Source organism: Condylostylus longicornis, unplaced genomic scaffold, assembly GCF_029603195.1.
Source record: "Condylostylus longicornis isolate FDR11 unplaced genomic scaffold, ASM2960319v2 ptg000003l, whole genome shotgun sequence".
Lineage (NCBI taxonomy): Eukaryota > Metazoa > Arthropoda > Insecta > Diptera > Dolichopodidae > Condylostylus > Condylostylus longicornis.
Window position 1 is genome coordinate 1,400,712 of NW_026577972.1, and position 576,716 is coordinate 1,977,427.

General features: G+C 26.5%; 10 protein-coding genes across 28 annotated transcripts; 2 read left to right on the forward strand and 8 right to left on the reverse strand.

Moving 5' to 3' along the window:
* Positions 1-734: 734 nt before the first annotated feature.
* Positions 735-51,342, reverse strand: LOC129607240 (putative uncharacterized protein DDB_G0282133). Its single transcript, XM_055518091.1, has 8 exons — positions 44,943-51,342; positions 37,105-37,728; positions 14,588-16,673; positions 12,558-14,437; positions 11,763-12,431; positions 10,034-10,172; positions 8,791-9,153; positions 735-8,566 (listed from the first exon to the last, which is right to left on the reverse strand). The coding sequence occupies exons 3-8, from the start codon at positions 16,271-16,273 to the stop codon at positions 3,683-3,685; spliced, it is 9,621 nt and encodes a 3,206-aa protein (XP_055374066.1). The 5' UTR covers positions 16,274-16,673; positions 37,105-37,728; positions 44,943-51,342; the 3' UTR covers positions 735-3,682.
* A 35,153-nt stretch (positions 51,343-86,495) lies between these two features.
* On the reverse strand, positions 86,496-94,181 carry LOC129606728 (heterogeneous nuclear ribonucleoprotein 27C-like). 2 transcript variants are annotated; one of them, XM_055517240.1, is made up of 7 exons: positions 93,285-94,181; positions 92,979-93,182; positions 91,788-92,896; positions 91,653-91,730; positions 91,429-91,575; positions 88,672-88,776; positions 86,496-87,180 (listed from the first exon to the last, which is right to left on the reverse strand). In XM_055517240.1, exons 1-7 carry the CDS (start codon positions 93,326-93,328, stop codon positions 87,128-87,130), a joined length of 1,740 nt encoding a protein of 579 aa, XP_055373215.1. In that variant the 5' UTR covers positions 93,329-94,181; the 3' UTR covers positions 86,496-87,127. The 2 variants fall into 2 exon arrangements, with proteins under 2 accessions (XP_055373215.1, XP_055373207.1); XM_055517232.1 differs by having other exon boundaries at positions 86,497-87,183; positions 93,285-94,179.
* A 27,250-nt stretch (positions 94,182-121,431) lies between these two features.
* On the reverse strand, positions 121,432-122,088 carry LOC129607245 (uncharacterized). The gene has a single exon (XM_055518104.1). It carries the CDS (start codon positions 122,086-122,088, stop codon positions 121,432-121,434), a length of 657 nt encoding a protein of 218 aa, XP_055374079.1.
* Positions 121,974-399,282, reverse strand: LOC129606923 (paired box protein Pax-6). Of its 9 annotated transcripts, XM_055517596.1 has the most exons (12): positions 398,158-398,356; positions 365,466-365,532; positions 297,461-298,649; positions 292,493-292,721; positions 222,078-222,258; positions 171,863-172,088; positions 141,374-141,547; positions 141,148-141,230; positions 125,015-125,306; positions 123,578-123,902; positions 123,228-123,430; positions 121,974-122,204 (listed from the first exon to the last, which is right to left on the reverse strand). In XM_055517596.1, the coding sequence occupies exons 3-12, from the start codon at positions 297,492-297,494 to the stop codon at positions 122,116-122,118; spliced, it is 1,836 nt and encodes a 611-aa protein (XP_055373571.1). In that variant the 5' UTR covers positions 297,495-298,649; positions 365,466-365,532; positions 398,158-398,356; the 3' UTR covers positions 121,974-122,115. The 9 variants fall into 9 exon arrangements, with proteins under 9 accessions (XP_055373571.1, XP_055373551.1, XP_055373557.1 ...); XM_055517576.1 differs by lacking the exons at positions 297,461-298,649; positions 398,158-398,356 and adding an exon at positions 399,136-399,282 and having other exon boundaries at positions 141,160-141,230; positions 365,442-365,532; XM_055517582.1 differs by lacking the exons at positions 297,461-298,649; positions 398,158-398,356 and adding an exon at positions 399,136-399,282 and having other exon boundaries at positions 123,255-123,430; positions 365,442-365,532.
* A 16,493-nt stretch (positions 399,283-415,775) lies between these two features.
* Positions 415,776-433,388, reverse strand: LOC129607061 (glutamate receptor ionotropic, kainate 2). Of its 3 annotated transcripts, none has more exons than XR_008696793.1 (13): positions 432,979-433,388; positions 425,446-425,607; positions 424,709-424,960; positions 424,300-424,466; positions 423,814-424,092; positions 422,506-422,658; positions 422,203-422,406; positions 421,657-421,860; positions 419,942-420,502; positions 418,220-418,421; positions 417,906-418,094; positions 416,226-417,225; positions 415,776-416,156 (listed from the first exon to the last, which is right to left on the reverse strand). XR_008696793.1 is itself a non-coding variant. In XM_055517769.1 (12 exons), exons 1-12 carry the CDS (start codon positions 433,064-433,066, stop codon positions 416,558-416,560), a joined length of 3,129 nt encoding a protein of 1,042 aa, XP_055373744.1. In that variant the 5' UTR covers positions 433,067-433,388; the 3' UTR covers positions 415,776-416,557. The 3 variants fall into 3 exon arrangements, 1 of the variants encoding a protein (XP_055373744.1); XR_008696792.1 differs by having other exon boundaries at positions 415,776-416,161; XM_055517769.1 differs by having other exon boundaries at positions 415,776-417,225.
* Positions 433,389-436,834: 3,446 nt separating this feature from the next.
* On the reverse strand, positions 436,835-457,155 carry LOC129605999 (contactin). Of its 2 annotated transcripts, XM_055516046.1 has the most exons (6): positions 457,033-457,155; positions 456,768-456,942; positions 451,355-455,431; positions 451,157-451,290; positions 450,728-450,911; positions 436,835-440,968 (listed from the first exon to the last, which is right to left on the reverse strand). In XM_055516046.1, the coding sequence occupies exons 3-6, from the start codon at positions 455,166-455,168 to the stop codon at positions 440,865-440,867; spliced, it is 4,236 nt and encodes a 1,411-aa protein (XP_055372021.1). In that variant the 5' UTR covers positions 455,169-455,431; positions 456,768-456,942; positions 457,033-457,155; the 3' UTR covers positions 436,835-440,864. The 2 variants fall into 2 exon arrangements, with proteins under 2 accessions (XP_055372021.1, XP_055372029.1); XM_055516054.1 differs by lacking the exon at positions 436,835-440,968 and having other exon boundaries at positions 450,575-450,911.
* Positions 457,156-473,309: 16,154 nt separating this feature from the next.
* LOC129607521 (putative uncharacterized protein DDB_G0286901) lies at positions 473,310-479,517 on the forward strand. 5 transcript variants are annotated; one of them, XM_055518556.1, is made up of 9 exons: positions 473,310-473,447; positions 473,839-474,008; positions 475,542-475,606; positions 475,690-476,693; positions 476,757-476,959; positions 477,100-478,277; positions 478,556-478,659; positions 478,956-479,108; positions 479,213-479,517. In XM_055518556.1, exons 2-9 carry the CDS (start codon positions 473,865-473,867, stop codon positions 479,347-479,349), a joined length of 2,988 nt encoding a protein of 995 aa, XP_055374531.1. In that variant the 5' UTR covers positions 473,310-473,447; positions 473,839-473,864; the 3' UTR covers positions 479,350-479,517. The 5 variants fall into 5 exon arrangements, with proteins under 5 accessions (XP_055374531.1, XP_055374564.1, XP_055374556.1 ...); XM_055518589.1 differs by having other exon boundaries at positions 473,331-473,557; positions 473,804-474,008; XM_055518581.1 differs by having other exon boundaries at positions 473,331-473,557.
* Positions 479,518-480,896: 1,379 nt separating this feature from the next.
* LOC129606064 (zinc finger FYVE domain-containing protein 9) lies at positions 480,897-490,640 on the reverse strand. Of its 3 annotated transcripts, XM_055516152.1 has the most exons (13): positions 490,358-490,640; positions 489,552-490,096; positions 488,993-489,466; positions 487,781-488,860; positions 487,351-487,395; positions 485,596-487,245; positions 485,260-485,487; positions 484,645-485,147; positions 484,313-484,586; positions 483,981-484,227; positions 483,798-483,918; positions 483,558-483,719; positions 480,897-482,955 (listed from the first exon to the last, which is right to left on the reverse strand). In XM_055516152.1, exons 2-13 carry the CDS (start codon positions 489,889-489,891, stop codon positions 482,797-482,799), a joined length of 5,283 nt encoding a protein of 1,760 aa, XP_055372127.1. In that variant the 5' UTR covers positions 489,892-490,096; positions 490,358-490,640; the 3' UTR covers positions 480,897-482,796. The 3 variants fall into 3 exon arrangements, with proteins under 3 accessions (XP_055372127.1, XP_055372106.1, XP_055372116.1); XM_055516131.1 differs by having other exon boundaries at positions 485,596-487,395; XM_055516141.1 differs by having other exon boundaries at positions 480,898-482,955; positions 485,596-487,395; positions 488,993-489,403; positions 490,358-490,639.
* A 2,864-nt stretch (positions 490,641-493,504) lies between these two features.
* On the forward strand, positions 493,505-527,222 carry LOC129607253 (protein PF3D7_1417600-like). The gene is made up of 10 exons (XM_055518117.1): positions 493,505-493,730; positions 493,797-493,856; positions 516,049-516,173; positions 516,714-517,068; positions 517,292-517,848; positions 517,948-519,241; positions 519,305-519,708; positions 520,281-520,323; positions 520,386-525,164; positions 527,179-527,222. The coding sequence occupies exons 3-10, from the start codon at positions 516,129-516,131 to the stop codon at positions 527,220-527,222; spliced, it is 7,521 nt and encodes a 2,506-aa protein (XP_055374092.1). The 5' UTR covers positions 493,505-493,730; positions 493,797-493,856; positions 516,049-516,128.
* Positions 527,223-546,627: 19,405 nt separating this feature from the next.
* On the reverse strand, positions 546,628-569,929 carry LOC129607056 (chitinase-like protein Idgf4). The gene is made up of 3 exons (XM_055517756.1): positions 569,646-569,929; positions 547,864-548,424; positions 546,628-547,427 (listed from the first exon to the last, which is right to left on the reverse strand). The coding sequence occupies exons 1-3, from the start codon at positions 569,770-569,772 to the stop codon at positions 546,781-546,783; spliced, it is 1,335 nt and encodes a 444-aa protein (XP_055373731.1). The 5' UTR covers positions 569,773-569,929; the 3' UTR covers positions 546,628-546,780.
* Positions 569,930-576,716: the final 6,787 nt, after the last annotated feature.

A 576,716-nucleotide genomic window follows, 5' to 3' on the forward strand; every position in this document is an offset into this window, starting at 1 on the left:
AACAATTTGTCTTGTGAATTGAAATTGCTAAATTCAGTTTGACAATATAATATAAGTGTAATCGGTAATATAAAATGCGCGTTGAACTCGTTTCTTGCATCTTAATCGTTGTTGCAATTACCAAAAGCATTGTAGCACTGCTAATGGTGTCATCAGGATATTGCAACATTTTGCAGTATATCTGGTAAAGCAAAAAAAAATGTCACGTAATTAATAATGTCAATTATTGCTTTTCTAATATTATTTAATTTTTTTCGCGTTTTCGTAATTAAAAATATTTCACTTTCAGGTTTTTTTTTTATTCATGAATGAAAAATTTTGAATAGGATAAGTCAATTTTATTTAGCGGAATTTAGTTCAAAAAATATTCAAACAACCCCGGCTGTTGCAAAAATTTCAACACCGGTTGCATGCATGCAAAAATTGTACACGAAATTTATTATGCGATATGAGTTTTTTTAGCATAAATTGTTGATTCAGTAATTATTTCAGATGCAAAATTATTGTCGACCGGCATTTGACAATATCGATTATATCTAATTTTAAAGGAATTTTCAATTAGTTACCTATTCTCGACTGAATATATTTATAATAATTTTAATATATATATATTTATAGTATAATTTATTTATTTATTTACTCAATTCGTATTTTTTTTTACTTTTTTTTATTTTAAGTATTTTCTTTGTATTTTTTTTAATTTATTTTATTATATTTAGTTATTCAAGTTAAAAATTTTTCCTTTTTATTTTCATTGTTTTTTTGAATTATAAATAAAACATTATTAAAATATAAAATAAAATAAATAAAAATTTTATAAATAGTTTCATTTATGTTTTTTTTTTGTTTCAATTATTTAACTGAAAATATTAACTTTTTAGTAAATTTATTTCTTTAATTAAAGATCTATATATATGTATAAATATTCATAATTTAAAAAAAAAGTTATTTTTTTTTTTTGACCTAACTAGTATACCATATAATAAATTATAAACATTTTTTAAATTCCGTTAATTTTTTTTTCTTAGGTAACTTATGTTAAAATTTATGAAAGGAGATTTTGTTATTTTCTTTATTTTGTTTTGCATATAATTTAATATTTTCTTATGCTTATGACAAGTATACACATATACATAAAAGTATGTCGACTTAAAAATTACAATTTTACAATATCAAATACAACCCTTACCTCAAAAATGCAGTAATACAGTCCTGCTACAAAATTAAGCAATTTCAATTCATAAACTGAAATACGTATTAATACTGTATTACGACAATTTTGAAGCCAAGGATACATACAATTTATTTATACAGCTATGTAATATACTAAACTGTTTTTTGTATGTTAATACCATATAATATACCGCGTTAATTTTGAAATCAGGGTATTATCCCTGACTTATGAATAATAGAAAAATTAATGCGGTATTAAAACACAATTCAGCTTATAATTTATAATTGCTGAATAGTGTGTAGCAACATTTTTTCTAAATTTAACATTTTGTTTTCTTTGAACAGCAATTTTGAAGTCGAGGTATACGAACTTTATTTAAATGTTTGCATATTTTATGCATAGATTTAATTGTATTACGTATGCATAGATTTAGTTGTATTAAATATTAAACATTTTATTTTTTTCTTTGATAATTTTTAATTTTCTTTTTTTTAAGTTTTCTTTTTTTTTAATATCTACATTTAATTTAAGTTAAAATTTTAAAACTCAGATTTTATCATTAAACATGTATATATATATAAATATAAATTATATGCATGTATATATATATAAATAAATCATTGATTTCAAAATTTGCGATAAAACTGTGTATATTATTACATAATTCAGCAATTATACACTTCATAAGCTGAATTGTGTATTTAATATTGCGATATTATAGCAATTTTGAATTTAAAGTTTTCTTACTTACTTATATATAATTATTCAATATCCTTAACCAGCTAATAGATGTGAATTGCTGAATTGTATATTAATACCATATTACTGCATTTTGAAAATCAAGACGTGTATTTACATATACATCATATCATTTATGCATTTACAATAGCTATAGGATAAAATTAAAAAAAAAATAAATGTTTTATTGTTATATATATATTATTATATATATAAATATATTTATAACAACATTATAATAACATTAAAACGTGTTTGTACACATATATAAATATATAATTAAGAAACTTTAAAAAAATCTGCGAATATAATATATATAGGAAAAACTAATTTTTCAGAAGTTTTTTTCCCAAATTTCCCAAAAAAACTTTCTATTACGAGTACTACATATAATTTATCGAATTTTAACATTTAATGTATATTATAAGTTGAATTATATGCAATTACTTAGTGAATTAATTCGCAATAATAATGGCGCACCGTTACGAAAAATGCAAACCAAATGTCAGTTCAACTTATTATGAGGAATTAAAATTGTTTTTTTAAATATCAAATACAATAGAAATTGGAAAAGATAAAAATTTAAAATTGAATTAAACTTTGAAAATTTTAATATCTACATATATGTTGCACGTATCTCTGGTTTTAAAAAGGCAGCAATACGATATTAAAATACAATTTCCTTTTCGAGTTATAAATATACTCAATTGTGTATTTTGAAATTTTAGTACCTACTTTTATTAAAATTCATGATAATCTATATACTTGACTTAGTATTTAAAATTATGTAACTGAATATATAAAACTGATAATATGTATATGTATTTGTATTTTTACAATATGGGCCGAAGGTAGACAAAGTTTATTGTGGCAAAGTTTTTATAATTTTATCATAAACGCCAAAGTATTGAATATTTTTTATAATCATTTATAAGAAATATTTTAAAATTTTATGAATGATAATGGCTTATCCTAAGAAATAAAATCACTAAGTAATATAACTCAAATAAATAAACCGTATATGGATGTGCAAAATATGTATGGAAGAAGGTTTCAAAATTTTGATTTTGTTTGAATTTTTACAATATCTAAATTGTGTGAATATTATATTGTCACATTCAAATTGCAATGATTATTATATCCCTTACTTAAAAATAAGTAGTGTTGTAGTAATATACAATTTAATTAGTGAATTGTGTTCCTTAATAAAGTGTTTCAGCAATTTTTGAAATTATGGTAACTTCTAAAGACTAACTACGATTAACTTCCGAAATGCAGTAATATGGTATTAAAACCAATTCAGCTTATAAAAATGAATTACTGAATTGTATAGCAATATCGTATTTCATATTTTAATAACACAATCTACGCAATTGTATAATTCGGCCATAACAGAATTACACTATTGTATATAAATAATTCATAAATAAATATACTTATAATTGTTTGTACAAATTTATAAATATATATATACGTATACATTACGGCTTAACCGTCTTAATTTTTATAAAGATATGACTGATAGTTTTTTTTTTAAATTGTTAGAAGACTAATTAATTTTTTTTGTTTTAATTTATAGTTTTATTATGAGCTACTTATAGGAACGTTTACATTTTAGTTAGTTTTCATGTTATTTTTTCCATATATTTCAGTTTTCTGTTGCAGGTTTTATTACTTTTAATATATTTGATATGGATATACACTACACGTCTTAATATAATTGTTTATATGTAATTATAGGTTTCAAATATAGTTAAAAAAATTTTTTTATCAAAAACTTCCATAGCCCATATCTGATTTGATTCTATCAAACATTGACACGTGATTTGTTAAGTAACCGGTATGGGATGTTGGTTGATGTGATGCAGCTGCTGCTGCTGCTGCAGCAGCTGCTGTGTACGTTGATGTATTTGGATAACCGTACGGATAATTTGGCGATGGCATATGTAATGTTGGTGATGTTCCATGATGATGATGGTATGTACTATGGTGGTATCCAGTTGCTGCTGGATGATGTTGAGCATAAGCTGGATGATGTGAGTGATATAGTGCGCTGACTGGCATTGAAATATGTGGATCCATATGAGCTGCTGCATATATTGTAGCTGGGTGTGAAGCTGCAGATGATGCAGCAGCAGCAGCTGCCATTAAATTTGAATGATATGATGATGTTTGTGAATAATTTTGTGATGTTAAGCTTGATACAGAAAAATTACTTGATATTCCAGTTAGAGCAGAGCCGGCATAACCAGTTGAGTGATTAACAGGTGAATAGTGTTGGTGTGTAGACTGCGTGGTTTGTGGTTGTTGCATTGATGGTGGTGGTGGTAATGATGAAGTTGGGGGTGCTAGTAACATATGTTGTTGTTGCTGCTGTTGGTGATGATGCTGTGTTGCTATTGATGGTGGTCTTAATTGTAATTGCGGATGTTGTTGTTGCTGCTGCTGTTGTTGTTGCATTATTTGATCTTGAGATTGTATTAATGATTGTGATATTGATGATGGCGTTAGTGAAGAAGTTGATAACAAGGGTGGCGATGACGATAGTGATGACGCTGACGATGATGGTGGTTGTGATGGTAACGGTAACGATGTTGATGATGATAACAATAATTGTGTGGGTGAAGATAATATTGTTGAAACGGGGGATTGACTAGCATTAGAAAATGTTGATAATGATGGTGATTGACTAATAGTATTAGGTATATTTGTTGTTGCTATTACAGTTGTGGGTGTTGTTGTTAGTAATGGCTGCTGCGATAATGGCGGTGGTTGCACTGTCGCTGTTTTCGTTACCGTTGCTGTAGTCATAGTTGTTGTTGTTGTAGCCTCTACTACGGCATTACTCAATGAATGTGCTGCTGAGTTTAATACCATATTATTTATTAAAATATTGTTATTACGTATTGAAGTTACAGTTGGATTTGGTGGCAATATTAACGTAGATGGTGATGGTAAAGACGATGATAATGACACAGCTCGCGAATTTGTTGTATTATAATTATTTAAACATGACATGACATTATTGTTTATTGAATTTATTTTATTATCATTCGTATATTGATATTGATCAATATTATGTTGCGTTGTAATATTATTTTCATTCTCGGATGTTGGAATTTGATCAACTAATGATTCAAGACCCGATAAACTTTTTGAAGCAACATCAACAATCTCTTGTTGTTGTTGTTTTTGCTGTTGTGTTGCTATTTGATGTTTAATTGTTCGATGATGATTATTGTTATTATTGTTGTTGGTATTATTATCCTTAATATTAATATGTTGCAAGTGGCTATGATGTAAATTTGAATGATGACTAGCTTTTGTTATTGAAAAACGATTATCATTGAAATGATTTGTATTTAAAATTATAGATGATGTGACAATTCCACCTCTATCTTGTGGATATTCATTGATTGCGTTAATTGTAGTTGATAATTGATTATCATTTCCATTATTAATATGTTCAAGATTATAATTAGAGTTTTGTAGTGTAGAATTATGTATTGGACTATTAGTGTTCATCGATGAATTTGAAAAATTTTGATTTAAAATTTTGTGATCTCTATATTCAATTTTATGATTATTATCATTATCGTAAATTTCCTGTTCTTTATTTTTTAATTGTTTATTATTATTTGTTATAGTTTCATGACAATTTATAACATTATCACTACTATTATTCACATCATCAATATTATCATATTGACAGGTTTTAGTTTTATTCCCTTTATGGTTTTTAGTCGTTTTTGTAATACAAACAATTTTATTTTCATTATTATTGTAATCTTCAATATTGTTATCATTGAAATTGTCACTGCTACTATCATTATTTAAAATTTTTATACTATTATCACTTTTTTCATTTTTGTTATAATTATCATTTTTAATGTCGTTGTTATTATTATTGATACCGTTATTATTATTTTTATTGCCAATATTATAATTATTATCATTATTATTATTAATGACATTGTTGCCATTTTTATTATTTTTAATATCATTTTTATTGTTATTATTATTATTATCATTATTATTATTATTATTATTATTGTTATTATTATTATTTTTGTGATTATTTATATTAATATCATTACTAACATTACCGTCATCATCACTATTGTTTTTCGGAGCCTTTTCATTTATTAAAGAAATATTATTTGTTACATTTATATTATCATAACTTTTATTATTATTTTCAAAATTTGCATTATTACTCCTTATATCCTTTAAGTTATTATCATTATTATAAAGATTGCAAAATGTTAAATTATTTTTTTCATTTATGTTAATTTTATTTGTATATAAAGAATTTGATATTTCACTATTGATATCATTATTATGTTCAATTTTATCATCTCTACTATTGTAATTATTGTGTAATGAAGATGGTATACCATTAAAGTTGTTGTGTAACAATGATGGCATATTATTATTATTATCATTATTGTTATTGTTATGCTGATTAATTCTTTGTGATAATTGTGTTTCAGAATCTATTAATGTATTTGAAAATTGTTCACTTTTATTATTATTATCATTGTTATTATTACGGTAATTCTCATATTTTTTATTTTGATGTTCATATTGATTTTCTTGTTGTCGTTTAAGATAATTTAGTTCATGATATGTTGTTGTATGACATTCAATATTTGAAAGATTTTTTGGTGAATTTGAACTATGTATTTGTAAATGCCTTAAGTGATTATTGCCATTATTTTCATTGTAATTATTATTATTATTATCATTATTAATCTCACTAATATTATCATTGTTACTATTATTATTGTTATGTTTATTACTATTATTGTGAAAATTATTGTTATTATTATTAGAAAACTCGTTACTTCTAAAATTTTCATTAATCGTTATATTTTGTTCTTGCATTTGTTCTTCTTCTGGCTGTTTTAACTTAGGAACATATGAATTTACAATATCAGTTTCATTTTTATTAATTGAATTAAAATTATTATCACTATTTTTATCAAAATCATCATTATTCATAATAGTACTTTTATGATTATTATCAGCATTATTATTACTGTCATTGTTATTACTATTATTATTATCATTATTACTAATACTATTTTGATTATTATCATTTTTATTACTATTCTTATTATTATTATCATTTTTGTTATTATTATTATTATTATTATTATTATTAATATTATTATTATTATTATTATTATTATTATTATTATTATTATTATTATTATTATTGTTGATATTGTTATTATTGTTATTATTGATATTATTATTGTTTATTAAATTTTCTTTAGTTGTTGAATCTATTTGGTTAAGAATAGATTCATATTTATAGGAACCAATTGTGCTGCTAGGTGAATGTATACTATGTGATGATGAATATATCAAATGTTGATGATTTAAAAATAATGAGGAATTTTTATGATCATTATTTTTTGCATCATTATTATTTGACAAATTTTGTATCATTGATGTTGTATATATACTGTTGCGATCTAAAACAGATTGCTGCTGCTGTTGTTGTATATTAAAATTATTATTAAAATTCATTGATGTAACTGCCGCAGCTACCGCCGATACTGCGTTCGGATCAGCTAAATTCAAGCAATTACTATTTATATTCGATATATCATCATAATGAATTTTTTTTATTGTAAAGCCATTGTTACTGTTATTATTGTTGTTATTATTTTTATTATTTTCAATAGCAATATTACATGTATTGTTATGCATAGTTACATATTTATTTTTGTTATTATTATTATCATTAATTACATTATTTTCCGTATTGTTATTGTTATAAATAATATTTTTTATGCTATTGTTACTGTCTCGAAGTTTTTTTGGTCTACCGCGCTTCTTTTTCGGTATACCATCCAAAATACAACTATTATGATCATAACTAATTTTATGATTTAATATTAATTTTTTTTCTGGTGTATTTTCATCACATTCATTCAAATTTTTTATTTTTTTTGGACGACCACGTTTTTTCTTAACAGGTGGTATTAACATATTATAATTATTGGGATCATTTGCTTCAATTGCCTGTCTTAATACAATTGGTATAGAATCCATTAAATTGTTATTATTATTACTATTAATATTTGAACTTAAATCCGTGCAATTATTGGAAATTTGATGAGGATGATGATGATTTTGATGGTTTTGATGATGTTGATGCTGTGGTATATGTTGATGGTGAGGATTATGCATATTTAAATCAGCAATAACAGGTGATAACTCTTGATGATATTGATGATGAAGATGATTTTGTTGTTCTTGATTAATTTGTTGTTCTTGATTATGCTGATGATGCATTGATTGATTTAACATTTTATCATTATTATTATTTGTAGTTGTTATCTGTGTATTTCCATTTAAGATTAAATTGCTATTATTATCATTATTATTAATTGATTGAGTTAATAAAGAATTCGTGTCATTATTAAGTGGTGATATCAAAACCGATGAACCATTATTTAATTCTTGATCACAATGCTTTAATTTTGGGTCAGTAAAAACACATTCAGAATCATCAATATGCGATATTAAGCCATTTAAATAATCACGAAATTTTTTTAAAGCAGAATAAAAAGGTACTTTATCAGCTGCTCTTGGTAACTGAGCACAACGAGCTGAAGATGATGGCATCACCCACATATACTGTTAACGAATTTGTATAAAAATCAATTGGAAAAGAAGAAAAGAATTATAGAAAGAATTATATTTACAATATAAATCATAAATGTATTTATAAAAGTAATAAGATTTTTCTCTAATTGGAACAACATACGAAAAAAAATTTTATAAAATTAAATAATCTTTTATCAAAACTTTTTTTTTATACTCGTATGTATATTTAAGTATATACATATTTTTATATTTACCGTATTCGTTCCTTCAATACATTCCGGTTGACGACCAAAATTAAAATCTTTTTTTCCAGAGAAAACTTCAAATATTAATTTTCCATTAAAGACAGCAATTTTCGGACGAAATTTTTTCAATTTTTCTAGTAATATTCGACAACCTTCTTTAATTTCTTTGCGTGTTAAATCAGCTGACCCCTTAGTTGCTCTTTGAACCATATTCGTAAAGCCGATACCAAAATTCAATAGCTTATAATCTTCCTCAGCAGACATTTGTTCGTGTGTTAAACCAGATAAATACAAACATTTCCAAAAATGATTACCAGGTCCAGCATAGTGATGACCTTTATAAGCAGCAAATAAGCCAGGATTTATACCAATCTATTGTACCATATTCGATAACAAAAAAAAGTGTTGATAAAAATTAGCTTTAGTTTTTAAAGTATTTTAGTTTTATTAAAACATTGTAAATATAAAGTATTTTTCTTTTTCATATAGTAACACAGTCCGTAAAACCAAATTCTATCTTTTTAATCTTGTTAAAAAGTGAACGTTTTTTTTATCAAATATTATTATTTAATTATCAATTCCATAGTTTTGACAATTTTTACATATTCTTTGACGATGTGAAAAAATAACTCAATTATTTTTTCATGAAGTTGTGAAGTTATATGTTGAGTGCCAGTTACACATCAGACTAAATCTACAATAAAATCGGATATGCATTTAAACATCAGATTCATTTTATACATTATTGTTTATCAAACTCTTGTCAGCAAATATTTATAATGTAAACACTTATAAAACTATTGACTGAGAGAACATAAAATTAAAAATACAACATAAATCAGCTGATCATGGCAAAACTTTTTCTAAAATTCATTTTCCGCCATGTCATTTTTTAAAGTCTGACAGAAAATCTGAAAATAATCGAATATCTTTCTATTTTTTTTTTCTTTAGATTTATGTGATGTCAGACTTCGATTTTCACCATATTCAGAATTAATCTTGCATTATATCTGATGTGCAACAGGTACCTAAATTTAGAAACCAGGTTTATTATTTTTTAGTAAATTAGTTATCTGACACCAGTTCTTTTATTCTATTTGTTTGAATGTGTAGAAAACTTTTTTACATTTTGTGCACAATTTTAAAACGATCGGAACGAAAAATCTACTACTTTTCAAGAATTAAAACTTTCTAACTTAATTTAAATAATAAAAACTTTAAAAGATTTATTGTAATTTGAAATTACACTCACGATAATAATGTCCAAATTATCAATTAAATGATCTGGTAATGTCCTTTTTGATACTTCCTCTTCTGAAATACCATTAAAACGATCATGCTTTTTACGTTCTTTATGTACTGCTGATTTAATAATACCGTTTGTTGGAGATCTGTATTTTTTTTTGTATTATTTTAAAAAAGAAAAGGAAAATACTCTTTAAAACATTCTAATACATTATTTAAATTAATTTATTCATATACCAAAATATCAATTTAATGCATCCTTTTAGGATGAACGAAAAAACAATATATTAAAAAGCGTAAGCAGTTGAATTAGGCGATTAAGCTAACGAGATAAATCAAAAACTGTATATGTATAATCAAATTTTCAATTCAGTGATTTTTTAGTCGCATCTATTGAGCTTAAATGAAATATGTATAACAAATAACCGATTTGTTTAATACCTTTTATTATTGAAGAAGGAATGAAAAGAATGATAAAATAAAACATAAACAAAAGAAATAAAGAAAACAATAAAATTATCAAAACAATTTTTTTTATTTATAAGAGTCTGATATGATAAATTTTATGTTATGATATTATTAATGTCTTTATATCTAAGAAGTCCCAATACTCAATTTTTTTTACGAAATATTACGAATTTTTGCTTTCGTTCCTGTTTTTTTCTTTAAATACCACTCAATGCTCAGGGAGTCCCAATGCTCAGAGAGAAACTTGAAAGCACGACCTTATTTTATATGGGTTTTTTTAAATAGAAGTGGTTATTTTTTGGGAGAAATATTAAAATAAATTCATACTTATTATAAAGCAGGAAAAGTTTCGAAAATATATTTGAAAAATCAAGATATTAATATTTTCATTCATAATTATTTTAAAATTCTTGAAACAGCGGAAAAACAACAAGCACAACCTTCACCTTCAACGTTTTATATGTTACTGAAAGCATTTAATTATTTTTAAGTGAAGAGCTTTTTTTTCTCATAGGGTAAGTTAACTCAAGATATGGTTGAAGTGCTTTCAGTACCATATAAAATGTTGAAGGCGAAGGTTGTGTTTGTTGTTTTTTCGCTTTTTTGTATGTATTTTAAGAATTTTAAATTAATTATGAATGAAAATATTAATATATTTAATTGATTTTTTAAATATATTTTTAGAATTTACCTGCTTTATAATAAGTGTGAATTTATTTTAATACTTCTTCTTAAAAAATAGCCACTTCGATTTAAAAAAAAACCCATATAAAATAAGTTCATGCTTTCAAGTTTCTCTCTTAGCTTTGGGACTTGTTAGATATAAACACATTAATATTATACTCAGAATAAGCCCCAATATTACATAACGGTAATGCACATAATGGGGCGTATTCTGAGTGTCGAATCCCTAAGGGATAATGATAATTATCAAAAAAAGCTCGCTATTATTATTGTAAATATAAAGCAATTAATATAAATGATTTGTGTCTGTTCGTGTGTCTTTTATCATAAACGTATCATTATTACTTAGTCACATAGTAATCTAAACGTTAGTGAAGTTTCAAATATTTATAATAGACACGAATCATTTGTATCTATTTTAGCAAAGCTCAATAGATAGGTCTAGAAAAAATTGAAAAATCGTATAAATTTTTTAGATCTAAAGATTTTACACTGGATTAAAAGTTTGATATAATATATTTTTCTTGTCGTAATTGACATTAGATTTACTTTTTTATTTTTTTTTTTTTTGTTTGAATACTTACCCATCATCCTGGCGTATTTTTTTCTTTCTTCCACGTTTTTTTGGCATATTAATCATATTGCCTTCATCTAGATTCATTATATTATCACACATCAGACTATAATTGTTTGCATTATCTTGAATTTGATTGTGCATAACATTCGAACTTAATAATTCATTATTATCATTATACTGTTCTTGCATATCATTATGATTATTTGTATTATTTATATGGGACATTGTATCGTTTATAACTAAATTTCTATTATCACAATTGGTATCATTACCAATAATACCAGATGATGAAGATGACGTTAACGAAATTGGACAATTATTATGATTCATTAATGATGTTAATCTTGAATTTGGAGATGGAATTGTATGATGCATACTATTATTTAATTCATCATCCATAAAGGTATATGAATCATTATGATTATTTATATTATTTTTAGACATTGATTGTTGCTGCTGTTGTTGTTGTGTAATTGATGATGATTGCGTTGAATTTGATTGTAATTCACATTTTCGACTCGATAATGAAGATAAATTTGTTTGTAGATTAATTGTATGCTGTGGTGTTATTGAATGATGTGATGATGATGCATGAGAATTAGGAGTTAAAACTTCTCTTACAGATGTGTCATAACCATCATCTTGGCTATCGGTTTTAGGAATTGATGGTGATAATCTAAAATTTTAAGAAAGTTTTAAGGGGGAGAAAATTTATAATTGCGTTAGAAAAATATCCCAAAAAATATTTTTGCATTTCACGTAATAAACGCATATGTATATATATGTACGTAAATATACTTACAATTTATATCGTGATGTTGTATCATGTGAATGATGATCATTAATTAATAATTCATCCATACAATTGACAATATTATTATTTTGTAAATTTTTATGATTTTGTGGCTGCTGTTGCTCTTGCTGTTGCTTCTGCTGTTGTGACAACGGCATATTAACTGTTAAATGCTGATTTATTATTGGTGTATCGTAATGTGAGTGACTATAATGTGTTTGATTTAATAAATTTTGTTGCTGTTGCTCTTGACCTTGTTCCTCTTTTAAATCAATATTAATTTGTTGTATATTTTCTGATTGTTGCTCTTCATCATTAATTAAGTTTTGATTAATACGATGTTGATAATGATTCATACTATTTTGATTTTGTTGCACATTATGATGAATTTGACGATTTTCACCTTGCTGTTGTTGCTGATTTAAATGATGTGAAATACCATTATTTCCTGCAAAATTATTTGATTGTGATAACATATGCGGTTCTGTTAAAGAATTTGATTGTGGCTGCATATAATGTGAAATATGATTTTCATAATTTTGATGATCGGATGATTGATGCTGTTGTTGTTGCTGTTGTTGCTGCTGTAAATGCTGATGATTTCTTAAATGTTGATCATAGTGCATATTATGTAAATTTTGTTGATTATGTATATCAAAGTCATAATTCAGTGGTAAATTATGATGTGAATGATGAATATGTTGTTGTTGTTGATACTGTTGTGAATTAAGATGTAAATTATTTTGATGATGCTGCATATTAATAAAATAAGGCGAGTTTATCCGATCGTAAAACATAGTATGAGTATAATGTTGTTGTGTTTGCTGCAAATGTTGATGCTGTTTTTGCTGCTGTTGTAATTGTTCTTGTGATTGATGATGTTGCGATATTTGAATAGCACTTGAGTCCGAATAATTTGCATTTTCTTGTGACGATATTACTGAACTTAAGTTTTCTTGCAAATTTTGATTATGATTGAAATGATGTTCATGAATATTTTGTTTTTGTTGTTGTTGGTCAGGAGTATTTTGAATAAAATTTTTTATATCATTGCAGTCATTATTTTGATTTTGTAACCCAATACATTGTTGCTGTTGTGCTTTGTGATCAACAACCGCACGATCTAATGTTTGTTCATTCGATATATTTTGAACAATATCATTATTGTGATTGGACATTGCATTTTTAAAATCATTTTTTTGCAAATTATCATTATCATCATTACTTTCAACAACACTATTTTTACAATTACTATTATCATTATTATTATTATCATTATTATTATTGTTATTATTATTATTATTATTATTATTATCATTATTATTATTATTATTATTATTATTATTATTATTATTATTATTATTAGTATTAGTATTTTTAATTTTCTCATAATTATTAGTAACGTCATTAACATTATGAATATCATTGTTATCACCTTTACAAATGTTGTTCACTTGTTCAATAATAATATTTTCGTTTAGATGTTTTTGTGAAGTTTCGCTTATTTTTAAATTAATATTAGAATCTGTGGCTCTTACTTCAAAAATTGAATTCGTAATATTATTATCATTTCTGTTATCAATTGATTTTACATTATTATTGATATTCTCAAAACTATTAGAAAATATTTTATTATTACTTTTATTATCACTACTCCTGTTATTATTTAATATTAATATATTTTTATTATTATGTTCTGTAATCAATTTATCATTTTGAAAATTTAAATTATCATCAAATTCTTTTGCACTATAACCAGTAGAGCTTGATACCTTTTTATTTCTATTAATGTTACCATTATTATTACTATTATTAATGTTACTATTATCATTATTATTATTTTTATGATTCATATCACTATTATTATTTTCATTACTACTGTTATCATTATTATCATTATTATTATTATTAATATCAGTATTTTTATTATTACTGCTATGATTTCTATTATCATTATTATTAGTATTGTCACTATCATTGTTATTATTTTTGTTATTAATGTAATTTTTACCATTATTACTATTATTATTAATATTATTATTATAATCGTTATTATAGTTATAATCATTATTTTTAATATCGTCATTATTATTACTATTATTATTATTATTATTGTTATTTATATCATTATCAATATTACTACTACTACTTCTATCAGTTTTGTTACTACTAACATTACCATTATTACTTATATCATCATTATTTTTATTACAATTGTTAATTTCATTATCATTATTACTATTACAGTTATTATTTTTATCTTTCTTATTATTATTACTATTATTATTATTGTTATTATCATTTTTATTACTACCGTTATTCGTGTTATCACTGTAATGATTTTTATTATCACTTTTATTAGAATTAACATTATTATAATTACTGTTATTATTTTTATTGTTATTATCAACATTATTATTATTATCGCTCTTATTATTTTCATTATTTTTGTTGTTACTTCTATGATTATTTTCATCTTTATTATTATTATTATTATTATTATTATTATTATTATTATTTTCAGTATTATTATTTTTGATACTAATATCGTTTTGTTTAGTATTATAGTTGCTATTTTTTTTAATATCTGCTTTATTTTTTACTTTTTTGGTATTATTATTTTTTGTATCAATTGAATTAGAATTATTATTTTCATCATTAGTGTTATATTTATTACTGTTATTATCATCCTCATCATGATTATTATTATAATTTGTATCAACATTATTAATACAAATATTGTTATTATTAACACTACTATCATTTCGTTTAACGTTACTAATTTTATTCATTTTATTACTTATATGTGATTTATTATCCATTTTATCACAATCTTCAACATAGGTATTATTCAACATTATGTTATTATAATTGTCATTACTTGTAATCATATTATGGTTATTGTCATTTTTATTCTTGATATTTTTATCATTATCGGTATTATTCAAATTATTAATTTCATGATTGTTATCAATTATTTGTTTATTATCACCTGTATCACTATGATTATTATTATTATTATTATTATTATTATTATTATCATTATTATTACTATTATTATTATCACTACTATTATTATTATTATTATTATTATTATTATTATTATTATTATTATTATTATTATTATTATTATTATTATTATTATTATTATTATTATTGTTACTATTATTATTATCACTATTATTAATGTTATTATTATTATTATTAATATTATTGTTATTATTATTGTTATTATTATTACTTTTATTATTTTTATTATTATTATTATTGTTATGATTGCTATTACTAATATTAAATTTTGTTATACAAAATTCTACATCATTAGTATCAATTGGCAATAATAATGATTTTTCTTCCTGCTTGCTATCAATTAAACTATCAACGTTAGTGTTTGCATTATTGTTATTACTAATTTCATTTTTTTTATTATTATTATGATTATTACAACTATTATTTCTACAATTATGTAATTCCTTGTTTGTCGTTGCAAATGTTTCTATTTCTTTTGTAACTACATTTACTTCAACCGTTCTTTTTACGCCGGTTGGCATTGTTAGCTTCATTATTGTTGCAGTAACCGGTGCTGTCGCTAAGGGCTTATACGGTGGACACGTTGGCGATGATGGGGGTGATGGCCAAATCGGTTGTTGTTTTGAATCAACCGATTTAATATTACTTGAATTATCTAATTGGTTTTGATTTATCATTGTTTTAGCGGTTGACATATTCGTTAATTTTATTTTGCATCTATATTTTTTTATTTAAATCACAAAGCGTTTTCCTTTTGTTTGTTTTCTCTAGATCTCTGTCTACTTATATGGTAGAGTTTTTTTATTATCCTTACATTATAAGAGTTCGAGACTGTCAAAATGCTCAAGAAAATTTTTAAAATAGAACAAGAAAACAATTTTAATTGATATACTTATTATAACTTATAAACTCAGCACAAAATTTATTTTATATTTTTATATTTTTTTAATATTATTAATCATTAAATTAAAATTGTAATCATTCTGATTTTTTTTGTCAATTAACAGGTACTTTAGTTTAGTTTTTATTATTTTAATATTATTTTCAATAATTTTTTTTATTTCTAATAGTTGCGCAAATATTCACTTCCGAAATCTGTAAGTAAGAAATAATTAGAAAAAGAATTCTGTAAGTAAGAATAATTAGAAAAAGCTGTGATATAGATATATTTTACATAAATATTTTAAATATATGTACCTAAATAGCTTATTTAATAGTAAAAATGCAATTTCATTATAAATTTTATGATAAACAACGTCAAATATTACATTGTTCCTGTGTGGAAGTTTTACTTTTTAGCACTTTTCCAAAAAATTTTTGAAACAAGTAAAAACGTTTCAGTCTGTATAAACCGATTGAATTATACCCTGCACCTTTCGTAATAGTGTAGCAATTACTCGAACCTGTGAATTAATTCTATAGAAACTTAATGGACATGTCTGATCTATAATTGGACATCCTACTGCCAAGTTTCATGAATCTGACTTTATAATTTTTCTAAATATTTAAAATTAGCTTTTGGAGTTGTATGGCAAGCACCTGAACCTGTCAATAAATTCCATCAAAACTTTACAAATATATCTGATCTATAATCGGACACACAACTGCCAAGTTTCATGAAACTGACTTTATTATTTTGCCGAATATAAAAAATTTGCTGTTGAAGTTGTATGGCAGCCACCCGAACCGGTGCAGCTATACAACTCTTTGAGTTGTATGGCAGCTACCCGAATCCGTTGTCCGAATTAGTCCAATAACAACACAGTTCGTCCTTGGCACAAAAGAAACAACTTGTAAAAGTTTGGTGTCGATTGCATTATTCGTTTTTGAGTTATCGTGCGATCGGACGGACGGACGGACGGACGGACGGACGGACGGACGGACATGTCTAAATCGACTCAGAATTTTACGCTGAGCAAGAATATATATATATGTCCATACCGCAGATGACTCCTTCAAGTAGTTACAAACTCCATACCAAAGTTAATATACCCAAAGTTTCACGAAGTGCAGGGTATAAAAAAGTTCGCTCTGTGAAACTAATAAGCATGTCCGTCCATCTGTTAACTTTTGACTCCCCCCCCCCTCTAAAAGTTATACCACGTTTTATTTATACAGGATTACATATGTGAAATGCTCTGAACTAAATACATATACCATGATTGCGTATTATGGAAGATTTAAATTTTTATAAAAAATGTGCATTAATTAAACCAGACGCCGTGGTCAGCAGTTTTTTCTTTTGCGTTTTAAAAAGTGTAATTCGAAATTTTTGTTTTTAATTTAAAATATTAATTATAATTTCTCACGCTGAATTTTAGCCTAATCAGCAATCAATTTTTATAAATACCGTTAGAATTAAGATCAAGACACAGTTTAATTTTGTAATTAAATCAGTTATAATAAAGCGTACTTCCAGTTCTTTTATTAGGAATAATTTTCTTTATAACGAATTACCATAAATTCGTGAACTTGTATTTACTTATCATACAATCAAAATAACTGCATAACATGTTATCCTAGACTGAAAGTAGGAGCTGTTTATTATTATAATCATAGAGCTTCTTATAATAGACCACAAAGTATAATAGGAACTATAATTCCGAAAAACGGTTTTGGCTAAATTATTTTCGAATTATTTCATATATACAGGATGTTTCGCATAAGGTGGCAAATAATTTTAGGGATGACTCTTTGATCAATTTCCAGCAAAAAATTGTACAACTTGGGAGGGGATTGCAGATATACTCGTTTTCGAACTACAGCCTGTTGAAAAAAAGTCACCAAACTTTTCCTATATATAAATAAATGCTTATAACTTCGGAGCCATACAACAAAGAGTTGTCACTTGTAGATAACTTGTTTTACAGGCGATTCATTGTTCTTTATTTTTCGTCTTACAATTCATTTGATTTGAGCCATAGTTTTTGAAATACAACTCGTCAAAGTCAGAATTTTTGCTTTTTTTTTTAATTTTTGTCATTATATTTTTTTTTTGACGCGCTACCATGAGATTAAAAAGTTAGCCCATATAAAATCTTCCTCTACCTCTCATAGTTTTGCCAGTAAAACGTGTTAAGTATTTGAAAACATACGAAAAATGCTCCATAGTAGGGAAGTGTAGGTAAACTATTTTTAGCAACCTGTCGGTCCGTCGGTCTGTCGGTCTGTCGGTCTGTCGGTCTGTGTGTGCACGCGTGTATCTCAAGTTCTACTGAACCGATTTTGATGAAATTTTATATGTAAGTTTATTTCCACCATGGCACGGATTGATCAACTTTTGGTATATATCAGGCCTCGGGAACTGCACTTTTTAGCGGGCCTGTTTTACATTTTTGAACATTTTGAAGAAAGTATTCAACGGATTTACTTGAAATTTCATATATAAGCTTTACTTGACCGTCCGCAAAAATTGCTAACTTTTGAAAGAAATCAGGCATCAGCAACTGAACGTTTACTACGGGCCAAATATACATTTTTGCATATATAAAGAGAAATAATTGACCGATTTAATTGAAATTTAATATTTAAATTCTTCGTATTAAAACAATGAACACATAAATTTTTTGGTGAGGTCAGGGCTTGAAAACTGATTTGCGGGCCGATTTTACATTTTTCACCATATCTACGGAACGAATTGATGGAATTTCTTGAAATTTAATATTTGAGTTCTGATTAACAGGCGAGCATTTCTGGGAATTCGGGTAGCACAAAGCGAAACTCTAGTAAGAGCCAAATTTACATTTTTCTAGGTATGTTAACTATAAGCTTACTAATGTCCTGAAAATTGGAAAGAAGTATTTAAAAGGCATTATATAATATTCTGTAACCCTTTCACTTAACTAGACAATATACAGTGCGGTCGGTTATGTGCTGACCACATCAGATTTTTTTAGTTTAGTATGTATAATTTGGAATTTATATGAAATGTATGAAACATGTATTTTTTGCATGTTGATTCGCAATTTAATGAAATGGACCAATAATAATACCTACATTTCCCTACTACATTAATGTAATAAATTTCTTATTATATTTTTAGTTTTATTTAACTCTAAGACAGCACTACCAAAATAACATCTTGAAATATTTTTTTGATGCAAAACTTCAAAATAAAATTTTTCAAATTTTAGAATACGACTTGTGGCATCATATATCATACCCAATGAGTAGCCATTAGTAGTTCTGTTTGGTGACTGAATTGGTTCGAATTGAAATCGTGATAGTTTTGCTTTCTTTTCAATTGAATATCATTTGAAGATTTCAAAGGATTCATGAAGATTTTTTTTTCGAAGATTTGATTTTAAACAAAGGAAATTTTGGCTAATCTATTTGGCAGCACTGCTCATTCATTATAATAGTTTTTTCCTTTAATTAATCATTTGTCATCCGTTCATCACATGTGAATAATTTTGGATTGCGTTCCTTAAGACTATCGACGATAACTAATTAACATAATTAAAATAAAAAATTCTATATTAGGTTATAAATAAGTATATGCAAATGTACGTACGTAAACACATATTTACGTATGTGTATTACGAAGTACTACGCATTTGCATCTTTACTCCTTAGTCTTTATTATAGATTCCTGAAATCATGTCTAAAAATAATTATGTCCAAAATATAAAATAATTATACAAATAGTAAATATTATTATTACAAATCAACGTGTTTACATTAACAAATTAAAAATACTAAAGTAAGAAGCACCTTTGTTTCTATTTCACTTGCACTCCCTAAAAAATCGTATCTTAAAAATACACAGTGTAGCCAAAAACTTCAGGTAAGTCTCTTTCTTTGCTCTAAACATTGTTAAATTGAAATTGACATTAAATGCCTTTTTTTTTCCTTGGAAAAGTACGCGGGTATAAAAAATAAACAAGGAATTATATTAAGAGAAGTTAGCACGTTACTATATTTTAACGAAATCGAAGTAATCGAATCCAAAAATGATGCTCTCACCATTCTCTATGTAATTTCACTACCAAAGACAGACAAACAAATATACGACCACATATTAATTAAAGCAACTATAACGAATAAAAGTCAAGTAAAGCTGTAGTACGAAGAACTGCTCGTTAATGAAGAAATCTATGGCGTAAAAGACAAATGTGAAACTTTTAATGACGTCACTTGCAAGAAAACGCACTAACAGTCTTTCCATCCGGACACTGTGTAAAACAACTTATCAATGCAACAGCAAGGATACGTCGTATATATGGATATGTCGTAACTAAGTCCACAACAAGGAATCTGTCAGGAACCTACCTCCTACAATATTATAACGATAAGGGACTTAGTTTTAATGTGAATTGTTGTGTTAATATTTCTCTTTATAGAGCGAAAATTTGGTCGACTAAAAAATATATAAAGAGGGTGTGATATCCTCGAATGCAAACAGTACATTAAAATATTAGTGTGAATTGTTCAAAAAATAAATAATTTTCGAATGAATAAATTTGTAATAAAGCTCAGTTAATTAATGAAAAAGTATACGATAATACACTATCGAAATTCAAAAAATTAATGAATCGTTTTAGGTTATTACAACAATGTCTTTTATTGAAAAATGTTTTGTTAACATTATTTTCATCAACAAAAATCGCATTGCAATTAACACCCAAGGCAGTACAAAATATTAAAAAAAAAATTTGTTATTGTCAAGCGCCGTAAGTTATTGTAATATAAAAATATGTATATTTAACTCAAATTTATTAAATTAATTTATTCAAAAAGAAAAGAGAACAAAATTAATGAGTTCTGCTTAAATTTGATTGTTCTTTGCAAATATTTCAAATGAAAATTAGCATACTTTTAGCACTTTTCGAAAAAAATTTTTGAAAAAAGTGCTTATTAGTTTCACTCTGTCCGGGTGTCTCTTTATAGAACTTCTACATTCTTGAAAATAGAAAGCTAAAATTTTATATGTACGTAGATTTGTACTAGAAACTTATTTCCATAAACTCTTAAAGTAATACCCCCCTAAAACCCTAAAAGTGGTTTATTTTAACCACTTATTGCAGTGAAAACATAAGCATTTTTTAAGTTTTGAAAAAAAGTGGCTGGCTTCCTCTATAGCGGCATACCATTTCTGAACTGTAAAAAAACAAAATGGCCATTCAAATTTACCGTTATCTAAAACCCATTTTTCCAAATTTTTAATTACCGTTTTTCTTCTACATAGTACATTACAGTAGCCTGAAATTTGAACAGCTCTTAGATATTCATAAATAGAAAATATGCTTTAGGAAAAGATTTCTTGTAACGAAGCAAGTAGTTATTAATTTTTACCGAAATCTGTCAAAACACGTATGTATATAATTTACAGTGATACAATTTTCAACAATTAAATAGTTTAAATAGTAGGCACTTTCCATAAATGTGGATACGACTTTAAAGAACCAAGTAGCGTTTGGACTACGTAGTCAACAAATTCAAGATCGGCTATTTTGTAAACAACGGATTTGACGTGAGCAAAAGCATGTGAAAAAGCGGTTGCAATGGAAATGTCTGAAAAAATTGGAGCAAAAATACATAATAAGAAAACGATACCAAACATCAATATATCTACAGAAATGAATGTAAGTACATTTCAAAACAAATGCGTAAACATAATATTGTAAATTATAAAACAAATAAAATAGCATGTTTAAGATGTGGCAGTGCGAAGCATTTGAACAAAATCGGATCTACCATTTCAGGTTCAACCACTCAACACCTTTGTACCAGAATCGGTGTCTACCCTTACATAAACGTAAGGGTATCCATTACTACGAGTAGAACGTGAATGGTTAAACAAATTGAAATTAGATTGGAACAAAATCTTCGTTACAAAATTAAAAGTTAAAAAAATTCAAACTACTGATAAGTAGTCATTATTAAGGACTTAATTATAAAAAGAATTTGAAAAATCTACGGAAAATTACTGATACAGAAACAAAATTGACCTTGAAACCAGTACGAATGCTTTTATTAAAGCCATTTCAATAAAGATTAATTCCATTTTCAATAAAGAAGGTGAGTTGGAAATTAAAGATTTGATGAAAAAAGGTATTTTGCCAAAGGTAGATGGAAGTATGTTTGTGGGCTACTCCTGTAGTAACAGTTGCAAAAATTAATAATTAGGTTCGACTTTGTGGTGATTACTGTAAATTTAAATTTAATAATCGACGAACATCCTTCACTTAACATACGAGTACTTATAGAGCAATTATTTGAAAGCATGGCTTTAAGTAAAAAATTCAAAAAAATCGACTAAGCTTATGATATAAAAATACTGGTCCTTACAGACAGAATCGATTACCTTATGATATAAAAATAACTGGTCCTGACAGTAAAACTCATTTACAGAGACTTGAAGAAGTCTTAATGTGACTTGAAAAATATATTATGGGGATGAAAGTTGATAAATGTGATTTTTTTGAAGATAAAACTAATTACTGCGGATATACGATACATAAAAACGAAATACACAAAAACCAAGAAAAAATTAATTTAATACAAAAAATAAAAAGGCCAAGTATTAAAAATGAAGTTAGAGTGTTTACGGTGCTTGTAAATTATTACGAAAGATTTTTAAAGGGATTAAGTACAACACTATATACTATAAATAACTTACTTAAAAGAAATAGTCCGTTTACATGGAGTGCTAAAAATGAAAATGCGTTTAAAAAGATTTAATCTCATTAACATTATTGCAATTATTTGATTACAATATTAAATACCGAAATACGAAGGATCACGGAATATTGATGCTATGTGCCATGCTTAGCAACTGAAGATTTTAGTACTACAATAAAAGAAATTGACATTGTGGAAATGAATGTAATTGAATTCTCAACATTTAAGCGGTAAAAGAATTAAGAAAATTTACTTTGGAAAGAAAAGAAAAGTAAAAATACTATTGCAAGGACTTAGAAATGGAAAAGTGGTTGATGCAATTTTTTTTTTTTTTTGTTTCTTTTTATTTTATAAACTCAAAGAGCCCAGTCGCTCGTACAGAGTGTTCATAAATGTAAATTTGATACAATTCAATAACAATAATATTGATAAGTTCAGTGCAAAAAAAGAATAGCAATGCTTAAATTTAAAAACTAATGTGTAATGAAATAGATAAAAAAGATAAAAAATATATAAACAATTAATTCAATTTTTGAAAATTCACTAATGTACATATAACAAACAGTCTACAGTATAATGTATATAATGCAATTAATATTAAAATTTTATATTTGATCGAAAAAATAATCATTCAATTTTCTTTTAAATTCTTTTACACACTTAATGTCTTTTAAGTCTTTAGGTAAACAATTGTAGTTATTAAAAGCCAAATTATATAAAGTATCTTGCCTATTGAGCCTTACACTGGAAGACACCAGCCTAATATTTTCAGCACCCCTTGTAGCATAATTATGACAGTTATTGTTGTACTCAGATGCGCTTGAGTTGCCAACTTACTTTTGATAAGTAGCTCAATCGGAAGAATATTATGTTTTTTATGTATTTCATTGCTCGACATTCTTAGTTTATAACCATACAGATTTTTAATAGCTTTGTTTTGTAGCTTTTGTATTTTGGATAGATATAGATATTTGATTTTGATATAGAACAAGCAAAGTTTACGCTACAACAATATTGTGTGTTGTATACGTTCAAGAGCATTACAAGAAATGCATTCTGCATATTTTGGCATTTCGCGTATGAAATTTTTGGCCTGAGGATATTGCTGGTGACAAAACATTGACAAATATATTGAAAATATCTCCCGAAATTATACCAAATGTCCTGTTAAAGAAAGGGAAACCCCACAGAGCCATTTTAGTTCTATATTACATTTGGAATTACATTATTCTTTGAATGGGATTGTTCACGATGGTCTTTAACCTTCAAATGAGATCAAGACTAAATATATGATACAAAAGTCCAGAATTTCTTAAGAAGGGAAGAGGGTTGGCCAGTTAAGTTTTTATTGATGGGAAAATGGATCAAATTCAATACTTAAATATTATTAAAAATAATTTGAAACAGTCGGCCGAAAAATTAGAGTTGGAATCGACTATGTCTTTCAACAGGATAACGATCCCAAACATTTTTAACAATCTAAGGGATTTTTTAGAACAGAAAATTAGGAAACACAACGTAACCGGCAAGGAGTCTTTAAAACGTGTTATACGTGAAGAATTGGAGAAAATACCATCGATGGTCACTTGTAATCTAGCCCAATCTATGCCAAGACGTTTGAAAGCTACGCTTCCAGCAAAATGTAGACCAATAAGGTATTAGATACTATACTTTCTGCAATTTCTTTAAAATTTTTATTTCGTTGCAATTTTTAATTGAATTTTTTGTTTTAAAACTTTGAATTAATGGATTGTTTTTGTTATATTAAGCTTATAATTTTGTTTTACTTCATTTTCTAACAAATAATAAAAGTATTAACTTATTTGGATATCTTTAATGTTAAATTATTTAAAAAAAATAAAGGTGTATGATATGATGACTTTCGTTGCTGTGTCAACTCTTTGATACCCGTATGAATTTGTTATTCTATATGCGAGTAAACATGCCATAGCTGGCTATTGGACAGACTATGACTTTAAGTTGCCGTATTGCCATATTAGTTTATGGAAAAATTCAGTTTTGGGTTTTCAATATTTTTAAGATATGATTAAACTACTATTAAAGTTGTATGGCAGCTACAACAAGGTGTCAAGATATTTCAACAATTTTTATCACACATAACTAATAACAGGCTTGTTTTCGCGAATATATATAGTTATTATAATTCAAATAATTTCTGAGATAATGCCAAATATAGCAGCTTTCATAAATGCTCATGAGATCTCAAAAATTTTTAATGTATATTGCCCATTTTACCATATCTGATTTTGCAATATTTAAGTACTGTAGGTTGAACAGCTTTTAAGATATAACCAAATAACTTTTCAATTTGTATGTCAACTACCTGTAGGAGCCAAGCCATTTCAAAGACTTTTGTCAAACACATTGGCCCTATTAATATATTTGTGTATGCGAAATTTCAATACCACAGCCTAATTATTACTAAATAGAATAAACCCTAAATATAAGAAGTTATTGTAAATTTAGTCATAAGTTTCCAATCAAATAAATCGGCCAAGAAAAAAAAGGTACCATATTTTCCCTGCATATAAATAAATGTGTATATCTTTTGAACAATGCGATTAGAGTAACAACTGCGGACTTGTTTTGCAGAGGATTGATGGCTCTTTATTTCTGGTCTTACAATTAATTTGATTTGAGTAGTAGTTTTCGAGATAAAGCTCGTTTTTTTCTTATTTTTTTTAAAAAACTCGAAAATCTTCGAAAATTTTTGTTTTTTTTTTCGATGTGTTACAATGAGATCTAAAAACCCATGTAACATTTTCCTCTATTTCTCATAGTTTGACCAGTAAAACATATTAAATGTGTTTCAATACATGCGAAAAATGCAAATTTCATAAAAGTTACGAAAATATCATATTACATCAGCATGCTAAAATTACGTTGCACCGCACACGCAACATTTTTGTACCTTTATAAAAGCTGCGAGTGTATATAAGAAAGATCAAATTACAAAATCGAATAAAGAAAGCTTCGATCAGCTGAAACGCCGACTCATCGTCTTTTCACCAGACAGAAAGTAAACAAGTGCATTACGTAACGAATATTTTCTCAAGAGTGAAGTGCTGACAGAACGCTTTCATGATAGAGCGCGTTGGATTAATATTAAGAATTTTATAATACATGTAAATAGCCTGTAATCAAAATTTAGTTTTTTGTTTTAATTTTCTAAGACGAATTAACGTCACTGAAATAAAATTTAAAAAATAAAAATAAGTATTTTTTTTATTAAATATCAGGGACGAATTTATTAACTGGCACCCAACGTGTTAATCGCGAAATTCTAAATTTAAAATAAAAAAAGCAATCGTGATTTTCCTGCAAAAAGGTACGCGTATTTTGAAAATTGGAAGAGTTATAAGAAAAGGAACGAAACAATAAAGCGACCTCTATAAAAACGTACGCAGCCGTCACTCCTGGAAGATTCTACAGCATAAAGATTTTGTAGCAAAGGAGCAACCCTGTTTGTATCAAGTTTGTACAATTAATAGGACGCCTATAAGTATTAGCGTTTATCCCCAAAAAGGAACAACACAGCGCAATCTAGAAGAGGAACACCGATTATACAATGAGACTGCTCGTTAAATGAGATTAAGTTATCCTATATGCGAGGCAAACACGGAAATTTTATTTACTCAAAAAAAAAAGAATTTTTTGAATAAATAAAATTTCAATTTAAAAAATTAATTAAAAAAATAACAAAATTGAGGTTAAAAAGGAAATTATAAAACAACTAATCAAAAGAATAAAACAAATGAAATTATAAAAGTTAATTAAAATTAATAGAAAATTTTTAAAAGAAGGAAATGAAACTGCCAACTGAAGCCGTAAATGCCCAAATTTAACAACAAAAAATTTGAAGCCAGACTGACACAAATCGAAACTCAACAAAAAAAATTTTCACCAGTTTAGTTGATACCGTTCAGAAAAACAATACGTTTCATGGATACATTGCGTGAAAAATATACTGTAAAATTATCAATTAGTAAAAGAAAAACCAATTTACAACGCTATTCTTTAAGCTATAAAGAGAATATTTTTCTTCTTATTAGAGGAAGTTCTGACGCAGCACTTATTTCGTACAACAATTTCGATGAATTGCACAGAGATAAAATACTGTCTATCCTTACACTACACAGACAAAAGAAAACTGCGTACGTTAGAGCACTAAATCAGTGTACCAATACAAGCCAGGTCTACAGTGAACGAACATTATGGAAAAGTCAACCATCAATTTTCTTTTATAGTCAACAAGATCAAGACGGAGAATTACTCCAGAAAAACAATGAACGCCCCCTCGCTGAATCACAAAGAAACGGAGCATTAGATGTCTTCATCAGATAAGACTAAAAGGAGAGCTTTTAAAATGCCTGATGCTTTTGAAAGCACATACGATCACTGCAGGCTACTCAGTATGACTGCGTAGTAGAGGAGCACAACATACAATATGAAACATGAAAGAGCAGATGTGCTCTCGCCAAGATTATTCAAAACGCCCAAAAAAGTGGATGTGGACACTTCAGTTCAAACGAACGGGTAAATTACATGAACCGGTCAGCAAACAACTATGAGAAAACTTTCAAAAGAACCAAGTGAAGGAAACTTCTGCATTAACAAAGATCAAAAATTATTTAACGTAGAAACCTACAGTGAAGAGCAAAAAGAAACAGAGATAACTTTTATGACGGAAGCGTCTTGAGTATTCCGTACCTAGAATGTCAGACAATAGGTGGGAAGATGTTGAAATTTTTGGTTAATATCGGCGCGAATCAAAATTTCATCAAACCAGAAGTAGCCAAAAAGCCAGAATAGGGAATAAGCCTTTCAAAATTAGGTCCGACGCAGGTAACCTTTTGATCGTGTACAAAGTTTTCAAAAGATTCAGCAACAACACTTACACAGAATTTTTTGTATTACGAGTACAAGGCTTAAAAATGTTCGACGGAATTATTGGAGACGACACACTAAAGGAAGCAATAAATCGGACAACATTCTAACAATTAGTCGGGAGAAAATTTAAAAGGTATAATTAATGAAATAAAAAATATAAAATCTTTAATTTTAAATAAAAAAAAATTTTTAAATTATAAAACTAAGTATTTTTGGAAAATTTTGGAAAATTGTCGGAGCATGTTTTCCGTTTTCATATAAATTAAATTTGTCACAGTCCACATTTTTATGAATTTCCCCCAATGAAGGATATATTTTCAACTACATTGCAAAATTATTACATTATTTTTAAACAAAAATCAAAATTTAGTTTTTAAGTTTTTATTTATTTTAATGTCATTTTAACAGAAAAAGTGTGTGTCACAAGGATTGTTCAAATACGTTACTTCAACTATGTTACATCATAAAACTTTTTGAAATTAACGATTTTTTTAAATATTTTGACGTCGTTATTTATTTTGAAGAATACGTAATAAGTCTATTCGGGCTTGTGGTGAATGTTGTTTCAAACACATCGCTGAAGCAAGTTTGAATTGTTTTACCACGAATGTAAAACGCTTTTTTCAACTACGTTTTGTGATTTTTTTTTTAAATAATTTGTTAAAAATTCAAAAAAGGGGCATATTAGTAATAAAACCAAGTAAACTAATTAACTGCATACTTTACTATACAAAAATATGTTGTAGTTTTATATTAATATACTTCCTTTTTTAAAATATTCTACTGGGTTACTGTTCAATTGCGTTACTAAATTTAAGTAAATCTACTGAAGATATGGTAACAAAGTTGATTTTTAAGGCAGTTTACTCTAAGTTGGTCAATAAATTCTTAATAATTTTAAATACAAATGTGCGGTAATATGTTTTATTGATTATTAGATAAAATACCGCTATCTACTTTATATTTTAAACATGTACATATATTGTTAAAAATACAAATGGAAAAATTAACCAAATATAGACAACATCATCGAGAGAAAAATGTTCAAAAACAGCAGGTAACAAATTTTAGATTGTTTGTCCGAAAGCTAATATGAGATTGCCAAATTATCACAATAAATTTTTTTAGCTGTTATACTTACTAAGCTAATCAATAAAACATAAAAGAAATAAAGAGATTTATGAATTCCAGAAAAATTGTGTAAAAAAGAAAATTAAATATCTTTTTTCCAAAAAAATATTAAAACAATATAGGCTTTCGAGATCAACTTTTACTAATTTTCTTAAAATAAAACCTGTAAGATTGCATAAATTGCAAAAGTGTATAATATAATTAAATAAGCGAAACGGTGTTTACAATTCTTTCTTTGTGATAAAGTTAAGCTACAGCGGATAAAAAGCAACAACTGGATACTTTTAATAAAAATAAAATACAAAGATACTTCCTGGACAGAAAAAAATCAGTTTACAAAATATTCATAAAAAAGTTGAAAACTGTTTTTATACATTTTTTTTGACAAATTTCCCCTTAAATGCAAAAAACGCATGCAAAATGCATATTAGTTTGAAACTTAGGAGGTGCATTATAAAAAGTAGATGTTTTTTATAACTATGATATAAAAATATTAATTGCGGACATATGTAGTATGTGATACGCACAATAAACATTGTAATTATAATACATATACAAAATTTACAAGATAAAAATGTAGTTTTATCAGATCTTTAAATAAATAACATCGGATGAGTCGAACGGATAATGTATACTAACAGCCCATCTTACTTTTTATTCACTTTCAAATTAGAATTCTCCATTTTTCTAATGAAAACTATCCAAAACAAAGTGAATAAATTTTGTATACATTTTAGGATAAAACGAGATACTCGTATACCATACGGAATATTTCTTCTCACTCGAAAATTACATTACACAAATATAGGATAGTTAATCACTTTCTTCACAGATAAATGATCAGGCTCTAAAAGATAGTAAAGCTTTCTTAATTGTTGAGGCTATTGCCTTTATATCTAACAAGTCCCAATGCTCAGAGAGAAACTTGAAAGCACGACCTCATTTTATATGGGTTTTTTTAAATCGAAGTGGCTATTTTTTGGGAAGAAATGTTAAAATAAATTAACACTTTAGAATTAAAATTTAGAAAATATATTTGAAAAATCAAAAAAATATATTAATATTTTCATTCATAATTATTTTAAAATTTTTGAAACAGCGTAAAAACAACAAGCACAATCTTCGCCTTCAACGTTTTATATGTTACTGACAGCATTTTATTATTTTTAAGTGAACAGCTTTTTTTCCTCATTACCCTATGAGTTAACTCAAGATATGGGAAGTAACTGTGGTGTCAAGTTGAAAATATAAATAATGAAAGATAATTATTAAATATTGATATGAATACATAGCAAAGAAAAAATTTGAAGAGCAAATTAGAAAAAAATATCTAAAATACAATCAAATATTATTTTTTAAATACAAGTTTTATATTCCATTCTAAATTTTACCTCTATTTGTGAGAAATATTTTAATTTTTTTTGTTAGTAAATTGAAGACTGAACTAAATTTTTCAACAGTGTTACTATATTTTCCACAGCGTTACTGTTTTGTCACAAAAAAAAAACATTGTTTTAAACTTTTTTCCCCTAATTTAAGCTCTTAATTTTTTTTGCTATGGACATTCTTAATATGAAAAATTAATTTTTAAAGCAGTTATGTAAAAATTCCTGCAAGAAAAAAACTATTAAATAACATAATTTTTTTTTGAAAATAAAAACTTTAAATTTAAAATTAGTAACAAAGTTAAAATAACTTATAATTTATTTTTTTATAAAAATAATTTTTCAATATTACAAAACAAATTTATTTATAATTTTAATTACAAATGAGAGTAAAATATGAAAATAATAATTTTCATTGAAAAGACCGAAAAATTTAAGCTTTTTTTAATCGGCAACGAAGTTTTTAGTTCAAACCTGAGCTTACTTTTTTGGTTCTAACTTCTAAAATATTTACAAAATCTCCGGACAACTTCAGGAGGTTGTTCATTATATACTATAAAAAAATAATTTTGATGAAAAATTCTAAAAAATAATTTGAAAAAAAAGAAATTCATTTGTGCCAACTTTTATATTTTGACCCTCCAACATCAATATCCCATTGAAAGCTAAAAATATCACGTCAGGTTAAATATATAGAAGTATGATATATCACCTTTCTTGACAAATCAACGCAAAACTGCGAGAAATAGTGAACGAACGCAAAAAAATTTTCAGACCAATTAATGACAAAGAAATTATCGATAGTATACATGATATGAATCCCGTATCCAGCTTACATGAGGAAAGTGGTAGACGAACAAATATGAAATGAAATGAAGTTAATGAAATGAAAATTTCTTTTTTCACTGTAGCAAAAATTTACAATTGTTCAGTATCAAGTAATAAGTAAGTATATGTATAAAAATAATACAAAAAGCTTTACAGTATAGTAATAATTCAAATTAATTACAACATAAAAATTTTTATACAGGCACTTTCCCTTCGTATATATGCGTTATACCTATATTGCCCAAAAGCAGGGATTTTGACTGGGAGTTTTAAAATAATTAAATGAATTATTATTGAATTAAGTAAATTTCTTGTATAACCATTTCGGCTCTGTATTGAAATAACATTTATTTTGATGACCCTTACATAATGGCACGAAAGTATAGGATAAATTGTCGATTTGATCGTGCTCTAACTAGATAACTTGCAGTGGCTCAATTGTTTTTCGTATCTTTATGCAATGATATTTGTCTAAAAATTTACTAATAACTTGTTATTTAACTGTAAATAATATGAAAAATATTAAAAATTAATTTTGAACAAATTTTTTATACATTAGTTATTCTTACACAATGTAGTCATTTTGACTGCTTTTGGACAATATAGTTATACAAAATTTCAGTCTTTCTAGTGTTAAATTCACATAAAATAATTATAATATTTCTTTGGTGGGGTGATAAATCAAAGAGAAAAAAATACAAGGTAAAACGAAATTAACATACTAAAAAATACGACAAAATTAGAGTAACTAAAGTAAGGAAAAATAAAAATATAAACATATCTATAAAAGAAAAAAAAAATTCAAAGCATTAAAACGAAAAATTATTATTTTTAAAGGAGTTCTTGAACAAAAGTCCTTGAATGCAACAAAATAATCACATCCTCATTTTCCAAATCAAGCAACCACAATTTAATTTTTGACAAAACACATTTAAATTTCTGATTTCTCTGACATTCTCCTGCAATCTATTCTCACAATCTATAGAAAAGAAATTACGAAATTTGTAATTCGAAAAAAAAGGAATACCAGCAAACCAAGGTTAGAACGTAATTTGTACCTAGACAATCTGGAGATTAAATGACCTCCTCGAATAAAAACGAGCTTCAAAGTTTTATAACAATAAAGTTGACAAACTGGTAATATGCGTAAATATCTAAACAAAACCATTGAGCTATACCTTCTACTTCTATTACAAATTTTCCTAACTACATATTTTTGCAGCATAAGCAAAGGATTAATTTTATTCTCATATGCCCCACCCCAACAAGTGATCGCTTATTGCAATTTTGACTCAAAAACCCCATAATAAATCATTTTTAAAGCTTTAAGCGAGCAAATAAAACAACTGTTATATAATTTGCCTTGTTAGATGTATTTCGCCCTTCAAAAAGCCCATATAATTCACCTGTATTGGTAGTTGCGAAAAAGATACAAATGGGGAAAAAACGACAAGCTAGAAATAAATTTCAAGAGATATACCAAATACTTACACCATCCTCGACATTCCAAGCCCACTGACCAACCTTGGCAATTAAACATACTTCAGAATCATCGATCTTAGATCAGGCTTCCACCAAATAATGTTGAAAAAGGAGGGCATACCAAAGACGGTCTTCTCTACCATTAACGGAAAGTATTAATTACAATATTTCAGCAAATGATCGACGACCTCTTAAAAGATTAAATTGATAAGATCTGTTACGTCTACATCAATGGCGTAATAACCTTGGCAGAACAGAGCTTTAATGCTTTTTAGAGAAGAACATTAAAACTGTATTTGAAAAGCTCGAAAAACCGAATCTGTGAATACACATCGAGAAAACAAAAATTTTTAAAAGAGAAACAGAGTTCCTAGGCTATTTAGTGTCGAATGAAGGCATGAAGTCAGATGCGAAGAAAGTTGCAGCTATAAAAACATAAAAAATCCGGAAAATCTAAAAGATCTAAAATCATTTCTAGGCTTGACTTCATATTATAGGAAGTTTTTCCGGGACTTCGCCAAGATAGCGGAGCAATTAACTAATCTAACTCGAGGACTTAACGCACAAGTAAAACCCAATCAATCAAGGAAAGCAAAAGTATGTTTAAAAAACGAAGAACTACAAGCCTTTAACACTCTAAAGGAACTGCTAATGTCATCCGACGTCATTATATTTCCGAACTTCGATAAGCAATTTACCCTGGCTGCAGACGCGTCCGACAAAGCAATCGGCGCTGTACTTTCATTAGGCCAAATTGGAAGGGAAAAAAATTTGACATCCATCTCAAGATCTCTAAATAGCACAGAGGAGATCTATGCTATATATGCGAAAGAGATGCTCGCAGTTGTCTGGACACTCGATAACTTGCAAAATTACTTATACGGAGCAAATATGATGAACATGCTGACGGAGCACCAGTTGCTTACCTTTTCCTTAAAAAACCGCAACCACAATGAAAGCTTAAGAGGAAGAAGACAACGATTGAGGAGTAAAACTATGAGTTAGTCTACAAGCCTTGAAAAATGATCGTAGCCGCTGAAGATTTATCAAGGCTACCAACAGGAGTAAACTCTTTAAGCTTAAGTTCAACCGGGTTAGCATACGAGGCAGAAGGTTATAGCACACCAGATACAGCACATAGTCAAAACGACGACACTACATAGGAATACCGAAAATGAATAAGGATAACCTAAGAAAAATGCTTAAGAAATATCTTGATCCTACTATTGCGAATGGTATAAAAATTCCCGCGAAAATTACCTTACAACACTGTAAAAAATATTCAAATAAAACTTTCGCAGATATTAACCCCGCATTACACAAAAAAAAGTCGAAGACATGAGTTTAGTAAACAGGCAATTCGAGTTGATAAAAAAAGAACATAAAGAGGCACATAGAAATATTGAGAAGGACAAGACACAAATATTAGAAAAATTTTATTTCCAACGCATTAGCAATCTAATTAAGAAGTACACCAAAACTTGTATCGCTTGCAATACGAGCAAATATGATAGAAGACCAAAAAAGCCAGAGTTCCAGCAAACAACCATCCCAAAGTACCCGAAAAAGATACTCCACATCGACATCATGGAAATAACTGGGGAAAAATATATCATATGCATAGAAAATCGTGCGATATTGTGGAAATTTGCGAAATTTATTCTTATAAAAGGCCAATGAGCATATTTGAGTGATAAACCTACGAAAATACTACACTATTTTACTGGTCCAGAAATAATTGTAATGGACAACAAACGATGTTTTGTGAGCTCTTTTATAACCAATTATGTAAGAAATCTTAGAGTTGAAATATACACCACCTTTTGTATTATTTTAACAAATGTTGATATTTCAACCATCTACAAAAGTTTAAATAATAAGATGCTCAACAAGGAATACCCAGATATTTCACAAAATTAAGTGGTAAATGCAGCAGTGGTTAGCTACAACACCAAGTGAATATCGAACACTAATGGAGTCTATAACAAAAATAAATAACGAAGTGTCTAGCCGGATAAAGGGTATTCAAGAAACAAAACGAATTGCTAGAAATAAAAAACGCGAACCTTGAATAAGTTATAAAATTGGACAAATAATTTACGTGTTGGACAGCAGACAAAAGCCAAGCATAAACCAATATTCAAAAAAGATTCTGACAAAAATATACACAAATCACTTATTAAAAACATTAACGACTAATCTAGTTTTCTTTTAAAAATTATAATTATCTGTAGTTAGAATACATTTTCAAAAATTTATGAATACAAAGACGCAATAGCAACCATTAAGAGAAGACTTGGGGGAAGTGACTCCCCCCCCCCCCCCTCCAACATCCACACCATTTTTTGCTGGAAATCGATCAAAAAATCATCCCTGAAATTATTTGTCTATTTATTAACACCTATTTATTTTTTGTGATTTTGTATTGATGCAAAGTTTTTTAAATGGAAGCTGCGAAGTAAATAATTTATTTTAACACAATAACTTATAAAGTTAATTATTTCTTTATGCACGATGCTAATATTTTTAAATGTTCCATTATATTAAAATCTCCAAAACTAAATTGAAATTAAAAAAAAAATTTTAATAGATTTTCAGTTGCTAATAATTTTAAAACTTTTACACAAAACCGTTTGAAAATAACCGCCAAAAACATACGATTGGGAAAGGGCCAAAAATGTCAAAATAATATTGCATCAGCAAGGTAAACGCATCACGTCGGTATAGTATCAGCAACTTTTGCATCGACGCTGCATTGATGCACATTTTTGATTACTTTCCAATTATACCCTAACTATGAAGAGAATATAATGTATAGAATAAAAGTTTTTCATTATATTAAAAATCATAATTGATTTTTTTTGTAATTTAAGTTAACATGTGAAATCTTAGAAGCTTCAAAAACAAATTACATGTATTACCATCATTGGAATAATTAAAATTCATAGTTCTATTGAACTATGAAAAATTGAGTAATTTGAATAATAAAAAAACAGATTTAAACATTAAATTCTAAATGGTCCAAGAGCTGCAAAAAGTGAAGGTATTTTCGAAAATATATGTAGTTCAAATGTAAAACTAGATTGCAGTAAATTCAAAAGTTGAGCGCTGCAGAAATATATCTTGAAAAACTCATTAAACCGATTAAGGGAGTTTAATTTTTAGAACATTAGATTCTAACAACAATTGTAATCTTTGCAACTAGACTTCAATTTTAAAAATTCTTATCTAGAAATTGTACTGCTAACTATGCATTTTTAAAATCTGACTAATTAAGTAATCAGATATACAGTTAGATTTCAAATTTTTTTGTCAATTTTGTACAAAAAAAAATCAAATTATTTTAATATCGACAAAAATCTCCCACATTAAAACAAAATTACTCCATCAACAATTTTGTCTTTTATTCAAAATTATTATTCCTATTTAAATTACTTGCTATTTGAACACTTTTAACTACTTGTGCAAACTGAGTATGTAGCTGCAATTATAATTTTAGTTGTTCAATACTAACGGAAATTATATAATGTTAAGTTTTTTTTAAGTTCTAAAAAATAATGGGAAAGAAAGTTTAGTTAATTTTTAAGTTCTTTAGTTCATAAGTGACCACATAAGTGGATATTGTGAGAATAATTATTAATATTGAATAAAAATCTAAAAACACAAAAAAAATTAAAAAAAATTTAAAAGAAATTTCGTATATTTCTATTAACACAATATGTAAATATGTCGTCAGGATATAACGTTAAAATATTTTGATTTTTGGCATTTGATATAGGTACATATAGTTGTTATTATTATATTTATATATAATTTAAAATGCAGTAATATTTTGTAGTTTCAATCCAGTTATCAATAAATGCATAACTGTATTTGGTATAAAATGAATTAGGTGATAATTGTGCTAACATTGTAATGTGTAACACATAAGTATATTATAGTGCAATAAAAATATTCATCGTAACATCAGAATATTGATTTGATTCTGTGACACTAATATTATAAAAATACAAAATTTAGTTTACAAGTATAATAATAAAGCTTTATTGGAATTTTGATGCTAACAGATGTTGTGCCTTCAGAATTCTGTGAATCAAAACACAATTAAGCAATACTAATTAAACTCATAAATTGAATTAAACTGTAATTGTTTAACAAATTCTTACCTTTATAAATGAATAATCCCCGGATAATAAATGATTTTTTATTTTTGTTGCCTTATTTTTTAAACATGTTCTTGTACTTATCCGAAAAACATATGGTTTTGTTCCTTGTTCTATAGTATGATATATTAAAAAATAAAAACTTACTTTTCGGTGATCATTTTAATTTTTTAATTTTCAGCAGTGTCTTATGCGTAAATGTTTTAGTTATACGAGTACATGACTGGTAATTAAAATTGTTTTATTCCTTCATTTCAATTTATGATGTTGTTTTATATGTACAATTTTTTAATAAATATTACATGTGTATAATTAAAATCTTGAATTTTTTTTTTATTATTATAACGTACATATTGTATAAATAAATTTTTTTATTTTAAATTATTCGGGCGGAATTTATATTACGTATATGTTTCTTTTCTATTTTCCTGTTTTGTTTTATAGTTTAATTTTTTATTTAAGACTTTATTCACATTAATTGTAATATTAATCAATTTTCTTTATTTAAATATTCTTTGTTATCCTTTTTCTCTTAAATTATATCTTAGAAAGTTTAATTTAATTTTTTTTTGTCGTTTTATAAAATTTCATTAAGAAATGCTAAGGTAAATTAAGTGATGCATTTTTCTGAAAATAAAACAAGAAATGTATTAAAAAAATATTATTTAGCAAAATTTTAAAGTACACACATACATGCTAAGTTTCCAAAATAAAAGTAATAAATATATAACTGAATTGAATTAAATAAAGCAATTACTGTATTATGGAGCGAAAGGTTTTAATTAAAGCGGTCTAAACTGGTAGCCCCCCAAAAAATATATATATATTTGCTCGCATAAACCCTTCTCAATTCCAAAAAAATATAATTATTTTTTTTTTATTTTTTAATATCCTTCATGTAACAAAAATGGGAGTAATAAAAAATTATATCTTTTCTTAAGCATCTCATTGAAGAGAGAAATGCAAGCACAGACGATTAGTTTATTATATTGTTGCAGTACTTATAAGAAAAATTAAAAATTCCTCTAAAACTTTAAGTATAGCTATGTAATTTTCGAAAATGCTATTTTTCACAGATGTTGCAGTTTGGATATATCGAACACACTTTATAAAGATCTAAATTAAAACTTAATTATCGTTCTCGATTCCTTTTTTTTAATAAGATGTAAATTAATCAATTTTATTATACATATATGGCTCAGTAATGTTGCTAATAACAGACTTTTTGAACGTTTAAACTATTACTTATAAAGTATGTTATTTATAGAATTAAATTTTGATAAGATACTTACATACCAATTCAAAGAAATATACATATACACTTGGTTAAGTTGGAGTTTGTTTGAAAAAGGTACTAGTAAGAGCCAAATTTCGACCCTAGTAGGAAGTTCTCGTTGTTTTGTGCGAAACCAACAGTTTTTGGAAAAGTTATAAAGCTTAAATAAAAAAAACAACGGTCAAAAAAGATTCTTTTCTTACTCTTTTACCAAGATTCAGCAACAACCGAAAGAAGATTTAAATTTAGAAGTGTCTGCGAGAACTGCTGGAAGACGTTCATTTAACGCAACTCAGAGGGTGCATTGCCAAGAAGAAACCTCTTGTGTCTTTAAAAAATATAAAACGTTGCTTAGAATTTGCAAAAATGCATAAAGAAAACCCACTTTTATAATGGAAAAATATATTATGGACTGATGAAAGTAAATTTGATAGAGTCTGTAGCGACGGTAAATGCTACGTTTGTTGCCGGAAAAATGAGTCTTGCAACGAATTTTATTCTTTAGCACGGTGGTCAACATCAAAATTTCCTGTTTTAATTTTTAAAAATTGCGGTGTCTTATTTAGCTGGCCACTAGAGTGTAGTTATGTATTTATTCTTATAAAACAAAATAATTACTAAAAGTATTATAATACGTATATTAATAACTTTAATATTGTAAACCATACTATAATCTTATGTATTACTTGGGGCTCACGTAGACATGATTTTTAGCTGTGCAATTTCTACTTGATTGCAAAAGTTTTAAGCCCTCATCTATGCAACTAAACTATTGCTTCAATTCAAATCGATTGCGTTAACTAAAAACTTCAATCATTTTGTAAAAAATTACGTGCTATTTGCTTGCTTAAAATTACAAGCAGTTGCAAAATTATAAAGTATATGTCTGATTGGACCTTTAATATCTAACAAATAATGGACAGAATTTAAAATAGAATCTATTTTAAATTCTTAAATTATTTATATACAGGAAAAATCTGGTACCTTTTTTATCATCGCTGAAATTATTTGCAATCTTATGCGCAGCACCCTGTATAACAGTTTTTAATATTAATTTAAATATGAATGTATATATGTATGGATGTACTTTAATGAGAATGCGTGTACAAATCATGTATGTATATGTACATATGTGCAATATTTTTTTACATTATACATATTTTGTATTCGTATATAAATACGGTGTATGCAGTTATGTAGATAAATTTTTTGCAAAATATAAATTACTTATGTATTTTATATTTTTCTAGAACGCACTATTTATAATATGTATATATGTACACAAATCATGCCATAGAAACAATTTTGAAACATATATAGTGCATTTTTGTTTGGAATACGAACATACATATGAATTTATACGGTTTACGAATACGAGTATTTACATAATTTAATAAACGCTATAGAATGATCGTCAATACCAAAGAATGTAATAAATACAGGTCTGGATCTAAAGAGAGAGTGACACTTCATGAATTTCCACATATAAAATCATTGGTGAAATAATAAATTTCCAACAAGATCAATTTTGTTTAAATTTCTAATCTTATATCCGATTTTAATATACGAATGAAAAAAAGTATGGTCAACATGCAGAAAAGGGTTTCAGCAAAGATGAATTTTGTCATTGTGGCCGTTGATCTGGTCAAATTATAAAGGGGTTTTCAAATCTCAAAAAACAAAGCGAAAACAAGAACAAATCCACAAAAAATCTCATCACAAACAAATTTTCTATTTTACTTTTAATATTTGCTTTAATGCTATTATACAGAATAAAAAATATTAGTTTTTGCTTAACAGTTTAGTTCTTCTTAATTGTGTACAAAATATTAGCTATAATATTGGGTTGGTCACACATATGTATCTATACAGATTTGATTTTGAATCAATTAACGAAAATACGGGTTTTTCGAAACAGAAGATGCGAAACAGTATAACTTCGCTGCAGCGATATAAGGACATATGCAGGGTTTCTGCTAACTTTTAGAAGTAGAGTGATTTTCCCTAGTTTGCAGGGAAAAGTTTGATTTTAAAATGGAATTGTATGGTTTGCATATTATATACTAATCATTTTTAAAATATATTATAAAATGTTTAGTACTTTTTGAATTGATTTGAAAATTAGATTTGTTAAAAATTTTTAAAAATTGTATCACTTTTCATATGAAATTGTATCCAAATTGTCAAAATTAAAAATTTTTGTATTGATATGCAATTGTTCATCAAAGTAGGTGGGAATGCTTGAGTGGATACGGTATAAGAAACTAAATACATACATATGAACTAGAGAACAAAACAAAAATTGACATATTGTAAACATATTATAAACTCTCATACATAATTTTCAGAATCTATTATACATAGTTTAGTAGATCATATACATACATATATGCACATAATACATATATGTATACATAACTATGCAAATATTTTGAATTTGTTGAATATAATTAATTTCGATTTGTTATATGAAGACTTTCAAAAATTATTTTTCTCTTAAAATTTTTTTTTGAAAAAATGCTTATGCTCACAATATTCACATCTTAACTTGACTTATGTTGTGTGAATATATGTATATATACATATAATCATTTTACTTAATTTTGTATGTGCATAGCAGCTATAATGTATTAAATTGATATAAGTATGTAATTATGTGTGTATGGTTACAGATACTCTTCAATTATCTGTACATAAATATATGTACATTTACTTATAAATAAAATTAAATAAATAAATAATTATGCTGTTAAAGCACGCATGTTTTTTAGAAAAGAAAAAAATTTTGGGGGGGGGGGGGGGGGGGAGGGGGTATTAAACAATTTTAAATTTTATAATATTTAGTATATACCTATATCATCTTTAAATATATAAAATAGACAAACTAGTTTATTATAATATACATATCTATTGTTTTTTTTTTTCTAGGTATGTATCATTATTATTGCATTGTGCGCATAAGTAAATATATGTATAAATACAGTGAAGTACTTTAAAGTCAATCTATTTTGAATCATCCCTTTTCCAAAACAGGATGAAAAAATTCCCATATATTTTTGTTTTGTTAAATTCCCTTTTCCCCTTTCCAATTTTTACACCCGTATGAACGTTCGAAGAGTATACTAAATTTGCCTTAACGTTTGTAACGTTAAGAAACAATGGTCTGTGAAATAATAGACTCAAGTACATGTTTTTGATCAGCGTCGAATTCTGAGTCGATTTAGCTCTATCTGTCCGTATGTCTGCCGGTCCGCCCGTCCCAAAGATAACTCAAAAACTAATTGATAACTAGCTCAAAAACTAATACTAATTTACAAATGCCAGAACCCTATTTAAATTGGATATGATCAGGGTATTGGTTCGGATAGCTGCCATGCAACTTCCAAATTTATTTGGCTATATCTCAGAAACTATAAAAGCTGTGGTATTGAAATTTCTCACAAACGAATACATTAGTAGGGCCAATGTGTTTGATAAAAGTCGTTGAATTTGTTTGGCTACTTCTGGTAGTTGCCATACAACTTCAAAAGTTATTTGGCTACATCTCAGAAACTGTAAAAGCTGTGATATTGAAGTTTCACACACAGTACTGAAATTTTCCATAAATTAATATGGTAATACGGCAACTTAAAGTCATAATCTATCCCATAGTCAGCTGTGGCATATTTATCCTCACATAGAATAACAAATTTGTACGGATATCACAGAGTTGACACGGTCATCTCTATTTTTTCTCGTTTTTCATTCATATTCTCGTGTGAGAAAAAACCTCTAAATATCGCAACAATGATTACACTTATCTGGTAATTCAACTAGTTAGACTGAAATTATCTGATGATTTGATAACAAAATTTTAAAAAGTTTTTGCTACAAAAATTATTATAATCGAAATAAAAATCACCTGAATGCTGCTCCAAACTTCCACAAAAAAATAAATGCGCCCATTTTATTTTGAAAAAATTTGATGAGAATAGAGTATTCTCTATTACTTGCTGGCAAAAAAATTTATGTCAAACTCTAACAGTTGTTACATATACGACTTTTGAGATTTAAGTTTTGCATTGAGTTTTTAAAAGACTATTGCAAGTGTATTTTTGGCATAACATTTTTCTCTTTAAAAATTGTTTTGGTCCCTTTTTAGCACTTTTCCAAAAAAAAATTGAGAAAAAGTGCTTATTAGTTTTACTCTATCCATCATTTCGTCCGTCTGTGGACATGCTTACAAAACTTCTACACCCTTTAAGATGGAAAACTGAAATTTCATATAGACATAGGTCTTTATTAGAAACTTATTTTTGTGGAACAAAATTTTTAGCTATCTCCGCCCTTCTAAAAGCTATAGCCCCTCAAAGTCCTAAAAACGCCTTTTTTTAAGTAATTATTGTAGCAAAACCAGAAACATTTTTTAAATTCTGCAAACACAGAAAATTAGTGGCTAGTTTTTTTTATCGAAAAAATACCACCAAATTATACTTGCACTTAAAAAAACAAAATGACCGTTAAAATTTGCCGTTATCTAATATCCGTTATTTATTAATTTTTGATATCATTTTTCTTCTAAACCCCAATTTATCAAAATCTGAAATTGTTACAGTATTAGTCACAAATAACTAGTTTATTTCGTTAAAAGAAATTTTTTCCACCTCCTCCTCCTCTCAAGTTATGGACACCCGATATTTGTAAAATTTGAATTTTTGGAACCATATATTTCCGAAACCACAAGCTTTTTCAAATTTCTATAGACGCAGAAAGCTAACGGTAAATTCCGTGCCACTGATTCGAATTTCGTTAACTTTTTATTTGTTATTTTTAATATTAAGATTAGAAAGATGGTTTAATATATTTACATACATATTTATAGATTTAGAAAAATAGAATTGTATTTTGTCTAATCTAGCACAGTTTACTCGACCAAGTATCCCAACACAAACTGTAACTAATACTCGTAGGATATTTGAAGAATATTCAACAAAAAATTGTTTTTATTCAGTTATTATATACAGAAAATTTTTTATGTCAAGCCTTTTAATTATGTTTTTATTATCATTATTAATATTATTATTGAAATTTATAACTATTTGTTTGATAATTATTTATCCTGCAGTTACTTTGAATATTTCAAATTATAGAAGTTTTACTGTATAGGACCCGTTAATATGTACATACATATATACACATAATATATTTATTTGGATAATTTATTTGAAAGTGAGCTAAGTTCACTTCCATCATAAATGAAATATTGAAGCTTTTGCGTTTTAAAAGTATATACATACGTACAAATCTGGACACATTGTTAAAAAATCTGATTATATTTTTGTGTGAATGATATAAGTACATACATAATGTATTTTTAGAAATAAGAACATAAATACATATGTACATGTATGATTCCAGAACAATAAAGTATAGTACAGTATTATCATAGCATCCTTTTAAGAAAATATATATTTGTTTATTAAATTTATTTTAGTAATATTTTCATCAAGAACGTAGACCAAATTATCATGGTTTATTGATTTGTTATATATACATATTTACTTGTTCTTATTTTAATGTATAAATACATTAATATATTTAATGTATATATTTAATATATTCAATGATATTAAATATTATCACAAAATCATTTCATATTAACTTTTCCTAATGAAACTTTTCCATTTCTTTTATGGTGATTTGGCTTTTTTGGTTTTAATATCAGGGGAAATATTTTGATGGACACGCACCCCCGGTAATTTTTAACAAAGAATTATATATATTTGACACCTTTCTTTTCCAACTTTTTGTTGAAACTCTAATTAACATATTGAATGATGCAATAACGTGCGGTAACTCAACAGTTTATAATCAAAATCTTATATATGAGCATCATCTTGCTAAAATTCTAAATTACATTTTTGGAACACAATCACTCTTGATGTACAATATTTGAAAAGAAAGCATTACAATTTGTTTCCATTAAAACAAAATAAAGAAATTTCTTATATATTATGTATTTTTCTAATTTAGCATTGTCTGTATGTATATGCATAGGCATGTACATAATGTTGTACTAGGTACGAAAAGCTTATTAAGTGAATTTTAAAGTTTAAGAGATTAATATATTTTTCTCGCTATAATTATAGCATTATTTTGTAATGTATTTTAACAGATAATTTGACAAAGCTAGAATACAGGTAGCTGATGGTTTTGCAACAAAAAAAAAAAAAAAAGAATTATTCGAAGTGCCTATTTCTATATAAATAACTCAGTAGCTAGTATTTTTTAATTTATGTTGCAAAAAACGAGCGATATTTTTTTTATTTTAAAAATTTTATTGTCTCACAATGAAAAATAAATTAAATAATTAAACAAAATGTGTTGACAATGTATAGTGTAGCTCAAAAGCAAATTTTCTCGCGAAGGTTTGCGATACCCTACAGTACCGATATCAGAGAATAAAACTCCTAAATATGTACACGCCTTAAATTTCTATTGTTTTTACAAAGAAAAAATTCAATTTAAAGCTTTCATTTTTTATTTAAAAGCATTTGTTACAATTCATATTTCTTTAGTTTCGCACCATTTTTTCAAGTTTTTTCTCGATTATTTGAAAGTGAATAATTGACACCAACTTCAATGTCACTAATGTCACTTAAAACACACAATAGTTTTCAAAATGTAGAATGATAACATGATTTTTTTTCTTTGACTCAAAAAATTATTCTATTATCTGTGAAAATATTTATGTAGCTCCTTTTTATTTATTTTTGAATATTTTTTTTTCTACTTTCTTTTTTTTTTATTTTTCTTTGTTTTTTATTTTAATTTTGAAATAATAGAAAATTTTACACAAATTTAATACAAAATTATGAAAAAAAAATTATTTTATTTTTTAAATTTCCTTAGGTTTACTTGTAATTATAAAAGAAAGTTTTAGAATTAGTTAGAGTGTTACCAATCTGTGTAATATATTTGTTTTTTTTTTCTCTTTTGCACAGAATTTTTGAGCATCAATTTTTGAAAAATATAAAAATAATTTTTTTTATTATTTCGTTTTTTTTTTTGTTTTTAATATTTAATGATATACAGGGTGTTCCGCATAAGGTGGCAAATAATTTTAGAAATGATTCTGTGATCAATTTCCACCAAAAAATAGTATGGGTTGGGAAGGTGCAGATATACTCGTTTTCGCTTGTTTTTAAAATACATTCAACACGTTTTACTGGACAAACCATGAGAGATAGAGGAAAAAGTTATATAAGTTAACTTTTAGATCTCGTCGTACTGCATGAAAAAAAATAAAAATAAATAACATAAATTTTCAAGAAATTTCGAGTTTTGTGAAAGAAAAACAAAAATTTTAACTTTGACGAGCTGTATCTCGAAAACTCAAATTACTAATTGTCGGGCCAAAAATAAAGAACAACCAATCGGCTGTAAAACAAGTTTCTAACGATAACTCTATGTTGTATGCGGTTCTAAAGTTATAAGCATTTCTTTAAATCTAATTTCAGAAAAAGTTTTTTTTTTCAATAGGCTGTAGCTCGAAAACGAGCATATCGGCACCCCCCACCCATATAATTTTTTTTTGGTATCAAATAAGCATCACTAAAATTATTTGCCACCCTACGCGAAACACCCCGTATATCAAATTTATGTATGCATATATTTCTATGAAATATATATTCTATATATTATATACTGTATATTAAAAATATATATTTGTTTGTATGTAAAAAACTATATTTTCAAAAATTTTGTTTTCTATATGTACTCTAGTTCTAATATATAATATACATACTTAAATGTATAATATATACATACATAAATTTAAAATATTGTAGATAGTATAGCTATATGTATGCGAATATAGGTAAATTAATTTTATGTTAGTTTCACAGTGTAAAATATTGTAAATACGTCATATCATAGTTCTAAAAAATTCTTTTATTATACCTGCACATATAATACATATACACATATATATAGGGTGATTCAGTAAATAGTACAATATTATATATCATTGTTTAGGGTCTAGAACACCGAAAGTTAATTTTAAATATTTGGAAAAATATTAAGGATGAATTCATGAAACTTTGCAGTTCTGTGTCCACTAGTAGATCAGATATAATATCCGGGAAGATTAATGAGTGCTTTAACAGGCTCGAGTTATTGCCATTTAATAATGAAAGCTAATTCTAGATATTTCAAAAACAGATTTTTAAACTCAGATCAAAGTGCAGGGTATTATTCTGTCAGTTTATACCGACTGAAACGTTTTTACTTGTTTGTTACTTACATTTTGTAAAATTGAACTGATATAATTTTTTTAAAAATTATTTTGTACCCAAAAAGATTAAGGCTTCAAATGAACAGTTACTAAAAGGGCTGGTAAAGGGGTTGTTAAATTTATGTATTTCATTGAAAATCTGAAAATTTTATTTTATTACCAAAATAACGGTTCTTAAAAATGTCAACTGCTTTTCAAAGTAGTTGATAATTACAGCACTTTAAATCAATAAAAATCAAAAATAGTGACAATTTTTTGATTTTTTACATTTTATTAGGGCCCTTTAAATCTTGACACAGAAATGTACCGTAAAAATTTTTCAACGTTTGAGGAATAAAATTAAAGCTTAAGAAAGTGGTCAAAGTTTTGCAAAAAAGTTTTAAATTTTCCAAAACTTTCACACAAAATTGTCGAGATGTATCTCAGAAACCGTTTATAACTATAATGTTAGTTTTGATAACTAGTTCCAAACAAAAATTGATCCCCTTTTTGATGCCCTATAGAATAATATATACTTAATGCTCTTTAGTGATTCACCCTGTATGCTTATGCACATGCATAATAGGAATGATTTACGCTAGACTAAGTATAATTTAGTATAAATAGTTAAGTTCATTCTATACATAATATATACTTAAGAAAATTTAGCCACAATCTTTTAATTCCCATATATTTTCACCTCGACATTTCCCTCTTCGTAAAATCTATATGTATGCTTGTGTTAATTCACATCTAAATACTCAAGTAAATATGTATTCTTATATAATATAAGTATATAAGTAAATATTATATATATATATATACATATATATATACAATGTGTGCGGTTAGGTACTGTAACTTTTAGGTAATGTAAAACCTAGGTATTGTAATTTATAGTTTATTATATTACTAAAAATCGAACTGCAATAACATTTCAAAATTGCAACAATATGGTACCATATTGAAAGCAAAATTTTTTTTTCAAAATTAGCTTAATTAATTATGAATTAAATTTTGATTTTCTTTAACGAAATATTTGCATCAACAGTATGTTCATATATTACGTGTCATTTCCCTTTACCAACAAGTGAGATTTAATTTACTTATGCAAGAGGATTCGGGGGAACAAAACTTTCCAGTTTAAAATACCTACATAAATAGTGTTAAAACAGACATTATTTAAATATTTGTTGTTATGGGGGTCCATTTTATTAAAAAATATATATTGAATATCTTTTCATATAGGTTACTTACAATTACATTACTTGATTAGACAAATCGTCATAGTATATTTTAGCGCCGTTTTTATAAAACAAAGTCAGATGGTGCTTGATTCGATGTGGGAAACTTTATTTTGTTTTGGAATTATTTTTTCAAAAATGTTTTTAAATCTTTGATTTATATAAAATTAATTAAAGTAATTATAGGAAGTTTCATCTGAAATTGTTAAAATTTTTATTCCATTGAATTATTCAATTTGGAGTTGTGTTTGCACTTTCGTCCGCCCAATCCCCACTTAGTACACAGATAAAATATATTATAAATATATTATGATATAGTATATTATATATGCATATTTGTGTATGTACATATTATATGTATATAGACTAGATTATTATAATTATAGTTTAGTGCATCTATGTACATTTATTTTATCCTATTGTTTTTTTAGTTTTTTATTTAATATATTTTTATACCATCTTAATTTTATTTTCATAAAATATGAATATGTATGTATCTAAGTATATTGGGGTGGGTCAGAGAAAATTGGTGATTAAGTTACTGTTTTCTTTTAAGATTTTAATTACTACAATTTTGCAAAATATTAATTTATTTTTCAGTTCTAGTACGAAAATGAAGCTGAATGAAAGAATAACATATAGACAAATTCATTAGGCAAAAACATCCATTTTAATTTGATCCTTCAATAAAATGATCAAATTATACTTTTTTAAACATGCAAGCTGCAGAAACAATTTATTACTAAATCAAAAACGCACTTTCAATTCCGTCCTTGGTTAAGGAGTTGCGGTAACAAACAGATATCAAGTAACCAATCTATCTTATGAGTTGCTGAAAGTTATATCTTAGTACAATATTAGTGTGATTTTAAAGTCAATTAACCTTTTTGAACATTGGTATATATAAATATATAAAATTGCATTTTAGAAATTATCATTAAAAGAAAAAATAAAATAAAACCAAAAGTACTGCTACAGTTTTACTTTTTTGGGATTTTTTTTTAAAATAATAATGCCGTATAAAGTATTTAGTTGGTTATAGATAACCTGAAGTATGCAACACGTTTTATAGGATGGAACTCCAAGGAACGACTGCCGAAAATTTATTAAAGAACTTTAACACTGTTCAGGAACATTACTAAAAAATATGAGGCTTTAAATCCCAAAAAAGCTTTATTGAACACTGAAGATGATCTTTTTACTGTCTCATAAATTTTACAAAACTTGTTTGATGGTGACATATTTAACTATACTTGTATTTCTGAAATACGAAAGGTTTTGAAAAAATGTTAGAGAAGAAGAGAGCAGTAAAATATATTTTACGTCCCGTGAATTGAAGCAATATCATGCCAGATCATGCCACATTACATCATAAACAACAGTATTTAATGGTCCAATTCCCCAACTTTGCACATTCGTAATGGCATGTTAGGATAACGTGAGAATATAAACAACTACATTTGGAGACTTTCTACGTTTAGCCACTATCAAATTACATTTATTTAAAGAGTATCACCGGTAAACAAACATGCAACACAGGGCTCTAATTATACTAGTTAACAGGAAAAAAAAATTATTTTTACTGAATTTGTGTTCTATACTAACAACTTCTACTTTACAAAGCATTTTATTTCGGTCACTGCTTTTCAATATTCGAGAATTGCGGAATTGAATTTATTATCAACTTCATAAAATAAGAGAAGTTATGTGATGGCCACACATTTCACAAGTCGAATTTTCGACGAAAAGAACTTCTCCAGGCAACCGTAAGTAAGCTATCTTTAGATGAATGCCTACCTGTTTGTTTGGTCTAAGTGTTTTTCTTGTCTATCTATCTGTGTATCAGTCTGTCTGTGCACTTTAGTATCTCAATTTCGACTGAGCCGATCAAGAAATTTTATATCATCATTAATTTTGCGATCAGGATATTTGGAAACCGAACTTTCACTTGGCGCCGATTTTACATTTTTTGCCATAATTAATTAACAGAATTTCTTGAAATTTGAATTTGAATTTTGATTTTCAACGAAATCAACTGGGAAATTGGGTAACCGTAAATAAACGTCAAATTTACATTTCGTTAAGTTAGCTAACTTGAAAGCTGTTTTCTATTTTTCATAGAATTTGAAATCAGTGTTTAAAGAACACTTGCACAATCTTATGCAACACTTTAATAGTGCCATAATTTTTTTCTTTTGTTTTGCCAATAATTATTGCTTTGTTTTTTTGTATGCACTCTAATTGTATATTATATATTATGTAGATTTTATATTTTGTATTGGGAATTGGTAATGTATCCGTATGGTGGTATATAAGAGCCTATAATTGCATATATTTTCTAAAATTCTTTTAAGACAAAAAATAACCAAATTAAACAAGAACAGCAACAAAGCAATTTTGTACATATTTTATTGTGTTCTTGTTATTTTGTTTTTTTTTTTATTTTGTTATTTTTTAAACATTAGAAAATAATACAAATACAGGCGAATCTTTTTAACATAAATAATTGTTTATGAAATATTGCCTTTGTATGTACATACATATGTTTGCAATTAGGAAAAAAACTATTAGTGTTTGTTTTGGAGTTTACCATAAAAAGAAAAACGATTGAAATTGTTTGAGTTTTGAGAAAAATTTCAGCTTAAACAGAAGTGTTTTCGTATTCAATATTTTCGTGTTATATGTCATAACTCATCATTCGTTCTAGGCATTGTTTACAAAATTTTACGATTTAGATCAAAATTTGAAACGAATTTGATTTGTAAACACACAATCCAATCAAATTCAATCGTCTGAAAAAAATAGAATCTTGCATTACATACTTTCATTTTAATTTTTTGACAGTTGAAACAATTAAAACTGGGGAGTACTAAAACTTTCGATGTGTTGTAGATGTGATCAGCTGATTTTTATTTTATTTTTTTAATTACCTAATTACAGAATATTTGTGCTGTTAGCAATAAAAGACTTAAGTTTTTGAAAGACAGAAAATTTAATCAAATAAAATTTAATTTGCAAACATTAATGCGATTAGTTGTCCAATTTTGCTGGATTTGTAAACGCTGCCTTAGGAAGAATTTCAATTTACTACGAGGTTTCCGGGATAAGAAGAGTTCAAATGAAAATGCAAAGAAAATTTTGTTTACAATGTGCATAAAGCAAAATCATTCTTGTTAAAGAGAATCGATTCATGTTACGACGAGTTCGTTTTATAATTTTTTTACTGTGTTTTTGGTTTTGTTTTCAGCTATCTGTATAGGTAAATCTAGTATATAAATTAAATTTTCAGTACATAAATAAATTTAAATATAATAAGTATTTATACTTATGTATTTATGTGTATTACATTATATACATACATTTTTGTATATTGGCTTATTTTAGAGTATATACATAGATAAAAAGTTTTTCTTTTGAATTTTTTGATTTTTAGTTTTTTGAAAAATATTTTTTTTTGTTTTTCTCATTTTTCGCAGGTACATAGATTTATTTCACATATTGTATGTACATATGTATATTTACATTTATATTAAAATATTTTTTTTTTTTGAGAAAATTTGATATTTTCAATTAAATTTTAATAATTTAAAAATTATATTAAGAAAAAAAAGAAATTTTTGAAAATAATTATTTTTTATGAAAAGATTAATGTCTAAAGTGCACTTTCGGATTTTTGGAAATATGCAGTACAATATGTATATACATACATATGTACATACATATGAAAAGTTTTTTTAATTTTATTATATATATTTTTAATAATTATTAAATTTTATTCAATGAATATTTTAAAATGTAATTTTTTTTCATTCTACATACATTATGTTTATATTTAACTCAACTTCATTCTTAATTTAATTTAATATTGGTTTTAAGATTACAAAATTTAATTTTTAATTTACTGCATGTTCTTATTTTTAGGTTCCTATACGGATCCTATATTATTTCCTTCATCATCCTCTCTTCTCTTTCTTATTAGTATTATTTTGTTTTATAATTATTATTATTTTTTATTATTATTAAATTTTTATTATTGTTAAATTAATCAAACATATTTTTTTTTCTTTAATAAGGAGGGAAAAAAATTAGGTACAATTTATTTTTTTTTTTTTTTTGTAATTTACTTACATATAAGTATGTAAGTATATCTTTATAATATTGTTTTTCGCACATTTGCGAGAATAACGACATAAGTCAAAAATTGAAATTTATGTACTATAGGAACTGGCTCTCAATATGTAATGTAATCAAAATTATTCTTTGATAAAATTGATAAAATGAAAAGATATTGTTTGTTGTCTTATATAAGATAGCACTATGTATCAATATTTAATATAGCACCCTTCTCAGCATCCGCTCCCCCGACCATCCTATTTTTCCCATAATAATCTGTGATTAAATTTCAGGTCAAGTTTATACACAAGATATTTTAATTATGTTGCAAGACAAAAAATTAGGTATTTCAAGTTGTGTCGTTTTTCTTTTCAATGTGCAATTTTTTTTAAGTAATATTTTTTTTTACTTATAATATAAAGACACAATCTACAAATTATATATACATAAATATTAAAAATAAAGAAAAAAAATTTTGTTTTGCATTTTTTTTCCATATTGAAAAAAAAAAAACAATAAAAATAACATTCTTTTTATACCTACATAATTATACGGCGTATATATGTATGTATATATAATAAAAAAAAATTAAAGTTTTAAGTGCGCCTTAACAGAATATTACATATATGTATATATATAAACATGTATAAACTTTGTTTTTTTTTTCTCTTGTTTAATAAATAATTATAACAAAAAAAAACACACTGTGAAGAAAAGCACCTTCTTGCACGCGTTTTTTACAATACACTAGTGTAGAGCACACTCTCTTATCCTACATTAAAAAAAAGTAAAGCCAAAAAAAACGGTATATAAAGAAAAATAATAATAAAAACATAAATAGACACGACAAAAAAAAAACAAAAACAAATCATTAAATAAAAAAAAACAGTGAAATCTGGGTAAATTGAATTCAGTTAAAAAATTAGATAAGAAATTTCAAATTTAATTTTTAGCACTTTTCTAAAAAAAAGTTTGAAAAAGTGTTTTTTTAAAAATTTTATCCGTTATTCCGTCCGTCTGCCTGTGTGCCTGTTTACAACTTCTACACCCTTGCAGATAGAATGCTGAAATTTCATACGTACTTAGATCTTTACTTGAAACTTATTTTCGTAGAAGAAAATTTTTACCTATCTCCCCCCCATAAACAATTTTCAAATTTTGTTAACGTATTGTGGGGACTTCTATCGCGGCATAGCATAATGAAATATTAAAAAACGAAATGACTGCTTAAATTAACCGCTGTTAAAATAATTTCGCCCATTTTTTCGGAATTTTTGATATTGTTTTTCTTCTAAACCCTACTAATATTAGTATGAAATTTAAGAAGTTTTAGATATTGATAAATAGTTTATTTCATTAGAAGAAATGTTTTTTCCACCTCCAACCCTTCTCAAGTTACCGCCTATTGAAATTTGGAAAACTGGAATTTTTGGCATCTTATATTCATGCAACAATTAATGCAAAAAATATAATTATTTTTCTTAACTCACGTAATTAACCCTTAAGTTCGAGCATTATACTAAGGGTTTTTTCATTTTTTTTTTTGTTTTATTTCAAAGATTGCTCATAATGCTCATCTAGACAATTTGTGAAATATATTCATATATGAATGAAAGTAATTTTAAGAATGTAGTAAGCACACAGATTCTTTTTAGAAGCAGTATTTCACTTGCTGAACGGAAAAAAGCTATATTACAATCCATTTATTTGACCCAATTTTATTAAATTAATACCTTAATGCCAAAACGTAAAAAAGTAATCTTTTTATTTTAAAAGAACTTTTTATATAATTTAAATATGAAATTTATTTTACAGATTAATTTATGTTTAATAACAATCACTAACATTACTGTAATCCTCCATTACTATAATTGATAATAATATTTTAAAAAGAGACACAATTAGACAGTCCGACTATTCAGACATACACTGTACACTGTTTTCCCAATTTTTATTTTTCTGTCTATCTGTTTCCCTTATACATCACAAATATTTTATGTAATTCTAATTCTCACATTTTCTCTTTCACTCTTTCTCTTTAAAAACCTCTTTCTCTCTTCTTTTTTCTTAGTTTTTCTTCTAAAGCTTTTTTCTATCTCTTTTTAGTTACTAATATTACTATTATACGTTTTTATAATATTATGTGTACACACATAATAAGTATCTACTAGATAATACCTACACACATACATAATATAAAAATAATGATACCATCTTGTTCGGTTTTTTTAAATGATACATAATTTTATAAGAATCGGTATTATGAAGTAATTCTATATTTACTACTTAATTTAGGAATTGCCCCTTTTAATTCAAGTCTCTAAAAAATTTTATAGTGGAATTGGAGCAACATTCTATTAATGCAGAAATTAGAACACTTCTAAATTGAATCTTCAATTCAAAGAATCGTGATAATATTTTGTGTAGTAAATTGCACAATTCACCTAATGCAGACCCTTTGTAAAAACATTACATGAGGATTAAATGATTTCTGTCATCATTTTATAAACTCCACCGTGAATTTGATTTTGCAATAGCTACTCGTAACACTTTTAAAAGCGTCATTTATGTGAAAATTGCTGTATAAATTTAGGCGTTTTTACATTTTAAAAATGTTACATTCAAAAATTAGCGACGAAAATTATTTTTCAGAATCAAATGAAATTACTAATAGTGACTTAAGGTTATTTAATAACTTGTATTTAGAACAGATAATTTAAGTTTTTTATTTATAGTGAAAATTTTTGGATTTCACAAACAATACAACTTTTAATTACAATATGAAATGAAATTTTATTTTAAAAATAACAAATGACTTTTTGAAAAAGTGACTAATTTCAAGAGTTGAATGATTAGAGTCATGTAATGACAGAGTTAATCTTGCAAACGATAGTTATTTGCAAAAGGCATTTAATAGTCATCCGGCAAAAATCGGACATAAATTCATAAAATAATTAAGCTGAACTGTATAAATATATTATTCATGGTTTTTTCATTGCAAGATTTGTAAAATATTCTAAATTTTAAAAATAACAAAGAAAGCATAGAAAAATCTTTCAGAGACTGAATTGAAAACGACCCAAATTTTAATATCCTTTCGGCCTACACATTAATCACATTTTATTATACCAAATGAATAATGATATTTTGTTTTAAATTTCAAAATATTTTGTTACGTATCTTTTTTCTAAACAAGTCTTTTCTTTTTGTCTAAAGAAACACCAGATCCGGCTTAAAATGTGTAAGAAATTAAAATTTGCAGTTTTTGTGCATTTTCCATGCTAAAATATTTTTGTTTTTTAAGAGGTAAAATTTTACTATAAATGCCAGAATATCCCGATTTTATTTCAATTTAATCTGCTCACTCTAAAATAATATAAGTTACATAGTATGTATATGCGTACATAATAATATAAGAGCATAAAGTGTATATTTTTCTGATATATATCATTCAGTGTTACATTGGCTAATAAGAAAAAAAAAAAGCAAAAGAAGAGAGTTCAGATATGCAAACACCGAAGACTTCTGGTTACTTATGAAAGCATGTAAATTTAAAAAAAAGTATTAGTTCTTAAATGTGAAAACCCATATATTATTTTGAAATGTTTTTTACTTTGTATTTGTTTTGAAATGCTAACATTTATATATATACTCGTAAATATATACACGTAAAGATGTATTAAAGATATCTATTTAAGTAAGAGAAACGAAAAATAAATTTATTAAGAATTGCAACCTCAACAATTAAATGACGAGGTCTTGATTTCTTGTTACATTAAGTCAATCATGAAGTGTTATGTCCATTCTGTTTACAAATAACAAGTAACATTTACTTAATATTCCTTTATATATATTATGCAAGTATTTATATCTTGACATTACAAAAATATCAAGGCCTGGCTGGACCTTGACATTCCAAAAATTCAAAGCCTGGACCCTTTTTTTGTGAATGTATATGTTAAAATCGCATATGTATTTTTGGTAAAATGACATTTCTGAAGTATCATTTTTTACCGACCGCATTGCATACGATAAGGGGGTTCATGTGATAGCAACAAATTTTGCATATTGAGTTTTCGGTGGGAACACACTCTTCCATAGTAAGGAAGCGTAAGTACACTATTTTTGAAGAGATGTCGGTCTGACGGATTTTTAGATTTTGACCCATATAAACAAAAATAATCAACCAACTTCCTTTAAATTTAACATTTAAATTTGGAGTGTTAAAGCAATGAACATATAAATTTTTGGAACGTTTAGGACTCGAAAACCGAACTAGAGGCCAAATGAACATATCTATCGAACTAATTTATGGAATTTCAGCAACTTTATATTTGAACTTTGGTCGTTGCCAAAACTAACTGGCGAGCAATTCAGGGGATTCGGATGGCACAAAGCGATTTACAATTTTTTAGGTATGTTATCTAAAAGCTTACTAACGCCCTAAAAATTGGAAAGAAGTATTTAAAAGGCATTTTTATAATATTCCGCTACATTTTCACACATCTACATAATACACATTGCGGTCGGTTATGTGCTGACCATATCAGATTTTTTTGTTGTTTTTTTTTTTTTTAAATGATGATATTGGCCTATTTTAATTTTTTGTTTTCTATACGAAAAGTTGGCTAAAACTTTATAAAATTCTTATACTAGAATAAAATTTGAAGTTTTCTGAGCAACATATCAAAAATTCAATTTTAACTATAATTTTGATTAAATATATTTTCGAGTTTTTACCGCATTTTTTTGTACCGTCATGTCACGCAACACATCTGAGAGAATTGAGAGTAAAAATTATGATACGCTGAATAAATAAAAATGTTTGTTATACTCGTATATTATCTATATGTTTTGGTGTTATATATTTTAGTTTAGAATACACGACTTAAAACAAAGTAATAAAAATTTCATTATATTTTAGTTTTGAATTGAAGTTTGTAATTATTTGATTTTAAGTTTTATAATTATGATAGTGCTTTTAAAATTTTATAATCAATATAAAAAATGCGTCGTTTCAAGTTGTGCCTATGTAAATTACATAATTAGCAAACTTGTTAATATCGAATGTACGTTTTCTAAAATTTGAAAAAATGCACAAAAACAACTTAATACCTCAAAAAAAATTTTGTTTTCTTATAATGTAGCATTTATTGAAATCTTAGAAAAGTGAACCGAGCCTGGAAGGTTTATTTTTTAAATAAATTTTTTAATGTTTGAATAACACAAAACTTTAAAAATGTAAGCACTAGTAAAGTAGAAAAAGATTGGATTTTAACTTTTTCTAATTAAAAATTTGAAAAAAGTTGATTTTGTGAGAGTTTTATGATGTTAAAAAACGCCCTCTATAGATCCCATAAGATAACGTGCAAATTCGTCAGCTGTGAACTGCCACTCGCTCTTAGGGTCCAGGCCTATATAGGCCAGGTAGGCTGGACTCTTCTTTTTTTGTGCATGTGTGTGTTAAAACTACAAATGTATTAATAGCATATGACATTTTTTCTTCTTTTTTTTTTTTGATTGTAAAAAAATAATGATTTTAGCCTATTTTCACTTCGAGTTTTCTATAAAAAATTTATTAAAATCCAACAATTTTTATATTAAAATGAAATTTGGCGTTTTTTGAGCAATATATGAAAAATTCAAACTTCAACTCAAAATTTTAATTAACCGTCATGTCAGGTAACATGTCTGATAGTCTCAGTAAAAACTCTGATATGGTGAGCACACATAATCGACCGCAATTTATATTGTCTGGATTAGTAAAATTATTCCAGAAAATTAGGAAAATGCGTTTAATAAGCTTTTAGTTAACATACCTAGAAGCTTTTCCCTATTTCTAATGTTAAATTTGAAAACAGTCTTTCTTGTGGGAAATTTATAATGTTAAAAACATTACGATGTTATATTCTATACCATCCATAAGAATATGTAAACTCGTCAGCTGTGAAATGCCATTCTCTCTAAGGGTCCAGGCCTGTGATTCTGTCAGCCGTGATTTATATTAATCCATTGTTATGATGGTTCGTAGAGCTTACAAGTATATAATGAAGAAAGCGAACATAAAAACATAAAAAAACATAAAAAATAAAAAGTAAAGTATGTACATACGTACTTACATAGACGTACATTCTGTATGCACTATATGTATGTACTATTATATACATTTCATGCAAAATTCTATTTTTCCAGCCAATTTTAAATTACAATGAATGATTTTTTTAAAGAAAATCTAAAATAATTGATTTTTCTAAAAACCTTTAATTAAAAATATATAAATAAAATTATACTGTCATTTAAAATTTGCTTAAATCAAATCTGTTTAGTAGAACAATATTCATACATACCTGCATACATACATACAATAGTAAATCTGATGAGAATAGGGTAATTTTTATTATTTGCCGTTAGACAAACTGTGATATTAAATAGTGTTTGCATATACGACTTTCATCACACTTAAATTAAATTTTAGTTAGTGTTCAGGTATTTAGATATGCGACAAAATCTACGATTTAGTCAGAGACTGATGAAAGTCGCATATATAAGTATGTAACCCCTGTTCATACATTAACATATCAGTTAATTATAATTTTCTTCGTATGTAAAAAGTCTTCCAACTGTACGTGGTAAGACCTACAAAATAAATCTTTAATTTTATCGTTTACGGAAACTGTACTCATTTTGTGTTTAAAATATGTAAACAGTATCAGTAAGTGTTATAGAACTGGAGTGTGCTGGCAACTAAATGATTCTCTGTTTAATTTACCTTTAAAATGCATGAATATGTAATTAGTTTACATTTGGGTAAATGCTCCTTGTTAATAAGCCACAAAACTATATGTATGCACATACAATAGTTCATATCTATTAAAAATCTACATAATTATGTACATATGTATAAAATGAATGTATATGTAGATCAAAAGTTTCACTGATTCCGAAATTGCAGTAATACTGTATTAATATATAAAATATTTCAATTACCTAGCGCTTTTTAAGTTTATGTGTACATATATATGTAAATGTATGTAAATATGTATGTAATAAGATTTTCTTATTAGTACAGTATTGTTCCTCTTCTGATGAAATGTTCTCTTTTGCATATAAAGAACATAATATTAAATGATGTATATTAAATGATATCTTAAATTAAAATTTAAGCTAAAAATAAAATTTAAAATATAAGACACAAAATTCAAGTTAATTTGCAATTCAAAATATTGCGTAACTACATTATGTATATGTACATATGTATGATACATACTTTATGTACATAATATGTCGGTACATATGTATCTAGTAGATGTTTTATTAAAGTTTGATGTTCAGCACTTCATGTAGTCAAAAATTTTTTTTTATATTTCATCTTCAATGGGATCATTCGTTCGAATATGCTATACATATATTTACGCATACTATACAGAAGCGGTGCATGTTAATGTTGTTAATATCTTTACTTTCAACTGGTAGATGATTGCAACACTGGTACATAAATATATATATATATATATATATATAATAAAATACATATGTATGAATATATAAATATACAGTATCAAGGTTGTTGAACTTTATTTCAGAAGATGTGGCGCTATCTGTATTTTTTTGCAGATTTTGTTTGTAGGGGGATATTTATTGAGAGATAAAATTGTAATGCTTATTACACTATAGAAACTTCTAGTGCGGACCACACTGATTGTAAATATGTTCGAAAATATTGAAACAAAATTGAGACATGAATGTTCATATCACACAACATTATTTAATATAGCAAAGAAAATTTAAAATAAAATCTCGCAAAATATAAAAACTTATATCCATATACAGACCCAACAATAGTCATTCTAGTTGGTTTGAAATGATCTTGAATTTTACATCACAAAATATTAAAATCTCATAAAAAAATTGTATATAACTACATAACAGTGTACCGATGATAGGTGAAAGACTTACGCTTTTATGTAATAGCTGCTCAAACACAAAATTTTGAATAAAAAAACTGAAAATTTAAAAAAACGCTAAATATGTCAAAAAAGCCCCTTATTATCTCGATGCGCTACGTCTGCTTTAACAACCTTTCTATACATAACTTTCATGGCACGTGTGCCGTTTTGCAGCCAATGTGATAATTTATGTAATTAACAAAAAATTTATCGAACACAACTTTGCTCTAGCTTCAACAGCGTCCGATATGTAGCCTTCCGATATGTACGATTTTTTTCCTAAAAAACTCCAACGAATCCTGAGAGCTTTAACACTGGGGGCGGACGACCCTGTTTTTACTTACTTGAAATGGCAAAAAATTTATATTTGTAATTTAAACCGTATTTAAATTACAAATATCAATTTTTAATGGAATATTTAGAAATAGCTTGAATGATTGTATAGCAGTCGAACCTGTTAGACCATTCCACAAAAGTTTTCGAATATGTTTGACCTATAATTAGACATATGACTGTCAAATCTCATGAACCTAACTTTATTATTTTTCCGAATAATTAAAATTGTTTTTTGGAGTTGTATGACAGTTACCCAAACCTGTTAAGCTATTTCATAAAAACTTCGAAGATATTTGTGACCCATAATTGGACACGTGACTGCAGGCTTCATGAATCTAACTCTATTATTTTCCCGAATATATAAAATTAGTTTTTGGAGTTGTATGGCAGCTACCCGAACCAGTGAAGTCATTCCATTAAAATTTTTAGAGCAAATATAAAATGTAATTGGACACACATATACAAAAATTTATGTTTGTTGTTTTGTTAGTTTTGGAAATATTTAAAATAAACTCTTTGAGTTGTATGGCAGTTATTCGAACCTGTTGGCCAAATTGGCCAGTAACAATACGATCCATCCTGGGCAAAGAAAGCAACTTGTGAAAGTTTTGTCGTGTTTGCTTTATTTATTTTTGAGTTATCATGTGATGGAATTGAGCAATAATTTATATACATGTCCATACCGCAGATAACTGCTTCAAGTAAGTTAATATACCCTTAACGGGTATAAAAAAGTAAAAAAGACTCACTTCAGTGTTGCCAACTCTTTCTTGTTCAACTTACCACCATTAGTTTGAAAATTCCCATTTTTTCCTTTTTCAAACTCGATTTTTTCCAATATCATATTCTTTTAAGGAATTTTTTATTTATACCCATACATCTAGAATTGTGCTTAAATAAAATTCGTATTATAATAATATAATAATATTTATAATTAATCTTTTCGCATTATAATAATAATAACGCATTATAATAATAATTCAATTGTCTTTTCAATAGCATAATTTAATAATTACAGCTAAAACAGCCTCCTTTAAATTGTGGAGAAGTAAGTGGCAACATTCACGAGACCCGGTAGATAAAAACATATTAAATACCAGAACACTAAAACTGAGGAGATTAATCATCAAAGATCTGAAGAACGAATCTATTGAAAAGTATCTACAAGGTCTTTCTGCATCGAAAGTAACAAAATACTGACTGTGGAAAGCAACAAGCAAAATAAAAAGACCAATTCAGCATTCAGCGCCAATCACGAAAACCGATGGAACGTGGGCACGTAGCGAAAAGGGAGGACGATTACTTTTGCTGAGTACCTTTACAATACATACCCACCCAATGACATCGAAACGGATGTTGATGTAGAACAGAGAGTTTACGATCAGGCGTATATTCAAATGAAACCAATTAAACGCAAGGAATTAATAAAAGAAATAAAGTCATTGAAAAGTCGGGTTTTGACTTAATCACGGCCGAGGTCCTACATGAATGCGGTACTTAGATTGAGATATTTCCCCGAAGTAACCGAAATAAAACCAAAGCCGGGTAAACTAAATTAACTAACAAAGCAACTAAATGAAACGTCATCATATATAGAGCAATTTTTTTTGCTTCTAGTTATCTCAAAGCAATTTGAAAAATTATTTCTGAAGAGACTGAAACCAATAATTGATAGTAAAAACATTATAACAGGACATCAGTTTGGATTTAAGGATCAGCATTCAAAATTGACGTCATCGAAAGAACTCTGGAGGATAAATGCATTTGCTCTTCGGTTTTCCACGTTACCAAAAAATTATGATAAATTAATCACATCATATCTGAAGGAATGTCTGTTTCAAATTAAGCAGGGCAAAGATACATTAGAATTACGAAATATACAGGCGGGTGTGCCTCAAGGCAGTATTTTGGGACCAGTGCTTTATTCACTGTATACCAGCGATGTTCCGGAGATGAAAGATTCAACGATAGCATTATTTGTGGATGACACATCTTTACTTGCGGTCACGATTAAACCTGCCACACCCGGGGCAGGGTTGAATGTCTCATTTCGATGATTTCCTCCTAAAATAAAAAAAAAAAATTTTTATCAAGTGTAAAATGCGTTTGGACAAAAAATAAAAAAGAAATTAAAACAAAAAAAATTGAATGTGGTCAGCACATAGCCGACCGCAATGTGTATTGTGTAGTCAAGTGAAAGTGATACAGAATATTATAGAAATGCCTGTTAAATACTTGGGTATAATCGGAAAGCAATCGATGCAGCATCGATGTGTAATCATGTAAAAATCATGTGCGAAAATGCATCAATGCGGTAATACTTTAAAATTTTGTATCCAAAAATGTCAAAAATAGGCATCGTATGTGCATCTTATTAAATAAGCTGTGCATCAATTTTTTTGCGATTTTGTATTAATGCAAAGTTTTTTTAAATGGAAGCTGAGAAATTAATAAATTATTATTTTATCTCAATAACTAATAAAGTTAATTACTTCTCTATGCACTGTATTAATATTTTTAAATATTAAAATATATTAAATGTAATGTTAAAATCTCCAAAATTTAATTGAAATTAAAAAAATTTTTATAGATTTTCAGTTGTTAATATTTTTATTACTTTAACAAACCTTTTCAAAATAAGCACCAAAAAACATATGATTTAGAAAGTGTCCAAAAATGTCATAATAACATTGCCGCAGCAAGGTGAACCCATCATATCGGTATAGCATCAGTAAATGTTTTTTCCATCGACGCTGCATTGATGCACCTTTTTGGTTACATTCCGATTATACCCCTTTTTACAAATTTTTAGTGCATTAGCAAGCTTATAGTTAACATACCTTAACGAAGAACTTAAATATTAAATTTCAAGCAAATCAATTAATTATTTCTCTTTATATAAAAATGTATATTTGGCCCGTAGTAAATGTCCAGCTGCTGACACCTGATTTCTTCCAAAAGTTAGCTTACTAATGTCCTAAAAATTGCAAAAAAGTATTTAACAGACATTTTTATAATATTCTGTACAACTTTCACCTAACTAAACAATACACATTACGTTCGGTTATGTGCTGATCAGATCAGATTTTTTTTTTTTGTTGATTTTATTTAGTTTGCAAAGAATTTCAAACATCATTGTAATAACAATAATATGCAGTGATGCCAATTTAGCACTTTTTGGAACATTTTGTAGCTCTGTCCAACCGTAAAATGCACCTTAAAAATGTAATTTGCACTACAATGCAAATTGGTACTACACTAGAGAGATTGCACTTTTTTGCACTTAACATAAAAATTTTGACAAAAAGAAATTTTTTAATTTTTAAAGTTTTATGAGAAAAAAAAAATCAAAATGTAGTTTTAAAATGCTATTCTTGTTATACGCTTATACGAGGGTCACTATTTATATTTCGGGTCCTGGCAATACTAGTGCTGCCAGGTGCAATTTGACACTTTGTCCATTGGAAAGTTTGACATTTTTTAGGACAACTTCACTCAGAACGTTTTGTCATTCGAGCGCGAATTGTTTTGTTTACAGTGACTTGAAAAATTCATCTCGGTCAAAAAATGGAATTGTCCCGTGAAAATTTTCGTGCGATGATTTTTTACGATTTTCGGCGCGGATTATCGAGACAAGAGTGTCTCGATCAACTTGTTTCGACTTTTAGTGATGAAGCACCATCAAAAACCACTGTAAATCGCTGGTACCAAGAGCTCGTACGTACGCTATAATTTTCCAGAAATTGTGATTAATAATATCGGACCACTTAATGTTTAAAATATTGAAAAAAAAATTACAACGAAGGAATGAACGACAAAGTGAGATGAATAACAAACAATTCAAAATAAGTAAACCATTCTACAGTAATGATAAAAATTTTTCTTTTAATTTTTATCATAAGGTAAATACTGATGCATAATATGTATGTACATGACCATACACTTCTTTACTTTTGTAATGTAGCACTTCTCCCTTCAACAAGTTAAAGTAGTGCTTTTAAAAGCAATCTGTGTATACCTGCTACACTACTTAAACTACTTTCAATGTACGACACTATTTCAATGATTGCATACATTTAGGATGAGCGAATTATGCAGTCTTTTAAATAAAGCAACAATTAATTTAAAGGGTTAACATAATGCTCAATTTTAGGGGTTAATTGTATGAGTTAAGACAAATAATTATATATTTCAATAGCATGAAATTTCAGCTTTCTGCTTTTATAGAAATTTGAAAAAGCTTGCAGTTTCAGAAATATAAAGTGCCAAAAATTCAAATTTTACAAATTTCGAGAGGCGATAACTTGAAAAGGAATGCAAGTTAAAAAAAAATTCTTCTAACGAAACGAACTATTTATTATTGTCTAAAAGTTGTTCAAATTTAGGGCTTTTACAACCTCGGGTCTAGTAGAAAAACGACATCAAAAATTTGAAAAAAACGAATTTCTGATAACGGTAAATTTTAACGGCCATTTGGTTTTCTTAAAGTTGAAATATGACATGGTGCATTAGAAAAAGCAAGCGGCTATTTTTTTGCGTGCCGTAACCATATATTTTTTGAAAAAATTTATGGTTACGGCAGGACGGACAGAATGAAACTACTAAGCCCTTTCTTTCAAAAATTTTCTGGAAAAGTGCTAAAAAAGGACGTTTTATCGAAAAAAACGACTTTGAATAGAAATGTTCTCTTGAAATAAATTTTAATGTTTTTTTCGATCAGATGTTCTTTTTAGCACTTTTCCAAAAAATTTTTTGAAAAAAGTGCTTATTAGTTTCACTCTGTCCGTCCGTCCGTCCGTCCGTCCGTCCGTCCATCCGTCCGTCCGTCCGTCCGTCCGTCCGTCCGTCCGTCCATCCGTCCGTCCGCCCGTCCGTCCGTCCGTCTGTCCGTGTGTCTGTTTACAAAACTTCTACACCTTTTAAGATAGAAAGCTGAAATTTAATACGTACATAGATCTTCACTAGAAACTTATTTCCGTAGAACAAAATTTTTACCTATCTCCCCCTCTCTAAAAGTTATACCCCCCCAAAACCCTAAAAATGGCCTTTTTTAACTATTTGTTGCAATGAAACCATAAGCATTTTTGAAATTTTGCAAACGCAGAAAGTCAGCGGCTTGCTTTCCCTAGCGCGCTATACTATAGTTCAACTTAAGAAAAACAAAATGGCCGCTCAAATTTACCGTTATTTAAAGTCCTTTTTTTCCAAATTTTTGATGTCGTTTTTCTTCTAGACCCCAGACTGTAGAAGCTTGAAATTTTAGGAGCTTTTAGATATTAATAAATAGTTCATTTTGTTAGAAGAAAATTTTTTTCCATCTCCACCCCCTCTCAAGTTATCACCTCTTGAAATTCGTAAAATTTGAATTTTTGACACCTTATATTTCCGAAACCGCAAGCTTTTCCAAATTTTCATAAACGCAAAAAGCTAACGGTAAATTCCGTGAAATTAAAAAATATAATTATTTTTCTTAACTCACACAATTAACCCTTAAAATCGAGCATTATGTTAACCTCTTTTTATATTAATTTTTGCTTTATTTCAAAGACTGCATGTATGCGTCATCCTAAATATATGCAATCCTAGAAATAGTTTTGTATATGAATGAAAATAATTTTAATAGTGTGATAGGTATACATGGACTGTATTTAAAAGCAGAATTTTCACTTGTTGAAGGGAAAAGTGCTACAATACAAACCATTGGTTTGACCCAACTTTATTTAAAAAAGTTTTTTACATATTTCTTCAATAAAAGTATATGTAAATTTTGTATAATGTACATTTTTATTTTGAATTTTGTTTTTTCACATGGTTTTTGTACATTAAATTTATTTGCACATTCTTAATATATTGTTAATAAGAGAAAATTAGAAAGTTTCATACTTAATTTACTTGGAGTCACAAGTGTAATCCTACAATTTAGAGAAATTATGTATATGTATAATTAATATATAAAATTTTAAATTTTTTTGTCCGTAGAAATCAAATTTATCTGTACGTTACTTAGTTATTCGTATGTTTAGCAATGATTCAACGCATATTATAAGTTTTCTTATTTTAATAATTTTTTGGCATATTAGATTTGGAATAGGTACATTGAGACTCAACTTGTTAAAATATGAATTGAGTGCTTATTATAATCAATCAATAAGTAGTAATTAGAAATGAACCTGAACTTAAATTTCAAAACCAAAAAAAAAACGAGAAAAAATAGAGTTGACCGTGTCAACTCTGTGATACCCGTACGAATTTGTTATCCTATGTGCCAATAAATATGCCATAGCTGACTATGGGACAGACTATAACTTTGTAAGTTACCATATTACCATACTAATTTATGCAAAATTTCAGTACAGTGTTTTCAATATTTTCTAACATATGACCAAACTACTATTTAAGTTCTAGGGATGCTACCACAGTGAGTCAAGAAATTTCAATGATTTTCTTCACACATAACGGCCCTAATAACACACTTGTTTTCACGAAATTTCTATAATATTGTAATTCCAATAATTTCTGAGATATAGCCAAATAAATTTTGAAGTTGTATGGCAGCTACCCGAACCAGTACTCTGATCACGTCCAATTTAAATAGGGTTCTGGCACTTACTACAATAAATTATTTGTGAAAATTTGGTAAACTTAGCTCAATTAGTTTTTGAGTTATTTCTTGGACGGACGGGCAGACGGACAGGCAAAGCTAAATCGACTCAGAATTCGACGCTGATCAAAAACATACACTTGAGTCTATATCTCAGACAATTATTTCTTAGCTTTACAAACGGTAAGGCAAATTTAGTATACCCTTCGAACATATGTTTGTACGGGTATAAAAAGTTCACATCTTTATGCACTGTTGGTTTGCTCTAGCATCTGGAAAATGTGCATAAATCGCTTATACACATGCCATATGAACATTAGGTTCTGTATAAACTTATCATATTAACTAAAATATTATGTTTTAATATACTTTATAAAAAAACAAACTGATATGATCAACACAATAACCGCCCAAAAGACGTTATCTAGTTTAATTAAAATGATGTGTAAGATTACGAAAAAGCCTTTTAAATATTTCTGACAAATTTTGGGGAATCTAGTACGCTTTTAGTTAACATACTTAAAAAAATGTAAATTTAGCTCTTCAGCTCACTTTATGCTAACCAAATTCCATGAAAAGTTCGTCAGTTAGTTTTCCTAGCAAACAGGACACAATTTTTTCATTTCAAAATATTTCATCAATTAGTTCAATATACGTTATATGATAACAAATCAAATTTCAGGGCTCGCAAACCTGGTTCGGTTTGCGAGCCCTGACATATCCTAAAAGTTGTAAAACTGTGACATAACTGAAGTAAAATCATGAATTTTTGCGCTTAATGTTTTAGGATGATAATTGAAAAGGTATTGAAAAGGTTTTTAATGGTCTTACGTGTGTAGTATACATAACAGTACTATGAATATGTTAAAATACAAAGACCGCATTTAATCTGCTTAGAAACTTTATTGAAAATCATCTTAAAGATATCTGCTATTCTTCGAGTTTTCTTGGCTTGTTCAATGGTCAGTTCAGTTCAGTTTATACTTTATTCAAATTCATCATAATTATATTGTAACAATCTTGTACAACAAATAAAAGTATAGCAATTTAAAGGTGATCTTATGAAATATTTTTTTTGTTAATTACATAAATTGCAAAATAAACAATTCATTTCAGTTTTACATTAAAATTTCTTTCTTTTAAAAACATGTAACTAATTAATTTTTATATTGTTCATTTAATTTTAACCGACAAAATTTAATTTAACAAGTAATGTAATTAAAACAATGATTTACAAAACAAGAACAATATTGAATAAATTTATTCGATGCATTCAATGCAATATTATTAGTACAGTCACGAATGCGGCTAAGCTAAACAAATAAAATTATAGTGGGATGAATCTATTGTAAATAAAATTTAAAATATAAAAATTAAAATTAATAAATACAAGTTGCATTTAAAGTAGGTATATTATAGAAAAATTAAAAACAAATAACTTAAAGCCCGAAAAAGGAAAATTAAATCGTAATTACAAACAAATTTTTCAAAGTAACACGATTGTAAGTAAAAAGCTATTATCTTAACTCCTTCAACAGTTTAGTACCATAACACATATCATGAATGAATTGCGTGCATACCCAAAAAATGCTGAACTCTAGGAGACGGAACAAAAGCCAACGATCAATTATTCATTCTGAGATTATGAACCAAAGAATATCTACAATTTAGGTAATCACTTTTCCTAAAAAATTCCTAAGTATACTTTAAAACGAAATTGGTCCTCAATGGAAGTATTTTAAAACAATTAAATAAATTAAAACTAATAATTCTAAAATTTTTATTTGAAATTAGCCTAATTACAAACTTTTGTTGTGCCAGTAGAGGGTTTAGAAGACAATCATGTGTTGCACCCCAATTTACAACCCAATATTGCAATTTCGAATGAAACAAAACTTAATAAATCAAAGTTAAAAGTTTTTGTGAAAAAAAAAGTTTAAGATAGTAAAACTGTCTCACAACCATGCCAAAATATTGTTTCAACAACCTTGTGTGTACAAACCCATCAAATATTGCGTTTTGTGTGAGACCTAAATTCTTAAAAGAAGTAACACATTTCCATTTAAAACAAGAGGAACTGCAGTTATAAAAGTCATCAAACAGTTGCGAATATTCAGCATTGGTACACATATTAAGTTTCTTACAACTGGCAAAATGATAATAAATATTCTCAACCAACGGCACCGAACCACCTAGGTTAAAAAATAATTAGGTGTTAGTAGATTAAAAAATAAAAAAGGTGTCCATACATCTGTAGAGTCCAACCCAACTACTTATAATTATTGATTCTAAATAAAATTGTGGTTAATTAGATTTTCAAGAAGCTTATAAGTACACAGTTGCTTTATACAATTTAATAATCATCCGCGAAGACAAATGCTTCACTAAATAATTTCACATTTAATATACATATGTAAGATGAAAACTATGTTAGACCTAAACAGCTTCTTTCTATTATTCCGAACTCTAAATATATATGTAGATATGTTTAGTTACTTTTTAGTTTTTTACATTCGGAATACTGTTTTCCGTCTCCCAAATAATTTTTAAATCATCTACTTATGCTCTCTGCCCTTAATGTTCATATACAATTCTTAAAAGATTATTTCGATCCACAGAGTCAAGAGTTGCAAGTCGAAAAATATTGCTACTTCATAGCATAGATACTTTCTTTCTTTGATTATATAAGTTTATTATACAAGTATTACTTTGATAAACAAAAAATGTATTGCTCTTTTTTTAATTCAAAGTGAAAAGTCCCCCGTTATAATGAGAGAAAGAACAAATAAGAACGTTTCAGTCGAAATAAATCGATTGAATTATACCCTGCACCTTTTCTAGTTGTATAAAAATTTCTCGAACCTGTGAAACTGTTCTATAGAAACTTTAGGGATATGTCTGTCCTATAATTGAACACATGCCTGCCAAGTTTCATTAATCTGACTTTGTTATTAAAATTAGTTTATAGGGTCGTATGACAGCTACCCGAACCTGTCAAACCATTTCACCAAAATTTCAAGGATATATTATGTGACCAATAATTGGACTGGCAAGTTTCGTGAAACTAACTTTAATTTTTTTTTAAATAAGCTTTTGTATTATGGCAGCTATCCGAACCTGTGCAGCCAATCCTTTAAAATTTTCAGAATATCAGAAGAATATAATTAGACAAACCCTTATCTCTATTAGTTTTTGGAATATTTAAAATACCCTCTTTGAGTTTAGTTGAAGTTAAGTTTTCTGTACCACTTTTTCAATCTATGACTTTATAATGGCAGTTACACGTATCAATATACATGTATCTTGTATTCATGAAAACGTTAGTGTTAAAAAAAGATTACACTTTTAATACGAAAACACGGGTACTTATATATGTACATGAAAGATCAGGACTCGGAAACTGATCTGAAGGCCGATTTTACATTTTTTTCCATATCTACTTAACATATTGATGGAATTTCTTGAAATTTGTTATTTGAGTTCTCCTTGTTACCGAAACTAACTGGTGAGCATTTCGAGTAGCACAAAGCGAAACTCTTCTATGAGCCAAATTTACATTTTTCTATGTATGTTAACTATAAGCTTACTGACGCCCTAAAAATTGAAATGAAGTATTTAACAGGCATTTTTATAACATTCTGTAAACCTTTTACTTAACTAGACAATCCACATTGCGGTCGGTTATGTGCTGATCACATCAAATTTTTTTTTGATGTTGAGTACTCTGTTAAAATTAAGAAATTCTCAATATCAAACTATTTAAACGAAATATAAGTATATATTTCTCATTTTTCAATTGAATTAAATTTAGCATTTTCTCACTTTGAATCGAAAATACGTAAAAAATATATTTAAAATAGGTGTTAAACTCAATACTTTCTGAGATTTAAAGATTTTATGAACAATCCGCGAAATTTTCAAATAATATCTTTTTAAAAACCAAGCAACAAAAATCTTTTCAAATTGATGACGTTGACCAATCTTAAAGGGTTAAAGTCATAGCCTTTAAACAATTCTATTTAAAGATTTCAATTTTTCTTGAAATAGAAACTACAAAGCAATGCGAACAAGTAGGAGCGTTACATAGTTTTCGCAAAATCTTAGTGTACGAATCTACTTTTAAATAAAAGTTTTACCCTTTTACAATTCGTTAAAGCATTGTACTATATAGATTTTTTCAAGTTGTGGTACCGATGATTACAGTCAAAGATATCTCAAATATCATATCTTTATCGTGTTTGTTGTGCTATTATTTGTGTACTTAACTTTTCACCATTTTTTTTTTTGAGAAAAAGTGTTTTTTTTTGACAAAAGTATTGACAGTACAAGAGTCTAAAAAATTGTACAAGTATCATGAAAATGGTGCGTTTGGCACCACTGTGCGGTATGTGCCTACATGCGTGTACTTAAAATGTTGTGTACTTATTTGATTGTAAATTAATTATTTTGTTTTTTTTTTATTTAATTTTTATTTGTAAAAAGTGGAAGTAAGTATTAGCGACTTATTTTAATTTTATATTTGAATATTGTTAAGTTAATAAAAAGACTGATAAACTACAAAAATAATTTTGTTCAAAAATAACCTCAATAATATTTAATTTTTAAATAGTTATAGAAAAAATATGATTCTTGAATTTTCTTAACACATATTAAGCTTCAAAAATGTTTTCGTCTCTCAGACGAATGTTAGTATTAGTGTTACAAATTTGGATGTCACTGTCAAATCACTGGCTTTACACAGAAATTCGCTGTATCCTGTTTTCCTGTAAACTTATGTTATGTTTGAATATTTATAAAAAAACAACTCAAATAAATTTTTTTATTAAAAGAATTTTTATTTATATTGTAATTGTTATTTTTATAAATAATTTTTAATATTTAATTTTTCTTATTATTTTTCTATTTTTTGTTTTTTTTTTTTATATAATTTTTATAATTTTAATAATACATTTTTATTGTTATTATTGTTGTTGTATTTTTCTTCTCTTTTATTTAATTTATATTTAATATTTATGTGAAACAATTAAACAACTATATAATTTCCTTTTTACACTTTTATAGTTTTCATATTTTAAAAAATTCTTTTTTATGATTAAAAAGTTAAAATGTTAAAAAAAAACATTTTTTATATATATGTTTTATTGAAACAAAGAAAAAAATTTCATTTAATAAATATAATTTACCTAATATAATGAGGAAAAAAAATTGAAATAAAACACGAACATAATGCACAGATCGGGGTACAGCGCTCAAGCAATCGCACATTATATATTATGTTTTATAAATATATTATATTTAAATATAATTTTAGTTATGAGCTTCATTTTTGGATAACATAGTATGTAATAATGATTTCTATAATGACTCCCATCTCCCACTTCTCCACAAAAAACCCTCGCCTAACATTGTCGCCTTTCAATTAAAAGCAAAATATATGTACCTAATAATTATCATAAGAAGAACTTTAGGATCATCGCCCTAATAATTGCTAAATTATAAACCTATAATATAGAAAATGATATTATATATAGAGGAAACATCATTCATGTATATACATATATTAAAAGTTACATTAAAATGTAATTTATTTAAACAATTCAGTTTCATTATACATATACTTATGTATGTAGTTGTAATTCTAATTACTGATTTGAAAGTAACAAATAATACACAATATTACTAAAGTTTTGATGTCATATTATACGATTGTTTTAAAAATGTATTAAAAGAATTTCTTTTTGCACAATACACATTTTAGAGAAGTCATATAATATAATATTGTAAATCTCACAAGTAAATAAATTTATTTGTTACTAATGTGTTATTCGTATGGAAAAAAAAAACCCAAAAGGGGGGAGCGGCCGAGATATATATGTATTAAAAAAAAAATTAAGAAAAGTGTAATAGAACAGAGCCGAAAGCAGATTGATTGAGCCGAAATACTATAAGGGAAAGGAGGGAAAAAATCAATAGGGAGGGAAAAGAAGAAAAGCAAAAAAAAAAACGAGAGGCGCACGTTTATTTCATCACATGTATAGCTTAATTTTTTCTATTTTCTCTTTTGTTTATTTATATATATATTTTTATTATAATTATTTTAATTTAATTAGGACTTTTCTTTTTCATAATTTACACTTAATTTTTTTGTTCTCTATTAATTTTAGAATTAATTTCAATTTTAGCTCCTATAATTTTTTATTTTAAATAACAATTTACTTTATTTTTAATACACATATATATATATATATAAATTAAAGCATAAATAAGTATATATATATATATATTTATGGTTTAATTATTTCTCTTGCCGTTTATTTTTTAATTTTATAGATTATCTTATGTCTATATATATGTATGTGTATGTGTATATAGTTAGAAAATGAATTATGTATTTAAAAAAAATCATAATACTTATTAAATATAAAAATAAAAATAATTAATAATAATTATAGCGTATATAAGTAAAAAAATTATGATTAAATAAAAGTTAAAATTAAAAAATTGTTAAATGTATAAATCTTTTTATATATTTCTCCTATATATTATATAATATCTCTAGATTCTATTTTAATTATTGAATAAATTTAATAACTATACAATATTTAAATCAATGATTTCAAAATTACAGTAGTATTGGATTTCTGGAACTTATTCCAAGTGTCGAATCACTAAATCATACTGATAATTATTGTAAATAGTTCGATATTATTATTTTAAACATATTTTAAACATTCATACAAATGATTAATGTCTTCAATAAAATTTTTGAAACTTCTCTAATTTTTTAATCACTAAATGATCGTGATAGTTTCAAAAATTTTATTATAGACATAAAGCAAAGACCAGATAAATATATGGTGTTAACACAAAGTCATTTTTATGAACTAATTTGTGTGTACAATAAAAAAATACGTATATATGTATATATATATATATATATATAGATATATATATATATATATATATACACGTATGTATATACACCAATCAGTAATTTAAAACTTATAAACTTGAAATATGCATAAATATTAAAACAAATTTCCAATACAGTTATTTGAAATCATATCAGAGAACAATTATGACTACACATAAAATTTTTACCTCTTTCGAGTATACCACCGATTATACCATCCTGTAAAATTTTCATTCAATATATACCAAAATGATATTATACAAATTAAATTAAAATTTAATCAAAGAAGCTTTTTAATAAGAAATTTAAATAAATTTTAATGCAATTGTTTTAGAATAAATTTTTAAAAAACTATTTAGTGACACCCATACTCTATACAGGCAAATTTTTGATATAATTTTGTTCGCCCCTTCTACAGTTCAAACTGGGTTATGTAAAATTCACTTTATTCTATATGTTTTCCAAAAGTCAGAAATATACATGTATAAAATTATAGCTATACTGCATATAAATATACACAATTCTGTCATTCAGCACTTATAATATATTGTGATTAATTAACTTAAATATTGTAAGTATTACCCACTTATTGTAACAATTTTTACTTTTCAGTATTTATATGACTGATTTGTAATAATAAATTATAGATATTTAAATACACGACATTTAAAAATTTATGAATATGTACCATGAGGAAAACCAACATCAAAGGCTCAATAACATGCACAGAAAAGTACGAAGAATGGAAGCTGTTTATCTTTCTTTGTCAGTTTTTATCACTTATCAAAAGTCCTATAGTATACAATTGTGGAAATTTGTTGTTACGCCAATTTGAAGCAAATATAAAGAAACAGGGAAAACATCATTTTAACAACTAGTTTATTTTTTAGGAAAAACATAGAAGAACAGAATACCATACTTATAGTACTTTTTAAGATAAGTATGTTATTTCAAAATTGTGACAATATACTTAATTATAAAAGTATTCTCAATGATTTGAGAATCAATCAATCCAAAAAATCAATCCATTGGTGATATGATTGATGTATGGTCGCCAAGTCTTTGACATACATGTAAAGCTGCCATAGTTTGCACAAAGGGGCATAGATACCTAAGCAAACATATGTATAAAAATTGCAGCCAATTAAACTCGGCCTAAAATTTCTGCTTATATATGTAAATGCTTTTCAAATTGGATTTAAATATTGAGTTGTATCCAGTGGTCGAAGTGGCATACTCAAAGTAGTGGGATGGTAAAAAAAAAAATAAAAAAACAAAAGTATTATTTTAGTTATTTTTTAAAAAAATAACTAAACAAAATTTACCAAACTTTGGAAGTACTCCATTCCATCCCGCCTCACTTCGAGCACTGGTTGTATCGCATTTCGCAGTAAATTTATAAGGATTTATATCAAAAAAATCAATGAACGATTTTAATTGTTTTCTATCTTTTATTAATTGTTTTTTATTTAGATTGTTTCTTTATAACAAAAAATTCTACGTACTGTTACAAAAAAAAATAGAAAATTATAAAACTAAATGATGAAAATCTGGCGAAAGGAAGGGGGAGAGGGAAAAATCAACACCAAATATACATATTTTGTACATGGTGTTTAGAATAAAGTGTGAAATAATTTCAGTGAAGATTCTTTTATCAATGTCCAGCAAAAAATTGCATGGGTAGGCGCTGATATACTCGTTTTCGTGCTACAGTCTGTTGAAAAGAAAAGGTACCGAACTTTTCCTGCATATAAACAAATGCTTATAACTTCGGAACCATACAATATAGAGTTATCATAAGAAGCAACAGGCGATTGATAATATTAATGATAACTATATGTTCTATGGTTCCGAAGTTATAAGTTTGTTTTTATATGCAGGAAAAATTCTGTCCCTTTTTTTCAATAGGCTTTATCTCAAAAAGAAGTAAATCAACATAAGGAATCATCCCTAAAATTATTTGCCACCTTATTCGAAACACCCTGCTTATATAATTAATTGATTACAATCAAATGTTCTTATGTTTTATAGAAAGATTTTGCAAATTATAAAATATTTGATAACTCAGTTCTACCTTACGTCATCCATTATAGAAAAAAGGAGAATTTTATCATATCATCGTAATATAAAACGTGATTAATGTAAAAACAAAAGGTGTAATCGACAATATAAAACTCGCCTTGAATTCGTTTCTTGTATCTTAATCAAATAACAAAAAAACGTTGAAACTTTATTAATATTGTTAACAGAATGTTACAACATTTTGTAATGTAACCATTAATGCAAAAAACAAATGTAATTAATAATGTCAATCACTGGCTGTCTAATATTGTTAAAAATTTTTTGGAATTTTTGTAATAAAAACCTTCAACTGCCGATTTTTTTGTTATGCAAAATGGGAAATTTCTGAAGAGGTTAAATTAATTTTGTTTAGTGAAATTTAGTTCTAGAAATATTCAAATCAAAAATAATTTGCAAAATTTATATACGAAAGTTGATTATGCAACATGAGTTTTTTTTATCACATATTCTTGATTGCCGATCGGTGACCGTATAAGATGCGACATTCACACCTATCATGAATTCTCCTAGTAGAGTTCTACAAGTTACGAGCTCAGCGAAGTAGACTTTTAAATGATCGCTAATTCCTTTAGTTGAAACTATGAATCAGCAATGCCAACACATTTTTTTGGAGTGTCAAAATCAGTATTTTATTTTAACCGTCAAATATTTATTTATGTTTTTCATTGCTATTTAAGTACGCAACTTTCATAAAAAAGTATATTTTTCAAAAACGGAGTTTTCCAGTTTTATTTTTTAGTTTTTGAGTGTTTTTGAAAAGTGAAAAAAAAAAATTTTTTTGCAAGTATGAATTCATTTCCTTTTATGATGGCTGTGTTGGAATAACTCAAATTTAAACAACAAAATTTCAAACAACCACTCTGCTTAAATTGCTTGTAACTTGTGATTATTTCTTTCGTAGACTTTTTAGTGTTTGTTTCACTACGAACATAATTTATGATTACTCTGTTACGAATATTCGTAGTAGGATTTTACTAATTCGGAATTGAGAATATGAAATTCGTATGTTTTCGAATTTCGGAGCTACGAACGAAATTCATTATAGGGCTGATTGTTATCGGCCGCCATCCAACATTATCGATTACACCTAAATTCAATAAAAAATATATGTCAGTAAAATACAAAACAGAGCTTTTGAAAGTTATCAAGTTTTTATTATTTTTTTTTGTTTTTTTTTTAATTCTTTTTTTGCTTTTTTTCTTATTCTTTAATTTTCTTTCAAAAATTAAAATTTTGAAACAGATCAGACTTGAAATAACTAAAAGATATTTAACATAATAAATTGAAAAATAAAATAAAAAAACTAAACGTATAAATTATATAACAAAAAAAAACACAAAAAATAATTAACGTTTTCGTTATAAAGTAAGAATTTTTCTGCACTATTTCTGTTTTTTTTCTTTCTTTTGATTATTCGATGATTTTTTTGTTTTTATTACAAAATTTGTTAAAATTTTTTTTTATTTTTTTTTTAATTACATAGGAATTTTTTTACTTTTGTGATTGACTTAAATTTGATTTTTTTAATTTTAAGTAATGATTTTATTGTTCTAAAGTAATTCACTTTGTATTTTTTTATTTTTTATATTTCTTTAAAAATAATGGAATAATAATTTATTGAGCAGCCCCACATCAACGACAATTTCATATGGTAAATTAAAATTGTTTTGAAAAATCGATTAACCCATTTGTTCTCATATTTATACCTACTATTTGAGAGTACATTTTCTCCGTTTTTTTTTTCAATAATTTAATTTTTAATCTCTTTTCTATATATAAGAGAAAATATAAAATTATAAATTACTTTATCCTCAATATTAAAATATTTTAAAAGCAAGAAAATACATAAATTAAAAAACATAATTGTTAATCTAAAAAAATTTTTTTACAAAGCAATTGGATTTTTTTTTGTTATTTATTGAAAAAAAAATAACAAATATTTTTGACAAAAGCATTAAATACAAACTGATTATCATTTTAAATTTTTATGCCGTGCACTACAAAGTGCGTATAAGTAGACAAAGATTTTATATTTTAGCAAGGAAAAAACTAAAACTTTTGAGATCTAAGTTAGTTGACAGTGCGTGGTGCTTTCAGGTTTCTGTAAAATGTAATAAGTCAGTAGTAAGATTGGTGAATCTAAAAAAAAGTCAAGAAACTGCATAATTTAGTAAGGCGGAGCTATAGCCCATCAAAGTGAATATAAGTGAAGATAAAGGGCCAACCAGAGATAATGTAGGAATTATTGCGAGTCATTTGAGAGTGCCGATGAAGTTGTGAAAGTTAAGAGACTGCTACCAAAGAATCCAATAGTATCACGGAACGTGAAAGAGGCGATGGTAAATGGATCAACTATAGTTAAAAACATTGAAGGAAATGACGAGGGTAACTTTTCTGGATCAACTCCCGAGAAAACCAGAAGTGCAAGAATTCGGAAGATTGCAAGGAGAGGAATAGAGACCCGCGAATGAAGTGGGGCAATTATTACGAGGAGAAGGAAGCTGTGGGACAAAAAACCTTTTTGATCCTTACAAATTCCCTGAACCGGATCGACTGCAGCAAATTATACTACAGGGCACAGCCAGTTATTATCGATTGGTTGGTGGTAACGTTACGTAGCTGCCTATACATGGGTTATGGTCCCAGTGAATGTAGGAAAATTTTTGCACCGAGACCTGAGAATGACCAATATACGCTGCGAAGAAGGAGAACTCGCAGTACTTATGTAGGTGAAGGTATCTTTATAGTACAAGGAATATGTATACTTTGGCCAGTTGAAGTCCATTTCTCTTACTACTACTAATTAATTAAAAATGAAAAAGGTGGAAAAAATATTACTGAATAAAAAATATTCATCATATCTATATGACTAATCTTAAAAAAAATATAGCGAGAACCTTCGCCACCCCAATAAATACTATTTCTAATAATAATATGTAATTCTATTAGTGCGCCAGCCATCAGTCAAATTACACGGTATAAAGTTAATAATTAAATAATATATATTTAATTATTATAAAATATATATTTAATTATTCAATACTCACACATAAAACTTTTAAATTAAAAAAAAATTGATATGTATATAATTTTAATAGTTGTATAGAATATATGGAGACGATGCGTTCGATTTTGTCAAGTTTACTGTCAATCGGACTAGTCTACTAAATATTTCAACAGTTGCTTCAAAAACTGTAGCGATGTCAAATTGATTATACTAATTTTTTTACCATAAAATTAAAACATGTAATGAGTAACAATGATGAAGTTCAATTCGACTACTTCGGTTTTAAAAAGAAAAAAAACAACACTTGCAGTTCTTTTAAACGGTAAATTTACAAAACTATGCGTTAAGATAATATATACACAAATATATGAATGTGTTCATTTTGAAAATAATATTGCCTAAATATAAAAAAAATATAGTGGGAGGATATTGTCATCAGAACTTAAAAAATGAAAAGCTTATTTTTAGGAGGCATCTTCAGTTTCCGTGCGTTTTTGACAATGCAATTTGCTTTCGTTTTTCTAACTCAGAATTTAAAGAACTTAGTAACAAGAAAGACGCAGCTACAGAAACTATAAATTTGACATTAGCATATAAAAAAGTGTTTTTAGTTGTGAAAATTTTAGATTGTCATACGTTTTTCAAAAATGAAACTATAAAATTAAATATTTCATTATTTCCAGTGCACTAAAATATAAATTTAAATTTTTTATTAAAGTAATAAGAAAATTTAAAAGAAACTTACTAAATTATGCAGCTTAATTTATTCTAATAAATCCTGTAAATCCGACATTATTTTTAAGTACAAAATAATTTCCGCAGCCGTAAAATCAAAACCGAGTTCCTGCGCGTATACCTTAAAAATTTTCATCTTAAATGGCATTTTTATAGTTTTTGGGAGGTTATAATTTGTAGAGGGAGATAAGTAAAAATTTTGTTCTACGAAAATTAGTTTCTAGTAAAGATCTATGTACATATAAAATTTCAGAGACAGAGTGAAACTAATAAGCACTTTTTTTCAAAATTTTTTGGAAAAGTGCTAAAAAGGAACTATGGAGGAAAAGTAAGTTTTGGTAATAGGTTAAATATTATCAATTTGAAAAATTAACGTTCGACGTTTACTGAAAATAGTGATCCAAAACATAATTAAGTTATCCTGCTTGTAAAAACAATCTATATAGATGCTACGTTTAGGATAAGTATGTATTCAGTCTTTAAAATAAACCAAAAAAAAAATTGCATACGTTTAGGATAAGCAAGTATTCAGTCTTTAAAATAAACCAAAAAAAAATTTAAAAGGGGCGTTAACTTCATACTGGAATTTAAGGGTTAATTCCGTGTATTAAAATAAAAAAAAATCCGTGTGATAAGAAATTTAGAAAAGCTTGCAGTTTCAATTTTTTTAGAATAAAATATAAAATAAAATTTTTTAGAATAAATTATAAAACACAACGTTGTTGTACAATGCGACAAAAGCTTTGAATGATAAATTTATATGATTTAGTTTTATAAGGTGTCTTGAATTTGAATTTGGATGTTTTGCTCTTTTAACTGGGATTGTTAATAGGATAGACTGCTTTATTTTGACTTTAAAGTTTATTTGTTGTTTTTCAGAAAAAGAATGAAGAGAACAAATAAAAATATTATGAATGCTAAATAATTCTTTTTTTATAATAAAAAAGACCTTTTAGAGTTCTCCAATATTTCGTTGTCATATTTCAATTTTATAAATTCATATAATTCCAGTTTCTGATAATTAAAAATATTGAAATATAATGAGATATTTTGTAATTAAAGTTATTGATTGAGATACAAAAAAAATCCAAAACAATTAGTACATGAAGCTATGTACGGACTATTTACTGTGAGAATTGCTAATTAAAAAATAAAAACCGCCAATTCAAAATTAAATCTTAAATAAACCGTAAAAAAATTTCTTGGAAGTTTTGCAATTCATCAAACTTATCGGCAATGTCAGAATTTATAATTCCAATTCTGAAACTGATTTACTCCTTCAACAAAACTGATTTTCTTCTTCAGAAAACAAAAACAATTCTAAGAATTGAGAAAATTATGATTAAAATTGTAAAGATCGGCTTTCATAAAACAAAATCTTTTTACGTGTCTTTTAAAACCTACTTAGGCTGTAGTAAAAGGCTTATGATACGGTTCTTTATGATTACGCATTCGTATTGATTTAATGAAATATAATATAAATATATATAAAACTTAAAACTCTAAAATTGAAAAAATAAGACTTGTATATTAATTTAATATAAAAACTAAAAAAAATTATAATGAAGAAATATATGTGTGATTATGCGCGTAATTCTAATATGGTTGGAATATATAAAAAATTATTAGTACATTAATAAAATAAGGATGACAACTATATATTATATAATAATTGTAAATAAAAAATACTTCAGGGATGATTCTTTGATCAATTTCCAGTAGAAGATTGTATGAGTAAGTGGGTGGTGGGTCAAAATATACTCGTTTTCGAACTACCGTCTGTTGAAAAAGAAGGTGCCAGATTTTTCCTGCACATAAATACTCGTAAATGCTTATATCTTCGGAACCATGCGACATAGAGTAATCATTGACGACTTGTTTTACAGGTTGATTCATTACTTCTTTTTTGCCCTGACAATCAATTTGTTTTGAGCCATAATTTTCGAGATAAGGTTCGTCAAAATCGGAAGTTTTTTTAAAACTCAAAATTTCTCGAAAACTTGTGTGAACATTTGTTCATGACAAGAATCATCCCTGAAATTATGCCACCTCTTGCGAAGCATCCTGTATATAAATATACATGTTTATATAAGTGTATAAAATTCATAAAGCTTTATATATTTTAAAATATATAAAATAAAAAATTTATAAAGCTTGACATATTTTTTTTAAATACAATCGAAAATCGTTAACAAACAAAAAAAAATTGACATTTTTCTAAAACTTTGGTAATTAGGATAAAAAATTTAAAAACGCGTTATAAACGTATACAATTTTTTAGTTTCTTTTTTTTTTTTTTTGTTTTTTGCTTTTTATACTGAACAATAAAGAACAACAACAACACACTTTTTTTTTGCTAAAACTTTTGTGTATAACAAAATGCGCATGCAAAATCAAAATGAAATTAAAAAAAAAACTAAATTTAAGTTAATAAAAAAGTTCAGTTCCACATTGAAAATAGTATTGCAATACCTAACATCAATCAACAGTCTTCCTCAGCAATGTAGAAAATTATATCTTTTGCGCAGAAATTTCCGAATTTATGGTTACTTCGATATGCAAAGTATTTAACATAAAAGCATATTCAGCAATTTTATGAAACAAAAGACTACTGAAATCATTTTGTTATAACCTATAGTGAAACAGAATTTGTCAATTCAATGTAAAAAATAAATACATATGCAGAAATTTTATTTTACTAAATTTTCCAGCTGACGTAATTTTGTTGTGCTTTTTCTTCATAAATTTTCAAATATAACAGCTTTAAAATTAATAATTTAATTATTTCGTTTAAACAATGTAAATATTTTCAAGGTTTAATTTTGGAATCAGCTTTATCACGGAATTACGCCATTTTTAAGGTCGCGGAATATATATACCCTAACATTTCAAAGTTACATAGAAATATTTCATATATTCAAGCAATATAAAAACTTACATTATAAATATGAAATCAACTACATCAATTTTTTTTGCTTTTCTGTTAATGCTTTATGTTGTTGAAGCTAGAAGCCAAGAAATCTTTTTTATTGGTCAGAAATAAAAATAATAAACAATTATATACATTAATAGACAGAAAACAATGTAATGAATTTTTATATGCAAAATATGTATGTACGATATATGAATTTAGTTCGTCAGCATGTAATTTTTATAACTTTTAATCTAAACTTTTTATATTTTACTCCAATATAATATTACTTGAGGTATAAAAAAAAAATGAAAAAATGAATAAATGATTTATGTTTAATATATACATATTAATATATATAAATATATAAATAGGAGATAAATTTTTCCGTGGCCTAAAAAATGTAGGAATACCGTATTATTCTGCATTAATAATTCGGCAATTATAATTCTTAACTTGAACTATATATTAAATGCAATATTACTACAATTTTAAAGTCACTGTGACTTATCTTTAAAAAACACTACTTAGATATTTTTCGGTTAGTTTGACAAGAGGTGTTAGCCATTTAAAGTCAATTAAGTGTTATAAAATATGTCAATTTTTTTTCTTAATTTTATATTAAATACACGAATTTTTTTTTTTAATTTTTTTCGTTTTTTTTTTTGTTAATATTATTTTGCTTTTACACAGAATTTATATATGTATATGCTTTATGTATAAATAGTTTTTGTGTATTTACTAATTATCATAGTTACATTAAAAAATTAAATTTTTTGTTAATTGAGGGACAAAATTAAGTTGAAGTTAATTAAATAAAAAATATTAAAATATATTCAACAACATTCTATTAGTTGCATCCCTTGATGTGATGGGTTGTTATTCAAAAAACTTTTTGTAATTTTTTTAATAATATCAATTTTGGAATTTCTATAATAAAAACTAAAATATATTTCAATAATGTTCCATAATTCCAAGAAAGGCGGCTAACAGAATATGAGTGATTATTAAAATTAAATGACTCCTTGAATTCAAAAATACGGACGGTATTAATGCATAATTCACCCTATAAATGTGAATTGCTGAACTATTGTGCATTAACACAGTATTACTGCATTTTTTGGAAATCAAGGATTATAATACAACTAGAATATTAATTAGAATTATAATGCGAAGGGGAAGAAAAACGAAGGCAAGAAAAAATTTTCAATTGTAATAATAAAAATAATAATAAAAAAGTATGATTCTTAGCAACGTATACTTAAGGTTTTTCTACTAATTAAAAATTTTACTTAACAAAAATCGACCAGAGACTTTTGTTTTGCTTCTGTATTTTATTAATTATGTTTAATTTCTCCAAGATACATTTTTGTATTCTACTTTCTCATTTTTAAATATTCCTTTTTTCTCAAGAGATTTTTTTTTATTTTTTAGAAATCTCATACGAGTAGCTTTGGTTTTTTTTTTGTAATCAATTTTTGAATTTTTTGACATTCCGTAACTTCGACATAAACTTTACAAAGTATCCGTGACTTTAATAATGTGCTTACGACGTAAATTTTACAAAGTATCAAATTCCAAAAAGTTTAGTAAAAGATCTTGACATTGTACACCTTTCCTAAATGCGTTTTATGCGTAGTGGAGACGTAAAATAAAAGTAAATCGGGTATCGAAAAAGTCGAGCACGCTTTTCTTATACCTTCTCATATAAATGTTGCCATAAATAACCAATTAAATAAATTGCATTAAGCAATAAAGTGCTAGATTTTAAGTTTTTTTCCTAAAATGCAGCATAAAAATGCAATGTTTTTAATAACTTAGTGACGTTTGTTAAAAATTAATATTGCACAGAATTTTAAATTGAACTTTTCAAACAAACGTCAAAGTATGTAATAATATTGTAAAAATTGTATTCCAAAATGTACGAAAAGCTTTAGTAGTTTTTTTTTTTAAAATGTAAAGGTATTGAAAGCTTTGAGACGGTACTACAACCGTATTAATACCATACGTAAATCTTTTTTACAGCATTATTGAAGTCACGGTATCACATTCAAAAAAGTTTACTAAAAGCTCTTGACATTTTACTTTTCATAAATGCGTTCTATACGTAGTTGGGTATGTAAAATAAAAGTAAATCGGGTATCGCAAAAATCGAGCACGCTTTTCTTATACATGTTATAAAATGTAGCCAAAAATAACCAATTAAAAAAACAAGTACATATATAATATATTTTCAGCAATGAAGTGCTAATTATTAAGTTTTTTCTTAAAATGCAGCATAAAAATATTTAATGATGTTTTAACGTTTGTTAAAAATTAACATTTTAAGTTGAAATTTTCACAAACGTCAAACTATGTAATGATATTGTAAAAATTGTATTCCAAAATGTATCAAAAGCTTTAGCAGTTTTGCTTTACAATGTAAAGGTATTGAAAGCTCTGAAACGGTAGTACAATCGTATTAATATCGTACTTAAACTTTTTATAAACCATTATTGAAGTCACTGATTATAAAAAAAAAAGTTTTAAGAAATATTAAAATTTTATTGAAATTGAAAAAGAATATATTTAAATAAAAAAAGTTTTTAACAACTAACTTTCTTTAGACCTTAGAGTTGGGAGATGAAAAAAATTTTTTTTTTGGTACATCAAGATTTCCAATTATCATATTCATTTTCATATTGATATCCGCCAGACCACAAAGCTCACAGGAGTAAATCAAAAATAATTTCGAAATTTGTATGAAAAACGTTGAGCTCTAGTGTTGGAAATTATTTGTGTGAAGAAAATTGGAAATTGACTAATATTTTTACCTCTGCTGATTATACAAATTATTTAAATATTTAATACTTAAATTTCTCAAAAAATGGTTTGAAAAATGCAATTTAAAAAAAAAAATTAATTGCAATTTTTCAACACATTTAACCTTTCCCTTCTCTCCTAAAATGAAATGCTAAAATGAAAAATGGTAATGAAAAAAAATGGTGAAAATAAAAATGGTAATGAAAAAAAAACACAAGAAAAATATAAATTTTTAACCCCTCATCTCCCTCCTCCATCCTTTAGACCCGTCGACTTTTCACCTTGTTTGCACACACAAATATAATTTTAATTATTATAATATAGAGGAGTGTGTGTGTAATCGTTTTACTTTTAAAATTGTACTAATAATTCTTTTTTCTTCATTTTTTTAATTTTTAATGTTTAAATATGAAATAAATTCGAGACTATTTTTTTTTTATTTTTAATAATATTTGTTTTTTATATGATACGCAGAATATTTGAGACTGGACTAAGGTTGTTTTTTTTTTCTTTTTTTTTATTTAGTAATAAGATTAAAGAATTTCAATTCTCTCTATTTAAATTTTTAATTTTTGCCTAATAATTATATAATAATATGATGCAATCATTTTGTTTTCTTTAATTAAATTTGTAATGATTTTTTGTTTTTTTTTTTAAATTTATAATTTATTTTAATAGTTTTTTTCAATATTTTTATTTATATTTTTTTATATTGAACATAACAGTTTTATTTTTTTTTCAATTTTTTTTTTGTTTTTCAATACAATACGTAGGTTGTTTTATTTATTATTATTTTATTTATGCATGTATTTTTGTTTTTTTTTTAATTTTTTCTCTAAAAATTTTAAACTAAAAAACATTTTATTTTCTTTTTTTTAATGATTAAAATTAAAATTTTAATTTTTTTTATATTTATAAGTGTATAACCTGCTTTAAATATATTATATATATATATCTTATATATACTATATATATTATATATATATATGTATATATTATATATATATATATATAAATGTACATATGCGTATCAATGCATATTTATATATATATATATATATATATATATATATATACATAGATATTTATTTAATTATATTTTAATTTTTCTATGCAATTTTTAAAAAATCTATTTAATTTATTTATACCTCTTCTCTTTTTTTTTAATTATTTTTTTTAAATATATTTTTAAATACATATAATTTAATTATTTTAATTTTATATTTTTTTGTTATATATAATAATAATAATAATATTTTTTTTATATATAATATGAACTTTGTTATTTCTTTTTTTTTTATAATTAATTTTTAATTATTTTTATTTTTAATTTTTCAGATATATTTGATTTTAAATTAATATTTGAATAATTTTCTCACGTTCTTTTCTTTTTGAATTTATAAATCATTTTTTTGTATTCTTTGTTTCTGAAATACAATATTTATATTTTTTTTGCAATTTTATAAATTTGTTTTTTAATTTATAATTTTTCATTTTTTTTTTCTATTTTATTTATATGCCATTTTTTATACTACGCTTGAAAAAAATCTTATTTAATAATTACTAGTTAATAGTTAAAAACAAAATACAATAAAACAAAAAATTAATTATTAATATTATCGAAACATAAAAATAAAAAAAAAACGCACGTAATTCATTTTTATCTCACAAAACTCCACTATTATTTTTTTAATTCTTTGAAAAAAAGTAAATTTCTTTTTGTATTTTTACTTTCTTAAATACATATTTTTTTACCATTTATGTTATATATTTTATTATGTTATTTAATAGCTAATCAATTACACATTATTGAAATAAATAAGGCAAATCAGTCATCCAGTTTAGATTTGGAACGATGCCTACTAAAAAAAAAATAAAGAAGTTAAAATAAAAAAAATAAAAAAAACATAAAATCAAAATAATAAAAAATATGAATAAATTATAAAAGATAAAATTTAAATAATAACAAAATTAAATAAATTAAAATTGAATAATTTTAAATAAAAAAATTGCTAAATTTATTATTAATTCATTTATTTAATACAAACGTTTTACAAAAATTTATTTATAAGATAAAAATAGGTATACGAGTATTCGATATTTGAAACGATTAGAAAAAAATTTGAATATGTATTGAAAATATTTGAAATCAAAATATAAATACAATATCTATTTATTTATGAAGAGTTCTAGACTAACATTAAAGAGGAAGTCAAATTTAATTCAATTTCATAAACAAAAAAAAGGTAACGAATATTATAAGAATTTGATATCTTTAATACAAATTGAATTTTATAGGGGAGTATTCAGTTTTCATAAATTTTAAATATTCCCCTCTGATATCACAATTTGCTTGATTGATTAATAATATGCAATTCAGGAATTAAACCAGTAAAAAAATTTATTTAATTGTAATAATACTGATATATAATCTTACAATTATTTTTTTAAAATAAATTCAATTAAAATTATAAATTTCAAATTCATAAAATTTCATGTAGAGTTGGAATTTATTTCATTACTAATTTAAATATTCCGACATTCTTTAATTTGGTTAGATATTGTAATTTATAAATTAGTTCAAATTTTTGTATTTTTATAGTCTGTATATTCATTCTGAATTTCCTCAATATAAATTATAGTTTTGTTTACTTTGTCGTTTAATTCATGAATTTCACCTAATAAAGAATTTATATAAACAATATTTTACTAAAACAAATTGGACACTTACTGAAATTCTTTCAATATTGTGAACATAATTTTTTATTAATAAAAACTTACAATTTTTTATTTTTCAACTATTGATATAAAAATTTGGATAATGAAATATTGATTCTGCAATAATTTATTTAAAAATTTTATTGACATTATCGATTTTCACTATTTGAAATAACAATAAAAAAAACATCATAATTTAAAAAAGCAATATTTAAATTTTTTTAATACTGTAAAAGAAAACAAAAATATAAAATACTTTCTAGAAGGAAATGGGTGCATTTATTCCCTTGCATGGAAAACGATAAACAAATTTTATACAGCTATAGAATAATATATATATATATATATATATATAGACTGCTATTATTACTAATTTTTTTTACATCTAATTACTTTTATACTTTATATTGAATATATGTATATACATATTATATATACCAGAATATCTACATGTACATACTTATGTATATGTATATTCATATACAAAAGTATATATATATACCTATATATAATTCTATATTTTATTGATATTTTTCTATTTTTCTTCACTTTCTTTCTTTTTTGTTGGTTTTAATATTAATATTTTTAATATTTTTATATGATTTTTTTGGTATTAAATTAAAAACCTTTACCTTGAGATTGTAGAGGTCCTTGTTTAAATGGAAGAGGTTGGGGTCCATTATCACTTCCATACGATCTTGCTCCATATGAATTTGTTTGATCACCCGAAAAGTTACCTAAAAAATGTTGCAAATGTTGATTAAAATAAAAATATTTAAAAACTCTCATTCAAAATATAGAAACAAAAAATAAATTTACTCGTCTAAAATTTTTAGTAATGATTAAATAATGTATAATATTTAGAATATCTAACAAATTTTTAACAATAATAAAATGATCATATCCCTAAAAAAGAATATATCGTGAGGTTAATGCTACAACTCCAAAATTTTATATTTTTAGATAATTAACTTAGGCGTCATAAAATCAAATGCTATTTCATGTGCGCCCAATATATAAGCTCAAAACTGTTCCTAAATATCTGAAAATGATAATCTTCATGATAAATTATTTGTTATTGCTAAATTTTGTATCTTTAAAAGTCAATATCTCTAAACCATTAATTGTGAGTTATCTAGTTCTAGCTTTAACCTCACGTACATTTAATATTTGTGGAACAATATATAAAACATTCGTGCTTCATAAACCAAAATTTTGCTTCATAAACCAAGCTTTTACCAATCTATGTATTTTTTTTCTAGATAAAGCCTCGAGTAAATCTAGTTTTTTTTAGCAATTTATTTACGGAAGTCACGATTATTAAGCTAACTAACCTAAACATAAATATTTCGCAAAATACCATTTTATTTAAAAATAAATTTTTATCAATCAAATCTTTTTAAAATCCGTTTAAAAAATGTTGAATCTCTGTTATAATTTTGTATGAAGTGTGCTTTAAAATATTAAGGTCGTCAGAAATTTTAATTAAAATTGATGTTTTTTCATTATTTTCTACAGATTTTAAAATAAAATAGTTAAATTTAAATACTTTTGTCCGAAATTAAATATTTTTAGATATTGAAAATATTTAAAAAATTTTTATTCTCTATTAGAAAGTTCTATGAAGCATGCCTTAAAAATTACATGTCCAGCTTTTCATATTTTATGAAGCATGCCTTAAAAATAATATTGATGCTTTTCATAATTTTTTATAGATTTTAAAATACTTGCAGTTAAATTAAATTATTTTCGTCCAAAATAAAATATTTTTAGTTATTATATTTGAATACATTTAAAAATATTAACTTTCTATTAGAATTTTTTGTAAAGTGTGGTTTAAAAAAATATCTCTGGCTGAGCGAAATTATAATTAGTATTGATGTTTTTTCATTATTTTTTTAAAAATTTTAAAATAAAATAAATTAATTTTATAGAAATTATAATTAATATTTTTGTTTTTTTTGCAGATTTAAAAAAAATAGTTAAATTTAGTTATATTTGTCCAAAATAAAATATTTTTATTTATTAAATTTAAAAATATTTAAAAATTTTCGACTTCCTATTAGAATTTTCTGGGGAGTGTGAATTATTTTTGTCCAAACCAAAATATTTTTAGTTATTGAATTTAGAAATATTTAAAGAATATTGATTTTAGAATTTTCTATGTAGTGTACTTTAAAAAATTATCCCTGGTCCAAATCCTGGCCGCGCAAAATTTTATTGAATATTGATGTTTTTTCATATTTTTTATAGATTTTAAAATAAAATAAATAAATTAAAATATTTTTGTCCGAAAGAAAATATTTTTATTTATTGAATTTGGAAATATATAAAAAATATTCACTCTATTAGAATTTTCTATGAAATGTAGTTTAAAATCTCTGCCAGATTGCCAGAAATTATAATTAATATTGATGTTTTTCATAATTTTTTATAGATTTTAAAGTACTTGCAGTTAAATTAAATTATGTTCGTCCAAAATAAAATATTTTTATTTATGAATTTGAAAATATTTCTCATTACTTTTTAAAAATTTTGAAATTAAATAATTCAATTTACTTATTTTTGTCAAAAATAAAATATTTGTAGTTAATTAAATTTGGACAAAATGGACTTTCTAAGAGAATTTTCTATGAATTAAAAAACATGTTCTTGGCTCAAATTTTGGCCGCGCGAAATTATTATTTTTATTGCTGTTTTTTTCATTATTTTTTATATATTTTTAAAATAAAATAATTAAAAAATTTTGTGTTGAATTTGAAAATATTAAAAAATATTGACTCTCTGTCAAAACTGTGTAAGAAGTATATTTTAAAAAAGATATCCCTGGTTTAAATCTTTGCCGGGCGAAATTGTAATTAAAATTGATGTTTTTTCACAATTTTTATAGATTTTAAAATAAAATAATTAAATTTAATTATTTTTGTTCGAAATAGAATATTTTTAGTGATTAAAGTGGCAAATACTTAAAATATATTGACTCTATTAGAATTATGTATGAACTGTGGTTTAAAAAATATCCCCGGTTCAAATCCAAGCCGCGACAAATTATAATTAATATTGATGTTTTTCCCTTTTTTTAATAAATTTTTAAATAAAATAATTGAATTTAATTATTTTTGACTAAAGCAAAAAATTGTAAATATATTCAAAATAATGCCCGCGATATAAAAAATTCAAAAACTTCCAACTTTTTTTTTTTGTATTTTTAATTTATTAAAATATTTTGCCTATCGATGTAAAATTTTGTGCAATCGTATTATACGGTGTTTTGCATTTCATAATTCTATATGATAAATATACGTTATTGACGATAGATCTTATAAAATTTTCGTACATTAAGACGTACAATGTGTAATTATTCAAAACGTAATTGAAAAATACGATACCATATCCTCCACCATTGCCATAGCCTGTAAAATCATTTGCTGATGTTTTTCCTAATGAAATTGTATGTCCATTTGGAGGTGGGCCATGCGATGGTATTGCATTAGGTGGCCCACCACTACCACTTTGGGCTCGCGTATACATATCACCTGAATTTATAAAGTGGCAAGAGAAAAAAATTTCAATATTTATATAAAACAAAAATTAACATTTCAAAGAAATATACCTGTTCCACCTGCACCATGCGAGCTCTGCTGCATGCTCCATGAATTCCAGGAAGCGTTACCAGAGGCATTATTTGGTCCTTAAAAAGCAATTTTTTTTTTTCTAAAAAGTATATTTTTTATACAGAGTTTCATACCATATCCTTGATATCCTTGCGCTTGTTGTGCTTGTGCTGCATAATTATTCCATTGTGGTGGTGGCGGGGGACCTTGGTGACCTGGTGGTGGTGCTCCCCATCCCTGATATGAACCTGGAGCATTAGGTTGATTATAATTATAATTTTGCTGTTGAGGTGGAGTGCCCCATCCTTGATAACTTTGCATCATATTTGGGGCGTTCATAGCTGCTTGCATTGCTGCTGCATTCATTGGTGGACCAGTATTTATTTGGCCATTTGGCCCTTGCAACATACCAGCAGTTGCTGCTGCAACAGCAGACATTGGACCGTTCCCATTGCCATTTTTTCCGTTAGCACTTAAAGGACCATTATTTGAACTATTTGCATTTGGACCGCTATTACAACCTGGTGGAAGATTTTGTAAATGATGCGAATTACCAGGGGGTGTTAGTCCATTGCCACCCATCATACTACCTCCAATACTGCTATTACCTATATTTACACCAAAATTATTATGATTAATTCCACTTGGGCCTCCCCAATGGTTGCTATCGTTTAAATTTTGGCCGCTTAACATACTATTTGGTATTGAACCAGTTCCATTATTGGTATTTAAATTTGTATGTCCACTTATACCAGTTACACTATTATTTGTATTACTTATACCACCCACACCCATACTAATAGCGCTTGAAGATCGTACTTGTAAATTACCACCTACATTTGTATTTGAAGCATTTTGATTAACAGTACTATTACCACCATCTGTTGTCATATTATTATGTGTATTTGCATTATTTATTTTTGAATGAGTATGAGATCCATCACGTGGTTCAGCTTTTTTTATTTCTACTTGTTTGCCATTTAAGTTAACAAAATGTTCATTTGTTATACGTTCAACAGAAACCTCATCTTGAAATGATAAAAAACCGAATCCTCTAGATTTTTTTTTCTCTTGATCATACATTATGACTATTTCCATTACTTTACCATAACGTCCAAAAAATAATCTTAAATCTGTTTCAGTTATATTAGATGGTAAACCACCTAAAAATACTTTCGGGTATCCACCAGTTTTTTTTGGTTTCTGTAGTGTACGCGGATTACAAATTTTTGGATCTATTGTTCTACAAAAAAAAATAATTATGATAATAACGAATAAAATAATTAAAGTAAAAATTTTTTAAATTTATCAGAAAAATTAATTACCTTCCATCTAATGAATGTGGACCACTACGTAAAACACAATCAACAATATTTGGATCTGCAAATGTTACAAATCCAAAACCTCTAGATCTTCCAGATTCATTGTTTTTCATCACAACACAATCGATAACTTCACCGAAACGGCAAAAATATCGTTGTAAATTGTCATGGGTTGTTTCCCATGACAATCCGCCAACAAATAATTTCCTGAAAAAAAAAACAAAATTTTATAAAAAATTTTTTTCAATAAGAAAATTTACTTGTATTTTAAAATTAAAGTCAATAAATCGACTGAATTCACCAACTTACCCCTTCTCGTCATCTTCAGTACCATTTTCTTGGTTGGTTCTCATTACAAAACAAATTTGTTTTTCGATATTTTTTCCTGTTTATTTTTTTTTAAGATTGCTTTTTTCTTTTTGTTTTCTATTACTTCTTTCGCTTTTTTTCCTTAAGACAATCACTTGCTTATTAAATATTTTGAAAACTTTTTATTTTTAGATTTTATAAAATTTTGAATTTTTTTATTTGTGTTTTTTAGTTACATAAAAAATTTATTTTAAACAAACAAACAAAAACAGAAGGAAAAAAATATAAAAACGAAAATAACGAGCAAAACATAAAAATGGTAAAAGGAAATGATTTTTAAGTGTTTTTACTTCCCTTTTGTTGATTTTTCTAGATTTGAACTTTAATTTTTGTTTATTAATTAGTTTTGCAATAAATGTGCAAGACGCTGTTAAATTGCAAATTAAAAAACATAAAATAAAAATTGACAATTTAGATGATCGTCTCTGATTACTGGTGTTGTTGTTATTTTGTTGTTTTAATTGCTGCTGCTGCTTCTTTTACTGTTTAACTATTTGTTTATCGCGTTTTGTTTTTTTAATGTTTAATTTTAATTTTATTAAATTTCCATTAGTTAATTTTATTATATTATTATTATCATTATTATTACTATTATTTTAAAATAATTATGCGCGGTTACTATTATATTATATTATTTTAAGTTGCAATCAAATAACAAATAATTAATATACGTATGTATAATAATTTTGTGTAAATTAAAAAAAAATTTTAGTATTTTTAATTTTATGATTTTAATTTAATATTAAAGTTAGAACATATAGTTTATTATATATAAGCATTTATATATATTTATATATATATATATATATATATTTAAATACGAATTGATGACTTACTGTTAGAAAAAAAACAAAGGAGAAAAATTATTGTAAAATTTTAATTAGAACTTAATTTAAAAATTAAAAAAAAAAGAAAATAGGATAAAAAATTTAATATGCGTTTATTTTTATTAAAAATTAATTAAGTACTCTTCTGATAATTGAATTGAAAATTCTTTACTCTATTCTTCAAAATAATTTTTTTCAATTCTTGTTTTTTATTATTTTAATTTTGTTATTTAAATCTAATTTTTAATTTATTAAATTAAAATTTTTATTAAATTAATCCAGTCTTTTATAGGTTATTTTCTTTTTTTTTTGTTTATGGTTCTTGAAGTATAATTTTACTTGCGTTTAACTTATTTAAGTCCTGCAGATGTTGATTTGTAATTTGTTATCATGAAATAAAAAAAAAGTAATAATATTACAATAATGTTTGTAATATTCGGGATAGTTCCTCTACCTATGGGCAAATTTTTTGTTTATTCAATAAACCATGCAGTGTAAAAAGCTTTACTACAGTTTAACGGCAGTGATAATACCCTAGTAAGACTTTAAAAACGACTGCATTTTAGACTCGATTTCTTCACTACGCTGCTTAGTTTGTTACTGCGTAGTTAAAACTAATTTTCAGCAATTTCGATCTTTTACATTGTATAAATTTTTTGTACTACGATATGGAGCAATGCGATATTGAATTTTTTACAATAAATTTCACTATCATTTAGTGATTCGATACTCAAAATAAGATAATAATACTATTGTACTCAGATAAAGCCGGTGTATATATGTAGGTACAGGAACTCATCCTTCATAATATTTTCAAATAAAATTTTCTGATATTTACTTACCTAATTAATTATACAGTGAAAATATATGTATATATATTTATTTATTGTATATTTAAACAAATATATATATATTTATTTATTGTATTTGTTATTTTTTTATTTATTTTTTACAAGTAAGTATTCTGGTTAAGTCTAAAAACTAACCTAATTAACCTGAAAAAAAAATGTTATTAAAATTAATTTTTTTATTTTTAAACAATAATTCATGTTATATGTAGATTGTTTATGTAGATAAGTACATAAACTATGTAATCAATAAAACTTCCTAAATCTTCAAGAGTAAAAATTTTGTAAGTTTATATAAATTCCGATTTTTTATTTATTTTCTATTTTTCCCTTAAATTATTTAATTGGACCGTTGTTAATTTTACTTCACAACTTCTATATGTAAATTTTTTCTTATACCATTGTCTTATTTTATTAACAAGGATAATTAATATATCACATGTATATTAACCGTCCGTCTTAATTAGCACATTAATATATTTAAATCTTTTTTGAAACAATAATTAACACCGATTATTTATATATTATAAATATTAATAAATAAAAAATTATTATTAACAATTTCTTTTATCGATTTATATTAATTTCAATATTGAAAACATAACAAAAATTTAAATAATTGATTTTTGTGAACTATATTTATAAGATTCAGTTGATTAATTTAAAGATTAAATGAATATTATAATAATTTATATTTTAAGTGTTAATATGAAATTTTCTTGCTAAATATGCGTAACTTGCGAGAAATAGTTTGATCAATCAAAATTACAAAATTTTTTTTATTTTGTAAATAACTGACTTTTTCATTTCATTTTATTTGCAAAACCAATTCAGCAACTTTGATAACGTAAATCTGACCAATTAAAAAAAACTTTTATGTTATTTTATTGGTCGTCATTAATTAGGAAAATAATAATTAATTTTTTAATATATTCAGCCAAAAACTATATTTTCTAATTACAAAATTGTATTTTTAAACTAAAATAAATAAGACAGTAAATTTCAAACTAACTAAATAAGACAGTGGTCTACTTCACTTTTTTCTTTAATAACTTTACTTTTACTAATTTAGCAATTTCATGAAAGTAAAAATTCTTTTGCGTTTTGGTCTGCTTTGAACAAAAATTTCTCTCTATGCACATACTACTGATTTAATGATAGAATTTAAAATAGAGGAAAGATAGAAATAATTGGGTGTGACAAAAACATTTGAATTCGTAACTAGGTTTAAAAAAATAAATTGCATTTTATAATTCGATTTAATTTTAAAAGAAACGTATTTCATCATTAAATTGCTACCAATACTGCAAAAGTTTAGAATCAAAACAATTACTGTTTCCAATTTTAATTTCGATAATCCAATTTTAATTTAGTACTAAGCTTGTAGTATGTTTTATCTAAAAACAAATGTTATATTTGAAAATGTTAAAATACGTTTTCAGTATATTTTAAAACTATTTTTCTATTAAGTATATTTTAAAACTTCGAATTTAAGCCATCAAATAAATGAGCGAGATTTCTCAATATATTTTTTTAAAAATTGAATTGCAAGAATTTCTTGTTCAACCAATAAGTGCTCCACCTGCCTATTAAATTTGAAATTTTTTGAAAGAGTCCAATTTTTTTTTTATTTAGGTATGCAAAATTTGAACTGCTTTATTTAAATCACAACTAATACTTGCGAACTGGAATAAATTTTATTATACATTTTTACTATAAAGGACGTTATTATTCCCATTGTACATGTTCATTAGGTTATGTATTCTTATATATTTATTCCTAACTATATAAAAGATAAACTAAATAGTAACTCTATATAATAGAATTATATAATTAATGAAACTATATAATAGAAAACTAAATTCGTATTAACCTAAATCTACATATTTCATATTAACCTAATGATATAAATATAAACATATTTAAATACCATTGTTTTTCATACTAATACTCTTGTCACAAAATTTTTGAATTATACATATAAGAATTGAATTAAAATTTTTAAATTTTTTATTTTTTTAATTGTATAAGACCTATATATTCCAAAGTGTTAGCATTCCAAAGAAGCAAAAATGTTGAAATTGATCAATATATGGATCTTGTAGTGCAAAGATTTGTACTTATAGCAAATGCATGTAGTGCAAAGATTACCAAATAGCAAATAGTTCCCCTGTAAAATTTTCAATTTTCCATAGAAGCGTTTTGAAAGTTTGCGGAAAGAAACCAGTTAATTAGGAAAACGTATAATTTAATTTTAATTTTTTGTTTTCTTATTAAGTACTTAAATTAGTTTTTAACTGAAAAAAAGTTTTTTTTTGATAAAATTTGAGTTTGTGCACAAAAGATCCGTTCTTTTAACATAAAATATAGGTAATCTTATATAGTGTTATAATGGCTAATACAAACTAATGTACTTATGTACATATTTATATTTCATCACCATATCAGTTTTTGTAATAAAAACATTCTCAGAAAGCATTTAGCCTGTTTCAATCACACCAATCTCGTAAACTATTACACGTACTTCAGTGCCGTACCATACAAAATTATTAATGGTGTAAAAGATAGTTTGTTGCAGTTAGTTGGTTTTTTTTCTTATAAAGATGAGATTCAATTAATTCTCTCTTCTCTTCTTTCCTTTGTAAGTAAAGTATTTCCGGTTTAGGTGGTGTATTCCACATTGCTTAACATACAAATAAATTTATAAAATATGCTGATAAATGGATCAGTTGGATGATGACGTGTGTTATGTACTTTTAACACCTGATTTATGAAACATGAAATTTCTCTGCATGTTTATACATGATAATGTACGTACTTCAATTATGTAGGTAGAAATACCTTTACCTGGATACCAATTCAATTCTCTTTTCTTTTTCAAAAATTTACCTAAAATAAACCAAAAAGCTACAAATTGATATTAAGTATTTACACTTGAATTATAGACAAATTAAACATTTTGTGGAAAAAAATATATATATGTATATGCTAAAATATTACAGAAACGTAAGTACACATACATGTCTACTTACAAGTTAAGTATATTAGTTTGCAGATAAAAGACCTGATAATAGGAGAAATCCTTTTTTTTTGGATTTTTAGAATTTCCAGAATATATACATACTTACATATTATTAGGTTTAACCTACATTATATTCGTACAAATGCAATTAAGCACATATTTCAAGTATTAGAATTAAATAATGAATTTTCAATTCTAGAAATATTAAACTCATTCTCCTTAATTTTGCCCTCGTAGTTTTAGATTTTCTCCAAAATCTTTTTTTTTCTCTCTTATTAATATTTTTTCGACTTTATAAAGCAAAATCCAAGATAAATAAAAGCACCGCTACATATGTGTATATGATGTAGTATTTTTTTTATTTTTTTGTATAAAATCCTTCTATTGTTTTTATAAAAACAAAAATTCATCCATTGTCGAACAACAGATTTAGAAAGTTTTATATTGATTACTATATTTTATTGGAAAAAATAAAAATTAAATGATATAAACTAAAACTTTATTTCTAAATTAGAAAATTCTAATACACAACCAACTGACTGAAAAAAAAACACCACGATAAAATCACCACTTACCGCACACTTTTTTTAAAAAAAGGAAAAAAAAAATCTTCTGTAGGGGATGTAGGAAAGGAAGATTGTGATAGATACATACACATATACCACATTTACAATAATTACTATAATTTTTTGTTATAAAGTTACAAAAATATATTAAAAAAAATAAGAATTTTCCTAGAAACGACCGAAAAATAAGCTGCACCACTTATTTGTTTTAGAAAAAAAATATTTTTTGGAAACAAAACTTTTTTTGATAAAAATTCAAATTTAAAAAAAAAAAAACTCAATTTTTTTTTTTAGCCTACTTTCAATGTTTTTCCTTTTTGTTGCTTTTTTTTCATATTTCATCTCCATTTTAAGTGATTTTTTTTTCACTTTTTCTCACAAAAAAAAATTATTTCTTAGCACAAATAAAAATTACTGTTTTTTTCCCCCTCTTTTTTCTTCCTCTTCTTTTATTTTCCTTTTTCTACTTTTTTTATGTTGTATTTTTCGAGAGGACATAAAAAATATTTATACAGTAATGGTGTGGTGGTGTACTAGAAAAATAAAAAACAAAAAAAAAAAATCGAAAGATAAAAAAAACCCTTTTTCTTTTTGTATTTTTTCAGTCACAAATTTTCTTCTTTTTAACTTTTTTTTCATTTACAAAAATGAAGTGCGTAATTTTTCCATTTTATAAATCTTTTTTTCCTAAATTTCCATTTTTTTTTTCTTTTGTTTTTTTTTCCCTCAAATAAAGTAACTACATGAAATGTAAAAAAATGAAAATGAGAAAAATGTGAACCAAAAATTTTTTTTTTGTAAAAATTTCATTTTTCTTTAAAATAATTCTTTTTGAAATTTGATTGAACACCAGGGGAACACGGAACGGAAATCATAAAGAAAATATTATTCATTTAATTTAAGATTCAACACAACAAAAAAAAATAATTTTTAAATTTTAAAATTTGTTAAACAAAAAAAAAAATTTAAAAAAAATACCTTATTAGACCCTAAATAATAATTTTATAACTAGTACTAGATATTTGGATAAAACTGTTTCGTATCTAACTGTCATGTTAATATACATATATATATATATGTTTTGGTATTACCCGATTTTGAAAAGTCATAAATGTCAAAAATAAAAAAGAATGGCTATATACATATACGGGTTAGTGTGTGTAACTAGTTTTTGAAAGAACAACAAAGTTATTATTTTTGTAATAGATTTTTGTACTAACTGCACGACATTACCATATTGCTATTATATTAATGTAATAGATTTTTGTTTTTGTATATTATAAAAAAACCCAATATACTGACAGAAATACTGATTCTTTGTAACATCAAGAGTGAAAATATTAATAATTATGAACTGAAATATTCACAATAGATAACAAAGATTGATTGATTAAAATATGAAAAAATGTGTTTTTTCAATATTTTAATGAGTAAAGGCAACGACTGACGCCATAAACTGTTGCTTTTTATTTTACATATAATAACTCTTTGTTCCTTTATATTCTTAACAACGCTGCAAACGCTCTAAAGCCAACACTTAAACGTACGCAAGTATTTTTCATGGGTTGTCACTTTGAGTGTTGAATAAAAATTTTAATTTGGAATTGTTTTTAAAATAAAATTTTGACGCATTAGTGAATTAACAACAAAGTGAACTGGAAAATTTTGTGATTTTTCGTTTAATAACGTGTAGCAAAAAGGTTTCTAATTAGTAGATAAAAGTGTATTAAAAGGAAGAGGAATAGGAAGAAACAAAGCTCCAAGTATATAAATGTACAAGGGTCCAAAGTCAAAAATAAAAACCAGTGGTAAAATAGGAATTCTTCGATAATAATTTTTACTTTTCCATAATCATTTCGTTTGAATCTGATCAGCCCCCTTTATACATATTCATAATATGTGTATTCTATATGAATTTTGATATTTCGTTGCGGAAAATCGCTTATTATTCTGTTTCCACCTTTCAACTCAATAAAATTTTAAGTCTGATCTGAGATTTGAAAATTTTTGGAGCACGATCTGCGCGATGAGCCTATTTTTGTATTAGTTGTTGTCACTTCATGGTATGTATATGTACATTTTCTTGTTATGAATTTCAGATGTTTTGTTTTTCTAATAATAAAAATTTTTGCAGGTGAAATGAGGTTCACAAACAAATCCGTACACAATAAATATTAGAAATAATAAAAATATAGAAAATTAGAAAAATCATATTAGAAAAATTACAAAAGTATGCAAAGGTAAAGTTTTTATTCGCCAAAGTACGTAGTAAAAATTGAAATTCTGTCTCTTTCTCTTCATTCATTCATTCAAAATAACTTCTTGAACTTGATATCAGTATTTTTTGCACTTTTTCTATGTGAAAAGTAAGTTCTTTACGAAAAAAAATGCTTTTACATAAACTAAATGTAACATTATACAGAATGATTCAGTAAAGAGTACAATATTATATATCATTGTCTAGGCCAGAGCATCAAAACTGGGTAAAATTTTTGTTTAGAACTAGTTGTCAAAACTCAATGGTTTCCGAGATACAGGAATTTTAACGAAATTTAATGAAATTTTTACTTGCCCAAGTTTTTTTGGTTATAACTTCCCTTCTGAAAAAGTAGGGAATGAAAATTTTGAAAATGATTATTAAATGTTTAGGATCATGAAACGTTGTGAATCAGCTGAGCAATACAAAGTAAATAAAATATAGGTGCATTTTTTTTTTAATTTTCTATATATCACGAATTTCACTATATTACCAAGAAAATACTTAGTCTTAAAGTTAGGTGCAGACACACAAATTTTACTGCATTAAGAACTTGGCATTTATTGAATACATGAAAAAGTATTTAAACCCATCTATAGGAAAGAAACTTTTTATTTGACAGTTAATGATGTTTAAAATGAGTACAAATAAAAAAAAATATGTCACTATTGTAAATGAAATTTAATGAGCTATCACATGCTGAACAAAGAAACAAAAACCAAAAAAAAAAAAAAAACAGAAAATTTTGAATTGTCAAAACAAAAAGTAAAAAATACCAAATGACATTCATTTTCGCTGATAAAATTCTGAAGAAAAAATATATTTTTGTCTAACACAGTGTAAGGGGTGTGACAAAATTCACGCAAGAAGTAATTTTGATTGAAGACACGGGTTTATAATAAAAAATTGTAAATTTTTTATTGTTTTAATAGTATACAGTATAGGGTTATGTTGGGATAGCATATCGGGTAAATTGCCTCCACGACTTTGCTCGCACAAACGCCTTTTTTATTAATTTTTCCATGATTGTTTCGTATAAATGTGGCTGGATTTCTTTGATACAGCGCTCAATCTCCTCGTTCAAGGCGTGGGTGGTCGTGGGCTTGTTGATATAAACTTTAGACTTCAAAAATCCCCCAAGGAAAAAATCTAAAAAGGCGTTAAATCGCATGATTTGGGTGGCAATTCTGTTCACCAAAACGGTAAATTACTCATGCAATAATTGCCACCGTCTTGTTGAAACTACATGCCGTCCACATCCATATCTTGTAAATTTGGCACAAAAAACTGGATAATCATGTCGTAATAGCGAGCACCATTAACCGTTATTGTCTGACAATCTGCATTTTCGTAGATCACTTGTGGATTTTTTGAACCCGAAATGCGAAAATTTTGTCAATTAACAAAGTCATCAAGATGAGAGCCTGATCGCTGAAAATGATTTTGTTCGAAAAACTTTCACTATTTTCAAAATATTGCTCAACAATAAAAATGCGTTGTTCTTTTGTGTAGCGCTCCATTTTTAACAACCCTGAACTGCCTGCTGTCACGCTGTATTTTTTTGTTTTTGGTTGGAAACAGTTTTACCGGCATATAGCCAAAATTCCTTTATATTTTGACTTAATCCGGGTGTTCATACTAGTCGCGTTCTTCTTACTTTACGTAATTGAATTTACATACTACGTTTTGTTCTTCTTTCCCATGTACTAATAGTTTTGTAGTTATGAAATTGCTGTCTGCTTTCTTAAATCCAAAGATTTTGTGGAGGTGAACGTTTGAATCTACTAAACAAAGAAAAATTGTTCTGTTTCTTTGTTCTTGCCGTTTATTCATTTGATTTTAAATTTGAACTATTCACATCGAACTGGAGCGCAATACCAAACGGAAAAAAAAACACAAAAATTTATGACAATACAAAGAATAATATAAAATGGAAATTGTGCATTTGAAAACACTTGATTTTAAAAAGAGGTAAAAAATTTTAAATTCAGTAATATGTCCTTTATAATATATATATGTAATATTATATGTTCCAGTTTAATTTTTTACCTATATTACCAAAACTAATTTACCAGAAAATCCAGAAAATGGACAGTTTGAAAAAAATGAAACGCTTATTAGAGAAAAAAAATTATGCACACATTTCTGGAATGAAAGAAATATGTTCCTATTTTTTTTTATTTTTAAAGAATCGGCTAAATTTCAGATTATCCGCTTTTATTTTATATTATTCTATCTTCAAAATTTTATTTCAAACATACAAATAAAAAAGAATCCACTTTTTAATGAACAATATGGAAATAAAGCAGATTCAAAAATAAAAATTTTGTTGAGGAAGAAAAATGTGAACAGATCTTCTTACTTGGCCCGCAAGTTAAAAGGCTTAAGGATTTTTTAACACTAAAAACATTTATATAAAAAAAAGTAAATATAATAAATATGCAATATCTTGTTATAAAATAAAGTGGTCTAAGAATGAATCTGTTCTCACCGTGATTGCTATTGACAACGTTTGTCTTAAAAACGTTCACTTATTTAAAATTTTGCGAAAATAATTAAAAAAATAGTTTTTTCATTTTATTATTCAATAACGTTATGGCTCACTTGGAAATAATTTTTGTTTTAAAATTATCATCCTTAAACAAGGTCATCGACCTCTGTTTCATTTTGGTCTCGTTCCAGTTTATCGTTTGAGATTTTTCTAAATATACGCATAAAATTTTTTTTTTTATTTGATAATACCAAAGACGCATATACTCGTATTATTCAGCCATCCAATCTTGTGTAAAATTTTTAGGTATGGAAAATTTTACGAATATCACATTTTGGTCAGACCAATTTTTTTTTTGTTTATTAATCCGACCAAAGCATAGATTTTGACATTTTGACTAGGACATCTTTATCTCTAGTAAAATAATATTGACTTATGAACTATTGATGAACCAGTTCATGTGGCTTCGTCTTTTTCAAGCGGCGTGCTTCGTTGCCAGTAGGTAAAAGCTTCTTCGCTTCCTCATTTTAATAATTAGTTAATTTCTCTTTGTGTTTAGAAGCAAATCTTTTGATTTTAGTCTCGACAGTATTAATTTTGAGGCCCCTATGTAGATCTTCGTAGCGAACATATCATGTTGCGTCAACAATCTGCCTAAGGATTTAGTTTTGGAATCTTTGAATGATTTCTTCGTTGGTTTTTTTGCACAACCCCAGAGTTGGATGCCGTAAGTCCATATTGGTTTTAGCACTTGTTTGGAAATTAGGATTTTGTTGTGGATAGATGGCTCGGAATTTCTGCCCAACAACCAATTTAACTTTGATGTTCAATTGTTCCTTTTTCATTTTTATATGTTCTTTCCATCTAAGTTTCGCGTGTAGGGTCATATCCAGGTATTTTGCAGTATTTGAATGTGGAATAGTTTTAGAGTCGATAGTATTCGGAAGTGTTGCCATGTTTTTATTTGCAAAGTTTACATTCGTAGATTTTGTCTTGTTCAGTTTAATACGCTATTTCTTTGTCCAGCTAACAACGTCATTCACTGTTGCTTGTACTCTTCCAGTTGATGCATGTACATTATCAGCTGTAACTAGCAGCGCGGTATCATCCGCAAAAGTGGCTGTAATGACTTGGTTCTCCACAGGTAAATTTCTTGTGTATAAAGAATATAGCAGACACTGCCCTGGGGCACCCCGCTTTCAATGTTTTCTAAATCTGAGTATTCTCCGCTACACTCCGGTACTTTCTGCTCGTCAAATATGATTTTAAGATTGTAACATTGGAGGTCACGATGGATTTTAAATTTAAGACCCATTTATTGAGCGACCTAGGAATCTGCATCAGATATTAATTTCTGTTATCTAGCAAAATAAAAATATAAAAAACAGAAAAAAAAGAAATAGCAAAATACAAAAAAGAAATCGCAAACATGTGATTGCGAAGGTAAAATATACAAACTTTTTTTCTTACGATCAGCTGAGTGGCCATTCTGGTAGATTTCTACCTAACTCTGCTTTGGTAGGTTTTCCATAAACTCAACTACTTGATACTGACATTCTTAAACTATTGTTATTTTTTCCAACAGAAACAGAAGAAAGTGTTGTTTGCAGAGCCCATTCTTTTTAATAATGAAAATAATGATTTGTAGTAAATTGGCAGAATTATTATAAATCGAAGTTTCATTTGTTTAAAAAAAGAATTTCGAGCTTTACTAATTCTGTTAAATTTCAAATGAAAAATTTAAAGTTGAAAAAATTTTAATTAAAATTTTAGTTAAAATTTTTTCGAAGAAAATTTTTGAAATTCATATTGAGTTTATTTCTTTGAGTGTAGCTTCTTTGCACAATATGGTTTTGAATATATGATGTATCATACATTCATATACATATCTATGTTGTATATTTACTAATATATAAAAAATGTAGAAATAAAATTCAAAAATTTTTCGGAATAATTAAGTGTGAGTATTTAGTACAAATGCGTGTTCTTAACATTCTAGACAAGAATTTTTATTCGCTTCTATGTTCAGTATACTGATTCGCAGAGTATAATCGGAAAGTAATCAAAAATGTGCATCAATGGCAGCGTCGATGCAAAAAAAAGTTGCTGATGCAATATTATTTTAAATTTACAGAAATAAAACTCCCGCTTTTAAAAATACATTATAAAAAAACAGGTAGACATCTATTGCGTACTCTTTCCCTCTCCCAAAAATTCTTATGTGTATAAAAATGAAAATAAGAAGGCATACTGCTTAACTCTTTTAGCTAAGAGAATTTTTTGTATACAAATATTGGTGAGTGACTGCATTAGTGTGACGTAACGGAGAGTCGAACTACTACTAGATATACTTTGGATATACTTTGATTTCTATGTATAAATTTCTTCTTTTTCTAATCATATATAGACAATAATGTCTTTATATCTAACAAGTCCCAATGCTCAGAGAGAAACTTGAAAGCACACCTTATTTTATATGGCCTTTTTTAAATCGAAGTGGCTATTTTTTGAGAAGAAATATTAAAATAAATTCACACTTATTATAAAGCAGGTAAAATTTAGAAAATATATTTGAAAAATCAAAAAAATATATTAATATTTTCATTGATAATTATTTTAAAATTTAAAAAAAAGCGGAAAAACAACAAACACAACCTTCGCCTTCAACGTTTTATTTGTTACTGAAAGCATTTCATTATTTTTAAGTGAACAGCTTTTTTTTCTCATAGAGTAAGTTAACGCAAGATATGGGAAGTACCTGTGGTGTCAAGTTGAAAATAGAATTAATGAAAGATAATTCTTAAATATTGATATAAATACATAGTAAAGAAAAAATTTGAAGAGGGAATTAGAAAATAATATCTAAAATACAATCAAATATTATTTGTTAAATACAAATTTTATATAAACTTCAAAATTTTACCTCTATTTTTATTTGAAAAAATATTAAAAACTTACTATCATTTATATCAATTACCTAAGAAAAAAAAATATTTAAAATGTTTGGAAAAAACAATCATATATTTTTATGACTGGATTTGAATATTTTCCTATTTTTGAAATAAATGGTATTTTACCAAATGACTCGAAAATTCCGACTGTAAAATATCAGGTATTTTAAAATTCTTTCCGTTTAGAATTAAGATAGGTCATACATACACATGCAGGGACATTTTATAAATAGATTGCTCTTGTTTACCTGCTAATAAAATATGAAAAAAGAGCACAGCAAAATTTTTGAAGCACTCAATATAACATGTTTGAAATAGTTTTAAAATAATTATTTAAAAAAAAATTGATTGGAAGTGAGTACATACATATTTATTTTTAATAATTTAAAAACTAACTGAAATTATTTGAAACAATTTTATAAGTAACGTATGAATAATCGAAATGAGATAATTCAAATTGTTGAAATGTGTCAACCTATATTACTTTTAATAACATTTTTGTTAGCCGACACTACTCAACTTACCTTATTGGGAAATACAAAATGTGCATAAAAAATCATACATCCTTCCTCATTAACATTTGAAACCATACTGAAATATGAATTTGAAATTTTTTTTCATTTTTTCTTTCCTCCTACCTTTCTTTCTTTTTCGTGCAATAGAATTTAAATGGGAAGCTTTTTAAAAAATGTGTATAATATCCTGAGATTTTTTAAAATATTAATCTCTTTTTTACGTAAAAAAAAAGAAAAAAATAATAAAAAATATGACACGATCAGTGGCATTTAAAGAAAAAACCAACAACGAGGCCAAAAATTCGTAATATTTCGTAAAAAAAATTGAGTATTGGGACTTGTTAGATATAAAGACATTAATAGACAAGTATCATAATATAAAGTACGTCACATAAAAACCAGATTATTGGAAATGAAAAAATTGTTTTGATAATATCACTATTTTTTTATTTCTTTTATTTATATTTTATTTCATTTTCCTTTCCATTCCCTCTTTAACAATAAATCATATAACTACAATTGGTTAATTGTTATTCATGTTTCATTGAAGCTTGCTGCACCTATTGTTTCACTTCTGACGAAAAATTTAATACTAGATTGGATGCATCTTTGATAGCACTAATAAAACTGTAAAATAATATAAAAAGCAAATAAAAATATCGCTCCCTCGTCCAAAAGAGTTCTACTTTTGACAAAATATTTTAACATTCATTAGAGAATAAATTTCATAACAGTAAAACATTTAATAATCTACTCGTATTTAGTAAAACAACAAATATTTTAATTTAAAAAAAAGTTTAAATAATGAAAAGAAATTTGGCTTTAAGTATAAATTCAATTAAGGCATAATATACATATTACATTATAAATAAATTTAATATAAATTAAATTCATTTTCAGATAAAAGATGGCTCTGTTACGAATCAGCAAATAATTTTTATTACCCAAAATTTTTAAATTTGAAATATTCACCGCAATTTTTTTATCGTAGAAAAAAAAATAGTTATTATAGACTCAAACCATAATTTGCGTTGATACAATTTTAACGATATGAAAAAACGCATGTTATATATTTTCGTTAAAATAGAAAATCTTTATCATAAACACAAGCCAAAATGTGGTTTGTGTATGCAATTCATTGCTTTTTTTTTAACTATTTTAATAATCATTCAATTACAATATTTATAGATGTCACTGTGATAGATGTCACGTTGAACGACGTACAGTGTCTACGATTATTACATATTTTTATTAAAAATTGTAAATTATTGCAAAAATATCAGAATGTAAAATATTTTTTATGACAATTTTCATTTAAAATTAAATTAATGAAATAATTAATTACATAAAAAACTGCGAATGAATTCCAATGTAAAATCTTTTAGTAACGGAGCTGTATTCGAATATCAAAATTGTATTCGACAGTTCGTTGCAACAGAGCTGTGTCTGCAGCTCGAAAATTTATATGTACTATATTCAATATTTTAGCTTAGCGTAAAATTCTAAGTTGAATTAATGTGTATGTAGATTGCCGCCTGCATTAAACTAATTAATTGAAACCAAATTTTTAGAAATTGTTGTTTTTTTTGTCATGGAGAGTTATTGTATGTCAATTGTATCAAGTCGAAGAACGATTTCCGATTGAAACTCACACAATCCTAAAAGTTTATTTATGTCCCTGCAGTATGTTAATTTCAAATTTGATATTTGTACAAAGTAAATTTTACAAAGTAGTACAAATTTTCATTTCAAAATAATCTCATGTTGCTGTTATTATCTTCTAAATGACAAAACAAAACGTTTCTGGATTTTAAAACATACATACAGGGCACACCTGCTAGCTATCGAGGTTGTTTGGTTGCAAAAGAATTGCAAAAAAGATGATTAAAAAAGAATAAATCTAAACCAAATTAAGTTAAACTTAATCAGCAAAGGGCTCCAAACACCCGTATAACTACACCTAGAAAAGTGTTAAAGGGTGTATCATATTCACAAGCGCTTCAAACCGAAACAGGATATAAGAATAATAATAAGGAACCTGAAAACAAAACCCCACAAATGAAAAGAACTGACGCAGACATTTTCAAATGGTGCATAGTATGTTGATTAGCATTGAAAATTAAGAAAAATAGAAAATAGATTAATAATTATAAATTATAATTTATAATTAAAATTATATTATGAAATGAAAATAAATGAATTTACTAAATTACAAAAAAAAAAACCTAAAAAAAAGATACACTGAGGAAAGATGTACGTAAATGAAATACGTACTAATAGTAACTTGGAATGCTAATGGTGTTCTTAATAAGAAACAAGAATTAGAGATTTTTCTCAAAACGAAAAATTTGAAGGCTCATTTGACACATTACACGTGCCTTAAAATATAAGGTTATGATTGCTATAAAACGGTACATCCCAGCAATCAGCCGAGAAGAGGTAGTGCAATACTAATAAAAGAAAGTATAGAACATAATGAAGAATTCAAGATAGAAAATTAAATAGACTAAACACGACTTTAATGTTGTTGCTGTATACGCTGTCCACCAAATTGTTATTACTTTTATAATAATGCAGCATTAAGAAAAATACTTTTAAATATCTCCTGTACAAACTTGGACATAGATATCTAATAGGAAGTGACTATAATGCTAAACATACAGATTGGTTTTCTAGAATCATCTCAACTAGAAGAAGAGAGCTAAGAAAAACTATTCAAGAACAACTAGGTTGTGGCAACTACTCCACTAGCACTCCTATTCATTGGCCTACTGACACTAACAAGATGCCTGACAAGATGTTATTGACTTTTTTGTAACTAAAAAAATATTAGAGAACTTTCTAAGCCTTGAAATTAATTATGATTTTAATTAAGATCACTCTGCTATCGTATTAAAACGAAGTGAAAAAATACCTAGAACATTATATAAACCCACTTTGACAAATAACACTAAAGATTGGGCGAGCTTTAAATACGAAATAATAAACAATATTGACGTAAATATTAATATACAATCAAGAGAACAATTAGATCTTGAGTTAAAAGAACTTATTAAAATCAAACAAAAAGCTGCATGGAACAATGTCAAAGTACAAACCGACAGCAAATAGCTATCCTAAAGAAATAACGGATTTAATAGGTGAAAAGAGAAAGGCCAGACGTAGGTGGCAACGTTTACTTTACCCTGATTATAAGATTGTTTTAAACAAACTTTCCTAGGTGCTAAATCGGCATATTACGAAAATTATACAAAGAACTTTTTAGCTACGAAGCAAAGGAATTATTCCTTATGGAAGGCGGCAAAGGGCAAAAAGAGACCGATTAAGCACGCCCCAGTTGGTGAGGCAGTTGGGTGAGGAGCAATATACAGAAAGCCAAATTATTTGCTGATCACTTAGAAAGCATATTCACACCAAACGGAATAACATCAGATGTAAGTTAGCATGAAGTTGAAAAAATCGCCAGGATTTTTTCAACTTCATACAGAAGTACCGAAAGAGCTACCAGACATTTGACGAAAATCATGAATGCAGCTATGGATTTTGGGTATGTTCCTTGTGCTTGGAAAGTCGCAGATGTAATTATAATGCCCACACCCGGGAATCCTTAAAGGAAACAAAATCTTACAGGTCCATTTCACTGTTACCAATGATGTCTAAGCTTTTTGGAAAGCTGCTATTAAGGAGATTAAAGCCAATAATAGAAAATAGGGGCCTCATACCAAACCACCAATTTGGTTTTAGAAGAAACCATTCTACAATAGACCAGGTCCATAGAATAACGAATATTTTAGAAAATAAAGAAATCTGCCCTTCTATATTTCTAGACGCAGCACAGACATTCGATAAGGGTTGGTCCAAGGTCTTATATTTAAGTTAGGACAAATCACATTATCGTCATTTGTAGCAATTTTGGAATCTTACTTAGCTGATAGGTTATTTAGAATTTAACAAGACGCTGAATGCTCCACGCTAAGAGAAAAAAACGCAGGTGTGCCTTAAGGCAGTATACTGGGCTCAACGTTGTACTTGCTTTATACGAATGATCTATTACAAATAGAAAATGCTATGGTAGCCACTTTTGCTGACGATATTGCTATATTTACAGTACGATCGAACATTGACGATTCGACAGAAAGATTACAGGAGGCAAGTAATAAAATGTAAAATGAAGCTGAATGAAGCAAAACCGATTCACATAAACTTCACCAATCGGAAAATAGTGAATGCACCACGAATTAACTTAAACGGAATGAACGTAGCGATGCATAACTCAGTAAAATACTTAGGAATAACTTTAGATGTCAAGCTAAGGTGGAAAGAGCATACAAAGAAGAAACACATAGGTCGCAAGTCAAATTTGGTAATTGATAAAAAAATACTGATTTAAAACCAAATCATTAAACCAATGTGCATTCAACTGTGGGGTTGAGCCAAGAAGACTCACATCAACAAAATTCAAACCTTCCAAAATAAAGTTCTACGGGGCTGGTAAATGCGCCATGGTATATATGTAACAGTAACATCCGCAGGGACTTGGAAATTCCTTTGGTTGTGTAAGAAATTCGGATGCTACAAAGCGTAGGGCTCTTCTAGAACAGCATGTAAACATAGAAGCAACTCGGCTGCTAGACAATGGCGTTATGAAAGAAAGACTTAAACGAACAAGACCTTTCGATTTAACACAGAATATCAATTTTCTTATGCAAGGTATTTAATTCCTGTACGGAAAGACCAAGTTAGCGCAGAGGTCATAGTTCATCATAGAGGTTATAGCCCCCCACTGTCGGAGAAAAAAGGCAGGTAGCGCCGTCTTTCAGGATTTTTCACCTAGTAGAAAAAGAAAAAAAACATGCATAATTTTATGTTTATGAATACTTCTTTACAAACTAGATAAAGTAAAAGGCTAGCAGGAATGATAGAGAGTGAATTTCAAAAATTAAAGTAATAAAATTTACTTCCTATTCATGTTGGTCTGGTTTTTTTTTGAAAAATATTTTATTCTGGCCATTTTGAAAATTTTAATTTTAATGAAAATAATAGACGAGCCTAGAAATTCAAAACCTAGAAATTTCTTTTTAGCAATCGAAAGCGTATCGCACGTGCTAAAATGACAAAAACGTCGCAAGTTGCTTAGCCATTTCTTTTTCCCACGTTTACTTGAAAAAAAATATCAGTACGGCGATCATTTTTGGGACTAGTCATCTTTTTTGAATGTTCGAATAAGATATTTGTTTACATTTGTCCCATTACAATATTATTTTTAAACAGAATCAAAAGTGCTTACAATATATGTTAAAGGAATGTATAATTAAAAATTTTCAAAATGAAAACAATGAACAAGTAAAAATGTTTCAGTCGGTATAAAAGGATTGAATTATACCCTGCACCTTTCATTGTTGTATAGCAATTACTCGAACCTGTGAAACCATTCTATTAAAACTCCACGGATATATCTGACCTATAATTGGACACACAACTGTCAAGATCCATGAACCTAACTTTATTACTTTTTTGAATATTTAAAATATGCTTTTGTGTGGCAGCTACCAAAACCTGTCAAGCCATTCCATCAAAACTTCAGCGATATATTTGACCTAAAGTTGTACACATGAGTGTCAAGTCTTGTGAATCTAATTTTATTATTTCTTCGAATATATAAAATTTGCTTATGGAGTTGTATGGCAGATACCCGAACTGGTGCAGCCATCCCAGTATAATTTTTATAGCATACGTAGAAAGTAATTGGACACACGTATACAAAATTTCATATTTATACCTATATGATTTATAGTTTTTGAAATATTTAAAAGAAACTGTTTGAGTTGTATGGGAGCTACCCGAACCCGTTGTCCGAAATAGTTCAATTACTCAATAATTAATAATTAATAGGTCAATTACTTAATTATTAATAGGGTCCATCCTTGGTACAAAAAACCAACATGTGAAAGTTTGGTTACGATTGCGTTATTAATTTTTGAGTTATTGTGCGATCGGACGGATGAACATGTGTAAATCAACGCAGAATTTTACGCTAAGCAAGAATGTATATATATGTCAACACCGCAGATGACTCCTTCAATTGGTTACAAACTCCATACCAAAATCCCTTCACGAAGGTACAGGTATAAAAATGAAAACACTCTTTTTTTTGTAGATTTTGATAATAAATATTTATTAATAATTACCTTAGACACACTACTATATATAATATATAATATAATATATAATATATATATATATATATATATATATATTATGTATGTAACATATATTTTTAATATATATACATATATATATATATTGTAATATAAAGGGTGATTCAGTAAAGACAGCAATACTATATACCATTGTTTAAGGCATAAAAAAGGGGTGAAATTTTTGTTTGGAACTTGTTGTCAAAAATCAATGTTTTCCGATATACAGGGATTTTAACGAATTTCCAAAACCTTCACAGAAAATTTCCAAATTATTATTTAATTAATTAAAAATTTCCAAATCATTAATTAATGGGAATTAAGCTTCCAAAACCTTCACAGAAAATTGTGAGGATGAAAAAAATTAAAGAAATACAAAATTGAAAAAATTAATGTATTTCAAAAGTTCGAATGCTTGGTATTTCAAAACTACATAAAATGCAAGACCAAGAAGTATGTTGCTTTCAAGCCTTTAACTTGCTCTTTCAGAAACTGTTTATTTGAAGCTCCTGCCTTTTTTGGAAACGATGTTATAAGCAAAAAACCTTGCGCAAGTAGAAATTTCTTGAAAATTCTTTAAAATCCCTGTATCACGCAAACCGTTCAGTTTTGACAACTAGGTTCAAATAAAAATTTTACCAATTATCGGTGCCCTAAACAATGATATATAATATTGCATTGAATCAAACTGTATATGCATATTATATATTATGCACATATAATTTATATATATATATATATAAATATATGGACGCATATACACATTTAAATGTAATTTTATTGCATATAAATATATATTTTTTATTTTTGTATAATCTATATATATCGTGTATATATATATACCTGTATATATATATTCATATTATATATATATATATATATATATATATATATATATATATATATGAATATATACATATATATCGTAATTTCCTAACAACTAAGAACAAATTCAGAACAAAAATGAATTTATTTTTTTCCCATTTTTTTTTATTTAACTTTTAATTTTTTTTTTGTGTACTGGTGTATTTTATAATGAATTTCTTTTTTACATTATGTAATTTAATTATTTAATACATGTATGTATAATTTTTACCAATGTACATATATATATTTATGTATATATATATATATATATATATTTATTTATTTATTTATTTATATATGGATATATATATATATATACATAAATATATATATATATATTATATATGTAGATATATATGTAAATATATTTACGTGTATAGAGTTGTATATAAATTTTATGTTACTTTTTTTTTTTTGTTTTTTTTTTTTTTCTGTCAAATTGTATTTTCGCTGAAATTTGTTTTGTTTTTTGAAGATTGCATAAAAATTTATAAGATTTTTATTTTTTAACGTTTTTTTTTGTTTGTTTTTTATTTCTACCTCTATCTCTTTTATTCTATATCGCTATCTCTCTCTGTTTTATATTTTTATTAATTTTTTTTTCGTTTATACAGAGTGATTCACCGACAAGTTAGGAGTATACATCACCGGGTAGAGGGTCCAAAATTAGTAAAATTTTTGTTCTTAACATAGTGTTTAATTGGAACCGTTTCCGAGCTGCAGGGATTGGCAAAATTCTTTAAAGAGAATTTTGGAAGTTTCAAAAAATTTCATGAGAAATTGTTAGCACAAAAATAGTTAGAAAATAAAAGATGAGTAAAATTTGAATTTTCCTAAAGTTCGAATGCTTGTATTTCCGAAAAAACATGTAAAACCAATTAACCAACTGTTCCTTATTTAAAGCCTTCTTTCAAAAACTATTTGTTTGAAATTTCTATCTTTTTTGGAACGGAAGGTATAAGTAATTATTCAAAACTTTAACATATTTAGGTTTTCGCAAAATTTTCTTAAAATCCCTGTAGCTCGGAAACATTTCCGATTTAACACTATGTTCCGAACAAAAATTTTACTCATTTTCGACCTTCTACCCGATGGTATATGACTCACAACTTGTCGGTGAATCACCCTGTATAACAATCAAATCAAATTAATATTTAAATACTTATATAAATACTTTTCTCTTATGACCATCTTGTTTTTTCCTTTAATTTTATAATTTTTGTCTTTTTTTTGTGTAATTTTTATTTAAATTTTATTTAAATTTAATATTTTTCTCCTTATGTTTCTAATCCAAAAATACAATTTTTTTTTTAATTATTTTACTTTATTTTCAATTTATTCATTACTCATTTTTTGATTCCTTAATTTTAATTATACAATTTTTATTTAATATAATTAAATATAACTATGTATATGTTTACTTTTCTATATATATGTGTATATATATATTTATTTATTATTAATTTTTTACTATATGCAATCAAACATCCGTTAATCGAATTATTAATTGTATATATAAGGATACCTTGAGAATATCCTTTTTGTGGAATTACATTACTAAATTAGTACACAGTGAATAAAAAATTTTGAATTTGATTCCGAATCTTTTAAAGAAATTGATGAATTCAGACCGATGTTAATACTGTTCAATTCAATTATTTATTACTAACACTTCATTAAATTGAAATTCTACGCTACCACATTATATTCATAATTACATATTTTGTTTATTATTCTTTTCATTTGCACATTACATAATTTAATTTTGCTGATAACGTACACACCATTTTTAATAGAGTTCGAAATGGAGAAGTTCCACTATATATCGTTTGTCGCACATTCAAATCAGAGAAGTTTGACTGTATATTTTTTTATATTTTAATACATATAATTTTTTTTTTCTGTGCGTATATGTGTATTTATGTATCGAATATTCAAAAAAGAGAGAAAAAAGAGAATGAAAAAATTCAAAACAAGTGAAAAGTGGTAAACATGATATTTCGCATAGGGTGCCAAATAATTTCAGGGATGATTCTTTGATCAATTTCCAGCAAAAAGTTGTACGGGTTGGAGGTGTCCGGGGGTGCAGATGTACTCGTTTTCGAGCTATAGCCTGTTGAAAAAAAGTTACCGAACTTTTCCTACATATAAATAAATGCTTTTAACATAGGAACCATACAACATAGAGTTATAATTAGGAGCTTGTTTTATAGGCGATTTTTTTGTGTATTATTTTTGGTCTTACAATTATCTCGATCGTCAAGTATCTCGAGAGAAACGTTTTACTTGTTTTAATAGTAAGTTTAGTTTTTTTAACGAGCGTTTACTGAAAATACCAGTCTAACTTCTCATAATAACTTATTTAGCAATCAGAAATTTGTATTCAGTTTGACACTATGTACTATAAATTTTTGCACTACATCATTCAAATGATCAATAATTGTCAAATTGGGAATTCATGAAGCAAGTTAATTAAGTTCTGTAATTTGAACATTATTATGACAATTTTTATAATTTTGAAAATAATTTTATGTAACATGTACAGTAAATTTTAAAAATTGTTTTGGTATTTTTCATACATACACGAAATCATAAATTGCCTCGTTAAACGTTGTAATTTGTATTCAAATTCAATTGTATTTCCACGCACTAATATAGAATATCTTGACATCATAAATGTTTTAAAGACGAACACCATATCTTATGATGAAAAATTTCAAACGAGAGCTGATAAAATTAATAATAATGTTTCAAAGTAAAAAGCTAATGGTAATATTGACTGTGTTTTAACAGGGGTGGATTTTTGGGTTACTTTATTATGGGATTTGAAATATTTATGACTTAACAACACACTGCAGGAATAATTAAAATAATAGAAATCAAAATTGAGAAAAAATAACACAATTTAAAAAATAACAAATGAGTCTTACTCTCTTTCTCTCTGTTCGGTGGGGTTTTTTTTCTTTTATATTTTTTTTAACATAAAATAATTCTATATAATACCTTAGTGATCCTCGAAACATCTTTTGGTTACAATTTCATTCCAATTTAATTCTATGTGACCAAATATTCAAAAAAAACTACAGGAAGACGTTAATGTTAAAAAAATTTTAAATTAAAAAAAATTATGTTGGTCACACCAATTGTTTGGCATGTAGCACTTTTCCCTTCAACAAGTGAAAATAATTGCTTTTAAAAACAATCTATGTACATTAAAATTACATTAAAATTTCATTCATATACGAATTGCATTTTTTGTTCACCCGAAATGTATGCAATTTTTGAAATAAAACAAAAAAAAAAAATTGAAAAAGGCGTTAACCTAAGAGACATTAAGAAAAATAATTATCCCCTCTATTATGTATATCGGTATCGGCCGATAAACGATAATTTATCGGCAAAATTTTGTGTTTGTATTACATTGTTTATCGGTAAATTTTATCGGAGTCGGGAAAGCTTTTTTTCCTGTATAGGAAACGTATTAGCTGGTATTATGAAAACGATAAATTGTCGGATTTTCACCGATTTAAAAGCGGGTACAAATTTTTAGACGACAGATTTTTTTTTTTGTAAAATCTTTATTTTATCAAGAAAACTGGTGTAATTAGTTGCTTTTTTAAAATGTAGGCATTTTTTCTAAATTATTTTCTTTCAAAATGTTATTCATATATTTTATTTAGGAGTAAAATCGTAAGCAACAAAAAACAAATTGCGCGGTTAGTAGAAAAAATGGAAGAGGACTTAAACCTGGCAAGGAATGATAATCTGAAATTCTGGATAAACCTAAAAAATGTGTACATATTATATAAATAATAAAATAAAATAGGTACCTAAACATACATTTTGTTGTCTAAATCCAATGGATTAGTTGAATCTCTTATATGTCGTCTTTGAATAGCTTGCGTTTCTTCACTTTCAAAATATAATGCACGCGACATTTTCCCGATATATGTATATTTTTATTTTACAAATTTAACAGAAAATAATTTGCTTACAACAACTTTTTAGCACATCAAAGCCAAATTCAAAATAGTTTTAAAAAATTTTTGAAAATAACTTTTGAAAGAAAACAAATGTCATTAGAAAAAAAAAAAACTTTTTCTCCAATTTACAAAAACAAAAATTTGTATGAAAAAGCTTCTTTTAATCGGTTGAAATATTTTTATCGGTATCGGTTCATAATACAGAAGAAACTTAAAACCGATTAGAACTGCCGATAATATATCGGCCGATACCGATGTTCATAATAGAGGGGTATATTTTTTAACGACATGGCATTTACCGTTAGCTTTCTGCGTTTATATAAATTTGTAAAACCTTGCAGTTTCGGAAATATAAGGTGCCAGAAATTCAAATTTTAAAAATTTTGAGAAAAGGTGGAGATCAAAAAAATTTTCTTCTAACGAAATAAGCTGCATGTAAAGATCTATGTACATATTAAGTTTCAAATCTATGAATATAAAATTTTATTGCATATTGATCAATGATTGTAAATGATATAATTTTCGAATTTTAATAAAAACAAATTACATATTACATTTATATTGTATTGGTCAAAATCAATAATTATAAATGTTGAATAAAATTTTCTAAAAATAAAGATAATTCTGACTTCAAAATTGCTTTAATACGCAGTATTAATATATAATTCAGCTTAAAAGATTGGCAACTAAATCATTTTATTTTCTTTTCATTCAGAATGGCTCAGAGCATCAACAATTTGAATTTAACATGTAAAATGTTAAAAACTACGTATTATTCACCAATAATCACTCATAATTATTTTTACAACTCACGAAATTTCTCAAGTGGAAGAATTTCGATAATTCAGACATGCACTGGGAAAGTTTTAAATTAAGTCTTAAAAGTTTTTTTACGCATATTTACAAATCTGCAAAAATGAAATATTTTGAGTTTTTGTAACGGCATTCTAACAATTCTTCAATATCCACCATTGTTCATTGTTTTGTTATACTCTTTTTCTGCTAATTTACAATATTTTTTCAGTAGTTTAAAGAAAAAAACTTAAAAATTCCTTTTACACAACTATAATTTTCGAAAATCCTTTTTTTGCAGATTTTGCAGTTTTTGACTTATCGAAAAAAGACTTAAGTTAGAATTGAGTTATCCAGAATCACCGATATTGTTTTAATATAAATTTATAAAAAAATTCAAAACAAATTAAAATTTTATTAAATATTTAAAGAATATTAATCATGATTTTGGCTGTTAATAAATTTTATATTAATATAAAGTATAATTGCAAGGGCAAATATAGGACCTGATTTCATTCATTTAAATTCAAATCTCAAAAAAACAAATTTCTAATTGAATGATTTAATTTTAAAAGTGATCAATTTCCATTTTAAATTAAAAATTGAATGTTACTCCATTTTTGGGTTAAAAATAACCAATAAATCCGGTTAACTAATTATTTGTTTTATGCGGAATATTGACTTTGCTATCTAACAATGTTATTTTCAATTCTGAACTATTATTATGATATTATCATATACCTTTGCACATAAAAAAAGAGTTTTAAAATCGCAAATAGACTAATGATCTCTTTCAAATATAAACCATTCCATTAAAGAAATGTTTGGAGGCAACATCCTGAGATACAAAATGTAATAATAATACTATATTATGGTATACAAATTGCGGGTTAAAAGTGATTGAATTAATGAATTGTAAAATTTTGTAGTATTACTGAACTTTAATAACGAGAATACAAATATATTATTATAATTTGGGTGTCCAGATGGTAGCCAAATAAATTAAATAATAATTAAATTAAAAAAATTACAAACTTTAAAAATTTAATTCATAGTTTTTCTTAAACTTGATTTGTACAGAATTAGCTGGGTTACTGCTAGATGTTTGCAAATATTTTAAAATTTCAAAAATTCAGGACTACAGTACAACACGCTTTAATTGACATCCTTTCGGGCAAAAGTTTTTGTGCATATATTCGTATTGTGCAGTTATTCATCTCCACATTAGAACACATTAATGTAAAAAACGCAATGCATATAATGGAGTTTTGCTTATACGCGCGTTGCAAAAGTGTGTTCGGCTGTATACAATAATTCAGCAACTATACAACTTATATATTAAAGAGTGTATTAAAAGCACAATATTATTTTAATTTAAAAAACAAGGTAATTTTTTTACTTTATTATATTGTTTGTAATTGTGTATGATAAAATAACAAAATCTGATGTGGTCAGCACATAATCGACCGCAATGTGTGTTGTTTAGTTAAGTGAGAGTGTTACATAATATTATAAAAATGCCTGTTAAATACTTCTTTCCAATTATTAGGGCATTAGTAAGCTTAATGTTAACATAGCTAGAAAAATGTAAATTTGGCTCTTAGTAGAGTTTTGCTTTGTGCTACCTGAATTCCCTGAAATGCTCACCAGTTAGTTTCGGTAACAACCCGAAGTCAAATATCAAATTTCAACAAATTCCATCAATACGTTCCGTAGATATGGTAGAAAATGTAGAATCACCCTTGAAATCAGTTTCCGACCTCCGATCTTTCCAAAAAATTTATATGTTCATTGTTTTAATACAAAGAATTTAAATATTGAATTTCAATGAAATTGGCTGATTATTTCTCTTTATGTATATTTGGCCCGAATTTGGCAAAAATGTATATTTGGCCCGACACCTGATTTCTTCCAAAAGTTAGGAGGTTTCGCGGACAATTGAGCGAAGTTTATATATGAAATTTCAAGTAAATCTGTATCAAAATGTATAATGATCAAAAATGTAACACGGGCCCGCTAAAAAGTGCAGTTCCCGAGGCTTAATATTACCCAAAAGTTGATCAATCCGTGCAATAGTCGAAATAAACTTACATATAAAATTTCATTAAAATGGGTTCTCCCGAACTTGAGATTCACGCGTACATACTTAGACAGACAAACCGACAGATAACCTACCTATTATGTATACACAATGCGGTCGGTAGAAAAAGGAAAATAATTACAAAAAGGAAGTTAAAATTAATTCTATGGTGGGCGGTCAATAAAGTATAAGTCCATTTTTTTCAAAAATGATATTATTTTGTAAATAGTAAACAAAACTCGTGCTTCTTGTTCTGTAAAAATATAATAACTTAATTCAAATTAGAATTACAAAAACTCTATATTCCTTTGAACGTCCACAAAATAATAATTGTCTTTTTTTTTAAATATTTTTGTCTTAATTTTTCCTTTAATTTGTATAATAAAAATGTCCTTTTTATTTGATTTTTATTCTTTTACTCACCACACACATGTATACTAAATTGAACAATTTTAACTTTCTTTCGCTTTGTTTGCTATTATTTCTTCCGGATTTTTTAATTTGATTTGCCATACACATGCAATTTTTTTTCATAATTATGGTATGTGTATTTGTATATATGTATATATTTTATATATATTTTTATATGTACGAGAACATTTTGTTCATTTTAATTAAATTTTAGTATTTTTTTTTTTTTTAATTTTTTGTGATTTTGTTTTTTTTTTTTTGTTATTTTTTAATTTGTACATTAAAAATGTTTTCTTAATACAGAAGACATAGATGTAGGTGTCAACTGTGATACAGAAGCTACTGCTACCGCTGCAGCCGCTGCAGCTGCAGCCGCTACTGTTGCTACATTTGATGATTGCTGTTTTAATAATAATTGCTGATGCTGCTGATATTGTTGTTGTATTTGTTGATGTTGCTGCTGATGTTGTTGTTGTTGTTGTTGTTGATGCTGTTGATGTAATAGGTGTTCTGCTTGCTGTTTTTCTTGTGCTGTTATTATATTATTATAATTATTATGATTGAATAATGATGTTGAAGATGAACAAAGTGATGGAATTGTATTCATACTAGTTGAAATTGTAGTAGTAACAGCATTATTAATTGTAACAGTTGTTGCTGCTGATGTTGCTGTTGCTATTGTTGATAGTATATTTGATGATGAAAAAGAAGGAGATAATGATGATGATGATGTTGAAGTTGATACTGAATGAATTATTGGTAGAGAAGGTGATGTAACTGATATATTTGATGATAATGATGATAATAAAGATGATGGTGATGATGATGATGGAGATGATATTAAAGATGATGATGATGGTTGTTTTGTTGTATATGATGATGAAACTGATGTAACTGATACTGATGCTACTGCGGCAACTGCTGCTGCTGCCAACATTTGATTAGGAAATCCAAATAGCGTTGATCACTGTAGTCTTGGCCAATAATTCGCACTTAAATCAGCTGATTGTGATGGTATTTGAACTGGTACTGATACACCAGCTGATATAACACCTTTATTTAGGGAAAAAAATCAAAGAAAAAAGAAAAAAAAATTTTTTTTGCCATATTAAATTAAAATTATATTTTTATATTTATAAAAATTTTGGTAATTTAAATATTTAATTATAATATGGTGGTAAGCAATTTCAAAAAGATTTTAATCTTAATCTTAAACTGTAATATAATTATAATTTATAAAATAAGAGCTTATTAATATATATGTCGTAACTGCTACAAGTTGAAGTATGGTATACTAAATACCATATTGATCTACAAAATTTCAAAGCGAAATTCCCTAGGAACTTTTATGGTCGCAATTTAAAAATTAAGTAAAGTGTGAGCACTAAAGAATCTAAATCTCTATTTAATAATATCTGTGGCTCATTCGAGCTAATGGCTACTAAATTGTCTCCTTCAAATTGATTTTAATATAGATATAAAGTTAAGACCAGTTTCCAAGGTAAGAATTACAAAGTTTGAATAGATCTTCGAAAGAACCTTAAATACTTCATTTTCCGTAAATACCCAATACTTTGCATCGATTTTCTAACCATCTGCTTGGATTTGGATTTATTTTTTAGTTTGAAGTGAATTTTTTTTTTCGACAGTAAAATTATGATCGTCAGTTTTGCAGCGAACCAGACATTTTATACGTTAACTATATTGTAAGTAAAATTAAAATTTTTTTTTGGAATTGCACTCGTTATAACTTCTTATAATTAAATATCAGGTTAATTAAAATATTTTTAATTTGTAAAATGAAAAAAAGAAAAAAAATATTATTAAAAGACATTCATAGTTTTTTTTCTTCAAATCGAATAATTTTTAACAAGAATTTTAATTAAAATTAAATATTAATTATCATAAAGAGAGATAAAAAATTTTTAAATTGTAAAAACAACTTTCATCATTTCTATTATTCTACCTTTACTCGTTAGAGCTCCAATAACAAAACAAACCAAAGAAAAAATAAACCAAGGAAAAAAAACAAACGGAAGTCTTTTGTTTTTTTTTTCTTTTTTTGATTTTACCAACCTGTACTACCACTACCAGATGAACTACCGTAAGCTCCATGTTGGGATGGTGGTTGTTGATGTGCTGCAGCTGGATTACATGTTGATCTAGGATGAGCTGCATATGGAGAGCCCAATGACAGCGGATCATGAAACATATATGGATAAGTATCTCTTTGTTGTAAACAAGATGATGTCATTGAACCCAGTGATGGTGACATTGTACTACATTAAAAAAAAAAACAAATTTGTTATAATATATTTGTTAATTAAAAATTTAATTATATTTTATGGTAAATAATTAATTATTTCATAATTATTATATATAGTTAATATCGTTTTATGTTATTGAATAATTATTTATTAACTTACTCATATTTATAATTTTCTGCCATTGTTGCAATTGGCTGTGGAATCGATGAATACATTGAATTGAAACCAGAATTTAAGGCTAAACGTGGAGCAGCTGCTTGTATTGGTGGACTTATTGAATGACCAGATGGATTACCTCCACCTCCATTATTGCTGCCACTACCATTGCCATTATTATTACCACCATTACCATTGCTATTATTACCTCCATTACCACCACTATTACCGGTACCAGTAACAGCACCACTATTATTACCACCATTTCCACCACCAATGCCATTGTTACCGGGTGTATTGCCAGGACCGCTATTTGTATTATTTGTTCCTATAATTAAATTGATTATATATGTTTATTTTAGCAATATTTTAAATTTTGAAATTTTTTTTTTAAATTTTTTTCCTTATTTTCAAAAAGAAATATATTTAAAAAGACACTTTTGTCAAAATTCGAACTTTTCTTCTAATTATAAATTAGAAGAAAAAAATCCTTGAATTTTTGGATAATTTTAATATCCAAAATGAATAAATGATTGCTTAAGAATTACATTAGAAAACAGTCATATGTGATATGTGGTAAAATAATTTGTATTAAATCATTGCGCAGGTTGAGTAGTTGAGTAGCTTCAGAGATATGCTTAAACTATTTTGAGGATTGAAAGTTAGTAACTGTTGTCTGTTAACAGTCTTCATCACATCTCAATTGATAAAAAAAAATAATAGCAAAAAAAAATTTTTAAGAAATTTCGAATTTTGTAAAAGAAATTAAAAAAAAACACAAAATCCTGACTTTGCCAGAAAACTATGGCTCAAATCAAATTAATTATAAGACCAAAAATAAAAAACAATCAATCGCCTGTAAAACAAGCTGATTAATGATAATTCTATGTTGTTTGGTTCCAAAGTTATAAGCATTTATTTATATGCAGGAAAAGTTCAATACCTTTTTTTTACAAGCTGTAGCTTGAGAACGAGTATATCTGCAACCCCCTCCAACCTCATTTATACAAAGTTTTGCTAGAAGTTAAACAAAGAATCACCCTTAAAATTTTTTTATACACACATGCAACTATATGGTCGTACGCAATTAAACATTGAAACAGTTTGTATTATTTTACAAACTGATTTTATTTATTAGTCAACACAATCGATTCAAACTGAAGCCATTGTTTAGTCGCTGAGATATGTGCGCAACGATTTTGCAATTAAATAATAATTGCAAAACTAAAAATTACATATCTACCTGATCTTTGGCAGATATGCAATTACATAAAATTATGACAATTAATCAAAATTAATAATAACATTCTTAAGTCCTTATATACAGGATCTATAATTTATTATAATAAGGTCGGGTTGTGTCATTTATATCGCGAGTATAGCTGTAAACCAGTTCCTATTGAACATATAGTGTCTACCAATATTTTATGAAAAAATTACCATTTTGTTGTTGCTGCTGTTGTTGTTGATCTGATGACGATCCATTTTGCCCTCCATTCATATTATTATTATTACTTGTACTACTTCCGCCACCACCACCGCCTGGTGTATTACTACCTGCATTACCACTTGCACTATTATTTTGTTGTTGTGATACAACAATACCGCCACTATTATTCGTTGCTGATGATGTTGCATTACTTGTATTTGTACCGGTATGATCAACTGATCTTCTTTGGGTTCTTAGTTTTTCTTCACGACGCCATTTCGCCCTCCGATTTGAAAACCATACCTAATTTTTTTTTTTGTTTTATATTACCAGAAAAATGTTTTTTGTTCGTGTTTTGTTTTTTTTTAATAAAATTTCAGATCACAAGAACCAAAAAAAAAACAGTTGGAGACAAAAAAATAGAAACAAATAGAAATAAAATTTAAATATCAATTAAAAACGGAAACCAGAAAAACAAAAAGAAAATCAAAAAAATTTCAAAATAAAAACATTGTAACAACAACAAACACACACAAAGAAAAGAGATAGAAAAGAGAATTTTCATTAATTTAATATTTTTTGTTGTTTGTTTACTTAATTAAATTTCTTTTTTAAATTTTTTATATTTTTTTATTTTACAAATTTAAAAAAAAATTATAAAATTTTTTGACTTAGGTTTATATATATGCATGTGTATTTATAAATAAATACATACATATATTTATATTCTGTCATATTGTGGTTAAAAAAAATTTATAGACGATATTGTATAAAAGGAAAATTGTATTTGAGGAAAGGAGAAAATTTTGTAGGAAAAAAATATGAGCAAATCGCTGCTGTCAAAATTGTTGACTATTAATTAATATTTTATCATATAAAAAGAAATATTTTTCGACTCATGTATGAATTATGGCATTTAATCTGACATATTGCCTGACATATTGCTTGTTTAATGACATATCAGAAACTGAAAATACAGTAAAATAACAGTGAAGTCATCCAATGTCGAACATATTTTTAAATAAATATAATAATATTGTGTTCATATTTTACATAGTTGTACACTTAATTTATATAACATTAGAATATTATTTATTGATAATATTCTTGTGGATGATATGTTTTAAAGACGACCGAATCCGATCGAATGTAAGCAATGTACATATGTACATGTAATAATGACGATTACATGTAATAATGTAGAAAACAATGTGGAAAGCAATTTGGTAATAATTTCTTTCATAGCTCTGTGTAGAATTTTCATTGTTTATTTCAGTATTGTAATGATTTTAATAATGTGAGTAATATGCATATGAAGAATAAATAATTATTTTTTTTTTTTAATTTTGCTCGTATCAAATAAATTTCAGAATGTTCGGGCAGGGAAATGTAAATTAAATTTCTAAAAAGTCCCAACAGCATTAAAAAAAAGGTTTGATTGCGAAAAGGAACATTTAAATTGAATGGAACCACAATTTAGTTTCTGTAGCAACTTTACGAGCATTTTATGAATATAAGTAATGCCATGTCACATGAAAATAAAAAAAAATAATAATGACAATACTAAAATGCATGTTAATGTCGAAATAATTTTCTGTATAAATATATACATAGTGTAACAAAGTGCACTGCAATATGCTATTGTATAGACCCTCATGAGTAGACAAAACTTTTGTATGAAGACGATGTTCACATTTCAACAGGCTCGGAGTTACAGATACTTTTATACAGTAAAAAGCTTGCTATTTACATTTTAAAATCACTTTAATAGTAGTTTGATAATAAATTTATAAAGTCTTGAATTGGAAGAAGGTCAACAAGAAAGTTCGACTTCGATCCCTCCGTCCTTCGAGTCCTGAGTTTCATCCATGCGCTAGTCGAAAAAATTCATTTATCAATAGATTGTTGAAATCAAAACTGACTAACAGGACAGTATCAATGAGAGGTGCCATATGATACTCTTCGGGTCATTAATTTTTGCAAATGTGAAGAAAATTCGTTTGTTAAGTAGAACATTTGCATAACAGAACAGGGACACCATTTTGAACTGTTGTTGTATAATTTTCAAAATCTTAATTTTCTTATTGAAGAAAAAAAATTGGCATAAAATAGTATTTACTGTTGTATTGTTTTTCTCAATAACTCCTAGACCAGGTCAGGTAGCATGATGACTCATACACTAAATTGAAGCTCAGTTGTCAAGGTTGCCACCTCTGCTAAACCTAGAAAATTAGCGTTTTTTAAAAATGAAAAGTTAAAATTTCAAACTTTTCAAACTTTAAAGTCATGTGATTCCGAAATCTTAACAGATTATAACTAATGTGGATATTCATAAAAAAGCCCTAACTCGGAGATTTCCTAATCAGTCGCGGAATTATACTAATATTTCAAAAAATAAAAAAATCGGTCGAAATCGACTTTAAGCCCCTGTAACTACGAATGTGGGTTTGTCTACTCATTAAAAGTATTGTATAGAGTATATGTTTTGTCTTCTCATGAGGGCCTATATGATGCTGTATTAAGATTTCCGTGCAATTTGTTACGAGACACCCTGTATAAATAATTTTATTAATTTATGCATATTATTAATTTTTGCAATAATATAGCAAGTATTAAAGTATAGTTGTAATTGATAATGACTACAAGTGCATTTGACACGGCCACGAACCAGCAATCAATAACTTATGCTAAAAAAATTTTTGAGTATCAATTTTCGTATACAACTTTCGCATGCAACCGGCTGACAGCTTATCTTCCTCAAACATTTCGCTTTTTGCACAAAAAAAACAAAATCAACAGTTTAAATTCTTTTTATTTAAAAAAATGCCAAAAAATCTTAACAATATTAGCAGGCAATAATTGACATTGTTGTTAACTACGTGACATTTGTTTTTTACATTGACAACATCAAATGTTACAATGACTGCAATATCGATTAAGATGCAAGAAAAGAATTCAACGTCCATTTTACATTATCGATTACACTTTACAATTCGAATTGCACATTATAACTGAATTATACTGTGTAATTGCATTAGTGCAAGCACAGTTAATATTAGTTAATATTTAGGCAAAATTTTTCAAATACAACATCGATTATAGAGATAATTCTGACAACAACGATCATTTCTCATATTTAATGAATTTTTTTTTATTTTTTTCTTTTTTAATCAATTACTTTAGCACCTGTAACCGATAGTTGTTAGTTGCCGGGCTATTGTGCGTAAAAATATATTAAAAAAAAAAAATTTTATATAAAAATTATAGGTACAAATACTTAAAAACAAAAAACAAAAATAAAGAAGAAAACAAAGGGGGAAGAAAAGAAACAATCATAAATAAAAGAAACATAGAAATCATATTTTCAATTTTAATCTAAAACCATAACTAAAACCAATGTGTAAACTACGGCTGACAGAAATACAGGCAGCTGACAAATTTACACGTGTTCTTAGGGGATCTATAGAGGGTCTTTTTAACATCATAAATCTACCACAAGATAACCTTTTTATTTAAAAAAAGTTGAAATTCGGGCCATTTCGGGGCTGAAAAGTTCCAATGTCAGATTTTTCTGGGACCCTAGAGGCAAAACCCTATCTAATGCCTTTTGTCCCATGTCCCTAGCCCTTCTAGAAGTACCCGTACTTTTTGACACCTGATGTTCAAATTTTTAGTAAGGCTAATTCAATAATTTACCAAAACTACCGCATCAGAATTTTTAAAACTTGTACAAGTTTCTTTATAATACTTTTATTATATCCGTACGAACGTATGTTCTTTGATCAATCTGTGTCTTAGTCGAAATAAACTTACACATAAAATTTATTGGTTCAGCCGAACATGAGATACACGCGTCCACACATAGACCGACAGGTTGCAAAATAGTATATTTACGCTTCCCTACCATGAAGAAGTTCGTTTTCACAGAAAACTCGATAAGCAAAATTTTTTGCCATCCCATAACCTCCCTTATTGTATGCAATGCGGTCATTAAAGAGATAATACAGTAAAAGGATATAATTGCAAAGCAAATATGAATTTCAATTATTTAACAATTAAAATATTATTGCTGAATAAAGAACTGAATTGTTTACTTATTTATTGTTTATACTAAATGTGCATTAATTATTATGAACTTATATATATATTTTTTTTCGATTATTAAATTTATTTCAGAAATTCAAAATTGCAGGAACATTCTACGTATGTAAATAGGGATGTTAAAAGTATTCGATTGACTAACTTAAAGGATAATGTTGAACTATAGTAGCATTTTGATATTTATTATTATTTAGAATTTTAAGGACACGTCTCATCGGTATATATTTAAAACAAGTCGAGATTCCTTAATAAAACGCAAATGTGTTTATAATAATTATTTATTGTACATTTGTATATAGATATATCTTTATATTCCACATAAATTACAAATTCAAATCGGTTGAGAATTCAATGGAAGAAAAAAAGCTTTTCTATTAAGGCACGTACAACTTTACTGGGCCAGTGTAATAAATGGAAAAAGACTGAAATGATATTATTTTATTCATTTTTCTACACTTTAAAAATAAAATTTCAACACCTCTGGCCAACCCCATTCAATAAAAATATTGCTCTTTCAACGATGCTATGATAGGTTTTAAATTTTTCAAATGATATTTCAAATCCTTTAAAAAAATTTTTTTTCCGCCTATTTTTCTTAATTGTTTCTATTTAACCCTCTAATAATTATATTATGCAATAGCTATAAAAACTATTTTATGACCTTTATCTTTTAAATCGCCATATGCACATACATACATACCTATACATTACAACAGGGAGAGAAAAATTATTCATAGCATTAGAAATTATCTTTATACGGATGCCTCACGTAATCTTATGAATCTTATAATTTCTGTACATTGTACCCTTTCACTTTTTACTGCACAACTCTTTCATTTTTTTTCGCTTAATTTTGATTTATTGCTATATACATAGACGCAAAATAATAAAATTTCATTTTATATGCATAATAATAATATTAATGACATCTAGAATAATAATAAAAATCTCATAATTTTGTAGTACAGAATTTTTATTTAAGTGGTGATAAAAATGGTGTAAGTTTTCGTTGAAAACAAGAAAAATAAACGGAAATATTTTTTAACGTTATGCAACAAAATATTTACTTAAAAAACAACACACAAGATACGAGTAATAGTCGACTTCATTTCAAACGATAATCGTATGTATTCGTATTAAAATATTTTCATTGGAAGTATTCAGCGTACAGGTATTGACGAGCAAGCTTAGTTAATTTATGCAAAATACTCACTATAGTAGTTCTTGATAGGAGTATTGAGTAACTAAGAATATTAGAAAAGTTTTTTTACATTTTATATTAAATGAGAATAGATTTTAACAACAGTTTTTTCATTTTGTCTTTTTAATTTTCAATTGAGCTATGCCCTGCTAGTTAGAAAGAGCATGCCACTGCTTAACGGAACTTGAAAAATGTTGGTGGTTTCGTTACAAAAAAATTGTCAAAGCATTTTTAGAACATCGGAGACTTGGAAGGGTTCGAAGATAATTAAAAATTATCTTTTACAAAAATAAGTTTCTGTAGTATAAAGATCTATTTGTACATTAAAATTTCATATTTCAGGATTGATCATCTTTAGGATTGCTCAGACAGACCATGGGAATTGGACCATTTTGCGAGCCGCATAAGTACCACATAAAGTAAATCTACTCTAAGAGCCGAAACTACATTTTTCTTGGTATGTTAACTAAAAGCTTCCTAACGTTTTTAAAATTGAACAAAGCATACTCATAATTCTCCTGTAATTCATTTCGCTAAACTAGACAATTCATATACATTGCGGTCGATTATTGTCGTTTACTAAATCAAATTTTTTCCTTTTTCCTAAATACACTAAAAAAATCAATTAAGTATTGAGTTACTAACTAATCATTTAAAATAATTTATTTTCATTTTGACTCCTATTTTGAGATTACAATTGTACTTGAATGGGTTAACTTAGGGCTTTTTAATTTTAATTTTTTTGTTATATTTTCAATTGTTTTTTTTTTTCCTTAATATTATCCGTTTATAAATATTATATATGTATATACATATATATAAAATAATATAACATTTATAATGATAATAATCACAATAATAACAAATAAACAGTGTAACAAAAATATCAAATGACTATAAAAACAATATTTAACGCTTTATTATTCGTGTTTATTATTAACTGTTCTTTTTTATTGTTATTATTTTTTTTGTATTATACGTATGAGTGTCAAGTATTTAATAAAAAAAGCCCGACATAAGGAAGAATAAAAATACAAATATAAATTTATTCGAGAATTTTTTTGAAACAAATTATAAATATTTTTAAGTGTCTTGTATGTTTAAAAGAAAAGGACTTAACAGAAAAAAATAATGGAACTTTGTATATTTCAATAATAAATCGATTTATTTAATAAATACAGTTTGTAGTATACACAATGTAATGCATGTTCCATTTAAGTAGCAAAATAATTCAAAAGGGGGAAGAAATCCATCATTAAATGTTATACGTTGTATAAAGCGTGCCGCAGCACCCTTGAACTGATGACAATTTTGAAAATATTAAAGAAAAAAATTACACAAAAAATAAAGTGTTAATAATTTTTTTACTCCTTGAAATAGTAACAGTAAATCAATTATGAATTTACGAAATTAAAGGGTAATTTTACTACTTTATATTTACATTTTATGTATATATGTAAGTCTTAATGTATGTAAAAAATCTAAATACGTACATATATTATAATGTTATGAAGGATTTAATATAAAAAAATAATATTTTATTGAGGCTTATAATTTTTATAAAAATTGTTTTTTTTTTGTAACGAATTGGTTGCCAAATTTGGAATGCCTTTTTTCATCAATGAAATGGATCAAAAAACCGTAAAATTTCATATATACAGCATACTCTCGTACAATATTCGGAACTGATAGAACTTGAGCCTTTTTATTGTTTTGTGATGGTAATAGTTAAATTGGTCGAATTCAAATAGCAAGTAGGAAAACAATTTAAATTTCAAATAGGAAACTAAATTTGCACAGTTCATTACAATAAAGTACAGTTCGATTGTTGTAGACGAATAAAAAGGTGAGGCGGGTTCTTAATTACGGTTATTCTTTTTATTTTTGACATATGAAAATTATAGTTAGTCTTCTTATTTTGGCTATAGAGTAGAAAAATGAAAATGATATGGAGATTGGATTCATATTTTTTGTTACTGCGTTGCTTTGGGGTAAAAACAACTTTACATCACATATGTATAAGGATCGTCGAACTTTTGAAAAACTGATCTTTCTACGAATATATTTTGTAAATAAGAATCCAATTTGTGAGAGGTCCATTTTAAGTGATATTTTGAAGTGATTTAATGTTTTTATAATAAGTTTAACGTTCTCCAACAAAAAGAAGAACCAACTATTTCACGAAATTTAGATTAGATTAGATTTATAGATTTGTACAACCGCAGACCAGGCCACTGAAGCCATAAAGACTTCTTGCAACTTCCCATAACATATAAAGCGTCAGGTAGGCCTATAATCCTCACATCATTGTAAATTCCCCATACCCCAATACTGAATCGATCGCCTCCTGAACAATGCTTCAGAAAAACAGGTAATAAGCTCAGTCGTCACATCTTCATGGTGGAAAAATCTACACGAACGGTATTCAGATTGTTTAAATTTGTACAAGTAATAACCCAGTATGCAGTGTCCAATGTGGAATTCGACCACTAATTTGACCTGCCCCCTTTTAGAAACTATTTCGCGACATTTACAAAATTTGTTATTCAATCATTCGAATATTATATTAAAAATATTTCCGAATGGTGTATATGATCGGAAATTTACGTTCGAAAAATTTTTACGTTCTTCCTTATATAAATATAAACTTAGGCCGATCGATATAGATATATATAGATATAGATATATAAATAGATCAGGCCGATCGTCTATCTCGCTTTTTTACTCGGAAAGTGAGAAGAAAGTAAGTAAATAACATATACTTGTATAACGTAAGTTTCGAGTGAGAAGAAATATTTGGTATTGCGTATCCGTTTTTCTCTAAAATGCATACAAAATTTATTCACTATGTTTTTGAAAGTGAAACGTTCTGTCGATCATGAAAAAGAGTGATCTTATTGGAAAAATGAAACATCCATTAGAAAATTCTGAGAATTCTGATTTGAAAGTGAATAAGATGGGAGTCAAAAAGCGAGATACACGATCAGGCTGGATCATACACGAATTTATGGTACCTACAATATCTAAAATTAAATTCAAAATATTTTAATTCTATTCACAATAATACAAGTTAAACTTCTATGTTTATTTTTAGTCAGATGCCGGCAGATATATTAGTAAGACAACTGGATGTACGACTTAAAATTTCATCTGATAGTACGACAACTAACGTTTCGCGGAATTCAGGTGTTTTTTCCCATATCTATAGAGAAATATTCTATCAATTTTCTTAAAATTTAATATTTTATTCTATTTGTTAACCGATCTTCCGGGGAATTCGGATAGCATAAACTGAACCTCCACTAAAAGCTAAATTTACATTTATTTGAGTACTCGTAATTTGCGTAATTTACATTTATTTGAATTTTAAATAATAATTTAAAAAGTATTTTAAATCTTAAAAAATAATTTCGAAATACACTAATGTGTGTACTGATATGTGAGAATGTCTATTACATTTATATATTGTTAAATTTAGGTTTTATGATAATGATTAAAATACATAAAATATGATATTTAAGTAACATTTCATTTGAAAGTAATTTTTATTAATAATATTATAAAAATACAAAATATATTATTTGAACCGTACATTTCAACGTTTTTAAACTAAGCGCATTCATCTGTCATTTATAAGACCGGCTAGTTTATTGTTACCGTGCATTTGTAAAATCTTATCTTTTTAGAAAACGAAAAGAGTAATTTTATAATCGGGATTTCAATTAACAATAATGAAACAGGGTTTTAACTTTCAAATGTTGCAAGTACATGATATGTATATAGAAAAATTTTAACTTGAATGTTTGAGGAACACAAATTTCGATCATATAAAACATACCATACATATGTAGTTACACAAATTTAACGTTAATTTCCTAAATCCACTTAAAATACAAAATAAAAACCCTTATATTGTAAATACTTTATACGACTTTTGCAACATTATTAAATTTTGGGGTTAAAAGTCGCAATGCAATAATAACTTTTATTGTACATAAAACAAAAAATAAAAGTATATTTTATATTTTGAATATCAATTGTTTTCCTATTTATTACAGTTGTTATCCTTTTTTCCCATTTTATACTATGATAATTGATTCTATTATAAAGGAAGAAGAAAAATAAAGAAAAAAAATAATATTATAGTAAAATATGCAATAACAAATTCGTATTGAGCTAAGAATACTTATTCTAAAGTATATTTTAAAGTATAATAAAAAATATAATATAATATAAATACATATTTTGTGAGATACTTGTACATGCACGTGTCCTAAGTAATATAACTTCAGAAAAATTAATAATTATCTTTTAATATCTAAATAACTGATATGTGAGAATGTCTATTACATTTATATTTTGTTATTTAACCTATAGTTATGTTTGTATTTGCCTAGATATACTCTTTATAGTTTGGTAATATGTTTGTAATATACCAAATTATTTATAAAATTTGGTCTCAAAAGGGTTAAAGGCACTAATACATACTATCGAATATCAAAAAAAAAATCTGATGTGACCAGCACATAACCATTGCGGTCGGTATGTTGCCTAGTTTAGTGAAAGTGTTACAGAAGATTATGAAAATCCATTTTAAACACTTGTTTTCAATTTTAGCTAACATACCTAGAAAAGTGTAACTTTGACTCTTAGTAGAAATTCGCTTTGTGCCACCCGAATTCCCTGGAAGGTTCGGGAGTAATAAAAAAAATCAAATATTAAACTTTAAGGAAATTGGTTGATTATTTTTCTGCATATGAGAAAAAACGTGAAATTGGTCAGGTGTTAGGTTTGCAACTAAACTTGATTTCCGCGAAACGTTAGTTGTCGTACTATTAAAAAAAGTTTTAAGTCGTACATCCAGTTGTTTTACTAATATATCTGAAATTTGAAGCAAATTTTTTAACACCATTTTTTTAAACAACCAAAAAATATTAAAGTTGGCGTCATGGTAAAGTTCCACTTTCTGAAGTCTATAATATTCCAGAAGTTAATAATTCTGGTTACATAACTCAAATAACATAGCATACAAATTTTTATTAAAATCGGTTTAACCGAAATTAAGATATACACATGTGCACAAACAGAACTATTCATATCTACAAAAATTTCACTAAAAATATACGTTTTGCCCACGTTGTTCTTTTGAGACTTTTCCACCGAAAATTTGACATGCAAAATTTGTCCGACACATAGCCAATCTCCTTTATTGCATGGAATGCCGTCAATGTAACAATATTTTCATTAAATATAGGAAAAATTATTCTAAATTTACAGAGCATGCTTAAGAAATCTTAAAAGACGTGCTCTGTTTTTGTTTTTGCGTTGTTTTTTTTTTTTTGCAATAATTTGTTTTTCTTATTGTTATCATCGTCACATTGCGCGTCAAAGATGGGTTTAGGTTTTTTTTTTGTTCAAATCATCCACTTATATTTTTACATACACATGTATGTATGTATATATATAATTTTTATATTAAATTAAAATCGCTTATCGGATTTTATAATGATCCGTATATATGTATGTAATATAATGAATTATAAAAAAGGAGAGAGGATTATACAGTTTTAGAAAATTGGAAAATTAAGTCCTTGAATTGTGAAAGGAAGGAAAAAAAAAAAAACAAAAAATAAAACAAAAAAAACAGAATTGAAGACAAAAAAATTCAAAACAGAAAAAATTGAAAGACACCAAAAAAAAGTATAAAACCCCTTTATTTAGGTTTTTTGATTTCATATAAGAATTGCTGTCGTCATTCACTTTAAAAATAAAAAGTAATAAGAATAATAATAAAAAATAAAAACAAATAATAAGAGAAACTAGTAACAAAAATGGCCCTCAAAAATTTCAAAATCATATGGGATTTTATTTTCAGTTTTATATACGTACATATACAAGGTGATTCAGAAAGATACGCAACAACATATACCATTGGTTAAAATGAGTAAAACTTCTGTTCGGAACTAGGTGCCAAATCTCAAGCGTTTCCGAGTTACAGGAAATTTAACGAAATTTCTAGTTGTTGAAGTTTTTTGCTTATAACTTCCCTTTCGAAATATATAGAAGCTTCAAACAAACAGTTTCTGAAAGGGCTAGTATTAGGCTTCAAAATAACTTTTTATTTTATGTACTTTCGAAATACCAAGAAGTCGAACTTTAAAAAAAAAAACTAGTTTTTTCGGTTTTTTGTTTTTTTTTTAGTTTTTTCTAACCCAATAATTTCACACGAATTCAAAAATTTGCCACAATTTTTAATTTTTATTGATTTTAAATGCTGTAATTATAAACAATTATTCATTTTAAATCACAATAATCTCTCTAAAAAGCAGTTGATATTTTTAAGAACCGTTATTAAACAACGTTTCAGTCGGTATAAACGTTTCAGTCAGTGAAAACGTTTCAGTGGGTATAAACCGACCGAATTTTTCTCTGCATCTTGGCAATCTGAGTTTACAATTAGTTTTTGAAATATCTATAATTAGCTTTCATTGTTAAATGGCAATTGCTAGAACCTGTTAAACCACACTTTAGAGACTTTCCAGATATTATTTCTGATTTGTAAGTGGACACAATACTGCCAAGTTTTATAAATCTAGCTTTATTATTTTTTCAAATATTTAAAATTAGCTTTTGGAGTTGTATGGCAACTACCCGAACATGTTGTCCGTCGTTGGCAAAAAAGAAAAAACTTGTGAAAATTTGGCCGACTGAATTATTCGTTTTTGAGTTATCGTGCAAACGGACGGACAGACGTTGCTAAATCAACTCAGAATTTTACGCTGACCAAGAATATGTATACATGTCCATACCGGTTGCAAACTCCATATCATAGTGAATATACACTTCACGAAGTTGCAGGGTATAAAAAGCGAACAATTTCATTTTTCCTAAAGTTTGAATGCTTGGTATTCCGGAAGCACATGAAGAAAAAAATCAAATAGTTTATTTATTTTTAGCCTATTTTTTACTAGGCCTTTTAAAAACTGTTTTTTTGAAGCTCCTATTTTTGAAATAGGAGAAAAACTTGAACAAAATTTTACGAATTTTTCACTCTAACCAATGGTACATGTTGTTGTACACCTTTATGAATCACCCTGTATATATATATAAATACATAAATGTGGTTTGACACCGTGGAAAAAGAAACAAGTGTTTCTTTTTGTTTGTTTTTCTTTTCTTTTCCTTTCTTTTTGTATTATAAACGCGCGTTGGATATCATTCATGTCATCGAATATGTTGTAAATACCAATATTAAATATTTGCGATTTAGAATATAAATGAAGTGTACGAGATAACAAAAAAAATAATAAATTTGTACTATTGATACTTTATATCTGTGCATATGTATGTATATACATAATATATGTATATATAAATATATATACATAAAGAAATTTACAGTGTGCTTTTTGTAAAAATCTTACAAAAATTAAATGTTATGCAATATTGTCGGCAAATAAGTAAATTTCTTATGAAGATTTTGCAACAATCGAAAAGTAATTTTTCAGTAACTATAGGAGGGTTGCGACTATGGTTGCAATTTTAACAGAAATCTTGAAAAATGGGCAATCTATTTTCAGGGAAACAAATTCGAAAAGCTGCAATATTTTATCACCTTGAAAAAAACCTTTATTAAAAAAAAAAACAAAATACCAAAAATTGATTTTTAAACGATTGTGGTATCGGAACTAAAAGTGCTTCGAGTTAATTGTGTGTTTGCTGGTTATCACTTTTACAGCGAATGTCTACAAATAGCACAGTCAAAGTTATAGTTTATTTTCGATAAAGTTAAATCGATTCCGAGAAAGGTCTGTTGCGGAACACTTCATTTCCTCACACATTAAAACCTACACCCTGGGTATGTATGACAATGCACCACTGCATGAAACACGCTGTATAACATGTATGTATATACATATATTGGGATTTTGTTTTTTTCTGTTATCTAAAGAACTACATATATGATGAACACATAATAAAAAGAGTTTATCCTAAAACTTGTATGAAAATTGAATGGATGTTTAAATATTTTTGTTTTACATAGAAAAATAAGAATACTTATAGTCTTCACTAAAATGTAAAAAACTGCTGTCAAACTACGGTGGGTTATAAATAAAATTAGATACAATATTCAATACAGCTGACTGACATTTTTATATAAAACAGCTAATGAAGAAATTGTATATGTAAGAAACTTTTGTGTTCATTCAAACAAGTATTTTTTTTTTAATTGAAAATATTGCTATAGAGGTAAAAAAATGTTAAAGTCGAATCAAAAATGTGGTGAATATCAAAATTTTGCATAGAAGCATACAAAAGTTTTTTAGTTGCAACAATTTCAACATTATTATACCTACAATTTCGAATTTATTGTATAACATAAAAGGAATCATATATAAATTTATTTTTTATGTATAATATGTTTCGGTCAGGAGAAGACAACATTTTTAGCTTTTCCAAATATCTACAATAAAAGCAACAACCTGTTATACTGGTAAATCTTTTACCGTCAAAAAATATAAATTACATTTTATCTTAACTGGTATAATATATTAAATTTGGGTTAGTTAAGTTTAAATAAATTAGTTAAAAGAAAATGTGTTAAGAATTGCTCGTTCAATTTCGACATTATATTATTAATATTTCATTTAATTTCGTGCTCATCCTGAGTGTAGGCAATAATTATGATAAAACTTTAATGAGAACAGTTTAAATCAATTTTTTACTACCAAGAGAAAAATGGCTGCGTGAAGGAATATCTTTCATTCTCTTCACTCTCCGACGACAGAGCTTGTAACTAGTTATGTAGCAGCCAAGAAAAAAATTAAAACACTAGTTTTGCCGCGGCCAAAAAATAGGTTATAATTGATACTTTTATCGAAGTAGCCCTCTATAATGCTGACCCAGCTGTAAGAGGTGCTAATCGACAAATAATCCCAGTCAAGAACTGTTATAATGTTCATCGATTGTACATATAAAGAGGCAGTAGAGTTGATAATCAAACCAAGGCCCGTTCTGGATACATAGAGCAGGCCGAACCTCATGGCAAAGAAGGAAGAAGACGTCCCCAAAGCCCGCCTAATCATCGACTTCACTTCCAGAAGCGGGTTCTTAGAATAGAGCAAAACATTGACGATCTTCCAAGCTTAAAAACATTTGCGTTTGGAAGTTGCTGTAACAGTGGGACGGCCGGAAGGACCCAGTTCTCCAATTAAGAATTGATGACTTTCTGCGGAGATTATGAAATAACACTTTCACATCCTTCTGCAGTACTGATTCGTTAAAATCCATGCACACCGGCCCAAAATAGAATAAAAAAAGGATGGAATCGGGATAATCCTAGACCAACCAGTGGAGCAATCTTTAGTAAAAGATGATTCCCAGAAGACTCCCATTACAAATTAAGGGACGACATTAACAATTAAGGAGATGAACAAAGACTAGGATCTAACTCTTCTAAGTCATAATTAATATCATAAAAATCGTTTCATGTCAAAACTTTTCTTATATTTTAAAATTGGAATTGCAGTATTAATACAAAAGTTTAGTACTTCTAAATTACCCGTTACATAAAGTCAAATTTTAACAACTAAACAAGTAAATCAATGCTTTGTGAGAATATAATTTTATTCAGGGTGTTTAGTTCTATAATTCAATTGCCAAAAGCCAGTGCATGAGGATGCACACACAGAGTATGATAGCAAAATGTCCATGATTAAACAGACATTTTAATTCTATTGGTAGATTATTTACTCTAATTATTTAACATTCTTATTTATTTTTTAACATTTTTCCAAAAAATATTTGAAAAACAGGGCTTAATAGTTTCACTCTGTTTGTCTGTCCGTCCATCCGGGGACATGTTTACAAAACATGTTAAAAGCTGTTATTTCATATGTATACAGATCTTTACTAGAAACTTATTTCCGTAGAAGAACATTTTTACGTGTCTCCTTTCTCTAAAAGTTATAGATCTTCAAAACCCTAAAAATGTAGTTATTGAAGAAAAACCATAAGTATTTTTCAAATTTTGCAAACGCAGAAAAGTACTGGTTAGATTCTTCTACCGCGGCATCTATATTTAAACTTTAAAAATGTAAAATGGCCGTTAAAATTTAACGTTATTTAAAATCGTTTTTTTTTCCAAATTTTTGATATCGTTTTTATTTTAGACCGCAGTTTGTAAAAGGCAGAGATTTTAGCATCTTTTATAGGTTAATTAATAGTTTATTTCGTTAGTCAGTTTATTTCGTTAGTACTCAAGTTAATGCCTCTTGAAACTTTTAAAATTTGAATATCTGGCACCTTATATTTACGAAACTACAAGCTTTTCCAAATGACTATAAATAAAGAAAACTAACGGTAAATATCATGCCAATAAAAATATAATTATTGTTCTTTTCTCACGCAATTATCCCTTAAGTTCTTGTTTAAATTTTATGTTAACGTTTTTTTCAATTTTTTTTTGTTTTATTTCAAAAATTGCATACATTGGTCTTCCAAAACGTATGCAATTTTTGGAATTACTTCGTATGTAAATAAAACTATGTACATATTTTTAATGATGTAGTGCACAAATTGTTTTTAAAAGCAGTATTTTCACTTGCTAAAGGGAAAAGTGCTACAATGTAAACCATTGGTTTGACTCAACTTTATTTTTTTTGCTTTGTTTATATAATTCAACTTTAAAATTGTTAAATTGAAAACTAAAAAATTAAGAAACAATAATGATAAACATAAATAATAAACACAAAACAAAATCATACATAACATGTAAAGGAATACAAAATATAAAATAAAAAATAAGCACAACTGCCCAGAGAGGAAAACTTTATAACAAACCTGAATACGTGCCTCTGGTAAACCAATTTTTTCAGCTAAACGTTCCCTCGCAAAAACATCTGGATAATGGGTCCTCTCAAATTCTATTAACAAAAATACAAAGAAATGAATTGAAATTATTTCAAAAAATCCAAAAATTGACAATACATGGGCTACTATTAAGCCAGGCAATGATTTTTTTTTGTAAATTTTGCAAAAATCCGATTTTTTTTTTAAATTTTCTTACCTTTTTCTAAACTGTCGATTTGTTCATTTGTAAACGATGTACGATTTCGTTGCAATTTTCTTTTAAGTCTAAGCCGCATTTGTGAATCCTCATCACCAGAGGAATTATGATCAGAATTACCATCTGATGTGCTTTCATGGGAATTCGGATGGGATATATCACTGACAAATATATCTATAAAATATCAAAAAAAAAATTATAACATTATTAGAATAGAATAAATTCAGCAGTACAAATTTCTTTATTGAGAATTCGAGTAACCAAATCTTTAATAAATTTTTCTATACAAAGAAATTATATATGTCTTCAATCTCAATCAAACGAAAATGTCTTCAATCTCAATTAACAGAAAAGTTTTCAGAGAATTTCATTATCAATAATACTCTTATTATGACAGTAATCAAATATTTCTTTTTTATACAGTTTTAGAATTTATGTGTGGTCTGGAAAAAGCAATAATTTATAGACAAAAAACTTGAAAAACTTTTTCTCCTAAAACTGGAATCCAACCAGTGAGCTAACTTTATACCAACTAAAGTGCAGAAATATAAAGAAATTATCTTAGAAACTGTATTCTCCACATTGCTTTCTATCAGCAATAATCATAATTACATTTACTGCTTATATTAAAAGATCGAATATAAACGGTAAATGTAATTAAAACATAGAAGTAATCAAATGTGAAAATCTGTGTCAAATATTTTGTTTGTCAATACGAAAAAGTGATAACATCCATCCTATACTTGTATAAAAATTAATTTAAACAAATGTAGTACAAATTTTTTTGTGTTCTTTTTTATACCCTAATTTATATCATAAGTATGTAAATTATATCCTAATATATTTTTATATAGGGTGTTACCATGTAATTTAAAACATTATTTTTCATCCTCTTACAAATAAATTTTGTACAAAAATGTATAACATCCTAAGCAACATGTTACATTCTAATTCTAATTTTTTCCTAAATACACAAGTATAACTTATTGAAAGATAATATACATGTAAGTATAACAGCTATTATTCATACAATTATGTATACGAGGCAACAATTTAAATTCCCCATAAATATGCTTCTTACCAAATCTGAAGCCCTGAGGGGAATCCTCTTTTTCTCCATTTAATAAATCATATATTATCACTGTTCTTAATGAATAAAATTTTTAATTCAAAAAAATTAAATTGTTAATTTAAATAAATTAAATTTTTAATTTTAATTATTTTACGTTGTCGTCAATTTAAGGAAATATATTTTTAATTTAAAGTCTTTGTAATTTAGTTAATCAAAAATTTTGTATTTAAAATGTAATTTAAATCTGAAAGGGGTTTTCTTTTTTTGTGTTTTAATTCTAGAATCAGTGTTACAAGTACTTAAAATTGATTCTGTAACTACCCATTTACTACATTTTTTAAAATTTAAAATTTTTATAGATTCCAAATCGTATTGATTGATCTTTTCTAATCTATTATACCGTTGATACAGTATAATAAATATTTGATTAACTTTTTGCTTGGAACAATTTTGAAGTTAAAATATTTATTAAACAAGATTTAATGTTTTCATACCTCTGCTTATTTATATAAAATTTGCATTACATAGTGTATTATATAGTGATATTTATTTGGTATGTATAAAAAATATAATAATATTAAAATATGAAGGTGAAATAATGTAAAAAATTGTAACACTTTGAAAGAAAAGTATATCGTAAAGAACTTAATTCGAAATTACTATAGAAACTCCCTATATAAAAAATTCATAAATTTTTTTTTTTATATAATATTTTAATTGTATAAATTTTGTTTAAGGATTTCATACCAGAATTTCATTCCTATTCTTTCATTAAAATGAAATTTTGATAATAGAGTTAGCAACAAGAAATCTTTATCATGGAGAACTTAAATCAAATATACATAGATATATCTGTTTTGAAATATTTATACACGTATACGAACGTATGTTCGAATAATATACTAAATTTGCCTTACGGCTTGTAACGCTAAGAAATAATGCTCTAAGATATAGATTCAAGTATATATATTTTGATCACCGTCGAATTCTGAGTCGATTTAACCATGTTTCTCCGTTTACCCGTTCGTCCGTCCATTTCAACGATAACTAAAAAACTGATTGTTCACCAAAGTTTCACAAATAATTTATTATAAAAAATACCAGAACCCTTTTTAAATTGGGTTTGATCGAGGTACTGGTTCAGGTAGCTGCCACACAACTTCAATATTTATTTGGCAAAGGTAAATTGAAAAATTATAGAAGCTATGATATTAGGGCTGTTTTATTTGATAAAAACCGTTGAAATACAACTTGCAATGTATAACAATTGGTTTTCCATTAAAAATTTCCTATTTGAAAGCAAATAGAAAAAAAACTTGCCAGAATCAATTTCATTTCGGCAAAAAAAAAATTATACTAAAATTCAAAACTGCATAAAAAAAACAAAGGTTTTTCTCAAAAATTGGAATACCATAGTTCTGATCTAAGTTGAAAAGATCTACAATATGTCTTTAAAAATTTTCCGAAATCGAATATAGTAATTAACGAGTACTCGTATTATAACTATTTACTATATAAATCATCCTTTCATCGTTCTTGACCGAATCTCAAAAATTTTAATAATTATGAAATTATGTTAAAACAAGTATGTACGAGTATATGAATCAGAAAATACCTTAAATTTCATATTGCTGTAATCTACAAGCCTGCGATTCAGCTTAGGTATGAATTGTATGTTCAACATAATACAGAGTCGCAATCTGTTAAATCGTAATTTTGAAAATGTTTTTCGTATATTAAAACTAAAATTCTAAAAACCAAAAAAAAATCTGAATTCTAAATTTTACATGCTATATATATAATAGTGGACTAAAACATACTGCAATATAGCTTTCTTCTCATTTCATTTTGATATTCTATCTTTTATTTTTGAGTATGCTTGCTATTTTTCTCGTTTTTATACAAATCCCGCATTTTAAATTTTCATTTTAACAAGTAAGTAGATGAAGTTTTTTACGAAAAACACCAGATGACGTGCATGGTTGAGGAAAATTCACTGTTTACTTATTGACTTTATTGAAGATTTTGTAATATTATAAATTTTTTGCCCGATAAAATCGCCATTTTATATTTTCTATTACTATATTTTCGATCATTATCATTGCAATCATTATTTTATCACTGTTTTTCTATGTTTACTATTTTGTTTTTCTCCTAAAAAATCTTTTTTACCGTTAACATTTATTTCGTTTATTGTTATTTTTTGAAAATTATTTTTTTCAAACACATACCATACATACATTTATATGCATTTATTTTTAAAATAGTTTTTTGCAATCTATTTAAACATTTTATTTTTATTCTTTGTATTAGTACTGCTTTTATGTTTTTTTTTTATGGGTAAAAAGCTCTTTAAAAAGTCCCTTGGGAAAATTTAATTTAAAAACCGACGATTTAAATGGAAACAAAAACAGAACGAAAAAAATCCTTGCAAATCGAAAGCAAAAAAAAAAAGAACAAATATTAACAACATTTATAACTATTTATTATGTTGGTTAATTTGTAGAAAATACCCATCAAAAAAATACAATTTATTAAGAGGGTTGCAAATCACAAAATAAAATTAGGGTATTTAACCTTCATTTACTATTGTATAATATAAACATGTACAGGCTGTCATCGGAATCGCGATAATACTGTTTCATTATACACAATTCAGCAATTAGAACTTTTAGGCTGTAATATCATAATATCATAAAATATATTAGAACTTTTAGGCATAACTAAGTTCTAATTTATGTTATAAATTAGGCTGTAATATCATAAAATTATTAGTAACAAAGGTATCGAAAAAATAAGGTCATACTATATAATTCAGCAATTTGAATACACGAAATGAAAAGTCATGTGTCTGTGATTTCAACATTACCTTAATATCTTATTTATATGTACACCATTCAACAATTGGAATTCATTTTAAACTGAATCGTGTATTGATGTGCTTTTATAAAAATTTCGATTTATTGTATATATCATAGGTTCTATTGGGTTAGGTTGACGCGACTATCGTAAGGTATACATAGGATCCACAAAATCCCCCGTTCTCACAAGAACCAACTCAAGCTTTTGAAAAACGGGCTAATGCACTGGAGTTTACATTCACGTAGTCCGTAAAAAGAAAAATCATCCAAGGTATCTACGTCAGTTCTTTGTCAAAGCCAGCCATGTGCAAAGGGCATTTTACAAAGCAACTCCAACAGAGACCATCCGTAGGGCCACCCATTCTCCTAAAATGTTTGCCAATAAGACAATGTCCCGTGATTGCCCCCATCACAGCTCTAATATCTCTCCGACGGGGAGACATAAAATCCATGGTTGTAGTAAGATTTTTCAACAGTTCTCTGTTTACGTTGCATATATAATTCTGTAGTATATATACCATAAAGACAGCCACAGAATAAAATATATTATGGGACATTTATTCCCTAACACTTCACATATTTTGCATACAAGCTCACTCACAGGTTAAGAGAAGTATAGGGTTTACGTAACACTAAAAATTTTTTATTGTGTTTTTTTATTTATTTTCAGTTTTGTTATTTAAAAAGAAACAGCGCGCACTACAATCGTTACATATACAATAAAATCCTCCTTTAATCATTAATCTTTTTTCATATATTATATTCAATTTTTATGTGTTCATTTGCTGATTTTTAAAATACAGAATGTCTGTATATTATTATAATATTTGAAAATGGAACGCTTTCTTTTAAAATTTTACTTTTGCTTATGATTTTTTTACCAGTTTTTGATGCCATTTAATTTTTTATTAAATACTAAACTTTTACTGTATTAACTTTAAGGCAAATAAAACCTTAGTTAATTATTAAAATGTGGTTAAAACTTTTATATATAATATTGGTTTTTAATTAAAATTTGCTTAGTTGTATACAGAGCCCGAGGCTCGATATTACTCCCAAAAAAATGCAAAAATTTAACAGTTTACAGAAAGATCAACTCATGCTTCATATAATTCGTGATGGGGAGTCGAAAAACCAAACTTTCACTTGATGAAATGAAGAAACTTTTGAAAATTAACAGTATATTACAGTAATATAAAATTAACAGTGTATAACAGTATAAATGAATATGCTTTCGAACAAAGGATCCTCTAAATAGTTTTTAGAAATTTGATATTCTAATATTTTCTTGTAATTTTTTCAGATATAAAAGACTTGTGAAATTCGTAAACTTTTTGGTTTTACAAATTTCAAAAGCTCCTAATGACTTAACACAAAAACTCTAATTGATAAACGGACGACGAAATTTAACTATAATGTGCATTGGAAACCATATTTGGAAACTAGAAAACCTTGAAAAAGACCCTATATTTTTTATTGTGGATTGCTTGCGTTTTTTTTGTTTTTAAATTCCTTACACTTTAATTTCTGTATTGTAGATTCTTAAAGTTAGAAGTAAAAGAGAGGAAGATTTGATGTATTTATTTTTCTATGTTCAATCATTGTTGTAATTGTCAAAATTTTTTTTTTCTGTTTTTCTTTATAAGGTATAAGTGAGCTGCGATAAAAAAACAGCATCTCATGAAATCTATATCCCTTGATTATGTCACATAATTAAAAGGGGGTGAAATTTTTATTCTGGTGAACAGCAATATTCCTTTTTTGATTCATTTTTACTTTTACAATTTTTATTATTTAACATTTTTTTTGCTTTCCGTTAGATATTTACTTTTTTCTTTTGTATTTCAACATATTTATGATATTGTAAAACATTTTGTCAAATCATTTAATAGAAGAATTAATTCTTATGTCAAATTCATAAATAATATGGGCATAAAAATGCCAATAACAAAGTAAAATATAAGTACGTATATAGAATGAATGTAAGCTATACATTTTTAGTGCAATATATATATACAAAAGAATAATGGTAATAATAGACATAAAAAAGAGTTTGTATTTATTAAATGTGTTTTGCAGTAAGGACGTTGAAGATATAAGTAAAAAAACAAATCCGAAAAAAACCGCAATTGAACGAAATTTGGCTTTTCTTTTTCGATTATTGAAAGTTAAAATAAAATAGTTTCGAGACAAAATCAATTGACTTAATGTGTATCTGTGGTTCTTATATTTGTTTAAAATTGAATTTTTCAAAACAGTTGCTGCTTTTTCTATATTGAAAAATTTTAAAATTGGTTGTTATCTGATTTCTAATATCATTTTGAGATTTAATATACATTATACATAGTATACAATACCGTATAACTTGAAATTTCTAAAAATGTTTATGAATCGCCCATTTGCAGCAATGCAGTAACATAGCAAATTGCGATTCCGGATGTATAATAGAAATGTTTTAATTTACATTATGTGCAGACAACACAAATTCTCTATGTTTAAAAAGAGTAAGGGATCAAAAAAAAATCGGATTGAAGAAATTCTGTCTCGTGAATATCGAATATAAAACTCCAGTTTCAAATTGAATATAAGAACGATTATAGTAGCAATGGTGAAAAATGATAAAATAAAAGCTTTTTGTGTATTACCGCATAGGCTATACACAACGTCATAGAGTATGAAGTCATTGTTTGAAACCTCATTTTCCCTACACAAAACTTAAAAATCATTTTATATTAGGTGATTTTGAAAATTTTTCGGAATCACCGAAATTTTTAAAATATCAAGAAATTAGTCTTTTCACTCGGTAAAAACAAAATGTATCCAAAATATATTCAGCCTCGTAAACTAGAATAAATACTATCTAAATATAAATATCATCTTATTGTGTACAAATTTACTCATAATTAATATTAATTTGCTTTTTTACCATAACAACCATATACAACTTCAGAAAGGTCAGAAATATACGTTCTGTAGTTGCGATAAAAACAATTTGCTATTTTAAAATATGTGCTGCCAATGAATTTTCTACTACACCTAGCTTACACCAATATGTTTCTGGTATGTTCTTGTCTGAAAGTTCTAGATTTGAACACAAGCAGGGTGGCATCAATTTAATATAGTAGCTTTCTTACTTTTTTCGAAAAAATTTGGAAATAATTTTACAAAGGCACCAACTAACATTTTTTTTGATTGATTGAAAATAATTTTGCGATTTAATATTAGCAGCACTTTAACAGTTTTGTGATATTTATTTAGTGTTTGAGAAAGAAATTTTCAAATGTAGCCAATTACGGCATTTTGGCGGATTTAAGTATCTTTGTATCAACGCTAAATTTAAAACAAAAATGCATTCAAATGAATACAATTGTATACAAGTGGGAACGCTGCAAGAAATTCTCTTTTAATATCAATTTCTCTCTTGTTTCTATATATACTTTTTTTCTTGTTCTACTACATATAATTTTCTCTTGTTCTTCATTCTTTTTTAGCACTTTTCAAAAAAATGTAAGCTTATTAATTTCACTATCTGTTCATTCATTGGTGGATCTGGGTTAAAAACTTCTACACTCTTTAAGATAAAAAGTGTAAATTTTGTATGATCATAGATTTCTTTACTAAAAGATCTATGAACATCTAATACTAAAAATAAGATGGCCGCTAAAATTGATCGTTATCTTAGACCTGCATTCAAATTTTTGACATAGATTTTCTTCTATACAATGGATTACACGAGCCTGGAATAACAGCAGCTTTTAGACAATAACAAATAGTTTATTTCGTTAAAAGAAAATTTTTCCCCCCTCCACCCATCTCAAGTTATGACCACTTGAAATTTGTATAATTTGAATTTCCAGCACCACGTATTTCCGAAAAGACATTCCTTTATGCAAAATGTAGAAAGCTAACGGAAAGTGACGTACCATCAAAAAATATAACTATTTTAATATTTATATTATGTAAACGCCTCTTTCATTTTATTTTTTATCTCATCCTAAATATATGCAATTTTTCAAATATTATGGTATATTAAGGAATTCAAATAATTGTTTTAATAGCTATGTAATAACACAGAGATTCTCGAACTTTTTTCTCTCTTAGACCCCTTGTCGTGTTTTTAAATTTTTGATAGACCTCCTGCTACTTTCTTTGATAAATTTAAATTTCTAACGCAGGGCAGGAACACCTTTGAAGTGAGAAAGTTAAATGAAAAACTTTTAATTTAATTTATTTTATTTTAAATAATTTAATTATAAAATTTAAATAAAAGTAAAGTTTTCCATTTCGTAGACTCTCATTTTCTTTTGATGGACCGCCAATTTTTTTTTTTTTTTTACCTTCGTAGACCCCTAGCTGGTCTTCATGGACCGCGAGGATCTTGATAAACCACTTTGGGAATCACTGATTTAAAAAAGCAGTATTTTCACTTGTTGAAGGGAGAATTTGTAAATAACTTTTATTACTAAGTACTACCATTGGTTTGACCCAACTTTATTTTTTTTTGTGTTTATATTTATATAAGAAATTTACTGAAATACTATTATAATTAAAAAGTTTACAAAGTTTTTGTTTATGAACATATTTTGTTGTCAATATAGCAAAAATCCTTGTAATTACCATATGTGACTGAATATACATGTAATTTTTATACTCGTGCAAACGTATGTTCGAAGGGTATACTAAATTTGCCTTACCGTTTGTAACGCTAAGAAATAATGGTCTGAGATATAGACTCAAGTATATGTTTTTAAACAGCTCCTATACAACTTGAAAAGTAATTTGGGTATATCTTAAAACTTCAAGCTACAGTACTGAAATTTTAAAAAATAAAATTCGGTAAAATGGCAACTATATTCTTAAAAAATTGTTGAGACCTCATAAGCACTTGTGATAGGTGCCACACAACTCAGAAAGTTATTTGGCATTATCTCAGAAATAATTGGAGTTATAATATAGAAATATCGTGAAAACAAGTATATTACTGGGGCTGTTATTTGTCCATATATAAATATGCCATAGTCTGACCCATAGTCAGTTATGGCATATTAATTCGCACATAGGATAACAAATTCGTATGGGTATCACAGAGTTGACACGGTTAACTCTATTTTTCCTCGTTATATTGACTTATTTAAAACCAAAATACTTTAAAATTTTTATTGACATTTTTTTTCGAAAAAAAGAAAAGTAAACAAATTTAAAATATTTTTATAAAAACTACCCAAGATATATCATCAAAGATTCCCTTTTTTTCAATTTTCAAATTCCCTTTAAAAATTTTTCAATTTAATTTTGCAACTTTCTCAAATAAACAACACAAAATAAACAAGAAACGAAAGAAATTGATAATGATATAACAGTCATGTAAATATTTTTTTCATAAATCACATATTTTGTATAAATATATATACAGTAGTAAGTGTCAGTACAAGCAGAGAGCACTTATAAAAAAATACAAAAAACAAAAAAAAAGTACCCTTGTTGGATTTTTATGTTAGTCAAACATAAGGATAAGTAAGTGAGTACACAACTCAAGTTTCAAAATGAATAGTAGTAGAACGAGTAAAGTTGCAATGGTACCAATTTGTATAGCAATTGCAGCTAGCAGTATTAGACTTTATTATGTAGAAATTAATAAAACTTATATAACAAATAAAAATAAAAACAAGTAAAAACGTTTCAGAAACAAAATAAAACGGCGGAATTATACCCTGCACCTTAGATATCTGAGTATAAAATTTGTTTTGAAATATCTAGAATTAACTCTCATTGTTGTATACCAAGTATTCGAACCTGATAAACCACTCTATAGAAACTGCATGGATATGTCTGACCTACAATTGTTTTTCCAAATATTTAAAATTGGCTTTTGGAGTTATGCGCAGCTACCCAAACTTGTCAAGCCATTCCATAAAAACTTCAGGAATAGTATCTAAGCTGAAATCGGACCCACGACTGCCAAGTTTCATGAATTTAACTGTATTATTTTTTTGCATATTTTAAATTAGCTTTTGGAGTTTCATGGCAGCTACTTAAACCTGTTAGGTCATTCTATTAATACTTCAGGGATATGTGTGGCCTGATGTTCATGAATCTAATTCTATTATTTTCAAAAACAATTAAAATTTGCTTTTGGAGTTCTATAGCAGCTATCCGAATCTGTCAAGTCATTCCACCAAAACTTCAGTAGCAGCCGTCGTTTGTATAAAAGAAATAGCTTGTGAAAGTTTGGTGCCGATTGCGTTATTGAGTTTTCATTATTGAGCTATGAGCGTTTTTGAGTTATCGTGCAAAGTCATTCTAATGTTATTTGAGTTATCGTATGTGGTTACAAACTCTATACCGAAGTGAATATACCCTTCACGAAGGTGCAGGGTATAATAACAGAACATTATTACCTCCGCCTCCGCCTTCAAAAAATACATATATTTATTTTTTGACTTGTATAACATCAAAATTTATTTTAAGGGGTCACAATACTCGTAATAACAAAAAAAAATTTTGTCTTTGTCTCTTTCAAAAAATAAAAACAAGGAACAGAATAAGAAAATTAATAATAACATGAAATGCAACTATATTGATTTGACTTTTATATCATGCCTATAATATTTTTGTCGATGACAGATGATGATGGTTAAATTAATGATGACGATGATGATGATGCAGATGAAGTAGATGATATTGATATTTTGGCCACATTTTTTGTTAAAATTTGTTAAGCAATTTTGCAGTAAAAATTTTACTTATTATAAATTCGAAAATAAAAGAAATAAAAAAAAGAAAAAAATTTGATGTGATCAGCACATAACCGACCGAAATGTGTATTGTCTAGTTTAACGATAGTGTTACAGAATATTATAAAAAGTTTTTTAAACACTTCTTTTCAATTTTAACGAAGTTTTAGTTTAAGTTTTTAGTTAACATACATAGAAAAATGTTTGGCTCTAAATAGAGTTTCGCTTTGTACCATAAGAATTCGCTGAAAAATCCATAAGTAACTTCGGGTAGAAAATATATAAAAATTTCAAGAAAATTCATCAATCCGTTCAGTAGATATGGTAAAAAATGTAGTTCAATTATCAGTGCTCTAGTTCAGTTAACCAGACTCTGATATTCCCAAAAAACTTATAAGTTCATTGCTTTAACATCCTGAATTTAAATATTAAATTCTAAAGAGATTGCACCGTGTGTTCTCTCTTTTTAAATACACAATAATTACGTTCCATTTATATGTTCAAACGTTATATTCATGGACTTATATGTTTAATTTGAAAATGGAACGGTGTTTTTTGGTATATATGAGTAAAACATAACCTTAATTTTTGGGCATTCAGAGTCTACCTCTGAAAACTAAGCTTTAGCTTAATTAAAATTATTTATGAAAATTCATTCAATTGCTATTTTAGCTTGGAATCGGCATAAATTATAGTTAATTTGACTACTCCGTATAAATTATAGTTTATATTGACTATAAAAACTAAAATCCGTACATACAAAAATTTTGACACAAAATTAAAAAAAATGTTTAAATAATGGGCATTAGTGTAACAGAGTATTATTTGAAAATCAATCAAATGAACAATATGGTTATTTGAACTTTTACTGCATTTTATTACTTCATATTAGAATAAGTTTACTGTATTATATAAATTTAATAAAATCAATAATATAATTATAATTATTGTAAAATATTATTTATTCTGATATTGGTTTTATAAAAATATCGTTTTATTATACAATTCAGCAAATAACATTTATAAGTTAAATTGTGTATGAATTAGCCAATTACTGAAATTTTGATCGCAGAAAAGTTTCGGATTCCAACTCTGATCTGAATACTCAATGACTTATGAAACTGAAGTTTAACTACTAAAATCAAGTAGAAGGTCTTAATGCTTGGACGTGAAGTAAGAAAAGAAAAAAAAATTCAATTTTAAAAATTGGACAATTCATTGTTACGAGTATTCCTATTTTACAAGTGGGATTATAACCTACAAGAATAAATTGTAGACAAGAGGTTTGGTCTATTTTGCGTACTCTTTCTTTTATATCTTTTAAAAACGAATTTAAAATCTTATATTGTATTAGGTTTCATTAACATATAATGATCGACATAATTTGAGGGAATCACTTTATATTTAAAAATTCTATTTAAGTTTTTATTTTTACTATAAATAAATTTAAAAAGATTAAATATAATCTATTCTCTGAAATATGAAAATTGTTACCAATTTATTTTATTTAGCGGAATAAAAAGGTTTAACACATAACAATTGCTGAATAAAGTATACATTATTTAATGAATAAATTTTCATAATAATTTCAAAATTATGACTATAAAACAGGAATAATCGAAAAGAAGAGGAAAGAATTCTTTCTATTTAAGAAAATATATAATATTTCAGAATAATTGCCATTTAAAAAGAAATGCAGTAAATATGATATTAGTACATAATTCAGCTTGTAAATCATAATTGCTGAATTGTGCATCAATACAATATTAATGCAATTTTGATGCAATGGTTTCATATATATTTTGTTATCAAATAAAAATGGGTAATTTTATTTTAATTATATTAATTTTTTCCATCATTTATTTTAGAATTCAATTACGTAAAACAGAATTCTATTATGTAAAATATATGTAATTGAAAAAAAAACAAGAAGATAGACCCCATCTCAAAAATTCTGAATATACAACTACTTATTTTATATATCAAATTAGTAAATTTATAAACGAAAAAAAATATAAAAATGAACAAGAATCCAGCAGGAATAAAAGAGCGCTCTATTAATCTCTCGTATATACAATAATATGAATGGGCTCTTCAATCTCAAGAATGACGACAAAAAAAAAACATAAAAATTTGTAATAATAAATTAACAAAATTAACCTCATTTTAAATATATTTATTTATTTTAATTTGTATTTTTTTTTATTTACTTTTGTCAAGAAATAAACAATTGAAAAATTACAACACTTCAGTTTTTTTTTTCTATTGTATTATAGAATATGGGATTTTGCAAAACCAAAGAAAAAAGATATGGGGTAAAAAAAATATGTAAGTAAACACAGATTCATTACAGAATCAAAAAAAAAAACACAAAAACTACAAGAGAAACACAAGATAAATTTTATATGCTTCAGTACAATGTAAATCATATATATACAGGGTGATTTATTAAAATAATGTAAACAATACTAAAAATGGGCAAAAACATTTGTGTTTATTCGATTCCTATCAGAGTCAAAGCTGAATAATTTCCTTCGAGATGTGACTTTGCTCATTTGTCAATACTTTCTTTGACAACGAGTTTCAAAAGAAGCCAGGACGATGAAATTAAAGTTTTATTTTTGAAGTCATTAATAAATTATTTTAAATTTTAGATCTTACTTGTAGTATAATGTTAAATTCTTTTAAAAAAATATTTAATGAACAACATAAATATTAAGTAAATTTCGGCAATATATGGTGAAAACATATTGTAGTTTGATATTTAATTGAATTTCAAATGGTCATCTTATATAATGTTATATCGACATGTATATAATATATATACCTTAAATATAATAGAAATATCTTAAATTGTGTTATGAAAATTATATTTCAGGAGAGCAATTTAAAAGTTTTCTTTTAGGATTTTTAGGATTAAAGAGAAATATATAATATTAATTTACTGATTTACTGATTGCGTTGCACACAATAACGAAGGTTATGTAATGGCAAATTTCGCATTTTAAGTTTTCTGTGGAAAGTAAGGAAGCGTAAATAAACAATTTTTAGAGAGATGTCCGTCTTTGCTGACAAGTATGTTAAATTCGGCTGAACTGATTTTCATAAAATTGAGGAAAATGATATCGGAGTTTACTTTGAAGATGAGACGATTCACTTGGAGGATACATCAGGTATTTGAAACGCGATCTTTAGTACGTTTGTTTCTTCAAATTTTTTATAAGCTCCGCTTGCAAATATACAACAAGTTACTTAACTTATTAAGAAAATCAGATGCCAACAAGTGAGCTTTTACTATATGGGTCAAATTTAAATTTTGGCTCATATAGAGAGAAATAATCAACCAATTTAATTTAAATTTGGGATTTAAAAAAGCAATGAATCAGTAAGTTTTTGCCTCGGAAACAAAGATTTCACTAAGGGTCGTTTTTAAACATATCTAATCTCAGAAACTAATTGACAGAATTTCTTGAAATTTAATATTTGACTTCTGGTTGTCAATGAAATTAACGTTGCTTGGAAATCAGGTTACAGAAAATGAACTTCTACTTAAAACCAAATTTACATTTTTCTAGGTACATTACTAAAATGTGTTTTTATTTTTCATTAGATTTGAAATAAATATTTAAAGGAAATTGCTATTTTAAGTCAAGTGGTGGAATTAAGTGGTGAAAATCTCAGGACAGAACTTGCAAATGATTTTAAAACATAAGCAAAACGTAATAATAATTAAGAATAACTAAATTGTGATCAAAATTGGATTTAGCATATTTCTGATCTAAGGTGACAATTTGTAAATATATATATATATATATATATATATATATAAATATATTTATTTTAATATAATTATTTTCAATTTCAGATACACTTATAATCCTAAATGACATAAAATTATATATAAACAATATTAACAAATTGTGTATATCCTTTTTATCTTATTTTTTGTTACAAGAGTGACAAATATCCTTTTTATACAAAAATGTATACAATAAGAAAAAAAAAACCAAAAGAAAAACCATTTTCCATAAGAGGGTTTAAAATTAACAACGGTTTTTATATTGAGTTTGTATGTCATAATTTTAACGTCATGAAATATTGAATTAAATGTAAATGAAATAAAAATAATAAAAATGGACTATAGAATAAAAAAAAAATTAAAATGTTGAATGGAAACTTTTTGTTTTGTGATAAAACAGCAATACCTAATTGAATTTATACACATACAAAAAGAGAAGAACATATAGAAATTTTAAATTTCTTGATAATTCACAATATCCAATAATTTATAATAATGAAGAAAACACATACATATATTTTGATTGTTATTGATAATGATGATGATGATGATGATGACGATGATGACAATGGTGATGATGATGATGACTATATTCCGTTAATAATCATTATGATAATGCCATTTTACTTATATTGCCTTCACAAATATAATAAAGTTGGGTCAAACCAACTTAAGTTTGTAAAGTAGCACTTTTCCCTTCAATAAGCAAATATATTGCATTTAACAACAATCTTTTACATTATTCAAATAACTTACGTTCAAAATATTTTAAAAACTGCATATATTTAACGTGCTAAAAAGAACAATTAAAGGGGGGTTAACATAATGCTCGAATTCAATGGTTGACCGTGAGTTAAGAACAATAATTATATTTTTTAATGAAATGGCATTTGCCATTTGGAAATTTTGGAAAAATATTATGTCAAAAATTTAAATTTATAAATTTCCGGAAACAATGAATTGGGAATTGAATCACGGCAGAACAAACCCCCCATTATTTTCTGCGTTTCTAAAATTTGCAAAAAAAAAAAATGTTTATGGTTTATTTAACCCCTTGAGTGGAAATGACGGACCTCACCCATCAAGATTTTCTGTAATAAATTCGAATTGGACGGGCGTCGACCGCGGTATATTTTAATGTTTAAAATCATATGAATTTTTTTAAATTTGTAAAAATAAAAATATTATTATTGTTGCACATGGTCTTTCTTATACTCGTACTCGTATTCTAGCTAAATTGACCTTAATATAGGTAACGGTTGTAAGAGTTTTTCTTAATAAACCGTTAGTTTGTCTAATTGAAATATTTTACGAGTTGACTTCAGTTCTTTATCTATGGCGTAATTGTTCGGAGTTGAAAAGAATTTTCAACATTTCATTAAATCCAATTCGTACAAAATAATCCTTAAAATGTCTGAAACATTTGAAAATTATTTTATTATTATATTAATGAATTTAAATATTTTGTTAGGTTTTTTCCGTGTATATCAAGAATTTTCTTTATTTCATCTTAATTTCATTATTACTTAAAGTATTTATTTTTCAATATTTATTTATTATTATTATTTAATAAACCTGTTGTATTACAAATGAAGTAGTTTTTACTTTTATATATGTAAATAGATCAAATAAAAACAAAAATATTTAAGTTTTATTTTATCACGGTTCCACTCATTGAATTGCGCTGAATTTAATTTTCTGCACACGTACTATTTTTCGAGATTTAATCGTAAAGCAAGGGTTTAAAATAAATAGTTATGAAATGGCATTTTTAGGGCATTGAGGGTTAGTTACAGGTTTTATAAGGGGCGATTGTGTATGAAATTTTCTTCTAAGATATTAAGTTTTCAGTAAAAATACATTTATATATTAAATTTCAGCTTACTATCTAAAAGAGTATAGCTGTTTTGTAATCATCTACAAGGACGGATTTTAGCATTTTTCAAATTTTAATGTAATAACGAAGAAAGAACATAATTTTGAATTACAGTAATAAAAAATAATAAAAAATTCCAAATCAAACCAATAATTTTTGTAAAAATTATTTTAGCACGTTTCTCTCTATTCCAAATATTGCTTAAAAAGACTATTGAAACTAAAAATAAGTGTAGTTTTCTAAAAGAGGGACACAATGGTTTTTACACTACCTCTGCGAATTTCGAGTTCAAAGGTCGGATAAGCATAACGAAGCTTGACGAGTTATCAAAATAATGATGTTGGGAATCTATAAACAAATTTGCCAAAAGAACCGGGTAGTTTATATAGACAATCTGCAATCAAGAATTCGATGAACTGACGTGGTGGTCACTGATGGTGGTGGTAACGAAACGGCATGTTTGTGCTAATTGAGGTACGGCTAGCTTTGCTGTACTGGACAGGATAAACAACCAGAACAGCCGCATATTTAAACTGCGTGCTTTCATAAAACACGTAATATATTGCTAAATAAATCAAGTTAATGCATTAAAGCGTCAAGTATGAAAAACTTGACAATACAAGATTGACTATACTTAAATGTACTTAAGTATTCAGTTTATAAATGATAATTTCGTTAATTTTGTATAATAATATAAAGCATAATTGCATAATTGAATATTCATGTAATTGAATATGTCCGGAAAAAATTCGGACAGGGTGAAATTAATATGCGCATATTCATTTTTTGTAAATATCATAGTCATTCACAAAATAGTTCCATAACATTTATTTCTCATCTAAAGAAAAATTACTATACAATTCATGTGAATGATAAGATTGCAATTTTCGCTTATTGAATAATTTAAATTTCAATACATTAATAATAATGTATTACATACAGAATTATTAAGAGTTATATACTCAAGTGAAAACGAACATGCATGCTTTAATATAATTTTACTGTATGTAATATTCATGTACTTATATAAATTTTATTTAAAATATGTAAATTTTACATAATATTATAGATTGTTATTGAAAAGCATATACAGGATTAATATTAATTAATATATTATAGTGTATATATATATTTGACAATATACAGAAAAGAAGAAGGACTAGAAATAAGAGACAGAGAAGGAGGATAAAGAGAAGTAGCAATAAGAAAAAAAGGAAGAAGAAAACAGGAAAGTGGGACGAATAGGAGTGCAAGATTTCGCTCAGATACAGCTATAAAAATATAAAATGATGCTATATTTGTTTTTTTATTAACAATATAGTAGTTACTTTGACTTCAAAATAATACGGTATTAATATACAATCTAGCTTATGAATTGCTGAATTGTGTAGCAAGACAACATTACGGCATTTTTGAAGTCAGGGTTAATTTTATTGTACACATACTTAACATTGATTTATTCTATTATGGTTACTTAAAGGTATTATTAATGTTGAGTTGATTGTAAGTTTCTTGTAACATATTAGAGTTATAAAAGCTTTTTATACTCTGCACCTTCGTGAAGGATATATTCACTTTAGTATGGAGTTTGTAACCGCTTGAAGGAGTTATCTCCGGTATGGACATGTAATTATATTCTTGCTTATACCAAACTTTCACAAGTTGTTTCTTTTGTGCCAACGACGTTTGCTATTGTAATTCGGACAATGAATCGGGTAGTTGCAATACAAATCAAAGAAGTTTTTTTTAAATATTTCTCAAACTTATAGATATTAATATCAAATTTTGTAAAGGTAGGTCCAATTACGTTTTACATGTATTCTTTTCATGATTATAAATTTTAACGGAATGTTAATTTTAAATATTTGGAAAAGTATTAAAGCTAGATTCATGAAAATCGGCCGTCGTGTGTCTACTTATAGGCCAGACATATCCGTGAAATTTCCATTGAGTAGTTTGATAGGTTCGATTGCCATTAAACAACAAATTTTTTAAACTCAGATTTTTAATCTTCTTCAAACGTTTTTACTTGTTTGAGTTATTTTGAACATATTTTCCTATAAAAATTTAAGAAAAATCCACATCATGTGGACGATGCCTTTTTACAGTCATTTGTTTAGAAAAACGAATTTCTTACGAATTCACGAATTTTTTTTCTGATAAATATTATTATTGTATGATAGCGATGGTGAGAGCGTATGGATATAAAAACAATGGAGCGCGCCATCTTCGTTAGACGTGTATAAAGGCAAAAATTCAGAAACTAAGAGACATAAATTCTTCTATATTTTTAATAAATTTAAGAATACTCTACCTAAATGTAGGATACATAGGATACTGATATTACGTAGGATACTGATATTCAGGCTCCTTCTGGTAGCTGCCATACAATTTCAATAGTAGTTTGGCACACACAGTATTTTGAAAAAAACAATATTGAAATTTTGCATAAATTAATATGGTAACACGGCAACTTAAAGTCATAGTCTGTCCCATAGTCAGTTATGCCATATTTATTCACACAGGATATTTACGCACACAGGATAACAAATTCGTACGGGTATCACAGAGTTGACAAGGTCAATTCTATTTTTTCTCGTTTTGAATATATTTTGTTAATTTTTGTAATTGATTATTTTGCAATAGATTCATAAGATTGTTAGTTAAAAAATTTTTTGTAAAAGAAATATTTTGTAAGAAATTGAATTAGAATTTTTTTCTTGCTTTTTTCTTTTTCATTTACAATATACCGAAACGAATTAATTATTTTCTTAAAATTCCCGTAAACATATTTTTTTTATTATATTTTATTTGCATAGTTATATTTGTATAACTATTATACACCATTCATGTATTTGTTTTTTATTATATAAAATTCTAAGTGTGTCCCTCTTTATAAAATATACGCAAACCATTTATTAATACATAAATATACTTATATTATAATAGAGTGAAGGTATATAGAGAGACACGGGGTCAAACAATTATTAAAATATTTGAGGGAAAATAAATATATTACAAGGGAAAACATTTCGATTTTATTTTGTTATTAATTGTTATATTAATCTATATTATATTAATAATATAGATTCAATATTAATTATATTAATATTGAATTCACAATCTACATATTTCGTTTTTTGCATAACTCTATATATTCAATGTAATTTTGTATTTTCATAACAATGTTATGATTTACATATGTATGCTATAGTCAAATGTTAACAATTCTTATTCATTATAAATTCTTAAAATAGGTGAGATGAGTTTCTATAATCCAGCTCTCAAAAAATCTTGAACTGAATTATATAATATTTTTAAATTTTATAATTTTTCCTTGTGGTTTTCAAATCTATTTTGATTTACAAGTTAATATTACTTAAATTCCGGTTTAATCGTAAATTTTGAGAATAAACTTTGAAATACATAGTAGAGATTAATATAAACAAAACAAAAGCATATAAGTAATTGATTATGCAATATAATTTTGGTAACTGTATAAAAGCAAAACAGGACAGAAGATTTTACGGGTGCAACGCATAATACTAATTTTCACTATACATAACATATTTAAAAATGTTCATAAAGTTAATTTACACGCATATCTTTATAAAATTAACGCGTTTATGAAAACTTTCAGTATTATACTGCGTTATGAAACTTATAGAATATTAACACAAATGAACTACTTATATAAAACAAATAAAAAACTAACTATGTACATATGTACAATTAAAATTTTAAAATAATTTTAGCTTTAGGAAAGTAAGACAATCCTTAATTTCAAAACTACAGTAAAATTTCATTGCTACAATGTAGAAAATTACAACTCATAAGCTGAACTGGGTATTAATACCATTTATTGTGTACATCATTTTTCATTATTCACTAATAAGGTCTTTGTAACTGATACTATATTATTGAAATTTTAAACTAAGATATATTATTATAATACAGTAATTTAAAAATAAGGTTTACAAAGTTATAAAAATTTGGCGGTCCCTGATTAAATTTTATAATATTTTTACGAATAAAATTTGGTAATATTTTATTGTATACACCTCGTATATTTTTTTATGATTAAATTTATTAGTTCCAATCTTTTTTTCATCCATCTTTTGTGTATTTTGCACACACATTTTCCTTTTGTTTTTATAGTTTTTTTTTTTTTTTGCAAAATATGCAACTATTATTGTACATATTTATAAATACATACATACATATAGGAAAGCGTATAAGTATTTTCAATGTATTTATGAATAAACAAAAAAATTTTGTTTTTTTTTTTGTGTATCCATTTGTTGCCTTTTTGTTGCCGGTGACAAATTTTATTTTGTGTTCACAATAAATGGTTAGAAAGTAAATTATATTTTTCTTGCATTGTTGTGTATTGAACTGCATTATATATTTTGTGTATTTGTTACAATAGAAATCGATTACATTGAATTTTTAGGGGTTCTTTTTTAAGTCTGTAGCAGTTTTATTGTATTTATTTGATCAAATGTACCGAAAATTTTAAAAAGAGAAACAATAATTTGATGTTTCAATTAAAAATATTTATTGTAATTGTACAAAATACGATATATATATACATATATACCGTATGATATACATATATACAGTAGATTCGAAGTTAAAATGAACAAAATGAATAAATACTTATAATTATTAATATAATGTTGCATCACATTTGAAATAACGTAAAATATCGATATGCACGACTCTTATTATGTAACATAATACATATAATAAAATAACCCTGACATAGTAAATGTCTTAAAGACATCCCCAACGCAATATCTCATGATCCAAAATGTTAAAGCAAAACTCATTCGACATTGTCCCATCAAAATCCGTTTTACAATCTTTTCGAGATGTATAAAAGACGTCTTATGCGTTTCCCGAATTCTTTTGAATCCAATTTTCAAATTTTAAGTATTCAAAAATTTAAATTTGCCAGAATGTTAATATTGCTCTACACAATTTAGTAATTGTAATTCTTTAGCTGAGTTATACTTTCTTTATGGTTCTAAACTTCAAGTCGGAACTTATTACCTATTTTAAAAAGTATTCAATAAATTTTTATTGAAATTTGAAATACTTCATATTTTATGGAAGTTCTATTGTGTATTTACGAGTTTTTATTGTATGCGTAAAATGAAAATATTATTATTGTAAAAATTTGTGTGTATTTTTATAAAGAAGAAAGAAATTCAACAAAAAGTCAAAATTGTATATAATTGTAGATTATTGTGATATTTTAATAATTATAACAGTAGGAATCAATTCATCATTATTTATATTCAATAAAAAAAAACCTTAAATTTTTTTTTTAAATTCATTCATTCATTAATAATATTATTATTAAAAGCAAAAATTTAATATTTTTTTTATTATTTTGTTACTTTACAAGTATAAACACAATATAGTCAAGTACCAATTCAAAAATAATAATGTACTTAATATTGTATGAATGTATTTAAATATTTACGTTATAAAAATATAGTTGTAACTATTCAATAGTTGAGGATATTGAGATAGTTGTTGAGGAACGGCCGGCCTATAATTCAGTACACCAACAAAAAAAATTTAAACAAAAAATTGAAAAATTTAAACAATACTTACTTAAATTAATGACAATAACTTAAACTATATACTTATGCTATATTTTAAAATACAAAAATTTATAAATTAAAAACACAAAAACTTATTTATTTTTTTTCTGTTTTTGTTCATTTCTCTCTTGTCTACAAGATAAACTTAAATTGCGAAAGGTACCAGACAATTAAGACAAATTTGTGGTAAGTTGGAAAAGAAAAGTTTTTTGAGATGTTCTCTTCTTTGCGAAAAATTACTAAAATTTGCTCGTATTTACCATAATTAATACGGTAGGCTCATCACCTACCTACTAAACTCAATGACGTTAGAAATTGGTTCATGGATATCTGCAATATCGTGCACCAGCCCTATTCTTCTCCAAGGAGCGAAGTAGGAAAAAAAAAAAATTTTTCATAATTCGTCCGATGAAAGGCCGTATTAAATATATTTCTTACCTAAAGCGGGTACTAGTATTTAAGCTAGAATGCATGATTGAAAGCACGAGCTGTAGAGGATTACATTAATATACCTTTTGAAATATTAATATACATATATTTCAATATTTAATTGAAAATTTATAGTTTTAAGTCAAATGCATTAATGTTTTTATAGTTGTTATAGTTATACGAGTAGATATTTTGAATTATTTGTAGACCATTATTATCATCAAAATTAATTTAGCCCATTCAGAATTTTTTTTTATTCTAACTAAATAATTTATTTTGATAAACGGCTCAAAAGTATAACTAATTTGAAAACAGTATATTCCTAAAAAAGTTTTAAATTATATTCAAAATAAAAATGAAGGGATAGAAAATACATTTATGTGAAAATTAGCTAAAAATTGTGATTGTTGTGATTTCGGATATAGATTGCGTATGTTCTGTTTTAAAAGAAATATCTAATGTAGAAAAATTTTTTTTCAGTATGAAAACTTACGATTACCCACTTTAAAATTCACAAAAGATTCGATTTTTAAAATTGAATTTTTCCTCCTTCTTTTTTTTTAATTTATGTATTTATTATACGTAAATTTTAATATTTGCTTAATGATTTTGGCCAAAACGATACAACCCATTTTTCCGGACTATACTTTTTTTTTTTAATTTTATTGTTTTATTTTATTGACTTTTAATGTAGCGATTTATAGATTTAGAATGAAAGAGAAAATCAATTTTTTTTTTTCTTTTGGAGAGTAACCAAATATTTCTTTTTTACCCTTCATCAGAGTAAACCATATATAGATCGTAAATGAAATGGTTTATTTGTTTTCAATATAAAATGCATTCATTTTAATTTATAAACATCTGTATACTTATACATACGTACATATTATACAGGATGTTTTGCATAAGGCAGCAAGTAATTTCACGTGATTCTTTGATTAATTGCCAGAAAAAAATTCTATGGCTTGGGGGGACGGGGCGGATGCAAATATACTCGTTTTCGAGTATATTTATACTCGTTTTTGAGCTACAATCTGTTGAAAAAAAAGATACCAGATGTTTCCTGCATATAAATAAATGCTTATAACTTCGAAACAGTGCAACATAGAAAAACCACTGGGGACTGGTTTTACAGGCGATTGATTTTTTTTTAATTTTCGCTCTTATTATAAATTTAAATTAAAACATAGTTTTCAAGATAAAGCTCGTCAAAGTCAGAATTTTAATTTTTTTAAATCGAAATTTCTCAAAAATTTGTGTTTTTTTTTTTTGATGCGGTACACTGAGAACTTAAAGTCAACACATATAGCATGTTTGCTCTTTCTCTCATAATTTTGCCAGTAAATGCTTTAAATATGTTTTAAAAACATGAAAAAATTACGTAATTTATACATTAAAATTATGTCTAAATTAGATATTTTGTATAAACAGAACAAGCACAAACTACAGCTAATTTTCACATAAACGTATTTCTTACCCCTTTATTTTTATTTTGAATATAATTAAAAACATTTTTAGAAATATACTGTTTTCAAATTAGTTACACTTTTGAGTCATTTATAAAATCAAATGATCTATAGAATAAAAAAGATTTCTGAATAGGCTACAATAATTTTGCATATATTTTGTAGCCAAATTCAAAATATTTTTCGAGGAATTGAGAAATATTTATAGCACAATACAAATACTTTTTCATTTAGTAATGCTTTTATTTATATACCGGTTAACTTTTGTCCAATAAACACTTTTTAATCAGCTACATTTTATAACAGAAAAGGGTTATTGCCAAAAAAAGCTATTTATATACCTTTATTACAACATTCACATATTAAAATTGGAGTAACTACAAAATTACTATACATTATATTGCTTTTAGTTTTATTTTATCCATATAGGCCGTTTTACTGCAAAAAGTATTGAAATATATTTATGTTACATAAAAATAAAAAATATTTCTACTTTGAGTAAAAAGATTACGAGTTATCAAATATTTTATTTACAAAGCAGAAATATGATCTTCGAAATGATTTATGAATGGCGTATTATTTTCTTATAAATGGCGTAACTATTTTCAGATATTCTTAGAACATTTTGATTTTTTTTTATTGAAAAAAATTTATGCTGCATAAATTTCACCGACACGAAATTTAAAATATAGGGCTGTATTAGTATATTCCTATAGTTTCATTTAAATATTATAAGAGTTTTGTGGAATACCATTACAATAAAGTTGGGTCAAACCAATAGTTTGTAATGTGGTACTTTTCCCTTCAACAAGTGAAAATACTGCTTTTAAAAATAATCCATGTATACCTTATACACTATTTAAATTATTTTCATTCATATACGAAACTATTTTAAGGATTGCATAAAATTCGGATGAACGATTTATGCACTTTTTGAAATGAAGCAAAAATAAATTTAAAGAGGAGTTAACATAATGCTCAATTTAAAGGGTTACTTGCGTGAGTTAAGGAAAATAGTTATATTTTTTAATGTCATGAAATATACCATTAGCTTTCTGCGTTTATAGAAATTTGAAAAAGCTTGATTTTTTGGAAATATAAGATGCCAAAAATTCAAATTTTACATATCGAGAGGCGATAACTTGAGAGGGGTGGAGGTGGGAAAACGTTTCTTCTAATGAAATGAAGTATTTATTAGTGTCTAAAAGCTGTAAATTTTTTACTTTGACAACCGGGGGTGTAGAAGAAAAACGACATCAAAAATTTAGAAAAAAAACAGATTCTAGATAATGGTAAATTTTAACGGCACTTTTTGTTTTTTTTAAAGTTTAAATATAGTATGGCGCGGTAGAATATAGTGGCCAGCCACTATATCTCTGTATTTACAAAATTTTAAAAATGCTTATGATTTCACTGTAATAAATATTAAAAAAATGCAATTTTTAGGATTTTAGAGGGGTAAATTTTCTACGCAAATATGTTTCCATAGTAAAGATCAATGTACATATAAAATTTCAGCTTTCTATCTTGAAATGTGTAGAAGTTTTGTAAACATGTCCACGGACGGACGGACGAACAGAGGGAAACTATTTCTTCCAAAACTTTTTGGAAAAATGTTAAAAAGGGCTTGTTTTTTAGTAAAAGACAAAATATCGGTCGAATTTAAGAATTTTAATAAATGTGTAATTTCGCATATATATATATAGTTTATATTATATAATAAAGCTAATCAATTGTAGAATATATATACATACATACATATATTAATTCTGATTGATATATATTTGTAGCTTTATAAATGAAACAACAAATTAATCTTGTGTTCAAGCATTTTTCTTATAATGTGTACATCCAATACAAACCTTACATATGTGTAACATACACCCCCTCTATTTAAATTTGTATATGTACACATATGTGGGAACACGTTTTATGTATATATACATATGTAAGAAAAAATAAAAAAAAGGTATATATATATTTATATTTATTAGTACTTACATGGTGCATTCAATTATGTAATTTAATATCCTTTTTCAAAGATAAAATTACAAACGTTTTACACACAACTTCGTTAACTTTCTAAAAAAAAAACCAAAAGCTTATCCTGAAAATGTTTTCTCTTTCTCTTATTGCTAAAATAATGACCGATCGTGCTCATTTTTAATATTATCACCCCAGATCGCACCTATCATAAGTCCAATTTTGGCCAAAAACCGGTTGTTTCACTTATTATAGATTTTAGTATATTCTTTGTTTTTGGTTGCTGATGTGAAAACATTGGCTCCTCGCATAAAATTTTAAAATTTAAAGAATGAATTCTTCGAAAATTTTAAATGAATATAGGGTACGAATTTAGAAAATTTTTAATATAAAACAATTCTAGGATATTATTTTTTTAAAAAACTGGTGTTTAGAATACGATTATAAGTAAAAAGAGTGCGCAATTCGAAAAATATATATAACCAACTTTTATTAATTAAATTTTTTTTAATGATTAAACAAACTTTAAAATTGCACTAAGGATCGGCTACATGTTATGATCAATACGAGTAGAATAATTTAATAATAAAATTAAAGAGACTAAAAAGCTTTAGCAGACTGTAATATAATATTATAATTGATATCAATTTAGAGAGATATAGAGAAAGAGAGGGAGGGGTGAGAGGAATAATTAAATTTAGAATAATACATATTATAAATTACAATACGCTTTTTGCGTTCGCGTTACATCTAATAAGGCAAAAACAAATATACGTGAAAGAAAATGGTGATACATATATCTAATTGATAAAATTTAATGAAAAAAAAGTTTGTTAATTATTCCACTATATTCAGTCATACACTGAAAATCAGTTTCATCCACTATTGCCTAAATATATTGCCTGTAATTTTTGGTCTTGCTGTCGAAATCGCTATACGAATATTGAGTCAGAACAATATTGCCGGGATTTGAACTTTTTGTAATTATATTTGACATTTTATGAGCAGATAAAATCGAACATATTATATTATTATTTACATCTTCATTATCAATTTTAAATTTTAATTGACGAGGTGGACGACTCTCATACTTTCATATTCTCTGTACCTTAATACCAGTGTCTTGAGGGGAAATTACAGACTTAGGTACCACCTTAGGAGGATGGGCTCAGATAGTGAGGATACGTGCAGATTTTGCGAAAAGGATGAGAAAACCCTAGTGAATCTTCTGGGGTCCTCACCCGCAGAAGAAAGGAAATACTGGGGAACTACGCATTCACTTGTAAAAGCGGGGCTGCGGTCTGCGAACCTTTTTGATTACTCGAATTTATCAGGGGGCTGGGTCTGAAGAGGGTAATGTAGGGGCGTATCCCACACCTAGAGGGGGACACAATAGATCCTTTATGTTGGTCGCAGTACGCTTTTACCCCATCTGTACAAACTACAATCTAAACGTCCACATATTAATACCACAATTTTAAAGTTACAATATGTAATTAATTTGAAATATTATTAAAATTTATATATGGTACATCCATTACATACATTCATAATAAAAACCAAAACATATATAAAACTACTTTTATTCATAAACTGCGAATCTAATAAAAACAATGGAAGCAAATGCTTTTGTATTTATAAGGATTGTTAAAAACCCGCAAAACATATATGTATACATAAATATGAAACAATTTAATATTATTAAAAAAACAAAACCTCGAGACTTTGTATCATTTTATTATATTTAAAATTATGTTCAAAATAATATATAAAATGGGATACTGTATATCAGAAATTGTATGCGGTTAAAACATAAAAAATAAATAACGCTATGCATTCAATGTCAATTATGCTTTGGGCGCACTTAAATAATTGCGGGAATAGATCATTTTTTAAAAATAAATATTACAAACATTATGTCAGTCAGGTATATGAGAGAAATCTCTCATACAGTATATCTTCTCTTTCTACCCCCGTATAATGTTTAAACTTTTTAAATGGAATATAATCTATTTATATATACACATATAAATACATATGCATATGTATAACATGACTATTATATTCTGATATAAAAGATGATAAATTCTGATTGTGTAATAATAATATGATGACAGTGATATATTATAATAGTATAGTTGGTTGATTGTGACGATAGTAAAAAATATTTAAAAGAATTAGTTTTTGTTGTTGCTGTTGTTTTTTTGAGTAAATTAAAAAATTTTAAAATTCATTAAAGTGGAAAAAAGATCTCTTCTTTTTCTTTTCGTCATTTATAGATATTATTTTTGCCTTCAAGACTTTTCAGGGTTATTTAAATGGCAGGTAAAATAAGAAATAAAAAAAAAAAACAGAAAAGAGAAAAAAATGTTGATAGGCAGACAGTTATTAGACAATCAGCAAGCCAGCCAGCCAGCCATCTAAAGAGTTAAATAAAATATATATGTATGTATGGATATTTGGCTATATATATATATATTATGTATTATATTTTAAAATAGATGTATCAAGTTGTAGGTGCAAGACCGTAAAAATTTATTACTCTTTTAATTTCTATTTTTTTGTTCTTTTTGATCAAAAAGTTTTTAACAATATTAATTTTTCATAATGCTACTATATTCTAAGAGCTACTGGCAAAATAAAATTTAATATCAGATGTTAAAAACCTTTTGTTATCTTTTATACTCAGTATTTAGGAATTGAATGTTATTTTAATTGAAACGTTATTTTAGCTGGATCCATAGAAAGTGATGGAACTTGCCGATTAAAATTAAAATTACAGCATTAGAAAACCTCAGTGCACCTTTTCTGGAGATTATGTGGGATACTCATCCACAGGAGAAGGGACTTACTGGTCGAATATGTATTCATTCTAACGGAGCTGCGTCGGTCTGCCAGGCCTTGCAAATTGATCAAGGGGTGGATGGAAAAGAGTTGTGGGAGGGGGGAGAGGGTAGAGGGAGGCTCATGAGAGAGTGATAAAGGGGTATGTCAAACAATATATCCTAATAAGTTGGTCGCGTTGCTCTGTTACCTCATCTCTACGTACAATCTACACAATCTATCATCGATTACAAAACGATTTTTTCTTTTATCGCTAACAATTATTAGAGAGAGAAAATTGAATATTAATAGAATTTATATATATCAAATGTATACAATCGAATATTTACTATATTATATATATATTTTTTTTTTAACTATAATTATATATTTTTAAAAAAACTCGATTCGTATAACGTGAAATTTTAACACGGTCTATTGTATTGCTATTTACATAATTATTATATATAATTACATTACGTTAAAATTTTAATTAAGCTGAATTATTATATTAAAAATAACAGTAAATTAAGTTTTTCCGATATCAAAACCTCTATAATTTTAATCATAGTGATTCTTATATGATGTTCAATGAACACAGGCCAAGTTTAATTACTTAATTACAGTAAAAACTATCAGAGGGAAAATCGAAAGAGACCGTTTCAGTTTTTTTCCGGCAACGACAGATTTTCGTCGTTTACATGGTCTCGCTTTCACAGGTTTTACTTTATACATATATGTTAATCCACGCATCCATTAATTAATTACTGATCCGCGCATAAAAAATAAGTTGTCATGACCAGTATGTTACTTTTATTTATACAATATATACAATTATAACATATTATATTACATATTATAATATAATAGGTAGGTTGGACGTACGTACATAAATACATGTATATACTATAATGTAATTTAATATGTTTTTTTAAATGAAAGAAAGGAATTTAACATTAACTTTTAACCATTTGTTTCATTTGTTTTTCTTTTTTTATATTAAGATTAATAAGAATATAATTATTAAACTGAATATACATACATATATTGTATAAATATACAGACGTTTCTTGTATAAAAAATGATACAATGTATATAGGAAAAAAAGGAATAGCAAGTATAATAAAACCTCAGAAATTTAAGTTATAAGAGACTATGGGGCATAATATAGGGATATCTTATGGTACGTACCGAAATATTTACTTTCACGCTAATAAAAACGAAATATAGAAAATATAATTGCACTTATTTCAAAAATTTGCGTTTTCCTATATCTGTGCAAGTAATTGTAAATGACTACGATATTTTTAATTCTTAATAAAAATTTTTCGTTCTTTAATAAATTTTGCCAATTATTGAGACTTTTCAATTATTGTACTTTAACATCGAGAACGATGTTAGAAACGAAGTAAACATAGTGGAATCTCATTTTGAAAATATTAGGAAATTCACATTTTACAAGCATTTTTACAAATATTTCGTCGAAAATAAAGAGATATACGTATGTACTTTTTCATGCATTTTATAATATATAAGAATATCAGTAATATTTTGACTGAATAATCGCAATACGGAAGCGGCACAGTTAAAATTATATAATATTTCGCTATTCAGCTTATAAGTTCATATTACCGAATTATATGTAATGAAAATATATTAATGTAATTCCAGGTTCAGGTTATACTTTTATATCACTTTATATATAAAAGATAACGACGAAAATTATTTTATTTACTCGCAGTAAATAATGCAATAATACAGTAATTACAATAAATTATATTAATTTACAATAAATAACAATAACAGAAATAATAAAAAAAAGAAAACTAACCTCTTTTTTGTAATTCATCACGTGTTATTTGACCAGTTAAATTACTTGCTGGCGTTGGTGGCAATGCTGTTAAATGAGCTGGTGTTGCACCACTTGGATACCATGTCCAACCACCTGATTGTCCATTAAACATACGTAACTTATCATAAACCGATTCATTCTGTTGTTGAGCTTGTTGTTCTTTTTGTGATGCTAAATTCCTTAAAACACGATTAATTGATGAAACCTGCAAATGTATATTCATTATCATTAGTAATATCATTTAAATTAAATAAAATATATGAAAATTGGTATTTTGTATTAAAATTAGTATACATATATCTTGCATTTCAAAATTGCAATTATAACTTATAATTGCCTAAATTTATTTAGCAAAGCATTTCTTACTAAAATTTTTAAAAGTCATGGTATTTTTCTCTCATGTAATCTCATGGAGGCCAAATTCAAAATAACAGTTTCTAAGGAGGCTGCACAAATTTTAATACTAATAAATGTAGCTTTTATAAAGTTTTATTTAACACTTTTGTCAGCTTTTGTACAATTTAATTTTTATTTATTTCAAATTAAATTTTTTTTTATTTAAACAAAAAATTAATTCAATGAAAAGTAAATAATTAAAATAAACAACTTCAAATTCATTAATAAATTTAATTTAAGTTAGACTATATTTAATGAGATATTTGCATTTGTTTTTTACTCGAAAGCAATTGAATATTTAAAGGGCAGACAAATACAAAAGAGGCCTCGAGGCCGCAGGATCCTCACCTCTGCTATATATAATAAAAAAAATATAACGAAAATAACTTTACACTATTGCAGGACTATGTATTACATACATTCTTATTGTTACCTGCATTCAACAATTACAGCTTATAAATACAATTATATATTAAAATGAACTTTAATATTTATTTAGACTTTTCACATCATTTTCAATTATATGTTCATTCGCCTGCATGTGATAGGTGATATATGAGACATATTTTTAATTTATCTAATCCTTTTAATTCGTTTAACTGTCATTCTGATTGTTTTAGAATTGAATTAATCTCTGAATTTAAATATTTAGTTACTGATCGACTCCAAACTGGACTGGTCGATGCATTTACGATACTTGTGTTAACAAGTACGCCTTAAAATTAATTGTATCACCTTGTAATTGTTCCTCGTTTGAGAACTCTACATTTTTCTCATTCTTATACAATTGGGGCACCTCGTTTATTTCATATACTATAGCCGAGTATATGAGAAAAATTAGAGCATTACTTAAATTCCTAAGTGAAATCAAAAATTGACTTGTGTATATGAGCCATGGACCAATTAAAAAGCTGTTAAAGTTTAATATTTTTAAATTATAAGCTGTTAAGTTTTGCAATTCTTTAATATGCATCACAAACAACTGGTTTGACCTAACTTTATTATACTTTGGTTTTCTTTAGATATTAATGTTTTCTTATTTTGGTATTAACTATACATAATTTTCTTCTTTTTAGCACTTTTCCAAAAAATTTTTGAAAAAAAATTCCTTATTATATCCGTCCGTCCGTCCGTGGACATGTTTACAAAACTTCTACACCCTTGAAGACTATTTAACTGAAATTTTAAGTACGCATAGATCCTTACTAGAAACTTATTTCTATTTATTGTAGTGAAACCATAAACATTTTTTAAATTTTCCAAACGCAGAAATATAGTGGCTGGCTTCTCTTATCGCGACATACCACATTTGAACTTTAAAAAAGTAAACTTTCTGCTTAAATTTACCGTTATCTGAAACCCGTTTTTCCCAAATTTTTGATATCGTTTTTCTTGTAGACCCCAGGTTGTGAAAATCTGAAATTTTAACAGCTTTTAAACATTAATAAATAGTGCATTTCGTTAGAACATTTTTTCCTTCTAAAGAAAAATGGTGTTTCTGGAAATGCAGTTCTTAAGACTGTGCAAAGCTTTCAAAGCTCTTCATTTATTTTGGATATATGTACATAAATTGTAACCATATAAGAACTGTGTTTTTAGAAATACTAGTTTTTTATTTTTAATATATAGCGCTCAAATTATCACAATAATATACGTTTTTCCACTAATTGCAAACTAAAATTTTTCTAATTTTGGGGTAGATAGTTTTCTGCATATCAGCTTTTAATATTGCACTTTATTACTTTGGTTTCTCAATAAGTTTAATATTTGAATTGTCCTTTCACTTATTCCGAATCTAAGATATTATAATTGAATATGTACAGTTAAGCAAGTACTTTGAACATGTACAGTTAAACGAATACTTGTATTTGGCAAAAAAATTACAATTCTGCTGTTGCTTATAGACTTTTATATTATAGGAAAAATGGAAAAACTTGTCAAACGTGACACCTGGAGGAAGAAGCTATAAATTTTTGAATTTTTTTTTATATTTGCAAACCAGCAATGCAAGAAATTGTGAAATTTCTGTCAAAAATGTCTTTACATTCATTTTTTCATTTTCTATAGTTTGACCAGCTCTTATATAATATATATACATATATTAAGATGGACACAATATGTATAATCGTACAATTTAATTGATTTTGTACAACGAAAATCTTAATCATGATTCTATTTTAGATATAATAATGAAAAGGATAAGAAACTTCATCATTAAATAAAAATACAATCATTTTTCTATATGCACATTCCGGAAAACTGTTTGACCTGGAAAACTATTTCAGTCCCTGCATTTCCAGCTAAATGTACGTTTATACCCATGTAGTTTTATGACAAAACGCACAGGGGAATTATTTCTTAATATTCACAAATGGTTTAAACGTTTGTATGTATATATGTATACAACTAATTATGTTTGTCATATATTGTATATATAAGTATATTTATTCTTAAAAATCCATGGGAAATGTAATAAAAATAAAAATTATAACAAAAAAGTGATTTAAGTCAAAGATCTTTTATTTTTTTTATTTTCATTCTTTTTATAATTATTATTTCAAATATCCCGAAATATACACAAATTCCCATCGATTTCAATCAAAATTACATGACATATTATGTACTTTTATTCTTGTATTATTGTGTATGCTGCGTGTACATTGTTTTTACCTTTTCAAAGAAATCACAAAACTCATATAACAAAGAGTTTAAGGTAAGTAAATACAGAAGTAAGTAAATAATTTAAAATAAGAAAGAATTTTATAAATATACATATATCAGAATTCGATTGTGAAATTATAAGAAATAAAAAAAAGAGAAATAAAATAAATAATTATTCAAAATAACAAAAGAATCCTTACTGTGTTTACATTTTATAGCATATTATACATTTTATAGCACTTTTATACAATAGTGATATAACAATAACCTATACAATAAAATTTATAAGTATAAGGAGAGATCAAAAGAATCAATAATAATAATAAAATATAAAAAATTATAATAATTGTTTTGTTGGAATAAAATTGAGAACTTAAAATGAGCGAGCAAGCGAATAATTATTATTATTATAATTTTTTGACAAAGAAAATACCAAAAAACAAAACAATACAACAAATATCGGAAAAAGAGAACTTTTGTGAGAAAAATTCCGAGTTTTTTTGTTTTTTGTTGATTCTCGTTTCTCTTTTTATTTTTACTGTTTTGTGATGCGATCGAGAGAAACAATAAATTTTTTCTGTTTTTTATTTTCTATAAAGGAAAGTAACGACAATAATCTGCAAAATAAAAGCCCTAACAACCTGAAGAAAAAAAAGAATGAAAAGAAAATTCGCCACATGTGATTAAAATTAATAAATATTTTATTAAAACACAAACACACACATCTAAACAAAAAAGTAAAATTGGAAGGACTTCTCTAGAACTCAAATTTAAAGAATCTAAACTTCTTACGAAATCCTTATTGAATAGTGGCGAAGTTTTGTCTTCACATTTCATTGCTTCATATTAACCATTACAATGTGCAATAAAATGTTATATGCAATAAAATGATACACCCGATCTGATAAACATGAACTATCAACATGATTTATCAGATCGGGATAAAAACAGATAGGAATAAATACAGTTATCCAAAAAATTATTTGCATATGCAAATTTTTAAGTCTTTCTTTCAATAATGAGCCGTATTCTTGTAAAAATCAATCAAATTCAAATCATGTTAGGTAAATTAATTTAAAAATAAAGTTGGGTCAAACCAATGGTTTGTATTGTAGCACTTTTCCCTTCAACAATTAGTAAAAATACTGCTTTTAAATACAATCTATGTATACCTATCACACTATTAAAAATATTTTCATTCATATACAAAACTATTTCTATGATTGCATATATTTAGGATGAACGATTTATGCAGTCTTTGAAATAAAGCAAAATTAATTTAAAGAGGGGTTAACATAATGCTCTATTTTAAGGGTTAATTGTGTGAGTTAAGAAAAATAATTATATTTTTTAATGTCATGGAATTTACCGTTAGCTTTTTGCGTTTATAGAAATTTGAAAAAGCTTGCGGTTTCGGAAATATAAGGTATCAAAAATTCAATTTTTACAAATTTCAAGAGGTGATAACTTGAGAGGCGGTGGAGATGGAAAAAAATTTTCTTCTAACGAAATGAACTTTTTGTTAGTGTCTAAAAGCTACTAAAATTTGAGGCTCCCACAATCTGGGGTCTAGAAGAAAAACGACATCAAGAATTTGGAAAAAACGGATTTTAGATAACGGTGAATTTGAACGGCCATTTTGTTTTTTTAAAGTTTAACTATAGTATACCGCGATAAGAGAAGCAAGAAACTGCCTTTGTGCGTTTGTAAAATTTGAAAAATGCTTATGGTTTCACTACAATAAATAGTTAAAAAAGGCCATTTTTAGGGTTTTGGGGGGGTATAACTTCTAGAGGGGGGGAGATAGGTAAAAATTTTGTTCTACGGAAATAAGTTTCTAGTAAGGATCTATGTACGTATTAAATTTCAGCTTTCTATCTTTAAGAGTGAGAAGTTTTGTAAACAAAAGAAGTGTCCACGGACGGACGGACGGACAGAGTAAAACTAATAAGCACTTTTTTCCAAAAAATTTTTGGAAAAGTGCTAAAACTTATAATTAATTTAAAGTTTTCATAATAAAATTTTAAAAAGTTTAGCATATTTTAGCAAAAACAAAATCTCAAAAATTATTTGTGCATAAAAGAAAATCTGAGATAAAAATCAAATAAAGAAAAAAAATTTGATATTATAATCAAATGCAAAGTAAAACTGCAATATCTACTAAAATGCCCTTTGGCATCTATTACCTTCTAATGTCTATTGAGAAACGATTCTATTAAATTTTGTAAAGCTGGAGCTTCTATTGACATTCATGTACTATAATTAAGCTCCTAAATTTCTTGGGCGGTTCTATCAGTTTCTTGGAATGGTTACACTTTTGCATAACGCCAAAGATTCTCTAAAATATTAAAGTTACAGGTCTAGGAGTCCAGTCGAAAATTTTTTGACTAGCATTACATCAATATGTTTTAATGTTCCAGGCTTTATGCATTATAGCATTATCGTTCTGTAATATAAAATTAGGATGCATTGAAATGACTATAGTTTGTTTATGGCATCTATGGCTATAGTTCATCTATGGCATTCAGAATTTTTAAATAGGTTGATGCAGTGACTTTTCTTTAATAAAGATCCTAAGTCATTATAAGACATCCAGACCCTTAACTTTATCTTTTCACCATTTATATGTCTTGTGTGGTTATACACAGCCTTATTTTTTTCTCATTTGACGTTTAATAATCAAATTATCTCCTGCTGGTTTCATACAAAAAAAATACTCATTTGTCCAAATAATACTTTGCCAAAATTCAAATGGTTGGTTCATGTGGGCTTGTAAACAAATTTCAATCAAAGTCGCTTATTCGGTTTAACAATAAATATGGGTTCTTTTGTACACTGTCTCTTTTAATTTTCGCTCCTTTCAATCTATTTGATCTTGTCGTAGGCCATATTTTATGGTTCCTACTCTCATTTATATGCCTTACCAAATTTGTTTAACAATTTTGATAAAAATTAATTTTGCAGCTCTTCCCTCTTCTCTCTTTGGTATCTTGCGTTTGTTCCCCTAACTTTAATATTACAAAAATTTCCCGTCATATTTTGTTTAATTAGTTGGCTGAAGTACCTAACTAGGATTACTATATTTTTTTGCCAATTCAGTTAGGGTTACTATGCTTTAAATGCACCATTATTTTTTCGTATAAAACAAGGAAATGCACAAATATTTTTTGATACTAAAAATAATGCATAACTAATTTCTGAGATCTTGTTTTTGCTTATATTATGAAAACTTTAATTATATATATAAATTAATTATTATTTGTTTTTTTTTTTAATTATTTTTTACCCAGAAAATTAAATTAAAAATTAAGAGATCAACTGTATAGTTTAAGGAATATTTGAGAATTATTGTAGAGTGAACTCTATTGGAAGTAGAAAGTAAAGCATAGTTTGATTTTAAAATTACGGCAATGCGATATAAATACATAATTCAACAGTTAAAACTCATGCGCAGAATTTTGTATAAATACTTTATTACTGTAACTTTGGTATCAGGGATTCTGTAGTATAAAAATGTCGAATAGTGCAGACATTCTATGAATAAAATGCCATTAATAATCTCGATTGTTAATTAATTTCCATATCGCACATTTGCAGGAACGTTGACATAAGTCAAAATGCAGAGTAACAAAATAATACCGAAAATTTGTTCATATACTCGGCTAGAAAGTCAAAGTTATGTTTTTGAGTTGTGTCGTTTTTCCTCCCAATGTGCGATATGTGATTGTATATGATGAATTTTTTGCATATCGGTAAAATATACGATCGAAACCGACTCAATTATACTCTGCACCTTGACAGTCTTAAGGGGCTTTCTAACGCCCTATCAATTGGAAAGAATTGTTTAAAATGCATTTTTATAATCTTCTATAACACATTCCCTTAACTAGACAATACACATTGCGGTCGGTTATGTGCTACATCAAATTTTTTTACGTACAGGTACTTTATTTACATATAGATATAAAAATTAATCTATTTATTCTACCTCCATTTATTTCAAAGAAACAACTATATAAAAACAAATCTATCTATTCTACCTTAAATTATTTAAATAAAAAGCTAAAGCATAATCCGTTTTTGGACTTACAAAACGATTGAAACTGACTGCATTATATTTCCAAATTGCTTAAAATTTAAAAATGCGAGGAACCGATACTCTAAAATGCTAACATTTTCTGCTTTAATATCACAACTTTAATTTAAACTTATTTTAACAATATAGTTTTAATTGCTACATTTGATTTCTATATCACAATTGAAACGCAAATTATAGTTTAAATTTAGGTCAATGTTTATCTACACATAAATCCGTTAGAGCAACAACCAGTATTTATGCACAATTCAGCTTATGTGAGAATTGCTGAATTGTGTATTAATACCGTAATATTGCATTTTCGAAATCAAGAAGGGTTGTCAATTCTTTATGCACCACTTTGTTTCAAATTTCCATTTATATTTTCTTTTTTTTTAGTACAAATCTGACAAACAGTATAAAAAGGCCATCTTTGAATGTGGAATTTAAATTACACAAGGCACGTTAACGAAATTTTATTATCTCTTTAATAAAATTTTACAGGCATTCTACATACCGACATAGGTACTCAAAATATGCTTAAAAATTTTTCATTTTGTGTTTATTTAAAATTGAATGATAAATTATGATGCCAAAATGATTTTATCACGCAATATTATTGAAATTAAAAAAAAAATTGAATCCCTACTTTTCTTATAATCCCTATCTTTATATTTTCTAAAAAAAAAATAAAATGAACACACATACACAATTAAATTAAATAGGGAATAGCAAAAAAACCTTAACAAAAAAAATGTAGAAAACCATTTTTAATTCATTGTTTTTATTGTCGTTTTGCTTTTTGTCTTTTTCTTCTTTTTTTTTTTTATATATTTATTGTTACATTGGTTTCATTTAGCACTTTATTAACCGAAAATAAGGGCATGACCGACCCATTTTTATTATCATTTTCATGATTATGATATAGTTAATGATGACAGAAGAATGACGATATTTTACTCTAGGGGAATTTGTGTGGAATAATAGAATTAGCTAACAACCGAGAAAAAAAGGCAAAAATATAGTCAAAGTTGATCGTGTCAACACTATAATTTTTGCCCCAAAACAAATTATTTATGATTAATATTTGTTTTACTCGTATTCTTGACTTCAAAATTGAAGAAACAATTTGTAATACAAAACTCGAAAATTACAAAGCTATGTATGAGCTGGAATTATTTAATAATACAAATACTATACTGAAATTCTGGTTTCAGGGAGGCAATTTTGTTCAATTCAGGGAGGATATTTTGTCAGCAACTATAGCATTTGTAAGTTCAATACTTAAATACAGCAATACTTATGCTATCCAGAATTATTGGGACCGTGTTTCATACTATATATTAAAATTTCTAAAAAAAAAACTTTTTAACATTCTCTGACTTATAAAATGTAGCAGTATAACATAAACCGTAAAATTGCTGAATACGACTGCAGTAATCTGTTGCAATTTTAAAGTGCAAACAGATTATAGAGTGCGAACATGTACTCTATACAAATCAATTATTTTTATGAAAGTATTAAAATTGTAATATCAAGTAATAAAATTATAATATTAATTTTCATATGTGTAGTAACTTGTTACTATTATATTTGATAATTAATAAAAGATTTAATAATAACAAAAAAACATAAAAAAAAATATTTCTTGTTGGTATGTAGAATATAAAATTGACAGATTAAAAATATCACTAATCGTTTAAGGACAAATTCACAATTTTTTAACATTTCAAATAACGAAATACAAGGTGATCCGTTGCAAAGGGAGGGAAGGGGTGTTTAGGCGTATCTTTGGAGAGTTGGACTGTCCGATGAATTATAGTTTCGAAGTTGTTTAAACTAGGGCGAAGTTCTGGAAATTTTTTTTTGTCAATTACATAAATTATCATTTTGCCCGCAAAACGGCAGGCGTGTAATGAAAGTTATGTATTGCAAAGTTGTAGAAGATGTAGCACATGGAGAAAAAATGGCTGGTTTTTTTGAGATAATAAATTAGCGTTTTTTGAAAATTTTTTAGTTTTTCAATTCAAAATATTGTATTTGAGCAGCTATTATTTGAAAATGGTTAGTCTGATGCCTATCTTATCGGTATACTCTTATATAGGTATATCAATTGCAATATTTTTCTATAAACGATTTTTATATGACATGTATCGTAGCTAAATTTCAATATGAACGTATTCTTGCGGAGCTTCATAGTAACCATACCACTCAAGAATATTATCCTGGTGCTAAAATAAAACGATAAGGCGTACAGAGTGGCAAGACTTTTTATAGTTTGTAATGTAAAATTCTGCCTGACCAATTGTGCAGTGGTTATACTGGTAACTGAAGGGTACTCGGGTTCAAAACCTATAAAAATTATATTCAACAGGTCACTATAAAAATTATATTCAATATTATATAGCTTTATACACATTACATATAAAAATAAAAAAATAATATTAAGTAATTGCCATATTTCAATAATATCCAATATAAGAAAATACCAGCAAAATAAAACAGTAAATATCAATAACCTTAAATATTTAATATAAAAACTACGATTAGCTCGTCACCTACCTAGTCAACTCAATGACGTAAGAAACTGGTTCATGGATATCTACAATATCGTCCACCAGCCCTATGCTTCTCCAAGGAGCGAAGTAGGACAAAAAAAAAGACAAAATTCAAGGCCATTTCAAATCATCTGCAATGACTATTGCTGGGCCAGTATATAAATATAAATTTTTATATTTTGTGAGCTAACGGCAACCGGATTTAGTTTTCCTTGCTACATTAAAGAGAAATTAATTAAAAATTTTTGGAAGACTTTTCTCACGATTTTTTGTCATTTTCCTTTTTTTACCTTTAAGGTTTCAAAATCTCCACAAAATGGGAAAATTCCTATGATTTGCTAACACTATTACATTTTAATTACATTTTAATTTTAAAATTTAATATTAGCAATTTTTTTATTAAATTTATTAATTAATATTTATCATATACGTATTTAGTTATTTGATTTCTTTACTCAATTGCCATTAATTTTACAATTGATATTTATATTATAAGTATTAGAATACGTCCCGAAACAAGGTGATAGAATGGCTCCAGATGAATCCAAAACAACTAACTACATTTTACTTTTTGGGCCGTCTTTCTCGAATTATAATAGGAATACTCTAAGGAATACAACCCCCCCCCCCCCCCTCCCATTAACTTAAGCATTATTTCCGAACTACTCTGTATAACACTAATAAAATTTTTTTATTAAACATATACAAAGAGTAAAAGTGTGTATATATGTTTATCTAAAAGTCATTTAATAGAATATAGTATAGATTAAAATTTGTACATTATTACACATTTTTAACAAAAGGATATTTTGTTAAATTGATTCCTTGTTATCAGAAAAAGTTATACATTTTGACATTAAAAACAAAATAAATACATATATATGTATATTTTATTTATACTGTTGTGTATATACAATGAAACTATAAATTGAGAGCATGATTTTTTCATATATACGACGACATTAAACAACTATTCCGTTCATATTTTTGTATATACGTATGTAAATATGTAAAAAAAAAAAAGAATTTATTTTAGTAATTTTGTATTTTTATCTTCATGTATTCAATACCGAAATTCATTGTATAACTGTATGGTTCATGTATGTATAGTATTCCATGTGTAGGGTAAAATAAAAATCGGTTTTTGTCAAAATTAACTTATAGTTGAATGATTTTAAGAATAATTTCTGTTACATTTTATTGTTAAATTAATGTAGTTACAGAAGGGTTTTTTATATATATATAAAAATTATATAATATAAGGATATACATAAAATATGCGTACACACCAAATAATAGTTTATATTTTATAGTAAATTAGCTTAAGGGATTTTTAAAATAATTGAGTTGAAATGCGGAAAAAAATGGTAAAAACAGAATGTGTGTTATGCAATTACTCAATTCATTAACAGTAACAAGCACACGCACATAAACATACATATATTAACAATATTTCTCTTTTTCCTAGTTGCATATAGAATTTCTAACATGCATCTGGTATATATTATATGATTGAACTATTTGCAATCTTGAATTTTGATTCTTATTATGAAAACTTGTTTTGGCCATGCTGAGACGCAAAATATTTGAGCACTTCATACTGGACGAAAGACTGGGACTACTATACACAAGTATTCTTCAATATAACTTTCAAATAAGAAGCGAAAAGAGAAAACTCGTTTAAATTATTTCTTTTTAAATATCTCCAGAAATATTTTTGCTACAACTATAGAATATTGTCATATTCTATACATTGGCGGATTCTGTGAGTTCCTAATGAACACGAAAAAGATTTAAATAGTCAGAAAACGCGTTTAAAAATATTTTAAAAGATTTGTTTAAAGTTTCAGCTGTTGCAAAGTTGGTAGTTCTTTTAGACTAAAATTTGAATGTCTGTATTTGGCCCAATGTTAGACGGAATTTTTTGTATTGTGACCATTTTTATTGGCGGCATTTTTATATTTTGCCCAGTTTGCTGAGCGGCATTTTTTTTTCAATTATTATAAATATGGAATCAAAATCTGGAACATTCATTTAAAATATTATTTATTCATGATTTTTATTTATCAGTGTTGCTGTATGTAAATTTGTTTTATCATAATAAAAAAAAAAAGTGTTCCTTTAAATTTATTTTTTCTTCTATATATATTGCCTCCTTGTCGGTTTTAAATCGTTTTTATTCGTTAGTCATCTATTATATGAAAAAAAGTATTTTGCCCTCTTTAAACAAAATTTAAAAATTTGAATTTAGCCTTCTTTTTTGCCTTCTTATGTAACTTTTTTCCACAAGATATTTTTGGTTTTGATTTTTTTTTTAAAGGATAAAAAAAACCCCTTTTAATATTTCATTTGTCGAATAAGAACTTTAAATATTTCTTCCCTTTTTTAAATGAACTCTTCCTTTTCTATATTACTGATCTTATTTACTTCTTTTTGAATAACATTTTGTTAAAATTTTATATCTATATTTTTGTTTATTACAACATGGTTGGGTAAAAATATTATATAAGTTTGTACATATATAAATATAATGCATGTGTAGATATGTATATTATTTACCGACTGACTGACTGACTGACACTGACTCGTTTTGATATACAAAAAGATGATGTCTGACAAAAATTGTTTAGAAAATGCGTACACATATAACAGACAAACATGTAATAATAACGCGTATAATACACATACAAAATTCTTTTATATTTAAAAAAAAAAATTGTACGCATCCTTTCCTGTTTTTTTTTTTTCTTTTTTATGAGAAATTGTATAATTTCATTTTAGGTTTTGATTTTTTAAATAAAATTATTTCCGAAAAAAAAGCCATCAACTTTAAAAAGAAAAAAAGAAAGAATAAAATAAATTCAACAATTCGGTTAAAACTGAATTATATACAATAAAGAAAACCTTTAACCTTAAACGGGTTTAATCAAAAATAAGTACTAATACTCAAATAATAATATTCAAACTAGTGTATACGTTGGAGAACCACTGCGGCGGTGTACACAGTGTCAGTGTTCCCGTTGCGAAATTTCAAAAACTGCAAAAAAAATTCCAAAATGAAAAATGCAAAATTATTGCACAATAACTTTGTGCAATAATTTTGTAAAAATAAACCGAACTAAATAAAATCTTAATATTTTTTTAATTCTAATTGTTTGCAAGAAGAAAGAACGCAATTATTTTCAGAAGAAGTTTTATCTTCAAAATTTATTCAAAGATTATCACCCACTTTCTGTAAAACATAGGACGAGACGCGATAGGATATTCTTCAAAAGTTTTGTTGTTGCCGGTATAGAATGTCAAATTTTCTTTATTTTGTTTTGAAAATTTACTTTATTTATTCCAAATATCTGGCTTTGATCTGAAAACTTAAAAAGTTTTGAAGAACATTCTACCTCGTCTCGTCAGTATTAAAGCAAAATAAAACGCGTCGTTACGTTGATATATTCTTCTGAAAACTTATTTGTAAGAGTTGTACAAATCAGTTTTGTAATATTTGTTAGGTAAAAGTAATAGTAAAAAATTTTTTTTGAGAGTGCAAAAAAAAAAAGTGCACAAAACCTTATTTTTTGCACAAAGGTGTCAAAAGGGGAACACTACACAGTGTTATCAATACAAAAATCAATAGGATTTTAATATAACATCACGGTCGCCTCTGCAGGAATTTATTAAATTTGAGATATTTATAAAATAATATTAACGTGAGTGACGTATCAAAAATTGAGTCATCAAATCCACATATTTCTTTTAATAACAACAAAATTCATTACTATTTGGATAATCGTACGTATTTAAATGTTTTCGATACTATTATGAATTCTGGTTATTAAAATTTGTTCTACTATATGTTATTTTGATTTGCGCATATGTTTAGAAGCTAATATAACTAGTTATATGTATATATATGTATATGAAATACACTTTTACGAAAAATGATTGCAAACTTTAAAGACGATTTGTTAAAATAAAGTTTTTGGTTATGAATTTTACTAATACAACATTATAGTTGCGGAATCAATAAGAATGTGCCTATTACACTACTAATTTCCATTAAGATAAAAAAGTTTTTGGTATTTTAAGATAAAATAGTATGATGATATGATTATGATTCTTGATAGGTATACTAAAAGGTTAAAAACATAAAAAAAAAAAAATTTTCTTAAAAAAAAGGGGTTAAAACTACAATGTGAACGAAAAGGTAGAAAAAAAAAACCACTATTTATAAGAGACTATAAAATATTAATGAAAACATGTATTGTACTTATACATTATCTATAAATATGTTTGTATGTATTATGCATGTTATGCATGTTTATGAATCAGAAAATCATTCATTTCCCATTTGATTCAATTTTTTTTTTCTGAGTATAGAATTATGTTTAAGAAAAATAACAGCAGTAATAAAACAGTTAAAAATAAGTGTATATACATATGTATATTCAGTATGTTTATTTATAAAGAGTATTTTATTTTCAACTAAAAAAATAAAAAAGGGGGAGTGAGTTTTCATCACCATCATAATCATCATTATCATTATTTTTATTTATTGTATACATATTATTGAGTATACCTAAAACACATGTACACATACGCAAAAGAAAAGCATCATCATCGTATTATTTTAAATGAAAATATTTATGAATAAAAAATATATTTACAAATTGTTATACATTGTTATAATTATATGAAATACTAATATTTATATATCATAAGTATGGCATATATATGTATATATATAGTATATAAGTGATTATTATTGTACAATTATTTATACTGTGCAAAAGTATATTTAACTGGTATAAGGAAAAAAATTACAAAAAAATATGAAATTCAATATCGATTGAGGATAAATAAATATTAAAAAAAAATCTCTCAAGAGAATTATTTATTGTTATACCATTTTTTTAAACTATACTATAAAAATTCTATACATACTATATTTATTATGGTAAATTGCATATATTGTAAAAAAAAAACAATAGATATACAACTATACTTTATGTAGGTGTATTTAAATATATTGAAATCACACTGAATTCATTAAAAATTTCAATTTAACAATTGCATATAAATATTTTATTACATATTTATATTTATAATTTATAGTTAATGGCGACTGATATAGGTACCTAGTACGGTTTTTGTTATTATGCCGTCAAGTACAGACGACGCCTTTCATTTATAAATTTATAAATGAAAACTTAAAAATGAAATAGGGAGAAGAGTTTCTTTTTTATCCAATCTATTGTACTAAAAACTTTAATAGGAAAGCGCAATTGATAGAGGGACTTTATGATCAATTAGAAATCATTTATAGACTCCGTTATGATCTACATGTAAATCATATTTTAAAAATATATGATAATATCTATGTATTTTTGAGATGATCATTTCTTTAAATCACACACGCCATCATTAAGTTTTTTTTAGCACTTTTCCAAAAAAATTTTTGAAAAAAGTGCTTATTAGTTTCACTCTGTCCGTCCGTCCGTCCGTCCGTCCGTCCGTCCGTCCGTCCGTCCGTCCGTCCGTCCGTCCGTCCGTCCGTCCGTCTGTCCGTGTGTCTGTTTACAAAACTTCTACACCCTTGAAGATAGAAAGCTGAAATTTTAATACATAGATCTTTACTAGAAACTTATTTTCGTAGAACAAAATTTTTACCTATCTCCCCCCCTCTAGAAGTTATAACCCCCCAAAACCCTAAAAGTGGCCTTTTTTAAATATTTGTTGCAATGAAACCATAAGCATTTTTGAAATTTCGCAAACGCAGAAAGGCAGCGGCTTGCTTCCCCTAGCGCAGTATACTATAGTTAAACTTTAGAAAAACAAAATGGCCGTTGAAATTTACCGTTATCTAAAGTCCTTTTTTTCCAAATTTTTGATGTCGTTTTTCTTCTAGATCCTATATTCTAGAACTTTGAAATTTTAGGGGCTTTTAGACATTAACAAGTAGTTCATTTCGTTAGAAGAAATTTTTTTTTCATCCCCACCCCCTCTCAAGTTATCACCTCTTGAAAATCGTAAAATTTGAATTTTTGACACCCTATATTTCCGAAACCGCAAGCTTTTCCAAATTTTTATAAACTCAAAAAGCTAACGGTAAATTCCATGACACTAAAAAATATAATTATTTTTCTTAACTCACACAATTAACCCTTAAAATCGAGCATTATGTTAACCCCTTTTTATGTTAATTTTTGCTTTATTTCAAAGACTGCATATACGAGTATGCGTCATCCTAAATATATGCAATCCTAGTAATAGTTTTGTATATGAATGAAAATAATTTTTATAGTGTGATAGGTATACATAGACTGTATTTAAAAGCAGAATTTTCACTTGTTGAAGGGAAAAGTGCTACAATACAAACCATTGGTTTGACCCAACTTTATTTAATAAAATGGGCTGCACACAATGACGTCCAATTTTTTTTTTAATGCTGAACGCCCTCAATTTTTTGTTTTACCGCTCTCAATTTCTTTTTTAACGCACATCGCACTCAATTTTCAATTTAAATTTAATTTTTCAAGTTTAAGGAAAATCTAATTAATGGCGCTAGTAGAAACAGTGACGAGATTTAATAACTTAAGGACTTATCAATCAATTTAAAGAAGTGTGGACCCCTTATCCGCATGTTAAATATTTATTATGTTACTTTCTTAATTATTTAAGATATTCTTTAAACGTTTAGAATATACTTTTAAGCTTAGAAACATAATTTCTATCTGATGTTCTATATGCAATTTACATATTAGCAAAACATATTCAAGTAAAATTTATTACATATATAAGTAGTTTGTTTTTCTGTACATATTATGTAATATTTAAAAAAAATAAAGAAAGGAAAGTTGACTGTGCGTGAGCACATTTTGTTTAATTTTTTTGAAATTTTTTTTTTTTTTACATTTTCTCTTTTTAACTCGAATCGGATTATAAGAAAGTTTTTAAAAGTATTTAAAGTTAATAACAAAGAAACCACATAAAAACTATATAATAATTAGCAACTATGTATTGATTTAAAAAATTTTAAAATAATTAAAAAGTACAGTAAATATTATAAAAAAAATATAGATTTCAGATATACAGAACTACACACACACAAAACACATTCAAATAAACATCATATACATTTTGTTTTATTATGTACTTCATAAAATTTGCATATGTGTACATACAATCATTATTTAGATATTACAATGCAATTTAAAAAGAAATTTCAGGTCTATATAGAATAACTATAGTCGTGTGTGCTTGCATTGCAAGCCTTGCAAGTATTAGGCCTGTAATTTTGAAACTGTGTTTCATTCTGTGTGAGATATTTTAAGTTCATTTTCTTCAAAAACACACCCATAACATACACATAGATATGTTTTTTTCCTAATAAATAATAAGAAAAAACTTAAAATAACAAAAATTCTTAAAAATAACTGCAAAAAAGTGTGTACATAATTAAACACATAATTAGTTCCTTTGAGATCTAATATCTTTCGAGTAATTTACTTTAGAACTTCGCTTTGAGTTATGTCGCATAATATCGTAAATTACGTTTGGCAATAAATTACCTTTTCTTATTTAAAATTAAATTAAAAATGCTTTACCCTTACAAATCAATATCAGCGAGTTTCCGTCCTAAATATTTTTTTGAAAATACGCTATTTGTAAAAGTTTAATGCAATAAAATAGCATTTTCCTATTAAATTTTGTCCTAAAAACATATTGTCAAGAAATTTAATGTACACTTATGTTTTGCTTACTAATACATTTTGCAGCAGATCGCGAAAAGAATGCGTACGTACATACTTATTATAAAACAATGTAGATTCTATTAATTCTTTACATAATTTTCTTAAGAAAGTGTTCACTTTTTGTTGTAACTCATACCAAAAATTAATTTATATACAATATTTATAACAGCAAAAAGCCATTTTGTAAAAAGCGGTTACGAAGCACCATGGTAATTCTCTCTTTTTCTGGGGTCCTACAGGCAAGACTCTATCTAATGACTTTTATCCTATGTCTCTAGTCTTTCTAGAACTACCCGTACTTTTTCACCCCTGAGAAGTAGCTATATATATACATATATAATATATTAAAGATAGAGATAGACTGTCTTCATAAATATTCCTTTTCCATTACCATTTCCATTTTATTTGTTGAAAAAATATAATAATAATAAAAACAACAATACAAATATGAAAATTATAGAAAAAAAAGTGAAATATACAAATTGGGAGGCAACGATAAGAATTTTTTTTTTCCAAACCAAAATTTTTTTTGTTAAAATTTGTATTGTATTGGTTTCCTTATTAAATTGACGCAAATTTTTTTTTCGTTTTTAATTTTTATCATTGCAATTCGTAAAATCGAGTAAATCTTCGTTTAGAAAATCCTATCTCTTTATTATTTATTAATATTATCTATTGCAACTAAACTATGTATACAAAAAGTGTTCGTATAATTTAACCAATAAACTTAATTTTTGCAAAAACAAAAAAAAAACTGAATAACATTTTGTATAAAGCAAAATTTAAAGATACAAACTAATTGTAATAACAAGAAATTAATATCAGTATTTAAAATTAAGCATGTATTAACAATTAAGACATGATCGAGCTTTAAATATATTGGCTTCGCAGTTATATTCATAATCATATTCTGTTACGACTGGTTAGTATATAAGTGATACTGTTATTTATCAAACTATGCGGTATTTGCAAGACAAATCCTACAATCTAATCCAATGTTAAGGGAGGTGGATCTGGAGTGAATGTTGTAGGGATGTGCACGATACCTAGTGGGGAGGGTCGCAATTGTGCCTTAAATGCTATTCGCAGTGTACTGTTACATCAACTGAACAATCTACAATCTATACAATTCAGTGTTTAATCTACTCGATCAATTAAAGTATACGATGGAATATTTTTTATATATAATTAGGTGCTGGTTCAAGTCTAGAATGAAAAATTTCAAAAAAAAAAATATGTATATATACTTATATAATTTATTGCGTTTTAATTTTAATGCGAAATCTACAAAAACTAAAATATAAAATATATATAAAGAATGAAGAGGCGCTATTCTTATATATGCTCCTGGTAAACTCACATTAGTGTCAATATTTTAAGTCAAATATTTTTTCTTGTAAATTATAGAACAAATCAAAAAGATAAAAAAGTAATAAAGTTGGGTCAAAACAATGTTTTGCAATGTAGCACTTTACCCTTCAACAAGCGAAAATACTACTCTTAAAAACAATTTAGCTATGTACTACATAATTTAAAATAATTTTATTCATATACGAATATATTTTAAAAATTGCATATATTTAGGATATGCAATTTATGCAGTCTTTGAAATAAAACAAAAAAGAGTTTAATTAAATTAATTGTGTAATTTAAGAAAAATAATTATATTTTTTAATGCCAAGAGATTTACTGTTAGCTTTCTGCGTTTATAGAAATTTGAAAAAGCTTGATTTTTTGGAAGTATAAGGTGCCAAAAATTCAAATTTTACGAATTTCGTAAGGCGATAATTTGAGAGGGGTGGAAAAATTTGACTTCAAACGAAATGAACTATATATTATTGTTTAAAAGCCATTTTGTTTTTTTAAAGTTCAAATATAGTATCCCGTGGTAGAAAAAGCCAGCCACTTTATTTCTGCGTTTGCAAAATTTGAAAAATGTTTATGGTTTCATTGGAATAAATAGTTAAAAAATTGCATTTTTATTTTGGCGATTTAAGTTTTAGGGGGGGGGGGGGGAGAGATAGGTAAAAATTTTCTTCTACGGAAGAAGTTTCTAGTACAGATCTACGCACGAATAAAATTTAAACTTTCAAGGGAGTGGAAGTTTTGTAAACATCTCCACAGACAGACAGACGAATGGACGAACAGAATGAAACTAATAAGTACTTTTTTCAAAAATTTTTTGGAAAAGTGCAAAAAAAACAAGCGCAAAAAGCAATTGTATAACAATTTGTAGAACCTATAAATAGTTTTGTATATATGGATAGCTTGTCTGTAAAGGAAATATAATTTTTTTTAATTCTTTGTACTACGCTTATTTATTTATTTTTGTCTCTTTTGATAATCATAATCGTATTTTATTTTAACATACACAGTGATCAAATTCTATAAATAATCAATTAATGTTTAATTAACACAAAACATTGTATTAAAAAAAATAGTTTAAAATTAAAAATAAAAAGAAACAAATAGTATTGTAGCAATAACGGTATAAGAGTAAAAAAGGCTTAAAGAATTAAATTGTCTATTTGTATTTTTAATCCCATAATATAAGCAAAAAAAAAAAATTCAATTCTCAATATGCATACACAGTAAGAGCGAAAAGGCATTATTTTTTTTTATCATCACATCGCACCAATAATCTAATTGAACCAATTCGTAATTATTACATTTAATTTTTCCATTATTATTATATACTTATATTTTGTTTTATATACGCATTATACAGCCCTTATATATTGAACATTTCATTTACATAAAAAAATATCTACGAATTTGCAATAATAGTGTATAATTATATAATTCAGCAATTATAAATCATAAGCTGAATTAATTTATTAATATACTTTATTAAACTTTTGAAATCGTAAATGTCATAAATAATAATTACATAAATAATAATCAGTAATAACAATTAATCAATTTGAAATTATCGTAATAGTGCAAGCCAATGTAATACAATAATAGATTAACAGAATTATATATAAGAGATTTTAATTTTTTCTATATAGGTATGAAGCAAAATAATTATGTTTTTACCGTCGCTACATTACATATGTGTATTGTCGGTGAATATACCTAATCAAAATTTATTATTATATTAACGGCCTGTGCATATAGTTAAATTTAGGACAAGTTAAAATTTGAGTGTCAGTAATTGTATAATGTATTAAATATCGCATTCCGCAAAAAAAACAACTCCGACAATATTCAAAACATTAGAATATCAGTATGTAATACAACTGCTTTGTTATAACTCAGCAATTAGCATTTATAAATTGAATTGGATTTTACTACTGGCAATTATATTGGACTGTAATTATATTTTAATATAATATGATTTGTTTAAATTTTTGAGATTGTTTCGAGATATTCTGGCTTTTTGCTTTTTTGAAAAATTAATTGGATTTTTGTTTTAGTGCAAAATATCCGTACTCTATTATTAGGAGGAGAAATTAAATATTTTAAGATAATAATTGTATTTTATTCACCAAGACCTTTCCCATAATTGAATGCCTATAAAAAAGAACCCTATGATAATATTTTGTCATGTTTACTTTTAATACAACAATCAAAAATCACAACATGATATACTCACATAATATATGTATATTTGTACATACAAATACAAATGTCAACTATACGTAATCTTAAATTAAAATAATTAATACAATTTGGTAACATATGTTTGAATTATAATTTACATTTCAGTAAATAATAAACGTTGTACAATATATTATTATGTATAACATTGAAATTTTTAATTAAGTAAATATTTATACAAAATATTGTATGAAAACTGAAATAATTATAATATATTTGCATAATATGTATATAGTATATATTTTTACTATTTGTAATATATATGTAATATATATGTAATATATATTTACATAATATGTATATATATGTATGTATAATATGTATATAGATTTAAATAATAATAATATTGTTTCAGAAAATCATATTTCATTCCTAATTCTCTTCCACGCAATCTCATAAATCATATGAAAAGAGAATAAAGAAAATAGAGCAAAAAAAATTGGGAAAAAAAAGATGCTGAAAATTTATAAGAACTAAGAAAAACAAAAGGATTTTGAAAATCATATCATATCTATCGAACTAATTAATGGAATTTCTTGAAATAAAAAAATTTGAGTCCTGTTTGCTACCAAAATTAGCTGACGAGCTTTTCAGGGAATTTGATTAGCATAAAAAGAGCCTTTGATAAGAACTAAATTTACATTTTTCTAGGTATGTTAAGTAAAAGCGTACTAGCACCCCTAAAATTTGTGAAAAGTTTTGAAAAGCCGTTTTCGTAGTCTTATGCCATACTTTAGCTAAACTAGACAAAGTCGGTTATGTGTTGACCATATCAGATTTTTTTTTTGATGTAAATCAACATAATGCTTGCAAAGCATATTACTCGTATAAATTATGTTAGTTTATAAGTTAAGTTTATATAAAACCTAATGTGTATATGACATTTGTTTCACATGACATTTGCTTCATTTCAATTTGAATTTGTTCTTGCAGAGTATTACTAAACTATTTATACTAAACATGTAATTCATGCACATTGTACTGGTACTAGAGCCAAAATCATTACTTATCGATTTACTATAATGAGCACTGTGGGTATATGGATCTATTTTTTTATATTTTGCGAGCCAATGACAAGCCATATCTAAGTTTTAATTTTCCTTCCTTTATAAAAGCGAAGCTATTTGAACAAACAATTAAGTGTTAAAATAAAAAAAAATATTTATAATTTATAATAATTTAAAAAAATAATAAAAATACTTCTTAAAAAGACAAATAATATTAAAATAAATTTTTTATTTGTAATTAGTAGTTGTTAATGCATATGATATAAATATGAGTTACGGATTTTTTATCTGTATTAATCTTGTTTTTATTAATTTAAACCACGTATTTTTTATGAATATACATACACCTGTATCGGTTATATATTTCATAAAATAGGAATTAGTATACATCGCTTAGGTATTTAATTTCGAATTAATATTAATAATTCAAGCCAAGTAAGCAAAATTTTTTATTGACTTCAGTGAAGCCGGATTCAAGTGAATTAATTTTTATAAAGACATAAAATATGTACGCTTGAATCAGCCATATAAACTATATAATATTATACATCATACTATGTAACCCCTATGCATATGTACATATATACATAAATACCTATATTTGATATAACAATATATAAGATTTTAAACTTATATCTATTGCTTTTATAAATTCTAATGTTTTTACCTAACTTTTATGGAATGAAAAATAAAATCTAAAGCGGGAAGGGGATGCCGGCAGCGCTGTCGAACGTACTGCTATTTCGCCAATCGTGCTACTGTGATGCCCTAACTCAAATTGTACTACTATTTTTAGAAATTTTTCTAAAAAAATTTAAAAAAAAAAAATGCTTATTAGTTTCCTTCTGTCCGTCCATGGACATGTTTACAAAATTTCTACTCCCAGTAAGATAAAAAGCTGAAAGTTTATACGTAAATAGATCTCCACTAGAACTAAAGAAAAATTGTTTTAAAACTGTACTACTCTCAGACTGAAAATATTACCCAAAATTTAGAAATGTACTACTCAAAAAAAATTTTGAAACGACAGTACTGGATACAAATGCAGAGGAGAAAAAAAAAGAGAGAATATCGAAACAAATATGAAATACTGTGAAACGAAACAAAAACATTCGAAACGCGTTCAATATAAAAAGGAATAATGCAATTTAAATGACTACATGTATTTGTAAATCGTAAATCAAGCAAAATACACCGATTGAATCACAAAAATCAACGATTAATTAACACAAAAAGAAAAAAACATAAAACAAATGTTAAAATGATTTCAGCAAGAAATTCAAATATTTAAAAGAAAAGAAGAGATGTGAATTAGAAGAAAGTAAAATAAATAGGAAATAATAAGAAAGACGAATATTAAAGGCGAAGAATAAAAAATGTGTAAATAGAAAGAAGAAATTGACACAAGAAAAATAGTGAAATGAAGAAAAAGTAAAATTACAATTTCTCTTTGATTATATTTTTGTTTTATTATCTATCTCTCTACTTTTTGTATATACACCTAAGTATGACATTTTCGGGTATACTCGTCTCTTAATTAAATTTTTCTTAATAATTCTATTAATTAGAAAAATTTAAGTGAAAAAAATTGTACTAGCATACAAAAAGGTGTGTATAATATGAAGTATATATTTTATAAAAACAAAATAAAACAATTTTATATATATAAAAAAGTACATGACACACGCCCCAATTACATAATGAAAAAATATAAAAAGAACAACATAAAGGTTTCTCTACCTTTTTATATTTATGATTGCTTCTTTCTTTCTTTTTTTATCCTTTTTTTATAAGGGAGGATAGTTGTAATATCCTCCCTGTGTGGAATTTTCGTCAAAAAAAAGGTAGGATAGTTGGTGTACCAAATATACAAAAAGACTTTAATTTAATTAATTTTTCCAAAGGAAAAATATCAGAAATATCATTTCCATAATAAGAGAAAACCAAAAATGCGAGTAATATGAATGTATTTATTTGTGTGTGCCGTTGTGTTTGTAAATATAACAAAATTAATGTAATAAACATCTTTAATCATGTACAAAATTTACAGCAAGCTCTTTTATGCTTACATGCCATTTATTTTTTTTTATTTATAATTTTTTTTTTTGGTTTTTGTTTTGTTCGTTATGGTTTTTTTCTTTCTCTCTTTTTTTTTGCTTATCCTGTTTGTTTTACATGCTTTGTTTGCGATTAATTTGCTTTCTGAATTTCTTTAATTAATTGTTTTTTCTATGTTTCCTATGAATTTATGTTAAAAACTGATAATAAAAACGACTTTCAATCCTTTTTTTGTTGTTTTTGTTTTGAATATGTAAAGAGTAAAAAATATGTAATATTTTTTTTATATATAGATAAAAAAAAACATAAACAAAACAAAAGAATCTATTAGAAATTGAAGTCTAACAAATTTGTAGGTGTGTAAAAATCGGTCCCTTTTTTGTTTTCTTTTACTTGTCATGAAAAACACTTTAAAAATTATCATTAGCATATTATATACAAAATACAAAAAAGCAAAAATGAAGAAAATATTATTAATTATTAATGAGTGGAAAAAATGAAGTCAAAAAAAAAAAATTAATGATTAAAAGATTTTTAATAACAACAAAATAAGGTATAGAATGAAAAATACCATCAGATGTCACTAAATACAACCAAAAATAACAGTAAATTGCATCAATTTTTGATAATTTGTTTTCAAAAAGTGCAAGTCAGTTCTGTTTTGGTATTAAAACTTGCAGAAAATTTAATAATTAAGTACTTTAAAAACTGTTAAAGAGGTAGGTATGTACTTTTCATAATCGTCACCAATTTGACCTTCATATCTTGATGACTTTTGTCACATGATTTTCTTTGCAGTTACAAAAAATAATTTTTCTGTTGCAATGATTTCTGCAGATTTTTGCATTTGTGATACAGATTATGTATGTATAGAGTGAAATCAAAGAGTAAACATCAACGAAGATGTTGGAATAGTGTTATTATAGAAACATGATCACAAAAAAATCATGAAATCAGCAGACTTAAGTAACGTAAATCACAATTTCTCAACATTAAAATTTTTATTTGCACCACGAAATTTCATATTACTCTTATTATTTTTTTGCACTTTTCCAAAAAATTTTTGAAAAAAAGTGCTTATTAGTTTCACTCTGTTCGTCCGTCTGTCCGTGTGTCTGTTTACAAAAATTCTACACCCTTGAAGATAGAAACCTGAAATATATGTACATAGATCTTTACTATAGAAAATAATTTTCGTTGAACATAATTTTTACCTATCTCCTCCCCTCTAAAAGTTTACATTTTTGAGCATTTTGAAGAAAATATTCAACCGATTTACTTGAAATTTCATACATAAGTGGTAAATTCTTAAACGTCAAATTTTACAAAATCTGAGTTGTCTGAATTTACGGATACTCTACTACGTTTTTACTCTCAGTCAAAGTTTAAATTCTTAAACGTTTAAAAAAAGTCAATTAATCGTCAAAATTGTAGATTTTTTTTTTTACATGCAGACAGTCTGACGTAGTAATTCAGTAAATAAATTTGATGTGTTGAGTGACTATCATTACGTTAAAAATAATATAAAAAATATTTTTATTGTTAATTTTTAATATGTAAGTATAAATTTATTTTAAATCTAAAAAAAAATTTTTTTTTGTTTTGACGTTTACGGATGATCAAAATTCAAAGTCAATTACGGGTAAAAAGTTTACTAGATTTCTGTCCGTAAAAGTTTTAGTTTCAGACAGTTTGCAGACTAAAATCAAAATTTTGACGTTAAAGAATTTGCGGAAGCTTTGCTCGACCGTCCGCGAAATTCCTAACTTTTGGAAGAAATCAGGTGTCAGCAACTGGACGTTTACTACGGGACAAATATACATTTTTGTGTATATAAAGAGAAATAATCAACCGACTTCATTGAAATTTAATATTTGAGTTCCTCGTATTAAAACAATGAACATATAAATTTTTTGGAAAAATCAGGGCTCGAAAACTGATCTGCGGGCCGGTTTTACATTTTTCACCATATCTACGGAACTAATTGATGGAATTTCTTGAAATTTGATATTTGAGTTCTGGTTGTTACAAAAACTAACTGGCGAGCATTTCAGGGAATTCGGGTAGCACAAAGCGAAACTCTACTAACAGCCAAATTTATATTTTTCTAGGTATGTTAACTATAAGCTTACTAATGCCCTAAAAATTGGAAAGAAATATTTAACAGACATTTTTATAATATTCTGTAACACTTTCACTTAACTACACAATACACAATGCGGTCGGTTATGTGCTGATCACATCAGATTTTGTTTTTTTGGGATCCTAAAGGTTTTTAAGCAAAAGTTTTAATACTATAAGCGTGAACTAAATTTTTAATTCTATTATTTTTGAAAGTCTCTATATACATATGTACTTGCATAATATACATGCAAGAACTTTGTTCTATTGAACCTCACTTAGTACTCATTATGATTAAATTTTCACGATTTTGAATTTGGCAATACATATGTATGCAAGTAAGTGCACCGCACGTGCCTTTATGTATATTGCCTTTAGTATTTTCTTTAATTTTTGAAAAAATTAAAGAAAAACTTTAATTTCATCAAGTACAGCAAAACTTTAATAACAGAAAAAAAAATACAAAAAAAAATCCCTTTTTTTTCTAATTTTCTTTTTTTATGTTCTGTTCGACAACACACAACAATATTTTGATATTCTGCAACAATAATAAATTTATCATACACAAAAGCAAAACCAAAAAAAAAGTAATAAAAGCAGAGACAAGAAACAAAACCATAGAAAAAAGAAATAAAAATTCAAAAAAAAAAAAGAAATGGAAAACAAAATCATAAAAGGTACACTCCTTATACATGATTGGCTAAACACAATAAACCAATAGTTATCACGGACTAAAATTTTTTAAAAGAAAAAAAATACACCAACAACAACAAAACGAGAATAATAACAAAATAAAATAATACTAAGAAAAAAGAAATAATGCTCTGTTAACCGTACAGTTACATACAGTTAACAGAGTAGCATAAATTTTTAATTTTATGACAAACAAACAAGAACAAGATAAAAAAAACAGCAGAAAGAAAGCAAATAAACAAAAAAACTTATACATATTTTTAATAACACGTATTTGTGTGTGTATATATGTGCATAATATATTTATGGTAAATTATTTTAGAGTATATATGTATGTATGTATGTATGTAAAAATTTGTATATATGTATATACATATTTATGTAAAAAAAAATTAATAAAAGAAAAACAAAGCCTAGACACCAAATTTTTATTCTTTGTAAGAAGAATATTTTACATACATACATAGTCGCGTGAAAAGTGTGAAAAAAAGTGTACAAAACTTATTTTGTATGTAACTAACTTTGTCACTTACAAATTTGTCACTTGAAAATTTTTTCAAAAATCTCTCATTGTCCTTCTCATTTTATATTTAAAACAAACATTTTCAATAAAATTCTCTTTTTGAAAACAAAAACTAGTCACAATCAATTGTTGTTTTTATGCTCTTTCTCTCTCATTCACTGTTTTTTTTTTTATTATTCAAATCTCAATGAGCTATTAATTCGTATAGAATATATGAAAGCCTAGAATTATAGATAATTAACAGTAAAAAAAAGTAATAAATTAAGCAAATCAAAAAGCCAAAATCAATTACATGCATACTCGTATAAATTTTTAAAAAGTTGATTTTAGTTAATATTCAAATGTGAGAAAAGAGAAAAGAACAATATGGGCAAAAATAAATGAACGTATTATGAGATTGTAAATTTAAACTAACGAAGTTTTAAGCATAAATAATAATTACCAATTAATATTTAATAAAAAAACAAACATTTACTTAGAAAAAAAAGAAAAAAACAAAAATTGAATTTAAACTCAAAATGACATTACTAATCTGTTTGATTTAATATAATTGTTTTTAATATTATTTGTTAATTTAATATTATTTATATAATTGTGTTGTATTTGGGACATTTCTTTGTAATCCAGTAGTTTTATTAAACTGTACTTCTTGTGTATCTCATTCGTAAACGTTCTGAGTTGTAAGCAGAAAAGATTTTTTATCGTTTTGTTATGAACCCTTTGTAGAACATTTGTGTTCTTTATGTTAGTATTAGTCCAAATACCTATAGCATAATATATTAGTAAACTATGGAAAAGGCTATAGTACAACGATATTTAAATTTTTTCGAGCACACGTGTACTTATTTTTTTGAAAACAACTGCAATTTTCCGCGCTTTGTTCAGAGTTTCCCTGACATGATCATTCCTAGTTCAATTTTGATCAACATCGCTCTCTCTCTTAATGCCCATATGCAATTAATTATTAAATGTTTAAATCTATCGATTTTTTTATTTTTATTTTATATATTTATTTAACTATTTTCTTCTTAGTTCAGTTCCATACAATTCAATACAACATAGTTCAGAAACCTTACCAATTTAAAAACAGAAAATTACAATGTTGATTAATAATTCATTAATATAAATTTTAATTTAATAAGTGATTTGCAACAAGTTTTTTTAATAGTTAAAAAAAAATGCGTTAAGAGCTACGATTATTTCATTTTACTATTTTTAATAAAAAATTGTTTACATGCACATATGCATATATTAATGTAAAATCCAAAATGTATAACTATAAAGCGCAAAATGTTATTTCAGTAACTTTTTATGTCAATTGCAATTTATAATGAAAATTTAATTAATTTGTGGACATTGGGAAAATGACAAAATGTGACAAATAAAAAAACAAACGATTTTTTAAGATAAATTAATATTCAGCAACAGAAAAAATATTGAAAATCTAATTTGATTAGACTATTTGAAAATTTCTGATTTTTAAGCTTACGACTCGATTCCCCAAAAAGATAAAAGAAAATCCGAATTTAATTTGAGTAAAGATAAATATGGGTTAGAATGTGTAAGTTTAAGTGACAATTAAATTAATCAATTTAAACACATGTGAACGTGTAATTGATTAATTTAATTGTGAAATTCAATTAGAACTTTTTAAAGAGTTTAGACGTTTAGAGTATAAACATTTTCTTATTATTGAAATTCAACAAAAGAAGTTATATAACAAACTAATACGAGTATATAAATAAAATTATTAACAATGAAGTTCATTGAATGCCAAAGCTCTTAGAAATCACTTGAAAATTTTAATAGAAAACTCTTCTTGTCATTGGAATATACAAACATAATAAAATATAAAACAATTGAATTCTAGTATACATGTATTGATTTAAAATGCAGCGGAAAAAACACTTTAACTGTAGAAAAAAGCTAAGTAATACAAGTTTTTTAAAATTTATTATGTAGATCAAAAATATGCACATAATTATGTATATATTCTTCCGTTGCTTAATTTTGATCTAAAAATCTGAGTCAATAGATAGATAGATGTTTTTTTTGTGAATCATATTAAAATTTGTTAAATTCATTAGGTCATCCTCGGGGGATCCTGCAACGAGGACGCACCCCCAGGTGACGGATAGGAGAGTGCTCGTAACCGGATAGGAGGAAAATAAAATACCTGCGAACCAAACAGGAAGGAGAAGTAAACTTCTTTAACAAAACCAGCAGAGGTTGTGGATATTGCTGCACAATAGGCAGTATTTTGCAGAAGGGATGGCGGCTGATGAACTATTTAGGTGGTCAACGGTGGCGCCAAGACCTAAAAATGGGCAACTGACTTGACGTCAGGCGGCAACTGGTCATAAAAATACATAGCCAATACATGCTTCTCAAATACAAAGAAAAATGAAACAAGCCAAAAAAGAAAAGTTGTAAATACTAGGGCGTCCCCCAGAAGGGACGATTTTAAAAAAGAAATAAATGCAAGAAATAAGAATAATAGCAATACGAAAATATTAATTGCAAAAACAAGCAAAAGATACAAAAAAATAGAAAAATTGCAAAATAAAATTTCTAAAATTAGATTAGCCACATCTCTGACAGGACGCAATAACGAACTAAGCTCCGTCCTTAAGGAATGTCTAAAATATATTTTGTCTTCAAGAAACCAAGTGGAAATAATCTAAGTCTCGAGATATTAGGAATGGGTAAAAAAAATGGTATCGCTTATATTATTCATAAAATATTTCAGAAAAGATTAATAAAAGTAGAACGAAAAACTGACCGCCTTATGTTCATCAAATTTGCAGTGGAAAATCAATTTCCAATTAATATATCTGCCTATGCACTATACAGTCGAGCTGCACGGATGAAGAAAAACAGGAACTGTGGGAAGATTTTAATGGATATCCCCCGAGAACAGAAGAAATATATTGTAGGCGATCAACAAGACCATTGTTTGCACAACTAGTGACACATGCAAGGAAATCCATGGTTGTTTCGGATACTGAACGCCCAAAGAGAAGATATTCTTGATTTCGCTATATCCCAAAATTTTCCTATTAAACACGTTCTTAAAAGAGAAAGATGAGCGTCTCATAACATATAAAAGTGGCAGCACCTCAACGCCAATAGAAAGCTAGTAAAAATTTTCACCAATTGCAAGGTTATACCCGGAGAAGATTAAACAACTCAACATAGCTTACTAGTGTCTGTGTTTAGGCTAATAAAACCCTTCCAAACAATAACTGATAAAACGGCAGGAATCAAATGGAAAAAACTAAATACCACTTAGTGGAAAAAAAATCAATAGATGTCGCGATGTTGCCAATCAGTTTTTGATAGTCATAATAAAATGTGATTTCGAATTTTTCGATTGTAACCTAGAAGTAAACAACTTGGGCAAAATATTTTTCAGAAAATTAAAATTTGAAAAAACTTTTCAAGTCAAAGAGAGGAAAGAGAGAGATCCGGCGGTATTACAAAGACCCTGATGGGCTAATTTTATCATTCGGGGTGGTCGCATCAGCCTAATCAAACAAAACCTAGTCAAAGATCTACAAAAAATCGTTTCGCAATCGAATGATAGATCGCTACCACTATAATTATAAAATATTGTTTTTTTTTTTTAAAGAAGAAGGAAAATGGCGACATCTTACAGTAGATTTCTTAATTTTTTTTTAAATAAAAAATATTTTTCACCATCTTTTTTTTTAAATTCTTTTCATAATATTTTTTATTTTTACATAATACTAAAAAAAATATAAGATAGTCCCCATTTTAACATTTTCTAACAATAAATTAAAAAAAAATTAAAATGTTGATGACTTACAAATCATAATTATTCTTTAAAAAAATTTTCATATTTTATTTATTTTTGAGAATGTACATACAATATTTTCGTATTTCATAAAAAATACACAAGAATACCATAAAAAAATATTTTTATATTCAACACAAAAAAAATACAAAAATAAAAAACGAAAAACAAAGAATTAACAGCATAATACACACAGAAAGAAAAAAAAAAGAAATGTGCACACAGAAAAAAAAAACTTAATAAAAATATTAAGAAAAAAGAAAATAAAATAAAAAAAAGTCTTGTTTTGTTCATTTTTTTGCTGTTTTTATTTTTTAAGTTTTTTTTATATATTTCCCTTCGCAGAGCAATGAAAATTAAAAAAAGAGATTGAAAACCATGTAAATTGCAACGGAATGGAAAAAAATAAGAAAACAAAAAAAAATGGTTCACTTCAATCCAAATAATTTTTTTCTCTTCTCTTCGGCTTTTCTGTTTTTTTTATAAATTCATTGTATTATTTTTCATTTTGTAGAAAAAAATCCGTATTTTTATATTTCCATTTTCATTTTCATATTATTTTTTTCCTCTTTACCCTAAAAAGCATAAAATGAATAGCAAAATGACAAAAAAAAAAAATTGAATAAAAAACTTTTCAAGATTTTTCATTTTTCAGGAAAAAAAAAATTCCCAACAGTGATTTTCTATGGAATTTTCTTTTTTCTGTTTTTTTTTTATTTTCTACATTATTTTCCACATTTATTATGATTATTAAAAAAAAAATGAAAAAATAGGGAAGAAAAATTGCATATAAAAGAACGTATTTTTTTTTATAAATTATATTTTAAAAATATATATTATGTATGTATGAATTAAATGTATATTTGTATAAGGATACAAATATATGAAAAATATATACACAGTAAAACTTGAAGGAATAAGATGAAGTCACTAGACCCTATCTTAGATGACTTTACTCGTATTATGTATATATTTTTTTTTATAAAAATATTGAGTAAATTATATATGTGTTTTTTTTTTTGTATTTCAAACCATACACTATACATAGGATTCATAGCCGCATACATTATATAACAAGACAAAATCATACACTAAACAAAAGAACACTAAAATACCAGATTCCACTAATTATTTATTCATATTTTGTATGTATATTTAAAAAAAAACTTATATTCCTCTTCAGGCGCCTCCCTGGACAATAAATGTGAAGAGAATCTACTGAGACGCCATTCGAAATATAGCCACACATTGTTGCTGCACCGCTGTTTATAAAAAACATACAAAACGCAAAATTAAGGGTGTGATCGTGTCCGTGATATCCTCCTTCTTTGTAAAATGCAAATTTTCGAGTAAGATTTGAATTTTTTTGCCGCATTGGGTATCTCGTCTTTTCAGAAATTTATACAAAATTTAATTATTTAATTCACTTTTTTTTGAATACTTTCAGTCAGAAATTTGAGAGAAAAAATCCAAAGAATCCAAATGAATCTTTAATTGGCAAAATGATATATCCATTAGAAAAAAGAAGAATCCTGATTTGAAAGTAAATAAAAAGTGAGATAAAAAAGGTAGTAGATACATTGTCGTACCAAATTACATTTTAAATCTATTTCTATATATGTAGCATTTCATCACCTTACTGCAAAATATATGCATATTGATTGATAATTCCTAAATATTAATGTTAATCACATTGTTATCTCAATAATTTAAATCAAATGATATATAGTTGATTATTTATTTATTGAAGCAGCAATTTTCTATTTTTCACTTGGGAATTTGTGAATAAAGTCTCTCACCCCTCAGCATTGTTTTGAAAAAATAAACGTTTAATTTGAGGTTGTGGGAATAAGTATATATTTGGCAAAAAACGAATTGGTTACTGGAACTCTACGAAATTCTGTAAAATTGTGTTTTATATAATATAAAAATTTTCATATAAAATAAATGTAACTTTGTAAAGCCTTTTAAAAGTTTAAATGGAAAATATCAAAATTTTATTTATGAGATTTAATTATTTATATGATTATACAAAATCAAAGGAGCGAAGAAACAAGGTGCAGAACAGAAACACTGATGAAACTCATCTTCTTTTATTATTTTAATTAAAATTTATAATATTACATGCGAATAATAGCTAAACAAAACGATCATTCCAACATTTTGTTTCGTTTCTCTTTGAGAATGGAAAAGCAGTCAAACATTTTTGGTTAATGATGGCGCGCATTGTCGCCGATACTTTCTTTTTGTTCGTATTTTTTTCTCATCTTGATTTTTTTTCGTTTTTCATCTTTCGAATTTATGAAAACATTTTAAGGTCTTTTTTCACATTTTGCAATATTTTTTTTTCAATTCAATGTTCATCCCCAGCTTTTGAGTGCTAAATATAATACGTAAGTGTACTTTCAAAAACAGAAAAAAATTAAAACATAAACAAAATGAAAACTTTTTTGCTTGCACATTAACTTTATATGTTGCATCAGCTCTAAAGTTCTATAAAATATTTAAAAACCCGTATACATTTTATTGTAAAAAATCTTTTATACTTAACCATTTCGTACTCACATATACATACATTACATAATTTCGTATAAGGGAAGAAATATAAATATAGCATAAATATATATCTACATGTAGTCGTTAGATGTTATATAAAAAAAATACACGAATGGTGTTTTCGATTTACACACATACAGACACAAAATCAAAAAGCTTAAAAAATAAAGAAAAAGAGTTTAAAAATAAAGTTCGATCAAACCAATGGTTTGTAATGTAGCACTTTTCCCTTCAATACTGCTTTTAAAAAAAATCCATGTACTATATTATTAAAATTATTTTCATTCATATACGAATATATCTAAAAAATTGCATACATTTTGGATGAACAATGTATGCAATCTTAGAATTAAAACAAAAAAAAAAATTTGAAGAGGCGTTAACATAATGCTCAAATTTAAGGGTTAATTGCGTGAGTTATGAAAAATAATTATATTTTTTAATGGCATGACATTCACCATTAACTTTCTGCATTTATAGGAATTGGGAAAAGCTTGTAGTTTTGGAAATATATGGTACCAAAAATTTAAATTTTACAAATTTCAAGAGCCGATAACTTGAGACGGGGTGGAGTTAAAAAATATTTTTTTTTCTTCTGACGGAATGAACTATATAAATTTCAGCTTTTTATCTTGAAAGATATAGAAGTTTTGCTAACATGACCACGGACAAAGGGACGGATGGGCGCACGGGGGGGCTGAGAGAAACTAACAAGAAATTTTTTTCAAAAACTTTTTGGAAAAGTGCTAAAAAAATTTAATTTTTTTTATTGGTTATTTTTAAGGGCTTGTAGCTCTGCTCTTTATTTTTTGTAATAATAGTAACATTATAATATCATATATGTAGAAAAGTTCAAGACAAAGACACATGCTTTTTAATCGAAGTTTTAAAGAACTTCAAATTTAATTAAAGTGCCTGAAATTTATATACATATATGTATGTGAAAAAACATTGATAGTGATAATTTTTCATTATATAACATGGTGAAACATAATTTATACATATATAGAGATAGAATATGATAAGAGTAAGAAATAGGTACACAATTAAGTATAAGTATCCCTTTTGCCATTTCCTTCGACTTCAAAAAATTTCACTACATTTACTCAGTTATTATATACAATTTACAATACAACAGAGTTCTTCACTTCCAAAATGTTTTGATCCGGTATTAATATACAATTACGGTAGTTTTAATACGACAGTGTGAATTGCCGAATTGTGTATTATTGTCGTATTACTGCATTTTCAGAATCAAGGAGCATAATTTTAATTTCATATTCAATTATTCCTCTATTCAATTCAGAAATTTCTTGTTGAAGAAGAAACTTTTATATTTCTATAGCAACTTTAATTTATTTATTTAGGTATGTATACACTCACATGCACATCATTTCGCTGCACATTTTTCAGAGAAATATATCGTCTTCTGCATTTCACTTCCATATAATTCCTTAGTATTTATTTTTCTTCTCTATAGCAAATGGCATCACACCATATCTTCTTGAGAAATTATTTTAATGTCTCCTCTATAACCCTCTACAAAACTTATAAATATTGTCACTATTTAGGTTATAATTTCTATGGGGATATAACTTGACTTGAACTTATAGTCTACCCAAACACAGATCTAACGTTATTTTGACTTTTTCAGTAATATAATATAAATTGCTGAATAAAGTAGATTATATATGTATATACATATATAGATTAGTTTGTATTTTAGGTAAAAAGAATCTAGCATTAATCCAAAATGACTTTTTGTTTTTTGAATATTTAATTTTTTTTTTTATTTTAAACATTAAGTTGGGACGGGCACGAACAATTTAGAATAGAATTTTAAGGGAACTTAATATTATGCTCAAATTTTGTATACGTAAAGTGTAAATGTTCAGACAATTTTTTAAACATTTTCCGCTAATATTATACCATCTAATATCTTAATTATTTTATTTGCAAAAGTTTTTAAGCCTCACGAATACTTTTTTGATTAGTAAAATCGTAACTCATAACTCTGAAACTTGAATTTAAGCCTCGAGAATACTCGAGGTCTGAAATCTTTAACCGAAAATTGATTCGCATAAGATCATAACGTTATAGAATGAAAGAGTAATCATTAATACACGAACTCAAAAAAAAATGATACACAATTCAGCATTTAGAACTTTATAAGCTGGATTGTGTATTAATGCTGTCGCTGAACAATTTTAATATCTTCTTGCAACATTTTGAAATCAGGTATTATTGAAATGCCTTATGTAATTTTCTTTCCCATTTTGCAAAAAGGCAAAGTAATAAAATTTTGTTGCGTTTTATTTTCAAATGCATTGTATTTTTGTTTAAAAGAAAATTTTGCGGCAAATTTTTATATATAAATGCAAGTTTTTGTTGTATGCACAATTCAAATTTATATAGGTACCTTAACGTTCTCTTAATTCAAGAGGGATTCTTGTACATATTAAAAAAAAAAGAAAAGATATTCAAACGAATTTTATCTTCTTAATTAAGATTAAAAAAAAAAAAAAGATTTCTGTATCAATTTCATTTTTTTTTTCTTCTCTTAATAATCTTCAAAAAAAAATGATATGAACTATAGGTAACAAATACCTTCTATTTACCAATTTTATTAAAATTCAATTTTGTTATAAGATAAAATAAAAAAATTTGGATTCGATACCGAAAATAAAGTATTGAAGGTAAGTGGTGTTCTGTAGATATAAAAGGTTCTCCTCCTCCTCTGAAATTTTTGATTTCAGAAAATTTTGTAAAATTTGACAAAAAAATACTTGTACGAAGAACCATATTTTTTTTAATCCTGTAGGAATATTTGCGGTAAAATTTGAATTTGAAATATGAAATTTATAATTAATGCGCTAAAACAATTTGGTGCACGTTTCTTGAAAATATTCTCAAAAGAAAAATTGTCATATGTCGTGTGGAACTCGATTAGATCTATATATACTATAGAATAACCTAGATAAGATCTATAGAATAGCCTAGATCTATATATACGATTTCATCTTAGCTATATACGTTGGAAATAAATATATCTGTATAACTAAGTGGTATATAATGCAATTAGGCCATGTGAAATGCTTTTAACAGTATGGAATTTGCATAACCCGTACAAAACATAACTACTGTGATTAAACGAATAATTTTTTTCATGCATTTATACTAATAAATCTTTCCTGAAATATTGCCGTAATACGATATTAATACACAATTTATTTTAAAAATTATAATATTACTTAATTGTGTAGCAAGAGAGTATTATTGTATTTTTGTTGTCACAGATATTGTCATTCCCCCCAAATATTAAATTGTTTTGTCTTTTGGTTTATTAATGCACTTTGAAAAAAGTTTATTATTGTGAGCCAAAAAGAGAGAGAGAAGAAGCTAAAAAGAGTTTTTTTTTTTTTTTTTAAATCTTTTCAACTGAAAAATTTGAAAATTTGTACTTAGTTGTTTTTTTTTCTGTAAGGTCTTGTATATGGTACTCTGAACACAAAAACAGATTTTTTTTTCATTTTTCGGTTCGGGTTTAATTTTTTTGTACAACAGTTTCGGATTTAATTTAAAATTTATAATCTTTACGGGGGTATCTAATATAATCTTATAGAACAGAAGCGCGGCGCGGTACTGCTATAAGTATATACAATAATGATAGTGATGATGATGATAATGATGATGGTGTACGCACCTAGATAATTCAACTTTGTTTTTCTTTTTAATACAAAAATTGCTTTCAATAAAATTTCAAAATATAGAAATTAGCTAAGAAAATAAAATATAAAAAGTTAAAAGAAATTGTAAAAAAAATCCTTGAAAGATTAACAGAAAAAAGTATAGAAATGAAAAGAAAAAAATAGTATTATCCTTTTTAACTATGGTTTCTCTTTTACCTTTATTATCCTAAATAATAATGTTATACCATATCCCAATAAAATCAATAAAGTACACGCAGTTTTTTGTATACAAAAAAATATAATAAAGGATCCTCTTAACAAGAAGAAAGAAATTAAATTTCAAAAAATCTTTGTAGGCTTGCAATCATTCACTTTTTTCTTTCTTTTTTTTCAATTACTAAACAAAATAATAAAGGTAAATATGCGGCTTTTTTGTTTTCTTTCTCTGTTTTTTTGTTTAATTTTTCTAATAAATATGGCAAAATTTAACAATGATATTACAATTTTTATTACTATTGAAGGCTAAATTTTCTTTTAACAATATCTTTTTTTTTAATTTGTTGTTGGTTGGAATCAGTAATAAATTTTTTAATATACGTACATTGAGAGATAAAAACACAACTGTTGAATAAGAGCGCCGTCACTGACGCGACAATAACAATAGCGCGTACGTTTATTTAAAAATAGAAAACAAAACTAAAAAGAAGGATATGATCCGAAAATAGCAATTACCCTGTTTATATGGCAGCTTTAAACATATTTTATATCTATATAAACGTTACTGAACTTAAAGTCGGTTTCACTCAAGTCAATCAAAAAGTTTTGCTTACTTTTATTGACTTGAAATATTCACAATAAGTTGAAATATAACAGCAAACGACATTTTCAGGCTTTAAAGGGCTGGCATAATGGAAACACCAGTATGTTATGTTGAAAATTTAAGAAATGATTGTCATTTGCATTTTTGTTGCAAATTTTATGGTTGGTTCTCATTTGCAATTTTGAAAAAGGGTTTTCATCTGGTAATAAAACAATTATATTTGCAATTTAATTTTTAAATTTGAAAACTTTGAAATTACAAATTAATTGTGTTTTGAAATAACATATATACATACATATGTATATTGGAATTTATATGACATTTTGGACTAATGACCCCTTGCAATTAATTCATTGGTAATATTACACATAGCAAGAATGTAAAACTATTAAGAAAAATGAGAAAATAATTGCGTTATAAATCATGAAATCATATCAATATCTTTTTTTAAATAATATAGAACAAAATTGATTAAGCACGAACTTTAAATAATTTTCAAAATCTGTGAAAACTTCTTGAAATATTTGTGAAACACTCATTTCTTCAATCATATATATGTGAAGTATTATTAGATCAAAATTTGCTTAATTTTATTCAAACACCAATATGTCCGCATTATAAATGAAAATAATTAAAATATTATAGACTAATTAAACTATACAATACTAATATATGTAGATACTCGTATAAATTAATCATAAAACTTTTAATTATTTAAAAATTGCAAAGTATCACTGTATCGTTACACAATTCAGTAATTACTTGCACGCAGTGTAATAATTACATTTCCAATATTAAAGTGGAAAAAATTAAAATTTTACATTGGTAACTTGATAGGAGGTGGAGATGGAAAAAACTCTTCTTCAAACGAAATGAACTATTTATTAGTTACGTATGCTAGTAAACTGCTAAAATTTAGACTCCTTTTAAAGAGCTGATATCTACAAATAAAAACGACATCAAAAATTTGGAAAGGGATCTTAAATAACGGTAAATTTTAATGGTCATTTTTGTTTTAAAATTAAAGTATGGTATGCTGCAGTAGAAGAAACTAACCACTACTTTTCTGCGTTTGCAAAATTTTAAAAATATTTAAAATTAATAAAAAATTTAATATTTAATAAAAAATTGCAATCTTAGAATTTTGAAGGATTATAACTTCTAGAGTGGGGGAAAGTAGGTAAAAATTTTCTTCTATGGAATTAAGTTTCTGGTAAAGATCTATGTATATGTGGAAATTCAGTTTTTTATCTTCAAGGGTGTGGAAGTTTTGTAAACGAGTCCGCGGAGGCAACAATTACAAAAATCAAAAGTGAAAGAAACAATTCAGAAACAGTTCACCAATATATTAACATTAAATACAACTTATGTAACTATGACTATGTATTACTATATGCAATAAATAGAACAGACACAAATTATATTCGAAATCGCGAAAACCACACTTTATAGCTAATTTTCACATAAATTTATTTCCTACCCACTTATTTTTATTTTGAATTGCTTACAAATTAGTTATACTTTTTCCTTTTAAAAATTTTCATGTCATCAGCATCAATAAGAACTCCACTGGCTCCCAACTTCGAAACCACATCATTCATAGAAATAATGAATAATAATGGCCCCAAATGGCTGCCTTGAGGCGCACCCGAACCTGCCATAGATGGAGACGAGACAAATAAACGAAAAGTTACCCTATAAGACCTCCCCACGAAGTACGATTTTATCCAATTTATAAAATTGCCAGGAAAACCTAGTAGTCTTAACTTAGAGATGGAAAAACTTCCGACGAATATGATTTATTGAAAATGAAAGCCAGGAGGGCAGCCAGCGTTGCGGAGCAATTCCTTAAAATTATCTCAGGAGTACCATTCGGTCCCGGAAGCAAACATGAGCCAAGACCATCCAGTATTTTTTAACAATACCGGATTCAGTACTCAAACCCAAAAACGTAGTCTTAGGAATAGGTACTGAGGTGTTGAAAATTGTCGGGATTTACCACGAAAGACGAAGAAGTATATGAATCAGTAAAGTAATCTCGGAAAAATTCACATACTTTACCTGAGTCATTACTAGATATTATTTTTACTTTTTATAAAAATATTACGAGTTGTCAAATTTTTTATTTACAAAGGAGAAATATGATCTCCGAAATGGCTTATAACCACGTTAAATAACTATTAGTTTTTTTTTCATTGTATAAAAAGGACTTTATATCAAAATTATACAAAAAGTATCATATTTTCCGAAGTACCAACTAATTTGTAATCTACTTCATTCAAAAATTAAAATTGCATTGCTGAATAAGGGGGATATTAGCACTATTATATAATGTAATACAGTAAATCATTTAATTTATTAATTCAGATTATTAATTGTAATTGCTGAATTATGCATATTTTAAATTTATTTGTTGTTATTAGTTAATTTATTCTAATATTTTCCCCATATATATCTTCATTTGGGCTAAATGTAATTGTAACATTGTTATATATTTTGCTATTATAATTACAATATAATAATGCTATATATATTTTTTGAATAAATAATAAAGCTATTATCATAAAAATCAATAAAAAAAAAGTTGGTATTATTTTTTAAATATTATTATGGCCATCTATTATTATTTTTATCTGTTTAAATAAATTTTTTGACTGGCCTACAAAATTACTTAATTTTTACTAAATTTTTCGCTTTTTATACCCGTAGGAACGTATATATGGTACACTAAATTTGGTATGAGATATAGACTCAGGTATGTGTATGTTTTTGATCAGTGTCGAGTTCTGAGTCAATTTAGCTTTGTATGTCCATCTGTCCGCTCGTCAGTGCGTCTGGCTGCCCGTCCGTCCCAACGATAACTAAAAAACTAATTGAGCTAAGCTCACCAAATTTTCACAAATGATTTATTGCAGTAAGTTCCAGGGCCATATTTAAATTGCGTATGATCGAAGTTACTGGTTCACTTCAAAATTTATTTGGATATATGTAAGAAATTGTAGAAACTATAGTATTGAATTTTCGCAGAAGCAAATCATTATTACTATTATAAAAGTCATTAAAATTGCTTGGCTGCTTCTGGTAGCTGCCATACTTTTTAAAAAAGTAAATTGAGATATCTTAAAAACTGTTCAACCTATAGTACTGGAATTTTGCAAAATGAAATATGGTTAAATGCCAGTTATACCCATTAAAAGTTCGTTGAGATCTCAGGAACCTTTGTGGTAGCTGCTATACAACTCAAAAAGTTATTTGGAGTTATCTCAGAAATTGTTGGAGCTATAATATAGAAATTTCGTGAAAAACAAGTGTATTGTTAGTATTGTTATGTGTGATAAAAATCGTTGGAATTTATTGACTCCTTGTGGTATCTCCCACACAATTTTAATAGTAGTTTGGCAATATCTTGAAAACACAGCACTGAAATTAAACATAAATTAATATGGTAATACGGCAACTTAAAATCATAGTCTGTCCCATAGTCAGCTATAGCATAAATACTCGCACATAGGAACAAATTCGTACGGGTATCACTGACACGGTCAACTCTATTTTTTTTTCGTTTTTTTTTTTTTTTGTTGTTTTTGACCTACATCAAAATTATATGTATGTATGTATATAAAAAATTTAAAATGAAAAGCAATGAAACCTTATCTTCATATATATCCCTTTCTATCATAATTTTAAATTCATAAGTAAACAAACAGTAACAGAAAAAAAACACACACTCAAAATTTTACTCAACTAACATTAAATATTGCTTTCAAAATTTTTTACTAAACAATCAATCAAAAATTTTACTTAAATGTATAACATTATTTTGAATTAAAATCCCCGAAAATTGTTTAATATAAAAATTACACTATATATAAAATAATAAATATACAGGGGCAATCAGGCCCTCTACAGCATTATATAGTATACAATCGATTCCGAGCATCTAAAATCTTCGTGATTCTTTTAGTTTCACTTTGCTATATGAGTCAAATTTCTCATGTATTTAGAGTCACTTCTGCATTCACGTAAAATATAATTGCTGATATTGAAATAATTCACCAACTAAAGTGCCTGCCGTTACATTATTTTTCCATTCGTTTTCGAAGGTGTTAGAAATTTAACTCTTAAACTTTTTGATCCTCGTCATTGATTATACGCTATCGATTATGGCTGCTGAATGTATCTCTGACCCAAGAATACTAAATTCTGCAAACTATAACTTTTCGTATTTTGATTTTATTGTAATAGTAAATAGATGCTCTCTCTTATAGAGCGCTCTTAATGACATCGTAAGTTAATTTCTTTGTTTTACTCTACGTGTATGTAATTTACAGTATGCGAGAAAGTATTAAAAGATTATTTTGATTAAATTGTTTGTGTCCTTTGCCATTAGTATAATATTGAAAGTTTAGTTTAATAATTTTATAATAACTTTGCCTTTTACAATTCACTTAATAACTAACTCTGTCTTTCCTTTCGACGGTAGTGATGCTTTACGTCTATGTCAAAAAAATCCGTGACTTCAAAATTGTAGTAATACTGTATTGCTACACAATTCAGCAATTACAACTAACAAGCTGAATTTTGTATTAATGCCGTATTAATGCAGTTTTGAAGTGGCTTTTACTTAAAAATTTGAGTTTCGAGCTCAACAATTCAAAAGAAATATAGGGATCTTAGTAAAATTTTAACCAAAAATTTACTTTTCATTTCTATAACTTCCATTTTAGGAAGAGAAGTATAGGAAGCTCAAAATTAAAAGCAACCATATTACTAATTTTTTTTCAATCAGACAGCCAGTTATTACCCAAAGCAAGAAAAAAATAATGCAATACGCGATAGAATCTTTAAAGAAATGAAGTTTTTATTATATTTTCATACACACACAACTTCACATAAAAATATATTTTTGTTTTTTGTATGTTTTAGCTTATTAAATTTTAACTTTTTATGATAAATATCATTTCATAATGACAGTGATATGCGATGATAATGGTAATGATGTTGAAAAAGCAGTAGGCTTATTGTAGTATTATTATAGTGGTTGTGCTGTTGTTGCTGCTGCTACTACTACTTTTATTTCTCTGCTAATAATCTCAAACAAAATGAAAAGGTCATCAAAACAATAATAAAAATGAAATCTGATATGAACAGCACACAATCGATTGCATGTTGTGTATTAAGGATGTGCAATTCAATTGCCTTATGATATTCATGAATACAATGATTCAATAACCGTTACTATTTACTCGTTATTGGGCACTACTAAATTTTTTTTTCTTTTTGACACATGAAATTTTGAAAATTTCGAGGTGTGTTCCGAATAAAATGAAAATACCCATAATTTTTTCGTAAGTTACAATATAAAAAAAAGGATCAAATATTTTTCATTTTTTTTTTGTTCCTTTTTTTAATTAAATTATGATTAAGGCTTAAATATTTAAGTAAATTTCAAATAAATTATATACGTACACATAAGTCGCAATAACATCGCTTCAACAAACATTATTATAATGTGCATCATAAAAGCTTTAATAAAAAAAATCAAATTCTTTTGTTTTTTTTGTTATACTTTGAACCTAAAAAAAATTTTTTTCAAGAGATTTTATAAGGAAGAAATTTTTCTTTTTCCTGTTGGTGTACATAAATTTATGTTTATACAAAATATCTATAAATATATTTTGGAGTATAAGGATTCGAAAAAAAAAATAGAAATATCAAAATACCGACGGCGATTATTAAAAATTTTCATAAATAATGAGTGTATGTTACTTCGACTACTCAACTATTCTAGTTACATTCATAAATTAAAAATTTAAGGAGAAAATTTTGCATATACCGTAATTTATATTTGTGTTACTATTTTGAATATTTGCACATCTTAATTCGAATTTATATGCTTTTAATAATGAAATCTCGCATTTATAACAACAATATCAACTAGTAAATCAATTAGTATTATTGATTTTGATATTATAAAATATCTCTCAACTATAGACTATAGAAATAAATCATCGGTCATCAAACAGGAAACAGATCTGAGCAAAAATCACGTAATTTTTCGCAAAAAGAAAAAAAACATCCTAAAATAAACCAGGTGGAAAAGTTGAAAAAAATTTAATTTTAATTTTAAATAAAATTTAGGTTATAAACGTCAAATTTCAAAATATTTATCAAACATTAAGAAATATTTTTTGGTTATGCAAAAACCGAGAATTTAGATTTTGGACTATAAAATGTGAAAATTAGAAAAATGGTATCCCAAATGGGATCCATTTTGTTTATTTTATTTTTATTAGAAAGTTTTGAAAAAAATATTTTTGATGAAAAATTTTTTTTTGAAAAATAAAACCTTCTGACATAACATATGTATGTTTCGACAGCTGTAAGATGTTAAAAGTTTGTAAAACACTGAATTTTACTTTATAAAACTTGAAAAAACTTTAAACATTGATAAAATGAAAACGTCATCAAATTTGTGTCCAAAAAGCATTATCCCAAACGCTTTGCATGCAAAAACTTTATAAAGTTTTTTCAAATTTAATAAAGTTTTTAAAAACTTTCTTATACCAGACGGACGTAATATATGCAAAAAAATTTTTGTTTTGCATATGAACTGTCGTATACAGGTTTTGTTCCCCTAGCTCCACGGTCGATACTCGACATGGTGTAATACCTGTCAAATGTAAAAATTTTATCGATACTACATACTAACAAAAACTAGTTGTTATCGTACCGTTATATGTTCGCGTCGTAAACAACTTATTTCTGTGCTTCATCTGTTAGCGTGCAGCTGGTGGAATAAAAACAAAAACAGCCTTGGAGTGGAAAGGGTTAATTTGAATATTTCTAAAACAAAATATCATTAAATAAAATTGGCTTATCCTCTTCAAAATTTTCTATTTAGAAAATAAAAATTTTCCTATTACAAGAATTCTAAAAAATTTTTTACAATATGACAGAGAGTAAACATTATTAATTACGTGACATTGTTTGCATTTTCGATTACACTTCAAATGTTGTGACATCTAGGTTCTTGCTATGTAAAGGGAAAGGTAGTACCATACAAATTTATAAGTTTTACCTTACCATTTTTCCGAATACGAAAATCATTTCACGAAAATCGGATTACATAGTAAGGCATCTGTAGACACCATTAAAAGTTACAGCGTTTTTGTTATCTGCAATAACGCGCATTTTACATGCGTAATCGATACGCATAACGAAAAAAGTTTTTAATTTTGAATATGGCATTGGCGTCTTATTTTATAATAACAAAATACCCCCTCCCCCATTGTTTTAGTCGTTTTACAAATATTTTATTCTATGACATCCACCTAAAGCATGTTGCAAACAGGATAAACAAAACGAAATGTATATTTGTAATATTGTTTTTTACTGAAATAAAAATCTATGTATGTTTATTTATTCCGTGATGAACTATATCACAAGACAGAAATGCTAAATTAAATAGGTAACACTATATGGGGGGGCACAAAAGCAAAATAGCCTTACCATCAATTCCAAAATTTTCGTTTGTTTTTAAATGTCTATAAAAATAAGTCAAAAACTTATGTGCATAGATAATGAATTCGAATTTCGTTTGCAAGTGCCGCAATTTTTTTACTAAACGAAAAATTTCAATTTTCCAAGAAGCAAAGTGGTTTAACCAACAAATTGTCGGTTAGGCAATCTTGGCGCTAATGAAAATAAAACTATAAAAAGCAACATGTGAATTTGGTCACATTGGTAATTGAAATAAAATAAAAATTGCATTAAAATTTATTAAATGCTTACTATTATTATTTACTCACATTTTAAAAACCGGTTTATGTTTATCAAAAATTATTAAAGAAAATATTATAATAAAATGCATGTTATGATATTCGCTTGCAATTATGTAAAATAGATACGTACGTTAGTACTGTAAGACTTGTGTTAAGTTTTAGTAGGAACACATGGTTGATTTTATATTGTAAAATAAAAAAATTGTGTGATCAATTTAAAAAATGTTTAATATGCAAACTGATGATGGTAAAAATATGTAAATTTATATATTTTATAAGTATAAAAACAATTTTACAAAAAATTTAGAATTAAGTTTTTTTTGCGGTTTCGGTTCAGAACAACTTCTATCTAATCAAAGTTCTGGTTCAATGGAGTCTTTATTCCAGTAACAATATTGAACTGAAAGTACACTTATTTTACTGTCTTCAATCTTGTAGAAAAATGTTTCCATTGTGTATAGACGCAAATGAACCAATTGAGAAATCGAGGAAATGAGCAAGTCTGCAATCAAATACATTGGGAAACAAAAGAAAATTTTTCTAAAATTTTCGGAGTCAATTATAAGAATTCTGAATAAATCTATATAATTAGAACTTTATATATGTACATACGTACAATATCTATTAAAAAATTTAATTTATTTATAATTGACCAAATTGATGTTGAATGGTTTGGAATAATATAGCAACAAATATTGCTCTTCATATTTATAAATTTATAAGATTTAGGCGCCAAGAAAATTTTCGGATCTTATATTCGAAGGCATATTATTTAATAACTTGTTTATTATCATTGTATATATATATATATATATATATATATATATATAGTTTATAGTGATATACAAAAGATATTTTTTGTAATTACACAACGAACTACTTGTAGTTTACAGTGGGCGCTAGTGAGTAATAAGTTTGAACTTAGATTAGCATTCAAAGAAAGTAGATTATTAAAATGTCTGTATTATGTATGTCGCTATAAACTATAGTATTAATTTTTTTTCCGTTAACATCAATTTTATTATCCTTATAATTTAATGTTATCATGTTTTTTTTCATTATTTTAGCGACCGTATATTGCAACCAATATTTAAGAGATGTATTCGTCAGTATTATGGAAGAGTCACGAAACTGCTTTTTTGAAAGTTTTGAGTTATATATACAGAAAAATTCACAATATTCTAAACTATTTTTATAAAAACCGACTTAACTCTAACGTTAGTGTTTTCGAAAAAATTACGTTGTAAATTTTACACGTATACGCAAAACTCAGTTTCGTGATTATGTCAAATTTTACACACATATATGAATATATATCATACTTTCAATCTATATTTTAGTTCAAAGATATCTTTGTCTCACAGATTCAAATTTAGAGCTAATCCACTACGTAAATTTTTATTTCATATGGATACTACACACAGGTATCAAAAGAAATGATCATATTAGAAAGATATATTTCTTTGAAAAGAAATAGTTTTTGGAGAAAAGGAAATATGAAATTCGGTCATTTATTATGCTAAGCATATCAGTGTTTTTTTTTTTGCTCTCTGTAATACTTTTAAATAAAATTATTTACTATTCGTAAAAGTGGTATCCCACTTTCAATAAGGTTTTTTCTTCTTGTCTTCGTTCTTTTTTTTTTTTTTGGTCTGCTTCTTTGTTTTTTTGAGTAATGGATTATCATTGTCAGCATAAACTGCGCGATCCCATCTGTTATTTATATTTTAACAAATATTTGACATGACACGTTATATTATGAAGAATATTATATCTTGAAAAAGGAAAAGTAAATATGAGAAAAAAATAAAAAATTCCAAAGCGTGCATACCACAAATTGTTTAAATTTTACAGACTTAACATATTTCCCTATACGTGAATAATCTTTACGAAACGTTTTAGTTCAGTTATGAGATCTGCCTGCTTTTTTTTCTTGGTGGATTTTTAAACAAACTTCAAAAGAATGAAGTTAAAAGATCCATCAAATCAAATCATCGTCTTCATCGTTCACTTCTTTTTTTGGTTTTTTTAGTTCTTTTTTTATTTGAAAAGGTCCCTCTTTCTCTATGTGCTATGTGACGTTTTATTTTAAATTTTTTTGTTTCTTTTTTTCTTTTTTCTTCAATCTATAATTAATTTATATTTTTTTAAGGTGATTGTATGATGGAATGAACCGAGCTACCGGAATATAAAATTTGTTCTAATTTTTTTTTGTTTTTTTTTTTTTCAAAAATTTGTTTTTAAAAATTTTTTTTTAAAAATTTGTTTGAACGAGTAACATCAGTAGCCAAAAAAAAGAAAAAAAAAAGAGAAGAATCAAGTTTAGTGGTCTCTGAACAAAAAATATGTTTAGGATTTTAATAAAAAAAATTATGACAAGTCTTTGTACTGAGATAGTTTTTTTTGTACCTACTTCAATAAAAATTGAAACTATAACCAAAGCCTATAAATTTACTGAATGAATACAAAGTAATTTACAAAACTTGAACTAAATTTTCAACTGAATTAAACAATAAAGAAAGAATAAAAAGAAGGCGTCATCTTTAAAAGCTCATAAATTAAAAACAAAAAGTTTGGTCAAACCAAACATAATGTATTTTCTAAAATTACTTTCATTCATATACGAATATATGTATACATACCAAAGATTGTAAACATTTAATATAAAATCTTTGAAAGCAAAAAAAAAAATGTAAAGAAGCGTTAGCTTAATACTCGAATTTAAGGCTTAATTGCGTGAGTTAAAGAAAATAATTATCTGCATTCATAGAAATTTGATAAAACTTCCAGTTTCGAAAATATGAGAGGTGATAACTTGAGGGGGGGTGGACGCTGAAAAATATTTTTTTCTAGCTAAATGAACTATTCATTATAAGTGTCTAAATTTCAGACTCCTAAACCTGTGATCTAGAAAAAAAAACAATATCAAAAATTTGGAAAAACCGGATTTTAAATAACGGTAAATTAGTCTCTAGTAAATTAGTAAATTAGTATTAGTCATTTTCTTTTTTTTAAGTTTAAATATGGTATACCGTGGTAGAAGAAATCAGAACGATTCAAGGCACAATAATTAAAATATTTTTCCCTCTGAAACTGAAGTCGAAGTCAGTCAGGTACCCCGCTTTTTGGACAGACTTTTTCCAACTGACCTACAGAGCTATGAAGACATTTGATCAGCTCCATATTGCTCCTCTTTATATATATATATATATATTGTATTTGTCATGATGAAGAATGACAGTTGAATTCTGGTTTGCAATTCTTCCAAACATCGGCAAAAACAGTTCGTTCTTGTATAGTATATAATAAGTAAATGTTATCAGAAAAAAAGTAAATGTTATCAGAAGTCAATATCATTATTTTTTTGACAAGCTATAATTTTTATTGCCAATGCTGCTTTTGTAGATCTATTACACTGCAGTTTTAACTAACAAAATCTTTTCAAGCTAGAAATGTAAACGCGGATTCAACCGATCGAACTTATTCATATAGAAATTTAGCTTATAAGGTATAATTGCTGAATTGTGTACTAATACCGTATTCATGCAAATTTTAAATTAAACCTAAATAAATTATTGTAAAAATAAGAACTTGGCCGAAAACTTTGGATTTACAATATTTTTCTGTGTATCACTATTTAGCAGGGTTAGCAATATGTAGCTGTATTTCTGTTTTATTATGCTAACTATGCATTTATTACGTGGGTAAATTTAAAGAAATTTTAAAATTTATTCAATTTGAAATTTCAATATTTGTGAAATTTTTAATTTTTTTTATTATTTTTATTAACGAATTTTAAGAATATTAAAAAACGGTACAACTTCTTAATAATTACTTTATTTTAAATGATTATGTAGTCATCAATTACGAAATAAAACATATAAAATGAGGAACCAGAAAAGCATTACAAGTCAAATATTAAAAAAAAAAATTTTTTTATTTTACTATATTTCTTGTTTTGCAGTTTTTTGGTTCTCACATTAAAACAATATAATAATAAGAACAACAATTAAAATATCCTACAATGTATATATTATTCAATATGTATGTCTATTATATAAGAATATAATGTATTTATAAGTACTTACACTTGGTATATTGTCACTATTACAAACTGCTTCCGACAGTAATCGATCACGAATTTCCCAAGCAAATATACTAGGACATTCACGTTTATAATCAGCAATTTTTTGTACTACAGGAGTTGTTGCCACCCGTGGTTTTGAACCACCAATAGCCCGTGGTTTTATTGATCCTGTTTCATAATATCTGGAATATTAAGAAAAAAAATTAAACACAAAAATTAAGAAAAAAATTTATATTTAAAGAGATTTACGTATATATGTATATAAGTATGTACTGAATATACAATATGAATTATTTAAATAATAATAAACAATTCAAATAATTTTGATGCCTAATATACAATATATTTATGCACATAATAAGACACACACATAAGTATATGTAAATTGGGAATTCCATGTTAATCACCGAAGACATTCGAAAAGATTGTACAAGAAAATCATATCAAATATATTAGAAATATTGAGTGTCTACTAAAATGCAGATCAGAATGTTTTACTTATCCAGCATTCCTCTAAAAACATCAAATAATGTTAAATACAATATTTTTCTAAATTTCAAACTTATTAAATAGATTATAAATAGCTTATTGCAATATAAAATTAATATTAAAATATTATTAAGTATTGAAAAAAATTTACACATCACGATACATAGATTAAACGTTTAATAAATCGAAACTGATCTAAATCTAAAAATATGTGAAAATCTAGAAAAGCAGAACGTTCGGAAATTTCAATTGTAAAGTTTTAAGGCACTTCTAAAGGTTAAGGGATTTTTGGGAATTCAAACATGAACTGAAAGTTATAAATAGATCAAATGCTAAATATCTTTTTACACATTGCACTTACAAATCTGACGGAAACTGAATATGTATTTTACTTTCACACATTTGTAGCATATAAGTATACTAGAGTAATTCTTAAATATCCAACATTTATTTCTATTATGCACCTCTTCTTTTTTATGTCATTCGATTTTCGTATTTGTAGAAATGGAAAAGTAGTACCAAACAAATTGATTGCTACTACCATACCATTTTTCCGAATACGAACATCGCTTCACGAAAATTGAATTACATAGTAAGGCCTTCTAAATTTTCGAAAATTCCCCTACCGTTAATTCAATATCAACTGTAAATTTTTTATACATATGAAGTAGGTTTTGATATTTAACATCATTTTTAATGGAATTCCCGACCGATATATATTTCAATATAATGGTATAAAAAAGGGGGCAAAGTAGAGGCGCGTTTAATTTTTTTTTCATATACCTATATAATTTTATGAATTGAAAATAAAACAATAATTAATAAAAATTACAAAAAGAAAAACATCAAGGGAATTATATATAAAGTTTTACAATTATATAACAATAAAATAACAATAGTTAATAAAAAAAAATAATAATAAAAATTTATAGAAGTACAAACATGTTAAGAACATATATACACACACAAATATATCATAGGAGTACATACAACAAAAAAATACAATATATCTTTAGTTGAATTTCTTTTTCTTATTTTTTGTATTTTTGTTTAAAATCTCTTTTATTAAATAAGCTGGAAACAAAAGTCCTTTTCTTTGTTTTGTTGTGTATACTTAATAATATATAAGTATTTTATTTTGTAAATTGTGTGTGCATCATTGATTTAAGCATATTTTTTTTGGTTGTAATTCTAAAATGAAAAAAAAAAAACAAAAATTAAATGAAATGTACTTTTCTTTGTTCTATAACAAAAACACAAATTTTAAAATACAAAAAGGACCACATCAAGATATTAGAAGAAGTGAAAAAATAAAGGCAAAAACAAAAAGCTTCTGACTACACACAGAAGAAAGAAAGCAAAATTTTCTTATAATTTTTCAAGTAAAAAGGAAACAAAAATTTTCAAATTCTTTAAAAAAACGAAAGTATCACATACTCATGAGTGACTCATAAAATGCATTTTGAACACTTCCTTTCAATTTTAAGGAAGTCAGCAAACTTTTAGCTAACATATCCAGAACAGTGTAAATTTGGCTCTTAACAACCAAAACTCAAATATCAAATTTCAAGAAATTCCATCCAGAAGTAGATATAGTAAAAAATGTTAGGTCGACCTCTAGTTCGGTTTCCGAGCCCTGATTTTCCCAAAAAAATTATATGTTCATTGATTTAACTTCTCGAATTTAAGTATTAAATTTCAAGGAAATTGGTTGATTATTTCTCTTTATATACGCAAAAATCTTAAATTGGCCCGCAAAGATGTCCAGTTCCTGAGATCTGATATATCCCAAAAGTTTATCAATCCGTGCCATAACCAAAATAAACTCATATAAAATTTCATCAAAATCGGTTCAACAGAACTTGAGATACACGCGTGCATACACAGACCGACATCTCTCTAAAAGTAGTTTACTTACGCTTCCCTACAATGGAGAAGTGCGTTCCGCCCGAAAATTTGACATCCAAAATATGGTGATATCACATAACCTACCTCATTGTATAAAATGCGGTCGGTAATTATGCTGAAAATTAATAGCGGTGCATGCAATTTTGATTTTTCTGCAAAATAATATTTTGATTTTAATTCACATTCAAAGGCATATTACATACAAATACAAACTACTACAATTGGACATATGCAAGTTATACAGGTATCCTGTGATATATTACACGATTTACGGATTATTTATCGTATTGAAGGTATGTAAATACTTTTTTAATTACATACATACGTATATTACCATTCTCTCATATATCAACGTTAATTATTTAGTTACTATTCGATTCAAAAATAAAAACCTTCAATTAAATAAAACTTAAAAAAAAATTCCATTCCTTTGGAAAGTTTAATTAGAAATAACTACATATAAGAGGTAGAATAATTATTAAACATTCATGTATGCTTGATTTTTCATTATCACATAACACAAATGTCTAGAATAACCTTTAAAATCAAATTGAAAATGTATTTCTCCTCAAACGTAATAATAATAGCCTCCAATTATTTATCGAAAATTAGCATTATAAACTACATACTTTTGTATATGATAGTCATTCATCTTCTTCCCACTTGGCACGAATCTATATACATAAATGTAATTTATAAAATATTTGACATAATTATGTTTTACCAATTTATTTAATATGACTTACATGTGTTAATGAAAAGGTTTAAAAAAAACATTTGATCTTAAATTTTATACAAAGAATAATTTTCTACAATATTCGACGTAGAAGATAACAAAAAATGTAAAATAAAACTTGCTCTTGTTTAAAATTATCAGAAAAAGTTTAATAGATTTCTGTATGTAAAGTTTGAAGAAAATTTCGTTAGTGAATGAATAAAGTACATATTATTGCCAAATCGTTACAAAAACAAAATGTAGTAAAATAAATAAAAAAAAAATTAACAAAAAATAATTAAATTTTTCTGGCACCATGTTAAAAAATTCATTTTGTTCCTTTTTCATACAAAAATATTCAAAAAACTACACGCAGACTCGTCTAACACAAAGGTAAAATACATTTTACTATATATGTATGCATTAAAAAATTTGCATTTGTATACACCAATGTAAACGGAATTACAGAATTTTGGATCCTGAGAGAGAGTAAAAACATATCACAATAGGCAAATTATATTATATATAGACTATGATCTTATTAGAATCATATATAGAGCTGGATACCTTTAAACTTTTCTAAATTTTGGACATTTTACTTTTAGACTTTTGTGTAAACAAAGATTTATAATTATAAAAAGTTTTTTCTATAATTAAGTTTTTGTAATGTAAAATATAAAATTTTAAGTTTTTAAATGGATATTATCCAAGTGTGGTCCTAATAAAACCTAAAAATCTAATGCATTATCAGCAAAGCAATCAATATATAATAGTTAGAATTAATAGAACATTTTAATAGTTAGAATCAATATATTTATCAACAGAATCAATATGTCAACAATTATTAAAATCGATAGAATATTTTAACATTTAGATAATTTCTTTTACTCATATTTTGCATAACATGTAACATAAAGTTAAAAATAGATTTGAACGTTATAAATACAGGGAATTTACTTTAAATACATTTACGTTGCAACCAATTAACTGTTCAACAAAATATTGAAAAACAAATTCAAAAGAGGCAACCGTTTAGATATCTCACTTTAATATAAATATTCACTATAGGCAGTGGATATTATATGCTGGCCACACTTCAATAAACATCAATTGCAATAAAATTTTATTTCATATCAAATAATGCAATATAACAGAGAACGAAATGCAAAGTAAAAGTAAAATATATTATAGGAGATTCTTCTAATTCACATTAAATATATTATGAGGACATCCTTATTTATGTAATTAGGTACCTACTTTTATAACTCACTCGTTGAGTTTTGCCAAATTACAAAAATGGAGTATTTAATTTTTACTTATGAAAATGTGAGCTTTAATATAGCTACTCAATTAATGTAGGTACTTTTAATAAATAAAATTGCATTCTATAAAAATAGATAAAAATTTTGTACCTGAGGTATTGAAATAATTCACAAATCACACATCCTTTTATTTAATTTCTTCTACTAATCCTTAACTAAGGTATTTTTTTCAATCTAATTAAAATCATACTAAAAACTGAAACTGTCAATATAAGTTACTATAGCTGGATTCATTGGTTCGCCGTCGTTTTTGAGCTGAGCCATTTGAAGTGAAACTATTTTTTCTCTTGATTGTTCATTGGTTCCTCGGAAAAAAGCTGATCGTTTTTTTTTTTTGTTCTAATGTATTAATTACGCCTTGACAAGAATTATATGTAATTGTAATAGTTCAGTATATGTATATCAATTTGACGTTTTAAAAAAAAACTTCGCACTAAAGTTAATTCAACTTTTTGAGAGAGAGAAGAAAAGCTGTACTAAAAGTACTGTAAAAAGAATGTCAAAAATCCAAATTTTCATGTAAAATACATCACTCATCAGCTCATCGTTTAACTGACGAACCAATGAATCCAGCTTATGTGTATAAAAATGAAAATAAAAGGATATACTTCTTAACTCTTTTAGCTAAGCGAATTTTTCCTATATAAAATTGGTGAATTATTGCAGTAGTGTGAGGTAAACGGCTTGAATTAGAAAAAGAAAGCTCAAGGTTCAATCAGTACTGACAACTGGTCATTGCTATCAACTTGAATTACGCAGTGGGATTGTTGATTACCAATTAGATTGCATTCAGATTTTATCTAAAGTATTATTGATAAAATGTCTTTGTTACGGGTTTTTATAAATGAATTTAACTTTATAATTTTTCGATATCATAAACCTAAATTCATCATAATTTCTTAAAAGATGCATTTTTTTTATTCTATTTGTTTCTGTCAAAAAAATGTACACTTTGAAGTATTGATGAATTTTTCATCAATACTTCAAAATGTAGATCAAAGAATTGAGCTGCAGAGCTCCATTGAACGATTAGCAGCAGTTTATATTTGCTTTAAAAATATATTACGTTTGGCATGCATGACTATATTTCTTTATTTTTAAATTTTTAAAGAGGCAAACAGAATATTGAATAATGATGATAAGTAATAAAAAGAACTTATGTTTTATAATAATACAAATTATAATTTTAATAAACTGTATTTGTAAAATGTTAACTATATTTTTAGAGTCTTACGTAAACATATATGACATCCAAGTGTCAAAGTTAAACCACTGTACAATGAAGCACACTTAATTTTGCTTTAAAATTTTTAAATCGCTTAAGTTAAACGATTAAAAAATAAGCGTTCAGCAGAATATTGCTTGAAGCGCTTTAATGATAATCGCTGAACGCACCCAATGTGAATAATAGTTGTCAAATTTTCAATTCTTTTTTACTGCAAAAAAAAACCGAACTTAATCCATTCTCTAGATAAATTTGGCAATTGCCAACTTTTAATTGAACCTAGTTTATCAAGAGTGCAATGTTTTCTTTTTTCTTGAAAATATATCAAATATATTATTATAACTAAATAAATCAAATAGATGCATTAACGAATTCATAGAAATATAGTACTTCTTCGGATGCATGGTGTCAAACAATGTGTCAAATACATATCATACATTGTAATATGAACTTCATACTTTTCAAACAAATGAAACATACATATGTATTTTCCATTAACAGAAATTCAAAATCACGAAATTGTCAAAATACACGCAATCTTTAATTCAGAATTCCGATATAAAATACTTTATACATTTGTATGATTTAAGTGCTTAAAATACTTTATACTGTTTTTGAAAGAGTATCATGGATACAATTTGTGATACTATATACTTGCTAGTCTATAAGTAAAATGTGCTCAAATTTTGTTATACTTCTTTCATGTATTTATATGTTTATAGCAATTTTACCCTCGAATGGTATCAATTTTCCATTACCTTTTTCCGAATAGAATAACAATTATTTCGCGTAATAACGCAATTCGCATCTATCTTGTTACAAACATACTATATCTAATTATTTATATATAGGTGCGTAAATTTACATCGCATATTTGTGTCGCAACCCAACCCTGAAGATGTTCAAAAGCTCAAAATCAAAAGTACATTATTTGGTAGCAATGACAACACAGTGTAATTGCCAGTATTGTTTGAAACGTTTGAAATTTGCATTAGTCTTATGACCGTTCTTGATTCTAATTTGCTCTTCCAAGTTTAATTCAAATTAGTCTAACGATATTATTAAAAAAAAATTTTATTGTACAAATTCTTGAATTGTGTAAAAATTCTTCAAATTAATTTATTGTCATAAATAATACGATCCAAATTATCCAAAAAAACAGGTAAAAATTTGGTATATATGTATATCAGTTTATACATATGTACATATGTGCGTAAGTATGTATTCTCTATGCAATAGCTGTACAAAATATGTCGTTAAATATTGATTGCATAACAGATTAAATGCATTTTTTTTCCTTATAATTTTTAGCAAATTCATCGTTAAGTGTATGAAGAAAGTGTCAAAAGAATCCACTTTAAGCTTGGTGGCCTTATAAATTAGATAGGTATGCACATTTAAGCAAACTGGATTATAAAGATACACTTGGTTACTCCTTTATTCAATTGGTTTCAAATGAAATTTACCATAAAAATACGCAGGTTCTAAGTTAAAAAGTACACAGGTTCTTTGTCAAAGTTGTAATTTAAAGTAGAGAATATAAAAATTATCATTGAAAGTAGTATTCCGATTTAACGAGACAAGGAAAAACCATATTCTGTACTAATTGATGCTATTGCTATTGGATTAGCAACATACAATCATTTATGTACTAGTAAAATTTTTCAAATCTTTTATGTTGAAAAAGTTTTATATTTTAAAATCGGTGATGTTTTAATTTTTAGTTTTAGCATTTTCATTATAGAAAAAATAACTGATTTTTGTTTTGTTTACATAATTTCTTCTAGGTAAGGAAGAGTATTAAAAATTCTTACCTGCGTGTACACATTGAATTGATTATTCTAAAAACATACATATTTGGCTACTTAGAATCAAACTACTTGTTTCAACTTTTAAAATGGATATAATAATAACAGTACATTTAGATCTAAAATGTAATGAAAATGTAAGTAATCTTAATTGAGATTGATAATAACTTTGTTCTTTATTTGTTTGAAGATTGGTTTGACGATCGGACCGGCACTTTATACCTAAGGCCTGATACTATTATTGAGTTAACATTTTTGTGATAAATGAATACGTTAAATCTATCTACTTATCTAAATTTGGTAAAAATTTATATAAATTTCTTTATGTAATTATATTTATAAAAGACAAAATCAGCATTTCAAAATCTGTAAACCAGGTTAGTACATAAATTCCTTTATGAAAAATTTACTGGGTGGAGGTGGTGTCATCATACTATTTAGCATGTATTGTATAATCTATTACAAATCTATATATATAAATTCAGTTTGTACAAATTTCAGTACTCATAATAATGTGCAATTTTCCAATTATAAAATAACATGATTTCATTTGTCTAATTATTATTATTAAGGCTGGGTGTTTTTGAAAATGCAGTTCTTAAGGCTAGAACTGCAAAGCTTTAAAAGCTTTACATTGAATTTGTACATGAAGTTTTGAAAGTTTTGCAGTCCTAACCTTAAGAACTGCATTTTCAAAAAACCATTTTTTAAAATTATTAATATAATCGCTATTTTACTATGTATGTACTTTTAATGCAAATTCAGCATACATACTTTACTTCTAATTTAAAATAACATAATTTTTTCTAAACTATTATTTTATATTGTAATGACAGTGTTAAATTAAAATTGAATTTTATGTTTAATTTAGTTTTATTTAAATAAAATACATATCCATAAACGTTTATGTATATATATGTATATGCATGTATTTGTTTTTGTGTATATATGTAACAATATGTATAAATTTGTGTATATATGTACAAAACTCTGAATTAGAATAATTTTTATTTCTGGTTTAAAAAATGCAAATATGGTTTAAAAAAAAACTTAATAATTTGCTGAGTCTTAACTCACATATCACAAGCGCATTTATTTCCGATGATTTCCCGGAATTTAATTTTTAATTTTTGATTTTGTTAGTTATTTAAATTTTTAACTTGTTTATAATAATAAATAATACGTACCAACATGTGATTTATATTAACATTTTAATTCCTTTCAATAAATTTTGTTTGAAAATTTAATTAAATAACACAATCTTTTTAAGCTTTTATTTTATATTGTAATAACAGTGTTAAATTAAAATTGAATTTTATGTTTAATTTAGTTTTATTTAAATAAAATACATATACATATAGGTATATGTATATATGTATAGTATGTATTTTTATTTGTATTTGTTTTTGTATATGTGTATATATGTAACAAGATGTACAAAGTTGTATATATATACATATGTATATATATACATATATGTATATATACATATATATATATATATATATATATATATATATATATATATATATATATATATATATACATAATTATGTATATATATATACATATATATATATACATACATATGTATATATATATACATATATATATATATATACATATGTATATATATACAAAACTCTGAATTAGAATAATTTTTATTTCTATGGTTTAAAAAATGCAAATATGGTTTAAAAAAAAACTCAATAATTTGCTGAGTCTTTACTCACATATCACAAGCGCATTAATTAACTCGCATATCACAAGCGCATTTATTTCTGATGATTTCCCGGAATTTAATTTTTAATTTTTGATTTTGTTAGTTATTTAATTTTTGCACTTGTTTTATAATAATAAATAATACGTACCAACATGTGATTTATATTAACATTTTAATTCCTTTCAATAAATTTTGTTTGAAAATTTAATTATTGTGATTAATTTATGTTTATATCATTAACTATGCTATGATCTAGACTAGATCATAAAATTATGAAAAAAAATGCTTGGGTAAGTTTAAAGAAAATCTGGAAATTCAGAAAAATATGAAAGTATGTACTTAATTTTCATGGCATTTCACAAAAATTAAATGGAATGTATTCTATTTAACGCAATTACTTAAATATTTTTAAAAATTCAATAATTATCTTATATCTTGCAATTATTTTTGTATTTTTATTACAGTATAAAAAATTTTTTACAGAAAGCGAATTGTTTTTATTGTAAGTTAAAAGTAACGCTAACTTAGACCCTTATTATGATCAGCGAAGTAATTGAAATTTTTGGTATTATAATTAGCATTCAAATTCGTCGAATGAAAATTCTGTGCGACAAGCTTGGCAAATTTTTTTTTTTAATTGGATTGGGTTGAGTGTTTTTTTTTATTGGAAATTATAGCCAAAGTATATCTATCTAATAATAAGTAATTCGGCTCGTTCCATTCCGTTAGTTTTCGTTTGCATCTTGCTTCCAAATTCTTAAAATATTCCATTTTTTTTTAGAAATAGATGGTAATAAGAGTTGTGTAGGGAAGAAAGAAACAAAATATTGTAAACAAACGAGTGTGTCAAAAAAGTCGAACTGAAATAAAATTAAATTAAGTTAGGTAAAAATTTTGTTATTTTTATTTTGATAATAACAAAATTTATTTTTCATTTTATAAAAATTCGAATGTATGAAAGCAAAATAGTTTGAAATTTCATGTATGAATGTACACATGCGTGTACCTGGTGCAGTAGATACACAGTATCAGGTAGTGATATAGAAATAAAGTAATTTATAAAGGAAAAAAGGGTGTATGCATACTGATTAATACTTTATGAAATATAATTATTACCGATTCATGGGAAAGATGTTCTAAATTTATTAAGATTGAAATAAAAATAAAAAATTTAAAGATAATTTATTTATTAATAATTATTAATTACAAATGCTTAACACTAAATATTTAAAATATTTTCAAAAGTACATATTTTCATCCCCACATCTTTTGGCAACAGTTTTAGAAAAGAAATTTTCGTACCGGCTTTTTTTCATCCCAAACACTTCAAATAATGTTTACCCACTTTTATAAAAAAAATTTTTTCTTCACAACTATTTAAATTTTTTTTTTTAATATTATGTCTTTTCAAAATTTATTTTTATTATTTTTCAAAATTATAATATATAAATTATAATAATTTTTTTAAACACTTTTTTCGCTTTTATAATATAATACACATTTTTTGCCACCTTGTACTGGAATAAGTTACAGAAATAAAACTCCCGCCTTTAAAATTCTTAATATTTTTTCCTATTCTTTATATAGGGAAAAATAAATAACTCCCGCTTTTAAAAATACATTATAAAAAAATCTGATGTGATCAGCACATAACCGACCGCATTGTGTATTATCTAGTTAAATGAAAGTGTTACAGAATATTATAAAAATATCTGTTAAATACTTCTTATAGTTAACATACCTAGAAAAATGTAAATTTGGCTCTTAGTAGAGTTTCGCTTTGTGCTACCCGAATTCCCTGAAATGCTCGCCAGTTAGTTTCGGTAACAACCAGAACTCAAATATCAAATTTCAAGAAATTCCATCAATTCGTTCCGTACATATGGTGAAAAATGTCAAATGTCGAGCTGAGCTTTTATATAAAATTTCAAGTAAATCGGTTGAATATTTTCTTCAAAATGTTCAAAAATGTAAAACAGGCCCGCTAAAAAGTGATGTTCCGGAGGCCTGATATATACCAAAAATTGATCAATCTGTGCCATGGTGGAAATAAACTTACATATAAAATTTCATCAAAATCGATTCAGCCGAACTTGAGATAAACGCGTCCACACACAGACCGACAGGTTGCTAAAAATAGTTTATTTACACTTTCCTACTATGGAGAAGTACGTTTCCCCCGAAAACTCGATATGCAAAATCTGTTGCCATCACATAACCTACCTATTGTTTACACAATACGGTCGGTAAAAATAGGTAGACATCTATTGCGTACTCTTTCCCTCTCCCAAAAATTCTTATGTGTATAAAAATGAAAATAAGAAGGCTTAACTCTTTTAGCTAAAGGAATTTTTTGTATACAAATACTGGTGAGTATAGGTGCGTAAATTTACATCGCATATTTGTGTCGTAACCCAACCCTGAAGATGATCAAAAGCTCAAAATCAAAAGTACATTATTTGGTAGCAATGACAACACAGTGTAATTGCCAGTATTGCTTGAAACGTTTGAAATTTGCATTAGTCTTATGACCGTTCTTGATTCTAATTTGTTCTTCCAAGTTTAATTCAAATTAGTCTAACAATATTATTAAAAAAAAAATTTTATTGTACAAATTCTTGAATTGTGTAAAAATTCTTCAAATTAATTTATTGTCATAAATAATACGATCCAAATTATCCAAAAAAACAGGTAAAAATTTGGTATATATGTATATCAGTATATACATATGTACATATGTGCGTAAGTATGTATTCTCTATGCAATAGCTGTACAAATTATGTCGTTAAATATTGATTGCATAACAGATTAAATGCATTTTTTTTCTTTATAATTTTTAGCAAATTCATCATTAAGTGTATGAAGAAAGTGTCAAAAGAATCCACTTTAAGCTTGGTGGCCTTATAAATTAGATAGGTATGCACATTTAAGCAAACTGGATTATAAAGATACACTTGGTTACTCCTTTATTCAATTGGTTTCAAATGAAATTTACCATAAAAATACGCAGGTTCTAAGTTAAAAAGTACACAGGTTCTTTGTCAAAGTTGTAATTTAAAGTAGAGAATATAAAAATTATCATTGAAAGTAGTATTCCGGTTTAACGAGACAAGGAAAAACCATATTCTGTACTAATTGATGCTATTGCTATTGGATTAGCAACATACAATCATTTATGTACTAGTAAAATTTTTCAAATCTTTTATGTTGAAAAAGTTTTATATTTTAAAATCGGTGATGTTTTAATTTTTAGTTTTAGCATTTTCATTATAGAAAAAATAACTGATTTTTGTTTTGTTTACATAATTTCTTCTAGGTAAGGAAGAGTATTAAAAATTCTTACCTGCGTGTACACATTGAATTGATTATTCTGAAAACATACATATTTGGCTACTTAGAATCAAACTACTTGTTTCAACTTTTAAAATGGATATAATAATAACAGTACATTTAGATCTAAAATGTAATGAAATGTAAGTAATCTTAATTGAGATTGATAATAACTTTGTTCTTTATTTGTTTGAAGATTGGTTTGACGATCGGACCGGTACTTTATACCTAAGGCCTGATACTATTATTGAGTTAACATTTTTGTGATAAATGAATACGTTAAATCTATCTACTTATTTAAATTTGGTAAAAATTTATATAAATTTCTTTATGTAATTATATTTATAAAAGACAAAATCAGCATTTCAAAATCTGTAAACCAGGTTAGTACATACATTCCTTTATGAAAAATTTACTGGGTGGAGGTGGTGTCATCATACTATTTAGCATGTATTGTATAATCTATTACAAATCTATATATATAAATTCAGTTTGTACAAATTTCAGTACTCATAATAATGTGCAATTTTCCAATTATAAAATAACATGATTTCATTTGTCTAATTATTATTATTAAGGCTGGGTGTTTTTGAAAATGCAGTTCTTAAGGCTAGAACTGCAAAGCTTTAAAAGCTTTACATTGAATTTGTACATGAAGTTTTGAAAGTTTTGCAGTCCTAACCTTAAGAACTGCATTTTCAAAAAACCATTTTTTAAAATTATTAATATAATCGCTATTTTACTATGTATGTACTTTTAATGCAAATTCAGCATACATACTTTACTTCTAATTTAAAATAACATAATTTTTTCTAAACTATTATTTTATATTGTAATGACAGTGTTAAATTAAAATTGAATTTTATGTTTAATTTAGTTTTATTTAAATAAAATACATATCCATAAACGTTTATGTATATATATGTATATGCATGTATTTGTTTTTGTGTATATATGTAACAATATGTATAAATTTGTGTATATATATACAAAACTCTGAATTAGAATAATTTTTATTTCTGGTTTAAAAAATGCAAATATGGTTTAAAAAAAAACTTAATAATTTGCTGAGTCTTAACTCACATATCACAAGCGCATTTATTTCCGATGATTTCCCGGAATTTAATTTTTAATTTTTGATTTTGTTAGTTATTTAAATTTTTAACTTGTTTATAATAATAAATAATACGTACCAACATGTGATTTATATTAACATTTTAATTCCTTTCAATAAATTTTGTTTGAAAATTTAATTAAATAACACAATCTTTTTTAAGCTTTTATTTTATATTGTAATAAGAGTGTTAAATTAAAATTGAATTTTATGTTTAATTTAGTTTTATTTAAATAAAATACATATACATATAGGTATATGTATATATATGTATAGTATGTATTTTTATTTGTATTTGTTTTTGTATATGTGTAAATATGTAACAAGATGTACAAAGTTGTATATATATACATATGTATATATATACATATATGTATATATACATATATATATATATATATATATATATATATATATATATATATATATATATATATATATATATATATATATATATATACATATATGTATATATACATATATATATATATATATATATACATATGTATATATATACATATGTATATATATATACATATATATATATATATACATATGTATATATATACAAAACTCTGAATTAGAATAATTTTTATTTCTATGGTTTAAAAAATGCAAATATGGTTTAAAAAAAAACTCAATAATTTGCTGAGTCTTTACTCACATATCACAAGCGCACTAATTAACTCGCATATCACAAGCGCATTTATTTCTGATGATTTCCCGGAATTTAATTTTTAATTTTTGATTTTGTTAGTTATTTAATTTTTGCACTTGTTTTATAATAATAAATAATACGTACCAACATGTGATTTATATTAACATTTTAATTCCTTTTAATAAATTTTGTTTGAAAATTTAATTAAATAACACAATCTTTTTTAAGCTTTTATTTTATATTGTAATAACAGTGTTAAATTAAAATTGAATTTTATGTTTAATTTAGTTTTATTTAAATAAAATACATATACATATAGGTATATGTATATATATGTATAGTATGTATTTTTATTTGTATTTGTTTTTGTATATGTGTATATATGTAACAAGATGTTCAAAGTTGTATATATACATATGTATATATATACATATATGTATATATACATATATATATATATATATATATATATATATATACATACATATGTATATATATACATATGTATATATATATACATATATATATATATATACATATGTATATATATACAAAACTCTGAATTAGAATAATTTTTATTTCTATGGTTTAAAAAATGCAAATATGGTTTAAAAAAAAACTCAATAATTTGCTGAGTCTTTACTCACATATCACAAGCGCATTTATTTCTGATGATTTCCCGGAATTTAATTTTTAATTTTTGATTTTGTTAGTTATTTAATTTTTGCACTTGTTTTATAATAATAAATAATACGTACCAACATGTGATTTATATTAACATTTTAATTCCTTTCAATAAATTTTGTTTGAAAATTTAATTGTTGTGATTAATTTATGTTTATATCATTAACTATGCTATGATCTAGACTAGATCATAAAATTATGAAAAAAAATGCTTGGGTAAGTTTAAAGAAAATCTGGAAATTCAGAAAAATATGAAAGTATGTACTTAATTTTCATGGCATTTCACAAAAATTAAATGGAATGTATTCTATTTAACGCAATTACTTAAATATTTTTAAAAATTCAATAATTATCTTATATCTTGCAATTATTTTTGTATTTTTATTACAGTATAAAAAATTTTTTACAGAAAGCGAATTGTTTTTATTGTAAGTTAAAAGTAACGCTAACTTAGACCCTTATTATGATCAGCGAAGTAATTGAAATTTTTGGTATTATAATTAGCATTCAAATTCGTCGAATGAAAATTCTGTGCGACAAGCTTGGCAAATTTTTTTTTTTAATTGGATTGGGTTGAGTGTTTTTTTTTATTGGAAATTATAGCCAAAGTATATCTATCTAATAATAAGTAATTCGGCTCGTTCCATTCCGTTAGTTTTCGTTTGCATCTTGCTTCCAAATTCTTAAAATATTCCATTTTTTTTTAGAAATAGATGGTAATAAGAGTTGTGTAGGGAAGAAAGAAACAAAATATTGTAAACAAACGAGTGTGTCAAAAAAATCGAACTGAAATAAAATTAAATTAAGTTAGGTAAAAATTTTGTTATTTTTATTTTGATAATAACAAAATTTATTTTTCATTTTATAAAAATTCGAATGTATGAAAGCAAAATAGTTTGAAATTTCATGTATGAATGTACACATGCGTGTACCTGGTGCAGTAGATACACAGTATCAGGTAGTGATATAGAAATAAAGTAATTTATAAAGGAAAAAAGGGTGTATGCATACTGATTAATACTTTATGAAATATAATTATTACCGATTCATGGGAAAGATGTTCTAAATTTATTAAGATTGAAATAAAAATAAAAAATTTAAAGATAATTTATTTATTAATAATTATTAATTACAAATGCTTAACACTAAATATTTAAAATATTTTCAAAAGTACATATTTTCATCCCCACATCTTTTGGCAACAGTTTTAGAAAAGAAATTTTCGTACCGGCTTTTTTTCATCCCAAACACTTCAAATAATGTTTACCCACTTTTATAAAAAAAATTTTTTCTTCACAACTATTTAAATTTTTTTTTTAATATTATGTCTTTTCAAAATTTATTTTTATTATTTTTCAAAATTATAATATATAAATTATAATAATTTTTTTAAACACTTTTTTCGCTTTTATAATATAATACACATTTTTTGCCACCTTGTACTGGAATAAGTTACAGAAATAAAACTCCCGCCTTTAAAATTCTTAATATTTTTTCCTATTCTTTATATAGGGAAAAATAAATAACTCCCGCTTTTAAAAATACATTATAAAAAAATCTGATGTGATCAGCACATAACCGACCGCATTGTGTATTATCTAGTTAAATGAAAGTGTTACAGAATATTATAAAAATATCTGTTAAATACTTCTTATAGTTAACATACCTAGAAAAATGTAAATTTGGCTCTTAGTAGAGTTTCGCTTTGTGCTACCCGAATTCCCTGAAATGCTCGCCAGTTAGTTTCGGTAACAACCAGAACTCAAATATCAAATTTCAAGAAATTCCATCAATTCGTTCCGTACATATGGTGAAAAATGTCAAATGTCGAGCTGAGCTTTTATATAAAATTTCAAGTAAATCGGTTGAATATTTTCTTCAAAATGTTCAAAAATGTAAAACAGGCCCGCTAAAAAGTGATGTTCCGGAGGCCTGATATATACCAAAAATTGATCAATCTGTGCCATGGTGGAAATAAACTTACATATAAAATTTCATCAAAATCGATTCAGCCGAACTTGAGATAAACGCGTCCACACACAGACCGACAGGTTGCTAAAAATAGTTTATTTACACTTTCCTACTATGGAGAAGTACGTTTCCCCCGAAAACTCGATATGCAAAATCTGTTGCCATCACATAACCTACCTATTGTTTACACAATACGGTCGGTAAAAATAGGTAGACATCTATTGCGTACTCTTTCCCTCTCCCAAAAATTCTTATGTGTATAAAAATGAAAATAAGAAGGCTTAACTCTTTTAGCTAAAGGAATTTTTTGTATACAAATACTGGTGAGTATAGGTGCGTAAATTTACATCGCATATTTGTGTCGTAACCCAACCCTGAAGATGATCAAAAGCTCAAAATCAAAAGTACATTATTTGGTAGCAATGACAACACAGTGTAATTGCCAGTATTGCTTGAAACGTTTGAAATTTGCATTAGTCTTATGACAGTTCTTGATTCTAATTTGTTCTTCCAAGTTTAATTCAAATTAGTCTAACAATATTATTAAAAAAAAAATTTTATTGTACAAATTCTTGAATTGTGTAAAAATTCTTCAAATTAATTTATTGTCATAAATAATACGATCCAAATTATCCAAAAAAACAGGTAAAAATTTGGTATATATGTATATCAGTATATACATATGTACATATGTGCGTAAGTATGTATTCTCTATGCAATAGCTGTACAAATTATGTCGTTAAATATTGATTGCATAACAGATTAAATGCATTTTTTTTCTTTATAATTTTTAGCAAATTCATCATTAAGTGTATGAAGAAAGTGTCAAAAGAATCCACTTTAAGCTTGGTGACCTTATAAATTAGATAGGTATGCACATTTAAGCAAACTGGATTATAAAGATACACTTGGTTACTCCTTTATTCAATTGGTTTCAAATGAAATTTACCATAAAAATACGCAGGTTCTAAGTTAAAAAGTACACAGGTTCTTTGTCAAAGTTGTAATTTAAAGTAGAGAATATAAAAATTATCATTGAAAGTAGTATTCCGGTTTAACGAGACAAGGAAAAACCATATTCTGTACTAATTGATGCTATTGCTATTGGATTAGCAACATACAATCATTTATGTACTAGTAAAATTTTTCAAATCTTTTATGTTGAAAAACTTTTATATTTTAAAATCGGTGATGTTTTAATTTTTAGTTTTAGCATTTTCATTATAGAAAAAATAACTGATTTTTGTTTTGTTTACATAATTTCTTCTAGGTAAGGAAGAGTATTAAAAATTCTTACCTGCGTGTACACATTGAATTGATTATTCTGAAAACATACATATTTGGCTACTTAGAATCAAACTACTTGTTTCAACTTTTAAAATGGATATAATAATAACAGTACATTTAGATCTAAAATGTAATGAAATGTAAGTAATCTTAATTGAGATTGATAATAACTTTGTTCTTTATTTGTTTGAAGATTGGTTTGACGATCGGACCGGTACTTTATACCTAAGGCCTGATACTATTATTGAGTTAACATTTTTGTAATAAATGAATACGTTAAATCTATCTACTTATTTAAATTTGGTAAAAATTTATATAAATTTCTTTATGTAATTATATTTATAAAAGACAAAATCAGCATTTCAAAATCTGTAAACCAAGTTAGTACATAAATTCCTTTATGAAAAATTTACTGGGTGGAGGTGGTGTCATCATACTATTTAGCATGTATTGTATAATCTATTACAAATCTATATATATAAATTCAGTTTGTACAAATTTCAGTACTCATAATAATGTGCAATTTTCCAATTATAAAATAACATGATTTCATTTGTCTAATTATTATTATTAAGGCTGTGTGTTTTTGAAAATGCAGTTCTTAAGGCTAGAACTGCAAAGCTTTAAAAGCTTTACATTGAATTTGTACATGAAGTTTTGAAAGTTTTGCAGTCCTAACCTTAAGAACTGCATTTTCAAAAAACCATTTTTTAAAATTATTAATATAATCGCTATCTTACTATGTATGTACTTTTAATGCAAATTCAGCATACATACTTTACTTCTAATTTAAAATAACATAATTTTTTCTAAACTATTATTTTATATTGTAATGACAGTGTTAAATTAAAATTGAATTTTATGTTTAATTTAGTTTTATTTAAATAAAATACATATCCATAAACGTTTATGTATATATATGTATATGCATGTATTTGTTTTTGTGTATATATGTAACAATATGTATAAATTTGTGTATATATATACAAAACTCTGAATTAGAATAATTTTTATTTCTGGTTTAAAAAATGCAAATATGGTTTAAAAAAAAACTTAATAATTTGCTGAGTCTTAACTCACATATCACAAGCGCATTTATTTCCGATGATTTCCCGGAATTTAATTTTTAATTTTTGATTTTGTTAGTTATTTAAATTTTTAACTTGTTTATAATAATAAATAATACGTACCAACATGTGATTTATATTAACATTTTAATTCCTTTCAATAAATTTTGTTTGAAAATTTAATTAAATAACACAATCTTTTTTAAGCTTTTATTTTATATTGTAATAACAGTGTTAAATTAAAATTGAATTTTATGTTTAATTTAGTTTTATTTAAATAAAATACATATACATATAGGTATATGTATATATATGTATAGTATGTATTTTTATTTGTATTTGTTTTTGTATATGTGTATATATGTAACAAGATGTACAAAGTTGTATATATATACATATGTATATATATACATATATGTATATGTACATATATATATATATATATATATATATATATATATATATATATATATATATATATATATATATATATATATATATATATGTATATATATACATATGTATATATATATACAAATATATATATATATATATATATACATATGTATATATATACAAAACTCTGAATTAGAATAATTTTTATTTCTATGGTTTAAAAAAAAACTCAATAATTTGCTGAGTCTTTACTCACATATCACAAGCGCATTAATTAACTCGCATATCACAAGCGCATTTATTTCTGATGATTTCCCGGAATTTAATTTTTAATTTTTGATTTTGTTAGTTATTTAATTTTTGCACTTGTTTTATAATAATAAATAATACGTACCAACATGTGATTTATATTAACATTTTAATTCCTTTTAATAAATTTTGTTTGAAAATTTAATTATTGTGATTAATTTATGTTTATATCATTAACTATGCTATGATCTAGACTAGATCATAAAATTATGAAAAAAAATGCATTCCGTTAGTTTTCGTTTGCATCTTGCTTCCAAATTCTTAAAATATTCCATTTTTTTTTAGAAATAGATGGTAATAAGAGTTGTGTAGGGAAGAAAGAAACAAAATATTGTAAACAAACGAGTGTGTCAAAAAAATCGAACTGAAATAAAATTAAATTAAGTTAGGTAAAAATTTTGTTATTTTTATTTTGATAATAACAAAATTTATTTTTCATTTTATAAAAATTCGAATGTATGAAAGCAAAATAGTTTGAAATTTCATGTATGAATGTACACATGCGTGTACCTGGTGCAGTAGATACACAGTATCAGGTAGTGATATAGAAATAAAGTAATTTATAAAGGAAAAAAGGGTGTATGCATACTGATTAATACTTTATGAAATATAATTATTACCGATTCATGGGAAAGATGTTCTAAATTTATTAAGATTGAAATAAAAATAAAAAATTTAAAGATAATTTATTTATTAATAATTATTAATTACAAATGCTTAACACTAAATATTTAAAATATTTTCAAAAGTACATATTTTCATCCCCACATCTTTTGGCAACAGTTTTAGAAAAGAAATTTTCGTACCGGCTTTTTTTCATCCCAAACACTTCAAATAATGTTTACCCACTTTTATAAAAAAAATTTTTTCTTCACAACTATTTAAATTTTTTTTTTAATATTATGTCTTTTCAAAATTTATTTTTATTATTTTTCAAAATTATAATATATAAATTATAATAATTTTTTTAAACACTTTTTTCGCTTTTATAATATAATACACATTTTTTGCCACCTTGTACTGGAATAAGTTACAGAAATAAAACTCCCGCCTTTAAAATTCTTAATATTTTTTCCTATTCTTTATATAGGGAAAAATAAATAACTCCCGCTTTTAAAAATACATTATAAAAAAATCTGATGTGATCAGCACATAACCGACCGCATTGTGTATTATCTAGTTAAATGAAAGTGTTACAGAATATTATAAAAATATCTGTTAAATACTTCTTATAGTTAACATACCTAGAAAAATGTAAATTTGGCTCTTAGTAGAGTTTCGCTTTGTGCTACCCGAATTCCCTGAAATGCTCGCCAGTTAGTTTCGGTAACAACCAGAACTCAAATATCAAATTTCAAGAAATTCCATCAATTCGTTCCGTACATATGGTGAAAAATGTCAAATGTCGAGCTGAGCTTTTATATAAAATTTCAAGTAAATCGGTTGAATATTTTCTTCAAAATGTTCAAAAATGTAAAACAGGCCCGCTAAAAAGTGATGTTCCGGAGGCCTGATATATACCAAAAATTGATCAATCTGTGCCATGGTGGAAATAAACTTACATATAAAATTTCATCAAAATCGATTCAGCCGAACTTGAGATAAACGCGTCCACACACAGACCGACAGGTTGCTAAAAATAGTTTATTTACACTTTCCTACTATGGAGAAGTACGTTTCCCCCGAAAACTCGAAATGCAAAATCTGTTGCCATCACATAACCTACCTATTGTTTACACAATATGGTCGGTAAAAATAGGTAGACATCTATTGCGTACTCTTTCCCTCTCCCAAAAATTCTTATGTGTATAAAAATGAAAATAAGAAGGCTTAACTCTTTTAGCTAAAGGAATTTTTTGTATACAAATACTGGTGAGTATAGGTGCGTAAATTTACATCGCATATTTGTGTCGTAACCCAACCCTGAAGATGATCAAAAGCTCAAAATCAAAAGTACATTATTTGGTAGCAATGACAACACAGTGTAATTGCCAGTATTGCTTGAAACGTTTGAAATTTGCATTAGTCTTATGACAGTTCTTGATTCTAATTTGTTCTTCCAAGTTTAATTCAAATTAGTCTAACAATATTATTAAAAAAAAAATTTTATTGTACAAATTCTTGAATTGTGTAAAAATTCTTCAAATTAATTTATTGTCATAAATAATACGATCCAAATTATCCAAAAAAACAGGTAAAAATTTGGTATATATGTATATCAGTATATACATATGTACATATGTGCGTAAGTATGTATTCTCTATGCAATAGCTGTACAAATTATGTCGTTAAATATTGATTGCATAACAGATTAAATGCATTTTTTTTCTTTATAATTTTTAGCAAATTCATCATTAAGTGTATGAAGAAAGTGTCAAAAGAATCCACTTTAAGCTTGGTGACCTTATAAATTAGATAGGTATGCACATTTAAGCAAACTGGATTATAAAGATACACTTGGTTACTCCTTTATTCAATTGGTTTCAAATGAAATTTACCATAAAAATACGCAGGTTCTAAGTTAAAAAGTACACAGGTTCTTTGTCAAAGTTGTAATTTAAAGTAGAGAATATAAAAATTATCATTGAAAGTAGTATTCCGGTTTAACGAGACAAGGAAAAACCATATTCTGTACTAATTGATGCTATTGCTATTGGATTAGCAACATACAATCATTTATGTACTAGTAAAATTTTTCAAATCTTTTATGTTGAAAAAGTTTTATATTTTAAAATCGGTGATGTTTTAATTTTTAGTTTTAGCATTTTCATTATAGAAAAAATAACTGATTTTTGTTTTGTTTACATAATTTCTTCTAGGTAAGGAAGAGTATTAAAAATTCTTACCTGCGTGTACACATTGAATTGATTATTCTAAAAACATACATATTTGGCTACTTAGAATCAAACTACTTGTTTCAACTTTTAAAATGGATATAATAATAACAGTACATTTAGATCTAAAATGTAATGAAAATGTAAGTAATCTTAATTGAGATTGATAATAACTTTGTTCTTTATTTGTTTGAAGATTGGTTTGACGATCGGACCGGTACTTTATACCTAAGGCCTGATACTATTATTGAGTTAACATTTTTGTGATAAATGAATACGTTAAATCTATCTACTTATTTAAATTTGGTAAAAATTTATATAAATTTCTTTATGTAATTATATTTATAAAAGACAAAATCAGCATTTCAAAATCTGTAAACCAGGTTAGTACATAAATTCCTTTATGAAAAATTTACTGGGTGGAGGTGGTGTCATCATACTATTTAGCATGTATTGTATAATCTATTACAAATCTATATATATAAATTCAGTTTGTACAAATTTCAGTACTCATAATAATGTGCAATTTTCCAATTATAAAATAACATGATTTCATTTGTCTAATTATTATTATTAAGGCTGGGTGTTTTTGAAAATGCAGTTCTTAAGGCTAGAACTGCAAAGCTTTAAAAGCTTTACATTGAATTTGTACATGAAGTTTTGAAAGTTTTGCAGTCCTAACCTTAAGAACTGCATTTTCAAAAAACCATTTTTTAAAATTATTAATATAATCGCTATCTTACTATGTATGTACTTTTAATGCAAATTCAGCATACATACTTTACTTCTAATTTAAAATAACATAATTTTTTCTAAACTATTATTTTATATTGTAATGACAGTGTTAAATTAAAATTGAATTTTATGTTTAATTTAGTTTTATTTAAATAAAATACATATCCATAAACGTTTATGTATATATATGTATATGCATGTATTTGTTTTTGTGTATATATGTAACAATATGTATAAATTTGTGTATATATATACAAAACTCTGAATTAGAATAATTTTTATTTCTGGTTTAAAAAATGCAAATATGGTTTAAAAAAAAACTTAATAATTTGCTGAGTCTTAACTCACATATCACAAGCGCATTTATTTCCGATGATTTCCCGGAATTTAATTTTTAATTTTTGATTTTGTTAGTTATTTAAATTTTTAACTTGTTTATAATAATAAATAATACGTACCAACATGTGATTTATATTAACATTTTAATTCCTTCAATAAATTTTGTTTGAAAATTTAATTAAATAACACAATCTTTTTTAAGCTTTTATTTTATATTGTAATAACAGTGTTAAATTAAAATTGAATTTTATGTTTAATTTAGTTTTATTTAAATAAAATACATATACATATAGGTATATGTATATATATGTAAGTATGTATTTTTATTTGTATTTGTTTTTGTATATGTGTATATATGTAACAAGATGTACAAAGTTGTATATATATACATATGTATATATATACATATATGTATATATACATATATATATATATATATATATATATATATACATACATATGTATATATATACATATGTATATATATATACATATATATATATATACATACGTATATATATACAAAACTCTGAATTAGAATAATTTTTATTTCTATGGTTTAAAAAATGCAAATATGGTTTAAAAAAAAACTCAATAATTTGCTGAGTCTTTACTCACATATCACAAGCGCATTAATTAACTCGCATATCACAAGCGCATTTATTTCTGATGATTACCCGGAATTTAATTTTTAATTTTTGATTTTGTTAGTTATTTAATTTTTGCACTTGTTTTATAATAATAAATAATACGTACCAACATGTGATTTATATTAACATTTTAATTCCTTTCAATAAATTTTGTTTGCAAATTTAATTATTGTGATTAATTTATGTTTATATCATTAACTATGCTATGATCTAGACTAGATCATAAAATTATGAAAAAAAATGCTTGGGTAAGTTTAAAGAAAATCTGGAAATTCAGAAAAATATGAAAGTATGTACTTAATTTTCATGGCATTTCACAAAAATTAAATGGAATGTATTCTATTTAACGCAATTACTTAAATATTTTTAAAAATTCAATAATTATCTTATATCTTGCAATTATTTTTGTATTTTTATTACAGTATAAAAAATTTTTTACAGAAAGCGAATTGTTTTTATTGTAAGTTAAAAGTAACGCTAACTTAGACCCTTATTATGATCAGCGAAGTAATTGAAATTTTTGGTATAATAATTAGCGAATTCGCTTAATTTTAGGCGAATGAGCATTCAAATTCGTCGAATGAAAATTCTGTGCGACAAGCTTGGCAAATTTTTTTTTTTAATTGGATTGGGTTGAGTGTTTTTTTTTATTGGAAATTATAGCCAAAGTATATCTATCTAATAATAAGTAATTCGGCTCGTTCCATTCCGTTAGTTTTCGTTTGCATCTTGCTTCCAAATTCTTAAAATATTCCACTTTTTTTTAGAAATAGATGGCAATAAGAGTTGTGTAGGGAAGAAAGAAACAAAATATTGTAAACAAACGAGTGTGTCAAAAAAATCGAACTGAAATAAAATTAAATTAAGTTAGGTAAAAATTTTGTTATTTTTATTTTGATAATAACAAAATTTATTTTTCATTTTATAAAAATTCGAATGTATGAAAGCAAAATAGTTTGAAATTTCATGTATGAATGTACACATGCGTGTACCTGGTGCAGTAGATACACAGTATCAGGTAGTGATATAGAAATAAAGTAATTTATAAAGGAAAAAAGGGTGTATGCATACTGATTAATACTTTATGAAATATAATTATTACCGATTCATGGGAAAGATGTTCTAAATTTATTAAGATTGAAATAAAAATAAAAAATTTAAAGATAATTTATTTATTAATAATTATTAATTACAAATGCTTAACACTAAATATTTAAAATATTTTCAAAAGTACATATTTTCATCCCCACATCTTTTGGCAACAGTTTTAGAAAAGAAATTTTCGTACCGGCTTTTTTTCATCCCAAACACTTCAAATAATGTTTACCCACTTTTATAAAAAAAATTTTTTTTTCACAACTATTTAAATTTTTTTTTTAATATTATGTCTTTTCAAAATTTATTTTTATTATTTTTCAAAATTATAATATATAAATTATAATAATTTTTTTAAACACTTTTTCGCTTTTATAATATAATACACATTTTTTGCCACCTTGTACTGGAATAAGTTACAGAAATAAAACTCCCGCCTTTAAAATTCTTAATATTTTTTCCTATTCTTTATATAGGGAAAAATAAATAACTCCCGCTTTTAAAAATACATTATAAAAAAATCTGATGTGATCAGCACATAACCGACCGCATTGTGTATTATCTAGTTAAATGAAAGTGTTACAGAATATTATAAAAATATCTGTTAAATACTTCTTATAGTTAACATACCTAGAAAAATGTAAATTTGGCTCTTAGTAGAGTTTCGCTTTGTGCTACCCGAATTCCCTGAAATGCTCGCCAGTTAGTTTCGGTAACAACCAGAACTCAAATATCAAATTTCAAGAAATTCCATCAATTCGTTCCGTACATATGGTGAAAAATGTCAAATGTCGAGCTGAGCTTTTATATAAAATTTCAAGTAAATCGGTTGAATATTTTCTTCAAAATGTTCAAAAATGTAAAACAGGCCCGCTAAAAAGTGATGTTCCGGAGGCCTGATATATACCAAAAATTGATCAATCTGTGCCATGGTGGAAATAAACTTACATATAAAATTTCATCAAAATCGATTCAGCCGAACTTGAGATAAACGCGTCCACACACAGACCGACAGGTTGCTAAAAATAGTTTATTTACACTTTCCTACTATGGAGAAGTACGTTTCCCCCGAAAACTCGAAATGCAAAATCTGTTGCCATCACATAACCTACCTATTGTTTACACAATATGGTCGGTAAAAATAGGTAGACATCTATTGCGTACTCTTTCCCTCTCCCAAAAATTCTTATGTGTATAAAAATGAAAATAAGAAGGCTTAACTCTTTTAGCTAAAGGAATTTTTTGTATACAAATACTGGTGAGTATAGGTGCGTAAATTTACATCGCATATTTGTGTCGTAACCCAACCCTGAAGATGATCAAAAGCTCAAAATCAAAAGTACATTATTTGGTAGCAATGACAACACAGTGTAATTGCCAGTATTGCTTGAAACGTTTGAAATTTGCATTAGTCTTATGACAGTTCTTGATTCTAATTTGTTCTTCCAAGTTTAATTCAAATTAGTCTAACAATATTATTAAAAAAAAAATTTTATTGTACAAATTCTTGAATTGTGTAAAAATTCTTCAAATTAATTTATTGTCATAAATAATACGATCCAAATTATCCAAAAAAACAGGTAAAAATTTGGTATATATGTATATCAGTATATACATATGTACATATGTGCGTAAGTATGTATTCTCTATGCAATAGCTGTACAAATTATGTCGTTAAATATTGATTGCATAACAGATTAAATGCATTTTTTTTCTTTATAATTTTTAGCAAATTCATCATTAAGTGTATGAAGAAAGTGTCAAAAGAATCCACTTTAAGCTTGGTGACCTTATAAATTAGATAGGTATGCACATTTAAGCAAACTGGATTATAAAGATACACTTGGTTACTCCTTTATTCAATTGGTTTCAAATGAAATTTACCATAAAAATACGCAGGTTCTAAGTTAAAAAGTACACAGGTTCTTTGTCAAAGTTGTAATTTAAAGTAGAGAATATAAAAATTATCATTGAAAGTAGTATTCCGGTTTAACGAGACAAGGAAAAACCATATTCTGTACTAATTGATGCTATTGCTATTGGATTAGCAACATACAATCATTTATGTACTAGTAAAATTTTTCAAATCTTTTATGTTGAAAAAGTTTTATATTTTAAAATCGGTGATGTTTTAATTTTTAGTTTTAGCATTTTCATTATAGAAAAAATAACTGATTTTTGTTTTGTTTACATAATTTCTTCTAGGTAAGGAAGAGTATTAAAAATTCTTACCTGCGTGTACACATTGAATTGATTATTCTAAAAACATACATATTTGGCTACTTAGAATCAAACTACTTGTTTCAACTTTTAAAATGGATATAATAATAACAGTACATTTAGATCTAAAATGTAATGAAAATGTAAGTAATCTTAATTGAGATTGATAATAACTTTGTTCTTTATTTGTTTGAAGATTGGTTTGACGATCGGACCGGTACTTTATACCTAAGGCCTGATACTATTATTGAGTTAACATTTTTGTGATAAATGAATACGTTAAATCTATCTACTTATTTAAATTTGGTAAAAATTTATATAAATTTCTTTATGTAATTATATTTATAAAAGACAAAATCAGCATTTCAAAATCTGTAAACCAGGTTAGTACATAAATTCCTTTATGAAAAATTTACTGGGTGGAGGTGGTGTCATCATACTATTTAGCATGTATTGTATAATCTATTACAAATCTATATATATAAATTCAGTTTGTACAAATTTCAGTACTCATAATAATGTGCAATTTTCCAATTATAAAATAACATGATTTCATTTGTCTAATTATTATTATTAAGGCTGGGTGTTTTTGAAAATGCAGTTCTTAAGGCTAGAACTGCAAAGCTTTAAAAGCTTTACATTGAATTTGTACATGAAGTTTTGAAAGTTTTGCAGTCCTAACCTTAAGAACTGCATTTTCAAAAAACCATTTTTTAAAATTATTAATATAATCGCTATCTTACTATGTATGTACTTTTAATGCAAATTCAGCATACATACTTTACTTCTAATTTAAAATAACATAATTTTTTCTAAACTATTATTTTATATTGTAATGACAGTGTTAAATTAAAATTGAATTTTATGTTTAATTTAGTTTTATTTAAATAAAATACATATCCATAAACGTTTATGTATATATATGTATATGCATGTATTTGTTTTTGTGTATATATGTAACAATATGTATAAATTTGTGTATATATATACAAAACTCTGAATTAGAATAATTTTTATTTCTGGTTTAAAAAATGCAAATATGGTTTAAAAAAAAACTTAATAATTTGCTGAGTCTTAACTCACATATCACAAGCGCATTTATTTCCGATGATTTCCCGGAATTTAATTTTTAATTTTTGATTTTGTTAGTTATTTAAATTTTTAACTTGTTTATAATAATAAATAATACGTACCAACATGTGATTTATATTAACATTTTAATTCCTTCAATAAATTTTGTTTGAAAATTTAATTAAATAACACAATCTTTTTTAAGCTTTTATTTTATATTGTAATAACAGTGTTAAATTAAAATTGAATTTTATGTTTAATTTAGTTTTATTTAAATAAAATACATATACATATAGGTATATGTATATATATGTAAGTATGTATTTTTATTTGTATTTGTTTTTGTATATGTGTATATATGTAACAAGATGTACAAAGTTGTATATATATACATATGTATATATATACATATATGTATATATACATATATATATATATATATATATATATATACATACATATGTATATATATACATATGTATATATATATACATATATATATATATACATACGTATATATATACAAAACTCTGAATTAGAATAATTTTTATTTCTATGGTTTAAAAAATGCAAATATGGTTTAAAAAAAAACTCAATAATTTGCTGAGTCTTTACTCACATATCACAAGCGCATTAATTAACTCGCATATCACAAGCGCATTTATTTCTGATGATTACCCGGAATTTAATTTTTAATTTTTGATTTTGTTAGTTATTTAATTTTTGCACTTGTTTTATAATAATAAATAATACGTACCAACATGTGATTTATATTAACATTTTAATTCCTTTCAATAAATTTTGTTTGCAAATTTAATTATTGTGATTAATTTATGTTTATATCATTAACTATGCTATGATCTAGACTAGATCATAAAATTATGAAAAAAAATGCTTGGGTAAGTTTAAAGAAAATCTGGAAATTCAGAAAAATATGAAAGTATGTACTTAATTTTCATGGCATTTCACAAAAATTAAATGGAATGTATTCTATTTAACGCAATTACTTAAATATTTTTAAAAATTCAATAATTATCTTATATCTTGCAATTATTTTTGTATTTTTATTACAGTATAAAAAATTTTTTACAGAAAGCGAATTGTTTTTATTGTAAGTTAAAAGTAACGCTAACTTAGACCCTTATTATGATCAGCGAAGTAATTGAAATTTTTGGTATAATAATTAGCGAATTCGCTTAATTTTAGGCGAATGAGCATTCAAATTCGTCGAATGAAAATTCTGTGCGACAAGCTTGGCAAATTTTTTTTTTTAATTGGATTGGGTTGAGTGTTTTTTTTTATTGGAAATTATAGCCAAAGTATATCTATCTAATAATAAGTAATTCGGCTCGTTCCATTCCGTTAGTTTTCGTTTGCATCTTGCTTCCAAATTCTTAAAATATTCCACTTTTTTTTAGAAATAGATGGCAATAAGAGTTGTGTAGGGAAGAAAGAAACAAAATATTGTAAACAAACGAGTGTGTCAAAAAAATCGAACTGAAATAAAATTAAATTAAGTTAGGTAAAAATTTTGTTATTTTTATTTTGATAATAACAAAATTTATTTTTCATTTTATAAAAATTCGAATGTATGAAAGCAAAATAGTTTGAAATTTCATGTATGAATGTACACATGCGTGTACCTGGTGCAGTAGATACACAGTATCAGGTAGTGATATAGAAATAAAGTAATTTATAAAGGAAAAAAGGGTGTATGCATACTGATTAATACTTTATGAAATATAATTATTACCGATTCATGGGAAAGATGTTCTAAATTTATTAAGATTGAAATAAAAATAAAAAATTTAAAGATAATTTATTTATTAATAATTATTAATTACAAATGCTTAACACTAAATATTTAAAATATTTTCAAAAGTACATATTTTCATCCCCACATCTTTTGGCAACAGTTTTAGAAAAGAAATTTTCGTACCGGCTTTTTTTCATCCCAAACACTTCAAATAATGTTTACCCACTTTTATAAAAAAAATTTTTTTTTCACAACTATTTAAATTTTTTTTTTAATATTATGTCTTTTCAAAATTTATTTTTATTATTTTTCAAAATTATAATATATAAATTATAATAATTTTTTTAAACACTTTTTCGCTTTTATAATATAATACACATTTTTTGCCACCTTGTACTGGAATAAGTTACAGAAATAAAACTCCCGCCTTTAAAATTCTTAATATTTTTTCCTATTCTTTATATAGGGAAAAATAAATAACTCCCGCTTTTAAAAATACATTATAAAAAAATCTGATGTGGTCAGCACATAACCGACCGCATTGTGTATTATCTAGTTAAATGAAAGTGTTACAGAATATTATAAAAATATCTGTTAAATACTTCTTATAGTTAACATACCTAGAAAAATGTAAATTTGGCTCTTAGTAGAGTTTCGCTTTGTGCTACCCGAATTCCCTGAAATGCTCGCCAGTTAGTTTCGGTAACCAGCAGAACTCAAATATCAAATTTCAAGAAATTCCATCAATTCGTTCCGTACATATGGTGAAAAATGTCAAATGTCGAGCTGAGCTTTTATATAAAATTTCAAGTAAATCGGTTGAATATTTTCTTCAAAATGTTCAAAAATGTAAAACAGACCCGCTAAAAAGTGATGTTCCGGAGGCCTGATATATACCAAAAATTGATCAATCTGTGCCATGGTGGAAATAAACTTACATATAAAATTTCATCAAAATCGATTCAGCCGAACTTGAGATAAACGCGTCCACACACAGACCGACAGGTTGCTAAAAATAGTTTATTTACACTTTTGTACTATGGAGAAGTACGTTCCCCCCGAAAACTCGATATGCAAAATCTGTTGCCATCACATAACCTACCTATTGTTTACACAATACGGTCGGTAAAAATAGGTAGACATCTATTGCGTACTCTTTCCCTCTCCCAAAAATTCTTATGTGTATAAAAATGAAAATAAGAAGGCTTAACTCTTTTAGCTAAAGGAATTTTTTGTATACAAATACTGGTGAGTATAGGTGCGTAAATTTACATCGCATATTTGTGTCGTAACCCAACCCTGAAGATGATCAAAAGCTCAAAATCAAAAGTACATTATTTGGTAGCAATGACAACACAGTGTAATTGCCAGTATTGCTTGAAACGTTTGAAATTTGCATTAGTCTTATGACAGTTCTTGATCTAATTTGTTCTTCCAAGTTTAATTCAAATTAGTCTAACAATATTATTAAAAAAAAAATTTTATTGTACAAATTCTTGAATTGTGTAAAAATTCTTCAAATTAATTTATTGTCATAAATAATACGATCCAAATTATCCAAAAAAACAGGTAAAAATTTGGTATATATGTATATCAGTATATACATATGTACATATGTGCGTAAGTATGTATTCTCTATGCAATAGCTGTACAAATTATGTCGTTAAATATTGATTGCATAACAGATTAAATGCATTTTTTTTCCTTATAATTTTTAGCAAATTCATCATTAAGTGTATGAAGAAAGTGTCAAAAGAATCCACTTTAAGCTTGGTGACCTTATAAATTAGATAGGTATGCACATTTAAGCAAACTGGATTATAAAGATACACTTGGTTACTCCTTTATTCAATTGGTTTCAAATGAAATTTACCATAAAAATACGCAGGTTCTAAGTTAAAAAGTACACAGGTTCTTTGTCAAAGTTGTAATTTAAAGTAGAGAATATAAAAATTATCATTGAAAGTAGTATTCCGGTTTAACGAGACAAGGAAAAACCATATTCTGTACTAATTGATGCTATTGCTATTGGATTAGCAACATACAATCATTTATGTACTAGTAAAATTTTTCAAATCTTTTATGTTGAAAAAGTTTTATATTTTAAAATCGGTGATGTTTTAATTTTTAGTTTTAGCATTTTCATTATAGAAAAAATAACTGATTTTTGTTTTGTTTACATAATTTCTTCTAGGTAAGGAAGAGTATTAAAAATTCTTACCTGCGTGTACACATTGAATTGATTATTCTGAAAACATACATATTTGGCTACTTAGAATCAAACTACTTGTTTCAACTTTTAAAATGGATATAATAATAACAGTACATTTAGATCTAAAATGTAATGAAATGTAAGTAATCTTAATTGAGATTGATAATAACTTTGTTCTTTATTTGTTTGAAGATTGGTTTGACGATCGGACCGGTACTTTATACCTAAGGCCTGATACTATTATTGAGTTAACATTTTTGTGATAAATGAATACGTTAAATCTATCTACTTATTTAAATTTGGTAAAAATTTATATAAATTTCTTTATGTAATTATATTTATAAAAGACAAAATCAGCATTTCAAAATCTGTAAACCAGGTTAGTACATACATTCCTTTATGAAAAATTTACTGGGTGGAGGTGGTGTCATCATACTATTTAGCATGTATTGTATAATCTATTACAAATCTATATATATAAATTCAGTTTGTACAAATTTCAGTACTCATAATAATGTGCAATTTTCCAATTATAAAATAACATGATTTCATTTGTCTAATTATTATTATTAAGGCTGGGTGTTTTTGAAAATGCAGTTCTTAAGGCTAGAACTGCAAAGCTTTAAAAGCTTTACATTGAATTTGTACATGAAGTTTTGAAAGTTTTGCAGTCCTAACCTTAAGAACTGCATTTTCAAAAAACCATTTTTTAAAATTATTAATATAATCGCTATCTTACTATGTATGTACTTTTAATGCAAATTCAGCATACATACTTTACTTCTAATTTAAAATAACATAATTTTTTCTAAACTATTATTTTATATTGTAATGACAGTGTTAAATTAAAATTGAATTTTATGTTTAATTTAGTTTTATTTAAATAAAATACATATCCATAAACGTTTATGTATATATATGTATATGCATGTATTTGTTTTTGTGTATATATGTAACAATATGTATAAATTTGTGTATATATATACAAAACTCTGAATTAGAATAATTTTTATTTCTGGTTTAAAAAATGCAAATATGGTTTAAAAAAAAACTTAATAATTTGCTGAGTCTTTACTCACATATCACAAGCGCATTAATTAACTCGCATATCACAAGCGCATTTATTTCTGATGATTTCCCGGAATTTAATTTTTAATTTTTGATTTTGTTAGTTATTTAAATTTTTAACTTGTTTATAATAATAAATAATACGTACCAACATGTGATTTATATTAACATTTTAATTCCTTTCAATAAATTTTGTTTGAAAATTTAATTAAATAACACAATCTTTTTTAAGCTTTTATTTTATATTGTAATAACAGTGTTAAATTAAAATTGAATTTTATGTTTAATTTAGTTTTATTTAAATAAAATACATATACATATAGGTATATGTATATATATGTATAGTATGTATTTTTATTTGTATTTGTTTTTGTATATGTGTATATATGTAACAAGATGTACAAAGTTGTATATATATACATATATGTATATATATATATATATATATATATATATATATATATATATATATATATATATATATATATATATATATATATATATATATATATACATATGTATATATATACATATGTATATATATACATATGTATATATATATACATATATATATATATATACATATGTATATATATACAAAACTCTGAATTAGAATAATTTTTATTTCTATGGTTTAAAAAATGCAAATATGGTTAAAAAAAAAACTCAATAATTTGCTGAGTCTTTACTCACATATCACAAGCGCATTAATTAACTCGCATATCACAAGCGCATTTATTTCTGATGATTTCCCGGAATTTAATTTTTAATTTTTGATTTTGTTAGTTATTTAATTTTTGCACTTGTTTTATAATAATAAATAATACGTACCAACATGTGATTTATATTAACATTTTAATTCCTTTTAATAAATTTTGTTTGAAAATTTAATTATTGTGATTAATTTATGTTTATATCATTAACTATGCTATGATCTAGACTAGATCATAAAATTATGAAAAAAAATGCTTGGGTAAGTTTAAAGAAAATCTGGAAATTCAGAAAAATATGAAAGTATGTACTTAATTTTCATGGCATTTCACAAAAATTAAATGGAATGTATTCTATTTAACGCAATTACTTAAATATTTTTAAAAATTCAATAATTATCTTATATCTTGCAATTATTTTTGTATTTTTATTACAGTATAAAAAATTTTTTACAGAAAGCGAATTGTTTTTATTGTAAGTTAAAAGTAACGCTAACTTAGACCCTTATTATGATCAGCGAAGTAATTGAAATTTTTGGTATAATAATTAGCGAATTCGCTTAATTTTAGGCGAATGAGCATTCAAATTCGTCGAATGAAAATTCTGTGCGACAAGCTTGGCAAATTTTTTTTTTTAATTGGATTGGGTTGAGTGTTTTTTTTTATTGGAAATTATAGCCAAAGTATATCTATCTAATAATAAGTAATTCGGCTCGTTCCATTCCGTTAGTTTTCGTTTGCATCTTGCTTCCAAATTCTTAAAATATTCCACTTTTTTTTAGAAATAGATGGTAATAAGAGTTGTGTAGGGAAGAAAGAAACAAAATATTGTAAACAAACGAGTGTGTCAAAAAAATCGAACTGAAATAAAATTAAATTAAGTTAGGTAAAAATTTTGTTATTTTTATTTTGATAATAACAAAATTTATTTTTCATTTTATAAAAATTCGAATGTATGAAAGCAAAATAGTTTGAAATTTCATGTATGAATGTACACATGCGTGTACCTGGTGCAGTAGATACACAGTATCAGGTAGTGATATAGAAATAAAGTAATTTATAAAGGAAAAAAGGGTGTATGCATACTGATTAATACTTTATGAAATATAATTATTACCGATTCATGGGAAAGATGTTCTAAATTTATTAAGATTGAAATAAAAATAAAAAATTTAAAGATAATTTATTTATTAATAATTATTAATTACAAATGCTTAACACTAAATATTTAAAATATTTTCAAAAGTACATATTTTCATCCCCACATCTTTTGGCAACAGTTTTAGAAAAGAAATTTTCGTACCGGCTTTTTTTCATCCCAAACACTTCAAATAATGTTTACCCACTTTTATAAAAAAAATTTTTTTTTCACAACTATTTAAATTTTTTTTTTAATATTATGTCTTTTCAAAATTTATTTTTATTATTTTTCAAAATTATAATATATAAATTATAATAATTTTTTTAAACACTTTTTCGCTTTTATAATATAATACACATTTTTTGCCACCTTGTACTGGAATAAGTTACAGAAATAAAACTCCCGCCTTTAAAATTCTTAATATTTTTTCCTATTCTTTATATAGGGAAAAATAAATAACTCCCGCTTTTAAAAATACATTATAAAAAAATCTGATGTGGTCAGCACATAACCGACCGCATTGTGTATTATCTAGTTAAATGAAAGTGTTACAGAATATTATAAAAATATCTGTTAAATACTTCTTATAGTTAACATACCTAGAAAAATGTAAATTTGGCTCTTAGTAGAGTTTCGCTTTGTGCTACCCGAATTCCCTGAAATGCTCGCCAGTTAGTTTCGGTAACAACCAGAACTCAAATATCAAATTTCAAGAAATTCCATCAATTCGTTCCGTACATATGGTGAAAAATGTCAAATGTCGAGCTGAGCTTTTATATAAAATTTCAAGTAAATCGGTTGAATATTTTCTTCAAAATGTTCAAAAATGTAAAACAGGCCCGCTAAAAAGTGATGTTCCGGAGGCCTGATATATACCAAAAATTGATCAATCTGTGCCATGGTGGAAATAAACTTACATATAAAATTTCATCAAAATCGATTCAGCCGAACTTGAGATAAACGCGTCCACACACAGACCGACAGGTTGCTAAAAATAGTTTATTTACACTTTTGTACTATGGAGAAGTACGTTCCCCCCGAAAACTCGATATGCAAAATCTGTTGCCATCACATAACCTACCTATTGTTTACACAATACGGTCGGTAAAAATAGGTAGACATCTATTGCGTACTCTTTCCCTCTCCCAAAAATTCTTATGTGTATAAAAATGAAAATAAGAAGGCTTAACTCTTTTAGCTAAAGGAATTTTTTGTATACAAATACTGGTGAGTATAGGTGCGTAAATTTACATCGCATATTTGTGTCGTAACCCAACCCTGAAGATGATCAAAAGCTCAAAATCAAAAGTACATTATTTGGTAGCAATGACAACACAGTGTAATTGCCAGTATTGCTTGAAACGTTTGAAATTTGCATTAGTCTTATGACAGTTCTTGATTCTAATTTGTTCTTCCAAGTTTAATTCAAATTAGTCTAACAATATTATTAAAAAAAAAATTTTATTGTACAAATTCTTGAATTGTGTAAAAATTCTTCAAATTAATTTATTGTCATAAATAATACGATCCAAATTATCCAAAAAAACAGGTAAAAATTTGGTATATATGTATATCAGTATATACATATATGCGTAAGTATGTATTCTCTATGCAATAGCTGTACAAATTATGTCGTTAAATATTGATTGCATAACAGATTAAATGCATTTTTTTTCCTTATAATTTTTAGCAAATTCATCATTAAGTGTATGAAGAAAGTGTCAAAAGAATCCACTTTAAGCTTGGTGACCTTATAAATTAGATAGGTATGCACATTTAAGCAAACTGGATTATAAAGATACACTTGGTTACTCCTTTATTCAATTGGTTTCAAATGAAATTTACCATAAAAATACGCAGGTTCTAAGTTAAAAAGTACACAGGTTCTTTGTCAAAGTTGTAATTTAAAGTAGAGAATATAAAAATTATCATTGAAAGTAGTATTCCGGTTTAACGAGACAAGGAAAAACCATATTCTGTACTAATTGATGCTATTGCTATTGGATTAGCAACATACAATCATTTATGTACTAGTAAAATTTTTCAAATCTTTTATGTTGAAAAAGTTTTATATTTTAAAATCGGTGATGTTTTAATTTTTAGTTTTAGCATTTTCATTATAGAAAAAATAACTGATTTTTGTTTTGTTTACATAATTTCTTCTAGGTAAGGAAGAGTATTAAAAATTCTTACCTGCGTGTACACATTGAATTGATTATTCTGAAAACATACATATTTGGCTACTTAGAATCAAACTACTTGTTTCAACTTTTAAAATGGATATAATAATAACAGTACATTTAGATCTAAAATGTAATGAAATGTAAGTAATCTTAATTGAGATTGATAATAACTTTGTTCTTTATTTGTTTGAAGATTGGTTTGACGATCGGACCGGTACTTTATACCTAAGGCCTGATACTATTATTGAGTTAACATTTTTGTGATAAATGAATACGTTAAATCTATCTACTTATTTAAATTTGGTAAAAATTTATATAAATTTCTTTATGTAATTATATTTATAAAAGACAAAATCAGCATTTCAAAATCTGTAAACCAGGTTAGTACATACATTCCTTTATGAAAAATTTACTGGGTGGAGGTGGTGTCATCATACTATTTAGCATGTATTGTATAATCTATTACAAATCTATATATATAAATTCAGTTTGTACAAATTTCAGTACTCATAATAATGTGCAATTTTCCAATTATAAAATAACATGATTTCATTTGTCTAATTATTATTATTAAGGCTGGGTGTTTTTGAAAATGCAGTTCTTAAGGCTAGAACTGCAAAGCTTTAAAAGCTTTACATTGAATTTGTACATGAAGTTTTGAAAGTTTTGCAGTCCTAACCTTAAGAACTGCATTTTCAAAAAACCATTTTTTAAAATTATTAATATAATCGCTATCTTACTATGTATGTACTTTTAATGCAAATTCAGCATACATACTTTACTTCTAATTTAAAATAACATAATTTTTTCTAAACTATTATTTTATATTGTAATGACAGTGTTAAATTAAAATTGAATTTTATGTTTAATTTAGTTTTATTTAAATAAAATACATATCCATAAACGTTTATGTATATATATGTATATGCATGTATTTGTTTTTGTGTATATATGTAACAATATGTATAAATTTGTGTATATATATACAAAACTCTGAATTAGAATAATTTTTATTTCTGGTTTAAAAAATGCAAATATGGTTTAAAAAAAAACTTAATAATTTGCTGAGTCTTTACTCACATATCACAAGCGCATTAATTAACTCGCATATCACAAGCGCATTTATTTCTGATGATTTCCCGGAATTTAATTTTTAATTTTTGATTTTGTTAGTTATTTAAATTTTTAACTTGTTTATAATAATAAATAATACGTACCAACATGTGATTTATATTAACATTTTAATTCCTTTCAATAAATTTTGTTTGAAAATTTAATTAAATAACACAATCTTTTTTAAGCTTTTATTTTATATTGTAATAACAGTGTTAAATTAAAATTGAATTTTATGTTTAATTTAGTTTTATTTAAATAAAATACATATACATATAGGTATATGTATATATATGTATAGTATGTATTTTTATTTGTATTTGTTTTTGTATATGTGTATATATGTAACAAGATGTACAAAGTTGTATATATATACATATATGTATATATATATATATATATATATATATATATATATATATATATATATATACACATATGTATATATATACATATGTATATATATATACATATATATATATATATACATATGTATATATATACAAAACTCTGAATTAGAATAATTTTTATTTCTATGGTTTAAAAAATGCAAATATGGTTAAAAAAAAAACTCAATAATTTGCTGAGTCTTTACTCACATATCACAAGCGCATTAATTAACTCGCATATCACAAGCGCATTTATTTCTGATGATTTCCCGGAATTTAATTTTTAATTTTTGATTTTGTTAGTTATTTAATTTTTGCACTTGTTTTATAATAATAAATAATACGTACCAACATGTGATTTATATTAACATTTTAATTCCTTTTAATAAATTTTGTTTGAAAATTTAATTATTGTGATTAATTTATGTTTATATCATTAACTATGCTATGATCTAGACTAGATCATAAAATTATGAAAAAAAATGCTTGGGTAAGTTTAAAGAAAATCTGGAAATTCAGAAAAATATGAAAGTATGTACTTAATTTTCATGGCATTTCACAAAAATTAAATGGAATGTATTCTATTTAACGCAATTACTTAAATATTTTTAAAAATTCAATAATTATCTTATATCTTGCAATTATTTTTGTATTTTTATTACAGTATAAAAAATTTTTTACAGAAAGCGAATTGTTTTTATTGTAAGTTAAAAGTAACGCTAACTTAGACCCTTATTATGATCAGCGAAGTAATTGAAATTTTTGGTATAATAATTAGCGAATTCGCTTAATTTTAGGCGAATGAGCATTCAAATTCGTCGAATGAAAATTCTGTGCGACAAGCTTGGCAAATTTTTTTTTTTAATTGGATTGGGTTGAGTGTTTTTTTTTATTGGAAATTATAGCCAAAGTATATCTATCTAATAATAAGTAATTCGGCTCGTTCCATTCCGTTAGTTTTCGTTTGCATCTTGCTTCCAAATTCTTAAAATATTCCACTTTTTTTTAGAAATAGATGGTAATAAGAGTTGTGTAGGGAAGAAAGAAACAAAATATTGTAAACAAACGAGTGTGTCAAAAAAATCGAACTGAAATAAAATTAAATTAAGTTAGGTAAAAATTTTGTTATTTTTATTTTGATAATAACAAAATTTATTTTTCATTTTATAAAAATTCGAATGTATGAAAGCAAAATAGTTTGAAATTTCATGTATGAATGTACACATGCGTGTACCTGGTGCAGTAGATACACAGTATCAGGTAGTGATATAGAAATAAAGTAATTTATAAAGGAAAAAAGGGTGTATGCATACTGATTAATACTTTATGAAATATAATTATTACCGATTCATGGGAAAGATGTTCTAAATTTATTAAGATTGAAATAAAAATAAAAAATTTAAAGATAATTTATTTATTAATAATTATTAATTACAAATGCTTAACACTAAATATTTAAAATATTTTCAAAAGTACATATTTTCATCCCCACATCTTTTGGCAACAGTTTTAGAAAAGAAATTTTCGTACCGGCTTTTTTTCATCCCAAACACTTCAAATAATGTTTACCCACTTTTATAAAAAAAATTTTTTTTTCACAACTATTTAAATTTTTTTTTTAATATTATGTCTTTTCAAAATTTATTTTTATTATTTTTCAAAATTATAATATATAAATTATAATAATTTTTTTAAACACTTTTTCGCTTTTATAATATAATACACATTTTTTGCCACCTTGTACTGGAATAAGTTACAGAAATAAAACTCCCGCCTTTAAAATTCTTAATATTTTTTCCTATTCTTTATATAGGGAAAAATAAATAACTCCCGCTTTTAAAAATACATTATAAAAAAATCTGATGTGGTCAGCACATAACCGACCGCATTGTGTATTATCTAGTTAAATGAAAGTGTTACAGAATATTATAAAAATATCTGTTAAATACTTCTTATAGTTAACATACCTAGAAAAATGTAAATTTGGCTCTTAGTAGAGTTTCGCTTTGTGCTACCCGAATTCCCTGAAATGCTCGCCAGTTAGTTTCGGTAACAACCAGAACTCAAATATCAAATTTCAAGAAATTCCATCAATTCGTTCCGTACATATGGTGAAAAATGTCAAATGTCGAGCTGAGCTTTTATATAAAATTTCAAGTAAATCGGTTGAATATTTTCTTCAAAATGTTCAAAAATGTAAAACAGACCCGCTGATGTTCCGGAGGCCTGATATATACCAAAAATTGATCAATCTGTGCCATGGTGGAAATAAACTTACATATAAAATTTCATCAAAATCGATTCAGCCGAACTTGAGATAAACGCGTCCACACACAGACCGACAGGTTGCTAAAAATAGTTTATTTACACTTTTGTACTATGGAGAAGTACGTTCCCCCCGAAAACTCGATATGCAAAATCTGTTGCCATCACATCACCTACCTATTGTTTACACAATACGGTCGGTAAAAATAGGTAGACATCTATTGCGTACTCTTTCCCTCTCCCAAAAATTCTTATGTGTATAAAAATGAAAATAAGAAGGCTTAACTCTTTTAGCTAAAGGAATTTTTTGTATACAAATACTGGTGAGTATAGGTGCGTAAATTTACATCGCATATTTGTGTCGTAACCCAACCCTGAAGATGATCAAAAGCTCAAAATCAAAAGTACATTATTTGGTAGCAATGACAACACAGTGTAATTGCCAGTATTGCTTGAAACGTTTGAAATTTGCATTAGTCTTATGACAGTTCTTGATTCTAATTTGTTCTTCCAAGTTTAATTCAAATTAGTCTAACAATATTATTAAAAAAAAAATTTTATTGTACAAATTCTTGAATTGTGTAAAAATTCTTCAAATTAATTTATTGTCATAAATAATACGATCCAAATTATCCAAAAAAACAGGTAAAAATTTGGTATATATGTATATCAGTATATACATATATGCGTAAGTATGTATTCTCTATGCAATAGCTGTACAAATTATGTCGTTAAATATTGATTGCATAACAGATTAAATGCATTTTTTTTCCTTATAATTTTTAGCAAATTCATCATTAAGTGTATGAAGAAAGTGTCAAAAGAATCCACTTTAAGCTTGGTGACCTTATAAATTAGATAGGTATGCACATTTAAGCAAACTGGATTATAAAGATACACTTGGTTACTCCTTTATTCAATTGGTTTCAAATGAAATTTACCATAAAAATACGCAGGTTCTAAGTTAAAAAGTACACAGGTTCTTTGTCAAAGTTGTAATTTAAAGTAGAGAATATAAAAATTATCATTGAAAGTAGTATTCCGGTTTAACGAGACAAGGAAAAACCATATTCTGTACTAATTGATGCTATTGCTATTGGATTAGCAACATACAATCATTTATGTACTAGTAAAATTTTTCAAATCTTTTATGTTGAAAAAGTTTTATATTTTAAAATCGGTGATGTTTTAATTTTTAGTTTTAGCATTTTCATTGTAGAAAAAATAACTGATTTTTGTTTTGTTTACATAATTTCTTCTAGGTAAGGAAGAGTATTAAAAATTCTTACCTGCGTGTACACATTGAATTGATTATTCTGAAAACATACATATTTGGCTACTTAGAATCAAACTACTTGTTTCAACTTTTAAAATGGATATAATAATAACAGTACATTTAGATCTAAAATGTAATGAAAATGTAAGTAATCTTAATTGAGATTGATAATAACTTTGTTCTTTATTTGTTTGAAGATTGGTTTGACGATCGGACCGGTACTTTATACCTAAGGCCTGATACTATTATTGAGTTAACATTTTTGTGATAAATGAATACGTTAAATCTATCTACTTATTTAAATTTGGTAAAAATTTATATAAATTTCTTTATGTAATTATATTTATAAAAGACAAAATCAGCATTTCAAAATCTGTAAACCAAGTTAGTACATAAATTCCTTTATGAAAAATTTACTGGGTGGAGGTGGTGTCATCATACTATTTAGCATGTATTGTATAATCTATTACAAATCTATATATATAAATTCAGTTTGTACAAATTTCAGTACTCATAATAATGTGCAATTTTCCAATTATAAAATAACATGATTTCATTTGTCTAATTATTATTATTAAGGCTGTGTGTTTTTGAAAATGCAGTTCTTAAGGCTAGAACTGCAAAGCTTTAAAAGCTTTACATTGAATTTGTACATGAAGTTTTGAAAGTTTTGCAGTCCTAACCTTAAGAACTGCATTTTCAAAAAACCATTTTTTAAAATTATTAATATAATCGCTATCTTACTATGTATGTACTTTTAATGCAAATTCAGCATACATACTTTACTTCTAATTTAAAATAACATAATTTTTTCTAAACTATTATTTTATATTGTAATGACAGTGTTAAATTAAAATTGAATTTTATGTTTAATTTAGTTTTATTTAAATAAAATACATATCCATAAACGTTTATGTATATATATATATATGTGCATGTATTTGTTTTTGTGTATATATGTAACAATATGTATAAATTTGTGTATATATACATATGTATATATGTACATATGTATATATATACATATGCATATATAGACAAAACTCTGAATTAGAATAATTTTTATTTCTGGTTTAAAAAATGCAAATATGGTTTAAAAAAAAACTTAATAATTTGCTGAGTCTTAACTCACATATCACAAGCGCATTTAATTTTTAATTTTTGATTTTGTTAGTTATTTAAATTTTTAACTTGTTTATAATAATAAATAATACGTACCAACATGTGATTTATATTAACATTTTAATTCCTTTCAATAAATTTTGTTTGAAAATTTAATTAAATAACACAATCTTTTTTAAGCTTTTATTTTATATTGTAATAACAGTGTTAAATTAAAATTGAATTTTATGTTTAATTTAGTTTTATTTAAATAAAATACATATACATATAGGTATATGTATATATATGTATAGTATGTATTTTTATTTGTATTTGTTTTTGTATATGTGTATATATGTAACAAGATGTACAAAGTTGTATATATATACATATATGTATATATACATATATATATATATATATATATATATATATATATATATATATATATATATATATATATATATATATATATATATATATATATATATATATGTATATATATATACATATATATATATATATATACATATGTATATATATACAAAACTCTGAATTAGAATAATTTTTATTTCTATGGTTTAAAAAATGCAAATATGGTTAAAAAAAAAACTCAATAATTTGCTGAGTCTTTACTCACATATCACAAGCGCATTAATTAACTCGCATATCACAAGCGCATTTATTTCTGATGATTTCCCGGAATTTAATTTTTAATTTTTGATTTTGTTAGTTATTTAATTTTTGCACTTGTTTTATAATAATAAATAATACGTACCAACATGTGATTTATATTAACATTTTAATTCCTTTTAATAAATTTTGTTTGAAAATTTAATTATTGTGATTAATTTATGTTTATATCATTAACTATGCTATGATCTAGACTAGATCATAAAATTATGAAAAAAAATGCTTGGGTAAGTTTAAAGAAAATCTGGAAATTCAGAAAAATATGAAAGTATGTACTTAATTTTCATGGCATTTCACAAAAATTAAATGGAATGTATTCTATTTAACGCAATTACTTAAATATTTTTAAAAATTCAATAATTATCTTATATCTTGCAATTATTTTTGTATTTTTATTACAGTATAAAAAATTTTTTACAGAAAGCGAATTGTTTTTATTGTAAGTTAAAAGTAACGCTAACTTAGACCCTTATTATGATCAGCGAAGTAATTGAAATTTTTGGTATAATAATTAGCGAATTCGCTTAATTTTAGGCGAATGAGCATTCAAATTCGTCGAATGAAAATTCTGTGCGACAAGCTTGGCAAATTTTTTTTTTTAATTGGATTGGGTTGAGTGTTTTTTTTTATTGGAAATTATAGCCAAAGTATATCTATCTAATAATAAGTAATTCGGCTCGTTCCATTCCGTTAGTTTTCGTTTGCATCTTGCTTCCAAATTCTTAAAATATTCCACTTTTTTTTAGAAATAGATGGTAATAAGAGTTGTGTAGGGAAGAAAGAAACAAAATATTGTAAACAAACGAGTGTGTCAAAAAAATCGAACTGAAATAAAATTAAATTAAGTTAGGTAAAAATTTTGTTATTTTTATTTTGATAATAACAAAATTTATTTTTCATTTTATAAAAATTCGAATGTATGAAAGCAAAATAGTTTGAAATTTCATGTATGAATGTACACATGCGTGTACCTGGTGCAGTAGATACACAGTATCAGGTAGTGATATAGAAATAAAGTAATTTATAAAGGAAAAAAGGGTGTATGCATACTGATTAATACTTTATGAAATATAATTATTACCGATTCATGGGAAAGATGTTCTAAATTTATTAAGATTGAAATAAAAATAAAAAATTTAAAGATAATTTATTTATTAATAATTATTAATTACAAATGCTTAACACTAAATATTTAAAATATTTTCAAAAGTACATATTTTCATCCCCACATCTTTTGGCAACAGTTTTAGAAAAGAAATTTTCGTACCGGCTTTTTTTCATCCCAAACACTTCAAATAATGTTTACCCACTTTTATAAAAAAAATTTTTTTTTCACAACTATTTAAATTTTTTTTTTAATATTATGTCTTTTCAAAATTTATTTTTATTATTTTTCAAAATTATAATATATAAATTATAATAATTTTTTTAAACACTTTTTCGCTTTTATAATATAATACACATTTTTTGCCACCTTGTACTGGAATAAGTTACAGAAATAAAACTCCCGCCTTTAAAATTCTTAATATTTTTTCCTATTCTTTATATAGGGAAAAATAAATAACTCCCGCTTTTAAAAATACATTATAAAAAAATCTGATGTGGTCAGCACATAACCGACCGCATTGTGTATTATCTAGTTAAATGAAAGTGTTACAGAATATTATAAAAATATCTGTTAAATACTTCTTATAGTTAACATACCTAGAAAAATGTAAATTTGGCTCTTAGTAGAGTTTCGCTTTGTGCTACCCGAATTCCCTGAAATGCTCGCCAGTTAGTTTCGGTAACAACCAGAACTCAAATATCAAATTTCAAGAAATTCCATCAATTCGTTCCGTACATATGGTGAAAAATGTCAAATGTCGAGCTGAGCTTTTATATAAAATTTCAAGTAAATCGGTTGAATATTTTCTTCAAAATGTTCAAAAATGTAAAACAGACCCGCTAAAAAGTGATGTTCCGGAGGCCTGATATATACCAAAAATTGATCAATCTGTGCCATGGTGGAAATAAACTTACATATAAAATTTCATCAAAATCGATTCAGCCGAACTTGAGATAAACGCGTCCACACACAGACCGACAGGTTGCTAAAAATAGTTTATTTACACTTTTGTACTATGGAGAAGTACGTTCCCCCCGAAAACTCAATATGCAAAATCTGTTGCCATCACATAACCTACCTATTGTTTACACAATACGGTCGGTAAAAATAGGTAGACATCTATTGCGTACTCTTTCCCTCTCCCAAAAATTCTTATGTGTATAAAAATGAAAATAAGAAGGCTTAACTCTTTTAGCTAAAGGAATTTTTTGTATACAAATACTGGTGAGTATAGGTGCGTAAATTTACATCGCATATTTGTGTCGTAACCCAACCCTGAAGATGATCAAAAGCTCAAAATCAAAAGTACATTATTTGGTAGCAATGACAACACAGTGTAATTGCCAGTATTGCTTGAAACGTTTGAAATTTGCATTAGTCTTATGACAGTTCTTGATTCTAATTTGTTCTTCCAAGTTTAATTCAAATTAGTCTAACAATATTATTAAAAAAAAAATTTTATTGTACAAATTCTTGAATTGTGTAAAAATTCTTCAAATTAATTTATTGTCATAAATAATACGATCCAAATTATCCAAAAAAACAGGTAAAAATTTGGTATATATGTATATCAGTATATACATATATGCGTAAGTATGTATTCTCTATGCAATAGCTGTACAAATTATGTCGTTAAATATTGATTGCATAACAGATTAAATGCATTTTGTTTCTTTATAATTTTTAGCAAATTCATCATTAAGTGTATGAAGAAAGTGTCAAAAGAATCCACTTTAAGCTTGGTGACCTTATAAATTAGATAGGTATGCACATTTAAGCAAACTGGATTATAAAGATACACTTGGTTACTCCTTTATTCAATTGGTTTCAAATGAAATTTACCATAAAAATACGCAGGTTCTAAGTTAAAAAGTACACAGGTTCTTTGTCAAAGTTGTAATTTAAAGTAGAGAATATAAAAATTATCATTGAAAGTAGTATTCCGGTTTAACGAGACAAGGAAAAACCATATTCTGTACTAATTGATGCTATTGCTATTGGATTAGCAACATACAATCATTTATGTACTAGTAAAATTTTTCAAATCTTTTATGTTGAAAAAGTTTTATATTTTAAAATCGGTGATGTTTTAATTTTTAGTTTTAGCATTTTCATTGTAGAAAAAATAACTGATTTTTGTTTTGTTTACATAATTTCTTCTAGGTAAGGAAGAGTATTAAAAATTCTTACCTGCGTGTACACATTGAATTGATTATTCTGAAAACATACATATTTGGCTACTTAGAATCAAACTACTTGTTTCAACTTTTAAAATGGATATAATAATAACAGTACATTTAGATCTAAAATGTAATGAAAATGTAAGTAATCTTAATTGAGATTGATAATAACTTTGTTCTTTATTTGTTTGAAGATTGGTTTGACGATCGGACCGGTACTTTATACCTAAGGCCTGATACTATTATTGAGTTAACATTTTTGTGATAAATGAATACGTTAAATCTATCTACTTATTTAAATTTGGTAAAAATTTATATAAATTTCTTTATGTAATTATATTTATAAAAGACAAAATCAGCATTTCAAAATCTGTAAACCAAGTTAGTACATAAATTCCTTTATGAAAAATTTACTGGGTGGAGGTGGTGTCATCATACTATTTAGCATGTATTGTATAATCTATTACAAATCTATATATATAAATTCAGTTTGTACAAATTTCAGTACTCATAATAATGTGCAATTTTCCAATTATAAAATAACATGATTTCATTTGTCTAATTATTATTATTAAGGCTGTGTGTTTTTGAAAATGCAGTTCTTAAGGCTAGAACTGCAAAGCTTTAAAAGCTTTACATTGAATTTGTACATGAAGTTTTGAAAGTTTTGCAGTCCTAACCTTAAGAACTGCATTTTCAAAAAACCATTTTTTAAAATTATTAATATAATCGCTATCTTACTATGTATGTACTTTTAATGCAAATTCAGCATACATACTTTACTTCTAATTTAAAATAACATAATTTTTTCTAAACTATTATTTTATATTGTAATGACAGTGTTAAATTAAAATTGAATTTTATGTTTAATTTAGTTTTATTTAAATAAAATACATATCCATAAACGTTTATGTATATATATATATATGCATGTATTTGTTTTTGTGTATATATGTAACAATATGTATAAATTTGTGTATATATACATATGTATATATGTACATATGTATATATATACATATGTATATATAGACAAAACTCTGAATTAGAATAATTTTTATTTCTGGTTTAAAAAATGCAAATATGGTTTAAAAAAAAACTTAATAATTTGCTGAGTCTTAACTCACATATCACAAGCGCATTTAATTTTTAATTTTTGATTTTGTTAGTTATTTAAATTTTTAACTTGTTTATAATAATAAATAATACGTACCAACATGTGATTTATATTAACATTTTAATTCCTTTCAATAAATTTTGTTTGAAAATTTAATTAAATAACACAATCTTTTTTAAGCTTTTATTTTATATTGTAATAACAGTGTTAAATTAAAATTGAATTTTATGTTTAATTTAGTTTTATTTAAATAAAATACATATACATATAGGTATATGTATATATATGTATAGTATGTATTTTTATTTGTATTTGTTTTTGTATATGTGTATATATGTAACAAGATGTACAAAGTTGTATATATACATATATGTATATATACATATATATATATATATATATATATATATATATATATGTATATATATACATATGTATATATATATACATATATATATATATATATACATATGTATATATATACAAAACTCTGAATTAGAATAATTTTTATTTCTATGGTTTAAAAAATGCAAATATGGTTAAAAAAAAAACTCAATAATTTGCTGAGTCTTTACTCACATATCACAAGCGCATTAATTAACTCGCATATCACAAGCGCATTTATTTCTGATGATTTCCCGGAATTTAATTTTTAATTTTTGATTTTGTTAGTTATTTAATTTTTGCACTTGTTTTATAATAATAAATAATACGTACCAACATGTGATTTATATTAACATTTTAATTCCTTTTAATAAATTTTGTTTGAAAATTTAATTATTGTGATTAATTTATGTTTATATCATTAACTATGCTATGATCTAGACTAGATCATAAAATTATGAAAAAAAATGCTTGGGTAAGTTTAAAGAAAATCTGGAAATTCAGAAAAATATGAAAGTATGTACTTAATTTTCATGGCATTTCACAAAAATTAAATGGAATGTATTCTATTTAACGCAATTACTTAAATATTTTTAAAAATTCAATAATTATCTTATATCTTGCAATTATTTTTGTATTTTTATTACAGTATAAAAAATTTTTTACAGAAAGCGAATTGTTTTTATTGTAAGTTAAAAGTAACGCTAACTTAGACCCTTATTATGATCAGCGAAGTAATTGAAATTTTTGGTATAATAATTAGCGAATTCGCTTAATTTTAGGCGAATGAGCATTCAAATTCGTCGAATGAAAATTCTGTGCGACAAGCTTGGCAAATTTTTTTTTTTAATTGGATTGGGTTGAGTGTTTTTTTTTATTGGAAATTATAGCCAAAGTATATCTATCTAATAATAAGTAATTCGGCTCGTTCCATTCCGTTAGTTTTCGTTTGCATCTTGCTTCCAAATTCTTAAAATATTCCACTTTTTTTTAGAAATAGATGGTAATAAGAGTTGTGTAGGGAAGAAAGAAACAAAATATTGTAAACAAACGAGTGTGTCAAAAAAATCGAACTGAAATAAAATTAAATTAAGTTAGGTAAAAATTTTGTTATTTTTATTTTGATAATAACAAAATTTATTTTTCATTTTATAAAAATTCGAATGTATGAAAGCAAAATAGTTTGAAATTTCATGTATGAATGTACACATGCGTGTACCTGGTGCAGTAGATACACAGTATCAGGTAGTGATATAGAAATAAAGTAATTTATAAAGGAAAAAAGGGTGTATGCATACTGATTAATACTTTATGAAATATAATTATTACCGATTCATGGGAAAGATGTTCTAAATTTATTAAGATTGAAATAAAAATAAAAAATTTAAAGATAATTTATTTATTAATAATTATTAATTACAAATGCTTAACACTAAATATTTAAAATATTTTCAAAAGTACATATTTTCATCCCCACATCTTTTGGCAACAGTTTTAGAAAAGAAATTTTCGTACCGGCTTTTTTTCATCCCAAACACTTCAAATAATGTTTACCCACTTTTATAAAAAAAATTTTTTTTTCACAACTATTTAAATTTTTTTTTTAATATTATGTCTTTTCAAAATTTATTTTTATTATTTTTCAAAATTATAATATATAAATTATAATAATTTTTTTAAACACTTTTTCGCTTTTATAATATAATACACATTTTTTGCCACCTTGTACTGGAATAAGTTACAGAAATAAAACTCCCGCCTTTAAAATTCTTAATATTTTTTCCTATTCTTTATATAGGGAAAAATAAATAACTCCCGCTTTTAAAAATACATTATAAAAAAATCTGATGTGGTCAGCACATAACCGACCGCATTGTGTATTATCTAGTTAAATGAAAGTGTTACAGAATATTATAAAAATATCTGTTAAATACTTCTTATAGTTAACATACCTAGAAAAATGTAAATTTGGCTCTTAGTAGAGTTTCGCTTTGTGCTACCCGAATTCCCTGAAATGCTCGCCAGTTAGTTTCGGTAACAACCAGAACTCAAATATCAAATTTCAAGAAATTCCATCAATTCGTTCCGTACATATGGTGAAAAATGTCAAATGTCGAGCTGAGCTTTTATATAAAATTTCAAGTAAATCGGTTGAATATTTTCTTCAAAATGTTCAAAAATGTAAAACAGGCCCGCTAAAAAGTGATGTTCCGGAGGCCTGATATATACCAAAAATTGATCAATCTGTGCCATGGTGAAAATAAACTTACATATAAAATTTCATCAAAATCGATTCAGCCGAACTTGAGATAAATGCGTCCACACACAGACCGACAGGTTGCTAAAAATAGTTTATTTACACTATCCTACTATGGAGAAGTTCCCAGCGAAAACTCGATATGCAAAAATTGTTGCCATCACATGACCTACCTATTGTTTACACAATACGGTCGGTAAAAATAAGTAGACATCTATTGCGTACTCTTTCCCTCTCCCAAAAATTCTTATGTGTATAAAAATGAAAATAAGAAGGCTTAACTCTTTTAGCTAATGGAATTTTTTTATACAAATACTGGTGAGCATTGCATTAGTGTGATGTAAACGGAGAGTCGAATTACTTATTAATAGACATACTTTGATTATAGCATTTATAGTGATATAATGGAAAAATCTAAACTATGTATCTGTAAAGTAAGTTCACAGAATTCTACAAATTATTGTAAAAAATATTGATTGTTGAATATTAATTTAATTAAGAAAAAACGAACCAAAAGCAATTCGAGCATTTAATAAAATTAATGAAGATCAATCCCGACATTGCTAAGGAGAAAGGAAAATTCATTTGTTTTTGCAAAAAAGCAAAAACAATGTACATATGTGTAGTGTTAATCTTATTATTTTCGGTAGGTATGCTAATGTCTTGCGGTAGCAACATTTTGGATTTGACTAATGAAAACATTCGCCGATCATAATATAAAATATCATTTTCAATTCGACTCGCCTAAATATTTTAGTTCGATTATCTCCTGCCGTAATATATCGTGTTTAATTCAATTTAGATTAAACAAATTTTCTTCCATAATCCCTTAAATATGTTGTTTGCCAAACTGTTCGTACAGTGAAAAAATTTTGCATTTTCAAAAATTATCAAATTTTAAATTAGAATTTAAATTTGTATTCATTAGATTTTAACTTTTAATTATTGTCTTAATTATTGTTATAGTGCTTTTGTAATTTTATAATTATTATAAAAAACGCGTCGTTTCAGCCCTATATAGAAACGAACATAATAGAAACATTATAAAGAAACTTGTATAAGCTTTTAAGTACCAAGTTCCTGATGTGGTAAGGTAAATCAATGAATTAGGTTCACTTAATATGATAAAGTATTTCCTAATATATCTAAAATCACATACTTTAACATAAAAAAATACGCATATGCAATAATTTTTATGAATTAAGAAGCGTATTAATTTAACTAATTTAGTAAACACATGAAAAATATATGGATATATATGCGATTATATAAAAAGTATGCATGGAGACATATCATATATAATTAACAATTTGTTAATATTAAATCTACATTTTCTCAAATTTGAAAAAATACATAAAAATCAATTCAATACTTCGAAAAAAAAAATTGCAATATTTTTTTCGCAGTATGGCATTTATTGAAAATTTTAAAAAAATGAGCGGAGCCTGGTCGTTTTTTTTAAATCAATTTTGTAATATTTTAATAACTTTAAGAATGTAAGCACTAGTATAGTAGAAAAAATTGAATTTGCACAATAAAATAAAAATTTTTATTTCACATAGCCTATACTTTGAAATTAATATTGTAGTTTAGTTTTTGCATTGTAACCCGGCTTACTTCTAAGATCATTTAATGTCAGTCTTTGTATTAAGTACTAAAACTCTTACTCCTACCATTGTCTACGTTTTTATTGTAATTTTTCATTTTAACATATTTAATTCTCCATTATTGCAACTGATAGTTTGCTTTTCGCAAATTCTTTAACGTCAAAATTTTTTTTTCAGTCTGCAAACTGTCTGACGTATAAAACTTTTACGGACAGAAATGTAGTAAACTTTTTACCCGTAATTGACTTTGAATTTTGATCATTCGTAAACGTCAAAACAAAAAAAAAGATTTTTTTTAGATTTAAAATAATTTTATACTTACATATTAAAAATTAACAAAAAAATATTTTTTATATTATTTTTAACGTAATGATAGTCACTCAATACATCAAATTTATTTACTGAATAACTACGTCAGACTGTGACGTTTAAGAATTTACCATTACTTTATGTCTTATGACATGTATAAGTGAAATATACATGATCGCATATTTGTGTCGCAACCCAACCCTGAAGATGTTCAAAAGCTCAAAATCAGAAGTACATTATTTGGTAGCAATGACAACACAGTGTAATTGCCAGTATTGTTTAAAACGTTTGAAATTTGCATTATTCTTATGACAGTTCGGGATTCTAATTTGTTCTTCCAAGTTTAATTCAAATTAGTCTAACAATATCATTAAAAAAAAGAATTTTATTGTACAAATTCTTGAATTGTGTAAAAATTCTTCAAAATTAATTTATCGTCATAAATAATACAATCCAAACTATCCAAACAAACAGGTAAAAATTTGGTATATATGTATATCAGTATATACATATATGCGTAAGTATGTATTCTCTATGCAATAGCTGTACAAATTATGTCGTTAAATATTGATTGCATAACAGATTAAATGCATTTTTTTTCCTTATAATTTTTAGCAAATTCATCATTAAGTGTATGAAGAAAGTGTCAAAAGAATCCACTTTAAGCTTGGTGGCCTTATAAATTAGATAGGTATGCACATTTAGGCAAACTGGATTATAAAGATACACTTGGTTACTCCTTTATTCAATATTCAATTGGTTTCGAATGAAATTTATCATAAAAATACGCAGGTTCTAAGTTAAAAAGTACACAGGTTCTTTGTTAAAGTTGTAATTTAAAGTAGAGAATATAAAAATTATCATTGAAAGTAGTATTCCGGTTTAACGAGACAAGGAAAAACCATATTCTGTACTAATTGATGCTATTGCTATTGGATTAGCAACATACAATCATTTATGTACTAGTAAAATTTTTCAAATCTTTTATGTTGAAAAAGTTTTATATTTTAAAATCGGTGATATTTTAATTTAGTTTTAGCATTTTCATTATAGAAAGAATAACTGATTTTTGTTTTGTTTATATAATTTCTTCTTCTAGGTAAGGAAGAGTATTAAAAATTCTTACCTGCGTGTACACATTGAATTGATTATTCTAAAAACATACATATTTGGCTACTTAGAATCAAACTACTTGTTTCAACTTTTAAAATGGAAATAAAAATAACAGTAAATCTTGATCTAAGATGTAATGAAAATGTAAGTAATCTTAATTGAGATTGATAATAACTTTGTTCTTTATATGTTTGAAGATTGGTTTGACGATCGGACCGGTACTTTATACCTAAGACCTGACTATTTTATTGAGTTAAGATTTCGTAGATAAATGAATACGTTAAATCTATCTACTTATTTAAATTTGGTAAAAATTTATATAAATTTCTTTATGTAATTATATTTATAAAAGTCAAAATCAGCATTTCAAGATCTGTAAACCAGGTTAGTACATAAATTCCTTTATGAAAAATTTACTGGGTGGAGGTGGTGTCATCATACTATTTAGCATGTATTGTATAATCTATTACAAATCTATATATATAAATTCAGTTTGTACAAATTTCAGTACTCATAATAATGTGCAATTTTCCAATTATAAAATAACATGATTTCATTTGTCTAATTATTATTATTAAGGCTGGGTGTTTTTGAAAATGCAGTTCTTAAGGCTAGAACTGCAAAGCTTTAAAAGCTTTACATTGAATTTGTACATGAAGTTTTGAAAGTTTTGCAGTCCTAACCTTAAGAACTGCATTTTCAAAAAACCATTTTAAAATTACTAATATAATCGCTATCTTACTATGTATGTACTTTTAATGCAAATTCAACATACATACTTTACTTCTAATTTAAAATAACATAATCTTTTCTAAACTATTATTTTATATATATATATATATAATTTAAAATAACATAATCTTTTCTAAGCTATTATTTTATATTGTAATGACAGTGTTAAATTAAAATTGAATTTTATGTTTAATTTAGTTTTATTTAAATAAAATACATATACATAAACGTATATGGATATATATGTATATGCATGTATTTGGATTTGTATTTGTTTTTGTTTTTGTGTATATATGTAACAATATGTATAAATGTATAAATTTGTATATATATATACATATGGATACAAAACTATGAATTAGAATAATTTTTATTTCTAACTGCTGTAAAAACAAGAAATATGGTTTAAAAAAAACTCAATAATTTGCTGAGTCTTAACTCACATATCACAAGTGGATTAATTTCCGCCACAATTTTGAGCTCCGTGATTTAAGATTCGAAAAATGCTATTTTCAATGATTTTCCGGAATTTAATTTTTAATTTTTGATTTTGCTAGTTATTTAAATTTTGCACTTGTTTTATAATAATAAATAATACGTACCAACATGTGATTTATATTAACATTTCAATTCCTTTCAATAAATTTGGTTTGAAAATTTAATTAAATAACATAATCTTTTTTAAGTTATTATTTTATATTGTAATGACAGTGTTAAAATAAAATTGAATTTTATGTTTAATTTAGTTTTATTTAAATAAAATAGATATACATAAAGGTATATATATATATATATATATGTATAGTATGTATTTTTATTTGTATTTGTTTTTATATATGTGTATACATGTAACAATATGTATAAAGTTGTATATATATACATATGTATATATATACAAAACTCTGAATTAGAATAATTTTTATTTCTATGGTTTAAAAAATGCAAATATGGTTTAAAAAAAAACTCAATAATTTGCTGAGTCTTTACTCACATATCACAAGCGCATTAAATAACTCACATATCACAAGCGCATTTATTTCCGATGATTTCCCGAAATTTAATTTTTAATTTTTGATTTTGTTAGTTATTTAAATTTTGCACTTGTTTTATAATAATAAATAATACATACCAACATGTGATTTATATTAACATTTTAATTCCCTTCAATAAATTTTGTTTGAAAATTTAATTATTGTGATTAATTTATGTTTATATCATTAACTATGCTATGATCTAGATTAGATCATAAAATTATGAAAAAAAAATGCTTGGGTAAGTTTAAAGAAACTATGTACTTAATTTTCATGGAATTTAAAAAAAATGAATGGAATGTATTCTATTTAACGCAATTACTTAGATATTTCTAAAAAATTTTATCATCATCTTATATCTTGTTATTATTTTTGTATTTTTATTACAGTATAAAACTTTTTACAGAAAGCGAATTGTTTTTATTGTAAGTAAAAAGTAACGCTAACGTAGACCCTTATTATGATCGGCGAAGTGATTGAAATTTTTGGTATTATAATTAGCGAATTCGCTTAATTTTAGGCGAATGTGCATTCAAATTCGTCGAATGAAAATTCTGACAAGCTTGGCAAATGTTTTTTTTTTTTTAATTGGATTGAGTGTTTTTTTTTTAATTGGATGTTATAACATTCGTTTTCCTTATTGTTCATATAAAATTTTAAGACTAAATGGTTAACAATAATATAATGAAAATAAAGATGGCCCTATCTACTGCCGTAAAAAAGCAAGTGACGAAGTGCCATTTATACAAATCTATATTTAATTAATTCATCAATATATTTGTAGTGGGGATAACCAACTAAGGTAAAAAAATAATTTAAAAATCCTAAATTTAGAAAGATAAATGATATATAAAAAATTACAAAAATTTATAATTTACTTGTTAAAATATAAAAATACAATTTATAATTTCAAATAACTTATACATTTCAAAAGTTATATAAGTTATTAACACAATAAATTTCAATCAAATCTTATTCAAATATAAATCATTGGAATCATTGGATTGTGTATCAAACAAATTTAGTTCAATAAAAGCTCAATTCCTTTGTGGTCGAAAATAACTAACCATTTTTTAAGAGTCCTTGCAAAAACTGGAAAAGTTCGAACTCTTCTGAGATTCAATGGCAATAAATTGAATACTTTTGGCGGAATTGAGATATTGAAATGAGAAAAATGACAAAGTCTAGCTCTTGAAACAACTGCCATATTCATATTATTAATTTTTAAGTTATAACCAGAATAAAACCTTTGCACCAAGTAGCCAGACCGCATAAAGAAGGCTTTTAAAGATTTATAAAAATAAAGGTACCGAAGCGGTAGAACATTTAAGTTCCTAAACAATGGAAAACTAGGTACAAATCTATTTTTCCTCAGCAAGACCCTAATACAATGCTTCTGGGCAATCAAAATAGAGCAAATCAAAATATACAAATCTTATTAAAATAGGATCCGCCCCAACAAACAATAGCCTATTGAAGTTTAGAATTAAAAAGTGCAAAATAGGCCATTCTCGAAACATTTATAGAACAGTACCAACTTAGATGAAAAATGTTTCTTAGTTAAATAACTTGACTGTTTTGACCAATTCATCCTATAATCAATATGAATACCCAAATAAAATATCACAAATAAAAACACTGTTATAGGAGTGCAAATGAATAGGAAATTTACAACAGTTGGATGAATGATAAAATAAGCTACAGTCGGTGATAGAGCTCTGTGTTAAGTTAAATATGATACATTTAGTTTTGTAAAGTGTAAAATTTTATTAAAGCTGCAGCATTTCCTCTAAAATTCTGATTTAGCAAAGAATTAATAAATATAAGAAACCAATCAAACACAAATCCAGCATTATATATTTTCTCCAGTAAAAGATCATGTGAAACAGTGTCGAATGCTTTGGTTATATCAATAAACAGAGCTGCACAGGAATAGTTATCATTTATGCCTTCATAGATTTCACTGCAAAATTTTAATAACACATCCTCTGTACTTAACTTATGGCGAAACCCAAATTGGGAATTATTAAAAAAATTAGTTTTATCTAGAAATTTAACCATCCTTGATTTCATGCCTTTCTCAAAAACTTTTGGAAATAGTGGGTAAAAGCGAAATTGGTCTATAATTATTTGGATTATCTGAATCACCTTTTTTAAAAAGAGGAAAAACCTCAGCAATTTTGGGGTCACTTGAGAAAATTCCATTAAAAACACTTAAGTCGAAATGAGAAAAGGAATTTCTTTCAACAAAGTATTTGAAAATGAACCAGTTGAAACAGAATCCGAATTTTTTAACCCCCTAATAATTTTATAAATTCCTGTTGGAGTAAAAGGCTCAAAACCAAAACTTACTCTTTGAAAACCATCAGATTTCAGATTTAAAATACGGGTATCAATATTATGATTATCAAAATTAGATGTCAAGTTTACACTTATGTATTCCAACAAAAAAATTATTAAAATAGTTAGCCAAAGTTTTAGGATCATTAACCAAATTATTATTAATACTCAAGCAAATATCTGATTTTATACAATCATTATTTAGAATAGAATTTATGATTTTCCATTCCCTTCTCGGATTACCCTTAGAAGCTTCAAATTTCGTTAAATAATAATTATCCTTACAACTCTTGATTTTTGCTTTTATCGATTTACACAAATTTTTATACTTAACCAATAAACAATTCCTATTAGGATTTTTTTTTTACTTTTAGTCTTAACCAATTACGTTTTCTTAATAAAGTCAGAAGTTTATTTGACATCCAAGGTTTTAATTTCCTGGGTATTCTTTTATTAATAATATCACTAGAGAACATTATATGATAACTTAAAGTTTCATAAAAACGTAAATATGCTAATGAAGGATCATCAGCAGAATATACATCATTCCAAAACTCAAATAACAACCTATTTCTCAATTTATTGTAGTCAACAACAGTTTTATATTTGAAATCAAATTTAAAATATTTACAATTAAAAGCGCAATTAGGTATAGTTAAACTTAACATACAATGATCTCTAATTCCCAAGTCTAATACATCAGCAATAAGCTCATTATTATTATTTCTGCAATTAAAGAGTTAAAACCAAAAGAAGACAATAACAAGTAAAAACGTTTCAGTCGGTATAAACCGATTGAATTATACCCTGCACCTTTCGTTATTGTGTAGCAATTACTCGAACCTGTGAAGTCATTCTATAGAAACTTCACGGATATGTCTGACCTATAATTGGACATCCGACTGCCAAGTTTCATGAATCTGACTTTATAATTTTTCCAAATATTTAAAATTAGCTTTTGGAGTTGTATGGCAAGTACCTGAACCTGTCAAATAATTCCATCAAAACTTCAGAAATATATCTGACCTATAATCGGACACACAACTGCCAAGTTTCATGGATCTGACTTTATTATTTTTCCAAATATTAAGAATAAGCTTTAAGACTTGTAGGGGAGCTACTCGAACCTGTCAAGCAATCCCATCAAAACTTTAGAAATATGTCTTACCTATAATTGGACACACGACTGCCAAGTCTCATGAATCTGACTTTATTATTTTTCCAAATTTTTAAAATAAGCTTTTAGACTTGTATGGGAGCTACTCGAACCTGTCAAGCAATTCCACTAAAACTTCAGAAATATATCTAACCTATAACTCGACACAAAACTGCCAAGTTTCATGAATCTGACTTTATTATTTTTCCAAATATTTAAAATTAGCTTCTGGAGTTGTATGGCAGGTAACCGAATCTGTCAAGCAATTCCTCTAAAACTTCACAAATATATCTGATCTATAATCGGACATCCAACTGCCAAGTTTCATGAATCTGACTTTATTATTTTCCCAAATATTTAAAATTAGCTTCTGGAGTTGTATGGCAGGTACCCGAACCTGTAAAGCAATTCCTCTAAAACTTCAGAAGTATATTTGACCCATAATTGGACACATGACTGCCAAATTTCATGAATCTGACTTTATTATTTTGCCGAATATAAAAAATTTGCTGTTGGAGTTGTATGGCAGCCACCCGAACCGGTGTAGCTATCCCATTATAATTTTTAGAGCATGTGTAGAATATAATTGGACACATGTATACAAAATTTTATATTTATAGCTTTATTAGTTTTTGAAATATTTAAAATAAACTCTTTGAGTTGTATGGCAGCTACCCGAACCCGTTGTCCGAATTAGTCCAATAACAATAGGGCTCGTCCTTGGCACAAAAGAAAAAACTTGTGAAAGTTTGGTGTCGATTGCATTATTCGTTTTTGAGTTATCGTGCGATCGGACGGACGGACGGACGGACGGACGGACGGACAGACAGACGGACATGTCTAAATCGACGCAGAATTTTACGCTGAGCAAGAATATATATATATGTCCATACCGCAGATGACTCCTTCAAGTAGTTACAAACTCCATACCAAAGTTAATATACCCTTCACGAAGTGCAAGGTATAAAAATAAATTATCATCAATATCGCGGCTTTGTCGCAAAATGTCAATTTCCCACTAAAATTAAGTTTTTAGAATTTTCCCTAGACAAAAAGTTTCTAACTCTACTAAAAATGATTACAATAGTACATTTATGTAATCTATATATACATATAAAACAATATTCAATCCCAGAAACATTGCACAAAATCTTAATGACATAAGTACATACTATCAAAATTGAAATTAAAAATGTGATAATTCCCTAAACTGCTTCTGATGTACACTGCAACACCACCTGAAGCATATGAATTGTTACATGTAGCACTAAAAGAATAGTTCGGAATCGCAAAATTATTCCTCTCATAATCATAAATCCAAATCTCGATCAAAAACACACAATTTATAATAATATAATGGAAAAATCTAAACTATGTATCTGTAAAGTAAGTTCACAGAATTCTACAAATTATTGTAAAAAATATTGATTGTTGAATATTAATTTAATTAAGAAAAAACGAACCAAAAGCAATTCGAGCATTTAATAAAATTAATGAAGATCAATCCCGACATTGCTAAGGAGAAAGGAAAATTCATTTGTTTTTGCAAAAAAGCAAAAACAATGTACATATGTGTAGTGTTAATCTTATTATTTTCGGTAGGTATGCTAATGTCTTGCGGTAGCAACATTTTGAATCTGACTAATGAAAACATTCGCCGATCATAATATAAAATATCATTTTCAATTCGACTCGCCTAAATATTTTAGTTCGATTATCTCCTGCCGTAATATATCGTGTTTAATTCAATTTAGATTAAACAAATTTTCTTCCATAATCCCTTAAGTATGTTGTTTGCCAAACTGTTCGTACAGTGAAAAAATTTTGCATTTTCAAAAATTATCAAATTTTAAATTAGAATTTAAATTTGTATTCATTAGATTTTAACTTTTAATTATTGTCTTAATTATTGTTATAGTGCTTTTGTAATTTTATAATTATTACAAAAAACGCGTCGTTTCAGCCCTATATAGAAACGAACATAATAGAAACATTATAAAGAAACTTGTATAAGCTTTTAAGTACCAAGTTCCTGATGTGGTAAGGTAAATCAATGAATTAGGTTCACTTAATATGATAAAGTATTTCCTAATATAACTAAAATCACATACTTTAACATAAAAAAATACGCATATGCAATAATTTTTATGAATTAAGAAGCATATTAATTTAACTAATTTAGTAAACACATGAAAAATATATGGATATATATGCGATTATATAAAAAGTATGCATTGTGGGAGACATTTCATATATAATTAACAATTTGTTAATATTAAATCTACATTTTCTCAAATTTGAAAAAATACATAAAAATCAATTCAATACTTCGAAAAAAAAAATTGCAATATTTTTTTCGCAGTATGGCATTTATTGAAAATCTTAAAAAAATGAGCGGAGCCTGGTCGTTTTTTTTAAATCAATTTTGTAATATTTTAATAACTTTAAGAATGTAAGCACTAGTATAGTAGAAAAAATTGAATTTGCACAATAAAATAAAAATTTTTATTTCACATAGCCTATACTTTGAAATTAATATTGTAGTTTAGTTTTTGCATGGTAACCCGGTTTACTTCTAAGATCATATAATGTCAGTCTTTGTATTAAGTACTAAAACACTTACTCCTACCATCTCCGTTTTTATTGTAATTTGTTTCTCCTACATTGTCTACGTTTTTATTGTAATTTTTCATTTTAACATATTTCATTTTCCATTATTACTTAATTGTTATTGCAACTGATAGTTTGCTTACTTTATGTCTTACGGCATGATGTGAAATGATTGATCGCATATTTGTGTCGCAACCCAACCCTGAAGATGTTCAAAAGCTCAAAATCAGAAGTACATTATTTGGTAGCAATGACAACACAGTGTAATTGCCAGTATTGTTTGAAACGTTTGAAATTTGCATTATTCTTATGACAGTTCTGAATTCTAATTTGTTCTTCCAAGTTTAATTCAAATTAGTCTAACAATATCATTAAAAAAAAGAATTTTATTGTACAAATTCTTGAATTGTGTAAAAATTCTTCAAAATTAATTTATCGTCATAAATAATACAATCCAAACTATCCAAACAAACAGGTAAAAATTTGGTATATATGTATATCAGTATATATGTACATATGTGCGTAAGTATGTATTCTCTATGCAGTAGCTGTACAAATTATGTCGTTAAATATTGATTGCATAACAGATTAAATGCATTTTTTTTCCTTATAATTTTTCTTTCCTTTTCCTTATAATTCATCATTAAGTGTATGAAGAAAGTGTCAAAAGAATCCACTTTAAGCTTGGTGGCCTTATAAATTTGATAGGTATGCACATTTAGGCAAACTGGATTATAAAGATACACTTGGTTACTCCTTTATTCAATATTCAATTGGTTTCGAATGAAATTTACCATAAAAATACGCAGGTTCTAAGTTTAAAAGTACACAGGTTCTTTGTTAAAGTTGTAATTTAAAGTAGAGAATATAAAAATTATCATTGAAAGTAGTATTCCGGTTTAACGAGACAAGGAAAAACCATATTCTGTACTAATTGATGCTATTGCTATTGGTTAAAATCGGTGATATTTTAATTTAGTTTTAGCATTTTCATTATAGAAAGAATAACTGATTTTTGTTTTGTTTATATAATTTCTTCTTCTAAGTAAGGAAGAGTATTAAAAATTCTTATCTGCGTGTACACATTGAATTGATTATTCTAAAAACATACATATTTGGCTACTTAGAATCAAACTACTTGTTTCAACTTTTAAAATGGATATAATAATAACAGTACATTTAGATCTAAAATGTAATGAAAATGTAAGTAATCTTAATTGAGATTGATAATAACTTTGTTCTTTATTTGTTTGAAGATTGGTTTGACGATCGGACCGGTACTTTATACCTAAGGCCTGATACTATTATTGAGTTAACATTTTTGTGATAAATGAATACGTTAAATCTATCTACTTATCTAAATTTGGTAAAAATTTATATAAATTTCTTTATGTAATTATATTTATAAAAGACAAAATCAGCATTTCAAAATCTGTAAACCAGGTTAGTACATAAATTCCTTTATGAAAAATTTACTGGGTGGAGGTGGTGTCATCATACTATTTAGCATGTATTGTATAATCTATTACAAATCTAAATATATAAATTCAGTTTGTACAAATTTCAGTACTCATAATAATGTGCAATTTTCCAATTATAAAATAACATGATTTCATTTGTCTAATTATTATTATTAAGGCTGGGTGTTTTTGAAAATGCAGTTCTTAAGGCTAGAACTGCAAAGCTTTAAAAGCTTTACATTGAATTTGTACATGAAGTTTTGAAAGTTTTGCAGTCCTAACCTTAAGAACTGCATTTTAAAAAAGCCATTTTTTAAAATTATTAATATAATCGCTATCTTACTATGTATGTAAGTACTTTTAATGCAAATTCAACATACATACTTTACTTCTAATTTAAAATAACATAATCTTTTCTAAACTATTATTTTATATTGTAATGACAGTGTTAAATTAAAATTGAATTTTATGTTTAATTTAGTTTTATTTAAATAAAATACATATACATAAACGTATATGTATATATATGTAAATGCATGTATTTGTTTTTGTGTATATATGTAACAATATGTATAAATGTATAAATTTGTATATATATACATATGTATCCAAAACTATGAATTAGAATAACTTTTATTTCTAACTGCTGTGAAAATAAGAAATATGGTTTAAAAAAAACTCAATAATTTGCTGAGTCTTAACTCACATATCACAAGCGCATTTATTTCCGATGATTTCCCGGAATTTAATTTTTAATTTTTGATTTTGTTAGTTATTTAAATTTTGCACTTGTTTTATAATAATAAATAATACGTACCAACATGTGATTTTATTAACATTTACGTGATCAACAATGTTAATAATAAATTAAATAATACGTGATCAACATGTGATTGATTAACATTTTAATTCCTTTCAATAAATTTGGTTTGAAAATTTAGTGATTTTTTTTAATTGGATATTAGCATTTATAGTGATATAATGGAAAAATCTAAATTATCTGTAAAGTAAGTTCATCGAATTCTACAAATTATTGTAAAAAATATTGATTGTTGAATATTAATTTAATTAAGAAAAAGCGAACCAAAAGCAATTCGAGCATTTAATAAAATTAATGAAGAAAAACCCCGACATTGCTAAGGAGATAGGAAAATTCAATTGTTTTTGCAAAAAAGCAAAAACAATGTAAATATGTGTGGTGTTAATCTTATTATTTTCGGTAGGTTTGTTGATGTCTAACGTTAGGAACTTTTTGGATCTAGCCAATATGAGCATTCGCCGATCATAATATAAAATATCATTTTTAATTCGCCTAGTCCATTCGACTCGCCATAACATTTTAGTTCGATTATCTCTTGCCGTAACATATCGTGTTGAATTCAATTTAGATTAAACAAATTTTCTTCCATGATACCTTAAAAATGTTGTTTGCCAAACTGTTTGTAGTTAAGGTAAATCAATGAATTAGGTTCACTTAATATGATAAAGTATTTCCTAATATGGAAGAAAATTTCCTAATATGGAGGAAACCACCTGACCATTGGTGCAGTGGTTATGGTACCGGCCCTTTAACCGAAGGATCTCGTGTTCAAACCCCGGTCAGGTCACTATATAATTGTATTCAATATTATATAACTTAATATGCAATACTAAAAAATATTACACCAGTAATTTTCAAATATTCATAATATTCGATACTAAAGACTAAGAAAACTAAACAGTAATTATTAATAAACTGAAATAATTTATATAAATAAAAACAACGGTAGCTAACTCTCTATGACTATAGAAACTAGTGCATGATAGATATCATGCACTAGCCCTATACTCCTCCTAGGAGTGAAGAAGGAAAAAAAAAAAAAATTTCCTAATATGACTTAAATCACATACTTTTAACATAAAAAAATACGCATATGCAATAATTTTTATGAATTAAGAAGCATATTAATTTAACTAATTTAGTAAACACATGAAAAATATAGGAATATATATGCGATTATATAAAAAGTATGCATTGTGGGAGACATTTCATATATAATTAACAATTTGTTAATATTAAATCTACATTTTCTCAAATTTGAAAAAATACATAAAAATCAATTTAATACTTCGAAAAAAAAAATTGCAATATTTTTTTCGTAGTGTGGCATTTATTGAAAACCTTAAAAAAATTAGCGGAGCCTGGTAGTTTTTTTTAAATCAATTTTGTAATATTTTAATTAACTTTAAGAATGTTAGCACTAGTAAAGTAGAAAAAATTGAATTTGCACAATAAAATAAAAATTTTTATTTCACATAGCCTATACGAGTACTTCGAAATTAATATTGCAGTTTAGTTTTTGCATGGTAACCCTGCTTACTTCTAAGATCATTTAATGTCAGTCTTTGTATTAAGTACTTAAACTCCTACTCCTACCATTGTCTACGTTTTTATTGTAATTTTTCATTTTAACATATTTCATTCTCCATTATTGCTTAATTGTTATTGCAACTGATAGTTTGCTTACTTTATGTCTTATGGCATGATTAGTGTGAAATGATTGATCTAAGATTCTAATTCTAACCAAACCTTTGTGATAATAATACAAACTAACAGTGATTTTTCGAAATAGTAATTTGCTATACTAATAAAATTGTTTAGCATAAAAACAAAAAAAAAAAATTAATAAAAAATAGCATTCAATAAGTTGTTAAAATAATTAGTTGTGATTATAGTTTTGGTATTATAATTATACTGTTGCATAACTTACAGGGTGATGAAAATTGAAACTAAATCCCAAAATTAAGCTTAATTTATAAATAATTCGAAAAAAGTAACTCTATAGATTGTGGTAAAAAGTTCTCCTTTTCCAACGGATTGTTGAAGACAGGAGAGTATAACTTCATGGCGACGTATTATTTACATATTTATTTATTTATTTATTTATTTATTTATGTTTAGCTCAAACATTTTACATAACTTAAAATTAAAGAATGAATATACAGATACATATTTTTTTAGACAGAACAAATTTTTGACTTAAAAATTAAATTTAAAAATTATACAAAATAAAACTTAGTAATAATATTCCATTAAATATGAATATAGACAGAAAAGCTAAAACAAGAATTTGTTAAAATAAAGCAAAGGGTTGTACTTAACTATAAGTAAATAGAAGCTTTTTCATCGTGTCTTTCTTCAGTGAAAAGTCAAGTCTGTGTTTGTGTTTGTTGCATAAACGCAGCATTCTGCTGACAGGTTCATGTTTCCCATTATTAGTCCTATGAAAAGGAACCATGAAAAGATCCGGAGAACGAGACCTTAGGTTGGAATTAAACACAATTTTATTTAAAATGTCGGGGGAGATTAGGTCAGTTTTCATAAGCTGAAAAATGAATAACAAATCCGCGACGTCACGTCTTTTACCCAGTGTGGGTAGGTCAATTAATTTGAGTCTGTGCTCGTAAGGTGGAAGAATGATGGGATTCTCCCAAGGAAGAAGGCGCAGTGCGAACCTCAAAAAATTTTTTTGAATAGACTCAATCCTATTAATATGTATATCATAATAGGGTGACCATACTTGTGAAGCATATTCAAGATGAGGACGGATCAGGCATGTGTAGAGTGATTTTAAGACATAAGGATCATTAAACTCCTTTGACCAGCGTTGAATGAAACCCAACATCGAGCTTGATCTGCATATGATATGATTATAGTGGTTTATAAATGATAACTTGCTATCGAAGCAAACACCCAGGTGTATTATTGAATCAACTCGACTAAGAGCTTGGCCATTCAAAGTATAGTTTGTAAAAACTGGCCGTTTTTGCCTAGAGTAACACATTTGTGCACATTTACTTACATTGATTTTTAGGTTGTTACTTGAGCACCAGCCGTAGAATCGGTTAAGATCATTCTAAAGACACAACGCATCATTTGTAGGGCTTATTTTTTTTAAAATTTTCATGTCATCAGCATATATTAATACCTCACTGTGCGTTAGCATCGAAACAACATCATTAATTGAAATTATGAACAGCAATGGACCTAAGTGACTACCCTGGGGTACACCAGAATTAGACGAAAAAGGCGAGGAAATTGCTGAACGAAAGAGGACTCTGTAAGTCCTGCCGGAGAGATATGACTTTATCCATGCTAAGAAGTTTTCAGGGAATCCTAAGAGTTTCAATTTTAAAATAATAATTTCATGTGGTAGTATGTCAAAGGCTTTGCAAAAGTCTGTGTAAATCACGTCCGTCTGATACCCATTTTCCATATTATTTGAGAAAACTGTCGTGGCTTCCACTAGATTAGTCATCGTTGATTTCTTTTTCAAGAAGCCAAGCTGACGCGCACTAATGAATGGCATACAATGAAAATAAATATTGTCATATACCATCAACTCAAAAACCTTAATAATTGCCGACAGTTTGGCTATAGGACGATAGTTTGACGATTTTTATTGTTTTTCTTATGGATTGGCCTAATGAAAGCTTCCTTCCACACGGACGGGAAAATACCCGAAGAATAAGACTTATTAAAAATTAAGGTTAAGATGGGCGCCAGGGAAGAGTAGCACCTGCTTAAAATAATCGCAGGAACTCCATCTAGTCCAGGAGAAAGACTACAACCCAAATTAGAAAGATATTTTTCAACCGCAAAAGAGTTCGTGACAAAATTTGTAAAGGTAGTTTTAGGATAGTTCTCAATGTGCCGAAAGTTGTCGACATTTAATTGAAAAGATGAAAAAGAGTAAGATTCGGCGAAAAAGTTACGATAAAATTCAGAAATATTTTGGGAATTATTACTTGTATTCCCGTCAAATTTCAAGAAGGTTGGATAACTTTCACTTTTCCTCTTATGGTTTATGAACTTCCAAAAGACTTTGGGATTACGTATTAGGTTATCCGAAGTTTTATAGATATAGTAGTCGTAACGTTGTTTTGCTGCTAATTTAAATTGATCATACGACAATCGGCAATTATCATAGTCCCTGTCGCCTTTAGTGGAGAGATATTTGCGCCACAGCTTATTCTTTTTGTTGCGAAGTACAGATACTTATAAGACGTATGTATAATACAAAATTTAAAACTTTTAATAATATATTTGGTCTAGGAATTAGTTTCTTCAATTTTTTTGCACAAAAATGCTATTTATTTTCAAAGAAAAAAGGACAATCACATTAATTAAAATATTGCCCATTGCTAGTCAATACTTTTCCTCACCTTTCAGGCAATTTTCGAATTCCGTGTCGAAAGAACTCCTCATCTTTTGAAGGAATCCAGTCAACTACCCATATTTCGATATCCTCAAAAGACGTGAACCGCTGTCCAATCAACTCGTTATTCATGCAATCGAACAAATAGTAGTCAGAATGGTCTATGTCTGGTGAATACAGCGGGTGGGATAACAATCCCCATCGTACATTTTGCAAATAGTTCTTGACCGGTTTTGAGACATGTGGTCGAGCGTTATCATGTTGAAAAATAATTTTATCATGTCGGTTATCCAATTCTGGGCGTTTTCCAGCAAGAGCTCGCTTCAAACGGGCCCATTGTTGTCGATAACGTTCTCCATCAATAGTTTCACCAGGTTTCAGAAGTTCGTAGTACAACAACACCCTTCACATAATGACCTGAACGTTTTTTGTCTTTAACGTCAAAATCACCGCTTCTAAACCTTTGAAACCAGTTTTCGCATGTTTTTTGTGTAGAAGCATGTTCACCATAAGCTTCTAACAACAAACGATAACTTTCTGCAGCCGTTTTCTTCAAATGAAAGAAGGTTATTAAACTTGCCCGCAAAATGAACTTTTCAGGCACGAAACTCGACATTTTTAGCTCAAAAAAAAAATATGTTATTATTAATATTATGAGTTGTGACTTATTGCGTTTTAAAGGTAAATTTTTGTACTTTAAAACAATATAGCAAACAGGGCTGACAACCTTCGCCTAATAAGTGGCGCCAACTTTTAGAAAAATCGAAAGAACTAATTCCTAGACCTGATATAAATCAAAAACTTTTTTTGAAAAATTAAATAATATAAAGGAGATGTTATAGTCTTCATAATAATACATATTTTTTTATATATTTTTAGGATTTATATTATTATATTTTACGTACATATGTACAGTATGCATATATATTTGTACCTTAAATAATATATTAAACTTACCTGCCTAAGATTTTACTAACACATCCATTTGAAACTTGTAATATTCTCGATATATCACATGGTCTAGCGCCTGAATGCGCTAATTCAACAATTTTTTGACGTGTTGAATCAGGTAGTGGACGTCCATTTACATAAACACCGCCTAATTGATTAATGCCACTATGACCAGCTGCAGAACAGCCAAATAATGCACTCTGACTAACTGATCCATGACCATGCATTATATGCTCTATAGTTTTTTTTATTTAGATTTGAACACAATATTTTTTTAAAAAAATAATTTAAATATTATATTTTTATTTGTTATTTTAAATATAATTTTTGTATAACAAAAATATACACAAAGAGCATAAAATATTTATGTTATTTTTTTTATCATATTTATTTTTTTGATATTTTATTGTATATTAATTTAAAAATGGAAGAAAAATTTGGAAAAATTTTAATATTTTATAAGAATTTTAATATTAAGTATTAAAATTTTAAATTAAAAATTTACACAATAATTAATTTTCAACACACAGTTTGGATATTTAATTTTTTTTTTCATTTTTCAATATGAATTCGAAAACATTTAAAAATATTTCAATGATTTTATGGTTAATTTAAATTTAAATTATGAAAATTCACAATCACAATCATTAATTAATTTATTTTTCATATATTTCATATCATTTTTATAATTTTTTAAATTTTTGAGTAAATGAGAGTTTTTTTTATATATAAATTATCAATTACACATCAATTCATTGACATTTATTAAATATTTTTATATTAAAGTTTAACATTTTTTTTGTGTTTTTTTTTTTTAAGTTAATTGATATGGTTAATAAGAGAAAAGAGAGCATAAAAGTATATTTAGAAAATTAGTGAATTTAATTAAAAATAAAAAACAAAAGAAAAGGAATTTTCGATAATTCAGAAGTTCAACAAAATTTAAAAAAAAAAAATTCTTTTGCATAATTATAACGGGTCTAAAAATTTTTAATTTTTTTTATTTATGAGGAGTTTTCATTTATGCGCGCTCTACTGAAAGTTCTGGTACCGGCCTTTTCCTGCATATAAATAAATGCTTATAGCTTCGGAACCATAAAGCATATAGTTATCATTATGAACTTGAATGTTCCTTATTTTTGGTCTTACAATTAAATTGATTTGAAAAACAGTTTTCGAGATGCAGCTATTATTTTTTTTTTCGGTGCGCTACGATGTGATCTAAAAGTTAACCCATATAACATTTTCCTCTATTTTTCATAGTTTTGCCAGTAAAACGTGTTAAATGTGTTCAAAAAAAATACGAAAAATGATTACATACGAGTATATCATGCATTTCATACAAATTCTAAATTATACATACTAATTTACTTACTGAACTTTCACAGTTGGGCTTATTTGTTTTCGAAAAAATGTTTCCAACAATTCAGCCTATAATGAGCTTTAAATTTTATCAAAACTTTAACTTCATCGTTTTAAACATTTCAGTATAATTTTCGCTTTAGTACTCATATGCAGCACTAAAAGAGTCTAATGGTCTCCTGTGCTATCAAACACATATTATAAAACAAACAGTTCCGTGAGTCGCATTTCTTTTTGGAAATTACGAACCTGGTGGATGTAAATGCCAGGGGCTTAAACCGGTTAATAAAAGACTTGGTCTGGTTAGAGTGTGAAGGTGGGGATATGTAGATCCAGCGATATCACGATGGACCTACTTGGCCTAAGTGTATCCTAGTATTGGAGAACTATCGATATATTGAACCCTCGATATTTTCGCAACTTGCAGGACAGTAAACTGCAACCGGTGGCCTCCATCTAATTTGTAAAGAAGCATATAATAGTGGTATATACATGATAGTGTAATTATAATCAAACATGGAATGAATAAAAAAAGTATATATCAACCATATTTAAACTTATCAATGCCTGTGTAAACCACACAGGCATTGTAATGGGCATAATATTAACTTTAAATATTTTTATTATTTAATAAATATTTTTCTTTTGTTAACTTGTCATTCTTTACTTTATCGATAAAAAAATTGTTTGTTGTTTTAAACTTTTTGAATTTTTCGTCTGCTTAAGCAAAAAAAGTTTTTTTTGGTTGCCAATAAACTGACAAGTTGAGATATTTTAGAATATTAGTAAAATTATATACATTAAAACATTTATGCCAATAACTCGCTAATGTAAACGCTCAGTTAAATTCGGTATTCAAACGGCATGTTGTGTGTCAAAGGCCAACTTTAACTATGACATAGTTTTTTCTCTTGTTCATTCATTCTAAAGAAAGAATATTAGAAATATAATGAAACTTGGACTTAGAAATTGAAAGAAGAAATTTTCAATTTTCACTGATGTAATTAGTGAAATTTGAATGTAAATTAGCGTGTATACGTTTGAAAATAATGTTATGGAGTTCATGAACTTCAAAACCATATTTCGTTCTCGCCCATTTTTCAAAATATATTAATTGACAAGAAGTGATGTTTATTTGACGATAGTATTATATCGACTTAAAAATCATCAATAGTTTCAATAGTTGAAAACTAGTGTATCCTTTAATAGTCGCGTCAACCCAACCTAAGCTTGTTATAATAAATATGTTGTATTCAATTATATGTTCATGTATATGCTAAGAATAAATTAAAATTCTGTTGAATAAGTATTATTAATTTATTTTCGATTGATCTTTAAAGGTTGTACCGGTGTTCAAAGCAGCACTGTATAAACTCATTATGTTATCATAGTGCTGTTTTATAGTACGAAAAGTTATTTTGTTTTTAAAATTTTAAAAGAAGCGGTTGTAGTATCCAAACACATGTTAGCAAAATTTTCTAGTTTTAATGTGGCTATATCGTAATTTTAAAGTTGTCTTACATTCATCATAAAGTCATTTTTGTTTTTCAAGCAGTTAATACTTGATCTTTATTTTAAATTGTTCAATTTTTTTTACACTTCAATTCACAGGAAATATTACAGCTTTTATTTTAAATTAAGAAATTGAGTTTAAGTATTACGAATAAAATTGAGGAAAATTCAATGTAATTCACATCTTTTATATAAGTATTAGGCTACTGGATGGACTCGTATCATAAACTTTGAAGTTAACAATCTTTATACTACATCGTAATACATAATTCAAAATCCAGTATCTTATAAATCTTAGAAAATTTTACCAAAAGAATACCTTACAATTTGTATATGTATATATTAATATATAAAAAGAGGAATCCATAATATCCTCGTCAAATTATTCTTAATTTTTCTCGTGGTATTGCCTTGGAAGAAAAAGTTTTACAACTACTTTATGATGATAGTTCTCCCCTGGCTTCTCTATTGTAAAATTGGAGTTTCATATAGGTACATACATACATAGCATACATCGTGTCGAATGCGGTACAGGAACAAGCAATAATGCTATTGACTTTGCTATTTTCTCTGCATAAGCTGTAATAAGGTGGTTAGCACGTTCGAAAATAAGTTGTGGAATATTAAAATCATTAACGCTAATGTCAAAATATGCGACTTTAACAGCTAAAATTTCAAGTACATTCCATATAATGTACAAACACAATATTTACTTACCAAATATTTTTACATGGAATCATTTAAGTAAAAAGAAAAATTATGAAGAGGATTTTCGATAATTTAGTTCTAATTTAGGCTCTTACAATAAAACATGTTCGATAAATCTAAACTAATTACATTTCTATACCGAATCCTCAAAAGTAAAAAGTTCAGTTTCTGTCAGATTTGTACACATGTGTGAAAAAATTTTTAAGATTTAATCTAGAACTTCCTGAATTATAAAAATCCTCGAGTTGAAAGCTTTTATAAAAGGCGATTTTAAAACTGATTTTTTTTGTAAATTATGGATAAGGTTATTTAATGGCCCCTTGTTCCCTTATATTCAGCCCTATCATGAATTTCGTTCGTATTTCTAAAAAAAAATTCATATTAAAAAAAGTTTTCCACTCAAAAACTAGAAAATGAAAGTTGTGTACTCAAACAACATTAATAAACATTTGACAGTTGAAATAAAATACTGATTTTGACACTTCGAAAAATTGTATTGCAATTGCTGATTTATAGTCTCTACGAAAGGAATTTGTGATCAATTAAAATTCTACGTCGTAGCTAAGTTCGTAATTTGTAGAATTCTACGAGCGGAATTCATGATAGGGCTGATTTTATATTAACACTTTATCGACCGATTGTGGTTGAGGCTGCCACTCAGTAAGTACCGGCTAAGTCGCGCCCGAATTTACTCTCAGTACCGGTTAAATTTTCACTATGCATTGTGTTCTGTTGTGTTGTTTTAAAGTATTGGAATTTTATTGATGTTTATACTTTATTTTGTATTTATTTTATACAATTTATTGCCTGTTTAACTTACATTCATAAAATAAATTTAAGGTAACAATAATTAAATTTTTTAATATCTATTTAGAGTATGGTATCTCTATCACCATCACTGTCGCTTTCTGAATAACTGCTATAGTCTGACAAAGCGTCTAAGCAAAACTCTTCATCTGAACTTTCTTTATCCATTAGAAACGGTAAAAAACTATTATAATTGATAAAAAATTGAAGAGGTCAGTACAAAGCTGCAAATAATTAACGGCGTTTGCGCTTCGCAGTTATAAAAGGAGCAACCCACTGACAAAAACCGGCGATAACTAAAAGCCGATTAATAGGCTACCGATCAATAAGCGCTGGCAATCGAAAAGCCGATAAATAGGCTACCAGTCGATGAGCGTAAGGAATCGAAAAGCCGATAAATAGGCTACCGGTTGATAAAGTGTTAATACATACACATTTGCTTAAAAAAGGCGATGAGAAAAATCATAGTAAAAATAAAAAACGTAGGACAAAGCGAAACAAAAAATTTAATTTTTAATTAAAAAAAAAGAAAAATTAATATAATTTTGACATATAATTTTTACATTTTTCTTATTATTATATTACCATTTTCATATACAGACAAACTGTTTAAATACATTTTTGTATTATTTTTATTGTAATTTATTTGTAGTTTTAATTTTTAATTTTTTTATCTTTTATTATTAAATTTTATCATTAATTTTTTTGATTTATCTTTTGTTATATTTTTTTATTATTATAAATCTATTTTTTCCAGTGGATTTTTTGTTTTTTTTTATGAAAAAAATTTTAACAAATTTTAAAAAGATTCATCATTATTTCGTGTTTATTTTAAAAATAATTCTTTTTACGATGATTTTTAATATTAAATCAAAACATTTTCCTCTTTTCCCTGTTTATTTTTTTATTTCTTTAGTATAATATTTATATTTTTACTATTTTGTTATTTTTATTTTAATTAATAATTTAATTATATTAAATGGAAAAATTTAATACGTTGCCCAATTCACAAAATTTAAACTTGATATTTATATTCCTTTCTTGATTTGTTTCTTGAGAGCACATCACATAATATTAAACAAACAAAAAAAATGACGACGGTAACACACATAACGGAAAACACGGAATTCTTTACTGAGTTTTTGTCATTTTGTCTTATTTATTACAGAAAAGGGGAGGTAAGGAGGATGGGAAAATTAGGAGAAGGAAAAAAATTTCTTCTGCGACGGGTGGAGAATTTATACGAGAAAACCAAAACATTAACTTATATAGAGAAATTAATAAAATTTAAAAAAGGTTTAATTTTTTTCAATTTATAATTTATTTTTGGAAAACAAGAAATATGAAAAAAAGGGAAAAGGAAGTAAACGGAGTTAAAAATAAAAAAAAACACTGTTTTTCTTTTAAACTTTTTAATTTAAAAACTTTAAATAAAATTTTTCTTTCTTAATTTTTATGTTTTTTCCTTTCTCAATATTTTTAAATATTTTTCAGAAACTTAAATTATTTATTTAATTTTTTTATTTTTATCATCAAAATCAAAATTAATTTGAAATTTTCCTCATTTTTCTTATTAATTTTTTTTTATTAAATTTCGAGATTGAGAAAATTTATTTCATCTTTTCATTGTTTGTTTTTTGTTTTTCATATTGCATTTCCAATTTTCTTTAAAATATTTTTCCCGCACACTTTAATAACATTTTTTTGGATTTGTTTTGCTTTTTTTTCTGGTATTTCTTTAAAATATCTTTTTAAAATTACAATCCAAAACACACTTTAATAAAAAAATTTGTTAATATTAAGTAATTATTTCTTTTAATTTACCTACACTTTATTTTTTGAGCATTGTTATTAATTTTTTTATGATTTTTTTTTCTATAAAATTAATATTTTTGAATATATTTTTAATATTTACTTAATTTTAAATAATTATTTTAAAATATTTCGTAAATTATGACGCGGGGCTCACTACCCCCCCGGGTTGTACTATAAATATTTTTTAAAAATTTTTTTTCCAAAATTTATATTTAAATTAATAAATTTTGGTAATTAATATAAATAAGAGAACAAAATATTATAATATATATATATATATATATATACATTGAACACAATTTTTGCATGTAAAATTAATTTTATAAGAAAATAAAAAAAACGCACGTTGTTATTTCGAGTAGAATATTTTACTATCAACTCAACCGAGAAAAAATCGGCCACCAAAATAAAAATTTTTTTTTTACAAGAACATTTTTTTATTAAAAAAATTGTTCTGTTTTTCTTCTTTACTTTTCCTTCCTCCTGTTGTTCACTAATCAAAATAACAACAATAACAAAAACATTAAAGCAAAAATAAAAAAAATTAAAGAAAAATCAAACAAAAAAAAATATAAAACATATTAATTACAAACACACATAAACCGAAACAGAAGTATTACAAACAAATATAAAAATGTGAACAGAGAGAGAAAGTGAAAATGAGAGAGAGAGAGAGAGAGAGCTCATACATTTATAATAAACAAAATAATAACAATAAAACAAAAAGAATCCTTTTTAATTTTTTCCTTTTTATTTTCTTTCCTTTTTCATTTACATACCATTATTTATTTGCATACTTATTTTATTTAGATTTGTGAAGTTGTAATGTAAAATTGTTTTTGTTTGTTGATTTATGTTATTTGTTTACTTTTTTATTAAAAATTTAAAATGTTTGTTTTGCGTTTGCGTGTATACGTGTGTTGCATGCGTATATACACGCGAATAAGGTTCTTTTATTTACGTGTTTATATACGTTTACATTACGTATACGCAACCGAAAATCGAAAATTAAAAGAGATAAAAATATACGATAGAAATGACGAATTGAAAAACGTCACAACAGCAAACTATATATACATAGAAATAAGATACAATACACACTTATACACACACCCAACATGACTCTATATATGATATTTCATATACATACATATCTACAGAGATATATATATAAAAATAACATGATTTAGTAATATTGAATGAGTGTTTACATACGTATGTAACCTATCTGAATATTTGGATTGACGTATTTTGGCATGTGCTTGTTTATGAGAAGAAGAGAACAAAGAAGGAAAACGTAGAAAAAAATAATAACGGAGTAATTTTTTTGTGTGTGTGTTGTATATACAAGCATACGCACACATACGAATTTTTAATATTCATGCATATTTTTGTATGCTGTGGCGATTATATGGTAATGGTACATGCGTTCATACGCATACCTATACAAATACATATCCATGGGTACATTTTTGAATAAAATGAATGTGTATGTGTGTAAATTATAATTTTGTTTTTGTTTGTATATAACTATGTAGCATTGTTTTTTGGGAGGTTTAAAATTTTTCTGCTTTAGATATATATATTTTATATGCATATAAATGCATGCATATGCATGTATGTGCTTTTATATTTTTATATGGGTTTCTGTGTGTGAGTTTATGTAAATTCGCAAAGAACTTCAATATAATTCGAAGGAAACATTTATTTTTTGCTCATTATTCTTACGATATAAAATAGTAAATAATAAATCAACAAGGAAAAGACTCCTGAAATCTCGAATCTTGTCCGTCGTTTTTTAAAGGATTTTTAATTTAAAATAAAAAAATTATTATTTTGTATTACAAAATAATTACTCTTATTTATAAAATAAATTCTCTAAAAATATTTTCTTTTTTTAAATTTCTTATGAACTGGTTCTGGCTGGATGATCCTTTGCCTGCAACCACTTTCGCTTTTTAGCTTTTACTTTTTAGTTTTTTTGAAAAATTCCTGACTTTTTTAGTCTAAAGTGTTTATTAGCGTTTTCATTTTTTGGCGTAACAATTTTTTTTTGGATTAATTGATTAACAAAAAGTAAAAAGTGGTTGGTGCAATAGAACGATCCTTCGGTTTCTCTCTTTTTTCTTTTTTGATTGAAAAACTGGAATTATTATTAAGCTGTTGTTGATAGTCAAGTTTTAATTTTATTATGCATTTAAAATGTTTTTAAATATTTTATTAAAAATATATTTTTACAATAGAATGTAAAATTTATTCAAAACTGTTGTGTGAGAGAAAAATATATAAGAGAGAAATAGAAAAGAAAGAAAAAAAGAGAACAAGAAAAGGATGAAAATTTTATATAAAAAATGAATCAGATGAAGAATACATGAGTGTGTTGGATTAAAAACTAATCTGTTCCTTTCACATCTTCATACGTATAGAATATAGATGCTTAACACAAAAACAATCTCGTGGACTTGTAGTGGAATTTACTTTTTACTAATTTTGTATACATATACATACATATATAGATGTTTATTTTTATACGATTATACAATGTTTGAAGCATGAAATTTGCTGTTATTTCACGTGCAATCTTGTTTTAACCATTTTTTCAAAAAAAAATTTTTTAAAAAGTGCGTATTAGTTTCATTCTGTCCGTCTGTCCGTCCGTTCCTCCGTGGACCCGTTGACAAAACTTCAACCCCCTTGAAGATAGAAAGCTGAAATTTGTACATTGAGCTTTCCTAGAAATTATTTCCGTAGAAGAAAATTTTTACCTATCTCCCCCCTCTAAAAGTTATAGCTCCTCAAAACCTCAAAAATGCCATTCTTCAACTCCTCCTTGTACCGAAACTATAACCTTTTTTCAAGTTTTGCAAACGGAGAAAAATAGTAGCTACTATTTCTTCTATCGCGACCTGCCATACTTGAACTTTAAAAAACAAAATGGCCGTTGAAATTTGCTGTTATCTAAAATCTACTTTTCCCAAATTTTTTATATCACTTTTCTTCTAGACCACAAAACTTAGAATTCTGAAATTTTAGCAGCTTTTAGACACTAATAAATACTTCATTTCGTTAGAACCACAAATTAACTTAAATAGAATGAACGTAGCGATCCATAACTCAGCAAACTACCTAGAAATGACCTTAGATGTCAAGCTAAGGTGTAAAGAGCATATAAAGAAGAAACACATTGAATCAGAAAATAAATATAGAGAAAATTATTGGCTCCTAGGTCGTAAGTCCAATTTGGCAATTGATAATAAGATATTAATTTTTAGCCAAATCTTTAAACCAATATGGCTATATGGCATTCAACTGTGAGGTTGTGTCAAGAAGACTCACATTAACAAAATTCAAACCTTCTAGCATAGGGCTCGTCTAGAACAGCATATAAATATGGAAGCAGTTCGGCTGCTAGACAATGGCAGATAGCGCCGTCCTTCTTCGTATTTCGAGACTTTTTCAACTAGTAGAAAAAAAAGAAAAAATGAAATTTTTTTCAACCTCAACCACATCCAAAATCATCGCCTTTCGAAATTTGTAAAATTCGAATTTTTGGCACCTTATCTTTCTGAAACTAAGATATTCCAAATTTCTATAAACCCAGTAACATAATTATTTTTCTTACCTCATTCAATTAACAGATGTTAATTATACAATTATACAGATATATATATATTAACTGGTATATTATCTGTATATAAATATTATACAGATATATATATATATATGTATAAATATATATATGTAAATGTATATTTTTGATCATTGTCGAATTCTGAGACGCAATTTGGATATATCAGTCCCGTTCATCTATTTTTTTGCTGCGATATAAATCTAAAAGTAATTGAATTAAGTTCAACCAGTTTTTACAAATGATATATTATAAATTCTATCAGAACATTATTTTGATTAGATTTATATGTCAGGCACTGATTCAAATTGCTGCCATTTGACTTCTAAAGTTATTTTTCTATATCTTATAAATTATTGAAGCTTGTAGTATAATTATTGAAGGTGAACATATTTTTGGTAAAAATCTGCAATCTTGCATGACTTTATGTGGTAACTGCCATATAAATAAATACAATAATCAAATCACTTTATAAAAGAAAAAATAAAAGGTTGGATGAAGCGGTCGTTGTAACAATTACAATACAACTCTTAAACTCATTCACTTGTATCGCAGACTTGACAAGTTAAACCAAATTAACTATTCTAAATTAATCTTTGAATTCTATATTGCTCTAATATGTGGTTGTTAAATCTGATTCAGTATTCATTCACAAAATGAAATACTGAATTCATCTTAATCATTTTAAATTTTTTGAATGGGGTCAAAAAATCGTATTCTTCCATATTTTTATGGAACTCAAGAAACATTGTGGAACAAATTGAAATTGTTTTTGTAGTTCATTATATTATACTCGTATGACTGTATATATACTGATCTTGAGTTCCCGGAAAAATTTAAAAATTACGCATGATAGTACCATACAAATTAGCATGACTGTAGCAAACTATATATAGTATATCTGTAAAAATTTCAGCAATAAGTTTTAATTCTGATGTTGTGTATTCATACTATAAATTTAAAATCTTCTGTAACTAGAAACACCTGTTGAACTTAATTTTTTTGTGCATGCAATATGTATTTCATTTAATTTTTCGACACATCGAATTGTTTTTGTTTTAAACAAATTTTGTTACTTTATAATTTAAGTATATATTTTATGTTTTGTTTGTGTTTAATAATAAAATTATTTAATATAAAATGATGTAATTTTTGATTTAACATAAAATGATCTAATTTGAATTGCTTGACCTCTTATAATGTAATTTCACTTAACGTAAACATTTTTCGGTCCCAAAAGCTCTGTTAGGCGAGAGATTGCTCAGTATTCACATGTGTAATATGCACATTTTAAGTAAATGTATTCCAACTGTGTACAATTATAGAGTGTCTAACTTTGTTGGTAACCATATATGCAATAAAAAAATATTAAACGAGAAAAAATAGAGTTGACCTCGTCAACTCTGTGATACCCGTACGAATTTGTTATCCTATGTGCGAATAAAGATGCCATAACTGACCTGACTATGGGACAGACTATGACTTTAAGTTGCCGTATTACCATATTAATTTAAGCAAAATTTCAGTACAATGTGTTTTTCAAAATACTGTGTGTGCCAAACAACTATTGAAGTTGTATGGCAGCTACCAGAAAGAGTCAAGAAATTTTAACGACTTTTATCAAGCACATCGGCCCTACTAATATATTCACTTGTGTGAAATTTCAATACCATAGCTTTTATAGTTTCTGAGATATAGCGAAATAACTTTTGAGGTTGTATGACAGGTACCAGAAGGAGCCAAGTAATTTCAATGACTTTTATGACACACATTGGCCCTACTAATATATTCGTTTGTGAGAAATTTCAATACCATAGCTTTAATAGTTTCTGAGATATAGCCAAATAACTTTAGAAGTTGTATGGCAGCTACCCGAACCGGTACCCCGATCATGTCTAATTTAAATAGGGTTCACAAATGATTTATTGAAGAAATTGCCAGAACTCTATTTAAATTGGACATGATTGGGTTACCGGTTCGGGTAGCTGCCATACAACTTCAAAATTTATTTAGCTATATCTCAGAAACTATAAAAGCTGTGGTATTGAAATTTCACACAAACGAATATATTAGTAGGGTCGATGTGTTTGATAAAATTCGTTAAAATTGCATGGCTCTTTCTGGTAGCTGCCATACAACATCAATAGTAGCTTGGCACACAATGTATTTTGAAAAACACAGTACTGAAATTTTACATAAATTAATATGGTAATACGGCAACATAGTCTGTCCCATAGTCAGTTATGGCATATTTATTCGCACATAGGATAACAAATTCGTACATTTTTTCTAGTTTTTACTTAAAATAGTTCAAGTATATATCTTCTTTATATTAAAAAATCCTTCTGAATTGTGGTTAAGGGGTATGATATTTTATTAATGAGTTAAATGGCATGATATTAAATATTAAAAGTATAATAATTATTTTTTGAAATGAGTGAAACTGTAAAATTCCATATGGATTTGGAAATTCATCTACTCAAGTATGTATACATATTTTTAGATTTATTTTCTACATTGTATATGCATGCACAACAAATTTAAAATTCAAAAATTTCAATTAATACTTTTAATATTTTCTTCTGGATAAATTGATAAAAGAGAATTGACAAAAAATTAATTTTAAAAATTGTATTTAAATAAATTGAAAGAAAAGAGAATTAAGAAAATAGCAGTTCCAGATTTTCTGAAATTTTTAAAATAAGAGTTTAAAAAAGTTGACTTCATATTAAATATTGGATAAAATTTATTTTAAAATAAATTAGACGAAATAATATTAATTATTATTAAATGTAGAAAAGCTCAAAGAGGCTCAATTTTCAAGGGGAATCCTCAGTACTTGATTTTATATTTAACAATTTTTGGAAATATTTTAAATTGGTTTTAAAAATTCTTGTGAAAATTTGACTGCCTATTTTCCGGTCCTGTTTTATGGCTACGAATTGAATTTTGAGGCTTTTACAATCCTCTTAAACTGAATTAAATTAATTATATTCGTAAAGTTGTAGAGTTTTTATTAAACATCTGGCATCACTAAATTAAATTCAATTTAAAAATGGAAGAGAATTTTTTTTTGCAATTTTATTATTTTATTTTTTTTTTTTCATATTATTTAACTTAGTTGAGATATTATACACATGTCCACCTTTCTGTGGGTGGGACTTTTATACATTCTTTGTTTATTTTTAACATTTTTTTCCTATACATACTTTTCGTAATCTTTAAATGCCATTTTTAAATGTTGCTATTTTATTTTCGTGATGTAGTTGTAAATATAGCGCATGACATTTATATTGTGATCCCAACCCTTGCCAACGGAATATTTAGAGAAGAAGGAATATAAAAAGAGAGTTTATATTATTCACTAATAGAATCATTTAAATTTTGTATGATAAAATAATTGAGATTTGTGTTATTTTATCCTTTAAAAATCAAAAATCATTAAAATTCCTTATATAGCTTAAAAACTTTTAAAGTTTAAAGCAAAAAATTTAATTTGTAACAATTTATAAGAGTAATAAATGTAGAAAATTCCAATATGTACATTTAATGTAATGATATACTAAAAATTATTTAGAAATTCCTACAAATTGAAGAAATACAAGAAAGGAAAAAGAGAAAGAGAGCTAAAGAGAAAGAGAGCGAGAAAAATACACATACAGTAACAAAACAGAACTTTATTATATAACGCTAAGAACCTTAATTATATAATGCTAACGCCCAATAATACATAAAATATAGCATGGATCAGCTGTTTTGTTGCTATTTAAGTACCAACTGATATTTCAATATTAATGACAAGAATCACAAGTACAATGATAATTATATTTAATATTAAGATCCATACATATTTCATTTTTGTATGATAAACTATAAATGAGTCAAGATTCGATGAAAATGTGTAGATGGTCCTTTTGAAAGTAATATAACGCTTATATGATAGCATTTTCAATTATAAAAACCCTTTTAAAAAAAATTATTGAAAGTTACACAAGTAATACAAGTAAATTAATAATAATTGTAGTTTAGCTTTCACTTTTATGTCATAGTTTAGCTTTTACTTTTGTGTTGTGTAATTTTTGTATAAGAAACATGATAGCGCCGATATCGGTACAGTCCACTTCAATTTAATAAATATAAATCACCAGGATTTTTTTTATTTTAATGCCATTAGTAAATGATTACATACATTTAAGATGCAATGTCAAAAAGAAAGGAGCTTTTGTGAAAGGGATTTCTTTGGCTAAAATCAGTAACCTATATGATATTGTTTTATACAACACGTGCGAAATGTTTCGGATGAATTCGTGAGCAATTTCTAATGAGACAATAGAGATAATGTTATCTATATACAATGTTTTCACTGACCGCATTGCATACAATAAGGGAGGTTATGTGATGGCATCAAATTTCAGATGTCAAATTTTTGGTGGGAACGCGCTTTTCCATATAATTGCATGCCGATTTTACATTTTTGCGCATATAAAAAGAAACATTCAATCAGTTTCCTTAATATTTAATATTCAAATTTAGGGTCTTAAAACAATGAATCTATAAATTATTTTAAACCCTATAATTTATTTACAATATCCTTAGTTTCCAAAATGCAGTAACACGGTATTAAAACGCAATTCAGCTAACAAGTGTAAATTGCTGAATCGTGTTTTAATGCCATATTAACGTATTTTGGAGATCAGAGTAATCACACAAGTTGATGTTGAATAATTATGGATTAAAATTAATTTTATACTTTCAAAAATCTATCTTTTTTATAATATTCGCGAATGATTTACTAATTTTCAATTTAGGTAATTGTTAACATATAATAATTTTTAAAATTTGCATTTGAACAACAATCACCAATAATTTTTTAATGGAATTTTTTGTTTTTTATTAAGTTTTGTTCATTTTTTACTCCCGCAGTTTCCAAATAGATTATGTTGTTTATTATATATATTTATTGTTCAAAATTCAATGATTACTTGGAATTTCCGATGGCATATTTTATTATTATATATTATGCAAGTGTTCTTCGATATATAACATTGTATATATATTGACATATTTAAAATATTTCCATATTATAATATATTTTAGTATGTATAACAGAAATTAAAATATATATATATATATATATAAAGTGTATATTAATACGTATTCAAAAAGGATATTACATGTTAAAACTATTAAAGCCGAATAAAATTAAGTTATTAGACATCCTTTTTTTTTCTTTTTAAAAATTGCAAATCGTTATATTATAACTGGGCTATTCTTCCTCCCGATTTGTCATATACAACTATACATTATTAAATATGCAATATATATGAGAACAAAACAAACCAAAATACAAAGAAAATCATAACATAATAATATTATAAAAGTATAGAGAAAGTGCGTGCCAGGTCACGTTTTTAAGATTAAACATTAAAGAGAAGAACAGGAAAAACAGAAAAAAAAAAACTAAAACTAAAAATTAAAGGATACCGGAAAATGAAATTTTTTACCGATGACTATATATATGATGACAATAAGAACAGTTTAAGCGTTCAAATTATAGTAAGCATAAGAAAAAATAAATAAAGTTGGGTCAAACCAATGGTTTTTATTGTAGCACTTTTCCCTTCAACAAATAAAAATACTGCTTTTAAATACAGTCTATGTGTATATCATACTATTCAAATTATTTTCATTCATATACGAAACTATTTCTAGGATTGCATATATTAAGGATGGACGATTCAGTCTTTCGAATTTTAAGGGTTAATTGTGTGAGTTAAGAAAAATATGAATAAATTATATAAAAATAAAATAAATTATATTATTTAATGTGATGCTTTTTGTGTTTATAGAAATTTGAAAAAGCTTGCAATTTCGAATATATAAGGCGACAGAAATTCAAATTTTACAAGTTTCAAGAGGCGATAACTTGAGAGGGGGTTGAGACGGAAAAAAATTTTATTCTAAATTAATTATTTGTTAGTGTCTAAAAGCTGCTAAAGTTTCAGGTTCCCACAACTAACTGGGGTTTAGAAGAAAAACATTGTCAAAAATTTGGAAAAAACAGATTTTAAATAACGGTAAATTTGAACGGCCATTTTGTTTTCCTTAAGTTCAAATATAGTATGCCATGGTAGAAGGCAGCCATTATGTTTCTGCGTTTGCAAAATTTTAAAAATGCTTACGGTTTACTGCAATAAATAGTTAAAAAATGCAATTTTTACTGTTTTAGGGGGGTATAACTTTTAGAGAGTGGGAGATAGGTAAAAATTTTCTTCTACAGAAATAATTTCTAGTAAAGATCTATGTACATATAAAACTTCAGCTTTCTATCTTCATGGGTGTAGAAGTTTTGTAAACATGTCCACGAACGGATGGACGGACGGAGAGAGTGAATCTAATATGCACTTTTTTTCGAAATTTTTTTTGGAAAAATGCCAAAAAGAGGGATTTAGAGCTAAAATACAATTTATTTAACTATTATTTCTCCTTTATAATAATATTATATAATTTTGTAAACTTTGTATACATTTAATAATATAATTAATATTGGAAATCTAATCAGAAGTAATTGCAATGGTATCATAATTACAATACTAATCAAAAAAGTCACTGACTTCTAACGGTAAAATAACGACGTTAATATTGTTATATTTTAACTGTATATTTTAAACGATAAGAAAAGAAAATATATGAAATAAAAGAAATTCTCAAAAAGAATTCGATATTTTCAAAATTTAAAAATCAAATTGAAGATTCCTTAGAGAGAGAGAAGAATCATTGCGGAAGAGGACCAGGGTAATATATTAAATTTTAAAGGATTTAAAAATCACTTGCAAAATAAATATATTATATAAAGTGAAATATTACTTAAACATATTCCTGTTTTAAACTATTTTTTCCAAAAGTTCATTGTTCGCGTTATCCTAGTTTTAAATAATTGAGCAAATTTCTGAAAATAGTAAATTTTAAAAAAATGTTTTAATGTGTTCACGATGGCACATGCTCGATATATGAATCTCATGCACCAGCTCTATGTTCCTCTCCGGAGTGAAATACGGTAAAAAAATAAAATGAATAAAAACAATTCTATTCTTCTTTAATTATGGTAAATAATTAACAGAATAAAAAATATATATTATTAATTAACAAGATTTTAATTACTCAATTTGCAATTTCAATTCCATAAATATTTATTCCAAAAATATATTGAAACTAAAGATAATTAAAAGTATGTATTTATGTATACACACCAAAATTGGCTAAACACTACATTTTGGACATAAATTTAATTTATAAAAAATGACATAAACGCATAACCAATTGAACTTCGTTATATATCGCTAAAATACATCCAAATATATCCAAATGGCTTTTGAAATTGTATGGCAGCTACCAGAAGGAGCCAAGAAATTTCAACAACATCAAACACATTGGTCCTACTAATATATTCGCTTGTGTGAAATTTTCATATCACAGTTAATAAATTAATGTAGATATGTATTACAGTTATTAATAATAAGAAATATCAAAAGGAAACCAACTTAAGAAAAAACCAATTCCAACGGTAGGAGCATCAGTTATTTTGTATCTATACGTATTTTTTAGTACTTTTCCAAAAAAATTTTGAAAAAAGTGCTTATTAGTTTTATTCTGTCCGTCCGTGGATATGTTTACAAAACTTCTACACCCTTGAAGATAGAAGGCTAAAATTTAATATGTATACATAGATCTTTGCTAGAAACTTATTCTTGTGGAAATTTTTTTCCATCTTCACCCTCTCTCAAGTAATCGTCTCTTGAAATTTGTAAAATTTGAATTTTTAACGCTTTATATTTCCGAAACCGTAAGCTTTTTCAAATTTCTATAAGCGCAAAAACCTAACGGCAAGTTCCATGACATTAAAAAATATAATTATTTTTCTTAACTCATGCAATTAACCCTTAAAATCGAGCATTATGTTAACCCCTCTTTATATTAATTTTTGTTTATTTCAAAGACTGCATAAATCGTTCATCCTAAATATATGCAATCCTAGAAATAGTTTCGTTTTCGAATGAAAATAATTTTAATAGTGTGACTGCTACACATAGACTGTATTTAAAAGCATTATTTACACTTGTTGAAGGGTAAAGTACTACAAGGCAAACCATTGGCTTGACCTGCAACTTTATTTTACCATAATTTTACGTTTAGAAGAAAATAATACAAATTTTACAAAAACAACACTCGGAGGAATGAGAACATCTATTTTGAGAAAGCCGAAAGTTTCCAACAGTTACTGCATATGATTTTTGAGAATTTCTAAAATAACGTGTTTCCAATTCAATCCAATTCCAATCACTAGCATTAATGAAAACATTGAGAATATCGCTGAAAAGAGTAAAAACTTTGTCTCCAATTGTTCACAACAGGTAGTCCAATTATTTCGATACTGTTTTTATTCTCACACTGCTCCAAAAATTTAATCTTTATCTCTAATTCAGTAATCCTCTTCTTTTGTTTTTAAGCTGTCTTCTTCAAGCAATCAAAGCGCACAACCACATCGCTAATTAAATTTTGAGTTTTCATAATTTCATTATATAGGGTTTGTAGAGTTATATTGCCATTGCCATCTTGAAAATAACTTTTCAGTTAGTGTGAGTTTCCAGAATTACAATTTGATACACTTCTAGATGATGCTACGGGTGTATTGCCTTTTGATACTCGTATTGACACACTTTTTATACAATTATTACACTTGTATTACTTTTTAGTTTTCTCTAAATTATCTATATCAATTTTATTGCGTTTTGCATTCTAAAATTCTTTACAAGTTGAACATTGAATTTTTAATTCAGTTTTACTAACTTTTCCATTGCATAAACGACAATCCATAATATTTAATTGAAATTAAACACGATGAGCTAAAAATAATTAAAATACTAAGCAAAAAAGTGCAAATAAAACTGAAGAACTATACAATGCATGTACACACCCCATCACGACGAGTGTATGTTGCTATAACTTTAACTGCAATATGCATATTGAATATACGAGTATGTTTTAAATTTTTTTAATGGGCGAAAAAAAAGTAATGATAAAATTTGCGAAATGTTAGCGAAATTACATTGCTTGGTGAATTCTTAAACGTCAAATTTTACAAAATCTGAGTTGTCTGAGTTTACGGATACTCTACTACGTTTTCACTCTCAGTCAAAGTTTAAATTCTTAAACGTTTAAAAAAAGTCAAGTAAGCGTCAAAATTGTAGATTTTTTTTTTTACATGCAAACAGTCTGACGTAGTAATTCAGTAAATAAATTTGATGTATTGTGTGACTATCATTACGTTAAAAATAATATAAAAAATACTTTTTTTATTAATTTTTAATATGTAAGTATAAAATTATTTTAAATCTAAAAATTTTTTTTTTGTTTTGACGTTTACGGATGATCAAAATTCAAAGTCAATTACGAGTAAAAAGTTTACTACATTTCTGTCCGTAAAAGTTTTAGTTTCAGACAGTTTGCAGACTAAAATCAAAATTTTGACGTTAAAGAATTTGCGGGCTGTTACTTGTCAGGTGGTAATGCAACTCTAAGCATAAATAAATTTTTCTATATATACAATATACTACTTGAAATACTAATTATTTACATATGTAATACGCATAAAAAACTATACATTGAAATTGCTTTGGACTTTATAGATTTTTGTTCGTATAAAATGTTGAGCTCTAAACTACTTCGGTATATTTTCACATTAGAAATCAGGATTAAATGCAGGACAGTTCAGAAAATATAACAAAATTTTGATTTTCTAACAGCAAATTTTATTTCGAAAATTTAAAAATTAGTTTGAATGTTGACTGAGTTTATGAATGAAATATGATGATGGGTTATTCTTTTTGTTTTTTAGTTATTTCTATAAAATTTTCTCGTTTGCACTAGAAAGCGAATGACACGTGTTCATTTTAAGAATTTGTCTTAAAAATTTTTTATTTTGTAATTTAATTTCGAGAATTAAATTTTTTTGGGCATTTGTATGAGAGGCTTACTTCTCTTGCTTTTATTTGAAAATGATTTTAAGTTATTTTTAAAAATTACTTACAGGAGTTTAACAATTATCGAAGAAACGTTCGAATAATTTTTGTTTTACGAATTTTTCAAATCTATACTTGTCTCTCAACTGTGAAAATTAATATCAATAGTGGAAGACTTTAAAACGAACGTGGATGGTCATAAACTCTCAAAACTTGTTAATCTGACTAACCATTAGTTTTACTCTATCGTGCTTTTGTGTTTATATTCCCTGAAAGAAGGCACAGATATGCTGTCACAACACTTTAGGCTAAATCGAGAGGTTTTTTCCCTTCAGTCTTTTTGTCCAAACACTCTCCCTATAAGTCAAAGGACCTCGAGGTTTACATGCTGTTCCGAACGCATCCTATGTTTAATCGCACAGTTTCTGATTTCCTCACTTACTTAGGGAACACCCATATCCCTATTAATGTCATTATTGCGCACGTACCAGGAGCCATCCACTATATCACGAACGATCTTTTTTTCTGGAAAGTTTGTATGTGTCAGATGTGAGACCTTATCATTTGGTTATATATCACCACCTTATTGTATATTACCAATATAGACCTGCGACCTAGGAGCCACTTGTTTTCTCTATATTTTGTTTTCTAATTCTATTCTTTTCTTTACATGCTCTTTCCATCTGTGCTTGACCATCTTTGATCTGTGCTGGATTAATACTACAAAACCATTTAAATTTAATTGTGGTGAGCTCACTAAATTTTTGTTTGTGAAATTTATATGTACAGATTTACTTTCTAAGCTTTATTTTCCATGTTCCATTTACTTATATTGTTACTTGCTTCCTGTAATTTTTTGTCGATCCTTTAACATTAGATCCTACTGCCAATATTGCTGTATCGTCGGCGAATGTAGCCATAGTAACAGCCTAGAAATTTGGCAAATCGCTCGTATAAAGCACGTATAATATAGGATCCAGAATACTGCCTTGAGGCACACCAAGCCTATTTAAATATAGAGTACTCATATTGTAATATGATTCAAATAACTAAATCAAGTATCTTTTCTTAAGTTGAAATAATTAACAATCGTCCGAAACATTATCGAATGCCTGGGCAACGTCCAGAAATATTGCCGAATATATTTGCCTTCCTTCCAATGCCACAGTATTTGTTATTCTGTATACTTGGTCAATTGTTGCATGATTTCTTTTAAAACCAAACTGATGGTTTGGAATCAACTTCTTATTTTCTATTATCGGTATCAGACTTGTTAACAATTTTTCAAAAGTTTTGATATCATTGGTAGGAGAGAATTCGGTCTATATGACTTCGCCTCATTCAAGGGTTTCGCCAGCTTTCCTATCATAATAACTTCCTTTCTCGGCAATTCTCTTAATATCTCAAAAGTAATGAGATCAAAACCTGGGGCTCTATTCGATTTAAGCGAGTTTACTGTTGAAAAAATTTCCTTCTGTGTGATTAGCAAATAGTTTAGCTTTATTCCTATTGCTTTGTTTCTGTCTGTTTTTTTTCAGTGGGGGATTCGCTGTATCAGTTTCTAAATACTCTTCGTTTCTTTCCACAGCGAATAATTCGTTTTTTTTATTTAGCGATAAATCCTTTATATAATTCTCGTATGGTAGTGATTCAATCATCTATTTCATTCAATTCAGTCTATTCACAATCGTTTTATTGTTTGGGTGAAGCGATTATTTACATCTAGCCCTCCTTTTTTTGTACTATTAAATGATTTTAACCCAGGATGATTACTTGATTCAGGTTTGAATTGGAAAAATGTTGTATTTTTCCAGGTTACTTTCTGTATCAACTTAATAAAGCCCCCCACTTCAGAATCTAGTTGACATTTAGTTTGCTGGACAATAATTTTCCATTAACATCATGTTTAAAAAGCCTATCAAATCTCTGGTTTTGTTGAATAAAGTGGGCCCGCTCCGTTTGTTAGCTATTGTCTCATTAAGGGTTAATATGACAGCAAAGTGATCAGAATTTAAATTAAAATCATCTTCCAAATTCAAAAAATTTGCCGAAATCCTTTAAGATACATAAAAGTCAATAAGATCCGGGACTTTGTTGGCATCAGTAGGCCAATAAATCGGACAGCTAGAGAATGATAGGAACATCCGCATTCCCTAACAGCTTTTCTTAATTCTCCAGCTCTAGTAGAGGTCCATCTAGAGCTCCAATTAACATGTTCGGCAATATAGTCACCTCGCGCACAGCTCTTTAAAAATATCCTTTTTATGTTGCATCTTGGCTTACAATATACCGAGCCAACATTAAAGTTCTGCTTAGTAGATTCAATTTTCACCATAAAAAGTCGAACCTTCTCCGTCTCTATTTTAGATTCTTCATAATACTTTATGGTTTTCTTAATTAAAATAGCAGTACCTACTCTTGAATGGTTACGAGGTTGAGTTTTCCTATAGCATCTATAACCCAGCACATACAAATCCTTCCCCAAGTGTGTTGCTGACAACAGACATACATCGTTATTCTTACCAATTCGTATTTTATTTAATGGCATTTTTCAGAAATCACTTCAGGGTTGCTATATACCTTAGTACTCACTGAAAATTTCGTCAATTCATATTTTTCAGTGCCATTTGAAATTGCATTCTGCTGTCCCAAAAATCTTAGAATCTTAGATTGAGTTTTACAGATTTCTTCTTTCAGCCCTTACGTAGATTTTGCAAATTGCTTAGACACGAGGCTAATCATTGGACCACTTTCCAGATGTAACAGGCTTTTTACGCTACCTTCAGAGGTTTCACTTTTCTTGTCTTCTTCAGACTTTCGCTATAGGGAGAGGTCCTGCAACTCTTGAGCTCTAGCTAAACGGGCTGATTACGGGCTCTGAACGTCTTGAGCATTCAGCCAAGTCCTCGCCGACAGCCGTGATCCCCGGCGACTCTTTGGGGGATTAACCGCATTTATGTTCTTAATATTGGACATTTCATATTTAGTTATAAGATATATGGCTACGATTAATCCAGCCAGGTTTTATCTAGTGCCGTCTCTCTGGCATCAGACGCAATCTAAGAAGCTGTCCATTCTGTATCAGACGCGCCTGGACTTTGTTCGAATTTTAGTGCACTCGCACCACAAGCATGCCTGGTGTGGGTATTTCTACACCCAACTCACCGGGAATTAAATTTTTTTTTTTTAAATTTTTAAATTTTCTTTTATTAGATAGATTTTTTTTTATTGAAAAAAAGAGAAAAATCAACTAAAAATATATATGTTTTTAATATTTCCGTTATTTTCCCTATGCTTAAGAATATAATAATCGAAAGCCATCGTTCCTTTTTGAGATATTATTAAAAAAAAACGTGAAATAAAAAATGAATCTGTTTTTTCTAGCAGGATTTCAAATCAACTGCGTGAATATACATATTAAAATAACGCATTCATACACACATTGTGTATACTTTTTATAAAGATAGCGGAAATTACGCAATAAACTAATAACTTTTACTTGAAATCTCTTGCTGTTTTCTATATACATATATTGCTTTCTTAAGTGAGTATAGTTTTATAATATTCAAAAAAGTGTTTGTAATAATATTCAAAATAGTGATTATATACCATTCAATTATTTTTATTTTGTCACATATGTATATTTTTATTGTATCACGTATGATTTATTTACATGAACGACACAACCTAATTTTCTAGAAGTGATATGATTTTTCTATATGCGTGGGTATACGAGTATTAGTGAAACAATAGAAATGTATTTTATTTTATACAAGCACTGAACCTTTATTTTGTTCTGAGTTCATCAATTTGTTATCTTCAAAAATTATAAATTGATTTGTTAAATATTATGCAACAATTATCACCTTAAAATTCATTTTTCGCTCCAATATGAATGAAAAATAATAGTTTAATAGTTAGGAGAAGCTCTTTTTCTTTTTCTCGTTCTTGGTAAATTTGTATAGGAAATATGATTTGGAATGAAGGTTTATATTATCTCAGAAAAATTATTTTGATGATCAATGTTCAATCAAAAAATTATTTTGATGACTAATGAATCTTACAGTAAATCAGTAATACTGTTTTACTGTAAGATTCATTAGTTAGAATTTATGAGCTGAATTGAATAATAAATTATATTATCTCTCCTTATAAAAGAGCGAAACAGGAGTAGAGAGTAGGCAGGTCCGGTTCTTACTTGCTTGGTTTTCTATGCCATTTCCAAAAAGTGCGCTTAATCTTCCCTAGAATGCGGAAAGCAAAATTTATTTTTTTGTTTTAAGTTTTTAATAACTTGTTCCAACAAAAACGGTTTTGTTGCTCCGTTTTTATTGGAAAAAGTATATTTTAGAGAGAATTCGGGCAACTTAAATTCGGTAGAGCTTTTCAATGTTTGGTATCACAGTACGGATTATAATAGGAATTAACCGATGACTAGAATGTTGCTTGCCATCAATTCTAATTCTAGTTATTTTGATCTTGGATTCTCTCATAATAATACTCTAAGTCTAACCCATGCTAGCTCTCCACCATTTCTTTTTCCTTCCTCATGAAATGATAACGATTTTGCAAGGCAATCTTATAGCCGCATTTTGTTAGCCTAATTGATGATTGTTTTCGTTCTTTCGTGCAAAAATTAATTAGTATGATCATTGATGCTTGGCCAAGGCAATTCGTCTGATATATTATTAAAGAATAGTGCCCCCCTCATTGGGTGCTTATTGCAAATGCCTACTTTGCATATATGGGATAAATCCGCAGCTGAGAGATTATAGTGAAATCATAAAATAAAATTAATTTCATTGAAAAATTAGGTTTAAGATATGAAGATTAGATTATGATTAAATTTTAATATGTTATTCAAATGAAAAAATCTCTTTGAAATTTTTCTCTCTTTGCAGAGTTTCAGGCTTTTAAAGTACGTGTAAAAAAATTTTGTATTTATGTACACTTTTACATTTATTTTTGGATTGTTTTTTTTTTCTCATATTAATATCCCTTTTATTTTTGAAATAAGATTTAAAAAAAGAGTGGTGGAAAATGTTGTTCTTTTTTTGAGAAGAACAAACTTATATATTAGTTGTGTATTGCTTTATGTAACTTTACGTATATATAAGTATATAAATTTCATAGTTTGTTGAAAAATGTAATCGAAAAATGACATGCAACATTGCTAATGTAATGGCGCATATCAATTGCATATGACGGAAGTACTTTGATATTTTTTCTTTTTTTTTTGTCAACGGAGATGATTATTACGACACAATATAAATGATGATGATGATTATAATGATAATGATGATGATTATAGTGATTGTTGATAATCATAATGGTAATGCCGAATATGAAGTTGAAAAAAATATTGATTGTATAATAGAAATAATAAGTTAAAATATAAATAATATAAATACGTTGTATGGTGGGTAGGTAATAAAAAGCACAACAAAGGTTCTAAAAAGAAAAAGGTCAACGTGGGTTTTTTTTTGTTTTTGTATTTCATGTTATCTGATTTATCCGTCTTTTTTATTTATTTACAATTATTTAAAATCCTTTCATTATTATTAAGATGTCATAATATTTATTTGTATCTGAAGGGGCTCGAAAATATAGTTTTATTTTTATTATATTGCGTTAAATGAGTGTGCGTTTGCTGTGTGTTCTTTGATAATTACTTTATTTGATAACTTAATATATATTGTTTAATATATATATTTATATATTGAATTGTATAGTACTTAATAACTTAATATTTGTATAGTAATAATAACTTGTGGAAAATCGATATTTACGCAATGAAAAATCTAAATATCGCAAACTTATTAAAATGTATATATGTATGTCCGATACCAGAATTATGTGTATTAGAATGTTATACATATATATAAAATATTTTTATTCCACATCTAGCAGTATTTTTCCACAGCCATTCAACGCCCAAGAAGAGCTTATGTTGTTATGTAATTACTAAATTTTGCAGTAGTGTTTATAATGGTAATAATATCAAATGTTGCTCCTTGCTATTCCATAATTAGGTAAAATTTATCAAAGTTCACATTTCTTAAGTGAATTTGAAAAAAGGGAAAAAATGCTTGATCTGTTTTAATTTAAGATTTAATTTAATCATACTTAATCTAAGCCTACACGTAGTATTAGTTAGTAACGAAATTAAGTTAATATTTACTTTTTTGTTGTCATGACAACAAAAAAGTAAATGACAACAAGCTCATTTTCTATAATACCTTACTAGAAAAATATATGCACATCCAGTTTTGAGTAAAATCATAATTGTCTGGTTGTAAATAAAATTCTAAATATAAATTTCGTGAGTAATATTCTCATACCTCACTGAATTCTTGTTAGTGTATTCTCTGTTGAAATAGTGGGAATAGTCGAAATAATTCAAATTCTATTTAAATTTTCGTCAAAAAGAAAATTTAAGTAGGATTTGTTCTTTTTTCTAAAATTAATTACAAATTATGTCATGTTTCATACACTTTGAAAGTTGCTAATTAGATATCTGGCTTGAAAATAAATATTACGAGTATTGTATGATTTTATTTTTAATGGTTGTGCTGAAAATTAATTGGCAAAGATTATTTATGTTGTAAAACAATTAATTACACTTAAAATTTTCGTTATATCAATTTGGTCCATCTTAGTTTTTTTGGTAAATAATGAATTTGTATTTGTAAATTTGAAATGGAAATGAATTTGAATTGGAAATGGTTTTTTTTTTATAAAATTTAGATCATTATTCAAATAATTAAGATTTATTTCGCACGTAATCATAGTGAGTTGGAGGAATGTGTTCTATATAAACTAATGTACAATTAGTTAGTTTAAAATCGAAGCTTAACTCAACTTATATTATATTTGAATATCTCTCGAAGCTCATATTTTAGAAATAAAAAAAAAAAAACAAAACCAATCTCAGTTAAAATCTTTGATGACACCACAGAAATAAAAGAAAGAGTACCCACCGTACCGAAATCCATTAACAATATAACAAGATCCGAAGTCAAGTTTTAAATAGTATGAACTGCGCTTAATATCTAAAACCAATTTAATTTTAAAATTGTATAATGTAAAATCATTTTCCAGTTTAAAATTTTGAAAATAATATTATGATATATTAGTTTATACATATATTTTAGCATTTAAATTTGAAAATTTTTCAACTAGATTCCTCAATATTGATATTGAGGATTCTCTAAATATTGATTGTTAATGTGCGTTAACAATAATTTTAAGATGTCTAAAAACGCGCTTAACGTAAAATTTTTATCTTTTGGCTTTGCTAAATAATGCCTCCTTTGTTTACAATTGGAACTTAGGTTGTTTTATATTTACAGGTGCGTCAAAATCTGGTCGACAAACACTGAAATTTGTTTTTTTTTTGCATTATTTGCTAAACTATGCAAAATGTAGAGATCTGTTAACAATATTAAAAATTATAACGATCTTGTTAATTGCTGCAATGTCAATTAACATGCATTTTAACAATTCAACGCACATTTTAAAATTATCGATTACACCTAATATTTCTTTTAAGTCACATTGTAAAATTCATTTTTCAAAAATTTTACATATAATTAAGCGAACGCAAATTATACTTCTAAAAAATGTAATGATTTCATATTGTTATGTAACTGTAAGTCAATCATATTTATGATGTGCTGTGTGTCATAATTTATATATACTTAGCTACATATTTACAGAAAAAAAAAAACACGTTTCAAACGATAGCCTCTTGAGTATCAAAGAGAAATCAAAGGATTTTATTCCGCCTATTGTGAAAAATTTCCTTTTAAATTTTTTTTTATATTTTGTTTTTTATTTACTTTCTATGTTTTCCTTATTTAGACACATACAAAATATTCCTTTATTTTTTATTAGCAAAGTTAAAATTTAATAATGTTAAAAAACAAAATTATTTTTTTTTAATTTGTCTTACAAAATGAATTAAAAATAGAGACACAAAAGCTTGGAAACGTATGTACCATTATTGTATTTTATTCTTTGATATTTTGGCGTTCTTTTAAAAGGACTTTTTTTATGTTATAATTTTCTTCTAGGTCCTTTTCAATTTTTGTTTTTTTCAAATAAATGCAATAAAATAAAATTTAATGATCATTATAAATGAAAATGAAAAAAAAAAATTACTTTTAAAATGTTATGAATCCTTTTTTTTTGGTTTTGAAAATTGAAATAAAAACTGTTAATGTGATTATATTAGTAGGAAGAATAAAAGCGAATATACATTAAAATATGTAATTTGATAAGACATATACATACAATATATAAAATAGCTATAATTATATAATGTTAATTGAAATAGATATATTATGTATGTATGTATCCTCGTCTCAGATATACAGGGTGATTTTGTAAACAGTACAATATTATATATCATTCTTTATGGCATCAAAAATGGGTAAAATTTTTGTTTGGAACTAATTGCCAGAACTCAACGGTTTCCGAATTTTCATGAATTTAAAAGTTTTAACGAATTTTCATGAATTTTTTTTTTTTGCACAAGTTTTCTTGCTTATAACTTCCTTTCCAAAAAAATGAACAGTTTTTGAAAGGGCAAGTATTGGACTTGAAAGCAACGTATTACTTGATTTTGTATTTTATGTACTTTCGGAATATCATGCATTCGAACTTTGGAAAAACACCAATTTTTTCTATTTTGTATTTTTTTAATTTTTTTCATCCCTACAATTTTCTGTGAAAATTTCAAAAACTTTAAAGTTTACAGAATTTTGGCCACCTTCTTAAGCTTTAATTTAAGTCCGCAAACTATAAATTTTTTACAGTATAAGGAAATATAGCATAAAAACCTTTTCTATGTTAAAATTTTAAGGACCCCAATAAAATGTAAAAAATCAAAAAATTGTCACTAATTTTGATTTTTATTGAATTTAAGTGCTGTAATTATCAAATGATATTAATCTTTGACCACAACAGTTATTTCGAAAATCAGTTGATATTTGTTTGAACCATTATTTAGGTCAAAGAATAAAATTTATTTATTTGTTTTATTTTATTTATTTATTCATTTTCCTTATTTTTCACATAAAATTTTAAGACTAAGTAGTTAACAAATATGTAGATAGATAACTTAATAATAAAATAAAATCACAATAAAGATGGCCCTATCTATTGCCGTTAAAAGGCAAGTGACGGAGTGCCATAGATACAAATTTAAATTTAATTAATTCATCAATTTATTTGTAGTGGGCATCACAAGAAACCTAATTAAGTAATAAAAATTTCAAAAATCCGAAAAAAAGCAAAATCTAGAAAGATAAATGATATATAAAAAATTATAAAAATTTATAATTTACTTGCTAAAATACAAAAATACAATTTACAATTTCAAACAACTTATACATTTCAAAAGTTATTTAAGTTAGTAACACAATAAATTTTAATCAAATCTTTATTCAAATATAATCTTTGGAATCACTAGATTGATCACAATTTTAAGATTAATACAAGCAAAAAAGCTTGAATTAATCGCAAGAAAAGCAAGAAAAAATTGTAAAAGCAAGAAAAAATTTCGTGAAAATTCGCTAAAATCCCTGTATCTCGAAAGCCCTTGAGTTTCGATAACCAGTTCCAACAAAAATTTTACCATTTTTGATGCCCTAAACAAAGATGTATAAAATTGTACTCTTTACTAAATCACTCTGTATATGAGTTTCAAAATGCAATAGTACGGTATTATAACACAATTCCGCAATTCACACTTGTAAAAATACAATAAATAAATTACGTGATTTCACTACTAAACGTCCCTCATGTCATTTTGCATTATTCTAAAATTGATGTTAAATTTAAGTAGATTGTAGATTTCAATAGATTCAAATAGGGGAGAAGAAGAACTTTCCCACTGCCACATTGCAACCACACACGGTTTATTTTACTATCTCAACAAACTTGATGTCGGTTTCCACAAGCGCAGTGGTAGCGCGAAAAGTATTTCGCGCTCAAGAACTTGACTTAAGATAACAATTACTGAAAGTAACAACGTAATGTTACTATAATTATTATGATTAGAAATCATGTTTACATGTAATGCTTAAATATAACTTATATAACAAAATCAAGTAAAAAAATATTGAAAGAACATACATATATATTTACAGAACTTGTGCGAAACTTGGCTGAAAACCTGGCTATTTAATATCATATTAATTCTGATACAACAGAGGGTAAGTAAGATAATACAGTTATTTATCGTATTAATATACCCCAACAGATATCCATCGCCTAATTTCATTTTCTATCTTCTAAAGTTTTAAATCTCAATTGTTTATCGTTTGTTTCAAGTAAACTACAAATTATTGTCAATCAATTTGTTTTTTCTTCTTAACTGCAAATTTTCAAATATTGTTGTATTATAAGGAATGTTATTAATATTGCAGCATTCACTATGCAATTTGAAGTTGGAAGTTTTTGATTTATGTCACCATTTTATTTGAAATGTCTTTTTATTTTTGTTGTTTTTTTTTTTACTTACAAAGCAAAAAGAAACAACAAAGAATTATTTTATCAAAGAGCGAACAACACATAAATGATGAGTGTACATCATTTGAGCCAAAAAAAAGAAATTTTATGTGGTCGGCGTAATGTATATTGTTCAGATTTGTAAAAATATTCCAGATTATGAAAATGCGTTTTAAACACTTCATTACAATTTTAAGGATACTAATAAGCTTTTAGTAATAAGCTTAACATACCTAGAGAAATGTGAATTTCATACGAAAAGTTCCCCAGAAACTTTTGGTCACAACCAGAACTCAAATATTAAATTTCAAGAAATTTCATCAATCCGTTCCGTAGATATAATAGAAAATGTAAAATCGGCCCCAAGATTGAAGCCCTTATTTTTCCAAAAAAAAATATAGATTCATTGTTTTAACACCTCGAATTTAAATATTAAATTTCAATGAAATCGGTTGATTGTTTATCTTTATATACGCAAAAATGTATATTTGGCCCGTACAATTGAAACCTGATTTCTTCCAAAAGTTGGGAGGTTTCCCGGTCTGTTAAATGAAGCTTATTTATGAAGTTTCAAGTAAATCGGTTGAATATTTTCTTTAAAATGATCAAAAACAAAAAAGTAAAACAGGGCGTTAGCCAAAATAAACTCACATATAAAATTTCGTCAAAGTTGGTTTACCCGAACTTGAGATACACACGTGCACAGATCTATAGGTTGCTAAAAATAGTTTATTTATGCTTCCCTATTATGGAGAAGTGCGTTCCTATCGAAAACTCGATATGCAAAATTTGTTGCCATCACATAACCTACCTATTGTATACACAATGCAGTCGGTAAAAAAGAAAAATTAACTTCAAAGGTTTTGACCCGAAAAAGATTTTTTCTTAAAAAAGAAACAAGTAAATTTCAAAGTAAAATAATAGAAAAAAAGAAAATATCAAAAATATTTTCATAATGCTCAAAAATTCTTTTGACTTTTTTAATTAGATATATATGTAATGTAAACAGGGTGTTTCGCATATGGTGGCGAATTATTTAAGGAATGATTCTTTGATCGATTTCCAGAAGAAAATTGAATGTGGGGGGAGGGGGTGTATACTCGTTTTTGATCTACAGCCTGTTGAAAAAGCTGGTATCGGAAAATGCTTATAACTTCGGAATCATAAAATATAGAATTATCATTAGGAGCTTGTTTTACAGGCGATTGATTGTTATTTATTTTTGGTCTTACAATTAATTTGATTTGAGCCATAGTTTAAGAGATACAGCTCGTCAAAGATAGAATTTTTGTTTTTTTTACAAAAGTCGCAATTTCTCGAAAATTTTTGTTATTGATTTCTGTGTTTTTTTTTTCGATTCGCTACGACGAGACCTAAAAGTTAACCCATATAACATTTTCCTTTACCTCTCATAGTTTTTCGAGTAAAACATGTTAAATGTATTTAAAAACATGTGAAAAACGCATTTTTCATACATTTTTCATGCAAATAACATTCACAAATATTTGTGGTGCGTTTAATTTGGAATTTGCATGAAATGCACCCCCTCCTACTATTTTTTGCTGGAAATTGATCAAAGAATCATCCCTGAAGTTATTGATTTGGATTAGTAGTTTTGGTATCAAGGTTGATCTTACAGAATTTAAGTTTTACGATAAGTCACAATCGATGATTAAAATAGGTTAAGTCAATATACGAGGTCTTCATTTAAAGGCTATTTATGAGACAGTTTAGCGTGCATTGATTAAAAAACAGACATGAATTGGTCATCGACACAGGTCAATTGAGTCAACAACAGTTGATTGCAAAATTAGTTCTCGTAGATTGCAGTTGATTAGTTCTCGCCTACGAATTAAAAAAAAAATTTATAAAATAACAAAAATCATGTGTACAAAATTTAAAATAATTCAGTAATGACTGATTTAATATATACCATCGTTTAGGTCATTTAAAATAAGTAAAATTTATTGTTTAGAATTATACACAGGTGTCAAATCTCAACAACCTCTAAACTCTAATCTCTTACTAGCTCTTTATTATTCGTCGCATAGGAAAGATTAATGAAATATACCCATATCTACAAAGTGGTTTGAAAGAACTAATTGAGAGATGATTTAACTTTGTACCCCTTAAATTAAAAAATTATCCATGTAATGCTAATGATTATATTAAATTTTGTTACGTGTATTGCACGAAACGCAATAAACAAAAAATATTTTAACAAGTATTTAAATATTATTTACTTGTGTAACTTTGGGAAAATGCTCCCATCCTAAGATGTCCACATCATTCTCTTGAAATTTCAATAAAATTATGATAATTGATAATACCTAAATCATTGTTATTTAATATTCTTCTCTGAGAACTAAATTCAGCAGATAAATTTTTTACGCTGATGAATTATGTAAGATTCAAATAAAATAAGTTAAATTATATAAAAATCCTATGTTATTACTATTTAAATAAAAATGAAAATAGGTAGAGTTGACTGTGCAAATGATTGATTATTAAGTACCGCATTTTAATTGCCACACTGATTCACACATACTTGTGGGTTTTTAAATGTACGCTTTTGTACATACATATATGGCAGTTACCACATAAACTCATAATATCTCAAAGAAATTTCATTGAAAATAAGGGCCACATTACCATATTCGTTTATCCAAAATTTCAGAACTATAATTTCAATGTTTTAAATAAGCGACCAAATGATTTTCGAAGTTGTATAGCAGCTACCACAAAGAATCAAAAAATTTCCACGATTTTTATCGCTCATAACAACCGGAATAATATATTTAATTATACTTGTGCATAGAAATTTCGATATTATAGCTTTTGAATAATTCGTGAATTAGAATAATTTGTGAAATACTCGTATAGCCACATAGTTTTTAAAGCTGTATAGCAGTTATCCGAACCATTGGTTCGAACACATTATATTTAAATAGGGTTCCGGCATTTACTGCTATAAATCATTTTTGTGAGCTTAACTCAATTAGTTTTCCAGTTGTCATTAGGACCAAAAACATACACTTACGTCTATATCTCAGACCATAATTTCTTAGTGCTACAAACAGTAAGGCAAGTTTATTATAGCCTTCGAAAATACGTTCGTATTTTCGAATAAACATTCTAATATCGAAAATTTTTTCGAAAAATATAAATAAAATTATTAATTATAATTGCTGAGTTTGGAAATAGTGCAATAATATTGCAATTTTAAAGTTAGTGGTATTTAAAAAGGCGCGAACGCACTTCTCCACAGTACGGAAGTATAAATAAACTACTTTTAGAAAAGTGTCTGTAATCGTGTATCTAGAGTTCGGCTGAATCGATTTTTATGAAATTTTATGTGCGAGTGTATTTTGACTATGGCACGGATTGATCTCAACTTTTGGGATATATCACACCTCGGGAACTGGACTTTTTTGCGGGCCAATTTTACATGACTCAACAGAATTTCTTGAAATTTGATAATTTAGTCCTGGTTGTTACTGAAACTTAGTGCATTATCGCGTCCCAATAATCGATCTACAACCTGATAGTCGTTTAAGATAGAAATGATTTTTCGTTAAAAATAGAAAATTGTATTATATTGTTAAATTTGACGTAAGGTCAAAGCAGATCAATTGTTTGTTTTTTGCTGCTTCCATTGATCTTTCAAAAAATCTGAATTTTATAAAATTCGATATAATTAAAATAAAAAAAACCAAGCGCCTCTTACATTTATTTCTCTTCAAATTATTCAACTATGAGGAAAAGAGTTTAATTTATTTAAAAATTTTTTTGCAAGCATCATTCAAAAAGACAATTATAATTCCTATATATGCGTGTATAGGGTTGATTTTATGTATGTATGTACATACATACTCGTATAAAATAAAGCGATTGTATCCTGATTCACATCAATTTTTTTCTCTTTTTTCATTTCGCTGTTGTCTTTATATTTTATAGCCTTTTTTTATAAAAAATATATATACACAATATCATGTTATAGAGGGGTTGCTTTGATTTGGTTTGAAAATAAAGAAAATTTCATTGCATTTTGTGTAATATATGCATACGTATTTGGATTAGACCTCTTGAAATTGAAATGAAATGAGTTTCTAGTATGTGATATATTTTTTTGTGAGGGTGGCGTGTGTTTCTCAGTCTTATAAAAAAAAAACAAAAATTCTTTTAATAAGTTAAAAAATTTTTGGTATATACGGAATGTGGTATTTGTTACTTGTTATAATGATGGATGTTGGTATGATGGTAAGTGAAACTACATTTTACATAATATACAGAATTCAATTTCTTTTGATGTTTTTTTGTTGTATGTTTAAACATACAAAGCTATTCCTATTATAGCATATAGAGTGTGCACGCAAACAACGATCAATGTCACTTTTTCATGAAATGCAGAAAACTGAATTTTAAACCTTCGAGACCAATTATTCACTAAAATGTTCTACAGATGTGAAAGAAATCATTAAAGAATAAGGCTCTTAATATTATAAGTATTACAAAATTATTGAAAATGAAAACAAAAATTTATTTTTTTAAAAATATTTATTAAAAACAAACCAAAGATATACCAATTTTGTGGGAAAAAATGATTTATTTCAATTATATACATAACATGAATAATATTAAAAGGCGATGGTTCAGTTCTAGAGGATCTAACGTATTAATCCTACTCATTCGGAAATTCAAATCGGACGTTCTGTCTTATCAGCCTATATTCTTGCCACATTCCCATATCTTGTAATGATGATTTCGGTAATGATACAAGAATATGGGAGTGATCATTACAATATCTTGGAATGATAAATCTCATATTCTTGTAATGATGACCTCGGACACAATAGGTTATTTTGATTGAATCAAATCTTTTAAATAAATTCACAAGGAAATATAAATATCTTATAACTCTTGTTTCAGCTTATTAACTAAATATATTCTATTAGTGAGTAAATATACTAAACGCGAATAAATAATGAAGTTTAATTCTACCTGTTGAAATTGACGTTTTTCCTACAACAATTTGATATCGATTGATATACTAGTATAAAAATCCTTTGAAAAAGAAATAAATTTTTAATAAGCCAAATATTATTATACATGACAAGGTTTATGTTATTATACTGGTTTCTTCGCTGGACATTGTCCATGAAATGTCACTTGCACAAACTGAAATGTCACTTCCTGAGGGATATCCCTGAGTATATACTTGGGTCGGAGTAGTATAACTGGGATATAGGAGGACTATAATGCGCTATGATTGGCTGAAGTGGTCGGAGGGGAGGAATTTCTCTTTCGATATCGCTCTTCAGTAATCTACAATCCAATAATACGATAAATGTTATAAGGGTTAGTTTTTAGCTCTTTAGGTATACAGTGTTAATACCCAATTCACCTTTATAAATTTTAATTATGTATTAATACTTTATTACTGCATTTTGAAAGTTAAAGCAACATTTCACATTTTAAAACAATACTTAAATACATCAGTCAGCTTTCAGCTGAAATTGATCAGCACATAACCACCGCAATATATGTTGTCTAGTTAAGTTAAAGTGTTACAGAAGATTAATAGATTTTGAGTTTTTAAGGCGTTAGTAAGCTTTTAGTTAACATACCTAGAAAAATGTAAATTTGTTTCTTAGTAAACTTTCCCTTTGTGCCATCCGATTTCCCTGAAAAGCTCGCTTCGCTAGTTAGTTTCGGTAACAACCAGAACTCAAATATCAAATTTCAAGAAATTCCATCAATCTGTTCCGTAGATATGGTAAAAAATGTAAAATTGACTTCCAGTTCAGTATCCGAGCCCTGATCTTTCCAAAAAATTTCTAGATTTATTGTTTTAATACTCCGAATTTAAATATTAAATTTCGCGGAAATTGGTTGATTATTTCTCTTTACATGTACAAAAAGGTAAAATTGGCTCGCAAAAAGGTCCAGTTTCCGTGATTTGATATATCCCAAAAGTTGATCAATCCGTGACGTAGTTAAAGCAAACTCACATATAAATTCCATGAAAATCGGTTCAGCCAAATTTAAGACACACGCGTGCACACACAGACAGACAGACCGACACCTTTCTAAAAAATAGTTTATTTTCGTTTCCCTACTATGGAGAAGTGCGTTTCAAAGTGGAAATTTGTTGAAATCACATAATCTGCCATATTGTATATGCAATGCGGTCGGTAATAATGACACTTATAGTTAGTATAATATAGTAATAGAACAAATGTTCATGCATTTGTTCTATTACTATATTATACTAACGTATATGTACATTACTGCTATAAATATCTGGTCAATAAACATGTCTTTTATAGATGTCTGGTCAATAAACATAAAGATTGCGTCTTTTTGGTTCTGCACGAGGCTTTCAACAGCATTGATTATAAAACATTGCTTCGAAAGCTTCATTTAATGAATTTTACTGAACATTTAATGAAAAATTTAATTGAATGTTTTAGTCCCGATTTGTTTAAAATGCTTTATATTTGAATTAAATAGCTAGATTGAACTTGAAGGGATCTATTTAACTTTATGTAGGCGATGCGGTTTTGAAGTATGCTGTAAATAATGAGGCAACTTTGAGGGATGTAATTGAAGAGGATCTTCTAACGGTGGGTAACTGGCTGAAGAAACATCGTCTTTTGTTAAATATTGAGAGAAAATTATGGTCTAATAGGGGAACTGGAGACATTTGTGTTCTATGTGGTGGTGAAAATATTCAATTACTTGGGTTTGGTCCTTAATAGAAGTTGAAGGACATGTGGAATATGTAATAAAGAAAATTTCACCTTATGTTTTTATCTTTATTCGACTTCGGAAATACCTCTTTGCTAATATGTTGTTTTCAATTTTTTGCTCCTATATTTTGTTGAATGTAGTTTATTTGAATCCTTGTAGAGTAGAACATCACGAACTGTCTTGACTATATTAAATGTTAGGGTTGATTCAATTATGGACTTAGGGGTTTGCTTTGATAATAAGCTATCATTCTCCAATCACTACAACTATGTGATTGGCAAGGCAAGCTCTATGTTGGGATTTATCAAAAGCTGTTCAAGGGAGTTTAATGACCCCTATATTTTGAAGTCCCTACATTTGTCTCTGGTTCGTCACCATCTTGAATATGCTTCACAAGTTTGGTCACGTTTTTACAATATTCATATTAATAGGATTGAGTCGGTTTATATTGTAATTTTAGAATATCTGTAATCTTTTGTATTGTTTTTATTTTCTACTTTGGATTTAATATAGATTTTAGTTCTCTGTAAGTCAATATATGTAAATTTATTTGTATATTTTATTTTAATATGTTTGAGCTAAGCATGTAAAATAAAAATAAAATAAAATGCAGTTTATAAGAAAGCAATTAAAACTATAAAGGGGCTTCCTATTAGGTATCCCAAATATATGCTATATGACGAGCCGGTATTTAAGTTTAGATAACTTATGTACTAAGGAGCTACATGTGCTGGCATTTAAATCAATAAATAACTATATTAAGCATAATTTTATTCTGAGTAGAAGTTTTGAAATTCATGCTTATAACAACAGAAATAGGTCAAAGTTGTTCAGAATTAATTGTCAAAAGAATAGGTATCTTTATAATTGTCTTAAAATTTATAATGAGTCGCCACAGGAGCTTAAAGAGGTAGAAAATGTTTGTCTTTTCAAAAGAAAAATAAGGAAATATATTACAGATGGTGGCTAGTTGTTTGCAAAGTTGCACAATGCATCTTTATTATATTTTGACATGGTGGGTACATATTGAAATATAGATAGAATAATATGCGTTCTGTATACATTAACCGTTATTAGGTAGGAAATCACCTTGAATTTGGAATATAATAATTTTTCATAATTAAATATTATTTATTATTCACTATTTATGCATGTATATAAATTTTTTAAATAATATTTGTAAAAATTAACGTAAGTAGGTGATAAATTAATTTAAAATACGTTATTTTGAAATCGGTAATTATTATAATCTTATTAAAAGTACTTCAGGATCACACAACTTAAGCTAAGATCTAAAATTAATGTCTTCAGTTTTGTTATATGTAATTTCTAAGATTATGTATTTTTTCACTCTTAAAATAAATAAAACAAAAAAAAGTTCTGAAATACAAGCAATGAAATTATTTTTATTGAGAATTACATTAATTCGATTTAGCCTCATCTATATGACGTTTAAATTAAAATTATAACTGTAGATATAATTCAATTTAATTGAATAAACTACATTTTAATTGCTGAATTTTATAGATTCAGTTCTTTACTTCGATTAATGTGAATAATATTTAAATATTTAATATTTTAGTTATTCTAGTTAAAAAAATGTGTATAACAGTTAAGAATGGCTTTTTTGTTTTTTTTTTTTTTAACAGTTATATCAATTAGTGAAGAAAAAATGTGGCTTAAAACAAAAAAAAAACAAAAAATTTCCAATAATTGCACAGCTTTTTCAGCAACAATAATTTTACAAAAAAAAGTCTAACGTGATCAGCACATAACCGAGCGTTATGTGTATTGTCTAGTTAAGTGAAAGTGTTAAGATTATGAAAATGCATTTTGGGCACTGCCTTTCAATTTTAACGAAGTAGAAATTTTTAGTAGACAGATCGATACCTCTCTAAAAATTGTTTATTCACGCTTCCCTACTATGGAGAAATTCATTTCCAACGAAAATTCGATATGCAAAATTTGTTGCCATCACATCACCTCTCATATTGTATGCAGTGGGGTCGGTAAAAATTATATAATTATAATAATTATAAAGGAGTTCAAAATTGGTATTACACTTGTAACAAAAGAAATTTCTATAAATATATGTATATAAGTATGTGCATATAAGAGTCATATGAATTTCAGAAACTTAAGCATATTTTTTTTTATAATTTAGCTCTGCACCCTGTGTAAACATGTGTATTTGTACATTACGTTATATTTTATATATACAACGTTTTGTTTATATATATTATATATAACGTTAAATATATATATAAATATATATATTGTATGTATATTGTATATATATATATATATATATATATATATATATATAAGGTATATGCATACATACAGGAAAAAATAAAATAAATATGAAGCGTTAAAATATGTGGCGTTACTGCGTTTTATGAAAGCGTGTACACGTGTCTTTAAGTACTCATCAGTTGCTGCTCTTTAAATCATTGAAACTTCTAAATGAGTATATGAAACTACAAAATATAATATTAAGGGATCCAAAAACGCTTTTATTTTATTACTATACTGACGTTGGTTTTTTTTTTGTTTTACGATAAATAATAACGTGTATGTATATGCCGCATGAATAACTTAATCAACTATATGTATAACAACATTCATATATATATAATATATACATTTATAAATAAAAAATTTTTGTTTTTTAACTTTAAATGTTGTTTGATTTGATTTGTGTGTCCTTTTTTTATTTTTTAATGACAAATATTTATTTTATAGAATTTGTTAACAAGTATAAAGTGCGTGTATAACAGAATGGGTCTTAAAGTAAAATTAGATAAAAATTTTTAAGGAAAAAAATTCCTTATACAATTTGTATACATAATATGTAAATGTTATATAGCAAATCATTATGAGAAAGAGAAACTATATGAATAAGTAGAAAAGGACTAACAGTTTAAAATATTATTTTATATTATTATATATTATATTTAAAATATTACTCCTAAGTAAGCAGCTCATGAACTAAGTTATACTTAGTTCCCTGATGACATAAAAGTCGAAACTAATCGGAACCAATATATTTAAATAATTTTTGAAAAATTTTAAGTAAATAAATAAATGAATGATTAGAATTGAACATTACGAGTATAAAAATTGTGTAAGTTATTAAAATGTTTCACAATAAAATAATGAGACTTTCTATAAATAATGTCACTATATACTATAAAACCTATACTATAAAACTTTTGTGTGTTCAGGCAATGTTCAATCTCCCTCGACTGTCTTATTTTTTGTACTTTATGGAATTTTAAGTAAATAACTCGGCTCTTGCATCAGATATTTGGGCATCATGAAATATGATTTCGAAACTTCAGAACTTCGAAGAGCTTTCTAAGGAACATATACATTAGTTATAATTTGCCTCAAATTTTAGAATCCGAAGACTTTAAATTTCGAAAAATTTGAATTCTTAACTTTTCTTTTTTTTTTAAATGTTAACATTTTAGGCAATGTAACATTCCAGATAGTTCTCTAATTAATTTTAGCGCAGCTTATAAACTTGTGAAATTTAATTTGGTACACGAGTCTTCTTTCTACCTGCGTAGTATGTGAAGCGTTATTGGGTAAGAACAGCAATGCAAGTGTCGTTTTACATCAAATTTTTTTTGCTTCAATGACTTAGAAAATCCTACAACAAGAACCATTCCAAAACTGGTGCCATTCTTCTGTTATGTAAATGTCTAAATTAAAAAAAGCTTTCTTTCGGAGTCCTAAGGAAACAAAGCTTTCTTTACATTATGCACCAAAATTAATAATCCGAAAAATATATCTTGGTATAATAAATGAAATTCTAATCAAAATTGATATTCTAATTTCAAGTTTTAAGACAAAAAAAGGATAAACGATTTAAATCAAATTTTCTTCGAATTTCCAATTATATGTTTTATTTTATACACAATTTAGCCTGTGAACTGTAATTGCTGACTTACATACAATAATATAATGTATAGTTTTGAAGTCAATTCAACTCTATAAGAACTATAAAGTAACAAATTTTTTATTTCAAAGGTAAATATCCTTTTTACCGACCGCATTGTGTATACGATAAGGTAAGTTATATGATGGCAACAAAATTGCATATCGAGTTTTCGGTGGGAACGCACTTTTCCATGGTAGGGAAGTGCAAATAAACTATTTTTAGCAACCTGTTGGTCTGTGTGTGCACGCGTGTATCTCAAGTTCGGCTGAACCGATTTTGATGAAATTTTATATATAAGTTTGTTTCAACTAACTAAAGTCACGGATTGATCAGCTTTTGGGAAATATCAGTCCTCGAGAACTGAACTTATTAAAGGGCCTTTTGATCATTTTGAAGAAAATATTCAACAAATTTACTTGAAATTTCATATATAAGCTTCATTCGATCGTCCGCGAAATTTCCTAATTTTTGGAAGAAATCAGGCGTCAGAAACTGGGTGGCTAAGTATACATTTTTGCGTATATAACGAAAAATAGTCAACCGATTTCATTGAAATTTAGTATTTAAATTCGAGGTGTTAAAGCAATGAATCTGTAAATTTTTTGGAAAAATCAGGGCTCGGAAACCAATCTGGGGACTGATTTTACATTTTTGCCATATCGAAGGAATGATTTGATGGAATTTCTTGAAATTAAGTATTTGACTTCTGGTTGTGGGTAGAAGTTGCTAAGGAACTTTTCGTATAATTCGGACGGCGCAAAATGAAACTCTGCTAAAAGCCAAATTCACATTTTTCTAAGTTTATTAGTGTGTTTAAAATAGTAAAGGAGTGTTTAAAACGCATTTTCATAATCTTATGGAATACTTTTACTAATCTAGATAATATACGTTGCTGTCGGTTATGTGTTGACCACATCAAATTTTTTTTTTATTTTTTTTTTGTCGGATTTAAATATTGTCGGTATTTTGTCTTATGTACTTATTCGCTGCTTTTGTTAAAGAATTAAAATTAAATTAGGTTTTCTATTTTCAAAAAAAAAAAATAATAATAATTCTTAAAAAAGCCTTAACCATATACAAAATGTATTTGCTCTAATTTTAATTCGTTTTCTTTCTTTATAAAAGTATTTTGTATAAGGATTTTCCTTTTAAATTCCACTTAAAAATAAAAATAATGTTATTTCTGATGTAAAGTATCTAAAAATTATTATAAAAATGTAAAAAAAAATACTTGTTTAATATAAAAACATGTAGTAAAAAACCAAAAAGAAAATCCTTGAATATTTTATACAGAAAAAAGGATCCGAAACATCTTTAACCATCTTTGGAGAGGATAATAAAAGGGAATAAATGAGAAATAGTTGTTGTTTTTATTTGTTTTGAATATTTTCAATATTTGTGTGTTTGTGTGTGTATATGTGCCCATATTTTGTAATCTTGCTACAAAAATAGCAGTATACGAAAAGAAAAAAAAAATTAAACCACTTTTGCGCTTTGGTTTTGTGTTCCTTTTTTTCGTTATCCTTAATAATTTTTGTTCAATATTATCTTTTTTTTATGTTTAGTTCTTTTGTTTCTTTTTCGAATTTTTAATCTATAAACGTTTTTAATTGCATATTCGCTTATTTTTCTTCTTATTTTGTTAAAATTTTTAATAAGTACCTCTTCTAAACCCAAATCCATTCTAAATTCTAGGCTCGTGAACAAAAGACAGGGGGGAGAGTAGTTCAGTTTATTAGGGCGCTCACAATAATTCAATATAAATAGGGCGCTTACAATTCAATATAAATAGGCGTTTACAATCTCCCGATTGCAAACTTTATTTATTGTCAGCAATGTAAAATATTGCATTCGTTTATTATATTAATAATCAATAAGTTACTGAAGATGATAAGCGAAGTTTATATTCTTATAAGTTAATCTCAATTTATTATAAATCAAATTATCAAAATTTATTATCAATAAAATTAAAACTCTTGATTTTTTAGTTACAATCCGCCCTTTCATAATTTTTAGCGACCGTATTGTGTATACAACAGGTAGGTTATGTGGTGGCAACAAATTTTCCATATCGAGTTTTCGGTGGGAATGCACTTCTCCATAGTAGGTAAATGTAAGTAAACTATTTTTAGCAACCTGTCGGTGTGTCGGTCTGTCGGTGTGTGTGTGCACGCGTGTATCTCAATTTCGGCTGAACCGATTTTGATGAAGTTTTACGTGTAAGTTTATTTCGACTGTGGCACGGATTTATCAACCTTTGGGATATATCAGGCCTAGAAAACTACACTTTTCAGCGGGACTGTTTTACATTTTTGAACATTTTGAAGAAAGTATTCAACCGATTTACTTGAAATTTCATATATAAGCCTTGCTCGACCGTCCGCGAAACTTTCTAACTTTTGGAAAAAATCAGGTGTCAGCAATTGGACTCTTACTACGGGCCAAATATACATCTTCGCGTATATAAAGAGAAATAATCAAACGATTTCATTGAAATTTAATATTTAAATTCCTCGTGTTAAAGCAATGAACATATAAATTTTTTGGAAAGATCAGGGCTCGAAAACTGATCTGCGAGCCGATTTTACATTTTTCACCATATCTACGGAACGAATTGATGGAATTTATTGAAATTTGATATTTGAGTTCTGGTTGTTACCGGAGCATTTCAGGGAATTCGAGTAGCACAAAGCGAAACTCTACTAACTATAAGCTTGTAACTATAAGCTTACTAATGCCTCGAAAATTGCAAAGAAGTATTTAACAGACATTTTTATAACATTCCGTAGCACTTTCACTTAGCTAGGCAATACACAATACGGTCGGTTATGTACTGATCACATCAGATGTTTTTTTATTTAAATATTGTCATATGGTTTTGTATTGTAACATATGAAAAAAATCTGTATTAAGAACACTGTTAACAAATTATACTCTGCCTGTGACTTTAAAATTTGCAGTAATATTGAATATTAAAACCCATTTCAGTTACATAATTTTTTCGGAAAATATTTTGTGCTAAATTTTGCATAAAATTATATCTGGAGGATTTGCAAAATTATCTTCAGATATTGATTATATCTGAAATAGTTTTAACATTTTATCAACATTCATTTTTTGGATTTTATTATTTTTTAGTCAACGCTTTTTTATTACCGACCGTATTGTGTAAACAATAGGTAGGTTATGTGATGGCAACAAATTTTGCATATCGAGTTTTCGGTGGGAATGCACTTCTCCATAGTAGGGAAGTGTAAGTAAACTATTTTTAGCAACCTGTCGGTCCGTCGGTCTGTCGGTCTGTCGGTCTGTCAGTCTGTGTGTGCACGCGTGTATCTCAAGTTCTGCTGAACCGATTTTGATGAAATTTTATATGTAAGTTTATTTCCACCATGGCACGGATTGATCAACTTTTGGGATATATCAGGCCTCGGGAACTGCACTATTTAGCGGGCCTGTTTTACATTTTTGAACATTTTGAAGAAAGTATTCAACCGATTTACTTGAAATTTCATATATAAGCTTTTCTCGACTGTCCGCAAAAATTCTTAACTTTTAGAAGATATCAGGCATCAGCAACTGGACGTTTACTACGGGCCAAATATACATTTTTGCGTATATAAAGGGAAATAATTGACCGATTGCATTGAAATTTAATATTTGAATTCCTCGTATTAAAAAAATGAACATACAAATTTTTTGCAAAGATCAGGGCTCGAAAACTGATTTGCGGGCCGATTTTACATTTTTCACCATATCTACGGAACGAATTGATGGAATTTCTTGAAATTTGATATTTGAGTTCTGGTTGCTACCGAAACTAACTGGCGAGCATTTCAGGGAATTCGGGTAGCACAAATCGAAACTCTACTAGGAGCCAAATTTACATTTTTCTAGGTATGTTAACTACAAGCTTACTAATGTCCTAAAAATTGGAAAGACGTATTTAAAAGACATTTTTATAATGTTCTGTAACCCTTTCACTTAACTAGACAATATATAATGCGGTCGGTTATGTGCTGACCACATCAGATTTTTTTTTGTAGTTGTTTGAAATGCGTCTTCCACTTGTATGAAATGTATGAAAAAGGTAGTGAAAGCGGATAGGTAGAGAGAGCGGGTAGATGTATGAAAAGGTAGAGAGAGCGGTTGTAAATTTCCTATTCTTTCAAATTCTTATAACAATGGTAATGTTTGTGATAAATCATGTTTTAAAGTTGAAAGCGTTGTTTTATATAAATATTTGGGCATTTATATTGACAAAAGAATGAATTGGTCGGAACATTCACGTTATTTGAATTATTATTTTAGGAACGTTGTAAGAAATCTTTTTCAGTTGAATTGGTATTGTTCTATAAATGTTTCAAAAATGGCCTAGTTTGCACTTTTTAATTCGAAGCTTCAATATGGTACTGTTTGTTGGGGTGGATCTTATTTTAATAAGATTTATCCTATTTGGATTGCCCAGAAGCATTGCATAAGAATTTTACTAAAAAAGAATAGACTTACACCTAGTTTTTCATTATTTAAGTATTTAAATATTCCTCCTCTTCGTCTTTATTTTTAAATCTTTATATATTTTTAAATCTTTAAAAGTTTTTTTCATGAGTTCTGGCTACTTGGTGCAGAGGTTTTATTCTCATTACAACCTTAGAGTTAATAATATGGATATGACAATTGTTCCAAGGGCAAGACTATCTCATTTTTCACATTTTTATATATTACTTGCGCCCAAAATATTTAATTTGTTGCCAGTAGATCTCAGGAGTGTTCGAATTTTATCTGTTTTTGTGAAGTCTCTTAAAAAATGGTTATTCGGTTTCGACCATAACGATATTGAATTTTTATTAAATAATAGATTAATTTGATGCATGTTCCAAGATTTCTATATAGCTTTAAATTTATAAAATTTATATGTGATTTTTAATAAATCATGCATGTTTGTTATATAACGTTAGTTTTGAATTGAATTAACATGAATTTTTTAAATTGAATTTAAATTGTATTAAATTTTAAGAATTTATTCATTATTATGTAATTTTTACTTTTATTGGTTTTTATAACTATTTGAATTTTTTGTTATTTCCTTTTTTTTGTTAAATATAACTTGAATTCTGCTTAGTTTTTATTGTGATCCCCACGACAAACGAAATTTTGTAATAATTACAAAATTTTTTTCTGATATAATGGCCCTTCGTTACTAGCCCTTATAATGGCAATAGTTGGGACCATCCTTATTTTTTTTATTTTTAAGTAATTCTATATACATACATATTAAATTGTAATTATTTTTAGTTTTGAATTTTTTAACTTAAAAAATAAAGGAAAATAAATAAATAATAATAATAATAAATAATAGTTCTATTTAATGCTCTGAATGTAAAGGCATGTTAACCGTGACAAAAAAGGAAAGCTCTCATTGTACAACGATAATATTCCTGTTTTACCTTGTAATTCAAACGCATGGTTTCATACAACTCCTACTACAAATATTTCTCAGCCACAATTACAATCATATGGTGAAGTGTCAAATTTTGCACTTTACAAATCAAACTTGGAGATGAAAAAAATATTAGAAGGTAATAACAAGAAGAAGATCAATAAATTAATTAAGGAAAATGAGAATTTAAAAAAAAAATAATTAACATAGCATTAAATAATTAATGCATAGTTTGGAAAATTATAAATTTAACAAGTTAAAACGTTTCATTCGGTATAAACCGACCGAATTATTCTCTGCACCTTAGCAATCCAGGTTTAAAATTTGTTTTTGAAATATCTAGAATTAACTTTCATTTTTGTATACCAAGTACTTGAACCTGTCAAACCACTCTATAGAAACTTCACGAACATTTCTGACCTATAATTGGACACACAAGTGTCAAGTTTCATGAACCTAACTTTAGCTACCCGAACCCGTTGTCCGAATCGGATTACAATAGCAGTCGTCCTTGGCAGAAAAGAAACAACTTATGGATGCATTTTTCGCGTATTTTTTGAACACATTTAACACGTTTTGCTGGAAAAATTATAAGAATTAACTGTATAAGACCAAAAGTAAAGAACAATCAATCGCCCTGTAGCCCCTGATGGTTTCTCTATGTCGCACTGTTCCAAAGTAATAAGCATTTATTTATATGCAGCAAAAATCTGGTACCTTTTTTTTCAACAGGCTGTAACTCGAAAAAGAGTATATCTACACCGAACCTATACAATATTTTACTAGAAATCGATCAAAGACTCATCCCTGAAATTATTTGCTACCTTATGCGAAACACCCTGTATACATTTTATATTTTAACACGTACAAAATCATTTATAAGATTTATTATAAGGAAATTTCTCTATTATCTTTAAAGATTTCTATCCTTATAAAATATTTTATGTTATAAAACATACACTCTTGTGTTAATGTATGTAAACTTTATACAAAATTAATACAAGTACATATTTAAATTAAGTGTTCTCATATTTAATTATTAAAACATCCTTTATTATTATACCCGGATATATATTACCATAGAAGTTATATTCAATTTGTCACGACGTATGTATCACCAAGAAGAATTTTATGCAACACCAATTTTGTTTAGAATTAAAATTTAAGTTATTCTATCTGTGCCCATCTGTCTGTCCCTATTTTTGTTTTGAAGCACTCTTTTAAGAATGTAAAAAGCTAGAAAATTGAAATTGGCGTCTTTTTGCTATTGCATTGCGTGGTTAAGCTTAATTCTTTGAGTTTTTTTTTGCGCTTGCTTTTGACAAAAAAGTGCTAGAATACACACAAAAGGTCTAAGTGCGCATATATGTATCCTGCTTTGACTTTCATTAAAAATTTGTTTTTATTATCATTATTCGCTTCCTTTATCAAAATTTGAAAAATAGTACTTATTAGTATTAGTATAATGTAATTTTGTAGTGTTTTGATGAAATTTCTGGCCTGCTCATTGCAATAAAATCTATCAAGACACTACCCAGTCTCTCTCGACACCTGATATGGACAATAAGTATCAGACGTGGAGCTGGAGTTTCTTATTCATCTCTACTTTTTCACTTATAAAATACATATACATCTAATTTTCTTCCTCTTCTTGCTCAAATACAATCTCTACACATGTGTTGTCGCCTTCCAGACCAAACTGACTAAGACGCTCAGATGAATTGACAGTGTGCCCGCCGTCAGATGATTTGGGAGTATGCGGATATCATCTAATTCTATAATGTGGATATCATTTATTAATATTATGTACATATATAAAGATTTTATGATTCAAAGACATTCACATGAATCGGCCGCATATTTTTATATGTAGTTGTACAAAAAATAATTATTGTAAGACTAAAACAAAAAAATTAAAATATTAGTTATAAAATAAAATTGATAATGATATTTTCCTGGATCACACATAAAGTAATAATTAACACTATTATTATTACTTAAATCCCAAAAAAAGTTACACCCAAAAATTAACAACAATAGCTGAGTCAAGTGAAATTTAATATTTTTTTTTATTTCTTTATTTTGTTTTTCTTGTTATTATTCCTTATACATATAGTTTAGATTTCTAAAATGAAATAAACAACAACAGTAGCTATACAGTTGAATACAAATAAACAAATGAAAAAACGATGGAAGAGGAGGAGGAAAATTAAACAGAAAAAAATTTAAAAAGAACAATATGAAATAATTTATACAACGTATCAGATAAGTTCAAAAAAACAAAAAATAAGTTAATAATTCCTAAAAAGGATAATAAGGATAATAAAGAAATAAAAGAGGGAATAAAATTAAACCATCTACTTTTTTTTGTTGCATATTAAAAATATTTAATGAAAAAATCTTTGCAAATTAAAAAACTGCAGTTACAACATAGTGAAATCCAACAATTTAGCTTAAACATAAATTGCTGAATTGTAAGCAAACACATAAGTTTTATTCAAATAATAATTTTTATCACAAAATTTTGTAATTAAAAGAAACTGGCAGTATTATTGCAAAATTACAGTAAGATTATATTAATTTACAATTTAGGAATTGCAACTCATGAGGTGAATTGCCATTATATTGTACTGCACGTAATTTTGTAATCAGAAGTTTTTTGATTTAAATGAATTTATACGAGTATACAAGGTTTATAATAGTTACTGTGATTTAAACAACGTTGATTATTTTTTTTTAAATCATCTTATTTAATGCCAAAATCATTTTTATTAGCATAATCTGCATCATCTTAATCATCGACACATCTAAATTATATAATTGTATTTAAGATTTCATATTTTTCGTTTTGCATTTTTATGTTGCATATTTACGTACCAATTGGTATTATGAAGTTGCCTTACCATTTGTAGCGCTAAAAAATAATGGTCTGAGATATAGATGTAAGTGAATGTTTTTGACAACGTCGAATTCTGAGTCGATTTAACAAATGATTGTCTGTCAGTCCGTTTCCTTTCATCTGTCAGGCAATATCGGAACTCCATTTAAATTGGATCTGACCGAGGCTGAGTTGTTCTAGAGCTGCCTTACATTTTCAAAAGTTATTTGTTATTTCCTCAGAAATTATATATACATAGCTTTAATAATATAGGAATTTCGCACAAACAAGTATATTATTGGTTAGCTTTTATTTGTGATATAAATCGCAATTTATTTGTGATATAAATTCCTTGAATAGTTCAATATTCAATAGAATAGTTGTGTCAAATATTATTGAACTTGTAGTACTGAAATTTTGCATAAATTAGCATGGTTGCACGGCAACTATTACCTCTGTGCGAGCTTGTGTCCAATAAATTCGTCAATAGGATTACAAGTTTGTACGGCAGTCACAGAGTGGACATGATCAACTCTGTTTTTTCTCTCTCTTTTTTTAATTTTTTCGAAATTAATTTTTTCTCATTATTATTATTAAATAATCATAATGAGAATAAAAGCGAATTTTTTTTCTTTGTTTTTCACACTCAAATTGGGGAAAGGCAGGCACCAACCATTCAAAGAAATAAAGTGTATAGTCTATGTATAAAAGAAAAGTGCAATTGTAAATCACATGTGCATGTATATTATAAAAATATATACCACATTTCATAATTACTTTTTTAATTCAAATAATAGAAACGTTTTACAAAATTCTATTGTTATAAAACAAAAAAAATTTTTTATAAAAAAAGGCAATCATTTTTACAAATTCGTTTTTTTTTGGTAAGAGGGGTCTAAAAAAATTAATGCTAAACGTCATTAACAACAATAGCACATCTAATAATAAGATCAACGAAATCTGTAATCAACGCACGATAAGTACATATATAGCGTTTATTACGGAAGAAACAAAAAGTGCCAAATAACAAAAACAATTTATTTGAAAGGCCTTCTTTCTTTTGTGATGATATTGCGATCATTATTTTACAAGCACGCATAATAATTTATAAAGATTTCATATTATGTAACCTGCAGCGGACTTATTACTCATTTAAATATACATATATGAAATTTAATAAAGAGTATATGCATACTTATAAATGAAAAACTTTGATACGATAAAGAAAGAAGGAAAATGCGTAACGAAGCGGAAAAATATAGAATATTGAAAATGCATTTTAATTTTCTTCAACGCAAACTAATTTGCTTAACTGTAAACTTTATTCAGCAATTAAAGTTGTATTGCTGATTTTACGTATACGTTCAAATAAACACACTTATAATTTTAAATTTAATAGGCCTCAATATAATTTATTTATTAATTGTATGGGTATGTATATAGAATACGCTGAATTTCGGAATAAGTTTTTAAAGTAAGTATTTTGTATATAACTAATAGGTACTTTTATATAATTGCTATAATACTGTTACTGTAATACACAATTCAGCAATTACTTATAAGAAGCTGAATTGTTTATCAATAATGCATATTATTGCCCTCAAAAGTGCAGTCAGGTTACTTTGATTTTTTTTTTAAAAAATTAAAAAAGAAAAGATTATGTATATTTGATTATAATTTCAAAATTACAGTAATCTAATTTTATTATTATGCAATTCAGCTTTGTATTTGCTTTTATCACGAGTTGAATTTTCAATGAATATGGTATTTTGTAAATTTTATATAGTTAGGGTTAATTTTGATGCTCTTTTATGATTTTTTACGCATTTAATTTAACATAGGTAATTTGTTTTACGTTTTACACACCGATCAAAGACTCAATTGTTCGGTACATACGACGAGAAAAATAAAAAAAACCCACCCAACAGAGTAAAAATCTTTTGATTTTGTGTTGAAAATTTTGAGATCTAAATCACAATAGTTTTAATATAAATTTTTATTTTTATGTTTATTTTCTTCTCAAATTTTGATTTTTTCAAAACTTCTATACATACATATCATAATATCTTGTGTATTTGTGTCCTTGTTTTTTATTGAAATTGAACTGTAAAATTAAAACAAGAAAAAAAATTGAAATGTCAAAACTGGTTTCAATTGTTTTGTAATTTTGAAGGCACGTGCCAAATATTCATTCCGTCACTTTTTTACCGACCATATTGTGTATACAATAAGGTAGGTTATGTGATGGCAACAAATTTTGCATGTTGAATTTTCGGTGGGAACGCACTTCTACATGGTAGGAAGTGTAAATAAATTATTTTTTAGCAACCTGTCGGTCTGTCTGTCTGTGTGTGTACGCGTGTATCTCAAGTTCGGGTGAACCGATTTTCGTGAAATTTTATATGTGAGTTTGTTTTGGCTATGTTTGGTTTTAAATTTCCTTGGGAACTGGACGTTTTTACGGGTCAATTTTACATTTTCGCCCATATAAGGAGAAATAATGAACCAATTTCCTTGAAATTTATTATTCCTTTCCTTGAAATTTATTATTCCTTTTTCAAGGAAATTTAATTTCTATGAAAATAAATATAATTAAATTTGGGGTGTCAAAACTGTGAACATATAAACTTTTTGGTACAATCAGGGTTCGGAAACCGAATTTAAATTTTTTATCATATCTTTGAAACGAATTCATGAAAGTTCTTAATATTTGATATTTGAGTTCTGGTTGTTACCGAAACTAACTGGTGAGCGTTTCAGGGTATTGTGCTGGCACAAAGCGAAACTCTACTAAGAACCAAATTTACATTTTTCTAGGTATGTTAACTAAATAGCAATCTTTTTACGTCTCAAAAATACTTCAAACGTCTTAAAAATTGGAAAGAAGTATTTAAGAGGCATTTTTATAATATTCTGTAACTTAACTAGACAAAGCACATTGCGGTCGGTTATGTGCTGACCACATCAGCTTTTTTTTCTTTATGATTTCTATTTTTATGTTGTATGTATTTGAATCGCCCCCCGATTTCAATTCATTTTTTTTTCATATTTGTTTAAATTTAGTTTTTTTCTTTGTTTTTATATTTTGCTCTGCACCCTCGTTCAAAGAAAATTCAAAAAAAAAAAATTCATTTAAGGTTCATTTAGAGAACATGTGTAGGTATATTTGAAAAACAAGACAAGAAAAAAGACGAGTAGTTGTACATTCGAAAAAACTGCACACACAGAAACGAAGAAGAAGAAAGAAAAGAAAAACGATATTTAAAAAAATTCCTTGTACCAACCAAAAATTTTAACATCATCATTGTTCAATATCATCGCATACTCAAAATTAATATCATCAATATTATTAATAATAATCATTATCATCATTTTTTCTATTCGGTTATATAATAATAGAGTTGAAAACAAGGCAGCAGGCACCAAATCATAAATCGAGGAACATAGGAAAGAAAAAAATAAGAAAAAAACTAAATAAATTGGTTGCGTGGTGTATGCAATTATCACAGGCAAACAATTTAAAAATGCTGTGTGTTGTGTTCAACAGAATGAGATGGTGGTGGTTGTACTGACTGTTGTCGTGGTTTGAATTTGAATCAAATAGTTTGCAACGGGGGGAGTTATAAAATGGAAATATCTACTTTATAATGCAATTCAAATTATGATAATTCAATTTTATCGAAATGAAATTTATTTTCATTTAACCAAAGAGTTTATAACTATGTACATACATATACATATATGTATAAATGTAGTAATAAACATATGATATGATAAATTTATGGAATTGAAATTTAATTAAACTATTTTAAAACTACATAGACGGTTATATTGAAAGTGCGGAAAGTTCGGGGGCAGATGCTCGCGAAATTAAATATTGCAGGAAGCGCTTAGCCTCAGTACAATGCAACACCACTTTATATTATATACATACCATTTGTTTTGAAAACAGCGGTTTTGGTAATCACGCCGGACCACCTAATATGTAAGAGAAATTCATGGATTGCAGCAAGTAAAATAACCGAAAACTTACTGATAGGTAAGTTAAAGTGTGGAATTTTCCAACCGGTTTATATATTTTATAAGTTGAGTATATACGTCATGCCGAAATCAAAGTACGATGGGAGGAATTATCAAAGTATGATGGGATCTAGAAGAGAAGAAGAGCAGCAAACACTTCAATACAATCAATAATATCAGGAGATCTACTATATAGTGCTACTTTCCCTAAACGATTCTCGCATTCTAACCTTTGACACTATGTAAATCTATTTGAAAATAATTAAAATTTTTTATTTTCATTTCATTTGTTTCATTTACTTTCTTATCTTAAAATTAAATAACAATTCAAATTAACATATGCATGTATATCCAAAAATTTTACAAATATAATTGATATAATAAGAAAACAAGTAAAAGACCATTCAATTATATCTCAACATATAAATTTTGAATGGAATTTCAATTAAAATTTTACAAAAAATTTATAATAAGTTTTTGGGGTTTTTATAGATAAATATAAAGATATATAGTTATTATACAAGTAATTCAAAAAATAAAAAAATTATTTTTTCTACAAATAATAGTTTGAAAACATGAAATAATGATATAATGATCAAAAGCAAAAAAAAAAGGCATGTTTAATTTAAGCTATATCATAAAACAAAATCATAGCTTAACAAAAAAAAAAGAAAAAGAATATAATTATCGCAAAATATAACATCAGGTCAACTATCCTGAGAAAAAAACCGTAAAAGGCATGAAAAATTAATAAAAAATTATATAAAAGCATTAGAAAAGCTTTCTACTTGACGAAAGTCAAAACTAAATAGCCAAAATTTAACCTCTCTGAACTGCTGCTGGGAGCTTGTTAAAAATTAAAAATCTGAAGTGATCAGCACATAACCGACCGCAATGTGTATTGTCTAGTTGTGTGAAAGTGTTACAGAATATGTTAACATGTTAAAACATACATAAGTAAGCTTATAGTTAACATACATAGAAAAATGTAAATTTGGCTCATAGTAGAGTTTCGCTTCCTTGTGCTACCCGAATTCCTGGAATGCTCGCCAGTTAGTTTCGGTAACAACCAGAACTCGAAAATCAAATATCAAAAAATTCTATCACTTCGTTCCGTAGACAAAAATGTAAAATCGGCCCGCAGATCAGTTTTCGAACTCTGATCTTTCCAAAAACTTTATATGTTCATTATTTCAATACGAATAATTTAAATATTAAATTTCAATGAAACCGGTTTATTTTTTCTCTTTATATTTCAAGTAAATCGGTTGAATATTTTCTTCAAAATGGTCAAAAATGTAAAACAGGCTAGAGTTCCCGAGGCCTGATATATCCCAAAAGTTGATCAATCCGTGCAATGGTGGAAATAAACTTACATATAAAATTTCATTAAAATTGGTTCAGCCGAACTTGAGATATACGCGTGCACACACACACCGACAGACCGACAGGTTGCTAAAAATAGTTTATTTACACTTCCCTACTATGGAGAAGTACGTTCCCACCGAAAATTCGATATGCAAAATTTGTTGCCATCACATAACCTACCTATTGTTTACACAGTACGATCGGTAAAAAACATGCAAAAAACAAAATACAAAAATAGGCCTGCTATGTAAATGCAAATTCAAAAAATTTAAATAATTTGTTTAAAAACAAAAACCTTGGCACTAGAAAAATTCACAATATTTTTTCTGGCCCCAAAAAGCTCGGGGTCTCCTGCGACCGCTTAGTTCGCTTATGCGCTACTGAATAAAGGTAAATTTTGTAAAATAATAAAAAAAGGAATAAAATGGCACAATCCAATCGAAAGCAATACGAACAGTATAAAACAGTTTCTGTTTGTATTCAAAATAAATGGTGGAACAAAAACATTAAAATTTCATAGTCATTAATTTAATTGTAAATTGCAGCAACAAAATTTTATTTTTTTTTAAATAAGACAAATTTCAAAGTCGAAAAGCAATAATGCGCTTGAAGTTTTTTACTTCTAAGGTAAAAGAATCCTGTCTCACGAATATACAGTTTATTATCTATAAACTCTTCTTAACAGTTTATTATCTATAAATTCCTCTACAACTTTGCCACACATAACTTGGCGGTTTTGCAGGCAAAATGGTTATTTCATAAATATTTTTTTCGACTTTTAAAGACAAATACAAGTAACAGTTTGAGTCTTTGAACCACCCTACAAAGTACACCTTGTATTAAGAACCGATCAATAATAAGGGACTATGTTTTGTACATGTCGCTTATATTATTGATCGGTTTTATGTTCCATGCGATTGATTATATTACCGTGTTAAATCTTATGTACATTTATAGTGTATGTAAAAGGATGTATAGTATATATACATTAAATAAAATTTCATGCTTAATTTAAAAATTTTGTACCAGATTTTACGTTTTTTTAAGTTGTTATATGTTTGAAAAGTGTTTTTGATTTTTTTTAAGTTAATTTGTAATATAAAAATTTTATGAATCCAACGATCAAAATGATTAGATCTCAAACTAACACCTTAAATTAATTCAGCAATTTGGAGTGTATTACTAAATAAATAATATAAGTATAAGATCTACATATTATATTTTGTAAATCAGCTTACTGAATTGTATAATATTATTGCATTTTCGTAATTTGTATGCCTGGCTTATATTCAACTTTACACTTCCCCTATAATTTATAGTATTTTTTAGTAGCTATCCATGGGGTTTTTAATATATATAAAATAATTAAATATTTGAAATAGTCATCGCTTAAATATTTAATTGCAAAATTTCCCCTGCATATCGAATTGAGAACCACTATAATCAACAAACGAAATCCAAAAAGAGAGCGAGAATATTGGAAATCTGAAAATTATGTCAAGTGGAAATAATTTTTTTTTAATCATTTTCAAATAATCTATTCCCCATTTTATATTTTACTTTTATCATTATAATAGTCCAGTTATATATAATGGGTTAAAAAACCACAAAATAATTTGAATATAATGTACATATTTTATATGTTTGTGTATAAATTGTTGTCTTAAATTCTGTCATGATTTTAAAATGTTAAGAATGGAATCCATATAGGTATGTGTATTTGTTCAGTACATTTTTTCTTTAATTTCCAAATAGTATAAATTAATATTACCTTCTTGCACCATTTAAGAACGCGAATTATTTTATTTAAATCAGTAAAAGTTCTGTAATAGCTTAAATACATATACGTACGTTCAAAATAAGAAAAGATTGATTTTTTTTATTCTAAAATCTGACTATAGCGCATATTACAAGGTATATGTACTTAAAATATTTAAAATTTAGTATTGTGTTCATTTTTACACAATTCAGCAGTTAACAATTATAAGCTGAATTGTATTATAATATATGTTTCATTTGCATTTTGAAGGTTATGGTATTTTAAAATTATTGTATAATATTTTAATAGGTTTTAAGTTTAAAATTACAGCAATATTATATTGCTACACAATTCAGCAATTTAAATTCATAAGCTGAATAGTAAATTAAAACCATATTACCGTACTATTTATTAAAGTTTGGTAATTTTAAGTTTATGTTCAAGATTTTAAATTTTAAAGTAATATCGATGACGATAACCTTACAATAATTTGGTGATGATAATAGTAATGATGATGATGATAATGATGATGTGGTGATGATAATAATAGTGATTGTGTGTTGAAAAATAACGTGTATGGCAAATAGTCGAGAATAATTATTAATTTTTAACACGTGTTTTGAATTCATTTTTTCGTTTGATGTTTTGTGTTTTTGCTTTGCTTTTTTTTTTATTGTAGTCAAAAAAATAAAATCTACAAAAAAAGGAATTCTACCCCTTTTATTTTGTTCATATATCTTTCTCTTGATAAAATTATAATTATTTAAGCAGCAAGGGAACAGAGGGCTCCTTCCCACATTTTATTTCAACATACAAGTAATAAAATTATATCCATTTATTTTCTAAATCAAATTTTATTGGTATATTCTAATTTAATACAGTGTGTTTCCTATCAAAATTTGCTGCTATATGCCATAAGCCCTCATGAGTAGATAAAACTTTTGTATGGAGACGATGTTCATAGCTCAACAGATTCGGATCTACAGGGACTTAAAGTCAAATTCAACTGATTTTTTTACTTTTTGAAATGTTAAGTATAACTCCGTTTAAGACAGGCGCATTATTAAATATTATTTGGAAACCTGAGAAAAAGGGCTTTCTTATGAATACCTACATTATTAACATTACACACCTACATTCGAAAAATGTGAGATTTCAACTTTTCTTTTTAAATGTAAGAATAGAACTTTTAAACTAAGAATAGAATTTTTAAGTGTAAGAATATTAAGTATAACAGCTAGTTAAAAGTGATTAAGTTATATCACATACCTGATTCTTTATTTTAAGCAACAATTCATATCCTTTAAGCGGACAACTGACTATCTTTGGCGTTGAAATGGAAGCAACCGTGACTTTTGAAAGACTGTAAACCTATATTATTCTTGCAAGGTGAAAGTACTATGACTATAATTTGAATCGCATTCTATACAGGTTTAATTCAGCTAAATTTTGTGTGTACATACATATATTAATATTATTCCAAATTTGAATTTTGAATTTTGATTTCGAAAATACAGTACTATGCGTTCTGATTTTGGTTTAAAATTCAGTAGTTAATATCGTTTTACTGCAATGTTTTAACTGCTCAGAGTGTTTTAACAAAATTATAGGTTTTTATAATACCATTGGTTCTGCTATGAATAAAGTACTATAGAATTCTGGGAAAGCTAGTGGTTAATATTAGAAAGAAATATTTGGATTATTTTTGTTATTAGATTTTTTTTTTTGATATTCGTAATCATTAAAATTTTTTAATTATAATATGAAATTTCAATCAATTTGTAATCAAAAATTTCTTATTTGCCAATAATATTTCTACATTATTGATAATACAATATTAAGTCAATATAATATTTTAATAATTTACATATTTAAATAGTTGTGTTTAAATGAGAGTTGTTCATATGTTTTAAATAAACTGAATTAGTATCAATTTATATTATTCTATATGTAGTTTCCATTTCAGTTTATTTACTTTATAGCAATCTTATTGCTGAAATTGAAAAATCAAAAGAAAAATATGTCTTTTGAAACTAAAGATAATATTAAAACAAATTTACGTAAAAGACCTCATTTTTCAGATCTAAAATATTCATTAGCTTTTGTTGTCTCGTAAACTATATATACAGATAAATACAAATTTCTCATAAGATTACAAATTTTTTAATCTCGGAAGTTATACGAGTACTTTATCTTTACAGAAATGAACAGCTACAACTCATAAAAGCTGAAAATTAGCGAATTGTGTAATAATACTACTGCAATTTTAAAGTTATGGCAACTGTTACTTGCTATTTTAACTTGATAATTATTGTTCGGCCTAATATCGTGCGCAGAAAAAAAAAATAAATAAATAATTAATTTGTAAAAAAATAGAAAGAATAATAGTAAATTTATTTTTCCCCCGAAATAAAAGTACACACACAATAATTGATATTTGCAGAACAAATTTGGCTATTCTACAGATTATGTGTTATAAAGGATTTTATTCCTTTTTTAATAAAGCGTTTATACACGTTATCCTGTTTATTTTGGCTCAGTTTTGTTATTTTTTTATTCGAATTTAACTAATATCGGAAAATATATTTTTTTACTAAATTAAGTTATATATTATATAATGATGATGGTATAATTAGAATAGAAACAATTGTAATAGCAAATAATGACAAAATAACTGTAAAACACACTCTTTAACAAAAACAAGTTATCCTTCTTATATTGTGTTAGTACTACTACTTCTTTTATCCTTATTCAATATTATAGATGTCGAAGGGTTTCAATATTATTTTTCGGGTCAAAATTTCCAAAAAAAAAAAATTTGAAAAAAAAAATTCTCATTACTTTTACTTTGCTTGTCTGTCTTTTATCAAAAAAGAAAATCTACGCCGTTCAAAATGTATAAGGATGTGAGATTTTGTACACAAGTTTCACATAACTCTTCTACAAATTTTAGTAGGTTTTCGATAAGTTACACTGTGCTCAAACCAAAAGTATAATTTGTAAATTCTGTAAATACAGAATGGTCCAAATTATTTCTTTTACGAGTATATGATAAAAACCTAACAATAATATCAGTTTTCGAATTGGGCTTTAAAACTAATTGTTGTCTCAACCTGTTTTTATCAATCACTTTTAAAGCAATTTTTTTCTTCTGCACGGCAACTCCAATATATCTCAAATTTCAACAGTTTTTGTTATTATTTAACGAATACTTTTTATTTTACTGGAACATAAATTTCTTCCCACAGCTTCCCTACCATTTTGTCACTTATTGCTTGAAATTAAAAAATGCGAATATAGAAAATGCATATTATAGAAATTAAAGAATTTCTATAAACAAACAAAAGTAAAATAATACAAACAATCCTTTCAATATTTTTGGTTAAATTGCTTAATTGAAATTTTGTGCATTATAACTTAATTAATTAGCACTACGAATTCTCAAGCTTTATATTAAGTAAGTATAGTTTATAATATTGTACTTAAATATTACTCTTATGATTTGATCAGATCATAAGATTTAAATAAGTTTGTGAAAACTTAAAATCTCTGAACTTAAATCTTATAAATATATTTGAAAATGTGCTACTTTTACAAATAAAGTTTGATTAAATGTACGAGAAAAAAGAAAAACTATAAAATATAAGATGAAATTTAAAAAACCAATTTTTTTTACAAAACTGATTTTTGCTTGAATGCACTCACAATCAATTCAATTCAAAAAAAAACTCATGAATGACCCTTCAGAGTGATTTAAGTGTTCGGTAATAATAAATATACATCATATAAAATATATATGTATGTACAAACCAATTCGGTATATAATATCAAACATATGAAATAAAACATTTTTCAATTGAAATGACAGTACTGTTCTCTATATAATTATGTAAATTATCAACAAAATGTGGCCGATAATATTTCTTCATACCTTTGTATAACACAGTTTGCATAGACGTCCACCTAGAAACCGGTAGTAAATTGTTCGAATCTAGTCTGAGGAGAACATATTTACCGACCGCATGGTATACAATAAGGTAGTTTACCTGATGGCACACTCAATTTTGGATGTCGAGTTTTATGCGAGAACGCACGTCTGCATAGTAGGGAAGCGTTAATGAACTAATTCTAGAGAGATGTCGGTCTGTTTGTGCACGCGTGTACCACAAGTTTGACTGAACCGATTTTAATGAAATTTAATATGAGAGTTTATTTTGGCTATGGTACGAATTGATTAGCTTTCCGGATATATCAGACATTGGGAACCGAACATTTTTGCGGCCCGATTTTACCTTTTTGCGTATATAAAAAGAAATAATCAACCTATTTCCTTGAAATATAATATTTAAATTCGGGATGTTAAAACAATGAATATAAAATTTTTTTGGAAAGATCAGGGATCGGAAATCGAACTGAGGACAGATTTTACATTTTTTACCATATCTATGGAACGGATTGATGTAATTTCTTAAAATTTGATATTTGAGTTCTGGTTGTTAACTGGTGAAAACAATTTGGTGAACTTTTGAGGGAATTTGGATACGAAAAAGCGAAATTCTACTAAGAGCCAAATTTAAAATCTTCTAGGTACGAGTATGTTAGCTAAAAACTTGCTAACTTCCCTAAAATGAAAAGGAAGTGTTCAAAATTCATTTTCATAATTTTCAGAAACAATTTCATTAAACTAGGCAATATATATTGAGGTCGGTTTTGTGCTGACTACATTAGATTTTTTTTTAATTTTACTGCTTTGACTCATAATTTCCTTGGCTATATGTCATTCATTGCAGTTGTATGACGAAATTTTTAATTGTTTATTTACAAAAAAAATGCCTTTTCTACATAATAGATTGCGATTATAAATCTTAATTTTTATACATTTGTTCAATTCATAATTATTGCCTGATTGCGGGTGTATTCTATATTATAATACAGCAAAAAGCATTATAATATGCTTTAATTTAGAATCGAAGTCTGACTATTGGTGCACTATAAATAATATAATTATTAATAAATCATGTTCTTATATAATTTGAACGTCATTTAATTTTGTAATTTTCTATTTTTCAACAATATATAATTTCAATGTTATTTGATTAATTTTTAATTTAGCGTTTCAGCAAAACTAATTGCGTATCATATAATATACAAACAATGCAGAATTGTATGTAATATAATCTTAAGAAGAAAAGTTTTAAAGAGTATACACATATTTACAATGTACATATATTTTATATGTAAGAAAACTAATTAAAGAACAATCTTTATCATAAAAGATATCCTTTCTTTAAATAACGATATTGTAAACTAGCATGTTTGAGGGCGACAGAGGCACCCGGCTTTGGTAATAATGCAATCGAAAGATGATTTTTTTTAAGTAATATTTTTTCTGATTATTTCATCGGTTTTTCCAAACTACTACACATAATATCCTTTAAAAAATTAAGTAATTTAAAAAACAACAGTAGATTATATATTCTTAAAAATTAGGAGATCGAAAAAAAAACTTACCATAAGTTCCTAAAATACAGGTAAAATTCTTATAAATTTAAAAAAAACTAAATAATTAAAAAAGCTTTAAAATATTGGGATTTTCCTTCTTCGAAAGAAATTTAACTTACTTTTCTAGTTATTTAACTTTAAAAAAATTTTTTTATTTAAAAAATATTCATATTGGAGTACGTTTCTACGTAGTATATTACGCTCACCGTTGAGCATAGGCTGATTCGCTGGGACTGGGTACGTATTATGTGCATGAATATAGAAACAAATGAAGAGAAGAAAATTAAAAAGTGGATTAGGTAATGAGTCGTTGACTTACAACATATAAAACAAGTAAAAACGTTTCAGTCGGAATAAACTGACTAAATAATACCCTGTCCTTTGACAATCTGAGGTTAAAAATTTATTTTTGAAATATTTAGGAATAACTTTGATTGCTAAATGACTATAATTTGAACCTGTCAAACCACTCAATAGAAACTTCACGGATATTAGGTCTGACCTATAAGTCAAACACACACGACAGCCGATTTTCATGAATCTAGCTTTAATATTTTTCCAAATATTTAAAATTAACTCTCGGAGTTGTGTGGCAGCCACCCGAACCTGTCAAGCAATTCCATCAAAACTTCAGAAATTTATCTGACCTGAAATTGGACACACGTTTGCCGAGTTTCATGAATCTATCGTTATTATTTTACCAAATATTTAAAATTACCTTTCGGAGTTGTATGGCAGCTATCCGAACTAGTGCAGCCATTCAGTTAAAATTTTCAGAACATATGTGAAGTGTAATTGGATACATCTTTGCAAAATGTGATATTAATATCTCTATTACTTTTTTAAAAATTTTAAAAAACCACTTTGAGTTGTGTGGCAGCTACCTGAACCCATTGTCCGAATTTGTCCAATTACAACAGCAGCCGTCGTTTGCACAAAAGAAAAAACTTGTGAAAGTTTGGTAACGATTGCATTATTCGTATTTTTAGCACTTTTCCAAAAAATTTTTTGAAAAAAGTGCTTATTAGTTTCACTCTGTCCGTCCGTCCGTCCGTCCGTCCGTCTGTCCGTGTGTCTGTTTACAAAACTTCTACACCTTTGAAAATAGAAAGCTGAAATTTAATACGTACATAGATCTTCACTAGAAACTTATTTCCGTAGAACAAAATTTTTACCTATCTCCCCCCCTCTAGAAGTTATACCCCCCAAAATCCCTAAAAATGGCCTTTTTTAAATATTTGTTGCAATGAAACCATAAGCATTTTTGAAATTTTACAAACGCAGTGGCTTGCTTCCCCTTGCGCGGTATACTATAGTTCAACTTAAGAAAAACAAAATGGCCGCTCAAATTTACCGTTACTTAAAGTCCTTTTTTTCCAAATTTTTGATGTCGTTTTTCTTCTAGACCCCAGACTGTAGAAGCTTGAAATTTTAGGAGCTTTTAGATATTAATAAATAGTTCATTTTGTTAGAAGAAAATTTTTTTCCATCTCCACCCCCTCCCAAGTTATCACCTCTTGAAATTCGTAAAATTTGAATTTTTGACACCTTATATTTCCGAAACCGCAAGCTTTTCCAAATTTTTATAAACGCAAAAAGTTAACGGTAAATTCCGTGAAATTAAAAAATATAATTATTTTTCTTAACTCACACAATTAACCCTTAAAATCGAGCATTATGTTAACCCCTTTTTATATTAATTTTTGCTTTATTTCAAAGACTGAAATAGTTTTGCATATGAATGAAAATAATTTTAATAGTGTGATAGCTATACATAGACTGTATTTAAAAGCAGAATTTTCACTTGTTGAAGGGAAAAGTGCTACAATACAAACCATTGGTTTGACCCAACTTTATTTTATTGCATTATTCGTAAATTATATTTTTTAATGTTATAAAATTTACCGTTAGCTTTTTACGTTTATAGAAATTTGAAAAAAATTGCGGTTTTATTCAAATATTGCGATATTAACGAAACCAATTATTTGTTAGTCTCTAAAAGCTGTAAATCTAAAGGACTATTTTGCTTTTTTAAAGTTTAGATATGGATTTAGATTAGAAATTATAAAGTTTAGTGGGGTTTAGATTAGAAATATTCCATACCCTTTTCTTATGAACCAACACCATACGCTCAATGAGAAAGTCCATCGGCGTCTCCTTCCCTTCCCCAGAGTACCTGCCAAACCTGTAAGTTCCTGAGTCTAATTTGCCGTGGCTTGTTACAAGTCCAAATTGTGAATCTCCTTTTTATTCTATACATATTAATATTAAAAAAAAAAAATCATAATTTAATTTTACTCAGAAAAAAAACAAAAACTTTTCCAAAATTAAAACGTGTATGTAAAACAAATTGTAAAGCGTTTATCTTATTAGCTCAATATATTATTATGATCGGCGAAACGATTGAAATTTTTGGCGAATATGAATTTTTAATATTAAGAGCGGGCGAATTCGCTAAACGAATCTCAGAGGAATGAACTGTCGAAACTCTCGAATGAAAATTTTGTTTGACAAACTTGGCGAATAAAATTAAAAATCCGGATAAATAATTTTTTTTAAAATATAAGCAATTTTTACGTAATGGTAATATTATTTTTTAATGACTTAAATTTAATTATGATTTCATAATTTGAAATGTTTTTGATTCGTTTAGTTCATTCGATTCGAAAAACGCATTCGTTTCGTCGATCATGATAAGTAGTTATATATTTTGTGCGAGAAATACCTCTATTTTAGAAATTTGTGCATAAATTGCTGAAAAAATTCATGGTTTTTAAACAATCCAATTATATTGCAATTGCCACATAATTCTGGTATTTTGTATTACGATCATATTACTAAATGCAATATTTCAAATCTGAATTTATTATCAAATACGTTTTTGTAAAAGTTATATATAGTAATATTCGAATATTTTTATATTATAACGTAAATTACTCTTCTATAAATTGTATATACACATATTATATTATTATTGTATGTACACAATTAATATGATGCTGCCTATTATTTTGATGTCATGGTAATCCTTTTTAGTACTTTTTCAAAAAATTTTTGAAAAAAATTCTTATTAGTTTCTCTCCATCCGTCCGTTCGTGGACCTGTTTACAAAACTTCTACATCCTTGAAGATAGAAACTTTTTACCTATCTCCCCAGTTTTAAAAGTTATAGCCCTCTAAAACGCATTTTTTAACTATTCTAAACTATTCAAAACTCTAAAAACGCATTTTTTAACTATTATAGTAGCGAAACAATTAGCATTTTTCAAATTTTACAAACGCAGAAATGTAGCGCCTGGCTTCTTCCACCGCGGCGTTCCATATTTAAACATTAAAAATAAAAAATTGTTCTTAAAATTTACCGTAATCTGAAATACTTTTTTTCTAAACGTTTAATATCGGTTTTCTTCTAGACCGCTGGTTGTGTGGCTCTAAACTTTTAGCAGTTTTTAAACACTAATAAATTCAACCTCTCTTAAGTTATCGCCTCTCGAAATTTGTAAAATTTGAATTTTGGGCACCTCATATTTCCGAAACTGCAACCTCTTTCACATTTTTATAATTGCAGAAAACTAACGGTAATTACCATGCCCTTAAAAACTATAATTATTTTTCCTAACTCAAGTAACCCTGAAATTCTTTAAATATATACTTTTGTTTCATTCCAAATGTATGAAATTTTTGAAAAATTTTGGTATATGAATTTTAATAATGTAGTATTTACATAGACTGCTTTTAAAAGCAGTATTTTCACTTGTTGAAAGGAAAAGTACTACATTACGAACCATTGGTTTGACCCAACTTTATTATAATTTTGTTCTAAATTCAATGCATATACTTATTATAATCCATTTTAAAAAAGGAGAGAAAAAAAATATATGTATATATCTGATAGGATTAACATGGTTGTGTATTGTGACATTGTTATAATATGCAAAAAGAAAATATAAAGCATTATAAATTCTAAGCATGAAAAAAGGATTAATATTTTTTTGTGTTATATATCGTAGTTGACGCAATATTGTTGATATATCCTTAAAACTTATTACATTATACATTTTCACGTAATAAAATTATATAAAAAGTATGGTCAAAAAAATTTTTTTTTCCAAGGATAAATTAAATTTTATGCAATTTTTATAAACGAGAATATAGAAAGATTAAGAACTATTTTGAGGATAAAACAACATTTACCCTTAATTATGTATAATTGTATCATTAAATTAAAATGTTTTTAGTTCACATATGAACAAACAATAATATTAAATAGATTTGGGATAGTATCTAAAAAAAAATACATGTGGTGAAATTTAAAATTTGATTGATTTCCATATGGCTTGAATACGTATACGAGTACATTAATAGAAATATATACAAGAAATACATAAAAAATGTCAGTTTAACTAAATATTTCGCGTTACAAGATTGTGTAGATTAAAATCCCTTTCAAATCTTTTCGCATCACAGTCACGAAATTACAGTATTATTTGAATAATTCAGCTTGTAACAGTTTTAACTGCTGAATTATATATAGAAATATATATCGATAATCAATAAAATGAAAATCGCACTTATAAGCTGAATTTCTTATTAATATCGTATTACTGCTTTTAGGAAATAAAGATTTCTGTTTATTCATAGAAACCTAGTTTTGATTCTGAGAGAACGGAATAACTTCATTGACTTCAAATTCAATTCGTTCGCAGTATTTTATTAACTAATAAAAAAAAAATATAGCTTTTTAATTATACTCAAAAAAATATAGCTTTTAATTATACTTTAATTATACTACAGTATTACTGCAATTTGGAATAAAGTTTGGAACCAATCGAAATTTGACTCCCAAGTATTTTAAAGAGCACAACTGTATATTATAACCTTAATATACAAATACATACACACATTCAAATTAAGTTGTAAATATCATATAATTTTTTTTAATGTAATTTTTTTATAAACAGATGTGAACTTATATCGCCCGTCATTACCCTTTATACCATACGTTTTTCTTAGCTTGATTTCATGGTTGTCTCTGTTTGCGTCAAATTTTGTAACTCAATTTTTTTAACTTTTCTCATAAAAATTCTCTTTCGAAAAAATTTTGCACATCATTAGTTCTCGATCATAATACAATATTTTAATCCTATATTAACGACTAAATCTTTGGTTAATAAGATCCGATTGTTGGCGTTGAAATTTATTTTTAGAATAAATATATCCATGGATGAAATGGACGAAAGAAAATGAGATTGTGACTTGTCAGAGGAAAAGAGAGGCGGTGAGAGAGAGACACAGACGGGGGGAGAGATGAAGGAAGAGAGAGATCCCGCGTTTTTAATGTTAAAACTTTTTAAATTATTCAAAGTTAACATTAATTTCATTATAAATCTTCTATGCTTGAAATGGTGTATAATAATGATTTCCAAGGGGGTCTATATAGACCTCCAGGGGCTCATGAAGACCTGCTAGGAGTCTACGAGGGTGAAAAAAAATTAGGAGTCTTTTAGAAGGACAATATGCTATTTCATCTAAAAACCAAAAATTAACAAAAAAAACCGAAAAAATTCAGATCAAACGGGGGAAAAAAATATGTTTCATTTGTTTTACTATTTTCGTTTAAACTCCTACTTCTCGTGCTTGAAAATTTTTTGTTTTCTTTTCTTAAACTTTCTCACATCATAGATATACCTTGCCACCGTTAGAAATTTAAATCTTTCAAAGAAAGTAGCAGGAGGTCTATCAAAAATTGAAAATCACGGCAAGGGGTCTACAAGAGAAATAAAGTTTGGGAATCTCTGGTGTACAAGTTCAAGTCTTTCAAAGAAAGAAATTATTGTGATGCTTTTAAATTTTTTATTCATAAAATTTAACCTTCATTCTAGGAAAAAGATTTTTTAAAAGAGCATTCTATGGTAAAAAGTTGTAAAATAATAATTTACAATTTAATAAAAAATTTTATTTTTTTTCTTCAAAAAAAATTAAAAAAAGAAAATCAACTAAAATTTTATATTCAACATTAGTGTTTTCAAGTTAAGAGGAATAAAAACAATAATAAAAAACTTAAAAACCACTTATGTAATATTGCAAACTATATTTTAAACACACATATAGGCAAATCAACAGACATATGTTGTCTCACAAAGTAAGAAAGAAACAAAAAACCAAAAAAAAATGGAAAGGAAGAAGAAAAAAAGCGGCAAAAACGTCAATATTGCTTTGTCTTATCTCTTTTTTTCTTCTTCTTCTTTTTTGGGTTGCATATTTCGAATTTTTAATAAGAGAGAAGAAAACCACTTGTTCACAGCATGTTTGGTGGTAAATTGATGATAATATGCGAATGCAAAAAAAAATAAAGCAATAATGGCATGTAACAGTAAATTGATTCCACCCTTTTTTTTTTCTTAGCCTTTCGTTCGCGTTGTTATCTCATGCTGAGTTCCCTTTGAATCTCAAATCAGTCGACTAAACTACTTAAGTAACAAACAAATTGTGTAGATCAAAAGATAAAATAAAAAAAATACTATTTATTTATAGCAAGATTATAGAGAAAAAGAGAAAGTATTGAGCACAAAAAAAAAATACAAAAAAATTAAGTTTAAATCAGGGCTGCAGTAAATTGAAATTCAGAAAAATGAGGCACAACGAAAAGTCAGAATTTTTGTTTTTGATTCCACCTTTCATCGAAAAAGACAATACAAAAGTAAAAATTTTCGAGAAATTTTCGAGAGATTTTGACGAGCTTTATCTCGAAAACTATAACTCAAATCAAAATGATTGTGAGACCTAAAATAAAGAGCAACCAGTCGCCTGAAAAACTAGTCCCCGAAGGCTACTCTATGTCGTATAGTTCCGAAGGTATAAGCACTTATTTATATGCGGAAAAAATCTGTTCGTTTTTTTCAACAGGTTGTAGCTCGAAAACGAGTGTATCTGCAAATGCCCAGCAATACAATTTTTTCCTGGAAATTAATCAAAGAATCATTCCTGAAATTAATTGCCACCTTATATTATTTATACTCGTATGTTACATGATACAATTATCGTACAACACGGCAACTCAAATTTCATAGTATTTGAGAATCTAAAAAATTATACAAACATATATTTCAACATGGCATATGTTTAGCAACACTGATCTAAGTCAAATGTGTAATTGTTTCTCTTTTTTCTTTATACATAATGTTTTTTATTTGCTTTTGTTATTATTTGCTTTCCACACTTTTACAAAAAAAAAAGTGTGAAAAAAAGTGCTTATTAATTTCATTTTGTCCGTTCATTTCCGATAATATTAAAAAAATTTTACCCCCATAAAGATAGGAAATTAAAATTTTAAACATCATAGAAACTTATTTCCGTAGAAAATGTTTATCTCTCCTGTTCTAAAAGTTATAGCTCTAAAAGACCTGAAAACGCCATTTTTTGACTATTCATTTAAAGAAAAACCATAAACATTTTTCAGGTTTTGCAAACACAAAAAAACTGTGGCTGACTTTTTCTACCGCATTCCAGCATAATTGAATATTAAAAATGGCTGCAAAAATTAAACTTTATCTAAATCGATTTTTTCAAATTTTGGATATCGTTTTTCTTAATATAATATGTTATAGGAGACTGAAATTTTAGCATCTTTTAGATATTATTAAATACATAGTTTATTTCGTTAGAGGAATTTTTTTTACTTCAACTCTCTTTTCCGTTATCGCTTCTCGAAGTTTGTAAACTTTCAATTATCGACACCATTTATTTCCAAAACTTCAAGCTTTTCCAAATTTTTATAGATGCAGAGAGCTAACTCATCCTAAACGTATGCAATCTTCGAAATATTTTGGTATGTATAGAAATGAAAGTATTTTCACTTGTTGAAGAGAAAAGTGCTACTGTACAAACCATTAGTTTGGCCCAACTTTATATTTTTTGATTTGCCGAGCGAGGAAAATAAAAAAAAGAACATTTTCTCATTTCATACAATACAACAGCAAAGCTTTTTTTCGCCGATAAAATTCAAAAATAATTTATAAATTAAGCAGCAGTTTAGTTAACTGCAATTTTGAAGTTCAAGAATCATGTAGGTATAAATTTTCCCCATCTAACTCAAGCCAATTCTAATTGTTTAAAATGTCGAAGATCTTCCATATATCGCACAACTTCCGTAGATATATGATAACTTAATAGATATAAAATGTTTTCCACAAGATTGGATCATTTTCTCACGTCGGAGCTGTGGTCTGATTTACAACCGATATAATGTTTAAAGTCAACTTTATCACACATTCAATAATACTATTTAATTTATTTTTAATATTTAATACTTTAATATGCCGTAGGCAGGTATATAAAAATGTTGTTAAAACAAATTTTCCAAAGGTATAACATTAAAGGGTAAAAATTTGACTTGATGTAAGGATCAACACGATGTTTAACATGGTTTTCTTTTCTTCTGTTTTTTTTTTTTATTTCAGAGTACAAAAAGTATTAGTAAATTATTTAAATCTAATTCAATAACAATTTCTTAACTTACAAATGCCTATAACATCACATACTCTCTTTATACATAATGCAGTACAGTAAAATATTGTATGTATATAATAGTATATATATATATAAGAATAAAGGGGGAAGAAAACAAAATTTATGCTGCAGGGATTTTTTATATTTTTTGATAATTGAATTTTGCACTATTTTCTTTTGCAGTTTTTTTTTAATTTTTTGAAACATGGGTGGTAGATAAATAGTTTTTAAATTCTCTATATAATTATATATAATATTTATTAATTTACCGGGTATATGAGAATAAAAAATAAATTAATTTGTTGAAAAATTGATATAATATTTGTATCTTGCAATTTAATTACACACACATATATATATATATAGAGCATGTGATAGTAAAATTTAGGAATCTCTTAAAGAATTCAACAGCTGATTTTGATTTTGGTTTAGACATCACTATATACTGTTACTTATGATAAAATGGATTAAGTAAAGACAACAAAATTAAAGCAGAGTATGTAGTATATATACTCGTAACATTTAAATTTCAGCTATAAGAAAGAACAAAAATTTTTGTAGGAATAAAAAAAAATTTGTTTTTATTAATTTTTTGAGAGGGGATCACTGAATTGGCTATCTTTTACCTTAATCTATTAATGGCAATATTAACATAATAATGGCAATCAAACGTCTATAAACAAAGTCATTTTTTTATTAAGGTAGTAATTCTTTTACAAAAAATTTCAACAGCACAAAGTAAAATTTAAAAATTAAAGTTTTCTTTACCGATTTATAAAAATTTTGCCAAAATTTTGCCAATCCCAAATTTGATACAATGGTAGAAAGTCTAATATTAGAAAAAAATTATTTGAAATTGTTGTTTAGAAAAAAATATCTGCTTTTAGCAGTTTTTAAAAACACTGCTTTACAGGAAAAATGTAGGAGCATTTAAATAATCTAAAAAAAATTGTTTGAAAATCTTTTAAAATATGTGCTTTATGAATAAAATACTATAGAGATGATACCCGAATCTTTTCAAAATTAAATAATATGTAATACAAATGTGATATGAATATTGATTTCAACAATCATGCACGGAAGTGATCCCGGATACTACAATAACAAAATAGGGAGGACAAAATAGAGACATAGAGCGCAAGATATCCAAGGAGAGGAGTGAATTCAGCAGATTGTGGGTTACCCGGAAATCATCCCATGTGTCAAAATTTAAATATTCTTTTTTTGATATAATTTAATGGAACCAAAATAAAAATATTCAAAAAATTTGCAAAATATGTTTACTGTCCAGTGATAGCATGATAACGACATATGTCTTTGTTAATAAAAGTCTCAAAATTATATTCAATAAATTCTGGTCACGAATAATTATAAAAAAGAAGCTACCCAATGACAAGATTCAATAGAAATGCAAATAAGAAGAAGAAAATGGAAATGAATTGGTCACGTCTTAAGACGCCCAGTAGTACGTCAAACCCTTTAGAGAGACAAAGGAGACATGGAGAAGAAGTGTGGAGAAAGAATTGAGGCTAACCAAAAACACATGGGCAGAAATAAAGCGACTGGCACAAAGTAGAGAAAGTTAGAGAGGCTTTGTAGAAGTACTATGTTTCATAGGAGAATAATAAGGAATGCAAAAAAAAAGTGCACAAAAATGATATTCTATATAATTTTATATAAAAATTAAGAATCATCATTTATATCATTAGTTATTTTAGGAATAGTAGTTGTAGTAGTAGTAGTAATTCTCAATATTGAATGCATAAAAATCTTCACGAATCTTCAATATTTTAAGTTAAGTTTTTTCTTTTTGAAGAGGAAAATTTTTTTTTACTAACAATAAAATAATTAAGATTTGAACTAACTCATCCTTAACATTTTTGTTTTTGTTGAATGAATTAAAAAAAATACATTTTACCTGCATGTGGCATTTTCCAAAATGCATCCACACCATCCCGCGATAACGGGTGCTGTAAACTTGTGCCAATCAGCTTGATAATTGTATTATTAAACAAGTATAGAAGTTTGAATAAATTTTTAATTTTTTATTATTAATTTAAATAAAAAACTAGACGAAAAACTTGCAATAATAAATTAAAATATTAAAAATAAAATATTTTACATAAAAAAGTAAGGGATAAAGAGAGCTTATAAAGCCGTCTTTTTATTCTATTTTTATTCAAAAATTAATTTTTATAATTTACACAATTTTTTGTCTCTCTCTCTCTCTCTCTCTATACAAATCAAGAATGAATTTTCTATTTCCTCTTTTTTTTCGTTGTACCAATGTTATTTATTTAATATTTTATAAAATAGTTTAATTTAATTTTATGTTTTTTAAATATAAGTAATATTAATATTATTTAACTCCAAAACAAAAGGAATTATAAAATTTTGTTCTTTGAAATTTACTTCGAAAAAAAAAGGATTTGATACTCCGAAAAACATAAAACGAAATATGAATTTTAGCCCGCAAAATCCTTGGGTTTAACTGCGAAAAAATCTGAAAATAAAAAAATGAAAAATAATTATTAGCAAAATAATAATTTTATACAATAAACAATGTTTTAAAATAATTGTAATTATACCGGAGGAGACCGGGAACCGATAAATGAAAATATCGACTCTTCTCTCCTGTAAAATATGACAATGTGTATTTTTTATTCTCCAATAAAACGAATTCCCCAAAAATGCAATTCTGAACTTATATTAATCGTATTTAAGAAATTGAAATCGGTGTCTTAAATTATTTAATCTACATGAGATCACCACATTTTCGCTACAACTCATAAAATTCACGTTATGTCATGTTCGTAGTATATCGCATTTTACTTTTCAATTACTTAAAAAGTACTTCTAACTAGCTAACTTTTTTAAATATCGTTTTTAATTAAGGAAATGGGATGGGGAGTCACGAGACTTCACATCGCTCTTACACTCAACAAATCACTTATATACTTGTCAATGAACTTCTATTTTGTCTTTCAACTTTCAGTTACCTGAACTTTTACTTTTTCTTATATCTTTACTGTTATTGCCAGTGTCTCACTATTTTAATTATCGTTTTCAAATAATTTAGTAAATTTTTCAAAAATTTTTAATGTAAAAAATAACTCATTTAGTTTTTTTTGCATTACAGTAAAGTTTTAGAATTAAAGAAGGAGAAGTATGTATATGTATAAAATAAATTAGCGATTTTGTGATTTTAATAACCTAAGTCAAATTAAAAATAACGTTAGAATTTCAAATAAAGTTGGGTCAAATCAATGGTTTGTATTGTAGCACTTTCCCTTCAACAAGTGAAAATTCTGCTTTTAAATACAGTCTATGTATACCTATCACACTAATAAAATTATTTTCATTCATATACAAAACTATTTCTAGGATTGCATATATTTAGGATGATGCATATATGCAGTCTTTGAAATAAAGCAAAAATTAATATAAAGTGGGGCTAACATAATGCTCGATTTTAAGGTTTAATTGTGTGAGTTAAGAAAAATAATTATATTTTTTAATGTCATGGATTTTACCGTTAGCTTTGTGCGTTTATAGAAATTTGAAAAAGCTTTCGGTTTCGGAAATATAAGGCGTCAAAAAATTTTACAAATTTCAAGAGGCGATAATTTGAGAGGGGGAGATGAAAAAAAAGTTTTCTTCTAGCAAAATGAGCTATTTGTTAGTGCCTAAAAGCTAAAATTTCAGGGTTCCCCAACCTGGGATCTAGAAGAAAACCAACGTCAAAAATTAAAAAAAAGCGGATTTTAGATAACGGTGAATTTGTACAGCCATTTTGTTTTTTTTTAAAGTTTACTTATATATGCCGCGATAGGAGAAGCAAGTCACTGGCTGTCTGCGTTTGCAAAATTTGAAAAATGCTTCTGATTTCACTGCAATAAATAGTTAAAAAATGGTATTTTTAGGGTTTTTAGGGCGTATAATTTCCTGAGGGGGTGGGGGGATAGGTAAAAGTTTTCGTTTGCGGAAATAAATTTCTAGTAAAGATCTATGTACATATCAAATTTCAGCTTTCTATCTTCAAGGGCGTAGAAGTTTTGTAAACATATCCACGGACTGACGGACAGAGTGAAACTAATAAGTACTTTTTTTCAAAAAATTTTTGGAAAATGCTAAAAAAGTGCACAGTTAAATCAGGTAAAAACCTATTAACAAATTTTTAAATCGAAGTGTAACAAATGAAGTGCGTTCCCACCGAAAACTCGATATGCAAAATTTGTTGCCATCACATAACCTACCTATTGTACACACAATACGGTCGGTAAAAAAAGAAAAAGGTATTAATGGTTACTACAGCTTGTACATTTATTTTTCGTAGTTTTTCTTCTTTATACAAACATTTATGGAAATTATATTTGATAATATAGCAAAGATGTTCAAATTAATTTATTTAAATGTCTTTCAAGTTAATTCAAATATTAATGTATCACATATATATTTGTATATAATAAATATACATGTGATAGTATTAATGTGATATAGACTAACAAAAACGCAAAAAAGTATAGGGTAAAAAGTTCATAACTTAAAATAAATATTTTGTATATAAAAAATTGTCTGGGATTGTTATTAGAGCTCTTAGGAGATGATTCCTTTGGAATATTTTTTAAGAAAATTTGTTCGTGTAGAAAAAAGAAGAAACTCGGATTTCTAGATGTAATTCTGCGTAGATGGTTAGAGAAAATAGAATTTTAAAAATTCTCCCTCATACTGAATAAAAAGCCAAACATACCACCTAATATAGGAGTAAAGAGATAAGTTAGAATAAAAAATGGGATTGGAGAATTTTATTCGAAAATTTTGCTCTTGACAAGGCCCCCATTTGGAATTTTGGAAACATTCAAATTTCTCTCGCATCCTCATTGTGATGGATTGCATTTCGTATATTTGGTAACGATAGGCAAATATTCCCTGACTTCAAATGTACTAGATGTATATATAACAAATTCTACAAAATCTATAGAGTTCAACATTATTGCATATAGCACAAAAATCTGCAATGCTAAAAATTCAATACCACTAACCAAACTTATGTGCCTTACATATAAATTACATATAGGTAAGCTAGTAAAAACTTTATTTTCGAAAAAGATGGATTGTTGCACACAAAAAAAAAAATAAAAAAAACCACGGCTTTAATAATGGCGACGGCGTCGGCTTGGCTCATGAATATTTTCAAATGTTTTAAAAAATGAAGAAAAAAAAAAAAAGAAAGTGTCAAATTTTAAACAGGTTTTTTTTATTTCTTAACTGCTGATTTATTTGTGGTTAATATTTTTGTGGGATCAATGTGTGTATTTCGTATAAGAAAAATGAATACTTAGGTCATTAACAGCAGTAATTTTTGTTTCGTATTTCTTTAACCATCTCCTGGATATGTTTTTTTTTGTGTTACGCAAAAAAGAACAAGTTTTATTTGGCTCTAGTTTCATAATGGTGTCCATTTAATATATTTCTAATCTTTCTCTTGTACATTTAATTATTAACAATATGGAAAAAAAAATTTGTTATCTCACCTCACACTCGATTTAATTTTCCATTAAATTTATCAACGAAAAGGCAATACTTAAATCTAATCAACCATTATATTGTTGTTTGTTAGAGTAAAAAAACATTAAAAAAAAACAAAAAGGAAAAAGGCAAAATTGACCGCGACAACAATTAATAAAATGCTAGACTATTTCTCTTTTTAAAAAACAAAATAGTTTTAAAAATAAAATAATTTTTTTCGGTTTTTTATTTTAAATTTTTAAAGCTCTTATGAGAATGAATATTGGAAATTCCTTTATGCAACTGTAGAACAGATGGATGACATAACTTAAAAATTAAAAAATGAATTAAAAAAATTTGCTCCTCAAAATGGACTTCAAGCAAAGAAGTCCGCTTTCTAGGCGGACGCTATACCAACTGAGTTATACGGGTATGAGAAATTGTCGACAAATTGTTCTGCACATTGCTTTATATAATAATCGCCATGATTACTATGTATTGTTTATATACGTACGGATTCAATAGTCTTTGAGACACTCAATCACAAGAGCGTTATAGAAATAGAATTTTGCCTATCACACTAATGTTATTATAACTTAATTGTACCTAGGTACAAACGGGCAATAACAATAGTAGAAGTTTATATTTTTTATTAATTTCTTATGGGAATAAATATTTTTTAAAGTTTTTTTTCCAATTTTTTACTATATTTTGTCCCTCATGTAATGTAATTGGATCAGAAAACTAAATAAATTGGACCTTTCTTAATTAATTCCTATTTTTCATGTACTAGGATATTTCAAAATTCAAAATCACATGAAAATTGCAATATTACAATAATAACGTTTTGAATCGTGAATTTAAAATTGCAATAATACTATATTTGTATACAATTCAGCAATTGCAACTCATTAGCCGAATTTCATAATTAATATTATTTTTGTTGTAATTTGAAAATTGAATTTTTAAAATCGAATTTTCAAGGTAAATTTAAGACAAAAGAATATACGTATATATTATTACTGAATTTACCTTAAATCTATTTATGTATATGTTTCTTAATTAAAATTTATAAGCTTGTATTACCCTGTATAATTTGGAATTCAAATATATTAAGATCTCACTTTTCGCGCCGGTGGATACTTTGCACATAAAAGCACAAATTAAAAAAATCCTTATTAGAAAAAGACTTTTCTTTTAAATCGAGTACGTTTCGTAACCAAATCCAACGAACTAAATCTACTAAAACTAATTGAAAATTTTTTTTAAAATAAACTTTTTTAACTAAATTTTAGAAAAGAAATTTGAAAATTTTATGGGCTTACAATAATTAATAAAAGTAAAAAACGCTTATAAATAACTAAATAACTAAATTATTTTAATCTAGAAATTAAAATGTGCTGATTTATAAAATGAAATGAAAATTTAAATTCTCTACTTATTCTAAAAACACAATTTTTAAAATACGTTATTAAAATAGAATTTATTTTTTAATACAATTATATGCATTTTATATATCTTTCAATTGGAAATTCAGAATAATGTATAATAACGACTTGTCGATAGTAATTAACATGTGTACAAGGAGAATCCCCAAATTGTAAAAGCTTACTTTAAAAATATTTTGAATATAACGTTTGGATTACATTTCGAAAAATCACTTTTGCTTTCATCAAATTTAAAATTTTGTAATGATTAAATTTGAGTTAAAACGGTAACGCTAATTCAATATACTTTTACCCATAAGTCTTTGTTGCTGCTTATTGAAGAGAAAATTTTATCAAAAAGCAATTGAGAATTCAAATATATTTTTTTTTATTTTTTATATAGATGATATCAAATTAACATGGAAAGAAAAATCTCATATTTCAAAAAAACAAAAAATTAAAATGAAAATTTTTTTTTAAAATTGTCACTCTTTTGTGAGCCTCTCCGAGCTCCTCAATTCCATTTTTAATAAATTCACGAAAAAATAAAAGAAAAAACAAAATGTTCACGAAAGCGTTTTAATTAAGCGTGGCGTTTGTTACAGACTTCGCTAATGCATGTTTGCATTTTTTGTGATTTCTAGTTTTGCCAGAGAATAAGATATCTAGTATTAACCAGTATTTATTTTAAAAAGTACAAATCTGCAATTTTTGTAATTTATATTGTAATATTTGTTCGATAAATATAAGTAGTCTGTTGAAATTTCCAACGTTCGAAAAGATTAAATACCTGAAATACAATATGAACGTATTAAATATGAAATACAATATTAAAGTATGTATGTCTTTTTTTTAAAGAAGCATAATTTTAAGGGCACGAAAGTACACTTTTGACAAGAAAAATCTCTACTTTTGAGTGTATTAGAACTCGCTTAATAGAAAACTCAATTAATAGTAGCTCTCTTAAAATCACATAATTCTAGCCACCAAAGTTTCCACTTTCATTCAATTTCGCTCACTTAAAACCTCATAATTTAAATTTGACAAAAAAAAAAACAGAAACTTTTTTAAACAAAAAGTGTAAATCTTTTTGTTTTGCGAAATTTGTTGGCAATTTTTTTTGTAAAACTATTGAATGTGAATAAACAAAATGACCGGATATTTTTAAACTATTTTTGTTTAATTTCGCATAATGTGAATTCATTCGAGTGTCGCCTAAATATATACAGGATGATTCAGAAAGGTATACAACAACATATACCATTGGTTAGAGGGTCGAAAATGGGTAAAACTTTTGCTCCGGAGTCGGTGCGAAATCTCAAGGGTTTTCGAGATACAGGGATTTTAACGAATTTTCACGAAATTTCTAGTTATCTAAGCTTTTTTGATTATAAATTCCGTTCCGGAAAGATAGGGGCTTCAAACAAACAGTTTCTGAAAGGTCTAGTAAAGGACTTAAAATAAACACCTTACTTGATTATGTACTTCGTATACTTTCGGAATACCAATTATTCGAACTTTAGGAAAAATTAAATTTTTCCCTTTTTTTTATTTTTTCAGCTTTTTCTAACCAGGTAATTTCGTTCGAAATTTTTTGTAACTTTGAATTTTTTTTTACAGAATTCTGTCCACTTTCCCAAACCTTAATTTTAGTCACTAAGTGTTGAGAAATCTTTTATGGTACAAAAGATATAGCTCGAAAACCATTTCTATGCTAAGATTTTAAGGGCCCAAATAAAGTCTAAATATTGTCTAATATTTAGACTTTATTTGGGCCCTTATAAAGTCTAAATATCTATGCCAAAAAATTTCATTATTTTAATTGATTTTAATTGATTTTAAAGCTAATATCCCTAACTATTACAAACAAAATTATCTTTATTTATGATGGTTTTAATTTTAAGGATCTAGTGTATATATTTTATAGAAAACATATTGGGCTCAACAAGTGAACGCAAAGAAATTTAACAGACGCTAGCTTTTTATACAGTTTTTCGAATTACTTCCTGAAAAGCCTAGAATAAACATATTCATATTCAACGAGCAGGCTCACTAAAATGAGTTTTTCTATTAATCAATGCAATAAAATTTCTCTCCAAATTTCTTAAGATACTCCAAGAAACTTTATGTTCAACTTAACTTTATTGTGTGTAAGAATATTCATTCGTAAATATTGAAATAATATTACAATTGATTAGTATACTAGTAATATCAAAATTATTTTTTATTTTGATAAATAAAACGTAAATGAATTTTTTTTTCATAAATACGTACCGACTTAAAAATGCTTTTCTTTTAATTGCATTTTCATTTTCAGAATTACTTTTGAGAACTCAACAAACACATGTTTAAATTTCAAATGGAAATTTGTATGTCAACTTTTATTTTGAGTTCATAAATCAGTAATATTTTAAGGCATTATGATACTATAATTGTAAAAAAAGTTGGATCAAACCAATGGTGAAAATATTGTTTAAAAGCAATCAATTATATTATTTAAATTACTTTCTTTCATATGCAAAAATATTTTAAAGGTTGCATACATTTAGGATGAGCAATGTGCGCAATCTTTGAAATAAAATAAAAAAAAATTTAAAGAGGCGTCAACGAATACGAGTAATAACTCGAATTCAAGAGCGCAATTGCGTTAGTTAAGAAAAATCATTATAATTTTCAAAAATACATACTTCGAGAAGGGGCAACTTGAGAAAGCTCGGACATGGAAAAAAATTACTTCTGACGAAATAAACTAGCTAATTGGTGTCGAAAAGCTGCAAAAATTTTAAACTAATAGAAAATTGACATCAAAAATTTAAAAAAAATGTATTTCAGATAACGGTAAATGAATTTTAAAAAAGTAATTTGTTTTGTTGCAATGAGTAGTTAAAAAATGCCATTTTTATTGTTTTAGGGGCTATAACTTTTAGAAGGGGCCAGATAGAAAGAAAATTTCATCTGTGGAAAGAAATTCCTAGTACTCGTAAAGATTTATGTACATATGAACATATGTACTTATGTACATTTCAAGAAGTAAAATATTTGTTGTAAAATAATTTGTTAATTTTAAAATAACTGTATGATAAAGTAAAAGTATAGGTACAGGATATAATTCAAATTGTTGTATGGCAATTACTTGAACCTGTGAAACAGTTGTATTGAAACTTCACAGATATGTCTGATCTATAATTGCAGGCACGACAGCCAAATTTCATGGATTTGACTTTATTATTTTTCCAAATAAAATTGGCTTTTACTCTAACCTGTTAAGGAAGTCCACCAAAACTTCAGGAATATATTTGACCTTTATTTGGGCAAACGACTGCCAAGTTTCATGAATCTAGCTTTATTATTTTTTCGAATTATAAAAATTGCTTTCATCTCATTAAAATTTTTAGAGCATGTGTAAAATATAATTGACAGATCTATACAAAATTTCATTTTTATACCTTTATTAATTTTTGAAATATTTAAAATAAATTTTTTTAATTCGATGGCAGCTACCCGAACCCGTTGTCCGAATTGGTCCAAATATAATAGGGTTCATCCTTATCACATAAGAAACAAATTCTAAAAGTTTTGTGGTGTTTTCGTCATTTGTTTTTTGAATTATCCTACGACTGGACGGACGGACGGACATATATAAACCAACGCAAGAATTTTACGTTGAGTAAGAATATATATACATATCCATACCGCAGGCAACTCCTTCAAGTGGTTAAACACTCCATACCAAAGCTAATATACCCTTTATGAAGGTGCAGGATATAAAAAAATTTAAGATATTAAATTTGGACTTACTAAGATTAAATTAATATCCCCTTATATATGCTCGCATCCTTTAAATATTTGAATTTTCCTCGTCTTCAGTTGTACTACTACTGGTGTACTCATCACAACATAGAATAAGTTGGCACTCGATAAAAACATATAAAACAGCGAATTTAATTGTTCGTACAAATGGTAATATCATTTTGGCGGATATTCGAGTAAGTTATTTGCACACAGTACTTATTCGGTTCGTGAATCATAATTACCCTCTAAATTTTTAAAATTATTTTCCTTTATTTTAATGAAAATACTTTTAACATCATTTTTTCTTGCGTAAACCAAAATGTATGATACACAGACACACGATGTATATATAAACGCATACTAAAAATGGAACAAAACAAAATTTATAAAAACAAAAAACTTAAAAATAAAAAAGGCGTTCAGAATTAGAAAAAAATTAACTAAAATTAATTTAATGGAAAATTAAATCAAGTATAAGGTGACATAACTAATTAGTCACAAAAAAAAAAAACAAGAAAGAATAATAAATATTCTCGAACTTTTTTCTCTCACTCTCTCTCTTCAATTTTACTAAATATTAGCACAAACATTCAGGCGCACACACACAAACATAAATTTACCTACACCTTTAAGATCTAAATTTCCTCTAATTCTTATATCATAAAAACAAAAATTTAATCTCCAAATAATTTTTTTAATTTTAAAAATTTAAATCTCTTATACGAATTGATAAATTTCTATAATAACTAATATACGCATATACATATATGAAATCCATATAAAATTCATTAAATTTGTGGACAGAATTGTAGCGAACGGTTGTGATATTTTAAAACAAGGCAATAACAAAATATAATATGCTCATTTATATCAATGTAAAAAATTTAGAAGAGGGAAAGTGTGTTCTAGAAATAGAAATATAGAAGTAGATATCCAAATGGTACTAAAAACAAAAAACTGTTCTCAACACAGTTTTCTGAAAATTCAGAATTCTTAACACAATCCATCAGCCTTTAAATGCTTATTGCTGAATATTTAAATCAAAATCATTTCAAAAAATTCAGAAACAAAAACGTAAGAGCTGAATAGGACCGCCAGTAGGACCGTAGGATTTTTTATGATTTGCAGACTCTACTGCATGAGCACTATTACTAAGCCTGAAATTATTGTAATAATTCTGTATTAATGCAGAATTCAGCTAATAAACACCAATTGCTGTACTGTGCATCGATACGGTATTAATACAATTTCAGTGTCAGGGAAATTTTTCTATATAGCAAATATATGTGATTCAGCTAAATTTCGTTGCAAAATGCGAACGTTTTGAAAACATTCCATGAAATTCTTACATTCTTATACAATCATTTCCAATGCGGGAATTGGAATTGATTCTAAATATGGAAATTCTAAAAAAACAAATTTACATTTTAGAAAAACAAAAAGACAAAAAAAGATTGCGCTTTCAAAAGCACCTACTTTTTAAAAATCCATTACACAAGAAATAAAAATTTTAAAATTTCAGAAAAAAAAAGGAAAAAATAGCAATAAAAATAAAAACAAGCGACGCTGTCAAGTCCTGTTTTAATATTTGTTTGCTTTCTTCTTTATTTTTTGCTTCAATATTTTCTTATTTTTACAGTGGTTGGTTATATAATTAAAGTGTTAAATGATTTTGCCATCCATTTAAAAATGAACACGAATATATATTAAATATGAAAGGTACAAAGTAAAGAACATATAAAGAAAAAAATTTAAAATAAAAATTAACATAGAAGAAAATAATCAAAAAAACAAAAAGGTATAAAAAATGTTATTAATAAAAAAAAAACAAAACGAAAAAAAATAGAGTTGACCTTGTCAACTCTGTGATACCCGTACGAATTTCTTATCCTATATGCGAATAAAGTTGCCATAACTGACTATGGGACAGACTATGACTTTAAGTTGCCGTATTACCATATCAATTTATGCAAAATTTCAGTACTATGTATTTTTCAAAATACTGTGTGTCCCAAACCACTATTGAAGTTGTATGGCAGCTACCAGAAAGAGCCAAGCAATATTAACGAATTTAATCAAGCACATCGGCCCTACTAATATATTTGCTTGTGTGAATTTTCAATACCACAGCTTTTATAGTTTCTGAGATATAGCCAAATAACTTTTGAAGTTGTACGGCAGCTACCAGAAGGAGCCAAGCAGTTTCAACGACTTTTATGAGACACATTGGCCCTACTAATATATTCGCTTGTGTGAAATTTCAATAGCATAGCTTTTATAGTTTCTGAGATAGAGCCAAATAAATTTTGAAGTTGTATGGCAGCTACCCGAACCGGTACCCCGACCATATCCAATTTAAATAGGGTTCTGGCACTTTTTTCAATAAATTATTTGTGAAAATTTGGTGAACTTAGCTCAATTAGTTTTTGAGTTATCATTGGGACGGACGGACGAACCGACAAAGGTAAATCAACTCAGAATTTGACGCTGATCAAAAACATACACTTGAGTCTATATCTAACACCGTTATTTCTTAGCGTTACAAACGAAAAGGCAAATTTAGTATACCCTTCGAATATACGTTCGTACGGGTATAAAGATTCTAAATTATCACATGATCTCGTTCTTTTCTCACTCGCAACTTTTCAAATGAACGCAGTTTAAGGATATGAACGTATTAAAATGGTCATTTTTAATTAATGACCAAATTATTATTTAAAATACTAAAAACAATAAAAAGCCCCGCAAAAACCATTACAATAATATCGCAATACGCGCTTATTCTGAATATCGAATCACTAAGTGATTGTGATATTTATCGTAAATGTTTCAAAAACGTTATTAAAGACATAAATCATTTGTATGAGTTTGTATCACACTGGCTTCAATCTCTCGAAAAAATTTTTCCTCAAAATGTAACTTTACAATTAAATTACGCATGCCTGTTGAAAGTCCTTTGCCTCTGCCCATATTTTTTTAGTACTTACATTAGTACTAATTTTACCACAACATAAATATACTAGTACCACAATAAAAGTACGTTTTTTTTTAATATTAATAAAAAAATTTTTTTGACAATTCTGAATCCTTTGAATTATTGAAATATGATGATTGTATGAAAACTTTTTTGATTAATTCTGTTTAATGCGGTGAGTTCCTTACTCGTACAAACATTTTTTAATTTAACGCAAACTTTTTTGTTAACATCCAAAAGAAACGGTTGCTTTAATTTATTTTAACCCGCACGAATTTGTTGTCCAATGTGAGAGTAAATATGCCAGAGCTGCGACTATGGGGCAGACTATGACTTTAGGTTGCCGTATTACTATATTAATTTATGCAAAATTTCAGTGCTTTGTTTTCAATATTTTCTATGATTTGGCAAATTTCTAATGAAAATGTTAAAATTTCTATATTATAGCCCCAATAATTTCTAAGATAATGCCAAATAACTTTGGGAGTTGCATAGCAGTTATCACAAGTGCTCATAAGATCTGAACAACTTTTAATGAATATAGCTACCATTTTACAATATTTTATTTTGCAACTTTTCGGTGCTATAGGTTGAACAGTTTTTAAGATATCTATATGGATATTGATTAAAGATAACTTTTCAAGTTGTGTGGCAGCCAACCAATTTTAATGACTTTTATTAAACCCAATGGCCCAAATAAAATATTCGCTTGTGCGAAATTTCATTACCACAGCTTTTATAGTTTCTGAGATATAGCCAAAAAACATTTAAAACTGTATGGCAGCTGCTCAAACTAGTAACTCGATCATTTGCAATTTTAATAGGGTTCTGGCATTTACTAATATGAATCATTTGTGAAAATTTGTTAAAAAAGCTCAACTAGTTTTTGAGTTATCGTTTAGACGGACGAACGGACATACATTCATACTAGTATAAAAATACGCTCAAAAAATGCAGTTTTTAGTGTTTAAAAGTAAAACATTCAAAATGAAAACTTCTTGAACCAACTGTATATAATCTGATCAGGAATACGCTGAATTCAACTGAAATTTTGGTTTGAAAAAAAAAACAAAATCTAAGAAAGGAGATTCGGTTATATTAGTGAAAAAAGTTTGCGATGTTGAGGACATGATTTGCTTTTCATCTCACCTGTGCAACATAAAAATAATCATTTCCGAGCTATTTAAATTTACCAACTATACTAAATCCGCATTAAAGAACATGGTCAAGTGACAAAGTGAGAATAAAAGCTACATCACCAAATATTTTAAAATTAATGAAATAGATGCAGACGGTAATTTTCGATTCTTAGATGTAAACATGATTCAAATATCAATTCTTAGATGCGAAGAATCATGTTTATTTGTAGTGAATCAATTCTTAGATGAAAGAATGAAGTAATGAGAACGATAAATTCAAATAAGGGCCAAGCAATGCACGAATCTTTTTTATATTGCATAATTTTAGTTTGACTACGAAAAACTTACTTAGTTAAGGCTACCATTACAAAAATTGAAAGTTTTATAAGAAATAAGGATAAGAATGATGATAAAAATTTTTATTCATCGTACATATGAACGTATGTTCGAAGGGCATACTAAATTTGCCTTACCATTTGTAACGTTAAGAAATAATGGCCTGAGATAGTCTGAAAACATACACACAAACGTCGAATTCTGAGTCGATTAAGCTTTGTCTGTCCGTCCGTCCGTCCAAATGGTAACTCAAAAACTAATTGAGCTAAGTTCACCATATTTTCACAAATGATTTATTATAGTATATTCCAGAACCCTATTTAAATTGGATATGATCGAATTTCGAGTTCGGGTAGCTGCCATACAACTTCAAAATTTATTTGACTATATCTCAGAAACTATAAAAGCTGTGATATTGAAATTTCACACAAGTGAATATATTAGTAGGGCCAATGTGTTTGATGAGATTTGTTGAAATCGTTTGCCTCTTTCTGGTAGCTGCTATACTACTTTAATAGTAGTTTGGCCATATCTTAGAAAATATTAAAAACACAGTTCTGTAATTTTGCATAAATTAGTATGCGCAATATGGCAACTTAAAATCATAGTCTGTCCCATGGTCAATAACGGTATATTTACTTGACATAGGATAACAAATTCGTAAAATATTTTTCTCGTTTTTTTGTTGTCATGCACAATACTCTCGCGATTTAACATTATCTTATATAAAAGGGAGATGATTTTTCTAATTTTCCATCCAAATCAACATTTATATCAAAACACCATTATTGAGACTTTAACAAAAAAAATTTTCATAACATAATCTCTATCCAAACAACTATGTACCTACTTCTGGCACCCTTATTATATATATATTTATAATAAACCATATTACAATACACTCATATATAAGATAAGATTAACAATTCAGTTTGGTATTTCGAGTCTCTTTTGAATGAATGATGATGGTTAAATTATAAAACCAAATACACATTTCAAGTACATATACAGGAAAAATATTATTGATAATGATTTTCTAGCAAAATTTAAAAGCATCCTTCATTCTCTTATATTTCAATGAATAATTAATACATATCTACAACTATGTATGTACTCGTATATGTAAAAATATATTTGATTCGAAGATTAAATACAAAAAATTAGACACTTTAATTATTTTTAGAATTTTTCGTATTGAAATAAAATTCAGTTTATAAGTCTTAATTACTGAATTGTGTAATAAAAAATATAATATTAGTGTAATTCTAATGTCAAAGAATGGACAATTCTTTCATAAAATTATGCTTAATTTCTAGGTATAATTAATAATTTCTTGGTATTTTTTTCTGCTTAAAAACTATATTAGCATACACAATTCAGTTCCAATCGGTAAACCATAATTAAGTGTATTTTTTACAATTTTTTAAGCTCTCCTTAAATAATGTGCCAAATCTTCGAGTCGATGAATTAATTCAACAACTGTAAATGTCATGAATCTCAGAGGGAATAAACTTTTTCTTATCCTCAAAAATATGCAATTAAATAGGTATGTCATATAGTATATAATTTTTTTCCCTTTCTTCATGCTCTTGGGAGCATTAGAACCTCCTACTTGACTTTAGACTTAAGCATCAGTTTTACAGGTCATTGGAGTTAATTAGGCAGTGGCCAGCCTACCATAGTTTTTCTTCACACTAAATACTGAAGGCTATTGATCTTTATTGTTTATTTTTGTACAATATCGAATATTATAAATACATAGACAATTAATTTTTTATACTCGTATTCATAATTTATTTTATAATATTGTATATTAAGCTTTATAATATTAAGTTATTATTATAGAGACCTGGCAAGGCTTTAAACCCGAGACTTGGTAAGAGTCTCGAGTTTAAAGCCTTGCCAGGTGCCATAACCACTGCACCAATTATAATTATATAGTTTCCCGTTTTTTTTGTATTTTTAAATTTTCAAAAAAAAGAATTGTTCAATTTCTAGCCGAATACATTGGATTCTTGAAAAATGTTTAATTTAAGAAAAAAAACTTTTTTGCATAATTAACGACGCATGCTATATTTTTCCTCCGAGATACGTGAAATTGAAAATTTTTGGCAGAGCCGATTATTTCGCTTTCAGTGTTCAAATTGTTGATTTTATTTTTTTTTTAAATCTTTTGTGGAATTTGGAGAATTTTTGTGTGTCCCTTGTTATTCCATTTTTCTAACATTCATTTTTTTATATATATATACCTGCATTTTATTTTCTTCAATTATAAATTCAAAGCACGTATTGATTTTGAAAATCGTTGGTGTTGATGCTGATGACGACATCTTTGTCTATTTCAATTGCGTATTACCGTTAAATAAATAATGCAGGAAAGGTATTGTTTTTTGTTTCTCTGTTCAGAAACATTCAATCCTTATTTAATATACTATACGTGAGTACGACATTTATAAACGTATGGATGTAAAAGGGAGAAAAGAAAGAACAAAAAAAAAATTAAAGAAAAATGAAATGGGGAAAAATAATTTTCTTTTGTAGCCACACAAATGTTTTTTTTTTGTTCCATAATCATAAAAGAAGAAAGCATCAGACAATGTCATGGAAAACATGTATATTGGCATATTAATAAAAAAAAAGGTGAAATGTTTTGCATCGCGACCATTTCTTGGAGTTTTTAATTTGTTCTAAGATCCGTTCCTCCAAGATATTGGCCGATAAGTGGGAGAGAGGATCATATAGAGGATATGATCCTCTCTCCCACTTATCGTACACTGAGAAAACTTTATCTTAATAAGATATTTTTTATAACCAGAACTACATCCGAAATCATGGGAACCACACTTTGTAGTTAATTTTCACACTAATGTATTTCCTACACCTTTATTTTTATTTTGGATATAATTTAAAACAGTTTTAGAACTAACAGTTTCCAAATTAGTTATACTTTTGTGTTGGTTATGAAATTAAATTAACTACTTAGAACAAAAAAGATTTCTGAATAAGCTACAATAATTTTGTATATATTTTGTAGCCAAAATCAAAATATTTTTCGAGGAATTCAGAAATATTTATAGCACAATACAAATTCTTTTTCATTTAGTAATGCTTTCATTTGTATACCGTAAACTTGTGTCCATTAAACACTGTTTATTCAACTACATTTTTTTTTGGAAAAAAAGGATTATTGCAAAAAAGCTAATTTATCATTTATTTACAATTTTTATTATGTTTAATTGTAATCATTTATTTACTTACTTAAAATTTCACAAAAATTATTCAAATATATGAATTCCAACTAGTATCAGTTTTTATTTCATCCTCAGGGAACTAAGTATTACTAATCGAATTTTCTTTATAAACTATAATTATCATACATACTAGAATAAATGTCAGAAATTCTTTTTTGTAATTTATTAGTACGAATGTACCTGTGTACATATATATGTACAAAACCATAAAACTCTACAACATCAATTATTAAAAGTCACACACAAAAAATAAAAATAAAAACAAAATAAAAAAAAAACAAAAATATATAAAATTAGAAATAAAAACATTACAAATAAAATTAATTAACCTAATCGGACACACGATTCGAAACAGGTGTATGAATTAGTTCAGACTGATTAGTTAATAAAATAATTTTATTTTTTGAAGTTTTATTAATTTCGAACGACTCTAAAATATCCAATTTTTTTTGCTTATTTTGGACATGTAAAATTTTTAAACTATCAATAGTGCAAAAATGTTTATTTTCATTTAACTGATGTTTAGCTAATACAAAATCATTTTTGTCATATCTAAATGAGCGCATATGTTCGGAAAACCTCGTCCTGAAATCTTGTCAAGTTTGCCCAGTATATTTATAATCGCAGTCATTATAATCAATTAAATACACATCCGACTTATCATACTTTTCCATTTTGTCTTTGTTAATGCAAAATATATTTATTAAATTGAATCTATTTTTAAAAAAGCTACGTTACAGTTTAACCTTGATTTTCAAATATTAACAACTTTATAACTTATTTTTCCTACAAAAGCCAATTTAACCCAATTATTGTCGTTATTTCTAATTTTCAAATTTGACAAAAACACAATTTAAGATAGAAAACTGTTCTTTTTTGAATAATAATTTGTTAATAAAGTCTTTTGAATATCCATTATTTAAAGCTATGGTTTTAATTATATTTAGTTCTTTTTATAGGCTAATTTTGTCATTGAAATATTTAAAAGTCTATCTAACATGGTGTGAAAAGCCGAATTCTTAATATTTGAAGGATGATTTGAACAGAAAGGAATAATATTGTCTCTAAAAGTTTCTTTTCTTGAAATTTCAAATTCAAATTGGTCATATGCTCATAATATATCAGAATCAAATTCGTAGATTTATTGTTTTCGATTTCTAAAGTAAACCTAGCTTTGTCATCTAATTTATTTATCTACTTTAGAAAATTGTTTTACTTCAAATCAGTTCCGCTAAAGCAACACAGAACGGCATCTACATGATAGTACCTTTTTCATTAAAAATAACATGAACCTGGAAACTAACATGAACCCGGACTGAATTGATGCACGCCTAATTTTCTGAATTAATTCAACACAATTTTTTACCGAAAATTCTGAATAAATTTTACAATAATTTATAAAGTGTTTTAAAATGTTTGCATAATTTAAAAGCTGGAGCGCTGCAATGTGATACTAGAAGGTCAGATGGGGTTATTTTGTTTATGTAATTTAACCAAACCATATAATTTTGGAGCTCTGGGGTTCACAGTGTATAATTTATATGGATTCTCAATTAAAGATCCCCACATTTTAACCGAAGATTCAAGATCCTGTTGAAACTTTTTTGAAAGATCACCTTTTAGCACCATAGCTCCGCTTTCACTAATAAGATCCATAATTTTCTCATGATAGATATTTTCGTTAAGAATAGTAAGAGTATTTATCTGGTTACTTTATCTGTTTAAATGGATTTCTTGAAACAACATTCGCACACAAAAATTTTTCCAATATGAAGATTAAAAAAATTTGTTTTCGTTTGAAAAATACCTTCTTTTAGTTAATATCAGTTTTTCTCAGTTTTTCGGTTGATAGACATGTTATTTCTAAAATTTTTCCAACATTATGTTATATCGAAATAAAGATCAGAATATAGGGCTCTTCTTCCTGTAAAAAACCAGATAGGTTAATCAGGTGGAATTATGAGTAAATGGTTATAAAATGGAATTAATTAGAACATTTTCTAAACGAAAATTTTCTAAACAAAAATTTTGTAAAAAAATTTTTGGAAAATTTTGATTTTGCACTTGAATATCTCTCGAACTAAAAAAATTCTTTGTAACCATTGGTAAACTGCTAGAAGAAGATTAAAAATTGTGTACAAAATTGCATTTACCTGTGATTTTCCGAGCTATAAATAAAAATGTGAAAATTTGACGATTATCGCATATTCCAAATTTGAGGCTCCACAACTCGAGAATAAGGGCCTAAAACGAAAAATGTCACTAGCTGTTTTTTGTTCGTCTGAAATCATTCTATCATTCTGCTACGGGAATACGATTGATTCCCGGACACCTTCTATACATATTCTATAAAGAAATTCCATTAAAATGTGAAAAACTATAATTCAGATCAAAATACAGGTTATTTTTAATTTTCGTATATTTGTATACATATATAAGTAGCAGCATTCCAAAATATTGTAAAAAGTTTTTTATAGTTATAATTATATAGAGCTGTCATAGAATTTTAATCAACGAATTTTATTTTTCTAAAATTAAGGCGGATGACGATATGATATGACGACACCATTTTTAAAATAATTGACTTAAATTCTTTGAATTCTCTAAAATGGTGTAGCTGCCGCAGATAGAAAAGTTTCAACTAAAACTATTTTATTATAGTATGCAACAGTGTTCCTACGTGTGAATGCTGTGTTAATAAATTCTTATATGCGATTTAATAGAGGCAATATCATGATTCGTATGACGTCGCATTTTGTCACAGAGCAAGCCTATTGATACAGTCAATTCACATGATAGTATTTTTTTGTAAATTATTTGAATTTTGCTATATGCAAACGTTTGAGAAGTTTCTAAAAATTTGATTTTTGAAACCAAATGTTATTCTTTGTTTTATAAATTATTTTAATTTCATCTTAAAGTACTTGACTGCAACATAAAATGTCAAGTAATTTTGATATTTTTCATTTTTTTCAACATGGTTTTTAATATTTTAAAATAATAATAATAATTATAAATATTAAATATAGGGTTAGGTATATACGTAAGAAATTTCTTTTGTATATACAAACATACTTATATGCGGGATTTCCTCTTGACAATAAGTTTATTTAAATTTTGCATACAAATGTATATACAGTGATATTCGTGAAAATCGGGACACCTATAAAAGTTCAAGAAAAACAAAAAACTTTTTTCACAACAGATAATATTGAAATGAGGTAGACGATATATTTGTTCTATAGAGTAATGATAGGTATAGTGTTATTAAGTGAATTAAAACCTGTGTGCATTAACATATTTTTTGTGTTTTTTTTTGTAAAAAACTTTAATCGAAAATTAAAGTAATATCGCAAATAGAACGTCAACCGAATATTTTACTTTATCGCATAAATAAGCTGGATACAACTTAATTTTCACTTTGGAAACAATTATTAATAATACATTCACGATAACTTCTTTATAAACAGTCAACCTAACTAATGAAGCATAAAATTTATTGTCGTGTATTTACCAACTTTCAGGATATAGTATGTAATCAGCCAGCTTTGAGGAAAGTCATATTATTATTGTTGCACTTATTTTTTTTATATTCTAGCTAAATTTACCTTAATATAAGTTTTGTTTAATGATAATTCCAGTCATAGAATAGAATTTCGCTAAATTTAATTGTCCGCACGCGTAATATTCTTTGAGATTTAATCGTAGGGCAAGAGAGTAAAAACAATCTACTACATCATTAAAATTACTTCCATTCTATATATCAAAATATTTTAAAAATTGCATACATGAATGAAGCAACAAAAAAAAAATAATTGAAAGAGGCATATTATTTGATAACGTGGCATTTACCGTTTCATTAAATAATATTTATAAATCTAGGCTTCTGCACTTATAGAAATTGAAAAAGCTTGCAGTGTCGGAGATATAGTGTGCTAAAACTTCAAATTTTACAAATTTTATGAGGCTATAACTTGAGGGAGGATGAAGAATGACAAAAATTTTATTCTAAGGAAATTTCGGACTCCAAAATGTTGTCGTCTAGAAAAAAAAAAACAATGTCAAAAATTTAAAAAACAAATGAATTTTAGATAATGGTGAATTTTAATGGTCATTTTGTTTTGTTAAAGTTCAAAGATAGTATGCCGCGGTAGAAGAAATCAACCACTACATTTCTGCTTTTAAAAAATTTATTTTCTACGGAAATAAGGTTCTAGTAAAGATCTACATACATATAAGATTTCAGCTTTCTATCTTGAAGGATGTAGAAGTAAATATGTCCACGAACGGGCGGAAATAGTGAACTATTTTAAGCACTTTTTTTATTTTTTGGAAAACTGCTAAAAAATATTGAAAGGCTCTTATGTTGTACCACCTATTTTAATTTCCAGGAACGGATTTCCGACCAATATTCCAAAAAACTTCAAACGTAGTATATCTCTTTTGGGAACAACAGTAACGAATTTTTTTCCCATTTTTATGAACACTAGTGTACAAGTACTTTTGTGTACGTATAAACTAAGAATTGCAATATTACATAGAATGTTTTTATTTTTGCCATTCACGATTTGAATTTTTATAATATAAAAGTATGTATTTATAGATTAATTTTATATGTATATAAATACATGTATTAATTTTAGTGTAAAAACTACATTACATCACTGTAAAATTGTAAAATATCTTAGTACATAAAAATAATATGTGTTAACCACGAAAAGAAATCAACACTATTTTTAATTTTATTACATGCATATACATAAATATATATTTTATAGATTTGTAGATTTTTAAAACAACCGAATGTACCTTTGAAGCGAAGGGGCAGAGCCAAATAACTATGTATACTTGTAGCCATAAAGGATTGAATGGGTGAAAATCTTTAAATCAATTTGGTTATAGTGAAAGATAGACAATGGAAATTTATTCATGTCTAATATTTTTTTGATTACACTGCGAACACTATGGGAATTTTTATGTGGCTGTAACAATTTTCTAACATTCCATATTTTAGTAAATTGCTGTTTTTAACAGTTTATTTGTAATATACACATATATATATATTTTTTTTATTTTCTTCTTCACTCCTAGAAGGAGCGTAGGTCTAGTGCATAATATCATGCCCTAGTTTCATAGCGTCATAGAGTTAACTAGGAAGGTGACTAGCCTGTCGTAGTTTTATCGAATATTATGGATATTTGAATATTACTTGTATAATATTTATTAGTATTGTATATTAAGTTATATAATATTGAATATAATTTTTATACTGACCGCGATTTGAACCCGAGACCCTTCGATTAAATTATCGGTACCATAACCACTGCACCAGTGGGCAGGTCGCATGTATATATATATTTAAATATACATATTGTATAAAGTAAAAAAAAAAATGTTTGGAAAATCAATTAATTTTTCAATATAAATATTACTACTCGTATCATCGTTGTTAATTGTATCATCACTATCATCACAATCATTGAATTAATCTTCCAACTGTGATTCAATTTCAATAATTTTTTTCTTCTTGTTGAATTTCAAGTATCATGAAAACAATACCGGCATATAACAACAATATTTATAACCACCAAACGACTTTAAATATATTATGAGTAATAATAAGTGTATATAAGTATATAGGACTTGAGGGTACCAAAACCTGCTAGATGAAATTGTAACTCTTTTGTATAACTTTATTTCTGAGAAAAGAATTGTTTTACACAAAATTTTTTTTAGCTCTGAACTATTTCAATACGAGTAAGTGATTTTATTTTGCTCTTTCATAAGCTATACCCTTAGACGTCAGAGTTCACCTCCCCCACCACATGAAGGCTTAAACACATGAGGGCTAATCAATATGAACCAACCTGTGCAATATGATGACAGCAACAATAAGAATTAGCATATTTTTAAAGCCGCGATAATGATATGTATTCCGATCTAATAAAGCCATCCCAAATTATGATAACCCCATTTCTTCAATTTCATTTAATTTATAGATTCATATCAATTGAAAATGTTTTTAAAGAATTTTAAAGAATAACTAAGTAGTATTTCGGATTTTGTCAATTGTTTACACAGTTTTCATTACAAAATTTGAATTAATTTTGATTAAATGTTTGAAAATTTTATATGATATAGTCGCCTTTGGTATATTTTTTTAACCCTAAATTCACAACACGATTTCCACAAAAAACAAAGGTTTTCAACAAAACCTTTTATTAACCAGTAAATCGCCTATATTATCGTGGTATTAATATATATGTATATTATATAATTGTTTATTTCAAATATGTGAACATTAAATATTTATATAAATGAGAGGATAAAATATGTATAATAAAATAATAAGAAAAGGACTTTCTATAAATAAATATTGATCACATGTGAATATTCATGTTTTTATACCCTGCACCTTTATAAAGGATATATTCATTTTGGTATGGAGTTTGGACCACTGGAAGGAGTCGTCTGCAGTATGGACATGTATATACATATATTCTTGCTTAACGTAAAATTCTGCGTTGATTTAGCCGTGAGCGTCCATTCGTCCGTCCGATCGCACGAAAACTCAAAAACGAATATTGTAGAAATGACACCAAACTTTCACAAATTATTGCATTTCTGTCGAGGACGGCTATTGCAATTGGACCAATACGGACAACAGATTCGGATAGCTACGATACAAATCAAAGAGGTTTTTTAAATATTTCGAAAACTAATACAGATATAAATTTCAAATTTTAATGGTCCAATTACGTTCTGCACATATTCTGAAAATTTTAATGGAATAGCAGCACTGGTTCGAGTAGCTACCATACAACTCCGAAAGTTAATTTTAAATATTTGGAAAATAAAATAAAATTAGATTTATGAAATCTGGCAGTCATGTGTCTAATTTCAGGTCAGATATAACCGGGAAGTTTTGATGAAATGGCTTGACAGGTTCGGGTAGCTGCGATTAAGCTCCAAAAGTTAATTTAAAATTTTTGAAAAAATAATCGAGTTAGATTCATAACATTTGGCAGTCGTGTGTTCAATTACAGGTCACATATATCCCTGCAGAATGGCTTAACAGGTTTGAGTAGCTGCCAAACAACTCCAAAAACAACTTTAAAATATTCGAAAAAATAATAAAGTTAGGTTCATGAAGCTTGGCAGGTGTTTGTGCAATTGATCAGAAATATTCGTGAAGTTTCTATAGAGTGGTTTGGCACGTTCGAGTTTTTGGTATACAACAATGAAAGCTAATTGCAGATATTTCAAAAACAAATTTTAAACTCAAATTGCCAAGGTGCTGAAATAGTGACTGAAATAGTTGTACTCGTCAACTTAAATTTTTTATGATATACAAGAGTTTGTTGTATTTGTATAAGTATTATATCATAGAGAATCTGTGTTTTAAATATATGGAATCCCGCTGTATATACATATATTAGAATTCATTTAAAATCACTGAATTGCAAGAATATATAATAAGAATTATACAATTCGGCATGATAAGTATTTATTGGGTCTAATGAATAAAAGTATTTATTGAGCCTAGTGAATAAAAAATAGTAAATGCCATTTCCAAAAACTTAAAAATTTTTAAATTAAATATGTAATGTTATTACCTATAATGTATTTAAAGACGAATGCTTTCAGGCAAATTCTTGAATCTAAATTTTAATTGAGGTTTTCTTCTAATATCGATTCTTTATGCAATGCATTTTTAGCAGAGAGTATTAAAGGAGTATCATTTACTCCCAAAAAAAAAAATAATATTTTTACGAATATTTTGAAATCTATTGTGCTACGCAGTGTGCAAAACCAACCATTATACGTTCTTGATAAAATATGCCAAGAAAAAATAAATGGATTAGATTCCAGTCAACTTTAAGTTTTTGAACTAAATTAAAACAAAAGGAATATGGCAAAAAGTTTTAAAAGAATAAACCTTTTTGTTTTTCTGCTACAACATTTTGAACTATTTATTTTTGCAGTAAAATTGAATTATTTTAAAACAAATTGATTGTAACTATTTTATTTTTCACGCGATTTACTCATCGCTAGACATATTTACAGCACATCCAAATACAATAATCAAAAATGTTCTCAAAAAAATTCAAATTTCATTGTTATACACGCACGTATTACATGCTGCAAAATCATGTATTTAAGGTAAATACTCGTATTTATTATTTTTCTAATATAATATAAAGTAAATACTTTGAAATATTTACTTAAAATTTTCCAGCAATTACTTAGTAGTCAAAATTAAGAAAAAAATATTCACTTCAAATGAAATACTTACAAAGTACTGTAAGAATTGAACTGTTACACGATGATTATTGCAGTTCCGATCCAGTAAGCACGAAAGTTTTTCAGTCAGGAAATGTTACACTCTATTGTAAGTGTCATACAGTAAGGGTTTCGTTTTTGACAGGGCGCGAGTAATAGGGTATCGTCTTTACAACTTGTATGTTCGAAGGATATACTAAATTTGCCACACCGTTTGTAACGCTAAGAAATAATGGTCTGAAATATAGACTCAAGTGAATGTTCTTGATCAGCGTCGAATTCTGATCCGTCCGTTCGTCCCAACGATAACTCAAAACCTAATTGAGCTAAATTCACCATATTTTCACAAATGATTTATTATAGTATATTCCAGAACCCTATTTAAATTGGATATGATCGGGTTTCGAGTTCGGGTAGCTGCCATACAACTTCAAAATTTATTTGACTATATCTTAGAAACTATAAAAGCTTTAGTATTAAAATTTCACACAAACGAATATATTAGTAGGGCCAATATGTTTTATAAAATTCGTTAAAATTTCTTGGTTCCTTCTGGTAGCTTTCTGGAAACTCTTCTCCAAAAGCAAATATGTTTAAATTAATATTATCATAATTTTGTTTTCAAGAAAATTAATGGCATTACAACTTACCGTTACGATAATTAAGTCATAAATTTAATAATATTTTGTTTTCACTTTTTCTCTCATTCTCTCTCTTTCTCTTTCTCATATATGTAATATTATGAATTATTTTAATTATTTTATGTTTATTTTTTGAATTCAAATTTAATATTATTCAATAATTTTCATTAAAAAGAGCAATTTTATGTTTACAACTAGAAAATTAGTACATCATAGATTTTCTTCTCTATTCATAAAAATATATTAAATGAATTATCCCGATATTTAAAAATTCATTTGATATTTCAAGGTTTTATATTAAAAATTTTAAATTTATGTTCCACATTTTTATGCTCACATTTTTTATATTGTGTGTAACTCAAGAGCACTTTTTTTTAGTATGTTATATATAATGACCATTTTGCTTCCATTTTGTTATGTAACCATAATTCACAATAGTATGTTATTAAATTATTGAAAAATACTAATAAAAACATAAACTATTTTTTTTTGCTGAGTCGTTGTTGAAGTTTTACTTTTAATAATAAATTTAATCGCAGTTCCCCTTCAAAATTTTTCTCACCTAAAATTCCTTTATTTTTCGAATATTTCTCCACATATTTGTTTATTTCATGTTTAATATTTATATTATATATTTTTTTTCTTCATTAAAGAAATGCTGTTAATCGACTCTTCTTTTCCATTATACAAGGTGTGACGCATAAGGTGGCAAATAATTTCAAGGATAATTTTTTGATCAATTTCCAGCAAAAAATTGTATGGTGGGGCAGATATACTCGTTTTCGAGTAACAGCCTGTTGAAAAAAAAAGGTACCGGACTTAACCTGCATACAAATAAATGCTTAAACTTTGGAACCTATTGAAATTTGAAACCTATTGAATTTTTCAATCTAAATTATTGAAAATTGAGAACTGATAAAAAAATAATCCATGAAAAAAATCATCCTTATTTACCACCCTGTACATGATAACTTTTATGTATTAAATATATAATACGAGTATACAATTCCAAAATTCATGCACGTTTAATTTTGTATTGAAACAATTTTTAATAACACCTATAAAAATAAATAATTTATTTTTCATTTATTAAATTTGTAATATTGATTCTAAAATCGAATTTATTAAATTTAGGAACCCTGTCTTCAAAATTGCACTAATGCAGCTTTAAAATATATTCAACTTGAAAAATTATAATTGTTAAATGTAAGGGTATCGTGTATCAATACCCTTATTACTGAAATTTTGAAGAAAATGGGAATTTTGGAGGAGTTGTGTTAAAAGCATATGAAATTTCGATGTGTGTCAATGTTTCTCTTTGTTTATTGAATTTCTTTTAATAATTTTAATAATTTATTATTTGTTTTATTTTCATTTTGAAAATTTATTAATCATTTCATTAAAGCACATAAAAATACATTTTTTTGCTATTCATATAGTATAAATTTTAAATTAAAATACTCTAATATCTAAATATTATACGCGGTATTATTTACATGTATTTATTATAAAATTCAGCATACGAACACTATTTGCTGAATTATATTATTTAATATTCTTGTAATAAATTTTTTGTTGCTGAGTTGTAAAAAGCCAATATTTACTAATAATTTCTAATAACAGAAATACTATGTGCACTTCCGTTTTTATTTATATTATTATAATAAAATAATTGAATAGACTTCACTATATGCTATATAAGTAAACCGAAGGTTAATGTCCATATATTATTTACATACATATGTACAATATATATACTTGTATATGGCAATAACAAGTTTTTTTGTTTAAACTTCCAAGATAACTTTAATACAATGCAACTTATTATTTTATTTCCGGAATATTTTTTAAAATATATCAAAACATTTTGTTATATATATATAATATAAATGGAAATTAAAAATGACATAAGAAAAAAATGTTAATTTTTTTGTATTGTATAACATTTAGTAAATATATAATAATTATTTACACTATTTCTGTGCGTTAATATTACATAATTCTAAAAAACAAATTTTTCTTCGGTTTACTTATATAGCATAACTTTAGGGGCACATATACACTATATTTGAATTGTTACATATTAATAATCTACACCTGTAGGATAAAATAAAAATGCTAATACTGTATAAAAAAAAAAAAACATGTACAAATTTATATAAAAAATTTTTTGTGTATACAAAGACACATTATGTTACACACATTTTATTATTATCAAATATTTGTTATATCAGTTGACAAAAAAAATAGAGATTTTTTTTTCCTCTCTTCTTTTTCCATCGCCATGAAGTATATATCTATACCTTTTCGCTTTATCGTTAACTAGTCCCTCTCTCTATGCTTATTTCTCTTTATTAACTTTTGTCCCCCCTGCTCCTCCCATTTTCACCACTCTCTCTCTCCCTCTCCCATTATCACGAAGTTTAAAGAAACTTTCACTTTCTCTTTATTTTTTTTATTTTGATAATTTTTTTTAATTCTTTGTTTTTTCGCTTTTTTGGGATTAAATCTTAAAATAATGTTGTACTTCATTTATTATTTCAAAGGTGGAATATAAAATTTGTCGGTTTATTTAATTAAAATAAAAATTCGATTTCTAAATTTTTATATTTTTTATATATTGTATATATAAAATATATTAATGTTCCATTTGTACAAAGTTTTAAAGGATAAAAGAATAACAATGTACCCGTAATTACAAACTGTATACCATTTTGTAAAAGTATAACTAGGAAGTAAAAAATTAAATAAATTAAAAATTTATACTCGTAACTACATAGCATATATTTCTATTCAGACTGCATTTAAAATTATATTAGGCCGCCTTTACAAATTCTATAAATATATATAACAATTTGTATACTTGCACTTTTTTAATAAATTTTCAATTTCCGGGATACTTCATTATAATTATATAAGTTAAAGTTTGCGTTTTTAAAAACATTTCATTGTGTTATTATTTATGTACAAAAATGTACGTTGACGATTCGAATTTTTATAAAATCTCACAAAATTGTATGCTTTTGAAAAAAGAGCAAAATTTCTTGAATTTAAAAATATTCTGTTATACGATATTTTGTGTATAATTTAACGAAACAGAAATTATATTTTCGTACATTTTATTCATAAAAAAAATCCTGATTCAACAAAATATCTTTACCGCACAAATGATAAATTTAATACTTTAAAATATTTCAAAAATCGTTCCACATAAAATATTCTCAAAAATTGTCAGAAATTCTGACAAACACCAATAAAAATTACATATACAGAGAAGCGTCGTCACGTGGTTTCTAAAATGTTTTATACAATATCACAACTATACTACATGCTTCGACGTCTCATAAGATACGCGAATAAAATGTTAATTACCAATAATTATTGTGTTCAATTTATTTTTCACTTTAATAAATTCACAAATATGTTTAATGCCGTTTAATTCCTCTATATTTTCCAAATAACATACATTTCTTAGATATATGAAAGTCGCAAAATTTAAAAAAATTAAACTAATGATAATGTTTTATTTCTCTTGTGAAAATCTTCATAATCTTATCATAAACATATTAGTAAACCCTCTTAGTTCACTGAAAAAAGAAACAGATTAAAAAATCGTTCTACATTTCCTATATATATAGGAAATCAAATTTGTTGTGTACTTACATTTGTTTATAACCATTAGTAGCCGTTAAATGTTGTTTCAAAATGCATTTTTTGCAGATTTTGGCAAAGTTTGACATATGAAATATATTTTTATCATGAAACAAAAAATTTTGACGGATTTCAAATATTGCTAAGGTTTTTGAAAGTATATAATTTATTCACAAGTCATTTTTCGGGTTTAACAAACCAATAAAATGATTTGTGAATAGCTTTTTCTATATTTATATTTATAATTTAGCAATTATTAGCACTCAGAAAATTTAGCAATTATGCGCACAGTTAGCAGGATAAATTTTAATTTAAAAATGCTTTAGAATTTATGATCAAAGTGAAATTTTACTTTATCTTAATCAATGTTTATTAGGTATATGAATTACCTGACCGATGGTACAATGTTCCTTTAAATGAAGGATCTCAAGTTCAAACCCTGGTCATGTCACTATAAGAACTATATTCAATATTATATAGCTGTATATACATTACATTGATAACAACTAATCGCCATTTTTTCGATAATATCCATTATTAATAAAGTTGGGTCAAACCAATGGTTTGTAATGTAGCACTTTTCCCTTCAAGAAGTTAAAATACTGTTTTTAAAAACAATCTAGCTATGTATTATATTATTAAAAACACTTTCATTCATATATGAAACTATTTCAAGGATTGCACACATTTAGGATGAATAATTTGTGTAATTTTTGAAATGAAGAAAAAAAAATTTGAAGAGGCTGGAGGTTAAAATAATGCCCAATTTAAACAGTTAATTGCGTGACCTTGCAATTTCGGAAATATAAGGTGCTAAAAACTCAAATTTTCCAAATTTCGAGCGGCGATAACTTAAGAGGAAATGGAGGTGGGAAAAAATTAAACTATTACAAACTATATGTCTAACTAATACTAAACTATTAGCCATTGAAACTAACAAAATGAACTATTTCTAGAAGAAAAACGACATAAAAAATTTGGAAAAAACTAGTTTTAAATAACGGTAAATTTTAACAATCATTTTGTTCTTTTAAAGCTCAAGTATGGTATGCCGCGGTTGCTGTTTGAAAAATTTCGAAAATGCTTATAATGTCACTACAATAAATAGTTGGGGGGAGGGGAAGATAAATAAGAATTTTACTTCTACGGAAAATAAGTTTCTAGTAAAGATCTATGTAATATAAAATTTCACCTTTCTATCTTCAAGGGTGTAGAAGTTCTGTGAAGAGACACGCGGACGGACGAACAAACGGACAAAGCGAAACTAATAAGCACTTTTACTCAAAAATTTGCTACAAAAACCAAAAAAGAGTAAATATTAATAAACTCAAATATTTATATGAAAAAAAAGCTACGCTTGTCATCTACCTAGTAAACTTTTAAAGAAAATGATTTTTCTCTATTATAAGTTTTTGACAATTTTGGAATATTAGTATGAAGCAATACAAAAAGCACAATTGTTATAAGAACTCGTTTAATATTTTTGAATTTCTTGTAGTAACCGAGGAAATTCCGATAAGAACATCCATAAGTATAATTGGGAATCAGCAGGCTGTCGCACTAAAAACTAAATTGATCACATATGAATCAGCACCAAATGGAGATAATTTCCATAAGATGTACGAACAAAGAAAGGAGCAGATATAAACAGTGATCACATACTCATAACAGTGGATCACATACTCATAAACGCAGGCCCTTCCACGCAGCGAGAAATCATTGACGCACTAAAGAAGCTCAAGAACAACAAAGCAGAGGAGGATGAAAGAATCCCAAAATCCTGGAAGCAGGAGATAATTACCAAAATCCCGAAGAAGGGCGACCTTAGGGAGTGCGGCAACTGAAGAGGTATAACAGTCCTGAACACAGCCAACAAGGTACTGGCTTATAATTCTGTCCAGAATTGAACCGAAAATTGAAGAAACTATGCGGGAAGAGCAAGCTGGGTTCAAGAAACAATGAGGATGCATAGACCACTCAAACACCCTGAGATTAATTTTGGAGCAATCAATTGAATGGAAATTCCCACTATACATAAAATTCGCCGACTTTGAGAGAGCGTTCGACACAGTAAGGCGAGAGGCCATATGGAGAGTATTAATTAGTAGAGGAATACCACAAAAAATAACGAACCTCATTTATTTATACAAAGATGCTGAAGTTAGAGCCCCCCATAATGGTAAACTGGGTGAGCCACTACGCATCGAAGCAGGTCTAAGACAGAAGTGTCCACTCTCTCCGCTACTATTCAACATAGCCCTAGACGAAATAATGCGAAAGTCAACAACCACTCCAAGGGGAATACAATGGACTTTAACGAGCCGCGTGGGGGATTTGAAATACACAGATGACATCACCCTGCTGTCCCACACGCATTCAGCCATGCAAGCAAAATTGAATGGGCTGCATATAAAAGCAAAAAAGCAAAAGCGGTCGGTCTGAAAATAAATACAAGAAAAACTAAATCACTCCGAATCAACGCAGCAAACACTATTTCCTTCGTCATAAACAAAACCGCTATACAAATCAAACACCTCGGCAGTACAATATCGACAACAAAGAAGACGTTGAAAATAGATTAAAGCTTGCTAGGGCGACATTTGGCAGATTATGGGCCATATGGACGGCCTCACACTTACCCAGGAATACAAAGCTGAGTATATTCAGCACACAAATATTAGGTCCTGTTGTATGGTTTCGAAATATGGATTGTGAAAAATGAATCCACAAATAAAATACAGGTATTCATAAATAGGAGCCTAAGGATCATTTGCCGTGTATTCTGGAACAGGCGAATCAGCAACACAGACCTCTGGACTTTAACCCACCAATAACTAATCTCAAGGGTAATAAAGAAGAAAAAGTGTAAATGGATAGGCCATACATTACGACGCCCACCAGAAACCATCCAACACAGGCAGGTAAGAACAATAAAGAAAGAAATCGCCACAGCTAACATGACATGGGCAGAAGTAAAAAGAATGGCCAAATTTATTTCGTTGAAGAAGCTTTGTGGAAGCCCTATGCTCCACAAAGCTTCTCCAACGAGAATAAAGCTTCTCTTCTATGAGAAAATCAGGAACAAAAAAAAAACCGAGAAAATAAATCTGGGAACGAAACGGAATCAGAATTATCGTTGTTCTGTTTACGTGCAAACGCAAATATTTTTCTTAAACATACCAATGAATTTCTACAAAAAATATAATTTTTTAATTTTTAATTAAAATTTTAATAAATTTAATCCAATAAATTAGATAATTTACTTTCCGTAGCAAACAGAACTCAAAATTTAAATTTCAAGAAAGATATTATAAGAAATGTACAATCGGCCATTGGTTGACTTCCATAGGTCAGGACAAATTTATAATCTCTTACAATATTAGGAAAAGTTGCAATTGTTACATTTTTTTTTAAAATACAACCCAAAATTTTATTTATATTATTTTGAAATTGAATAAAATTTCAAAATAATATATTGAAATTGAATAATAAATTGAAATTGAATAAAACTTTTTTGGCTTTTGTGTCTGAACAAAATCATAGCAACAAAAATCTTTATTTGCAACTGTAGTTGCAACAAAACACATTACTTGCATGTAGTTGCAACAAAACCCCACATCTTCACTCTTAAATTACGTTTTTTGTTCAAATTTTCTTGTTTATCTTTAACATTTTTTTACAAAGAAGCTTAAGCTCACTTTTTTCAAGAGAATAAATAATAAAAGTTGAAATATGGGCGTTTAATCGCTCACAAAGCATTTTGCTTATTTTACGCAAAACTAATTAATCTGCAAATATATGAGTTTTGATTCTACGCTCTTCATATATGAAATGAAAGGATAAACTTATAAGGAATGTGATTTCTTAATCCAAAAATAATTATTGTTAAAAAATATAAATTTATATTTAAAATAATCCTTGACTATAAAATTTCAGTATCATACGACATTAACATGCAAAATTTAGCTTATCAGTTGTAATTCCTGAATTTTGTATAAAAATACGTTATATTATTATAACTTTGAAGTTGCGAAATCATTTTATTTATTAAATTCTTATTTTCAAATTTTTGTTAAAGAAAAATTTATAAATTAAAATACTATGTTTATAGATAATAAACGTGTACCTTTTTTTGAATATTTTAAATATATGTATTTAAGAGCATTAGCGCCCGAATATGCAACCATATCTTAAAAATGTAAGTTTTATATTAATTTATATATAGGAGTACGAGTACCATAAACTTTTTTTAAATTTAATAAAATAATAAAAAACCAAATAAGAATTAACGTTTTATTTTAGTTATACAAAACATACTGCTCCGTATGGAGGCACTTATAAGAGTTTACAGCACTTATAAATTCAAAATATTAATTTCACTATTTAAATCAATTCAAATATTGAGTTAAAAAAATATATATATAAAATAATCAAATTATATGTAAGCTAAATATACCCGAACTAAGATATTTAATTAATTCATTTCACTATCCAATTAAGACAATTTGTTTAAATTTTTAATATATTTTTTAATGTATATTCTCAATTTAGCAATTAAAATTGTAAAAAAATTTCTTTATTTTGAAAATAATTCACAATTATCAATTAATACAAAATATTAAACTTTATAATCTTTTTTTTTTTATAAATTATTCAAAATAGTGTTACCATAATCAAAACAAAAAGAAAAACACTAGAACTCTTATTTTTCTATTTTATTTTTGCTTAATTTTTTAAATAATTTATACAAAATTTTAAAATTTTTGAAATTTTTCCTCTTATTTTAAACTATATTACGTATATACTACTCAGATATTATATTAAATATGTATATACAGTACAACAATTTGATAATATTACAAAGTAACCAAATGCCGACGATTTTTTACAATATGTATTTTTCGCATATACAAATATACATACTAACTATAGTTTTTTAAAACAAAACAAAATAAATTCCGTTATTTCGTATATTGTATATATGTGTGTCTATATGTGTAAAACTATATCCAAATTAATTTATTATATTCTATACATAAATATTAGAATAAAATAAAATTTATATTTCAAAAAATTAAGAAAATATTTCTAATAAATTATTTACCGATTGTTTTCTAACATGTGGAATTTTTTCACTAAAATTCTTTTTTTCACCCAATGTATATTTGTTATAATATATTAATAAATGTATAATTTGCTGTATATATAGGTACATATATATATTATGTTTTTAATAAAAAATAATTAAGAATTCCTGTTCGTATTTATTGTTGGTATTTTTTTTCATTTTCAAAATTTAATTTTAAAATTTATATTTTTGATATATTATTATATTTTATTTGTTCTTCAATATAGTTACAATATTATACTGCTATATTGCATATAGTTTTATATACTAAAATCTCTCCTAAAAGACAAAAATAACAATAATAATAATAATAATAATAATAATAATAACACAAATAATAATCATAATAAGAACGAAAAGTTGAAGCAGAAAAATTGGAAAGAAAAGCATATAAGTACAAACAACAAAGTAATGGAAGGTGTAAAGTTCTTTTTTTTTTTTTAAATTTTAGTAGGAAGGTATAATTTTTTTATACGAAATAACAAAAAAAAAACGAAAATCCAACTGTAATTTTTTATAGATAAGCAACAAAAAAGAAAAAGTAAAGAAAAAAGGAGAAGAAGAGTAACCGAAGCAATCGCAACGCAATATAACAACAATAAGAAGAAGAGAGCATGTGATATGAAAAACAGAAGTAAAAAAAGAGAAAAGCCCCAAAGTGTTGTTAAAAGTTTCCATATTTCTTATTTATTTATTATTTATTATTTTATTTTCTTGTTTTTTTTTCTTACTTATATTTTAACACACACACACAATATTTATATACAATTGTAATTTATTGCATAAGTATCAGGAGCTTTTTGTTTTTTAATATACACATACATATGTATACCTCTAGTTTTTTTCGTAAATGTAGCAAAAACTGCTGTCAAACTATGGTATAAATAAAATAACAGTAGTCACGTATTTAAACAAACATTGGAATGAACAGCAATTTTTAAATACTAACAAGTCTGTTGCATGAACACTTGAAAAATTCATATTCTTTTCATTAAAATAATAATGACATACATAAATAAGTAAATTATATAAACACAAATAAAAATTTACATTACTAAGAATATAAAGAATAAGAACATAATACTCTAACGGTATGGAAATCCTTCAGCATGTGTATTTCACCTTAAGCTTTGGTAAAACAACCGAATTACAGCTTTAAGGAAAACTAGATGTTGATTGAAAACAGAGCAAAATTGTTTGACACTATTGAAAACAGCTGACTGATATTTTTGTATATAGAACAGCTGCTGTTGTAGAATTGTATAAGTGTCAAATTTTTGTGCTTATTCGATCAAGGATTTATTTTATTGAAAATATTGCTATATACATATATGTCAGTAATAAAATGTTAAAGACATTAAAATTTAAAATCTGTTTATATAACAAACTCAAATATGGAATTTTCAAGATTCAACATTACGGATATTATACGTTGACATCACTGAATACAAAAACTATTTACTGCCGCAATACTTTTGTAGTACATTACCGAAAACTATTATATACATTGTAGAAAATCCGTATTTACATATGTTTTAATGAATGCAGTCAGTTACAGTACTTTAACAAAATTCAAAACAATTTCTACATATACAATATAGTACATATATATATATATGTACAATATTTGTACATAATATATATATATATATATAATCGTATATATATATATTTTATACAATGGAAAAAGAGTTTCCATTTATTTTTTGCATTTTTCCATTATTTTGGAAATATTGTTAACATAAAAGAACTTTTAAAAACAAAAAGTTCAAACTTCGGTCTGAACTGAGAGAATGATAGTGTATAAAGAGACAGAGAAAAAGAGAGAGAGAGAGAGAAATAATAATGAAGAGCAAAAAGTGGAAAATAAAAAAAAATGCAGAAAAGAGCGAAAAAGTTAGTTAAAAATTGAGAGAAAAAACGATAGAGAAATAGAAAAGCTATTACATACATATTTCCCCTTCTTTTTTTCATATTTCATTTAACATTATTATTATTATTATTATTATTCTTATTATCATTATTATAATTATAATCATTATTTATTATTTTAATTATTTTCATTTTTATCATCATTATCATTACTATTATTATTATTATTATTATTATTATTATTGCTATTATTATATTTTTTATTGTTAAGCAAAATTAAAAATTTTATAGACACATTTAGTGCACATAAAAATTATGTTGCACGAAGAAAAGCTTGTACCACAAAATAATCCCACAAAATTAATGATAATAAAGCCAACCAAAGCCAAAAAAAAATCAATAAAATTGAATAAAAACTAATGGTTTATTCAAATTCTAAAGGAGCACATTTCCAATTCAATTTTATTTAGAAACACAAAAGTAAATTAAAAGAACTATCCATTCGGACACTTTCTTTTAGTAAATAATTCTCTTAAATTCATATTTTTTGTTCTTTAGTTGCATACTTCCAGTGGATGGTAAAAAAAAATAAATCACTTGAAATTTACAATTATATAATTTCAGGATAAGAAGATGCATTCTTATTATTACATATTTTGAGTATATATAATTTACCAACTTATTTCCGGAAATTACATAATATATAAATATACAGTTACATAATTTTCTCTATAATATTCAATTTATCTGCAAGTTTCGGGGGTGTCTTATATAGGGAAATTTGAATAATTTGACTTCCATAAGGATTTTCAATATTTGTCACCACAATATAGATTATGGTAGAAATAAGCTGATGACTATGATATTTTACGGCACCAATTCTGTAATTCAAGTTTCTTTAATCTTTGTGTTAGTAATGGTGCACTAGAATTTATACTTCTAGAAATTTAAATTATGTTGAGCTGTAGATTATGTAGCAGGAGCCTTAATTATGACTCGTCTCTTTACTTATTATACTTTCAGCATGACTTCCTTTCCCTTCCTCATTAAATAATGGCGATTTTTTTTTTATGACGTAATCAAAGGAACGAGTTAAAGGCAGAAAAATTCATTAAAAAAAATTTTTCTTCTCGAACCGCTTTCTAGGCGGACGCTCTACCAACTGAGCTACAGAGGCATGAAGAAATTGCACTAATTAAATTATGAATTTTACTAATACAACATCATAGTTGCGGAATTAATAAGAATGTGCTTATTACACTACTAATTTATCTTAATGGAAATTTCTTCATGCAACTGCAGAACAGATGGATGACGTAATCCAAGGAACGAGTCAAAGGCTTTAAAAGATTTTGTTTGATAATCTGATAGCTGCATTTTGTGTGCCTAAATGATAATTGTTTTGCCCTTTCGTGAAATGTTAGTTTGCATAATAGTTAACATTTGGTTTAAGCAATTCGTCTGCTAATAATAATAATAATAATAACAATTACTTATAAATTAAAATCCTCTTTATTTTGGAACGAAGTAACTAAAGCTCACTTTTTTCACGAGTTTAAATAATAAAACTTGAAATATGGGAATATTATTTATACAAAATACTTAGAAAAGAAAAAAGATAACAAAAAAATAATTGAAATTGTATTCTTACAAAATAATCTTTTCATTAAAAACGGCTGCAAACTTTTTAAATTTTATACTTTATTGTTTTACAATGTCTACCTTCTATGAACTTTAAGGAGATAAAAAATATTGTATAGGAGCGGGCAGACATAGTAAAATTAATATGAACATTTCGGAAATGTTTGGAATAATTTACATAGAATTTCATTGAATTATATTTCGTATTTAGCAGACTGGGTTACCGTCAATTTATATCGAAAAATAAAAAGGGGAAGCTTTATTTTTTTTTAATTTCACTTTAATAATATCCAAAGCATTGAAATCACAAGAATATTGTATTAGTATACACAATTCAGCTGGTAATTTCTTAATTGTGGCATAGACATATTGTGCAAGTCTCATAAAATTTCCCACGTCACCAAAACCGATTTCAACCCAAGTTAATAGTTGTATTCCCACTGTACTTAGTTTGTAAACAATAAATAAATTGCTGTGATATTATTAATATCACATTACATATAAAATTCAGCTTAAAATCAGTTTTCCATTATAAAATCAGTATTTAGTTTATAAAAAAAAACAAATAACTATATTTATATTTTTAATGTTAATATTAATTGAAATTTTCATCATATTTTCAATATTTTATTCATAAATACTTACATAATCTGGGCATATACACATTAAATATTTGAATTTCTTTGGAATATAATGCAAGTACTCGTATATGCATATTTTGAATTGAATACCAAAAAATAAGAATGTTTATACAGAAATTAAAATTTTCCAAAATTACATTTTGTTTATTTACATTTAAATAAAAAGAAAATTAACAAATCAAAGCATTCCCACTTTAATCTCATAATATAATTACAATTCGAATAAAATAATTTCAGTTCTTTTCCGGCAAATACTCGTATAATCATTTGGTCCAAAACGAATATTTCTATATATATAGAGAAATACAATAAATTAACGATATCACATAGTCCATCACATTTCGATGGTGCTATCGATAACTAACGACCACATTGCGTATACAATAGGTAGGTTAAGTGATGGCAACAAATTTTTCATATCGAGATTTCGGTGGGAATGCACTTCTCCGTAGTAGGGAAGTCGAAATACACTACTTTTAGAGAGATGTCGGTCTGTGTGTGCACGCTTATATCTCAAGTTCGGCTGAACCGATTCGGATAAAATTTTGTATGTAAGTTTATTTCGACTATGGCATGGATTAATCAAGTTTTGGGATATGTCAGGATTGGGATTTTTGTTCATTTTAAAGAATATATTCAACAGATTTACTAGAAATTTCATATATAAGCTTCGCTCGATCTTCCTTGAAACCTTCTAACTTTTGGAAGAAATCAGGCGTCAGCAACTGTACGTTTTCTACGGGCTAAATATACATTTTTGCGTATATAAAGAGAAATAATCAAACGATTTCATTGAAATTTAATATTTAAATTCTTAAAACAATTAATATATAAATTGTTTGGAAAGATCAGGGCTCGGAAAGTTATCTGAGGGCCGATTTTACATTTTTTACCATATCTACGGAACGGATTGGTGAAATTTCTTGAAATTTGATATTTGAGTTCTGGTTATTACCGAAACTAACTGGTGAGCATTTCATGGAATTCGGGTAGCACAAATCGAAACTCTACTAAGAGCCAAATTTAGATTTTTCTAGGTATGTTAACTATAAGCGTTCTAATGCCCTAAAAATTTCAAAGAAATATTTAACAGACATTTTTATAACATTTTGTAACACTTTCATTTAACTAGACAATACACTTCAGATTTCTTTTAAAATATCGAAGCTATCGAAGTTTTCATAAAAATTCAATATAATCAAAGATTTTAAAAACATTTATATTGTATTTTGTCATTTTGTATTTTTAATGCGTTTGGTATAATACTATGGTTTTATAATATAAACTGTTTAAAATTTTGTTAAGGTATATTAATGTATTTGAAATTTTTCAAATTAAAAAATTTAGATAACAAGATGTTAAAACAATTCTGTTTTAACTAACAGAATTTAAAAAATTCTGTTAGTCCAGCAAAATATATACATGAATATTCATATAGAATTTTATCCACATTTTTTTTAGATTATACATTCAGTTGCACTAATCAACATAGTGATAACATGAAATTATGTTTATTAACTATGGTCTAATATTAATATAAAATATGTAATAAAATTTTAATTGATCATGTGGCATAATGAATATAATTTTATTCAAGGGAAAAAAATTACATATAAGGTGGAAGGAGTTGAAAAATTAATTCCAGTACCGTAGCTAAAAGAACTGTAAAGAATATTGTTATTTTACTCTAAAATAAATTTAAGCTCGCAGGAAGATTTTTACTATTAAAATATTTAAAATGTATTTCTTCTTAAAATTAAATTCAAATTAAAGTCAAAGTTTTTTTGCAAACGTCAGTTCATATACATACATACTCTTAACTAATCCAATCAATAGCCACATCTGCATGTTAACGTATAAAATTCAATAATAAATCTTTTCACATTTAAAAAAAATTATATTTTTATTTTATTTTTAAGAGAAAAAAATCAAGAATCTTTTGAATTACTTTTGAATTCATCTTACGTAACTCACGCACACACACGCATTCATTTTATTAATTTATTATTTTGTACATGCACATATATAAATACACATTTTTTTGTATTATATACATGTGTGCATATATATAATATAATTTTTGCTCCCATATTTCATTCACATACTTATACATAAATGGAAATGTCCCCCCATTTTTATATTTTCTTTTTATATTTTCCCATTCTACAAAACAAAAAAAAAATATTTTTCAAAGTATTTGTGTGCATGTCAATATCTCAGGGCCCTCACTAACAATAAATATATTCAGGCAATAGTACGGAAGTAGATGGGTATTGGTGCTAAAATAGAATTGACAACTTTCTGTGATATTTAAGAAATTACAACTATAATAGAATTAACAACTTTCTGTGTCCCAGAAATTACAAAAAATTGCAGAAACAGAACCAAAGCAGTGTACTGCAACGTCAGTAAAATCAACTGTTCATCCTAAATTAAAAGCTATCTTAAATTTTTAAAGTTTGTGTTTGAGTTATCGTTGAGACGGACGGATCACATATTTTTATGTGTTTAAATTCTTCAAACATTTTTTTGTTGAATCTTGAAACATCGTTAATACAAGCAGTTCAAATAGAAAAACCAATAAAAATAATACGCTAAACATAAAATTCCTTACAGTTTTTTTTTTTGGAAAATAATGAATTCGTATGGGGCAAGTGGAGGAGACAACTTCAACGTCTATAAAGAGATAGATCATGAATTAAGTTTCATAAATAACTAGATAATAGGTTGGAAGCTGTAAAAGCGAGAAAAGTTTAATTTTTATAGAAATATTTTAAATGAGAAAATATCAGAATTTCATCAAATTCTTTAAAATATTCTTTTGAAACTTATTTTTAACGCTAGGACCGACCTTGTATATATTTTGTTGTAGATATGTTATACATCCGATTCATATTTTTCATCAAAAGAAGAAATATATGCGCATAAAATAAAATATGGTTTTGCTTTTATTTTTTTCTTGTTCCATATAACAAAATGTTTTCTATTCTTTTAAATAATACTATCCTAATATCAACTAAACCGTTCATAAAACTGCTTTTCAACTGTTTAAATTATATACATATACATTGTATATATATGTACTTATTTATGTTTATTATTAATATTTATGCATATAGTAATTGGTTTCCATAGTATCCTCCATATAAAAATATATATTATATAATTCACTAATATTAAAGCGCAGGATTTATATTTTTCTTCTTAGTTGTGAAATATAAGAAGATAAAACAAAAAACAAAGATCTAAATTTGAGATTTTGATCATAGGTAACTTATGTTTGGCATTGTACTCTTATATAATCCTTGACTTACAAAATGCCGGAATACAGTATTAATAAACTATTCGGCAATTTACACTTATTCAGCTTGAATTGTGTATTAATAATGTATTACTGGATTTTTGAAGTGAAGCAATGTTTACATGCAAAAGCAAAAATGCGCGTGTAATAAACAAAAATTTTTAATTTAACAGAGATTTTCATAAACGTAATACTGCAAAATCACATCCTAATATAGATATAAGATAAGCAATATATTTTCAACTTTTCTATAAAATCAAAACCATTTATACGATTTAACGCTACCCCATAATAAATCCGCTATATTGGAAGAATTCAGTAATGTTTATATGAACAAGCTATTGATTAGCAACATTTGTTTATGAACATAAATATAGCGCCTTATAATAGACATATATATAGACCTCTAATATATCATCAATACGTTTATAAGAAATTTGACATTTAAGTGGTATCTCCCTGTATTCATCAACGACAATTCGTACATCAAATTAACGGAAATATTTTAAAATTTGCATAATCTTATGTAAATAAACCGTATATTCTTCATTTCATTTTTATCTCCTGTAATCAAATCTCATTAATACAAAATTTAGTTATAATTAGCATTTATAAGCTTTAAATTTCAATATTAGAAATCAGCAGTAAAAATAAACTGAAATACCATGTCCCAATATACATATGTATTAATATTTAAAAACATATATGTATATGCATTCAAATAAATTATAAAATATACAAATATATTCTGTTTGAGTCGCATCATTTGACGTGATATGGGCTGTTATTCAAAAATTTTGAGTTTATCACAAAACAAAATCAATTACGAAATTTAAAATTTTATATAATGAAAACTAAAACATAATTTTTAATAATATACTATATCGCCTCAAGTTATGCAACTAACCAAAAATATGAGTGATAAACTTTATAGTTTTTCAATTAAAGCTGTGTTATAAAGTTATGATATAGATAACGAAATATCGTAATATATTATTACACACAATTCAGCAATTCAAATTCATAAGCTGAATTTCACATATTGAAATATCATTTTGTCAAAATTTCAGTAATATACAGCATTAACACACAATTTTATAATATTATAAATTATAAATGCTGAATTGTATATGTATTTTTTTTTTTTTCTTCTTCACTCCTAGGAGGAGTATAGGGCTAGTGCATGATATCTATCATGCCCTAGTTTCTACAGTCATAGAGAGTTAGCTAGTTAGGTGACTAGCCTACCGTAGTTTATTAAATATTTAAGTTAATTAATATTTACTGTTTATTTTTTCTTAGTTTTTTTTTTTTTTAATATCGAATATTATGAATATTTGAAAATTACTTGTATAATATATTATATTAGTATTGTATATTAAGTTCTATAATATTGAATATAATTTTTATAGTGACCTGACCCGGGTTTGAACCCGAGACCCTTCGGTTAAAGGGCCGGTGCCATAACCACTGCACCAATGGTCAAAATTTTATATTAATGTTATATTAATGGAATTTTTAATTCGATGATAATATTCCTGAAATTCCGACATAGATAGTACGAGTATTAAAAAACTATTTTTTTTTACCAAAGAAATTATATATTTGCCTTAAGATGCAAAAATACACACACATGTACATGCACTTACGTATAAATATTTTATTATTTGTATTTTGTTTTTTATTTTTCTTTTTAAAATAATTTGCGCGTAATGCAACACACAATATTATGAATGCGAAGAACGAATGAATGAACGGTAAAGGGAAAATATTTTGAATGAAATAAATATAAAACAATATAATTTTAATATTCACAGACTATATTATGAATAAATACATATGTGTATGTGTGTTTATAAGGTGGTTGTAAGTATTTATGTATATTAGATAGATTTTGTAACTATTGTGTATTTTATATAACAGCAAAAAGTATACGTAAATATGATGTTAAAAAAATATTATACATAGTAGTATAAAAAATTATAAATGTATATACAAAAAATTTTATACAACCATTAAAAAATCATGAAAATAAGTCTAAAAATAAATTGCCATATTGTATTTATAGTTTCTGATAGCAGTTTAGAAGTACCGTTATCTATATACACCACTGATTTTATATTTTATATTTTTTTATACTTAGAGAAATTTACTTTAAATTTCTCGAAATTTTAATATGCATATACCTGCCCTATAAGTGGGACAAGTGACATGTATTTAGCAGTTTTCCAAAAAATTTTTTGAAAAAAGTTTCAGTTTGTCCGTTCATCCTTTCGTTCGACCATTTGTTTGTCCGTGCGTCTGTTTATAAAACACTTCTACACCATTTAAGATAGAAAGTTGAAAATTTATATACATACCAATAGATATTTACTAGAAACTTATTTCTGTATACAAAAAACAAATTTGCCATTTCTTCCACCTCCTACTAAAAGTTGTAGCCTATTTTTTGACTATTTAGTATAATGAAACCACAAACATGTTTCAACATAGTTTAAAATTGTAATATTAAAACTCTCATTAAAATTAACCGTTATCTAAAATCAGTTTTTTTTTTTAATTTTTAATATCATTTTTCTTTTAGACTCTACAATATAAGAACTTTTTACTCTAATAAATAATTTATTTCATTAGAAGATATTTTTTTTCCATCTGCACCCCCTCCTCTCTTTCCATGTTATCATGGAATTTTGTAAATTTATTCGTAGTAATTCTATCTCTGATTTCCCAGAAAATTTTATACGTTATGATTCTATACCAGAGGATCTCAAATTTTTTTCTCTTATAGACCCCTTGTCATGTTTACTCATAGACCCACTGCTACTTTCTTTGATAAATTTCAATTTCTAACAGTAGCAAGGTACATCTATGGTGTGAGAAAGTTAAATAAAAAACTTATTTAATCAAATTCATTTTTTTTTTATTAAATTTATTAAATTTAAATAATCTAGTTATTAAAATTAAATAAAAGTAAAGTAATTCTTACATGAGCAAAACTAAACAAAAAATAAATTAAACGTAAATAAAAATAAAGCAAATTTTCATTTGATAAATCCACAATTTTTTTAACATTCGTAAACCCTTAGCAAGCCTTCGTGGACCCCAAGGGGTCTATATAGACCCCTTTGGGAAACACTGTTCTACACTCTTTATTCCATTAATAATTTTGTAAGCCACCCATTGCAAATTTTGATTATTTTTCGCTATGATAAAATAGTAAATTGTAAATGTCTTGTAAAATAGAATATGAAAATTTTAAATCAAATGTCATTGATTGCCGAAAAAATAATTTAATTTTAATCTCGTATTTAAATATTTTTAATTATACAGGAGCCCAGGTACGTTATTATAGAAAAAGGATGAAATCAAAAATTTCGTCATTTTGAAATTTATGATAGCATAAAAGGATAGATGTTAATATGACTCACCAGTTTTTTTTTTAACTCCTAAATGCATTAAAATACGAAAAACTTTTTTGATTACTTCTTTTCTTGATAAGGTGTAAGGATGGCAGCGTGTGACTTAGATTACTGCTAGATATTTTATTTTTACAAACATAGAATGCAACAGAATTGGTAAAATGATGTGAGATCAAATGCAGTTGTCTAGAATCTATGGAATTTTCATGACATGACCTACACAATTTGGAGCTACAAGATATTTATGTATAATTAAGCTTATGAGTTCGAATTATTGAGCTGTAAATAAAGTACGTATAATGTAAAACTATATACGAAAATGATGAATTGTTGTTAGCAAATTGATAGTTACCATAAAGACATAATTGATTCATTATATAATACACATCGGCATCAATAAACGAAGATGACATCAAGTAACGAAGGTACCTTTAGTTTTCGTTATATAAAAATTTCATTGTGTTTTTATTTATATATAAAGGTAGTATCCACTATCAACTATAAGTATTCTATTGAAAGCTTATTAATTTACCCTTATACTTCTTAAATTTTTTTTCAACTTATTATAGAATTATAAATAATAAAAAACGTGTAGTTTTTCACTGTTCGGCAAGTTTTTCAGGATTCGGGAATAACAAATTTAAAGAAATGGAAACCTGAGGTCAAATAACTGAAAAAATAATTCTACAAATAAAATAAGAATATGCATACAATATGCAAATATCATTCGTCCGTCTGATTTGTTCGCACAGTTTAAAATTTACTATTTTTATCTGCATTTGAAATTGAATTAATAAAAATTAATATGTAAATATAATGTTGCTCGAATTAACGCTTAATCGTCAGAGCAATTCTGGTGCTTTCGAAATTATAGTAATTCTATATCGATAGTATAAAAATCAGCAATTACAACTCCATAAGCTGATTTGTTTACTAATGCAGCGTTATAGTAATATTTTAAAGTCAAAGTTTCATATAATCTTTAATTTTAACATGAATCATACATGAAGAAGCGAAATCTATAAAATTAATTACCACTTTAATAAGTTGGTAATTCATTGTAGACAATACTAGCAGATTATTATTTCTAAGAATATATTTTTGAACAAATAGTATCCCATAATGATTTGTTTATAACTGTATTACAAAATTTGAAAACATGTGGCAATCAAATTGAGATCCCTCCCCCCTTCGCAATCAGACATTAATTAGTTTGTTATTTATTATTTTCTATCAAAGAAATAATATAATCTTCAATGCATTCTTATGTCAATTACGTGTTTCGAAAAGACATACTTACGTAAACGTCCACTTATCGTTTTATATAATATTCATTTTAACCATGTATAATATTTTCTACATATATGAAAAGTATTTCTTTTCATTCCCCCCTTCTCTCTCATAACAGTTACACCTCTGACCAAGATAATTTTAAAAAAAAAAACTTGGCTTAAAAATTGCAGTAATATACTGCATTAATACATAATTCAGCTTATAAGTTGTAATTGCTGAATTGTGTATAGCAATATAGTATAACTGCAATTCTAAAGTACATATTTAAAAAACGCTTTCAAATATATAAAAAAATTCGAAAATAAATATATTGTATGTGTAAATTAAATCATATATCTAAATCAACAGAAATTACATATTTTAATAATATTAGTTTTGATATTTAAGTTACACAATTCAGCTTATAAATGTGAATTGCTGAATTTCGATCCATTACAGATTGCATTGAAAATTATTTTGACCAGAAAACAATATAAACGTCGTCGCCCAACATCGCTTATTTTTAGAACTGTACAGTACACATTTTTAACCCAAAAATAATGATTTAAACACTTAAGATAATTTTTAGTAATTTTATATTATTTTATTTTTCTTTTTTAAAAAATTTTATCATTTTTTTCACAAATATTTTTCAATTCTAAAACTCTCTTTCATCTTTTTTGTTCAACTACATTATGTTTTTTTGTTTTCCACTCGTGTATATATATATGTAAATATATACATAGATATATATTTGTTAAATGACAGATCCGTGTTATCCTTACAGCACTAAGTGAAATACCTAAATAACAAAAGGACAATCGTTTATTTTAAAAATAAACCAAAAAAAAAAACAAGAAACAAAGAAAAATTTTCACAATTTTGCACCCATTTGTTGTGTTCTGTATCAACAAAAAAATTTTAATTCAACAATTTTTTTTTTGTTGACTGAAAACAAAAATAACAAATTATTACAAGTAAAACAATAATATAAACATTTACGCATGCATACATATGCACTTAATGTATCTGCATATATAAAATATTGGTGTGCGAAAGTAACTGTACACAAATCAAATTTTTACACAGAATCCCGAAAATACTCGATTTTTTTTTATTATTCTATATAAAATATATAATGCGCATTGAGAAAATTGTAAAAACATATTCTAACGATATTGTTTTTTGCTTCCTAAGGCGAGCATATAAAAAATCTTCAATTTAGGCCATCATACAAAAAAAAATGCAAATACAATAATTGAATACTTATTACACCTGTTTTAAATAACTGAACTACAAACCATACTCCTCTCTCACACGATTTGAGAGAGCAAAAAGACGTAACATTTTATACAAAACCGCCTCCTTGCACTTTTATAAATTTTTCGATTGGTGAAATAAAAACGGCAAACGAAAAAGTAAAACAAAATAAGGAGGAGTTAAAGAACAAAAACTAACACACTCACAAAAAAAAAAATAGTAACAAAAATAAAATATTAAGTCCGCCTACAATCATACAACGAAAGCAACAACGAATCTCCAATACATTTAAGAACTTTATTTTACGATATTAAAAAAATTGAAATTTTTGTAAATATAGGCTTATAATGTCTCATGCCTCAAAAGAAACAGGCCCTGAACAAGTCCTGTCTGAACAATCATTTTAAATTGATATGTTCTCATTTGTTGAAATTACAATTCTATTACATTTTGTTTACTACAAATAATAAAATTTTAGAGACGTGTGAATACTAGAGAGAGAATAAAAATTACAATTTACAGCCCCAATTACAGTTTTTACAGTACAATTATATTCTCCAATTAGAGAGAAGTTTTCATGAAAATACTATTTGTACATGTAATGTATAGGTAACTCTTTATTATGATTCATATATTACTTATATATAAGATTTAGTAACTTAATGTTACAAAAAAAAAAAAAAATCAACACCTTAGCTTTATTAAAATTACTAAATAAAGATCGCTTACTTCTACTTTTATTTGTTATATGGCAGTCGCAAAATGCTTGTTATATGAGGAAGTATAACAAGAAATTTTTAAAATTAAAAGATAAAAAAAAATCTTAAATAAAAACTATAGTTAAGGACGCGGCGCAGGCAAACGCAAATTTTTATTTTGCAGCTTTTATTTTTATTTGTTTCTATTCCATAGATTTATATTCAAGCGCGTACACATGCAACGATGTAATGATCGCATGCAATGAAGCAATCAAACATATTTTTGTTAAATAATTAAATTGCTTAAGTGTGTGCATAATTAATTTGCAATCAAACTGCAATAGCCCAGGCAGCCACGCGTTTTATCTTGTTGCCTGTTCATGGCACTTATTAATTTATGTTGAATATGAAAACTATATGAATTAAATATTTGATAATTTATTAAACATTTCCGAAGTCTAATTTTGCAATCCTCCTAAATATTAAAACAAATTAAAAACCTCGAAAATGTTCCGATTTGTCGGGTTTTTCCTTTAATTTGAAAAGCAGATTTATCAAAATTATAGGTGATAACGTCTATCCCAGGGAGTACAGGTCATTTTATTAAAGTCCAAAAATTTAGTGAAAATTTTGATAAAATGAATCAAAAAAAAAGGATCCCAGCTATTATCCTTTTTGTTATAGTTAAATATATGGATACAAAAAAAACAATTAAAACAGAGACACACACCAAGTATTGAATTGTACGAAAATTTTTTATCAATATCGAAACTTCAATACCAACATATTTTTCGAGTGCCATCTGTTATTCAAAAGGAGACATAAAATTACGATAAAATATTCGATATTATTTTGTGAATTCACAAAATTACGACATATAAATTTGCTACGAGTACATATTTAGAAAATCGTTGTACATTAAAAAAGCAACATAAATTTCGAAAACAAACACTAATTCGAAAATAAGTTTGTGTTTATAATATTGTTTTTTATTTTTAAGAGAGGCCATGTGATGGCAACAAATTTTACATATCGATGGGAACACGATTTTCCATGGTAAGGAAGTGCAAATAAACTATTTTTAGAAACCTGTGCACGCGTGTATCTCAAGTTCGGCTGAACCGATTTTTATGAAATTTTAACTATGAGTATCTTTTGGCTATGTCACGGATTGATCTTCTTCTGGCATGTATCAGATCTTTTTCCCGGGCCAATTTTAGATTTTTAGCCCATATAAAGAGAAATAATCAGTCAATGCCCTTTAAATTTAATATATAAATTTATGGAGTGTTAAAACAATGAACATATAAATTTTTTGGAACGATCAGGGCTCGGAAAACGAACTAGGGGCCGGATTAACATTTTTATGGAGCAAAACAATGGAATTTCTTGAAATTTGATATTTGAGTTCTGGTTCTTACCGAAACTAACTGGTGAGCATCTCAGTGAATTCGGATGGCGCACAGCGAAACTGTACTAAGAGCCATATTCACATTTTTCTATATATGTTTACTTAAAGCTGACAAACGCCCTAAAAATTTAAAAGCAGTATTTAAAAGGCATTTTTATAAAATTCTGTAACACTTTTACTTAGACAATTCACTTTGCGGTCGGTTATGTGCTGATCGCATCAGATTTTTTAATATGCAGTGCTACCGAAAATGAAAATTATCTTCGAAATTATGATTTTTTGGTCATATTTTTTGTACAAAACTTCAAAAGAAGATTTTTAAAATTTTCAAATTTTACATACAAAAATACCTTTAAAATTAAGGTTTTTTAATACCACAGAAGTTTTTAAAAATTGGAATTTTTGCAACTTTTGACCAAAAAGTCCATTAAGTCAATTTAAGAGCGAACACATCTTCATGACCAAAAAGTCCATTAAGTCAATTTAAGAGGGAACACATCTTCATGACAGAAAATTTTTGATATTCTCCGCTGTAATTAATTTAATATTAATCAACTTGGTGCATTCAATTAATGCGTATACAGCTTATGACATCATTAGCTTTTCTTTTTGGTATCTGACGTGGTTCGAATCGAAATCGCGATATTTTAGCAAAATGAAAATTTTATTTTAAAAAAATGAAAATGTTTGGGCTAATCTATTTGGCAGCACTGTTTATTATGTCACTCTATTTATACGTGCCACATTGGTTATTTATTTTGGATCATATTTTATTGCGTACCAAAAAAATATCTCTATGTATTGTTTAACATATATTTAATATTATAGTTCATCCGCCACGCATTTTTCTATTCTATATTTTATACATCTTGAAATAGATAATGATATTGCTTAATATCACTGTTAAGGCTTTTATGAGTAGACAAAACTTTTGTATAGAGAACGATGTTCAACGGCTAAAACAGTAGGAACACAGGGACGTAAAGTCAATCTCGACTGATTTTTTTAACTTATTGAAATTTTAAGAATAGCTCCGTAGATTATAAGTATAGCGTTATTAAATATGATTTGGAAACTTCAGAACAAGAACTTTCTCATAAATATCTACAAAAATTAGTTAAAGTTTATTTTCGGAATCACATGACAATATAATTCGAAAAGTATGAAATTTTCAATTTTCATTTTTAAAAAATGTTAATTTTCTAGATGACGTAACATTAGAGCTTCCTCTAATTTCAACACAGCTATGGTAACCTTATAAATTTAACTTTAATTTGGTATATGAGTTTCCCTCCTATCTGTTCTGGTTGAAGAGTAATTGAGAAAAATAAAAGTTTACAACAATCATTCAAACTGATTTCTTCCTTCAATTATAAAAATGTTCTACTTAACAACCAAGTTTCCCTTACATTTACAATAATTCATGGACCCAAGAATATCATATGGCGTCTTTTATTGTAAGTTAGTTTTGATTTTAGAAATCTTCCCTTCCGAAATATGAAAATAAAAAAGTTTCATAATTAATTTAACAAGAAACTTTTCGCAACTCACTAATAATGCCAAATTTTTCCTTCTGTTTCCCTTTTCACATGAAATGAAATCAACCATTCTTATTGAATAATTATTGTTCAAAAATAAATTAACATTACAGAAAAAAATTACACATTTTAATACACTTTTTCAGCAATTCTGCTTATGAATAATAATTGCTGAACTGTTTAAGGAAAGTATTATTGCATTTATGAAATTTGAATTTAAACCGCCAAATCACGCAAACTTTACTTAAATGAAGTAAAAAAATTTGTGGAAAATTTGAATATTATATTTAAATTTTTGCAAAGAAAATTGTAAGCGTCTATGTTCAGTAACATATGTTCGAGATTTTAAATATTTGAGATTGTTGTAGATTTTATTTTTTTCGCAGTACTAGTTTTCATGATTGTTGGTTTATCAAGAGTTACTGTTGATGTTCTTCTAACATTTCTTTTATTGTTATCATTAATTTGGGTAGATATTGATGATGTTGGTAATGATTGCTTTGTTGTTATAAGACTTGTTGTTTCGATATTGGTTGTTGTTTTCAATTCCTTCTCAATTAAAGATTTTTCTGTTGTTCCTGTACCATTTAATGTTTTTGTTGTCCCCATTAATAAATTTGTATTGTTTGGAAAACATTTTGAACATTGCCTTTTTAATGCAGGACGTTGTTGTGAACCTAAACATTGCAATGCAAAACAAAATTCTTCACTCATTTCAGAATAAATTGATCTTTTTGGTATTTTATATGAACGATTTAATAATGCTGCTGATGTAGCTGAATTTAAATTGTGTTGTTTTATATCATATAATTGTCGTTTTATATTATTTAATTGTTGTTTACTTATATCATTATAAACTGCATCATTTTTTAATAAAACCGCTTCATATCTTCTTTTCATCAATAAATTTGTCGTTTTTACATTCGATCGTTTTTTTGTAACATAACAAAATTCGCATATAGCTATTGATACTGCAATCGCTATACCACATAATAAAACTACAAATACACCACCTAAAATTTATTAAATACATTAATAAACATAATACATATATCTAGCAATACATATATACAGGGTGATTCAGAAAGATATACAACAACATATACCATTGGTTAGAGGGTCGAAAACGGGTAAAACTTTTGTTCCGGACTAGGTGCGAAATCTAAATGGTTTCCGAGATACAGGGATTTTAATGAAATCCAAGTTTTTTTATTTCACCTTCAAACAAACAGTTTCAAAAAGGTCTAGTTCAACCTAGACAAAGCTTCAAAACTGTTGAAGCTGCAACAAAGTCTTCTTCGGTATTTTTTTTTGTCAATCAATAAACCTACATAAGAATACGTCAATGATTAGTGTCAGACTTACCATTTTGAAGTAATAGCTATTTAAAATTTTGAAAATACAAAATTTTGAATTGAAAAGCAAAGAATTTTTCCAAAAACGCTAATTTTCTCAAAAATGTCCGCTATTTTTTATGATAAAATTCAAATCTTAACTTGTAATTTTCGAAAAAAATTTTTACTAGACGTCCGAGTTGATCCCCCTCTTACTCCCTCCTACTCACTCCACCTATAAGATTCTTTTTCTTCAAAAAACTCCAAAAAATCACCCCTCGGAATCTTAGACACTTATACCGGACCACCCTGTACAAAATATATTTCTCTTATATTTATGTAAATGAAAAACAATTTACCTATATTATCAACACCTAAAGCATTTGCCTTAGATTCTTTAGCTTTATCCTGTTTTATACATGTTTCGCCGGCATTTTTCCACCATTTATCATATAACATTTGAATTTCACCTTTCTCTTGTAACTCAAGAATCGCTAAGGAAATTTTATCGCGCCATGGTGATCCCATTGGTGTTGCTATACCATAACCTATAAAAATAAAATTTTAATTTCGATATTGCCGTATTATTGGACCCTTTCATAGGGTCCCGTAAAATTATAATGCCCGTAAAACATTTATTCTCTATTTATATACATGTAAAAAATTTTTTTACCTTTAGTATCCAAAAGTCCACCGATTTGTGTTAAATTACAAGCTCTTTGTACGATATAGTCAAGCATTGTTGACTCCATTAAGAATGCATAATTTCCCTCTAAAACACGTTTGATACCTTCTTCATATGTAGTTGTAAATACTGATGGTTTTTTATTTTCCATAAATCTCCACATTTTTTTATAAGTCTCTATCATTGAGTCCTTATTGAAAATTAAAAATAAATTGAATTTTAAAAATTTTCTGAAAAAAAAAAAATTTTAAGAGTTTAGGGTTAACCCGAAAAACTAATTAACCTGTTCATGTTGTGCTTAAACTATTTTCTATTGAAAACTTTGTGGTTTCTGAAAGCATTAAATTCGAACTTTACAATTTGGTTTTCATTTTCGAAAATGAAAATTTTCCTAGGATATTTTTGCATGATTTAAGAAAAAAATCTGAAGTGATCAACATATAACCGACCGCAATGTGTAATGCCTAGTTTAATCAAAGTGTTACAGAAGATTATGGAAATGCACTTTAAACACTTTTTTAGAATTTTAAGAACATTAGTAAGCTTTTAGTTAACATACCTAGAAAAGTGTAAATTTGGCTCTTAATAGAATTTCGTTTTGTGCCATCCGAATTCTCTGAGAAGGTGACCAGTTAGTTTCGGGAACAACCAGAACTCAAATATCAAATTTCCAAAAAAAAAGAAATTCCATCCATCAGTAGATATGGTAAAAAATGTAAAATCGGCCCATGATCAGTTTCTGAGCCCTGATCTTTTCAAAAAATTTATAGATTCATTATTTTAACACTTCGAATTTAGATATTAAATTTCGCGGAAATTGGTGAATCATTTCTCTTTATATACGCAAAATGTAAAATTAGCCCGATCCAGTTCCAAATGTAGGTCCAGTTCCCGAGGTCTGATATATCGCAAGAGTTGATCAGTTCGTGCCATAGCCAAAAAAACTCACAAATAAAATTTCGTCAAAATTGGTTCAGTCTAACTTGAGATACACGCGTGCAGACACAGACCGACAAACCGACATCTCCTTAAAAGTACTTTATTTAGACTTCCCCACTACAAGGAAGTGCGTTTCCAGCAAAAACTCGACATCCAAAATTTAAGCCCATGACATAACCTCCCTAATTGTATACAATGCGGTCGGTAAAGAAAAGACTAGCACTCGAACGTGCTAATTTCGTGCAACAACGATTTACCATCACAATTGGTTTTCCTTTGCAAATTTTGAAGTTTTTTTCATGCTTTGTATTGAAATCATTAAGAACATGCTTTTTATTAAAATCGAAATTAGAATAATTGAATTATCCCACTATAAAAATTTTCGAATTTATCAGTCTTAAACTAGTACTAATCTTCAACCTGAGACTTCTTCCTGAGCGGACCTGGAATTCAAAATCCTGACTTATAAGTCATTTTTTATAAAAAAATGATTTAAAAACAAATGTGTGAAATGATTTAAAAAAAATGACTAGAAAACAAAAGTTTAAAGTAACATAATATAAACATAACATAAAAGTTTAAATTTTTAACATAATATAGAGTAAATTTACTGAAACTTTTTAGCAGTTAGTTGGTAACAGTTAGTTATGCTTTAGAAATGAATTCAGTGCTTTTAATATTGGTAACACTTTCTCAACATTAATTGCAATATGTTTTCGTTTCAGTGTATGTACATATAGATGTATATTATTTTTTTTTTGCAATATTTACCCGAAAAAATGTCATTGTTGAGCCACTTTCTAATGTACCATATGATATTTCTGTTTGACTGGCTAAATCTTCTGCATTTTCAATTGGTGTTGCCATACGTTCGACAGTTAAAAATGCTGCTAAATTTGCTGTATACGACGATACAATAATTAATGTAAAAAACCACCATATTGCACTTACAATACGTGTTGATGTTGCTTTTGGATTTAAATCAGATCCCTGTTGCATTAATGTACCAACAGAAAACCAAAAACTATTTGCAATTGTAAATTGATTCTCAATAATTTCATTTTCTGTATCACATGGATGTGGATTATTCCATTCGTATGGTGAGAATCTTGCAACAATATACATTGTTAATGATACTAATATATATGCAGCTAAAACATATAACCATATTTCAATAGCTAATGGATTCATAAATGAAAATAAACGTGTTGGTGGTGATGTTGGAACTTTAAACAATATACTTATACCCAAATTCATAAATGGTTTTGTAAAATCTATTACACTTTCTCTTGCATATGTTATTGTCATTGATCCAACAGCTAAATCAGCTTTCTTTAATATATATTTAAAAATTTGTATATTAGAAAAAAAAAACCTGATGTGATCAGCACATAACCGACCGCAATGTATATTATATAGATTAGCAAAAGTTTTCCCGAAGATTATGAAAATGCGTTTTAAGCACTCCTTTAAGAACACTAATAACGTTGTAGTTACCATACCTAGAAAAATGTGAATTTGGGTCTTAGTAGATTTTCATTTTGTGCTTTCCGAATTATAAGAAACATTCGTCAGTAACTTCTGGTAACAACCAGAGCTCAAATATTAAATTTCAGGAAATTCCATCAATTCGTTCTGTAGATATGGTAAAAAATGTAAAATCCGCCCCCCGATCAGTTTCGGAGCCCTGATCTTTCCAAAAAATTTATAAATTTATTGTTTTAACACCTCGAATTAAAATATTAAATTTCAATGAAACCAGTTGATTATTTTCAAAAGTTAGGAAGTTTCGCGTAAGGTCGAATGAAGCTCATATGTGAAATTTCAAGTAAATCTGTGGAATATTTTCTTTAAAATGATCAAAAATGTAAAACAGGCCCGTTAAAAAATTCTCGAGATATATCCCAAAAGTTAATCAATCCGTGCCATAGTCGAAATAAACTTACATATAAAATTTCATCAAAATCGGTTCAGCCGAACATGAGATACACGCGTGCACACACAGACCGACATACCGACAGGTTTCTGAAAATAGTTTATTTACACTACCATGGAGAACCGCGTTCCCACAGAAAACTCGATATGAAAAATTGGTTGGCATCATATAACCTCCCTTATTGTATGCAATGCAGTCGGTTAAAATTATTATTAACAAGAAAAATTAAAGTACATCCTGATATCAGAACTATAGTAGAAAAAATCTTATAAAATTTAATATTCTATTGAATAGTGCTTTTTGTTCCCTGACCTCGTAAATTGAAATAATATGCGCGGCATTATTCAACTTACCATAAAATTCAGATAACGAATTATATAAGAATTCACGAATTGTATTACTAAAATCCTGATATGAGGGTGTTATAAATATTAAAAAATTATGAAAATCGATTTATATCACTACAGTATAACATTTAATAGCTGAATAAATGAAAAATTAAAGGAAAGTTTTATATAAAAATTTTGTTCAACTTATAACATTAAATTACATGCTTCATTAATTGAGCAACCATTCCATTCCATTCTCCTGTTATCGGATGTTTTGCACCATATTTTCGATCTGGTACCAAATCCAATATATAATCGAAACCAACTTCCTGTGCAACACGATGTAATATGTCCACACAAAATCCAAAAAATCGTTCATTTCCAGTAAAATTTTTACCATAATGCATCATAACATATGGTGTCTCCTAAATAAAAAAAAGATCAAAAGTTAAGACTTAACAGCAAATTTCTGAATTTAAACTTAATTGCGTTTTAATTTAAAGGATTATAAAATCCATTCTGTGCATTATGTATTATGTGAATTCATAAATAGGAAAGAAAACGTGTGCTCATTTTTCTGTAAAAACTATCTCAACTCTATTAAATTCTCAACTAATAAAAGGGGTTATAAATAGAAAATGATTTATAAGTTTATAATGCTTTTACTAAAAACGAGCACTTGTTTTCGTCTCTATTTGTGATAATATAAATTTTGCACAAAATGAACTTATACGTCTTTCTTCACCCACGGATAAAAAAAAAATTACCAATATTGTTATTACAACCAATGTTACATTCATTGTGCCAGAATCATAAAATATTGAACGATCTGTAATATTTAAACCTGATTGGGGCGACCATTCACCAACTTTAATGATTGAATGTTGCCTTAATTTAACTAAATCTAATTTAAATTGTATTCTTCTGCCTTCCTTAAATTGTATTGGACCAGTAAGACCTTTCCATTCAACCTATATATATATAATAATTTTTTTTATAATTGAATTTAAATTAATAATTCTTACACACACACAAACACCCACTAATATTTTATTATATGATATACTTACAGCATTTATATAATTGATTAGACTAAGGCCACCATCCCATGGATTTTCATTTTCACAACTTATATTTGGTAATTGTAATGTATGCGATTGTTCTAAAGTTTGTAAACCAATTGCAAATATATAAACTGAATCAAACATTAAAGCTGGTTCAGTCTAAAGCAGTGAATTAAAGAAAAAAACTAATAAAAAGTCAAATTAAATTTAACATTAGCATTATCTATTATAATAATAGCCCAGTGTTGTATATTAGTTTGTTTGTCGGTCGGTGATGACATTTTTGAAAGTCTCTAATATGAAAACGGCTTGACGCAGCAAGCTGAGATCTGCACCTTTAGACGCAGCTCTTTGAGTGATTTTTTGAGTGATTTGTTGAGTGACATTTTTGAGAGATTTTTTGAGTGATTTTTTAGGGCCTTTTTCAATGGAATTTTTTAAGTGACTATTTGTGTCACTTTCTCAAGTGATTTTTTGAGTGATTTTCTTGACGATGCCTTTTTGATAATGTTCTCATGGTAGAAGAAGAGTTTTGTTCAAGGGTTTTTTTAGTAATTTTTTAAGTGATTATTTTAAGTAATTTTTTGGATTGATTTTCCTGATGTTGATTTTTTGGTAGTTGTTCTAATAAAAATTTGATTTTTTTTTACACTATCAAAAAAAAATTAATAAATAAAAATATAAAAAAACATAACAACCAAGTTTTATAATACAACGCAGTGCCAATTTACATTTGTTTTCTTGGGTCGCTGATCACCAATTTTTTTTTGTGGCTTTAAACCGCTTTTGAAAAAAGTAATCAAGCCAACTTCCTTACAAAGATTTGTGTTCTCAAAGTGGAAACACGGTGGTGATTTACTAATCGAAACAAATCCAAGGCTGCAACTTCGAAATCTACCTATATTATAATTAGCAATATCCCCGTATAACAGTGTTACAATGTACTAAAAAATCACTTAAAAAATCACTTAAAAAATACTAAAAAAATGGCTCAAAAAAAATTATTAACAAATAGCACTACATAAGCGTTTCCATCGAACGAAGAAGGGGATTGATGAGCAAAGGGGGGGGGTAAATGACACCTTCACGACGGGGCTTTACTAGTTATAATATAATAGACTGACTAAGACAATAAAATTTTATGAATTTGACTTCAATATTACAGTATTGCAGTAATACTATAAAAAAATTCAGCGATTAAAATCCAGCGAGCTTAATTGTGTATTAATTCTGTATTAATGCATTTTAGAAATTATTGAATATTTATTATGTAGATTTAGTTATAAAAAATGCATTTATTTCTGATTATTTTACCTGTATTGCTCTTGGTTTTTTAATGCCGTTATTATTAAAATTAAAATTCTTCTCAACTGTTATCGAATAATTATTTGAAAGTTGTCTATTTAAATAATTCTTCTGATATAATTGCATATTTTTTAAAATTTCTTTAACACCAACATCACCAATATCAACTAAACGAAATGCTGTTATATTAACAAAATTATATTTAAAATCCTCTAAATCAAACGTTTCTAAATCAAAACTGGTAAATAAATAATGATATTTATATTCATTCATTTGCAATTGAAGAATCTATAAAAAAGGAATAAACAAAGTATAAATTGCAAAACTTAAATATGAAAAAATATAATAAAAACTTCTTATATCGCTGACTTCAAAATTGAAATAACATAGCGTTTCTACATAATTCAGTAATTAAAATATTTAAGCTGAATTGCACAGAATATCAAGTAGAAGCAGCTGAATTTGTATTAAACGCCACTTAAAAGCTTAGCTTACCCCTTTTAATAATAAGGAAATGTTATCGGGTTTTGTATCAATTACTAAATTATGAATTTCTTTATTTTTTAATTCATTTAAAATTTGTATATATGATGTAGCATCAACTTGTCGTATATGAACTTCTAATCCAGGCATTTTTACCAATTCTCTAAGTTGTATTATACCTGTAAATATTTTATAATTACTTAATTATATGAATAAATGTAGTAAAAAAAATCCCTTAATTTAAGACTTCAATTACCATGACATCGGAATTGTAGTAATTGAAACACAATTCAGCAATTGGAATTTATAAGCTGAATTAAATGTTATTACAGCAATTTTACAATTCCGAACTCAGGGATAATTTAAAACAGGTCATATAAATTATGATTATTGCTGAATTGTATAACAATAAAATACTCACCATAATTTTTTTCGCATAAAATCCCTAATTTTGTCCAATTTAAGTATTTTATAACATCTTGAAATGCATAATTAACATATTCTTGTGCTGGATGTAAATTTATTGAAAATTCTTTTATTTCATTATTTTCATTTATACGTGTTTCTAAATGTGGTATATCAGTTGCATCGCATATTGAATGTATATGAGATCCTAATATAGGATCTGTAGGTCCAAATACTGCCTGAACACCCATTTTTATTTGAGAACAAACTATATAAACCAAAATAAAGTAAAATAAATTAAAATAAATTAAAATAAAATATTCAAAACAAATATCATTTCTGACTTCGAAATTTTAATTTTAATATAAAATACACAATTTTAATAAAAGTTATGAATTGTAATTGCTGAATTTTGTAGTTAGATATTATCATTACATTTTTAAGGTTATATATAATGTTAATATATAATTTAAATAATAATATAATTAATATTTTTAATGATATTTTAATCATTTTTTTAATAGTTTAAATTTAAATTAATATTTTAGATTTATATGAAAATAATTTGTTATGGACGGCAAATATGCAATTGTAAAATAATTTATATCGTTTATTTAAAAATTTATATCGTAATTCAAAAAAATTTTTTATTCTCACAACTCAGCATTTATAAATGATGGTTTGAAAAGGGCATTACAAGATGTTACACAAACATATATATAAATATATATACTTACATATACAAATACTAACCTTTTTTTGTTGCGTGAAATGAATCATCTTTTTTAACATATTGAATATTAAAAATTAATTTTGTTTCCGGTAAAATCCCTTTGTTTTCGTTTATACTATGTACAGCATATTTAAATGCAAATTCAGTGGGACCATTTTTTTGATTTTCATCAAAAATAGCACCTTTATAAAATGAAAATTAAAGGAAAAAGGAATGAATCATTTACTTACAAAATACAACAAAAATTTAAATAAAGATGTGTGCAATATACAATTGACTCATGACGTTGAAATATCAATTAAACCGATATTTAGTCATCATAATAGTCTCATATAGTCTCATTCTACTAAACGCTACACACATAAAAATGTCTGAGGTGACAGATTTGTTATTATACTAGACACGCGTCTTACTATTTGTTACAAAAAGCGTCAATAATGTTATTCTACTTGACGCATTTTTGAAAATTGTGACGTTATTTTTTTTTTTTTGTTACATTTAGTCCCGTATATTTTGTTGTTGTCAGAGATATAAAAGTTGCTGAATAATAAACTTTAAAGAAAATGGAGAAGATGTAAGTATTATTCGATATTTAGATATTAATATTGAGTAATTTTATTGATTCCACTGTAAAAGTAGCCAATCGACAGCAATTTCAAATCTTAATCGAGTTAATAAAAATTTTTTTTTTATTTTCTTAATTCTCTTCATCACTTTTACCTCTGCTTTTACCCAAAAACCAAATAATGTTCAAAAACATCATTCTTTCTGTAATTTAAGTATTTGTTATTTATACGTTTTTCGGTCACAAATTTATTTAAAAAGAATTTTATAACTTCTTAACATAAAAAGATTTTTAGGCTCGCTTCTTTTCGCAAAAAAAATGCAAATTGTCACGTATAGTAGAATAAGGCTGAATAAATAATGTATACTAAGCAATAATTGCTATTTGTAAAAAAAACCTTGATCTTTATCGAAATAGGATCTTGCTGACTTCAAAAATTGTATAGAAATAATTCAATTATAACACAAATCAACAGTTATAACTCCTTAGCTAAGTTATGAGTACAAATATCGGATTACATATAACAAAGAATAAGGTGTACAATATTATAGATATTGAGCCTTATCCTAGTTGTCGCGTCACTTAGGTGACATTCATCGTTGTCGCTGTCACATCATTTGAAATGTGGTATTCTGATTGTCGAGTGACGTGAGTGCGAGAAATAATCGAAAATGAAACGTTTCAAGTAAAATTGATAGATTTTAAAAATAAATTTTGGCGAGTGAAGTTCAAACTAAAAAAAATTTCAGTATATATAAATTTTTAAATAATAAAAAATGTCATTTGCATTATAGTTTATGGATTCATCTAATTCCGATAGTGATGAAATTAAAAAAAAACAACAATTAAGGATCAAAAGATTTTAGATTAGCGACAGCTCTAATCCATTGGATTTGCCAAATGTAGTGTAAGCCAATACAATAAATTTTTCAAGTAAGTTAGTCACAAACATTTTATTTTATTCACAGATTTATAAACTATTACAAACTTCCGAAGGAGGTCTTTGTATATTTACTGAATATATTCGAGAGAAAAACGAGTACCCGTAAATTTTTGTCATGAAATTTCCAATTCTTCAAATTTATAAATACTTTCACGTTAAAAACAAAAATTAAATTATATATTTTATGATTTAATTTATGTATAAAATTAATTTTTTTTTATGATTTTGTTAAATTGTTTTGTTTTAACTTGCATTTTTGGTGTATCCTTCTTGCTTGTCACTTGTTAAATACTTTTCCACAAAAAAGGTCGTTTCACTGCGACATATCTCGAATCAGAACGACAACTGAAATATGGCTGAAACACATTTTCCCGCTATTCCCCGACAAGTGTCACTGCGATCGCCGATTAGAATATCAAATTCAAGTCTTAACGACAAATGTCGCTCTACTTCGACAACTAGAATAAGGCTCATTGTATAATATTATAGACAACTCTAAAACAAAAGTTCATTAACTTCTTTATACTAAAATGCAGATCTAATAATAATTTGGTTTATTTTAACAATCAAAACTGCATGGTCTATATATTTGACCACGCTATCCTATTTGAATTTGATATTATGTACAGGCATATATTCAAAGTCTCTACAACAATCTCTAGCAGTTTCTCGTATATTTTCGAAACTCATACATTTTTTTGCTGAGGTATACCCTTATTTTTCGCTAAAATTTGAAAATCATATATTTTGCCACCCGAAAAATAGAATGCCATACATCCAAACAATAGAATTTTAGGAAATCGCAATTCAAGTTTGCATTGGGATATTGTAAAACCGAGGCAAAAAGCTATTAATTATTCTAAATTTATAAATGGTTTTACTAGCTTTTTTCAAAAAAAACAAGCTTATAAACCTTAAATTTTATTTGCCTCGGCTGAAGGATTTAAGAGTTATTTGAGATTGTTTATTTCACTATTGATATTATTATATTCGTTAATAATTTTAATGAAACACAGTTTGATTTTTCAAAAACAAAAAATTCACACAAAAAAAATATATATAATTATTTTAACTCTTTTTACTAAGATTGGCTTATGGCGAATCTTAAAACTAAAGAAAATTTATTTTTAAAAAACTAGTTCCAAATTTTATAATTTTACATATTTCTTATAAGTAGTAATATTTTATAAGAAAAAAAAGAAGAAACAAAAAAGGTTCTAATATCGTCTAGTTGTTTTTAAGTTGTTTCCAAATCTTTCAAGTCTCTTCCAGTCTTTTGCGCTTAAAAACAAAAATTAATTTACAAGAAAAAAAGTTATTAAAAATTTAGTTTTCGTTACTAAAATCTGTAATTAAATATAATTTTACTTTATTTGGTCAAAACCGTGTGAAGTGATCTTAAAGTAAAATAATAAGTAAAAAAATCTGATGTGATCAGCACATAACCAATAATAACACTAATAAGCTTTTAGTTAACATACCTAGAAAAATGTAAATTTGGCTCTTACTAGAGTTTCATTTTGTACCGTCCGAATTATAAGAAAAGCTCGTCAGTACCTTGTGGTAACAACCAGAGCTCAAATATTAAATTTCAAGAACTTCCCTCAATCGGCTCCCAGATCAGTTTCCGACCTCTGATTTTTTGAAAAAACTAAACAACCAATATAGATTCATTGTTTTAACAACTCGAATTTAAATATTAAATTTCAATTGAATCGGTTAATTATTTATATACGCAAAAATGTTTATTTGGCCCGTAGTAAACGTCTAGTTACTGACACCTGATTTCTTCCAAAAGTTAGGAGGTTTCGCGTATGGTCGAATGAATCTTATATATGAAATTTCAATCTGTTGAATATTTTCTTGAAAATTATCAAAAATGTAAAACAGGCCCATCAAGAGGTCCAGTTTCCCAGTTTGCATATTTCATCAAAATCGGTTCAGCCGAACTTGAGATACACGCGTGCACACAAAGACCGACAGACCGAAAGGTTGCTAAAAATAGTTCAGTATTCCCTGCCATAGAGAAATGCGTTCCCCCCGAAAACTCGACATCCAAAATTTGGTGCCATCACATAACTTACTTTATCGTATACACAACGCGATTGGTAAAAAATATAAAAATTAAAATTTTGAGCTTAAACTTGTTATGGGAAAATTAGAATAAAATAAAATTATCTGCCTTTAACTCGTTCCTTTGATTACGTCATCCATCTGTTCTGCAGTTGCATGAAGAAATTTCCATTGAAGTCCATATTAGAATAATCCCACCATTCTGAACTTTAATTATTGATTAAATTGAACTCTGATTAATGAACTCTTTACATCTCTTTACTCTGCCTCCTGAACTATAGGTTGTATTAGTTATTTACATAATATTTGTTATTTACATAATTTATAAAGTTATTTACATAATTTTGTAAGACAATAATATGCAAGTTATAAATAACTACGCAACTTTGTTTGAAAAACTCCTAAGGATTATGTTCTAGGACACAAAAATATTTAAAATTACGGATCTTGACTTTCTCTACAAAAAGAAAAAAATTAAATAATTAAAAAGAAACTTGCGTCATCTTTCTAAAATAAATATTCTGAAGAATAATAATATTAAAATAAAGTTGGGTCAAACCAATGGTTTGTATTGTAGCACTTTTCCCTTCAACAAGTGAAACTACTGCTTTTAATTACAGTTTATGTACACCTACCATACTATTAAAATTATTTTCATTCATATACGAAGCTATTTCTAGGATTGCATATATTTGGGATGAACGATTTATGCAGTCTTTGAAATAAAGAAAAAATAAATTTAAAGGGTTAATAATACAATGCTCGATTTTAAGGTTTAATTGTGTGAGTAAAAAAAAGTAATTATGTTTGGACTATCAATCTCATTGTGTTTGGATGTTCGATATGGCCTCGATTCTGGCGAAAACCTGCCCGTTCTTCTCTAAGATATTTTTCTAACTTTTATACAATTCGGGCATGTATTATTAGGGCAATTATTTTTATTACACTATTTAGCACTGTTATTCCTCTCCGATTTTGGCATTCTGATAAGTCTTCGTTTTTATGTAGTTTGATTATGACCCCCTTTTCCTATTCTTTGAAGATCTCTTCGTTTTGCCATATTTCCTCTATTATTGGCCTCAGTGCATTGGCAGCAACATTGATTTCACCACTGGTATGCCATCAAAACCTTCGCTTTATTAGCTTCTACTTTCTAATTGCATCAACTGTTTCTCTGTTGGTTAGTGTACCCCCTTTGGTAGTCGTGTCTTCTCTGGTATTAGGTTTTTGGTCTTCTAAATCTGTATATTGGGCATGTTTTTTGGTTTCTGCGAAAAGTTCTTTCCATCAATTTAACTAGTCTCGGGTTAATGCGAACAAATTACCATTCTTATTCTTTATTGGTCTCATTTTCCGGTAGATCCTATTTAAGAGAATCTATCTATGAAGATATCTTCATAAATTGTATCGACTCTGTTCAAATATTCAGAAGAAAAATATATTTTAAAAGGCAGTTTTACTTATTTCTCATTTACTTGAAGCGAAAGGAGTAAAAATGAGAGTGCGGGAAAGGGATAGGAAAACAAGTAGAGTGGTTTGTTTTATTATAAGTTAAAATAAGCTTTTTAAAATTTCATAAAAGATTCCTGTAATCGTTTCTATGCTCATGGTTTTTTGGAACATTTTTCCTTTTTTAAGAGTAGTTGTTTTATTCTTTATGAGTACTTTGTTTTTTTTATGTTGCTTTGAGAGCTACTATTGAAATTTAAGAAAATTTTCTATTCAATTTTTTTCTTTGACCTTCAACTTTAAGATATTGGAAATTTGGTTTTCTTAAAATTAGGTAAATGATTTTTAGATATTACTTGAAATGAGGGCATTTTGAAAAGGAAAATATCGAAATTCTTTTTTTATTATTTTTGAATCTTTCTATGAAGCAGTCGAGCGTTATTTTATTCTGCAGCTATTTGAGCTTCTCTTGTAACGTTATTAAAAAACCTTTTCTTGTTAATTCTTGCCATTTTTTTTTATTCTTCTACATATATAGACATGTGGGTCTCTCAAATTCAGATCATGGATTGTTAGTAGCTGTTGTCTTATGTTCTTTCTTTCTTTGTTCTAGTGCAGCTAAATCCCATGTTTCATCAGGGATCCACTGCTTCCTCTTATGTCTAATAGTCCCCAAGACTTTTTCACCTTCTTCTTGACGATATATGTCGTGTGTCTGCTTTTGATTTCGATTCTGACATCTGCTCAGTTTTTGCTGCAGGTTTGATACGAATTCGTGCTGTGTACCTTCTGTTTTTAGCTTGCAAACGTCAAGCCGCTTCAATCAGCTGCCAGTTTGATTTTTATGTCTGCAGTTGGGTGGCATGTCACTCTGAACATCTACCCCCCTCCAAGTTCTTACGTCCATTACTTTTATCCATCTCTAATCAACACATATGCGGTCTATTTAGATTTTGTCCTGCCATCCGGAGATACCTGCCTATAGGATGAACCGCCTATTACTAAACCGTGTTGTTCTGATAAATCTTTTAATCTTTCTTCGTTATTGTTTTGTGTAGTGGCCAAGTCTAATTGATATTGCTCTGCGGAAATTTGAAACTGCCAAGCAATATTAACATAATAATATTTAAAAAATTACAATTTTTCTTATATGTTTTTAATAATATTAATATAAAATTAATAGAGGTATCTATGTATTCGAAAAGTTATTCACATTTACAGCAATTTTGTAAATTTACCATAATAACCTTGCGTTTTGTTTTTATAGGACATTTTATCTGCAAAATGAATTTCCCCTTTATTATGAATTTATTCAAATATTAATGCCAATTCGTAATGTAAGACGTCGTCTTTTATTATATCTGAACTCTCACAGAATAAATTATGGTTTTTCAGAGCTATAATATGGAGAGAATTGATTTTTATTTTTGTATAGTTAGAAGCATAGTTAGAAGTTTTTTGATTAAAAATTTTATTTTTTAATTTGTAATTTTCTTTTTTTTGAATTTGTTATACCTACGCATTTTCAGTATATCATCTCTTTTTAGAACCCTAGTGCTAACACACACCGGATATTTGGGTTTTTCTAATCGATCTTTAAGCTATTTCTTCAAGTCCAATGGGCTTCAAATTTTGCATGGAGTCCAATTACAATGCGATATTTTGTTGGTTTTTCTTTGTGGCTGGCTCGGTTCGATGAACTTCTATACAACTCCTCCCTGGCGAAAACCGATATCTTTGAATCTATTCAAGCCAAATACTTCAAATTTTAGAAAAAATTGTCGAGTCTTGTGCGCACAAACATGCTTCTGTGAAAATGAGCTTATATTGTGAGAACTTTATAAAATAAGCCATTTGTTTCTTTAAACCCTTTTTGGTGAGATTCTTCAAACACAACTTTTCATTAAATTTTTTTAACTTTGCTTTTATTGGACGTATATTCGAAATTTATTTTTTACTTTTTAGTGCTTTGGATACAAGGGTTGTTTTTTAAAAGTTTTCTTTTTATATTATTTTGTTCATTTTATTTTTAGGTTATATGTTAAATTAGAAACTATGTCAAAAAAATATTAAACATAGATTAATAATATATTACTTTGTATATATAAATACCATATACTGACTAAAAAATTATAGTTCTACTATGTATTATATACGGTATTGATACTCGTATACATACTCAATGCAACTTATAATTTTTAATTGTTGAATTGTGTATCAAATTATAAATACAATATAACTGCAATAAGGAAGTCATAGATATTATAATTTTACTATGTATATAGGAGAATTGTTTAATAACATATAGATTTCATATTCGACGTCTGTCGTTCTCCTCTTAATAACATCTTGCCCTCTTTTTCTCTCTCTCTCTCTCTCTATCTCTGTGTTGCTCTATATTCCTCTAATTATTTTTTTCATATTATTATAAATTTTTATTAATCAAAAATAATAAATTAATTATAACATTGCATTTAAAATATTATATATATATATTTGTTTTTTACAATAAAATATTCTTACCAACACGAATAAATTGTGGTAAAGAAACAACCATTATTAATTGATTTATAATTACAGTTATTTTATAAAAGTGAAATATCCATTTCATAATTGTACTATAAAATTTAATTATAAATTTTATTTAAAATTAGTAATTTTAATATTTATATTTTTTTATATTTTCAAATTTTGGTTTTTCAAAACAAAAAAAATGACCGTTACTCCCAAAATAAGAGGGAAAATTATTTAGATTTTGTGTTTTTTATGGGCTAAGAAGCTCAAATAATAATATAAGAAAGTAAATTTTTTTTTGTTTTTTGTGCGATTACAAAAACAGTGAATTATTTATTGTTTTCTTATAATTTTTTGTTTAACAAACGTCTGTATCTAATTTAATTATTGCAACAAAAACACACTATTATTAGCTTAAATTACTACCAAAAATTTTTTTAGATAGAAAGACTGTAATAAAACACTACTTATTTTGTTTGTTTTTGAGAGGATACAAAAAAATTAATACATATTTCGTTTCGTTTTATTTCCCTTTACCTTTTATAATGATTTGACTGCGAGAAGCCATAAAAATTCAAGTAATTTTTTTTTGCTTTTATTTTTTTTTTTAACTTTTATGATGACTTCAAAATTGCAATAATATTGCATTAATACGCATTATTCAGGAATTGCAATATTCAAAATGAATATCATACATGTATTAATATAGTATTGCTGAAATTTTGAAAAGAGACTTTAATAGCCATAATATAGTACAAGTGTATGTTAACTATTTGAACAAATCAAAATTTCTAAAAAGAAAATGGAAATAGAATATAAATTTCTATAATACATTTAACACTTTATATATACCTACCATATAGAAACAAAACGCAATAAAACGGTATTCATACACAATTCCGCTTATAAGTATGAATTTCTGAATTATGTATTAATATCATATTACTGCATATTGCATTTCTAAGCTTAAGACTTAACTCATCTTTAACAGCAATAAAAAACGATTCCAAAAACTGCAAAATTGCTATACTTGTAGTAAAGAAAGCTTTCTGCAATTATTGGCAGTACTCTGACAGAGTCATATGATTTTATTAAATTTAAACCGAAATAGAAAACAAAACCAACAATTTATAAATGAAAAGAAATTAGCTTTTTAAAATATTTGTAATTTTTTGGCATAAAAGCAAAGTAGTGACCAAAAATATTTGCCTCGATTCTAATATTATTTTAAATTTCTATTGCACTAAAAATAAAAGTTAAATAAATAAAAATTTAAAAACGAAAATTCATAAGTTACTCTTATAATTCTTCTCACTATTAAATAGTATACAACGTATTTGCGATAAGTTTTTTAATATCTTATACTTTGCAGTTGTAGTTTAAAAAAAAAAAACTGTCAAAACATTACAACATTTATTTTTGCAAATGATTAACAGTTCTATATATTACAGAAAATAATTGAATTATCAAAAATACCCAAACTATAAGCTGAATAGTGTATAGGGATAGTAAAATCACAATTCACGAAAATACTTATTATATAAATACTTACTTATAACACGCAGTTAAACTTATTTAACGTAATATACGGACTGAGTTCCTGAACTTTGTCAATTCGATATATAAACAAATTCAATACAAGGACTTCAATACAAAGACTTCCATTTAAAAAAAAAAAAAAAAACAGTTTTTAAGTCGTTTTTAAACCGCCTTTAAACTTGAGCTTTTAAGCTTTTTACTAGATTGCCATAAAAAATGCATAGTTTCAAAAAATAATATTGAACGTAATTTTTGACGTTATAACATTGCATGCATTATGACTTATCATTTTTAATTCATTAACATTAAAATGTATTCATTAACAGCATTCTCATTTTTAAATCTGTCGTAAAATACCACTTTGACACCGAATATTGTTCTTCAAGCAATATTGTCAGCTTCTAAGTCCTCGAGATACGACATCTTCTAATACGACTTTTCGAGTTACGACATGATATAAATTTGTATCATTTTTATTCAGCTTACGACATTGTTCCTAATACGACATTGAAAATTTAAAAAAAAAAATTGTTTTTTTGACAGATTTTACTGTTTTTTGAATAAAAATCTATACCGAATCTAGTTATAAGACAAAACTAAAGCACATACTTCAATAATGAATTCTTTTTTGTTAAAAATTCTAGTTAGTAGTTAAGATTATGAATTGAAGTGATAAAATATCAACTTAATCAGATTTTTTTTTATTTATTTTTGTTACAAAATTTGAATTTTTTTGTTATTATATTTTGTTGTTTTTTTCAAACTTTGTTACCTTTTTTAAAAAAAAAAGATCAATTATTTTATAAAACAGTTTGTCTAGTTCACTTTTTGTTTCCATACATTTTTTTCCCTCCTCAAACGACAATTCGAGTTACGACATAAATTTCTAGAACCAAAAATGTCGTATCTCGAGGACTTAGTGCATTTCGCTTTAACCTAAAAGTGCAAATTGAGCCGATATAATTATATACATAAATAACATTTTTAGCACAATGCGTTAAATTATCTATAAATATTTAACAAACAATAAAATTTTAATAAATTTTACATTCAGTGGAGCACCTCTTAAATCGCTGGAAATTTTTCAAGGCGCTCTCTGCTTTTTTCTGGGCATTCAAAACGGTTTCCAAGCAATTTGAAACTCGTTGCATTATCGAAAGCTTTCGAAATACAATATATTTTTTTTACAATATGTAATATGGAAGCCAAGAGACCTACTATGTAGTGCTATTTTTGCTAAACGATTCTAGCATTTCAAGTTTTAACACTATGTAATATCGCAAATTTCCATATACGAAAGTAGTAAAAGTGGTACTGCAGAATGCTGCTTTCGCATACTTTTCATTCATTTATGAATTATGAATCGCATACTTTGCCATCTTGTTTAGGAATCTTATTGCGAAAGTCTAAGTTTTTTAAACAATAAAACTAAACAATGTAATGTTACATTTATTTTGCTTTATTTAATAAAAAAAAAACCTTACATGTCAAAATTTTCTTCCAATTTTATTTTTATTGGACTTAACTTTTTACCTTCAGTTTGCTTCTACATAGATAAATACCCCTGGCATCGTAATTGTAATAATACTGTATTAATGCAGAATTCAGCTTATAAATTCAAATTGCTATATTGTGTATCGATGCGGTATTATTACAATTCCTTTGTCAGATTCTATATCAAGTATATTTCTATACAACTTAAATGTCAAGGATAATTATAATAAAAAAAAAATAAAACGAATAAAAAACACCCTTTACTAGAATGTGAATTATTCTCTTTTATTTGCACATTGATATGTATACATTTTCGATCCGCGCCAACGACATTTTTAACAACTAGAGATACAGATTTAATATTTATTTGATAGTTAGAACTACAAAGATTCAAAAAACTTAATGAACTATTTTAATGTACAACTTTTAAACCTTAGTGATTATCTTAATAACTCCATTTTCAAAAATATACTGTTATTACTCAACAACTAAAGTTTGTATATTTGAATAAATCAACTGAAATCATTTGATTCGCCTTTTGGTAAACATCGTTTATGCTTTTTGTCAAGCTCATTCTTAAATTTTTTTTAAAATTAAAAAATCCCTTAATCGAAATTCATAGTCACGTAGACATTTTAGAAATCGTAACTCCCTTATAAACTTTAATTAAAGCATTATAACGATATGCTTTAATTATAACTAATTTATATGCTGAAAAGGATAACCAACAACAATGTAATAGTATAATGCAATTGAAAAAACTTGTTCATGTAAAAACTACATTTTTTGTGAAAACTTTGTTTATTTCTTAATTACTATACAATTAATATTAAGTTTTACAATATATAAAAAAAAATTATATAGAAAAAATTTATTTATGCAAAAGTGCATATCAAAGTGTAAAATAAAAAATTTGTATTATAAGTTATTTACATGCAAATATAAAAAAAAAAAAAAATGCTTTATGGACGAAATTCAATTACTGATAAGGAATGTTTTTTCAAATTACCTTAATTTTTTTGATTATATAAGAAGTATTCTTTTTCATTACATTTTTCAATCTTATCGTTTACCGAAATTGAGCACTTGATTAGGTACTTATATATAACGTATCTATATATATATATATTTATTTATAAAATGTATCTACATATTTTAAAGGAAAAAATTAATACCATCTTTTGTATAAGTTAAAATATAAAAAAATATTCGAGAACGAATCTTTGAACTTCAAAATGTCAATAATCTGGTATTAATAAACAATTCAGTTTATAAGTTAAAACTGCTGAATTGGTTAAAAAAATTGTATTACTTCAATTTTGAAGTCACGGAATTTTATAAAACTAAATTTAAGTAAAAAAAAACAAATCCATCTCAAATCGTATGATCAGTTTTACAAAAAAAATACATGTCTCTTACGAGTATAAAAATAAATTATACCAATTCAGCTTACAAATTTTAATTGCTATATAAAATATTATTGAAATTTATGTAACAGAAAAGTTAGTTTTCCCTAGATGTATGGTGATGATATATACAATATATGTACTTTAGATAAAAAATAAAATTATATTTTTAAAAAAATCGTATTGGCATTTTAAAAATCTGTTTTTTAATAAAATCTAAGACTTTTATTTTGGTTTTATAGAAATATTAAATATTAATTTTTAATAATGGAACGTATATAATGCATTATATACTTATTATATGTGTTCTTCACTTCCAAAATGCAGTAATATCGTATTAATACACAATTCAGCAATTCATACTCATAAGCTGGATTGTGTATTAATGCCGTATAACTACAATTGGGGAAGTCAAGTATATATATTGCTATAATGTGGTCAATTAAGTGATAAATAAAAATCCAGTTTACAAATTAACTAACTATTGTGCTTGACTTCATAATTGCAGTAATATACGGTATAAATACGATACATAATTTAGCAATTAGAACTCATAAGCTGATTTCTTTTATAAATACATTATTACTGCAATTTTAAAGCCAGGGTATATCAAAATTTTCTCATATATATTATTTTGAATAATATTGATTACATACAAGTATATTATTTTTGTGTTTTAGCTTAATGTATACATGACTCATACATATTTTCTTTTGGCTTTTTTCTTTAATTTTGAATCAACATTTCATATTTTATATTTTTGCACATAATGTACACACATTATTTAAAAAAACAAAAACATACTATAAAAACATACATACGAGTACATTATTTAAAAAAAAAAAACAAAAACATACTATAAAACTAAAATAAAATTGAATTCTTAAGACTTAAAATTTATTAATCATTCACTTTTATGCACAATTCTGTAACATAAAACCTTGTTTATTCAAATTGCAATAATACGGTATCAATACATACTTCAGTTTGTGAACTGTTAATTGCTGAATTATATAGCAACACACCTTGACTTCGAAAATTCAGTAATATGGTATTAATACATAATCCATATTTCATATTTATAAGCAGGATTCTGTGTTAATAAAATATTACTGCATTTTGAAAGCAAAAGATAGTTTTGCTGCTTTTTGAACTTGTATTTGTTGTCTCTAGATTCTGTATTTTAAGCTATATTGCGTATTATTGTAATTCAAATTCAAGGGATATAATATAAACTGAATTATTCAATTCAGAAAATTTTCAGAACGAAATTTAAAAATTTCAAATTAATAATCAAATTATTTTCTTCGACAATACGAGTAATCAAATTTTATTTGTGCTTGTAATAAAAAAATTAATTAATAAAATTTCTACAAAAATTCACCAACTTAAGCATACGTAAGCTGTAATGTATATAGCTGAATACGAAATGATTAAAATTTATAGATCTTACGTTGATTATCGATTTACATTTTTTAAATAATCGTTTTATATATGATATATTGTCGCAAATATATACTGAAATTTTGAAAAAAAAAAAAATCAAAGTTTTTAATAAGATTACTACACGCAAAATACATTAAAGCAAATAAAGTCAACTTGACCGCTATTCAGCAAATAAAATCGTATTGCTTAATAAGACAAATTTATTGTACATCCTGAATTTTGATGACGTAGAAATACGTCACAGTACTAACTATATTGTAAATTATTTTTTGATAACATAAATTGTATTATTTTTACTGCATACAAGGCTTGTTACAATAAGAGCAAAATTAAGGCAAATAATCGCGCATTAACTTCAAAATTTCAGTAATACACTACAGTTATTAAAGAATATTTGCAATTTACAAATTTATAACTACTAAATTCTTTAGTAATTTAATTACGCAATACAATTATTAATCTAGGGTTCTCTATCAGAAAACACTGATTGAAAAATTTAGATCAATGATATCTACATTTTTGACAAAAATGCAGTATTACTTAAAATTTTAAGCTCTTTCTAATGCAAGATAATTTGATAATTTGATTAACAAATTTATTTTGGCAAAGAAAATTTGACAAATTCAAAAAAAATTTTGAATTCTGACAAAATTAGATATCAAAAGTTACAGCATTTCTCGAGATCATAAAATTTTTTAAGAAAGCATTGAAATATAGATATGTCATGTTATATACTTTTGAAATTAAAATGTGTTCTAGTTTTTTTTACAGTTTCGTTTCAAGTTGAAAATGAAACATTGCACATATTCATTTCTACATTTCATATTTAAATGTTTATGTTGGTTATTTTCATATAAGTGAAACGCACGTTTAAAAACTAGATAAATAAATTTATTCAGTTCTAATTGATACTTATTGCAAATGGAAAAAGTGTATATATTATTTAATATAGAAAAATATGTTAAAATTTTACTACTATGTAATATTTATTCGCAACATTTTAAAAAGCTAACTTTTTAAACGATCTTCATTTAATTTTCACTTGTTAATATTTTAGTAAAATTTCACTGGTGTTTTACTCGAAATTGCAAAAATGTAGATATCATGTTCTGACACAAAACCCTAGAATTTTGAGATTACGAAATATTTTTACACCTTAAAAATATTATTTTTCATTCGAGCCAAAATTGTGTTATATACTATATGATTTAGGTAATTTAATTAAATTATAAATTTTACAATAATATAAAAACAATAATCTTATATATATTCAAAAATATAAAAGTTTGAAGAAAAGGTCATTTTTCTTTTCTTCAATTAAATCACTATACACATCATCGAAAAATTGTATAAAATTAATATATTGATTTCTACGTATAATTTAGCAAAATATGTACAGGGTGGTCCGGAACTGGTATTGAGTTCTCGGGATGTGAATCTTTAAGAGTTTTTATAGTAAAAAAATTGTTATAATTGGTATATCTAGATACGAGTATGTATCAGAATGAAAAAATTCTATATCTATATTTTTACTTTTACTTTTTCAAATCTAGAAAATCTTTTTTATTTTTGTCAATATTTTCATGTCGAACGTGCCTTTTTCCATGTAAAGGACCCTGACATCGGATTTTAATAATACCATATCGATAAGCAATTCAGCAATTGGCATTTATAAGCTTAATTCTGCTTTAATATACTATTATTACAGTTCCGATCTCAAGGAGAATATTGTTTTTTATTTCTTTAATATTTTTATTATAAAATTGCCGTCTTCACTTATGTTTTTCTTTCAAACAGTAGTTTTCTTTTTACATAAATTTTGTTTTAAGAAAAATGTTTTACTTTAAAAACTCGAAGGAATCACCCACACCTGTATAGTTTTAAGCTGAAATTTTATAGAAACAAATTTTAGATTCATAATTTTTACATGGTATTGTTTTGTATTGTAAACATATATATATATATATATATATGTGTGTATAAGTGATATATATAATTATAATAAATGAATTAATTTGAAAAATTCGTTCTATGAATATAAAATATCACCATTAATCCATATAAAATTGTTTTATTAAAAATAACCTTTGCAGTTGAACTTGATGTTGTTTTTCCTATAATAATATAATTAAATATTTTGAATAAATAAAAATATATTGAACAATAATTCTAACTTAAAAATTACAATAATATTAAATTAATACACAATTCAGCTTATATGAACTCCATTTTTAATGGAAATATAAACTGAATATAATTGCAGTTTAGAACAAAGATATATACATATATTAAACATGCATATTCCTTGACTTCTAAATTGCGGTAATACGATATTAATACATAATTCATAAATTCAAATTTTACAAGCTGAATTAAGTATTAATACCGTATTATTGCATTTTCGAAATCAAGGATACTATTTTAATTAAATAAAAAATTTAAATAAAAAATTTAAAAAAAATTGTTATATTCAACAAGAAAAAAAATTGGTTTTGCTTTTTTTCTGCATAAAATACAAAAAATTGCAGTAACCCCCAACGCTATAATTTTTAATATTCATGATTATATAAATAAACCAATTAACCCCGATTTCAAAACTCTAATAACAAACACATTTTGTTAATCCATTCATCAAAAAAACTTCGAAAGCTGAATTGGATATATAAATACCGCATTGCTGCAATTTTGAAACAAAGGAAGCCTTTCAAACCAGTATTCAAATGATTGACCCATTGCCTTTATTTATATGTATGGGAAAATATATGCAGAAAAATGTTAGAATCCCATAGAAATTAACTTTTAAGCGCACAGAAAACAAAAACTAAAATACTTACATAAAATACCCTTAATTACTATAATATTATGAAGTTTCTAATGTAATTTCAATAAATGAAGGGTATCACCATTAAAAAAAAGTTTTTTATACCCTCAAAAATCGTTAGATTAATTATGATAAATTCAAGTACTTATATCTTTGAATACAGAACAGCTGAGTTGGCAAAAATGCAAAATAAATACCGCAACATATTTACAATTTAAAATTACAATAAAACTTAATTGACGCCAGTTAGTTTCGGTAATAACCACAACTCAAATATCAAATTTCAAGAAACTCCATCAATTCTTTCTGTAGATGTGGTAAAAAATTAAAAATCGGCCCCCAGCTAAGTTTCCGAGCCCTGAACTTTCCAAGAAATTTTAGGTTCATTGTTTTAACACCTCAAATTTAAATAATTAATTTCAATGAAATCGGTTGATTTTTGGTTGATATTTGGGCCGTAGTAAACGTCCAGTTGCTGATACCTCATTTCTTCCAAAATTTAAGAGGATATATCCCGAAAGTTGATCAATTCGTGCCATGGTCGATATAAACCTACATATAAAACTTCACCAAAATCGGTTCAGCCGAACTTGAGATTCACGCGTGCACACACAAGCCGGCAGACCGACATCTCTCTAAAAGCAGTTTATTTACACTTCCCTGCCACGGAGAAGTGCGTTTCCAGCGAAAACGCGACATCTGGAATTTCGTCCCATCACATAATATACAATGTGTATACAATGCGGTCGGCAAAAACAATTGATATTCGGTCTAACCTGACAATATAATGATAACTTAACTACTATTTATAAACATAAGAGAACATCTCTAGTTTAAAACAGCAATTATATTGCATTATCGTTACAATTTAGAAAGAAGAGGTAAGTGGACAAAAGAGTTAACTTACATTTGCATTTTGACACATTTTTTCATTAAAAACTTGTAAAACTATTAATTTTTTTGTTATTTACATCCTATGTTCACTGTCAATCTCGTCTTCTATCAAGTTTCTAGCTATAAGAGTAATCACAGATTAAAATAAGTAAAGTTTAATGATGTTCTATCCGAAAAGCTCGATTTTCGTCAAAATGTTTAACCCCTTTGTCCAATTACCTCTTCAATTTTCATAATTGCAAACTGAATTTCATGTAAACGTAATATCATTGCAATTTGTAATGCGTATTTTGACTCTAAAATTGGAGTTATACAATATTTATACACAATTAGTTTTTGATTTCTGAATCCCCTTTTGATTTCTTAAGAACTGAATTATAAGATAATATAGTAATTTTTGAATTTAATATTTCAGAAATAGTACTAGTAAATAGTACGAGTACTTTTGTTTTGAATTTCATTTCCTGCATCGTCTAGTGATTAGAGTATTTTTATAATTTTGAAAACAATTTTGATACTTGTTAACACGGTAAAACAAAATGCAGTGATAAAATGCAAAAGCATATGTTAGTTCAAAGAAATGAAGATGACAAAGATAGTAAAATGTAAAAGGATAATAAAATGCAAAAGGATATTTTAGTTCTAAGAAACTAAAATAATAAAATCTTTTTGCTGTACGCAAAAAATAAGGTTAGTTTTGCATTAAAAAGAAAATCTGAAATGTTAAAAAACAATTTAAAAGGATAATTTGTAGGAAATAAAAGTCATAGAATATAAAATTTCACGACTTGGAAAATACGAAATAAGTTTGATAATGTATCGTATGTAAAGATAATTTTGTAAAAGTAAAATAAAAATAAAGTTTATATTGTAGCACTTTCCCTTCAACAAGTTAAAATACTGCCTTTAAAAACAATCTATGTATATCTACCACACTATTAAAATTATTTTTAGTTATAAACGAAACTATTTCTAGGATTGCATATATTTAGGATGAACGATTTATGCAGTCTTTGAAATAAAGCAAAAATTAATTTAAAGAGGGCTTAACATAATGTTCGATTTTAATAGTTAATTGCGTGAGTTAAGAAAAATAATTATATTTATTAATGTCATGGAATTTACCGTTAGCTTTCTAGAAGAAAGTTAGGAATCTAGAAAAAAAGCAACATCAAAAATTTGAAAAAACCAATTTAAGATAAGTTGAAAAATGGCATTTTTAGGGTTTTATGGGGGTATAACTTCTAGATGGGGGGAGATAGATAAAAATTTTCTTCTACGGAAATAAGTTTCTAGTAAAGAGCTATTTACATATTTAATTTGAGCTTTCCATCTTCAAGGGTGTAGAAGTTTTGTAAACATGTCCACAGACGAATGGGCGGACGGACGGACAGAGTGAAACTAGAAACCACTTTTTTTCAAAAAAATTTTAGCCAAAACGATAAAATTAAAGTAAGTAAAGCGGAAGGTGGGAAATTGTCTACGGCTGACAATACCACCACATTGATCACCTAGATGTAATTTAAGGAAGGTATAAGGTATGGTCAGCATTTCAGATCATGAAGTCGCGATCGAAGGAAGACACAAAACGTGATCATTAAAAAAAAATATTAATAAAAAACAAAGATTGAAGACGTCGGCGGTAGACGCAGAACATTCAAAAAATATTATCAATATGGATATGAGTATATAAGAAATTTACCAATTTTTCATAATGGCAGAGTTTGATTAATACACAAGAAGACATTCTTGAAAGATTGAACATGACAGTGAAAGATTGAACATGTTGATAACACAGCGGTTGTCAGAAAAGAAAATACAAACGTCTTGTTGATAAAAAGAGCTTTAAAGAATATTGAAGATTTAAGCCGATACATAAATCGAATTGCTGTCGATGAAGATAAGGTATACTATGAAATAATCATAAGAAATTTAGTTGAAAAATGGAAAAAAATTAAAGAAGATGATGTAACCATATGCACAGAAATTAAAGATGCCGATGAATATGGATACGATGTATATATGGAAGAAATTGAAGATGAAGTTCGCAAAGCAGAGAAGCGAATGAGAAATATATTAAACAAAGATGCCGACAGCAAAGATATGTCAAATGTAACAAACTTAACTAATGTTCCGGCAAGAGTACCACAAATTAAAAATCCCAAGTTTGACGGGGATTACAGTAAATGCCTACAGTTTAAAGAGCTTTTTCATCAAGTTATTGAAATACAAAGAATCAATAATAGAAAAAATGTATTACCTAAAGCCCAGTTAAGCGGAGAAGCAGTAAAACTTATAAAACATTTGTCAACGATTGAATCAAACTATAAAGCAGCTTGGCAAATATTGAACGATAGATATAACAGCAAAAGATTATTAGTGTCAAACGTCTTAGAGAAGTTATTGAAAGAGCCTTAAGTTGCGGCCGGTTTAAGTAAATCATTGAAAACATTTCATGACAGAAGGTGTCCTGCTTTTTGAGAATACGAACATATAAATATTAGATTCAATGGATCCTATTTTGCTCCATATCTTAGTAAAAAAATAGATAGAGAGATCCGCGCTCTTTTTGAACAAAGCCTGCAGAACCCAAGAAAATTAATATCATTAGAAAAATTTTTGAAATTTATTGAGTGACGGTTCCAATTACTAAAAGCATTAAGATTGAAACAGGAAAAAAACAAAGAGAACCATGAAGACATGTTCATGTCTCATTACAATACAATGAAATGCGTAACATGTGAAGGAGATCACATTATTTACGAATGCGAACGATTTACAAATGTAAAACCAGAAGAAAGACAGCTAGAAGTAAAAAGGTTAAATCATTGCAGTAATTGCTTAAGAAAAGGGCATTACGACAAGGACTTTCAAATGCAAGAAATGACAAAATGAATGGTTACAAAAATTAAATAAGAGCTGACATTTTCAAAATTCCAGCCAACCCAAGTGTCAATGCAGCTTGTTCAGCTGAAGAAACTGATTATAAATATATAATTTTAGGAAAGCTAGTAGAAACAGTTCTTGGAAAAAATAATGAGAAGGTAGATTGTCGGGTATTATACGACCCACGATCACAAATAAATTTAATCACCGAAAGATTACAAAAGCGGTTAAAATTAAATAACAGAAATTATCAGACGAATATACATGCTGTGGGAAATTTGAAAGCAGTGCCTGCAAATAAAGTAAATACAACAATTAAATCAAGATGTACTATTAAAAAGCGGAGATAGAAGCACATGTAATAAAGAAAATTACTAATAAACACCCACAGAAGTACATTGATATTTCCAAGTAGAAAATTCCTCACAATATTAGTTTAGCAGATCAAAACTTTAATTCACCGCAGCATATTGATTTATTATTGGGTGCAGAGTTATATAACGAAATAGTAAGGGCCCAAAAAAATAAAATTTGGAGCGAAATCACCAATTTTGCAGCAGTAAATATTTGGAAGGCTCGTAATTTAAAATTAGAGTCATCGCGAGAACTTTTCTGGAAGCAGAAGAAATAAGAAAACCAAAGCCACTATCCAATGAAGAACAAAGACGCGAAGAATTCTTTCAAAATACTACAGAAAGAGATGACGAGGGGAGATTCGTTGTTAATTTAGCCATATTATCAAATACAGAGTTGTTGGGAGATTAAAGAAAGATAGCATTTCGAAGATTCCTGAGTACTGTACCAAAGTTAGAGAAAATCAGACAATAAAACAAAGACATATAGATTTCATGAAAGAATATGAATTATTTATTCATATGAAATAAATAAGAGAAGATGAAATTCCGATAAATCATTATTTTCTACTGCATCATTGTGTTACACGACCAAAAAAAAGTTCAGCGAAACTACGAGTAATTTTCGACGTATCCTGCGTTCCAATATATTGCTAAATGATGTCATAATGAAAGGGCCGAAAGCGCAAGGCGATTTTTTTGATATTCTATTAAGATTTCGGACATACACACATGTGTTAACTGAAGATTTAAAAAAATAAAAAGATCAACGATTTCAACTAATAATGTGGCGTAAATATCTTAGCCATCGAATTAAAGTTTATAAGCTGCAAACAATTACTTATGGAACGAAAGCGGCGCCATATTTAGCTACAAGATGTTTAAAAAATTGGTAGAAGAAGAAGGTATAAAATCTCCATCAGGAGCCAAAGCCATAGAAGACTTTTATGTAAACGATGTCATTACCAGTTGTAATTCCATATCGGAACTTATACAACTAAAAAAACAATTAGTCAATGTGTGTAAATCTCCAAAGTTTACAATGCACAAATGGAGTTCTAGAAATGCCCTACTACTACGTGATATTCCAGGTGAACTGAAAGAGACAGAGAAAACATTTGAAGACGAAGAAGTAGAATAATCAACTTAAATCCTTTTTTGAATGAAGACGGTCTTCTAAAAGTAGGTGGAAGATTATGTGAGGTAGCTATTTCGTATGACGCTAAATATCAAATATTGTTGCATGGAAATGATTTCGTATCCACTTCTATCATTGATCATCTATAAAAACAACACTTGCATGCAGCAGCAATTTGGCAATTAGAGAAGTAATACGAAGAAGGGTACATGTTTGTCTACATTGCAAAAGAAGACGAAAATTGCTAACTGAGATGATTGGTAATTTACCGAAACATAGAGTAATACCAGCAAGAGCATTTGCTAATAGCGGCTGTAGATTTTTGTGAACCATTTTGGAGTCATTATCATATAAAACGAAAACGTCCAATAAAATGTTACAATGTAGTACTTGTCTGTTTTGTAACAAAAGCAATACATTTGGAAGTTGTATCAGATCTAACATGAGATGGATTCATTGCAAGATTTGTGGCCAGAAGAGGTGTTGGCGAAAAATTATATTACGATAACGCGACTAATTTCGTAGGTGCAAGAAATAAGCTAGTCGAACGTCATGAAATTTTATAATCTACAAGCGCTATAGATCGTGAATGCGGCAAAAAAGGAGTACAATTTAATTTTATCTCATCTACATCTCCTCATTTTGGTGGTTTATCATCAAGCCCAGATGACTATTCAGCATTGAGTCCTGTTGCATAAACGAGCTCTTTTATTGTTCCCCATACATAAATGTCCATAATAGTAAATCCATTTTAATTTTTTCAAAACTATTTTAGTATGATAAAATCAAGCTGGACGCTATGTTTAGAATACCTCTGCAAAAAGCTAAGGTCCGAAATTTTAGATTTCTGTCTTGCATTTAAGTCTTCTTTTTTTAATATTTTCTGAAATGTATGGTTTTTTTCGTGGAGCTCTTCCGAACAGTCATTGTCCCATAATTAGAATATTTGGATAAGAACATTAAAAAAAAGATAAATTAGCAACAAGCAAGAGCTGAAGCAAGTAATTTCAGAAAAATGGCACAAAATACCTTCTGAATTAACATAAACGCTGGTTGAATCTATGCCTAGGAGATTAAACACAGTATTTAAAGCAAAAAAAAACGCATACCAAATATTAATTGACGTTGTTTTCAAAAAATTAAAACACTTCTTGCAACTGAGCGGTTTTTTTTGACGCGTAAAAACGGCTGTATTTTTGAATTTGTTGAATTTTGGTTTTGTTATTGTTTTTTTAATGTTATTTTTTTCATAAATTTTGTTAATAATTAAATTGAATTTTATAAATTTATTTTTGAATTGTATGATTAAAATATGAGATATTAAGAGTTAAACAAAAGAGATTCTACTGAGCGGTTTTTTTTTGACGCTCATAGTATGATGCTGGCGTTTGTATTTTTGCCATTGATTGTATTCGGTGCAAAGATTTTACATAAAATAGAGCAACTGAAGTATATTTCGAAAACATTGGTAAAAAACTGTGAAACTCATGGCAAGTAAGTGGAATTTGATAGTTTACCATAGCACAACTAATTATTGGGCACGTAATAAATTCATCAACAAGGGTGTGAAGCTTCTAAAAAATTTAACCACAGATATGCAGAATGATGAAGTATCTAGACAATTAAATGAGCGGTACGATTACAAACTAGAAGAAATCGATGAATTAAATCAATTATTATTTGATAGTTCGATAAATCATAGTAGGAAAAAACGTGGTTTGACATAGGACAACAATGTAATAGGAAATATTGCAAATAAACTATTAGGTGTATTAGATGACGAATATGCAACAAAAATGATTAAGAACATTGAGTTTAATCAAAAAAAGTCATTTAACCTCATAAAAAAACAAACATCGGTAATTGAAGCAACAACGAATTTAATGAAAAAAATGGAAAAGAAAGAATTCAACAATTACAGATAATTGAGGGTGAAATCAATGAAATAAATAGAACGTTGGCATTCTTGTTGCCAAGCGAAAAAGATGATAAGCTTCAAAACATATTCTTGTTAAAGAGTCAATATATATTTCGTTAATGATTGATGAATTTCAAAAAATACAACTTACCATTTTAAATGGACTGCAGGATACGCATCATGAACATTCAATACACTGATTTTACGAATTAACCAAACAAAACATTCGAATAGAATTATAAATACCTTCACTAGAACAATTATATGGATTGACAACAGTGAAATCAAGAATTTCCCAAGATTATATTGTATTTGTTTTAAATATTCCTTTAATTAAAGCAATGAAGTTTCAAATACTCAAAATTTTTCCATTTCCACCAGTATTAATCAATTCAGCAGTTAAAATAGAGACAGAAAAGGAATATTTTATCACAAATCTACATTATCGCATACACATTATCCAACGCAGAATTCAGAGATTGTACTTGTTTTAAGGACGATAACTATTTATGCAAACAATCTCAGCCTTTAATGACAAAAGAAACCAAACAATGACAATATGAATTTCATTTATAGGCTGAACAAAAGAGAGCAGAAAGTTACAAAATAATAATATCAAAACCTACGAAAACTTAGATTCAGCTCTATAAAAGAAATTCATGGATGTATTCATTAGACAAAGAATATCTTTACTATGCATAACAAATAACATTACAACGCAAAATTGTATATTTGGAGAAATCGAGATGACGATCCAAGCGTTTTACATCATTGACAGCGAAGTTAAAAACCAGTTTCCACAACAAAATGTGCATAAATTACAAGCAAGAGTTTAATTTTATATTCATACACAATGATCACATTAAACATTTAAATTTAACAGAATCATTTTCATCAGAACAAAGTAACATAATTAAAAAATTACGAGTTTTAATGAAGTCTAGCAATTATGATGAAATGTCAAAATATTAACAAACAATTTAAAAGGATAATTTGTAGGTAATAGAAGTCATAAAAATAATATAAAATTTCACGACTTGAAAAAAACGAAATAAGTTTAATAATGTATCTATGCAAAGATAACTTTTTAAAAAAAGAAAAAGGAAAATAGAAAATTTAAAAATAAATAAAATCCAACCAATCAAATTGTAGGTAAATTAAAATAAAAGTTTCTAGTAGGGATTTTAGGGTAAGAAATTTTTAATAGTTTTAAAATTTGTTAATAAAGTTAGAAATCGTTTTTAATGTGAAGAATAATCGTTCATTATTAGTATTATTTTAGAATAGAATAATACAAATGCTAGTAGATCTTCCTTTGACACTCCCGAGCCATTCTGCTTAAATAATAAGATAGCCGAAAAGGTAAAATTAAAGTAAGTAAAGCGGAAGGTGGGTAATTAAGGCTGACAATACCACCACATCGTACAATACTATTGAATTTTAAAAAGCAGGCATAAGATCAAATTTTATATATGTACACAATCAGAAAAGGGGAGGTTTTTTATTTTTATATAATTATGGACGTTACTAATAAATTTTAAGAAAAGCAAAAGCAAAATAATCATAATACCTTTTTTTCGTCTTCAAAAATTCAGTTATATACGATAATAATACGCAATTCAATAATAATAACACATTTGAAATTTTGTTATGCAAAACATATATATAAATATATTAAATGTATTAAACAACATCAATTAAAACAACCCATTGAAACAAAAAAAAATCAAAAGTAAAAGAAATATATTACAAAAAAAATTTAATATTTTACAAATAAATAACAAAACCCAAACATTAAGAAAAAAAAATAAATTGAAAACCAACACCTTTTTTTCTTTTTTTAATGACTATTTGATGTCTTACCCATTTGAAATCGTGTAGTGGGGCTGGACATTCGCCCATCACCGCCATTACTGAAAGCTAATACTCTCATATTATAACTTTTTCCCGGTATTAAATTTTCAATATATGCTTCTAGTTTATTTCCTATCAGTACGATTGTATCATTTGCTGTTGTCATATCTTGATCTGATTCCCAGACCCTTACCTGAAAAGAGTAAACACAATAAAAATTTTAAACGCAAAGAAAAAACTGAGTATATACATATGCTAAATGTAATAAATAATGAATAAAGTTAAGCATCGGAATCATCGAAACATGAGAATTGTAATTATACCCTATCGATACACAATTCAGCAATTGCGATTGATAAGCTGAATTCTGCATTAATACAGTATTAATACATTTCCGATCTCAGGGTATATATATATATATATATATATATTAATTACTTTGTATCCTTGTATTGGCTCTTCTTCTTGAGATGGTGATACATAACGCCATATAACACGTACAGTTGATGGATTAACTCCATATACAAAAACTGATGAAGGCGGTTTTTGTGGTGCTTTTCGATATGTTCGCTCTTTAAAAATAAAAAAAATGTTCCGTAGATATAAAGCTATTTTATTTTATTTTTCGTTTTTTACCTATAAATCTTTCACTTTCAGGACCTTCACCTGCTGCATTGTATGCCATCACTTTAACATGATAATATGTATCTGGTTGCAAACCAACAATTAATGCCCAATTCCTGGTTGTTCTTGATAAATAATATGTTGCATCTTCTTCAGCATTTTCGACTTTCCAATATTTCAATCTATGACCAATTAATTTGCCACGTATTTTCTCTCTTGTCATTTCAATTGGATTCCAGGTAACATTTAATGATGTTGAATTGAAACTTCTAGCAACAACTTGTTGTGGTGCAACTTGTGGCATATCTTCAGCTGAATATATTTTAACAACTTCGCTTTCTGGTCCTGCTCCTTCATTATTAATTGCTTGTACTTTAACATCGTATTCAGTATAGTATAAATCTTTATTACGTAAATCAATAACAGCAATACCAACATTACCCTGTTTATCTAAAATTTGTGATGCCCATTCCCATTTACCATGTAAACGCCAAAATACTTTATAATAAATTCCTTGAGCATTTTGTTCTTCTGATTTTAATGGATTCCATGTTATTGTTAAATCACCAATTTTACCACCACCGCCACCAACATTTCTTGGTGCAATATATGGTTTATCACTGCGTGTATTATATATTGGGGACGGTGCTGATGGCTGTCCAATACCTAAATCATTTACAGCACATACACTAAACTCATATCCAGACCATGGTGTTAAATTAACAACTTCTGCTCTTTGTCTACCAGTATAACGATCAATTTCATGTGCTTGTACTTGTTCTGATACATTTATCCATGTTCGATTCCAATTTGTTCTACCTAATATATTATAAAATAATATTGGTCTACCATTATCAGAGCCATCAACCCATTCAATTAAGGCTTTTGTTTTACCAATGTCAATAACACTTACACCACCTGGGGCACCAGGTGGACCTTCTACAATAACTTGTGTTTTAGCTGATATCTGATTAACAGCTGATTTAACAACACATTCATATTCCCCTGCATCTAATAATGTAACATTATGTACTGTTAAATAATTTCTTTCTGGCTGTATACGCAAATCGTCAAATTCTTTTAGTATTCGACCATTATGTGTCCACATAAAAGCAACATCTAATACTTCATCATATATAACTTCACATTGTAAATATAAGTATTGATTAATTTGTGTAATAAGTTTTGGTGGTGGAGTTTGTATGAAACGTAATTCTTGTAATACTATTAAACGTGCTTTACTTTCATCGGTACCATTTGAATTTGTAGCTACACATGTATAAATACCTTCATCATCTCTTGATGTTTGCCTTATAATTAATGTTCCTGATGGCAAAACCGTTCTATGGCCACCGCTTCCAATTATATTGCCATCTTTTTTCCATTGAAATTTCGGACGTGGTGCAGCTTCAGGATCACACACAATTGTTGTATTACCATTATAAATAGCGTAAATTTCTGATTCTAATGGGCGTTTCTTAAATGACGGTTTCATAGATAATACACGCAATTGAGCTGATGAAAAAACGGCTTTCAATTGATTTTCAGCTCTACATTGATACATTCCATCGTCTTTTTCTGGATCCAAATATTTAATTGTTAGTACGTTATCTTGTATTATAAAACGATCTCTATCTAATTTATCAATATCTAAACGTTCAGCATTTTTATACCATGTGTAATTAACATCGGGTATTGCTATTGCCTCACAAACAAAATTTACATCACTATTAAAGTCTTTAATTTTATCTCTCAATGGTATTGTAAAATTTGGTTTCATTTGTATATTTAATGTAATTTTTTTTTCTAAGGATTTTCTAAAATTATCAATTGTACATATATAATCGCCATTATCATTAATTGTTGCATTTGGTATAATCAATACCCGATTATAACTAGTTTGGTATGAATGACGTGGTAATGGTGCCCCACGACGTGTCCAATTATATGATGGCACAGGATAACCAAAAGCTAAGCATTCTAAACGTATTTCTCCACCAGCAATAGGTGCATCCGGGAAAACTTTGGGAAAACTATTAGCAAAAATTAATGATTGTGCGTCACTTTTTGGATGTACACGTAATGGAAAGAATGGCCCATTACGCCCAGTATCACTAACCATACTTTGTACTGAACATGAATAATTTGCTCTATCCACAGCTTCAATAAATGAAAAATATAAGGCACCATCATTACTAACAAAAACACGTTGATCTTCATCAACCAAATTCAAAAATTGATCACGGGACCAATAATATTTAACAGCAGGATAATGTTGTGGTGGATCACAAAATAGTGCTTTACCCCAGTTCATATCGGATACTTCAGCTGAACGTTTTAAATTAAATTCCATTATAAAACCAAAATTCAATTGTGCTGATTCAGATCTTATACGACCAAAACGATTTTCAGCAACGCAATGATAATAACCTTGATCTAATATCTGTTTTGGATCATATATTATTAAATTACCACCAGATAATGTATAACGATCATCTTTTAATGGATCAATTTGATGAAATTTTAAATCATTATTAACATATTCTTCTTTAAACCAATAATAAACAGGTGTTGGATATCCGCCGGTTAAACAACTTAATGTAACATCGTTAATTAAACGACGTTTTGATGTATCGAATGTTGTATCAACTGGTTGTTTTATAAAATATGGACCACGTGGTATTTTTTCTAAATCACCAACTTCAATACCATAATCAAATGGACGTTTTTCATCAGCTAATAAATTAATATTATCAGGACTATACAATTGTTTTGATTCACATATAAATAAATTTGTTTCATCATCAAATGTTGGTATAAACATCCACTTATCTTTAATTTTTGAAAAACCATAAACTAAACGATCTCTTAATCTATAACGTCTTGTTATATCATCCCATACATATAAAGGATTATTATAATATGGATTTAAATGATCTAGTGGTTGATTTAATACATTTTGATCATATTGATAATCACGATTTCGTCCAGTTAATAAAAACCTATTATCTTGTAATATTGATAAATCATCACGATATTCAGACGGTTCATCATATGAAAATGCATCTTCAATATATAAAAATTGTGAATTATCATCATTTATCCAACTTTTTGGTGATGTTTGACGTGCTGATACCCAATATCGATTTTGTTTTTGATTTTGTAATATTAGTTCTTTTAATATAAATGAGTGCTTATTTATTGAATCAATATTTATTAAATCAGAATTATATGCACGGCATATTTTTTTAGCTTCATGCCATGTACGACGTGGTGATTTTATAAAACGATAACATACCTGTTGATATGCAATCCAATATTCTGGACAAAAATAATTTGGATCAATGTCATCTAATACATTACCATAAACACCATAATTATTATAATCATTATTACCGTAAATGCGATTATTCAGTGTACTACCATATTGTTTATTTGGATCATAAAATGTCCCAGCAGCAGCAATACCACCGATACCAGTATTGCTACTACCACCACCAATAGTATTACCACTAATTGAATTTGGATTAATATTATAATCTCTTGATGGTGAATAATTACGAGATGTTGTATAATCACGATTATATGGGTTTTGTGGTTGTAATGTTGAATATTGATTTAAGTTTAAATTATCTTGTGGATAATTTTGTTGTAATTGTGGTCCATAAACTGTTGTTGAATATTGATTTGAAAGTGCGCTATTATATTGTGATGATATTTGATTTGTATCATTAAATTGTTGTGTTTGACCATTATTTAATAAGTATATACTAATTAATAAAAATATTATTAACATTGTTTCTAGAAATTCGGATGTGTTTTGCATTACAAATAGAAAAAAATAAAACTTAATAAAATATCATAAAAAATATTTTTTTTTCAATAAGGAATATATATGTCTGTATAAGATACTAATGTAATTCTTGTTATCACATTTGCAATATTCGAGATTTTTCATCTAATAAAATATCCTAAATTTTTGTATTATAATTGTTATAATTTTTTTAATTGATGTAATTGTTCGTTTTTTTTCTTGGTTGTTCAACAATACTACTTCATTGAAATTAAATTTCTGTTAACTTAGTATTTCTGAAAAAAAAAAAAAATAATTTAAAAGTAGATTCAAATTGAAATTGAATAAATGTAAATGAAAGTATTTTAAGTGTATAGGTAGTCAAGTACCTATTAACTACTTCGTTTCAAAAGAACAACCTACCCCAACCCCATTATTTTTAACTGATCCTATATATTTCTTTGTTTAGCCCAAAATATATTTAAAACTTTTTATATTTTATATTTTATATCTCCGAAATAGAATAGGATTTATTGAAATTAGCTAAGTCTAAAAACGATTCTGTTATAAATTAATTTATTATACGAAAAAAAAAATTATTTGTAACTTATTTATAAATAAGCTGTTTTTTCTTATTAAGCATTTATCAACTTGTGTTATGATAATTTTTCAAGTTAATCAAGTAAATTTTTTATAACACTTGCAATGTTTATAATGTTAGATGGCTTGAATATCAAGAGCCGAAATCAATAATATGTTGTCTTAAATAAATTTTGACTGATTAGTTGATTCCAGCAACAAAACAACATATTTGGAGTATACCTATTTAACGTTTTTACAAAATCTGATTTATTTCTATAATTAAAAGTTTTTTAATCACAGGGCTTTTATATTTATAGAGTTATTTAAATTAAAGACTCCCTAATATTTAGAATTTAGAATAGCCTAATAACTAATAAAAACAATTATGCTATGTATATTATATTTTTATCAATCGTACCTATAAATTACACATATACAATACATGAATGAATACGTACGTAAATACCTAACAACCTAAATATGTGGTTTCCGGAAAAAAAGTATTGTTTTTAAGCCTAGAAGTTTTAAAATATAATTTTTACTTACATAATTAACCACACACGAATAGAATAGGGTAATTTTAAATATTTTATAACTTCTTAAATATAAAAAAAACACTAAAAATATTAAATCTGATGGCGGAAAATAAGACTTTCTCATATATGCAAAGGAAAAATAACACTGAAAGCATTTAAAATTAATTTAAAAGATTTAAAAAAAAACTAATTAAAGTGTATTAGACATTCTTAATTTAAATAATTAATGGTCAATTAGTCATCTTTTAATTAAAAAAAAAAATTGTTATTTGAATTGAAATGAATACAAAAATTATTTTCTTTTTTATTTTCTTTTTTTGTTTTCTAATGTTCTCATAAAAAAAACAAACAAATCATTCTTTTTAAATTAAAACTTACATGCTTCTACAACTAGTGTGTATGTGTATATGTGTGTGTAAATAAATATATGTATAATCTATATATATAATATATATATATATATATATATATATGTATTTATTATTGTTATTTGAAATATTTGTATTTGACTAACCTGTTGTTGGCTGGGGCTACCTACATACTTCTAAAATCTAAAACATTACAAAAAAATTCCTTCTATTATAATTTTCTTTGAAATATTAAAAACAAACAAAAAATTGTATGGAATGTGATAACTTTCTTTCCATTGAAAAATAAAAATTATTTAGCACTACTCTTGTTGAATATTTCTATTTAAAATATAAGAATGAAAAAAGTATAGGTTAAACTCAAATTTATCCTAATATTGAAAACAAAATTAAAATAATAATTACAATTACATTCTTTTTGGTAAATATTAAATAAAATTTCTTCCAAAAATATTGAAAAAACAATTAAAAAATGAAACTAGATCAATTCCTTCAATATTCTATTATTATTTCTTAAATAAACAAATTCAATCAAAAATGAATAATAACACAAAAATGCAGGGTGTGACACTGTTTGTCAAAAGGATTTTTAATTTGTTATAAATTCATAAAAAATAAATAATTACAAGACTACCAACTTTGACATTCAGTGTTCCCACTCGGTAAAAATAAAAGGTATCCAATATGTACTTAGTCTCTCAAAGTAGAATTACTATGATAACTCGTCTTATTTTGTACAAATAAGCTCATAATTAATATTAATTTGCTTTTTTCAACAATGTGAGTTTTGTTATTTATAATAAATTCCTTAAGAAATCACGCGCAACTTCTATTGCATTTTAATTGTAAAAATTAAGATTAGAAAAAATATATGTTCTGAATCATTACCATGAAAACGGACAACTTATGTTGGAAATTATTAACTTAATTTATTATAACTTAACGGAATTATAATTTGAAACGACGCATTTTTTATGATTATAAAATTTTAAAAGCACTATCATTATTATAAAACTTAAAATCAAATAATTACAAATTTAAATTCTAAATTTAAATCTAATAAAATTTTTTAACTTTATTTTAAGTCGTTTATTCCTATACTAAAAAATATAACACCGATTTTTTTCTTTATTCAGTGTATTATAATACTTTACTTTCAATTCTCTCAGGTATGTTGTCTGAAATGGCGGTAAAAAAAAAACGGGAAAAACTCGAAAATATATTTAATCAAAATTATCAGTCGAAAATTGAATTTTTGATATGTTGTTCACAAAACCCCAAGTTTCATTTTAATATAAAAATTTTTAGGTTTTAGTCAACTTTTTGTATAGCAAACTCGAAATTAAAATAGGCAAAAATCATCATTTTTCCAAAAAAACAACAAATAAAAAAATTATCTTCAAAGATGTCATTTCGCTAAAAACACCTATGCATTATTTCAAATACATTCACAAAAAAAGCAGGTCTTGATTTTTTGCAATATCAAGATCAATACCCATATTCACACTATTCTTTTTCAAAAGACATCATTTAAATGTAGGGCAATAAAAAGTCACATTTATTATGGCCGTTTACACGCAAAGCTTGTTGATGAGAGGAATGAATTGCAAATAAGTAAACGTAGTCACTCACAGTTGTAAAAGAAAATCCAACGTGACTTCAATAATGCGTTTACAATGTGAACTTTACAAAGTATCACATTTTTTGTTTTTTTTTTTTTTTTTTCATCGAAGGAAGGAGGAAAGCATGAATGCTACTAATTCATGAGTTACCATTCCCTGGCAACCCATAGTTAGTTATGTGTTTTACCACCAAAACCTCCTGCTTATATTCTGATACTAGTCCCCTTCTGATACTAGACTGAAATAGATTAAACGCTACCCGATATATTTGATTCTACTGCCATAATTGCAGTATCGTCAGCATATTTAGCCACAATTGTATTTTCTATTTGAGAAATATCTCTTGTAAAGCGTAGATATAGTATTGGATCCAAAATACTGCCCTGAGACACACCTGCTCTTATTTCTCTAAGTATGGAATGGTTCCCCTCCTGTTTGACTCTAAATAATCTGTCGATTAAATAAGAAGAGAGAATATCTACATATTTTTTTTTCTTCTTTACTCCTACGAATCATGCCCTAGTTTCTATAGTCATAGAGAGTTAGCCAGGTAGGTGACTAACCTACCGTAGTTTTTTTATTTATATTAAACATTTCAGTTTATAATATTTACTGTTTATTTTTCTTAGTCTTTAGTATCGAATATTATGAATATTTGAAAATTACTTGTATAATATTTACTATTATTAGTATTGTATATTAAGTTATATAATATTGAATATAATTTTTTAGTGACCTGACCGGTGTTTGAACCTGAGACCCTTCGGTTGAAGGGCCGGTGCCATAACCACTGCACCAACGCTCAGGTTGTATTTACATATTGCTTTGGAAATTTTTTTTGTAACTTGTGTATTAATCCTTCGTGCCAAACCTTGTCAAAAGCCTTTGCCACGTCTACAAAAATTGATGCATAAATTTGGTTTTCCTCTAGGGCCTGCCTAATATTGTAATTCTATGAATTTGATCAGTAGTTGAATGTTCTGCTTCAAACTCAAATTGGTGGTTCGGAATCAAAGAATAAACAATAATTAACTATTATCTTCGCAGTATTACTCACGATTTTATCACAAAATTTTATTTTTATTGTTTGACCTACCTTAACTGCTTAGTGCACATATTTTGTAAAAAAAAAAAAAGGTTTTTTGTAGAACAAAAGTAAAAAAGAAGAAAAAATTTATCTTGAATTTTTTGCAATCGTGATTGTTGTACTACCTAAATTAAATAATACGCAGTTTATTGTAATTAAAATTAAAAAAAAAATAAAAAAATTAATAATAATTACAATAACTTTTTCTGCTTAATAAAAGTTGATATATTGATTAAATTATATTGTAGTTGAAATTTAAAGTAATTAAAAGTTAAAACCTAGAGTAAAATAATTATCGAGATGAGTTCGATCTACAGATGTGATAGTTCAATATGCTCTGTATCAGACGCTAAAAGCGAATTGCTTACTTGCAATGGATTTTGCAACAAAAGATTTCATGGGATCTGTTTGAGTGCTCCTAGAGGGTGGTACTCCTCTTTTCTGGCGCAATATTTTGTGTGTGAGTGTGTTGTGTGTGAGTGTGATGGTCCATGTTGTGCATGGACCATCATTCTAAATTGGGCAACGTGTTCAAAGATATTAATGTGTCCCTCAATAAGCAAAAAGATGAGAACATGGGACCAGCGTTCCCACTTGAATAAAATTATATCCATTTGTATACATTTTTGCTTTAAATTTGAGTTTGGATACAAAGATACTCAAATCATCTAAAATGCCGAAATTGGCTACATTTGAAAATTTTGCTAAAATATGGTCAACAGTTACTCCGTGGTCTGCTTCAATCCAACAGTTGGCAAAGGTGCATCTTTGCAGGGTGAATTGACCTGTTCTGAGCCTCCTGCAAGTTCCAAAATGTCCGCCGCTGCTGAGACTAATTGCTCAAATGAAAAATCTTGTACTACTTGCATCAGACTTTCAAAGAAACCAGCCACTAGATCTTCCCTCAACTCTTCGCCTCGATGTTCGAACCTATTCTTTTTAGAATTTTCAGTGACCACCACAGTAAGTAGCCTCAAGTTGTTATTAATTAAAAAATTCAAGTGCGATAATATAACCATAGCTAATTTCACTCCAAATAACTTAAAATATAAGTCCAAATACAAGTCTTTCAAAGTTGCTGTACCTTCTTCCATAGCTGATGACATAATTGGTCATAAGTTTTGGCATGTGGGTACGGTGATTCATATTTTAAGGATTATGACTCAATGGGGAGTGATGTTGGATACGAGGAAGCTAATGCTTCAATGCACTCTAAACTTAAACCCATACTTACTTAATAACCCACTTAATAATAAGAGGAACAGGAAACAGTTTGGTTTCCAAAATACTAACAATATGGACAACTCCCCACGCGCTGGTTCTTCTCGCATAGGCAAGCATACTACACAGGTTCTTTTCCGTAACAATGAACTTAAAGGGAACAATAACATAAATAAAAAAGGGAAAATAAAAAATTTTAACAATAATTGTAATAATAATAAGAGTAATAATAATAATAATAATAATAATAATAATAATAATAATAATAATAATAATAATGAGAGTAATACTGACATAAATCTCGATAGCAATAATAATAATAACGATGAAATTAATGAAAAAGACCATAGCGACAATACAAATAATAACAAGAACAAAAATATTGACAATGGAACCAAATATCCAAATTTCATTTTCAGGGTAAAACATTCACAGCTAATACTCAATTTTCTACATCTATACCCAACACTCACAACCCACCCAACGCTCGCTTATTGCAAACACATCCGTCTACTAACTTTATAGATCCGCTGACTCCTCCGATCGTTCATATGACCAAAAGGTCAGTTGAAGATGGTGATAGTACTTATGTACTTTCGCGCTTCAGAGATCGGGCTGTCCACTGGAGAATGCCTTTTGAACGTCTTCGACGCGGCGGAGAATGTCCACCACGATGGTAAAACTAGATGAGGTGTTAAGGTTTTTATTGAAAGTGAGGACCGGAGAGTATCACATTCCAAAACGTTTAGTAAGAGCTCTTCACATTGTACACTTTTCCTAAATGCGTCCTATTTGAAGGGGATACGTAAAATAAAAGTAAATCGGATATCGAAAAAATCGAGCACACTTTTCTTATATGTGTCATACAAATGTTGCCAGAAATAACAAATTAAATAAACCGTGACTTAAATAATGCTTTGTAAAAAGTTTAAGAACGGTATTAATATGATTGTACTACCATCTCAGAGCTTTCAATGCCTTTCATCATCATCCTCAGTTCTATAACCCGGTGTGGGTATTGGCTTCCTTTACTAGTTTCCTCGATCTATCTCTATCAATAGCCACGTTTTTCCAATTTCTAATGATCATTTTATTTAAGTCTGCTTCCATGTCTTCAAGTTCTCTTTTTTGACCTTCCTCGCGGCCGATTACCTTCTGGGTTGGCGGTTAGCATGTTTTTCGGAATTTGGGTTTGTTCCATTCGTATTACATGGCCAGCCTGTCTGATTCTGTTTGATTTAGCGAATCTAACGATGTCGGCATCCCCAATCAATGCATTCAATTCATCATTACATCTGATTCTCAAGGTATTTTCATCTATTTGTATTGCTCCGAACATTTTTCTCAGTATTTTTCTTTCAAAAATTCTAAGGAAATATATATTCCATAATTTTCTTCATTTGCTGTCAATGACCAACATTCTGAACCATATGTAACTACAGGTCTAATTAAAGTTTTATAAAGCGTGAGTTTTGTGTTACGTAATATGATTTTGGACTTAAATAATTTTATGTTTGCATAATAGCTTCTGTTTCCAACTTGAATACGTTCTTGTATGCATTCGCTATTAGTATTTTTATTATTGATTTGCACCCCCAGGTAGTTAAACTTAGCTACTCCCTCGAAGTTATATTCTCCAACTGAGATATTCTGAAAACTTCTTCTTGTTTTACTTCTTGATAGTTTCATGTACTTTGTTTTATTTTGATTGATGCTTAGTCCATGATTCCTCGATCTCTAATCTACTTCCACAAAAACTTCGTATAGGGCTCTTCTATTTCTTGTCATTGGGTTTTGCTTAATGTTTTGTCGCTTCTCTCTAAACCTGCCATAAACGCGTGGAGGGATATATTAAAAAGTTGTGCAGACAGGGAATCTCCTTCACGGACTCCATTTTTTATTTGAAAAGCTCGTGAAGTTTTTCGGCCAATACTAATTCTTGCTGCGATGTTTACCAAAGTCATTTTAACCAACTTTATCAGTTTTTGTGGGACTCCCATTTTTTCTAGTGAGTCATAGATTATATCTCGGTTAATTCTGTCAAATGCCTGACAAAAACCAATAAACAAAAAATGGAAATCTGTGTTGTACTAGTAGCATTTTTCCATGTCTTGCGTCATTGTAAATATACGGTCGGTGGTAGATCTGTTTGGTCGAAAACCGGCCCGGTATTCGCCTAATGCTTCTTTTGAGTACAGTTTAATCATTTCTTGCAAAATACTTGTTAATATTTTATAGGCAACCTTTAATAATGTGATGTCTCTGTAATTATTACACTTTTGTTTGTGACCTTTTTTGTAGATTGGTGCTATAAGACCAATGTCCCAGTCTTGTGGCATTGTTTCTTGTCTTCATATGTTTCCAATTAGTTTGTAAATTCTTCTTATTAGTTCTTCACCACCATGTTTGAATAGCTCCGCCTGCAGGTTATCCTCGCCTAGTAATTTCATATTTTTTAATCGTGTAATAGACTCGGTTACTTCTTCTAATGTAGGATTCAGCACTAGAGGTTGTGCTGTTAGATAGATTGATTTTTCCACAATCTGTTGTTCTGAGTTTAAAAAATATTCTTCCAGAACTTTATTTTCTTCACTTATTACTACGCCGCTTTTATCTTTTACTGAGTTTAATCTAGCGTTAAAAACTGTCCTTTCAGCTTTTGCTTCCTTATAGAAGTTTCGAATGGTGCTCTTCTATTTTTCTTATTTTTCCCTCATTGCAATTTTTTTCTTTTTTCTGCAAATTCTACCCGCTAGGCTTCTTAAATCTTTGTATTTCTTCATATTATTTCGTCACCTTCTTTATAGAATTATTAATCTGCCATCGTTTTTGTTCTTTATAGTCCAACCTTGGTCCAACCATTCAGCATTTCTTTCCTTTCTAGTATGACCAATAGTTTCGTTGGCGGCCGTTTCCATCCCCATTTGTATTTGGCACCATTCATCATTTATATTTTTTTAAATTTGTGAGATTTATTCTCAGCTTTTCTTTGTACGCTCTTACTATTTCAGTATTACTAAACTTCTATACGCCCCATTTTCTCGTTCTGCAGTTAGCTGTTTTCTCTATATTGGCAATCTTTTCTCTTATTATAGCCTTTCCAAGAAAGTAATCAGAGTAAGAATTGGGTCCTCGGCAAACTCTCACATCCATGACAGGCGAAGCATGCCTTGTTGTTATTAGGATACTGGTTAATATAATCTGGTTAATATAATTGTCTAGAGGTGGAAGCCATGTTCCTAAATAAATTTTTTGTGTAGGAAGGAAATGCTTTTTATTATGAAGTTCTGAGCTGCTGCTGAGTGGCAAAGACTTTTTCCGCTTTCATTTGTGCTTGTGTGTTACGTTTGCGGACCAGCCACATCTTGCACAAAACTCTCTTTAACTATCTGAGCATTGAAGCCCCCTAAATCTAAAATTTTCATATCATAATGGAGTTTGTTTTCTATTGATCTTTCAATGTCATCATAGAATGCATCCTTTTCATTCTCTTTAGGGTTTTCCTTAGGTGCATAAGCTGGGAGTATAGTGAATTTTCCTAGCACATATTCTATCATTAATTGATTCAACATTCAACCGGCCCCTTCTAGTTTTTCTATTAATGATAAAACCAGTGCCCAGTTGAGCTCATGAGCCACTGAATAAAATAGAAAATTCCGCTTTGTCGAATTGACCTTATCCTGGCCATCTTACTTGTTGCAGTACTATTATGTATAGATCATATTTCATCATTTCGCTGGGAATTTCATTCATTTTGCCTGGTTGAAGCATTGTTCTAACATTCCAAGTCGCAAGTTTAAATCGTTGTTCTTAATTTTTTCTATATTTCGTGACCGTGTTGTTCTATTTGATATCCGAAGCTGTTGTAAAAGTCTGCTAAAAATGTATGGTTTACCGAATTAGGGTATTACTCCGGAGCCGAGCCTCCAATTCGGTAGGACTACGTCGTCTGAGTATTTAGTCCAGGTTTTGCTATGGTTATCCCGCCAATACTCCGTCGTCATTTCCTAATTTGTTTTAAGCAGGTTTCACCACGAGAAGGTTGATTCTGTTTTTATGAGTTACTCCTGATGCTCAACGTTACATGCGCATTTCGGTGACGTGCAAATTTTATAAATGTGTTTTTTACATGTCACCATCGTCTGATATCAGTTAACCTAGGTATTTGAAGGGCTTTACCATTGACAGACTCTCATCATTACCACAGAATTTTAGTAATATATATTCTGTTTTACTGATATTCATGCGTAATCCATTTTTAGTGAAAACAGAGTTCCACAAATTCAGATTGTTTTCAAGCTCTTCTTTACTAGTTTCAATCCGAGCAATGCCGTCTACAAAAAACATCTTCCATGGATGCGGTTTCTGTATGGCAGCTGTTATGTGGTTCATTATTATGTTAGAGACGGGCTCAGGGCTTTGTCTTGACGCAAACCAACTTTTACGTTGAACGGATGTGTAATGTCAACCGGTGTTTTGATTTGGGTTGAGCAGTCATCATACATATCTTTCATAATGCATTGCTTCTTACAGTAATGTTCTGGGCACTCCATCAAACGCTTTTTCGAGGTCGCTCAATGCTATATGAAGATTTTCTTTCCTGCTTCTATGCTTCTCCCTGATGTTTCTTAATGTTTGTATAGACTCAGTTGTAGATTCACCTTGTATATATCCACGGTGGTTTGACGTTATTGTTACAATTTTTCCAATTCTGTATGCTATTACTCTCTCACATACTTTCATCGTGTGCGTTATTAGTTTTATATCCCTATAATTCATCGTGTGCGTTATTAATTTTATATCCCTATAATTTTGACAGGGCTGTATGTCGCTTTTTTTTTAAAACCGGAATCATAAAGCTTTCCCTTCAACTGCTTGATATACGTTCACCTTTCTATTCAAGGGTTCTATTAAACAATATGGTCGGCCCCTGTATTCCCACGTCACTCTCACATTTCCAAACTTCTGATGGTAATTGGTCTGGTTCAGTTGCTTTGTTGTTTTTCAATTGAGACGGCCTGTTTCACATGGCCTTCATCAATTTTCTAGACTTTCATAGAATTCTTTCGATGTCATTTTCTTTGCAATGCTAACCGCTTTCGCTAATTCTTTCTTGGCCTTTATATACTTCGTATGATCCACTTTCTTTTAAAATTTTTGCCAAACTTTTTTTGCCAGGTCTTTTGGTATTCGATTTTTTCCCTTCGCTCTCTAAAATGCTCAATCTCTGTTGGATTTTGTCCATCATATCTAGCATGTTCTGCATCATATTTTGCATTTTATACAAAACATTCACGTCACTGGCCCTTGCTTTATTGCTCTTTTGAGACTATTCTCGAGGTGAATTGCCTCGGTGGCCGTTCAGAATTCTTCAAGTTGTTGTTGCTGTTCTTATTTCTACGTTTTTTCAGTTCCTTAGCTACAAGGCATTCCCTAGAGTTTGCTGGGTGAGCCTCCAAGCAATTGGAACACTTTGCTGCAGTACTCTTTGGCTTACTACAATCTGATATTAAGTGCCTGCCTGCACATTTAACACAATTCGGTTCTCTCTGGCAAAATTTTTGTGTATGCCCATACCTTTGACACCTCTTACACTGCGGAATGTTCCTATCCTTTTGAAGTGCCTCTATCCTAACTTTCATCCTATTTATGTAATCGATTTCGTAAATTTTTTTCATCTTTTCTTCATTTGAGAATGTTAACATAAACAGCGGTAGAGGCACCATAATGTTTTTCCCATTTTCTTTTATTTTTTTAATTTTATTGGTTACATCTAAGATCTTGTAACCCCTAGAGCTTTGGTCTTCCTTTATATCTTCCGGTTTACAACTGGGGTGAAGACCTCTTACCATGATTTTTATTGGTCTGGCCTGCTTGTTTTCATAGGTATGCCATTCTAGTCCAGCTCCATTCATGGCTCTGGTAAGATTCCTGTAGTCCGTTTCGGATTTTACAATAAGCTTAAATTGATTGTTATTCATCATTTTAACCTTAAAATTGATGTCCTTATTTTTCAATGTTGACTCTATTTGATTATAGTCAACCACATTACTTATGACTACTGGAGGCGGCCTAGTTTTCCGTGACATCGCCTCGACTTTTAGAATCAGGAACATCCGCTTTCTCAGCCTTGATCGTCACCTGAACCACTTGCAGCGATGATTCCGCTTTTCGTTTTTTACTGGTCCAATCTGTTTCTCTGGCGAGTTCTTCCTCTTCTGTTGAGTAGGCGTCCACGATTGACCTCACCTGCTTTGCTTGTGGAGCAGCGTCTTTTTCTTTATGACTACTCCCATTAGACATATTGTTTGTAATTTGCCCATGTTTCTCTTTCTTTAGCTTCTCATTCTCAGCCCTCAGTTGAAGAACCTCGTTTTTCAAAGCCACACAGAGCTGTTCTAGTTGGCTAATCCTTTTATGTATGTCAGCATTCTGATCATCACTTTTTTTGGCTTGAGCTTTACTCATGTTTATATCTTTATTGGTCTGTGGAGCTTGAATGTTCGGTAGTCCACCTTCTATATTTTTATCCTTTTCTAAAATCCGCACATCAGGTGTAGGTGGTGAACGCCGGGTTTTCGAGTTCCTCCTGAACGGATCAATCAAATGCAATAAATGGCTCTCCCCAGAATCCGTAGAGCCGACCTCCGAAGAGGGTGGATTCTCCAACGTAGTTGAATTACCACCTGGGGTACTAAATCCTTTTGTTTTGTCCATTGCACAAATGACTAAATTCTGCATTTTATACCTACTGCCAGGATTCAAAAACTGCCGTCCCTCAGGAATCAGACGCTGACCAGGGAGCCGCCTATTCTAGGTCAAACTAATCTGGATTTACCGCCCGCGCGCTTCCTAACCAACGAAGATGAAGCAGCAACCCCAACGGGGAACAATCTACAGTGCATGAAGCTATGACAAAGTCAGGCAAAGAGCCGGGAGTAGCGCGTCGGGTGCAGTCACACAGACTACCCGGAGAAAAGAAAGGAGGCCAAAAGCATCAATCACGCCCTCACAAAGGGCCTATTCAGAACGGCGGCCGGCCTTCAGAAATCTGGAAAGGATCATAGTGGACAGGTACACGAGCGAGAAGGGGGTGGCTACTAAACGTCAATGCTCCACAGAGCGAACAAGTGACCGAAGTTGAAAAAAACCCAGGTAACCGAACAAACCTTCACGCGTCATAAGGCCGATCAATGAGATCCCGAAGGACCATCTAATCGTTGCAGTGGTAAACCATGTAAAAGATGATGGCAGGATCTCAGCAGAAAATTGGCGGAAGGTGGAAAGGAAATGTATGAAGGAAAAATCCAGGTCCATATCTTTCGTGCAGAGACCAAGGTTGGCACTAGGGATATGTCAAACTTGTGGCTTGTGCAGGTAACAGGCTCTTGGACTTATAAACAAAGACGATAGCGAGAATAGGAGAGATCTGGCCCGGCGCGAGATCGCGGTCGTTGCAAAGGATGATATCTCAACCAGACCTCGAGCTCGTGCCTGCATTTCAGCTGAGGCGTCGAATATGAATACAATCCTAGAGATAATCCAGCTAGGAAACTCAAACTTGCCAACCGACAATTGGAGGTTGGCTAAGCTTCAAGAAAAAAGGGCGAATACAAACAGGGCCTGATCATTCTGATCAAGGAATCGGTGGCTCCTCTGGAGAAGTAGAATTTCGCCGTTAATTATGACTTCTCTTTCATAGAACTAAACGGATACAAGGGGGGAGGGAACCTAGAGGCCGGAAGCCGACAAGGAGCCGGTCCCAGAACGGAAGCCAGCGGCCGACGAACATAAGTCGTCTGTCCAGACATCGCTTTCATCAGAAGCAGAATTACTAGATGGGCGGATCTAACAGGCGAAGATGTTATGCATCTTGATCTGAAGGGTGCCCCATTGGACCTGGACTTGAATGACGATGCAGAAAAAACGTTGGTGGAGGTTAACGAAAGCAGTAATGCTTCGAATAATCCAGATCAATCTCCACCACTCTAAAGAGACATCAGATGCGCTTCTTCTCCGTCTACAAAAGGGCGAAGATGACAAAGTCAGGGTCCAGCAACCTTAGCTTGCGTAGAGAGGATTCGAGGGCTCAGGACTGTAAACTACAGGCTGTTCTATAGCGACAGCGGTGGGAAGGTAAAATCGTGCATATTAATTAAAAATAATTTAAATGCTTTTCTGTAGCCTCTTTACAGCAATGAAGATTGGACTGCAGTCAGTCTTGATGGCAGTCAGTTGGTGACAGGATCTCCTAATGGGCCTCAGTATACCTGACCCATAATTTCCAGAGGATGTTTCAATCCAGTAATCTCAGGTACCTGGTAGAGAAGATACAGTCTCATTATTGCGAGCGATGCCAACGCACATCACTTCATCTGGGGGAGCTGGGATACCAACACGAGAGGTGAGTCACTTTTTGATTTTATCTTGAGTACTAACCTCACATTATGTAAAAGAGGCTTAGAGCCCACTTTCGTTACTAAAAATAGACAAGAGGTTATAGATATAACCATTGCCTCACAAATTATTGCTGGCTTGGTTATAAATCGGAAAGTATTCCTTTTATTACAAATCAGAAAGCAAGAGCATTCTTTTTCGGGCCATCACTATATAGAATTTGAATTCTTTGCTCTGCAGAATTCTCCCTTAACTTTTAGAAACCGCAAGCGGGCTGATTAGGCGAGGTTCCGAGATTCGTTAAGTGATCTCCTGGGGGCCGGGTCCCTTTGCGTCCTAGAGCGCCTGGTGACCTTAAAAGTTTGGTCTGCACACTCACTGGGACCATAAATTGTGGCTCTAGGGACCGTGTCCTTTAACTCACATAAGAGGCAAAAGGAAACCACAATGGTGGTCCGAAGGGTTAAACGCCATCCGTAAAATATGCAGAACTCAATTTAGCAGAGCGAAGTTCACCAGAATACCATTTGATTGTTGCGCTTACAAGGATGACCTCAGGAAGTACAAGAAGGAATTGAAGAGGGCTCAAAGGTCTTCCTGGAAGGACTTTCGCAGCAGGATTGGGGAGACTTCCGAGGCCTCCAGACTTGGAAGAGTTTTGGCAAGTGACCCAGTCGTGCCACATTACTTGATAGGTACTGGCAATTCTTGAACTCCGCCTCGGAGTCTCATTGGAGCTGCTGCTGGATGCACACTTTCCTGAGGTTGGAGAGGAGCGTGCTCTGGCTAGTCATTTTGGTGAGTTTTGTGCGGGGGCGCTGGTCATTGATAAGGGGAATCCTCTGGGTCATTCGCAGTTTTGATACATTCAAGTCGGCGGGTCTAAGACATAGTACCGGCAGAAGTACAGCGGAGGTCATCCTTCCTTGGCTTAAGATCATCTATGAGTGCTGTATGGACTTAACCTACATTCCAAAAACATGAAATGTTGCTACGGTGCTATGGAATGTTGCTACCTTACGTATCGTAAGGGCAGGAACGGAAACTGCTCTTTGGTACACTATATTGAAAGATCTCTAGACTGCAGAGAGCATACAATAGCTGCCTTCTTAGATTTTAAGGGTGCATTCAACAATGTTGGGTCGCGGGGTATCACTCGGGCGCTGCCCGGAATTTCAGTTCATGGCTCTCTGAGCGCTCTAATAGGCAATATGCTTTCAGGCAGAACCATCAGGGCTAGCTTTGCGGGCTCATGCATTGAGCGCCCCGTTAGCGGGGGCACCCCTCAAGGAGGTGTACTTTTTCCTCTCCTCTGGAGCTTGGTGATTAATCAATTACTGGTATGCATGGAGTAGGACGGCTACAAGGTGATAGTTTACGCTGACGACTTGACGGTGGCTGTGTCTTGGAAGCACCTTCATGCCCTAAATAAGCTCATGCAGAGAGTCCTGAGCCTAGTTTCTGAGTAGGTTGCCGACTGCGGGCTGACGATCAACCCGCAAAAAACGGAACTACTTATTTTCAGCAGGAGATACAAGATACCAAATAAAGCTCCGCCGATACGCCTGTAGTAGGGGTTCTGATGGGCCATTGTCTTATTGGCGAACATGCGAGGAGAATGAGCCACCCCGTAAACGACCTTTGTAGGAGCTGCTGCGACGAAGGAGAGAAGGCAGAAATTTCGGCCTCGCTGCGGGCTTAGCAGACTTAAGCGTTGGGGGTTTGAGCCTATTTTTAAGAAGCTCCCGTTAGTTCGGAAGAGGGGCGAGGGAAAAGAGATGCGACAATACCACAACGGGCCTAATTGGCATATGTGTATGCTTCGGGGGCTGCGACAACCTAACCTAACATAATGACTCTAAAACAGTATAATTTTTAACAAATTTTAATTAATATGATGGTTATTACTCACTAAAGTAGATGGTATGTAATTTATTCTAAAACAATATATTTTTTAAAAATTTTTTTGTATTCCTACTTCGCCCCTTCATTGAACTTACTAGGTAGGTGACGAGCCCACCGTAATATTTATTAAATAATTCACACTAATATTTTATTTTACTTACTGAATTCACCGGCATCGGCACGTCTTCATACACTTTTTTAGTGACCAAATCTTCACTCTATAAAGAGAAATATATTTTATTTCATCATTTCTAGGAAAACTGTTTCATCATTTCTGACAATTATATAAAAAAGTATAAAAGATCAATTTAAAATATTTGTCTGTATGCTATATTTTATCAAACGCAAACTCATTTTGCTTAAAAAAAATCCGGTCCTGGTAAAATTATGCTATCCGAAGTAATTTTTATTTAAAACAAAACAAAAATAAATGTTTTCTTTGCAAAATTAAAAACTTAATAAAATTACAAATAATGAATTAATCAATGCACTATTAAACAAATATTTATTGAAATGAATAATATTTACATGTATATGGTGTAAAAAAACAACAACTTGTTTTTACAAATGGGAACAACAATTTAGATCTACACAACTTTTTCATTTTCAACCGATTTTTTTCTTTCTTTCACTTTTTATATTTTTTATGAAATAATTCATAAATTATGAAAGTTTTTATAATATAATACTTTTTTTAACACTTACTATTAAATATTTTATGATTTTTTATTTACAATCTGCACTAATTTTATAAATAAAGTAACAAACTCTTTCCTGCTTACTTTTTATATAGCGGCGCATAATTTTCTAAAAAAAAAAAACGAAATTTGACATTTAATGTTAACTCCAGTTTGACAATGCTAGGAGCAAAGAAAGTGACTTACCCGAAGTTTTTGGCTTCATTACGTTTTTTTGCAAGATACAATTTTTTAAAAAGTGTAAGCGACATGCTCCCTCCTTTAGTATTTTTAATCCACTATTGGCAAGTTTGATATGAAATTTATGCTAAGTATCCCAAAAGTGCTGTTACTATGTTTTGTAATGTATTCTAACCTTTAAATTACAAAAAATCAAGGCCTGCTTTTTTTGTGAATACATTTGTAAAATTGCATTATGTAGTTTTGGCGAAATGACATTTCTGAAGACTCATTTTTTTTGTTGTTTTTTTTTGAAAAATTATGATTTTTGTCTATTTTTATTTTGAGTTATACGAAAACTTGACTAAAACCTAAAAATTTTTATACTAACATGAAATTTGAAGTTTTCTGAACTACATATCAAATTCCAACTCAAAATTTTAACTATAATTTTGATTAAATATATTTTCGACTTTTTCCGCATATTTTTGTACCGCCAGGTCAGACATATGTATATCTGAGAGAATTGAGAGCAAAAAATGATACAGTGAATAAAAACAAATTTGGTGCTATATTTTTTAATCTGAATACACGACTTAAAATAAAGTTAATCAAAATTTTATTAGATTTTAATTTAAGTTTGTAATAATTTGATTTTAAGTTTTATAATTATGAAAGTGCTTTTCAAATTTTATAATCGTTATAATAGGTGCGTCGCCTCAAGTTGTCCCCTATATAACAAACATAATTAAAAAATTATAAAGAAAATTGTATAAGTTCTAAAGTTTCTGATGCGGTAGTTTAGGTAATTTAGCGAATTAGCCTTACTAACAATGTGAAAATAATTCCTTATAAAACTATAATCACATACATACCTAAATTAATGTAGTATACACATGAAAAATATATATGTAGATATATATGTGATTATATTAGAAGTATGCATTTTGGAGTTATAAATGTAGATTTCCTCAAATTTGAAAAAAAAACATCAACTAAATACTTCGAAAAAACAAATTTGCACTATTTTTTTTCTTGTAGTGTAGCATTTATTAAAATCTTTAAAAAATGAACAGAGCTTGCACGGTTTTTTTTCTAAATAATTTTTTAATGTTTTAATAACACAAAACTTTAAGATTGTAAGAACTAGTAAAGTAGAAAAAGATTGAATTTTAACTTTTTCTAATAAAAGTTTGAAAAAAGTTGATCTTGTGTGAGATTTATGACGTTAAAAAGGGCCCTCTATAGATCGCATAAGAATACGTGTAAATTCATAAGCTGTTACCTATCCATTCTCTCTTAGGGTCCACGCCTGTATTTCCGTCAGCAGTGATTCCAACTAAAGTAATGCATTAATTTTCTTTTGTTTTCTTGTCATATTATGTATCAAAACTTTTATTATGTTGCTGAACGCCATTTTGATATTGACTGACTGTAATTTTATTTTTTCTATTTTCTTTTTTGTTTTTTATTTTAGTCGTCATGTAATAAAATTTACATGTTGAGAAGAATATTTAGAAACAAAAAAACAAAATAAAAAGAGAAACAAAAAAACTAAGAGTTAAAATAGACTTTAGCATAATTGTTTTTGCTTTTTTTTCATATTTTTATTACGATGTACAAAATGTGAAAATTAAAAAAAAAACTATATTACAAAAAGAATTTTTTACTGTTATTGAAAAAAATGAAATTTAATTAAATAATAGAAATTTTAATTTAAATATTATTTTTTGTAGTGTAAGAGAAACAAAAATAAGAATAAAAAAAACTTAACTTTAATATTAAAAAAATCAAAAGTAACAAGGACCTTAAAAAAAGTTTTTTTACCTACCCAACACCTACCATATGTATATAATTAAATACATATATTTTGCATGTTATAATGTATATACGTACATATGTAGATATATGCATTGTAACTTTGTTAAGCATATAATAAATTTAATATTATTGCATATGTTATTATAGGTATACATACATATATTATGTATGTATATAAATATTATAAATACGAATAATATAAGATTTGTCAATTTGTCATATTATATATACATACATACATATATATACATATGTACACATGTACATTTTAGAAAATTCTTAATTAAAAAAATTTTTTAAAACAAAGAGGACAAAAGATTCATAGAAGAAAAAATGACCATTAAACCTGTTATTAATCAAAAATCTAATGAAAAAAATAAAGATCATTCAAATGGTCATAACCAAGTTGATCAACAGGTATCAAATAATGGAAATAATTTAAGAAATTTAAATAACAATGTTGAAAGTTATTCACAGGTAAATAAATAAAAAATAATTGTATATTGTTGTACGTATATATCTACATACTTACAATATAAATATTATATACACATATATGTAACATATCAGCTACAAAATTCATAAATAGGTACATACTTATAGTATTTACATTACATATTTAATATAGTTGGCTAAATGTGCAGTAACCCCTATTTGCAAAATTGCAATCTTTTAAAATGTAAGAAAAGACTTTACTTAGTTAAAATATTAAGTAATTTTTTACTTAAACTATCTAAATATTTAAATAATAGATTCGGTTTTTAAATAAAACTAGACATTATTGTGGAAGCAATCTTTTAAGATTTTTAATTAAAATTTCATATTTTAATATCTACTTTCTTTATGAAATTGTTTTTAATTTTATAAATTTTTATATTTGCAAAATATAGAAGAGATCCAGGGTATTCTTTTCTTTGATAATAAATAATAATATGTATTATACTATATATGTGTTACAATAACAAAATGATAAAATAAATAGACAGATTACAATTGTACACTTCACATATGTATGTACATATCTATTGTATTGTATTTATATTATGAGAACTCTACCAATAAGAGCACATAAATATACAACTATGTAGGTACAATTATTTTAAATTCAGTCAAGTAAATTTTAAAATAACTTATTCTTTTAATAATAACTATTATAAGTACCATATATTGGGCCATTTTATTGCACAATATAAAAGAGACACAAAAAATTTGATGTGCCATACTACCATACGAGTACTACCATTTCATATTACAAAAGCTGGATTCATTGGTTCGTCGGTTTTGAGCTGAGCTATTTAAAATCAAACTATTTTTTCTCTTGATTGTTCATTGGTTCGTCTGAAAAAAGCTGATCGTTTTTTTTTTTTATAATGCATTAATTACCTTTTTGATAAGAATTATATGTAATTGCAATATGTACATAATTATATGTAAGTTCAGTATATGTATATAAATTTGACGTCTTAAAAAAACTTCCGCACTAAAGTTGAAGTTAATTCAATTTTTTAAGAAAGAGAAATAAAGCTGTACTAAAAATAAAATAATTGTCAAAAATCCAATTGTTCATGTATAACACATCAGCTCGTCGTTTAACTGACGAATCAATGAATCCAGCTTAACTAATGCCATGTATATTATCTATGTATGGAATTACAATATATAGATCTAAAAGGCATTATACGCACTAATAATGAAAAACTTGTCACAATAAACAAACGCACAAACTCTTGGAAAGAGTTAAAGAACCACACAAATCAAGAATAGCAAAACCGCTGAAAGAAAAAGTTTAACTTTTGTTCTGACTTTTTATTCAAGGCGTCCTGGACAATAAAAAAAATAGTTTTAAAATTTTTGTTCTACGTGAATAATCTATGTATACATAATTTTTGGTTTTAGTCAAATTTTATAGGATAGTACTTATGCATTATAATATAATATACAATTATATTACATTTTTAAAATAAAACTTTGATTTTTTTTATGTTTCTTCGGAAAAATTTATTAAAAAAGAATCCCCAAAGACGTAATGATGTTTTCGATGACAAATCAAGGCATAGAAGAAGTCCTCACAAAAGGTAAACAATAATTAAACAGCAATACCAATAAATTTGAATATAATATGTAAAAATACACTATAATATATAATATTTTATTTTAGCGGTGGAGGGCGTCAAAAGCGTAATAGTGAGCATAATATACATCATCACTGTACGAAACGCTCAAATGATAATCGCAAAATCGATATTAATAATATTCCAACAACAACACAACATCAGTATTTAAATCATCAAGTAATATCGGTTGCTCAACATCATGTTGCTGATAGAATGAGTCCACATTCGCTTTCTCCTGGACTTAATGCAACATCAACATCAGCAGTATGCTCTATAACAAAATCACCTAAACATAATAACCTTAATATCAATATCAATAATAATAACATTAATACCAATAACAACAATATTAATAATAATAATAATAATAATAATAGTAGTGGAAATACTATTATAAAAAATAATAATGCTAATAATAATTTAAATAATAATACAACAAATAATTCAAATTTAATTGTGCAACAATCAGTTGTAAATGGACAATCTATTGTAACATCAAAATGTCAATTATCACCAAGATCAAGTACAATATCAAATAATAACATTAATAATAATAATAATAATAACAAAAATAATAATAATAATAACAATAATAATAATAATAACCACTGTAATAATAATAACGATAATAATATACTAATTAAACAATTGGAAGATACATTAAATGGTTACAATAGTGGTGATGAATGGTTAGTGTCCAAAGAAAATTCATTAACAGTTGATGAATGGGTAAAACGTGATGAACAATTTGGAAAAGCAATGGAAAATCGTGGTCTTATTATTAAAGATGTGGAAGAAGATGGTGCTTGTTTATTTAGAGCAATATCGTTACAAATATATGGCGACCAAGAAATGCATGATTTCATAAGACAACAAACAATGGATTATATATATCAAAATAGTGAATATTTTGCACAATTTGTTACTGAAGACATTAATAACTATGTTAAAAGAAAACGTAATATTGACTCACATGGAAATCATATAGAAATACAAGCTATGTCAGAAATATACAATAGACCGGTTGAATTATACTGTTATCAAACAAGTAAATATCAATCACAAGATTAAAAATTTAATTTGTAAAAATAAAATATTTTTCGTTTTTTAGCTCCTACAAATATATTTAACTCAGAACAAATTAGCAATGGTCAGTATCCACTAAGGCTTTCATATCAACGAGGATCACATTATAATGCTATTATCGATCCTTATAATGCTTCTGTAGGTGTAGGTTTAGGTTTAGCTGGATATAAACCTGAATCACAGACACGAGAAGCAATACGTTTAAGCGAACAATTTGAAATTGAACAGGTTTTCATACGAAAAAATTTTTTTTTGGTTTTTTTTTTTTTTTTTTAAGAAATTTTAAAAGTTGTATAATTGGAGATGATTTTTAAATTTAAAATAAAATTTTTCTATAAGTATTTATTTGTTTTTTTTGTTTTTTTTAGACAATGTTTGAAGATAAATTAAAAACAACGGATTGGGAAGCAACTAACGAAGCATTACAAGAACAGGTTGCCCGCGAATCATATTTGCAATGGTGTCGGGAAAATATTGTAAGGAATCGAAATAATAAAAATGATAAACATAATAATAACAACAATAATAAAATTAATAACTCAACAATAACCGAAGATAATACATCAACAACATCTTGTACTGCTAGTTCAATATCTAGCACATCAACTAATTCAACAATTACATCAGCTGAAGCATTTAAAAGTACATTTATTAAACAGCAACTAAAAAACCAATCTACATCTGCAATTACATTTACCGAATCTTGTTATATTACATCAGTTAAAACTACAACAGCCTCAAAAAATAATTATAAAAATAATAATAGTGATAATAATCATAATAATGATAATAATAATATAGTTAGTGACATAAGTAATGATAATAATAATAATTATAATGATGATCGTAATAATAACCGTAACAATAATATTAAAAATGATAATAATGATAACATCAACATCAAAGATGTTAATATTATAAAAAATAACAAAAATAATGATAATAAGAATGATAATATTATTTTTGATGAAGGTGATAATGTCATTGATAGTATTAAAATTAGTCAAAACAATATTAACTGTAATAATATATTTATAAATAATAATAAGAATATTAATAGTAATAACAATATAAACAATGGTAACAATGATATTAATAAGGATGATAATAAGGATAATCAAAGTAATTTAAAAAGTTGTAATAAAAGTCATTTAAACAAAGTAGCAACAACAAGTAATCAAAATTATATGATAAAAACTTTTGAACATGAACTTAATTTAAATGACAATTGCTGTAATTCGTTATTTATTAGTCAATGCAAACATAATAAACATAATAATAACTATAATAATAATGATAATAACAGTAATGTATTATTGACTGAAAACAATTTATTTGAAAATAATTCTCAAGTAGATAATTCAGCAGGTGAACATTGTGATAGTGATGATACTGATATGAGTAGTACAAGTTCAATTGATCCTAACTCAGAAATGCTTTATATAAATTCGAAAAAGAATAATTTTAAAAACAATAGAATGACAGAAAATGGAAGTGAAAGAAAAAAGATGAGAAAATTAAAAAGAAAATTCAGAGAAAACATGTGGTAAATATTGTTTAAAAAAAAAATTAATTTTTGAACTAAATTCAATTGGATTTTTGAATAAATTTTCGCTGTTTCGTAGTTTTTAAACTTGCTTATATTTTCATAAAATAATATGATTACATTAAATTTAAAATTTTTTGGATTGTAGATCTTTTTTTGTTGTTCATGAAATTTTAAAATTGCAAAATCATTTGCACGAAATTAGCGAGACGTTGTTTAAACTCCAAAATAAATAAAATTAATTATTTTCATATATGTTTTTTTATTATTATTTTAAGGTCAACTAATCAATATAAAATAACTTCTGGAAATAATACGCAAAGCAGCAGCCCTTCAAAAAAGATCAAAATTGATGAAACACAGTCGAAAATATTTAAAATATGTAAATATTTTTGTTGTACATATAAAAAAACAGACCATAAAACTAAATCATGCATATTTTCATTTATTGAAATTAATTTTAATATTTAAGAAACTACTTTGATTTAACAGAATTAGTTATTTAAAGCATGTTTTATAAAAATTTGGAAAGCAAAAATTATTACAGTATTTTAAAACTTTTTTTTGTAAATAAAATTTAAATGCATTATAAACTAAAACTAATTCTGCGTAATTTAGTACAGAAAATATAACAAATTACTATTTCTATTTTAATAAGCTTTGTATATTCTTAATTAGGTGGAATACAACAACAACAGCTACAACAGCAGCAGCATCAAAAAAATGAATTTATTGCGAAACAACCGAGCACATCAAAACCAAATGGAACTGAAGAAAAATCAATATCATCATTTTATAAATCTCTAATCGAATCATCATATACAGATGACGGTAATGAAAAGCTTTTTTGATATGAAAACTTAAGACAGAAAAAAATTTCATTGATTATTTTTTTATTCAAATCATAATAATTTGATTTTTTTTATTATTTTTAGGCTTAGGACAATTAACTGAAAATGAAATGATACAGAAAGCTATAAAAATGTCCAGAATTGATTATTTTGAAGATCAAAAGTTACGATATGGATATTATCAAGTACAGCATCAAGATAACGATGATGATTCAAATTAATTTGAATTTAAATTTACACTAATTTAATTATAATATTATTAATATTATATATAATTATAATTATTTTATTTAAAAAAAAATTTAATATTTACCAAAATGAACTTGAAAAATGTAATAAAAAAATGAAATGAATAAAAGTCTAATGTATTCAAAATTTTTAGAAAAAAAAATTGAAATGCTGCTTTAATTTTTCAATACTAAATATAACTTGTGGCAAAGTGGAATATTTTTTTCTATATTTCAAACGTATAAATAAAGTTGTGATGTGAAATTTACTTTAAAATAATCTTAAAAACCAGCTAGCTTTTTGATATTTTTTTTTTAATTAATAAACAAATAATTGCATTATAAAAAAAATGGATCAATACTCATTTCACCAACACGAAAATGAATCAACATTCGTAATGAATCGTTGTTCATAATGAATCATTATTCTTAATGAATCATTCAGCCCCATCATGAATTTCGTTCATGCTCTAAATATTCATTCGTAATAAAAATAACCCACAAAAGCATAAGGAAGGAATGATAACACGTAACAAGAAATTTAAAGATTGTTTTACGAAATTTTAAGTTTTGAATTTTTTTGAGTTTATTTTACTGTAAAACAGCTACCATAAAAGGAAAAGGATTTATATGTGCTAAAATTTTTTTTTTTACACTTTTCAATAAAATTGAAAAACTAAAAAAACTGAACAATTTTTATACAAAAGGGTATTTTAAAAAATATTGTTTAAAATGTGCTTTTTTATGAAGGTTCTTTTCTCAAACAGCAACAAAAAAATAAATAAACATTTGATAATTGAAATAAAATACAGACACTCCGAAAAATTATGTTGCCATTGCAGATTCATAATCTTGACGAAAAGAATTTGTCATAACTTAAAAGGCTACGTCATGCCTAAGTTCGTTCCTAATGAATCGCTATTCTTAATGAATCATTATTCTTAATGAATCCATTATTCCTAATAAATCACAGTTCATTATAGAAAACAGAATGGCTTTCTTGTCTTAACACAAAAATTATTTCATACTCTTATATTTGTATAAATTGTTTCTTCATTCAAACACAATGGTTTTTTTATAAAATAAAATAAATGAAAACACGATTTTCATGTGTTCTTAAATTTTATTTTAATAGTTTATTGTCAGTATAGACATAAATGTTTATGCAAGTGTACATATATTTAAAAAAAAGAAAAAAAAATACACACATATATAAAAATATCTACGTGTATATAGTTATATTTTTGATTATTTAAAATACAATGATTCATATCTACAATATTTTTTATTTTTGTTTCAATAGTATAGTTTCTTACAAATTTTTATTAATATTTTTATTAAAATCATTAATATTGTAATGATTAAAATATTACATTCACAATAAATACATAAGCTAAATGCAAATCTAATGTAAAATAACCATATAATTCTGTTAGAGAATTGTGCATAAATTTTATCAAATACATATTTAAATATTAAAGTTTATTAATATTAATGTGAAACATGCACAATTTATGGATGAAAAATAGAAAATTTTTAATAAACTAGATTTAACTTGTCAAAAATAAAATACATATTCTTCATACATTAGTTTCACAGATTCGTTTAAAAACTATAAAAATCGCTATAGAAAATAAAATCAAAAATTTCATAAATTTTCATAAAATTAAAAAAATTAACCTTGAATTTTTTAAATACATATTTAATATAACATTAGTAAATAACATTTGTGAAAATTTTTATAAATATTTAACACATCTAATAACAATACCTGAAAAACGTTCAAATAAACAATGAAAAGTCTAAAACATTGCAACGAGTCCGATAGATAAAAATAGACTAGATATTAAATTGGAATCAATTATGCAACAAATTGCATACTATATAGGTATTTAAATGTAGTTAGGGAAACACTAGAGCTACGAGTAATACGTGTAACATTTGGTTTATACCGAATTTGAAAAGTGTTGTTGAAAATATCTTTCGTTTATTTATTTATTTTTTTTAAATTTTTGTTTAAAAATTTTATTCTGAATCTATAAATTATTTCATTCTTTCTTTACAATATAAACTGAAAATTAGGTTTGGTATAATAAAAGTTATTTTAAAATATGTATTTATTGCAAAATTCCAGATTTTGTTAAGAAGATTACGATTTTCCCAAGCAAAAGATATCTTGTAACTTTTTAAAAGAAATATTTCATATAATTAAATGAAATTTAATTTATACGATTCGAACCTTAATAAATTTTAAAGTGTCGCGACTTTTTATTATTGCAATTGAACATAAAAATTATTAGCTAGATATACCCAGTTAAATGACGTAGAATGAAAAAAATCAAATAAGTACATAGGTATTTTTAAATTATTACTTTTCAAAACTATATAAGAAACTTAAAATTTTGTATTTGTTATTTTTCTTTAATTTCTTGCAATTAATATAATATAATAAACTAAAATATGAAGTTGTCACATCATTTATTTAACAAAATTACACATGCAAGATGTTTTACCATTCAACATTTTAAATATTTAATCGTAAGGCCAAAAACAATGCGAAATGTGCGAATATCTATCGTATGGAAGATACAAACTGCTAGGGTATATGTTTTATTAAACTTATATTTTTGCCAAAAAAGACTGATTTTGGTAGAATTGTATTTTTAAATTATACATCTTTAACAAAGTTTTTTTTGCTTCAAATAAATAAAAAGTCTGTGTAACACTGCAGGGGGACTTAGCTTATGAATTGAACAAAAATGTAAACAAATAAACACGTTTTGTATTTTACTTCGCCTAAGATTCAAATTTAAGAAATTAATATAACTGCAAAAAAAAATTTGTTATAAATTGCAAAACAGCGTAGCATACAAAATTTATATCATGCATTATATACTCACTACTACACAATTAAATTTGTATTATATTACTTAATTGTATTCTTTAATTTGAATTTCCATTATTTAATATCACGCATATTTTCTGCTATTCATCATCATTTTATGTGATTAAAAAATGATTAAAAAAAGCTAAATAACTAGAAATAAGCAATACTTTAATTACAAAATAATGTTTAAATTTTATCCCGATGCGTTTTTATTTTTATCAATAGTACAATACTTATAATGTTATAGGTTTTTCTTTTTTTTTACACATTAAGTATAGGAAAATTTTTATTTTTTATATACATATTTATATATATAAGAATTTTTAATATTAACAGATTTTCTTAATACATAGTAGTTATATGCAATATTTATTTTCAAATTACTTTTTTAAAAATTATAATTTAAATAACACACACCGTCATCAATTTGAAAAATAATCTATGATATTTTAAAATTTTTCAATAGTTTCTAATTAACATAATTTTTTTTTGCTTTTAGTTTTTTTATATAATTTTGTTTGGAAAATATGAAGAAAAATCTCTTATCTTTTTTGTTATTTATAAAGTATATGAAATATTAATTCAAGTATAATAGGGTTATTTATTTCATACAGAGTTGCTTGCTTATGAAGTATGGGAATTAATTCATTATCCAATGCATTCATATATAATGGAGCCAATTTAAAATTTTTGCTGCCAGCTTCATAGCAAACCTAAAAAAATTTATAATTGAAATATGAATAAAAAATTTATTTATTTGGATGCATAACAATATATTTGTATTTACATAAAAAAATTAGAATAAGAAAAGGATAAAGCTTTTGAAAGTCAAAACCCAACTTAAGACCTCGATGTTTTATTTAAAAATTCGAGCTGGACCCTATTGCACCAACCACTTTCACTTTTGCTTTTTAACGTTTCAAAGAAGTACTTTTTTTATTAGTACAGTTTTGACTCTTGGTACAGCAGAACTTTAAATTAGCTTTTTAATTAATTGATTAAAAAAAAGGTTAAAAGTGGTTGGAGCAATAAAATCTACATCTATTTTACTAATTTATCCTCAAAACTATCAAAAAATATTAAAAGTGAATTTAAATTTTGATAAATATTGTTAGTCTGCAAATAGTCATAATGTAATATATTTACACTGAAGCGAAAATAAAAAGAAAAATTAAGATTAATATACAAATGGTAGAAAAAATAATTACGACACCTAATTAAAATTAAAGAGTGAAAATAGGTACTGTACATTTGTATAGGTATATACTATATTTATATTTCTAATCTTAACTATCTGATTTTTGCTTTTTCATACATTATCTTGATGAAGCGTAACTCTCAATGCAATTTTAATACACCCACTAGCTTCCAATAAATCTAGTAAGGGTACTAATGCAGTTGATGCACTTCTCGCAATTTGTTCAGATATTTTTGAAATATCAATCGGTACTTTACCAGGTATAGGCTCCTCTTTAACCTAAAAAAAAAAACCAAATATAAATATAAAATAAATAATTATTTATCAAAAATAAATTAATTTTTATTCTGTCATTACCTGAATAAGAAAAACTTCAGTCCAACGTATAATAAAATTTGAATTAGAATAATTTAAACCAGAATGAACACGAATACTTGAAATACCATCCAATTTTTTATCATCAATTGGTGAAGTGACTCTATAATGTAACACAAAAAATTTAAAAATTTAAAAAAAATTCTGAAAACAAAATCTTCTAACCCCATATTAAATTCAGTGTCATCATCAACCCATTGTATAGAAACCGTTTCGGTTTGTGATTCATCAACATCAATTGGACCACATCTTATATCAATATCTTGCATACTTTTTAAATTTTTATTTATTAACTGCATTTTTTGTGGAAGAATATGTACCATTAAACCATCTTCAATAATACTACATTTACCAGATAATCCACTATTACTTTTTAAAGCTCCATTAAGTACAATGAAACTAGCACCAGTAACTATAAAAAAACATAATTTGTATAAGTTTTTATTTCCAACATGCACTTTGTTTTTTGAGTATTTTAAAAAAAATATACATTTTACCTCTTCGGGGTTGTCCTTGTATATTAATAGCTTGTGTTGAATATGTGTGTGAGTCTGGACAATCAGATTCTAAATTTTGTATACAAACTAAATGACCATCTGCACATTTCGAAAAATTTCCACCTAGTGCCAAAATGTAATCACTTGAATTATTTAATGCTTTTAAAATTTGATCATGACGATTTTTTGGTATTAAAACGCTGGTTTTACGATCTTCCATATGTATAAACATTCCTTTAATAAATGGTATTGTATATGAATAGTTCCGAAAATCCTTTAAAAATAGAAGTAACAATCAATAAAAATATTTTTTAAAATGAAGACAAACGTACAGCTAAATAATTAATAAATGTTTGAGCAATTTCTGCATAAACTGAATTTCGTCCTCTAATTGACAAATGTGGGCTTGGATAATAACGATATTGTGCACCCAAACGTAGCATTAATCTTAGAGGAAAAATTTTTGCCCATGGTATTTCCCATCTATGTATCAAAATACCAATTAGAAATGGTGGATCGGGTAATTGTATTTCTTGTAAACATTGAAATGTTGCACGTATATATAAAAAACCGCCATTTGTTGTTGTTGATTGTACAGTTTTCGTTGTTCCTATATTACACAAAAAATTTTGTTGATTTGATATTGTATATCCTAATTCCGTTATTGGATGTCCTTTATCAGCATTACGATATATTTCATTTAAATGAATGAATATGTCTTTTGGTATTAAATTACTATTATCATATTCTAATAAAATTATTATTTCATCTTGTCCAACATGATGCATCCCATTTGTTGTAAAATTTATAACTGTTTTATTAACGCAGCATTTCACTAAAAAATAAAAAAAAAACTTATTAACATGTTACAATTCTTAACATGTTTTATCGCCTTTTGAATAGAGCATAATTTTTAAAAAAAAATAGTTAATAATAAAAATACTTACATTTAACAATTTTAACATAGACATAAAAATTACGTTGTACTGCGAATTTTACACACTCCTTTTGTAGTCGCTCAATTAAACTGTTATTATTAGCAACTTCAATATAATCATACTCATATGTTTTCGCAATTTTTTCATATATTGGTGGTAATGCATTCACTTCTTTCGGTATGTATGAATTATTTTCATCGCACTGTGGTAATATTTTTCGTGATATCCGTAGATTAGCTATATTAAGATAAAAAAAAAAAAAAACATTTTTTAAATTTTAATTATTAAAATAGAAAACTAGTGTAATTGTAAATAGCAACAAAATTTCACAAATTAAAATTTTACCAGGCTGTATATATTCTTTTTCGTTCAAACTCTTTTTATTTATACTAGTTTGCAAATTGCTACTTCCTCCACCGCCACTTTTCTCTAACCAACTGTTATCTAAATCAGCTAAATCACATCCAGGTCGTATACCATCACTGAATATAACATTTTTATCTTTTCGACCCTTTGATAGAGTACCCTCCCGTTTTAATACGCCAACTGGGACCATAACTGATATTGGTTTATTATTAAAACGGTTTTTTTTAACTTGTTCATGTGGTGGAATTGTTGAACAATATTCCATTGGATTATTTGGGTTTGGAGACCTCGTTAAAATGTTAGCAGAATTATTTCTTTGTACATTTATATCATTAATATTAATTGCATTCTGTACATTATTGTCATTTGATATAACACCACCAACAGCACCTAATTCTGATATTGTATCATTTGATTGCTTATCACCACTGTCATCAATATTGTTTTCAGTATTATTTATTATTAAATGACATCTAACACACACTCTTACTTCATTATCATTACCTAAAAATTTAAGTTTTGCTTTTTGAGAACAACATAAAGAACATAAAACATGCCCACATGCTCTACAATGATGACGACGTTTAATTAAAGAAAATTTTAGTTTACATTGCATACAAAATGATGCTTCGCAATCTGGTATCCAAAATGGTGGAACTTTGCCAATTTGATTTTTTCTTTTCGTTGAATTTGATAATGATGATGGTGATGGTGTTTTTAAAGAAGATTTCGTTGTCATCTGTGTTGTTGTTGTTGCTGTGGAATTTTGCATATCTTGTTCTATTGGTAATTCCAATTCATTATCATTTTTAAAATTTATGTTATCAGAAGAAATATTTTGCAAAATATCTTCTGAACTTTCTATTATGTTGCTTAAATCATTATAATTCTCTTCATTTTTCTCTAACTGATTTGAAATTTTACTTGGTGATACTGTTGTTGGTGATATGCCTTGTGTTAAATTAGATAAAGTTGAATTTAAATTTGTTATAACAGATGCTGGTGGAGTTTGTCCAGCCGTTCCATCTATATCTAATACATCAAGTCTACTGACTGTTGATTCTAATGTAGGAGAATTTTTCGATAAACCAGTTGAATTTGTTATATGTAAATTTAATATTCTTGGTCTACGAGAATTTTGCGTCAATATATCCTTTTTTGATACATTAGTTTCAGAATTTTCCAATTCTACTTGTTGAATATTATTTTTTTCAATTATTGACAACTGGGTATCATTAATAATAGAATTTTGTAGTAAATCTACTACTATATTATCACATTCTTGTTTCAATTTTAAATTATTATTATCATTATCTTCGTTTATTCTGTTACTTTTATTATTGTTGTTATTATTTTTATATACATTATATTGTCCAGCACCACTGCTAATTATTTCATTATCATTTATACCTAAGTCGTTTTGTAATTGTAAATCAGCGAATTCAATTGTTGAAGCTTGTGAAAAACTATCCGCATTTTGTAAATTTATATCGTCATCAATAGATTTTGAATTAACTTTGATATCATCAGCACTGTCATACTCTTGCGTTAAATGATTTGATTCATCTTTATAAGATGATGGCGGATTGTTTTGACAATTTTTTGGGGTTTCAAATGAATCCTCGATATCTGTTTTGGAAGCATTAATTTTATTATTTAAACAAACATTAATCTTTAGATTTGACTCATTATTCTTTTTATCGTTATTTTCTTCTTTATACGAAAGTTCATTACCTGCTTCTTGAGAATCTGTTATTTCGTTTTTTCGAATTAATTTTTCTAGAAAAAAGAAAAACATAAAATATAATATTCATATATGTGATAGGAACCTTGAATCGTTCCATAATTGCAAACAATATTTAAGTGTAAAAGCACTATTACCATGACCAAAATTTAATTTTTTTTTATTATTAAAGAAAAATAAACTGTTACACATGACAAGATAAATTCGTTCTGTAGGATTTAATTGTGAAAATTCTAATTCTTCTAACAAACAATCAGAGTTTGTTTAAACGCTTATAAATAAGGTACAATTCTTAATATTGATGACAAATAGTTTTTTTTTCTGGAAGTAGAGCACTGGAACTTCATTAAAGGTTCTAACACAATTTTATTAATTTAAAAATGGATGCATAATAGTTTGAACAATTATGTACATACATACCTTTATTGAATGCACTATTCTGTAACTCATTGTCAATGTCTTGTAACATGCTATCTAATTCAGTATCTGAAATTTCGTCCATTGTTGAACCGAATGTAATCGGAAGATTATAATTATGTTTTTGTGATAAATTATTATCCTTGTACTCATCATTTTTTTGCATAATAGAATTGATTTCCAATTGATTTTCTTCAGTCAAACTACAATCTTTTTTATTAACAATATCATTTGAAAATGATTCAATAATATTTTCATTCATGTACAAATTATTATCTTTAATTTTATCACCTATATCACAATTTTTATTTAATTCAACTTCTTTAGATTCATTACTAATAACATCATCATCGTTAACTTGTATTTTATCATTTTTTAATTTAACTTTATGAATTGATGGTGATGCATTATTTATTTTAACATTTGATAGATTCGAATTTAATTTTACTGAGCATTTGCTTTGTTCGTCTTGCTCTTGTAACTCAGACTGAATTGATGAGAATGAATTTTCAATATACAAACTTGATGATATTGATGATAAACCAACTAAGTCAATGCTATTTTGACAATTACTGTCTTCTAAAATTTCATCTTCTTCAGCGCTAGTTGTTTTAGAAATATTTACATTAGATTTGTTTTTTTTGGCTGTCAATATTGAGGCTAAATTATCTTTTGCTGGATTCCTTTGTAAAATCTCTTCTGATTTATTATAAAAATTATTTGATTGTATTGATGATATATCACCATCACCATCATATTCATTCAATTCATTTAAATCATTCTCAACTATACAATCAGTAGAAGATGGTGAACGCGGAGATGGACCAGATGAAAAAGATGAAGGAGACGATGTTGTTATTGAACTAGATGAAGTAAGACCGTCAACACTGTCATCATCTTCCAGCATTTTTCCTAGAAAATATTCACTAGCAAACTTTTCCGTTTCATCTTGTTGTAAATCGGATATATCAGATTTAATATCAGTTTCTGATTCCGATTTAGAAATTGCATCATTCGGGGATTTTTTTTCATGATCTATTGCTTTAAAATTTTTTGACTGAGGCACACTGTTAATGTTAGTATCTACAAAATAAATAAAAAAGTATACAAAATGTATTTAAAAATTATTTCGGTTTAAATTAGTGAATACAGGAAATTAATTTTCATTATGAGTTACAATTAATAAACATTTTAAAATGGAAATATTAGACTTACCAATGTTATTTTGATTATTTGATGAATTTTGATCATGATTTTTTAAGTTTTCCTCAGTTGTTTTAATTTTATTTATGTCAACACATAAACTCTCAACATCTCTACGATATTCATCTAAACTATTAAATACTTGCGAAACAGCTATAATACGATTATTTCCATTATTCTTACGTGATCGTTCATTGACTGTGAAACCTGTACCGACGGTATTACGTGTAATAGTATTATGACTACCACCACCACCACCAGTCCCTCCTCTTCCTTCTCCTTCAGTACTTGATAAAGAATCAAATGAATTATTACTGCATACTGTTGTTATAATATCCATTGAATTCCAATTTGAATAACTTGTTGTTATCCCAGCTACTTTTTCTAACTTAGCATTCTGCTGCAGTTCTGTTTTTTGTCCACCTACAAAATCAGTAGAAATATTTATAGGGTGTCCATCAGTGACATTAAGAAAATGATTTGAAACTTCAAATAAATAAAAAAGTATAAAATAAAATATTTTAGAAGAATGTTTAATTAATTAAAATAAGAAAAAAAATGAGTCTCTTACGATTTTGATTTATCCCTGAAGAACTAAAATAAATATTACCCACTGTTGTTGTTGTTGTTGCAGATGAAGTTGATGATGACGATGATATCGATGGAACAATATTAAATACATTATCAATTTCATTGGAGGTTTGCAATTTTATATTATTATCTATATTCAAATTGGATGATTCCCCCCTCAAGGTTTGGGGTGGTATTTTATTAATTGTTTTATTTTCAATATTATCAATACTTTTTGAAACTGAATCATTTTTGTCAGAGTTTTGTAATGTTTTTATAAATACATTATTCTCATCAAGCTCAAGATCATCCAAAACTTTATCGATATCGACTAAATCCATTATAATTAATTTTGGTTTCTGTTTTTTTTATTTTATTCTGACTTTTTGTATCTTCAGTTGAATTTATATGAATAAACATTCATTTTTAGTGTAAAATAAACAAATCAAAGGTTTTCTGTTCTGTCCTTATTTTACATTTTCTTGTTTCGTTTTTTTATGACTCGAATGTATGTAAAATGTCGAAAATTTAGTTATTTTTAAGTTGCTGACAATAAAACAAAAGAAAAAACAAATAATTTAAGCATTTAACAAAACGGGCTTAATAATATCATTCATAAAAACTAATTAAGATAGTTTCCACAATAATGAAAATTCATTTTTTAAAATTTTCTTATCTATGCAAAAAAAAAAATAAAAAGATCAAAATAATGAAATTTTACTTATTATTATATATTTTGTGTGCATGTATTTTTTAAATTTAGAAAAATTGGACATATTGAATAACGATAAAACAAAAAAAAATTACTTTTTCCTTTTCTAGTTTTGTTTTTTCTACCAAATTTCCTCTAATTGATTGCCATTTAAATGAGTTATAGTTGCTGCTAGGTAAAAATTGACTTATAAAATACTTTTCTGTTCAACTTTTGTTATTAAACGAAAAATACAAAAATCTCATTTAAAATATCTTTTAGGTTTTTAAAAAGGTTTACAATGCTAAATTTATTACAATGCTAATGTTTATTTTTTTCGTATTTTCACATAGTTACTTCTTTAGTTTGAAAACTTCATCAAAATTTTTTTTTCTTTTTATTTAAAAAAAAAACTTGACAATTAATAAAAACAAATTTTCAGATGACTTTTACAATTTATTAAAAATGTATGTTCCCATATGTGAATAGATATATATATGTATTGTGCATATTGTTTTATTAAATATGCATGCGTAGAGCGAGCCATAGACGTATTAAATAAATAGACCGACAATAGCATAGATATATGTTACTAGATTTTAAGACTATGAGAAGAGTTTATCTTTCCTTTTCTCTCTAAAATAAATTTTTATTAATGTGGTTATTAATTATTGTAGTTCGCCAATCGAATGTCATTGTTTTGAATTCGCCCAAATCGTTCGAATTCGCCTAAATGGTGTTGAATGTTCAATTAAACGTACGTAAGTGGTAGTTTTGAGTTTGAAAACTTATTAAAAATCTGTACGCATTGTGTAGATGCATATTGAATAAAATTATAATAGGTCTGTCTCGGATAAAACTTGAAAAAACTTTAAAAAGAGAAAGAATGACAAAACTGAAGAACAATTTTTCTTCAAAAAGTTTACTTTTGAACATAAATTCAAAAAGTAAAGTTGACATAAAATCTTAGTTTTGTTAGGGGCCCTATGTATACATTGTATCATACATACGTAAAAAAGCAGAAATTATATAAAATCTGAATAAGGTAAAAGTAAGGAATAAATTATACACTTTAGAATGTAAAGAATACACGAGGATAGATATGTAGGTAGTTTGGATCTCTATCTTTAAAAACCTACAAATACATGCCACCTTTAAAAAAAATAGTAAAAAAAGTGTTACATTATGATAAACTCGAATCAAAGATGTTCTAAAATGAGCATTAATAATTAGTTCATTTTTAACATATATTATGTACATGCAATTTTAGTTTCTTTAGCTTTTCTTTACATAAATTAATTCATTTCTAACTCAAGCAAAAAGGGAAAATTAGAGAATATTAATGTTTGTTTATTTTTTTGTGTAATTAAATTAGTTTATTGCTCTTAAATATGAAATATCTAATTATATTAATATTGATATGTACATACAATTATACAAAATATGAAATTTATTATTAACTACATTAATATCACTCATTTCATTAATATATGAAAGAGAAAAAATTAATACATACCTATGATCTTATGATATCAAATTTTTCATTTGCAATTTTTTTAGCACTTTTCCAAAAAAATTTTTGAAAAAAGTGCTTATTAATTTCACTCTATCCGTCCGTCCGTCTGTCCGTGTGCCTCTTTACAAAACTTTTACACTCTATACGTACATAGATCTTTACTAGAAACTACTTTTCGTAGAACATAATTTTTACCTATCTCTCCCTCTCTAAAAGTTATACCCCCCCAAAACCTTAAAAATGCCATTTTTCAACTATTTACTGTAGTATAACCATATGCATTTTTTAAATTTTTCAAACGCAGAAATATATTGGCTGGCTTCCTCTATCGCGGCATACTATACTTGAGTTTTAAAAAAACAAAATGGCCGCTAAAATGTACCGTTACCTAAAGTCAGTTTGTTTTTCAAATTTTTGATCACGTTTTTCTTCAACACCCTACGTTGTAGGAGCCTGAAATTTTTACATCTGTTAGATACTAATAAATAGTTCATTTCGTTTGAAGAAAATTTTTTTCCACCTCCACCTATGAAGTTATCGCTTCTTGAAATTTGTAAAATTTGAGTTTTTGACATCTTATATTTGCGAAACCGCAACTTTTTCAAATTTCTATAAATGCAAAAAGCTAACGGTAAATTTCATGACAAAATATAATTATTTTTCTTAACTCACAAAATTAACCCTTAAAATGTTATCCCTCTTTATATTAATTTTTGCTCTATTTCAAAGATAAATCGTTCATTCTAAATATATGCAATCCTAGAAATGGTTTCGCATATGAATGAAAATAATTTCAATGGTGTGGTAGGTATACATAGACTGTATTTAAAAGAAGTATTTTTACTTATTGAAGGGAGAAGTGTTACAATACAAACCATTGGTTTGACTCAACTTTATTTCTTTATAAAATAAATCCCATATGGCGCTTTTTAGCTTCTATTGGTTCTCCAATATCCACATAAATTAGAACCAATTGTAACAACAATTTCGTTTTACAAATTTTATTGAGAAGAAAGAACAAAAGATGAGAGAATGGAAAAATAAATTTTGATAATTTTTTGTATGAAAATGGCTTTATCTATGAAAAAGATCTTAAGTATTTTAGTCTTGAAAGATGTTACATTTCTCAATATTTCTTGTTTGAATCTTGGGTTTTCAAATATTCCTATGTTATATATAAATTAATGTAATATTCGGTAATATTTTTGGAAAAAATGGTAATATTTTTGGTATTTTTTCACGTCAACTTAACGACCAAGAACGGACTAAGTGTATGCGACTCATTATATCACAACTGCATTTGATTGACTGTTACCTTTTTTTAAATATATTAAACATCAAACTTTTTTCTGTTTATAAAAATGAAATATTTAGAACGTTTTTTTACCTTTTTGAAACATTAACTATTATCCCAAAAAACGCACTTGGCATAATCTTTAGAATAATTCAATGCAAAAGAAAATCCATTATGCCAAATTTGGCACTAAAAGTCTTTGTATTCCAACAATATGGTCATACTAAAACAAAATTTGAAAAAAACTGAAAATATTGGAAATGAAACATTGAGCAGCTTAATTAAAAAACAGAACAAATATTTTATTATACACTTTAAAAAGAAACAAATATTTTACAATATATGTAAGAAAGAGATAAATATATAATATAACTGTTAATATTTCAATTTTATAATTTTCATTTACACATTTTGCTAATTTCATTTCATTTTCATTTTATTCTACCTGTTCATATTATATTGATACGCTGTACTGTGCCATAGCTACGTGATTTCATTATTGGTAATGGCTGTTGTCCGAACAACATTAAAAGTGCAGTAGAATAGAAGCTAAAAAAAAAATATTTTATATTCCGTGTAAAAGTGATTTTGTGTTTAATAAAAAAAAGACTAAGTTTTGTTTAAATAAACTTTTAATATTAATAAACTAATAAAGAAAAGAGGAAACTAAAAAAAAGAGGTGAACATTTTTTAATAATATAAAAAAAAATGGTGTCTAATGAAATAAAATTTTTTTTTATTTTAGGTATTAGAGATCGAAATTTTTTTCGAAAAAAAAAAACAAGAACCGTAAAGTTCTAACGAGGTAATTAATTTTAATATTTATTCAAAAATAAACAAAATTCTGAAATTTAATATTTAAGTATTTGTAGAAAATGCACAAAAAACATTTTTTAATTAGAACCGAAGATGTTTTCATTGTTTTTTTTTGTTTAGTGCTTAGTTAAGCACGCTTAGCAGTTTTTTTTTTTTTTGTGAGTGGGAAATAACCTAATTTAATATTTTTGTTAATCAAAAATTTAAGTAAGGCAAATTTGTTTAAGGCTGTTAAAATTGCCGACGGTAAAATAAGAATTTGGCTATTACCTATAAATTCGCGGTAGTAATTTCGTTTGATCTGAAATTCTGTTTCGTTTGATTGACTTTTCCCACGTTAAATATTATTTTCAAATTCATAACATAAATTCAGTGCTTTAAACCAGAAAAATAATAAAAACAAAAATAAGTCTTAAAATAAGTTGTTAAACAATTGTTTTCACAAAATAATTTTTTTTGCTTATTTTTTCTTTTTTTAACTTGTTCAAATTCCCATGATATATAAAAAATATTCAGCATCGCAACACTGATATTACCCCAGTAGCTCTTCAATATCCAACATATTTTTAATATATTCTATTCTTATTAATAATATTTTTGAAGTACATAGGTTTAAAAAAACCTTAATCTATTTAGGAATTTAAGCACAACTGCAATTTCCGAATACATGCTAGAGATTTTCATAGACATATTAAAGCATAAACTAAAAATACTGCCAAACAATAACTGTGAGACGCAATACTGCAAAAAAAACAGCGTGCTGAATATGCAATATATTTTTTAATACGTATTCTATAAAATTAAATCTGTTTATGTATAATTTAACTGCGCTACTCATACTAATTTGGCTATATTGCGATTGTTAATCATGTTTATTAACGAAATTAGTTTAGCAAAAAATTGTTAGATTATTAAATGAAACACGTAGCGCAGTTTTTGCTGTCATTCCAATATACTGTGTCTTTGCGTTCCATATTATAAAAAAAAAATGAAGCTTTTGTGTCTACCGCTTCTAAATTTCGAAACTTACTACGCAACTTTTTACAATGGGAAACGTGTCATACTTCAGAAAACGGTTCCTTAAACAGCAGTATGTATGGAACATGAACAGCATTCTGTTTTCAATATAACACGTTTTCAATATGGAAATCTTTTTTCTGAAGTATCAAGAGTATTCTAAAAGTCATGCATAATGTATAACTTAATAATATTTTTTTTTTTAGAAAATTAATAGTAAAATCTATTTATTCAACAAAATTGAAAAAAATGTATTTTTTACCGACCATATTGTGTATACAATAGGTAGGTTATGTTTGAATAAAAAATTTTGCATATCGAGTTTTCGATGGGAATACACTTCTCCATAATAAGGAAGTGTAAAACGGTCTGTGTGTGCACGCGTGTATCTCAAGTTCGGCTAAACCGATTTTGATAAAATTTTATGTGTACGATTATTTCGACGGTGGCACGGATTGATCAACTTTTGAGACCTGTCAGGCCTCGGGAACTGCACTTTTTAGCGGGCCTGTTTTACATTTTTGACATAAAGAAAATATTCAACCGATTTACTTGAAATTTCATATATAATCCTTGCTCGATCGTCTGCGAAACCTCCTAATTTTTGGAAGAAATCAGGTGTCAGCAACTGGACGTTTACTACGGGCCAAAAATACATTTTTGCGAATATAAAGAGAAATAATCATCCGATCTCATTGAAATTTAATATTTAAATTTTTCGTATTAAAACAATGAACATATACATTTTTTTGGAAAGATCAGGGCTCGAAAACTGATCTACGGGCCGATTTTACATTTTTTAGCATATCTACGGAATGGATTGATGGAATTTCTTGAAATTTGATATTTGAGTTCTGGTTGTTACAAAAACTAACTGGCGAGCATTTCAGGGAATTCGGGTAGCACAAAGCGAGTCAAATACTAAGAGCCAAATACTCTAAGAGAAAAATTAACATTTTTCTAGGTATTTTAACTATAAGCTTACCAATGCCCTAAAAATTGAAAAGAAGTATTTAGCAGTCATTTTTATAATATTCCGTAACACTTTCACTTAATTATAATGAAATACACATTGCAGTCGGTCATGTGCTGATCACATGAGATTTTTTTTAGATATGATGAAGGTAGAGAAAAAATCTTAAAATTAAACAGTTCCCGGCATGTGGTTCTTTTGTTTTTACTTGAATTTCTTTAAAAGCTGTCGTCCAAAACCCCGTTCCTTGGCCCGTAAACGTTTTTAATTTAGCTGTTCAATTTTTACAATTCTCCCTTTGGTAGATTTGAAAATTTAGTACTTCTGGGAACTGAACAATATATTTTTTTTTTCTTTATTAGTATAAAATACTATTTAAAAATTCAGTTCAATAATTGATTTCAAAATTTTGTTAAGAAATCTGTGCATATTAAAAATATAATAAATATTTATAATCAATATAAAATTACTTAAAACAATAATATTTAAAATCATAACTTAATATGTATATATACATTATAATCTGTTTCTAAATTTGAGTAAAAAATTCATTAAGGTTTAAAAAGCTCATTAACAATAAACAATTTAAATTTCATTGTGTATTAAATACGTAATCAAAATTCTTTTAAATCTAAAAACATCATTTTTGTTACGGATTTCTGGAGGTAGTTCATTGAACAATTGAAGACCCTTATAAAAGATATTATTTTGAGTTTTATTTCTTCTAAACAGTGGAAGCCAAAATAAGTTTGCTGACCTCAAATTATATCCCATAGTATCACCCACATAACTCGGTAATAAATTATTTTTCATTTTGAATCCAAAAACCAAATTGTTAAAATTAAGCCTTTGCCTTATTGACATGCACTTTAATTGACCCAAAATTTAGTTTATATTTGTTCTTCTGCCACATTGTAAAATGATACGCACAGCTTTATTTTGCAAAATTTGAAGCCTACTTTTTTTTGTTTCGCTACGCAAAAATAATAATGAAGAACATTAATCAAGATGTGGTAAAATCATTCTGTTATATATTGTTAGAGCACAGTTCGATGTTAGACTGCTTCTAATTCTTCCAAGATAATCAATTTTTTGACTGATTTTACTGCTAATATATTCCGCATGATTATCTAGACTCAATTTATTGTCAATCTGAACTCCCAAATATTTAATTATTGCAAGACTTTCAATTTCTTCATTATTTATTTTAATGCTGACAACATCGTTGGTTCTATCATTAAGTATCATACATTTCGTTTTATCTAAGTTTAATTTTAATTTATTTAAATAATGAAAACAATCTATCACTAGTTTTTTGCTCATTCCTTGATAGTCCAATTTGTTATTCATAGCCTTTAATATTTCTAATAACTCATTTTTATTTATTTCTTTAAATTTGAATTTAGTGTCACGAGGCTGAATCAAATTTTAGTATCCAGTGTATGGTATGCTTCTTGTTATTTCATTAACGCTCTCGATGAAATATTTATTTAATTCATTTGCAATGTTGATCGGTTCGTTTATTTCTACATCATTTAATAGGATTCTTTTAATGACAGTTTTTTTGTTTGGTTTGGTTATATATTTCTGAATTGTTTTCCACATTGCTTTACTATTACCTGCACAATTTTTCAACTTGTTCTCAATGAATTAATTTTTAGTTCTCTTGACTTTTGTGTTGTCATAATTTCTAGCTGCTTTATAAGTTTTCCAATTTAATGAGTCATTTAATGAGTGTAGCCCTTCGGTACGCCAAAATTTTTTTATTGTTTAAAATTCTTAGTTCATCATTAAACCATTCTTGTTCATAAAATTGAACATGAAACTTTTTTTGAAACAAATTGCTGGCTTTTTCGATTTTAAGTCTAAATATATTTGCGCATAAATTAGCTTCTTCTAATTCGCATATAGAGCTTAAAGATTCGGATCTTAAAAAAATTTCAAAGGTATTACTGTTTATTTTGGTTGATTTAACTTCAGATATTTTAAAATTATTTTGAAATCTGTTTCATGATCCCCAATCTTGCAATCTAATCTATTATTTATTTTGACTCTATTGAAATCAGAACAACCTATTAATACAAAGTTTATTAGTGTTGAAGTTGATTGTGTTATTCTTGTTGGAAATGTGACAATTTGTTGTAAACCTGCATGGTTGAATTGCATACTCAATAATACTTTTAATTGTAACCATGTTATTATTTTCAACAAACCAGTTTATATTAAAATCTCCGCAAATTATATTCTTATTAGAAGATTCAATTTTTTCTTCCAACCAATTTGCAAAAATCTCACTGAAGTCTTTAAAAAATAAATAAAAAAATAAAAAAATACCACACTTCTTTACTCATTTCTAATTTGATTTGTAGCACCCATAATTTGTCATTATTTATGTTATACAAACTTATTTTCCTCTAAAATTTTGATAGAGTTTTTAGTATATATTGATACTCCACCTGTGTGCCTTGTTTTTGAGGTGCATTGGTATATGTCATATCCATTCAATGAAATCTCATTCATTTGAATATCTTCCGTTACGTGAGTTTCAGTGAGTAACAATACATCAAAATAATGAAGACTATTTAAGTGCTCCAAAACAGACAAATTACCGGTTGACCATTGTATATTCAAATAAATCATTTTTATATCTTCGTTGTTACAACACTACTCCTCTGAAAATTTTTACGCTGTTCAATAGCAATTTTACGTTGAAACGAAGGACATTCCTTATCAAAAACACTATGTTCAACATTTAATTTTAAATTTAACGAATTATTTGCTCTTAAACATACCACACAGCTGATCTTTTCTGCAGTGCATTTTTCTGCCAAATGTTTATCGTCACATTTTATGGAACTCTTTTCACTCTCAGAACAATCATTAGTTTTGTGATTGAAGCCTAAAAATTTAAAATATCTTATATCATAACTAATATATGCTCTACATATATCCCAACCAATCGTCACTTTACCTATTGTCACCATATTTTTAAAATCTTCAATGCTTACTTCAAATATTGCACTATATTTACCATAGCTAGTTTTGTAAGATCTTATAAATTTTACATTTTCATTCATTAAATTATTTTGTATCTTAAATTTGGTTAACAATTCATCCCCATTTAATTCCTTAGAAATTCCGACAATAAGCAACTTTGGCTTTTTTCTCTCAGAATTACTACTTTATATGCTTTCAAATTTTTTTCAACTTCTTTACTAATATGATCTACCGACGCCGAATCTTTACAAAAAACAGCTATTGCGCCTTGCCTTTTTTCTGATATTGTATCAATTTTTAAGCTGATTGGATCAATGTGACGTCTCAATCCTTTTTTTTTTGTCTCTTTTGCGTTTTGTTAGTTCTTTGGTTTACTTATTATTAAAGGATCCTTCTTTACAACACCTGCAAAAGATTGTTTTTTTTTTATAAGAATTTTCTTTTATGTTATAATTCTTCAGCAACTTATTGATGTTCTCACTGCATTCATTTATTTTTTCATTTATTATTTTAGAATCGAGGTTAAGCCCTCTCTATTAAATCAATTCTTTGGTCTATTTGTTTTTTGAAAGTTGAACACTCGTCACAACATAAAATTATGTTTGGTTTTTCAGATAGCATTTTCAAATCATACTCATTTAGGTTATAACAATTCGCATGGAAAATTTTACCATAACCACCATTACATTTTACCTTTGCGCCTATTCTAGTATTTTTTTACATTTGCCACAATCCAATTCTATTTTTAGTTAAAATGAAATTCAATTTCCCATGAAATTTTGGCATGTAAAATAAAGACAATTTTACTACCTATAGGCCAGACTTTTTCTTGATGGTAATATTTACTAAAAATGAAATGAAAACAACAATGGCAGCTCAGCTCAATAGTATGTAACAATTTTGATAAATTTTGACGTGTGCAGAAATTAGTCATATCTTAAAGACGAAAGTTTTATAAATTGTAATTTTATTTATTAATTAATTAATATTTTTGTATTATTTATTTAATTGATTAATTGCAATTTATTTATTAAAAGCAATTTAATAGTATTCTTTATGAAAATTATATTATTGATGAAATATTATTCCTCGACAAGTTCATTGTTCATATACATAAGTGATAAGTAATTCGCGGATCACGTTATACGAACCAAAGTAACCTTTTTCTTACTGTTTTTCTAAATTTATTATTTCTATTACTTTCTTTTTTAGCCAATAAATTGATTACCAAAAATTACACAAAATGGTAAATAAAAAGAATAAAGTTACTGCAATCCAGCCTACATAATCTAATATATTATGAAATCACAGCACACCAATTTTAATAATTATATTTTTAATTTTTTAGATAAATTTCTCCACTGTAACACGTCTTCCCGGTTCAACCGACTTCAACCGATTATATAGTTTCTTATAATCACTTAACATCATCCTGCATTAGCATTATTTTATAAAATTGTCAATTCGTCAATCTAATGCTATTAACGGCATATCACAAAAATCGTGTTTAACATTTTTGTATACACTTAGTCCTCGAGATACGACATCTTGTAATACGACATTTCGAGTTACGACAGGATATGAATTTAGATCATTTTTATTCGGCTTCCGATATTGTTCCTGACACGACATTAAAAATTTTTTAATTTTTTTTTTGACAGATTTAACTGATTTTTGAATAAAAATCTATACCGAATTTAGTTACAAGGCCAATCCAAAGCACATACTTCAATAATGAACTCTTTCTAGTTAAAAATACTAGTCAGGACTTACATATTAACTTAAAGCAAAATACATATTAACTTAATCACATTTTGTTTTATTTATTTTTGTTACAAAATTGAATTTTTTTGGTTTCGTTATATATCGATATATATTTTGTTGCTTTTTTAAACTTTGTTACCTTTTTTTAAAAAACAGGTGAATTATAATAGTCTGTCTAATTCACTTGTTGTTTCCATGCATTTTTTCCTCCTCAAACGACAATTCGAGTTACGACCTAAATTTCTGGGACCAAAAATGTCGTATGTCAAGGACATAGTGTACATAATAACGCACAAGCTAGAGAGGATCTTCCACTTCACTAATTCACATTAATACTTAATTTACATTAATATACCTTTTGAAATATTAATATATATTTCAAAGTTTAATTTAAAGTTTATGGTTTTAAGTTAAAGATACTAAGAGAAAATTTTATTGAAATGAATATTACGTTTCATTTTGAATAAGTTTTTATATATTTTTTTTATTTAAAAAAAGTTTTTATTTTGTTTGTGTGATACTAATTTGAAGAACGAAGTGAAATCTAAAGTATATATATATCTATTCTATATTTAAATTTTACTACTTTTAATTTTTAAATTATTATTTTCCAACTAAAATGATTTTTTCTAATAGTTATATCAAAAATAATTGAATTAATTTTAGTACTACGTTTTTTTGATGTTGATTAAATTTTTAACAAATGCTGTTGAGTAATTTTAATAAGTAAAAGCAAGATTTCAATGTAGGTATCCCCAAAATATTTTTGCATCAATAAAATATAATTCTAATTTTGTCAACAAGAATTTGTTTTTTTCTTTAGTTTTATACTATCAAAATTAAAATAGTTTTACGAATATCTTTGATTTTTGAAAGGTTAAATAAGGTTTTTAAATGTAAATTAATATAAAATGAAAGTAAAATTATAGTTATTAATTATTTTTTATTTTATGCAAGAATAAAAGTAAAATTTGAATTAATTAAATTTAATTATGTGCATAAATATTTTCGCATATATATATATACACATACTCGTATTTTATGTGCACAAATATGTAAAACATGATTTTTGTGATATTCAGTTCCAATTTCATTGAATTTCACTGAACTTCAAAAGTCAAAGCTTTGAATATGTTGAAGTTACAGTTCAAATTTTGCAAAAATAAAAATGGAAAAACTTTCATTATTTTCGATGAAAGCTGTTGAGATATCATGAGCGCTTATGACAACTACGACATCACTTCAAAATTTATTTGGTATAGACTTTAGAACTTGTTGAAATTTAGAATTTTTATTAGAATTCTTATAAAACTAGTTGAAATTTCTTGAGTTGTGTTAGCTGCTATGCAAGTTATTTGGTCGTGTATTATGGAAACTATTGAAACTACATTGCTAAAATTTTAATATATCAATAATTTTTAATAAAAGTTATTGGGATTGTATGAGTGTATGTGATAATTATTATTAGCTTTATAATATACAAACTTGCATATGTACTTACATACGTATGTATAGAAGTATGGTAAATTCTTAAACGTCAAATTTTACAAAATCTGAGTAGTCTGAGTTTACGGATACTCTACTGCGTGTTTAGTCAGTCAAAGTTTAAATTCTTAAACGTTTAAAAAAAGTCAATTAAGCGTCAAAATCGTAGATTTTTTTTTTTACATGCAGACAGTCTGACGTAGTAATTCAGTAAATAAATTTGATGTATTGAGTGACTATCATTACGTTAAAAATAATATAAAAAATATTTTAAATCTAAATAAAATTATTTTAAATCTAAAAAAAATTTTTTTTTTGTTTTGACGTTTACGGATGATCAAAATTCAAAGTCAATTACGGGTAAAAAGTTTGCAGACTGAAAACAAAATTTTGACGTTAAAGAATTTGCGGGTGTCAATTTTTTTTTTTTTTTCGGAAATTAATTAAAAATGTGCATCAACTGCGAGTTTCACGAATCTAGCTTTAATATTTTTCCAAAAAGTTAAAATTAACTTTTGGAGTTATATGACAGCTACCCAAAACAGTGCACCCGTTCCATTAAAATTTTCAGAATATAATATGTAGAACGTAATTCGTCACACCTTTACAAAATTTGATATAAATATTCTCTATTATTTTTTGAAATATTGAGTTGTAACAACAACTTGCGAAAGTTTGGTATCGATTGCATTATTCGCTTTTGAGTTGTCGTGCGCTCGGACAATCGGACGGACGGACATATCTAAATCGAAGTAGAATTTTACGTTACAAACTCCATACCAAAGTGAATTTACCCTTCAGGATATAAAAAGAAAAGAAAAAATATAATTGAATTTTGTACGAACCTTGAAATAAACTGTATTAACACCCACACTTGCTTTATTGTAAAAAATTTAGGCTTTTATTAAAACAAATGCAAGTGATAAACAAACTAAAATAATTCTTTCTAAAAATTTATAAATAAAAAAATTTTGTTTTAAATCTTTTTCTCTAAATTTTTTTGAATAAATAGAATAAAAATATGAAAATGTTCAATTCCACACGTGCCATAGAAAATTCGAAACGTGCTAAGTCTGGCGCGCAAATTATGTACTTTTATTTTATTAACAAGAGAAAAAAAACAATTTTTTATTCTAACAATAATTTTATTTATTGGCGGTCGGAACGGATTACAAACGATTTGTTTTACATTTAAACTTAGACTAAAAATTCAAATTATTATTACATGTATTTATACTTTAAGGTATTCTTAATCTATATTTAATTATTAGGACAAAGAAAGTATTTTCTTTGTCTCGTCTTTTAAACTATTTAATGTTTGTTAACAGATATAATTATTATCTTTCATTTTATTATTTACTTGTCAAGACATGTTTTTGTACATTAACATCTACTATTTACCTGATAAGTGTAATAATTGTAAAAACATGTCTTTCTTTGTTCTTTTATGTCCGTTGTCATTGTTTACCTACTTTCTTCAATGATATTTATTATTTCTTTTATCTCATGGTTGGTTAAGGATGTAACTCCTCCCATCCCAGTTTGAAAACTCTCCTGGGTTTTCGCAATATTTTTTATTTTACAGATTAAGAATATGAAAAAAGTAAGCATTACCAGTGAAATACCTGTTATACCAAAATAATTTATATGTTTATAGTATTTTAATTCATTTATTTCTTGAATATTTTCTTCTGTTTTTAATGCAATTTCTTCAAAACTTAATCTAATTTGAGATTTTGTTTCATTTAAATTTGGAATTATAAATTTTTCTGTATAACGATGTTCTTTGTTAGAAAATATACTGTTATCAATATTAACATTACAGTTAAAAAAATTAATAAAATAATTTCCACTTAGCGTGAAATGTCTTTCATCACAAGAGCTATTCATTTTAAGATTTAATGCATAATTATTGAGTTGTCGTCAATATTTAATATTTTACTTTCAAAATTTTTTTATTAATTTACAATTGTTTGCAATAACACAATTTCTTGATATTTTTAATTTTTTAAATGTTTTATCTGAATCAAAATTATATAAGTATTATTTAATTCGAGTGTATATTCTAAATCTTGTTCTACTATTGCATTATTTTCTTTATGTATTGGAATAATTAATTTTTTATTTAATGTTACATAGTCAATCTTAATTGCAAAAATAATTATTCCATCTTTATATTTAGGTAGTCCTAATCGTATTAAATTTAATTTTTCAAAATCTATCTTATAATTTATTATTTCTTCTTTTGACAATATACTTGGGTGTAATAAATTTAATCTAGCAGAAGCAATATTGTCTTGAATCTGCTGAACTTTTTCTGTAATGATACTTAATTTAAACAATTGCTCATTGATGAGATTAAATGAAAAAGTTCTGGCTTCTAACTTGTACAAAAGATTCATTTGTTTTCTATCATTTCTAATTGCCTCTTGCATTAGTAATAATGATGCATTAAAATTATTATTTATTTTTATTTGTTGATTTAAATTTTTTATTAATTCATGATTATTATTTTCTAAAGTTAATATATGATTTTCAATATTTTGCCGGTCTTCATCGCCCATGGTGCCAAAGATCCACCTCATAGCTGTACTTCCTAAATTTATTAATCCCCTTTTTTGTTTGTAAGGTAATATTGTATGTATTTTATTTTTTAAATTGTCTACCTCACTTAAAATGAGTTCTCTATGATTGTAATCATGTGTAAGTATGCTTAATGTTTCGTCTAGTTGATCTATGATTTTAATTATTTCGTTTAGGTCTTTAAAATGTAGTATTGTCTCAAAATAATTTGGTATTTAGATTTCGTCCAATTTTATTATTGTATAACCTGTTTGACTGTCAATTTTGGTTATTGCCATGGTCTGTTGAGTTTTTGGAAGGTAAGATAGTAAGCATATCAACATCACTAACTTCACTATTATCTGAAAATTTAAGTGGTCTTTTAATATTTTCTACGTGAACATTATCTAGCTCTAGTTTCCTAAATTTTAGTTCATCTTTATGACTGATGGATTTATAATTTTTGACATAACCTACTTTTCGTTTTTCAGTATATTCTTCCCTATTTTGATTTTGTTTTTCTAATACCCTTTATTTTTGACTGATTAATATTATCTATTATCTCCTGAAGTGGTATTTCTTTATTTTGTGCTTTTTGTGGCGTCGTTTTGATTGTAGAGTGGAAAATATTGTTGTATAGTTTTACCGCTTCTAATATTTGGTCGCGAATATTTATTTTATTTTCTAAATTAAGAATTCTAATTTTTTCCGTGAGTGTATTGTGAAATCTCTCTATAACAGAATTTCCAGTGTGACTATTTGGTTTCGTGGAATGAAAATCTATTTCCTGACTACTCAGATATTGCTTAACTTCATTTCTAAATTCGTTGTCAAAAATAAATTTATTGGGTTTCCCTTTGATGGTACTAAAAAGTTTAAATTTCTCTATTAATGTCTTATATGATTTTTGTTTTCAAGATAAAAACTTACAACATGTTTAGATAATTTATCTATAAAATTAATAAATGAATTCTTGCTATTAACATAAATATCAACATGAACTATTTCGTTTAAATTTCTAGGTTTCTTTTAGTTGAAATTTTGCCTTTATAGGTTTTCTATTATATTTAGATTTGTTACAAATATCACAATTATTAAATATTTTGTGAATGTGTTACTTTAATTTTGGGTGAAAGATTTTTGTTTTTATATCCTCATATGTAGCGATTATTCCAGAATGACCTGATTTGTTTTTATGAAAAAGAGCTATTTGTCTATTCAATCTTTCTTCATTTACAATATCTTCAGCAAAATAAGTACATTTGAAAAACCTAATATTTCTACCAAATACCTGAACTATTTTTTCTTGTAACATATTATATTGTGAATCGTTTAAAAATAAAAATATTCCTGTTTTGCCATTTATGTGTGTTTTTAAAATATCTGTTAAATTGTCATTATTTAAATCTTGCTTATCTATATATAACCTATGTTTCTTAAATATAGTTTCGTATCTTTTATTTTTTTCTTCGCATAGTATAATTTGGTATTTAAATCGATTAACTATTGTGTCTACAATTGGTATATAGTCATTTGATCCTTCTTCTTGAGAATGTACAGTTTGCATTTCAACTTCGGTTTCACTAACCTCATTAAGGTTAATTTCAATATTTGGATCAATTAAATTAATTTCTTGGGTTTCTGTATTAATTCTACTTAAAAAATCTGCTATTTTATTGTTTTTACCCTTAATGTACTCTACATTAAAATTATAGTCACCTAAGGAGAGTAACCATCGCTGTAATCGAGGGTTAATGTCCTTACACATATGTTTAGTTTGCAACCACTTTATAGAATAATTTCTTTCGTAGAATAATTTCTTTCGTGAACGTTAAGAGTTCTGGACGCAAAGGAAATTGGATGACCAATTTAAATTTTTTTTCAAAATTATAATATTTAAGAATAGGGTGCTCAGTTACAAGCTCCTTTAATTTTTCGAAAGCATAGATATATTCAGGATCATTAATATTAATTTTTGCTTTTTTCTTTAAGTATTTAGTCATTCCACGTGCAATTTTTGCATAATCTTTTACAAATTTTCTATAATACCCTGTCATATCTAGAAAAGATTTCATTTGTTTCGCAGTCGTAGGTAATTTAAGATCTTGAATCACTTCGATTTTCTTTGGGTTGGGCTTAACTCCCATTGGTGTTAAAATGTGCCCTAAATATTCTGTTTCTTTCATAAAAAAAATAACATTTACCAATCTGTATTTTCAGGCCTGCTTGTCGGAGGCAATCGAATATTTTCTTTAAATTTGTTAAATGCTCTTCCAGAGAAGTGATAAAAATAAGAATGTCGTCTAATTACATGACACAAATTTTATTAATGTAATCTCTCAATATAGAGTTCATTCTTACATATTCGAAATGACCCAAAGGGGTCGAAAAAACAGTTTTCTTTCTGTCTTTATCGTTCACCATAATTTGGTGGAATCCCTTCGCAAGATCTAACGTCGTAAAGTATTGTGATCTCCTTAACTTATCTAAGATACTATCAATATTTGGTATAGGGAATTTATCATTAATTGTTACTTCATCGAGTTTCCTATAATCTATAACAATTCGCCATTTTTGTTCACCAGAATTATCAATTTTCTTTGGGACTATCCAAAGAGGCAAATTATACGGAGAATTACTTTCTCTTATTATGCCTTGTTGTAGCATATCCTGAATTTGTTTATTTATTTCTTTTTCATGTACTTGTGGATATCTATATATTTTAGAATAAATTGGGTTTTCTACCGTTGTTTAAATTTCCTGTTTAATTTCGTGAGTGAAGGTCAAATTTTCACCTTCCACAAAAAATAAATCCTGATAATTATATAATAACCTTTTTATTAGTTTCTTTTCCTCATCGTTCAAATGTGTTAAATTTAATTTGTTTAAAATTCCTCCTTCAATAGGTTCTAAAGCACAGATTTCATTAAATTTTATGGGATAATCTAATTCAATAAATGGTATCTCAATTTCATTAAATATTTTAACATTTCGATTTTCTAAATCAATTTTTGCCCTAAAAGGTATAAGAAAGTTTTGCCCTATAATAGCATCATACTTTCTACCTCCCAGACTAACTACTTTCCATGATATTGTTCCGCTTGATTTAAATTCGGTAGGGAAAGGTGTAATTAATTTATTTGTTATTTTACTAACGCTATTTATGGTAGTGAAAAATATGGGATTTTCTAATTTTTTCTCAGGAATATCCCTAATTATATTTGGGTTGATAATACTGGTGTCGGAACCGATATCAATCAAGCACTTTAATTTCGTATTATTTATTGTTAATTCTACTTTAACTTTGATCTTGAGGCTCTCTTGTAAAATTTACCTCTTGTAATTAAAGATTTTCTACCTCCATAGGTTTACCTCTACTAATTTCAGGAATTGTATTATTATGCCTAAATCTACCTGAATTATTATGTTGTTTTTTGAATTGATTTCTATTTTGACCAAAATAAAAATTATTTTCAAATTGACCTGAATTACTTTGATGTGGTGGAGAATTATTAAAACTATTTCTAAATTGTCCTGAAGTGTTTCCTCTAGGATAGTTTTGTTTAGTATAGTTATGTCTGTTGTAATTTTCGTTTTGTTTAGTATTATTATAATTTACCCTAACATGATCATTATTTCTATTGCTTGGCATTCTTTTGTAAAAGTTATTAGACTGATTTTTATCTCTATTAAATTTTTTATATGATTCTGATATTGCCCTTTCATCATCCAAAAGTTTATCTTCCGCGAGTTTATTATAAATTTCGATGAACGTTTTATTTTTGTCTATATGACACCGAACTATCTATTTTCTCGAGTACTATTCCAACTAAATATTTATCATTGTTTTCGGGATGGTAAATTATGGGCTTATTATCATCAAAATCATATAACTCATTTAACGAATAATTTGTTTCTCTTACACTATTAAATAATTCTCTTAAAGTACTTACTCTTAAACTTCTGCATCTGTTGATCAATTCTGCATAATCTGCTCGTGATCTAAAGTGTTGTTTCAGTTCTGCTTTTACATTGTCCCATGTTAGCTGCGATCCCAGGCGTTGTATACAGCGTTTTGCTTCACCTTGCACTTTTTCATTTATAATAATTTCCTTACAGTATTGTTCCAGTTGTAAATTTTTGTTGCATAGATTTATAGCGTTTTCCGTAGCCCTAATAAATTTCTGTAGTTTATATTCTCCTTGACCATTAAAAGGTTTTAAATGCCTAAAATGATTTATACATTGTTCAGGCGTTAAACCGAGTGTTGAGTCTTGTTGTTGTACATTTTGAGGTACTGTTACTGTTGCCAATCGTTGTTGTAATTGTTCCTGTGTTTGATTCTGTTGTTGAATTTGTTGATTTTTTTTCTTGTAGTTGTCTCTGCATTTCCAATATTTGATGTTTGTGTTGTTCTTGCAGTCCCAAAATCATTTGTTTTAGATTTTGGGTATCTGATGCAGTTGCGTCAATTTCCATTGCTGTTGTTTTTATGTCGAACAGATTGTGTTTTTTTGACATTAAATATTTTAGTGAAATTAAAAAAATTTTTACACTTAGCTTTTGCTATTGGTGTTTTTTAATTTTATTTTTTCACTGATTTATATTTATTATTAGTGTTTTTAATGTTGGCTTTTAGAGTTTTTTATTTATTTAAACACTTTTAAAAAAAAAATAGATTCGTATCACTGAATACCCTATATTAAAACCGTACCGGAGGGTATCCTACCGACTGGGCCAATTATGTACTTTTATTTTATTAACAAGAAAAAAAAACAATTTTTGTATTCTAATAATAATTTTATTTATTGGCGGTCGGAACGGATTACAAACGATTTGTTTTACATTTAAACTTAGACTAAAAATTCAAATTATTATTACATGTATTTATACTTTAAGGTATTCTTAATCTATATTTAATTATTAGGACAAAGAAAGTAATTTCTTTGTCTCGTCTTTTAAACTATTTAATGTTTGTTAACAAATATAATTATTATCTTTCATTTTATTATTTACTTGTCAAGACATGTTTTTGTACATTAACATCTACTATTTACCTGATAAGTGTAATAATTGTAAAAACATGTCTTTCTTTGTTCTTTTATGTCCGTTGTCATTGTTTACCTACTTTCTTCAATGATATTTATTATTTCTTTTATCTCATGGTTGGTTAAGGATGTAACTCGCATGCCGAGGATTTGCCATCTGGGGTATAGGTATCAAAGAGTTGACATGGTGAACTGTACCTTTTTTCGTTTTACTCCAAGTTTGATTTAAATTTTAGTTACTCCGTAATTATGTACTATTGTTCGGTGCTCTGAGACTTTCCTAGTATATTTTTGTTGAAAACAAAAAAAATGTTTTGATACCAATAATATAAAACAGCTAAACAGTTAATATAAAATCTAAACTACGAATTTTCTTCTTTTTTTCTCTATAGTTGAAAGTAAGTAAATGTGCACTTATGCGGATTTTTTATGGGTGTTTTCCCTTTATTGCTTCAAAATTTCAAACAATCTGGCGATTCTTTTAACTGCATTTTAACTGAATTTATTTTGATAAAAGTTATAGTTATTTACATGTTACGCATATTTGACATTTCATTCCTTTACAAATAAATAATTAAATTTTAATATTGAACATGAGGAAATATGCAGCTGACAAAAAAATTATGACAGAGAAGCAAGGCGAGTCTAAGAGAACAAGTAAAATAAATAGTGTACCAAAAGAGTATTTCATTAAGCAGAAAAATCCAAACATCTGGAGCTTTTGGAGAGCTTTGAAGAGTGTTGGTTGCATTTTTGGCCAAGGAGAAGAGAAAAAAGTCTTTCCTGATCAAATTTAAAAAATCGGGGACCTATTACAGCAAGCACTTTTTATTTTTTAATTATCTTAAAAAGTATTTTTTACCGACCGTATTGTGTTTACAATAGGTAGGTTATGTGACGGCAACAAATTTTGCATATCGAGTTTTCGGTGGGAATGCACTTCTCCATGGTAGGGAAGTGTAAATAAACTATTTTTAGCAACCTGTCGGTCTGTCGGTCTGTGTGTGCACGCATGTACTCAAGTTCGTCTGAACCGATTTTGATGAAATTTTATATGTAAGTTTATTTCGACCATGAAACGGATTGATCAACTTTTGAGATATATCAGGCCTCGGGGCTACACTTTTTAGCGGGCCTGTTTTACATTTTTGACCATTTTGAAGAAAATATTAAACCGATTTACTTGAAATTTAATATTTAAATTCTTCGTATTAAAACAATGAATATATAAATTTTTGTGGAAAGATCAGGGCTCGAATTTCCATTTTTTGAAGGGCCCGATTTTACATTTTTCACAATATCTACGGAACGAATTGACAGAATTTCTTGAAATTTGATACTTGAGTTCTGGTTGTTACCCAAACTAATTGGCGAGCATTTCAGGGAATTCGGGTAGCACAAAGCGTAACTCTACTAAGAGCCAAATTTAAATTTTTCTAGGTGTGTTAACTTTTAGTTTATTAATGTCCTAAAAATTGGAAAAAAGTATTTAACAGACACTTTTACAGTATTCTGTAACACTTTCACTTAACTAGATTTTTTTTATTAGTAAAATACAGTAGTGTTTCGATTCTTGATGCGACAGAATCTTTGCAAATTTAGTAATAAATGTCATGACACATCAGGAAAAATGACAAAACATTTGGAACTTCCTAAAGCAATGAAAAAAGTGAGAAAATAGAAAGCAATTTGCCATTACATACATGTTTGATCCTGAAAAACCTTAAACTTGAAAGTAACTTGGTATGATTTTTTTTTTCTTGGTATGATTTTTGCTGCAACTTTCCTGTGGTGTCGTCAATATTTGGTGCTACTGCAGTATCGTCAGCATATGTTTTCACAATTGTGTTTTCTATTTGACGCACCTCTCTTGTAAAGAGTACATATAGTATTGGACCCAAAATACTGCCCTGAGGCACACCTGTTCTTATTTCTCTAAGTGTGGAATAGTCCCCTTCCTGTTTGACTCTAAATAATCTGTCGGTTAAATAAGGAGAGAGAATATCTACATATTGCCTTGGTAATATTTTTTCTAACTTGTATATCAATCCTTCGTGTCAAACCTTGTCAAAAGCCTGTGCCACGTCTACAGAAATTGTTGCACAAATTTGCTTTTCCTTTAGGGCTTTTTTAATAATATTTCTAGATCTAAGAATTTGATCAGTAGTTGAATGTTCTGCTCTAAACCCAAATCGGTGGTTCGGAATTAATGACCTCTCCTCAATTATAGGTCCCATTCTTTTCAGTAATAACTTTTCAAAAAGTTTCGACTAAATCGGTAGCAGAAAAATTGATCTATAACACTTGGTCTCATTTAAAGGCTAACCAGCTTCTGGTATCATTCTTTCACATATCTAGTTGAAAGAAATCATTATACCCTTTGTTAACATTGTTATACCCCTTTTTGGTAATTGCTTCTCAGACGTAATCAAATCATAACCCAGCGCTTTCCTTGACTTTAAACTTTTTATTTCTTCCACTATTTTCTCTTTGTGCAAATGGAGCAATAACGTTTTCTGCTCTCTCATTTCCTATTGCAATACACCCAACTCTTTTTTTACACGGTAAATACGTTCCAACGAAAACCGTGTAAAAAAAGACATGCCATAATTTTAAAACCCCGTGTAAGATAAAAAAAAGAGTTTTAGGTTGACCTAAAAACAGTGCAAAAAAAGTAGAATATTAAAAACCAACAACTATATAATGAAAAAAAACATATACAAATTTAATGTATATTAATATTAAAAACAAAAACAAAATGCAGTTCAAACATATTATGATTAAAAAGTATAAAATAAATAAAAAACAAAATATAATTCAAACATATTAATATTAAATTTTGTTGTAAGTAAATCCAAACAGAAATTATATTGGCACTAAAACTTATAAAAAACAAATATTTTTTTCTTCAACACACTTTTAAATACAATTATGTGTACATTCTTAATGATAACGCAATTTTGAAAAACAGACAAATATAAAGTGCGACTAAAAAAATTCTGGAAATTTCCCCAGTTAAATTTTTTTTTTAACTGGGTGTACAAAAATTTTTTTAAATATCGTGTTATTATAAATAATTCGTGTAAAAAAAATATTTTTTTCTTTTGGTGGATCGTGTAAAAAGAGAGGTGGGAGTATTTATGTTTGCGTGTATGTCATTTATCTTAAAAATTTGTTCAAGAAAATCTGCAAATACTTCACCTTTATCCTTACTTTCTATTGCCCATTTGCCATCCGTTCCCCTAATAGGGAGGATATGTAAGATTGGCTTTTTATTATTTTTTGTAGCCCTCCATAAGGAATAATTACTTTCCTGACTGACAAATTTTTAATGTAATTATCAAATGAATCTTGGATTTTTCTTATTTTTCTTTTTAGATTCTGAGTGAGTCGATTGAGTGCAGTTTTATCTACCGGATCTCGTGAGTTTTGCCATTTACCACCCACGGATTTATACTCATATTGTTTTGTATTATTCCAGGCAGCGCTTTGTATGATTTTATTAAAATTCTCCACCTCAGAACCCAAATCATCTTGGGTTCGTACTTTAATTCTTAAGTTTATTTTATTCTCTATCTCTTTTTTAAAACTAGTTCAGTCAGTGGATTTATTAATCAACATGGGCTTATTTTGCTTCTTGGTAACTGTCTCAGTTAAATTAAATATAACTATAAAGTGATCCGAATCCAAATCAAAGCTATCTTCTAAACTAATGAAATTTGGCGAGATTTTCTTAATAATAAAGAAGTCTAGCAGATCTGGAATTTTATTTCTATTACTTGGCTATTAATTCTATTAATTGTATTATATGTTGGTCTAGCAGTTTATTGGTAGTGACAACCAATCTCTTTAATAGCTTTTCTTAACTCCTCTTGTTGAGGTCAATCTAGAACTCCAATCAATATGAGATTCAGGAGATCTTTGAATGAACTACTCTTTATAACACGTCGCGGAGGACAGTAAAGTACACCAATATCGAAATTTTGTTTATGAGACTCTATTTGTACAGCAACAAATCTACCTATCTGACTATCGTCTCTTTATACTTTATTTTATTTCGTTATGTTTTATATTGTTCCTTATGAAAATAGCGCAACTATCCTTTGATTCATTATTAGGATGCGCCGCTTTGTATTCTATGTAACCATTTATTTTTATATCTGTTTGCTGTTTTGAATGCGTCTCTGTTACTAAATATTATATCAATATTTTGGGTCCTTACACTTTTTTATTAAAAACGCTATTTGCGTTCCACGTCGCAATCCTTATTTTATCTTCGTCTAATATTTTTTATTCTTTTGGGCGTACAAACATAATCATTATCATGCTTGTCTGCTAATCGGCTCAATCTCAATGAGATTTCGTTCATAGTTCTTATCTTATTTTGCATCATTTGCATTATATTAGTGGTAGATCTCTTCGTTCTTTGTTATGGTTATATGTTTCACCCCTCGCCACTTGGGCATATTGTATTCCCTGCACTCTTTTACTCAGTGTCGCTCTTTTTGAGATTTTGGAGTTTTGGGAGTATTTTTTGGCTTTATTTTTATTTGTTTCTGTTTTGTAATGTTATTTTTTCTTTTTTGTAATTCCTTTGAAGACTATACAACCCCTGTAAGTCGCAGGATGTGCCAGTGAGCAATTTGCACACTTTGGAGCATCGATTTTTTGCTTACAACAATTTATCATTAAATGAGGACCAATTTTTAATATGTTCAGGTTGCCACGAAGAATGCAAACCTCTAGCCATCACCTTGATGGGTCTTGTCATTTTATTTTCGTAGGTACGCCACTCTTCTTTAGATACATTTAGTTTTTTTGTTAATCCTCTGTAATCTTGTTCTTTATCAACATTGATTTTAAGTTGATTGTTATTCATCATGTTGACCCTAAAATTTATTTTGGCTTCTTTTAGCATCTTCTTTATTTTTGGATATTCCTCCACATTGCTTAATATAACAGGAGGGGGTTTGATCTTTCTTGTAGTGCATTTATCTGCACAGATTTTTCTATTTTGGTCACCTTGTCCTCAGGTCTTATTTCAGGTGACATATCTGCTCTTCGCTTTTTCTCTTGAGAATCCAATCGGTTTCCCAAACCAGATTTTCCTCGTCTGTGCAATATTAAACTTTGTTTGTCGCAACTTTTTCCGTATTTATTTCTTTTTTTGCATTTACATTGCTTGTTTCCAATTTCAGCTTATTATTTTCCTTATTCTTATATTTAAGTGGCAGTTATCAGTTTTCTGATCCTTTATTCCATTATATGCACCCATGTTAATATTTTTCTGTTTGTCGCCTTTGGACATATTTTCTTTTGTTTACCACATGGTGGTGTTCGCATGATCCGAGGTGTTCTTTTAAAAGGGTCGGTAGTAGTAGCTACATGCAATAAGTGGTCTCCCCCAGAATCTGTGAGACAAGCCTCCGAAGAGTGTTGATTTTCCAGATTTACTGGATTACCACCTGGGTTAGAAAATCTTTTGTTTTGTTCATTGCATTTGTTTTAGTTTTATTTCAGAGTTTACTTCTCCTAGCCTTTGGCAATAAATACCTCGTCCAAGGCGGCACGCCTAATTTCTGCCGTCCCTCAGTGAACATCCGTACCAGACGCTTCTGGATTTGAACTGTATTTTAGTGGACTCTTACCACAAGCATTCCTACTGCGGGTATTTCGCACGCCCACCCGCCGGGAACTTGGTATGATGGTTCAATGTTTCATCCTGATGCGAAGCGACTTTCAGAATATTCACTCATATACTTTTGATTTAGTTTAATCTAATAGTAGCAATCAATAATTAATATGAACAAATTAGTACACGAATTAAGATATTTTTATAGAGTTTTAAAACCAAAGGAAACTAAAAAAAAGAACCGGAACGAAATGTTTGTATTTAAAAAGAAAAGAAACAAAGTAACGTTTCGTTATGTTTTGATCGAAGTAACTTACGCACTACCATCAAATTTTTGTTTTGAATTTATTTTATTTTCATTAAAAGTTCTATTTGAAACAAATAACTTGCTTTCACTTTCCCGTAGTATCTCTTTCTTTATGAATTGAAATTAACCTTTGAATTTGGTTCTTTGTGCTACTGTTATTCATTGAATTAGAGAGATAATAAAATGGCATAATGGCTTTGCAATTTTAGTAATACTGTACTGCTAAAAAATTCAATAACTAAAATTTATAAGCTGAATTGTGTATTAATACCGTATTACATTAATTTTAAAGTATTATGTTCTTATACACAACATTTATAAAGAATATTATTTGCTTTTAAAATTTATAAAACTATATTTATAAAACTATATTTAAACTTATATATTCTTTTTTAGTGAGAGCAATTCGTCAAAAAAAGAAAGCAGCTTTTAAAGAAAAATTAAGAAAAACTAATAAATACTAATAAAAACACAACATGAATCGAAAAACACCACAAGCTTCAAAACAGCAACAATTCCAAGTAAGTGATAATTCAATTTTAAAATTTTTATTTTAAAAACTGTATTTTTATAATTTTGCATTTTGATTATATTTTAAATTATCGTATTATACATCTAATTAACAACAGTATGAATAGAATGCAACTACTAGTTAATTATTAATATTTAAAAAAAAGAAATTAAAAAATTGACGGATCTGATGATGATAGCTTAATTTAAGATGTTTTTAATTCTTGAATTTGCATTAATTACAAACGATCATCAGTCAGTCCTCGCGAAATTGGGGCTAAGGGCGTATCGTAATAACCAAGCAAACAATTCTGAAATCATCGATTATGATTTTAGAAAAATTTTATGAAAATCTCAAAACTTCCATATACACATTGCCTCCTACGAACTAAAAAATTTTTGAAAATTTTTAATCTGTTGAAAGAGAAAGTATTTATTGAAAAGAATGATTTTAAATATTTTGATTTTTTTAATTTAATTTTTTTTTAGACTTTTAATTATGGTTTATATTGCACACTATATACTTTACACAATTGATTTTTTTTATCTAGAGTTGTATGCAAGTATTAAATTCTAAAATAAAGTATAAGTCAAAAATTGACGAAATTCAAAAGTGTTTTAAATTGTTTAAAAATGAAGAAGAAATATTTCAAATCATTAAAAAGGACCAATTGAGTCTGTTTTTTACCCTTGTTGTACATTGTATGGTGGATACAAAATGGGTAAAACAGAAAGAGGATAAGATTGAACCGATTCGACAATCAATTGAAAAATGCTTAAAATTTTTATGCGATATAAACTTAAATCATATTCGTGAAGCGCTACAATATTTGCTCACGACAAAACTTTGGTGTGATACTGATGATTTTGTTAAAATTTTAAATAAGGAGGAATTATCAAAAGAAGGTAATTTTCAAAAATATATTAGCATTTTGAATAAGTACATGCTATTTTTTATTTAGCGAAAATAAATTATTAAAAAAAATAGTAAATATTTTGATTTTTGATAAACTTATATCTATAGTTACGTAATTGTGATTTTTTTTAAAACAGCAAGTACTTGTGCATAATTATTTATTTTAAATCATTATTTTCAGATATATATATATATATTTTTTTTCTTTTTTAGATGAAGAATTTTTGAAAAAAGAAAATATGTACATTATTTTACTACGATTACAGTCGTTATTTGAATCAAATTTGATTGTATCAGTATTTCTAGTTTGTAATAAATTAAAATTGTTGCTAAAAAAATTAATACCTGATCAAACATTAGTAAAAACAACATCAAAACAACAGAAACATTTATTGACAGACATTTATTTTTGCTGTTTAGTAGAACTAAACCGAAATAAATTAGTATTAGAAATCAACAATATAAATAATGATGATTTATATAAAATGATAATTAGAAATTCTACTCTTAGTTCTTTAAATACATCATTGTCAGAAAAAAGAACGCAACTATTGGAAATTTCTACTAAATATTATGTTGCGCAAGTAACATTAAAAAATATAGATGAGTTTAATGAGAACATGATTCAAAAGTTTTCTAAAGTTTGGGGAATTCTAATTGAACAACACCGTGATGATAATTCCGTTGCAATAAGAAAATTTTTCGAAAAAGTTTTTGAGAAGGCACAGTCAAAACACATTGTTGTGGCTTGTGACGTGATGCGGAAATTGGTAAGTTTATATTAATTGTTACAAAATGCTATTTTTTTAAATAATGAGTTGTAAGTAAATAATTATGAAAAAAAAATCAATCGTTTTTTTTTTTTGCAGAACAAGGCTGATTGGAAATCACTACTATGGGAAAAAGTTTTTAGTATCATGACTACCAAAATAAACAAAGTAGAAAAAATGAAATATTCAAATTCGATATCGGCTGATATAGTAATAAAACACGAGGAAGATTTAGCGTTTTATTACAAAATTTTTGCAAATTTTTTAAAAGATATTAGTAAACACTTATATCGTGAATGTTTATTAACGTTATTTTCACTAAATCCATGTTATGAAGTCGCTAATCTTGTCGATAATGAAATATTTGATATTTTATCCGAAAAATTTAAAAATTTAAATTTATTAAAAAAAAATATAAATAGTACTAATAATGCAAATGAAGAAAATGAAACGTCAAACAACAATAAAGTATTGACATTGGAAAATCAAACAAATTCATCAATATCACAAACCGAGACAAAGCAATCAATATCAGGCAATGCGATGGAATATCAAACAATATCAAAAGCTGAATTATTGGAATTATCATTATTTTTTGATTCAGAACTGATTCCAGAAGGTTATATATTAGAAGCAATTGAACTTGCCTATTTACCAGAAGATACAATTGGGGACGTTATCAATGTGTTGATGTCACCACGTTTAAAGTTATTATCATGGTCATTAAATGTTAACGACTTAAAATGTGTTATGAAAACTTTATTAGATCCAAAAGCTAAGTATATGTTTACAGCAAGAAATTTGGCCGATGCAAATGATAAGTTAACTCATGTTAAAGTTGATTCAAGAGATTATTTACATTTACCATTGTCACTTGAATTTCCTGGTATCGAAAAAGGTTACGAAGATTTCGAAACTAATTCTAATGATGATGAGGATAATGAAAATGATGACGGAGAAGATATTGATGATAATGCATCATCAACATATTCAGAATATAATTACGGAAATAATTATAATAATAATGGTAATAATAATATACATATTGATAATATTCCGTCTGCCAATGTCATGAATATTGAATATAATACGAAACGTACACGAAAAAATAATTATACAATTACAACATATAATAAAAACAGTAATAAAAATAAAGACAATATTACTATTGATAATAATCAAATTGATAACAATATTAATAATACTACAAATGAATGTGATAATCCTACTGTATTAAATGAAATTAATAGAATTAAAACAAATAACAGCAATGAGAATATGAAAACTGTGTCAGAATTGTTATCTAATAATAACGTAATGAATTTTGAAATTGATCAAAACAATGCGAGTGAATTGGAAAATTTAAATAAACAAAATTCATTTGTTCAAGAAGGTTAGCTTTTTTCATATTTCGTAATTTTGTTTTTAAAATAATTTATGAATTTTTTAATTTAAGTTTATGCAAAAGTTGATTATCAAAATGCGCAAGATGATAAAAATACATGTATGGATACTATTTTACATACATTAAATGATACTGATAATCCAAAAACAAGTGTTAATAATGATTTAATAAGTACTGATCAAACAAATATATTCCATCGAAATACTGATGACAATATGGAACTATTAGAAAATGATGCGGAAAAACACCAACCAATATTATCTACAATTAGTACAACTGAAATTTCAGCTAGAAGAAATGAATGTATGGACGTAGATGAATTAATTGATATGAGTGAACTATTTGGATTACCATCAATATCAGACACGTCAAAGCAGAATGAAATGACATATAATCCAACGTATGATCAACCTACGTCATCCTCATCAATAAATCGAGATCAAGAAAATAGTAGTGTAAGTAGATAAACAGTGTAATTATAATAACTAAATACAATATTTTTAGTTGTGTAAGTTTAGGTCGTAGGTGGCAATGTTATCATTTCATATATAGAGGGGTCTTCGGCTTATTTTTTAGTCAAGAAATACTTTAGTATAATTTTATAATAGCAAATTGGTTTAAAATATTCTAAAAATATGTAGTTTTTAGTGGTTTCAAACAAAACTATTTCCAAAAGTAAATTCAAAAATTTTAAAGAAGAAAAATAAATCTGCAATCGAAAGTCGTGTGAATCAAATATCCTCTTCATTTTTATTGCAAATAATTATCCCAAGCATTATATTTTCCTACAAATTTTATGAAAACAAGTTTCCAACTAAATTTTTGAAACTTAGTTTATCATATATTTCGAAATTTTAGCTTTGTAATAGATAATGCAATCAGTATAAACCTCTATTCGTAGTTTGTCGATCTAATGAAAATAGGATAGGTAAAGTTGTTTTACTCTTTATCTAATGTAACATTTATTACAAAAACTTTTTTGCCATAATGCTTCTAATTTTTTGTTTCTTTTTTTCCATTCCTTTAGGAGGAGTTCCCAATGCGTACTAGAGAAAAAAATATGAAACCAAGTAAGACTTTTTTATATCAAACAAAAATCAGAAAAAAAATTAATTTAATTTCTCTTCAACAGCTCCAGGTCCTTCACGACGTAATCTTGCACCTGAAAACAGGACAGGTACAGGTAAAGAACTTATATTTAGCATTAATAAGTTATTTGATGCAAAAGATAGTAGATGTTATAATAAAAGTAATAATGATATTTGTAATATTATTGATTTTAATGTCAAAAAATCCAATTATAAAATTGCTTTAATCAATGATGATAGGGACAGTAATAACAAGACTAGGGATAATGATAATAATAGTAATAATAAAAATAATAATATTAAAATAAGTAATGATAACAGTAATAATAGTATAGAAGGTAATATAAATATTTATAGGGAAATCGATGAAATAAATAGTAGCAATATTAATAACGTCAATAAAAATAAAATTTACGGCAATAATAATAATAATAAAAATGATAATAGCAGTAATAATAATATTATCAATAATAATAATAATAGTAATAACAGTAATAATAATAATAATGACAATAGTAATTGTAATAATAAAAATCATAATGATGACAGTAATAATAATAATAGTCATAATAACAATAATGTTAATAGTAAAAATGATAATAATAATAGTAACAATAATAATGATAATAATAATAGTAATAATAATGATGACTGTAGTAACGAAAATATAGAAAATGTTTCAAAAGAAACAAAAGTGAGTTCAACCAACAAAGAAAATGTTTCAAATAATAATACTAAAAATAAATTGATGGAAAGTTTTGACTGTACGTTATCAACAACAAAGGGTATGTTAAAGAGAAAATTAATTCCCACATCTTCATCTACCGCGTCTGTAGTTAAGGAATATGGTACTGATTTTAAGAAAAAGCAAAAGAAAAATATAAATTATGAAAAAAAAGATGAGAATGATGGTAATAATGATATTAATATTGAAAATAGAATTCCTAATAATTTGGGTGGTAATTTTTGCAATAGTAATACTAATGATAACAGTAACAATATATTTTATGAAGATAATGGGACTGATATAAAATGTAAAAATGAATTGAACAAAAAATTAAAAAAGCTTGTTATTACAGGCTTAAAAAGTCAACAATTATCATTAATTTATGATTCTAGCACAAGTTCAGCCAGTTATGATAATATACAAAATATTAATAGGAATTTGATATTAAGTGATTTGGCATCTTCAACGTTGTCATCATCCTCATCATCATCATCATCTTCATCATCTGTAACATCATCATCACTACCATTAGTAAAATTAAATGAAAAGTATCAACGTAATTTTTATAATATTGATAATATTACTAGGGAATCATTAGTTAAATCCGCATTAATTAATAATATACATATTAATTTAAATACGCTTAATTATGATATATTATTAAAAAATAAAATTAGTGTTATTGTTGATAATTATTTAATACAACATCCAATTGTTTTGATTAATAAATTAGATAACGAAATTTTTATGGAAAAATATAGAAAATTTAAATGTCAGTATTACAAAAAATTTGTTGATATAAAACCTAATAATAATAATAATAATATGAACTACAGTAAACAAAATAAAGATGTTATGAGTGATCAATCATATAATAATTATAAATTTGATGATGATATAGAAAATGTTAAAGCTTTAAAATTATCAAGTTTGAAAAGAATTAACTTAAAATCCAATGGTATTTTACCACAAAATATTAATAATAATTCAACAATAATGAATAATATTGAATGGAAAAAACAGTTTGATAGAAACATCCTTAAAAATTTAAATGCTATTAAAAATAAAAATAAAACACAAAATATTACCAAGAATAATAATTATAAAAATAATTATAATAAGGCGAATAAGAATAACAAAAATAGATTAGTTAAAACAAAAAGAAAATCAAATTTAATAACAACAACATCATCGAAAGATATCAATAAAAAAACGATTATAATTAACAGAAAAAAGAAAAATAATCATAATTATATGAAAAATGTATTGAAATTTTTAAATGAGAAGATGACATCAAAATTACATTATATCAATAGACAATTAAGTGATGACATGTACTTATCATCATCATCATCATCATCGTCCTCAAATTCAATGATAAAAGAGTCAAATAAAAATTCAATCGAGTTTTTAAAATATAAAATAAAAGACAATCATATAATTAATGATAAGAATAAAACAGCATTTAATAAATTGAAAAATTCAAAACTCAAAAAAACTATTCGTACCAATAAAGCAAATAATGTTAAATCCATTAATAATAATTGTAATAATAATAATAATAATATAACTGATAACATATATAATTCTAATAATAGTAATTCAAATCATAAAAATGTTTGTGATAACAATAAAATTAATATTAAGGATACTAATCACAAACATTTAAAAAGAAATTCTGATTATATTGAAAATGTATTGCCATCAAGTTTATCTCTCACTACTACAACTAATATTAATATTACAACTATTTCTATTACAACTGCATCTACTACAACTATACCTACTACAACAAGTTGTGCTGATGTTATTACTGGTACAAATAATGGTATTAACGCCGATACTATTGCTATGACTAATAAAATTGAGTTAAATAAAAGTTCAATCCCAAAGGGCTTAGTTAAAATATCAAATAAAAAATTAAAAATTCATACTTCAAAAATTGAAAGTAAAAACCAAAACATAGAAGGAGAAGAAGAGGAAGAAGATGAAGAAAATGAAGAAGATGTTGAAACAGAAGAGGAAGAAGAAGATGAAGAGGATGAAGAGGGTGAAGATGAAGATGAAGATCAAGACGAAGATGAAGATGAAGATGAAGATCAAAATCAAGATCATGATGAAGATGGAGATGGAGATGAAGATGAGGATGAAGATGGAGATGAAGGTGAAGATGAAGATGAAGACGAAGGCGAAGATGAAGAAGAAGAAGAAGAAGAAGAAGAAGAAGAGGAGGAAGAAGAACATAATGATGATGGAGGAGAAGAAGAAGTCCCAAAACAACAATCCAATCAACGCAAAAAAAAGACTTTTGATAAAGTATTTCACAACAACTCAATATTAGGGAATAATGATGATAATGAATATGATGATATTAACGATAGCAAATTCAAATATTTTAACCTTGACCGTAAAAATAGAAATAGGATTAAATTAATAAAGAAAAAATATAAAAATGTAACTACATCATCATTAACCCGTCTATATAAAATTAAATTAAAAAATACGAAAATAAAACAAGAAGTAAGAACAAATTACATCAAAACCAAAAAAGTATCATCATCATCATTTTCATCGCTAACATCACCATCGACACAAACATCAGCTATGTTTAATAAACAATCATCCTCATCAGGATCCTCATCAAATATGTTATTACATAGCAACAATGAAATTATTTCAAAGAAAAATTATTCTACTAAAAATGATCTTTTGAATGAAAAACATTATGAAAATATAATCGGTAAAATAGGTTTTAATAAAAATGATATAAAAAAAGAAAATAAATCTAGTAAATTACTATTATCCAGTATCTCAAATTATAAGAAATATACTAAAAATGGATTGAAAAAAAATTTTTCGGCCAAAAATTCCATAAAAGATTTCAGTAGTAGTAATAGTAAAATTTTATCTTTGAAAATTGAAGAAATTGATGAAGACAATATGGAAGATCAGTTGTTATCAACAACAACGGTACAAACCAATGAATTTAGTATTAATAATGTTGATAATGAGGTTAATGATCATGCTGATGATGATGATGAACATGTATATTTTCATGATAAAACATATTATAGTAATGATGATTACAGTAATCGTCCAATTTCTATTGTTGAATGTGATAGAAATGATAAAACAAGTATTAGACACAAAAAAAATAATTCAACTGATATAAGTAATAAAAGCAGTATAAATATGATAACAAATAATGTTAATAACTATGATATTGATGACAGTGAAGAGGAAGTAATAAAAATCAAAAGCAAAGTTTTTATGGATAAAAAACAAAAAATAAATAATAAAATGTTACCACCTAAAAATTTATCTAATCATAAAAATTTAAATAAAAAAAAATTACGTCAGGATCATAATTATGAAAAAAAGAAAAAAGAGCAGGAAAAAGATGAAAAAATTTGTTTTTATAATGAAAACGTTAATCAAAGATGTCAAAAGTCACAAGAAAAAGTTTGTTCAATAAATTTATCATCAACGAAACTCTTAAATCATAATAATCATAATTGCGATAAAAAAAGTCATAATAATAATAATAATAATAATAATAATAATAATAATAATAATAATAATAATAATAATAATAATAATAATAATAATAATAATAATAATAATAATAATAATATTAATAATAATATTAATATTAATAATAGCAGCCATAATAACAGTATTATTAATAATAACGATTTCAATATTGAAGATATAAATTTATTTATAAGTGATGAAAGTGATTTAGAAAGATTTTCATCTGATTCTGAATATAAACCATCAACCAAATTAAAAGATATACCATCAAAGCGTTATAATAATGACAAGGAGTTACGTTCAAGTAGATACCGTAATAATTTTTCAATATATTATGTTTTCATAAATTCAAATTATATAAATTTTTTAAATATATGTAATAATGGTAATATTAATTACAATAATCATGAAATAAATTTTAATAAAAAAGTACATAATTATAAAAGAAATACTAAATTTAATAATATTATTAAAAAATTATATTATTTTGGTATTATGGAATATGATAATTTATTATTTGAGCAGAATTTTAATATAAATGATAACAACAATACGAAAAATATTCATAATTATAGTAATAAAAATAATAAGAATGGTAATATTAATAATAATAATAATAAGTCAAGTAAAGATTTATATAACAATATTGAAATCATTAAAAATGTTATTCGTAATATTGATAATAATATAAATAATTATATTAATAATAATAATGCAAATAATAATAATTATGATTATAGTACTAATGATAATAACTTAGTTGATATAATCCTTCAAATTTCAATATTGAATTTAATTAAAAATTTTAAATGCAGAAAGAAGAAATATTTAAATAAAAATATTGAATTTAATAATAATAATATTAAAAATAAAAATAATAATAATAGTATTAGTAATAAAAATAATATTATTAATAATAATATTATAGTAATAATTGACATAGATTATAGTTTTAATAATATTATTAATTTGAATATAATATGATATGAAATATCAGTATATTATTAAAAAATTAGGCGTACAAATCATAAATAAGAATTACCATAACGAGAAAAAATATTAGATAATTTAGAATTTTTTAAATTAAATCTATTTTTATCATTATTTTTTATTCCTATTGTATGTATAAATATATATACAATAGGAACATGTATATATATAAATATATAAATAAAACAAAAAGTAGAAAAGGAAGTAATGAGAATTATTTAATGAGCTTTATTATAAAAATTAATCAAGCGTGCATATTAATGATTGATAATATAATTAGTTTATCCATATTATTGTTTTATTGAATGTAATTTTTAATAATAAGTTTAAACATACATTTTATTTTATTTGATCTTGTTGATTTTACTTAACTTAATATTGTAGATTAAGCTGATCTAATTTGATTGATTAGAATACATAGTTTAAACAAAATTTATATTGACATAAATCTAAAAATAAATTTTGTTTAATAGTAAAAGCCAAATATTAAAATATATAACGCAGGGAATAATTTTAGGTGTACAATTAAAGATTTAAACTGATTATACTTGACAAAAAACGATTACCAATATTCTCTTAAACGTATTAATTAAGGTTCTAAGGCAATATGTTTTGATATATATATGTTAAAAATAAATATTTATATTTAATTTACAAAAGAAAATTAATTATAGAATTTGAATTAATTTTGAAAAATTCATTAAAAAATAACACACAAAAAATAATGCTTTACTAAAATTTTTTGCAAAAAATTTATATATGACTTCTCGATTGGTCAATAATTTTTCTTTTCTATTGTCTTTGATTTTACATTTGCATTAATAATATTGTATGCTATTATATATATTGTATATAATAGCATACAATATTAAAAAAACAAATATAATTTCCAAGTCGAAAGGTTTTAGGTTTGATATCTATAATAAATTTATTGGAAATTCTACACATTTCAAAAAGATAAATCCTTGTAAGCTATATTTACTTATAAATGTTTCAATTTCTGAGTAATCAAAATTTATTGTGAAAGCACAACTAGTATTTACATTTAGATACATGATAAAGACCAGTTAAGTTGAGTTTAGAGCTGCATTTTTAGTCGACGCCTACTTTTGAACAGCGCGGTAATAATGTATTGCTACATTAATCAGAATATGCAACAATCGCAAGATTAATTCAGTATAAATAATTTTTTATCATAATTTAAAAATCAGATATTCATACTTTATGATAAAATGTCAAAATGGAACTAACTAAAAACACGGATACCTTTTAACATTATTAGGCTTTTACAATTAGAAGGTTTTAATATTTTTTTTACTAAATATCACAAATTTTTTAATTTTTTTCCGAAATGATAGTCATTGTTGTTTATAAACTAAAAAATTGTGAAAGAATTAAAATTTAAAAATTGTATAAAATTAAATAGAAAATAAAAAATAATAATATAAAACCTTTCCATTTCTGCAAATACGAAAATCACTTCACGAAAATCGAATTACATAGTAAGATCTCTTTACTATCAGTCTTATTCTACTAGACGCGTCACATTTTTTTTGGCAATTTGCATTTTTTTTTTGGTATTCTAGGTACTAGACGCAAAATTCAATGTGAAAGAAGAAGCGAGAGTTGAAGTTTTTTTATACTAAAAAGTTAGAAGATTGTTTTTTTTTAAACTGGTGACACAAAAAAGTATAAATAACAACAAATAGTAAATTAGAGAAAGATGTCTTTGGACTTTTTTGGTTTTTTGAGTAAAAGTAGAAGCAAAAGTGAAGAAGAAAATTAAGAAAATTAATTTTCCATCAACTCGATAAAAATTTGAAACAGTTCTCGATTGGTTAATTTTATACTGGAATTAATAAAATTATTCAATAAAATAATTTCTTCAAATTTTTTCAGCAAGTCCGTGACTGTTAATAATGCGCTTAAAACGTAAACTTTACAAAATATCACATTCCAAAAAGTTTAGTAAAAGCTCTTGACATAGTACACTTTTCATAAATGTGTTCTATACGTAATGGGTACGTAAAACAAAAGTAAATCGGGCAGAAAAAAATCATGTATTAATAAGCCTTTTCATATCGCGATATATGTATAGCGAGAACTACGCAATATTTGTATTCATAAATAAATGTTGCTAATCAAGTTTGTTCATTAACATTGTTAATCTATCACAAAAATAATTATCATGGCTAGCGGAATTAAATCAGTTGTATGGTAAATTCTTAATCGTCAAATTTTACAAAATCTGAGTTGTCTGAGTTTACGAATACTCTACTGCGTTTTTACTTTCATTCAAAGTTTAAATTCTTAAACGTTTATAAAAAGTCAATTAAGCGTCAAAATTGTAGATTTTTCTTTTTACATGCAGACAGTCTAAGGTAGTAATTCAGTAAATAAATTTGATGTATTGAGTGACTATCATTACATTAAAAATAATATAAAAAATATTTTTTTTGTTAATTTTTAATATGTAAGTATAAAATTATTTTAAATCTAAAAATAATTTTTTTTTGTTTTGACGTTTACGGATGATCAAAATTCAAAGTCAATTACGGGTAAAAAGTTTACTACATTTCTGTCCGTAAAAGTTTTATACGTCAGACAGTTTGCAGACTGAAAACAAAATTTTGACGTTAAAGAAGTTGCGGGTACTTTCTTTTTACTATTTTTTGCAGTTTGGTTTTATATTTTCGATTGTTAATTGTTGTACTTAAATAAAACAAAATTTTTTGTTTCAGTTTTCTGTTTTTGTTTTTCATCATTTTTATTTTCCTGAAATAGAATTTTCCATTATTTGGCTGAAATGAAATTTATTTTTGCTAATGACAGTTTTTGTTCATGAACACAATACTGAAAATTCAAAATAGCAAAAGTTTTTATGCAACTGTCAAAAATATATTGCGTATGTATCACATTATTGTTTTGCAATATTGTGTTTATGAAAATCTTTAATGTTGCAAAAATTGTATTCCAAAATGTATCAAAAATTTTAACAGTTTTTTTTAGAACCTAATGGTATTGAAAGCTCTGAGACAATCGTACCTAATTTTTTCAGGAAGTTTTAAGAGCAGCTTTTTATGAACTACTTTAAAAACTTTTTTATTTATCTTACTCGAATCTAGTGATGAATTTTCAGAAAAGCCCTTAAATCTGACAGAAAAATTGAACAATTTTAAAAATTGCGTCTAGCAGAATAACATAATGGACGCTTTTTGTGACAAATAGGGAAACGCGTGTCTAGTAGAATAGCAGAGCTCTCACCTCACACGTTTTTATATCCGACGCGTTAGAGGAAAATAAGGAAAATGAATTTTTCATTAACTCGATAAAAATATTAAATTACTGCCGATTTTACTACTTTTACATCGGAATTAAAATTACTCAATACTGCTATTAAAATATTTAATACTTATCTTCTCCATTGTCTTTAAATTTTATTTTTCAGCAACTTTTATGCCTCTGTCGGCAACAAAATATACGCGACTAAATTTGACAAAAATTACAAAATTTTCAAAAATACGTCTAGCAGAATAATATTATGGGCGCTTTTTGTGACAAATAGTGAGACGCTTGTTTAGTAGAATGGCAAATCTGTCACCTCACACATTTTTATGTGCTACACGTCTAATAGAATAAGGTTGATTGATTTGTGCTAACTTACCATTTTTCCGAATTCGAAATTTGTTGCACGAAAACCGAATCGAAATCGATAAATTTTATTGGTATTTGGTAAATTCTTAAACGTCAAATTTTACAAAATCTGACTTGTCTGAGTTTACGGATACTCTACTACGTTTTTACTCTCAGTCAAAGTTTAAATTCTTAAACGTTTAAAAAAAGTCAATTAAGCGTCAAAATTGTAGATTTTTTTTTTTACATGCAGATAGTCTGACGTAGTAATTCAATAAATAAATTTGATGTGTTGAGTGACTATCATTACGTTAAAAATAATATAAAAAATATTTTTATTGTTAATTTTTAATATGTAAGAATAAAATTATTTTAAATCTAAAAAAAAATTTTTTTTTGTTTTGACGTTTACGGATGATCAAAATTCAAAGTCAATTACGGGTAAAAAGTTTACTAGATTTCTGTCCGTAAAAGTTTTAGTTTCAGACAGTTTGCAGACTAAAATCAAAATTTTGACGTTAAAGAATTTGCGGATTACCTTATCACTTTTGCAAATACGAAAGTCAAATTACATAGTGAGCCCCCTAAGACCGAATTTTTAGTAATGCAGAATTCTCATTATAAATGCCAATTGCTGGATTGTGTATCTATTGATACGATATTACAGTTCCGATATCAGATAACCACATGATTTTATTCATGACTGTGAATCCCATCAATCTTAGCTTTATATTTACGATGATAAAACTTATATTCCTCGTAATTATAATTATTTATATCAATTTAATGACAAGTTGTTAAAAAAGTACAATTTTAAAATTATTTGCCTATTTTCCTTTGAAATAAAATGTAAATCAAAAAAGCGGAATTTAGTATAATTCTAAATTTCAAATTAAAATATATACTTATCCTTTTTTCTTTGAATTCGAAATCAATTTCGACTTTTCGATATAAACTGAAAATAAAAAATGTTGCATATTTGTTTGTATAATATGTCAACGAAATTTTATTATTAGGAATCAAATAGTTTTTCTCACAATTTTACAATTAATTTGAATCATTGATTTCAGTTGTATGTGCAAAATGAAAATTTTCAGCTTTTTTTCTTAGTTTAGAAGCACGTGATAACCAAAACTTAACTGCAAAAATTCACAATCTTAATCAGTTCTCAGATTTATGAAGAACTTAAAATTAAAAAAAAAAATCCAATTACACTGCTGCTATCCTGAATTCCGTTGATTTAATAAAAATGAATAAAAAGAGGTTATGCCACGATTATAGAAATGTCAATGTACACTTTATACACACAATTAAATTAAATTATAATAGAACATTTCTTTTATAAAATTTTTTATATTATACAGGATTTAATAGAATAAAAAGAATTTATTTTCTTTATTTTAAAAAAAATTAGTTATATATTTAAACTTACCTTTAACAACATACCTGTATATATTATAATATAGTTTAACAATTTAAAGTCATTAATTCAATATTATTTCAATTAGTAAGTGAAGCAATTACCGTATACTGCAAAATTCTGATTTCAAAGGTAGTATACTTTGAGAAGAATGTATGAGAGAATTTTAAGGGCGAGTTTTATATATTTTTCTTTTATTCACAGAGCAAGTACCTAAAAAAATTAAAATGATTAAATGTTAATATATTTTTTTTTATCTGTATCAATTGTACATATTGAAGTACATACGCTTGCTATTAATAAAAATTTTAAATTTAAATAAAAAATCTCGAAAAATCTCCTAAATTTAAATAAATTTAATCTCGAAAAATCTCCTCTGTATTGATGTAGAAATTTTTTATATTAAAAAAGAAATAAATACATAAAAAAATATTCACCCTCTATTGTGTATTTTCTAAACGAATTTATTAATTTGTATTTATATTTAAATTTCACATAATTTCAAATTGATTTTAATTTAGAAAAAATATTTCATTTTTTGAATTTAAATTAGTCATATTCATTCCAAAATGGTGCGGAGAGAAATCAATATGGCTGAATTATTTTTTTTTTTGTAGTTTGTCCAGAATTTATTTAAATTTTACAAATTTCTGTTAATTTATTGAAATTATTTAGCAATATTTAACAAATTAATTAGAGAATACTTTTATTTATTTAAAATATTACCATAAAAAAACTACGCGTCAATTGAAAACAAGATTATTTCAATGCAAACAAAATTTGTACGGTACACGTGTTATTTGAATTTATTTTACAATGACGCATTAATTCATTCCAAAAAAAATCTTTCCATTTTGATTTTAAAATCTTACTATTTCTAAAAAAATTATTTTTCTACACACATCACATTTCCGATTTAAATTAAAAGTTCAAACAACAAAAAAATCACTATATGAATACAAAAAACGGCTTGGCTTGTATATGAAAAAATTAAAGAAAAAAAAAAAATTATTTTTAAATTATTGAAAAAACAAAAAAAAAGCAATTACTTTGTTGCTAAATTTCCACTCCGCTTCTGATGATCTTCGTTTTATTGCTCGGAACACATTAAAACAACACATTTTATTTTAAGTACAGCTTGGTCTGGTTAACGTGTAATACGAGCATTTTTTTCCGTCTTATGGTTTTATTTACTGTATAATATTTTTTGCTCAAAATGTTGTTTTATTTACAATAAATTATCATTGCTTCTTTATTACTTTGTACATCTACATAAGTAATCATATATTATATGATTATTACCATATAACACCCCTGGAAGTAGACACTAGGAAAAATATGTCTACAAAAGTTTTTCATTTCTTCTTTAGTCTTTTTTTTAAGTATTTTAAAGTTTCGGCTTCGAAAGATGAATTTGAAGCTAAATCACATTTGTTTTTGTTTTTATGTAATTTAAAATCCTAATAATTTAAAATCCTAATAATATTTATAAAAACTTGATTTACAAAAGGCCTTTTTTCAAAACTTCATCTATTTTAAAATTATAGTAAAAAAGACGATTACAAAAATGCAGAATTAACGTTAATTTGAAATTCTTTAGTCAATCAAAACTATATTGTTGAATTAGAGGATTTTCGATAATTCAGAAAGTTCTTAATTATATTTTGTAACATAGTCGAATTTACCTTCAATATCAGACATTTTTCTGTTACGATCTTCTGTTACGATCTAAATTACAATAGTTTTGCAGAAGTTTTAAAAAAAATTTTAAAATTCATTTAAAACTTTAAGCACAGCTTTCATTTTCGAACACGCTACTTTTTTTTTTTAGATTTTACAATTCGGATTTATATCGTGCTTTATATTAAGACGGAAGTTCGAGCTGAATTAATAAAAATTTGCTTAGTCAATTTGACGTCAGATTTGCATTCTGGTAATTTCCTAGCTATATTAGTATTGTTACCCAATTCAGCAATTACATTTTATAAGCTAAATTATATGTATTTAAATAACATAATATGTACTAAACTTTTTTACAGTAAAGTTCAGTTTATTTAAATTTAATGAATTCGCGGATGTGCCCTGATTTCAAACTTAAAAATTTAAAAAACTTAAAAAAAAAGGTTTAATTTTCAATTATTACAAAATATTTTCGAATACATTTAATGGTGCGATAATATTGAAATTTTGTATATACATTGTATTGTATACATAAATCCCACGTATAACTTTATTATACGAATAAATAAATATGCTTAGATCTCTTTCCCCCTTGTAAATTTTCCTTTTTATTTTACTGTTTTACAACGATTCAAAATATTTTTAGAATCCTGAAAAATTCCTACCTCTCCAACCTTTTTGAAAAAAAGATAAAGCATTTTATTATGCATGAAAAAAATGTGTGCAGATCATTTAAAATTAAAATGAGAAAGGGCAAGACAAAAATATACATCGCATGAGACTATATAGTATATAATACACTATATTGTATATTTGACATATACATATACTTATACAAAGTACAGGTAAAATTTGTATAGAAAATAATACTTTTGTTAACAGAAAAATCATAAATATAATGAACTATATCAAGCCGATTTTAATTTGTCAAAATTGCAACAATAAGGTATTTATACACAATTCAACTTTAACAGTTTTGTAACTGCTGCATTGTGTGACAATACAGTGTTATTGCAGAAATTTTGAAATTAGGGAAACATATAGTATATACATATATGAAGCTTATATATACAAATGCCAACTTTTTTTTTACATTCTTTTTAAATAACTAAATTGATTACAATATATTATATAATATTATATTTAATTTTAAATTAAAAAAGAACATTTTTTTTATAAATTTTTATGATTACTTTTTAACAATATAGGTTTATAGAATATAACTGATTAATTTGATGTATAACGCTAGATATGTAATAAAGTTTTTAAATTTTTCTATATTTTTACTTACACAGCCAAGTACACAACTCAAATATTCAAATACTAAAATAACAATTCTCAATAACAATTTAATTGTTATGAATTTCTTAAAATTCAGTTATTCAGAAAAAATATTCAATTATCAATTTTCTTAAAATTTAATAGCCTAAGCGTGCATTTTGCTTTTTCATCTCACTTTGTAATCACTTTCAAATTAGAATTCTCCATTTTTTTAATTTATATTTTATTTTTTCAATAAAATTTACTCATTTTTCCAATTGGATTTTCGCATTATTTCTTAGAATATCAACTTAATTTATATCACCTTCAGAAATAATGTGAACAAATAATGATTAGGTAAATTTTGTATACACATTTTAGAAAAAACAATACCTAGCACGAAAATATTCTTCTCACTCAAAAATTATATTATATATATGTATAAGCCTGTCATACCAGTTATAGTCACCCGTTTTCTTCTCTTTTTACAAGATTACACGATCATGTCGTAGAAGTTAAATAATGTTATGGAAAATTTTCAAAAATGAATATAAGAATTATTTTAAATATTGAATATTAAATATTTTTGTTAGGAATAATTAATTTATTAATATAATTAAAATATTACTAAATACAAAATATTTTTTTAATAATTGTTGTTTAAAAAGAATTAACATATATAAATTATTTTTGAATAATTTTTAACGAAAATTTTCTCAGTTAAAAAAAATTTTTTTAGACCTCATGTTCATTTCGTAAATGACACGAGAACAAAAATATGTTTTTATGTTTTATAATAAAGCTTGTGCCAAAATTCACGCAAGATTTGAATGCCATTTGTGCGTAAAAGTGCTGCCAACAAAAAAAAAATACAGCGTGAGAGCTAACAGTTTAGGGTTATTAAAAATGGAGCGCTACACAAAAGACTAACGCATTTTTATTGTTGGGCAATACTTTGTATATAATGAAAGTTTTTCGAGCAAAAACATCTTCAGCGTTGAGGCTCATTTTCATTCGTATTTGGGGTTCGGAAAATCCACAAGTGATTGTTGGGAAACACTTGCGGAAATCCACAAGTGAGAGTGAGAAACAAATGCATCCAAAACGTTTCACCGATTGGTGCGAATTTTGGGTTCAAGGCTTGAATTTGGTTTGAATGAAGGGTTGAATAGTGGCTAAAGGTGCTCGCTATTGCGGTATGATAATCCAGTTTTTTGTGCTAAAATTGCAAGATATGGATGTGAACGGCATGTTGTTTCAACAAGACGGTGCCAAAAGCCATACAGTCGAGAAACAATTCAATTACTGCATGAGTCATTTCCTGGTCTTTTAATTTTTGGTGATCAGAATTGTAAACCTGTGTTTTCTATCATAATTACTTCTTGCGTGAATTTTGGGACACCCTTTATAATAAATATTTGATATTTGGGAATTGTACTGCTAAATTGAAAATATGAAAATTATTAGCATGAAATTTTTTTCACAATTATTTATCATATGTTATTTAAATATAATTTTATAAAATCTATTTTATATAATTTTACGTGTATGTTTTAATTTCAAAATAAATAATTTAATTACAAAAATCCAAAATTAAAGTTAATTAACTATGGCGAAATTTTTATAATTTTAAATCATAAAATAGTTCTCATTACAAAAAAATATCATATTTAAAGATTTTTATATTTGAAAAGATGAAAAATCAAAAATTAATTAAATTTTGCTGTTGTAGATACTTATATAAATATAGTTTTTTTTGTTCAATACTAACCTGTAATTAACTCACCTAGCTATAACATACTTACCTTTTTGTAATTATATAATTAACTATAGTCGCCATTTTGTTTTCATTTCAAAACTATAATTGTTGTCTTGAATTTTTTATTTTTCTTCATAATTTTACAATTTTAGAATGCGCATACGCGTACATTTAATCATTTAATGAAAATTAGGAATATATAAGATTTTTTTTTTTAATTTAATTCAAATATTGGAAGATAATGTATAATCTGAATGATTTATTTTGGAAAACTGCAAAAACGCTTAATTAGTTAGCTAAGTCTTTTTCCAATTTTAAAAACTTCAATTATTTCCAAAGCAATGAAAAATTTCAATAGTTGGAAATTAAACTTTAATTTTCTGCATAGGAAAATAAATATTTCATAAAGCAAATAATCAGTTAATCGGAATTTACGGTTATTTTAAACCCTAAGAAAAATATTTAATTTTTAATTGAAATGGGCCCCTAAGTCACTTTCAAAATAAATCATTCATTTATTCTCTAAAAAAAATTATAGTAAATTGAAATTTTAATTTTTAATATATTTAAATATTATTTAAAATTAAATTTTAATCGTGTTTTTAAAATTTTCATTTTTCGGATCAAAAATTAATGATAACGAAAATATTTTTTTTATTTTTAACTTCTCTTTTAAAAATCCCGAAAATGATCGAAATGTACAAAATGGAGGATTGTTTTTGTTTCAAAAAAAAAAAAGATCAACAACATTCATCGGTTTTCCGAAACAATGAATAAACTAAACGAACGGAATTCAAAAAAATATTTTTTTTAATTTAATTTTATTATAAACGGGCACTTCTCTAATGTTTTATAAAATGCGCGTCCGTCCGTATTGCTTGAATACTCAATACATAACTAAATTTTGTTAACTGAGAGAGAGATTTTTTACTGTATACCAGTAAAACTAGTTAGCCAATATTTCCAGTTTTTATCAACACAAAAGGCAAAAAAAAAATGAAAAATATTTTTTTTTTAATTGAATTGAATTTAAAAATAAAATTTGTTGCTGGCGTACTATTTAATAATAGTCTAAAAACAATTTTAGTTTTTCAAGACATATTTTAAAATAAGACAACAAAAAAAAGTGTTACCGCAACCCGTTTATTGTAGTTAATATATAATTATGAATATTTTTTGATTTCTATTATTTTTAAAGATGTAATCAATAATGTAAAATGTGCATTGAATTAATTTCTTGGCATTTCAATTGATATTGCACTTAACAAAAGCATTGTTACTCTTTTAATGTCAGCAAATGTCACAGCATTTTGTATTATGAGTAATAATGGAAAAAAATGAAAGTCACGTCAATTTGCGTCACGTCAATAATGTCAATTTACCTGTCTAATATTGTTAAAATTTTTTTTTGCAATTTTTGTAATTTAAAAAATTTTAACTGCTAATTTTGTTTTTTTTGGAAAATGGAAAATTTTTGAAAAGCTTAGCTTTATTTTATATTTAATAAAATTTAGTTCTAGAAATATACAAATTAAACATAATTAATTGTTACTAAGGTGTAGTAGTTAACTGTTTGCATGCAAAAGTTGTATACGAAAGTTGATATGGACATTTTTTTAAGCACAAATTTTTGTCGACTAGCTGATGATTATACAGTATTGTTGTCGACCAACATTTGCATTACCGATTACATCTTAAATTAAACACATTTATTAAAATTAATGAAAGAAATAAACAAAATTTCAATTAAATTAAATTGGAATTATGAAAAATTGAAAATTTTATTTTTAAATAAAATATAAAATATATATATAAAATACTTTAATTTATATGAATGTATATTTATACAATAAAACAGTACATAAAGCGAAAAACATTGAAAAAATTAATAGTTTTTAAGTATGAAAAAAAAGTCGCAGAAAAATATTAATAAATATATGTATGTATATAAATAAAAATAAAATAAAAACAAAAAAAATTTTACTTAAAAAATTTTTTCTTCATTTAAATGATTAAATTTAAGAAAAAAATCTTGTTTTCACAAAAAACAAAAACATTTTGGACTGAAAATTTAAGAAATCTTTAATTTTTTCTTGTTTTTCAATATATAATTTTTATTAATTTAAGATTTTTTTAATTATCTTTTTTTTTTTTAATATATTTTTTATGAATTTTATTTAATACAATCATGTTAAACATTATATAAGTATTTGTGACTTCAAAATTACAGTATAATAAATCGATAATTCGTATTTGCATTTCGGAGACTGCAAAAGATCTTGTTAATTAAAAACTACGCAAAAGGAGCAGCACTAATATTACAAATATTATCTTCATATTTACAATTACCGATAATAATGTACAATGTTATACAAAATTGTATAATAAATTTATATTTATTGTATATTTATTGTATAATATTCTACACATAGTATAAATAATGCAATGTTATACAATATGATATACAATAGATCTTTTGTCGTATTACCAATTAAAATGGAACGCTACCTTTTGTGCAGTAAATTACAAAACGAACTGCCATTGCAGATTGAAAACACGAACTCAAACAAATATAATATATTGTTTTGTTATACTCGTATTATTCAACAATCATATAACATAATAAGCTAAATTTCATATTATGTAATGCATTTATTATACTGTAATTTTGAAGTTCGGGAATTTTTCTAAATTTTTAATTATATTTTTGATTTGTTAATTTTTTTAGTTTTACTCTAGTTATTAGTAATTTTAGTTTTTTTTAGCATTAATTTATTATTACATAAAAATTTTTTTTTTGTTATTTTTTTAAAACATATATTTTAAATTTTGACAAGTGAATTCACTAACAAAACAAAAAATTTTCTAAGCCTATATTCTAATATATGCCTATTTTATAATATAAAGATCTATTTTAAGTACACTTACTATAAAAGTTTTCCCTGCTTCTGTTAATGTCTACTCGTATAATCATGTGCATGTTCCTATAAAATTTTTTAATCTGACTTTATTACAAATTCCACAAAATATTTTGTTGTAAATTATTCAAGAGAATTTCAAATATTATATTTGTACTTGCAGAAGCAAGTTTCTGGAACATTATATTAAACAATATTCTAGAAACTTAGTTTCTTTTATCAAATATCGTAAAAATTTGTAATGCTTGAAATAATAAGTTTTTTAATAAGAGTTACAATATTTTCATAAAAAATCATTTGTTCTAACTCTTCTTACTTTTGATAACATTACGTATCAATATTGTACGTATTAGTATACTGTATTTAGTATACTGTAATATTTTACAATAAATGTTGCAAATGGACATTAACTAATGTCACACGGAGTTTGTGGAATATCTTCTATTAAGTGTAACATATTTACTTCACTAAAAATGTTATGTACTTCGCGGTTGTATCTCAACTTATCATTTTTTTGGTAATTAAGAAGAGAAAATTCTAATTGTTAATAGTTTAATTAAAATAAAATAATTAAATTTTTAGCAGATTTTATTAAGATAATTATTTCCAATATTTTGCGTTTTTACGATATCTTTATTTATAAATAAATGAGAAGTTCTGGAAATGATACAAAATCGATAGTATTCTTTATATAACTATCCTGACATCCTATTTTCTATATATAGTAATATGAATCAACTATATTCTTAATATACCATTTTTATTCTTTTTTTACCAGTGTAATACGGTTATACTTTATTTAAATATAGAATTTAGCTTAAGGAGTTTAGTTTAAGTGTTACTGAAATTTTGAAATAAGGGATAATATTGCCATTTTATACATTTAAGTAAAAAGGGCTTAGTTTCACTCTGTCCGTCCATTCGTGGACATATTTACCGAACTTTTACACCCATGAAGATAGTAAGCTGAAATTTTATATGTGCATAGTTCTTTACTAGAAGCTTATTTCCATAAAAAAAATTTTTCTAAAAGTTATTCCTCCTTAAACTCTAAAAATGACATTTTTCAAACTATTTATTGCAAGGAAACCATTGGCATTTTTCAAATTTTGGAAGCCCTGGAATATAGACGCTGCATTCTTCTACCGCTGAATACTATATTAGGACTTATAAAAATAAAATGAGCGTTAAAATTTATCGTTATCTAAAATCCGTTTTTTATAAATTTTTAATGTCGTTTTTCTTCTAGACCCCAGGTTGTAAAAGTCTATGAGTTTTAAGTTCAAGTTTCTATGAACGTAGAAAGCTAACGGTAAATTCCATGCCATTAAAAAATAAATTATTTTAATTATTTTAATCCTTAACTCAACGCAATTAACCCTTAAAATCGGGTTTTGGGGGTTTCCGTTTATTCACGCTGCGCTGAAGTTTAACATTAGAGCTAAAGTTTCTAAACCGCAGCAGCCTTGAAGAATATGCAAAAATTTCAGCTAAGTTTTTTTGTTTACACAGTCTACAAACTCTGAAACTTTTAAATAATCAATCGTTCGAAAACAACAGAAATAATATCGTTATTAAATTAAAATTTTTAATTTTAAATTTAAAAAGAAAAAGAAGTTTCATGCACCAGCGACAAAATTTAAACTAGAGATCTGCGCTACATTTCTGACATTTCTTTATTACAAATTGAATTTCCGAACGCATTTTATTACAGCCAGTAATTTCCGAACGATCTAGATTTGCAGTGTATGTAGCGTAAATTTTCGAACGTACTACAAGCTAGAACTATTCTAGAAATGAATATACGAAAACCCCCATTATGTTAACACCTCTTTAAATTCATTTCTGCTTTATTTCAATAACTACATAAATTCATCCTAAATGAATGCAATCCTTGAAATAGTATTGTATATGAATGAAAGTAAATTTGTTTTAGTAGGTATGCATAGTATGTGGCATAGTTAGTGTAGCAGATATACATAGATTATTTTTAAAAGCAGTATTTTCACTTGTTCAGGGGGAAAGTGCTACATTATCAGGTTTAATTCTTCATGCTTCAATTTCGCTTTTGACGCTTAACGTTTTTCATATATCAACCTTAATCATACATCTTCCAAAACAACGCCAAAGTGATTTTAATTAAGGAACCAAAATTGTATACATATTTTTGTTGAATAACCCTGAGATCGGAAATGTAATAATACTGTGTTAATGCAGAATTCAACTTGTAAATGCCAATTGTGTATTGATACGGTATTATTAGAATTGCGATGTGAAGATAAATTTGAAATGATGTTTTATTTGAATTAAAGTACAGACAGTCTTTTAGTAGAGTAATATGCGGTATTATCTTGACTTACAAAATGCTGTGGTAAAATTCACAACATTAATACACAATTCAGCGTTCATTAATACATAGTTCAGCTTAAACTTATGTCTTATTTGTTAAATTGTGTAAATATACATAAATATTATTCATTTACGATGTCAGATATACATTGCACGTATAAGTCTTACTCATTCAGTACATATTTTTATAAAAGGTATTGTAATTATATACTTACTTTAATTAAGTTAATTTCAATGTTATAATTTCTTAAACAACACCTACCGTGTTTTTTATATGGTGAATGAAACACGTTTTTTAAATTATAGTTAAAATTATTTAATAATTTAGTAATATCGAAAATCGCGTAATTTTTTTAGGGTTTCACCGAAAACAGTATATAGTGTTTGTAAGGATTTTGTTCTTCTCAGGTATTTATGTACAAATGTTGTTAGTATATATATATATATATATATATATATATATATATATATATATATATATATATATATGATGTGTAAGTTGAAATAAAGAATGGAGCATTATAAATTAAATATTAAAATTATAATAAATGCTACGTCGCATGGCTTCAAAATTGCAATAATGTTAAATTAAATTCAATTTATTTTAACTATTAAATAAACCCAATACTGAGGTTTATTCTGTATTAATATAGCGTATTATTATAACGCCGTACAATTTTTTTGAGGTTTCGGTAATTTATTCAAAGTTCAGACTGAACTACAATTCATAGACTGAATTTGTATAAATTATTACTTTATAATTGTATTTTTGAAGCCAATTGGAATACCATTAACATTTTTGATATCGCAGGGTATGTAAAACTTGTAAATTATATTTTAAAAATATCTTGTTTTTTTGATATTTATCTTTTCTTTTATTTTACATTTTTAAAAAATGCATATTTAAATTAATATGGAGGACATAAATTAATTCTTCCAAGCACAATAAATAAGATAGAACGCTATCTATTTTTTATAATCCATTCAAGTGAAATAAACAGGTAATGAAAAAAAGGATGGTATAGTATATTAAAAATTGAATTAACATAATTTTCAATAATGCAAGTGCACATTTACATAAAAACACTAATTAACATTTTAACATACAATCCTTGACTTCTAAAATGCAGTATAATACGGTATTAATACACAGTTCAGCTTATAAGTTTCAACTGTTGAACAGTATATTAATATCCTATTAAAGCATTTTGGACGTCAAGGAATATATAATTTTCATTTAACATTTTGCGATAATTAAATATTTGTTATTTTACTTTATTTAGCAATTTTAATTCATTTGCTGAATAAATTAAATTAATAATATAGTAATATACATTTTCAAGCATGCCAATTTTTTAATTTAAATAATTTTTAGTGGTGGTGCGTATTTGTTTTTACAGCCGCGGTTTTTTTTTTAAGTGTTATATGTATTTTCTTTTTATTAATTTGTTAAATTTAATATCTGTATATGGTTGGTTGCATTTATTGGAATTTTTATTGTCTCCACTTTGTTTTTAGTTTATCATAATTTTTTTTTAAAATATTGATCAATTTCCTGCTCCACTTAAAATATAGGCGGTATTTACATTTTGCTTATGAAATGATTTTTAATTATTTTTTTTTTAATTTCTATATTAGTTCGTAACTCTCTCTCTCTCTAAAACTTCATAGAGAGAAGAAAAGCTGAGAGAAGAACTTGTTGGAAAGGTTTCGGTGTCAAAAGTGAAGATCTATCTTCAAAATGAAGGTTTTTGAAATTTGAAGATCTGTCTTCAAATTGGTCATATTTTTTGTATAAAACTTAGAAATAAGATTTTTAAAATTTTAAAATTTTGCATACAATAATATCTCCAAATTAAAGGTTTTTAATGCTATTGAAGTTTTTCAGAAATGGAGTTTTTTACACCTTTTCCCACATTTTCCAAAGTTCACAAAAAACATTTTGACAAAAAAGAGAATTTTATAGCAAAGCACGTTAACATTACTTCCCTGACAGAAAATTGTTGATATTCGCCGCTGCAATTAATTCTATATTAACGGACTTGATGCACTGACTAAATGCGCATACTGCTTATGACATCATATATCATTTTGGTGTTTTAAGCCGTATAGTTTTTCTTTTTGGTGTTTGATTGGGTTAGAATTGAAATTGTGATATTTTGAAATTGCATTTCCTACTTCGTTCAACTAAACTACAATTGAAGATCTCGAATCGAATCGAAAACTAATTTTTGGCCATTAAGTTTGGTCTGTAATCATTTCTGTCCAGTATATACATATAAGAGTATTTGCTAAAAACGGACTTAATATACCTAACTTTTTTTTATTAAGCATACTTTAGACACTTAATTTGTTCATGTTTTTCTTATTCGATTTATTTTCGGTTCCATTAAAACCTTGTGTTAAAAACACCATTGCTATACCTGAAGTTTTCATTAATTTTTGTTTTCTTTCACAAATAAAATGCTTTGTATTCCAATTTCAATACTTATGTTTTCCGCTTTGAATACTTCGTGTTCCACTTAAAATACTTTGTATTTTGTTAAAAAAACGAAAAAAAAACTTTGAATAAACATGCTTCGGTCAATGTGACTGCTTTGAGTTACATTATTAACGTTTAAATCAATAAAATCAATATAAACTCTGACTCAGTGGTCGAAGTGGGATACTCAAAGAGGTGGGATGGTAAAAAAAAAATAAAAGAAAAAAAAAGTACTATTTTAGTTATTTTTTAAACAAATAACTAAACAAAATTCACCAAACTTTGGAAGTAAACTAATGAGAATATTTATATTCAAAATTAAATCAACTAAAAATTGAATCAAAAACTGTGCAAATTGTTACCAAAGAAATGCATAGACTACTATGTAGTAACGAAAATTTTATTAATAGAAAAAAATTATACGTTACTATTTGAAATTGGTCTTATTTAAAATTACATATATTTAATTTTTTGTTAAAAAAATTTTTAAAATTCATTGGAAAATTTTCTTAAATTTTAAAAAACATGTTCCGGAACGCATTTTTCTCTCCTATTAAGTAGTAGGATGGATTTCCAATTATTTAAAAGTACTGGGATGGCATGCCACTCCATCCCGCCTCACTTCGAGCACCGCTGACTCAAAAAATGTATTAGTACAACATTTATACACAAATCATTTTGTAAAATTTTGTACCTGAATTGTGTACTAATTATTTTTACAACTTTGTAGTTTTTGTTTGATTTTAAAATTATTCTCACCTCTGCGAAAAAACCCTTTCCTACAGGTTCATATTCATTAGTGAAATGGGTTACAGGACAATTCCTTTACAGGACAAAAGAATTCGGAACGGTTTATCTAGAATCATGATAATATACCTTACATCTTTTGAAAAGAAAGATATCTCGATCTGATTAATTGCAGGTCTAAGTCCTATTAGGTTATTAATGATAAAGAAATATCCAGGCATTTCCTTATCATTGATGACCTAGCTACATTCCTTCCTGAGGTACCGTTATTTAGTGTTACCATCGTTTAATATTGCATTAAAAAAAAAAAATAAAAAAATTTTTTGTTGTAATTTGAATATTAAAAAAAATTTATCAATTTGTAAATATAAGGCTGTTATTGAACATTATCTATGCACTCGCTTATATCCAATTATTTTCTTTCAAACTCATCAAGTCATTTGCAAAATTTTTTCCTATTATGTACAGTATTGGGTTTATGGTGGTTTTTTAAGTTTTATAATTTTGTGGTATGTTTTCCTCTTCTTTTTCTTAAATTTTTGTTTTTTGTTACATGTAATTTTGTTTTTAATGTTTACAATTGACCTCAAAATTGCAGAAATACTGTTTTTGCTACATACTATAACAATTATATTAATTTATGTTCTGCATCAATACCATATTACTGCAATTTTAAAGTCAAATTTAAGTGTTAAATTAGATATAATATGAGCTTTACGATTTATAAATTTAATTTTACTTTTTTTATTTTTGCTTTTTATTAATTTATAACTAAGGACGATTTTAATGCAAATCGAAATTTCATATAGAATTCAATCGATTTCTTTAAAATCCAATTCCTGAATGGGCGAATATTTTTTGATTAATTTTTTTTTCTCGATTATCATTATTTCTTTATCCGGAAAAAGGAATTGAAGTAATAGTAATAAGCAGTGACGAAGAAGTTGAGGAGACTGTCCGTCCAAGATTTAAGAAAAGTTTAAACAGACCTTCTACTCCTGCAAAGCAGGTTCATTCAGGACCATCTAGAATGATGCAAAAAATAGTACAATCAACGGCAGGTAATAAATTTAATAAATTTAATTTTTGTATTTTTTAGGGACACCATTGTAAAAGCATTAAATTTGTTAATGTAATTTTTTTTTATCGATTTTTTAATTTTTATGTAAATTTTTTTAAAAAGAGAAAAGATACCAAGAATCTGAAAAAAGCTATGATCAGAATCAAAATGCGCGTGGAAACACAAATAGGAAAGGTCAAGAAGAACAAACTAAAAAAACTAGTAAATTTATAACTGCAATTTTTCTTTATCGATATTTATTTTTTATTTTAATTTTTTTTACAAAGAGAGAAGATTAGAAAAATCTGCATCTCAGAATCAGTTACCTCGTAAGAAGATGCGTAGAACTACAAAAAGGAAAAATAAAAAACCAGTAACCAAAAAAACATGTAAGTTTTCAATGAAATTTTTCTTCATTGCTTTTAAATCTTGAGTAAAGATTTCTTAAAGTAGTCTTTGAAAAACTTTTTTATCATTGCAAAACAGTTGTAAAATCAATTGAAAAAAGTAGTTTTGAAATTATAAAAAACCTTTTATAAATGTTAATATTTTATTTTTTTTCCTTGCATTTGTTAGTGGTAAAAGAACATAGAATAAGTAATATTCACGAGGACGAATCCCAAGCAAGTTCTAATCGCAACGAAGAACATGAACAATCACACTACGATAGACAATGGTATGAAAGAGAAGAGCAGGAGAGGGGAAGAGAAGAGCAGGAGGAGGGAAGAGAAGAGCAGGAGAGGGGAAGAGAAGAGCAGGAGTGGGGAAGAGAAGAGCAGGAGAGGGGAAGAGAAGAGCAGGAGAGGGGAAGAGAAGAGCAGGAGAGGGGAAGAGAAGAGCAGGAGAGGGGAAGAGAAGAGCAGGAGTGGGGAAGAGAAGAACAGGAGAGGGGAAGAGAGGAGCAGGAGTGGGGAAGAGAAGAGCAGGAGAGGGAAAGAGAAGAGCAGGATTGGTGGAGATATAGGAGAAATGCGAATCGATTTATCGTTGTAGTGCCAGGCGGTAAGACACATTAAAGATAAGAAAAATCAAAAATAACTTATTAACAAAAAATAATATTATTTAGCTATTATGTATGAGTTTGTAAACCAGCGTTTTTCGAGCTCTACTTTTGTGCCGTCACCAGAGCAACCCTATTTTTGCAACTTTGGTCGTAATGAATAGATGAAAATCAAAAATGATTTTTGCAATATTAAAATGCCGCATTAAAGCTTTTTCAAAAAGCCATTTTGAATCACAGTTAAATAAGAATAATATACAATCGAATAATTTACTACCAGTATACAAATGAATTTATAGGTGCTGAATGAATTCTAGATGTGATCCCAGCTATTTTTATTTTATATTTTACTTTTGTTAATTTTTTATAATTTAATTAAAAAGATTTTGATTTCGTATAATCTTAATAGAGCACAAGTGCAATATGAACCTAAAGAACAATAACACAAACTTTTTTAATTCAATTTGTGAAAAATATTCGAAATCAAAATATTTACTACCAGTATACTAATGAATTTATAGGTGCTGAATGAATTCCAAATGTGATCCCAGTTACTTTTATTTTATATTTTACTTTTGTTAATTTTTCTTAATTTAGTTAAAAAGATTTTGATTTCGTATATTCTTAATAGAGCACAAGTGCAATATGAACCTAAAGAACAATAACAAAAACTTTTTTAATTCAATTCAAAATATTTAACTCAAAATTCGAAATCAAAATATTTGCATGAATTAAAAAATATTTTTCGAATACTTTATTTTTTTTTACGAAATAACATTTAACTTTTCATTAAAATTTCAATATAAAGAAAAAAAAAGTTTTTTATTTAATTTTTTTTTCTGAAAATATCGAATTACTTCTATCATCTATATTTTGTTTTTTACAATCTAAATTTTGCTGCTCTCAATATTGGAAATTTGTCACCACTACAACTTCCACGAAAATCATCATATGATAAATCGAATAATGCTAAACCACCTAAACCTTTTGCACGTACATAACCAGCTTTATTGCCAGCTGTATCTGGGTCTTCATAACCAATCCATAAACCATATTTACCATCATCATCAGCTACACGATATGCATAGCTACCAAAACGTTTTGTTGGATCACCAACTTTACGTACTGGTGCATCTTCACCTTTTAAATGTGCATTAGATGGATTTGGTAATTTTGAGCATACTTCTGGCCAACTATATAAACCAGACGTATGTGACTGTAAACCAGGTGGTGCCTCATGTTCTGTATCTGCTACCGGTGGATGACCAGTTAAACCAGAATCACTTGTCATTTGCCAGACACGTCCATATGTTGGTACACCAACGTTTATTTTAGTTGCAGGACAATGTAAACCTAACCAATATTGTACTTGAAAATTAACATTATGTTCTGGATGACGATCATTTAATTCATATAATGGTGCTGGATAATCAGCTTCCTTTGGATAACGTAATGGTGTATGAAAATCAAATGCAGCTAAATTTACAAAATCAATATTATTTATCAGAGCTGGTACATCATAAAATACTGGAAAAGAAAGAAAAAAAACTGTTTAATTTTTCTTGTTAACATTCTTTCAGTTTTGAAATTAACGTTGTTTAGGAGTTTGGTTGCCGACTTGTTAAACAATATTAGTAATCCAGTTATTTTATAAATTATAATTACAATTTCTAGATCAAACCCGTTATTTGGAAATTGCAGTAATAGTATACATACATATATATGTATTGACACGCAGTTCAAAAATAACAGCATCAATACCAAAGGGCGCTTCAAATGAGTGATATTGTAATTTAAAGTCATAGTAATTAAAATTATCTCTTTTATTCTGGAGTTGAAGTTGGAATTCAATTTCGGTTTTGTGAATAAACAAAATATTAAACAAAGCATAAAGAAGATATTATAGAGTTTGTGCGAGATAAGATATTAAAACTAATTAGGAGAGAAAAAGAAAACAACTTACACGATGAATTAACATTTGGTAAAACAGTTAACGATAAAATGTAACCTTCATGACGGAATGCATTTTTTAATTCTCTTACTAATGCAACGAATTCTTCTTTATGTTCTTCAGCTTTTTCATCTAATATTGCATCACCAGTAAAAATTTTCTTAAAACCTTTCCATAGTTTACCAATTGATGAGTGCTTTTTTTTTGGTTTATTTGGTGGAAATTGCCATGATAAATCTAAACCATCAAAATCATATGTTTTTACCAATGTGTGTGCGCTATTTATAAATGATATTCTAGCAGCACTACTCTCTAATAATGTTAAATATTTGTTTGTATCTTCTTCAGTAGGATCCTGAAAACCGCCGACACTCAATAAAAATTTAACAGCTGGATATTTACGTTTCAATGACGTTATAACACGAAAATGTCCTTTACCTTGATCTAAATCTAAATTAGGATTTAATGATTCTAATTTATTTGTTTCAGCATTAATTCCAACCCATCCATATACTAAATGGGTACAAAATTGTAAAGCTGGTTCAAGATCATTAATGATTAATTTTCCTAAACCTATAAAATAAAAAAAAAACAAAAATCAAATAAAATTAGTGAAAAAATTTTAAATAAATATTTTTAGATGTATTTAGAAATATTTTTAGAATATTTTTAGAATTACTGAAATATTTATTAATACAATTTCCCTGAAGTTTGGTACCTTAATGTTAGCAATACTCCATCTGTTCTACCAAAATGCAGATGTTATATACATTCAGCTTATTCTTCAATATAATTTTAACCGCTGAAAAAAGTTCATTACAAAACAGTTTCCATTTTGGTAAATACAAAATTTAAAAAAATTATTTCCTATTAGTACAAAATTAAAGCGTTATAAACAAAACGGTAAATTTTTCAATGACCTTCGAACATTCATTCATGTGAGTTATAATTGCTTATTAAAATAAGAATGATATCCGCTTTTTTCAATTTAATCATCCTTTCTTTCAGTTTTTATACTTTAAAATAGTGATAAAATTTATTTTAAAAGAAATCATATCAATTAATACACTTGTGCACAAAAATTCTTATATTTTACTCCAAAGTTAACACAAAAAAAAAATCCAAATAAAAAAAAACTAAGTAAGAGAATATCAATTGAATATTAATATTTAAAAAATGGACGACGAGGTCAATGATAATACAAAAAAAAAATAAGTTAATGCATAAAGCCAAAATAAAATAATGCTGACAGAGATCAATTATAGAATGTATAGGATAGGCAAAAATAATCAAAAAAAAAAACATCGTATGATTCAAAAAAAAATATTCGTATATCCCTTATTCGTAGGGAAAATATCATTCAAATATTTCAACAAACGATAAATTTAGAAATTTAATTTTTGTATAAATTTAGTACGATTAAAATTATTTATTTGGAATATTATAATTATTTCGCCGGATTTAGGTATCTCGAAATTATTACTTATCTACTTGGAAATCGCAACAATGTACGATATTAATGCCCGACTCAGCTTGTAAGTTATAATTGAACTGTGTAGTATATAATAACTGAATTGCGTAGTAATACAGTTTAATTGCAATTTTGAACTTACCAGCTTCAAGCTACATAATCTATAAACTGTATAATAAACATAAAGGCCTTTTCATAAACACAGTATATCGCGATATATAGCGAGAACTGTGCTAAATTTGTGTTCATAAATAAATGTTGCTAATCAAGCTTGTTCATAAACATTTTTAATCTATCACAAAAATATTTAAATTATCATGACTAGTGCAGTTAAATCAGCTGTAGTTTTTTTTTTACTAGCTTTGCAGTTTGGTTTAAAATTTTTAATTGCTATATTGTTAAATTTTGTTTTAATTGTTAAATATAAGAAAATTTCTTTAGGTTTCAGTTTTCTTTTTTTGTTTTTCTTCATTTTTAATTTTCCTGAAATAGAATTTTCCACTATTTGGCCGAAATGAATAATTTTTATTTTGCTAACGACATTTTTTGTTCATGAACACTACTGAAAATTCAAAATAGAAAAAGTTTTTATACAACTATCAAAAATATATTGCGTATGTATTACTTCTTTACGTAAAAAAAAAGAAAAAAATAATAAAAAATATGACACGATCAGTGGCATTCAAAGAAAAAACCAGCAACGAAGCCAAAAATTCGTAATATTTCGTAAAAAAAATTGAGTATTGGGACTTGTTAGATATAAAGACATTAATTCAACTAATAATGTGAATCGTTGAATTGTGTAGAAATAGAGAGAGTCAGCTAAAGGAAGGAAGGTGTAGAGGGCCCTTTTAAACATCATAAATCACACAAACCACAAGATCAACCTTTTTCAAATTTTTAATTAGAAAAAATTAAAACTTAATCTTTTCTACTTCTTACATATTGCTTACTAAAACCAAAGTATATATACTAATAAGTAGTACGACTCTCCGTTTACATCACACTAATGCCATCACTCACCAATATTTGTATACAAAAAATTCCCTTAGCTAAAAGAGTTAAGCAATATATCTTCATATTCTCATTTTTATACACATAAGAATTTTTGGGAGAAGGAAAGAGTACGCAATAGATTTTTTAAATAGTTGTGAAAAAAAATATTTTTTTTATAATAATGGGTAAACATTATTTGAAGTGTTTGGGATGTAATTTTGTGAGAGAGGAGAAAAAGCCGACACGAAAATTTCATTTGTTGCCAAAAGATGTGTAGAGGTAAATATGTACTTTTGAAAATATTTTAAAACACAGTTTTTTCAATTTGTAATTGAAATGCATTCCTTCAATTTTCGTGGATAATTTAAAGAATTTAGAAAATACATACTTTTATAAAACTTTTTATGATATTTATACAGAAAAAAATTTAGAATGTGAAATATATGAACACTTAAAAAATAATTTCAACTATGAATGTTGTGAGAAGTCCGACAAAACATACTATTAAACTGTATATTAGAATTAGAATTTACTACATAATAAAAAGTTTTGATAAAACTATAAAATAATTTGATATAAAACAAAAAAATTTTAGTGTTAAGCATTTGTAATTAATAATTATTAATAAATAAAATAAATAAATTAACTTTAAATTTTTTATTTTTATTTCAATCTTAATAAATTTAAAACATATTTCCCATGAATCGGTAATAATTATATTTCATAAAGTATTAATCAGTATTTCTATGTCACTACCTGATACTGTGTATCTACTGTAACAAGTATATGCATGTGTACATTCATACATGAAATTTCAGACTCTTTTCATAAATTTCTTCTCTTTAACATTCGAATTTTTTACCTAACTTTAATAAAATGAAAAATAAATTTTGTTATTATCAAAATAAAAATAACAAAACTTTTACCTAACTTAATTTAATTTTATTTCAGTTCAATGTTTTTGTTACACTCGTTTGTTTGCAATATTTTGTTTCTTTCTTGCTTACACAACTCTTATTACCATCTATTTCTAAATAAAAATGGAATATTTTAAGAATTTGGAAGCAAGATGCAAATGAAAAATAACGGAATGGAACGAGTCGAACTACTTATTAGTAGATATACTTTGACTAAAACATTAAAAAATTGATTTAAAAAAACCCTTCCAGGCTCAGTTAATTTTTTTAAAGTTTCAATACGTAAATGCTAAACTACAAGAAAAAAAAAATTTGCTACTTTTTCGAATCATTAAGTTGATTTTTGTGTATTTTTTCAAATTTGTACATTTGATATTAACAAAATTAAAAATAAATTATATACATATATGTCTCCCACAGTGCATACTTTTTATCAAAGTATATCTATCTAAGAAGTATTTTGAGAAGTAGTGATGCTCAAAATATTTCACTTTTATTAAGAAATAGATGGTAATGAGAGTTGTGTAGGCAAGAGAGAAGCAAAATATTGCAAACAAACGAGTATATCGAAAACATCGAACTGAACTAAAATTAAGTTAGGCAAAAATTTTGTTATTTTTACTTTTATAACAAAAAAATTTATTTTTCATTTCATAACATTTAGGTAAAAACATTCGAACATTCTACGAAAATAAAATGACAAGACCCATCAAGGAGATGGCTAGAGGCTTGCATCCTTCGAACCAACCTGAAGGTATTAAAAATGAGCTAAAAGAGAGGGGCTTTAAAGTTATTGGAGTCATTAATAAAATTGGAAAGCAGAATGAAGAAAACAAGATCACTATGGTCCGACTTCCCTTCTTCATGTTAATCTTTAAAAATTCGGAGGACATAAATAAAATTTACAAAATTGATGTACTTCAGCACATGAGGATTAAAATTGAGTCACTAAGGAGAGACAATTTAGTTCCTCAGTGCAGAAGGTGTCAGAGATATGTCACAGATTTTACCAGCGTCTGGCTCAATGTGTCAAGTGTGCTGGTCCTCATTTAACGATAAGTTGTAGTAAGCAAAAAATCGATGCTCCAAAGTGTGCAAATTGCTCACTGGCAAATCCTGCGAATAACAGGGGTTGTATAGTCTTCAAAGGAAATTACAAAAAAGAAAAAATAACATTACAAAACAGAAAACTCCAAAAATCTCAAAAAGAGCTACACTGAGTAAAAGAGTGCAGGGAATACAATATGCCCAAGTGGCGAGGGGTGAAACATATAACCAAAACAAAGAACTAAGAGACCTACCACTAATATAATGCAAATGATGTAAAATATGATAAAATATAAAAACTATGAACGAAATCTCATTGAGATTGAATAGATTAGAAGACAAGCACGATAATGATTATGTTTGTACGTCAAAAAGAATAAAAAATAATGGACGAAGATAAAATAAGGATTTCGACGTGGAACGCAAATGGCGTTTTTAATAAAAAACGTATGTCAGAAATATTTCTAAGGACCTAAAATATTGATACATGTTTAGTAACAGAGACGCATTTCACCAAATCGGGAAGCTTTGAATCTCTTTCAATCTATATTAAAGAAAATTTGATGGTTGGTCTAAGGGGACTAGTATCAGAATATAAGGAGGAGGTTTTTGTGGTAAAACACATAACTAACTATAGGTTGCCAGGGAATGGCACGTTAGTAGCATTCATGCCTTTCCCCGTCCTTTGATGAAAAAAAAATTATTATAAAAATATATATGTAAATTTATTATAAAAATCTTATATCTATGTAAATTTATGCCAATAATAATAACAATAATGAATTTAAAGTTCTTGAGAAAAACTCTTGAGTAAAATACATGAAAGTGAACAAAAAGAAAGATTAAATTAAAGCGAATGAAATATGTAATGATGATTGACCATATTAAGATACACACATAAAATCATAACTGGAGCAATTATATTATTACAACCACAATAATGATATCTTCTGAATCTAGGGACATTTACAAGATTACGATTATTGAGTCTGAGATTGTACGCATTAGTATATCTAAAAGTTAAATAACCAGATCTAAGTTAATTAGAGTTAGAGTTTTATTATTTATTTATATTTTAAGATTTTCAAAAATAAATAAATTCCTTAAGGTTTTATTTGCATGTGCACCACTGCGAACAACTGCATAATTCAGTGTAGAGTGGAATAAAACACAATAAATAGAAGTAGCAATCTTTTCGGAACCAAATTAACAAACATCATAAAGTTGCCTAATGAGTTGACCAATCAAACCTACAATCAATCAGTACTCCCAAATTTTTAAATGAAGATGCAAGTTCTATCTTAAAACAACTACTATCACAATTCACGCTATTATCGAACAAACTCTAAGTACCATTATGACAAAAACGATATTTATTACAATAAGGACCAGGGTATTTTAGTTCAAATGCATCGGTTGACGGAAAATAAATATCGAAATTAATAAACTTAATTTTATTACTAATAACTAGCTTATACCTTGCGAACCACTTCCTTAACAAATTCAAGTCAGAATTCCTACTAACAATCAAGTCAAACTGACTAATACAAGAGTAAGAAAAAGCTGCATCAACGGTAAAAATCGTAGGAACAGTAACAAATTTTTGCTTAAACAAGGAGTTTATAAATATTAAGAAAAGTGTCAGGAATAGAACCGGTCCCTGAGGAACATCACAGTTAATATTTAAATACGAACTAAACTTTCCGTCAATGTTCACACCATCTTTCGGTTCGAAAGATACGACTGAAAAAAATTATACATTAAGTCTCGAAAACTTGCGTTGTATAACTTATCGAATAAAATATTGTGATCTACCATTTCAAATGTTTTCGTAATTGCAATGCATAAAGCAGATGCTACTAAACCATTATTTAAGGGCGGTATATCTGCCCTTCAAGAAGCCAAATTGATTACAATTAAAAGCGTCGTTTGCGGTCAGTTAAATTAACATTCTATGCTTTACAGTCTTCTCAAGTATTTTGGAAAATATTCATAACAATGAAATTTGTCTATGATTATTTGCATCATGGCAATCACCCCTCTTGAAGAGCGGAATAAGTTCTGCAACCTTCAAACTATCCGGAAAACAACCAGACAAAACATATCTATTAAAAATATCACCCAACATATCAATTAACTGCAATAACGCCTTTTTCAAAACATGCGAAGAGATACGATCGAACAGAACTGAATAAGAGTTTTTTACATTTTTAATGATTTTATGCAATTCAAGACTCGAAATATATTCAAAAAAGAAACTCGAAGACTCTATGGGACAACCTCAGGATCAGATGATCTATTATTAGAATCAATATTTTTAATTTATTCACTGTGATTATTAACCATATTTAGAATATCGATAAGCAGCTGTCATTCCATTTCCCCCAATGTAAATTAAATTTATCACAAAAATAGTTTATCTTGCATGTAATCAACTCTTTTTTAATTATTTTAGGAAACTTATTTACCACAACTTCTAGACCAGCATTTAGTAACTCTAGTAGATTCATTATAACATCAGACAAAACCCCAAAAGAAGACATTAAGGATTTATAATCGCAAGATAATCTAGATTATCTTAATATAAATGATTAATATAATGATTAATATAAATAAAACGTTTTTTGAATTTATACTTTTTAACAATTCAGAGAATTCCAACAGAAAATTTTTAATTGTATGACCATGTAATTTGTAAACGCAAACAACACAGAAAGGGATATTTTCAATTTTAAAAATCAATCTCAAGATATTAACTCTTACTAAGTTGAAAGAAAAAACTTTATCTAAAACTAAATCAACCCTTACAAATACTATAGAACCACCTGCCCCATAATTGTTACAAACAGAATGAACTGAATAATTTTCAATCATAATTATTAACTTCATTATCGTATATCCGTTTTGCAGTCAATAATATAATGTCCAGGTGGCCTACTACGTAGCGCTACTTTCGCTAAACGATTCTCGCATTTTAAATTTTGACACTATGTAAATCGAATATCGCAAATTTGCGTATGCGAAAGTAGCAAAAGTGGTACAACAGAATGCTACGTTCGCATACTTTCATTCACTTGCCATTTTGTATACGAATCTTATTGCGAAAATCTAAGATTTTGAAAAAACTAAACAATGTAAGTGTTATATTTATTTTGTTTTATTAAATTAAAAAATCCTAGTATTTCAAATTTAATACAATTAACTAAATTTTTGTAATTGATAATTATAGGTCAAAATAAAATACAAAACCATTCCGGTTTAAGAAAATAACAAAATAGCATTAATTTTATGCTAACTAACCAAATCGTATCAAAATTTAATAAAGTAGAATCAAAATCGTCACCAATATTATCATCAATATCAAAACTAAAACTTGAATTTGAACAAAATAAATGTATGTATATCAAAAGAGAACAAAAATAAAATTAAGAATTTAAAAATTAAAAATCAAAGAAAAGATAAAAACAAAGTAGAAACAAAAAAAAATCAAAATAACTATTAAGCAATATTATTTAAATCGAGCACTTTAAAGACACATTGAACAAAACAACAGAGGAAAGTCAAGAAGATGAAAATATAATATATACTGCTGAACCCCTAATAGACACACCATCAATGAGTGACGTAAAAAACGCAATAAATAAGCTAAAACACAACAAGGCGCCAGGCGAAGACGCAATAACAGCTGAGCTGTTATGTAAAGGAGGTGAACATTTATTTAAGAAATTACATAATCTAATATGTAATGTATGGTTACAAGAGACTATACCTGAAAAATGGCGCATTAGTATTTTAAGACCATTACACAAAAAAGGGGATAAAACTGAGTGCAATAATTACAGAGGTATTATGCTATTGAATGCTGCATACAAGGTGCTATCTAATATACTGTATGAGAAAATTAGACCTTACTACGAAGAAATTATAGGCGAATATCAGTGTGGGTTCAGAAATCAGAGGTCGACTGTTGATCAAATTTATCTATTAAAACAAAATATGGAAAAATGTTACGAATTTGGTCAAGATCTACATATACTATTTATTGATTTTCAACAGGCCTTTGAAGGTGTAAATAGAAACAAAATTGTACAATCACTATTAGGACTTGGTATACCCAGAAAATTAGCAAATCTTACTATGGCAACGATGGTTGGGTCAAAAGCGAAGGTAATGATACAGAATTCGGTGTCAGATAATTTTGAAATTCAATCAGGAGTACGACAGGGTGATGCATTATCAGCTATGCTATTTAACATAGTATTGGAAAAGGCTATAGGAGAAATGGATGGGGGTGGAAATATTTTTACAAAGTCCCATCAAATAATTGCATACGCTGATGATATAGCAATCATATCAAAAAATTACAGGACTCTAGTTGAAACATTCGTGACACTAGAGAAAAAATGCAAAAAATTCGGACTAATAATAAATGAAAAGAAAACAAAGTACCTAAAAATATCGAAACAAGAACACAGAAGATCCGCCCAAAATATCACCATCAACGAACACAATTTTGAGGGTGTTACACATTTCACTTACTTGGGAGTATTAATAAAAAATGACAACAGTATGCACTCAAGCATACAAGACAGAATAACAGCAGGAAATAGAAGCTACTTTGCAAATAAGAAATTATTACAATCGAAATTACTTACAAGACAAACGAAACTTATAATATATAAAACCATTATACGATCAATTGTCACCTATGGATGTGAGTGCTGGACACTTACTGTTAGAGACGAAAATAACCTACGTATATTTGAAAGGAAAATACTCCGTAAAATATTTGGTGCAAAAAGACTAGATAATGGCGAATACCAAAGAAGAACAAATGAAGAATTAAATAATATAATGAAAGACGAAGATATTGTAAGATTTGTAAAAGCACAACGATTAAGATGGGCAGGTCATTTAATACGTATGAATGAAAATCGAGCGCAAATTAAAATATTCAAAGCAAGACCATTACATAACCGCGCTAGAGGCAGACCGAGAGTAAGGTGGAAAGATAATATTGAAAATGATACCAGAAAAATGGGTGTACAAAACTGGCAACATTGTGCACAAGATCGAGTTGTCTGGAGAAATATTGTGAAGAAGGCTAAAGCTCACACCGAGCTGTAACGCTAAATGATGATGATGTTTTAAATCGTTACCTTTAATTACATAAGGCAAATCACCTTCTTGCTTTTTCAAATAAATACAGGACTTTTTAACCATAAAAACTAATTTTTTTCCTTTTTAATATTTTTATAAATAATTTCCTCATAAACTCAGTAACAGAATGATTAATATAAATAAAACTTTTTTTGTGAATCTCACTAAATTTACTCGCATCAATTCTTCTAATATTTTTTATTTTATTCATTACTCTATATTTGATTTCAATATTATTAAGGAACTTTTTTCTTTTTAATATAACAATCAACAACATCACTTTCACCAATACTTTCATCAACCCCAACATTTAATACCTGCAATACTTTCTCCAAAACATTATTGCTGTTGGCTTCAGGAATTTCAACTTCACGAATAATAATTTAAAATTAAATAGCTAAACATCGTTCTCGGGCTTTTAAGTTGACATAGTAAAAACGCAGCTCGAGTTCCGAGCAGATTTTAGGTCAAGTACTCAAGCCGCACGACGAAATTTATAAAGAAAAAAATGCGTATTACCGAAACGTGTGTAAAATGAAATGTAAAAATAAAAATTCTACGAGTAATATATATGTATATAAATAAATTACAAATTTTAAAATTTTGTTTTAATATTATTTGTCTTTTTAAAATTTTTTTTATTATTTTTTAAAATTATATAATGTACATATAAATTAGAATTATTTTTTATTTACTTTAACACTCATTTTTTTTTAATGTTTTTTTCAATGCATAAGGCAGATACTAATTACAAATCTTCATTTTTATAATAATATACATTTTTATAATTTTCATTTTTAAAACCATTTTTGCCACCTTATGCTGGAGCGAATTACAGAAATGGTTTTGTGCGCCTTTAACATGCTTAACATTTTTCCCCATACTTTATATATGAAAACGAGAAAAAAAATAGAGTTGACCTTGTCAACTCTGTGATACCCGTACGAATTTGTTATCCTATGTGCGAATAACTAATGTGCCATAACTAACTATGGGGCAGACTATGACTTTAAGTTGCCGTATTACCATATTACGAGTAATTTATGCAAAATTTCAGTACTATGTGATTTTCAAAATACTGGTTGTGCCAAACTACTATTGAAGTTGTATGGCAGCTACCAGAAAGAGCCAAGAAATTTTAGCGAATTTTATCAAGCACATCGGCCCTACTAATATATTCACTTGAGTGAAATCTCAATGTCACAGCTTTTATAGTTTCTGAGATATAGCCAAATAACTTTTGAAGTTGTATGGCAGGTACCAGAAGGAGCCAAGTAATTTCAACGACTTTTATGAGACACATTGGCCCTACTAATATATTCGTTTGTGTGAAATTTCAATACCATAGCTTTAATAGTTTCTGAAATATAGTCAAATAACTTTTGAAGTTGTATGGCAGGTACCAGAAGGAGCCAAGTAATTTCAACGACTTTTATGACACACATTGGCCCTACTAATATATTCGTTTGTGTGAAATTTCAATACCACAACTTTTATAGTTTCTGAGATATAGCCAAATAAATTTTGAAGTTGTATGGCAGCTACCCGAACCGGTACCCCGATCACGTCCAATTTAAATAGGGTTCTGGCACTTACTACAATAAATCATTTGTGAAAATTTGGTGAACTTAGCTCAATTAGTTTTTTAGTTATCGTTGGGACGGACGGACGGACAGACGGACGGACAGACAAAGCTAAATCAACTCAGAATTTGACGCTGATCAAAAACATACACTTGAGTCTATATCTAACGCCGTTATTTCTTAACGTTACAAACGGTAAGGCAAATTTAGTATACCCTTCGAACATACGTTCGTACGGGTATAAAAATGGTTTAGTGCACCTCTTAAAATACAACGTTATAAAAAACCAGTAAACATCTATTGCGTACTCTGTTCCTCTTCCAAAAATTCGTATATGTATGAATATGAAAATTGGAAGGTATAATTTTTAACACTTTAATTTTTTATATACAAATATTGGTGAGTGATTGCATTAGTGTGATGCAAACGGAAAATCGAACTACTTCTTTGAAAGATATACTTTGCTTTTTACATTATCACATATATATCTATATATTTTTCATGGGATTACTATATTAATTAAATTAATATGCTTTATAATTCATAAAAATTGTTGCATATGCGTATTTTTTATATTAAAGTCTATATAATCTCATTTTTGGTATGTATGTGATTTTAGTTATATTAGGAAATATATTCCCATTGTTAGTAAGTCTAATTTACTGATTTAATTAAACTACCGTATCAGGTACTTTTAAAGCTTATACAAGTTTCTTTTTAATAGGTATTTGTATTATGTTCGTTCTTATATACGGAACAACTTGGAACCACGCATTTTTTATAATGGTTATAAAATTACAAAAGCATTTTAATAATAATTAAAATAATAATTAAAATAATTAAAACCTAAAATCCAATAATTAAAAATTTAAATTTTAATTTAACGTAAAATCTGAGAAAATTTTCATTAATTTTATTTTAAATCTTGTATTATAGACTAAAAATGTACCAAAAAATTGTTTTTATTCAGTGTAATGTCGAAATATTACGAATTTTTGGCTTCGTTGCTGGTTTTTTCTTTAAATGCCACTGATCGTGTCATATTTTTTATTATTTTTTTCTTTTTTTTTAAGTAAAAAAGTAATGTCTTTATATCTAACAAGTCCCAATACTCAATTTTTTTTACGAAATGTTACGAATTTTTGGCCTCGTTGTTGGTTTTTTCTTTAAATGCCACTGATCGTGTCATATTTTTTATTATTTTTTTCTTTTTTTTACGTAAAAAAGAGATTAATACTTTAAAAAATCTCAGGATATTATACACATTTTTTAAAAAGCTTCCCATTTAAATTCTATTGCACGAAAAAGAAAGAAAGGTAGGAGGAAAGAAAAAATGAAAAAAAATTTCAAATTCATATTTCAGTATGGTTTCAAATGTTAATGAGGAAGGATGTATGATTTTTTATGCACATTTTGTATTTCCCAATAAGGTAAGTTGAGTAGTGTCGGCTAACAAAAATGTTATTAAAAGTAATAAAAGGTTGACACATTTCAACAATTTGAATTATCTCATTTCGATTATTTATACGTTACTTATAAAATTGTTTCAAATAATTTCAGTTAGTTTTTAAATTATTAAAAATAAATATGTATGTACCTACTTCCAATAAATTTTTTTTTAAATAATTATTTTAAAACTATTTCAAACATGTTTTGAAATTTTGCTGTGCTCTTTTTTCATATTTTATTACCAGGTAAACAAGAGCAATCTATTTATAAAATGTCCCTGCATGTGTATGTATGACCTATCTTAATTCTAAACGGAAAGAATTTTAAAATACCTGAACAAAAATTTTAAAATACCTGTTATTTTACAGTCGGAATTTTCGAGTCATTTGGTAAAATACCATTTATTTCAAAAATAGAAAAATATTCAAATCCGGTCATAAAAATATATGATTGTTTTTTCCAAACATTTTAAATATTTTTTTTTCTTAGGTAATTGATATAAATGATAGTAAGTTTTTAATATTTTTTCAAATAAAAATAGAGGTAAAATTTTGAAGTTTATATAAAATTTGTATTTAACAGTTAATATTTGATTGTATTTTAGATATTATTTTCTAATTCCCTCTTCAAATTTTTTCTTTACTATGTATTTATATCAATATTTAAGAATTATCTTTCATTAATTATATTTTCAACTTGACACCACAGGTACTTCCCATATCTTGCGTTAACATACCCTATGAGAAAAAAAAGCTGTTCACTTAAAAATAATGAAATGCTTTCAGTAACAAATAAAACGTTGAAGGCGAAGGTTGTAACAAAAATGTTAGTAAAAGTAATATAGGTTGACACATTTCAACAATTTGAATTATCTCATTTCGGTTATTTATACGTTACTTATAAAATTGTTTCAAATAATTTCAGTTAGTTTTTAAGTTATTAAAAATAAATATGTATGTACCTACTTCCAATCAATTTTTTTTTTAAATAATTATTTAAAAACTATTTCAAACATGTTATATTGAGTGCTTCAAAAATTTTGTTGTGCACTTCTTTCATATTTTATTAGCAGGTAAACAAGAGCAATCTATTTATAAAATTGCCCTGCCTGAGTATGAGTCTTAATAGTAAACGCAAACGGACAAAAATTTACATCAGTACCTACTACCTGTCATTTTACAATCTGAGTTTTTGAGTCATTTGCTACTCGTAAGATAATATTATTTCAAAAATAAAAAAAAATATTGGAATCCGGTCATAAAATATATTATTGTCTTTTCCAAAACCTATTTAATATTTTTTTACTTAGGTAAAAAATTTTCTCACAAATAGAGGTAAAATTTAGAAGTGTATATAAAATTTGTATTTAAAACATAATATTTGATTGTATTTTAGATATTATTCGTGCTTTCAAGTTTCTCTCTGAGCATTGGGACTTGTTAGATATAAAGACATTATTCATTGTATTAAAATTTTTACTCTTAATTCTCTGATAATTTTTACTCTCAGATGCTTTGCCTGACGCCATTAAAAAAAAATACGGAAAAAACTCAAAAATAAATAAGTTTAATCAAAATTATAGTTAAGATTTCGAGTTGAAATTTGAATTATGGATATGGTGCTCAGAAAATTCCAACTTTTATTTTAATAGAAAAATTGTTAGGTTTTAGCCAATCTTTGTCATAGAAAAGTTGAAATTCAAATCGGTAAAAATCATAATTAAAATTAAAATAAAAAAAAAGATTGTAGAAACACAGGCCTGGACCCTAAATCTGGATTCATTGGTACGTCGTTTTTAAGCGGAGCTATTTATAGTCCAACTATTTTTTCTCTTGATTGTTCATTGATTCGTCTAAAAAAAGTTGAAAGTTTTTTTTTTGTAATGATGCATTTATTTCTTTTTTGACAAGAATTATATGTAATTGTAATAGTGCAGTATATGTAAATTTGACGTTTTAAAAAAACCTCCCCACTAAAGTTTAAGTTGATTCATCTTTTCGAGAGAGAGAAAAAAAGCTGTACTAAAAATAAAGAGAATGTCAAAAAACCAAATTTTCATGTAAAATACATCAGCTCGTCGTTTAATTGACGAACCAATGAATCCAGCTTAACAGAGGATGACATTTCATAGCTTATGAATTTACAAATCTTCTTATGGAAGCTAAGAGGGCCCTTTTTATCATCAAAAATCTCCCACAAGATCTACTTTTTCTAAATTTTTAGTTAGAAAACACTAAAATTCAATCTTTTCTGCTTTCCTAGTGCTTACATTCTTGCAATTTTTTGTTTATTAAAAAGTTGATTTAAAAAAACTTTCCAGGCTCTGTTCATTTTTTTAAGAATTCAATAAATGCTACGCTACAAGAAAAGGGAAATTGTGTAAAATAATTTTTTTCCTTTTTTCAAACTTGAGAATATATATACATATTTGATATTACCAAGTTTGCTAATTATATATGATATATCTTCTACAATGCAAACTTCTTATATAATCACATATATAGATATTTATAAATTTTTCATGTGTACGTTATGGTTCATATTAATTAAATTAATATGTTTCATAATTCATAAAAATTATTGCATACTATGTGTATTTTTATATTAAAAGCCCATATAATTCTTTTTAGGTATGTATGCGATTTTAGTTATATTAGGAAATATTTTCACATTGTTACTAAGTCTAATTGACTAATTTATCAAACTACCAAATCAGGAACTTTAAAATTTATATACAAGTTTTTTTATAATATGTATTTTTAATTTGTTCGTTTTTATACAGGCGATAACTTGAAACAATGCATACTTTATAATAATTATAAAAGAACTATCATAATTATAAAACTTATTCTAGACCAAGCCTTCTTAAACTATGGGTTGAGATCCCAAATAAAGTTGCTTAAAAAAATCAGCATTAAAATTAAAAAATTAAAAAAGGGGTCGCGAAAAGTTTTAATATTGAATATTTAAATATACAAAAAAAATATACTAATTTCAACTGGAAACAAAAACATTTTTTTTTTCATTCTGTAATTTTTTAACATACCGTGTATTTGTATTGCAAACATGTACACAAACAAATGTTAGAAACGTCAATAACAATGACTTCAAAAATCGCGCGAATATGTGCAGCGACCCAATGATTCAGTAGTAGTTTAGTATTGTTGCTTTGCTAGTTGTGTCAATGGTCATGCTCCATTGGCACGAGATTTTAGGCTCTTAATTTATTTGGTTTTTTATTTATTATAAATTGAACGATCACAACTTGTCTCTTCAAGGGAAAAATTGCGATATATTTACTTTGAATGATAAAATTGAAAGGTTTGTTAAAATTTCAAAAAGAAGAGTGGAAAACAATTTGTTCGAAATGTTTGCCAATGTCGACAATTTCGTAATAGAAAAAAATAATTGCAAAAACTTTATTGCAAAAATTACTACAAATCATTTAAAAACATTAGAAACACAGTTTCGCACATATTTTTTATTAAATATCGATTTCCAAAAACTTGCTTGGATAGAAAAGCCATTTTCAATTGACTTAAGCGAGATTGATCATTAAAGCTCAAGAAGAGTTTGCTGAACTTTCGAGTGATTCAAATTTAAAACCAGAATTTTCAAGCAAAAAATTTATTGAATTTTGGATCGGAGCAAAATAGAATTCCCCACAATCGCTGACATGGTATTAAAAATTCTTTTGCTATTCAATACCATATATTTATGTGTAGTTACATTTTCAACTTTAACACAGATTAAACCGAGATTTGATTTGTTGTAAAAAAACAGGCACATCCAGGACATTAAAATTTTTCATTTAATCCTATTTTAATACGGAATTCCCTATCATTTATGATATTTTGTGTAACTTTATATTCTACGTTCCTAAATGAATTACATATTTTCATATGTATGTTATATTATTATTTAATAAATAAATAGAAAATATTTATCTTTTTTTTATTTTTATCTACAGGAAATTCGCAATCATATTTATGAGTTGGGAAATGGGTTTGAAATTCCCAACAATTTTGTGAATTGGGTTGACTCTTATCTTTCTGGAAGGAAGTACGGGTTCCTTTTTCATTTATCGGTGCCGTCCCCGCTTGTCACTAGTTCTGGAGCTCCCCAGGGCAATCACCTACGTCCATTGCACTTCATCATCGCTGTTAATGACGTAGCGTACGTTTTGAATTGCAATGGAGTGTTAATTTATGCTGATGATATGAAAATTTTCAAGAGGAATCGTACTGTAAATGACGCAGTTTCTCTTCAGAGTGATCTGGATAACTTTTGCAGGTAGTGCACTAGCAACAACTGGAAAATCAACGTTAACAAGTGCGCGCTAATGTGTTATTCTAGGCAAGGACAGCCAATAATATCAAATTATGCGTTAAATGGTCAAGTTATTAGTAGGTTTTATTCAATTATGGACTTAGGGGTTTGCTTCGATAATAAACTATCATTTGCCAACCGCTAAAACTATGTGGTTGGCAAAGTAAGCTCTATGTTGGGATTTATTAAACGCTGGTCAAAGGTCCCTATAAAAAAAAGTCCCTATATTTGTCTCTGGTTCGTCCCCATCTTGAATATGCCTCACAAGTTTGGTCGCCTTTTTACAATATTCATATTAATGGGATTGAATCGGTTCAGAAGAATTTTTTGCGATTTGCGCTTCCTCACCTTCCATGGAAGGATCCTATTTTTCTTCCTCCTTATGAGGAAAGGCTCGAATTGATTGCCTTACCCACTTTAAGTGAAAGATGTGATATTCATTTTTCAACTTATGAAACCTGATTTGATCTCTCCCGATATTTTTAATAAGATCGTCATGATATATTAGGTCTGGTTCTCCTAATTTTTTTATAATTCCGTTTCATAGAACTAATTATAGGAAAAACGAACCTGTCAGTAGAATGTTGAGCCTGTGTAATAAGTTCAAGAACATACTTGATTTCAATTTAACAAAGGACACTATAAAAAAAAAACTAAATATGTAAATTAATATATAAGGTAAGTGTAGCTAATACTGACAGTGGCGGTAATACTGACATATATGAGGTTTTTTATAATTATTAAGAGATTTTCTCTATTCAACATATATATATATTTTTATTTCTAGATTAATTCAATTTATCGCAATACTTCCTTTTATTTAGTTTTGAAATAACTCCAAAATATTGAACATAAATCAGTTTTGTTTCCATAGACATAGCAATGGTGGGTTGAATTGGAGAATTTCTTATACTTTTTGCTTAATTTTTCCGATTTTGTTTTTATTGCTTTTTGACTTATTTGAGGGTTAAAAATATATGTATTTATATTAAATTAAATATTTTGATTATTTTTTATCTTATTTTATAAGTAATTCGGAGTAAAAACATTAAATAAATAAGAATTTTAACAAATAATTTCTATCAGTATTAGAAACATCTAAAATTCGACCATGCTTCTATTACTGACATATGTGTCAGTAATACGTCAAAAATCCGTATTTTTATAAATTACGTCATTTTTAAAATATTTAAATTTTTATTTTCGTATTTATTTAATTAAAATCGAATTTGAATTTTCTTTTTAATGTCCGAATTCTGACACTAAGAATTTACTACAGGTTCGGAGTATTTTACCTTTAAAAACTGGTGTCAGTAATACGATCTAAAGAGGGTCAATATTATGTACAAAATTATGTCAGTATAAAGTTTTAATTTTGATATTCATTTTAATTAATTAAAATACTTTCTTTATACTTTAAAATTGTTTAAACTATTTCTGTCGAATGAAAATCGATTACATTTGTGAAAACCTATATCTGACTACGACCTTTTTACCTTTTTAATAGTGATATTCGTCTAATAAATTGTGTGTCAATATTGTATACAATACTGTCAATAAAACAGTACAATTCGCTTTCTAAAAAATGCTTTAAAATTACTGTAAACGTTAACGTCATAACAGTTATCACAACAGAAATAGTTCTCTTTAAATAAGAAAAGTAGTCCTTTTTAATAACCCAAAATGTTGTTCCAAAAATTAAGAATGGGTTGCTCTCGTTACGTACTTAATACATAAATAGTCAAATTTGTTAAAGCAAAAAGCAGCTTTAGAATAGGCTTATTATAGGTTAAAGCGAAAAACAGCTTTAGAATATATTGATATGATTTCTTATAATTTCGTGTGATATGGTACATCATATTTTAGGTATTATTTATAAGAATACATTTGTAGCAAATATTACTTACAATACTTTATAAAACATTATGTCATTTAGAATTAGATTTTCATAAATTTCTTTTAAAAATTTTTATTTATTCATTGTTGCATATTAAGACTACTAGTAAAAGTACATTCTACAGCAATAATAAATTCAAATCAGCTGAATTTCACATGTTTTTACCTTTAATTCAATAAAAAATATATTTTTTATTTTTGTTTGAATTATATTTTGATTTATTTTTAATTTTTTTTTAAATAAGATGAAATATCCGTAGAAATCTAAATTATTATTCCATTTTTATTGAATATTATCATTTTAACCGTTTTAACCATTATTCATATATAGAATATAGATTACAGCATATGAAATTACATTGTCAGTATTAGGAACACAAACTGTCAGTAATAGACACAAACATTTGCGGTTATGTCAATATTAGGAACATTTTTGCTTTTCATTTTTAATCGAAAAATTATGAATTAAAAAATATTTTGATTAAATAATTTTATAAAAAACATTATTCTCAATTATCCAAATTATTCAAAAAATCGGAAACACGATCATTTATTGTATCCCACATATAAAATATCTCACGCCAAAGTTGAATTTGTTGCGAAGTATGTCAGTAATGGGGACACTTACCTTATATATTATATTGTGATATGCTTGAGCTAAGTATGTAAAATAAAATAAAATAAAATAAATTAGGTCGCGAATAGGAAAAGTTTAAAAAGCCATGTTCTATACTAAAAAATATAGCACAAATTTTTTTATACTCAGTGTATTATCATTTTTTATACTCAATTCTCTTAGATATCTTGCGGTTCAAAAACTTGAAAATATATTTAATCAAAATTATAGTTAAAATTTTCAGTTGAAATATGAATTTTTGGTATTTGCTCAGCAAACTTCAAATTTTATTTTAGTTTTCTTTATTTATTCGTCATTCCGTCTAAAATATAAATGCAGTTTTAACAAATACATTCACAAAAAATTCAGGGTCGTATAAAAAACTCCTTGACTAGTAAATACCGTATTATTTATTAGTCAAGGAAGTCAAGGAATCTTTATATGTATTAAAGTTCTAAAAAAAATGCATACGTCACAAATTTGACATACACCATGATATCAAAATTGTAATATTTATTAATACAAAATTTAGTATTTAATTAGAATTTTAAAGTTGAATTGTATATTAATTATGGTATTACTGCAATTTTGAAATCAGGAATATTCTATATCGATGCGAATATATGTATTGAATATGAGTCGTGAAGCAGGTCAATTTAAATTTTTACATTAGAGATATGGACTTTTTTAAAAAGAAGAATAAGTAAAAAATACATTACATTACATTATTAGGATTTTGTCATTTGGAATTACATGCTATATATAATGAGAGATACGATATCTTCTAATAGGACAATTCGAGTTAGGACATGATATAAATTTGAACCATTTTTATTTAGCTTGTGACATTTTTCCTGATACAACATTAAAAATTTTTTAATTTTTTCTTTGACATTTTACTCATTTTTGAATAAAAATTTATACCGAATTTAGTTATACAGCAAGTCTAAAGCATATACTTCAATAATGGATTTCTTCCAGTTAAAAACACTAACACAGTAGTTAAAAATACGAATTGAAGTAATATTATTACATACATATCAACTTAATCAGATTTGATTTTCCATTTATATTTGCACCCATACAATTTTTTGCTTGAAATTGATCAAATCCTTCAAATTATTTGCCACCTCATGCGACACACCCTATATATGCATGTAACAAATAACGCATTTATATTATATACACCCTGAGATTGGGTTGTAATAACACTGTATTAATGCGGAATTAGTTTATGAGTGCAAATTGCTGTGTCGATGCGGCATTATTACAATTTCGATGTCAGAGATAATCGTTCACCTAATATATAGTGTAAACTTAATTTATTCAGCAATGGAATTTATATCGAAATATATAATCAAAATATAATATATTAATTCATATTTAATTTGTTGTAATAATTACATATATGTAATTTCAATACCTAATTATACCGTATAAAAATTTTTCATGTTATTTAAAACTCATGCATCTTTAATATACATATGTACGGTTTATTTTAAAAGAAATCGAAGTCCACTTGCAATTTCAAAATTCTGCCAATATGATTATGTCAATATAATTAAAATTGAAATTTAGGTTGTCAGATAAGTAAATAAGTATTCTATATAAAGCAAATAACCACTTTAAAACCAGATGGAACATAACATTTCATTTTTGATTGAAATGTGCACTTAAGTCACTGCCAAAATAAATCATTCATATTATTCATATAAAATTTTTCCCGAATTAAATTACTTTAATATTTTATAATTTTATTTAATATATTTGATCCCCCCAGTCTAACAAACGATTTTTGCTGAACCAAGGAATCTTCTCTGAAATTATTTTCAACTTTGTGCGAAACACTCTATATATACACTCTTTATATATTATTTACTTTATATATTATTTCGAATACTTTTAATTTATATTCAATTATTTAATTTATATTAAGAATTTCGAAAATTTTTAATTTCAAATTTAACAATAAATAAATAAAAAAATTGTTGTAAAAAACGAATTTAAAATCTATAAAATATAATCAAAATATTTCATGTTAAAATGCTATTAAAAACTTTAAAAAATATAATAAAAATACATTTGAAATAAACAATTTAAGACAGATTAAAAAATTTACAAAGTTTAAATATTTAAAAGAAAAGTGTTATAAGGCGATTTTACAATATGACACTGCGAATTCCGGCATTAAATTCAAAATATTGTTATAATAAAAAAAAATAAAAAAACAAAATTTAATTTAAATATTTTTAATTGATATTTAAAATTCAAGAGAAACCTTTTATGAGTTTATATAATTTTTTTTCTAAAGTAGGTATGTAGTTAGTTACCTTCTCGTATAAAACTAGTTGAATTGTAATAGCAAACCATTTTACTGCCACCGGGAACATTTTGGCAATTAACTAATGTAAAAAGCAGTATAAAAACTGGTAAAATGTGAAATTTTAGAAATTTCATGTTTTTTTTTAAATTTTAACTCGCGATTTTTCACACATCAAAAATTTAAACAATAATTTTTTTTGTTCTTTTATTTTTGATCTTTTTCGTACTGCTTTCGATCACCTTTTACACTAAACTAAAATAATATGAAAAATCAAGAAGAGTTTTTGAGAGTTGAGGTTTTTTAATTTTTTGTTTTTTTTTTAGTTATGTTTTTTTAATTTTAAGTAACACTTAAATAGTAGGTACGTAGGAAGGAAAATACGGCAACTGGGTAGGTATATAATAATATAAATATTAAACTTATTATAAAAAAAACATTGAAATAATAATAACAATAACAACAACAAAAATAAAATCCCAGAATTAAGTAATTAAGTAAAGTGATAGTATATAACAGAGGTGGGGAACCTTTTTACCCATGGAGGCCAAATTTAAAATAACAACTAAGGAGGCCGCATTAGTTTTAATACCAATAAATGTAGCTTTTGTACAGTTATTAGTGTGCAAATTCCATTTTTTTATCATATTTTAAATTCAGTTTTTATTTATTCCAAATTAAATTTTTTTTATTTTGAAGTCAATATTTTTTTTATGTATACATACATACATAAATACATATAAAAATTAATAAAATTATATTGATAAAACAAAAAATCAGTTCAATGCCAAAGTAAATAATTAAACATAAATAACAAAAAAACAACTTCAAATTCATTGTTTAATAAATTTAATTTATGTTAGATTATATGTAGTAAGATATTTGCATTTGTTTTTTACTTGAAAGCCATTGAATTATAAAAATATTAAATTAAAACACTCTGTACGAGCTTTTGCTCACTTGAGATTTTAAAATAAATAATAATAATAATATTTAAAGGGCATACGAATACAAAAGGCGGCGTAGCGAAACCGCACAAAACTCCTTTAGCCGCGTGTTCCCCACCTCTGGTATATAATATAATGTATATATGTACGAGAATGATACCAAAAATAATCGAGATATACCATATACAGAAATAACAACAATAATACAGTGGTGTCCAAATATAACGAACGATATAATATTCGGGGTTCGACGAGTTTACGATATATGCTATTATGTAAACACATTTGTAATGACCGCCGAATGAGTGAGGTGCCATTGATTATTAAAAAAAAGAAAAAAAATTAAAAAAAAAATTTCTCCAATTTTTTTTCATTACGTGTTTTTCAAAATTATTTTCTTTCTATTTCTATAGTGAAATTACATTGATAACGTGTACCATACATAAACATTGCAAAACATAGAGCTAAAAGGTTCGTGTCAGGCTTTAATTCTATGACAATTTTTGTATTTAGCATGATAAATTTAAGTAATTTTTTATGCAGAATGTGCACCTATGTCACTATGTGTAAACTTTAAAATCACGAATCACTTTTTTTATTTTTAATTATTCTATGTGTTGTCGAGTTAGCGAAAATTTATTTAACAGCTAGCTGTCGTAATAAAATACCACTACGATTATCCTCTATAATGTTCATTTTTAGCACTTTTCCAAAAAAATTTTTGAAAAAAGTGCTTATTAGTTTCACTCTGTCCGTCCGCCCGTCAGTCCGTCCGTTCGTCCGTGGACATTTTTTTTGTTTACAAAACTTCTACATCCTTGAAGATAGAAATCTGAAATTTCATACATACATAGATCCTTACTAGAAACTTATTTCCGTAGAACGAAATTTTTACCTATCTCCTCCTCTCTAGAAGTTATACCCCCCCAAAACCCTAAAAATGGCCTTTTTTTAAATATTTGTTGCAATGAAACCATAAACATTTTTGAAATTTTGCAAACGCAGAAAGGCAGTGGCTTGCTTTCCCTAGCGCGGTATACTATAGTTAAACTTTAGAGAAACAAAATGGCCTTTCAAATTTACCGTTATCTAAAGTCCTTTTTTTCCAAATTTTTGATGTCGTTTTTCTTTTAGACCCTAGCCTGTAGAACTTTGAAATTTCAGGGACTTTTAGACATTAACAAATAGTTCATTTTATTAGAAGAAAATTTTTTTCCATCTCCACCCCCTCTCAAGTTATCACCTCTTGAAATTCGTAAAATTTGAATTTTTGACACCTTATATTTCCGAAACCGCAAGCTTTTCCAATTTTTTATAAAAGCAAAAAGCTAAAGGTAAATTTCATGAAATTAAAAAATGTAATTATTTTTCTTAACTCACACAATTAACACTTAAAATCGAGCATTATGTTAACCCCACTTTATATTAATTTGTGCTGTATTTCAAAGACTGCATAAATCGTTAATCCTAAATATATGCAGTCCTAAAAATAGTTTTGTATATGAATGAAAATAATTTTAATAATGTGATAGGTATACATAGACTGTATTTTAAAGCAGAATTTTCACTTGTTGAAGGGAAAAGTGCTACAATACAAACCATTGGTTTGACCCAACTTTATTTCTCTTATTTTCAGAGACCCTTTCTATATGTACTATACATACATATATGCTTTTAATTAATAAACAAATATCAAAACATTGAGCGGAAAGTGAATACATTTTATGTATAAAAAAATTAAATAACGCAGATAATGTAACGGACATTTCTAGATAATCATAGCAATAGAAAAACCCAAAAATAGAAATAACCCCTGTTTGTTATACAGAAACAACATTTTTTTGATATTCCGTTATAATCGAGTAATTTTAATTCAAAAAATTTAGCTGTTCGTTATATTGAAACACCATCGTAATAATAATAATATGAACTTCGAAATCAAAAGAAAAGATTTGAGTAAAATCACATTTTATTTATTGAATATAGCGGGACTGAAAAGCAGCATATTTCATTAGTCCTTTAATTATATACACGTATACATACTTATGTATATTCAAAGGAATATATATGTACGTAAATTATGGTAGAAATTTTCATAGATTTAAACTGCAAACATCATATTCATAGGCGTAATATGCAATACGTTATCAAAATCTTGAAAAAAATTTAAAATATTGTATACACGTGCACACCATTATTTAAGAAATCTGAAAGTTGAGGAAAATGGCAGCTCATACAAAACTTACAACAAAACTTACTTATATAGTGGGAAATTAATTTAAACGCACTAGTATTAATTACTTACAATATGACTAGTGATTGGAATGATATTATTATAAATGGAGTCTTGTTTTAAAATAACTCACAAAGAGACCGACAGATATAGCAGAGACGTAAAATCAAACCATTTTTTTTACAAATATACTAAAAATTTTCTTAATCCGGTGTATTATATTTTTTTGGGGTTATTTCTTTTTTTTTTCTAGTTTCTAATTCTCAGAATATATATTATATTACAATAGTAAAGAGCGTGATCTATAAATTAATCATAATATAATTATTACAGGGGGATTTTTTCATTTATTTATTTATTTACTTATGCAAGTATTTGGCAAACTACTTAGATCAAAACCAAAAATATCATAGTACTGTAAAAATTTAAGTTTAAAAATTTAAATTTGTTTAAGTGAAATTGTGTTATTTTACTGTACACTTTATTTTTAAAATTTTGGAAATACTCAGGAACAATTCATTATGCTATCCACGTTGTCTTCGCCAAAATTTTACTGTAATACAGTACTTTTAAACATAGTATTATAGTGCAAATTAGTTTCTTGAATACTATTTTGTGATTTATATACAATAATTTATGAGTTTTTATAATTATATAAAAACTCAAAAAGATCTTATATAAAAATATGCAAAATAAAAATTCTACATAAGTATATGTACTCGTATAGTATTCGGTGGAATCTCTATATATAGAACCTGATCGTGTATCTCGCTACTTTGCTCGTCAAGTGACATACATAACAATGAGTAATTATCATATATTATTGTATAATGTGAGAAAGATTACTTTGTATTGCGTATCTCGTTTTTTCCTAAAATGTGTACAAAATTTGTTCATTTGTTTTTCATGGTGGGGCGTTCGATAATTTGAAAAAAAAAAAAAAAATACAAAACGTAATTGAAAAAATGAAATATCCATTAGAAAAACGAAAAATTCTGATTTGAAACTGACAAAAAAGTGAAATGAAAAACGAAATATACGATTACTTTCTTTTACTTTAATCGACATTGGCTCGTGTTGGTAATTTTTAACAATGTCATTTTTAAAAAGTGAACTATATGGACTACAGATATAATCCGAAATTGTTTTTGCAAAGCAGGTTTTGAAAGCCGTTCTTGATAATTTGCACGAAGAAGATATTTTTTTATTTAAAAACAATTTTATATTAACTTGTTTGAATGATTTCTGTTTGAAAGACACATTCAATATATTACCGAGATATAGAAATGGTAGCATCTTCCTGTAGCAAGTATTTCTCAAAAGAAAGTTTTTCTGTAGAAGGAATTATACATTTGTATATACACAATACCTTAATTTATTATATATGTATATTTATTACATAGCGAAGATATTTTACTATCCTACTTTCTTTTATATTAAAAAATTTTAGTTAGAATCTTTCAAGAAAAGTTGAGGGTAATGTCTGACAGTCCCAAATCAGTGCAGAAAACGTCACAAAGAGGATCTCTATTATGACGAATTATTTTCGTAATATACATACATATATAGAAATAACTATTTAACGAAATCACTATATACATATTATATGTATATTAAAAACAAAACTCTTGGGATTGTGAGAGGTGGAGATTTCGCTCTACATATACTCATATAAGAAGAATTATAGTTCTTTCCAGTTTAGCTTTCGGTATAATCTACACAATCATTAATAATTTTATTGCATTTATTTTATATCGAACTTTAAAATTGCAAATACGGTATTAATTCATCCTATAACTTATATTTGCTAAAATATATATTTCAAATACAATTTCTTTTTAATTTTGAAGTCACAATGGTCTGTAAAGCAATATTTATTATATAACTGCAAAATTATAAATTTAATTATTTAAATATATAATATTATATAAATTGTTTCTTCCCCCTATATACATATGAATACATTTTAATTAAAATGTAGAGCGCATTGTGTATTAGAATTTCCGACCCATATACTTATAAGTCTGTAGATTTTATGTATATATTCTTATACAGGATTAATATTTTTGCAAATTAATAATCACTTAGCATTAAACTATTTATATATGTATATATAAATGAAAATTTATTATATGATAGATCAACAAACTTATGCATATGTGATTATAAACGTAATTGCTATAACTAAATTATTCTATATACGTACACAATAATAAAAATCATCGCTTGCCAATACAACAAATTGTACAATTATTCAAAATAAATAAAAATAATTGTATAAATCATTCAATATATTTTTTCAATAAATAAATTTCAATTAAATCGCAAGTATATAATGAATGTTATTTTTCATTGCTTTATTATATTATATTATTTGTTTAGTTGCTGTTATTTTTCAAATAAACTTAGAAAATTGAAATCAACCTTCATACGTATGTACATGCACACATACCGTACATAATTTACATATTAATATATATGATTATCTCATTTCATTTCACACAATATGTGCAATAAAAAACTTATTTATGTTTTCCAATTAAAAAAAAAATCTGATGTGATCAGCACATAACCGACCGCAATGTGTCTAGTTAAGTGAAAGTGTTACAGAATATTTTAAAAATGCCTGTTAAATACTTCTTTCCAATTTTTAGGGCATTAGTAAGCTTATAGTTAACATACCTAAAAATGTAAATTTGGTTTTTAGTAGAGTTTCGCTTTGTGCTACTCAAATTCCCTGAAATGCTCGCCAGTTAGTTTCGGTAACAACCAGAACTCAAATATCAAATTTCAAGAAATTCCATCAATTCGTTCCGTACATATGGTGAAAAATGTAAAATCGGCCCTCAGATCGGTTTTCGAGCCCTGATCTTTCCAAAAAATTTATTTGTTTTAATACGCGGAATTTGAATATCAAATTTCAATGAAATCGGTTGATTTACTTCTCTTTGACACCTGATTTCTTCCAAAAGTTAGAAGGTTTCGCGGGCGGTCGCGCGAAGCTTATATATGAAATTTCTAGTAAGTTTTGTTGAATATTTTCTTCATAATGATAAAAAATATAAAGAAGGCCGGCTAAAAAGTGCAGTTCTCGAGATATATCCCAAAAGTTGATCAATCCGTGCCATAGTCGAAATAAATTTACATATAAAATTCCATCAAAATCGGTTTAGCCGAACTTGAAATACACGTGTGCACACACAGACCGACAGACCGACAAGTTGCTAAAAATAGTTTATTTACACTTCCCTACCATGGAGAAGTGCGTTCTCACCGAAAACTCGATGTGCAAAATTTGTTGCCGTCACGTAACCTACCTATTGTATACACAATGCGGTCGGTAAAAAGTATTGTTGAAAGAATAAATTAAAAATAATAAAAAAAAAAAAACTAAAATGATTAACATAAAACTGTGATTTGCATATTGTGTATTTTCTCTGAATAATATAGCCCCATGAAAAAAAAATGAATTTCTTTAAAATAATACAATGTTGATGCGAGAACTATATAACATATTTCTGAAAAGTGCCATATTCGTCATCGAGATGACTTTGAATGTGAAACTCAGATGAAAAGAACATGTCAGAAAGAAAAACATAGAATTAGGAAACAAATATAGAGAAAAATATTGGTCCCTAGGTCGCGGGGTTTAAATTGACTACGTGTAACAAAATGTTTAAATAAAAACAAATAATAAAGCCTAAAAGGAAATCACGTGTGGTATAAGGCTATAGGATTGTTCAAAATAAACACATATGAAGTAAATACAAATTTTCCAGAACAAAAGTACTTCGTAATATGGTGGGTGTTCCCCTAGTACTAGTGTACACGCAATAGTGACATTCATATAGCGATTTGGGTATCTTGAAGTAAGTAAACATATAAGAGCTGTGCCATAAAT

Bases quoted from the DNA above. Each gene is read 5' to 3' on its own strand.
- LOC129606923 (XM_055517571.1), bottom strand. From the start codon at position 399,246: ATGTACCTATATATACAGCAAATTATACATTTATTAATATATTATAAC. The intron at 123,431-123,577 runs GTAAGTTAATAA...TTTTTAATGTAG, and splicing joins GCAGAAAATTATAAATATGA to TACAATGTCACCATCACTGG. The intron at 122,205-123,227 runs GTTGGTAAAATC...CCCTAAATAAAG, and splicing joins ATCTGGTAGTGGTAGTACAG to GTGTTATATCAGCTGGTGTA.
- LOC129607521 (XM_055518556.1), top strand. From the start codon at position 473,865: ATGACCATTAAACCTGTTATTAATCAAAAATCTAATGAAAAAAATAAA. The intron at 476,694-476,756 runs GTAAATATCAAT...TTCGTTTTTTAG, and splicing joins ATTATACTGTTATCAAACAA to CTCCTACAAATATATTTAAC. The intron at 476,960-477,099 runs GTTTTCATACGA...TGTTTTTTTTAG, and splicing joins AACAATTTGAAATTGAACAG to ACAATGTTTGAAGATAAATT.
- LOC129606728 (XM_055517232.1), bottom strand. From the start codon at position 93,328: ATGAGAACCAACCAAGAAAATGGTACTGAAGATGACGAGAAGGG. The intron at 93,183-93,284 runs GTAAGTTGGTGA...TTTTTTTTTCAG, and splicing joins ACTGAAGATGACGAGAAGGG to GAAATTATTTGTTGGCGGAT. The intron at 91,576-91,652 runs GTATATTTCTTT...TTATAAATTCAG, and splicing joins GCATGGTGCAGGTGGAACAG to GTGATATGTATACGCGAGCC.
- LOC129607061 (XM_055517769.1), bottom strand. From the start codon at position 433,066: ATGAAATGGATATTTCACTTTTATAAAATAACTGTAATTATAAATCAA. The intron at 424,467-424,708 runs GTGAGTATTTTA...AAATATTTACAG, and splicing joins TTTATGCGAAAAAAATTATG to GTATAATACAACTTAGAGAA. The intron at 422,659-423,813 runs GTAAAATAATCA...TCACTGCTTTAG, and splicing joins AAAAACCAAGAGCAATACAG to ACTGAACCAGCTTTAATGTT.
- LOC129607240 (XM_055518091.1), bottom strand. From the start codon at position 16,273: ATGTCAACCGCTAAAACAATGATAAATCAAAACCAATTAGATAATTCA. The intron at 14,438-14,587 runs AATAATATTAAT...AATAATGATAAT, and splicing joins ACTATAATAACGATTATAAT to AATGATAACAGTAGTAATGA. The intron at 8,567-8,790 runs GTAAATATAAAA...ATTCGTTAACAG, and splicing joins GTATTGAAGGAACGAATACG to TATATGTGGGTGATGCCATC.
- LOC129607253 (XM_055518117.1), top strand. From the start codon at position 516,129: ATGAATCGAAAAACACCACAAGCTTCAAAACAGCAACAATTCCAA. The intron at 519,709-520,280 runs GTAAGTAGATAA...CCATTCCTTTAG, and splicing joins GAGATCAAGAAAATAGTAGT to GAGGAGTTCCCAATGCGTAC. The intron at 525,165-527,178 runs TTCATAATTATA...TTGGTATTCTAG, and splicing joins TAACAACAATACGAAAAATA to GTACTAGACGCAAAATTCAA.
- LOC129607245 (XM_055518104.1), bottom strand. From the start codon at position 122,088: ATGTTGGCAGCAGCAGCAGTTGCCGCAGTAGCATCAGTATCAGTTACA.
- LOC129607056 (XM_055517756.1), bottom strand. From the start codon at position 569,772: ATGAAATTTCTAAAATTTCACATTTTACCAGTTTTTATACTGCTTTTT. The intron at 548,425-569,645 runs GTAACTAACTAC...TTTATTTTATAG, and splicing joins AACTAGTTTTATACGAGAAG to GTTTAGGAAAATTAATCATT. The intron at 547,428-547,863 runs GTAAGTTGTTTT...TTTCTTTTCCAG, and splicing joins ACCAAATGTTAATTCATCGT to TATTTTATGATGTACCAGCT.
- LOC129606064 (XM_055516131.1), bottom strand. From the start codon at position 489,891: ATGGATTTAGTCGATATCGATAAAGTTTTGGATGATCTTGAGCTTGAT. The intron at 488,861-488,992 runs GTAAGTCTAATA...TTTATTTTGTAG, and splicing joins AAATAATCAAAATAACATTG to ATACTAACATTAACAGTGTG. The intron at 484,587-484,644 runs GTACGTTTGTCT...CTATTTTTAAAG, and splicing joins CATTTATTAATTATTTAGCT to GATTTTCGGAACTATTCATA.
- LOC129605999 (XM_055516046.1), bottom strand. From the start codon at position 455,168: ATGCAAAACACATCCGAATTTCTAGAAACAATGTTAATAATATTTTTA. The intron at 451,291-451,354 runs GTAAAAAACGAA...TTATTTTTAAAG, and splicing joins TGAAAGTGAAAGATTTATAG to AGCGAACATATCGAAAAGCA. The intron at 450,912-451,156 runs GTAATTAATATA...TACTCTTTTCAG, and splicing joins AGCCAATACAAGGATACAAA to GTAAGGGTCTGGGAATCAGA.